The 487,587-nt window shown below is 42.1% G+C and overlaps 1 protein-coding gene and 2 long non-coding RNA genes across 4 annotated transcripts; 1 reads left to right on the forward strand and 2 right to left on the reverse strand.

Annotated features, from left to right (window-relative positions):
• Positions 1-20,771: 20,771 nt before the first annotated feature.
• Positions 20,772-62,969, reverse strand: LOC123383104. Of its 2 annotated transcripts, XR_006592470.1 has the most exons (4): positions 62,809-62,969; positions 56,088-56,210; positions 34,109-34,242; positions 20,772-27,284 (listed from the first exon to the last, which is right to left on the reverse strand). It is a non-coding gene; the product is annotated as an uncharacterized LOC123383104 (long non-coding RNA). The 2 variants fall into 2 exon arrangements; XR_006592471.1 differs by lacking the exons at positions 56,088-56,210; positions 62,809-62,969 and adding an exon at positions 42,629-43,220.
• Positions 45,937-49,457, forward strand: LOC109495919. Its single transcript, XR_002151642.3, has 2 exons — positions 45,937-46,158; positions 49,345-49,457. It is a non-coding gene; the product is annotated as an uncharacterized LOC109495919 (long non-coding RNA).
• Positions 62,970-198,904: 135,935 nt separating the features above from the next.
• On the reverse strand, positions 198,905-487,209 carry EXT1 (exostosin glycosyltransferase 1). The gene is made up of 11 exons (XM_023248762.2): positions 485,495-487,209; positions 235,065-235,158; positions 232,680-232,787; positions 227,388-227,507; positions 219,263-219,395; positions 216,630-216,748; positions 215,435-215,530; positions 210,458-210,547; positions 204,973-205,133; positions 202,507-202,678; positions 198,905-199,473 (listed from the first exon to the last, which is right to left on the reverse strand). Exons 1-11 carry the CDS (start codon positions 486,454-486,456, stop codon positions 199,288-199,290), a joined length of 2,241 nt encoding a protein of 746 aa, XP_023104530.1. The 5' UTR covers positions 486,457-487,209; the 3' UTR covers positions 198,905-199,287.
• Between the last annotated feature and the right edge of the window lie 378 nt (positions 487,210-487,587).

The raw sequence follows: 487,587 nt of genomic DNA on the forward strand, positions 1-487,587 counted from the left end.
AGGAGTGCTGGAGAGAATTCAAATGACAGGTAAGTAAATTAATTAATTGGTTAAATGAATGCATTAAACATGGAAAGCAATGCCTCAGAGGGGAAAAACTACATTTGGATTCTTACAATATTTTTTATGCTAAAGGCTTACAATGCTTTCATATGATATACATTATTTTTTTATTTTATATTCATAGAAGTTATTTTATTTTTAAATAACTTTTATTTTTAAAAGATGCCTGTGACATTTGGGTATGGATGTTAGTGTTCTCACTTGGTCACTGAGATCACAAAGCTTACCAAATGAGTCAACTGCCCAAGGTCACAGAGGGAGCCACAGGGGCAGGGGAGGGTACCACTTCTTTCTTCTTACCCAATATACTACATTCTGTTACTACATGCAAAATAAAGCTATACATGTGGCTTTAAAAGGCATTCTTCTTTACTGTCAGTGAAATATCATCAGATGTAGATCAGTCCTAAATATGTGCTCCCTTTCTGTTTCTCAATCCCCACCCCCAAGCTACTAAGTGATTCTGTATTTCTGAAAGAAATAATAGATTAATGTCTGTAGAGTATCTTAAACGTCTAAGGACATTTTATATAACAGCAAAAACCACCATATAAAGCAGAGGAAATTCAATCTACTTGTTGTTTTGTCTACAAATGTCAAACAGCCAAACACCTGGTTTGATTGATTTTCTAAATTGTGTTGATTGAGTGGATTGTAACCAACCTGCCACTTAATCGTTCTCTTTCCTAAATGTAGCTTCGTGTTCAGCATCAAAGTCTATTTTCATGGTTATTAGGATGTCCGTGTTAGGAAATATTCCCCACTCTGAAATATGTCACTCCATTGTGTCAAGAGATGTCTGTCTGTGATAGACTTTCTGGCAGTTAAAAATTTTTGATAGATTTTTTTTTTTGAGTAGAGAATCTCCACACGTCATTGTGGAAAAGACAAAGGTCAGGCAGTCATGGTCTCTGCCCCAAGAACTGTAGAAAAGAGATGATCCTTATGCAGCTATCATGAACAACAGAAGTAAGGATCATCAGATGGCTTCACAGAGATGTGGCATTTGACTTGAGCCTACAAGTGGAGAAAGGATTGGAAAAGGTTGACAGGAAGGGAAGAGTGTAAGCAAAATCACCCAAGTGGCAACATCATGTCTGTTTGGCAACATCATGTCTGTTTAGGTCAGGGTGTGATGGCTGAGGGCGGATGCTGTGTTTGGAAAGTTAGGTTGGGGCCAGCCTGCACAGTCCTGGATATTTGGCTATGGAGGCTGAGCCTCACTAGATGTGGGAGGAAGATTTTGATTTCTCGCTGCTCTCTCAGGGAAACAGAGAACAGTGGCTAAGAGCAGGGGCTCAGACCCCAGGGCCACTGTTTCCCGGGCTGATTACTTAACCTCCCCAAAATTTAAGCTGTCTCACCTGGAACATAAAAAAGGCAACAGCTCCTTCCTCCTCAGGCTGATATACAAGTTAGGTGAGTTGATTCATTAGTGCACAAATACTTATTGATCACCTACTCTGTGCCAGACACTCTTCCAAGTGCTGGTGATACAACTATGACCAAAAAAGCCAAATACCATCCCGCCAGTGTCTTATATTCTAATGGGAGAAGCAGGCAGAAGAGCAGAGAAATCATCCATATAGATCACGTGAAGTCCTGTGAAGAAAAAATAAATAAGGAAAGGAAGATTTGAAGTAACAGGTTGGTGGACTGTCCAGAGAGGATCTCACTGAGAAGATGACTTTTAAGTAAAGACTAGAGAAGAGTGATTGTGTAACTAGAGATATTGGTTCTCAAAACATCCTATGCAGAGTGGGGAGTATATGCAAAGATCCTGAGGCAGAAATGTGCCTGGGCTGTTTGAGGAAGAATGGGGAAGTCCAGTGTGGCTGGAGCAGAGTAAGAGATGAGTTCATGTAGGTTACAGTGGGGTGGGGTAGGTGGGGGAGCCATGTAGAGCATCTGAAAAACTTGTCTTTTATTTTGAGTGATACGGGAAGCTATTGAAGAGTTTCAAAAGGGAGTGACATAATCTTAAGTTTTAACAAAATCCTTCAGACGGCTGGATAATGCATATAAAGTAGTTAGCATAGGGCTGGTGATATGGTATGATTTCAATAAATGTTATCTATTATTCTTATTATTTTTTAAATATTGATATTATATGCTCTGGGGAATACCAGGATCTCTGTAGGACACCAAAGTCTGTACAAATCCTTTTTTCAGTCCTGTTTTATGACAAGGGCTTGCATAACTGTGACAAATGGGCTGTCTACCTTGATAATAGGATCAGACAGATCTGGCTGTGGGGTATGCCTTCCTTGGTGCACCCCCTGGATTTGCCGGGTGAAGTGATCACACATGTAAATATCAGGCTATTGTCAAGCTGCCATGCACAGACCCAGTTAAAGTGTACAGGCAGGAATTGGACAGGAAAACACTTTTCTGGAAGTGCCAGAAGCTCCTGAATGCTGCTGATGACAGCCTCCCATCACCAAGCAGCCCCATTGTGCTGAAAGCCCCAGAATTACTCGGGGATGGGGAGGAGGCAGCCTCTAGTGTGATTTGAGAACTTATTTGTTCCTTTCTATTCTCAGGAACTAATGATCATATAATGAGTTAAACATAATAGCAACCATGTAATATAACAACCATATAACCACCATAAAATACATTCTATCCACCAAGACCATCACTTTCATCCTTGGCCAGTGAAAGTGTAAATTGGTAAAACTTTTTTTAAGGTAATTTGGGTAATAGGTATCAAAAACCTTCACAAAATTCACACTCCTTTATTCAGTAATTCCACGTATGGACAAAAATGTCACGAAGTCATCTATTCATGTAGAAAAAGAACTGAATATCTACTCTGGTTCTCCATCACTTAAAACATAAGGGCTGGATTTTGTGTTTTTCAAGGTGGTTTCAAATGCTTACTCGGCATGATGCTAGGAGGCAGTGCAGTCAAGTAGTCAATGAGTAGTATGAGCAGGAAATAGAAGTGACTCTGGGATAGGGTTACCCAAGAAACTACCATGGGCAGGAAGGGCCTGGGCTGAGCCTTGCAGAGAATATAAGTACACAGCCTCTAAATCACTAGCCATTTTCTCACCAGCTCACAGGCCCCTGGCCTGCATTTTCCAGAAAACCCCACATCATTCTCCTCCTCTCTTTCCACAATTAGAGTTGCTTGCTCACATTTGGGAACCCACGTTTCAGGGAATGAGAGCCTTTTTCCTATGTGAGTATTTTCCAAAATACATCCTACACAATGTTAACAGGTGTTAAGGATACAAATAGATGCTTTGGGAAAGTATGCCACAATCAATTACCTGGGGCGATGTGGTTGAAATTATACAAGCAACTTGGATGCAGAGCTTCTCAGAAATTTCATTATGCATCATGAAATTCTAAGAGTGAGGCATCGTGGGCAGAAGAGTGGTACAGACTTATTTGACTACATAGTTTTGTGGGGAATTTTGCACCTATTAACATTCTGCAAACCACCTGCCCTGAGGAATGCAATATTGGACACTTCTAGATTGGCCAGAATACTTGGACCTTGCCAAAGTAGGAAAAAAACCTCTTCCGACAAACCCTTGTTACCATGATTTCAGGAATGTAACTTCTAATTACCAGCTCTAGGAAAAGAGTATCCATTGATCAATGAATAACCCAAATATACAAAGAACTGTGATGGTACAAGGCACCAAGAGTTAGGAAGAACCATCCCACTCGAGATCTTAAACCCCTTCTATAAACAACACATGTGCCAGTTGCCAGAAGATTTACATGCTTAGATGACAAGACTTCTGTGCTAGCTGTCAGTCAAGAGAAGCCTGGAGAATTCTCAAGAGGGTTTTTTAAAAAAATCCCCCAGCAGATGTGCATCTGGAACAAAATCCCACATTCCATTCTCACCCTGCATGTTGTCTAGAGGCAAAGAGCCACATATCTAAGAGGACTGCAAAGTTCACCTTATATTGTCAACAGTAAATATGTCAATCATAATCAGAGAGCACCTGACAGACTGTGATTCACATTTGCATTAAATCCAAAATAGCTGCCTACAGCTGCCTCTGGGTTAGTGTCCTTCTCAGGACCTACCAAGACAAGTCTTTCCCCATCATGTAGTCACTTTCTCTTCATTTAATGTCTTGGGGATATTGGTGGCCAATATTGGATATTGTATTTGGCAGCCATGACTTTGGGAACTCTGGTTCTGCTTTCCATATCAACAACACTGAATTGCACGATAGTGTGCCCCAAATAAATGGCAAGGAAAACCAAGAATAATGTAAGCCAGACCGGCCAGTCCCTTCCCAACTTTGAATAAGCAAAGCTGTACAGATAGATTCTGCCTGCTGGCACGCTCAGATTTCTGCAGAGTTAGTACCCACAACTTTTGCTGACTACCCAAGTGAGAGCAACTGAGCTTATAGCTAGAAGGTCAGCAGTCGTTCAAGTAAAATTTAAACTTGCATAAAAAAGGAAAGTCAGGGACACTGTCAAGTACATAAGAAGGACTCACCACATTGTTAGCCACTATTACAATCACTTGTTCTCCCTTACTAGGCTTAGCTCAATATGGAGAATATGGGAGCATCTGGGTGGCTCAGTTGGTTAAGATTCCACCTCTTGGGGCGCCTGGGTGGCGCAGTCGGTTAAGCGTCCGACTTCAGCCAGGTCACGATCTCGTGGTCCGTGAGTTCGAGCCCCGCGTCAGGCTCTGGGCTGATGGCTCAGAGCCTGGAGCCTGTTTCCGATTCTGTGTCTCCCTCTCTCTCTGCCCCTCCCCCGTTCATGCTCTGTCTCTCTCTGTCCCAAAAATAAATAAATGTTGAAAAAAAAAATTAAAAAAAAAAAAAAAAGATTCCACCTCTTGATTTTAGCTCAGGTCATGATCTCCTGGTTTGTGAGTTAGAGCCCCACATTGGTTTCTGCACTGACAGTGAAGAGCCTGCTTGGGAGACTCTCTCTCTCCCTCTCTCTGCCCCTCCCCCACTTGTGCACACACACACACACACACACACACACACACACACACTCTCTCTCTCTCTCTCTCTCTCTCTCTCTCTCTCTTTATCTCTCTCTCAAAAATAAATAAACTTAAAAATTTTTTTTAAATATGGAGAATATGTATTTTTTTCCTATTTGAAAAAATGGAAAGTCAGGACACTGGATACTGTCTCCAAAGCAGAGAAATTCCCTGAGCCAAAAGTCATATAAAGGATGCTTACATTTTTCTTTTCAAATATTTTCTCTACTTCTCTGCTTCTCCCTCTTGTTCCAAGTACACTCTTCAAAAAATATATGATTCTCATGGGAATATGAATATGACCAAACTTGTCAAATTATTGTATACATTAAATATGTGCAAGGTTTTGTATCTCAATAAAAAAATCAGATGAAATTGATTCAACTCCTTTTTTTAAGTTGTTATTTAAATTCCAGTGAGTTAACATCCAGTGTAATACTAGTTTCAGGTATATAATATAGTGATTCAACATTTCCATACAAAATGGACTCATCACAAAAATTGACTCAATTACTATAAAAAATATGATTTCCTGTGGACAAAACAACTATGCTTGCATATTCCTTTCTTTGTCCAAAATGTGTTTATAAACCATACCAAGCAGATAAGAAAGGATTATATGTATAGAGATAGAGGGTTTCATGCTATTGCTATTCCTGGCCTGCCTGGATACTCTGATTCCTATCAACCTTTCACAGGGAGTTATTTTGAGGACTTTGATGGGTATCTGAGATAAGGTATTTGTTGTTGGCAAGGACTTTCCTGGGGGGCCTTTTGCAGAAAGCTACTTCATTCCATCCCAAAGAATGAGTGGATCACCTTAAGACAAAGGGATACAGTAAACAGAAGTCATCCATGACCAGAGGGGCCTGCTCACCAGGGTGACATCTGGCAGCCAAGCTTTGACCTTGGGGGGCACGTGGACACCAAGGAGACAGTCTTCATGCCAAGTAGGACCTCAGAGAAAGTTGGAAAAGAAGTGCTGTGCCACAGGGCAAGCCCAGCATCACAAGGCAAACCAGTAGAAAGTGAGGAGCATGCAGAAGCAAAGTGGAAGGCAAAGCTTAGTCCCGGGAGGTGAGGCACAGGGCGTGCAGAGGCTAGAGCCTGCATGATGCAGAGAGGGCGATGAGCAGAGGAGACAAAGCACAGGCAGGAGGGAAGTGAGCACCTACGGGTAGATTATATGAGCAATCAGGAGAGCAAAACCTGTGTCCTGGGCAAATCAAGTGGCAGGTGAGGAGCATCTGGGAGCACACAGAGCGAAGATGAAAGAGAAGCAATTCAAGATCAAGAGGTCCCAGAAACTGGGCTGAGACCCTCACCTAGTAAGGCAGGACTGGCCAACCAGAACCAGGATTACACTGTGGCCCTAGGTTCATAACCACTCCTAATGTTTAATTTAACTCTTTAGTAATTTGAGTAATATTTAATTTATAGGATTTAATCCATTATTCACAAAGAGATAACTTTTATCTGAAAGTAGGTTTTCAGTACCTTTTAAAAACTTCCAGCTCAAAGAACTGAATCAAGGCAAATGAGCAATGGGTCAGACCCACACATGGAGCCTGGAATGTCACCCACACTGGGGCCAACTGCCCCCCACTGAAGGCCGACTGAGGTCTCCCTGCACCTGTGCCTCTCTAGTGGGAAGAAGCAGAGGCTGGACAGGAGACTTGAAACAGGTGGGTACACCTTCATGTCTAGTGTTCTTAGGTCTCACGGGGATGTTAGCTGTTTTCCCACCATTTTGAGGAAATTTAGGCCTTTTAAGGTTAATATTAAATAGTTTAAGGATATAGAAGATGCCAAAAAACTCCAACTAGAATCCAGAGCTCTCAATCCTTTTGGAAAAAAACCAATATTCAAACCAGTACAAAATTTAATAGCCCATTTTCACTGGCTTTGGGATTAGGAAAGGAAAAAATACCAGTGAATACCAGTGGTACTGGCATCTTTTCCTGCTCCACTGGAGAGCTTTTCAGTAATGGGAAACTGGGCACAAGCATATGATACCGACAGCAATAGCTTCTGTTTATTTATTGAGAACTTGTTTCAGGCCAGGCATTGTTCTAAGCACTTGATAAGTTAATTCATTTTATACTCACAATAATTCTATGAAGCAGATATTATTATTATCTCCATTTTACAGATAGAGATATGGAGGCATAGAAATGTAACATGCCTGAGGTCACACAGCAATGATGATCAGAACCAGGCCTGGTACCCAGACTAGGCTGGAGAGCCTTTGATCTCAACAGTTACATTCCCCTGTGTGTTATCTGGGGATCCTTGGGCAAGATATACCAACTATAGTGACTGTATTCCTTACACATTCATAAACCAAGTCTCTAGATTAGAACACTGGCATTTATAGATTCCTGTGCCACGTGTACCATGTAACCAACACCCACGTAAGCCTCAAAAGAAAGGAAGGAAGGAAGGAAGGAAGGAAGGAAGGAAGGAAGGAAGGAAGGAAGAAAGAGAGAGAGAGAGAAAGAAAGAAAGAAAGAAAGAAAGAAAGAAAGAAAGAAAGAAAGGGGAAAAAAGACCCTGAGCTTCTGGAAGACAAGACCCTTATTCTACCTGGTCCTGTGTTTTTATGGACTAATAAAATGTCTGGCATAAATCAGTTGCCTGTTATGCATTTGGTAAATGGATAAAATAGCTACTGATGAAAATCTGGCTTTTCACCATCAACAACACTATCTGCACAGAACTCTGATTCTTCAGCACAGTGAATCATAAATTAGTAGCCTATACGTCTCTCCCTGAGCTCAGGCTCTATGAGCACAGGGACTGTATTTTATTTTTACTTCATCCCGACTGAAAGGTAAAGTGCATGGGACATAATTGTGCTCAATACCTCCTGGTGAACAGGTAAATTAGGTTTATACACCTACCTACAGGAAAAACTGGATTCAGTACCACTATCAGATGAATATTGCCTATGATCTCATCTTGACTGTAGAGGGGGATTTGTTGAGTCTGGTCAACCAACACCCACTGAAAGGACAAAAGACATAGTTCTTGAGCACTGAGCAATGCAGGTGACAGAGGAGGAGGGGTCACGAGAGCTGCTGAATTGGGGAAGATGCCCTTGGCAAAGGAGGGGGGCTCAGTCACTAATGAAATCCCAAGTACTCTTCAGAGGGAACTTTCTGCCCTGAACAAAGGCACATAACTCAGAATGTTCACTGCATGTACTGAGAATTAATGTTTGAAAGAAAGGATGGGACCTATCAGGGAAGACTATCAGGGGCCTTGGTCAAAAAGGAGAGTGATGAAATAAAACAGTGACATGTCTGGAGCACTTCCAGGGCTCTGCTGACAGAGTGGAGATTAAAGTAGGGACACTTGTGTAGAAAGTTCTGGAATAGGGTGGAATTTGTGTGTGTGTGTGTGTGTGTGTGTGTGTGTGTGTGTGTGTAGGGTGGAATCTTTTTAACTGGTGGAATGTCTGGCAGCATGGATGAAGAAAAAGAGGATCATTTTGAACAAAGAAGGGTCATCTTAGTGTCACAAGTCACACCAACCCTAATATGCAACATGAGATCTTAGAAACAGATCTGCCAATTTCTTATAAAGACAGAGATGGTCCCTGAGAGTTCATTTTCCTGTGGGAGTGCTTGTTTAGCCTTTTCCTACAGGTTCCACAGCCATGGGATTAGACATAGATTATCCTAAGTATTTTCCTAAGGGTATTAATTGATATTCTAGAGGGAAAAAATGGTTCCAGGGTCAAATAACATTGGAAAACATAGGTGTAGTGGAAAAAGCTCTGAGCAGAAATCAGAAAATATGAGTTAGAATCCCTATTTTGCCATTTCTTGGCCATATGACCCTGAAAAGTCACTTTTATCTCTTAATTCTCCATGTTTTGAATCTGAAATATATTAACATCAATCACTAATCAAATGAAATAAAGTATGTTGAATGAAGTAAAATCACATAAAAAATGTAATGAGAATTTGCTCGGAAACTAATACTTTTCATTGTATGGAGTGAATTGTATCCCTCCCCAATCAAATTCATATGTTGAAGCCATAACACCCAATGTGATTGTGTTTAGGGATAGGGCTTTTAGGGGGTAAATAAGGTTAAATGAGGTCGTAAGAGTAGGGTCCTAATCTGATGGGATGGTGGCCTTATAAGGAGAGAAAGAGAGAGAGAGAGAGAGGTTTCTTCTTATTCTTCATATAAAAAGAGGAACCTGTATATGTACTGAGGAAAGGCCATTTGAGGGCACAGCAAGAACTAAGCCAGAAAGAGGGTTCTTACCAGAACACAGTCATGCTGGTGCCTTAATCTTGGACTTCTAGCCTCCAGAACTATAAGAAAATAAATGTCTGCTGTTTAAGGCACCCAATCCATGGTATTTTGTTAAGTCAGTCTAAGAAGACTAAGATATCCATATATGTTAATATTATTATCCATGCTTCTATTTATATTTTTCCAGTTGATATGAAGCATTCAGAAATGAAAGCTGGCATAAACATGAGAAGGAAACTGCTCTTGTCATAAAAATCCTCTGTGGGAGCAGAACTAGACTTTTGAAACTTGGGAAGGAAGATGAAATGCACAGAAATTTTTTTAAAAGAAAAAGCCTTCAGTGACACAGGTGACCCCTGTTGGAAGTCGGTACAAGGCTTCTAAGATGCAAAATGAAGCTGCAAAGAAGGAAAGTGCCATCAGGAAGACACCAATATGTAAGGCTGCAGAGTTTAGTGAACAGTCTTTTTAATATAAGTGCCAATTCAAGGAAAATTAAAATTAATGGAACAGAATAGAGAGCCCAGAAATAAACCCATACTTAATGGTCAATTAATCTATGACAAAGGAGGCAACAATATAAGACCATGTCTTCAATAAATTGTGCTGGGAAAAGTGGACAGCTACATGCAAAAGAATGAAACTGGACCACTTTCTTACACCATCTACAAACATAAGCTCAAAATGGATTAAAGGCCTAAATTTAAGACATGAAACCATAAAATTCCTAAAAGAAAACATAGCCAGTAAACTCTTTCACATCAGTCTTAGCAATATTTTTTTTGGATCTGTCTTCTCAAGGCAACAAAAACAAAAATAAACAATTAGGACCACATCAAACTAAAAAGCTTTTGCACAGTGAATAAAACCATTCATAAAATGAAATGTCAACCTACTGAATGGGAGAAGATATTTGCAAATCATATGTCCAATAAGGGGTTAATATCCAAAATATATAAACTCATACAACTCAACACCAAGAAACAAAAACAAAAACAAACCCAAATGATTAAAACAATGGGCTGAGGACCTGAACAGACATTTCTCCAAAGAAGACATACAGATGGCCAACAGACACTTCAGTCAGATACTCAACATCACTAATCATTAGGGAAATGCAAATCAAAATTGACGTGAGATATCACCTTACACCTGTCAGGGTGGCTAGTATCAAAAAGACAAGAATCAGCAAGTGTTGGTATGGATGTGGAAGAAAGAGAACCCTCATGCACTCTTGGTAGGGATATAAATTGGTCAGTCACTACAGAAAACAGTATGAAGGTTCCTCAAAAAGTTAAAAATATAAATACACAATCCAGTAACTGCACTACTCTGTATTTACCCCAAGAAAACAAAAACACGAATTCAAAAAGATACATGTACCCATAGGTTTATTGCTGCATTATTCACAGTAGCCAATTTATGGAAAAAACCCACACGTCCATCAATAGATGAATGGATAAAGATGTGGTATATATACACAATGGAATATAACTCAGCCATTGAAAGAATGAAATGCTGCCATTTGTGACAACATGGATGGACCTAGGGAGTATTATGCTAAGTAAAACGAGTCAAAGAAAGACAAATATCATATGATTTAATTTACATGTGGAATTGAAAAAAAAATGAACAAACAAAAAACCAGAAAGACTCATGAATACAGAGGACAAACTGATCATTGCAAGGAGGCAGTGAAGGGGATTAAGAAGTACAAACTTCCAGTTATAAGTCACAGAGATGAAAAGTCCAGCATAAGAAATATAGTCAGTAATACTGTAATAACTTTGTATTGTGACAGATGGTAACTACACTTGTGGTGAGCATTTCAAAAAGTATATAAATGTCAAATCACTATGTTGTGCACCTGAAACTAATATAATAGTGTATGTCAACTATACTTCAATTAAATTTTTTTTAATTAAAATTGGTATGTTTTACATTTTCTCATTCAAAATAAAAATGACTATTAAAACTCATATTCAAAAATTGTATTCTTGGGGTGCCTGGGTGGTTCAGTTTTTTAAGCATCTGACTCTTGATCTTGGCTCACATCATGATCTCACGGTTTGTGGGTTGAGCCCCATGCTGGATTCTGCACTGACTGTGTGAAGCCTGCTTGGGATTCTCTGTCTCCTTCTCTCTCTGTCCCTCCCCACCTCTCAAAAATAAATAAACACGAAAAAAATTATATTCCTCCACCTAAGCTTATCTCTTTTACTGAGTAGAAAATTATAAGTGAGATTATTGGTCAGCCCTCTTACCTTTTTCTTTGAGAAATAGGTCTGGAGCTCTGAAACCACAGAGAATTTGCTTATAATGCTAGTCTGCATATTAATCCTCCCTTAAAATGTTAGGTTAATTTTTTTTCATTTTTAAAAAATTAGGTTAATTTTATCTCCGTATGTACCATAGGATGAGGCAGACTACCGGTTTCATAGGTCATTTTTCTCAGATAAAATTCTGGGGAAGAATTTATTATTATTTATTGAGGTAAAATCTACATAACATAAACATAAAATTAACCATTTTGAAGTGTATGATTCCATGATACTAAGTATATTCACAATACTTTGCTACTATCACCTCTATTTCCAGAACTTTCTCACACCCCCAAAGGAAACCCCATATCCATTAACAGGTAGTCCCCATTCTTCCCACCTCCCCCAGCCTCTGGAGCAACCAATTGGTTTTTCTCTTAAGACTTTATTTTTTAGAGTAGTTTTAGATTCACAGCAAAATTGAGAGAAAGATAAAGAAGTTTCCCATATATCCCCTTTTCCCCTATGCACATAGCCTCCTCCATTATCAACATCCTCCACCACAGTGGTAACTTGGTACAACTGACGAACCTATATCAACACATCATAATCATCCAAAGTCCATAGTTTTACAGTTCACTTTTGGGGTTACACATTCTCTGCGTTTAGACAAATGCATAATGACATGTTTCCATCATTATGGTATCATACGAAGCATTGTCACTGCTCTAAAAATCCCGGTCTGTGTTCTGCCTATTTATCTTTCTCCCTCCCCCAAATCCTGGCAATCACTGATCTTTTTTCTGTTTCCATAGCTTTGCCTTTCCCAGAATGTCATATAGTTAGAATCACCATACGGTATGTAGTCTTTTCAGATTGGTTTCTTTCACTTGGTAATATGTATTTAAGTTTCTTTCATCTTTTTTTTAAGTTTATTTATTTTTGAGAGAGAAAGCAAGCACCAGTGGGGAAGCAGCAGAGACAGGGTGAGACACAGAATCAAAGGAGGCTCCAGGCTCAGAGCCCAACATGGGGTTTGAATCCACAAACTGTGAGATCATGACCTGAGCCAAAGTCAGACGCTCAACGCACTGAGCCATCCAGGCACCCCTCATCTTTTCATGGCTCCATAGCATACTTCTTTCTAGTGCTGAGTAATATTCCACTGTCTGGATAGACCATGTTTATTTTAAACATTCACTGGGGAAGCATTTTAACTTCTCTGTAGGTGGCTGACTTAGTAGCTTAAGAGGATGTATGAAATGTTGCTTTGTAGATCATTACCCACCTCCTCCCACTCTCTTTCTTAATTCATGAAATTAATTCATTAGTTCATTCATTGATTCATTTTTTTCAACGAACAACTATTGTTCATGCTAGTGGCACAGAATTTCATGGAGCTTATAGCATAGAGGAGAGGGCAGATGATAAACAGCTAATTATATCATTAAATTTGTTTAACTATTACGATAATGGCTACAAAAGAATATCAAGTACTCTGAGAGTGTAAAATAGCATATGTTAACCTAGACCAGGATGGGACAGAAAAGTCTTTCCTGAAAACTTGTTCTTATAGCTGGGAATGTAAAGTATGAGAAGGTGGTAAGAAGAAAAGGAAAAGGCAGAAGTGCCTTGCAGGATACAGGTCAGCACAGGGAAGGAAGAAGGTAAATGTGAGAGCCAGCAAAGACCAATATGACCAGAGTATAGAAAATAACTGGGAGCTTAGCACAGAAAAAACCTGGTGCTGGAGGCAAAGGCCAGGTAACTTCTGACCTTGGGAGCTTTGGCAATAAATTTATACTTCAAGAGCAAAGAGAGGCCACTAAGGATTTTAAACAGGGAGTAGGATGATCACAGGGTAATCTTTCTCTGCTTCCTAGAGCATCTCCTGTTCTATCAGGGCTTTGCGCTCCAAAGCAACATAATCCTGGTTAGAGGAAAATGGAAAGTCCTATCTGGTATTGGATAATGCCATGTGCTTGCCAGTTTGGGGATTTTGCTGTTCTTTTCTGAACATAGTTAAATATTTAAAGGCAACACACTGGACAGCTATTGACTCTCGCAAAATGTAATTATTAATGGCTGCAAAGGGTTTTGTGGATGGAAAACAAAATAAGAAATATCATTACAATGACCCTACATGAGTAGTAGCAGGTGGTAGAGCCTGAGGACAAGCTTTTCTTCGGTGGTGGTCTCCCCATATCAGCTCATCTTGTCCTGCTGCTACATGTAGATAAACACAGACCCTTTTAGGGGAAGAAAATCTACAGCATGAGTAAGGCTTTGTTTGCTTCACTTTAATCTCAGATGCATGTTGTCCCATGAAGAACAGTCAAGATGGGCACCCATTCCAGTTTAATACAAAGTCATCAGACGTTGTGTGACTAATGTAGTCATTTCCTGGACAGTATAGAGCAACAGAATCAGAAAATCCTCCAAGCACTGCCAAGTGTATGAATGCAGACAGGTGACCTAAACAAAATTTAGTTAATTGGCCTTAATTAAGTCAAGCCTTAGATTACTCAAAAAGGTAGATTCACTCATTCACTCATCCATCCATTCACTTAAGTACTCATTCAATTATTTGGTAACTACTTGCTGAATGCCAGGCCTAGTCCTGGAGACAATAGCAAGCAGGACTGACTTTTCTGGTGCTCACAAGGGAAAGATATGCAAACAGTAAGATAAGTTGTACTAAAAAAAAAAAAAAAAAAAAAAAAAACAATAGGAGTTACTGTGAAAGCATATAGAAAATGTTAATACATCTATTTAAAAAATAGTTTTTATCCTGAATTGATTATAGATTCACAGGAACTTTCAAAAATAGCTTAGAGAAGTCTGCTGTACCCTTCACCCAGCTTCCCCCAGTGGTAGCATCTTACAAAACTATGGTACAATATCAAAGCCAGGACGTTGGCATTAGTAGGATCTATGGAATTTATTCAAATTGTACCTATTTTGCATTCTTTCATTTAAATATCTGTGTGTGTATAGTTCTATGAAATTTTATCACATGCACACATTATATAACAACTACTACAATCAAGATACAGAATCGTTCTATCACTACAAAAGAACTTTCTCATGCTATCCTTTAGAATAATATCTTTTTTTTAATGTATACATGAAGTATGCTTTAAAGACACACAGAAGAAAAATAAAAGTTGTTTCCCTCAAAGATGATTGGGTTGATGATTGGGTACTTTGTAACTTTTGATTACTTACATTGGGACAAAAGTTGATGTTTCTGAGTCTTAGCTGAGGCCACTACAGGAAAGAGGAAGAGCTATATTATTTCAGTGACCTACCATATAGTAGGCATCTTGTTGGGAGCTTTACCCTACTAACTCATGTTTATCCAGTAAATTTGCTCTTCTAGGTCTATGGCCCTGCCCATTGCTGAACCACAAATGGACTCAGCCAGTTCTCACTGTGGAGCATTTTGTTCTTAAACAATCAGATTCTTAGTGAAGGTCATGAAAAGTCAGTGAGTAGAGATGGGACACTGAACTTTTTTAGCCAGAGGCTCAAGTTCTCAGTCTCAGTCCTAAGTACCACCAAATTACAACTGCCTCACTGGCAGGAACCATCCCATACACATATTCATATCCTCATTGACCAATGAGCACAACGTGTGCCAACAGACACATATCCAAAATAGATTTGTTGCTCTCTCTTACCTTGGCAATGACTCTCAGCAGAACCATAGAGTCAACCTGGACATTGAGTCAGAGGTAGAGGGTCATATGTAGTGGGGTGATGGGACAATGAACTTTGCTGTGAGTCTTTTTGCCAGGCACAGCAAACAGTGCATTAGATTACCTAACTGAATTCTACAGTAAGTCTTGAAGTATATATTAATATTCCTATCTTATTGATGAAGGTACAGTGGCTCAGAGAGGCCAAGTAAATTGCCAAAACCTATGCATCTACTGAGCTCCATCAGAACCCAGATCTTTGACTGAAGGGCTCTGTTTTTCCACATGGAAGCAATTCCAGGAGAAGGACCTTCCCAGCACCAATGTATTGTCCAATGCCTAAAACTCTACACCTGGCACTCCATTCTTTTTGGTTCGCTCCATGAAAAGGCCAGTGAGACTCAATGCACTTTGCCATTATCAGTCATTTTTACCCAGTGGGAAATAATTTGTAAGCTTTTTTTCTAAACACTGCTAAAAAGCAGATTTGAAAAGTGGAAAGTTACTGAAGGATGGAACAAAATCAGGTGAGCAGGACACTAAAGACAAACTACCTATGTCAGAGGGTGGCCGGTCTACAAATCTAGTTCAGGAAGGACTGACAGAAGTACTGACTCCTCTTACACAGGGCAAGTCTGATTTTGACTGGCTTATCATGAACCATTTAGCAATAAATTGTCCTTTTACCTAAAGCCTTCCTGCACAATTGGGCATGGTAAATTCATCGCAAAAAATGGCTCCAATTCTCCATGCCTTCCTGAATCCATGCCTTCTGCATGGGGTTTTGAAGCTCTTCCCGTGCCCTTGACTCTGGATTGCCTTTGATTTGCTTTAGCCAAAAAAATGCAGAGAAGGTGAAGGCCTGCCAGTTCCAAATCTAAGCCTCAACAGGCCCTGAGTACTTCCCTTTGCTCTCTTAGACTTTGCCTCACCTGCCAAACAATTGTGGACTAGTCTACTGGAGGATGAGAGACCATGTGGAGGAAAATCAAGGCCACCCGAGATATGCAGCCCCCAGACACCCTGCCAGCTGACCACAAACACATGAATGAGTTCAGATAAGTTCACCCAAGCTTGACCCAGAATAGCAACACCACCTCATCGACCCATAGATACATGAACAAAAACTGAATGTTTATTAACATATGCCACTGAGGTTGTGGTTGTTTTTATGCAGCATTATTGTGGCAACAAATAACTGACAGAGCAAGGGTCTTAATCCCTTTCCTATGGTGGGAATCTAATTTTCTCTGCCTAGATACAGAGTCCCTAATTCTAGGAGTTATGCTAGATTTCTATCTGTGAGAGTGAGCAGCACCCCTCTGGTAGAATGACAGTGATGTGTTTTGCTCTTGTGTATAATACAGCCCACAAATCTCATGTAGGCTGCTCTCTGGCAGGGCTAGAAGCAGGCTGCTGGCATCATCCTTCAATGTGAAAGAAGTTAAATCGAACGCTAGCTCCTGGGCCCGACCACTTCCCATCCAATCCCCGGCAAGAGTAAGAGCTGACTAGGGAACTTCAGCACTCGGTTTCTAGTTTCATAGGCCAGAGGCACAGTATATCCACATGCAGATATTTGTTACAAATATTTATAGGTGGGGGAGATCATCTCTCAACACAGCCTAAATTGTGATACTCCCCACCGTCAGTAGATGTCATGTAACTCCATAGTTTCTCTGACCCTGATACATTATTTTTGTAAAAATATGCTGCAAAACAGAATATTGATCTTACTAAATTCCTTTTCAGACGCTGAAATTTTCTCCAATAGACAAGGAAAGAATGCATTATGATGATGTATTAACAAGCATTTCACCAATTAATTCTCATTCATACTTTATGGCTAAACCTAGCAAGTCAGCTCGCCCTGTGTACCCTGGTTCCTGATTCCAAACACAAAGCCATCAATAACTTCTATGACTATCTGCCTTCAGTACCCATCCTCACAATAATCCAATGAAAAGCTTTCATTCCTACGTAAGCCACAAATACAACTCAACAACTCAATACTGCCACTGCTACACATCATCTGACTCAAACTTGCAGCAACCAGTCAATACGAAGACTGAGGTCTCTCTCTCTCCAATGGAAAACAGAGTACAAGGACCAAGAATCAGCAAATCAGTCTGGGTGAACCTAAATGCCGTCTCTTAAAGAAACTAACATTTCCCCCTATGCAAAGTCTCCCCACTTCAGGGCTCGAATTGCTCCTCACAGGCTGCACTTAGAGAAAAACGCAGGTCAATGCAAAATTGTTCAGGGACTGGCTGGCACCTATGAAAACTGGTAGACCAGACTATAGACATCTAGACCCAGCTTAAGTTTTACACCCAGCTACATGCATTAGGCCTACTCAGAAGCTTCCAGAAATGGATATCCCTCCACTCACAGACTGTGTTCTCACTTTTTTAGAAACAGTAGTTAAGTGGTTAAGCTAACCTTAAAAATTAAGCTGAAAAAATCAAAAATAAATAACCATAGAATAATGCCCAACACAGGAGTTAGGTTCTATCAGGCCGAGTTCTGACTGAGAAAACAGTGATTTCACATCTTCCATCTCCTGCTAAGTTCAGGGCATGCATTCACTGAGTTGGTCTTGGGCAAAGGAGCCCACCCCATTGAAATTGTTAAATCTTTGTCTTTCTGAGTGCATATAATCTAACTGGTGACTGTTCATACACACAAAGTGAAATTCCATTGTAATAGTGCTGCAGTTATTTCCCTCACTAACTGAGATGTAAGCCCCTTTAAGGTCAGGGACTTCCTATATCACTGCTGTATATCCAGTGCCAAGAGGGGCAGCATCTGACATACCTATGTATGCAAGACATATTTGCTGAATGAATGCATAAGTGAATGCATGAATGAATTAATGCATCACCAAACTAACTAGTGTATCAAGGCTTGTGGTTCATAATACTCTTCTCCGTCAGAGTTTAAGGCTCTCCATATTTATGGCAGCTTCCTTCACCATTCAGCCTGCAGAGACCTCTCTCCCTATAATAGATTCATTGGCAACTTGCCCAGATCCCTTTGAAAGGCTGGTGCACCCATCCTCTAGCTTTTGTGCATGTCAACTTCTAAGGGCACGTAGCTGCACCATTCTCTGGAAAATGTCATCAGTGAACAACAGCTACCTCAACTGTAGATGTCTGAGAAGTTAACATAACCCCTCCCTGGGAGTGGCAAAACAGGCAAAGACAGAATGATTCAAGGATCCAAAAGTGTGGTCCCTGTGGTCCCTTGGCCTGAAGATGGAGCGATCCTGTGTTGTCAGTCACCACAGCTCCCTGTGGGAACAGAATTAGACTAGACTTTAACTGAACTCTCATCTTTGCTTGGCTTCATCCCCTGTCATAACTCGCATTCTCATTTCTTTATTGGTTTCTCCTGAGAACACTCCTTTAATAAATTAATTGCACAAGAATCCCATTTTCAGCTCTAAATGGTAATCAAAGCCCCATCGTCAGAGGTAGATGGGTTATTGAAAGTCCCTGGCACGTGTAGCTATGGACTTGCAATTTCCACCTAGCATGAATTGGATTGTAATTTAGGTAGAAGGGTATGCACTGGCTTCTGTGTAACATCCCTGGCATTCAGAGGCATTGAGGAAGTAGTAATTACAAGGAGTGTCGAATGAGGTAGCTGCTTCATGAAGACATAACGTGCAGTTTTGGGTAGATGAATCAACAGTTTAAAGCAAGGTGTGAACATCAAAAAGCCTCTTTGGTTGGTAGTATCTAAAAAGAACCCTCTCTCCTACCTCTTGGGGGGCCAGTTATGCTGAAAATTAAGCCCAAGAACCTAACTTTAAGAGTTAGAAAACTTCACAGGGAATTGAATTCTCAGCATTGACATGAAGTCTCCTAAACCAAGGTCAAGACACTGATAGGGGAAAAGTCATACCTTGACACTGAGAGTAAGCCTGGGTGTTGTTAAAAGAGGTGAAACATAAAGCTGGATGGAGATAATTTATCAATACAGAGACAGCTCTCATGATGTAGGACTTAACATCTTGGTAAAAGCCCGAGGACTGTTCCTGGTATAGGGCAGGGATGGCTCTCAGAAGCTTAGAAAGAGTAATGGCCAAATTATTATTATTTTTTTTAGTGGGAGAGCATAAGCACAGTATAGGGTTAGAGGGGGAGGGGGGGAGAGAGAGAGAGGGAAACAGAGAGAGAGAGAGAGAGAGAGAGAGAGAGGGAGGGAGACTCTCAAGCAGGCTCCATGCTCAGCATGGAGCCCAATATGAGGCTCGATCCTATGACCCTGGGATCATGACCTGAGCCAAAATCAAGAGTTGGATGCTCAAACAACTGAGCCACCCAGGCACCCCAGTAATGGCCATATTAAGTGCAGAAGAGATGCCAGAATGTCATTAGCAAAGTATAAAGAGTCAAAAAACTCAGAGAAGTGAGCGTGCAAGAATGGATCTACTCTGTGTGACCAGGAACCCATCAACTGACTATGTTCCTCTCGAGGGCTCAGAGAATAATTTGTTTTTCCAAGCTCTGGTGATGGGGACAGAAGCACCATTGAGAAGCTCTTTGTTGTCTGTCCTCTGCAGAGAAGGACTGACAGCTGGCCATGTTATTATCAAACTAGGCTCCCTGGTAGCAATGGGGATGATAAGGGTCCAAAACAGACAGAAGGCAGGTAGCAGCATTTAACCATGAGAAGGAGGGTGGCCATAATTACCTTAACTGGCATGTAGGTTGGAATTGCTGCCAGGAGGCCCTGAACCACAGCAATCTACAAATATGGCTAAAAGAACATGGTGTTATTAAGGGCAAAATAGATGGACAATCCCTAAGAATACTGCTTAATACAAATAATCAAAATAAATTAAGGATGGCTAAGCAGGCTGAAGTCAACTGCCCCAAAGGAAAATCACAATCCTTTGGAAGGTCCACTGGAAACACGGAACCACCTAGTGCTATTTCCTTGGTTCTCAAATAAGAATGGACATGCTTAGCAGTTGGCAGAAACCTCTCAACCAAGATAATAATTAAAAACCAATATCAAATCCCAGGGGGAAGGGCAGAGAGAGGTGTGATACTGTGTGTCCAACCAGTGGAATACACATGGGTCCAGGAACCAAGGGATAAAGTAAGAATGGTCCTGTTTTCCGTCACTCTCAGTGACCTAGTTAGGAATTTGCACTCCTCATCCCTGTAACTTTAGTTTGTGTGGTTACAGAGGTCTTCATTCACAAAGAAAGGATATTTCCATCAGGGATACTGTAAGAGTCTCATTAAACTTAGAACTATCACTCCTGTCCAATAACTTAGATTTTCTATGTGTACAGAGTTAACCGACCCTGTTTATCATGAAAAGTTAGAGCTATTGCTACATAATAAAAGTAGAAATACGTTTAGAACACAGACAATAAACTGGGCACCTCTTGGCACCACCATACTCAGGTTAGTTGTAAACAGGCAAAGACAGCAACCATAGCTAGGTAAGTAAGAGCATGGGAACTAGGGACTTAGACCCCCCCCCCCCCCCCAAGGATGAAGATCTGGATCACATTACCAAGCAAGCCATATTGACTAGCAGAGATGCTAGATGAGAGGAGGAGAATCCAGAAAGGATAGTAGGGGAGGGATGATGTGTACTAATTATGACCTTGGCTTATTACCTTCACTAAGCCCCAGTCTTGTAAGTTTCCCTAGCAACTATGATCAATCAGAATCTTAGAGGGGCTTTGCATAAATGGAGTAAATATAATATGAGAAATAACAGGGAAACAGAAGCAGGGAACAGGAGTATATGATCAGAGCCCTATTTATATCCCCTTTGTAAGGGAAGTGCACCTATCTCCCAGAAACTGTGACCATGGCTACTGATAATCCCTAGCTATATCCTTCTCTGGAGAATTGCCATTGGTCAATGGGAGCCACCTTGCACAGGAATGTCTGGGAAGTTATACACCTCACCTCAAGCAACAGTCCACAGCAAATGACTAACTGATGCCTCAAGGTGGAATACAACTGTGATACCATTACTGCTTCAGAGCTCTCACTGAGATAAAGATGATGCTAGCTTAGCTTCTTCCTGAGTCCTATCTTGCTTGTCTCACTTCCTTACAGGTTTCTTTGTGAGAACAGCCTCACCTCCGCAAGAATCCCCATCTCAAGCTCAGCTTCCAGGGAATCTGACCAGGATACTAACCTCTAAATTCCTGCGGTTCTTATTACCACTAGTCAAGAACATCCATTGCTAAGACTTGCTGACAGTTGCACTTCCCTTCTGGGCAAGACGAGCTAGATCTGTTTCCTCCAGTGCTCCCTTAGTGTCTATAATTCCCTTTACCTTATCACTGATCCTTTTACATTGAAATGACAGGCTTGTCTATCACCAGTATTCCTACTACCCCTGAATCTTAGGTTCAATGTTCATATGAACAGGGTATGAAATAATGAAAGGACATTATGATGAGAGACAGTATCTCTCACACTGAATATTATGACTGACTAGCCTGTAACCAAACACTGTGAAATGTGCACAATTTTAATCAAACTAATATTTTGGCATCACATTAACACACACACACACAAATGAAACCATGGGTTACTTGACAGTGTTCAAGTGTAAATTGTCTCTTTTCATTCACTTCTATTAAACTGTTTTCTGTTTGTAAATACAAGCTGGGGGCCATCCTGCACTGTGTTCTTGTGTGCGAGGCAATGAAACATGTTCTCAGAGCCATCAGATATTTTGGAAAAATACTTGATTTCAGACCTTGTCTTGTGGAACAATGGCTGTATTAGTCAGGGAAGGCTAACTGCTGTCACAAATATCCCCAAATCTCCATGGCTTAGCGCAGTAACACTGTTTCTCATTCACATCACAGGTGGAGGATCATGCATGGAAGATTTTATGTGCCAGTCCACAAAATGGCATCCCTCCCTTCTGCCCACACTGTGGCATGCAGCTCCACCTACATGAAAAGGGTCTGGTACCATTTAGTACTGTGGCCAGGAAAAAAAGAGAGAAACAAAGCCGTTGGTGAGCACCAGCTCCCTCTACCAGTGTTGTGGCAGACAGAAATTTCCACTTAAGTGTTGTGCCCTGAAGCAACTCCAGAGACATCCAAATAGCCCCTGATAGGAAGGGCTTCTAGGGAAGTTGATTCCCACTCCTCCGAAGCACACAGCTGTCTTCACCAGTGGCAACACCAAGCAGCTCGTTTGCCACCTCATCCTGACATAAACAGATCTCAGGAGTACGTGTTTCTAACACATACCATTCTGGAAACAAAATACTACAGGTTAACTATTTAGGATCTCAAGTTCGGGCAGTACCTTACATTTTTTGCGCCACTGATCATAATAGTTGTTAATGGATCGATAAACACAATTCACAACTGTCAACATTAGAAAGTTCCTCTGCTATTTTCAACACCTCTGCTTCAACACAGTTTGATACAAAATAAGTTTCTACTGCTTGAGAACAGTCTGATTTCACTAAACTGTTATTTCTTTTTCTCCAGCCTGTGCCTTTACATATACCCATCACACTCACGTCTGCCATCATGGGAAGTTAAGGCTTTCGCCCTGCATTTTGCCTCCAGAAATACCCTGATAATGTATACCCAGTTTCCTTTTTTATGGTTCCCCTCTGTTTCTCATTTGGTTTTACACCTTCTGTCCACCTCATTTCCAAACCACACTAGGACAGACAACCCAGCTGTCAATTATCTCCCTGGCCCTGATTTTTCAGCCCTTGGCATGTTAAAAGAACAGAAATAATATGGAATTCTCAAGAATGCATTCAATTTATTTGTTGAATGGCTAACATATGCCAAAGTATGATGATGAACAAGAGGGTCATGGTCCCAACTATTACCACCTGTGATGGTAGACAATGCTGACATGGGGTACACACATCACATGTTCACACACACACACACACACACACACACACACACACACACATTCAAGCATGCATTTATCATCATGACCACCATTATCCTAGCTCCCTTAGCCAGCAAGTCCTTTTCACCATTGGCATTCAGCACTTATTGATTGCACATAAGACTCACTAAGTCCCACTAAGATCACTACACCATATCCAATACTTCTGGCAACACTCATTTCTAGAGAAAATGTTCTAGCCATTCCTCAATGCTCAATACTCCAGAGCAGGCTGTTCAAAACTTATTTAGCTAACATCTGGGTCTGTCACACCATTATCTATCATCTTGTGGAATAAAGAGTTGGACAGAGACTTGCCCATGGAGTAGACACATTGCAAGTCTGGGCTTTTGGAAGACAGCCCAAATATTCCACCTGCAGGACATGGGTACAGCACATAACTACCAAGGGCCCATCTAGGCTACCAGTGGTCAGACAATCCTATTCCAATTCTTAGTCCAAGTTCAATTCTGGCCACAGCAAATGATGATTTATGTCTCAGTGGGACCTAGGGTAGAAGATCTTGCCTGTCAGACTATAAGGCTTTAGAAGTTTTTCACCTGATTAATATAGACAACTAGTACACCCCGTGTTGGAGAGAGACCAGTCCTCATGACAATGATCTCAGCAAATGAAGCAAAGAGATATACACTGCTTGTTGGTGATCTTCACCTTAGTTCTTGCCTTCCCAGCCTGCAAAGGTATAACCAGGTATATCTTGAAATAAATATCCATACTATTTACTCTTCATATCAGGGTCTCTACTACTATTTGCAAGAAATCTTTGATATTTGCTTATGAATTTGCTTATGAGTTTACTGATGTCTCCCCCTCAGTACAGTCTTTGACATCGTTATTGGTGTGGAGTTTGCTTCTTTTAATAGATTAAAAAATACCAGTTGGCTTCCTCAGTTATTAACCTCAGAATGGTTACTCAATGCCAGAACTATATCAGACTTCCTCTAATCTGATCACTGTGTATTCTATCATTTCTTCATGTTGTGTCTAAAAGAAAGATATTTTTTAAAGTCCTTGTGGTAGACAACTTCTAAAATGCCTCCCAATGATCCGCAGTTCCTAATGTTCCTCATGTAACTCCCTCCCTCTGAGTGTCAGCTGGGTTTTTTGATTCACTTCTAATGAAGAGAATATGACAGAAAGAATGGGATGTCACCTACCGGCTTAGATTCTAAGAAGACTATGGTTGCCATCTGAGTGCTCACCTGCTCTCTCTCACTTGCTCTAAGAAAGGCCAGCTGCCATGTTGTGAGCTGATTTATGGAGAGGTCTCAGTGGTAAGAAACTGAGGGAGAACTCTAGCCAACAACCAGTGAGGAACCAAGGTCCTCATTCCAACAATCCACGAGGAACTGAATCTTGCCAAGAGTCACATGAATGAGCTTAGAAGCAGATTATCCTCCCATGCAGTCTTCAGATGATTCCTCAGCTCCAGGCCACAGCTTCACTGAAATCTCATGAAAGACCTTGAGCCAGGAACACTCACCATTATATTTCAGATCAATGGAGACTATGAGATAACAATTGTTTATAGGTTTTTTTAAGTTGTTTTAATGTTTTCCTTTTGAAATAATTATACATTCACAGGAAACTGCAGGATTCCTACAGAGACATCTCATGTGTACTTCACCCAGTTTCCCCCAATGATTGCATCTTATAAAACTATAGTACAAAATCAAAACCAAAAATCAAAGCAGGTAGCATATAAGTGTAGAGTCTTATGCCATCTTACCCATGGTGTAGATTCTTATAACCACCAGGGTAATCAAGACAAAGAATCAAGATACAGAACTTCTCTATCACCACAAAGATCTTCATGCTACCCTTTGATTGTCATATCCATCCCATACATCATCCTTAACCCCTGGAAATCACTGATCTCTTCTCCATTTCTGTAATTTTGTTTTGCCAAGAATGTTATATAATTTATATCATCATATATGGCCTTCTGAGGTTGGCTTTGTCTTTTGCATGTCCTTCACATGCGTCCTTTTTGTTGTTTTAAGGCATTGGGTTTTGCAGTGATTTGTTACACAGCAACAGCTAATACACCACTCTCATGGGAAAAATTACTTCCTGATTAAAGTGTGAACTGAAAAAAGATTTCCCATTGGGTATAGGAACATGAACACTTACTGAATGTCTCTTAGAAACAGCCATCATACCACAGCAAAGATATTTACAATAACCTCAAACTCATGTTCCTAAGGGTCCTCTGTTCACACAGCAGAAGGGTTGGACAAGTTTATAATTATAAAAATATGAACGAGCATTTCTGAAAATGTGTTTCACTAACCGACAGTGCTGTGAGAGGTATCTCCTTGGAGTACACTCCCATTAAGAATAAAGAACAAATTAAGACATATTGGTGGTTATGGTTGTCTCCTAAGTGTGCATGAGAATCAATTTAGGTTCTTGGGGAATAAATGAATAACCTGATATCCTTGAGCCCCACACCTAGGGAATCGGATTCCGTAATCTACAGTGGGAAGACCTGGAATTTTTCATTTTTTACAAACTTTTGTCGTGCTTCTGAGGCAGATGACCCAGGACCATACTTGGGGAAATACCATTGAACAGCATTTTCTCCTTCTCTTGCATTCTGCTGCAAGTCTCGAACACTTCCCACTTCATTCATACTTTCACTTGCTACCTCAGTATTATTCACTGAATAGCAGAGAACAAACGGGATTGAGAGTCATGCAGACGTGAGACATCCCACTGTCTCTGCTACCTCCTCCCTGTGCAAACTTGACAGAGTTACTTAAGCGATTTCAGCCTTGACTGCACATTCACCTCATATAGTTGGTGTGAGGCTTTCAAAATGTTGTATAAATTATGCCGATCCGTGGTAGGAGCGCTTGAAATCCCACCTGATTTGGGTTTCATCCCCTTCCTTCCTTCCATTAATTATCTGGAAGCCCGGCTGTTCCGTGTTATGGTTCCCCAGCACGCTTGTCTCTCTTTCTTCAGATACTGGTAGCCCCCTGCTCCTCCACAGTCTCTGTGACACCGACAACCAGAATGCATTTTGTTATTGCTTTTACCACTGTTGTTCAGGTAGTAGCTCCATGGCATGATCCTCCTCCATATAAATCATTTGTGGGCCCAGTGCCAATAAAAATAACCACAGGAAGTATCTAGAGCCTGATTTTGTTTCCTAATACAGTTTTCCTCTTGTAAAGGACCCCATTATTAAAACATTTTTAACAATTTCTGGGACCAGCTCCCTCTTTACAAGAGTCTCTGGTTGGTAATGAAAGAATGAACATTAAATGCTTTTACATAAGTGGCTGGGGGAAAAATAGGAATAGCTGTGTTAAGAAAAACAGTTATTTAATTATGAGCATTTTATGGTGCTCTTAAGGTATCAGAACCCCACAGCTTGCTTTACTAACACTGCATTTCTAAATCTAGCTTGTGCTGGTTTCCTTCCATTTTCAACATTATGTTTCCTGGGCAATTTGAAAACAGCAGGCCAGTTTGGGGATAAACATTAAAATACAAATACTTCAGCTCTAGTGATTTTGCGAAGCAGCTACACAAAGCACTTGCAGTTTTAAGCATATTTTTTTAAAACACACATTGCTTGGGGACCGCTGTGCCATAATACCTTACCTTAAATAGGTTGTTGATTCGTGGCAACACATTTAATGTCAGTGCTTTTATTATTTAACATAAAATTCAGGCAATGGGCCTGGCCCAGATTCAGCGAGAGAGAAAGCTGACAAGCTCCTGTCTTGTTGATGTGCTGGTTCCCTTTAAGGGAGAACCTGGGTTTGAAAAACACATTGACTTGCCACTTCTAGGGACTTCCATGGGACCTCCTTTTATGACCATAGGATTCATCATATCACTGTGGTTATTACTTTTGTAAACATAGTTATGACCAAGTATACTAACAAGGAGGTCTCATATATGCTTGCTGTTTACAAAAGGTTTCCTCCTTATGTATTGGCTCAATGCTCACAATAGCTCAGTGAGGATGATCCTTGAGACTTCCATTATAGAGATGCGGATGTTGAGGCTCACACGACTTAAGCCACACATGCTGAGCTTCTAGCTGGAAGAAATAGAACGTGAAATCAGATGCTTGACCTAGTTGTTAGAGTAGCCAGCTTATCTTCCTTAGTAAATATTTCTCCAAAATGTCAAAATGATTACACATTTCAGATCCAAGTGGTCGGAACAAGTCAGGCAACTTAGTTATTTGGAAATGCACACTTGGTTTTAAATGGTCATATATGCATTTCCTCCATGGACTCCTCTGTACCCTGCAAAGTCCAGCTCCTCCTCTGTGTACCTTTCCTCAGCTCTGCCAGGAAGGACCCTCCACTTTCATTCTTTCTACAAATAGGTATAAAGTACTTTTGTGTCTGCCTGGTGTAGTCCTAAGCACTAGGGAATTGGCAGTAAGAAGGACAGACATGGTCTGGGGTTTCAAGAAGTTATTATCAAGTGGGATGGAAAAATGCAAAAACAATTTTTTTAAGTTTATTTATTCATTTTGAGGGGGGAGGGGCAGCAAAGGAGGGAGAGCAAGAATCCCAAGCAGGCTCTGCACTGCCAGTGCACAGCCCTATGTGGGGCTTAAACTCATGAACCATGAGATCATGACCTGAGCTAAAACCAAGAGCTCGACACTTAACTGACTGAGCCACCCAGGGACCCCTGCAAAAACAATTTTTAAGTTTACGTGATAATAAAAGCTACCAAGGATAAGAACATGGAGCGTTAGGGTGCACAGTAAGGATGCCTAGGCTAGGTAAAGAGACAGGAGAGGGCACAGAGATGAGGGGATGGAGGGCTAACTAGCTGCAGTTAAAGAGCCAAAGGTGGTTTCTCTGAGAAAATAACATGGCTCTTATTCTTTGGAGGAGAGCTACTGGTTTATGTTATTTTGTGTTATTCTCCCCCATTATTCTGTTTGGCCTTTGATGACAGGAAGCATATTTTATGCATATTTGTTTAACTTCTGAGCTTACAGTAGAAGCTCAATGGTATGTGTAGTTGTTCTGTTGTGCCTGTTGAACCAATGAGCCAGCGACCTTCCCTCTAAACTCCAAGATAAAAGCCCTAGGCTACCAAGTTTCCAGCGGATTGTTACTTGGTGTTCTAGGGAGATGAAGTAACCCAAAAGATTTCTTGCTTGTATTCCCTCAATCACTGCCTCCAGTAATATTAATACCACAATTAATAACCTTATGTCACAGTTTGATGTTGCTGCATGTGCTTAAAGCATATATCATGCTCATCCATCATTTCCTTATGTCAACAGGGCTGTCTACATTTAAGTAATATTAATATAATTAATTGGCATTAATTCAATTAATAATATTAATATTTATGAAGCACTTATTTTCTGTTACATCCTCTTTCTAAGCCCTTCATAAATATTTCCTAATCTTCACAATATTCTGAGGGGAAGAGAATTATTATTCCTACATTTTACAGATGAGGAAACTGATACAGCAAAAGGTTAAGTGATCTGTTCAAAGACCCAATAAAGACAGTGGCGTAATTTAAACTAGGCAATCCACATGTGGAGCCTGCAATCTTGGACACTATTCTAAAGCACGCTCTTCCGTGATTTGTGTAGTCTGGAGCCTACCTAGTCCAGTGGTCTTCCTTACTCAGCATTTGATTGCTAACAAATTTTACCACTTTATCTAAAAAATCCACTCTGTAGATGTATCACATGAGTCAGTACATCCCAACATCATAACCTCAAAGGACTATTTATCCAATAAGGGAAGTTGGCATTGCCCAGAATCTAAAGATGAGAAGTCACAAACGCTGTATTTATTGTATCCTACCAGTGAACCATTTGGACTGAATTGACCCATTAACGGAATGATTGACCAGTTAGCCGTTTGATTAAATAGGCTTCATGGACAACCCAAGGGCTGGGGATGTTTTAACTGGTCAGTCATTCCCAGGGAATTCAAAGCTATTCTCCTATAACTCAAATCTTTGGCAATTTGTGACAAGCGTAAAGTAAAATTTCCTTTTCTTTTTCTTTCAGTTCCATTGATTTTTCCCTTCACATTAAAGAAACCGTATACAGACAGACCAGAATCTGTGGCTCCAGCTCAGCAGGTCCCCATAATGACGCATGTGTCTCTTCTCTAGTAGATGAAGCCCATGGAGATGGGAGGCTCACACGGATTTTCACTGCCCTCCCTCTCTTTTATATAACTGACTAGTTCTGTACTAGGTTTTGAATATGGAGTCAAGAAATATCAAGACAAAAACACCTTTGGTTCATTCAATCATTCATTCATTCATCTCCTTGGAGGGCCATCGGTGTTCACTCCTTTTAATCTTTAACAGACTCCTTTAATTTTAACACTTAAACATTAACATACTTCTTAATGTTCACTTTATTCACATGCATTTCAAATTCTTTTGCTTTCTTAGAATTGCACTCAATCTGCAGATGTCTCTTGCTCAGACTTTCTCTTTATAGGCTTTTCCTAGTTTTCCTCTTTTCTGCTATTCAATTCGAGAGCTCTAGATTGGGTTCTGATTATAAACCAGTTACACAATTACATCCTGTCCCAAGTCCTCCACTTTCTCACCTTTAAAATGAGGTGTGGGTAGGTAACTGCATGACCATAAAGAAACATGTTGGTTGTAATTTTTTTTCCCTGTTTCTATTTTTCTAATTTTAGTTAGGTGCTAAGCTACTTAAGGTCAGAGTAGGTGGAGGGATACCTGGGGAAAAGGTGGCTGGATATCTCCTTGTATGACTTGACCACATTGCTCTGAAGAGGAGAGAGGAAGAAACTCATTCCCAGCTCACCAAGACGGGGTCTGATAAAACAAATATTCATTCCCTCTTGGATCCCTTAAATGACAGAGCACTGGCAGCAAGGATAAACTGGAACTCAACTTCTGCTATGACCACACTCGACCTGTTTGGCATGTCTTATCCAACTGTCTGTCAACCAACAAGAGACGGACACAGAATTATGTATGCCTCTGGATTTGGATGATTCTCCCTGATATTAATCACTTGTCAGTAGATTTGTCCCTGAGCCCAGGGCTGGCACTGGTACTGTGCATAGTATAAGAAACTAAAAGGACAAATTTCATTTATTTCATTTTCTTAAAGCTTTATATATCTCCTGGCACAGCTGTAACCCCTACAGATTTGAAGGCCACCCTTCACACATATCCCAAGAGATTCTGGGGCTGTTGGCTCTGACAGGTCTTCTCATTTCTTTCCATTTCTGACTCTCCAAACTCGGACAGGGACAGCACATCAAAATAGACACTGATATCTACACTTACTGCTGCAACCATAGGTATCCATTACAACAGCTAGATCCATTCTTTCAAAGCCTTTCCAGTAATCTGAACGAGGAGAGAAAGTCTGGCCTTGGAACTGACAATCAAAGCCCTCCAACATTAGTCTAGAGCCTCAATTAATGGCCTGACATGTCTTGAATTTTAAGTTGCTGGAATTTTTAATTAAATATTGAAGAATTCTTGTGGTAGAATATGACAGCCTGTTGCCAAATAATTTACACTACCATGTCCTATTACTTTTTGAAAGCACTTTCTCTAGTATGCAAAATCCCGAGACATGCCATCAACCAAAAGCACTAGGTTTTTCCATAAATTGAATTTTAAGAAAAGATACTGGTGGTTTGGGTTAGCATTTCTCCTTCTAAAAGATTCCAGAGAAAAATCTTTCCTCAGCATCAATCTATTTGAGGAATTTCTTTTACAAACTTTTATTGAACTATTGAACACATTTTAATACGCTATCTTATTAACCTTTATAAAAATTCTAGCATAGTAATTCATTCCCCTTGAAGAGATGAGAAAACTGAGGCCCAACTAGAACAGCAACTTGTACAAGATTACAGAAGGAAAAAAGGCAAAACCAGGATTCAAATGGACTTGAATTCAAAATCTTTCTCAAACTCCAAACCTTTTGCGTCTTTGTACCAGTCTGGTTAACAATGTTAAATGTCACTAATTTGAGGCTTTTTATTTGGTTGGTTGTTGGTTGGTCTGGTTGTTTTGTTGTCCTCTATACTCAGACTTTTCCTTGAAGCTTATGGGAAGGACTAATGCCCTTGCAAATTTCCTTCCAGTCCTATGATCCTATGGTATTAACTCCCTCTCTCATTTCCTTCCTGCCTTCCTTCCACATTTCTAGAACACCTATTACGTGTTACCTGCCAAGCTTAAAGATGAAAATACACTGCACCCACCTTGCTACACATTCAGTATGCTTTTCCAATCCTATGATAGTCTCTGGCATTTCCCCATGCACCCACTCATTCCTTAACCAGGCAAATATTTATCGAGCATCTACTAAAGTAGTATACTAAGCCCTGAGGATTTAACAAATAATTCAGCCTTTGTCCCTGATCTCATGGAGCTGAGGCTCCACTGTCTCCATCTGGGTTTCTCTTTAATTTCTTTTCTCTCCACATGCTTATTCTATAAGGATTTTTCTGAAACATGAGAGACTGGTAGGGTCATGAACTGAGGGTGCACATTTTTAAGTGGAAATTGAGATTATGAGACATTAGCAGATGCTTATTTCCACTTATTCAATAGTACCTACAGAATCATAGTACCTAAAGATATTTTCATTTATTCATTTCCTAACTTCATTTTATTTTTATTTAACCTTTTATAGCTGCAGTTCACACCTTCCCCAACTCGTCTATATGCTTCTTGAGTCACTCCATGGTGACTCTACTCACAGCATAGGTTATAAAAATATCCATGGGATAAATTCCAAACCCATGTCTTTGTCTCTTGTTGTTGCTATGTGTCTGTAAACATGAGGTAGCAACTCTAAAGTCTTGTTATAACAGGCAAGCCTGTAAATATGAATAATACATATATTCCCAAGCAAGTTCCCTGCCCCAGGCAGCAGATACTCAGTGAAGGATACTACCAGGGGCTATAACTTTTTGATAAATATAGCAAGTGCTCCACTAGAAGTCATACAACTCCCCAAAGTGGATTTTAGACATTTCTCTCCTTCTCAATAAAAACATTGCAGAACTAGATAGGAAGCATGAGGTGGGAAGAGGCATTTGAACAAAAGTTGCCACATTTGTCTTCATCCGTGCCTTGGTTTCCTTATTTTGAATGTATTCTTAGTAGTGAAAGATGCTTGGGGCACCTGTGTGGCTCAGTCGGTTGAGCATCCAACTTCAACTCAGGTAGTGATCTCATGGGTTCGAGCCCCACATCGAACTTTGGATCCTCTGTCCCCTCTCTCTGCTCCTCCCCCACTCACATTCTTTCTCTCTCTCAAAAATAAATTAACGTTAAAAAAAATAGTAAAAAATGCTCTACCTACACCTCTTGGGATAGTTTTAACTATCCCATGAGATAAAATGTTAAAGTGTTTTATAAACAATAGCTATAAATCTATGTTGTGAACAAACTTTAAATTATATAGTATGTTACAGACAAAATTTAATTTGTATTCCTTCACTTTTCATTTATGCTTTTGACTTACCAGATTCCAGATTTGTGACCCATTCCCTCTAGGCTATGTTCCCAGCTCTGATAACTTACTAAATAACATATAAGATAAGCAAATCAGATAACATATCAGATAAGCAGATGTTAGTGCCTAATAATGGTTTAACTATCAACTATCTTCGCTGACCAGTAAGGTTTAATAAAAGTAGGGTAAATATGGTAGAATAGAGGAGTTTTCACTACTACTCTTGCAACATATAAAGAGGTGTCTAATCGGGGCACCTGGGTGGCTCAGTAGGTTAAGTGTTCCAGTCTTGATTTCAGCTCAGGTCATGATCTCATGGTTTCGTGGGATTGAGCCCCATGCCGGGCTCTGTGCTGGCAGAGAGGAGCCTGCTTGGGATTCTCTCTGTCTCTCCCTCTCTCTGTGCTGCCTCCTGCTCATGCTCTCTCTGTCTCTGTCAAAATAAATAAATAAAACTTTGAAAAAACAACAAAAAAACTTTTAAAGAGGTGTCTGATCCACCTATCTACTCCCAGGGCCAACCCTGATAGAAGATCAAACTTTGGAATGTTGCAGAACATTCCATTTATTGATGTTTGAAAGGGAATGCACATACCAGTTAACATTTTTTGTACTCTACTGCCTATGCCAGGTATAATTCTAAATGTCATACATAGATTCATTATATCTTCACTGCACCCCTGTGAAGGAGACAATATCATACCCATTTTACAGATGGGAAAATTGATACACAGAGAAGCCAGGAAAACTGTCCAATGTCACTACACTAGCACGAACAAGAGAACCCTGGCAGGCTGATCTCTGAACCCACCCCGTTAGCCACCATGCCACATTGAGAACCCCCACAGTGCTGGCTACAGATGAGTGGCTCCAAGTTTCAGAATCCCCCAGGAAGAAAACAAAGGTCCCTTCCTGTGAAGACTAAAGGTATCTGACTAGCCACCTCTGGTTTCCTTTCTTTTTTTTAAAATTTATTTATTTATTTTTGAGAGAGAGAAAGCATGAATAGGGGAGGGGGAAAGAAAGAAAGAGAGAGTGAGAGCGCGCGTGCATGCAAGAGAGAGACAGAATCCCAAGCAGACTCCACACTTTCAGCATGGAGCCCAATGTGGGGCTTGAACCAACAAACCGTGAGATCATGACCTAAGCTGAAACCAAGAGTCAGATGCTCAACTGACCGAACCACCAAGTACCCCACTTTACATGCCTTCTTATGCTGTCTCGTGCCTTCATTTGTTGTGTACTATGTGCCTCTCATGTTAGCTTAATGCTTATTCATTTTCTAGGAGTTAGCTTAAGGCTCCCCTCCTGTAGACAAATGTAGATGCTTCCCACAACCAGTTCCCATTGCCCAATACATATTCCCCCTCCCCCCCCCCACCTGTGGGTGCATTTACCTTCACATACTGCAATCGCCCACTTATCTGACAGCCACTCCTTGAAAGCTGGTATGGGTCTTTTCATCTCCATTTTACCAGGATCTTGCATGACATCTGGCTCAGGTAGAAAGACCTGTACAAGCCCATCAACTCTGAGTGGGGATAGAAGGAAACAGATTTTAAATTAATGAAAACTACATCCAGAATCAGATTCACGTACAAATTCATCTCCACAATTTGAAGGAGAATTCTAAAACAAGAATTCTGGAAAGCATTAAACATTTCTATTTTCTCTTATGGTTTCCCAAATCAGAAAACTACCTGGGAGGCATATTAAATGGCTTCAAAAATCAAGTAATGAAAGAAATCGCCCATTTCTTGTAATCAGCACTCTGCCATGTGCAGCCAGAACAAGATTTAGAAGTGGGTGTTTCTTCAATCAGCAAAACTAAAAGGAAAATCAATGGAATGGGAGAAGATATTTGCAAACGACATATCAGATAAAGGGTTAGTATCCAAAATCTATAAAGAACTTATCAAACTCAACACCCCAAAAAACAAATAATCCAGTGAAGAAATGGGCAAATGACATGAATAGACACTTCTCCAAAGAAGACATCCAGATGGCCAACTGACACATGAAAAAATGCTCAACATCACTCATCATCAGGGAAATACAAATCAAAACCATAATGAGATACCACCTCACACCTGTCAGAATGGCTAACATTAACAACTCAGGCAACAACAGATGTTGGCGAGGATGTGGAGAAAGAGGATCTCTTTTGCATTGTTGGTGGGAATGCAAGCTGGTGCAGCCACTCTGGAAAACAGTATGGAGGTTCCTCAGAAATTAAAAATAGAACTATCCTATGACCTAGCAATTGCACTACTAGATATTTATCCAAGGGATACAGGTATGCTGTTTCAAAGGGACATGTGCACCCCAATGGTTATAGCAGCACTATCAGCAATAGCCAAAGTATGGAAAGAGCCCAATGTCTATTGATGGATGAATGGATCAAGAAGATGTGGTATATATATACAATGGAGTATTACTTGGCAATCAAAAAGAATGAAATCTTGCCATTTGCAACTACATGGATGGAACTAGATGGTATTATGCTAAGTGAAATTAGTCAGTCAAAGAAAGATAAATATCATATGACTTCACTCATATGATAACCTTAAGATACAAAACAGATGAACATAAGGGAAAGGAAGCAAAAATAATAATGGGGAGAGGGACAAAACATAAGAGGCCCTTAAATATGGAGAACAAACAGAGGGTTACTGGAGGGATTGTGGGAGGGGAGATGGGCTAAGTGGGTAAGGGGCATTAAGGAATCTACTCTTGAAATCATTGTTGCACTATATGCTAACTAACTTGGATGTAAATTTTTTTAAAAATAAATTAAATAAATAAATCAATAAAAGAAGTGGGTGTTTCTCAGTTTTCCATCTATCCTGTTCTTAATCTGAGTCTTTCCCAAATCAGGTACTAGAATACTTGTGATGCCAAATACAAAATATGGGTGGAAGGGGCAGGCCCAGGAAGGGACAGGCATATAGGAATATCTCCAATGGATAGGAGAAATGACTAAGCCAAAGTCACCATGTTGATCTACGTAATACAGAGCAAGGCCATGGGGAGAGGACCAGAGAGAAAAATCAGTAGCATAAGTAGCATGGACTGGGATAGAGGATATGGAGGGGTGGAGTGCCTGGGTGGTTCAGTTGGTTAAGTGGGGTAAGCATCCAGCTCTTGATTTTGGCTTAGATCATGGTCTCACAGTTCACGAGATCAAGCCCTGAGTTGGGTTCTGCACTATCAGCACGGAGCCTGCTTGGGATTCTCTCTCTTCCTCTCTCTCTGCTCCTCCTTCACTCATACTCCCTCTCTCTCTTTCAAAATAAATAAATAAACATTAAAAAAAAGGCTATGGAGGGGTACCTAGTGAAGGGAATGAGGATTTGTACATTTGCAGTGGAAATGATGAGAAATATGGTATGGCATGGATCTGCTTTCCATGAGAGACGGGAGTAAATACAAATTTTTGTTACTATTATTTGTGGTTACTCAACTGCAGTTCCCCTTGAAAAAATAGCCACTTAGGTTTCCAGGATACTTAAAATTATATTCATCATTTAATTCCAGAATTTTGGCTATGACTACAAGGGTGCTTTACAAAAATGCTCAAAAGTCAAAAAAGTCTCCGTTTTTAATTTCACTCAAGGGCAATGTCCAGGAGTGAGATGAATTTGCATTTCTTTTTCAATTTATTCCAGCAATGATTTAGCATTCCTTACAGAGGGCACTCCAGGAAGCTAACTCTCTTCTTTCCTTTAACCTGGTTCTGCTTAAGGCTGAAGACATCCTGGATTTAGACAGATTTGTGGCTATTTGCTATGGAGGGATATTTCCAATGTTTTCTAGGACCTGTATCCCTTTGAGAATCCAATAGAAAGTATGGATATTCCTCAGAAAAATAAATGCACACAAGAAAATACACACAAAATTTTGCTTACATTTTGAATAGACTCACAAATGCCCTGAACCGTTTCCATGGACCTCTCAGGTATCCATGGACCCAAGTCACCCTGGGTAACTACATGGATCCAAGTAGGGACAGTTAGAACCTACTGTCCCTAGATGAATTCACTTGCCTATCACGTTTAGCCATGTTAGAACATTTCATCTTACTTCCTGTCTCAAATAAGGAATATCTATAGCCAAAGTTACTCTGGGAAAATCTGGAGTTTTGCTGAACCCTAATGTGATTCTGGTACTCTAGAAATCCCTAATTTGATCCTTTCACTTACCACTGGAGACAAAGAATCACCCAGTGGGTTAACAAAGACAAATGTTGGTCTTTGTAATTTCTGAGACAATTTAAAGTCACAGTCCTGCAGTGGGCATTGTTTAATCATTGATATCCAGTGTGGAGTGCAGGTTCGTGATAAACATTTGAGGTCTTTAGGTAAGAAAGGTCACCTGTGAAGGAAGAGGTGGTTAGAGGAGGTCAGAGATAACAGGTTCCTTCAAATTTCCTGGACGAAAGCACTCAAGGGTACTCATGCTACTATACCAGGTACCATCTGTAATTGATGAGTGGTTTTCAAAGCCGTCCCCAGCTAAAGCATTTTGCAGTAATCCACTCAGGCAATACTTAACTTGCTGCCAATAAGTCACATAATTCAGGCTGTCTACCTGAATCATCCCTCATGGAGTGTAAGTAAAGGCTTCTTCCTCCTCCCCACCTCCTTCTTCTCAGCAGCTAGCTCTCAGGAATGGGCCAGCAGTACTGAAGGCCAGTTAAATTCGTCTCTTACCTGACTGCCAAATGAAATGTTAAAATTCCCTCAACCCCTCCGAAGAAGCTTTCAATAATCAAATAACATAATTCCAACCAGATGTCAAATACTTTTAGAGTACCATTTCTCTTACATTTCTACTTCCCTCTAATGATTTTCTATGGGGAACATTTATAAAAATATTATGCTCTGAAGAATTATATGACACTATTGTTTTTTCCTTAACCGAAGCATGAACCTTTCTTTTCCAATAAGAGCAAAAGAGCAAAAAATTATTTTAATGCTTAATGCACAAATAGCACTTAACATGCTACTAGGCCAGAAAAAGACTCCAATATTATATATTACATAACTATATTTACATTACACAATAAAACAAAGTTTGAGTGAGAAACAAAAGTATGTTGAGTCTCAGACAGTAGATATTAGGCCAGAGCAGAGGGCTGGGCTTTCTTGAGAGACATGAACTGAATATTTTCTGAAACAGAAGAGTCATGTGAAATAACCTAGTCATTTTTTACAACAAGAACTAGAAAAGGAGGAAACTTCAAAATGTGTATGAAAGAGAATGAAGAAAAATATATCAACATCCAGAATAAAGCATACTCAGAATAAAATCAATCCAGCTGAAAACAAAGGGCTCAACTTTTCCGTGCAACGTCAGAAAGTGGTTAAATCTCATCAAGGCTAATTTCTTCCATATCAACCCTCAGTGTGTGTGAGTATATGTGAGTTTGGACCTAACATCTGTGAATACTTTACTCCCTTCAAGTTGAGAGAAATACACTTTCCCTTGCTCCTACCTTCAACAAGACAATAGCAAGAGTGTATTTTGACATCCTAAGGGTGGGAATACAAAAGCCATCTTGCAACAGACCTCTAACCTTGTGGGTTGTGCCGTATCTGAAACTCATTCCTCCTCGGGGAATTCCTCTCTTTGTGGCAAAGCAGAACTTGTGTGTCACCTCTGGAGATTGCAAAGTCTCCATACTCCTGTTACAAGTCTGACTTGCTTCTAGGTACAAGCCCACAACGTGAGCTCTATCAGTCTGACTCTTGCAGCATGGACTTTGACGGTCACGTAGCAGAGCTAAAAAGAAAAGGTCCTAAAGACAGTCCCTGGCAGTGGTGGTGGTGGGAACAGCAGTAGCAACTGTGCTGACAGTGGTATAGCGTCGGGTACCAGCCACCGCAGCAATGCAAAGGGCAGTATCTAGCGCATCATGGAAGTGGCTGCTCTGTGGCAAAGGTCAAGCTCCTTGATGTTATGTGAAGCACTGTTTCCAGTTCTGAAGCCTTTTGGCCCGAATTTCGTGCAATCTATGCTGTTCTTGGGCTATTCACTAAGTATCTTCCTCATTGTCTTTAGAGAATTACTAAAGCAAGCTCTTGTAACTAATAAAGCACTGCAACCTTAACTTTGTATAGCTTGCATCATTAAATTTTTTTTACTAGATATAATTTCAAACTTCCACAAAAGTTGCAAGAGCAGTTCAAAGACTTTCTGGACACCCTTCAGCCAGTTTCCCCAATATTATTATTCTGCATTGCTTTCTTCTGTTTCTCTCTAGAATTCTTCTAAACTGCTTAATTGTAAATTATAGACATGATATCCTTTCCCTAAAATGTCACTTGGTATTTACTTAAAAAAATTATCTTACATACAGCACAATTTTCATCATATCAGTAAGGATAAACTGCTATTATCTAATCTGCAGACTTTATTCAGAATTTGCCAAGTGTCCCAATGATGTCCTTTATAGCAAAAGAAAATTTAAGATCATTCTGGAACTATTTAGTACATTTTAAACAAATTTATGTCCTGCCTCAAGCAGCCAGAGTTGTTTTCTGTTGCTTGTGGCAGATAACCCAAACTGATAAAAACAATTGGAACTGGGAATGAGATTCTGCAAGCGATAGACTTTAAAATGTGCAACTGCCGGTGTGGAAAAAGGTAGGGACAGAAGCAAGAGAGGACGCTGGTGTGCTGCACTGGCAAGTTGTTGAACTATTTTTTGCTGAACTCTTGAGACCATCTACATGCCTAAGGAAGGCTGCCAATGCCAGCAATTTGTTAGGGTCATCAGTGGCATCATAAGAAAGAGACATGAGGAACAATGGCCCTTCTTTCTCTAAACAAAGCCATACCTGGAGGTGATGCCTACGACTCCAACAGCCCTTTTGTGACCAGAGAGGGACAAGTCTGAAGGCAAGGACAACCCTTGGAAGACAGCACGGCATCAATGTGGAAACAATGGATCCCTCAGGATATGGCTGAGCTATCCCATCTCTGGACTTTTAGCTTTGTGAGATACGTTTTTTATCCATTATTTAAGCCAGTTTCTGTCAAGGTTTTCCATTACATGCAGCTGAAAACACCCTAAAGATAAACATACTCGCCAAATGACTCCGATTCCATGTTGACATTTTGTTTGACGGGTTAGACATTCTCATAAATATAAAACTGGAGGAGGTGCCATTATTCTCTATTGTATCATAAAGCTAGTTTCCTAGACCCTCCTAACATGGTATTTCTTTTTTCATAAGCATCATAGAGGATAGAATAAAATGTGTAAACCAACAATGACATGTAAAATACCACTAGTGAAAATAACAGCATAAAGAAGCCTCTTAAAATGAGTTTCTCAGTGTTTTTTGCATAATATGGATTAAATATCCTGTCAACATTTATTATAGACTTAATGGTACAGTTAACACTTGCACAACATGGATTTGAACTATGCAGGTTCACTTACATGTGAATTTTTTTCAATAAATACAGTACTATAAATATATTTTATCTTCCTTATGATTGTCTTACTAACATTTGATTTAGCTGACTTCATTGTAAGAAGACAGTATATAATATATATAACATACAAAATATGTGTTAATTGACTTCCAGTCAATTATGGGTAAGGCTTCCAGTCAACAGTAGGCAATCAGTAGTTAAGTTCTGGGGAGTCAAAAGTTATATGCAGATTTTTGACTGAGCAGGTTGGGTGTCACCCCTAACCCCCGGCATTGTTCAAGGGTATAAACTAATAATGCTAAAGAAATCTTCTGTGTGGGTTAATTGATTAATCTCCATGATATGCTATGCAATAGTTAGTTCCGTTTTACAGATGAGGAAACAGGATTAGGGAGATTTACCAACTGCATCAAGATCACAGAGATCTTAAATGCTGGACTCAAGATTCAAACTGAGTGAATCCCACTCCACAGAAGGTGTTCTACCTTTCTGATAATTAGGCCAAGGTGGTAACTCTCCTCAAAGGAAAATTAATTTAACAGGTTAAGTTGAACTGAAAACTAGACACATGAGTTGAACGGTGGGTGTGGAGCATTCTTTCCAAACTCAAGATGAGATGACCTCAAGGAGGGGCTGAGGGGTGTCAGTCTGGAGGAAGGGGCTGCCATAGCTCCATCAGCACAGACTCCCTGCCCTACTCCCGGGCAGCCACTGCCACCCAACCGCGCCCACAGATGAAAGTGGTTGGCGCAGAGGGACTATAAGGGGAACTGTAACATTTGCAGAGGAATTGTTATGTTTAACAAAAACCTCTCAGAGAGCGGCTAGGGCTAACAGCCTCATTTGCGGGAAAATGAATCCGAGACACTTGCTCAATTATATCCCTGACCCATTCTCTTGTGTTTCAGAGGATAAGGTAGGCTTGTGAGCTGCCCAAAGGTGGGGAAATGCCTGCTTATTTTAACAGAGTTCACGACCCTCTCTTAGCTCTACGGAGGCCCCTGTCCCTACCCTATCTGTTCACTTGCAGCCTGATTTGCCAGTCTCATGGCTGGGCCTGGATAATTCTCCACAGAGAAGCAGAGGTATGTTTCTATCACTGATTCTCCAACTCTTAAAACATCACTTAACTGAATTTTACATATAGTGACTCTGAAAAGGATTAGTTTGGGCAGTGAGGACTAAGGTTGCAGGGGGCATTTATTTATTGGTGGAGTGTTTGGCTTCTATCCTATAGCAATAGTAGGTAGACTCACCTCTCCAACATAGTTCTGAACAATTAACCAATTCATCTTCCCAGGATTACTTGATAGTGATCCATTTCCATAGTTAGCCAATTAGCATCAGGGGAAAAGTAATAAAAACTACCGTTTGTGATCTACTTACTTTCGTCCCAGCACCGAGCTTAGTGCTTTGTATATATTACATTAACAACCCCCATAACAAAACTCTGGGTATTCTTATCCCCAGGTAACACACGAGGAAACTAAAGTTCTGGGAGATTAAGAAGCCTTCCTACATTCTCATAGCAAGTGAGTTCTTATCATCAGTCATGTCAATGTAGACCCATGACCTTCCTGATCCATCAAGATGCCACTTCATCCACCTCTTATTATAATTCACCAGAAGGGAATAATAATACAAACAATGGGGGCACCTGGGTGGCTCAGTTGGTTAAGCACCCAACTCTTGATTTCAGCTCAAGTCATGATGTCACAGTTCATGAGTTTGAGCCCTGAATTGGGCTACACACAGCATGGAGCCTGCTGAGGATTCTCTCTCTCCCTCTCTCTATGTTCCCCTCTCCTCTAAATAAATAAACAAACTTTTAGAAATTATAAAATAATACAAACAATGACTGTTCTGTAAATAACCTCCTTTCCAGTAGGATCAAATGCTAGGGAGAAGGGCATGGTATTGTGGATGTTCAGGAGAAATACAAAGCAGGAAACAGAATTAGGGCATTAATCAAATTTCAGCATTTGACTTTCTTCTTGCAGAAATATCTTTATCACTCTTGATTTTCCTCCAACCTCAACCTTGCTCCTTCTTAATTTCCATTTCTGGTTCCTCCTCCTCTGCTAACCCTTAACTCTGTTGTCCACCCTCTTTTCTCTCCAAATTCCTTCTCTAGGTGATCTCATCCTCTTCCATGGCTTAAAATAACACTTTCGTACTGATGACTCATAAATCTCTATCTCTAGCTCTTAACACTCCCCTGGGCTCTAGATTTATACATCCAACTGCCTACTTGACATCGCCTCTTAGCTGTCTAATAGACATCTCAAATTTAGTTATGTCCAAAATAAAAGTCTTGATTTACCCCCAGCTGTCTTCCTTATCACAGTTGATGGTATCATCACCACCAAGTTTCTTGGGCCAAAATACCTTTTCTCACTCCTCCCAAACAATCTATCAGCAAATCTTGCCAATTCTTATCTCCAAAATACTTTCAAGAGCCCGCCACTTACCACCATCTCCATTGCTCTGGCCCTAATCCCAGCAACCAATATGTCACACCTGGACTTCAATGGGCTATTTCTACTTCTTCCTCTGCAGAGTTCATTCTCCACACAGCAGCCAGCCAGAATGACCTTTTAAAGCATAATACAGGTCAAATTGATTAGGGCTTAAAAGCTTCCAACAGTTCCATTGGACTTAGAGTAAAAAACTCCTCCACATCACCAACAAAGCTATCCATGATACATTTCTTGCCAGTCTCTCAAACATGACCACATACGTCTCTCCTCACCATTCTCCAGCTTCCCTGGCCTTCTTCCTAACCTTCTAGCACACTGAGCTCCTTCATGTCACTGGCCTTTGAACCTGGTATTCCTCTGCATAGACTTTCTTTCCTCAGATCTTCTATGATTACCTCTTTCTCCTCATTTGAGTCTCAGCTCTGATGTTCCCTCCTTAGAATGACTTTCATTGGCCATTCCAGCTAAACTGTCTTCCTCCATTCCTTTCTCCAAGTTCCATTACATCCCATCACCTAGTTTTATTAGTTTAAAAAGACTAGGGGTGTCTGGGTGGTCAGTCGGTTAAGGCGGCTGAATTCGACTCAGGTCATGATCTCATGGCCTGTGAGTTCAAGCCCCGCATCAGGCTCTGTGCTGACAGCTCAGAGCCTGGAGCCTGCTTAGGATTCTGTCTCCCTCTCTCTCTGACCCTCCCCCACTCACTCTCTCTCTCTCTCTCTCTCTCTCAAAAATAAACAAACATTAAAAAACTTAAAAAAAGACTTACATTATGTGGTAAGTGACATTTTGTGTTCAGTATTTGTTGTCTGTCTCTGCCCCTTAGAACGTAATCTACAAAGAGAGAGTCCAGTCCAAGAGTCCTGATCAAAGAATAGCTGAGCCCCATGGTGACATAACAGAGGTCAAGCTCCACAGAGATTGGATGAAATATCCCACAATGATACCCACTCGTGATTGAGCAATACTAGTTTCTGGAATCTCTTGACTCAGAGAATAACATGTTCTGGTTAGAGAACACTTAAGTAGACTTTCAATTTTAATTAACAAATCAGCATCTTTATCCATAACTTCTTATGAGTTTGAATGTATATTCCAGTTGCCTGGGACAAAATCATTTGATGACAATCATATTTAAGGAACCTACAAACCTAAGCACTACAGAGCTCTCCCATCCTGGTCAATACAAAAATAAGTGCCTAGAAGTGCAGTAATAACATATCAAAAACCTAAAGTGTGTGGCATTAGCTCAGTGCTCAGCTGGTAGGCAGCAAGGAATCTTTGGTTACAGCTGCAAAATAGATTATCTATTTTGTAAAACTGTCACCTGTGATAACTTAAAAGATAATATACTTTTTGAACTTATAGCTTTACAGGAAGTAATTTGGAAAGAGAACTTTTCTAGCACGTTGTTGACTGCTGTTGACTGAATGTGACAAGATACTATAATAAAAACGATGAGCTAAGAACAGAACTGATTTGTAAGCAAGCATGGAAAGTAACAGAGATGGTCCAGAAAATAGGAGATTTGCATGATTGGAACAGACCATTATTTCTTATCATTGATTGGTGAAAAACTGAAAGATTAGAACATAGCCTTGTGTCAAGGGATACATCAAGGGTATGGTTTTCACACCCAGTGTTAAACTTCTGAATGAGTTAAGATGGCACTTAGTTAGACTTACACTTGGACAAAATCATCCAAATAAAAAAGACTGAAGTTGTGGCTCTTTCCAATGAAGGCTGATGGGCTTAATACACCTGCAGTTAAGATGAAACAGAGAGAAGGATGTCTCAATAAAGAACAGTGTGGGGCGCCTGGGTGGCGCAGTCGGTTAAGCGTCCGACTTCAGCCAGGTCACGATCTCACGGTCCGTGAGTTCGAGCCCCGCGTCGGGCTCTGGGCTGATGGCTCAGAGCCTGGAGCCTGTTTCCAATTCTGTGTCTCCCTCTCTCTCTCTGCCCCTCCCCCGTTCATGCTCTGTCTTTCTCTGTCCCAAAAATAAATAAATGTTGAAAATAAATAAATAAATAAATAAATAAATAAATAAATAAAAATAAAGAACGGTGTATGTGGCTATTGGCACAAGGAGCTGACCAAAATCAAGTATAAAAAGAAGCTGATTACTGATGGCTCAGAGCCTGGAGCCTGTTTCCGATTCTGTGTCTCCCTCTCTCTCTGCCCCTCGCCCGTTCATGCTCTGTCTCTCTCTGTCCCAAAAATAAATAAACGTTGAAAAAAAAAATTAAAAAAAAAAAAAAGAAGCTGATTAAATTCTTGAGAAACTTGTACAGCCAAAGAAACTATGAGCCTTCTAAAAATGTTTGTGACAGTTTTGCGTAGTCTAAAGACAGAAACTTTAACAACAGTTGGGCTTGTGAGCTTCTATGAGCAAGCTGGAGGCTAAGAAAGCTTCTAAACCTTGAAGGAGGGCACATTCCACAATGCACTTTCTAGAAGTAGCCAAGCCAAATAATAGAAAAGGAAAGGCCCCTAAAGTACAGAGTCAGCGGCCCTGGAGAACAATGGACTCAGAAAACCCCTACCCTGGGGCCCAGTCAGAAACTAATCAAGAAGCTTTCTCACCGCCAGGGGGCTGGGACTTGCAGTTAGATTTCAGAACTGACGTGAAGCTGCGACTTCCCCTTTCCAAACAGGAATGTTGTAGACACCCGGCCCCTGTTCTATTATTGTGTACTAGATATGGGGGAAAGAGAGAATTTATTTTTTTCCAGTTGGCTTGGGGATCAAAAAGAACCACGTCCAGGGGCACCTGGGTGGCTCAGTCAGTTAAGCAGCTGACTCAGGGTCACGGGATCAAGCCCCACATCAGGCTCTGCACTGAGAGTGAAGTCTACTTGGGATTCTCTCTCTCCCTTTCTCTCTCTCTGATCCTCTCCTGCTTGTGCGAGCATGCATATGCACTCTCTCTCTCTATCAAAATAAAAAAAAAAATTTTTAATTAAAAAAAAAAAAAAGAACCACATCCAGACCATCAGGCATTACCCAGAAATCATGGACTTGGAGTTTTTGATGCTCTGATGGAATAGGACTTTTTTTTTTTAACTTTTCTTTAAAGTTTATTTATTTATTCATTTTGAGAGAAAAAGAGAGAGAGAGCAACCAGGGGAAGGACAGAGAAAGAGGGGGAGAGAGAGAGAATCTCAAGCAGGCTCCAAATCGCCAGTGCAGAGCCCCATACAGGGCTTGAACTCAAGAACCCTGATATCATGACCTGAGCCAAACCCTGAGATTATGACATAAGTCAGATGCTTAACTGACTGAGCCACACAAGTGCCCCTAACTGAACAGGACTTTTGAGTTGTCTCCCTCACTCAGACTGAGTGCGCTGAATATTGGTGACCATGAGTGGCATCTTTAGCGCTGCTTACTGAGTATTTCTAATTCTCTCATTCCCAATTACATGAGAGAATTATACTTCCTTGTTCCCTTTTGGGTGGGACATGTGACTAGATCTGGCCAATGAGTTATAAGAAGAAATGTCATCTTTTACTTCCAGGTCAGAACATTTCATTCCTTTTATAAAAATGAATTTTGACTCTATGCACTGTTTTATGACCTACTTACAAAACAGTCTCATGCATCTTTTTGTACCATTTATATATTTTTCTGCAACATTATCATTTATGGCTGCTTAATAGTCCATAGTAGGGATGTTATGTAATTTTTACTCTATCCAATATCGGTAAACCTAAATGAGCTGTTCTGAGCTTTTAGTATTATAAGTAACAATATAATGTATATTCTTACAGCTAGATCTTTTTTTTAATATACTTTATTGTCAAACTGGCTAACATACAGTGTGTAAAGTATGCTCTTGGTTTTTGGGATAGTTTCCTGCGGTTTATCCCATGATTCACGCAACACCCAGTGCTCATCCCAACAAGTGCCCTCCTCAATGCCCATCACCGATTCCCCCCCACACCCCCTCATCAACCCTCAGATTGTTCTCTGTAGTTAAGAGTCTCTTATGGTTTGCCTCCCTTCCTCTCTGTAACTTTTCTTTTTCCCTTCCCTTCCCTCGTGGTCTTCTGTTAAGTTTCTCAAGATCCACATATGAGTGAAAACATGATTTCTGTCTTTCTCTCTTACAGCTAAATGTTAACAGTAGGCTCATATAATTTCTAATTCTTATAAGTGAAATTTGTGCAACATTTTATATGCAAAATTTTAAACATTTTGGCATTTATTGATTTATTTATTCAAGTTGATTTTTAGGCATTAAAGATTGCATAGTAATCAAGATGCAAAAAGACTGCACAGAGCAGGTTACTAAAATGCTTCTAGAGAGAATCCACTGATGTGCTCTGATGCACCCTACTACCACGAAAGTATGAGTGCCCACTTTCCCACAGCCTTAGCTACAAAAATAACTTCTTACAATCATAAAACCACCTATTCAGAATGTCCTGCCCAGATTTGAAGATGATGATAATAAGCCAAATACACTTGTCTATTTTCAGAAGAGTGTGCCTCAAAAACTAAAATGAGCAGTCAACATTCTTTTCATCAACTTGGGAAAAGGGACAAAAGCACATGTTCATGGCGCTTTGTTTAGTCCACTTTATAACATTTCTCTCACTCCACAAGTTATTTGTTCATGTCTGTTTCCCTCACTAGATTATCACATCCTTGAAAAAGAATAAGGAAGAAGGAATGTTTAAGGAAGTGTTAGGTAGCCAATCACCCAAGCCACATCTTCAGATAAGGGTAAATCACTTCCCTGCCTATACTCTCCAGCTCCACTTTCTCAGTCACAGCAAACATTGAATGCCCATGTTTTCCCTCTGTTCATACCATCCCAGTTCCCTGAAAGGCAAGTTAATTATGCAAATAAAGGAGGAAACTGTTGTGCTATTGAAAGAAACTGGTCACGATTACTGGACATCTTTTGCAGACTCATAAAATTGGAATAGGAGAAATAGCTGTAGGCTGGCATTATTTATGTGGATATAAACTTTCTACTTACATTGTAAGAAACCAAAAATTTTAAAAAGTAGAAAGCTATAGGTTCTTCTTCCATACCAATTCTACAGGCATACACAATGGCCATACACAGTGATGTTACAGAACAGAATCTGGTACACCGAATCCATGGAAGTGAAAACCCAAACCAAAAAGTCCTGCCCTGAAAATTCACTGGCAAATTTGTATGATGAAGCTATAGTCAGATTATTTTTTAAGCCTCTCAAGGGAGACTTTGGGGGAGAGCATAAAAGGAATATGATTCTAATACTTTATAAGGAAAATATTATTTTTCAATAAGATATAAAATATTTACTATATGCCAGTGATGGCATTCTGAGTGATTTGTAGGTATTACTGTGACAGCATAGTGTTTAAGGATGCATTTCATCCTACATAAGCAATAATTTGAGCAGTATATCAAAAACCTTAAAAAAAAAACCAAACCCCAGTAGAGTAGAAATGGACTATTTCTGAAAATAAGTGCATGCATATCCTTAATATTAGTAGTTTTGGGGTTTTTTTTCAAATATTCTCATTTAGATTTTCCACCAAACTAGTAAATTTTGATCAGACATCAGGAAGTGGTGTGCAATATAAAGATATGAAAAAGGAAACATGATACACTTACTGCCATACTTATTTAATTTGCCAGAATGATTTTCTTTCCTTTTGGGTTCCTTGCTGGGTCCTTGAAGAATACTTTGTCTTTCTCTAGAGTGGGAATGCATTGTATAAATCTTCCAAAAACCTGGCTTACACTTTAGTCTCTTGCTAATAGATGAAAATTTCTGCAGGAGGCATTAAGCCTTCTTACATCAATAGCGCTCACCTCACTGACCCAATCTCACCCCACCTGCTTCTCCACAGAGGCCCTCTGCTCCACTAGAGGTCATCTCTACCATTTCTGTTAATACTTGTCTAACCCAACTGTCTCTCTTTCCCTTCTCATCTGCTCAGTTCCCCTTCCCTTGCCTTTTTCCTTGGTTGGTCACACCTAGAGTATCTTCTCTCTACTGTGTACATCCCAACTTCTGTATTTCCTTTAAATCCAGCTCCACACTCACTTCTACCCTTCCATCTTCCTTTTATACTCAATGTTGCATATTCTTCAAAGTCCCCCAAATCAGGCGTGCCTGATGATCCTACACTTGCTTACATGATGACTTGGAATTATTTATTCTCTCACATTTTAGGTGGATAGATATATGTCTGACTAACCAAACTGGTATCAGTAGAAAAATTATTAGAATAGGAATTAGGGATCCTGTGGTCTACCATAAAATTCTTTGAGTATGACATTACACAAATCACCTAACAACTGTTTTTTTTCTTTCTCTAAAAAAAGAGTGTTGAATTACAATAACATCATCTTTAAAATATCTTCACACCTAGAAGATTCTTTTTAGAGTCACAGAACTGTCTTTTGGTTCCCTGGTATCCCCCATAACATCTACTACAGAGCTGGACAAACAGTAATTTAATACATGTAACTTAATAAATGTAATAGGTGACTATTGGTAGATTGATAGATGAGTGGGTGAGTGGGTATAAGATGCAGCTCTGTGATCTTATCAACTTTATAACCGTTCATTTCTCTAAACTAGCTAACATAAAAATCACCAAATATTTAATTTTCTTTTCTATATTGATCACATACATTACTAATGAATATTACTCTTTTTCTTCTCTCGTTTGCTGCCCAAATCTGCTCTAAAAGAAGAAAACTCTCTTCCTCCCTTCAGAAAAGCCCTGTGGAACCTACCTGCTCTAATGAATACACAGAGCTGCTTTTACAACTTTAATTACTAAAAAAGAAAAGATTCAACTCAACACTGAGAGATGTTATGATTCTTTTTTAAATGACTGGCTCTTACGAGATGAGATAATGTTCATAACCAAGACCTGAAATTTGATTCTCATCTATGGTAACTCTGGCTGTTTCAATTTTGTGAAATAATTTTCATCAACAATTTGACAGAGAAAAGCAAAAGAAAATGATTTTGTGTCTTCTAACAGCTGCAGATTTGTGAGCGGAGAGTAAATGACAGGCATATATTTGGATCAAAGTGTGAAGATATTCTTAATTCTCATCCAACACTTACTCTCAGCCCCATTTTTAAGATATAAGAATTAATTCCCATGCACACAAACCAGATTCAGATTTCCATGTGAATCACTGCTTACATTTCCAGGCAAAAAATTGCCTGTGGAAAGCTTCTATGGGGAGAACGTACAGGAAAATTACATCTAGGAATCCTTTCTGGAAGATAGGGATATCTTGCAAATGGACAGGAATATTGCTTTCTCAGGAGCCTCTTCTTCATTGGTCTTTAGTCCCCATAACTACTCCCCCCTAGTTTCCAGATTCCATTCCACAAACCAGTACAGGACACAGATCCTTATCAGGGTGACCAGTCACATGGGACAGCAAAAGTTGTTATGACCTAAACCCTTCACCCAAATATCCAACCTGTGAGATAGCTCTCTTCCTCACACAACACTCCATCCCATTTGGGGCATAATTAAAATACCTGTCCACTCCAAAATCAAAATACTCCATGATGTCAGAAGTGGTGACCATGTATTCTGGGTTTTTAAAGAGAATTCCCATCTTAAATGTCATATATGACTACTACCTAAGTACATCCCCACTTATTAGGCTATATTTCAATTTCTAGTTTCAGTCATATCATCGTCACAGCTGTGGGTCATAAACTAATTTCAGTGAAGATCCTGGCAATACAATTCTCAAACTTGTATTCACTCAACAAACATTTCTTAGATAGACGTTTATTCACTCAGCAAACATTTATTGTGTGCCAGGTATTGTGCAATGATTTGGAGATACAATGATGAATAAAATGCAATCTCAGCCTTCTAGGATGTAAGCCAGCAAACTCTTTGTAAAGAGAGAGATAGCAAATATTTTAGGCTTGTCTGCCACACAGTCTCCACCATAACTGTACAACTTTCCTGCTATAGTGGGACAGTGCCATAGACAACATGTAAATTAATGAGCCTGGCTGTGTTCCAATAAAACTTTATTGACACAAACAGGTAGCAGACTAAATTTGGCCCACTGAGCATAGTTTGCTGAACCCTGCTCTGGTTGTTTACAGCCTAGACCAGTACCATCCAACAGGAATATGATGGGAGGCACAAATGAGCCATGAATATAATTTTAAATTTTCTAGTAGGCACAGTTTAGGAAGTAAAAAGCAAGAAGGTGAACTTAACTTTAATAATGTATTTAATTTGACTTGATATTTACAAAATATTATTTCAAAATGTAACCAGCATTTTAAAATTACTAATTAAGTCATTCATACTCTTCATACTAATTCACTGAAATATGGTATTTTATGCTTACAGCACATCTCAGTTCATCCTAGCTACGTTTCAAGTGCTTGATAGCTACTATAGGTGGTTAGCAGCCACCATATTGGATAGCCCAGGCCTAGACAGATGAGCAAAGATCTAGTTGATAGGAATAAGCACAAAATATTTAGAGTGAACACGAAGGAGGAAAAGCCAACCTCATCTCCATGATGGTTGTAGCTGGAGGTCAGAGAGAGTTTCTAAAAAGAGAAGCATCCCATGATATGAAGAGGAGTACTTCAGTTGAGGATAGAGGGAACAGGATAATTCTGGACAGAGGGAAAGACATGCACAAAAACCTGGAGAGAGAGAGAAAGATGCAGCCTTCTTCAAAGTGCTTCAAGTAGCTCGGGATGCACAGGGCCAGGGTGGAGATGTTGACCATGAGCTAAGGCAGTGGCAGTGGAAATGGAGTGCAGTGCATTAGATGTGAGAGATATTAATGAGGCAGTATCGACGGAAATTGGAGATTGATTGGACGTAGGGGATGAGGAAGAAGGATGAGGAAAGGATGATGTTGAGCATTGCAGCTTACACAAAATGCAAAGACAGAGCTGTCATTTGTCAAGATGGGATGCTCAGGAGTAGGAGCAGATCGAGGGAAAGATGAACAGTTTAGCCTTGAACACCCTGGGCTTCGAGGCCTCGGGAACACACACAAAGGTAATGGGAGACACACACAAGCAGCACCCACACACAGAATATGTCTTCACACTCGGGAAAATCCCTTATGTCAGTGGCTGCCCTCATTCTCTGATCAAAAGTCTGTCTCTCTCTCCCTGCAACCAAGATGTTTTTTCTAGTGGCTTTGCCACCACAAGAAGGGCCTAACATCCTGCTTCGCTCTGCCTGGAATGCTGGCTTTCTCTACTCCTCTTTATCTAGGTAGCTCCTGTTCATTTTCAGGGCCCAATTCAAATGTCACTTCTCAGAGAGACTCCTCAGATCCCCCCAGATGAGGTCAGATCACCCTTGCTATATAATCCATGTATCTTCTTCCTCAGTGGCAATCCCCACATTTGTAATTTCACATCTATTTGTGTAACTATTTGATTAATTACTTTCTGCCTTGAAGGTAAAGATTATTCAGCAAGAGCCATGTCTAGTCTTACTCCACATTGTAATACTAGCCTCTACCACTCACCTACCACTCATCCACACAGTGGATGCTCTGTGTTTGTATACACACACACACACACACACACACACACACACACACACATACATATAGTACTTTATGCATATAGTATTTTAATATAGTATTACAAGTCACTGTTGACATCCAAAACTATCTGGAAAGGATCATAAGCCTTAACATGAATCAGTGCAATGGATTCCAATATCATCTACCAACACAAACAGGCAAGAAATATTAACTTTTTCTATTTTTCTATAATTTCACTGAACTTTTTTTCAATCCCTCATTTACAACCGAGGTGATAGAAACATAATCCCAGGCATTTCCCAACCTTGCTAGAGGCATTTCCTGCCTGTAACTGGCGTGGGTTTTACCAAGAGTCCTATCCCTTCCTTTGAGGGCATAGGCTTTTACAAACTACAGCCAGGAAGACTGACTTTTCCCCTCAGTTTCTTATAATATCCATTTCTTTTGGCAATGTGTGTACAAGGCTTCAGCTGCATGAATGGAGGCGGGGGCAGAAGAGAGAGATAAAAGATAAATGCTGGGGGAGGGGTGGAATGGGTCAATAATTTTAAAATGTTATCCTATCACATTAGTTTATTTAAAAATTAAGAGATCATAAATGACTGAATCCTAGACCAGAGACATTTCATCTGCAGCAAGGAATATATGCAGCTGCAAGAAACATGAAGCAAAAAGCATAAAGTACTTCCCAGGGAAGGTCTAACTACTGAATAGAACAAAACCATGTCTTTTTCACTTCTGCGACCCTCATGGAATGTAGCACAGCATGGCATAGAAAAAGCCCTTAGTGTGTAGTTCCTGAATTAAACAGCATCTGAAATTTCTCCATCAGAATTACTCATGAAGTGCCTGTAGGATCACCACCTCCACCTCTGGACCCTCAGTTCTATCCAGCATGGACACTCAATCAGAGACACCGTGCCTCACCAGCACCTACCACAACGCCTTGTGAACATAAATGTTGGATAAATATTTACTGAATAAATAAATATGTTGAACAGGAAAAGGGCAGATGAAAATGCGCAGAGCCAACATCCTCCTATCCTTCGAGTCCCAGCTCAAACCCTTTATCATATTAGCAGTTCCTTCTAGAGAAAAGTCTTTGCTCCTACCTCTGACCTCTCCAAATGCCTTGGTTATCTCTCTTCTAGCATGTATTAAGGAGCAATATACATAGTAGTTAAGGGTACAAGCCCTGGAACCAGAAGGCCATTGTTTAAATACCAGCTAAGGCATTTACAAGATGTGTTACCTTGGGCAAATTATTTAAGGTCCCTGAGTCCCTGCTTCTCATCTACAAAAGGAAGAAAATTATTCTATCAGTTTCACAGGGGTTGTTGTGAGCACCGAGGAGAATAATAATACATCAAAAACTTAATTCAATAGTCAACACAGTCAGCACTCAAAAATTATCCATCAGATTTATCACTCTCTACTTTCATGATGACAGTGTTAAGAACTGCTTAATTTTTTAATGTTTTTAATACATTTAATACATTAACATTTTTAATGTCGATTTATTTAGTTTTTAAATATATTTATAATATAATTTATAATTTATATATATAATATATATAAATTTATAATTTATATATATAACATAATTTATATAATATGATATAAATATAATATATATAATATATATAATAAATTAAATATAATATATTTATAACATAAAATATGAATATCGATTTATTTATTTTAATGTCGATTTATTTAGTTTTTAAATATAATTTATTGTCAAGTTAGCTTGTATACATCCATACGGTATGTATACAGCATTCTCTTGGCTTCAGAAGTAGATTCCCATGATTCATCACCGACATACAACACCCAGGGCTCCTCCCAACAAGTGCCCTCCTCAGTGCCTATCACCCATTTTCCTCTCTCCCCCCGCCACTCCCCCCATCAACCCTCAGTTTGTTCTCTGTATTTAAGAGTCTCTTATGATTTGCCTCCCTCTCTGTTTGAAACTATTTTTTTCCCTTCCCTTCCCCCATGGTCTTCTGTTAAGTTTCTCAAATTCCACACTTATTGAACACATACTATACTCGGGGGCATGGTGGAAAGTGTTTTATATGGGTTTTCACAGTGAAGTCACAGTTGGTCTCAGGGGTTATTACTTTAGCTATCTACCACTATGAAGCTGATGCTCAAAGGGGTTCATAAATTGTCTGAGGTCATACAACTAATCATTACATTCACTGTCATTTGAGCCCAGACAATAATACAGCAACTCCATTCACTCTCTCCATGGATGTGTACACCTTATGTCTTACACTAGGTCATAGGTTCCATTGTGGGCAAGGATTTGATCTGATCTATCTTCATATCCCCCAAAGCATCTAGTGTAATGCCTCCTATGTCAACAGTGGTTAAGTATTTATTAACTGATTAAACATAGAGTGAAGGGACCCCAAGGTCAAATTTTATCAATGTCATCATTTTGGCGCATTGGTTCTATAGAAGCTGTTCACATGCAGATCGAATAGAGCCCATTCCACATTCAAGCAGCACCTACACAAACACACACATTAAAAAGAGTGGTGTTCCCCTAAGAGAAACACCACGTAAATTGGTCCTTTGTACAACCAAATCCATCTGTGTGTTTGCTGGGTTCATCAAATGTGTAGTATCTTAAAAAATTTGTATTTACACCATGTCAGCAGCATGGCGACACAATTCATTAATGCCACCTACACATGCCAAATTTTAAAAATGCATTTATGCTGGGTGCAGTAGTCTTCCTCAGAAAACAGCGATGGCAACAATTACACACAATAATGCACTGAGAATACATGAAGCTTCAGACGCAAAACAGTAGCAGCCAGGCAGAGCCACCAGCTCTGAAGATGAGATGACTTAAAGGGAACAGAGTCTGAGTTGACAGGATCACAAAAATGCCAGAGCAGCAGTTCTCAGAGTTTGCCCTACGGACCATGAGGCTCTGCACCCCTTGGGAACTCTGCAGTAGTACAAATTCTCAGGTCCCAGCCAGGACTTCAGAAATCAGAAACTCTGATGCGGGACTTAACGATCTGTGTTTGCCGACCCTACTGATGACTCTAATGAACGCCCAAGTTTGATAACCACTGATTGCGAGCAAGATCTGCACGGCGCACATCCTAGTTTAGAGACATGAATTATCATGTACACGGTTTCTCCAAGATCACACCGCTAGTTGGTAAAGAACTTCTATCCTCTGGTTCACAGTAAGGAAGGTGGGGAGAGGTGATGGCAGGGACAAAGGGACTTTATGTTCCCTCAGTCTAAGCCCCATTTATACCTAAAGACTGTGTTCATTTGCTTTTATTTGAGCAGAGTTGACACGCGATGTTACATTAGATTCAGGTGTACAACACAGTGATCCCACAAGTCTATAGGTTATGCTGTGCTCACCACAAGCATAGCTACCATCTGTCACCAAACTATTATCATATTATTGATTATATTTCCTGTGCTGTGCCTTTTATTCCTGTGATTTACTCGTTCCATAACTGGTAACCTCTATCTCCCCCTCCCCTGTTCCCATTTTGCCCATTTCCCCTATCCCCCCTCCCCTCTGGCAACTATCAGTTTATTCTCTGTATTTATACGTCTCATTCTGCTTTAAGTTTGTTTGTTTATTCATTTGTTTTCTCTCTTTTTTTTTAAGATTACACAGATGAGTAAAATCATATGGAACACATGGCCTGCAATTCCACTCCTAGGTACATACATAAGAGAATTAAAACAGGTGTTCAGCCAAAATCTTATACATGAATCTTAATGGCAACATTATTTAAAGTAGCCCCAAGGTAGAAGTAACCCAAATGTCCATCACTGGATGAATGGGCAGATGGAATGTGTTGTATCCATATAACAGAATATTACTCAGCCATTAAAAGGTACTGATATGCACTACAACATGAACAAACCTTGAAAACACCATGCTAAATAAAAGAAGCCAGATGCAAAAGGTTACATATTGCACGACTCCATTTATATCACGTATCCAGCATAAGTAGAGGTGCAGAGGCAGCAAGTAGATTAGTGGTTGCCTAGGGCAAGAAGAGAATGAGGGGTTAGGACAGTGACAGCTACAGGGTACAGGGTACAGGGTTTCTCTTTATGGTGACAAAAATGTTCCAAAACTGACTGTGGTGATGGCTGCACAGATCTGTAAACATACTAAAAACCATTGAGCTGCACGCTCTAAATGAGTGTGTATGAAATTGTATGGGATGTGAATGCTATCTCAATAAAATTGTCACAAGATAGAAATTTTTTAAATATAAATAAATAAATAAATACCGACCATGAAACCATTTAGCAGCCGTTCCTGAGTGAAGCCGGCAGGCACAGGCTCTGACTGCCATTAGGTCAATGGTTGCAAGTACTGCAGTGAACAGAGTTAAGCCAGCATTCTTGGCCGCAGAACACTTAGTAAGGACATAAGTAATATTAATCTTCCGGAGGATAATAGAGTATGTAGCAGTGTCCAAAACTGTTTGACCACAAACTCTATACTAGCTTACAAAAAAAAAAAAAAAAGTTGGAAACGCTGATCTACATAATGTCTAAACGGTAAACCATTTTTGTTACACAACTGATTGATTTCATTGTTTAAGGGCCAATCAAATCAGTCAGACTCGAAGATGCTTAACTTGCAGTCCACAATATCCTAAATGCTGCCTGGCTCTCAGGGATCTGTAAAGCCCCTGAAATTACAAGCAACATTTTATGAATATGTGCAAATGCGATTTTTACTGGAGGGTTTCCAGAGACATTTATTATATTTTCTAAGGGACCTATGGTTTATTCAATCACAAGACACCCCAGTTTCATGAAGATACAGCTGATGAAATCTGGGCTTTTCCTTCAGCTTAGGTTCTCAGGATTTCTCATTTACGCTATTACAAAATTCTCCCAACTGCCATTTCCACTGCCCTTCCAGTCTCTCTCCACCCCACGCTCTAATTTTCTTGAACTCCAAGCCTATTAACATTCCTCCTCAAAACCACTGCCTACCAATTCAAGTGCAAATGTTTCAGACCTCCACAATAGGCTCTGCTGGCCTTGTCTTCCTATCCTTCAGGGCTCCCACACTCAGATGACTCATTTTCCCCAGACACACTCACCTTCGCCACCTCCACATGTGGAACCACTCAACTCTATTTTCTCTTTAGACATTCTTTATACCCTTCTCTAAAATCTTCTCTTCCATGAAGTCATTGTGAGTCCCCAAATATTCACCAGCTTCTCCTCCACTCATGTCCCCAAAGCAAATACACGTCAGTCTCTTATGATACTAATCATACTCAGAAAATATATAGTCATGACTGGTGTGTTTATCACCCTTCTGTGCTTTAGCACAGTAACTATTATTACTCTTGTTTTTAATTGGTCAGTGAGTCCTTTTGCTAGGTCACCCTGTTCAGGGCTGTCACCAGGAAAGTGGTATTGACTTATCATAAGTTGTATCGTGAAATGATCAGATTTTGTTAGGGGGAAAAAAATGTTCCTTTCTGTTCAGAAACAAATTCTTACCCATTTAGAAATCAAAAGATCCTCAGATGTTTTGTATGGTTTTGTTTGTATTATAACAGGCTGCCTTTGACAGGGGCTGAGGGATGGCAAAAGCAGTAGGAATCACAGGGACACAGAAGCATCCAGCCAGACAGCATGTACAGGCAGCAGCTTCCGTGCAAGCTTATTTCTGAGATGAAAGAATACAATTAAGGCAGATCAATAAAACAACAAAGATTTTCTCTTTGTGTTTGTTCATCTTTTTCCTTGTGATGAAGAACCATCACACGCATTTTCAGAAGTCATGAATCAAAAATAATCATTGTGTTTTTAATACATTAATCAACCTCCGGAATTCATCTTTCCCTGTTCCCACTTTATTTCTCCTTCAGTAGAAAAGCCTTTATTTGAATCAAGGAAAAGAATAAAAACAAGATGTTGGGGATGGGGTATAGGAGGCCAAAGCCTTAATACATTGTTAGAAAAATAAATACAAAATTCCAGACCAGGCTGGAATTCCCCAGGAAGAAGAGCAGAGGATTAGGATCCTATTTATAGACTTTCTAGGATGGCCCTCTTCATAGAGATCCGCAGGACCCAACCTAAAGTAAGACACATGTTCCTTCCTCCACCCAACCCAGCCTGCAGGCTCTAAGCAGCCTGCTTCAGCCAGAGACTTAGGGTCAAAATCACAGTAAAGTTAGGGCCAGAACAGTAGTGGGCAGTCATGACCATGGAAACAGCATGGAAGGAGCTCGGTGTCAGCTCTATGTTGGGGGCCAAGGGGAAAGTGGGGGGGGGGGGGGCACTGCAATGAGGAAGCTAAAATCCCCTGGTGTCTTGGATCTCTTTTATTCCTTCCAATCAAAAAGGAGGATTTTAAGGGCACCTGGCTAGCTCAGTTGATAGAGTGTGTGACTCTTGATCTCAGGGTTGTAGGTTTGAGCCCCACGTTGGGTGTTGAGATTACTTAAAAGTAAAAAGAAGGATGGGGTGCCTGGGTGGCTTGGTCGGTTAAGCGTCCGACTTCAGCTCAGGTCATGATCTCATGGTCCATGAGTTCGAGGTCCGTGAGTTCGAGCCCCGCGTCGGGCTCTGTGCTGACAGCTCAGAGCCTGAGCCTGTTTCAGATTCTGTGTCTCCCTCTCTCTCTGTCCCTCCCCTGTTCATGCTCTGTCTCTCTCTGTCTCAAAAATAAATAAACGTTAAAAAAAAAAGTAAAAAAAAAAAAGTAAAAAGAAGGATTTAAAATGTTTTTAAAGTTTTGTTTATTTTTGAGGGAGGGAGGGAGAGAGAGAGAGAGAAAGAGAGAGAGAGAGGGAGAATGAGCAGGGGAGGGCAGAGAGCAAGGGAGATAGGCAATCTGAAGCAGGCTCCAGGCTCTGAGCTGTTAGCACCACCCAGGTGCCCCTACAAGGAAGCACTTTAAATAATACCACTGGCTCTGGGCCTACTGACAAAACCAGACTGTGTTTTGAAATAAAACTAGGCACAGAACTTTGTTTCCACATTGAAAAAAAGTCTATCCTATCCATCACTTTACGCACTTCTAAAAGATAATCTGGGTTTACTATTTCCCTTTCCTGTCCCTTCCTTGTCTCATTGGCTAGTGACTGATCTCAACTGGCAGAGACTGGCAAATGCAAACGGGATGCAAACAGAATGATGGTGAAGTAAATGCATGCGTTTAATCACCACTCCTCCAAATATTTATAGTTAAGCATCCCAACTACCATTCTAAGAGTCTAAGAATTAAGTTTTCTTTTTTTCAATACACTTTATTTCTTCCTGAGATATACTTTTCCAGCAAATTCGGCTTATATACAAATGAAAAGGATAACCTAGCTAGGTTCTGATCTCAAAATTTTCTGTCCCACTTTGGATGAGTCCTTCTCCTACCCACCTGCCTTAGTTACCCTCGCTGCAAAATGGGAATAATGTCTTGCTTTTCTCATTACGTCTAGTGTCTGCTCTAAGCTGTATGATGCTATAATTCAATAAATGTGAAATGATACTAACAATTTGCATCATATCCTTCAAAAGCATCTTGAGTGCCTAGGATGAATCCAATAAATAAACTATAGTAAGTTCGATCCCTAGGAGAATTACTTAATGGAAGAGTAACTGAGATGCTCCCAAGTTAATTACTACCAATCAGGGTATGTGCGAGAGATGATTTGCTTTTTTCCCAACTTCAATTTGAGGGATTGATCTTATGGCTTCTCGGGTCTCTTTCACTGTTGAAATCCTACAAAATAAACGGATAATCAATGAAAGAAAAATCTGCTGGTGCTTAAGACTGGGTGACTATTCCCTCCATCTCCTTATTTTTTCTTTACCAAAATAAGTGTTGCCATCATGGTAAAAACACCCTTTAGATTCTGTTCTGATTAACAATCTAGATGCATAGTTGTCCTTTTATAATACACATACGTGTAGGTAACAATATTCGTTGCCATGGCCTTTTGCACATGCTGTGTGACATCCCACAATATTGGAAAACCCCACATTCAAATATTAAAACATTTGAGCTTATCCATTTGGTAAGCCATTTGATCTAGACTCTCATTCTGTTACTATGCCTGAAATTTGACTAGTTTGCTGCCTTAGGAACCACCATAAAGTTATGATATTGCAAAAATCATATTTTATTATAATATAAAAAATATGTTCTGCACCACACAATGGCACACTCAGCGACACAGAGTAATGCCTCATTTATCGGGATGGTTGGGTAATGAGGTGGTCCCGTGCGATTTTTTTGATAACCAAGACTGATTCCCTTGTCGTGCCAAAAAGTCTATTCCAACTAATTTTGACGGAAAGATTTCTCAAATGTATGACACAGTTTCCAGCTGAATTAAATGTATACAAAAGCTATTAACAATATTCTGTGATAAAGTTAGCACATGGCTATCAGCCATTGCACAGGGCAACATCACAGAGGAAGCCTGGAAGAGGAAGGCTTGCTTGCTCCTTTGCTGAATGTTCTCGACTCTTTCTGCTTTCAGAGTCAGGTATAAGAAAGCTGTAGCCCTTATTTTTTTATACCTTGCATGTCCAGTAACTCACTGATACCGCTTAAGCTGTGCCTAAGTCAAACTTCTTTGGCCAAAGGATCTCTTTCTTTTGATCATGACAGTCAAAAGAATTTATGTGGAGACTGGTCCTCAGAAGCAAAATGTAAAGGCACTTTACATTAATTTACATTAATTTAAATATATCTGGCCCATTTAGATATTTATTCTGAAATTTTCATTTATCTCAATTATTTTCACCCTGCAAAAGTCACTTCAGGATATCATCTTCCTTTATGACATCAATTTTCTCAGCACCGGGTTCTTGATTTGCCCAGGATGTGAAAGTACACACTTCCCTGGCCACGCTGCAAAACATGTCTTGCCTCGGTTTTGATTGCTTCTCAAAACATTCTCTAAACCTGTAATGTGTCCACACCACTTGTCTGTAGACGCTTGGAAAGTGGAGTCAGAGATCTAACTACAATACATGGTAACACCAGGCTCTGGTTATCATTTTGCACCTGCACAGGGATTTGTAGAATGACACAGACTTCTACACATTACCTAAGACCAAACCCTTCTGGGAAGGTCTGCTTAGATTCTAATCCTAGACAGTAATTCACTGGGTATCCCCTGTAACATGCCCTTCTTTTCTCAAAGCTAAATTTTTAAACACCCTCTCATCGACCTGTGAGAAAGCAGCTGCAAAAGTCACTTTTGTGACTTTTAAAAATCCAGAATGACCACAGCCTATCCTGATCCCTAAGCCCTATTCTCTGTAAACAGAACATGGGAATAACACAATAGAGTCTGATGGCTGGCTGAATATATTTTTACAATAAAATATATGTATTAAAGAGTGAATAAAAATTTACACGTACTTCTGAGAAAGAAATAATAAAATACCCATGTGCTCACCAAAGTTTTGAGATATTCAGCATTATTACTCCGTTAGTGCTCTGAGTAGCCCATCCCCGATACTTCCCTTCCTCTCCTCCAGAGGTAACAACCATTCTGAAACTGATCTTTCTGTCTCTTTCTCTCCCTTTCCTTCTCTTTCTCCTCTTCTTTCTCTTTTCCTAACAAAATCACAGCTACCTTTTTTTTTAAAGTTTATTTATTTATTTTTAGAGAGAGGAAAAGACAGCAGGGGAGGGGCAGAGAAAGGGAGGGAGAGAGAATCTCTAGCAGGCTGCAGGCTGTCAGCACAGAGCCCAATGCAGGGCTCAATCTCACAAACTGTGAGACCCTGACCTGAGCCTAAACCAAGAGTCAGAAACTTAACCAACTGAGCCATCCAGGCGCCCTCCCCCCAGCAGCTACCAGGGGTTTTTTTTGCAGAAATTAGCAAACTTACCCTGACATTCATATGCAAATGAAATGACTCAGCAAAACAATCTTGTAAAAGCATAATAAAATTAGAGGACTCCCTCACTTCCCAAAGTCAGAACCCACTACAAAGCTATAGTAACCAGGACTGTGTGGTCCTGGCATACCGGTAGACAAATAGATCAATAGAATAGAATTCACAGTCCAGAAGCGGATCTGTATACATTTATGGTCAATTTCTCTTCAACAAAGGTGCCAAGACAATCCAATGGGGGGAGAAGAGTCTTTCAACAAACGATGCTAAAAGAACTGGAGTTCCATATGCAAGAGAGTGAAGCTGGACCACTATGCCATACCACATACAAAAAGTAACTAAAAATAAAAAATACCCAAATATAAAGGTTGAAACTCTTGGAGAAAAATAAGGTACAAACCTTCAAGACTGTGGATGAGGCAATGGGTCTTAAATATCACAACAAAAGTACAAGCAACATAGGAAACAATACATAAATTGGGCCTTGGTGGAGAGTCTGGGTGGGTGGATCTTCCAACTGAGGGGCCACGCCCCACCCCATGTTGGTGGTTCCTCCAGGAGTCAGAGGGCCTGGCCATCCCTCTCAGTGGTTCCTCCAGAAGTCAAAAGGGATGTCCATCCCTTTTGCTCCTGTGGCTGCACCCCTTCAAGTTTCCCTACCGTCCCTGCCTGGGGCCGCTATGGCCATGGCCTAGCGTGCCGTGGTGCCCACCCATTTGGAGCGGGAAGTGTTATTATTACATGTACCTGGAGCTCCTGGCCGTCTAGCAGAGCTTCAGGCAGAACCCCAAGAAGCTCAGGGTCACCTGGATCCTGTGGGTGTCCGACCAAGGAACCCAGCCCCGTTCCTGAATCCTAGAAGCAGGGGCTGCTGGGCCACCTGACCGGGGCCGCCATCTACAACCGCTGGGGCGAGACCTGCGGAAGGGCCGCAAGACGCTGCTCACCTGGCTGCCGCTGGCCTGGCGCCCGCGCCGAGAGTCCTCCTGGCTTCGAGGCCACCGAGCTGCCCTTCCGCCCCAGGAGCACCACGGGGCAGGGCGTTCAGCTGGTGCGCGCGCTGGGCACGCTGCACGGGAGCTACCGCGAGCTCCCTCGCCTCACGCGGGAGGCCGTACCCTTCACGCCGGGCCTGCGGCGGCTCACAGCCACCTGGTGGCGCTCGCCGGTCCATCTGCCGGTCAATGACAGGACGCCGCCGCAGCAGGAGGTGGAGATCCAGACCCAGGCCGGCGTCGTCCCGACACTCAAGGACCGCACCGGCTGGCTCCTGACCCCTGGAGCGCTCACGTGCAAAAGCAGCCCCGAGGTCCCGCCGGAGCTGTACGTCCCAGAGGCCGAGCGCGGCCACAGCCACCCCGCCTGTGCGCTGGGAAAGGAGCGGCCCTGCCTCCCCTCTACTCCATCAGGCCCGCGGGGAGGAGCGGCCGAGCTCTCCCCGAAGACCCCAGGGCAGGAAGCTGGGGACATTGTAGGAGAGACGCAGAGCCTCAGCCAGTGCCTCCTGAGCACCCCCAGGATGGACTGATGGACGCCCGCCTGCTCTCCAGCCTCTAGTGGGCAGGCCACCCACTGACAGGGTGTTTGAGGAGCCCAGAAGGGAGAAGCCAGATGGGCATGGTGGCTGGGCCCGGTGGTACCCCCACCCCCTGCCACATGGATCCCCAAAGCACTACAGCCCAAGCAGGGACACCCGATGCCTCAGTACAAGAAAGCATCTTGAAGTTTGTACTCTTTATCTTAATGTCTTTAAAATACAATACTTGATTTTAAGTATATAGGACACTTTGATCTTGAGAATGATCATTTCCCTTTTTGAAATGGCTTTTCTCTTAAGATTTTGTTTTCCCCAATGTCTTTCCATTTGTACTTTTTCTATTTGCTCACCTGGGGAAATGGTGGCCAGTCTTTCCCAGTTTCTCTGGCTATATGTGCAGGCCTCCAGCCAGGGTCTATATGTTTATTACAAATCAGTTAAAGGTGTTGGAGTCAAGATTAGCAGCTTTGTGAGGCAGAACATGGCCCTGACAGTCAGTGCTGTGCACATGGGCACCCATAAATATCATGTTCATTAGAAAAAAAAAAAAAGTAAACTGGACATCATCAAAATTAAAAATTCTTGTGCTGCAAATGATACCATCAATAAAGGAAGAATGGGAAGATATTATTTTAAAAAATATTTTTATGTCTTATTTATTTTCTTCTATATTTGAGAGAGAGACAGGGAGACAGAGAGTAGAGGAGGGGCAGAGAGACAGAGACAGAATCTGAAGCAGGCTCCAGGCTCCGAGCTGTCAGCACAGAGCCCAACGCGGCGCTTGAACTCAGGAACCTTGAACTCAAGAACCCAAGTCGGAAGCCCAATGGACTGAGCCACCCAGTTGCCCCGGGAAGATATTATTTTTAAACCATATATCCTTGCAGGCCCAGTATCCAGAATATACAAAGAACTCTTAGAACTCAAAAGTTAAAGGGGCACTGGGTGGCTCAGTCAGTTAAGCATCCGACTTGGGCTCAGGTCATGACCTTGCAGTTTGTGAGTTCGAGCCCCCACCCCCCGCCGTCGGGCTCTGTGCTAACAGCTTGGAGCCTGCTTCAGATTCTGTATCTCCTCTCTCTGCCCCTCCCATGCTCATGCGCTGTCTCTCGCTCCCTCTCGCAGATAAATAAACGTTAACAAAAATTTTTAAAAAAAGAACTCGATAATTAAAAAGACAACCCAATTAAACACTGAATAAACATTTTTACAAAAAAAGATATACAAATGGGCCAAGAAGTACATGAAAAGATGCGCAACATAATTAGCCACTGGAGAAAAACCATGAGATACCAATTTACACTCACTAATGGCTATAATAAAAAAGATAGAAGTAACAGGTGTTGGTGTTGATATGAAGAAATCGGAACCCTCAGACACTGCTAATGGGAATGGAAAATGGTACAGCTGCTTTGAGAAACAGTTCGACAGTTCCTCAAAAAGTTAAACATAGAATTACCATCAAGACCCAGCAATTCTACTCCTAGGTACATACCCAAAATAATTTGGTATATGTAAGTATAAACATACATACCCTTTATACCCAAGTACACACTTGGATATATATAGGTATAAACATATGTCCACACATATGAAAAACTTGCATATGAATCTTCATGAAAGAATTACTCATTGTAACCAGAAGATTGAAACAACCTAACTATCCATCAACTGATGATGGATAAACTGGTGATGGATCAACTGATGATGAATAAACAAGTGTGATATATTCATACAGTGAAATATTATTTGACCATAAAAAAGATGAAGGTCTAATACATGCTATAACATAGTTTTGGTTTTTTTAAGCACTGAAAGCATTATGAAAAGCTTTGAAATCACTATGCCAAGCGAAAGAACCCAGTTTCAAAAGGCCGCATATTGTATGATTCCATTTATATGAAATGTCCACAATAGGAAAACACTCGGGGACAGAATTCATCTTAGTGATTGCCGGGGGTGGAGAACTGTCAATAGCTACAGGGTTTCTTTTAGGGGTGATGGAAATGTTCCAGAATTAGATAGTGGTGATGGGTGTACCTATTTGTGAGTCTACTACAAAACATCTTAGTGAATTGTCCACTTTAAAATGGTGAACATCAGGGCACCTGGGTGGCTCAGTCGGTTAAGTGGCCAAGTCTTGATCTCTGCTCGGGTCATGATCTGATGATGCATGAGATGGAGCCTCACATCAGCGCTCCTCGCTGACAGCGTGGAACCTCCTTGGCGTTCTCTCCCCACCCCCCCTCTCTGCTGCTCTCCCTCTCCCAAAATAAACTTAAAATAAATAAATAAATAAATAAATAAATAAATAAATAAATAAATAAAATGGTGAACTTTATGTTGCATGAATTATATTTCAATTTTTTTTAATGTTTGTTTATTTTTGAGACAGAGAGAGACAGAGCACGAACGGGGGAGGGTCAGAGAGAGGGAGACACAGAATCGGAAACAGGCTCCAGGCTCTGAGCCATCAGCCCAGAGCCTGACGCGGGGCTTGAACTCACGGACCGCGAGATCGTGACCTGAGCTGAAGTCGGACGCTTAACTGACTGAGCCACCCAGGCGCCCCACATGAATTATATTTCATTAAAAAAAATCAACCTTTGGCTTGTTGATCCTCTCTTTTATGTGTTTGCTTTTTCTTTTATTACTTTCTGCTCTAATCTTCGTTCTGCTGTTATTTTTCTAATTCCTTAAGTTAGAAATCTAGCTCATTCTTTTGGACCCCTCATTATTTTTAATGTTGACATTTAAGGCTACAATGTTTTCCTGTAAATACTGCTTAAGCAATTACTTATACATGTTGATAATTAGTATTATAATTATCATACAGTTTTAAGTATGCTCTGATTTCCATCATTATTCCATGCGAGTTGTTTAAAAACACATTCTTCGACTTTGAAGGATATAGCTTTCTTTTCCCTCATTTTTTATTCCAGATTTTTAACCTATCTGCAGTTTGTCAGAGAATATAGCTTGTACAATTCTATTTTAGGCAGCTACTTGATATGATGAGCTGTTCTAGAATCTCAGTGGCTTCACACACACACACACACACACACACACACACACACACACACAGCAACTGGTCAGTGGGCTTTTCCAGAGTGGCTCTCCTCTGAGCAACAGCTTATGGGGCCCGGCAGCATCCGTGTCGTAGCTTTGCTTTGCTCCGGCCCCACTGGACAGCCTGCCACACTGAGCTGGCTGGTGAGTAAAGAGAGAAAGTACGTTGAGATCACGTAGGATGTGTGGAGGTAGCATAACCACATTCACCTACTTTCTTTCCTTTGATTGGAACGAATCCCATGTCCCCATTCCAGATACAAGGAGAAAACGTGGGCCCAGAAAGAGGAAGCTCGGTTACTGAACATCTAGCTCGTTCTTTGCCGCAGATGGCCATCTTTTGAGATCTGCTCAGACTAGTTTTGTGGTGGAGCTATGGTAAAATTTCATTAATTTTTTTTATGTTTGCTTGGAAATAAGATGAATTCTGGATTCAGTTGTTGGATACAGGACTCTGTAAATGTCTGTCAGTTTCCCTTCAAGTCTTCAACGCTCTTACTGATTCCCTTATGTGCTTGACCTATCACTTGAGAGAAAAATTGGATCCCCAAAGCACTACAGTTGCACTTGATACTGAAACAGTCACTTTCTCCTTGTAGTCTTACTAATTTTTGTCGTATATATGTGAGGCTGTTAAGTGCATACAAGTTTAGAGTTATTACATTATCCTGGCAAATTGGATATTTTTTCATTAGTTAGTGGTCACATTTGCCTCTGGTAGTACTTATTTCCTTCAAGTATATTTTGTCAGTTATTGATATAATTATATCAGCTAGCTTCTGTAAAAAATAATAATTATATTAGCTAGCTGAAATGATATGTTTTCAACCGATACAGTAATTTTTTTAAAGATATTTTTACCTTTGATGTACCATTCTTGTGTTACATTAATAAGTTAGGGTTTTTTTTAATTTTATAAGATATTTTCAGATGTAGTCTTATAATTTTTTCCTCAAAATATTTCATTCAAGAGCACCTGATGTCATTCTCTCACAACATCTCATAGCTATCAGCTGCCAAGCAGCATGCAATCATGTCCATGTCTACAATGATCTCAAATGATCCCTAAGAATGCTGACTTAGTTAACATCACATAGAGAAACTTCTTAATTAATCAGCTAATTCTAATCAGAAATTAGAATTCCATAGTCATAAAACTAGGTTTAAATGTGTTCTCTGTTCTGCACATATTTAAAATGTGCTCTGACCTAGCTAGACATCAAAATGAGTCATTGATTTTTCACCAATACTTGCTTCGGACTTACATTCACTCCCAAAATCATAAACCTTCTTGATCAATAACTTCAATCCATCAGTTTATTATTTGATCACTTTCCATTGCCTGCTTTTGCTGACCTGTGTTGTCCTGGCAATTTCAAGTATGGTACCATTCCATCAGCAATGACAACTTTTCATCTCATATATTTCATTGAAGAATGCAAAACACTTTTAGATAGCTCAGTAGGTATTCAATAACCATTTGTTCAATTGAATCATCCTACTTATTCATGATCACCAAATAGGAGTTTAATAATGACACAATCAAGAATTTTCTGTGTGTGGCATTGAATGCCCTGAAAGCTGAATTTGTTCCCAATTTCAACGTTGCATGTCTGCAGCCCCATGAACTTGAAATGTCTGCTGCGATCTCATTCTTTATTATGTGCTAAGAATGCAGCCAAGAAAGACTGCTCACTTCTATGAAGTAAATCTAAGCCAAGGACATTAAATTCCATCTTTACCATTGAATACAGATTTCTATGAAAAGGCCAATCCATTTTTAAAAGCTGAATGGAGAGCCTCGAAGTAATTTACAGCTGATTAATATTTACGAATCCCCCCCCCACAAAATCCAGCAGAAGAATATTTCCCAGATTTATTGAACTTTACTTTGATTAGGACTTGATTGAATTTTCATTCACTCAGTTCTTACCTTTCTTTGGTTCTGAACTAGTCAATGGTATGTCTCTGGCCATGTTGAGCTCCTTGGTTCTGCCACCCTTATTGAAATGATCTATTTCTATGGCAAGACTGCCAGCTTGAGATAGTCTTTTTCCTGCTGAGCCATTTGCAGTGATAGATGATAGAAGGAACAGTAACGCTTTCCAATTTGGCGTCTTTTAGGCATTAACTGGGTCTTTTATTCCACATCCTTTCAGCCCTACCCTTATTTTTCTTTGAGCTCATTGACTTCTAGACAAGAAAATGACACATTTCCTTAAGGAATTCCCGTTAGCTAGGACTTGATGTCATTTTTTAAAAGAACTTTTAGAAAAGGCAGAAGTGATTCTTAAACCTCAAGTTCTGTTGGAAACAGGGTGGGAATTTTATTAAAATACGTGAACAAGGATTTGTTTACCTAATAACAGACTGTATTAAGTAGAGGGAACCACCTGAAGCTTGAAATAGGGCATTTTACAAAAAGAGAGAATAATAAATCACAACATTTGCAGTAACTTCACGTGTAGCAGTGATTATTGCTGTTTGGCAATTATTTTCATTTCTCCCTTTGCATACACACAGCAGAATTATACTTCCTGGCCCTCTTGTGCTTGGGTGGGGCCGTGTTTTGCCCAATGAATTATCTGGGCATATGAGTATGTCACTTGTGATCTGGATCATGTCATGTGAGTTCCTCAATGCCTCTCTTCCCTCTTGGCAGGTAACTGGCAATGGCTATCTTGTGGGTCTGCTTCCCTGAGTTACTACCTTGAGGAGTTAATCCCTGCTAGTTTGCAATAGGCAGGTAGCATGACCCAGAAATAATCCGTTGTTACCTTAAGCTACTGAAATCTACAGGCTATGTGTTATTGCAGCATACGCTCCATTTATGGCTTTATGGTTAAGACATAATTGGAACTTGCTTTTGCCATCAGGTAAAAATTACAAATAGGCTCAGAACACTGTTCAGATAAACTTGGAGATGAAGCATCCCTGACAGGCTTTTATGGATTTCTAACTCTTTGAGGTTGTTAATAAGAAAAGACAACCCTATCTTTTCATAAAATCCTACCTAGTATTGATGAGCAGAACCATAGGTTGGACATTCCAGATGTGGGTAAACTGTGGACGTTTTTAACTTCCAAAAAGTAACATAGTCAGAGGTAGAAAGTATGGGCTTAGGAGCGTGGGTTTTATTTCTGATGACAATCCTTGTGAGCTCTTGTTCTCTAACCTCTTGAAGCCTCAGTTTGCTCATCTGCAAAATGGATGTGATGGTGTTACTGCCCCCGTGTGGCAGTTATGGAAAAAAAACACCAGTATGCTATTATAGCCCAGTTATAAAAAGGAGTAAGTACCTGTTCCAGGGCTGGACTTAAAGAAGTGCTTCATAAATCATGGTTCTCCTCCTGTGTTGAAGAGCTAATGACACAAATTTAAACCATCATACCAATACTGCAGGGCCATTACTCCAACATAACCATCGACCTACTTTCCTTCCCTTTTCTGTTTGCCCTGAGCCTTTCTGATCCTGCTTCATTTTTCATGGGAAAAATTAGCCTGAGTAGCAACCATCTCATGGTATTGGTGCCTCATAAGTCATTGGTAAGAGAAGCATGGTAATAATAACAGTTCTGCCTCATGTTGTGATGTTATTTTGTGCATCTGGTCTTTGCTCTAGGTACTTTTCATACATTTTCTCCTTACAACAGCCTGGTAAGGCAGACATTTTTGCCTTCATCTTGCAAATGAAAAGGTTGAGGGTTGATATTTACCTACGATCATGTACCTATTAATTGATACAGCCAGAATTTGGTCCAGGATGGTCGGAAGATTGGGCTCTTAACTGCCAAGTAGAGGAAGCATATACCAGGTTTGCCTCCAACAGTCTCTATTTATGTCTAGTATTCTGACATTCCATCTGGCTTAGCATGTGTCTCAGATTTTTTTTTGTTTTTATAAGAGTATTATTATTAATAGCTGCATTAAAAAATGCTGGATTCACTTTCACCTCCAGCTTCTGCCACAGTTTCATCTAGTCTATGTGTGAAACGTGCATGCCCTAGAGTTCAGAATTTAACAGTTAGTTATATTTGGAAAACCACAGCTGACCTCTTTCTTCTCTTTGACCCTTTCTAGATGCAATGCAATAATACCTCCCTTTGAAGGAAAGGAAATGATATTGTGCACTAGGAGCTGGGAAGACGTGTTCAACACCAGTTCCCCTCCAATGAAGGTAACATATGTGCAGTTGGGGCCGTGGCCAGTCCTACAGCCTGCAAGATGCTTGAGGCCACCAGAACAGCAGGCCATAGAGGCAGAGAAACTTGGGAAATTTTGGATAGGTGTATGTAAAATGTGTGAGAAATAGAGACTGAGCGCCCTTCCATAGAAAGTGTAGAGCATAGTTCCTACTACTGTGGTTTTAGCATTTATTACACACTCAAAATGTACAACTTTTTTTATAAAAAATGTTTTTAATGTTTATTTCTGCGAGAGAGAGACAGAGTGTAAGCTGGGGAAGGGCAGAGAGAGAGGGAGACACAGAGTCTGAAGCCGGCTCCAGGCTCTGAGCTGTCAGCACAGAGCCTGATGCAGGGCTTGAACCCACAAACTGCAAAATCATGACCTGAGCCGAAGTCAGATGCTTAACTGACTGAGCCACCCAGGCATCCCTGTACGACTTTTTATTTATGGTGCTGTTTGGTCACTCACTGCTTTAAAACTTTTTAATAAATCTTTCCAGCAGCAGCGAATTCTAGGAGGGAAATGTACATGTTTAATAAAAAATTTAAGTACTGAGTTTCTAGTTATTAAGTAACTTTATGAACACTTAACTCACACAAAATGTTTTCTGGTGTGTGACATCTAATGTGGGGGCCATGATGATATTCGTGACCATATGAAGATTCATGACCATATGAAAACTTACCATGCAAATCTACTAAAAAGGCATCAGTATCTATTTCAAAAGCTAGTAGTTACTTTGCTCAGGTTTGCCTGAAAGTAACAATTTGATGAAACTTACCATGAAAATATCAAAGGAGGAAGTGAATAAATAAAAAGATGAACCCTCCTGCTGTGTATAATATTTAAACTTGAAATTCTAGGAAAGCCTGAGTGGCTCAATTGGTTGAGCGGCTGACTTCAGTTCAGGTCATGATCTCACAGTTTGTGAGTTCGAGCCCCGGGTCGGGCTCTGTACTGACAGCTCAGAGCCTGGAGCCTGCTTTGGATTCTGTGTGTGTGTGTGTGTGTGTGTGTGTGTTCCTCCCCCACTCGCACTCTGTCTCTCTCTCTCTCAAAAATAAAGATTAAAAAATTTTTAATTTGAAATTCTATACATGTACTTTGGAATGTCTCAATTTGTGGTGAGATTCTGAATTTAACTCTTCCTGTTAATTAAATAAATTTATATTCCATACTTGGAATGGAGTGAAAAATAAGCATCTGATTTTGCAACATAGGAGTTTGTAGAAACATTCAAAAAAAATCACAAAGACGTCTCAGCCTCTGATTTTGCAACATAGGAGCTTATTTGAAAATAAGCCTCTGATTTTGCAACATAGGAGTTTGTAGAAACATTCAAAAAAAATCACAAAGACGTCTCAGCCAAAGAACTTCGATTAAAATATTTTTCAGGGATGCCTGGGTAGCTTAGTCAGTTAAGCATTTGACTCTTGATTTCATCTTAGATCATGATCTCACGGTTGGTGAGATCAAGCCTAGCATTGGGCTCTGTGCTGACAGCATGGAGCCTGCTTGGGATTCTCTCTCTCCCTCTCTCTCTCTGCCTCTCTCTCACTCTGTCTCTCTCTCTCTCTCTCTCTCTCTCTCTCTCAAAATAAATAAACTTTAAAAAATAAAATATTTTTCAAACGAAGATATTCTGAATGGAGGCAAAAAGAGCGTAAGTCTGAAAACATTTGGGATGACATATTTACCCATTTTGATTTTAGAATGGAACTGAGAACATACTCCATTAGCAGCATTTTCTCTTAGCTACCAAGTCCTTCTGTATCTAAAGAGAATTTTCTTAACTAAAAACATTATGGTCCATAGATGAGTCAATTAAATATGCTAATAATTATTTCAAATTTATTAGCCATAAATTGCAGTTGGAAGAAGACTGTGGGCAGTTTTATGGGAAAAAATTAAAAATGAGATCATTAGAAAAAAATACATTTTTTTAAATTTTTTAAATGTTTTTATTCATTTTTGAGAGAGAGAGAGAGAGAGAGAGAGAGAGAGAGAGAGACAGAGTACAAGCAAGGGAGGGGCAGAGAGAGACACACACACACACACACAAACAGGCTCCAGGCTCTAAGCTGTCAGCACAGAGCCTGACGTGGGGCTCAAACTGATGAACCATGAGATCATGACCTGAGCCTAAGTCAGATGCCTCCCCAACTGAGCCACCCAGGCACCCCAGAAAAAATACATTTTTGAGAGTATGAGAATAAAAGGCATTGGAAACAGATAATGCTAAGGAATTGATTAATATATGTAAAGTAGATCAAACATATTCTGTTTATGTTATTTTTAATGTTTCCTATAATCACATAATAACTAATGTAAAACCAAGACATAATAACCAAGTAGTAACCAAGGCCTTTTTATTTTGTTTAAATATAAATGGATATATGCTATGTTTTAGAAAGAATTATATTTTTGAAATGTTTTTTCTATAGAACTATTCTACAAATGCGAATGTGTTCTATAAAAACAAATACATTGATCAATAAGCAAACGTTTCAGAAAGCGTAATTTAGATTTTGAAGCATCCCCTTTTAGTCTAACAATAATTATATGGCCACGCATCCCAAACAGGCAGTCTGTATGCCACCAGAAAGTGGCATAGCCTGTGGGGTGTGGTGACCTCCTGTTTCCTTCCAGCTGTTTCCTTCCCAGCTTTCTGGATATGGTAGGTCAGCTTCATCTCAGGCATCTTGGGGAAGTGTTTTAAGTGAAGAATTGAACATAAGCTTCTCGCTGCCTCTCCTACTTTTAAAAGGAAGCGTCTCTTCTAGGTTCTTTTTGATTCGAAGGTATCAAGGATTCCAGGACACACAGTCACCTGAGAGTTATGGCTGATAAATGTCTTCATTGCCTCAAAGAAATGTTCTGGGGCTGTGACGCTCTCCAGTGTTGCCTGAATTCCAAACAGAACTACATGCCTTTGTGACTTTGAAGATTAATCTCTGTCACTCACAGCTCGTTGGCTTCCCCTGCTCATTTCTGCAATGTCTGCAGATGGTGTGGAGCTGTGTGCCAGAGTTATTTATCTACAAGTTCACTTCGCACATAGCTCCCTCTTTGAGCCATTCCAGGGAGAGTTAAATACTGAACAATTACACAACTCTTCGGTCAACCCACGGGTCTTTGCAGCTCCCATCCAAAAGGGTGGCTGTCCAGTAATACCCACTATTCCTGAAGGTTGCTGCTTCTATCTCACAACTGAATGCAACAGGGACGTTGCCTTCAGGAAGTCGCTCAGACCACAAAATGAAACATTTTCAAAATACACATGAGCAACAACAAACTTTTCAGTTATAAGAATTCCCTACTATGCTTCCGGTGCTGCCTACTTCTCTGCTGAATACTTATTCTAGAACCTGAGTCATGGAACTCACCAGTCCTCTAGCTTTTTATTAATTGACAAGTCAGCAAGCATTTTGACACTGAGGACCACAGCTATGGAAGAAAGGGGTAAGGTGGAAGTGAGAGTTGGAAAAAGGAAGAGGGGAACACAGTAATTGTGGTAGTGAGTCCTTCACATTCATTACTAATGTTTCCATCAACTCTATGAGTATTTTCGTATCCCATTTTACTTGTGAGGAAATGGAGACTCAACAAGATGAAATAACTTACACAAAGTCATATCCCTACTAATGACAGAAATAAGGTCCTGAATCCAGGCAGTTTGCATTTAGAGCCTGCAAACATAAACCGTTAAGCTGTATCTCTCCAACACTCTGAGAGAGGGGGAACAAAAGGAAAAGAAGAAAAATATATATGGGGGAAGGAGGTGGGAAAGAAGAGAAAACAAGTGGGAAGAAGAAAAGTAGGAGATGATAGAGGGATGAGGAGGAATAAAGGGAAAAATATGGGAGAGACTGAAGAAAAGAGACTGAAGAAAAGAGCAAGAGAAGGGCAGATGGAGTGAGTGATGGCCCTAGAGCCTTCTATGGTTCAAAGCTTAAGTAATCTGTGCCTGGATAAGTCTTGCATAAATTTAACAATTATTAAAATAGCTCCTGTCTTTTTTTTCAATAGCCATCTTTTTTTTTTTTCATATTGTAAGAGTCTACTGCTGCTGATTGGCTACAGGAAGCTTCAAGTATTGGAAGAATACTGACTTTCAAATTAGTGAAGTTCATTTTCCTCTTCCAGAAATTGGGAACAAATACCCATCCACCTGACATCTCATAAATAAGGTACTGTAAGTAAAGCCTTGGAAATTACAAGTCAACCTCCTGTACACTAAGTACCATTATTTTAGTCAAGAAATTAAGGTGTAGGGGCGCCTGGGTGGCGCAGTCGGTTAAGCGTCCGACTTCAGCCAGGTCACGATCTCGCGGTCCGGGAGTTCGAGCCCCGCGTCAGGCTCTGGGCTGATGGCTCGGAGCCTGGAGCCTGTTTCTGATTCTGTGTCTCCCTCTCTCTCTGCCCCTCCCCCGTTCATGCTCTGTCTCTCGCTGTCCCAAAAATAAACAAACGTTGAAAAAAAAATTAAAAAAAAAAAGAAATTAAGATGTAAAAATGGGGAATTGGACAAGGGAAGGACAAAGGAAGAGGAAGAAATAATAATAACAAATAGAATTCATTGAGCATTTGCTATGGGCCAAGGACAGTGTGTATTACCATAATGTACTCAGGAAGTTTAAGGTCTCTTCCTCTCTCCTCTGGAGTGAAAGCAAGCACTGGCTGTTACTTCCAGACCCCCTAAACCTCAGGCAAGGGGTGGAATATAAAGCAGCATTTTAAGAATAGGATCAGAGCAATACTGGGTTTAATTGCTACTCCACCATCAAGTTCATCATTCTCATTGTCCCCTCAGATGATTCTCTGCTTTGTGCTGACTTCTATGGACTGCACCTCTGGGATCCTTCATCTTCTAACTTCTGGTTAGATCTGACCATTGGGAAGCACAGGCTCTCCCCTGTGCTCCATTCCTCCCAGCCAAGACATGGTAGGTTTGGGAAGTAAAGAACATCTTCTCCTTAAGGAGACAGCTCACATCCAGGGATCTCTCTCACACACCTATTTTGCTGTTTCAGTAACACTGTGCTGAAGATGGGAAAGGATTCCAGTTGTTGCCTATCTTTGGAGACCTTGGAGCTATCCTTCAGGGGTTCCCATAATCCTACCCTCACCTCTGTAAACTTTTCTATCATTGAACTATCTTCAGTTGTCTTTTAGAATCTGCCATCTGTTTCTATCAAGACTTTGTCCAACACAGATGTGTACTTAGATGTGATCTTAGATAAGTTTCCTAGCATTATATGCCTCAGTTTCATTACCTATAAAATGGACAACTTGTATTTCAGAAAGATGCCATGAAAATTAAATTAAATTCCATGTCCTTTGGTTCTTAATACCTTTGGTGCTTAAACAGCAGCTGTTATTGTGTGCAGCCTGTGCAGGAAATATGAATGCATATAAGATCAAATCTTAAATACAAGTCCTCACACCCCCAACATACACACACACACACACACACACACACACACACACACACACACACACACCTTTACTCTAAGAAGTTCTCTGCAGTATCCATAATTTAAGTGATTATCTTAGTTTTAAGGTCTCTGGTAGTTCCTGACTCATTCTATTTCAAATGGGTCTAGGATTCTTAGCATTTTTATTGAGTTTATGAAACGCAGAGTATGAAGGATGAAGGGATATAGGTATATGAGGAACCAGTCTGCCTGGAAGACAGAACACTGGCCCTTTATCCAACTAGATAGAGGCCAACACAAATTCTAGTAGGTTCTTCCAGAACTCAAGGATCCCCAAAACCATACTGTAAATTTAAGGAATAAATCCCAATTTATTGTATAGTATCGCAACAGTAAATTGGCCCAGTATCTCCAATTATCGCATCTGTTAGATATATTAAATATAAAAACACCCCACTGCTCTATCATTGTTCTGTATCTTGAGATTGCAAATAGGTTTCTTTTTTAAGTTCCAACTCGGATCAATTGGCAGTGGTTGCCTGGAGTGCTGGGTGGAGAAAAATTCTCAGGCCAAGTGCAGGCTCAGCAGGAAAATTAAGTGTTATAATTGATTAACAGTATTTGCTATGGACATGGAATGAGGGGGAGCACTCCCAAGTTGCCTATTTGCTGACCATGCATTAAAGTATTGAGATTTTCTGGAAAATAGCAGAATAGGGTGGTGGCACTCCAGTGACTTTTCCTCTTTCATGTAATGATACTCTTCTTTGCACTCTTCTACAAAACCTATTTCAAATAAAAGGTAATGATGGAGATTACAGATACATTTTCTCATTTGGATCTTCCATTTTTACATCCATTTGCATTCAGCAGTGAAATTATAACACATATTTGGTATCTGTTGTAAGCATCTGGGGATGGTTTATATTAAATAGATTCAAGAAACAGAACTCTCTACTGGACAGTGATTCAGTCAAAGATTTTCAGCATAGCTCACTGAGCTCATCTCATCAATGACATGTTCACGCAGCTAAAGGCAAATGTTTAAACATTTACTTAATGTACCATATGTCTTAAATGTTTTAGTTCCATCTGACATTTTTAAAAATCTACTTTAGTGGGAAGACGCCAGGCTAGGTAGCTCTATCTGATATGGTTTATATCCTGAGGGCCACATGGCTTGTTGTAGGCAAAGAGGTCCCCAAGAGAAACCAATTGTCAACCATGGGGGCTCACAGTAGTGGTAAGAGAAGAACAAAATGGAAGACTAATAAAACAAAAGGGACAAGGTCAGAGAGGCCAAAGAAGTGGAGGAGGAAAAAAATGAGAAAAAAGACAAAGGCAAATAAAGAACATTGGCCACAGGATACAGTTATAACTCTTATTTTTCAGATCACACTTTCCTATGGATTAAAAACAATACATGGGTAAAAATAATAACCATATAACTCTGAGGTTTAGGCATAGTGGTTAGAAACAGAGAATTTTATACCAGATAAATTAAATCTTGCCTCTTCCAATTGTCAACTGTGACCTTAAGCAAAGTATTTCATCTCTCTGAGCCCAATTTCCTTATAGGATTGATTAAAATATCAAACAAGCATGGTGGGTGTGTATAAAAATTCAGGTCTGAGAAACAAAAGTAAGTTTTTTTTTTAAATAAGTGAATTCAACTTAAAGTATAAACTACCAGTCTGCCTATAGCAGGAGATATATTTTATCACATTCCAGTGCAGTCCATTCTTATTCAGTGATTTTTATAAAGCCAACTTAAAGTATAATTTTTCTCCATTTTTATCCCATTCAAATTTAAGATGCTTTTGGGTAAAAATTATTCTTTCTAAAGTTTCTCCTACTGCACCTCACCTTCTACCTTAGGGTGAATAAATTTGTGGAGAAGAGTGTTTTATAATATCCTGGCTTTGGATTTTTGCTGGTTTGCACTTGCGACATCTCATTCTTTTTTTTTTTTTTTAACATCTATTTATTTTTGAGAGACAGAGAGAGACAGAGCATGAGCAGGGAAGGGCCAGAGAGAGAGGGAGACAGAATCTGAAGTAGGCTCCAGGCTCCGAGCTGTCAGCACAGAGCCTGATGCGGGGCTCAAACTCACAAACCACCAGATCATGACCTGAGCTGAAGTCAGATGCTCAACCGACTGAGCCACCCAGGTGCCCCGAGACATCTCATTCTGTGTGGCATTTGGTGGCTGGCCTCTTTCCTTTCTCTTCAGTTCTGGTAAACGGGTTCATCAAGCCTTGGGCATCCTAAGTTGGCATCTATTCAAGTAGAGCTGGCCCTGCCTGATTTTTGTGATGTCTTGCTGGTACCCCCAGCCAAAGATCCTTGCCTTCTTCAGCTTCTCTCTCCTTACCTCAGACTTCTTCCTGTCTATCAGTTTTTTCTTTAGTATTGTAGCCCCCATGGGAGTTTGGAGAACTCTTAACTACTCCATCTATACCATACTAGAGTGCATAAGACCCAGGAAGGCTACCTGCAGCTCACCACCTATGCCCATCCATCCTCCACACTTACTCTACCATACTGGACACCAATATAGTTAATAAAAGGACTTCTCTGAAAGGATGTCAGTCTCCCAGTTTCTCTCCAGTCAATGAAGTAGGAACTCTAGGCTAATCACAAACTCTAGACCTGAAGCTCTGGTCTCTCTACCTAGAGAGGAAGCATTCAGGAATAATCAAATGAAAGAAGAAAAGGATGAGTAAGGGAAGCAACTTAAAGTCCATTGCTTGAAATCTAAGTCTCTGAAAAAAACAAAACCTTTCCTGAAAAAGGAAGGGTAATTGTATCAAGTACAAGCCACCTCATCAGTTTGGTGATTTGGACAGGCTATGTTTTAGAGAAAGAACCCAGATTCCAAACTCAGGCTGGAAAGACAACCCATAACTTGGATTACAAAGAGGTAAGCTTGAGGTCATAGCCTGGAGTCTACTCTTTCTCTCTGGTGGTCTCAGTGCAGCCAGTGCTGCTCTTTGGCTTGCTAAGACCAGAGACAAAATGGTCAGTCAGTCTGGGAAATGATGAGGATGCAGATCAGAGTGGCAGCCTTTTCTTCCTCTAGACATTAACAAAAAAAAAAAGCTGCTTAACACCCTCTGGTAATTCAAGGTCATTTTAAGACTTATCTCTACTCCCCCCAAAAGCTCTGCCTGTTGTCTTTGAACTCTATTAAGAAGAGGGAGGAGAAATGAAAACAGAATGTAAGCAGGGTATGGCTCCCACTTTGTTTGAAAGGAGGAAGGTACCAAGACAAAACTAAAGATATTTTTTAAGGGAAGGATTGAGTGTGGGAAGATTTACTAAAAGAAGATTATAGCAGGAAGAGTATGTTTGAAAATATTTAATCAATGTATTTTCTTCCCTTTAAACCCTTAATTATTATTCACTTCCCTGTCACCTTTGAGGCATTCAATGTTAGAGACAGAAGCTAGAACATCCTAGATCAAATAAATCATTGCTTGGCTTTGAGTTTTAAAAGATAGATTTGTTGGGATGCCTGGGTGGCTCAGTCAATTAAGCATCCAACTTTGGCTCAGGTCATGATCTTGCGGTTCGTGAGTTTGAACCCCATGTCAGGCTCTGTGCTGACAGCTTGAAGCCTGGAACCTGTTTCAGATTCGGTGTCTCCCTCCCTCCCTGCCCCTCCCCTGCTCGTGCTCTGTCTCTCTCTCTCTCTTTCTCAAAAATAAACAAACGTTAAAAAATTTTTTAAAGATAGGTTTGTTGTTGTTCATGGTAGGACAATAGGCTAAAGACAGGCATTTTTAATTTTCAGAACCCAGGATTTTGATAAGGTGTGTTCTTTGAACTCCAAAAAACTGAGCTTTATACATCAGAATCTAAAGCTAGAAAGACTAGAGTACAGGGTTTTAACATAAGCCTTGAATTGGAGAAGTGGAGGATGGGACTGAAGGGCAATTGATGTCACTGGAGTTGAAGTGGAAAATGAGAATACAGATCCTGGGAATGGGGGAAGAGGAGAAGCTGGGGAGCAGATTAAAGTGAATTTGTTTTCCTGTCACTTTGAGATCAATATGGGAGGAGGAGTGGTATCTAAAAACCTCTCATTAGAGTCAGGGATTACAAAGTAGGGTCCTTATTCCTTGCCCCCACCTCCTGAGCTCATGCCTTTCTCAGATGACCTGAGTCTATGTGGCAGCAAGGCCAACACGATGTCTAGTTGTTAGAGTAGAAACGACCTAGGAAAGTACCAAGTGGAAGTTCTCCGGTGCTCGCTTTGGCAGCACATATACCAAGTGGAAGTGCTCCAGAGAGCATTCTTCCACCCTCTTCCCTCAACCCTGCCCCTACCTCATTCCCAAGGTCTGTGGAGAATTTGAAGTTCCCAGGAGCCCTAGGGTTGCAACAGGAGTCACAGCCAGCTCCAAAGGACTAGCAGCCCCAGGGATAACTAAGGTGAAGCCCAAGTCAACCATGGAGGAAATCACCAGGCCCTTAAATGTGATGCAAACTAGTTATGCTACTGCAAATACTTCAGCAATGGATGTAGCACAAACTCCTTCCCAGGAAAAGATCAGAAGGACCTCATGCCCCAAAACCTCAAGAGGTAAGTGTTCCTCTACTTCCAGGTAGATGCCATCTTGGGAAAGTAGAGGGGAAGGAGTAACTGTACAAACAGTTGGATATAAACCAGAAAGCCAAGAAATCTTTGATTGACAAGATTAACTGCTCTCCCCATCAATATGGTAGGACAACAAAACGTTAAGTCATAGAAAATAAATGAAATTATGGAAAATAAAGGATTTGGGGGAGGGTTGGTTTTATGTTTGTTTTTAATGTATGTGTTAAATTTGCTCAGACTGTCATAATAGAATGCCACAGATTAGGTGGCTTAAACAACAGAAATTTATTTTCTCACAGTTCTAGAGGCTGGAAATCCAAGATCAAGGTACCCACAGGTTTGGTTTCTGATGAGACCTCTGTCCTTGGCTTACAGATAGTACCTTCTCCCTGTGCCCTCACATGGCCCTTTCTCTGTGCTCACTCTGGTGTCTCTTCCCCTTCTTATAAAGACTATCAGATTAGGGCCCCACTTTATAATCTCCTGAGGGCCCCATCTCCAATAACAGTCCTACTGGGGCTTAGAGCTTTAACATATGGATTTTGGAAAGACACAATTCAGTCCTTACCAATATATAAACTAAAGGTGAGTGATAAAAAACATTGTCCATCTTAGATAATTAAAGACCTTAGTCCAGTTCCTGAGCTTGCTAAGTGCTTAACGAGAGGGAATAGTAATAATAATAATATTACATATTATATCATATCAATAAAATTAGTAATTTTAATGTGTACCAGGCATTGTTTTATGTGCTTTGCACTTACTATTGCATTTAATACCACAGTCTTACACAACATATACTATTACTCTCTGACTTTACTCCTATCAGCTCTACTGGAAAAATAACTTTCCCACTCCAAAGCCAAAGTTCAGCCACAGATAATTCACAGTAGGTATTGTCCTTGGAACATTAGTTTAATCGCAGACCACAGAGTTTCAATTCCTTTCCTCCCCTCTCTCTTTAACTGCTATGGTGAAATCTTCAGCTACTCATGACATCAAAAATGTCAATTGCCATTGGCATCCACTGAAGACACCAGGGCAACTGCTTTGGTCTGATGACAGTTACTGCTGTTGCTGCTGCCACCACTGAAGATACATATGAAACAACAAGTTTATTGAAGCAGCCACCATTGATGACCACAACCAACCATGTTCCTGTCATCACCAATGTCATCGTAGCTATACTCAACCTGCTGCTTGTCCAAGCAATGCTACCTTGCTATCACCCAATGACCCTTCAGATCAGATTGCTGCTAGAGATTCATTGAGTCCTACTGTGCTACACCCAGAATCAACAGTCCCTTCCTAACTTTTGCATTTTTCCTACTCTCAATTCTACCTATCCTCAATACCTACATTGATATTTCTAAAGTGTATGATAAATACACCTTAGACTCAACATACAGTTGAAAAAGCAAAAGGAGACACAGAAATTGAATAAGAAAAACAACACTCAAAGTGGATAAGCAGTTAGGACTAAGATTGGAAGTGCAAAATATAAAATAAAAGTAGTTTTGGGTTACATAATATGATGAAGATAATATCTATCAACATGAATGATTTTCTCTGCCATTCAAGAAAAATATACTTTAAATATCAAGTAAAAATAATCCTCTGTACACATTCCACTACCTTTCTTTTTTTGAGCCTTATTTGATATGAAGCTGCCATTTCTTTCTGAACACACCAAAGCTCTGAGCTTACAGAGAGAAATAAATCTGCAGTTCATCTTCCCACAGATATTATTTTGGAGCAACTCCATTAGATGCCTCCTAGATAAAGCAATCAACCCGGAAAGGAATGAGGAGCCCATATACTAAAAAGTGACACTTAATTATTACCACACCTATTAAGTGAATAAACCAGCCAGAGCCCAATTACATCTTTGCAACATACAATGAAATACCTCTTAAACAGTTCTTCAACAAAGAAATAAACCTGTCATGGAAGAAAAATTTGCTGTACATCAAGGCTATGTATTGAGGAAGTAATGTTGGTGTCAGGGTCATGCTGGCTGTAATTCAATGAGCAATTAAGGGAAATTAGAGGCAGTCCTCATTACATACATTTTACACTTTGTTTATTGTGCTACAAATTCTGTAGTGGAATCACTGACTTGTAGCAACAATAGCTCATTTAATGGAAAATGAGAATGTTAACAAAGGATGTTTGATGGCTGAGGAGCAGAGCACAGCAATTTACGTTTCGTGCCACGTGTCCCTTCTTCCAAAGCACATATTTGGATTGACTTGAGTATGAAGTACCCATAGGCAGAGCCAATGTAATATATCTGAAATGTTACTTGAGATTCAAAAGAATAGAAAAAAGACAGAAAACAGAAGCATTTCAATGATATTTAGCCCAAAGAACAAATTTCCAGTCAATCATTTAACAAAGAACCAGAAATGAGGTGCACAAAAATGGCTGAGAAGCCATGTTGGACTGAAACTCATCAAAAAGAAAATGCTGGTCAATAAAGATCACTTTTGAAAGCTAATGGTCCCCTCAGGGAATACGCATTGAAAATACCATAAATCTTAAATTCTGATATATTCAGTCTCAAAACCCTACAGTTGCTTCCAATCATTATTTCCATAAACTTCCACCATCTGATCATAGGCAAATAAAAAATAAGACTAGAAAAAGATGAATTATAAGGTAATAATGTGGTATGCAGATGACTGCTCTGTTGGGAATCTCAGGCTTGAGGGTTAAGAAGAGGATATTGGTCACATTGAGTGTTGGTTTATAAACTGGCCCCTGTTCGTGGAGGAACATACATACTAGGCTTGTCTTGGACATCACAAGATGGATAGATCTCCACCCCCTCCCCACCAGAATCTTAAAAGTTTATATAGAGATCTTAGCTGAGTTCAGTTAGTATACCATCAAGATGGTCTCAATAACACCTTACTCTCTCAAGGCTACATCCTTGGAACAGCTCCTACTGTGGAAACAATGGGAAGAACTTCTATTCCGGGAACAGGCGGAGGGGCTATTGAGCCTCCAGTTGTCCCAATTAAGCTCACAGGTCAACTGGCCCTCAAGTCTTCTCAATGACCTCCTCCAACAAGGAATCAGGTAAGTATTTTAACCTGCTTCTTGGCTACTGGATCACTTTGTAAACCTCTGACAGAGAGCAAGTGTTCAATTTCCAAAATTAGAAAGGATTCATGGCTTCCTGTAACCCTACTTAGACTTTAGAGGGAGAATTCAGGTCTGTGGCAGTAGTAGCAGGAGAAAAATGAGACCACACAGACTTTGGAAAGCCTCTGACAGGAAATAAAAGTCCCGGATTACTTTTGGATGAAGTCTCTGCCTCTGAGAAGTTTGAGTTTTTCCCTCCCTGGAGCTTCCACAATCTCTGGCATCTTGACTGGTAACTCTCTCCAAACGAATCAGGCGTATGGATATTTGATGCTAACTACCCATGTAATCAGACTACAGTTAACATTATTTTCCTTCCAAAAAAATGAAAATGACCCAATTACATTGAAACATCCCTAGCCCCTTTCATTTTAGAAACTCTTCTGAAAAAAAAAAGGGGGGGGGGGGTGCCTGGGATATGAGGTCAAATAAACTCTCACTGATGCTTAGCAACTGCACAGATGTGTGTTGGGTGGGAGAATGGTAGGAAAGGCAGGGAAAGCTGAAAAGAAACAGTAAAATGCCTAAATCACTTGCCAGGATTCTCAAGGAGAGAAGGTTGTGCTTCTGAGCAATTAGAGGCATCCTCCGAAGTCAGAATACTGCCAAGCAGGGGAAGAAGAGCTATTTAAAATTCTGCTTTTCTTCCATGGGGAGAAAAGAGATGATCACATCTTTAACCCTTCCCAGACTTCAAGAAATATTTATAAAATAATGATTTTTAAAGTGTATGTTCTCAGGCTTCTCTTACACTCTTCTTCTAAAAGTAGGTTTGCATTGCTAGAAAATTTTTCCTGTTAGTACTTTGATACCCAATCTTAATTGGGTCTTTGATTCATTGGAGACTACAGGGGAGGGTGCCTAAAATTACTGAAAGGACTGAACTGACCAAGGTTTCAGGAATTTGGCTACACCTCCCACCTCTTCTCTTCAGGTAAATGACTCAGTAAATGATAAACATCATTTTGAAGTCTTTCTCCCAATTGTCCTTATGGTGGGTCTGGCTTACTGCCTGGCTCTGCCATCACTTTTAAGCTATATGTCCTTAGGCCAAGTTATTTCATCTTTTTGTGCCTCAGTTTCTTCATCTGTAAAATATGAGTAATAATGTTCTTATCTTATAAGCTTGCTGGGAAGAATAAATTATTTAAAACATGTAAATTACTTGGAACTGTGCCTAGTGCATAGAAAAGTGCTGATTACATATTAGCTATTATTTGGAGAATAGGGAAATGTGTGATTAATTCTATCTTGATTCATCAGAAGAGATTTAAGCAATGAAGTGCTAAACAGAATAATGTCTGGGACACCAAATCAAAGAATGCCTGGTAAAGAAGATGAGAAGGCACATACATGGTATAGTGAACCACAAGGGAATGGTTTGGAGGCTAAATCAGCAGAGCATATTTAGAAAGTCAGAAGAATTTCCAAAGAAAAAAATTAATGGCTTCCGGTCCCCCAATCTCACCTAAATTCTAACCTCTTTTCTTGAACTTTTAACTTAGGAAGATATGGCAGATGGTATTTACCAAAGATGACCACAACAATACCTACCATCCTACATGCTCACCTTACACCATGACCTTAACATTCCCCTTTTCAAGTCTCCTCCATGTTGAACCTGGGTAGAAAGTTGTTATTGTCTCAACCAATAGAAGAGAACAGAAGGATGTATCAAGAATGTCATTCTTTCTTGCTGTCTCAGAACAGTGGCTCTTGGAAACCAGCTGCCGTGCTGTAAGGAAGTCCAATTAGTCCATTCAGAGAGACTAACTGGAGAGGAAACCACATGAAGATGCTCCGGCCAACAGCCTAGCTGAAGTCTCCAGCTGACAGTCAGCATCAACCTCTAAAGATAAAAGATGCTTCCAGATGATTCCAGCCTCCATCTATCATATCACTTCTAGTCTTTTGGTTTTTCCAGCTAAGGTACCAGACATAATGCAACAGAGACAAGCCATCCTTACTTTGTACTGTCCTAGTTCCTGGCCCACAGAATCTCTGAAAAAAAATAGGTATCTGTCATATTCTAAGACATAGGGTTTTAGGGTGGCTTATTACACAGAATAGTAGTTAGGACAGGAGATATTCCTTCTCTTTCTGTGGGGGCAGGTGTTGCTTGCCATGTCACCATTCAAGGCTACCACTCCCATTCAAGGGGTCAGCTCTACCCAGAGCCACAGGAGAAGCCAACAAAGGTAGGCATCATGAACATCCCCAGAATAAGAGGCTTATCCAGGTAATAACATCAGGAGAGCAAGCCTGAATTGAGGATAAGGAAAGGAAGAAGGAATGGGCTACATAGTCAATCTTTGATGTCCTTCTCTCTGCCTCCTACTCTGTTTTACTGTCTTACCTTTATACTGATTCTTCTAACATTTTATTATCACTTTTAACAAGTACGCTGTCAATATATTATCTTTAAAACATATTTTTAATACATCCCTTTTGTGGATTGTGCCTAGATTACACCTAGAAACACACCACTTTGGTGTTCAGCCCCAGGATGCTCTAAGAGCCTCACCACTGAATAGAAGAAATAAGGAAAGTCACAGCTATACTACGTATTATGAGCCTGCTGCCACAGAGAATAGCCAGCTGTGAATAAATGCTCAGTAAATATTTCTTGACTGCATAAATGGCCAACGCAGTTCTCCTTTCAAGTTAATGTTCTCTTTGCCCCTTCTCTCCCAAGCCTCTAACTGGCCCAAAACACAAGCTCAGAGGAAAGCACAGAAAAAAGAGGAAGACCATGGAGAGGTTAAAGCCTTGCCAATCCACAGTTTGGTGAATATCCCTATTTGGTGTAACCTGATGCTTCCAGAGAAATCTTCAGTGTTCTGGAGAAGACTGAACAGTTGGGAGCAGAGATCTAGTTCAGTCTCAGCTGTCTTCTGGGAGAGGGCTTTGTAGTCCATCACAGCTGGAGCACAGCTGCCGGCCAGAGAACTGATTTCCTGATGGAGTCTGGATTTGGAAATCCCTGTAAGTCACAGCTGTGCCCACCACCTGGCCTTAGCCAACTTTTGCCTGTTATGGGGAAGGCAGTTTGACTTCTGGTAGAAACCTGCAGACTTGACAGAGACAAGAGCTTGTCTATTTGCCTGTAGCACATAACATTCCTTGGAAGACTATTTGACGTGTGTTTGCATAGGGGTCTTTGACTCCTAGCCAGAGTGCATAATTTGTGATATCTTGTAGTGTGTCTAACAGTCTTGAAACCCTTCTCTCTCATCACCACTGCTGGCATGAGAAGGTTAAGAAGGCAGCATTGGTTCGGCACTGTTCCTGTCACTATAAAAACAGCTAGAGCCCCTGCCCTCGAAGTACTTACACTAGTTTCTTAATTAGCCTTTTGCATTGAGTGATAACTTCTTGTGGACACAGCAGGAAGGGATGGGATATTTCAATCAGCATCACTTATGTGTTATAAATGAAGATGTGATTATCCTCTGAGGGGTAGAAGAGATAGCAATATTGGTAATAACATATTAGTTGTGGCATTCTTTCTGAACTTTAATGAGGAGGATGGTACAGTGTGCCTTGGTCTGTGTAAAAGTTTTTCTTATGTGATTGATCTAAAAACAGAGTGACAAGCCATTTCAATTTGCCCACAACTATTCCTGCATTAGCAGTGAAAGTCTCACATCCCAGGAAACCCCTCAGTCACAGACCAAATCAAAACACTTGATCACTCCACGAGTCAGAGGCTCCTCCGGGGGTGGGGGGGTTGGGGGGAATGGGTGCACTAAGAGCTTGTTAATGGAAGAATCTAAAATTCCTGCCTTTTTTTTTTTTACATTTTTTTTAATGTTTATTTATTTCTGAGAGAGACAGAGTGTGAGCAGGGGAGGGACAGAGAGAAAGGGAGACACAGAATCCTAAGCAGGCTCCAGGCTCTGAGCTGTCAACACAGAGCCCGATGCAGGGCTCAAACTCACAAACAGCAAGATCATGACCTTAGCCTAAGTCAGATGTTTAGCCAACTGAGCAGCCAGGCGCCCATGCCCATTTCTCTTAAAAGGCAAAAATTCCTGAAAAGCCAGATATTAACATCTGAGTACAGATCACTATCAAATCATCACACTTTGTCAATTGAATATATATTCAAATATTTATTGGACACCTATTGCAACCCAGGCAGGGTGACTTACTAGGGATATGGTGATAAATCATCCAGGATGCCCAACCTGAAAGAGCTTAATGGACATGAGCACAAGTGGGCAATGACAGCAGAGTAGGATAGCCCCATACTCTCTTATACATGCCATGATACCAAGACACACAGGAGGGCAGTTACCTGGCCTTGGGGGCAGAACAGGTGTCTGGATGAGGTGACATCTGAGCTCTGAAGGTTACCAGAAATTATTGGAGGTGAAAGTAGAGGTAAGGGAGGGATATTCCGTGGAGAGGAAACTGTAGGAACAATGGCCTCAAGGAAAAAGAGATCTTTGTTTTTCCAGCATATGAATCACAAAGGAATAGGACAAAGGAAAGATGGGTTTTCTTGGTCTAGGATAGGTCAGGGAAAGGATTACTTCTCAGTCTTGTCTGGGGTCAGGTTTTTCATTAAATTAGAAAAAAAAATGTCACACACGCTATGATTATGATTCCTTGATTTTCTCAGAGAAAAGGGTCAAATCTGGTGAGAAAGAGACATTGAGAATGTATTTGCCAATCTGCTTTCAAATTTCCCTATTTGTCTTCATCCCGGTGACTCGGAAACACAAACTCAGGCAGTGACTCATATGGACACCTCCCTTCACTTTTCTCCACCTACTTCCTCAGCACTTGGGACTAATCTCAGGTTAGATCTCGAGTTAAGTCTCTAAGGAATGAATACAGAACTTGTTTTTGTTTTGTTTATCAGAGGCTTGACATTTCTTGTGGATGTTTTCCCCACCAGAACCCACAGTACAGTATAATGACATAATAAATGTATAGTGACATAATAAAATCAATAGTCAAAATTAGAACAAATACCCAAAATAGCAAAGACTAAAAAGAAAAACCTTCCTTAATATTTTTATTATTAAAAGTAACACATTTTGATGAAAAACTCAAACAGGTAAGTTAAATTAAATACGAAATGCCTCATCCCTCTAACCTTCCTTCCCTCAACCACTTCAGAGATGCCTACTGTTGACAGTTCTCTGCACATCTTTTCAGATATTTTCTATACATACACAGGTTAGGATGGATGGATGGATGGATGGATGGATGGATGGACGGATGGATGGATTTTTTAATGCCAGTTACATTTATTGTTAGGTTATATACTTTCTTCACTAAGCTTATTCCTGACAGTAATTTTTTTCATCTTTTTTATTTCTTTATTTTTTAGTTTACATCCAAGTTAGTTAGCATATAGTGCAATAATGATTTCAGGAATAGATTTCAGTGATTCATCCTCTACATATAACACCAGTGCTCATCCCAACAAGTGTCTTCCTTAATGCCCCTTCCCCATTTAGCTCATCTCCCCTCCCACAACCCTTTCAGCAACCCTCAGTTTGTTCTCTATATTTAAGTGTCTCTTATGTTTTGTCCCCCTCCCTGTTTTTATATTATTTTTGCTTCCTTTCCCTTAGGTTCATCTGCTTGTATCTTATATTCCACATATGAGTGAAGTCATATGATATTTGTCTTTCCCTGACTAATTTTGCTTAGCATAATACCCTCCAGTTCCAGCCACATAGTTGCAAATGGCAAGATTTCATTCATTTTGATTGTCGAGTAATATTCCAGTGTACATATATACCACATCTTCTTGATCTATTCATCTGTTGATGGATATTTGGATTCTTTCCATACTTTGGCTGTTGTTGATAGCACTGCTATAAACATTGGGGTGCATGTGCCCCTTTTGAAACAGCACACCTGTATCCCTTAGATGAATAACCTAGCAGTGCAATTGCTGGGTCGTAGGGTAGTTCTATTTTTAATTTTTTGAGGAAACTCCATACTGTCTTCCAGAGTAGCTGCACCAGTTTGCATTCCCACCAGCAGTGCAAAAGAGATCTCTCTCTCCGCATCTTTGCCAGCATCTGTTGTTGCCTGAGTTGTTAATGTTAGCCATTCTGATGGGTGTGAGGTGGCATCTCATTGTGGTTTTGATTTGTATTTCCCTGATGATGAGTGATGTCGAGCATTTTTTTCATGTGTCAGTTAGCCATCTGGGTGTCTTTGGAAAAACGTCTATTTATCCTGACATTTTTTTGAAGTTAGATGTACCAGTCAGGTTTTGTTGTAGTAGTGCTATATGACAAACATCCTCAAAATCTCAGTGGCTTACAACAAGTATTTATTCATTGCTATTGCTAGATGATGGTTACAGATCATCTGTGGTTCCATGGGCTTCATTTGACTTAGGTGGGCTCCTCTGGTTCTTCCCCAATAAGCTCTGTTCAACTCATTTTCTCATTTTGGAATCTAAGCTAATAAAGTAGCCACTATGTAACATTATGCTCATGTGATAAAAAGTTGGAGCAAAAGGCTTAGCCAAGCTAGGCAATCATATTTTGGAACATGGCATATATTATACCCATTCATATCCAATGGCAAGACATGTGATATGGCCAAGCATAAGTCAATGGAGCAATGAAGCACAGCTAGGATGAAAAGGAATGGAATGATTAAAAAAGAAACAATGCCATCTACCATTCTTCTGAATATCTCCATAATATTCTATGGAGAGGGATATAGATTATACATTTATTTTTATTTTTGCAACCAATGCTGTAATAAATACCCTTGAAATACATATTTTTAAATACTTATGGAAACATATCTATAGGTGGAATTACTGGGACAAGTGATACATGCATTTAATTTTTGTGTTGGACACTCCTAAGTTGACTTCCAAAATTATGGTGAATCCAGTTTCTCTTAACCCAAGGTGAATGAGACAATGTTTCTCCAAACCTTCCCCAAACTCTTTGCATGATCAAACTTTTAATTCCAAAAATAAAACATTGACATTTTAAATTGACTTTCTTTCTTTAATGATGCAATATTTTTAAGTGTCCTAAATTTGGAGATAGTTCTATCATAGCCCCAGACATCAGATTAGCTCAGATCTCTTGGAAAATAACTGTTGTATTAACACCAACAATTTTCCCTGCCCACTACATACACCGAATTTCTTTGGCTTTGTTCCAGAGGAAAACAGCGCAAGTCAGCTTGGCTTAAAACAGAGATAGTAATAGGTTTTCAACTAGAGAACCAAGTCCTATCATTCGATTGTGGCTATGTTTAGTGCCATGATGAAATAGACGGTGAATTGAGAACAGTCTCAGCAGGGAAGAGTGGTATGATCCATTAGTGATGTCTTCCATGAACTTGGGAATGGCAGACAGCAACAAATATAGCATTTATTTGCTGTCCCTGCCTCTGAAACTGCTAGAACTCTGCCAGCATTTTTAACCCCCTCGTCTACCATTTAATTTGTCTCAAGTCACAGATGATAAGTATTGAGCAAATATTTCATGAAAGATAACTTGAGCTCTTTCCCCTCCTATACTACTCATCTGGATCACATGAAATTTTCAGAAAATATCACAGACAGTGATTTGGAAAAAAAGGGCCAGCAAACATTTTGGTAATGTTCTGGTTTGGGCTTCGTTTGGCATCTTTATCTTTGCTGAGCTAAGTGGCTTAGGCTTTTAAAGATACTTTTACCAGCAGAGTAATATTATTTTGATAACCCACTTCCTGGTGATGTTTGAAAGACAGTTAATTATTGTGGGGGCTTTAAATACAGTGTCAAAGTAAATCACAACAGGATTCTTTGGTCAGGCTCAAGGTTAAAGACAACCACATTTCCCAACAACAGAGCAACATAATTGTTCTTTTTCCCACAGATAACCCTGGTCTTCCTGTCAGCCTACAGGAATCCCGTTCCCTTTCCCCCGGTGTAACTGGACTCCCTGCCACAGAGAAACAACACTCTCCTCCTTCGCTTCACCACAGGGCAATCAGTCATTGCTACACGAGCCAATCTCCCAGTGCTGCAGTAACCACAGAAACCACACAGAGCTTGGACTGAGCACGTGACTGTGGACACAATCATCATTTTTAACACAGATGAAGTCACTCAGTCTTCTCTCTGATGAAAATAAAATATTGAAATACAGCATAGGAAACAAATACTCTTCCTCCCAATGGGGAAATGTGTGCTAGGAAGACCAGACTCCATTCTACATCTCTCAGTAAAGGAAGCAAAGACCAATGAACAAAATTCCAGGAAAACCATTAAAAACCAGACAGAAGGTTGGGGCGCCTGGGTGGCGCAGTCAGTTAAGCCTCCGACTTCAGCCAGGTCACGATCTCGCAGTCCGTGAGTTCGAGCCCCGCGTCGGGCTCTGGGCTGATGGCTCAGAGCCTGGAGCCTGTTTCCGATTCTGTGTCTCCCTCTCTCTCTGCCCCTCCCCCGTTCATGCTCTGTCTCTCTCTGTCCCAAAAATAAATAAACGTTGAAAAAAAAAAAAAACAAGAAAAAAAAAAAACAGACAGAAGGTAAAAGGGAGGTGACACTATAGGGGTAAAGGAAATTGTCATCCATAGGACAATTAGGCATGTTCTCCCAGAAGAGAGAAAGATTGAGTCACCTCATTGCAAAAGGATGGGAATCCCATAGAAGAAAAATAGTGAATTCAAAATCACTGAAAAATAACTAAGCAAAGAAAAGCTTGGCTTTGAAGTGAAATTTTTGTTTCTTCTGGTGTCTGAACAGTAGTCTTCTAAGGAGAATAACAAGAGCCCCTTCCCAACAGACTTTTAAGCTTCAGCTGTGAAAAGGCTATTCTTGGCTCACCGGCTCTGCTGATTTATTCTCACCTTGAGGCAGCTCTGTAACCTTGCTTTCTACCTCAGCTTCCCAGTCAGCCAAGTGGGACATCCTACTTGCAATCTGCTTCATTTGCCAGGATGTCATGAAGATTAATTAACAACATTAATACACTAAACGTTCTTTGGGATGGTCAGGGAGAAAGCGTGATCATGATCATTATTGCTATGGATTACTAGGTAGAATATTGTCAGAACTATTCAAAATGAGATGGTTGCAGGAACTATATTTGGAAGAAGGAAAGCAGGCCAAATGGTGATCTTTGAATGGTTTCAAATACCCCTGGCCCAAAGATACTTCTTTCAGATTCTGGCCCAGGTATTTAAAATTTCCATGAATATGCAAATATAGTAGAAAGTGTACTGGGTTTGAAGAAAACCTATATTCCATTCTATCTTTGCCACTTATTGGATGTGTGATCCTATAGAACATACTTAATTGTCCTGAGCCTCAGTTTCTTCATCTGTAGAATTGGCATACTGATGCCTCCAATATTTATATGCCTCACAGTGTTCCTGAAAAGTCTAAATGAAATGTGAATCTTTCGAAAAATTGGGCTGACTATACAAAGATAAAATATTATCTCTGAGAAAAAATGCTTCAGCCGTGGTAGACTATAAATTATTTTAAGAGACGCAATCCACCAACATAAGTACATCTAAGACAGACCATCTTTGACTCTGAAGAAGGACCAGAAATGTTGATATGGTTGTCAAACTGGGGACCTCTTTTAGCCATGGGTCTATTTGGGGTGCCTGGGTGCCAGTGACACACCAAATAGGGAGATCCCAAAGAGCAACTGTGCCTTTCACTCTTTCCCACATGCATGGAGGGCAAATCTATGATGCCTTAAAATCTTCCTATCTTAAAATGTTAGGCTTGGAAAGGAATTGGAGTTCCTGTTAGTTCAATTCCTTTATTTCATAAAATAGGAAACTTGGCCTCAACCTTGCTCTGAAAACCTCTTTCTTCCTCATACTTAGATGAGGGTTATTCCCATGACACACCATCCCCAATAGGCAGCTAGTTATTAAATGCTATGGGTGCAGCGACATTGAATTATTACTCATACCCACATCTCTCATTCCAATCCCACCGTCCACACCTAGGTCCAAACCCCTAACATTATAGGTTTGAACTAGTATAATAGTCTCATACCCTATCTTCGTCTAATTTCTTCTCTGACCCCTCGTCTTCTCTAAACATTTCTCTCAGATTAACCTTCTAAAAATGTTCACTGAACACTGCCTCTTCTGCTTAAAATCCACTCATGGCCATTGTGTACAAGAGAAGAGCAACAGCAATGTCTGCCTACCCTCTCTGTTCCTAAGGGGGTGACACTGTGCCATCTCCCCTAGTGCTCACATTCTAGAGAGGGATTGACAAAAATGATAAATGCACCACTTCGCTGGGTTTGCTGTTCATCTTAAAAAGAAATCCAATTACAGTTTGCAATTGCATTTTGGTGAAACATAATGAGCTCTCTTTGGAGTTGCCTTATTCAGATCAAATTACTTCTTGGTAATTTAAAGCACATTACATTTCCCAGATACCTCTCAATGCACCCACAGTGTTCGAGTCTCTGTGTAACTATTACACAAACATTGGCAAGTCAACTCTGGATGAGTTCATAACCAAAGGACCACTTTGTGGTTACCCACAGACAAGCCACTTTTCATTTCCCTCATGTGGAGAGGTCAAAGATCATATAATTCTTCAGGAGCAACTTACTTCTCAAGGGCTAAAAATGGCAAGTTAGGGAGATCATTCCTCTAAAAAATATTATTGCAGAGAGGTCTAGATACTTGTGTATGAATGATCAATGTTATCAGTCAATGAAATGTCTTGGTCAATTATTCCCATATGTTGACATAAATGACACAGAGCCATCTGATGATTAACCAAAATGACAAACCCTGAAAACATCGACCAAGACTCTCAAGGATGACATTTTATAGTCTTTTTCTTCCAAAAAAAAAGACATGTGACCAAAAGTTATGTCAGTGAGAGAGAAGAAGTAGAACTAAAACTTTATAATGGCAAATTGTCCCCTGATTTCTCTAGGAAAGTTCAGTGCATAAAACATCAATAGATCTGAATATCATTAAAATTTTCTCCACTAATTTTGACAGGCCAGAAAGGTCATCTAAGAGTTTTTAAAGTGCAGCATGACCTGATTTTTCTGCAGTATTATTGAGCCAGGAGTCTCATAAAGATATGTTTTCCTCCGTTCATACAGTGAGAACAATAGCCGTTACGATCTTTTGTTCTGGACATTTTCATCTTCATTTCAGAGATTGTGTGCCATTGGACTATATCAACTCTTAAATTTATCCTCTGATGATCCTCTTACATTTATCTCTACTAGTTTTAAGCAAGAGTCTAAGGTTCAAAGGATCTTTGGAAAATGGAGTCAACTTCCACTCAACTGCTAGAGTCACATTTATACCATTTCTGAAAATCACCAGACAATGCTTGGATGTTTTCAATGGTAGCCTTGAATATTTTCAGTTGATTTCCTTTGTTGGACAGTGATCCTTTTAAAAGAAGGTCTGTTTGATTCCATATTAAATGTATGCTCTTTTTGCCTACAGAAAAGAAAGCAAACATATGTAGAAGTACACAAATTTGGAAAATCACAATTAAGTGACTCTTGACCACAGGCAAAATAGATTGCCTTCTGAACATCAGATTGCAAAATAAGAACTATTGGTCAGAACATACATATGTAGAGACCCTTGATGGAGGAAGGATGGCTTTCAGGCCAACAGAACTTTGAATGTATTATCATAGTTTTGAGATTATATAGATCTTGAGTTTGAGGATGGAGAAAGGAAGAAATTTGGTCAATTATGAAAGCAAAAAAGGAAATCATCAAAGCCAATATTGGTGGTATCCAGCCAAGCATTGTCCAGGAAGAACAGAGCTTTAGCTATTGGATTTAGAGTATTCTAGTTTATAGAGTAATGTAATTCCAATATGTAGCTGGATAGAGACTGTAGATTTTAAGTGGATTTCACTTCAATTTATTTATGATGAAATAGAGGCCTACATTTAATAAAACTTGACGGTTTGTGACATCTATATTACCTTGTTCCCCCAACCAGAACCACAACTCACACCCATCCTCAACTCACCTTTGACTTTTTTAGCTTCAGGTCTTAGGTTATAAATAAGTTTCTCCTGGAAGGCTTTCTCCAACACACCTGATCTAAATTTGATAACTCTCCTGTATGTTTCTACAGCATCCTACACTTCTTTTATCATAGCCCTTCTTATCAGTATGTTATTATCTGTTCCTTGATATTTCAAAACTTCTTTAAGATTCCTAATATCAGGAGCCAGGTCGCTCTTTTGTCTCCTTAGAGTCTGAGAAGCTAGCGCAGTGGCACATTATAGATGCTGAATAAAAAGCACTGAATTAATGAATACAGTTTGACTACAAGAAGGGAATGTATTGATTTGGCCAATGTTAATCATTCTGGTTGTGGATCTGCCTCAGATTCCAAAGTGTTGTACTTGATATGAGTTTTCTCAGGCTTGGTCATCCCTAGGACACTGACCAGAGTAAGACTCTCTTTGGCCCTTTAAGCAGATACTATTCAATTTGCCTTTCCTTTAGATGGTGCCATTTTTATACATCTTAAACTTCTTTCTAACTTCCTTTATCAACTCCTATATATGCCAGAAGCCCAGCTTATACTTGTATCTCTCAATTTTATAATCTCCATGATAAAAAAAAAAAAAAAAAAAAAAAAACTTGAGTCTTTTAAACTCTATTTACAAATTTTACAGAAAGAACTCCTTGGGGGGGGGGTGAGGTAAGGAGAGAGTTTGTTAATCTGATCATCAAAATTATGAATACCAAAGGAACTGTTTTAAGGGACTTCAAAGTGCATGCCAAATACTTAACTGCATTTGCTGTTTACTGTTTATGTATCCTGTTAGAGAAGAACATGAATGAAAGAGTTGAGAAATACTCTCCCACATTACCCTTATAAAAGAGGATAATAACTTCTGAAAATGGATGGTAGAAAGAATGCAAACAGAAAGCAGTAGAGCAGTATGGGGGCACCTGGGTGGTTCAGTGGGTTAAGCATCTGACTTCAGCTCAGGTCATGATCTCACGGTCCTTGAGTTCGAGCCTCATGTCAGGCTGTGTATTGACAGCTCAGAGCCTGGAGCCTGCTTCAGATTCTGTCTCTGTCTCTGTCTCTCTCTGTCTGTCTCTCTCTCTCCCCCTCCCATGCTCATGCTCTGTCTCTCCCTCTCTCTCTCAAAAATAAACAAACATTAAAAATAAAAAATAAAAAGAAAGAAAGCAGTAGAGCAGTATGGACTAGAGAAGTGAATGGTCAGAGTTAGGAGAGAAGAAGGCAAGAATGAAGGGAAAAGTAAGTGGAGAGAGCACAACAGAGTCTACTCCTGGAGATTAACTTCAAATGTCCTGGTGAAGGAGGACTACCCTGTACTGACTGCTAAGAATATAAAGGTTCATACTTTGGGGAAGAACACAGCTAGTTCCCCAAAGGGAAGCGACTCATCAAGGTGGCTGGTAAGTTCCTTCTACGGGGCTCAGACCTGAAAAAAGCAATTGCGTAGGTTTGTGGTCTTGAAACATACATCCAAGAAATGGCAGAAAGTCTGACAAGGCTCATTGAGCCCACAAATTGCTACTTACTTTTGATGAATGTGGAACAAATGACAAAGTAGGAGAAAATAATTCAAATGTGTGTCTAAAAATTCTACAATTCTCATTAGAAATCTGAGGGCTAGAAAACTCCAGTGGTTTTTTTTTCTCTTTTTTTCCTTTTCCTCCCTTCTTCTAGTTATTTTTAGGACTAAGGAAGAAAAGAAGACTTCAGCTTTTATGGTACAGATGAGCAAGGACTATGACTATTTTGTTTAGCACTAAGTGGAAAAAAAAAAAACCCCACAGAGCCTAGTACTGAACCTGGAACATAAGTATTTTTTTTTTTTTGATTGAAAGAAAATGGAAGTGAATGGATGGCTACATAGATTATATAAAAGAGTTCACTTTCTCATTTAACTATGGCTAAAGTCATTAAAGTAGAAGGGTGGAATGCATATGGGGTGGAGATTGCAATTTAAGATATCAATGAAGATCATATAAAAAGCCCTTCATATGTTTAATAAGTTTTAACCAACAATCCATACAGAATTGCATTCCAAGACACTTAACGAAACTCACAGGTGTAATCTCAGAGCTACTGTTATTAACATTCAAGCAATCATGAAAAATGGAAGAGCCTTCAGAAGCTCAGAGATGGTAAAATATTATTCAGGGCTTTAGAAGGTGGGAAAGGTGGATGCTGGCAGTGACAAACTAAGAAGCTTGATGTCAATCCATAACCAAATTAACAATTATTTTGCTTGTAGTCATTTAGAAAAGATGGTAGTAATTATGATCACCCATCAATAATGACCTCCAAATGATTCTAAAATTAACTTGAAAGAATAGGAGTACAAGTATTAAGTAGTATTCATAAAAGAACTGTGAGGGAAAATTAAACTTATGAGATCTGGTTTAAATCTTATTTTAAGCAATAAATAAAACTCATATGGTAATATTTCAAAATTAGGAAATTTAATCCATGAAACACAGTAATTTAATATATTATTTTAAATTAGTACAAAAGCAAAAGAAGAAATGTGTTATAATATATGAGATTGAGGTAATAGTCTGAGGGAAAACAATGTAGATGTATTCCAGTAAAATTAAAGAATCTTAAATGCTTTCATTTTAATCAAGCAATCTGGGGGAAAAAAACAGATTACACATTTATACCATCAAGAAGAGATGGTCACTTTGGAGGATTTGAAGCAATAAAATATATTTTTATATAATAAATATTTATTAAGCAACTACTCTATGTACTAGGAAGTCAGTGTCAGTACATAGTGCCCAAGCACAGGGTAGACAGGACCCATGCCTTCAAGGAACCTACATTCTAGGGAGAAGAGTCAGGCACTAAACAGGTACACAGATTAGGAAAGAAGGCAATTCTGAAGAGTGATACCATGACAGAAAGTTATTATCAAATGTATATACAATAAAAAAGAAACATAGCTACAAGGAAAATATTTGCATCAAAAGTGATAGAAAGGAATGATTCCTTAATCATCTCAGAATGCAACATATATTTTTAGAAACTACCCACAGGACTGCACTAGCATGATTAAATATCAAACAAACAAAATTTACACAAGAGAAAATACAAATAGGAAACAAATGTCTGGGAACATGTTCAAACTAACTTGTAATCAAGAAATGCAAATTTAAGCAACTTTTTAACATCTGCTAAGCCTAAAAAAATGTTTGAAAAAAATAAAAACCAGACTTACAGGAAGGATAACAACATAAACATGGTCTCTAGTCCGCATCCCACCCCACCTCCCCCACCCACCCCGGCCCCAGGAAAGTCCTGAAATGACCAAAGTGGAAAGAGATAGGGCAGGGATAAGCTGCCCTCAGCAACCCAGGGAACGGGGGCCAATCACACATGGACCACAAAGTGGCGGATTCCTTCCAGCTTTGGTACCAACAGTGAAAGAAGTAACTACTTTCTCTCAAAGGCAGTTATAGGAAGGAAGGGGATGGAGAATTAGAGTGAAGGCATGGAGCAGTTTAAGAGCAGACAGAAGACAGCCATATCTGGAGTCCACTTCTCCACAGCTAGGGATATACATAGCCCTGTTGGCAAGAAAGGGAAGAGAAATCATGGTGCCATTCCTGGCCATTTTTCTCATCTTTGGAAAATCGTAGTGGCACTAGTCAAGGTGAATATGGGCTTGAGAGGGGAAATTCTCCTCATTTGAAGGGGTAAGATCTAAAAGCAAACTCATACTGTGGGAGAGATGAAGATTAATTAACTGTGAATAACAAGGAAAGGCAGCACTTGGGGAGTTTATATTTGCAGCCACATCTAGCAGAAAGCCCTCAGGCCAAAGGGTTTTTCTCTTAACTGAATTATTTTTAACAGTGTTCCTTTGCTCTAAACCAGCAGCTCAACACAGGACTGGAAAGACCCTCCCCAAGGGAGGGAAACTCCCCTAGCTCAGTGAAGCCACTGCTTCCACGGTAGTTTCAAGAGAACATTTATGTAAAGTACCCAGGTTTTCAATGTTTATGGCCCATGGGGCCTTTGCACCTTTCTTAGGTAAAACAGACTCACCTGCTCATATGATGTTGCCTCATCCAGCCCTCTACTTATTTCTATGGGGAAAAGCCCGGTCGTACACAAACAACCATAGAAGGAAGCTTACCTATGCATTATTGAGGGATAAAATTTCCCTCATTCAAAGATAAGAAAGGAGAAAACCACCAATATGCATCTAGAAGACAACATAAAGTCATATAGGAAGCATTTAAGCATTGAGTTTCTAGAATCAGAATCCCAGCTCTACCATTTAGTAGCTATACACCCTTGAAGCTTAACCTTTCTATGCCTCATTTATAAAATAAGGGAAATCGCTGTGAAGAAAATGAACATTGTGAAGATTAAATGAGATATGTATGTAAAATATTTCCAAAATGTTTGGTGCATGGTACCTGTTAGGAATTGTTATCATCACTATAGTATTATGCCTTTTGCAAAATAAATATTGGATGTATCATTATGGCTTTTTACCAAGTATTCCAGTTGCTTTCCCAGGTATGTGAACTTTCCATCTCCTTTAGAGTTAGGCAGGGTGGTATGACTTGTTTTGATCATCCAAATGTGAGTAGAAGTCAAGTCTATCCCTTCTGGGGTGCCACTTTGAGTTACTGCATGAACTTGCCAAGCAACTTCTCTCTCTATCACAGGACTGAGCCCCAGCCAATTGCTATTGCATGAAGGCAAATAAAAATCTTATGGTCTTAAGCCACTAAGAAGTTGAGGACTTTTTTTTTTTGTTACTGTAGCACAACTTCACCTGTACTGGTTTACGCAGAAGTATAAGGTAAATGAGGAGACTGTTTTTGAAAGCTTACCTCAAGAAAAGAGGAAAAACAAAGTAAAGAAAAATTACACAGAGACCACAAAGATTAAAAAGGCCTATGAAACAATAGTTAAAACGTGAGATAACAAGATATCTGCTTATAGACTGAATGTTTGTGTCCCCCTAAAATGGATATGTTAGAATCCTAAGCCCCAATGCGATGCTATTCGGAGATGGGGCCTTTGGGAGGTGGTCAGGTTCTGCCCTCATGAACAGCATTAGTGCCTTTAGAAAAGAGATCCCCCTTTTCCGCCACGTGAGGCTAGAGTGAGAAGACAGTCCTCATGATCCAGGAAGCCAGGCTGCCACCAGACACGGAATCTGCCAATGCTGTGATCTTGGACTTCCCAATTTCCAGAAGTGAGAAATAAATGTTTGTTATTTAAGCATTCAGTTTATGGGATCTTGATGATAGCAGTCTCAAAGGACAAAGACGGAATCCAGATGTGATTAACAGTGAGGTAGCAAAGTCAAAGAAAGAAAATCAGGAAACCAGTGTAGCAAGAGCTGGGTCAGGGCTGAGACTGGTATGTGCCATTATGTTGGAGTCAGGCCTTGAAGTTTAGAAAGTCAGCATGGATCTGCCTGAAGATCACTACAAAAATGTTCTTTGCTGTATCATTTAGAATAGAGGAAGAAGTAAGTTGGGGATAACCGAATATCAAGAACAGAGGATTTGTGAGGCGCCGGGGTGGCTCAGTCGGTTGAACGTCTGACTCTTGATTTCAGCTCAGGTCACAATTTCACAGTTTATGAGTTCAAGCCCCATGCTGAGCTCTCACTGATAGCACAGAGCCTGCTTAGAATGCTCTCTCTTCTCTCTTTCTGACCCTCTCCTGAGAGCTCTCTCTCTCTCTCTGTCTCTCAAAACAAATAAAAAACATTAAAAAAAAAAAAAAGAACAGAAGATTAGTTCAACGAACCTGTGCACACCTTTATAAATGTGTAACAGTGCTGTACAACAAATTTTTTTAGCATTAATGGAAATGTTCCATGCCCATGCTGTGTAGTAAGTAGTCACTACTCATATGTGGCTAATGAGGGTTTGACATGTAGCTGGTGGGACTAAGGAAACTGAACTTCTAATTTAATTTCATTTGATATCATTTTAATTGATTTAACTGAATTTAAGTAGTCACACTGGCTAGTGACTTCTGAAAACATCAGCTCATATTTAAAATAAGAGAAATCTGCATTTGTTGGCATAAAAAATATCCATAATATATTGCTAAGGTAGGTCACATAGGGAGTATTTACAGCTCACTTTTTTGTGTGTGTGCACAAGTGTAGGTGCTCATGTACATACAACTGAGGGCTCCACACCTAAATGTCATCATAGGTGCCAGAGAGTGGCAATATGGGTGACTTTTGCTTTCTTCCTCAAACTTTTTTGCATTGTCTGAAGTTCCCAAAGCATATTTTAAGATTTTTATATACAGAAAGGTGCAACTATTTTCATTTTAAAAAATAAAATTGTTAGAAGCTAATACTGTAATACTGCAGGAAAATTGCCAATGGTATCACAAACTGATACAATTACTTTGGAAAAAATTAAGTATGTCTGCACCTCAAGAATGTATCCTAAAATAACTCTCAAAAGAAGGAAAAAAGATTTCTTCAGAAATCTTATCCTTAGAGAATAATGTTCCCAATTATTTTGCAACAAGTTAATTACAACTCCCTTTAAATGTGTCTATAGGTTATAATGGAATGTAAAAAGGGAAAAATGTTAAAAGCTGCTTTAGGAAAATATAACATTATCTGTTTTGTTTCCCTTTAATGTTTTAATAATACTATCACAAGAAATAAATCTTTGTGGGAGAGCTGGGCATCAAAAAGATAAGAAGCACTAATTATGGAAAATTAGTCCCCTGGCTCTCAGTGACTTAACACAAGTGAGGTTCATCAGTCATTCACATCATAGTCTGATGTAGGTGGGACAGCTGCCCTCATTGGTTGTCTTTTGAGTAGTAACTCCTTTCATTTCTTGGACTCCACTGTCACTGTGAAAGGTAGGAGAGAATACAGAGGATCATGCAGGAAGCTTGATGGCCAGGTCTACATTCCATTGACCAGAATCCAGTCACATGGCCCAGACTCAAATGCAAGGGATCTTGGTAAATGTAATCTTCCTTAATGCCCAAGAAGAATAAGATCAGGGCATACCTACCCAATCTCTGATAAACTGGCCATGTCAAACCAAATTCATTGGCTTTCCTGATAAGTTTATGAAGTAGGTCAGCCATATTGATGGATGCTGCTGTAAAAATGCCAAAGACTGTATCTTAGGTTTTTTTTTAATATAAAAAAATCCCAAGTATAATAGAATTGTTTTAGTCCATCCAGGCTACTATAACAAAATACCACAGACTGGGTGGCTTAAACAACAAATGCTGGAGAATGAAAGTCTGAGTTCTAGGTACTAGCAGATTCTGTGTCTGGTAAGGGCCTGCTTCCTGCTTTGTAGAGGGCTACCTTCTTGTTCTAACCTCATAGGGCAGAAAGAAGTGAGGGAGCTCTCTGGGATCTCTCTTCTAAGGGCACCAATCCCGTTTTTGAGGGCTCCACCTTCATGACCTAACACCCCCCAAGGTCCTACTTCCAAACACCATCGCATTGGGAATTAAGATTTAAGATACAAATTTGGGGGGACAAACATTTAATCTATAGCAATAATAACATTACCCATGTTCCTACTGCCCAGAATTGACCATTTTTAACATTTGTCATATAACATTTTGTTATAATATCATGTTGCATTGTACAGGTCAAGCTGCACATTTTCTTTGTCATCAGTATGTTTTAGGAACAGTGTTCATACTTAGCATTATAGTTGGCTTCTTTTAGTTATATGATGTATTTCATTGCCTGAATATACCATGTGTTTATTTCTCTACTAATTATGGCATATTGTGTTATTCCCATTTTTCTCTAAAATAATTCTGCAAAGGACAGCCTTCAACCTGTCTTCTTAAGTATATGTGAGAGGATTAATGCATAGAAGGGAAATTGCAAGATCAAAAACACTCAAGTTTTTTCAACATTTTGAATATGTATAACTTGGATACACATATGAAGATGTAAAACAACACATATCAAATTTATAGATGTCACGAACCCAGAAAGGAGAGAGAACGTGTTAGATGACAAAAATCAATGTTCAAACTTTATGTATGTTAGGACATGGGATTGTAACCCCAAGATGGAACTCAAGAAAGACAAGGATAAAATATTGCATTTATTCAAAAGAACTAAATGCCCATTGCAGAAAGGCAGAAATATAACTAGACAAAAGTTTATCTGAAAAATGTGTAGGGATGTTACTTAACCTCTACTTTGCTGTGAACCAACAGTGTGACACTGTTTAGACTCAAAAATTTATGCTGACACAACTTTATTAATAGAAGAATAAGCTTTACAGGGTCTCCAGTCTAAATGTATTCCACTCTGCCGAGGCAGAATTCCAAAACATTTAAATGAAACTAATTCATATTAACATAAACAAAAAGGAGAAAGCAGTGACTTCATATACTGCGTTGTAGAGAGGATGAGATTGGAGTCAGGCTATAAGAATTAAACCAGGGCCTCCATGCTGCTATGACTCCATATCTCCCTGTTACTATCTCCCATCTATGCATCTCTCTGCCTGCTGGATTTATTCTCTAAGCCACCAACTGTGTGAGGCCAGTCATGGCCATAGCAGATCTAGATGATCCTCATCTGCAATTTCAATTCAGAAACTCCCAGGGGAAGCTTCTGCTGAACCAATGCAATGGTCTGAATTTTGTGTGCCCCCAGTTCTCATGTTGAAATCCTAACCCCCAGTGTGATAGTATCATGAGCTGTAGCTTTGGGGAAGTAATTAGGTCATATGGGTGGAGCCCCCATAAATGGTATTAGTGCCCTAATAAAAGTACCCCAGAGAGCTCTCTTACCATTTTTTCCAAGCCATTTGAGGATATGAGAAGTCAGCCATCTACAACTTGGCAGAGGGCTCTCACCACAACCCAACCATGCTGGTACTCTGATCTTGGACCTCCAGCCTCCCAAAGGGTGAGAAACAATTATCTGTTGTTTGTAAGCCAAGCCAACCTATGGTGCTTCATTATAGCAGCCCAAACTAAAGCACCCAACACAGGTCTTGTGCCCACATCTTCGACAATCAGAGTGGCAAATCAGGATAGAGGGGTCTAGAATACCGGATGGAACAGGAGAGGAACAACTACTTTATAGTCTTAGGAGAATAGAATCACTGTTGACCAGGAAGCCAATATGTGTCTTCTAAAGTTATTGTCCTTCCTGCTGAAGTCATTAGGAATATAGTTATCTGCAAGCACGTTTACTTTACTTGCTTTTCTTAGAACTATGTTCTGATTCTGTGAGTCTTATTTATGCTGTGTGATCAACATCACGTAGACAACGGGTCCTAGATATATAAAGCTAGAAGAAAACTCCTGATATTTTGTTCACTATGTGATTTTTTTCCCCATCGATTTCATATTTTTAAGACTTATAAAAGTAGAATACTTATTTATAGTGGCTAATATCAAGAAAAGTACTTCTATCAGTTGAATGGAGCCTTTGCAAATGTTTGCAGCAGGTATAATCAGAACACCTGCTTGAACTAGGTGTCTGGATCATTACCAGACTTGATATTTATTGAGCTCTGTGTGCAACCCCATAGGTGTGGGGTCTATACCAAGATATTTATAATCCCACAGGTCCAACCAAACTGTGTGGATAACAACCAGAGAAGATGGATCCCATACAGGGGAAGAACTTAATCAGCCACTAGTTTCTGAGCAGTGGTTTCTGATCAACATCAGAACTTCTTAGGGGGCCTCAGTAGAAACCAGGCAAGAAAAAGATACTTGGAAGAAATGAGATTCTAACAGGACATAAAGGAGTAAAAGCAATACATTATAATGAGAGAAAGAGACTTAGGGTAGGACACAGACATGCATTTAAGAATATGTCATTGGACATTCTACATCAGTGGGTCTAAAACAAAGCCTAGTGGCACAATCACCTGAAAAACCAAAATAAATAAAATAAAAAATAAGGATCCTGGGCCCCAACTCCAAAAGTTCTCATCCAGTCCATCTGAGCAGAGTTTCATGATTTATAATTTTAGTAATAATAATAATCGCTGATAATCTGTAGCACTTACTATTTGACAGAATTTAGCTTGTGTTTTATGTATAATATTAACTCTAAATCCTCATTATAACTGTATGAATTAGGAACTATTATTATCATCCTTTATGATAAGAAAACTGAAACCCAGAGAATGCCACATACTGCTGGGATTTGAACCCAGGCAGTCAGGTTGCAGAGCCTGTCTTTAATCGCTGTGCTGTACTGATTCTCAAAAAAAGAAAGTGAAGGCTGCAAATCTCTCTGGGTGATTCTGATGAATCCAGTTGCCAAACCAGCATTTGAAAAGCACAACACTGGAAACGCGAGAAAATTTCATTTACTGAACTCTACAAAAGAGAAGGGACTCCATATTCCTCAGTGCCTGGCATAGAGTATGTGCAGAATGCTGTTGACTGTACTCCAGATAGAGGGAGTCTGTAGAAACAAGGAGCAAGGGGAAATCTGGAAAGCCTGCTACTGCAGCAAGAAAGTGGGACAAACTGAGTGACTCACACCGTGTTTCCTGTCCTCATTAAAGGAAAGTGCCAAGAATCAGAGAATAAGAGATGTATCATTTTGACCCCACTTGGAATGCCCTGCCCAGCCTCTTAATCCTTCGCCTCTTTGTGCCACATACTACCTTAATTACTTGGAGAAACAAGGTTCCCGACTTTACTCTTTCAGCACCTTCTTCCTCTAGTTCTATCCTTTTTAGAAACATTACAGACGAGTAAGGAAATGTAAAACTCCAAGAAGCTGGTTTCCCTGCTTGTTAAGAAAGCCAATGAACTGTTTGTACATCATAGATACTTTTTGGATAGGTGAGTGGATGAAAGAATGCACAAAGAGATGGATAGATATCTAATAGTTAACCATGATTTCTGTCACCTATGGACTTGGCAAGACTGGCTTTTCCTCTGGTGACGTGCAATATGATGTTATGATAAGTGCACCATCCTTAGAATTAGGCAGCTTAGGTTCAATCCCGCTTCCACCAGTTACTAGCTGTGTGACCCTGAGCAAGTGACTTCTCCTCTATCAACCTGTTTATTCTTATTTTTTTTATTTTTATTTTTTTATTCTTTTTAAAAATGGAGATTATGATATCACTTCACTTAAACCTGTGATAATAACAGCCTTTACTTCCACAAGGTATTGTGAGATAATGTATATGCTAAGCACAATGTCCGGCACGTTCAAAAAAGCTCAATTGTGGATAGTGATTTCATAAGAAATGATATTAAATTTGGTTGCTTGAAATTTCCCTTCTAATATCATTTCATGGGAAAACTTTGTAGGTGTTATTTATTCTGGAAGGTAAAACTTTTTTTGGAATCTGAAAGATAAAGTCAGACTTTATTCAGATTGGCATAGAAGGGGGGAAAAAGAAAGGAAAAGGGGAAGGAAAACATGACAGGGAACAAAAGGGAAGGAAAAATATTAAACAATAGATAACATTTCTTTTTCTGAAAACCACATCAATATTTCTTTATACTCATGCAATTTGAAATGTTTGCCTGCCAGTGATGAAGTTATCCCAATTATAATTCTCAGCAAAGAAACAGTCAATTCCTAAGAAAATGGTTTGAATATCTAGAAAGTCTTGAGGGCCTAAAGAGTCCATGTTCAATAAAGAGAAAATTTCAAGGTTATGAGCTAAGGTCACCCCAACCAGAGAGCTGAATTAATATCCTCAGGGTTAAGTTTGTTCTAGATATGTATATTATTTATTTATTTATTTATTTATTTATTTATTTATTTAAGAATTTATTTTGGTGCATCAGAAACAGTATAGTACGTTAGAGTTGGACAAACCTTAATTTGAATTCCAGCTCTCAAACATTTAATAGTTGTATGACCCTGGGCAGATTGCTAGCAACAATACACCTCAGTTTCTTCATGGGTAAAGGGGAAATCATGTTACCTTTTGCATCCACATGTTGAGATGATTAAACAAGGTCCTGTACATAAAGCATTTAGCCCCAAACCTAGCATATGGTAACCACGCAGGAAATATTGTCTGTACTTACATTCATTATTATTATTATTTTCATAATATTTTCTGCTCCCTTCCTTTATGAAGTGCAGCATACCCTTGGGCATCAATACAAGTGGCCTAGAGTGGGAAGTCCTCTGGCTTTTGCTTTGTTAAAGGCATACCCAGAGCCCACTCATGAAACTAATTCACACCTCCTCTTGCCCCCATCCTAATTTTTCTTTTGTTCCAAATTCTATAACTGGAGATTTCCTCTTTGCCAAAATGGCTTCAGGCTACTTCTTCTCTCTTCCTATACAAAAGTCTTTAAAACCTCCAGTTTGTTTGTTTTCTCTTCCAACTAACTGGAAGTGAAGAAAGATTCCCCTCCCTTCATCTAGCACGGATTTTTTACTTATAATTCCATTTCAACAAAACCACTTGCACTAATGCTTATACACAATGTAAATAATTCATTAGAATTGTATATTTGTTTGATGTTTATATACTTGCCATGTGTCTGCAGAGTCTGATGTCTCAATCAAGGAAATAATAAAATTCTCAGTCACCAAGAGGGGATGGAAAATCCCTCTCTTTAAACAGATAAAAATTTAAGGGGCATGCAAGTCAGTCTTGGAAATACAGAATGCTAGTACAGCAAGGGACTTTGGAATCTATATATTTTAACACTGTCAGTTTATAAATGTGGAAAATAAGTCTATATGACTATAGAAGGCTTTGCAGAATTCTGGATTGGGAGGGAGGCTGGATGCTGAGAAGGGAAAAAAAGATAGGAAGGATAAAGCCAGGTATAAAGTGGCTAAAACCATGATACTGACACTGTGGCTACAACCAGGATACTGACACTGGAGACCACCCTAGGAAGTGTTTCACCCTGGGCAAAAAATACCAATATTCCAGTAGTAGATCCTATTCCTTGTACCTGGAGAGGTAGCCAAGCATTTCTCACCTCTCCCAAAAAAAGTGGATTGTCTTCAAACAGCCAGGATCCTTACCATCTCACTGTCTTTCTCACTAAGACCAAGAATGAAACATAAACTGAGAATTAAATTTAATATTTCCTGATACTGAAGAGGGACAGAGTGGTATATTCTCTGCTGAGTTTCTTTACCAAGCAGGAGTGCTGGTAGCCCAAGGTTTCCAGGGCCCAGACCTTAAACCCACATCAGCTATGCCCAGAGCTGGCAGGTACAGCTTAACCTGGGCTGTGTTACTACTCCATCATCATCCGAACATGGCTGTGGATGCCTCAACATAGCAACAGTGAAAGGGACTTGGGAATCCAGAGCAGAAAGTTCTATATGTTTACCATTATTGGCTCTACAGAATACAGGCAACCACACAGCTATTTCAGTAGGACTCACACATGGAGAACTGTGGGAGTGGATAGGGAATATCCCTGTCCATCTGAAAGAGGGACAAGCATATCCCCTGACATCCAGCAGCAAAGAAAATTTCATACTGTAAGGCCTAAGCTAGATAGAGTGGAGAGTGGGCAGAGCTCACTCATGAACTATAAGAAAAAAAAGGGAAAGAAAAAGAAAGGAAAGGAAATTCTAGGCCCAAATGGCTTTATTGGTGAATTCTACCAAATATTTAAGGAATAATTTAAACCAATTCTATATTGCGTATCAACTTAGCCTCTGAAGCCAGCATTATTCTGACACCAAAACCAGACACAGACATTTCAAAAAAAAGAAACTACAGACCAATATCAATACTGTGAAAATAGGTACTGAAATTCTTAACAGAGTTAAGCAGCAAAGTTTTATAGTCCCACAGAGCAACTTATTCAAAGGAGCAGGGGAGAAGGAGAAAATTCAGGGAAAGGAAATGTGGGAAACTCAATCCAAAGAAGGTTGAAAGCAAATGATGGACAACGTTGCCTATACGAACTTCCCAGGCATTTGATCTACTGGAGGGTATTTTACAGAGAGTCCCCACCACTTAGCTCATGAAGATTCTTTGGTTGGGCTGTCCAGAGGCAGAGCTTGAGACAGAGATTCTGGTGCACATGATTTGCTGAGGGACTATTCTCTAGGAAAAAATAGATAAGCAAGTGAGGGAAAAGGAAAAGAGCAGAAACATAACAAGGATACAGTCCCAGATAAAGTCTAAACTTTACCTAATCCTCAGGGTGTGCTGGAGTCTAGACTGCATGATGGAGTTGTCCCACTTTGAGGCGAGGGCCTGGGCATCATATGTACTCTGATTCAGTCAGTCATTGGATGTGCCACTCAGTATTCCTGTGTTAGATGGATCAGAACCTAAGGGTAATTCTCTGCAAAAGTCAACAGGTATAAGCTCTTAGCTTATACATGCACTGTACCTGGGGGAAGAGTTATAGCAGCTGCAGAGGGATCCCAGCTATGGCACCAACAGCATCTACCACACAGAACTCAGGACACTTAGAGTCTGAAGTAAGTATCGTGTGGAGTTAGTTAGGATGGGAGGTGTCTAGCTACTATTTAGACAGTAGAATTGGGAGGACATAGAGCTAACTGCATATGAAGGGACAAGGGGAGATTAGTTGATGGACCATAAGAAGTACAAGACCATACTCAGGCCCTACGGAAATGCAGGAGTGGTGGGACCATCTTCAAGATACGGAAAGAAAGGAAAACGGCAGGACTTAGAAGGATATATCAATTCTGTCTTGGGTATTTTTAAAAATTTTTTTTATGTTTATTTTTGAGAGAGAGAGAGAGAAAGACAGAGTATGAGTGGGGGGAGGGGCAGAGAGAGGGAAACATAGAATCCAAAGCAGGCTCCAGGCTCTGAGCTGTCAGCACAGAGCCTGACGCGGGGCTCAAACTCATGAACCGCAAGATCATGACCTGAGCCGAAGTCAGACACTGAACCAACTGAGCCACCCAGGCACACCATGGATATTTTCAGTTTGAAAAGGAGATAGATTCCTCTTGAATAGCATACCTGGAGATCTCTGGGAGGTTCAGGGACCAACCTCATGAGGATGGTGGGGTCAGCGACATGAGAAAAGGACATGAGAAAGTCAAGCGATCTCACCCTAAGTTCCTCATCCTTTCTATACCAGAGTAAGTTCTACTGTCTTGATTTGGTTCCCCCAAATTTAGACTCCCAGGAAGCACAAATACAGATAGTGAAACTGGAAAGGGAGAAAGAGCCACAAGTTGTGTATTAGTGAGTAGATTTTCTGAGGATAGCAGAGACAAAGTCTGTTGGAGGCCCTCTGAAGATTTGTGTGGAACTCAGCTCAAATATTTCCCACCAAGTGGCAGGAATCTAGAGAATTTCCCACCATGTTTGGAACCCATTGGTTGAGGGCAGCCCTGAAGGGATCACAAACCCCTCAATCCCATACACCCCTGCAGGCCACCTGAGGGAACCTCTGTAGAGGCTATAGAAGAAAACTCACGGGCAGAGAAGCAGGGATACAATCTGCCCATCTTGGCTGGTGAACTCAAACCAGGCCAGTGCAACATGGAGCAAGGCATCTATGGCTCCTGCTACATCTGCTCCTCTGTTTCATATATTGAATTTCCATGTAGGATATATTTTTTAAGAGAAGATCTCCTGTGAGGAAGAACAGGCTGGTCAATAGTTCTATAATCAAAAGTCCACAGCAGAAGGCATTTCGAAAGAGGGGCTTTTGCCTTCTCTGGTCTCACCTCCAACTTTTCATGCAAAATGAATGACGTACCCTGGGGACATCCCTCCTATTATCTAGTCTTGGTGAAAAGGGACAAAGGTAGAGCAGGATAATCTCTGCCATATCGATTTCCTGTGCAAGCTCCTCATGCCTCCAGGGAGACACCAGTGCTTTCAGTGCCTGTTAGCAGTTGTGTCTTTTAACCTCCGGGTCAGCCTGGCAGTGGGAGTCCAGCAGAGGCTCCAGCTCCAATTACCTCACCAGCACACAGCCTGGCTAGACGGGAGCCCACAGCACCGCATGTCGAAGCTGGAAATTGCACTTTCCACCAACATGGGGACAAGCAGAGAATGACATTCAATAAAGCCTAAGCTACAGCCCAGCATGGCAGGGAAGCGGGAAGGACCCACACACCAATTAGCCAGACAGCTGTGGCCATCAATCAAGTGTGACCGGGGTTCCCTGCATGCAGGTTGAGTCTGGATCCTGCCATAGAGATCATACTGAAAACCTGTTTCCAGAGGAGGACTGGGATGCCTGACCCTGCAAGTGGCAAAGGCTATCATTCCAACAAAGCAGTCCAATCCCACAACACGAAAAAGAAGGACCATATGACCAGTATGATACTAAAAATCTGTTACTCTGGATAGGAAATAATTTTTTGTTTGTATCTATTCCCAGGAAATTCTTGGCAAAGGCCCCTACCTTCCCAGGAAAATTAGATATAGAAATGACAATAAAACAGATTGGATATTTAAAGATGTAGAACCACCTCACTGTGGCTCAGACAGAGGTCCTTTTTGATACTTTAACATTTCCTGTAGGTTGGCCTAAGGCCCAAGAGGAAGCTGTAATTATCTGCCACTTATGCATTTGGTATGGGGCACCTGGATGGCTCAGTCAGTTGAGCATCTGACTTCGGCTCAGGTCATGATCTCACAATTCATGAGTTTGAGCCCCATGTAGGGGTGTTAGCACGAAGCCCACTTCGGATCCTCTGTCCCCCTCTCTCTGCCTTTCCCCCACTAGTGCTGTCTCCCTCAAAAATAAATACATACTTGAAAAAATTTCACAGTGGCCATTTAGTTCAGTACTTCCTATAGGCCTCATTATGCTCTTTACGTAACAGGCAACATTCCTGTTGATTTGTGAATTACTATCAACCTGCACCTTCCCCACTGTTTTCAATGCTCTCTCTTAGACCTCAGAAACCCATTCAGACATACATGCTCCTGGGCTTGGAACTCAGCCCTCTGCTGTGAATATTCATTAAGGGTGGTTAACATGGTACTTCAGAACAGGGCTCTGGAGCCAGACTACCTGGGTTGAATTCCTATTCTGCTATTGATTGACCATGCAACATTAAACGACTTACTTAACCTCTCTGAGCCTCGATTTCATCATCTGTTAGTTGAGGATAATAGTGCCTACCTAATAGGGTTGTTGTAAGAGCACATAAAATCATGCGTGGCCCAAGTGCTAATTTTTATCTCTTATTACTGCATAGCTCTTTCTGCCTGCTCCCCTGGTCACAGGTATAGTTACAAAAGTGCCCTTGAACTATAAGTCCTCACGAACTACTCCCTAAGTGGGCAATGCAGAGTTGTTGGAGCATGGAAGTGATGAGAACAGTTAACATTTCCGAGAGGCCAGCAGGAAGGTCAGAGTATGCTTCAGAGTCTGAAGCAGCCACAGTGGAGGTAGCCGTAGGCACCCACCATGTGATGGAGCAAATGAAGCCTTGTTCCTGGAGGGAGGAATTCAGTGTTACCAGATGATAGCAAAGGTGGTAAGCATGACCCTGGACCAGAGGGGTGAGTGAGAGACCCAAGCCAGCTAAGAAATTAACACGGGGTTGGGATGAGTTGTGTCAGCAGTGAGGTCCCTCACCATTCTCATTCTCCTCTTGCCACATGGAACGACCCCCACAAGGCCATGCTGCTCATAGGACCTGCCCTCTGGGAAGGGCCTGGTGGAAACCTGGCCTTCAGGATCAGGGAAAAACAGGCCTGTTTTCTCAGTTTTCCCCCTTCCTGACTCCACATTTTCAGAAGCAGGTCCATAGTTCAACCTTAAAAAGAGTTGATCAGAAGAGGGACTTGGGCTTCTGGCTGGCTCAGTCAGTTGAGGGTCCGACTTTGGCTCAGGTCATGATCTCATGGTTTGTGAGTTCGAGCTCCGTGTCAGGCTCTGTGCTGATGGCTCAGAGCCTGGAGCTTGCTTTGTATTCTGTGTCTCCCTCTCTCTCTGCCCCTCCTCTGCTCATGCTCTGTCTCTCTCTGTCTCAAAAATAAATAAAACATTAAAAAAAATTTTTTTTTAAAAAGAAGAAGGGCTTACTGTAGTCCGGGAATCAAGTAAGAAAACACTTAGAATGAGAACATCTGGAAGACTAACAAAATGTTGGCAAAAAGAGGTGCTCATCTTGAGAGCAGTGGGGGTTTCTAACTCTCTTGACAGATGATCTGTTTCTGCAAATGAAATTTAACATGGAGGTTCAGGGTATAAAAAGACAAGATGTAGAGCTGCTCTGTTGAAAGGGGCCCCTTGGCTGGTCCTCCTTGGACCCTGAGGCAGCTCTGAGAAGTTTTCATCTCTCAGGAGCACGTTAGAAGAGAACCTCTCCAGTGTCTGAGGGACAAACAGAAGAGGAAGAAGAGGTCCCTCATCTTTGGGTCCAGTACTAGCTTCTTACGGCCACCACTACAAAGTTTCCAAACTGAGTAGCTTAAACAATAGACATTTACAGTCTCACAGTTCTAGAGGCTAGAAGTCAAAGATCAAGGTGTCATCAGCAGTGCTGGGTCATTCTGAGAGAAAGGAGGTAGAATCTGTTCTGTGCCTTCTCTCTCCTAGCTTCTGGTAGTTTGGGGGCAATCATTGGTGTTACTTGGCCTGTAGAAGCATCACCCTAGTCTCTGACTTCATGTTTACGTGAAGTTCTGGGCATCTGTCTCTGGGTCCAAATTTCCCATTTTTTATAAGAATATCAGTTATATTGGAGTAGAGTCCACACTAATGACCTCACATTAACTAATTACATCTACAGTGACTCATTCTGCAAATAAGGTCAAATTCTGAAGTACTGAAAATTAGGACTTCAACATATAAATTTTGAGGGACAGCACTCAACACATGACAGTCCCAAGCTTGGACTGCACTTCTGGTACTTTCCAAAGTATCTCATGCTCCTTTTCGACACTATGCCCCGCATCCCACCTCCCCAGGAAAAGTCCCAACAGCACTGGAAGCCAGGTCAGAACATAAGAGACCATGAAGAAAACTGAGCTGGTCATGGAATAAGAGCTTGCAGGACATGATGGAAAAGGCAAAAGTGCAGTGGGGAGGTGAAAATGACATTCTTAGCTGAGAAATTACAGGATCAATGGCTCACGGTAGCCATAGGCCTCCCAAGAAGAGAGCAAGCAGCAGCTTTTCATAAAGGACGTGGCTGACAGTGAAGCCATCTGTGCAAAGACTGTGCTTGAGAAATCCAATGCTTGCTATTGCTACCCTGCCCTTTCTGCCACCAGCTGCATATGCCAGCTCTTTCTCCTGGTTAAGGAGGCTTGCACCTCCATGCACCCTTTTTACACTGGCTGCCCCATCTTAATAGGCTACCAGATTCCTGGCAGAAAATACTGATTCTACACGGGTTGGAGCTCAGCTATTTTAGCCAGCCAGGTGAGGAGCTATTTGGATGTCTCACTCTTCTAATGAAGAATAATGAGACCAAGAAGAATGTAAATGCAGGAAACCTGAAAAACCCACCAAGATGGTGCAGGATTCCCTCCCCATGAGGTAAAAGAACCTCTCTACTCATTTACAGAAAAGCTCCCTTAGGAAAGGGATAAAGGTCATTATTGGGGCAGACATTGAAAAATTCTGATGCCCAGGGTACATCCTAAACCACTTAAAGCAGAATCTGTGGAGACAATATCCAGATGCCAACAGCAGTGCACTACCAGTGCTACCAAGCAGCAGTATCACTGCTTTAGAAGTTAGGGAGGTTTGGGGGTGCCTGTGTGGCTCAGTCATTTGAGCATGCGACTCTTGGTTTCAACTCAGATCACGATCTCACAGTTTGTGAGTTCGAGCCCTGCACCAAATCTTGCTTAGGATTCTCTTTCTCTTCCTCTTTCTCTCTCTGCCTCTCCCCCATTCTCTCTTTCTCTCAAAATAAACAAATAAACTTAAAAAAAAAGAAGTTAGGGAGGTTTTATGTATATATCTGTAAAATAGAAAATGTGTGTATATGTGTGTACATCTGTATGTACATAAATATATAGACTATGCATGTTGTTATATATAAATATGTATGTATATACTATATATACATATACATATAATTTGGATATATATCATATATACAGTACATACATATACACATATAAACGCACACAAAAATGCACATACACAGATATAAAACATCCATTTCCCAACACTTGGAAAAAAGAAAGTATATCCTTTCTAGCATCATGCTACAGTATTATTTCACAGGCCTACCCCAAAATCATTTCATCACCTAGGGGAATATACCTCTGTTTGACCTTTTCCTTGCTATTGATTAGAGCTCAGCACTTTTACAAGTCAACATGTACATTTTTATCCAGTCCACATGCAAACAGTTCCTGTCCAGCAGTAAAGATAACCCGAGGTTATGCTTAAATTGCCCTATAGGACACAACGCAGTTTTGTATCTTATCTGACAACCTATTTCTAACCTATCAATCCTATTCTAACTATCTTTGTTCATTGTCTATAAATACCTAGTTCCTCCATTTCCCCTTGAATTAGTTTTGTCATATTATTGGTTCCCTCATTAAAGAGCTGAATACATTTTTGACATAAATTCATGGTATTTTGTATGAAACTCCTTTTTTCAACTTTTAAAAAATTATGCTTTGAAAGTACTTAGCTTCTTGTATACCCCTTTAATTTGCCTGCCATGATGGCACTCTCTAAAAAACTTCTCCAAACAGCTCCCCAATGCTGGAAATTTCCAAAGCTGGAAATTCCCATATGGGTCATTCACAGTTAAGACTGCATTTCACCTTAGGTGAATGGTTAACTAGATTGTCCAGCTCATCACTCATCAGAGCTCTGTGAGAACAGGGATATGTTTCAGAGAAGTGGCAAGAGTCAAAAGAAGCAACTCAATGCTTAGGAGAAAGGAGAAGGGGTCATTTAGGAAGAGAGAGGGTAAAAATGGTGGCCCTTAGCACCTGAGGATGAAGGGGAGAAGCAGAGCACCTCAACTAAAGATGTGGTGAGAGGCACAGGAAACATCAACTACTAAGTTCGCAATTTTGACCCAGGGCTAGCCTGGACCTGCTGTAGAACAGATATAAATGGTTAGAGACTGGATCAAACAGGCTATATTGATCTCATCTCCAAATATGGGCTTCTGGAGCTGCACAGAAGCTCCTGCAGCTTCAGGAAGGATGCCTGCCTGCTGCCCCATATGTGCTCCACTGATATTCAGGACCCACACCTAGACCCAATGATCATTGACCTTGCCTTGTCCCTTGACTCTGACCTTGACAAAGCCATTTGTAGGCTGATTAAAAGGAACCTCAGCCTCAATTTGGAAATTCATCAACCTCTGCCCATTTTCCTACTTAATGATCATATGGTATGATTTACCATGGAAAGTAACCCTTCTTCCTTCTTTACTATTGCTAGGAGGACTTATTCCCTGTGACATTAGCTTCTGAGAGACTCAACTGAGCAAGCAAATTATAGGACTGAAGTCAGGGATATATCCCACTCCGATCCCTGACTTGGTCACACGCTAAGCTGAAGTCAGCATTTTTCAGATAGTTCATCAGCAATACTAGGAGACCTTTCCAGCAAGGTCGCTGTACCACCGAAGCAATCATGTGTGAGTGCCCCCAGCCAGACGGAGCTAATTTAACATGAAGTAATCAGAGATAAGAAAAAGCCACAGGAGTTATAAAAATATACACATCAGGTATCCTTGCTGAGGAGGAAGGAGAAGTTTACTGGAGGTTAAGGGAGTGCACCAAAATGATAAGAAAAGTGAAGTCAAGAATGAAATGAAGATTTTATGAGAAGTTAAGATAAATAATAGAACAATTCTTTTTCTACTATAAACAGAGTAAGAGGCCAACTAAGGACTCAGCAGGGTTTGCCAAGACTAGAAGGAAGGTCACTTGTCAGAGGAGTTGGACATTACAGAAAATATGGATGGATGTGTCTTTTCAGCACTCACCAGGGAGGAAAATGCTCTGAGAGAAAGGCAGAAGAGAATTCGTTAAGGAAAACAATGAGTAGTGACAACCACTGGGGTAACAACATCTCCAGGGTAGAGGGAATCTGGAAGTCCATTTGGAAATACTCAAGCCAGGGAATCCCTGGAGCTCCTGAGGAGGAAGAGAAGCTGTTATGAGCACAAGCCCAGTGAGAGAGGCTTAGTCTTCCATACGTTCAGAGTCTTAACTTCAGGAGGTCAGAGATCAGGCATGACCCACCTCTCCAAACTTTAGATGTGGGAGGACCTCACTGCTTGAGCTGAAAGTCAAGGCTGGTTATGAACCCCCTTCCTTACACCCAAATTTCCTTTCAGCCTCTATATTTCCTGCTATTCTGGGGGTAGAGCTGGGATGAACACTTTGGTCTTAAACCAAGGAGAACTAGTAAGGGAGCTAGAAGTAAGAGCTTTGCCAAAAGCTTGTGCTATAAACTTCTATCCCCAGGTTGGCACCAAACAGCAATTTCCAGGGTTTTGGGTTTTTGTTTTTTTGTTTTTTTGTTTTGTTTTGTTTTGTTTTTGTCCCAATGGTCTGTTTCAATGACTGGTGTTAAGAAAACTCATTTGCCATTGGGTAAAGATCATCTTATATCTCTACCTCACACCAGACTGAAAAATTAATTCCAGGTAGGCCTTTTTTTTTTTCCAGGTAGGCCTTTTAAACCATAAAAATATGAGAAGAAAATATGAGCCAATGTTGGAGACCATTCTTCTACCTAGAAGCAAAGTGTTAGGAAGAATGAAGTGAAAGATGATGTTATGGATGCTGTTGGTACCTCGTCCAGGTCTCCTGGGATCTTTTTCCTCTTGGGAGTGCCATGGCCCCACTTCTGCAGGTACTGCTACCATAGATTCTCTGGAGAATTTCCCATTGTCAATTTAAGGCAAAGTTGCTGTGACCTTCTGACCTTCTTTCATCACCTGCTTGAAACTGAGGCTGGACTCAACCCAAGAGTATACCCTTCCTTCTTCCCCTTCCCCATCCTCCTTCCCAACTTTCACTTAAAGACTTAGTTTTCCCCTGAGAGTATTTCTCTAATAAATCACTTGTAGACAAATCTCCAGTTCAGCCTCTGTTTCTAGGTACCTCAACTATGATACCTGATATAACTAAATAAAAATGTAAATGACTATTATGTGGAAAGATATCATGAATAAATTTGAAAAGATTTTATCACATGTATGCATATATGTGTGTATAGACATATATCTATGTTATGGGTATAACTGTGTTCCTCCCAAATTTACATGTTAAAGTCCTAAATCTCCAGTATCTAAGAATGTGACTATATTGGAAGATTAGGCCTTAAGAGAGGTGATTAGGTTAAAATGAGGTCATTAGAGTGGGCCCTAATCCCATCTGACTGGTCTCCTTATAAGAAGAAACTGAACACACAGAGGCATAGTTGCACATAGGGAGGACCATCTGACGACCTAGTGAGAAGGGAAACTCCCTGTGTTTTTCCAGGGAAACTCCCTGTGTTTTTCCTTTACTCACACACACAATACTTCTAACACCAGATGCATGTTCTTTCTGCCCCCTCCCCCAAATCAACCAATTCTCTGTCACCAGCTGGGTAACCTGCAATTCAATTCAATTGAATTGACACTAACTGACACTAACTGACTGACACTAACCAATGTAAGAGCAGACCCTCAGTCCCTTAAGACTGCCCCCCAACTCAGATTGCAAGTAGTCAGTCCCCAGGTTGCCCACAACTTCTAACTTGGATACAAATTAGAGGTTCCCACCACACCTTATTAATTCAATTGTTTGCTGCAACACCTCACAGAACTCAGAAAAACACTTATATTTACTGTTTTATTATATAGTAAAAGAGGGGCGCCTGGGTGGCGCAGTCGGTTAAGCGTCCGACTTCAGCCAGGTCACGATCTCGCGGTCCGTGAGTTCGAGCCCCGCGTCGGGCTCTGGGCTGATGGCTCGGAGCCTGGAGCCTGTTTCCGATTCTGTGTCTCCCTCTCTCTCTGCCCCTCCCCCGTTCATGCTCTGTCTCTCTCTGTCCCAAAAATAAATAAACGTTGAAAAAAAAATTTATTATATAGTAAAAGATATGATAAATGATATAGATGAAGTCAGCTGTATCAGATACATAGGGCAATGTTTAAAAGAGTCCCAAGTGCAGGGGCTTCCATCCCTGTCGATTTTGGGTTCCCCCATCGTCCCAGGACATACATATGTTCAACAACCTGGAAGCTCTTCAAATTCTGTACTTTGGGAATTTTTATGGAGCCTTCATCATGTAGATGTAGGTATGATCAATCAATAAGTCAGTCTTCAGCCCCTCTGCCCTTCCCAGAGGATGGGGAGAGAGCTGAAATTTTCAAGCTTCTAACCATGATTTGATCTTTCTGGTGACCAGCCCCCATCCTGAAACTATCCAAGAACCCACCAAGAGTCATTTCATTATAACAGAAGACAGTCCTATAACCCAGGAAGTGTCAAGAGATTTAGGGACGTGTGTCAGGAACCAGGATCAAAGACCAAATGTTAGAATTAAAGATGCTCCTAGTTCTCTGATCACTTAGGAAGCTATAAGGGATTTGGGAGCTCTGTGTCAGGGACCAGGGACAAAATATTATTTTTCTTCTATTATTTCACAGGCGCCATCTATAAGCCAAAGAGAGAGAGGCCTCAGGAAAAACCAAACCTACAGACATCTTGATCTTGGACTCTGAGCCTCCAGAACTGTGAGAAAATAAATTTCTGTTCTTTAAGCCATCCAGACTGTGGTGTTTAATTATGGGAGTCCTAGAAAACAAATCCAATCTATATAGAGATATATAGATATCTTTCTCTCTCTCTCTCTTTCACACACACACACACACACACACACACACACACACACACACATACACACACGCACACCATAACATTTCAAAACATAATCAAAAGATACAAAGATGAGCACCTGGCTGGCTAAGTTGCAAGAGCATGTGAATCTTAATCTTGGGGTCATGAGTTTGAGCCCCATACTGGGCATAGAGATTACTTAAAAAATAAATAAAGTAAAACTTAAATATATATATATATATATATATATATATAGAGAGAGAGAGAGAGAGAGAGAGAGAGAGAGAGAGAGAGAATAAGTATTCAAGAAAAAATAGAAAAAAGGACAAAGGACTTAAATGGATAATTCACAAAAAAATATCAAATGCCAATAAATATCCAAGAAGATGTTTAGCCTCATTATTTCCTCCTTTTGGGCTGCATATTCTTTATCCTGAGTCCTGTCTCTCTACCATGCCTCTGCATGTTGTTGTCCACTCCAGCTCTCCCTCATTATTATACCCACACTGAGAGCCTGGACAGTTCTGCACACAGGTGTGTATTTAATAACCATTGGCGGCAATTTAATAGTGTTCTGAGGTAGAGAAAAAAAAAAACTAGTTTTAAGAGAATTCAATTCAAGGGGCGCCTGGGTGGCGCAGTCGGTTAAGCGTCCGACTTCAGCCAGGTCACGATCTCGCGGTCCCTGAGTTCGAGCCCCGCGTCGGGCTCTGGGCTGATGGCTCGGAGCCTGGAGCCTGTTTCCGATTCTGTGTCTCCCTCTCTCTCTGCCCCTCCCCTGTTCATGCTCTGTCTCTCTCTGTCCCAAAAATAAATAAACGTTGGAAAAAAAAAATTAAAAAAAAAAAAGAGAATTCAATTCAAGAAACTATCATAATCATTCTAAGAAAATCACAAAAGAGAAAGAATAACTAGCTCTAGTAAGTAAAAAAAACCTGTTTATCACAAGTCATAAAAAAAATGAAAAACAAAAGGCAATGAGATTACTTTGCAAATTTGCATAACACAATAACAAAAAGCTAGAAAACCTTGATACTTGAAGTTCAGTAAAATGTATTTTTAGTTTGTTAGTGGCATCATCACTTGGTAAATACAATTTGGCAATGCATTTTTTAATGTTTATTTATTTATTGAGAGAGAGAGAGAGAGAAAGAGAGAGAGAGAGTGGGGGAGGGGCAGAGAGGGAGGGAAAGAGAGAATCCCAAGCAGGCTCTGCACTGTCAGCACAGAGCCCCACTTGGGGCTTGATTTCATGAACTGTAAGATTATGACCTGAGCTGAAACCAAGAGTCAGGTGCCTAACTGACTGAACCACCCAGATGCCCCTCTTTTCTGAAACCCTAAAGACTAAGTCAAAATTTGGAAAAACATCATTTGAAAGACAATGTTTATAATCATGGTTATTTATGATAATCAAAAATTAGAAATACTTCTAAATATCCAAATTGTCAGAAACTACAGGACAGTCACTCAAGGGAATAATGTAGAAACACCAAAAAGGACAAATATAAAGACCAAATATCAATATAAAATTAATATAAATGGATATATTAGGGTATAAAGTTATATATGCATAATGACTATAGCTATGCAAACACATGCAAATAAAAACTAGAAAGAATACAGAAAAGAATTTCAACTTAATTTTTTTTAATTTTTTTTTATGTTTATTTACTTTTGAGAGAGAGAGAGAGAGACAGAGCATGAATAGGGGAGGGGCAGAGAGAGGAAGACACAGAATCTGAAGCAGGCTCCAGGCTCTGAGCTGTCAGTACAGAGCCTGACGTGGGGCTCAAACTCACGAGCCTTGAGATCAAGACCTGAGCCAAGGTTGGGTGCTCAACCAACTGAGCCACCCAAGCACCCTAAGAATCTCAATTTTAGTACTCATCACAAAGATGGTTAGCTGCCCCCCAAGATGCACACCTTCCCCTCTGCAATGAAGAATTGTGGCTAGGAAGCAGCTGCCAAGCCAGAGGCACTCCCCAGTAGCCCCTATGACTTTGCATCCAGGTGGAGCCACCTTACCAGAAGGCGAGATATACATCCTGTGACAACACAATTTGTCCACAGGGCAAACACTAATCCACACAAGAGGATCAGATCTATAAATTAGTCAAAAGTCTGAAACTAAAGGTGTATGAATAGCAGAGATAATTGTCCTTTTCATTTAAAAAATGGTGTTAAAATATGGCAATATCATTTGTCACCAATTCAACTGCCAACATCTGAGAAATGTTACTTCCCAGGATTGAACAGAGTGCCTGGAAATAGGCCATTTCCTATCCTACTACTGGTGAGAAGTAAGTTGATGCTGCCTTTCTGTGGCTTAGTTTGTCAACATGCATCAGGAGTCCAAAAACTTCAGAATTCTGTAAAATCCTTGACCTAGAGATTCTTTGGGAAATTATCCTAATGAAATAAGAGATCTGAGTAAAAATATATAGCAGAAGTATTGTCAATGTCAGAAATTTTTATAAGACTAGCAGAAGCCACATAAATAGTTACAGGGAAGTGGACAAATTCTACTTTGGCTACACAGTGAGTTACTATGCAACTATTTTAAATTATATTCCAAAATAATATTCAACAGCATGGAATGATCATGATACATTATACAGTGTGATTCCATTCTTACTGTGTTTTTAAAAACGCATCTATATCAGGCATGAATTTTCTTCTTCCATACAGGTGCAAGAATTATTACATTTCCTTATTTCTCTAAATGGAATGAAATCTGGCTTAGAGTCCCATCCTGCCTGGCTGAGAGGAAGAACTGTGTCAGGGACTGTTGCCCACCCTCACGCACACGCTGCTCATGCCTTCCTCTGGATCTTCCTATTTTCCCGGGGCTCATGTGGTACCAAGAAATGGAAGAGGTGCCCATCTTTAGACCATGGTCAGTGCCTCTGTCTCCACAGCTCCTCAAAGCACCCCTTGCTATTGACAAGGGCTGCAGTTCTGGAGGTGGGAGAAGAGGGGATGCTTGTATCACTGGACTTGTCATTGGGTGGCTATGAGACCCATGTACTGCTGATCTCAAAGCCATGGCTGTCAGTGTTCTATCCCCAAGGATACGCCACCAGAGGTTTTACCCCTCTGGGGGGGGGGGGGCGCTGGGTGGGAGGGACACAAATCTCTGACTCGAAAGGAGCCTGTGCTATTCTCTCCTCTCTATCTCTTTTAGGGACTTCAGCTGTTTTCTAGGGTCATTCTACCCTTTAAATGCCATTGTATTTTCCTCCCCATATAAGACAATTCTGCCTTAATTCCATGATCAGTCCAGTCTTCCAAACTAAGGCCTTGGTTGGTTATTTCTTCAATGACCCCTGAGATCCAAATAAATTGTCAGTCTCCATCCCTCAAACCCAATCCACATTCACATGCACACTCACAATCAAACCCCATGCAAGCCCACACACAGATGAGCTTAAACCTTAGAATACAAAGGGAAAAATGGTTTTTATATTTTTCTTCTCGAAAGTTTGTGTGTGTTGAGAGAAGATAAAAATGGAAGGCATGAAATGGGAGAAGTGGGGGAATTAATTACATTTTTATCCTCTTTCAACTCAGCACTGAGAACAGGTCATCAAACCTGCCACATATATGTGCATTAAAAAGCCTGAGAGATGTCAGGACACCTGGGTGGCTCAGTTGGTTAAGCGTCTGACTCTTGATTTTGGCTCAGGTCATGATCTCACAGTTTGTGGGTTCAAGCCCTGTGTCCCACTCTGTGCTGATAGTGAGGAACCTACTTGGGATTCTCTCTCTCCCTCTCTCTCTCTGCGCCTCCCCCACTTGCATGTGAGCTCTCTCTCTCAAAATAAATACATACATTTTAAAAATAAAGGCCTAAAAGGTGTCATATATATATATATATATATATATATATTTTTTTTTTTTTAAGCCTGAAAAATGTTACAAGTGTTTTTCATTGGGTATTAGGATTATAGGAAAATTCATATGTGTTTCTTTGTATTTATTATCATTTTCTAAATTTTCTACAATTAACATAGGTCATTTTATTATTTAAAGGAATGCAATTAATTTTTTCTTGCTAACAGATCAACTATATTTCTTTTCTTTTTCTAATTTTCTTAACATCGATCCTAATACACCAATGTATTTTTAAAACAAAGAATAACTAGAAAGCAAAGAGATTTACTTTATTGATGTGCACAGACCATGGCTGTAAAGGGATTTTAAAAAATGAGAAAGAAATTCTAAAAATGTATTTTAAGTGGTAGCTTCACAGAAATCCATGTGTAACCTTCTGAGGTGACTCAGTTAATGTTAGCGTTGATTTTAGGTATACACATCTGGATTGATTGCTTTGTTCACTTAATTTAAATCATTTTCTCTCCTTCTATGCATATTCCAAGCTTGATACCACTGTGGAGGTGTGCACCCACATTGAGACTAAATGTTTCTATCTTTAAAGAAATAACATATAACCATTCCTCCAACTCAAAACACAATCTCATTAGAAGATGGGGCCCTGGATAGCCTAAAGTTCAAGAAGAAATTGCTATCATCTCCCATTTTTCCTCTTTCAGAATCAGAGATTCTCTTGCCAACTGTCAACAGCCCAACCATCAAACAGGAGTAGAGATGGTGATCATCCCACAAAAAAGCCAGCAGCCCCATAGAAGTGCCTGGAATAATGAGAATCCTACACACTCTCCCACTTATTTTCCATTCTTGAGGCATTCTATTTCAATGCTCTCTCCTCTTTTCATACTTGGGCACCCATCCAGCCATTAAAATTCATATCTTCCTTTAAGAAATCTCCATCACAACTAATCTTTACCGTTGCCTCTAGCATAGATAAGTCTTACATATGTGGTTCAAAGTACCCCAGAGGGAGACAGGCAGTGGAGGGAAAACAAAGAGTAATAAACAGAAGTATCCAGCAACATGTCCCTCATGTTGGGCCCATCTGATTCAGGAATGTCTCATGTTCAAAACCAAACCCAGGGATGATATGATACAGATGTACTTAAGGGGTTCTTGTCTTTTTCCTCTTTCTAAGTTGCCCTTAGTCACCCTGAAATCATGGCCAGATTTTTTTAGTACAAAGGCAACCCCTACAGACCCAAGGAATGAACGCATCTGCTAGTCATTGGCTCCAAGCTCAGGTACTGTTTCCCACCTGGGTTCTGTATGTCCTTAGTTTTCAGAGAAAATCCTATTCACAGGGAGCTCCCTATTCACAGGGAGTCTTCCTATTCACAGGGAGTCTTCTTAGTGTGTGAGACACTAAGAAGACAGACCTAGTTCCAACAGTTTGTCCACACCCAGCACATCCAAAGATGGCCTTTTAGTTTGCAGCTGTAGCCAAGATAATGATGTTCAGAACATCTTTTCCCAAGTTCACATAGTCTTGAATCTGAACTAATGGACTGTGAGGTCCCTGAGGGTTATGTCTTTAATTACTTCAATATTTATTAAGTAGTACGATAGGCCAAATGTTCTGCATTTTTGTTTTTGTAACACCAGTCTTAGTCATAATAAGCATACAATAAATGTTTGTTTGTTTCAATGGATGAATATTTCCCCAACTAGAATGGGAGCTCTAAGTCAGGGACTTGAACTTGACATATCCTAGGTACTTAAATTTTGTTGAAGTGATGGATTAATTAATTAGTGAGTGACTAAAGTAATCAACTCATGCCAAAAAAAAGTTGTAACCCAACAGTAGTGGAAATAATATATTTGTACAATAGAAATATTTTGGTTTTTGGAGTTAGACCTGAATGCAAATTCCAGGCTTATATTCTCAATTTTGATGTCCCCATCTATAAAAGAAAATAATGATATTTATCTGACTGAACTGTGAGGATTTAATGAATTAACAAACATTAAATGTTTGGCAGATTTAATGAATATAAAGTGCCTGGTTCTTTTTAATAGGTCATAACACCTAGTTCTCCACCTCTATGTCCTGTTTCTGAATCTCAGTTCATTATTTTTAAAGTGCAGGTAATAATGCTTATTTTATAAAGGTGGTAGAAGATTAATTTGCTGCAGAAAGTTCCTGGAACGGTGCTCAACAAATATTCTCTCCCTTCTTTCATTTTCCTCAATTTCATTAGGAGGTGGAAGGGTGGGGTGGGAAGAAAGAAAGTTGATCAGTCCTTGTAAAGAATTTCAGTGCGTGTATGTTTCTTAGTCATTAACCCTTCAACAGCCTCCTGGAAAAAGAAGAGTATAACAGAAACTGGTTGTACTCTAAAATTTATGCTTCTCTTTTCCTCAAGGCTAAAATTCCTGGGTTTCTCAGGATGCTCAGAAGAAAACTACATTTCCCAGCCTCTCTTTTGGCTAGCCATGGCCGTGTGACTGAGTTCTAACCAATGGAATATGAATGCACTTCTAGGTCCTGCCTTTATGGGGAAAGGGTGTACTTCCTCCCCTTTCTCTTTCTCATTCCCTGCATGAGACACAGACACAGTGGTGAGCCATCTTGGACAACATGGGCAAGGGCACTACCCTCTGGAAAGTTGACATCAAGATAATAGTAGCCTAAGTCCCTGAACCCTGGAGGAATCATGTTAGCCCCCAAATGATGAGAGAGAAATAAATATCTGTCCTGTTTAAATCAAAGATATTGTCAGTCTTAGTTATTGCAGATGAAAGTAAATCGGATCTAATACAGAAGTATCAGGAGATCTGTGAATATCCCAGACTTGTTAATGACAAATCCTCACCTCAGGCAATTTTTCAGTCTCCCCTGAAGTGCTTTCAGGCACCAGACAAGGCTGGTCTGCTTGGCTGGTGCTGCCTGCCCATCTCCTTACTGGCTTGCTTATCCACAGATTTAAAGTCCTCAGGCGCATCATGGGCAACCAGTCAGAATCTAACCTAGTCATGAAAGCCTCTTCCAAGATCAGCCTTGTTTATGAAGCCATCCTCATCCTCGGTGAATGGCTGCACTCCTGGATCTCTCCCTTTTCTGAGCTCCATAGCAGCTAACTATACCACTATGACTGGGTCTCAATCCCACACTATTTTCTAGGCCATGTGTTTTCATTTCATTTTGTTGAGAACCTTTCCTCCTTATATTAACAGCAAACTCATTGACAGCTAGAACCAAGCTTTTGACATTTTAATCAAATGTTTGTATTTTTATCTGATTTTGGAAGTAATCTTTAACCATGAAGCATCATGCTCTGAACTTTGAAAATATTGTGGACTTTAGTGATTTGTTTATATATAGCCTTAAATTGTGATGTCCTCAAAGGGAAAAAAAATGTATTATAATAACCTCTGCACTTGATTCATACATGTACCTCAGTAGTACTTATTAATTGATGAATAAATGTATTTTGGTAGTCCGCTAACATTTAGAATGATATCTTGTACTTAATGCCTGCATGGCTCTAGGCTAATGAGTTAATGCAGCTATTGCCAGGGTAGGAAGTGTTTTGATCTTTGGGTTTGGTACTCACATGAGTTAAAACATTTTCAATTGCAAGCAGTAGGGGCTTGATAAACTGACTTATGCAACAAACAAACAAACAAACAAACAAACAAACAGTTCAGTCTAATATAAAAGGGAAGTCAAGTAAGTGACTTCAGACAGTGCTAGACCAGAGGATCAAAATACATCATCAGGGTTCTGTCCCTCTCCTTGTCTTAGATGTGCCTTTCTATGGAGTCTCTTCCTGATTGTTTCCAGTAGCCCAAGATCTAGCCTAGCTACCCCAGCAGCCTAACAAAAACTATGTTCCCTAATATCCTTGTCAAAATGAGATCATAGAGTGTTTTCACCGATTGGAACAGGCTGATAACACATGTCCATTCTTGAATCACTATGGCCATCACCATCCTGGAGCTGATACCTCTTCCCAGATTCAGTTTGCCCAAAATTTTTGCCTGGGATCCACACCATTCTGGATTTCTTCTTACCATCTTCTTGCCACTGTTATTATCCTGCATTCACCTTAAAACATTTCTTTAGTATTTTCTCCCTTGCCCGCCTGCTCTACAGTGTCAAATTATAGTTAGTAGTTTACCAAACAGAAAGGGAGTAGGCACCCCAAGACTTGGGAATCTGCTTTACCTCCTAACTGCCTCAAACATAGGGTCTGGGGTAATTGGAGCAAGTCCCTGGTGATGCTACACAAGGGGGCTCTGCTTCTAGGCATTCCTTTCTTGTAGGAAAGAAATTCAGTTTGACCTTAGTGACTTGCCCGATTAGCCTGTCAAGAAAGTACTTGGTAATCCAATGAAGCAGTTTGCTTTTTTATTGAGATCAGAGTTATTCTCTAAACTCTTCAGAAGATATGGAATTGCTCTAGTCACTGTGGGGGAAAAAATGGCATCCACGAATAACAAAAGAATCTCAAGGTCTCTGTGTTCTTAGTTTGCCAAATTTTGTAGCACTTGTTGAACACACTTGGTTCCCACCAGGAGAAAAGTCTTTCAAGGTTCTGCACTGAGTGGTTAAAAACATGAATTCTGGATATAACTCTGCCCCAGAGTTGCCCTACATTTTCCATGCCCTTGCTTCCTCCTACCAAACCACACCCATGACTTCTTTGAAATCTCAACCTAAGCCAGACTTTTTGCAAGACTCACTGGAGTTCTTTGGTTTGCCTGAGTGTTCTCTAAAGTCAGTGCCTTCCTTTGGTTTCTCTCTAGCACTTCCCAGGGTATCTATAACGCTCTTGTGATCTTCTTTCATTACTAACATGGAGTAAAAATTCACAGTTTGTAAACCACTTTCCCAAGCATTTTGTATGAGTGTCACAACAGCTCTGAGAGATAAATATTATCATTGTGCCCTGATTAAGGAGGAAATTGAGGCTTAAAAGGAAAATGTAAACTTGAAGTCACATGGCTAGTTAGTGGCAGAGATAGCTCCTAAACCCAGGCCCTCTCATGACAAATCCCTTGCTTTTCTTCCTATAATGCAGTGCCTCTAATTATATTCTATTTGATGATTTTGACTCCCCAGTAAGTCAACTTGAAGGTAGGATGCATGTCCTTTTGCCTTAGGGTTCTACCTGCAGAAAGCCCAGCACAGCACTATGGATTGATACTCCAAAATAACTTGTTGGTTGAGGAAATGGGCACCTGGCTGCTGTTAGCTGGGTCATTTTGGGAATTCAGCCTTGCAGGCAGGGTGGTACATACACAGATAGGCTATTTGCTCACTAGCATCTGGAGGATGTACAAAGTGAAACCTTCATCTAATAGTGCTTAGAATTAGCTATTCATGTATCTATTCATTCAACTGATTCTTGTTTTTTGTCTTGTATATACCAGGCACGGTGATAGGTGTTTGCTATATATTGGTAAATAAAACAACTCCGGCCCTGAGGAGCTTATACCTCTGGGAGAGTTTTAGAATCAAATAGGTACAATCTAGTGATAAACTCTTCATTATTCTTACCTGTATTAGTTTTCTATTGATGCAGAACAAATAAGTACAAACTTAGAAGTTAAAAACAATATCGACTTATTAACTCACAGTTCTATTTCAGAAAACTGGGCAAACTCAACTGAATTCTCTTCTGAAGGCCTTGCAAGGCCCAAATCAAGGCACTAGTTCAGCTGAACTATTATCTGAAGGCTCTAGGGAAGAATCTACCTTGGAGCTCATTTCTGGTCATAGGTGGAATCTAGTTCCTTGTGGTTGTAGGATTAAGGTCCCTGTTTTCTTGCTGGCTCTCAGCTGGGGTTTGCTGTCAGAGGCCACCCTCCAGTCTTTCCCAGGTGACCACATCCATCCATCCATTGTTAGCTTCTGCTGCCAGCTGGAGAAAACCTTCTGCCCCTAAAGTATTCAGGCCCACCAGGCCTCTCTTTTTTATAGTCAACTGTGCCATATAACATGATCTAATCACTAATTGATATGTCGTCATATTCATAGATTCTACCCACACTCAAAAAGGAGAAGATTATACAAGTGATGAGGCAGCAAAAGGCAAGCTGACACCTCACAACTACCCTCTCCACCCGCCACTGCTGACTCTTGGGTGGGACTTGTGTGACACTCTTCAGGCATTCCTGGCTGCCCTAAAGCTAAGAGAAGGAAAAGACAAATAGTTAACTGATAGAGACCACAGTCATGGAGGATATGAGTCTCCAACTGTTTACAAATAGATATTTGTAGTGAATTACAAGAAAAAAAGCAATCTTATCAATAGCCTAACTTCTAGAAACCCAGACTCAGTTTCCTAGAGCCCTAACATTACCCTCTCCTCCATAGTGATGTGAGGAAGAAAATGTAGATAAAACTAAATTTCTTTATAACCTTCAGCCCACTGATAAATGCTTGAGAAAGGTAGAGGAAAACACTCTTCCAAGAAACTCCCAACTGTCTTGCCTCACTGTTAATGCCTTACTAGAGGGAAAAATAAGTTTAGCTCAACAATAGCAAGGCCTCCAGTATCTTATGAGTCCTCTTTAGCATATGAAAGTCCATTTGGAAACCTCCCATTTCCTTATCCCCACCCCCAACTCCATAGTATATAATCAGTCACTCCTCACAACCCCAATGCTGCTCTTTCTGCCCGCAGGTCCTGTCCCATGCTTTAACAAAAGCACCTTTGTGCACGGAAGATGTCTCAAGAATCCTTTATTGGTTGTCAGCTCTGAACCCCAACACTTCAAACCTCATCACAAGGGTATTAATCATTGGATATCATCTTAGAATCTGCCTACAACACAACTCTGATCAAATTTGGGAATTTAAAACTTCACATGAACTTTTGTTACAACCTAACATGTGCTCTTACCTTGTCTTGTCTCATCCATATTCATCCATATGATGCACCTCTACAGCTTCGCATAGGCCAGTGTCTCTGCTATGAATACTTCCCTTGGTTTCAGTTCCTTCAACAAAATCCTCCTCAGCACCTACCACCTTTCGGAGGGGGGGGTGGTTTCTTCTCAGCACCTACCACCCCTCGACCAGTGTTAAATACTCCCTTCTCTGTGTTTTCATGGGACTTTGCACATCTCACCACTTCAGAACCTACTATACTAATATAATCTTAGTCACCAAACTGTGAATCTCTGACAGCCAAAGATTCATTCATCTTTGCTTTTCCAGAGACTCCCATGGATCTTGACACATAAATACTTGGTGAATGTTTGTTGAATTGAACTAGACCTTCTATCCTCTGTTGTGGGGATTTATGATCAGAAGAACAACACAGGTATGAAACCTAGTCTATTTAGGGGTAGGGTAGAATGTCTGTAATTTTTACCTCCCCAGAACACATTCATTAATGTTCTGCTTACTGCACCCCGATTTGCCATTAGGGAACCACCATATTCCCATTTCCATTCATTTGGTTCATGTGGGAATGACCCTATTACCCTTTCAAGGACAGACTCGCATGTGACTCAGGCTTTGCCAGGAAGAACCAGGATTTATTCCAAGATAGACACAGTGCAGTTCAGCTGAGGAGAGTCTTTCAGTACTTGTACACTGAAATCTGTGGGAAAGGAGTTCCCCTTTTATGTTGAGTTTATGCAGCCAGTAAAGGCTTAGATGGCTCTCTCTGCCATCTTTTGGGGGAAACTTCCTACATAACAGAAAAGACAGAAAAATGTAAAGCTAAGAGATTACAATAGAGAAATATTGAAATACTGAGTCCTGAAGACATCATGAGCCTCTGGATTGAACCATGCCCAAGGCATGTCATCCTCTGAATTTATGAATAAACTAAATACTCTTTGACTTAAATTTCCTCTAACACAAGCACTTTCTCATTTATTAATTTAAGTTAGGTTTTTGTCCCTTGCAACAATAACAGAAAAAGGTGGGTGGGGGTTGCTGAAAACATGCAGTGGTAATCTAGGGTTGTGGGAAAATTTTTTAAAGAACAACCCCCCTCAAGGACTAAATCCCAAGGCCTGAGATCTCTTAGCTCTTTATCAGCCTTGCTGAAAACCAAACAAAAGGGACCATCAGACAATGCAAGAAGAAGTGCCCCTCTGCCTCCAGCATCTCCAAACGAATTTGCTGGGTCCTTTGCATTTTGTTTTGGAATCCAGATAGCAAGGATCTTTGGGCTGATACTGTGTTGACTGATGGGACACAGAGTAATTACTGTTATAACCTTCAGAAACACTAATGTAAGTCTAGTGGCCAAGATTTTCTGAGGGACACCAGGTGTGCAATTTGCAAGCAAATGACAATCGACATGACTATTGATTGCCCTGACTAGCTAATTATGAGCATGTAATTTCCTGGCCCTAGGATTTCTCCCCCACTGCTCATACTGGAATCTCCCACAGGATCTCATTTGTTTGCCTTAGGTCATCCCCAGAGAGGAATATCTCTCATCAGCCTTCCCCAGGTCCTTCTCCAGTGCTAGCCTTTCAATAGCTGTGTCACCTGATTTCAAAGGGGGCTTTCAGCTTGTTGCAAAATCAGCTCCTCCCTGAGTCTTTCCCCACCCCCACCATTACCTCAGGGTGCTGGAACTTTGCTAGGAGCTGCTGACAGATCATTAAAGATCCCAGCTGTTCCTGATCCATAACAAACCCTTTCAATTGGGTCTCCTTCAAGGAACAGCTGCAAAAGCTCCAGAAAGGAAGGGAGGAGGAACATTTAGCATGATAACAAATCAGTGGGGAGTGACCACTTTACCCAGAAAAGCTGTGATGCAGATGTATCCACCCTACAACACTCCCCACACCTCAGGAGAGAGGCAAATGTGTGCTGTCTCTGTGTGAAAACTCTCCCATAACCAATGGAATGAGATCAAGAATCCCCACCCTTGCTCCCAGGAGAGAAGTTTGAAAAAGCATCCTGCTTCCCTCATAATGATTCACAAAAAGATCTCTCAATGTTTACAAAAAGTTTATTATCGTATACACCCATACAAGTACTATGTACTCATTTATACCAAATTAGCAATATTAAAGAAGTGTTGGTGGCTGACATCTGATGGCATACAGGACACTGGGCAAAGTGCTCTATATACATTTTCTCATGGATACTCACAGCAAGTATTGATGGGCGAGGAAACCAAGACACAGAAAGATTGAATAATTTACCCAAGTTTGCACAACTCAGAAGTAGTTCACAAGTCTATCTGACACCAGAGCCTATGCTCTGAACTTCTACTCCATTCTGCTGCCTATATGCCAGCCTATCTGAACCCCTGCAGTTCCCTGTTGGACCAGAGCCTGGCAGTGGGTACTCAGTAAAGTTTGGTTGAATGATTATTTTTTAAATGAAGACTGATTCATACCACTATGTTTTTATAGAGATTGTTCTCTCTTCTTGAAACACTCTTCACTCACAACTACTTTGTCTACCTGGGAAACCTCAAATGATTCTTCAAAATTTATCTTAGTTATTATGTACAGTATGAAAAGCACCCTTCCCACATCTAGGTGATAGTCTTAATCTTTTTCATAACCATTTCCTTCACACTTTCACATATCTTTATTATGGCACAATTCTTTATGTATCAGAGATTTTAATTATCTCTCTAACCATTACAGCTAAGCAAAATTGCCTTGAACTCCCCATTCCATGACCACAGGAAGTACTCCCTCAATATTTGTTAATTCCCAAAGGTTTTGCATCTCCTGCCTTGTTCTATCTCTCAAGTTTCATCTTTCCCTATTATTGCATATGCCTGTCATCATACACTTTGAGATGAAACTCAACAGTTTCTTTGATTTCTATAATCAATACCAGGTATTCATGAATCTCATAATTTTGGAGATTTAGGACATCAAAAGGAGTCAGGAAGTGCAGTACTTTGCCTTTTACTGTCTTCTTGCTCTGACCCTTACTTTTTCTCCTCTTTCTTATAAGCAAAATATTTCCTCAAATTCTTCATATGCAGAGCAATTTTCCCCAGAATCCTGATACCGATTACCATCAAGGTCTTGGAATGAAGGAACCACAAAGAAGTAGGCATAGAGTATTGAAAATTGAGAGTCATAACCTACTCCAAGCCCTCATGTATTCAACAATTTTTTATTGAGCACCCCTATATGTGAGGAAATTGGAATACAGAGATGAAGAAAAACAGATGAGAGCTCTACTGTTATGAAACTTACATCCTAGTACAGGGGACACACACACACAAAAACTGGTAAATGAGATGATTTCATCTTGTGGTGATGTGATATTTACTTGGAGGGGTGGACAGTGATGAATTAGGATAGTGTAGTCAGGCATAGACTATCTGTGGAGGTGGGATATTTGAACTGAGAGTTAAATATACAGTAGAATCAGCTTTGTGATGAGCTTGAGACAAATGTTGTAAACTGAAAGAATTATAAAGATAAAAACTCTGAGATAGTGATAAATTTTGTCTGTCCTGAAAAAAAGGTAGTAAGTGAGAGCATGGCCATAAAAGACAACAATAGACAGGTAGTGGTAGATCACGTAAAAGGCTTAGATTTTTTTCATAAGTTTAATGGAACTCTATCAGAGATTTTTAAGATACCAATGACCTAATTAAATTATCAAACCATTTGTCTGAACAAGACAAGAACTTCTTCATATCTACTTACATATAAGTTTTGCCCACTAGACTATCAGTTCTTTGAAACCAGAAACTGTGTCTATGTTATGTTCATCATTTTATACTAAGGAACTAACCCAGTACTTGGATACATAGTCAGTTGTTTTACAGATGAATAAATAATGGTTGAATAAATAAATTATTCTACAAAAAAAAATACTTAGCAAGTATTTCGATATTTCTGTAGTATTTATAAAAGATCTGGCAATGAGGAATTTCAAGGAGAAATCATATTTTTAGAGTAGGCAGTTAATTAGATTTTAACAGGATGCCTGGAGGAGGCCAGTAAAGGGGGAGTCAGGGTCAACTGTCAGCAAGGTTAGAGACCTGTCCTCCTGTCCTGGAAGCACTCCAAAAACAAAGCCACAACAAACTGGATCAAACCAGACAGACCCAAGACAAAGAAGGCCAGAAACCCTGACCAAGTAAAGGAGAAAAGGCATGAAATCCAGCTCCCAAGAAATCCCTTCCCCAAATAATAAATATTACACCCCTAGTTAAGAACTGTCAATAAAAGATAGAAACCCAAACCCTGGGGCATGCAACTCTTTCCTGAGCTTGCCTGCTGTCACATCTCAAGAGTGTATTCTCACTTTAATAAACTTTCTCACTTCTGCTCAACTACTGTGTCTGGTCTTAACTTGAATTCTTTCCTGCTGGGAGACCGAGAGCCTCTGGCAATATTCTGGGGTCAGGCTGGGTAGAGGCCTCAGGTCCAGGAGTCTCCACTCCACTTGGCAACCATATCAGAGAGTTCTTGGCTTTTTGTCATCACATTAGCTCCTGCTGTACTTCCCATCCCCCCATTCTCTTTTGTGTCCCCCTTCATCAAATATTAAGCAGAGTCCTTTGCCAGCAGCAAACTAATTGTGGCCCCAACCTGACTGCAAGCTTTTACCAGAAGAATTCTGGTAACAACTATTAGTATAAAAATAAGTAATAAAGCCTTAAAGTAACAACAATATTAATATCTTGTAGTACCCATAACATATATTTACAAAATATATGCTTGATTAATACAAAAGAAGACAAGAAAAAGAAATAAGGAACAAAAAATAGATATAATAAATAATAAGATAGTAAGCATAAAAACTGTATCAGAATTACATTAAATGTAAATGGGTTTTAAAGATCAAATTAAAAGGCATATGTTGTCAAACTAGATTAAACAAAAATCTACATGTTGTATGTAAGGATCAAAACTTATATAAAAGTCCACAAAAAAAATGTGAAACTAAAAGAATAAAAAAAGCTATTCAATACAAACCTAATAAAAAGAAGCTGATGCCACATTTATATCAGATAAAGTAGACATCAAGGCAAACCAAAAAAGAGCATTTCATAATAATAAAAGAGACAACTCAATAGACAGATATAACATTGTGAATTTTTATGCAATTAACACAGTTTCCAAATATTTAAAGTAATGTTGGCAGAACTAAAAGGTGAAATAAGCAAACCTGAAACCATATGCAAATTCTAAAAAGTCATAAGGAAAATTAGAAACATTTCAAACTGAATGACAATGAGAAGACTACATGTTAAAATGTGTAATATAAATCTAAAACAATGCATATATTAGAAAAAGAGGTTTAAAATCAATGCTCTAAGTTTTTATTTTAAGGGGCTAAAAAATGAAGAAAAATTAAACCCAGAGTAAATAGAAAAAAGTAAAAAATAATCACAAAAGTAGACATCAATTAAATAGAAAACAGAAAGGCAATTAAGAAAAACCAACAAAGGCAAAGAAAATGTTTTCTTAAAGATTAACAAAATTTATAAACCCCGAACAATACTGATCAATAAAAAAAGAGACAGAGAAGACACAATATAAGGAAAAAGAGAGAGACACCACTACAGTTCCTACAGAAATTATAAGAATATAATACATAAGTCCTACAAAATACTCATAGTCCAAATAATAATTCACACAAATAATAACAAAAAGAAACAATCCAACTTAAAATGTTTTTAATGTTTATTTATCTATTTTGAGGGAGAAAGAGAGAGAGAGAAAAAACAGGGGAGGGACAGAGAGAGAAGGAGAGAGAGAATCCCAAGCAGACTCCATACTCTGCACAGAGCCTGATGTGGGGCTCAATCTCACAACTGTGAGACTGTGACCTGAGCCAAAATCAAAAGTCAGACACTTAACTGACTGAGCCACACAGACACACCTCCAACTTTTTAAAAGGCAAAATTATTAAAAGCTCACATAAAAGAATATTCAAATGTCAACAAACAAATAAAGGTATTAATCATCAAGGGAATGAAAATTAAAGCCAGAATAAGATATCATCACCCCTGCATGAGGATGACTAAAATTAAAGAACTAACTAAAAAAACCAAGCTTTGCTGTAGATACAGACAATATTAGGCCAAAGAAGCTGGACACAAGCAGATCCATACAAGTCCATTTCTATGAAATTCAAAGCCACAAAACTAATCTATAGGGTCAGAGGTATCCTTTTGGATGGTGCGTCTTGGTTAATAAGAGGCATCAATAGCCTTCTGGGGTGCTGGGAATGTTCTATACTTTGAACTGAATGATAGTTCCATGTATATATACAAAGATTTATTGAGCATCATACCTAAGATTTGTGTACTTCACTATATATGAATTGTACCTCAGTTAGAAGGTACAAAACAAAAGTTGTGCATTACTTAGGCATTCTTTAAGCAAAGAAAAACAATTAAGGTATTAAAAACAACAGCCATGCAATAATAATAATAATAGTCCTTTTTCTTCCTCACAAGGCTATGGGTTCCTCCAGACAAAACAGGAGCTTGTTCACAATTATATTCTTACTTCTTGGCACCTTGTAGGTGTTTAATATGTAATTATTGAATTGAACAGAATTACAATAATGAGAGGGCATAGGTTTATCATGTTTCCCCTTTTAGAGTGCTTTCTCTAACTCATCTGATGATGTAGTTCAGATGGTAAATCTCTAGGAATCCATTGTTTCCACTGTGTTGGGCCAATAAATCATGCCAGCTATCACATGGAGATAGTCAAGGTTTTGAAAACACCAATCCCAAATAAGCCCAGAAACTGAGGGATATCTAAGAATGCTGAGATGTAAAAGAATGTCCAGTGATGTCAAATGGCCTCAGTAAAAGTTTGAAGGGCACCCAATATAAATGAAATTCAACACAGTTAGGCAATAGTATGGACAAAAGTGGAGTGACTTTAATAACTTAAAAATGAGGTTACTCTGAACATAACATTACTAAAATCAAGGCCTAAAATACGACCCAAGACATCTGTCAGTGCTGACCAATCAGTTCTTAAAGAGTAATTTCAATCAAGGCAACTAGAGAGTAGTGTAAGGAAGTGCAAGTTATATGAGTGTATCTCAAACTGCATACACACGTCATCAGGGAGAGCCAACTTAGAAAAAAAATTGATTCTTGGTAACGTGGTCAGAGCTTTTATCTCATCAACTGCATTGAATCTTGTTAGAAGAAAGGATGTGCAAGCATAATGGGGCTGGTGGGCATGCCATCTATAAAAGCCTATTCTAAAGGGAACAAATGTATCAATATTCACCTACCTCGTCTTGACTTTGGATCAGAGGCTATCATGGTTAGTAGAAAGGAGTTAATTATTGAGGGACAAGTGGAGTTCATTGCCTGGATGAAATTGTTTTTAGGTCTTAACACTCATTTCCTCTGATTCCTTTGCTCATAAATGTTTTGAGAAAGGTAAAGAGGCTTTGTTTAATTTCCCAAGTGGAATCATATACGGGGAGAGAATGGGACCCTGAGCATCATGATCTGATTGCTGGCAATGGTTATTAGCTAACATTTGTTAATCATTTTGATAAGCTAAATCAGGATAGGCTAAAAGTGCTACATTAAAAAGCCTGAATCTCAGTGGATTAACCCAATAAGTTTTTAAATTTCCACCTCACTTATTGTTAAGCTTATTGTCTTGGGTGAGAAAGAATAGGGAGGCATTAATCCAGGCATTCAGTCAGACATCCAGGCCTCTCATATCATTGGCACCATTATCCTCCAAGTTCTCAGAAACGTATTAATTCAATTGGTCAGTGGAGAAAGAGAGCAAAGATTGCACATAGTAGGTATGTTGAGCCCGTCTGCAATTGATGCACATCACATTTGTCCACATTCGAATGGCCAGAACTCAGGCACATAGTCACATCTAACTGCAAGAGAAGCTGAGAAATGTCTTTCTGACATTTCTGACATCCTGAGTGCTCAGAAAGGAGAACCTAGACATTGACAGATCCAAAAATTTCTTCCACGTCTACTAACTTCTTTACATGAATTACAGCATGTAATCTTCACTCCATTCCTTAAAAAGTGGTACTCATATTATCCTAACCTTACAAATGAGGAAACTAAAGCGTAGCTAAGATGAGTAACTTGTCCTAGAACACAAAACTATGCCTGAACAAAACCAAGGTTAGAACACATCTCTGGAGGGCTGCCTGGGTGGCTCAGTCAGTTAAGTGTCTGACTTTGGCTCAGGTCAGGTCATGATCTCATGGTTTGTGAGTTCAAGACCTGCACTGGGCTCTGTGCTGACAGCTCAGAGCCTGGAGCCTGCTTTAGATTCTGTATATTCCTCTCTCTCTCTGCCCTTCCCCTGCTCATAATCTATCTCTCTCTTTCTCTCAAAAATAAATAAACATTAAAACAAAATTTTAAAAAAGAACACATCTCTGGAGTCCATATTTTTAACCAATACAGCACATAGCAATTATATTTATTGTGACAAATTAGTAAACTGCCCTTCAGATTTTTAAGCTTTAGTGAATTTATAAATCTATGAGCCTGAACATGTAAATGGAGAACTAGATTCTAGAACACAGTTACCCAGTAAGTTTCTTTCTCCTGTGAGGCCATGATGGATAGTCAGCCAAATCCTCTAGAGGATAGTACATCCTGATGGGTCAAACTACCACAAATGAGAATATGAGGTAACAGCATATCATCACTTATCACCAAACCAGGTATAACTCTGAATGTCTTACACGAATTGAGTGTAAATGGCTACAAAAACTCTATGAGATAGGCACTATTATGAAGCAGCTGCAACATGGAGAGATTAAGAAGCTTGCCAAGATCACACAGCCAGAAAGAGTCAGGGGCAGGATTGGATGCAAGGCAGTTTTAGTTCTAGAATCCATGCTCTGAAACACTATATTAAAGAAACACCCAATAAAGATGGTACCAACACTGTTATTGGTATGTTGTTTTCCTCCACAGTGGTTCCCGTAATTACCCACATAGAATCAAAACTTGACACCTCTCAGCTACTACCAGCTCCTGTTCCCAGGAATGGACACTTCTTTAAATAGTTACATGGGAAATATTTATGACACTGAAATTTTTTCAATTGTGTTAAGTTGAAGTTTGCAGTGTGGTACCTGTTTCCCTTTAGTCTGTGGCCATAAAATAAAAAGTAGCTAAAGCACTTTATGTAACTCATCTCATTTAAAACTAATAACACCCTGCCATGGATGTAACTTTACCTCCAATTTATAGATCATAACACTAAGTTTTAACATAAGGAAACAAAGTCCAGTGATAACTGACTTAGATATGAGTCTAGCCCTCCTGGTAACACTTTCATAATGAGTTCTAAACATCTGTCTAGATGACAAGAAATATCCTATTCTAGCATTCTAAGAATATAGTCTGTTAAAAATTCAGAACTTTGCTTTCACAATTCTGTCTTTTTTACTTCCAGGGAAGTCATTTCCGTGAAGCACTGGTGTGAACAACAGTCACAAGTGGGAAGAGCAATGGGACAAGGAGAAGGAAGGAAAGGAAACAGTTCCATAATTTTAGAAAGAGTGTGAAGAAAAAAAGAAGACTTTTAGGTTCTATTTCTGGCTCTGCCTCTGTTTTCTAACCAGCCAGCCATCTCTCTACCTCTCTCTCCATTAATTAGAAAAAGTTGAGAAGAATACAGACTGGGTATAAAGCACTTTGTCGTTTTTGGATGAAAGATCCTGTGTTATGGCCAGCACAAACTCCGAACTAATCATGTTGTGAGATCCACGTTGTGTTATAATATATCACTTTCAAGTTTTACAGGAATACTTTTACTCTGAATTCATGAGGTCAGAGAAGGCAAAATCACATTTTTAGGTGGGAACACCAAAAGTGGGTATAGCACACTGAAAACAGAACGGTTGTGAGCAAATCTTGTCCTACACCAACTTGTAATGTCAATGAAATCTGTGACCCATCCTATCCTTTCTCTTCCTGCACTCTTTCTTCTTCATCAAGTGTTCCATTTCCTTATGTCATTTTTTTCACATTATTCTACATCTTCAGTATTAATAACTAGTAGGTTACTTCTCTCAGGAGTGTTGCATATTAGAAGAAATCCCAAGGAAGAATGAGGCTACATGCCCAGCACAGTGACCCATTAACTGCTCTCCTCTTTAATATTCACATCATCATCCTCTTGTTTGGAGAGGATGGTGAAGGAGGAGTAGGACTGAAGAATGCTGATGTCCTTCTCAATACTGTGATATACTCTTCATCTGTGCAGAACACTTGTTGAACTTAAACAATTAATGTTTTCCCTCCAGTAACACCAGGATAGACCATCCTAATTGCTTGTGATCCATAAGCAAACCTTTATAATGTCTAAGTAGTGTCCTTTAGAAGTAGGGAGATACCTCTTTTTCAGTCACCATCATATTGTTAGCCCCTGTTTTCCCCAAACAGGACCACTTTCTTCTCAAGTCTCACTGGTAGAAATGAGGCCTCCAACTTCTACCAATAAGTAGTCCTTGCACACCCACACCTGAACCACCACAGGGCACCAATATGAATCTATGAGTATGGGTTCAGACACTCAGATATTTTCATCATGTCCTCCAACCCTCTTTCTTTTCATGGACTAAGCATCAATCTCTTTTTAAAAGAAGCCCTCCTGGGGCACCTGGGTGGCTCAGTTGGCGTCCAACTCTTGATTTCCGCTCAGGTCATGATTTCACAGTTGTGGGATTGAGCCCTGTGTCCATCAGGCTTCTGAGCTGACAGCACATGAAGCCTACTTAGGATTCTGTCTCTCCTTCTCTCTGCCCCTCCCCTGCCTGTGCTCGCTCTCTCTCTCTCTCTCTCTCTCTCTCTCTCTCTCTCTCTCTTTCTCAAAATGAATAAACTTAAAAACATAAAAATTAAAAAAAATCCCTCCTAACTTTATATAAATCACCTCAGATAAATAGATGGCTCAAGGCTATTGCCCCCACCACCTCATAAATATGCCCAAATATCCTGAATTTTTTTTAGGCTCACCTGAGACCTTCATCTCTCACCCTACACACAAAAGTACAGAATCTATGTAGCACATTGTCACAATGTCTCCACTCCAATCTTGTTTTATTTAATTTCTAAGATATCTAAGTACCTAAATATAACTAATTATCTAATACACATATTTTTAAAATACCTAATATCTAATAAGATATATAAAATTAAAACAGTCTTCAAAAAAAGTCCTTAAGACTGAGAACACTTCTTTGAATAACTTAACATGTTTTTTTCTCTCTCTCTCTTTGCTCTACATGCAACAATTCTCTGCTTCCAAATACATAGATGTGACTCTCATAACAACTAAGCTTCTCCTATTAGAAATATTACTACTATAATGTTTGGTCTCAAATCTCTGAATAGTCTCCTGTTGGCCTTAAGAACTATTATGCAGAGGGGCACATGGGTGGCTCAGTTACTTGAGCAGCCAACTCTTGATTTTGGCTCAGGTCATGATCACAGGGTCGTGGGATCAAGCCCTGCATTGGGCTCCATGCTGTGCCCTGAGTGTGGAGCCTGCTTGAGATTCTTTCTCTCTCTGTCTCTCTCTCTCTCTCTCTCTCTCTCTCTTTCTCTCTCTCTCAATCCTTCTGCCCCCTCCCACACTCACACTCTTTCTCTCTAAAATAAAAAATGTTTTTAAAAAGAAGTGTTATGCAGAAAATGTGTACATTTTCATTCCCGCTTTGACACTGGTTGATGGTGTCTCGAGGACTGATGCATCTCACTGATTTTACAGCCAAGATAAAAACATAGTTTTTAGTTTAAAACATGAGCAGCTGCGACATACATCCCTGTGTTTTGGTAAATCCATCATTAGAGAGAGAGAGACCTCAGTAAAGATTAAGCCCTTTGTCTTGTTATGTAGCATAGAAATTCTTGGACTAAATTAGCTGTGTAGCATCAAGTTCACGCTGGTTCTATGATCTCATTATTTTGGGGTCCTTATTAAAAGCAAGGTACTAGTTATTCTAATTTCAAAGTGTTTCCCTGCACTCTCATACACAAAACCTTGGTTAAAAAATAAAAAGCATACTCTTATTCAGACACACAGGAGAAGGTTAGTCACTTTGGTTCATTATTTGTAAATAATGCAACAAGCCCCAGAGATTTTTTCATAAGCTTAGAATGGTCCTGCAAATCTATGTGGATGGTGCATGTCTAGAATCATGATTGCCTCATGTCTCTCCCTGGATTGTTTACGGAGAAAAAGGTATGAAAATATATACTCATGGATTATTTGGAGCATTACAGAATTGTAATGATCAGGGACTAACTGTAGCGATTCAGAACAGTATGGGAGCTACACAAGTACCGGCAAAGACAGGGAACCTCCTAAAAGATGGAAAAACACAAACACTTTCTCATCATCTTCAGATCCTGACCATATATCTTTTACATGGATATTCATTTAACAAATATGGAGTATAAAATGTGCCAAAAGCTGCATAGACCTAGGAGTTACAACAATGAAAATGTGTGGTCTTTTCTCCAAAAGCTCAAACTGTTGGGAGACATTGATTTATAAGGAAGTAATAACCATCTAATAATATAAGGGATATAAAGAATATAGATACAAGGTGCAATGGGAAATCATCATACTAATAGATTAAAGGAGAAAATTCTTAGGATTCTCTCCACAGGTGCTAATAACATTCAACCTCCTAGCCACAAGGTGAGAAACCTTATTTCTTGTCCTCACTAGAAGGACTTTTGTTCTCTAATGATAATGGGGGCCATATGAGAACAAGCACTTAGCTCCCTTATTTCACCAGCTACTGGTTTACTCTCTCAGGAGACAGCAGTCAGGCTAATTAGTTGCCATTGATGGAGCCCCTCAAAGTGGCCTCTTGCTCACTTGGACATTTGTGCTTTCAGGCAGAAAGGGTCTTTCTTTTCTGCTTCTTGCCTCAGTGTGGGAAGGGCTTCTCTACTATACAGGACCTCTCTGTTCCTCTACCCTCATCTCTTTATGTGTTTATCTCCACCCCCACCTCCAACTCCATCTCTTCCTCATCTCCACCTCCATCTTGTACCAGTGACTGGGTGTGTGAATTAGGCCCAAGATTTTAGGCAGGTAAGCTTCTCCAGCAAGGTTACCAGGAGCTCTGAATTATAGGGTAAGACTGACTCTTGCTCAGCATCATTAAGTAGACACTTTGGTCCCGTATGACTTGTGATCCTTATTATCTCTTCTCTATAGTTCAGTACATAGAATGAAGAGGGAAGAGTCTTAGCTTCTCCATCTCCAACATCTTACACTGGCTCACCATGCCAGTCCTCTTTTCTGGTGGACTGAAAATACTCTTACCACTATTTATGTCCTGAAATTTAACTACTGCCAATATCATTCATTCACTCACTCACTCACCAGATACTTGAGTACTCAGTGTCTAGCTCTGTGAAATGTCTTAGAGATTCAGCAGTAAACCAAAGAGATATGGTCTCTGTCCTTGTGAACATATAGTCTGGCTTAGGCAATAGATAGTAAATAAATAATCATTTGGATAATTTATAACTGCACTTTTGATACATGCTGTGAAAGAAAAGTTGAGTAAACAATAGATCATGAGCAAGACAATTTTAACCTGGTCATTGGAGTGATGCAAGGCCACCTTCAGAAAAGTCTACATTTCTGTGAGTGAGATATGAATCACCAAGATTGAGAGGAGGGGAGATAAAGTCCTTGAATAAAGAAAGAATTTGAGTCACAGAAGAGAAGGGATGAGGCTAGAGAGCCATATCATAGAGGGTCTTCCTGATCTTTATAACTTAATCTTAAAAGCAATGGGAAATCACTGAAAAATTTTAAGCAAGAGAGGGACGTGATCAGTTATGTGTCACCCAGGGCAGCCCTGTAATGAATAGATTGCAAAGATGCTGCTGAGAGACCAGTCCAGAGGCCATTGCTTGGTCCATGATGGAAGCAGCGAAGATGGAGAAAAGTGGATGGAGTCAAGATACACTTTAGAGGTAGAATCAACAACCCTAAGTAGTTGGAGATTACAAAGAATGAGGGAAAAGAAAGTGACAAAGATGATTTCCAAATTTCTGGCTTGAGCAACTACCTGGATACAGATGCCATTTTTTTAAAAATGGGAAACTGCAGAAGAAGCCCCTTAAGACCCCAAAGAAGGATCAAGAGCTTCCTTCTAGACAGGTAGAGTTTTAGGAGATGTCCACACAAACTGTCAACAGTCAGGCAGATACCTGAATCTACGGCACGCTCACGTGCGCACGCACACACACACACACACAAGATGACTAAAATGAAGATATAAGTTTAGAATTCGTCAACATACAGATGGTATTTAAAGCCCTGTGAGTGAGGAGATCCCCCAGGGAGAGTGAAAATGAAAAAGAGAAGAGATGGAGAGAGTGAGATCCGGTTACCAACAGAATTAACTACTGTTAACTGTCACTGGGGAGACCTTGGCTTTGAATGCTCAAAGAATAACGTACAGGTTTTCTTTCAATTAAAATGATAGGATTAGGATGTGGGGAAGAGAGGATGCCTATGACTTTTCTAGGCCACCCCAGTAGTTGGCATCTCCTCCCTCTCCCAATTCTGAAATTCATCTATAAAAGGACAGCACTTTGGGATGTAAGAGTCCTTGTTAGGTGAGAGTAGAGAAATACTCTCTTGGATGTGTGTTATTTACTTTTGAGGATTAGGTTTTCTCCACATGAGTGCCATCTGCAAGTCTGTAGTGTTAATGTTCTCACTAGCCCTGTTAACCAAGTGAAATCTCTAAGGAGCCAGAGAGCAGGTCTCCTACCAAATCCTACCATGCAGATGCTTTACGGAAATTCAGTGAGTAAATCACAAAAGGAAGAGCCAAACACCAAACAGCAATCTTCCCACACACCACTCCCTAAGTTGGTATTTAGGCAACAACCTGCGTCTTCATTTCAAAGACCTCTGAGTCTATGAAGTTTTCTGAAATGTAACCAAGTTTACTTAAAACTTCACATCAAGAGCCAGTGAGTCTTTGTCACTCAGCTCGTTTCAAGTATGCCAATTTTCATATGCACCTCTTCTTTCTTTTTTTTTTTTCTATGATTCTTGTAAATGGTGCCCAACTCAGCACAGGTCAAACACAAGGAAAAGAGGTCTCAGTGTGAGAAGAAATACATGCCAGCTAGTGAAGCAGGGTCCTAGTGTGGGAAAAAATAGAATAAGGTCAATTTCAAGTCTTCCCACAGTGCTTTGAAAATATTACCTTGTAAGTCATAATATTTGGGTATAATCGTGGAAAGTGCTTCATTGCACAGAATTATTATATACCTAAAAATGCCAAATCAATTCACTCAAGGTTATAGTATAACCATCCATTCCCCATTTACTCTTTCCTGGCCTAAAGAAATGAATTAGTAGAAACTACACCCAATTTTTTGCTGCTCATGGGGGCTAACACTAACTATAGCATATCCTATCCCAGTGGTTCTAAAAGTTGACTATGTATAAGAATCACCTGAAGTATTTGTTAAAATAGTTTAATAGGTGCCATCCCCAGAAATTCTACTTCACTAGGTCAGGGCAGAGGCTGTGGACTTGCATTTCCAACATGTTTATAGGTAATACTGCTGCTGCTGCTACTACTAGGACTATTTTAAGAATTACTTTCTACCTGATCTTCCAGAGGCCCCTGGGGGATTGAGCCCCAGCTGCTAGAAGTGGTAATCTCCTCAACAGGGCACTCTTTCTTCCCTTCCTTGTTTGATATTCCCATTCTTCTACCAGTGTTTCCAGGGATCACCTCCCTAACAGACTACTTGCATTCAAATCCTAGGCTCAGCATCTGCTTCCAGGACTAATCTAAACCAAGACAAAGGCAGAGCAAGAGGCAAATAAACCTCTTATTAGAGGGCAAAGGAAACAGTCAGAAACATGGCATCAGGGTGCCTACCTCTGTTGTTCTGCAGGGCACTGCTGCTGACCAGGGGTCCTAAAACATTCCAGGGGTGCATTGTCTTTCCATGCCTCACTCCAGATCCAAAGTCTTAGACTAGAGCCTCAGATGGACTAAGCCCGGGGCACCTACCTGCTTTTTGGCTGCCTAAATGCCCAGATCCAAAATCTTGAAATAATCTTGGATTCCTGCTATACATTTACCTTCTTCATACTGATCATTATACCTCGCCAATTCAACCTCCTCATTTCAAAGTTGTCTCCTCATCCATATCATGTGTGTCTGGTTTCGGCCTTCATCCCTTCACAGAAGGCTTTCTGTGATCAAGTCCCTGCTTACTTCTCTAGCCTAATTCCTTATTTCTTCAAAGCATATAGTCTATATTTAAGCCATAGCAAATTACTTTCATTTTCCTAAACAGATGTTCTCTTTCACTTCCATGCTTCTGCCCACATGCCTGGAATTCATTTATTTAACAAATATTTATTGAACTCCAGCTCTGTGACAGTCACTGTTCTACAATCTAGATGGTGGTTATATACCTGCATAAAAGTACAAAAAAGGTTCTGTCTTCATGGAGCCTACCTACCAGCAGACAATAAACAAAATCAGTAAGTAAGATGTCATATGGTGACACATGCCAAGGAGAAAAACAGAGCAAGAAAGAAGATAGGATGCAAAAGAATAAGAAGTTCAGTTTTATATAGAATGTGGAGGGAAGGCCTCAATGAGAAAAATTCTGCTGGAGGAAGTCTTGCAGATACCTGGGGAAGGTCATTCAAGCAGAGGGAACAGCAAAGTTGAAAACCACTCCTTGTCCCTCTCACTCTGCCCAGCTTCTTCTGACTTCTCATCTCTCAGAACTCCTCTTGGGTGCCTCCCACCAGTCAGAGCATTTCCTGACTCCCATTGCCAATTCTCAATTAAGGATCCCACCTCAATGCTCTCAAAACATGCAGGCATATTGTGGTAGCCTTTAAAATATTGGTGATAATTTTGGGATGAGCACTGGGTGTTGTATGGAAACCAATTTGACAATAAATTTCATATATTAAAAATAAAATAAAATAAAATAAAATAAAATAAAATAAAATAAAATAAAAATAAAATAAAATATTGGTGATAATAAATTGCAGTTAACATGTATAAAGTACTTGTTGAGTAGCAGCTACCGTGCTGATGGCTTACTTGGTTGGGGTCTTTTTATAGTTCTCACCAACACTGGAAGAAGGTATGTATTTATATTACCTCATTTTACAAAGGTAAAAAATTGAGATACAGAGACATTAATTAACTTAAGATTACTATGAATTCTAATCTTTGTTCCATGAGCTCTCGCATAACAGGGACTGTGTGTCCCTCATAGCTGTATGCTTCGTAATGGTGTGGCTCTAAAAAAAGAGCTTCTGTCTTAATGCTTTGAATACACATTAACACATTTGTAAAATAAAATGCAAGTGCTATCTGCATGTATCTTAATAAATCACGCAAAAATGGTCAGATGAATTTGGACACATTTGGTGAGTACATTTGTGATGGTCTGACTTAGAGGTCAAATTTATTTGGTGAGTCTCTGGGGCCACCTCACTGAGAAAGGCTGGTATCTTTCAGAGAAGTCAAAATTCAATGCCACGTGGGAGAGATCTACTCTGTGTTTTGACTCTATAGACTGAGGACATCAACAGTGGCTTCAATTATGAGTTCCAAATGGAAAGTCATTTATTAGTAATTTTCAGATGTTTGAAACATGGGTGTTAATGCACAATCATGCCGCTTCTTATATTCTATGTTGCTCCCCAGGTGAGTAGCTCCAGGGAGTTATTTGTAATAATAATCAACAAAAATCAAGAATCAACAATTCTCCCAAGCAACTCTATATAGGCCTGCAAGTGTCTAATATTTCTAAAATTCTATTAGCTACTATTTTTCATGTCCAGAATTGTCCCACCTATCTTCCTAACCATTGTTTCTCAATTGGGGGTAATCTTGACCCTTGGGGGACATTTGGCAATGAGACATTTCAAGTTGCGGTAACCGGTGGAGGTGGAGTACTACCGGCATATAGCAGGTAGAGGCCAGGGTTGCTGACAAGCATCCTACAGCATATGAGGTAGCCCCTCTATAAAAAGGAAATTATCCAGCCCCAAGTGTCAATAGTGCTATAGTCCTATCTTGTTACCATGTACAAACTCTATTGTCTCTCTTTGATTCCCATCCACTGACAGAGCAGGGATCCAATGATATGTCAAGCATTGTCCTTGCTATTGTTTACTGTGGAGAATCCTTGTTGCATTACATAAATTCCCTCATGTCATAATTAGGATGAATCATTGGAGCAAAAATGCCCTCCACCCCCTTCCACAAAGTGAACACTCATTCTTTGTTAAAGCTCCTGAGCATCACTTCCAATATAAAGACTTCTCTGACACCTCCCAGGAAGAACTGACCACCCTTTCCTTTGTACCCCCAACCATGACTTATGCATGATGCTAGCATGGGAACTATAATACTTTATTTGCCATTATTGATCATATACTCATCTCCTTTACAACTTCCCCATTAGCTCCTCATTGGAGCTCCGAGACCACACCTAATTATTTTTACCTTCCCGAGACCTCACCTAGCACAGCACCTAGTCCTTAGTAAGCACTCAGTCCAAGGGTTTGAAATGAATGCATTCTCAGGGGAAATCTAAAGCTGCAGTTGTTTTACACTCAAGGACTCTGATTTTCACTGTAAATGTGACTTTCTTCTCCAGTTTCCAAATAGGATAAAAGCCAAGCAAACTTCACGGTCCATCCCTTTGCCCTCAGCCTCATAGCCCACCGCTAATGTTCATGTTCAAAAGACATTACTCCAATGTCCTCCAAACAACAATAAGAAGTCCTGGTAAGTATGGGAAAGGATGATAAAAATAGGCTGCTTAAAAATCAAGCACTTTTGCACAGAAAAAGGAGACGCAAACAGCCTCTGGCACCTTCCTGTGAGTAACAGAAGTTTCTATTTTAAAAGAAAGGCAGTCAAATAAGAAGCAACTTTATCACAATGCCGCTTTCCCAGATTTCTTGGCCAAGACAACACATCAGCCTGTATTAGGCTCTTGGCGTTCCATGACGGATCCGGCTCCAGTGATGATTCAGAGCTGCCATGTGAGGAATGGAGGCTTTCACACAAACTTGCCCCTTTAAAACGAAAAAAACAAATGCAGTCCAATATAAAGCCCAGCTCTATCAATCATGCCTGTGGCGCTCAACTTCTCTCCCTGGCAGATAACCAGGTAAGTGATGAGGATGGCCAAAGGCACGGTCTTCCAGTGGGTCCCCAGCTTTCTGCTCTTACGTAGCTAAGGATGTCCACTTCTCCCTCGTCTCTGATGTGCAAATCTCCCAGAAGTTTCATGAACACAGTGGAGAAACTGGCTTCAGGAATCGAATCCTCCTCTTTTTTCCTCATCCTGCAAATTGCTTTGGTTTTGAATGGTCTCTATAGTTTCTAGATGAACTTCATGTTAGGCATTAAAAAATAGCCCTACTTACAACATTTCCAGTTACAAGTATTATTTGGTTAAGATTAAGTATGTTTATGCTTCCATTAAGTGAAGGTTCTAGCACCTTCTGCTCCTGATAGGATTTAAGAAACAATGCTAACTGTTTACGAATAAAACAGTGCAGTTCATCTGAAGGAAACAGAAGGGATACGTGCTATCCGTAGCCTGAAATGAGTTGATTATCATTCTCTGGCAAAATGTTGGCTTAAAGTTTTCCTGAAACTAAGCCAGAGAAAAGGAACAGATTGGAAGTGTTTGTAAGTCAGCACTGAGGAATTCGAATATTGAGAAACTGGGAGGCAGGCGTCAGCATCTCTTTCCTGAGGGAGCTCCAGGGGCAGCAGGAGCCCCTTCCTGCTCAGCCCTGGAGTGGGAGCTCCCACCCTGTGCAGAGCCCCGGGGGCTGAGAAGAGGTCACACTGGGACTTTCCTGATGATGCCTGGAAACACTGAGTTTCCAATGATGCAACCAGGGCATGGGACCAAGAGAGAAGCACCAGAACCCCAAACTCGGCCTCTGGGGCAGGACAACCAGCATACTGCAGGTTCGTTATGCTTGACTTTTCAAAAGCAGTCCCATCACGGAATTTCTAAAATTCAGGTAATCCCCTTAAATAGTGAGGTCCTAACAACCCCCATTGCTATTACCATCTATTAAGCATTTCTCATAGGTCAGATGCTGCATTCATTTGATAATGATAATAAGAATGGTAAGAACAGGAATAAGATGTTTATGAAGAACTTATGGGAGTTCTTGGGTGGCTCAGTCAGTTAAGCATTGACTCTTGATTTTGGCTCAGGTCATGATCTTGCAGTTCATGAAACCAAGCCCTGCACTGGGCTCTGTGCTGACAGTGCAGAGCCTGCTTGGGATTCTCTCCCTCTCTTTCTCTGCCCCTCCTCAGTGCTCTCTCTCTCTCTCTCTCTCTCTCCCTCAAATAAAATAGTAAATAAACTTAAAAAAAAAAAGAACTTATGGGTGTTGGGTACTGTTCCATCCTCTTTATATATTTTAATGCACAAAGTCCTTTCCACAGACCCATAGAACAGGTACAATGATTCTAATCTTACCAGTAAGGAAGTTGAGGCATAGAGTTATCTACTGGGGCCACCAGCACATGGGTATTTGACTGCAGGAGGTCTGACAGGAACACAGATAAGGATTCTGCCTCTCAGACCACATTATTATTTTTTTTAATATTTATTTATTTTTGAGACAGAGAGAGACAGAGCATGAATGGGGGAGAGGCAGAGAGAGGGAAACACAGAATCTGAAGCAGGCTCCAGGCTCTGAGCTATCAGCACAGAGCCTGATTTGGGGCTCGAAGTCATGAACCATGAGATCATGACCTCAGTTGAAGTCAGACAGTTACCCAGGCGCTTCTCTTTTTTTTTTTTTTAGAGCAGTTTTATTGACATATAATTCACATACCATACAATTGAACCATATAAAGTGTACAATTCAATGGTTTTTATCATGTTCACCGAGTTGTGCAAACATCACAGTTAGGACATTTGTATCACTCCCAAAAGAAACCCATAACCTTCAACTGTATCTCCCCATCCCCCATCCTCTTTAGCCCTAGGCAATCACTAATCTACTTTCTATCTCTATAGATTTGCCTCCTCTGGACTTTTAATATCAATAGGATCATATAATACACAGTCTTTTATGAGAAATGAACTTTAAATGAAGCTCAGGACCAAGCAGGGTAACTTTAAACAAATCACTTAAACTTTCTACACCTTGGTTGCCTCATTTATAAAAGAAGAGTAGCGACATCTACTTCTTAGACGTGGGAGATGCATGTCAACAGCATTGCCCAGTGCCAGGTACTTCATAAGAGCTTAGTCATTATTAACCCCATTCTATCAGGTTGTATGTGTTGAGGCAGGCCTAGGACAAAGAGGGAGGTTAAGGAAGAAGGAGGAAGAGAAAGCAAACAAAACTGTGAGTGAATGGGACTGTTGAGGTTCTTTTCCTGCCTCTGGCTCCAGCACAAATCAGCACCATGGAACACTTGTGAGTATGACTTCATCTACCCAAAGACATCTGGAGAGGACTCCAGGGAGAGTGGCCCCATCCCCCACTTTTTGGTGCGTCTGTGGGTGCCCTACTTGTCATCTGCATGCTTCCAGCCCTAAACCCATTTGATGCCAAAGAATTCAAAAGCTTTTGGTGGGAGTGGAGACTTCAGTACATTCCCTGGGAAGCCTAAATAGGCTAAAACAATAACCTTAATCCAAGCATGCCAATTACATATTCAACCACATTTATTTCTGCGTTCTCCTTCATGCAATTAGAGAAGATAAGTATTAGGTTCAGGCTTCGCAGTAGGTTTCTGAGTTTTGAAATGAAATCATTTATAATTAATTGAAAATTGTCTTTCTCAAAAGTAATGCAAGCCTATTTTTAAGCTCTTACTAGCAGGCCCTGTATCAATTTGGAAACTGCAGACATAAAACAAGGAATATGGAAAAGGCAACAATTAAAACATGTTCTTTTTAAAAGGGGAGATAAAAGGGGAGGCTAATTAATATTACAAGCTGTAAAAGAGCAAGTTGTTTCAATCACTAAATGGATTTTTTTTCCTGTTGCAAATAAAGCCTTTTATTCATTTATTCAGGTAATGTGCACCTATCATTAAAACGTAGTGGCTCTGCTCCTGGTTTCAGAGAATTCATTCCTTGTCAATAAAATATTTTTTAAAAAGTTGTTCATGCACAGTGAACAGAGGGACATGAGATCTGAGGACATTTTTAGATGGTTCATCTCAGCCTCAAGAAAACTGCACATTTTAGATCTAAATCATTGATCCACCCAGCCTTGGACTCTGTGCACATTAATCTAAAATGTTTATATTTTGGGAAATGGAGGGTGAGGGAAGCAGCACATTAACAAAGGCTGCTTGGCACCTTCCAGGGCTATTTGAAGATTGTGTGCATTGATTCCAAGAATAATTCATAAGAATCTATGATAATGAAGAAGAGAGGCTAATAGGTATAGAATCTGCTCTGAACACAGGATTTTGGTGGCAAATTCTCAGTTCTCCCTTTTTTTAGTAAACCTCACTTTGGTGGCCACTAACAAACCATGAATGCCAGCATCCATGACTTGTGACTTCTTACCTGTCCTACTGCCCCTACTGATCTGGGCATGGCCACAGGACTGGCTTTGGCCAAAGGGACATTAGCAAGCATGATGTAAAGAGAGAACGCTCTTGGAATGCTTCTTTTGGAGACATGCCTACCCAAATCCCAGCCACCATGCAGTGAGAAGCTCAAATGGAGGAGAATTAAGTCCGGCACTGAGAGTCCCAGCTAAGCTCTCATCAACAGCCAGCATCAACTCACTAGCCATCTCTGCTGAGTGAACAACAGTGAGTGAAGAAGATCCTCAGGTCCCTGTTGACCCTCTACAGATGAGCCATTCTAGCCAGTGCTCCATGGGGCAGAGATGAGCTGATTCTACTAAATCCCATCCAAATTGCAGAACAATGAATAAATAAATGACTGCTGTAATTTTAAGCTAATGTTTAGGGGTAGTTTGTTATATAGAGGTTTTTTTTTTAATTTTTTTTTTTGCACAGAATTTTTTTTTTCTGGGAACTAGCATGAATCTATTACACATTTATGTCCTTCATAGAGATCCACTAGATAGATAGATCAGAGAAATGCTGTAGGTATAGTATATCTGATTTTCTGCAGGACTTTTGATGAAGTTTTACATGTTGTATTTGTGAACGAGATAAAGAATGTAACACAGAATTTTTTTTATTTTTAATTTTTTAATGTTTATTTTTGAGAGAGACAGAGAGTGGGGGAGGAGCAGAAAGAGGGCAGGACAGAGGAGCCAAAGTAGGCTCTGTGCTGACAGCAGAGAGTCCAATGTGGGGGTCAAACCCATGAACCATGAGATCATGACCTGAAGTCAGATGCTAACCTACTGAGCCACTCAGGAGCCCCTGTTAAATAGCTTTAGATAATCAAAATAGTGGTTGGAGCATAGCACCAAACAAGGATGTGAGTGAACTCTGCTTTCCCAGTCCCACATCCATCTTTATGAACCATCAAGAGGAAGAGAGTGTGCTTCTGACATAAGCTGAGTTTAAGAATACTGGCCCATGGCCTGCTGTTCCCCCAAAATTCCATCCTTTAATCAAACTGCAAAAGCATCACTTATTTAGCTCTTTCTAAGTGCCAGGGACTATTCTGAGGGATATATGTGTGTGTGTATACACACACACACACACACACACACACACACACACACACACACACAAGCATACCTTTTATTTTGCTTCACTTTATTACCTTACACAGATAATTGCATTCTTTTACCAAATGAAGGTTTGTGACAACCCAACAGTGCCATTTTTCCAACAGCATTTGCTCACTTCATGTCTCTATGTCCCATCTTGGTAATTCGTGAAATATTTCAAACTTTCTCATTATTATTATATTTGTTATGGTGATCTGTGATCGGTGATTATGACTCCCTGAACGCTCAGATGGTGGTTAGCATTTTTTAGCAATAAAGTATTTTTTAATTAAGGTATGTACATTGCTTTTTTTAGACATAATACTATTGCACACTTAACAAGCTACAGAATAGGATAAACATAACTTTTATGTATGCTAGGAAACCAAAAAAATTCCTTTGGCTCACTTCATTGCCATATTCGCTTTATTGCGGTGGTCTGGAACTAAATCTGCAATGTCTCTGAGGTATGCCTATATAGAATATCATTTTGTGCATGTAATAAGTCTATCAGAAAAAGAAATAACTCTGGAGGCACCGGGGTGGCCCAGTCAGTTAAGCATTGGACTCTTGATTTTGATTCATGTTATTACCCCACAGTTCATGAGTTCAAACCCCGTGTTAGGCTCCGCTCTGGCAATGCAGAGCCTGCTTAAGATTCTCTCTGTCTCCCTCTCTCTCTGCCCCTCCTCTACTCACTCTTTCTCTAAAAATAAATAAATAAACTTTAAAAAAAGGAAAAGAAATAACTTCATATAATAGATGAGGAAATGGAGACTTCGAAAAGTTAAGTCACTTGCCCAAGAGGTTCTAGCCAATAAGTGATACAATTAGGATTCCATTAGTCCTTTACCCAGAATATGCTGCCTCTACCCCAGGAAGGCAATGTTGACCCACCTCCGTAGTCTAGGTATTGCATACCCTTTGATTTTCCTTTGTCTTTATGCATTTATTTATTTTACATTTTATTTTATTGTGGGAAGAAGACTTAACATGAGATCTACTGCTTAACAAAATTTTAAGTGTACTAACATTATTTTTGACCAGAGGTAAAATGTCAGCAGCTCTCTAGAGCTTATATTCATCTTGCTTAACTGATACTTTATGTTTATAGATTGGGCCTCACATTTCTTTATCAGCAGATACAAGGGGATTCTACTAACCTTTCCAGTCTCTAGCTATTGTCTTCCCAACTTCCCAAGCATTTTTTTCTTTTTCTTTTTTTTTTTTTTTTTTTGTCCTTGTTGTTGTTTGTTTGCTTGGTTTTGAGATGTAAATGCCAAACATCAGACTACTTTTCTCTTCTGGGAGGGAAAGAAACCTCAGAGTAATTCTCGCCCCTGGATTTTCTCCAGCCACCACACTCCCATCTCAGTCCCATTAGTGACCTGGAATCACCAGTGGTAAACACCACCCTATCCTGTCATAGCCACAGTCCTTTATGTTCACGGGAGACAGGGCCAGGAAAAGAACGTGTGAGGCTTGGGCTCTAGATGCCAGTAATCACTCTCGGTGAACTAGGCTAGATCACATGACACGTCAAGAATGTGCCATGTGTTGGCATGAAAGCCCCTTATGTTTTCCTGCCTGGAGGATGGATATCAATCAAATACATATGTACACAAATACTAATAAAAACTACACATATCCTTTTGCCTTTAGTTGATAAGTATGACTTTTGGACTCTAAGCATATCGCTCTCTTAGGCTCTATCTTTCTGTGGTGTTTTTGTGCATGTGGTAATTTTTGCAACAATTTAAAGTATCCTTGAAATCACTTAAGCCTTTTGAAAGATTTAAGCCTTCAAGAGAAGAAGCAGAGGTGCCTCTCCTTACCCCTCACCCCCTCCCATTTCAAGTAGTTGGGGAAGGGCAGATCTAAAACTGATGTTTAAAGCGTTGAGCTGCAGTCTTTACCATGAGGACCTCTCTCCAAAGCCGCCTCAATCCTGTCTCCAGAGCATTGACTAACAGCTGACAAGACTGAGCATTGAGTTAATACCCTACATTAAGCTAAGTCAAAAATCAAATACATCAATCACTTAACTAAAAGCTCATTTCAAAGGAGGACACAGCCAACTGGATAGCAATCCTGAGCAAAGCTTGTCCTGGCAGGTGTCTGATGAAGACACTACTCTGTAATGCTTTCAAAGTCCTTCTAAGCAATCAGCTTGGCAGTCCACTGTTTTGTTGGAAAGAGACGCCTCTAGTTCCAGGAGCAAGAGCTGAGGAAGGGGAAGGCAGACCACCCACAAACAATAACAGTTTGTCCTATTTTCCTAATGCCACACCAACACTAGCACACTGATCTTGCCTACAGCCTTCACAAAAGTAGATCAGGATCCCCATGCTGCAGTTGAGGAAACAGATATATGTTTTCCTCTCATAGTCAGTGGGTCAGCTTTGCCTCTGAATCCCTGAGATCTGGGATTCCTGCCCATTGGCCACTGCGTCACCAGTGCACTCATCCCCTAAAAACCAGGGCATTGCCACAGCTAAAAAATTAAAGAAGAGGACTGAGAATTGGTGGGATAGGAGGGTAATGGTGCTATTGGTATTTCCCCACCATCTTCCATGCAGACTTCTCCAGTGTTTCATACGTCCATCATTTCTCTCACCAGATCTTCCAGGGAACACTGTCATCCTGGGGTACCCAGGACTACCTGAAGCAGAGAGTAGGTGAATGCTTTTCCCAAGGCCACAGGACAAGCTGTGGGAGGTCCTGATTTGCTCCATCAATCCCCCTTCCCAGATTTATGCTTGAACTCTTTCATCCTGGTGCTCAGACAGAGGAACAGGACACTCAAGTGTGAAACAACAAAATACACTTTCTCTTTCACAAAGCAAAGCAACAAACCTCAGTCACAAAGCTTGTCATGATGTTAAAATACAGTGATAGAAACAGACAAAACAAGAGCCACAAGAAAGAGGCTGAGAGCATGTTAGGGCTCTCAAAAGGAAGTGGTATCCCTTGAGAACCCGTTCTTGAGATATACCCGTTACTAAAAGATACCCAAGTCACCCACCCTACACCAATTCCCATGTGTGGGTCTGCTATAACCAGGGAGGGTCACAGATATATTCAGTTCTGTAAAAAGCAGCTTTTAAAAATAAAATTCAATTCTTGGCATGTGTTGGAATACTTCCTCTGTTCCAAACTTAATACTGAAGCCACCCACAGGAGTGCTGTCCTAGCCAAATACAGTAAAGGAAACAAGCCTTCTTGCAGAAGGCCTAGATGAACAGCATCCAACAACCAGTCTCAGGCTGTAAAGGCTTCCATGATACAGCACCACCGGACGTGTTTCAGCCAGGCAGGCCAGTGCTGTTCTGCTACTGCTTTCTCCAAGTACTGCTCATAAAGACAGTTCTATAGACTTTAGGAAAAGATGTCCATTGGCACTTGGAACTTCGGACTCCAGGGAAGACAATGCGCAGTTTTTGCTGTGAATCCAGTCTCTGCTAGGCATGGAATGATGAACAGAGAAAGAGATCTCTCATCTAATCTCTCTATAATCCACAATGCCCATTCAGTTGCCCTTGAGTATCTACATTCTTACATAATTCACTAATATTTTCCCTATATAATTCTTACCTTCTCAGCTAGGTCATAAGTTATATAAGGGAAGAAACCATCCAGTTCTTGAACAATTTAAGCCATTAGAACTCACCCTCCCAACATACTGTACACTTGGCTTCACATACAAGAAGGCCTTCATTCCATGTTTTACATTATTCACAATAGAGTCCTGAGACATATGTTCTAATTCATCTCATTTCTTGCTTCCTGAACTATTTTTCCTGGTTTTAACCTTCTAGTCTTTCTTCTGATAGATAACCTTTCCTTGTTCCTTGTATTTAGCCTTGAATTTGAGGCATTCATCAGTAGTGGGTAAGAGTACAGACTCAAAAGCCAGCATGTCTGAATTCAAATCTTGACACCACCATATATTAACAGTATGACCTTGGAAAAGTTATTTTAATTCTCTAAACTTTAGTTTTCTCAACTGCAAAATGGTGCTCATAAGAGCACCTACATCTTGAAATTGTTGAGAAGATAAAAATGGCTTATATGAAAAGCAATTAAAACAATGCCTGGCACCATAGAATTGCTCAGTAAATGTTAGCAGTTGCAAGGCATTTTTCTACCACTTCTATGGCATGTGGACACTTTCATCAACCTGGCACAGCTCATCGTCTCACTGATGCTTATCTTCCAGGTACTTTACACCTGAAAAACCATGCCAAGTTCACTCCAGCAGACGGAGGAGAGAGCACTTATTTCAGTCACGCAAACACATCGTGCCTAATGAAGAGCAAAGCATTACAGTAAGTGCTAAGATTTTCTGATCCAGTGATTAATATCTTGTTGGCTCCAGGTTTTTTTAAACTGAGCTCCACAAAGCCTTAGCTAAATTAAACGCAAAAAGCACATTCCCCCTTTTCACTGGTTTCCTATCAAAGAAACACATGCCTTGCTCTTTAATAGAGAGTAGAATTCACAAATAACCCACTACACTTACCACATGTATACATTTCCAGTCTCCACACTGAAAGGACACCAAGAAAGCATTATTAATTCAATCAACCAACACTTACATGCCACGGATCCTGCCTTTATCTGTTAAGACAAGACTGACGCATATGACATTATCAAACAATAGAAAGTATATAATTAAGTAAATACTGATTATAAACATAATATTTCTAAAAAGAGCATATCAGGTAGGGGGGCATGGTAATTCACTTATTCATTCCACATACACATACTGAGCATTATCTAAGTACCATGTCTTGTGTTAGAGATTGGATGTACGGAGAGAGCACTGTGGTCTTTCTTCACTACAGTCCTGTTCTTCCCTGCTAGTATTCCCTGGGATAACATCCATATGACTCACCTAAGCCAATCATGACACACTCATTCATCTTGCTTGTGATTTATTCCTACATGGCCTTTGAGATTAAGAAGAGTTGGCTAGAGACTTCTGGGAAATCTCTTCCTTGGTCTGAAGAAACCATCACAGGAAAACACCTCCCTTTTCTTCTGGTTATGACCTCATATGGATGTAAAGACCCTAATTACTGCTCACATCTTGCCACCAGTTTGAAGACAGAGAAACAAGGGCCAAATGCACTATAGGGAAACAGGATCAGTACTACCAGATTAACTCAGCTTTTAACACTGCTCTAGGTCTGAGTTTCCAATTATTTAATCTCATACATTTCCTTATTGTTCAGTTAGCTTGACTTTTTTCTGTTACTTGCATACATATACATTCTAACTACTAGAACATATGAAGATCAATGAGATACAATCAACTCTCAAGGAACTCACAGCCTAATCTTGGCAAACACACAATCATACAACATTGCAATTTATTAGGATTAGTTATGTACCATGGAATCATGTTCCAGAAGTAAAAGTAGATCAGAAGAAGGAGGAGTTGGTAAAGATGTAAGAAAGGTAGCTTCATCAACTTCAATTAGTCCTTAAAGGACAGTCCATGAATGATGGTAAAACAGTGAGAAATTGGCAATATCCCCAACCTATAGAACTATAGAACCTATAGAACTTGGCTTACTTCTTTTTTTTTTTTTTTAATTTTTTTTAATGTTTATTTATTTTTGAGACAGAGAGAGAGCATGAACGGGGGAGGGTCAGACAGAGGGAGACACAGAATCTGAAACAGGCTCCAGGCTCTGAGCTGTCAGCACAGAGCCCGACGTGGGGCTTGAACTGACGGACTGCGATATCACGAGCTGAGCTGAAGTCCGACGCTTACCGACTGAGCCACCCAGGCGCCCTGTGGACTTGGCTTAATTCTTACACCTTCACCAATTTTTGTTATTACTCCAGATATCTTTTTTTTTTTTAAGTACTTAAATTTTTTTTTTCAACATTTATTTATTTTTGGGACAGAGAGAGACAGAGCATGAACGGGGGAGGGGCAGAGAGAGAGGGAGACACAGAATCGGAAACAGGCTCCAGGCTCTGAGCCATCAGCCCAGAGCCCGACGCGGGGCTCGAACTCACGGACCGCGAGATCGTGACCTGGCTGAAGTCGGACGCTTAATCGACTGCGCCACCCAGGCGCCCCAACTCCAGATATCTTAAAGAGGAAAAGAAGCTCACCTTCCTGGAATTAAGAGCTAAAATACTAAACACGTTCCTTCAGCTTGATTCCTGTTCCTGGAATCAGCCTGAAAGTTTCTCTTTTAAAGGCTATTTTTGATCTCTGAAGACGCAACTGGCTGCAAAATTATAGGAAATCAGAATGCATTGCCCAATGTGCATAGATCTTAGTAATTATGTGCATGGAAGAAAAAATTTTTCTCTCTTTGATATCATTAGATACACTTTTAGTCACCTTTCTGTACAGAAAGAAATGTTTACTGTCAATTTAAAAAGTAGATCCCCCCCTTGACTAGACATGTTATTATTTAGTTTACATTCATTACGTGCCTATTACATTGGGGAATTCCAAAACAGATTTTTAGAAATAAAGTTAAAGTCGTGGTGAGGAGGAGCCAGAATATGGAAGCTTTGTTTAGTTGAGGTTCAGAGCCCCAAATTAACTTTCAGCTTTCTCCAAGCACTAGCACTGGAGGGGTATTTAGGTCCTTAGTGTCATGAGTTCAAAGAAACATGGGAACCTTAGAAAGATGCATACCTCATTTAAAGATAAGGAGATGGGGGCACCTGGGTGGCGCAGTCGGTTAAGCGTCCGACTTCAGCCAGGTCACGATCTCGCGGTCCGTGGGTTCGAGCCCCGAGTCAGGCTCTGGGCTGATGGCTCAGAGCCTGGAGCCTGTTTCCGATTCTGTGTCTCCCTCTCTCTCTGCCCCTCCCCCGTTCATGCTCTGTCTCTCTCTGTCCCAAAAATAAATAAACGTTGAAAAAAAAAAAAAAAAGATAAGGAGATGGAAGGATGTGGTGAGGCTTATAGAATTAGTGTCAGATCCTGGCCAAGAGCCAAAAACCCCTTAAGTCCAGACAAAGGGTCATTACTTTGACCTATGCCATAGTATTGTTCTGTTGGACTCATGCCTCCTCTGACCTTCTCGGTTGGCATAAAGAGAGCAATGGTGTTTGAAATCACACCAACCACTTCATAGAAGTTATACAAGGGCTAGGATAAGGATGAGAACTATGCTGCTAAAACCAAGGGAAGAAAAGACAGGGCCAGAGAAGGCACTAGAGCACAGAATCCCACCAAAATATATACTCCTCAGTTGCCATACATGAGCAGGACCTCAAGTAAGGAGCTACCAGTTGTTGATATCAGAAGTATGTATTGAACTCTGTTCTAATTAATCAAATTCTGAAATCTTAGCATGGAAAGGGAACTCTATGGTTCTTCCAACTCTTCTCAGATGTTTTACACCATTTGCAATAGGTCTGCCTGGAAGTTATCAGTCTTATTTTAAATATCTCCAGTGAGAAAGAACTCATTGCTTCTTAGGGGAGCTCATTTTGCCTTCCAGCTTTCACTACAAGAACATTCTTCAATACACTGAGCTAACAGTCTACTCTCTAAATTCTCTGGACTAGTTTTGCCATCTATGGATATCCTCAAGGCAGCTGTCATAACATCCCTGAGTTTCCCTTTTGCCAGGCCCTTCAATTACTTTTCATATGGAATGACCTTTCATTGACATAGGATTTTCTTATCCATCTCTCCCTCTCCATGTAGTTAAGTGTATCAAATTTCCTCATCAAGTAGGGCTTCAGGTACAGGGTGAGAAGCTTAGAAGCCAGAACTTTTCCTCGCTCCAGAGTTATATTTATGTGATGTAACTAAAGTTATTAGTCTTTGAGTGCTCACAGCCACCCCCACTCCACCTCCAGTCCAATAAAAATAATCCTACATTGCCTGCTCAGTCCCCACTCCTTCCCAGTCCTGCTAAGGAAGGATTTTTGCTTACTGAAAGAAGCTAAGTCAACCCACATAATAAAGTGATAGAAAGAGGGATAAGGAGAATAAAGATCAAAAACTTTACAGCCTGTTACCATAGGAAGAGTTTTTTGGAGCTAAATTTTTAAGAGAGAGATACTGGAGTGGCTACAGGATGTAAGGGAATTGCAGGAAAAAAGGAAAAGTGATGTTACAAAATGTCAAGGTGGCTTAGTAATGGGATTCTCTTTGATGATCCCCAGGAAATGCAAATAGAGATTTCTATTGCTTTTAACTGCCTTTAGTTGTTAAATTGTTTCCTTGAATGTGACATACCACTCTTACGATTGGACCATATGGGTCACTGAATTTATTAGGTTATGCACATTCAAAATCATCTTATAACAATTATAATGATTTGTATTCAGAGTGATTTACTATGTACCATGAACTGTACTAAAGATTTTACATTTATTATCTAACTCTTACAGAACCTCTTCGAGGTATCTATTAAATCCTTATTTTTTTGATGAGGAGGCTATAGGAAAACTAAATCCAATACATTATCTCTTGTGGTAGCCAGGGGTCCATTGTTGTCCAAAAATAAAGAGAAAGAGCCAGAGCTATGTGCCTGGAATCTGGGACTCTTATGCCCCAGGGAGCTACCTCAAGTTTCTCGAGAGTGGACAGTCAAGTGCGGATCCAATACTGAGATCACAGCCAAAAGTATAACACACTAGTTGGGATTTGGGGCATATTCCTTAGAAAGAGATTCAGACTTTCAAAAACTTCAATCTCATTTCCCACAATGCTGATTACATAATTTTAGCCCATGGGTATTTTTTCCCTTAGCATATCCATTTAGAAACCTTAAAAAACAAAACTGGGTTCACACAAATGTAATTGATAAAGCTAACTCTTTCCTAGCTGACTTTATGGTTTCAGCTAAAATGCAAGCTAAACCAAATTCTATAATGGACTATACTTCATAATAATTGTAGGCTATTTGTATGCAAATAGCTGAACGGCATCTCTCCATTTCAGGCTCTGGCTGTAAACTCACATCAGTTTTGGGTAGATTCTAATTATGCATCTGATATAATAGGTATTGAATCAATGAGAAATTCTGACACCAGTTTTGAGAGTTAACACTCATTATTCACTATATGAACCTTGGGTTCAAAAGATGTGCCTTTATAATAAAATGTGTTGGGTTGTACCATTATTTAGTAACTGTTTAATGTAAAACAGGTTATTTAATTTCTCTGAACCACAGTGTTGTAAGAATGGAAATACTAATGACTCTCTTATAGGGTTATTGGATAATTAAATAAGATAATGTATACAAAATACTTGGACCAATATTTGGATCTGTAAATTACAGTTTTCCTCTTCTCTGTTGCCAGATTACCCTGATGGTGATTGGTACCCAGAGGGGCCAAATCTTAATTCATTGGCTTGCTAAAAACACCCCAAACAGGGGTCCCTCTATGACTCCAGTCTGACCTTTAAAGAGAAGACAGAGCTAACAGTCAGTAGGAACTGAGGGAGCAGGAAGCAGGATCAAGTAGACACATACACAAGGTTTGCTGTGGATCCACAACCTGCTCACCTAGTCTCACATGATATCCTCAGGCATGACTGATGCTTACCTAGCCCTGTATTTCTGAGGACAAGGGCCATGGAAGGAAGAAAACATTCTTTACAGGAGATGTTTATTTTCCCATTAATAAAGGGAAATTACTTTGTTGGTTGGGAGCCCAGATTTTTAAATTACTCCCATGGCTGTATCTAAAACCGATTCAATATTTTAAAACTCAAATTTGTTTGGTATAATAGACTTGAGGATGTCATAACTTGTGACATGGCCAGTCATAAAATGTTCCATGGGAACGGGAGGAGTGGGAAGAGGAAAGTTGCAATCATTTATGTCTAGAAGAGTCTAGTAAATGCTTGGGACAAACCTAGCTTCAGAGAACAGGGGGAAATTCATCCAAATGGGTGGGAGATGCTTATACTATTTGTTGACCATAAAGTGGGATAGAAGGAGGTCAGGCTCTAGAGTTGGACAGGCAGATCTTGGCTCAAATCCAGGCTCTGCCCTTTATTTGCTGGGTAATACTGGGTAAGTCACTGACTTGGCTAATCCTCAGATTCTTTGTCTATGAAATGTGAATTGTAGTATTAATTTCATTATGGGCAAAAGGCTAAAGAAAGCACTTGGTTCAATGCCTCATACATGCTAATTTCTCAATAAATAACAGCTATTGTTAGTGTTAGGTTGTTGTTATTGTTCATGTGTTAGTAGCTACTATGTGTTAGGTCCTCCAATATATTTGTCTATTTTCCTCCAAGATATAACACTCTGCCATATTAATTACCATCTCCATTTTATAGATGAGAAAAATGAGCAACATGTCCAAAGCCACATAGTTAAGAAAAAGTCAAGCTACAACTGGAACCTAGGTCTAGCTTATTTTAAAGTGCACATTATCTCCATTGCCCATCCTGACACTGTGGAAATGAAAAGTCTCATTAATAAGATATAGGCTGTAATCTAAGAAAGGCTTTGGCCAGTGAAAGGAAGAGGTAGCAGGACATCCTGAGTATGAAGGATCCAGAAGAAAAATCTCTTCAGAGATCTGTACAGACAGGAGGACAATAGGCTGCATTGAGGGCCATCAGAAAAGGAGATCCCAACTCTTGAGGGCTCAAGGCAACATGGCCAGACTCAGAGCAGAACTGGCTTAGATACCAGGGTGGGTGGTGCCAGCTTATCTGGAAGCCTACTAGAGTTCTTAAAATCCCTACTGACAGCAGGAAGGGTTAGGCTCAGGGTATAGGGTGGTACCAGCTGAGCTACAGGTGAGATTCAAGTAGATCTAGCTATGCAGAGGAACAGATGAGAAGACACAAGTCCCGACATCAGCAACCAGTTGATTGGCACATTTTTTTAAAGCTTTGCAAACAGTTTCCCTGAGATCATGCAGACATAGTCTTAAACCTGTCAATTCTAGAGGCTCCAGATTTACACATGCACACTGCTCTGTCATTCTCCAAGTACAAGACTGCAGAATGCAATGTATCTTTCTCATTATTGCTATCCACTGTTCCATGACCTTGGGTTTAATGACAGCTGCTTCTCTAGCTTCTTCAAATTAGCCAGTACCTTCTCCTTGAGCATTGGCAATTCTGGAAATTATGTAACACTCCTTGGTCTATGACTTGCACCTGTGATCTATGACCTCAGAGTTTATACAGAGTCAGTACATACAGGGAACAGGGGAAGTCAGTATCCTTAACCATTTCCATGGTAGACATCACTAATCAATCACACCATTCCTTTCAATTTTGCCGAGAAAATCCTCATGACCATGCCCCAGGTGGTCATACCAATGGATTAGATTTTGCAGGTGATAACACTTACTGACACCAGAGATATTTAGTGGTTTACCTTTAAACAAGTCCTGAATTAAAAATAAAGCTAATAATGGATGCTTTAAAGTGACCTCCCTATTAATTCTGTAAAGAAATCTCTGGGGCTCCTAGGTGGCTAGTCAATTGGGCATCTGACTCTTGATTTCGCCTCAAGTCATGACCTTACACTTTGTGGGTTCCAGCCCTGCCCTGGGCTCTGAGCTGGCAGCTTGGAGCCTACTTGGGATTCTCTCTCTCCCTGTCTCTCTGCCCCTGCCCTGCTCGTGCATGCGTGTGTTTCTCTGTCTCTGTCTCTCTCAAAATAAGTAAATAAACTTACAAAACAAAACAAAACCAAAAACAACCAAACAAAAAAAAATCCCCAAAAACTCATTATATAAGAAGTAATATGGGGGATGCCTGTGTGGCTTAGTTGGTTAAGCAGCCAGCTCTTGGTTTCCACTCAGGTCACGATCTCATGGTTTGTGGGTTCGAATCCACGCTCTGTGCTGACAGCACAGAACCTGTTTGGTATTCTACCTCTCCCTCTTTCTCTGCCTCTTTCTCTCAAAATAAATAAATAAATAAACTTAAAAAAAAGAAGAAGAAATAAGGAACCCTGGATTCCCTCACTAGCTATCTAATTAAATTTAGCTATGTAAATACCCGCTATATTCTAAGGCTATATTCTAAGAGGCTATATTCTAAGAACTTTACATATGTTATCACATTTAATCTACATGACACAGTAAGTAGGGACTTTTAGTATCTTTTTTCACCAATGAATAATGGAATATTAAAATGGTTAAATAACTTTGGTCACATGAGGTGATTAGAAGCAGCAATGAGGTTCAAAACCAGGTCCACCTAACTTTACAATCAGACACCTCAGAGTTTATACAGAGTTTATACAGTGTAGGTTAAACTCTACATTTATGTTGTCTCTGCTAAATATTTGAAGGTCAAAATAAGACAAAAAGCTAAGTTGGCAAACAATGGATATGGTCTAGAATATTCTTAAGGCAGATAAGAGCTGCCAAGACAGTGGAGGCTACTGAAAGTCTTCATATGAGTCTGTTGTCTCAGGGACCAGAGAAAAATAAACAGCCATGGCAATGCAGGACAGTCACTCTCCACAATACCAGGGGGACCAGGATATCAGAAAATGTCCCCATGGGAAATATAGCAGTTGACCGGGAGATGAAAGAAAGATTACAAGGGCAAACAGCCCACTGATTCTCTCTGCTCTGTCAGGTTCACTGACTTAGCAGAACCTGTCTTCTCTCCATAGCTACGTGCACAACACATCTCCACAGTCTCAACAGATGCTCTTGCCATGGGAGGGAGACTGAGATATGACAGCCAATGCCAAATTACGAATTACAAGATGGACATCAATCCCAAAGACCTCGCCATTCCTAGATCTGTTCCTGCTACCATTCTTTCCTTTCTTTCCTTGGCTCTGGGAGGAAGCATTGCACCAGCCCCAGAGAGACCCCAATTCTGTACAAATAGCAATTTAATCCCACAAATATTCTCTGGCACTGAAAAAATTGTGGCTACCCCAGCATGAGCTTTCTTGACTTCTTTTCATCTTCCAGATTTCTCTGTTTTCACCTTCTCTTCCCTTGCTCTCAAAGGAGAATTCTCTCCCTACTGACCAATGTTACTGCCTTTACTGGCACAGTATTCTCCATTTCTCCTGAAATAATGCTCCTCCCTGTCTTAAAGAGAAGTGAGATAAGTCAGGCAGTTAAAGTTCTCCTCCAGCCTGAAAAGCATACCTTCCCTTGAGCTTGCTACCCTACTAGTAATATTTACTGTTTTTATAACACCAGAAAATTTCTGACATCAAATGTGTAGATTTTTTTCACAACAGCAACCAATTCTTCAACTCTCCAGATACCGACTGGGTGTCCAACAATTCAGTTCAATCCTGACACTAACTACTTGGAGTTGGAGTCAGACCACACAAGTTAGAGGCACAGACCTACAAGACTACTCATACTTCAGATGCCAGTTCAGGCCTCCTGTACTTCTGTCTGACCTGTTATAAATCGGGGGTGTTTATGACCCCCTCCTCAGGCTCAGTATATTGCTAAACAGCTCACAGAACTCAGGGAAACACTTTATTTAGACTACTAGTTTGTTATAAAAGATGATATAAATGACACAAGTGATCAGCCAGTTGAAGAGTTATGTAGGGTAAAGTTCAGAAGGGTCTCAAGAGCACGAGCTCCCACAGAGTTTGGGGTTTGCCACTCTCCTGGTACGTGGATGAGTTCACCAACCCAGAAGCTCTCAGAGCCCCTTCATTTGGTGTTTGTAGAGAGATGCCTTTATGTAGGTATGGTTGATTGAATCACTGGCCATTGGTGATAAAGTCAATCTCCAGCCTCTCTCCTCAGAGGTTAGAGGGTGGGGCTGAAAGTTCCAACCCTCTAATCACATGGTTGGTTTCTCTGGCAACCAGCTCCCAACCAGAAGCTATCTAGGGGCCTACTGAGAGTCACTTCATTAGCATAAACTCAGGTATGGTTGAAAAGGGCTTACTATGAATAATAAGATACTCCTCTCATCCGTATTTCTCAGGAAATTCCAAGGGTTTCAGAAGTCCTGTGCCAGGAACCAGGGAGGAAGACCAAATATATATTTCTTATCATACCACAATATCACACCTACTATAGCCTAATCTCTTTCTTTCCATTCTCCACCAACATTCTTGCAAGAGTAATTTGTACCCACCAGCCTCTGTTTAGTGACAGTCCCTCACTCTATTGTTTCTGTAATATCATGTCTGCTACCACAACTCCAAGAGAAACCACTTCTTGTTGGTTATCCATATGGATGTTTGTATCAGATTATACAATGAGGACTTCTGTTTATAAGGGACAAGAACAAACTCAACTGTTCTAGGATTTAAGGGTGAGAGGGGGCATACTGGTTCACATCCTCAAACCTGGGGAAGGGAAGGCATGGACCTGGCTAGAGCGTCATCAGGATGTTCTGTACAACTCATCCATCTGTCTCATTTCTATAGCTGTGTACCAACAAGGAAACTGGTCTGGAGACCATTCTGACCTCACATTTCCCCCTGTGTTCACCAGTTTGTTGGGAAAATCCAGACAAAGGACAGAATTGGCCTGTTTGAGTCACATGGCCACCTCTTGACCCATTCACTCTGACAGGGGAAGCTAATGTTGATTAGTCCAACCTAGGTCCAAGGTCTTTGAAGCTGTCTAGAGTTGGGTAGTGTCTGTTGCTAAAAGAGCTGGGGAGTCACATACACAGCTACTGGGGAAATAATGAACTGTGAAGCCACCATCATTTTGTGTTAACTAAACACATGTAATGCTGAGAATTATGCCCAATAAAATAAGAGATGGCAGAAGTGGGGTCATTATCAATACCAAACAATCATTAAGGCCAAGCAGCAATGTCAAGGGATACTTGTATTTCCAGCCAAATGTGTATTTAAGATCCTAGACTTGTGTGGTACGTGAGCTGTACCTTTTGAAGGTACACCCAGTAGGGCAAGGCGTCTCTGAATATTATCTCCCCCTACCTGTTGCCTTTTTGCTTCTGGACAGTTAGCTCTTTTAGTTTCAAAATCTTTCAGTGAAGCACAAACCCCTATAAGAGAGCTACTATCATAGCTACAAATTAACAACTCGGGAAGGGTAGATAACAAATAACTGAACAAAAGACTCTAGCACCACAACTAGAAAACTACTGGAAATTTGGGGCCGGTGGAAGGTTGAAGAGGAGCAGTAGGGGCAATTCAGCTTCCCCAGCTTGAATTCAGCACACAGGGATATCCTATAGCAGGAGAGTGCTTTGAAGTTTTCTAAACGTTATTATCCCAGTACGCCTAGGTGGCTCAGTTTGTTAATCGTCCAACTCTTGATTTTGGCTCAGGTCACAATCTCATGGTTGGTGAGATCGAGCCCCACATTGTGCTCTGCATTGACAGTGCGGAGCATGCTTGGGGTTCTCTCTCCCATTCTTGCTGCCCCTCCCCCACTTGTGTTTGTACTCTCTCTCTCTCAAAATAAATATATATATATATATATATATATATATATATTCATATATATTATTATTATTATTATCCCAATCAACAGAAATGTGAAGCCAAGAAAGATTTTCTAAGGACTTGCCATGGGTCAGGTATGCTAATACTCCCCAGGATGGAGTTCAACCCACTTTACAGATGAGAACACTAAGGTTCAGAGAGCATAAAGAACCTGCCCAAGCTTACACAGCCAGATAGCGACAGGCTTGGGATTTTCACCCAGTTCTATCTGTGCAGCTCCCAAACACCGATGACGGGCAGTTCATAAATAAGCAAATTTATGTCAGAAACTAGGTTTTTTGACTTCCAGTATAGTGCCCTTGTCTACGGAGTATAACACCTTATTTGTGTACGCCATAATGTCAAACAAAGCACTTTCACAAGAGGAGCAGCATTCTTTGATCCCCTTACAACATAGTCTGTGAGACAGGTGGGTGATTTTCCCCACTTAACAGCTAACGGAGCCCAGCCTCTGAAAGGACAAACTTAACCCACTAAGGATGTCATTCTCAATCCGGAAAGGCGAGGACCCCTGGAAATATCTTTCTTTTGCTTTTAGTAACCACATTCCCACAATTCAGCAGATCCTGGAACCAGGCCAGGCAGGCTGTTTTCTAGTGAACTCATCTGTCCTGTTTTTAGCTTCAATTCCTCATGACTGTTTTATATTCTGAGCCCTGCCCTTATTTTCAGGCTCTCATAAAGAAAAGTTGTTACATTAGAATTGAGTGACTCTGTCTGCCTCCTTCCTCATCTCAGACTGTATTTTTACATTATCAAGTAAATTAAAAGCCATACATTATGTGTACGTGCATTATGGAAGCTCATTTAAAATTCTGTTTAGCACACATTTTCAGAACTTTTGCTGATTCAATGGCTGCCACAATTACCCATCAGGTATAAATCAGCATTTTGCTGTGAGGAATACTGAGGGACTGGCCACCCCAAAGGGGTCCATTTTGTACTTTCTCAAGTTTCAAGTTATCTCCTGGCCTCATGGTCTGAGGAGGTGAGGAAGGGAAAAGCTGAGCTCAGGAAGGCAACGTGAGACTGTGGGGCTCTTGCCCAGGACGTCCCAGCTCAGGGGAAAAGGCGAGACACCCCATCCTTGGGTGGTGGCAACGTCTCCCACAGTCACCACCATAATAGGAAGACTGTCAGTCCCCAAGGCTGGCTTGCTGGGTATGCAGCCTGTATGACTGCAAAGCCTCTGGCTCTGAGAGGGACTCATGCTTGGTTTACTTCTCTGCTGTCACCACCTTGAAATTCTTAATAACTTTTTCACAAGGGGTCCTGCATTTTTATTTGGCACGGGGCCTCACAAATTATGCAGTTTCATCATTCGCTACCATTAATGAGCACTTTCTACAAGTCAAAGTTGAGCTGAGGTTTCTCTTGCATCATCTAATTTGATCCTTGTACCATTCTGTTATTCGAATAAGTATTGAGCCATCCTTTAGGTCCACGCACTGTGTGAGATCCCAAGGATATCCGGAGAAACAGGATGAAATGGTTCCTGCCTTCATGGAAATGACATTCAGGACACTACAGACACAGGTGATTTCAAGTTGTAATAATTTTTCTCAAGGAAAAAATATAATAAAGTACTGAGGTAAATATAAAAGGAAGGATCCATGTAAAATAAGGTAACCAGAAAGGGCCTTTCTGAGAGCCTAATAAGTAAGAACTATTGTACTCATTTTATCGAGGAAGAAACTGAGTCTCAGAGTTGGTGAATTAGCCAAGGTCATAGAGTCAGACAGTACCAGAGCCAAGCTTTGGAGTCAAGTCTGGCTGGCTTGGTGGCCAGTATTCTAGAGCAAAACTTCTCAAAATTTAATATGCATAGAGATCACTGGGGACTGTATTAAACTATAGACTGAGTCAGTAGATCTTGGGTGGTGATGATCTTGCTGAGCCCAGAATGACATTTGGAGTACAAGATCCTAAACCCCTGTGCAGAAGAACATGGTTGGGGTGGCTGCAAGACAGAGCATGACATTGAGACCTGGGAGGCTAGCTCTCACTAGGGAAGTCTGGTGGGGTCAGTGCCGTGGACAGGCCCAGAGGGGCAGAGCAGGAACTTGGGGACCACAAGCCCCCAGGAATCTCACGCATCTGCCTAAATCTTGCAGAAAAGAATGGAAAGATCACCATAACAGTTTCTGACCAAGAACTTGGAAGGAGAGAACTGACCAACAAGAAAAGGAGCTTTTTTCTCCTCTCCAGATTGTTTCTAGGTCCCAGAGCCTAGGTTTCTCACCTTGAGTGTTAAGAAATGTTTCTTCCTTAGGTAACAACGCAATCTTTTCCACGGTGCTTAAGTTCATTTCCTTTTGCAAAGTTCTCTATGAAGACAGAGCATGGCCAGTTCACATACTCCAGTTAGTTTTAAGTCATCTTTAGGTTTCTAAATTCTAATTTAAACACCTCACTGTCATTTATTTCTGTCCCTATGGGAGTCATTTTTAAATAATCTTTTTTTCTAATTCTCCTACAGTTTCATGAGCCAAATATGACATTATAAGATCTGACTAATTTATAGCAAAAATAACTACCTCTGAACATACTCCCCTTATTCCCCAACAATGTATTAAATGGAGGACCAGCTGTGAATGCCAGGACTTTCTCTGCCGTATATGTGTGTGTTCTGTCTCTCTGTTCTCTGTAGTTGTGTGTGTGTCTGGCGGGGGGGGGGGGGGGGCGGTGTTTGTTCACCTGTTTACTCATTACTGAAAGCATGGTGATTAACACAATAACTGGCACACAGTAGGTGATTAATAAACATCTGTCAAATGAATGTTATAAACAATCTTGAATTAGTTTCCACTGAACTATAACATGAATTTAAACTATTACCTGTCTTTCAGAATATTAGGAAGCTCCCAAAAGGGGAAGTGACCTCACTTTAGAGCCAAAATGTAAATGGTGACATCTAAGAGATATTTTTCATGAGTAGCGGTTGGCCAAAGGAAGTATAGAATCTGTAATTTTTGAGAAGACAGGGAGAAAAGTCTGTCCACAGTCTTCCTAGTGGTGCATTTGATCTGCCCTCAAAATTCCCACTGACTTTGTGCACTCGCTGCCGATAGGGCCCATTTAACCTGCATAACCATCTGACACCAAGGTGGGTAATCAAACACCCTGTGGATTTTGGGTCTATTCTCCAAGATATCATCTCCCTGAGCCCCAGCTCTCCCTCTCGTGTCCTTCAGATAAATCACTCCCTCTTCTACACTTCACAGGGGCCGTGGTCGGGAGATCTTGGCTTCAGAGGGCAAGCTTGCTTCATCAGTCAGCCTCCATTGGCCTCTGCTTCTTCCCGCCTGCCCTATACCAGGAACTCATTTTTGCCAAGAAATTTTGTTTTTGTCTGTTTCTGATCCAGTACACAAGCTTCCCACAGGTATCTAATGTGCCATCTGCATTGGAGCGCGTATCATCCCTGCATTCAGCCTGAATCAAGGGCTTTTCTCTCAGCATCTGGAATTTGTAGGTCTGCTGGAGGCATTGGCAGAGCAAACCAGGAGTGACAACAAAAGAGCATCTGTGAAATGGGATAACCTACAGACAAAGGCCAAGGAGCTTTGGAGTAAGCAAAGGAGAAAACTGGCTTTGGGTCAGGGACGGGGAAGCAAATGAATGTGGACCCTGGGCTGTGGACCTTCTGTGTGCTTTGCAAGGCACTGAGTGCTTTTAACAAAAGTGGGTCATCTCAGCAACTCTGTAGCAGAACTTCCAGTTTACAGATGGAGAAAGTGAGGCTGGGAGAAGGGGGACAATCTGCCCAAGGTTGAGTGACGAATGAGAGGGTTCAAATCCAGGCCTGCTTATCTTCAAACTCATGTTCTTTCATTTTGCATCAAATTGCTATGAGAAATGGAGGAAGTCAGGATAAGAGAAGGAGGTACAGGAAAGGAGTGGAGAGGAAAAGGAAAGGAAGGGAAGAGTGGGGGGATCATCTATAGCTGCGTCATGTGGCACTCAGGGTGTGACATCGACATCAGAAAACACCCCCTCCTCACTTTCTGGTTTGGTTCTAGGACAGCCACATTCAACAAGTCTCTGAAGTCTTTCTTTCGTCAGGCTTCTTCTCGCGGCTTTCGCTGAGCAGGTACAAGTGTCCACTGTCACCTGTGACCTCTTTCATGGCCCATGTTTGGCGTATAGCTTCTAGCCTTGCCCACCTATGTACAGGCGCTACTGTTTAAGAGTCTATGAGCACGCATCCCAAAATGTAGCAGCTTAAACAACATCATCAGTGTATTATAATCTCCGAGGGCTAACTCGACTCAGTAGGGTGGTCCTTTCTCAGGGTCTCTCATGTGGCTTCAGTCAGCACCCGCACTGAAGGTACGTATCATCATGGCTTCCTTGCTCACAGGTCAGGTCATTTGAGACCTCACCTGAGGCTGCCTTCCAAAACATCTGTGTGGCCCCTCCCTGTGGCTGGAAGTTCCTCACAGCATGGGGCTAGGGTCCAAGAGCCCCTGGTGGAAGCTGCACTGACTTTTATGGTGTAGCTTTGAACATCTGGTAGCATGACTTCTGCCTTAGCCACAGGCTTCCCCAGATTCAAGGGGGAGGGAACAGAAAGTTCACTTCTCAGTGAAAGAAGTGACACTGTCACGTTGTATAAAAGGTCACGTGAGATGGGAAATCTCGTCATGACCATTTTGGAAACTATATTCTGCCAGAGTCTGCCCTTTGACCACATGCCACCCCTTTCTCACATACAAAGTACATCTTCCCTTCTCCCAAGACTACCAAATCTCAAACAATTACAGCACTCGTTTGAAGCCCAGGAGTGCATCAACTAAATAAAGTTTAGCTATGGGTGAGGCTCCTGGCATGTCTCTCCCTGAGCACCATTCCTCATTCTGAGCACCAGACTACTTTCTGTGGTAAAGGAGGAAAATAGAGCATCGTAATTATACAGTGGAGAGCTTGGACCACCCCTTGACTGGTGATCACAATGAACATTATCAACATCATCAGTGAGAGACATATGGTGATGGCAGGCTTCCAGATGTGGTTCCTGAGAAAGATACCTCTGCAGGATTCTGGCCTAAAATGCATAATCTGAATCTGATCACAATGAAACATCACACAAACTCAAAATGAGGAAATGTTCTTGTTTGTTTGTTTGTTCATTTGTTTGTTTTCCCCATGGGGGCAGGGAGGAATGTGGCTTTTACTCTCAAAAATATCAGCATCTTAGAAGATGAAAAAATAATGTTGTGGAAATATATTCCAGATTAAAGGAGGCTAAGGAAGAGAACTAAATGGAACACTCAACTCCACACTGGATCTTGTACATATAACCTCATTAGGTCAACTGACAAAACTGGAAGAAGGGCAATAGAAATGTGTTGTTAATGTAACTTTATGTAGTTGATAGCTGTACTGTGGTTATGGAAGAGAATACCTCTCTTCTTAGGAAATACCAACTGATATATTTAGGGGTAAATGACGATGTGTGTAACTCACCCTCAAATGATTCAGCAAAAAAATAAATAAATAAAATACAGATGAAAAATGAGTGGGGGTGGGGAAAAGGCAAACAATAAAGCAAAGGGAATAAAACGTTAAAAATAGTGAATCAAAGTAAACATATGGAGAATATATGGATGTTCTTTGTGTTGCTTTCGTTTTTGAAAACGTTTAAATTGACAATTATTTCCAAGTAAGAAGGGATGAAAAAGTAACAGTGAGTCAAATCCCTAGCACTTTGGCACACCTTCAGGCTGTGTCCCCAACAGCTCTTGTGGCCATCGTACTGCTTTCTTCACAGCCACATTCTAACAACTTTTTAAAGGCCAGTTTCATTTTAAAATGTCATTGATGGGGGCACCTGGGTGCTCAGTCAATTAAGCCTCCAACTTCAGCTCGGGTCATGATCTCAAGGTTCGTGGGTTCGAGCCCCACATCGGGCTCTATGCTGACAGCTCAGAGCTGGAGTCTGCTTCCGATTCTGTGTCTCCCTCTCTCTCTGCCCCTCCCCCACTTGCACTGTATCTCTGGCTCTCTCAAAAATAAATAAACATTAAAAATAAATATATAAATAAATAGTCATTGATGGTGCAATAAGAGTGATTAACTTCTTAAGTCTCGACCCATGGGTACATGTCATTTTAATATTCTTTATGACGAAATGGGAAGTACACCATAAAGCATTTCCATTTTCTGCAAAATTATGATCATTGTCTCAAGGAAAAGCATTTGTACAACTGTTTGAGTGCAAGCTGGATTAACTGGGGTTTTTTTTTCCTCCCATGGAATTCCATTTCGACTCAAAAGGATGACCCACAGATGAACTATGGTTTTTCAGACCTGAGTACTGATTGGGCAGACACTTTCTCAAAAATGAACAAAGTGGGCCAGTCACTTCAAGGAAAGCCACTAACAGTATTTTTGCTACTAATAACACTTAAGACTTCATGTAAAACTTAGAAAATATTACAAAACTTAGAATCTGCCACCATGAGTCTGACAGTGTCCCGATGCTTAAATACTTTACTCATGAGATCAGTGGTGATATTAATCACTATGATTTTGCACATTGTAAATAAAGCATGTCAATATTTGGAAGATCTGCATAACTCAGTGAGCCAATATTTTCCAAATGACCAATGCAGGATGATACAAAATCTCGTGTGGGTAAAAGACACATTCAAAGTGCAAAAGATAGTAATGGATTTTAAAGTATCTGAGGAAGAAATGTTTATTAATAAAGTTTCAGATTTTTAAGAAGTGACTATTTGTTGAGTTTTGGTATAATATGAAAGAAGAATCTCCACAATTATGTGAAAGGCTATTAAAATACTCCTCCTTCTTTCTCCTAAACATCTTTGTGAGGACAGCTTTTCTCTAAATACTTTAAACAGAATAAAATATCAGAACAGAGTGAGTGCAATATGAGAATCTAGCTATCTCTCTCTTTTTTTTAAGTTTATTTATTTATTTTGAGAGAGGGAGAGAGCAAGCGAGCCAGGGAGGGGCAGAAGGAGAGAGGGAGAAAGAGAATCCAAAGCAGGCTCCATGCTGTCAGTGTGGAGAGGCTCAAACTCACAAACCTTGAGATCATGACATGAGCTGAAACCAAGAGTAAGTTGCTTAACCGACAGAGCCACCCAGGTACTCCTAGCTGTCTTCTATTTAACCAGACATTAAGACATTTGCAAAAATATAATACAAAACTCTTCCTACTAATGTTTCTGGCTTTATTAAATACAGCTATTTTTATTTTTAAAATATAACATTTATAGGGGCTCCTGGGTGGCTCAGTCAGTTAAGCATCTGATTCTTGATTTCCGCTCAGGTCATGATCTCACAGTTTGCCAGATCAAGCCCCAGGTCAGGCTCTGTGCTATTGTCAGAGCAGAGCCAGCTTGGGATTCTCTGTCACTGTCCTTCCTGCGCTCTCACTCTCTCTCTCTCTCAAAGTAAATAAACATGTAAAAATAAATAAATAAATAAAAAGAAACTGGTTTATTGTTACTTTTAAATAAATTAGCAAATAAATATTTTAAAATTTACCAGTTCTAATTTCTAATATGATATCTACACAAGTCAAAGCTCTTTGGGGTCCCCAGTAATTTTAAAAGGGTCCTGAGATCATTTTGTATTCTCAGCGGGAAGGATGGTAAACCCCAGTGCCTGCTCTTCTCCCATGGCTACTGAAGTTGTCCCTGGAGGCCACCTCTACAGGTATTTTGTTAACCACACCATCGAGTCAACAGCAGGCACATAACCTAAGCTTGGCCAATTGGATTTTCTCTTCTGGGATTTTAATTCTGGGATGAAATAGAACTGTGGCAGAAGATACGATTTCTGTTCATTCATTCTAATTTTTGAGATAATCTGGAGTTGCCTGCTTCCTCTGTTCTAAGCCTGATTTCTTCAGCCTTTCTTTTCACTGATGAGGTTCCTTCGAGCAGGACAATGCATTTCTTTTTGTTTCTTTCCCTCTAGTTTAGCCAGCATAGGATTCTGTTGCTTGCTCCCAAGGAATCCTAATGATTTATTAATTTCTTCCTTTACCCTGGAAATGCCTTCTCTTTGTGTTTCCTCTAAGCTACAGTTCTACTCTTTACACTGAGTCCTGTGGGTCCTGATTCTGAAGTTTTGTTCTCTGCCTCACCTGATGACCAAAAGCCTTACAGTCTGCTCCTTCTAGTCAATCTTCATGACTGGGACCCAGGATAAAAACAACGCAGAATTGTTGAGAAACACAACTGCTCAGACATTTCCCGTTAAGCTTGGTTAAATTTCTCTTTGCCTGGAAGAGCCCAGGGCATTTCCTGTTTAGCCAATTAAAGCCCATTGTTTTGTTTTGTTTTGGTTTAAATTTAAGTAGGTGAAAACATTATGAGAACAAAAAGGCACTCTAAAAATAACAATATGGTTTTGTGTTGTTATTATTATGTGGTAAATGAGGAATCAGAGGGACCTCATGGGGATACAGTAAAGAATACTAGATGTGGAATTAGAAAACCAGAATTATACTTCTTTTTAATTCACCCAAGGTATGTCTTTGAGCGAAGACTGGATGATCTCATCAGTCCCTTCCAGCTCCAGTTATATAATTTAAAGTTCAGCAAAGCACCACCAGCTATCACTTCCTCCTCCATGCCTCCCTAAACAAAAATCAATGCCACTTTTCCTTAGCAGTATTCTTTGGTGGTTAATGTGGGACCCAAGGAATTTAACAAAAATCCCCTACCCCTGGACAAGCAGAGCATGACTAACTCCATTTTGTGCTACACCCACCATCTCATGTATAACCCCCACATGACCTACTTATTGCTTAAGACACTCCCCCACCCTAGTCAAGCCGCTGAGCACATCCTTACTGGAAACCGGCTCATATAGGAATGCGGAACCACTAACCGCCAAAGAATGTAAACCCCGCCTTTTGCCCGCCAAACTTGCGCGCCAATTCTGACCAGAGTGATAGGCTAGTTCAAACAGTTACTATAGGGTAAATTGTAATTCAATTGGCCACCTGCATGTGGACTGACATGACTATGCAACTTTCTGTGTGTGTTACAATCTCATTGGACACTGGCCCCTATAAAACTGCTACGCCTCTTAACCTAGGGGTCCAAGTCCTTGCTCCGCTGTGTCGGGTATACTTGGGCCCAAGCTCGAGCTTGCAAATAAACCCTCGTGCATTTGCATCGGTATCGGCTCCTTGGTGGTCTCTCGGATTCGAAACCGGGGGCATTACAGTTAATAGCACAGGCTCGGAATCCTGGTCTACCTGGTCTAGCTCAAATCTGAGCTAAGTCACTTTACTTCTCTCAGTGTCAATTTTTCCCATCTAAAAAATGGGAATGATGATATCAAGGCATTGTTTGTGGATTAACAAGGTGGCATATATAACAAATTTAGCACAAAGCCTGTAATAGAACAAATGCTTAATGAAGGCGATCTGTAATTGTATTATACCTACAGGTGAACATTATCTCCATGGATTATAGTCATCCTGCCACTGAATACATTTTTGCAGACAGCTTGCTATTTCTTCATCTGTAATTCCAAATGCGTTTTACCTACAACTCAGAAAGAGTTAGGCTAAATTTATCACTTTGCATAGAATCAGCAAAAACAGTAATAGGATGTACTGTCAGTGAGTAATGGCATATATTTGTAAGGGATCAGAGCTTCCTGTAAAGAACAGGAGGGATTCAGACCCCATCTAGGAGAGCTCCTTTGCTGCTCTGTTTGCTACCCTTCAGTCTATCACTTTGCTGAGAGATGGCTCAGGAAGCAAATCAAGAGAGCATCACGGGCAAACTGCTCACACTCAAAAGAAGCTGCCTCTCAGGATCTGTCTTTTTTGTGCCCAGCTATATCCCATCTGTTGTGCCCTGACTTGTGTTCCCTCCAAATCCATGTGTTGAAGCCTTAAATTCCAGTATCTCAGAATGTGTAAATGAATTTGGAGATGAGGTCTTAAAGAAGTCATTAAATCAAAATGAGTTCATTAGAGTAGGCCCTAATCTAGGATAACTGATGTTCTTTTAAGAACAGGAAATTTGGACGCAGACATGTGCCCACATTGCGGAAAGGCCATGTGAGGACAGAAAGGGAAGATGGCCACCTACAAGTCAGGGAGAGGGGTCTCAAACGAAATTGGTCCTGCCAATCGATATCTTGGTCTCAGTCTTTTGGTCTCCACAACTGGGAGAAAATAAATTTCTGTTGTTTAAGTCCCCCTGCCCCTGCCTCAGTCTGTGGTATTTTGTTATGGCAGCTCTAACAAACTGATCCCAAGGCCTAGAAAAGTGTCTAGCACACAGTAGGTGTTCAGTAATTACTTGTTGAATGAATACAAGGATAAATGCAGCAGCTGATAGTTGACACCCAGGTTTTGGTGAAAGTAGGTCTCAGACCACATGCAGCCACACATTTATCGTGACTAGACAGAAACTAGTCACACGAGCAGGTCTGGAAGCTCCGTGGACTCCTAACCCTCTCTCCTATTTGAGGCTCAGAAGATGCTTTGCATGAAAGGTCACTGGGGCAAAGACAATGATACTCCAGCAACGTCTAACATCTAACGACTTCTAACACCCATAGAAGGAGTCAGGTCCAAGTCCATTTAGGAATCAAGAACAGCATGGGGTGCCTGGGTGGCTCAGTCGGTTAAGCATCTAGCTTCAGCAAAGGTCATGATCTCACGTTCATGTAGTCATGCCACTGAATCTTGTCCAGCTAGAAACCTCTTAACCTGTTTGGAAGAATCCATGGCTTTCAGAGGAAATGCAACATGAGAGAAGTCAACTTCAATGGCCTCAAGCACCACAACTCAACAGGTAGATTTTTGCCATCTTTCCCCAAACTCCCTATTCCTTTTCTTTTTTCCTTTTATGGGTATAGATGCTGAGGCTAACATGGTGAAGCAACCTGCCCAAATCCCAAACTAGTTAGTGGCTGTTACCAATTAAGCTGCTTTCCGAGGCAAGGAATAGTAGCGATTCAAACAGCTGTAAACAGCTAGGAAATTTGCTGGTTCACAAACCTGCAAATCCAGAAATAGCATATAATTCAGAATTATTCTATCTAGAAACTCCAAAGTGTGCACAAGGATTCATGTTCCTTCTGCCAGACATTCACAGTTCAGTGTCACCCTACAGACAGTTCTTTTTACACCCATGGGGATGGTGGCTTTTACTTCACATTTAGTAGGGTCCCTTTAAGAAGGCATCCCTGAAGGGTGAGCAAGAATTTTCTTAGAATGCCCCAGCAGACCTCTCCTCATTTCTCTGAGGCCCAATTTGGGTTCATATGCCCATTCATGAACCGATCATTGGCAAGGGGAGATGAACTATCTAAAGCCAATCAGGCATATATTCCTGAACCACAAAAAAAGCTGCTCTCTTAATGAGAAAGACAGAAAGTATGTGAGATAGGCAATCATCTATACCCACCACCGTGGTCCAGCTGGAACATGAAGCAGGTCTGGCTCATGCCAATGCCCAGGCTTTTTCCTGTCTACCTCACTATTCCTATCTGAAGAAACTTCAAAATTTACAAGCCAAATAAATGAGAAAATGGTTAGTCACATTGTTAAACAACTTTTTCCCAACACAAGTGTAGCCTAGTTTCTTTAAATAGTGAGCTTCTCGCTAGCAATTAAAAGTGGCTACAATATAGGAATTTTGACTTTCCTAGAACTTTCAAGAATAAGTTACTAACACCAAGCAAGGTCTTTCTGTATACAAACCGTCCTCTCCCTTGTCCCCCCTTTCTGTACACTAAATACAACTAGGGCTACTCCAAGAATACTGGAAGCCACTATTTCGTTACAAACAGTATTTTGCTGCTCATTAAAGTAGATACATTACTCTTAACAAAGGCTCAGTAAGTTATCGACAAGCGTCTCAGGAGGAAACCATCATGATTGCCAACCTTGTGCTTTCAGCTGCAGAGCATCCCTGGAGGCGGTGTGGGGGCACGCTGGGGGAGCTGCAGCTCCTTCCTGCAGATGCCTTGGCACCGGAGGCTGCTTTCTTCGAGCCCAGCCCTCCAGGCAATTGGTCCTGATCCTTTGGCTCAGAGAATCATTATCCTCTTTAGGTTTTGCAGCAGGAAAGCAATTGAGCCAAATGAAGAAATTAGAACCATACTCAGGCTTCACTGAAGCTTGAGCCCCCGCCCAGAAGAGCCCACTGAGAGACTTCCATACACACTCCACTGCACTTGAACAGCTAATATATCAGGTCAGACTCGAAAGTGTGAGATTCCATAAGGCAGAGAGGCATGGTCCAGGAAGGAGAAGAGATAAAGCCTAAAAACATATAAAGGTGCCACGAGCAATCCCAGAGTCAGTCAAGAACCTAAATCCCAACTCCATCCTCAAAGTCCTTTCTCTCCCTCAATTCTTTTACTCTGTTAATGCTTTCACCATCTGTCAGTCACTCAAGCTTGAAGCCTCACAGTGAGGATGAAGGCGTCCTTCTCCCTCACCCACCATTCCTAATCAGCTGTCAAGACCTGTCACTTCTACCTCCTCGACTCCTCTTCTTTCTGCCTCTTCCTCTCCATTCTGTTTGCTGTCACCCTAATTCAAACCCTTATTAACTCTTGCTTGGGTTATTAAAATGGCCTCATAACTGGTCTATCCACCTCCCATCTCCCTGCTGTCCAAACCGCTCTACTGATAGTTGAATTGACATTCATAAAGCAGAGCTTCAGTTCTGTCACATCCCTGCTTGAAAAACTTCAGTGAGTCCTCTTTCCTATGAAAGTAAACCACAATCAGTGGTTTACTTTCAGAGAATCAGAGAATTTCAGTGTTCTGACATCCGAGTCTCACCTCTGTGTATATTTATTCAAACAGTACTTCTCACGATCCTCCACATTTCCCTCTCTGGTTCCTACTCAAGAATCCACCTGACCTGGAATCCCTCAAATCCCCACTTTCAGCTGCCATCTTTCCATCCTCTAAGACCCAGCTCTGATGCCATGGCTTTGGAGGTGACACCACTTGGGACCTCTCCATCTTCTGAATATCCAGAAAGTGTTATTTTTCCCCCTATTACATCTACACTTCTTTTTTCCCCCCAAAATATAAACCATAGCTTTCTCACTGTATTCAACTCATTTATTCATTAATTCAAGGAGTATTTATTGAGTACACTGCTATTCTTGCTGTGGACACTATGGATACAATAACGAATGTATGGAACAGACAAAAACCCTTGCTTACAGTTTATACTTCATTAGAGGGGAGAAATTATTATATTAAGAAAAATCTGTATTACAGTAGATAGTGGTGGGTGCTAAAGAGGAAGGAGAAATCAGGGAAGGGGATAGGAAGTCTGCATGAGGGGTTTGACATTTTAGATGCAGTGGTCAGGAAGGTGACTTGAGTGAAATTCTGAAAGAAGTGAGGCAGCCAGCCATGCAAATATCTCAGGGGAGGAGCACTCAAGGCAGAAGGAACAGAAAATGCAAATGTCCTGAAGCATAAATTTGCCTGGCATGTTGAAAGAAAAAAAGGATGAGCCCTGAATGGCATGAATAAAGGCTGATGAACAGTGTTCTTGAATACAAAGATTGTGTTTGTAGTCAAAACACAGTAAAATCTTCCCTCAAAGTAGACATGAAATACTATCGTCTGAATTAATGAACATATTCCTTCATTAATTTCTGCATTTTTAGGTTTACAAATGGAGTCTTTGTCTTTTCCTTAAGAATTCTCATTACATGCTTCATGCAGGACTGCTGGAAATTAACTTCCTCAGTTTTCGTTTGTGTGGAAGTGTCTTTATTTCATTTCCAATTGTGAAGGCTATTTTGTTGGGGTAAAAAATTCTACGTTGGTATCATTTTCTTTCAGAAACATAAATATTTCTTCCATTGTCTTCTGGGTCCCATGCATTATGTTAACTAGTCAGCTGACTATTCAATTGAAGCAAAGTTTGAAGTTTGAGCCAAATGGCCCCAGGGGCTGCTTTCTTCAAGCTGAGCCCTCCAAGCAATTGGTCCTGATCTTTTGGCTCAGAGAATCATTATCCTCCTTAGGTTTTGCAGCAGGAAAGCAATTGAGCCAAATGAAGAAATTAGAACCATACTCAGGCTTCACCAAACCCACTGAGAGAATTCCACACACACTCCCCTGTTCTTGAGGAGCTAGTATATCATATTGGACTCAAATAGGGCAAAGGACATGGTCCAGGAAGGAGAAGGGGTAAAGCCTAAAAATGATAGTGGTGCCACAAGTAATCCCAGATCCAATCCCAGCTTTATTTAGTGGTACACCAAATGACAAAGATACCCTCCTTGCCCTCACTTATCTCTCCATCTGTGATAGACACCTAGGCAGAAAACTCCAGCATAATGTGGTATGTGCTATAAAAGCAATATATACAGGATACTATGGTATAACAGGTGAAGGGACCTAATACATTTTGGAAAGAGGACTGGGGAGAATGGATCAGAAATTCTAGAAGAGGGGGGCACCTGGGTGGTTCACTTGGTTAAGCGTCCAACTTTTGATTTTGACCTAGATCATTATCTCACAGTTTGTGAGTTCAAGCCCTGCATCTGGCTCTGCACTGACAGCATGGGGCCTGCTTAGGATTTCTCTCCTCCTCTCTCTGTCCTTCCCCAGCTCTCTCTCTCTCTCTCTCTTTCTCTCTCAAAAAATAAATAAACATAAAAGTTAACAGAAAAAAAGAAATTCTGGAGGAAGTATTGGCTGAGTTTACTCTTAAGGAATCAATGAAAAAATAGGTTTGGGAAGGAAAGAATCAGATCCCAGGCAGCAGGGACAGCATGAGCAAAGGCAACAGGCTAAAAACAAATAGGAAAGGAAACTTAGAAGGACACAAGAGGCTTCAGTGGTGACATTATGGGAGACCTAGAAAACCATGTAAAGGAGTTTAAGAATCTGAGAATGCCAGGAAATAGAGAATTCTTGAGTGCTCATAGGCAGCAGAGAAATGTAATCAGACATGTTATTTAGATGAACCACTCCACGTGCTTTTTTTTGTATATATGCTTTTATTTTTTTTCTACAAAATTGACCCATAGCTTTCATCAGATTCTGAAAGGCATCAATGACACAGAAGGATTATGGATCCCGATATAGGAAGGAATAGTAAATGTGAGCATATATGAAAAATGTCTGGTCACATTTTAAAATATTTAGATGATAGAACTCACCCCATGCTTATTGAGTCAGACTCCAAACATGGGCTTAGTAATCTATGTATATCTGTAAAACTTCTTTGGTAGAGTTCATAGCCAGATAAATTCAGGAACGATTCGTCTGGAACAAGAGGGCTAGGCCGTAACTCTTGCCTCCCCAGGAATCACCCACATTTTCATTTCCTGTCTCTTTTGTTTATTCACATCATGAATGACTTCACCCCTCAAGTGAGGTCCTAACTTCACAAAGAATGTGATTTTACTCTCAAAGGTTACAATAGAATAATCCTAACTGAATAAGGTTTTCATGTAATGGCTATAACCTACTCAGAATAACATAGTGAAGTGATTCTCTTAGATGATCCGAGACCTGGATGACCTAAGGATACTTGGCTTTTGGGTGGCCATCTTGGGAGTAGTTTTTAGCATCATGTAGAATGCCTAAGGTATTCACCTAAATAACATGAAGACAGTTGTTTTTGTAATTAAAGATTCAGTGATATACTGCAGAGTTGTTGCCTTTAAGCAGCTTAAGGCTTTATTTTTATAGACACTATGAGTTGATGGGTGAGGAAAAAGGGGCCTCAAAATAAAGTATTTAGACAATGTTATGCAAAAAATAGCTGAAGGAATTTGTTCCTGCCAATATCTAGAAGCTATAAATAAGGAGTTAGGGAGTGAAAAGAAGAAACCAGCATGAAATCCTTCTGAGATATGCTTGGCTTAAAGAGATTTTTTCCTTCAAAAAAGTTGGAAATAGGTTGTAGATACGATACTCTAAAAAAATCTGAATGTTCTCTTCTTACCTCAGGAAGGGGGTGGAATATCATACCCACTTATTGGAAAAACTAGGTCAGATAATATCCGTGCATAGATAGTCTAAACCAGAGCTAGTCCAAGCACTTGGGATCGTGAAGAAAACAAATTAATTAGCCAAAGATAATTTTGCACATCTGTCAAAAATACAAAATGTCTACCATCTCATAGACCTGGCCTCTTCTCCCATCTTTTAGAGCAGTTTTATATATCATGGCCATGCAGGCATTTGTTTCTAATAAGTGGTTCTGTGTCATGAATCATATTCTTGGTAATATCTATTCACTGGTTGATCCTTTGACTCAGAGTGACTTATATTTATTTATTTGATTTTTGAGAGAGAGAGAGAGAGAGAGTGTGTGTGTGTGTGTGTGTGTGTGAGAGAGAGAGAGAGAGAGAGAGAGAGAGAATCCCAAGCAGGTTCCATGCTCAGTGTGGAGCCTGATGTGGGACTCAATCTCATGACTCTGAGATCATGATTGTGAGATCCTGACCTGAGCCAAAATCAAGAGTCAGATGCTCAACTGACTGAGCCACCCAGGTGCCCCTAGAGTGACTTACATTTAGTATTGGGTTCATTTTCCCAGCAAGAATCCAAAGGCCAATGAATTCAACTCCATTTTAGGACCTTAGGTAATTGACACTTTTCATTAACCTTGGGCACTCCCACCAGTTTGGATAGCAAACAGTAACAGAAGGTTTGTTGGGATTTGACATGTTATATTTAGTGGAAATGTCATGTAAACTGGAGGATGAAATGTTCTTACAAAATTACAATCCAGTATTTAGAAAGAGCACTTAGGAAACATGACTGTCTTATTTTGTAAAACTAGGTTCTTGTGCTGTAGCTTTCTATGGCTTTGAGGATTTAGGGAAGCAATTCTTATCCTGGTGTCACCGGAATCATAGGAGCCCATGGATACCTTTCAGAGAGTTCATGGACCTCTTATATAGTGTGTCGAATATTGTGTGAATGTGGCTTATGCATATCTCTGTGCCAGATATCATAGCTCTGATTGAATTTCAAAGGAGTCGGAGACCCCAAGAGTTTGAAAAACAATTGCTTTAGTGTCTCATAGTAGGATAAAACCTTCCTTCCTATGTTCAAATGTGTCACTTTGGTGCACCACCCTACTTTTAAGAAAGGTGCTGCTTTGTCTTCTCATTGGCTAATATTTGAGGCCCTCATTAGCCAAGGTTGGAATCATGGCACCCTATTTTAATTTTTTTCAAAATTGTGTTTATTTTATTGCTAGTGAATTTACGTATTCTTAACATTTTTAAAAATTGATGTGTATAAATAACACAATAAAATACACAGATAGGTGTACAATTCCTTGGGTTTTGCAAATTACACACACTGATATAATCATCTCCTATTTCAAGATATAGAAAGATATCCATCACCCTAGGCTGTTGCCTCATACTGCTTTCTAGTTACTTTCATATCTACCCCAACCTAGAGGCAACCACTGTTCTTATTTTTATCACTGTATATTAGTTTTGCCTATTTCAGACTTCATAGGAGTATTTCCTAATGATGTCTTTTGATAAACAGAAAGTTTTTATTTTAATGGAGATCAATTTTTTTTCCTTTATGGTTGGTAATTTTTTTTTTAATCCTTCGACATTTTGCTTACTCCAAAGCCAAGGTCAAGAAGATTGTTTCTAATCTTTTCTTAAATACCATCAATTTTAACATTTGAACTTACTTTGTTCCCAGCTTTGAGATATAATTGACATATAACATTCTGTAAATTTAAGGTGTATGATATAATTTAATGTAATTGTAAGTACAATGTGGTGATTTGATATATGTGTGTATATTGCAAAATTATTCCCACAGTAAGATTAGTTACTATATCCATTGTCTCACATATTTGCATTTGTGTGTGTGTGTGTGTGTGTGTGTGTGTGTGTGGTGAGAACTTAAGATCTCTCTTAGCGACTTTCAAATATACAATACAGTATTGTCAACTATGGTCACCATGCTGTACATTACATCCCCAGAATTTATTCATCTTATAATTAGAAGTTTTTACCTTTGACTACCTTCTTCACCCATCTCCCCACCTTCACAACCCCCATTGCCTGGTACCACTATTCTACTCTCTATTCCTATGACTTTGGTTTTTTTAGATTCCACGTATAAATGAGAACATACAGTATTTGTCTTTCTCTGTTTCACTTATTTCACTTAGCATAATGCCCTCAAAGTTCATCCATGTTGTTGCAAATGACAGGATTTCTTTATTTTCTAAGGCTGAATAATATATATAATTATTACATATATGCAATATATATTATATACAAAATATTATATATAATATTATATGTGTATATATCACATTTTCTTTATCCATTCATTCATTGATGGACACTTACATTGTTTCCCTATGTTGGCTATTGTAAATAATGCTTCAGTGAGCTTGGGGGTATAGCTATCTCTTCCAGAAAGTGATCTCATTTCCTTCAGATATATATTCAGAAGTGGGATTGCTGGATCATATGGTAGTTCTATTTTTAATGTTTTGAGGAACCTCCATACTGTTTTCCATAGTCACTAGTGCAATATAAATTTGCTCCAACAATTCACAAAGGCTCCCTTTTCTTCACATTCTTGCCAGATGGATGGTTCTATGTATCTCAGGGCATCTATCTTAGCTCTCCTGCCCTGTCCCCAGCTCCCAGTAAGCCAATGACTTGCATTTGATACAGGCTTTATGTACCTTGAAGGGACTCTCTCGTCTTTCATGCCCTGCTTCCACAATTTGAGGAGTTTCTGCTTTGCATTTGGTGAGGGTCCTGTGAACCTCAGGGGGATTTTTTCTTAATTTTCTTGTCCTCTCCCAGCCTTTGGTTGGTCATGGTCATGTATTAAGTGGAAGTCCAGTGAATCTTGAAGGGGGTCTCTCCTGCGTGTTTTGGGGGGGATCTCAGCTTTCCTGCTCTTCCCCCAACCTTCAGTGGGCCACTGTTTTGCACTGTGATGGTCCTCTACATGTTGGGATGAGAAGAATTTTCTGTTTTCCTTCCCTTCCTCCAGATATTCGTAGACCACTGACCTTCACCCAGTGAAGACTCAGTGTGACTCAAATGGTTTCTATGAGTTCTCTTGCCTTGCATTCGGTCTCCTGCTATATAAAATTGGTGAGGGTGTCATGGGAAAGAATTGGCAGGTGGGCATAGATCAATAGGTGACAGTATCGCCTGGGAATTTGAGTCCTTCATGCCAGCCTGCACATGGCCACTGAAAGTTTATTAGCAACTCACTTGATTTCTCCTTTCCCCACTCTCTAAGGGAGTAACACTCTGGTGTTGCTAGGATGAAAGCAGCTATAGGATACTCTTCTCTTGGGAATGGATTGTCTCTTCCTAAGATTTAGCTCATTTAAGTTTCTGTTTTTAAGTTACTGTTTTCTGCCAGGCTTTAAATTACCATGATATTGTAACTTACCGGACTTACACTCATTGTCAGGATGAGTGTGACAGTCTCCTGCAACTTTCTACATCCTAACCAGAAATGGAAGTCAATTTTTCCATTTCAAAAGTCTTCAGATCCAGACCATTCCTAAAGATTTTGAGAAGAATATGCTTTCTGCTCCCCTCTGCATACTTTGGTGAGTGCAGTAAAATCAGATATGACCCACAATTTCAGTGTTCTGTACTGAAAATTTTGCATTAGGAGAAAAGAAAATGGGATTCAATGAAATTATTACTATTATTGTTACCTCCTTACTCTAGTTTTTGCTGAGAGCACCTGCCATTAGCCACACAGTCGTCCTAAGCCATGTCAGACTGAACCAACCACATCTTTGTGTGAGGATAATGTCTTTCACAGATCTAGGCTCTCACTTTTCCCTCTGTACATACTTCTGATGGATGGTATTTGAGTTCATGTCCCTTTGTAAGTAGTGTCCTTTCCACTCTTTTCTGTTAATTGAATTGATACTTATTTCTTTAAAAAGTCCAGCCCTGGCTTTTTTTTTTTTTGAAGTTTATTTATTTATTTTGAGAGAGACAGAGACAGCATGAATGGGGAAGGGACAGAAAGAGAGTGAGAGAGAGAGAGAATCCCAAGCAGGCTCCAGGCTGTCGGCATAGATCCCGATGCAGGGCTTGAACTCAACATAACTATGAGACCATGATCTGAGCCAAAACCAAGAGTCAGACACTTAAACAACTAAGCCACCCAGGTGCCCCAAATTGCTACTTATTTCTTAAGGTCTCACTTAAACACACATCTTCAGTGAAGTCTCCCCCCAAGACATGTGAAATGCCTACTCTCCAACATTTCTGGGATAGCCTTGCTATGCCATTAGTGTAAAGGTTACCACGTTGTATTATGCACATAATGTTAGAGAAAAGATGGTATCTCCTTTTTAAGGTACCAGTGGGGGTGCTTGGGTTGGCTCAGTTGGTTGAGCATCCAACTTTGGTCATGATCTCATGGTTCGTGAGTTCCAGCCCCAAGTCAGGCTCTGTGCTGACAGCTCAGAGTCTGGAGCCTGCTTCAGACTCTGTGTCTCCCTCTCTCTCTGTCCTTTCCCTGCTTGTGCTATCTCTGTCTCTCTCAAAATAAATACATAAACTTGAAAAAAGAAAAGACATAAGGGACATGTTACCTAGAAAAAATTTTCCAATATTCAACGAGAGGGCTAATACCAGTAAGCTAGTCCTTCCTGGGGAATGATATCCAACTGTTTTTTTTAACCACTGAAGATGACCATTTGTTAATTTTGCCTTCATGGACCCCAATTTTATTTTTTTTGGACCCCAATTTTAAAAATATGATGGATGCCAAACTGCAATTGTATTTTCTAGACAGCTTTTTATCAGGTCAATTTAAATTTTCTTTCAGTAGGCATTATAGTACATTGAAATATCTTGTGAATATGCAGCAAAAGTCTAAAACATTTATAATATTTGACCTGCTAATTTTAGGTCTATCATTTATCCTAAGAGACTGGTTATGGATGTGAACAAAGATTTTTCTTTGGGAGTACTTATCGTAACATGGCTTACATTGACCGAATGTTGATTACAATATTTATCCCATAATTATAAGAAAATTTAAAAAACATAAATTTCCAACAGTTAAGAATTGGGTAAAGAAAATATAGAATGGCCATAAAGCAGAGTACTATGCATCCATTACAATTTGATTATTCAAGATGTGATGACATAGAAATATGTTTGCTATATATTATGTGTTTTAAAAAGCATGTTATAAAATAACATGTATATATAAATCTTTGGGGAGCAGTGCAAATATCCTCCAAGTCTCCCTTTTCATTGCTTAACCTTGTTTTCCCTACTCTGAGATGGGATAACTGATCCTCTCTGATTAAAGACACATTTTAGGTTTGATTTACAAGTAGATTTAGCCAAAGAAACCAGGTTATTTGCCATTTAGTTTGGAAAAGAAATTTCAACTTGGCAAATCATTTACATATTGGCAAGAGCATGTTCTCTTTCTTAATGTGATTGAAGCCACCAGGAAAGAAACATTAATAATTGGCACCTAAACTTCCTTTTAGTCCTCAGCCACCTTGACTATATTCCATTTAATGAGAATAAAAAACAGACCATTCCTCAAAGAAGTTCAGCCAGAAAATAAAAACCTGACTTTGTGTAATTTCTGCTGATGGATTGCCTATTCCTGGATGCTATGATGATTTCATGTCAACAGACATTAAAATATAATTGTAGATGAAAACAAGAGATGCCTGGGACACTAGAAAGATCACAGTTTAATCTGGGTCAGTATTAATATCCTGAACATTAAACTCAGAATGTTTCCTTTTTAACAGATTAAGGAAACGATTCTTAAACCATTTTGGCAAAATATTAACTACTGATGTTAGGTAAAACTTACGTACTTCTTATGCTATACTGAATGCTATTTTAAGAACTTTGTGTTTATTAATTTATTTCACCCTCATGAGAACCCTATGAGGTACAGGCTAGTGCAATTCTGAGGAAAATGAGGCACAGAGAGGGCAGGTAGTTTCCATAAGGTCACAGAACTATCAAGACCAGAATCAGGATTCAAACCAGGTGGCTGTGTTCCAAAGACTTTGGGGTACCTCGGTGGCTCAGTCAGTTGAGCATCCAATTCTTGATTTCAGCTCAGGTCACGATCCTGGGGTTGTGGGATTAAGCCCAGCATCAGGCTCTGCTTAGTGTGGAGCCTGCTTGAGGTCCTCTCTCTCTCAATCTCTCTCTTACTCTCTCCCCCCACTCCTTGCCCCTCACCCCTGCATGCTCTCTCTCTCTAAAAATAAAATAAATCTTAAAAAAGAAGATTGGGACTTTAACCAGTGCACTTGAACAGCTCATCTGAGTGAGGTCAAATGCAAATAAAAACCTTGGATCCTCTAGTAAACAAATACCTCCATTATATCCTCCAAAGTATAGCTGAGCCTCAAACAGTAGGAGACATAGCCTAATTCATTCCCCCTGTATTATGAGTTCCTGCAATCAGACTAACATTAAGGGTGGCCAGTATGGAATGACTCAGGTGTCCATTAATAACTTCTAGTTTTCTCTTGTCATGAAACTTGGTGGAAACGCTCAGATTATAAAGCAACACCATGTTTAATTTATTAAGTAGTTTTGCTCAACGTGTTTTTGCATGCTATGCATTCGTTGAAACATCTGTGAGGTAGGGTTGGACTGAATTTTAAAGCTGCTTCTCCAATGGGCCTTCTAATGTGCTCTCACACTTGGGATTCTATCATCAGTAACACCATAGGGCCAGATTTTACAAGTAGCACTGTCAGAACCATAGAACCCCGGACTTGGCAAATTCCTTGCTGAGACTCCTTTGATGGCTTGCCTTGTCCAACCAGACCCTGACCTCTCTCTCCCTTGACAGGGTGTTGGATTTCTAAAAAATTCCCTCCGATGCATCTAGCACAGGGCTGAGTATACAGTAGTTGCTTACAAAATACTTGTAAATAAATATTCGGAAGTAACCATTTTACAGATGGACAAACTGAAACACAAAACATAAACCTTGATTGATACCCGAAAGGAAATCAACACCCCCAAGTGCAGTTGGGCGTTTGCTCCCCTGCAACTTGGTGACATTGGTGACTGATGTTTTTTCTCTAAAAATGTCCCAAGAAAGAGGGTAGAAAAAGCGATGAGGAGATGCCCCTGGAAAGGAAGGAGGGAAGAGGGATTGACAGGAGTTTCCTTACTGGATAAACCTGACTACGATGGTCCTGACGCGTGGCGCTGCATTCACACCTGGAACCATTTATAAATTCTTTTGAGAAATGCCAGTCTAATAAATGCTTCGCCAGCCAGTAATTCACAAGCTCTACACAGTAGTTGAAACCAAAGGAGGTAATGGCCACAGCTGTCAGGCTCCAGATGCTCTGGACCTGGCCTCACCACGATGTCCCAGCGCCTGCGTGGAGGAACACTGGGAACTGGGCACATCACCAGCATTCACCCTGGCCAGCTTCCAGCAGCCCCAGCTGCGTCTGGCCTGGAAGACGGCTGCTGGCAGCACCGTGGTGCCCGAGAGGCTGGGCGCTGGGCTGCATCCGGGCGGGGGGAGTTGGACCTGCACCCAGTACACGTGGTCCAACCTCCTCTGCCTGCCCCCCACCGCCCCAAATCTCCCCAAAGCTTTGCCTTCCCCAGCACACAGAGTCCTCCTGAGAACCGACACCTTTCTGTCATCAACAGAAAAGGTGGAATGAAAACCACGCAGATGAAAAGTCATGTCATTTATTAATAATCTCTCTCTCTCTCTTTTTTCTTCTTCTATAAATTGGAAGGAAACAGTCTTTGGCGACACTTGCTATAAAACAATCTATCTTGGATGGCAAAACTCAGACATAAAGTTACACAGGTCAATGAAGTAAATCAAGATCTATGGCTTTGTATTTTCTCACACACACTCTCTCCAATGCACTTCAGGGCTTCGTTGCATTAATTAATAGTCTATCACAAACGGGGTAAACACTTCCGAGAAGTCCTGTGATGATACTACAGAGATATCGGCAACGTTGTTAGAAAACTGTCCCAAATGTACATCGGACACAAAATAAGGTATATTTCTTTTTCTTTTTTTCTGCTTTACAATTTGCCACCTAAATTAGTTCGTTTTCACTGTCTTTCTTCTACCCCTCAACATATCCTACACATATTTTTCTCTCAAAGTAAACATACAAGGTTCATTACATGGTAACCAGGTCATTTGCATGGCCCCAGTTTTAGTAATAATCACAACCCGAAGGAAAGGGATGTAGTCCTGTAGGAGAAGAACAGAGAACTATTGCAGAAATCAAATGGCCTTTGAAGCCTAAAGGGCAACTTATTACAAAAGTAGAGTGACTGTAAAGCTAGCTTGACTTGTTTTTAAACAAGGGTGGGACCATGCCAATCTGAGGGCTTTCTTGAGGGCGGCTACTTGCCTCTTGTTCCAGAGGATAGCACAGACTTCCTCACCTACTTAACTGGGCTGTGGAGGTCAGCAATTTGGAGAGTTCATCTAGGCTCCCAACATGGAACATGTTGGAACTTTAATGACAACTATAGATAAGAACCTAAGTAAAAACGATGACAATAAAATCCTTTGGTTTCTGGAAAAGGTAAAAAGAAGAGATGGTTTTCAGGAGTCATCTTCATTATTGAGATTTTGTAAATAGCAGCTTTTCCATATCCATCCACAGCATCCAGACAGTCTCACGGAATCGATGGGGGAGGCCGTGTTCTTAAGGAGGCTGGATCCCATTTTAAAAAGTAGACCCGGAGTCGAAGAATCATCTAATGTCTGTGTGCTGAAGTTCTAAGACTGAGGGAGACAAGTTCAGCACAGTTTGATATTAATGCTTATTGACTGAAAACGCAAGTCAAAACAACTTTGTCCCCCTCAAGCATGCCTGAGAAAATGAGGCCGGCAGTAAAAGAACTTTCTGGGTTAAATCTGGCCAAGAATGACAAAGCCAGCTGAAAATGGAAACTAGGTAAATGAATTCAGCAACTGATGTCCTGCTGCACTGGCTGCATGTCGATTCTATTAACTATTAGAAGGCAGGGACATTTTTATTTCAGAGTTCATGGCAGTAAGTGGTACTTTTTTTTTTTTTTTTAACTGGAGCTCTCAGACCGGGGGGAACATAAGACACATTCAGGTCTGGAAGTTTGCCTTGGCTTTTGCATCCTTAATTCAGCTTGTCCAGCAAGAGTCTTATTCAGATTCTAACCTGGCAGAGTTTCTCTGCCTTTTCCCTACTCCCGCCCTCCAAACAGGTTTGATGAAAATTTCATTAGTTCTTAAATCAAGAGCCCACTTAAAAAAAAAAAAAAAAAAAGAAGGCAGTATATGGGTCTCTTCATATTCATTCATGTCGCCCCCGGTTAAATTAAGTTCAGTAGCCTTTATGAAAGGCCACCGGCACGACAGACCTTCAAGTGACCAGGTATCCAGAACAGCTAAAATAAAGGCTAACATAGCCTACTGGAAATGAAAAACAAAAATCACTCCAAAAGAATAATCGAAGGAAGTCCTTTGAGCAGCAGTGGCAACAAGAAGAAATTAAACCGTGATGCACATGAGATTCCGGGTAGGAGAGATTTCACTTTCTTCTGAAGCATCCTCTGGAGAGTGTGCTTTTATGTCCAGGTGGGTCCACCTAGGTATGTGATATTTTGTGCATGGCTACCAGGGTTAGTTCATAGATTTTTCTCTACGCTCTCCGTTTTCGGTTATCTCGTTTTCAACAAAGGTGATCTATTTCAGGTATGTGCAAACTTGATTGTGTATTTGCAAACCATTTCATGTAAATACAGAAGCCAGCTTTGAAAAAATTATTCTAATGTGGAACTGGAAAACGTGTGGAAATCCTAAGTGGCTGAGTCCTCTACGGAGTTTCTGCATGTAATTCATTATGGGATTGGCATTGTACTCTGGCCTTGGCTTCTTCCCAATTCATGTTGGCCCACTTAGGGACACCTGGTTATCATTAAACTTGACTGAGAGAGATAACTCTGGACACCCTACAGAGATGCTTATGATTTGTCAACTTGCTGCAGTGAAATACAACTCTTGCCTAAGTGAATTAAAATTACATCTTACTGCTGAGACTCACTGATTTGCTAAGCATTGTTCAATTCCCAGCTGTATGTTCCGAATGGGAAAAGAACATACTAGCTAGCATCCCAAAGAGATTTGCTCAGACAATGACATGAAATGAAACCATGGAGATTTGAAGTGGCTGAGTGTGTCAGATGTTGTTCTCATTTATAATTACTTTTTTTTTTTTTCTTCCATGGAACACATACTGTTCGTGGAGAATATGCCCTGTGAGCTTTGGGGCAGGTAAATCTGGCAGGGCAGTCCCTCAAATCCATTCATGTGACTGGTACAATCAGGGACACTGCTCTGCAAGCCAAGTGACAACATGAGTTTCAAGTTGGCTTGGGGTCATTGAACAAAACATTGCATGCGTTTTTGCAAAAGAGAAAGACGCAAGAATAATTTGGCAGTCCTCAAAAATTAATTTAAATACAAATTTGCAAAGGCCAGATGAGTAAGGATTAATTGCTAACCGCTTAAGTCACTAAGAGTTGCAGCTTAAATGGCAAAGAACCTATTAGACGGGGCATTTCAGAGAAACAAGTGCAGGTACCGTGGACCTAAGAATTAGTTTTCAACAAATACAGAAGACAGAATCGCATCCACTTAGGAGAAAACGTCATGCTTGAGAGTGGGCTAAAGCTGGGTCAAACTGGATGAGAGAGAGAGACTTCAACAACTGTTCTGAGTCATGAGGCTGCAAAGGAAGGCCCCCCCTTTCGCTGAACCTCCTTGCCTGCCCACCACTCACAACACAGCGTCTGGATGCGTGGGCCGGCCCTCGTGCTGTCGTGAGGCAGCATGGAGTCACCTCTCTGGGACTCTGCAAACACCCAGTGTCTGTCCTGTTTGTGGGGGCCCTCCGTCCTTGCTTTCTAGCCCACCCCTCTTTCCCTTCCGGACGTCTACAAAGCAAGAGGAGTTCAAGTCTCCCGGATTTATGGTTCCCACTGACCTAAGCCAGGCACTTGGAATGATTGGAACATAATTCTGTAATGGGATTTTCTTCTAAGCAACACTAGAAATAAGTTTATGAGCTATATGGGAGTCCAGGGGGAAAGAACTAAAGTGCGCCTTGTTTATTCAGAATAACAGGGGGACCCAATAATGTTCTCCTCTATTCTCTCTTGCCTCTTCCCAGTGGAAGGAGGCATTTGATACCAGAAATCTCCGTCTTTTAGAAGGGAGTGAATGGATACATATATATTTTCTGTTTCTATTTGCAGTTTCACAATAATCAGAGACTGAAAGCAGCATTTGCAGGAATAGAAGTGTTCTTTTTAACAAGAAGCCCTACACAGCTTCTCCACACACCGAAACATTAACGTGTCAGGAAACGGTATTCACATTTGTTTCTGATTATTTTGTTTGCTGGATTCTTGCTCAAAACAAGGTTTGACCAAAGAGTGGTATAAGGATCCCAGTGGTGAGGTGAGGTGTACCCTCAGTTCCTTGTCAGCAATGCTCACGTTCAATGGGGAGAGTGTCTATATGATTACTTCTCACGAGAAGCTTCTGAAACTCGAGGTTTTCACAAATATAAAGAGCTTGTCTTGTGATTGCTGGTCTGCCATGGACACATTCACTGTTCCTTTGCCTCTAAACCAAAGCCTTCCCCCAGCTCTCAGAGGCCCTGTGTCAACGGTTAAAGGTATGATCTAGCCCACATCCCTGAAGAGCCTCGGGTCACTGTTGTGGGTCGCTATTTCCATCTCACTAATATGCTGGTGGATTGTCTGGATGGTTCCTTGTGTGTACTGAACATTCTTAATTGTACAGTCTTTTCCTGCTACTAACTCCCCCCACCCCCCAATGCCAAAGATGATCAGACCTCTGTGTCTCAAACATAAAGTTTTCTGCTACAACTGTCTGCCTGGAGGTCATAATACTTTCTCCCATGCAGCAACATATTAGAGATAGACGTTCAAGTGGATCTGCAAATTCGGAAGTGGAAAACATTTGCACTGGCAAAGTGGAATCATGAACTTGTCTTAAACTTAGGCTCGGTTATTTCTTGACACTGGGTGGAGTGACTTCTTGTGTCTTCCATGAAGTCTGAGCGTCTGTAACTGCTGCGAACCCTGCGTGACCGACGGCAATGATGTTTGTGGGAAGAAGAGTAGCAGCTTTGAAATATTCACAACCAACACAATTTTGATTAAAGAAAGAACTCTGGTTTTTAATAGTTTTGATCATTAAAAAAGTTTAAACCTGCATAGCAATCATTTCAAAAATAATTATTTAATGTTCCATAATTAAACTGTACACAACCTAGTCTTGGGACATAGAAGCCAGTGAGGTGAGTTTGAGCAGTCCTGTGCAGTCCCAGGAGCCAGGAGTCGAGTTTTCATTGGCCTTTTTTTTTCTTTTTTCCTTTTTTTTTTTTTTTTTTTTTTTTTTTTGTCATTCTGTTCATCTAAGATTATTTGGATACTTGGCACAATCTGGCTCCGCTGCTAGCGGATCTGCACTGGGAAGAGAGAGCAGCCTGACCCCGTCCCTTCTCGCTGCCCCTCCCCCACTTGGCCGGATTCCTCAAAGTCGCTCAATGTCTCGGTATTTCTTCCTCAGAATGGAGACCTGGTCTTTAAAGAGGACAGGGTCGAGCCTCATCTGAGAGTGGATCAGCGGCATGTAGCCAAACCAGCTGGCAAACGTGTTCATGCAGCTCTGTCGCTGGGCAAAGTGGTCGGGGTCAGCCCAGCGGGAAGCCCGAGAAGTCTGGGGAAAGGGAGAGAGACGAGGAAGACAATGAGACAGTGCAAGGTGAGCTGGAACACCGCAGAAAACCAAGTCAGGTTCCAGGGCAAGTGACAGAGCTTGGGGTCTGGACGGGCCACCAAACGTCCCACGCGCCTGCAGAAGGTGATGACAGCACTAGTCCTGGGTTTCAGCCTCGCCAGAAGGTTTTCCCAAGATACGCGACTTTCCTTGATGTTAAAAACAGGCGAACAGACAAAGCTCCATATTGACTAATTCCCTGGTCTGGAATGATTTACCGGTTGAATTCCAACTACTATGGTCAGTAAACATAAACCTTTGTACTTGCGATCAAATACTGTGACTAACAATGTGTTTATGGTTTCAAAGACAGTTTCTAAAACCTTCTGGTTTACTTGGTTGATTCTGGGTAAGTAGGAAAGATGCCTACCATCTCTTTAGCTCTCTGTGTTTCCCCTAAGGTTGCTTAAATATTTTTAGATCATGTGGATAACACTGATTTAAAAGAAAGCCTTAAATGGCTTAAGCACTGAAATTTAAACAAGCATAATATCTCTGAAACCATGTTTTTATGAAACAAAGAAAAAGGGAGCTACCAGATTATGGGGGAAAAACACAAACACATTTATCAATAGGCAACTGTACAATGATGTATATGCACGTGTGTGTGTGTTTATTCTCATGTACTGTTAGAGAATACTTTCCGAGGAAGGTACGTTTTACTGTGAGAATCACTCAGAGTACTTAAAAACCTAAGTGTCAACGTGCTTGAAAGGAACCATTGAGGGTAAACACGAATGTCAAGTTACCTCTGAGCAGCAGAATAACAAACAAAACACTACTTGTAAAGTGTTTCCATGAAGCTCATTTGAGCCTCATAACAACAACCTGGTCAAGTTATCTACCCAGGTAATAACATCCCCTCCCTACATAGATGAGGAAGCTGGTTTAGGGAAATTACATTTACTTGTTCAAGGCTAGAAAGGGGCAGATCTCGAGTTCCATCCTCTACCATTTATGGTAGGAGAACTCTACTTGGTAAGTCAGAGAAAGTTTCTAATTAAGCTTACCAGTTGAGTTCATAGCAGAGCAGACTGTCCCAAAGGCCAGACTCCCTACCCCCAGACATTTGCTCACATATGCAAATGTATGCAAATGAAACTACTGTCAAGAGCTTGCTTAGTCTCTCTTACAAATGAAAAAAAAAAAAAAAGAATCCAGTTGAGTCATTCAAGTATCATTTTTGCCTCTAGATTTCAACATTTATTTTTTGGTCAACCAACACCTTAGAGAAGATACATTTCCTGTGTAATAAAAACAATCATACCACATGATATCCATTTACTTCACCAGTCATACATTCAACAAACTAATGTGCATGATAGGAAGCAGGGGCACGTATAGTACATATTAACTAGATACATCAAGTTACACCTAAGGCTGAATTTAGATGTGTCCCCAAATATGTGCAAAATCACTTGAAATACTGGTTTGGTAGAACTGGCAAGTCTATGAAAAGAACATAAAACCAATGCCTAAGAAAACATGTGTTATTAGAGTTCCACCCCTAATTAGTGCATAACCTCAGGGAAGTTCACTGAACTCTCTGAGCAAACAATGTTAAAGGAATGTTGTATCCCTAAGTGACATAGATGAAAATGGCTAGGCACACAGTAGCCACTCAATACATCTTGCTTGAATTTGAATACTCTGTCAGCCTTCAAGATGAAAAATTCTTGCAAATCCTCTTGCTTGTTCTTTTAGTAATTAGAGGGAAACAAAATTTTCCACTAGACTCTTTGCTCATTAAGGACAGCAGCTCTGTCACAACCAGTATCTAAAACAGTGTCCGATACTCTACACATTCATAAATACTGAATTATGAAATTTTATATACTTAAAATCCTGCACGTTTTTTGTTCTTACTAAATTCAGTGAATGAAAAATCATCAATTGTGTTAATATGAGCCCTGGCTAAGTGTTCCTTTGCAAAAAACTAGATCTATATACGATTTTCAATAACGATTGGAACAGGTACATGGGAAGCTCCAAACAAGTGAACTGATAGAACCCTCAAAAGTACATCTTTCCAGGTTGACTCAAATACTGTTGGATTCTCGATTTAACTTGGGTGGATCTAAATGGTCTAAAGGCTTTTGGCTTCTTGTTGGTACTGGGCTCTGTCCAGGACGAATAAAGGCGGATGAACTACAGCATATCTAGATCATCCTGCTATGGAACCTAGAAGTGTAAAATAATGAGCAGTGGAAGGAACAGAGCCTGGGATTCAACTCCCAGTTCTGTCTCTAATAGTAGGTGACTTGTGGCACTATATTTAAAGTCTCTGGATCCTAATTTCCTTACTTGTAAAAAGAGAAAGTTGAATTATATTTCCTTGCAAGTATCTTAAACTTACTACTACTACTTACTACTAACCTTACATGACTCAACAATATTTTACTTTCATAAAAGTTTTCATACATGTCACCCCAACCCCGTGAGGTAGACTTTTACTATTTCCATTTTAAGAATGAACCAACTGAGTTTCAGAAGGTAGCTGACTTGTGTATAGCCGATAGATGTTAGTTCTAGGTGAAAATCAAGGCTTATGACTCCTGGTCTGTCACTGTGATGCTCACCCAACTCAAGAGCACTTACCAGAAGGCTCTGTTGAAGACAGTATTATTAGCTATTCATTACATAAAGCACCTACAATAAACTTACATAAATTCTTGTAGGTCTTTAACTCTGGATAAGATACATCTTTCTCATGGCACTTTGTAGGTCATGTAAGAGCTTTTATGTTCTTGATAGAAAGATACCCTTGACTTAGGTCTTCCTATTCATCCATGTGCCAACCATATACTCCCTTAAAGCTTTTAGGGGTGTGTGTGTGTGTGTGTGTGTGTGTGTGTGTACGTATGTATGTATAAACACACACATATATTTCTTCATCATGCTTCCTAGAACATCCTTATTACCTTAGTCTGAACCACCAGAGAGCAAAGTAGAGGAGGAGAGTTCTATTCTTACCTGCCCCATCATTGTCTCCTTATACTGCTTCTTCTGGGTGACTTTGATTGGAGGCAATTTTGTCACAGCAGACACCAGGAAATTCATGAGAATGTCCTCACAGTTGGCCAGTTGGTCCACCATGTTTTTCAGGCTGGCTGGCAGGTAATGGGTGTACAGGTAGTGATAATATCTGTAAAAACCAGACAGGTTTCATAGGTGGCCATCATTATATAATGACAAGTGGTCTTCTTTGACAGGAAACCTATACTTACTCTTTGAATCCCTAAACGGATCACAGATGATGACAATAGCTATCACTTATATGGTACTTACTATATGCCACATAATGTTCTAAAATGCTTTACAAGAAAGGCCTCGTGTAACCCTCATAAGGAGCCTATGATACAGGTACCGTCATTACCCGTGCTTCACAGATAAGGAAATAACATGCAGATATGCTTGGCCAGTGTGACTTTAATATCAGGGTGGTTGGTTAGAAGGTGAATATTCAGATGGTAAGAGAAGTTATTCACACATTATCTACCTATCCTTAAAAACTGCTGTATAATTTTAATTATTGGCTTAATCAGAACTGTATTCAACTATCCTATGGCTCTGAGTCCAACAATATTCCATTTTTGTGGCCTATAAACCATACATTTTTACACTGTTAGATCAAAACCCTAATTAGTCTGGTGGTCAATCGTTACAGAGAACCCAAAATTAAGTTGAATTATTTCTCCCTCTACTATTTTTTCTACTATTAAGAGAGATATAATAGCATATATTTATAGGAAAAATCATTTGAATGAATCAGATTCATTGAGTGGTAGGGACAGGAAGAAAGGGAACAATGAACTTTCAAGGGGTAGAGTCTTAAGGGGCACCTGGGTGGCTCAGTTGATTAAGCATCCGATTCTTGATTTTGGCTCAGGTCATGATCTCACAGTTTGTGAGTTTGAGCTCCGTGTTGGGCTCTGCGTTGACAGCATGGAGCCTGCTTGGGATTCTCTCTCTCTCTCTCTCTCTCTCTCTCTCTCTGTCTCTGTCCCTCCCTTGCTCGCTCTCTTTCAAAATAAATAAACGTTAAAAAAAAAAGAGGTTAGGTCTTAAGATCAAGATTCAGTCAACCTAAATGCTTCTACCTTGTGCACTTGTAACTCTGTCCCTGAGATGGCAAGACTCTCTATTCTTTACTAAAGATTAGTGTGTTCACCTTACTAAGGCAGAAGAATGGGGAATTTATTAATGACTGAGTCACTAACATTAGCCACCTACACTCACTAATTTGGTAGTCTTACCCAAGTCCCCTGGCTTTAAAGACCAAATACATTTAAACAACTCCCATATGTGTATCTCTATCCTTGCCCTTTTTCCAACATACCTTTTTGGAGGTCTTAGCATGCACAAGACTGAACTCCTGTATTTTCCCTAATACCTAATTCAGCCATATGAGCTTTTTCCATCTTTTAATGACTCCTATCCATCCAGTTCCTTAGGTCAAAAAAACTTAGTCATCAGACTGGAGCATCTTCAAAATATGCCCATAATCTGATCCCTATTTACTACCTCCAGTGCTCACTTACAGGCCCCAGGCTCTATCATCTCTTGCCTAGATGTCAATCACCTCCTAATAGGTCACCCTGCTTCTACCCTGTCCCCTGTATCATCTGTTCTCATCACAGCACCCAGAGCGGATGCCTAAAAAAGATGTCTCTACTCTGTTCAAACCCTTGCACTGGCTCCCATGCCTCTCTCCCCTGCTTTCCACTCACTCCACTCTTGGCACATTTGTCTTCCTGATATTCTGGCTCAGGGCACTCGCTTAGTTCAGCTGTTCCCTACACCAGAGCACTCTTCCTACAAATATCCTCTTGGATGATTTCTTCTCAAGGCTCTGCTCCGATCTCACCTGTTCAATAAGGATCACCAGCCACCTTTGAACCTCCCCTCTACCTTCAGCACTCATGATCCTTGACCTGTTTGACTTTGCCTTTTTGCTATATAACTCACTCCCTTAACCTATTGTAAAATTATTATGAAGATTGTGTCCTCCCCTTGTTAAAAGAGAAAGCCTACTTAGGCAGGAATTTCTTTTCCTTTTTTTTTTTTTTTTTTAAATTTTACTCAAAGGTAAAACCCCAAGCACTCAGAATGGTGCCTGGGAATGCACAATTAAGTATTTACTTTTGTAGTTGTTATTCAAAATGTTCAGTTACTCAATGTACATGAGTATGTCCTCCAACTTCAGACAAATTGAAGATGTTACTCTACCGTTATTTCTGGAAATGCAGTAAGCCAAGGGGTTTTACTGGTTTCAAAGACACATGCTGGCCACATTGACAGAACTTAAACAGTGATGCAAACTAATTTTTGTTAATACCGTTAACAAGATCTGGCCCAAGTTCCGATTTATGCAACAGCCAGAAGCTAATCTACAGGAGTTACGTAAAAATCTGTATGAGAGATGTCTAAATTCCTCACTTGTGGTAAATAGCAGCTCCTGTCAAAACCATGGAGTAGTCGTTTGTCCACTTGGACGTGTACCCCCACCGTTCCTTAGAGTTATCCCAGAAATGGCTGCGCGCGGGGTACCCCACAATCCTCTCAGGGAAGCTCTGCCACACTGTGAAGGCAAAATCCACCTGCAGGCAGAACACAAGCCAAACAAGCAATCAACATCGTCAACAAATGTCAACAAAACATTACCTTCCCCCTGCTAATTCATAATGCGAAATCCCAGGACTGTTGCGCAACATTAATTCCATGTATTCATCAGCAAATTAAACTGACTGCTTGACATTTTGCCCCATAATTATGCACATTTTAATGTTTTCTGTTGAAGAAACTTCAGATGAGTGTAGAAATGAAAGAAGAAAAGAAATTGCTGATAGGTCCTTCAGAATCCAGTTTGTTCAAGAAAAAACACAAGTCAAAAAGCAGTTGCTTTCTCCCCTCCTTCCTCTAGGGTGCACGTGACCACTGATTCACACGAGGCACAAATGTGTCTGTTTTATAAACGGGAGATTTCCTGTATACATCCAGAGTATGAATATAGAGCACGCAACATGACTAGCATACGGCAAAGCCAAAGTGACTAGAATCAAAGCATCCTCTTAAGAGCAAGAGAAAAGATGCTTAAAAACCACACAAGTTCTACCAGAAATTCAGAGCAGATATCATAAAGAAATGTAAGTCTGACCTCTCAGCTTTGAAGATGCTCAGTAAAAAGGAAATCTAGAAGAAGCAGCCACAATGAAAAGTCACTAAGGGTAAGTGGGGAAAAGCTCCAAGTGAAGCCACATGGTTATTTTATTATTATTATTTTTTGCCACATGATTATTTTAAAGGAAACGCAGGTAAATGACTTTCCAGTGCTTATACTAACCCAAAGCAGGTACTTCTCTAAACATGCTGGAAACTGACATTTATAATTAGCAAATAATCTGTTTTCAAATGTGTGAGCTAATTTCTGACTTGATTGTTTGATGAATGAAAAATAAATAAAAAATAAAAACAGGAACAGCAAGCGATCAGCTAATGCTCATAATCATGTAATGCTTTGGTGCGAGGTACTTACACATTTTAACTCATTTAACCCACATAATAACCCTGTGAAGTGGGTAATTTTATAGTCTCCAATTTACAGAGGGGGAAGCTAAGGTATATGGAAGTTCACGTAATTCTCCTGAGCTAGTAAGAGGCAGAGCCAAGATTTCAATCCAGCCATCTGGTTTCAGACTTGGTATGTACTGTTACCATTAGCCTCCTTTTTACCTCTGTTGCTACAGTACGGAGAGCAATTTAACTCTTATACAGGTCCCACATTCACTCCATGACCTGTCTCCAATCTCTTCTCAATAAGCCATGCAAATGGAAATTCCATTTATTCTACAAATTTTTCCAGTTGCTACGCTGGGATGGTGGTTGGGAACTGAGTGATGGCAGCAAGGCCGGTTCCTACCCCCCCAGAGGTTGAAAAGCGTAGCCAATAACTACTCACAACAGCCAGCAGCGAAAACGACCCAGTTCTATCAACTGATGAATACATAAACCAACCATGGTATCTCCATCCAATGGAATATTATTCAGCTATAAAAAAGAATGAAGTCCTTAGAACATGGCTGAGCCTTGAAAACAGTATGCTGAGTGAAAGAAGCCACACACAAAAGGCCACATATGGTATGACATGCCCAGAATAAGGGAATCCATAGAGACAAAACCAGATCGGCGGTTCCAAAAGCTACGGAGTGACTGATTAATGGATATGGAGCCTTTTTTGGGGTGATGAAGACGTTTCTGAATGACACGGAACTGATGACTGTCCAGCATTGTGAATGTAGTAAATGCCACTCAATTATTCACTTTACAATGGTTAATTTTATGGTTATGTTGTGAATTTTACGTCAAATAAAGAGCACAGAAAATAAGCCTAGATCAGTATTTCCCAAGCATTCACCACATGCATAACATCATTCTCTTTTCTGCCACACTCCCACACCACACAATCACGTATTTAATATTTTTCTTTAAATTGCCTATGTTTGTTTTTTTCCTTTTCTTACTTAGCCTCATCCTATGTAAACATGTCAGTGAAATCCTAGGTTTCACTGCTGGCTATATTGTTTTCTAGCAAACAGTAAATACAATTGTTGAAATGAAATATGCTTGCCACGAACCACGCAAAACTACTGTGCACACACCATCCTCTAGGAAACACTGGCCTGAATCATCTGTGAGGGTCCTTCTATCTCTGAATTCACTGGGGGCCAGAAGTCACTATTTTTGTGAACAGCCAGAAATTCAAAATTTTCTGAATATCTAGTTTCCCTAACTCAAGATAAGAAAGGCTTTAAGAACGTAGCTTGTTCCCCCAAATGCAAACATCCGGGCGGGGGGTGGGGGGGGAAGCAGCCAGGCGTTGGAAAATACATTAAGAAAGCTTGTTGGGGGCAGGGTATCTCGGAGCCAGCAGCAGGGGAGTGGACCGTATCTGCCAGAAGATTGAAATTGGTTGTGATAACCTGCACACCGTCACTGGCTCTCGATGCTAATGGCGCCAACTGATGGGCCCGTATATTATGCAGCCCGGCGTCAAAGAATCAGCCTGGCTGTCAGCGCTCTTTGGGGTTTTCCATTATTCTTTGAAAAGGAAACACACGCACTGGCAACTGCTATAGAACCCGATGGGGTTTTTTTCATCACATGAATTTCTTACTATCTCAAAGCCGTTTCAAGTCATTTCAAAGGAACTGGAAAGTAAATTCAGATAAAACTACGATTCTTGTGATAGTTCTGCTTTCACGAAGATCATTAACACATCAAAGGAGGCAAAGGTCAGCTTAGGGCCTTTTCTCTTAAAAACCAACATCTGTTTCCTTTTGAGAATTTGCAGCAACCCAGATAAATGTAAATAACTGTAAACCAACTATATCTAATACCCTTTGCAGAATGCTGTTTAAAAATCTATCCTTAATACTACAGAGAGGCATTTAAACAACCAAAGAATCCTCAGAGAGGGAATAAAATGAACCGACATCCATTCACTTAAAAAGTGAGAAAAGAGAAGTCCTTGTCCTTGGCCGTTTTAGGTCACACAAGCACTTCGCGGTCAGCAGGCAAAAGTAAACCAGACCCCTGGCCAACGACGCCGACACTGCTCCCCCCCGCCCCCCCCCCCCCCCCCCAACGCTGACTTCTCATTACTTCACAAAGGACTCGTGTCCCTCCCAGCACGCCCTGGGCGGCTGGAATTGCCAGTCTTTGAAAAGACGTTCACCAGCCCATGGAAACCTCAAAGAAGCTGCAAGATACCTGCCCGTGGGACAGATAAAAACACCTGTAGAGTGGGACTAAGTGCCTTCTGCCCAGGGGAAGATGTAACGCGCATCAGTATTTGAGGCCATGGGATAATGATTTAAATAGACGCCGCAGATGTCTTGACCACACATTCTACCAGGCCAGCGTGCTGCTTTTCCCCGTCTGCTCTCCGACGTCCCCTCCCTGCTCTCCTGCCCATGCTCTGTGGCCGGGCAGGATGGAACCCTACGGATGGCACAACCTGGTCTCCCTTGCAGGCTGCTGGCCGACTGAGTTGGGTCAATGGCAGTCACCAGGAGGAACATGGAGGTGGGACAGAGAGGGAGAAAGAGAGAGGTCCGGGTGTTTCTTCCCGGCTCCCTCCTAGGTTTGGCATCAGAGTTTTGGCAGTTACCATACCCCACCGCCATCTACCCTATCCCACAGCCATGTGCCATATCCCGCTGCTGCCGTCCTTACCCCTCCACCATCTTCCCTATCCTGCCGTTAGCTGCCCTATCTCGCCCCCATCTGCCATATTCCGCTGTTGTCACAGCTCCTGGAGAGCAGTCTCCTCTCAAAGACGATGAAACACGATTTCCTCCTCTCCCTTCTTCACCCCTGGGGGTGGGGGCTGCTTGTGGTTCTTGTCGCTCTCCAGGTACCCGGGCGCCTACAAGCCCGCCCACCTAAGCCATCCTAAAGCCCTTCGCTGAAATCACTAGACTTGAATTCTGTTTGCTGCCACCACTGTGATGGCTAGAGGCAGGAGCTGGGTCATCAAGGTACCCGACGTGGAGACCAGAACAAGGAGATCCCCCAATAAATACTTGTTGAATGAATGTGCTCCTGGGATGCCGGCTTCCCTTGCAGGAAGCCGCAGAAACATGCAAGCTGGAGTGTCCCACACCCTGTACTCCACAGCTGTCTTTCCCTTTGAACATTAGGCAGAGCTTGTCCCCCCCAAACCCCTTTCTCCTGCAGACTTGCATGTGCCGCAACTGGCTTTGTGCTCAGGCTTTAAACACCTCAGCACACATCTCTCCAATCATTCATTCACTAAGTATTTATAGAGCCTGGGCTGCAGAAAAAGCATTTACCAAGGTGAGTGAGGCCCAGGGCATTTTGTCCTGGGGTTATTTAGGCAGCTCTTGCACATAACTTCTGTTCAACTCCATTTGATGGAAATTGGAAGCATCCACCGAATTTCAAGAAAGAGGCCGTGGGACTGTTGGCCTAGGTTAACACCAAGCGCTGGCTGCGCAGGCAGCAGGCCATTAGAATTGGTCCAGCGTCCAGGAAAGTGCATGCTGGTAAGTGTCGATGTTTAAATTGGAAAGAAAATGATTATGAATAAGAGGGAGGAAAAAAGGTAAAGGTTTAAGTAGCTCAGTCTCCGTGCTTTTTAGCAGCCACCATTAATAATGCATTTCCGATATATGACATTTTTATAGAACTGTCTTTGGTCCCCTCGATGGTTTAAAGTATGGTTTCTGAGATCAATACTCATTCGGGTTGTAAAAATTGGTTTTCTATCATATCTATCTCTCCTCCTCTCTCTCTCCTCCTCACACGTTCTTTGTGCAATCTTATTTTTGGCACAAACACCTGAACATCTGAAATAGCAAGGATCTCCGACTCCGTCTTAAGAGTGAAATCGTTTGCTCTTGTGTGGGTGAAGGAAAATGAGCGCTTGAATCCGAGACAGAAGGCCTGCCTTCAGAACCCAGAATAGTTTTCCCTAACAATGGCAACACACACGCACACAGGCATTAGGATAACCGGGGAAGGATGGGCTGTTTGCTCTGGATTGTGTGGTCTCAAGATGATGCTAGCCAGGTTCCCCACCCCCGCCCCCACTACTCCCCTTGGCTTTGCCCACGTGCCCACAGCTGTGCTGTTGAAAAACAAAAGGAGGGCAGGCAGGAGGGGAGAGGTGAGGCACAGCCATGCAAATGAGGAGCCAATTAGCAGAGAAAACAAAGGGGGAAAAATGCCCTCATCAGGGTTCCAGGTGGTGGCAAGGTGCTATCAGGAACCAGGTTGATTAAAACCGACTGTGCAGGAAGTTTTGAAAAAGGTTTTCAAGTTAGCCGAGGCAAGGGCAAAGGAAACGCTGGCCCCTTGGGGTTTGGGACACCTGCCTGAAGAGCCCACGCCCGCTCCTTACCTCCGTGGTGGAAAGCACAGTGTCCTCATCAAGGCTGAGCACTGCGTCTGTGACGATGTTGTCATAGGGCAGGAAACGGCTGCTCATAACCTGGGGTGGGGAGAAAGCAGACAGGAGGAAAGGAATCAAAGAAAAGAAGTAAATTTGGAGACCCGTTTTCAGGAAAATTCCCCCATCCTCACCTTCGAAAAGAATGTTCTACCACCGTGTCATCCTTCAACACTGAACATTTCCGTTTCCCATCGGTGGAGAATCATGTACCCTTACTGGGCACCTACTGTGTACAGACACCTTGCTAGTCAAAGGGAGGACAAGGTAAATAAGACATTTTCTCCTGTCTTGGGAAAGTTCACAGTCCGCAGCCATCGAGATGCCGCTGACCAGTCCTAGCCCGATATGGACCATGCCAGGGGTGCAGAGGACGCAGCAGCCAGCCACTTGGAAGCGCAGGTGAAAACCTTAGAGAAGACGGACATTTAAGTAGGACTTGATGGACAGGAATCCACCGGGTATAAAAAGAAGTGAGGCAGAAACAGCACTCAGCAGACATAAGGCACAGAGGAAAAAACCAGCACCCTGAGGCCTGGAGAGAGTGGATGGATGGAGCCATGATTCCAAGTGTGGGGCACACACTACTGGAAGGCCATGTCATTTCAGGAGGTGTAGACACACATTTGAAAATTCTACTCTTCACTGATGTTAGCACAGATGAGAAAATATACATACACAGAGATTAGTGGCTATAGCAATAACAGGGAGCAGTAAACTTATTCAAAAATAACTTCACTGAAACGAAAAGTAAGCTGATTTATAGAAAAATATTAAATAAACATAGCACATGTGGTCTATGGATTTAGGCACATTGTGAAGGCACTATATGAATAAAGTTTGGGCAACTCCAGGATAAGGCATGGTGAGGTGTGTGTGTTTTGGTGGGGGTGGTGGTGGTGGTGGTGGTGGTGGTGGTGAGGGCTTTGGGGATAAAGGGACCAGCTGGAAAAATTAAGTCTAGAAAGACTTCTCTGTGACAGTCATACCTTCAACCTCTGTGCTGAATGTACCACAGGATAACTAACCATGAGAATGATGATTTAAGAATAACTAACATGGTAAAAAAACCCATTTACTTTGTGTCAGAAATGTTCCAAGTTCTTTATACACGTCATCGCATTTCATCTTTATAATAACCCCATTGTACAGCTGAGAAAATTAAGGCATAGAAAGGTTAGATGTCTTGCTCAAGATGGACCCACCAGCATTGCATCCCAGATGGTGAGCTTCTACAGAGCACCTCATCCACCATGCTGGACCTGCCTCAGGTTTGACAAGGACCCCAAAAGTGAATTGGGGGCACATAAAGTGATCTCATATTCACCACCTTCCTCTGGAAATTATATTCACAGTTGTGACATCCTCTCTAAATTCACACTTGGAGACTGAGAGAAAAGGCACATTTGCCACCAACTTCCAAGGCACAAAGGGCCAGGGAATGCAGCAGTTGGTCATTGGAGACAGAGGGAGAAGGGAGACCCTGAACCTGGCTACCAAGGGTCTGCTCTCCACAAATCTGAGGCCCCCAACCCCCAAGAAGCTAGCTCATCCATGAACCCACATCTCAGAATCAGCTTCTGTGCCTGTGTAGCTACTGGAGGGCTTCTGACATCAAAGGGTGGGAAGTGCCCACATTTCCCATCTCTGGGAGCTCAAGGGATGGATCTGTAGCATAAATGGCTCCAGGGTCTGCTCCTACACATCTGTCAACTGGGTCAAGTTTTCTTTTTCTTTTTCAGGCTTTCAAAATAAAATAAAATATAAAGTGATCAGCAACCCCATATACACAGTGCTCAGAAATCTCAGCCTGAAGCAATTCTCCTGATACTGTTTACATGTCCACTGACTAACACAGAAACCATTAGCTGCCAGCTTAGTGATGCCCTGACCTTTCCCTTGTTAAGTCTTTAGGGGGAGAGCTGCAAAGACAAGGCCTATAAATTCAAAAGAGAATTTTGCAGCCAAAGCAGCAAACACATCAACTCTAAACTCAAGGCTAGATATGGAAATGTAAAATGGGGAATAAGGAGACCTATGACTCCTTTCCCATTATGTTCCCAACCACTGGTTTTAAAAGGATCCACTTCCTTTTTCTGAACATGCTTCATCGACAGAGGTTAAGAGCCCATAATCTAGCCACTTCAAATTCTAGTGTAGAAACTAGATGCTCTCTTTCAAATACCTTGCCTCAGCTACATTCCAAAAGTTGAATGCTTTAGCATGAAAGGAACTGGTGTACTTACAAAGTCAATCCTGAGTGAACTGGCTTTTGCTTGTTAGTTCATGTAAGAAACAGTTAGCTACCATGTGCCAGCCCAACCTCTTCTAGGATTAACCAAAATGACTACCAAAACTCGAGAAGTTTATTATCTAATGGGCAAGATAAGAAATATCCATAAGCAATTATAGAAAGAACAATAAGAGTTAACGTTTACCGAGCACTGACCACGTGCACACATACTTCTAAGCACATTTACAAGTACAGTGTTGTACCATTTGATCTTTTAGCTACCCTGTTAGGTATTATGATTGCTTCCATTTACTGAAGGAGGAATTGAGGCACAGAAAGTTAGTAACTTGTCTTACAGTCCATGATACGAACATTACAATACCTCCGCAGAAGAGTACCTGACATTTATTGTACTCTTGGTGTATAACAGGAACCAGGCTAAGCACCTATAATGCACTATCTCACTGAATCCTCAAAATGGGCCTGAGTCTTAGCCTAGGATAACCGGAATACAGAGCCTTAAGCAATACTTAATTGAGTGCAAATGCTTTACTAGGTGGTGCAATCCCAGAGTAGTGGGAGTGAGAGCAAAGGAATCACATGGCCCACTGGAATCAGTGGCCAAGGTGGAGGCTAGGACTCAACAAATGGCAAGACGCCACAGATATGGCGGGGAGAATATAAAATATCTTATAAGCTACATCTGATAAAACCCACTGTCTTGTAAATAAAGAAACAGGGACTACTTGCAGGGTAAAAATATAAAATCAACCAATGAATCTGTGAGCCATAGAAGTCAGAACGGCTCCCAGTCAGTCCGACTGGAACCTGTATGGATATTCTAACAAATTCAAAGGAAGACTTCTTTACCAGAAGATCTAGTCACCCATGTAAGCACAAAAACAATGAATTTCCAAGTCCAAAATTGACAGCATGCATCTGAGCACCGTTCAGGACCTCAGGCATTGGCAATGGCGTGAAAGATGTATGGGATTATAGGCGGGAGATTTTTGTGCACCCATCCCTCTTGTAAAACCACATCTGTGGGGAGACGGATTTCATAAGAGTAGGTAAGACGCATGCCGAGAGGCAGGTGATTTTCTAATTGCCATCTTTACTCATTAAATGCTTATGAAGCAGCTCTGGGATACCCACGTCGCTGGATGCCAGCCCTGGGAATGCTGGGATTCTATGTATTGTATTCTGCACTGTGTTCCATCACACTGCATGGTGCCCAGCACACAGTAGGCAGTCATAACACTGGAAATGACAGGATAATGCACTGATAGTCTTGCCCACATGACAGTCACAGTTCTCACTGCATCATGTTGAACTGTGTGAAACTGCCACTTTTAGCAAGTCAAGTGATTGTTTTGAATGGTCTGACCCAATTGATATTTTTTTATTCTGGCTCAAAGATGTTTTACTTAGTGTGAGACAATCTCTCATGACTGGACTCCTTGGGCACTGACAAAAGAGGTCTCTTGGATGACTGCTTCACCAATCTGTTTTATTTAGGAGCCACTAATTGCCTCACAATGGATTATGGCCTACAAGAAGTAACAAGCAGAAGCTAGAGAAAAAAAGAATGCTGCCAAGAGTGGAAGAAACTCCAAAGGGGAGGGTGCATGGGAGCAGGGATGAAAGAATACATGGGGATTTTGATAACAGAGATGAAGAGTTGAGAAGGGATAGTCAAGACTTAGAGCAAAAGGGAAAGACAAGAATTAGAGGCAGGAAGGCAATTTAGGTAACCGTGGATGATCAAATTTGGTGAGAGTACAAGGTCTGTGGGGGAAAGCAATGAGAGAGAAGACTGGTAAGGCTGGCCAAGAACAGATTACACATGGCCTCAAATGTTAATGTAAAGCACTAGCAAACAGAATCCCTTGAGGCTGCGAGATGATTAAGAAGTTCATCCCGCTCTAGGCAAAATGAATTGGAAAATGGAAGCAAGAGGCCAGCTAGGTGGCACCTGTGGGTCTCTGGTGGAGACACGCAAAGGAAATTAAAATGCAAATGTCCTTTGGAGGACAAATGTGAGGACCAGCAACTATTCTGAAAGGCACAAGTAATCCAGGCTAACCAGCCAAGCAAACCTCATGCATCACCAGCATTGGCAGCCTCATCTGGATACTCATCTTTTACAGAAAGATCACCATTGCCAGGTCCTGAATGCATTTAATCCTAATAGCTACCCTACGAGTATGTGTTATTACTTCTGTTTTATAGATGAGGAAACTGAGGCTCAGAGAAGGAAAATATATTCAGGGTCACAAAGCTCCTAAAAAGTTAGTATTAGGACCCAATCAAAGCTGAGGATATTCAGCGACAGGGACAATTTTATGTATGTATGTATGTATGTATGTATGTATGTATTCATTTATTTATTTATATTTTTGAGAGAGAGAGAGAGAGAGCGCACTCAAGCAGGGGAGGGGCTACAGAGAGAGGGAGACAGAGGATCTGAAGTGGGCTCTGCACTGACAGCAGAGAGTCCCCGATGCCCGATGTGGGGGCTCCAACTCACGAATCGGAGCCACCCAGGGGCCCCAGGGGCAATTTTAGAGAAAAGAGTCCAGGGCCAGAAGCTCCCCTGGGCAGGAAGAAGTAATCTAGAGCCAGTGCCCAAAGCACCCCACAGAGAAACAAAGGCTCCATGTGGTTCCACACTCAGGGCCACCTTCCCATCCTACCTTGCTTTCTCCTTCAATGACGATGACAGGCACAGCCGTGGCAGGCCAGCGGTGTTTGGCTGGTAGAGGCTTGTCACAATTCCATAGAACTATGATCTGAAAGGGAAAGGGGATCGTTAGATGGCTCGGGAAGGCTGGCTTTATACAGGCCTCCAACCCAGCTCCTTCTCGAGACAGAGGGAGAAGAGACGGAAGCCTTAGCAGGAGGCAGACATCAACCTTGAATTTTAAAGAGGGTCCCCTCCCACACAACCTTCAGAACCTGGTGACCTCAACAACTAGAGAGACAGGGCAGAAAGAGTAACCTAACACAACAAGGAGGTAGGGGAAAGCTGGGGAGAAGAGAAGTAAACTTCAGGGTTGCTGAATCTTAATACAGTGGTTTCCTAAGTTCTGATGTCTTACTATGAGCAAGATAACAACACTGACCAAATTAAATAAAAACATATAGTGAGCATCTGAATTCTGGCTATGAGCCAGTGCTACTCCACACAATGTGGGAGAGAGAACAGAATTCAAGAAGGAACCAGCCTGGTAAGCTCACGATTTGGATTCTCCAAATCAGCATTGGTTGCTGATTTTATTGACTTTATTATTTCCAATAAATGTGTTCCAAAAGGCATACTTCAACATGATTTAATTCTTTCCTTGTTTGTAAGCCTTCTTATACAACCTCATTTACAAATCAGAAAACCACCGTTAAGAGTATTGGAGTGACACTGATTTGGAAAATTTTATTGTCAAAGATGTAATCTTCTGCTCCCAATTTTATAATTAAGTCATAGTTGCTATGAAAGATGCATCCTGAAACCAGCAAGTCTGTTCCTTCCATTGAAACTTAGTTTTCTGGGTCCTCCCATGGCATTTCTGATGTTACTTTACCACGGTGACATTTAAAAACAAAATAGTGTGCTTACGCATTCTTTAAAGAATGTGTTGGTGTATATATTTAAACGTAACCCCAGCGGAAAATCTCTTTGTAACCCATCCCTTACCTGTGCTAGATTTCACTTCCAAGAACCTCTACGTTGATGAAAAGGGAGTAACAAGGCATGACAAATGAAAGGGGAGTAGCAGGGCATGACGTTAGACGAGTCCCAGGGAGCAAAGCGGAGGGCAGGTAAAAGCGGGGGGTGGGGGGGGTCTCGGGTCCGCTGAGCTGGAGGAGGCAGGTGCTGCTGGCACCCCCACTCACCTGGGCACAGTACTGGGATTTGGCCGCAGCCACGAGAAGCTTCAACACTGGCTGGGACTGAGAGACCAGGGGGGTCACTGCATGGATGACTGCAGTGAATTTGGAGGGGGGCTTTAAACCTGAAATAGAAAGGGGAGAGGAGCCAATGAAACACTGAAAAACAACACTCAGAAAATCATTCCTCCTCGCTCCATTGCCTCACCCTAAGCTAATGTTCCCTCCTAGCATATTTGTCCTGCACCTCTTATGTCCTGACAGAACAAAAACAAGGTGAAAAGCTGCTAGTTAACTGCTGCCTGAGGCTCCAGGACCTCGATAATTTACAGCTCAATGTGTATCTGCAGGTTCTTCCTTTGATAACATTTTCCTCCCCTGGGGATGCATTTTTGATCACCCGTCTGCTCTTTAGGTACCCAAAGTCTTAACACACACCCCACCACTTACCTCCCTCTACTCCAGAAAGAGTCTATGCTCGTCACTTATATCGTAATATGGATTTAAGAAAATGTACTCTCTCTCCTTGGGTATTTGAATAGCTCTTATTCTTAATAAAGTAGTTAAGGGTTTTTTATTGTTTTTTTGTGTGGGTTTTTTTGCCTGATTATTACTATTTCAAATTATAACCAGCAAATGGTAAAGGTTAAAAGAACAGCATCCAGAGCCTCACTGTCTAGGTCTGAATCTCTGTGCTACCCCCCAGTGGCGGTGGGATCTTCCCCTCGGTGTTTCCCCTGCTATGAAATGGGGCTCAGGGTCAGAGCATCAAACCTGTGGGGTTATTATCAGAACTGAATTAAAGGAGTGAATGCTTTATAAGCAGGTAGCAGCAGAAACAGCAAATAGTAAGTGCTCAATATTTGCTCATGGCTATCATCTCCATCACCATCATCATCATCACTGTCATCATCACCATCATTTGGGAGTGGAAGCTTCTATGCTCCCAAGAAGCTCTTTCTGTGCGGTGCTGACAGAAACTGAGAGAATAAGTGTGTGACCCAGACCTCTGCCAACTGTTGTGCTCTGAAGCCTTAGGTAGAAAGGTGTCATAAATATGCAAAACAGGCACTGCCACCAAAGCGAAAGAAGTGAGATGGCTTCTCCCTCAAGTGAGTTTTTCCGTAAGAACTCACTAAGAAAATGGAGACAGGTTTAACAGCTTTTTAAGACTTCACTAGTTTAGACCCACAAATTTTGCATTTTGGTAGCTTAAATGCAAACAAGAGTGTGCAGTGACATTCAAGTTCAGCTTTGGTGTTGGTAGAGTAAAGGGAAGACTCAGACTATACATATTAAAGAATTCAATGGGTGTTTTGTAGAGCAAATTGTATCTTCCAATTGGTACTTTAATAGCATGTTAGAAAGAAGCTAACTTCCCCACTATCTAGAAACACAATCAAAATTTTGCCAAGGAAGAATAAATATGATGGAGGGGTTCCTTTTTCACGGTGAGGACAAGTCACTGCTTTAACGTTTTCCTGTACTAGTTTGAGCAGCATCATGTACACACTTCTAATGTGCTTGCTCACCATGAAGATCTCACTAGCTCTACAAAAAATACGTAGGGATTTTTAACAAATATGGCCTTATTCTAAAAATTACCAAATTCTAAATGTATTACCCTAACCCTAACCCTAACCCTAACCCTAACCCTAACCCTAACCCTAACCCTAACCCTGGTTTTACTACCAGTCCCCATAACATGTTTGGTTTGGATTAAAGGGTTCTTTGTCACTGGTTGATACTTCGGGCCAGGACTTTCGTTCAGTTTCTTTTTTATCAGTTTCAAATTAAACACCCACAACTCACGGGTGAGATCGTTATGGGGAACATCTGCACAGGGCGGAAAATCTAGAGTCTTTTCCCCATAATATCTTGAAAGATGCTTTCCTGTCCCAGAGTTTCTCCAATTTGGAACTGTGAATGAGGGGAAATGTCTAAGATGTTGTTAACACTAGTACAAAGTGGGGCTGCAAAAACGTAAACGTCTATGGCAGTAATAGCCGAGCTCTGTCTAGGACCCTGCCCATTCCCTTTTCCTCATTGGGATTAGATTAGAAGCTGCCAGAGAGCAGAGATTGTGTCTCATCTGATTTTTTATTTCTACCACCTAGCATTGCATTAATGGAACATATAAGAGGAGCACAATAAATGTTAAATGGGTGAACAGGTTTGTCTCTTGTCATACATTATTAAATCTTTCTCCATTCCCTTTGTTAATTCCACTTTTCTTTGGTAGGAGAGAGATACGTTGAGATCGCAAACGAAGAAACAAGAAAGAGTTAGGGAGCGCTCTTCTGGTTCCATTTCATATAAGAGGAGACATAAAATTACAGCAAACCCTTCGTCATGTTCAAAATGATCCATCATTGGGGGAGCCCATGTCTCAAAAGGGAATGACTCCACTAAATGTGAAGTGCTGCTCAGACAAGAAAGGAGTTTTTTCATCTTGCAATGTTCTGCTAGATTTATAATTCTTGATCTCGATACGCCATGTATGACAGGGCCCTAGGAAGCAATGTCCCATGCAGGCTGGTAGGAAGACCCTGCTCTAGAACAGAAAAATCAAGGGACTTTAACCTGGACAACAGCTGGAGGATAAACACAAGGTAGCACCCTGAAAGGAACTCACTTACCTAAATTAGCATAGTAGTAAGGAAAGTCTCCCAGATAAGATGAATACTGTGGTAGTACGAACAGTCCTCCAGGATGTTTGTTCCATATTAAACTGTTACGTGATATGTGCTTGAATATTCTGTCCTGAATAATCTAGAAAATAAAAACACAGTGTGTGGTGAGGATGAAACCCTGATGGTATTTGATAAGGAGCGTGTTCAGTCCAAATCTGGGGAATGATGACCCTCAAAGTAGCGACTACCCCCAAATTCTTCACAGATAAAAGCGTCTGGGACACAAACAGAGTGACAGAGCGATGGAAGAGAGTGTGAGAGAGAAAGAGATGACTTATGGCTAACCAAATTTCCTAATTAAACTTCAGTTTAACCATAAATTCTACCTTGGCTTTCTATAATAGTAAGTCCATTCTCATTTGAAAGCAGAGTGCCTTGATGGTCGAGCCTCCAGCTGTGGTTCTAGATCCTTGCCAGGATGATCTATTCTCGGTCCACACACATATCCATGTGGAGACAGGGTGGGGAGGGTACAGAAGGCATGGCACATTCTAGAAGCTGTTGAAGTTCTGATCTGTTCCTTTAATTTAGGAGGCAGATTTACCTGTCATATTTCATTTTCCTTCCAAAGTCAACTGTAGGACTTTGGCATACTGGTTAGCTGACGTTTTTTACATTTCACCTCAAAAAGCAGTGAGTTAACAATTGCTCCAAACATCCCACATAATAGGACAAGAATCATGGCATATAAAGACTAATAGCCATGCTAGTTCATTAGTTTCTTTGGACTTTGGGACCTCGCAGATCATTAAATTCTACATTTAGAGTCAAACATTCTCCCATCCTGAATCATTTGTCAGATGAACATGATTAGTCCACTTTACAGATTTCTCTCTGTGACTTTCAAACTCTTGTAATTATACCATCCACTCATTAAGATATGATTTGGCAAATAATTAACTTGATACAGGATCTCATGTTTGTAGCAATTTTTTTTTGCACTTAAAAAATAAAAGAAAAAGCCTACCATGCCTCTCAAGAGATTTAAGACCTAAATCATTATTTTCCAGGTTCCCATTTAATGCAACGTGATTTTAAGTAAAGACCATTTTAACTGGAGCTTTATTATTTGTTAAGGTTATTAACACATTTGTCTCATCCCACATAGTGATAGATAAGTAATAAAGCAAGCTACATTTATTTTTTGCAAACCTTATCATGTTTATATTTCTTAATGAGAGAGAAGCAAGGAAGCAAGGAGGTAATTTGAAAGAACTCAAATATCTTAGTTTAGTGATTTCTGTATTTTCTCTTACTCCCAGATCAAAACTGCTAATTTTATATGGCTAGGTAATGGTTTCTAATTTGGTGGAGAGTTTAAGAAGCTAGCTAAAATATGAATGTTTACACTCTGTGGTACAACAGGGGTGTGTTAAAAATGCTGTTGTGTAGGCATTAATTATGAGAAACTTCTTATGGTTGTTAAGGGTTTTTATGTGGCTAACGATTTCACTTCCTATACCATTTATTCAAGTTTTATAATATTATTTATACCTTCCAAATCTACTGTCTATTTTCCCTTTTAGTTTTTCATTTAGATCCTCTTTTTTTGCTTTCCAAATTTATGTGGTCACTTAAATGAATTTGGACATCAAGACACAGAATAAATTGAAAGTAGACAGCATCATAAATCCGACATATATATGAATGACATGGAGCTCAGGATGCCACAAAGTGGTTCACCATTCACTTCGAGTCTCGGGGCAGTATGCTTCTCATTGTCATACTCCTTCTGGTTCAGTATCACAATATTGTTATCATTTCAAATTCAAGGATACAACAAGTTATAGCAATCTTCTGAGATACCAGTAGGCATGTTACACTCTCTTCAAATGAATCTCGATAGGAAGATATCGGGAAAGTTATAAGAGCAACAGGAAATGTTTAATTTAACCTGGATCAAGCAACTTGCCATCTTTATGTCTCACTTTTCTCATTTGTAGTAAAATAAAATATCATGTAAATTCTAACAACCTCTCAGAATTTGTTAGGAAGAGCTGCCCAAGTTTTTATACTTAAGACTTGACTTTTTTGCCTTAAAAAAAGTCTCATTCCTGAATCCATTTTCTAGGCATAGATTTTTCCATTTGTACATAGTTTTAATATCACAGATATTAGATATTATAGGTGTCTTTCCATATTGTTAATAGTATTCATGGGCTATGTATCCTAAAGGACCAACAATAGTGTAATTTTTTCCATGCAGAGCAATGAATATATTTACGAGTTAAAAATTTCCACATCTAGAATTGATTCATTTTTAAAATGTTTATTTATTTTTGAGAGAGAGAGAGGCAGAGAGAGGAGGGGACAGAGAATCCCAAGCAGGCTCTGAGCAGAGCCCAATGTGGGGCTCAAACCCACAGGCCGTGAGATCATGACCTAAGCCAAAATAAAGAGTTGGACTCAACCAACTGAGCCACTCAGGCGCCCCTAAAATTGATTCTTTAGAAGTTTGTCAAAGGGTATAAACACTGTTAAAACAGTTCGTATGTACTGACAAATGTTTTCTAAAAGGTTTGTATCAACTTGCCTTCTCAAAAGTCTGAACAAGTATGGATCTCATCTCACCAAACAGAAAAGTCATTCTGTCCCTCTCCTAATGGCCAATTCTCCCTATTGCTACACTGGACAGCTCCTGGGGTCCTTTCAGGGGTCTAGAGCTCAATCTTTATCATTGTGGAATAAGACACGACATTTAGAAGTTGGGCGTTTCTTTGGCTATAAAGAAAATCAACACAAACATACACATAGATACATATACACTCATAATACAAAAGTTCTTCATTATAGACCCAAATGGTACCCTCGATAAGGATAATATTTCTCATTAATAGGAATTCAAAGGGAAGAATGGCAGGCTCCTTATTTTTCTTTTTTTATGTGCCATCTGTCTTCTAAATAATGGACTACTGGTTACAGGTTACAGTCATTCTGTGTGGCCCTGACTTGGTCTTTTGACCAATGCAATATTGCCTCTCACACACAGTGCCACCATATGCCACCTTACTCTGAGCCAAAGCATTCTATTTCCATTATTTCATTGATTTTAATATTTCACTGTACAACAGCATCAGCAATACCACGGTTTGAATGTGCATTGTTAGGTAACTGAAGACAAAAAATTCATAAAACTCCATTAAAAATGTGCTTTCCAAACTACCATTAGCTCTATTCATATATTATTACAATCTAGTGCACTTTTCTTTCACTCACCTTGATTCTGCCTGAGCTCGTATGGTTTAATCATTAGTGCCAGGTCACTGCTGTGCAATATTCTGACAAATAATGGAATCCATGAAGGAGCACTGTCTTTGCAATATTTGATCATTGTCCCATCATCACTTCTCAACTTGCATACACACACAAAAACTGAGCTCCAAAGAGCCCAGCTCTATTAAATAGCTCCTTAATTCCAAGATGCAGAATGAGGAAGTTTCTATCAGACTGGAAATGCTAGCCAACTCCCAAGCATGACAGAGTGCAGTGCAGCGGAATGCACTAACAACTTGACCCTGGCATTGGAGAGAAGACGTCCTGTTTTCAATTGTGTCTAAGCATTACCTACAACACTAAGGCTCATAATCTTCAAAGACTGAGTAATCCCCTTCCATGGCCTCATGTATAGCAAGCAAGGAAGACCCAAAGTTTTAGAGTCTGAGTGTAGAACAACCTGAAAACAAAGGATCCTCAAATCTATGTTGTCTAAGGGCAATTTTGAATTATCCTCATAACTTAGTAGCTCTAGTACAGACTGACTTATATCATCTAAGTTCTAAGCCGAGGAGATATTTTTGATATGTGATACTTAGGTTGTTCTCATAAACATGTTGGCTTTATTTGTGTATGAGGATGGCATTTCTTGCTATTTTCTCTGCTTTTCTAGTTACATTGAATTCTGGGGTAATCTGATTCTGAATTAAAAAGGGAAATTGGATGGTATCTTTCATGCAATTCGGTTGAGAGGTCAAACTGTTACAATCCAATCTTGGAACTATATACAGAGATTTGACAGTTGCTATAAATTTGAATGAAGTATATGGTTCATAGTGTTTTCAAAACAACTGTGTCGCTAAAGAACTGCATGGCTTAAATCCAAGGGGAAGAAGGCCTTTCTAGCAGAGATGACAACAGCTTGACTTAAGATTCTACTCTGATGAATATAACACATCCAACTGTTCTCTCGGGATAACTGCACACTGCTAACTGAATAGGCAAGAGACTGGCTCTATGCAGAATACTCAAAAGAAGTGTAATTAATGAGATACCATCTTTCATCTGGCAAATCTGCAAAGTTGTGTATGTGTGTGTTTTAATTATGATCCTTAAGGCTCACAAGAGCATAGCTAGAGAAGGTGTCCCCCCAGATGGCTTATGAGAGTCCAGACTGATGCATCCTTCTGGAAGGGTAATTTGGCAATGCTTATCATGAACCTAGACTCTGGCTCAGCAACAATCCCACGTTAAGGACTCTAGCCTAAAGAAATAGAGTTGTAGCCTAAGATACATGCAGAAACTCATTGCTTGGATAAAGATATCTAGATCTAGATCTATACAAAATAAATAACTAGAAACAACATTAACAGTCAATAATAGTAGGTTAGGTAAACAAACAGAGGTCCACCAAAGGATGACATACAGAGCAGGAAAATGAAAACAAGTGGCCTCGGTATTTTAGAGTGGACAACTAATAGAGCAAAATCAACAGGCCAGAAACAGGGCGCCTGGGTGGCTCAGTTAGTTAAGCATCCGACTCTTGGTTTCGGCTCACATGATCATCTCATGGTTCATGGGATTAAGCCCCATGTTGGGCTCTGTGTTGATTATGTGGAGTCTGCTTGAGATTCTCTCTCCTTCTGCCTCTCCTGTTCTCTCTCTCTCCCAAAATAAATAAACATTAAAAAAAAAAAACCCACAAAAGGCCAGAAACAGACTCAAAGATGCATAAATGTGGCATGTGACAATATTGAGGAAAGAAAACAATATGTTGGGACAAACTACACAATAATCTGTCAAAAAAGAAAAAAGATTTTTTCAACATGGATCCTATATATGATCATATATATAAAAGTAAATAGGATTAAACAGCTAAATGTAAAAAGTTAACCATGAAAGTACTAGAAAAATATAAGGGAGTGTGTGTATAAATTAAATTATCGGTCAAAAGATCTTTTCTAAACAGTAGTAGCAAATGAAAACGCCACAGATGGAAAGATTGCCTCATAATAGAAAGGGATACTACAAGTTGGGGGAAATATTTGCAACAAGAGAGTCAGAGGGTTAATATTTTTAGTAGAATAAGCTCTTAAAAATTAGTGAGAAAAAGTGGGACAAAGTTGTGGCCATTTCTATTTCTTTGTGAGTTGCCTAAGAAATATGAAAAATATTCATTCTTACTAATAGCCTAAGAAATATAAGTTAAATAATAATGATTTATCATTTTGAAAGATATAATGTCCAATATTGGTGAAAGTGACAATTACCCAAAATAATAAAAACAGGCCCTCTCATATAAGCTGGAGGGAATATAAATTAGTTCCATTCTATTGCAGGAAAATTGACAACTTATTAGAAATCTTAGCATTTGTCACATTCTTTGAACCAGGACTTTGAATTCAAGGAATTAATCCTCAGGAAGTCATTTTGAACCTGCACAACAATTTGGTGCTGAGACTGTTTGCCTCAACAATGCATATAAATATTTAAAAAGCAGAAACCACTGTAATGTCTTCAAATTGAGGATAAAGAAATTAAGTGATATTATGAATGGAATATTATATGGTCACTAAAATCAGTATAGAAACATCTAACATGACAAAATGTTAACAGCATATTATTAAAAGCAGAAAAAACAGATTATAAACAAGTTTAGATTATATGTATAATCTAAATAAATTATAATCTAAATAAATTATATATATAAGTTATATATATATATGATATATATATATACACTGTGAAATCTTGGTTTGCGAGCATAATTCATTTTGGAAATATGCTTGTAATCCAAAACACTTGTATATCAAAGTGAATTTCAAGAACCATTGGCTCAGCTGTGATGATGTGACATTTGGCATCACGTACTCATATTGCAAGACATCACCCGTTCATCACGTTAAAGTTTAGTAGAAATGTCTGCACGTCTTGAGGAACACTCACAGAACAAGTTACCTGCAATCCAAGGTACATATGGGCTCCATGCAGGCTCCATGCTCAATGTGAGGCTTGAACTCACATTGAACAACCCTGAGATTAAGAGTCACGTGCTCAGGAGCCTGGGTAGCTTAGTCAGTTAAGTGTCCAACTCTTCATTTCAGCTCAGGTCATGATCTCATGGTTCGTGAGTTCAAGCCCCATGTCAGGTTCTGCACTGACGGTGTGGAGCCAGCCTGCTTGGGACTCTCTCTCTTCCTGTCTCTCTCTGCCCCTCCTCTGGTTGTTCTCTCTCTCTCTCTCTCTCTCAAAAATAAATAAATTTACCTTTGAAAAAAAAAAGAGTTGCAAGCTCTACCAACCCAGATAGCCAGACACACCCGAAAGACTATTCTTTAAATTAAAAAATGCAACATATGTATAAATTCACATAGAAAAAGCCAATATATATGTGTTTGTGCATACCTATACATAAATAGCGATTTTGTATGCGGAGATGATTTTATTTGTATGCTTTAAGTATTTTCCATTATACATGTACTTGTTTAAATAAAAAGCACTCGTTCCACAAAGAAAAAGAACTGACATTCAACTTTCCTTAAGAAGGGCCCAGGAAGGGTCTTGGATGGAAGATAGGATAGAAAAGTAAGGTCTATTATATATTCAAATCTGCTGCTGTGAACAGAAGAGAAAATGCAATCAATGTTAAGGAATAAGAGCTTTGCTTGCAATAAAGAAGCCCTTGGAAGCCATTCTGACCTTGTCCCCTTCATGGACTGGGCCTGGGTCCTAAATAGCCCTTTTCACTGAGATCCAGGATGAAAAAAAAATGTGCACCATTCATGAGAAGACTCTGACCAGAGCAGGGGCCCAGGCTAGGCTCGGGGCAAGTAAACACCCCACTGTGCTCATGGCATGACCAGCACAGGCTGTGATACCCAGGATGGCAGGAGAACAGTGTTGTGGACAAGACAGGGTGATTTTCAATTTTCCTTGGTACTACTGAGACTTCTCAGTGTATGCTACAAATCCCATTAGCTTCTGGAGCAGTAAACACTTTTCCAAAGTAAATACTCCAAAGTGAGGCCACAAATGCCCCCGTTGCATTATGCGAACACCTCAGAATCACCTCAATGCTGTGCCTCACGAGAGGACCTCTGCTCTCCTTCCTGCAAGCCTGTAATTCATGAGTGTGCAGTTTCCTAAATCTTTTCTTAGCTTTTTGTGCTAGTGTGGTGTAGCCTCGGGCCATCACTATCTGTTCTACTTCCAAAGGTTTTAATCATCTCCATGCTTCCCTCTCCTTTTTCCCTCCTGCCTTAATAAAAAGCAACTTACAAGGGGCACCCATATGCCTAGAAGATTTTCTGCATTCATAAAGTTTAACACTTTCTGCACCAGAGAGGTGCAATCCTGATTTTCTTCTCGACAACACTGATGCTGGTTGGGTTGTGCAGGTGGGGTTGAAAATTACTTTTGTTGTACCCCAATGCCATTGGTGTCCAATAAACTGCTTATATTTTTAGAATGGTAGAACATATTCCCCTACTTGGTCATTATTGGTTTTCTAAATGAGGTCCAGAAATATGTCTTCAAAGGATGTCACTGAGTGTGAAGGACAGGAGGGTAGTCATTAACCACATACTGCTGAAACGATGTAAGACTGAGCCAATCTCTGTGTCAAGGAGTGGAATTTCTCCTCATGTCAGTTTTCTCCTATGGAGCTTTGTTAGGAATGGAGGGATTTGCTTGGGCTTGGCAGGGCAGGTAAAAGAGGGTTAACTGACATATCCAAGTACATAAAATTCAGTTTTGTCGCATTTGACTCAATTACACCTCACCAATAACAGACAAGAAAGCCAACAGAAGTGTATAAAGGACCATTATTCAAGACAAAGAGCTAAGTGGTCTCACTTACCTCTAGTGTAGTTAATACAATCTTCTCAACTGAAGAAAAATAAGCCTCCCACAAGAATTGTGTCTGCTGTCTAAGTGCTAGGATTTTATCCTGATGAATAGACCTGATTGTAGAAGGAATCTGTAACACAAGGTGAACACATAATAACTAGAACTGTAAAACAATGAGATACCATTTGATCAAAATAACCCACCTGGGTTAGGCTTTTATACTTCATAGCATTCAGGTTCTAGCGTACAGATCTCCCAAAAATCACCAATCCTTAAACTGAAATGCCCTTAAGAAGGTGTCACGTACAGACAAACGATACTTACTGGGGATCAGCTTTAACCACCTTTAATGCATGGAAGTTAAAGTTACCTCTAAGATTTGGTAGCAGCTTATCAGTTGTTCAGGGTTCCACAAATCCTCAGTCCTGCACACAACCACATTCTATAGAGAAAGAAGCTATCATCTTTGGGGAAAGGCTGGAAGATATCATCCTCCAAACACTTCCAAGACATGCCATGCCAGGGACGACAAATGATCTACAAAAGGGCTTTTAAGGGAATGTCTCTGAGTCTCTCCATTTAATCTGCAGCTGGACAGTCATTTCTATATGCACACACCTGCTACCTCACCCTGAGAGCTCTTCTGCTCCCCGACCTCTCTTCCTGCCTCTAGCACTTACCCCAATGATGTGCCAAACATCATCCATGTTCAGCCATCACTGTTCTCTACCAGGCTACATGATTTTAAAGGAGAGATCTATGTCCTGTCCATCATGCTACACATTTTAAGGCTAGAAGAGTGATTTTTATTCAAGAAATAAGAGTTAAACTGAACATGGCCATCTGAAGCCACCATAGGGATATCATTATTTTTTACCAGCAGTATAGCTTAATGATTAAGCACAGGGACACCAGAAGTTAGGCCAAAGTGGGATTCTTGGCTCTAACATTTACCAGCTGTGTTTTCTTGGACAAGTTACTTGATCTCTCAAAGATTCCATTTCCTCATTTATAACATGGGGATACTGTACGAACATAACAAGGTTGTAATGGAGATTATCTAAGTGCTTTGCACAGTGCCTAGAACATGGGAAGCTTAATTAACATAGCAAATTATTACTACCACTATTATTATTATTATTATTATTATTATTATTATTATTATTACTTACATAAGGGTCAAAGTTGGATCAATTGCTGCCTAATGTCTGCATGTGAACTTGCTTGGATCTGGAGCTCTGTCTGACATGTACTTCCTGGGTTTCTGGTGAGTTTGCTGGGCTTGCTCCCTATCTTCACCTATAGTTCAAGGTCTATTTCATTTATGGAGTCTATACTCTTAGAGAAGAGTCCTTGTGATTAGCAACTGCTCTCTTGTGCTCACCTCTTTCTGCATGCTTGCTTTGCTAATGTGTAACCAATCAGACAGATGTGGGGGCCTGGGCTGAAGTAGGGATGCTCTGTTAGCTGCTTTAATAAGAAAGTTACTCACGGCATTGTGACCAAGCCTGTATCTGAATTTCCACTAGCGGAGAAGGAGGTGGTAGCACATTTTTTGACTTAAGACTATTCTTCGAAGGAGCAAAGAAACCGCCTCACAATAAGAACACAAGGACAAGCTCACTTGCTTTGGCAATATCCTAAAGCAGATACCAAATCTGTGCCCCAAAGTGTGTATCTGGATGCCCACCACTGAAGAAGCATGGAGGCAACAGGTAAAGGAAAAGCAATGGCAGGCAAACATTAGCCCGGAATCAGAGCTCAAGGTCAAATGGAAGTAAAATACCCTTGGAGAAGGTAGAAAAACCATCCATATTGTGGATCCTTGCTACATCAAAGACTATTTTTATTTACTGAGAAAATTACCAAGATTGCCAAAAAAGACTAGGAAAAAGCTACCATGAACAATTTCATGATCAGGTTCTCTTCTAAATGCCAATGGTACTTTCTAAGAGTCCTATAGGTAGACTTCACTGTTTTGTCATGATCACAGGAAACCAGTCCATTAGAAAATGCCAAAAGCTACTGCCACTGTGTAGTCTCCAGAAAACTAAGTGGGCTGAAGTTATGAAAGAAGAGAGGGAATATCATACATTAACCTACCGGTACATTCCCCTCTTCTATAGAAGCCACAATTTGATGTTGGGACATCAAATAAAATACATGCTACCTGTTTGTACGTATAATATAAGTGACAGCCCTTTGCAAAGTGCTCTGGAAGAGAATTCCAAGTGACTGAAAAGACAAGAGTTCCAAGTTTTAATGGCATTTGGCTATTGGTTATTAATCTGCTTGTCCTGAGAGACAGGTATATGCGAGAGTGATAAATTAATTCCAATTTGGCCGGATTGTTCAGTGTGGCAGAACTCAATGAAGTCTTAATAAAAGGTCACGTATGGCAACAAAACTAATGGAATCTACCGAAATAGATATAGGAAAGCAACATTCAGCTCTCCTGGTGACATAATGACAAGAATATATTCAAATAAAAACATCCGAGCTGTTCTAAAACAAGAAACGAAAAATTGTAACATAACAACAACACTTCCCAGAGCAGACATTTGGGCTCGGTGCCAGCCCTTTACAACCATTGTCAACGACAGTGCAGTCGCTGTTCAATATGGAGGCAGCTGTGCAAAGACAGACTGCGTACGAGATGGGAGAACGAGAGCAAGTTTGGGTGGGTGCAGGATCGAAAACAAAATCTTCAGAGTTAAGCCAAAAACTGCTGCGGAAGGTGAAATACATATCACCTTTGGTGAAACATTAGAAGCCGGACAACCGCACTCAAGTATCCCGGAATGCCCTCCTGTCCAAGACAAACTCCCAAGTTATTCACATCAAATTCACAGGAGCATTGGTAAACAACGGGAGATATTAGGGCTGATGTTTTTTATTCCTTTTAGTTCCCAAACGTCCTGTAATGATCATGTATTATTTAAAAAAAAAATCATAAAAAGGAGGAAAGAGGCAACATGGAAAGGACCCACACAGATCAGTTTTGTCTGGCCTTTCATGAGTCAATGTTTTCAGCATATGCCATTCTGCCTGGGGAGGATTTTGCTAGGTGACATAGTCTTCTTTTGTGTTGGAGGTCCCAGGGGCCATAGAGTGATCTACCTGAGTACCAGAGAGAGCCATGTTTTGGGAGCTGTGTTCAGCTTGGCTTGCCTAATCCATAGCGCTCTTGATTACAGGTACGTCACCCGTTACTTTAGGAAGACTACTGTGTTACTTCACCAGCCAGCTAGCAGACTGGCCAGCAGCACAAGCAGAAGCAACAAGAGAGTTAGAAACTCAATTTTCTTTTTTTGTTTTTTGTTTTTTTTTGTTTTTTTTTTTTTAATTTTTTTTCAACGTTTTTTATTTATTTTTGGGACAGAGAGAGACAGAGCATGAATGGGGGAGGGGCAGAGAGAGAGGGAGACACAGAATCAGAAGCAGGCTCCAGGCTCTGAGCCGTCAGCCCAGAGCCCGACGCGGGGCTCGAACTCACGGACCGCGAGATCGTGACCTGGCTGAAGTCGGACGCTTAACCGACTGCGCCACCCAGGCGCCCCGTCTTTTTTTTTGTTTTTTAATGTTTCTTTATTTTGAGAGAGAAATAGAGAGCAAGAGGGGGAGGGGCAGAGAGCGAGGGAGACAGAATCCCAAGCACATCCCTGATGTGGGGCTCGAACCCACAAACCATGAGATCGTGACCTGAGCAGAAATCAAGAGTCAGACGCTTAACTGACTGAGCCACCCAGGCGCCCCAGAAACTCAATTTTCCCAATAATTTTTTTTTTAAAGCTAGGACATTAAAAAAACCATTCTACCGTATTGTGGTAGTTCAAGATAGAGTATATACTGCCATCAAAGGAAAACATTAAAATATTCTATAATTTTAGAGAAAGGAGTATAACAAATTATGTGGAACCTACAATATTATTACATGAAAGGGCTTTAGAAATCCTCAGTGACTGACAATTACTGCCCTTGGATTTCTCTGTATCATATTCCTCTCCCCAGGCAGCTCCTGAGAAGTTCAAACTTTTATTAGGTATCCTTGTAGAAGACTGGTTGACCATATATGAGTGGATTTATTTCTAGGCATTCTATTTTGTGCATTTGGTCTGTATCTCTCTCTATATGCCAGTACAATATCATTTTGATCACTGTAGCTTTGTAATGTATTCTGAAATCAGGAATTATGATGCCTCCAGCTTTGTCCTTTCTCAAGACTGATTTGGTTATTTGAGGTCTTTTGTGGTTCCATATGAATTTTAAAATTAGTTTTCTACTTCTGTAAAAAAATGCCATTGGGATTTTGATAGGGACTGCATTGAATCTGTAGATCAATTTAGGTAAAATGACCATTTTAATAATATTAAGTCTGATTTCTGCAATACAGGAGAACATGGATGAACCTGGAGGATATTAGGCCAAGGGACGTAAACCAGTCACAGAAAAGACAAATGCTGTATGATTCTACTTACCTGAAGTCTCTAAAACAGCCAAATTCATAGGACTAAAGAGCAGAATGCTAGTTGCCAGGGTTGGGGGTGAGGAAGAAATGGGGAGTTACTAATCAGTGGGCATAAAGTTTCAGTTAAGCGAGATGAATAAGCTCAAGAAATATGTAGTACACTTCCCCACAGTCAGCAATAATGTATCGTGCATTTAAAAATAAGAGGATAAATCTCATCTTAAGTGTTCTTGCTACAGTAAAATAAAATAAAATAAAATAAAGTAAAATAAAATAAAATAAAATAAAATAGAGATCCAAATGGCAAAAAAATACATTTAAAAAACCAATTTTATCAGAGGCCGCTCTTTTAAATATACATGTTAAAGATTAACACTGCTCAGGCTCCCAGACCAGATCATTTGAGCAATGATAACACTAATTATACGAATCAACCCTAGAGACCTCCCTCTTTCTGAAAATTAATCTGAAGGCAATTACAGAAACAAGGGAAAGGAATATGGAGTGGCAGGATGGTACAAAAGCTCTCTTGTATCATTTCTAAAACTCCTGGATAGGGAAGAGGATGGGTGTACACCTCTTCTTCCTTTCAAGTTCATGCCCTTCACCTGCCACTTCTCCTTTTCCAAATATATTCCCTAGACCTGGGTGGATTTTGTGTTGGAAAGTGAACAATGTCATATTAAATGACTTCATATTCGCCACGACACAGGCAATTTTCTCCTGATAAAATTTCTTTTATAGAGCTGACCTTTTGGATTCATCTTCTTTGAAAGTTTGGACGGCGGCAGCAATAATACACTCATCTGCTGAAGGCTGGAGCCCCTTCCTTACCTGTAATAACAATCTCTCATCGCCTATGACGGCAGCTTGGTTCCAATTAATCACTTCAGAGAATGGCAACTCCCATCCATTGCTGAGCATCACAGGGACACAGGCAGCCTGGGTGAGGAAGGGGGCATTCATGAGTGTGAAGGAAGCAGCAGGGGGACATTCCAATCAGAGGTGACATCAGTGCAAATTCAATTACTGGCATTTCTTGCTTGGATCATTGCGTGGATCCTAGACTGCTTAGTCCAGAAGAAAAGTAAACTTACGGGGGTGCCTGGGTGGCTTAGCTGGTTAAACTTCTGACTCTTGATTTTGGCTCAGGTCATGATCTCACAGTTTGTGAGTTTGAGCCCCATGTCAGGCTCTGTGCTGAGGGTGCAGAACCTGCTAGGGATGCTGTCTCTGTCTCTCTGTCTCTCTCTGTCTGCCCCTCACCTGCTCATGCTCTCTCTCTCTCTCTCTCTCTCTCTCTCTCAAAATAAAGAAAGTTAAAAAACCAAAAAGGAAAAGTAAGCTTATATGAGTTATCAAGTCATGTGAAGGCTGTACATATCCAGCCAAGATTTTAATGTTTGCAAGTCTTGCCCTCAAATGCTAAAACCCCATTTCTATTCTAGTACATGGTTTGGCTGACCTTACCTCCATGGAGACGGCTGGCCTTGTTTGAGAAGTTTTATTGATGTAACAAAATCATGCACCAACAATATCCTAGCATAAAACCAACCTTGAATATAAACAGTTTTGTCAATGTAACTGCCACAAGTCTGCTTGTGAAGTGGTTTATCCCACTGTCAGGTGCAACAAAGAGCAAAATGGGGCTTGGCATTCCTAATGAAGCTTTTTGTGGACTTAACTATTACAGGGTGTTCACCTTTCCCTTGCTGTGCAAACATCTGAGCCAGAACCTTGTTCCGTGTCACTGTGGAGGGATCCAAACCACTGTCGTAACAATGTACTGTCTGCACAGTGATCTGACAGCCAAGAAACGCCAGGCTAAGGACACGGGTCTGGTTCCAAAGCAGAGAACAATTTGCTTCGTGCCACATCCGAACGAGGCTACCAGAACATTAGTGACCGTATGCTTCACGGAACACAGAGCGCACTGGAAAGGACCTTAAAGAAAAGGAAGCTCTTCTGTTGAAGGACATGACAGAATGGCATACATTACGGAGTACTGTGCAAAAAGCATAGACTCTGGCAAGGTGCAGAACATAGAGGGGGAAGAACAGAGAGGCCAAGAGGTAAGGAGTGGAGGAGGAGAATCTTAGCTGGGAGCACGCTTTCTCGAGATCCAGGAGGGCTGGTTGCAACTCTCAGGTGGTTAATGTCGGACAAGTGTCTCATCAGGTGAGGCATTTCTGCAGAGTGAGGTTAATGAGCAGAACCTCACACAGGCCCCGGAGCTGCAGAGCCTCAGAATAGCTGGGCCAAGTGAATAGCGTGACCCATTGTGCATCACTCTTGGAATTTAGAGGTACCAAGAGATGACTGAGGAGGATGGGCAGAAAAGACAATTTGCTTTTTTTTTTTAATTACAAAAATTTTTTTAAACATTTATTTTCAAGAGACAGAGATCGAGTATGAGCGGGGGAGGGGCAGAGAGAGAAGAGAGAAGGAGACACAGAATCCAAAGCAGGCTCCAGGCTCTGAGCTGTCAGCAGAAAGCCTAACGTGGGGAGCGAACCCATGAACTATGAGATCATAACCTGAGCCGAAGTTGGACACTCAACTGATTGAGCCACCCAGGTGCCCCAAGACAATTTATTTTTTGGAAGCACCACCAATCAGCCATTTTCTTTCTTTTTTTCTTTTCTTCTCTTCTCTTTTCTTTTCTCTTCTTTTCAATGCTCTTTTCTTTTCTTTTCAATGCTTACTTTTGAGTGGGGGAGGGGCAGAGAGAGGGAGACAGAGGATCTGAAGCAGGCTCTGCACTGACAGCAGAGAGCCCGATGTGGGGCTCGATCTCACAAACTGCGAGATCATGACCTGAGCCGAAGCCGGATGCTTAACCAACTGAGCCACCCAGGTGCCCCCAGTAAGTCATTTTCTTAAGCCAGTGCTCTTGAGACCGGCTTCCAAGAGCAGAAAAGTATCTGCAAGGCTGCTGTTGGGCAGTCAGATCCATCCTCTGTCGGCAAACATGTCTCTGAAGAACACCTCCTCCCTGGTGGTGAAACAGTTGAATCTTCTCAGGTCCAAAGACAAGGAGTGAATCCTCTTTCCGCCCCCTCTCTTATAAAAAATGTCACAGACTTTCTTGGGGAAACAGGTTCCAGGTGTTCAAGGCAAACTATGCATTCTGCTTAGATCCCCGCAGAAGGGTTAAGGTTAAACCCACCCTGACTTCAGTCCTCAGCCCTATTCTGGGGAGGTCTCAGGGTCTCTTACCTGCAGAGCCTCCAGGAACCTGAAGGACCCAAGCCTGCGACCACGAGGAACCAGACAGAAAGTGGCATTGTGCAGCATTTCCCGATAATCATACCTAGAAGGAGAGGAGGAACAATCAGCAAACGAAGACCCATGAGGAGTGGCGGGGTGGGGGGAGGGGTCAGTGAACATCTGCGGGTGTATACGTAACATGGAATTACCCAGAGCGGCTCAGGAGACACGCTGGGCAGGTAGTTCTCACTTCCCCTTTGGGGAGTGAGGGGTGTTGCATGAACAACAAATGTGAACTTTCACGAGGGGCAAAGTAGTTAGGGTGTTTTGCAAGCAGTACATGAAAGGCAAGTCTGATGTTCCCAGTAACAATTTGGCTTGCCCACGGTTTGCTTCCAAAAATCAGATTTCTTGTGTCTTGATCAAATGTCTTGTCCCCATGAGCTTAAAAGCAAAAGATCACAACGAGTAGTTCTTGTTTAATGCCATGTCATTCAGCAAAACTAAGACTGTCCTTGTTTCCCACCCCACAAAACCATGCTGTTAAAACCTACCCAGGAAACCTCCATTACAAGCACAGAACATTTACTTTCTCCTTCAAGCTGGAGTTTCTACGTTTAACCAAGAATATGCAGCGACGCCAGACAAATACTCATATATAAGAATGGATAACATAACTTACAGCGGAAACACAAGAGAGACAGAAGGAGCTGGCCTAAGAAATGTGAAAATAAGAATAACAGGAGAAAAAAAAAAGCATAGCGTGGGGTGCGGAAAACCAGGGTGCAGAAGAGGATTGTTTCTTTTACTCAGATACCACTTGACGGTACAACACGGTTCTTGCGCTTGAAAAAAGGCAAAATATAACATGAGCGCCGGCTGTCTCTTTAGGCTGGGGAAGTGCAGGAAAGGCGACAAGCATTTCATTTTGTTTAGGGATATCCCCTTAAAAGTGGCTTCCGCAAACACATTCCTAAACACGCAGTTTCAGGTTCATTATGAGTTTAAGCAAACTTGGGGAAGCAGAAATGGCTCGTGCCCTGTGCAAGCCTAGATTCTCAGAGCTAAGATGAAATCACTCTCATTTTTCAAGAGCTTGCAATGCTCGGCAGACAGGTGTGACTTTGACAGTAGCATATGTCACCAGCATTTTCTGACTCTAATAGTCTAATTTAATCATAGCCTGAAGGCATCGGATTCTTCCCTCCTCGTTTTGGGATACTGATATATACATTTATATTTTTAAAGTCCACATCTATTTTTATATTCTCATACAAACTAGGCATATGGGAGTAAGCCAATTTTCAATTATAAACCCGTCATTAAGAAGAGACATCATGCAAAGGACCATTTGCTTAAACAAGCTTGTACAACTAATTTGCACAAGAAAAGGTCACCATGAATGGATTAAGATTATCTCCATTGAGAGTAAAATAAAAACCCTTGCTGCATTAATTAAACTGCAAAATAGACTTGAAAGTAGAAAAGATTTTTAAGAGGGCTCAAATTTGGCTAAATAAGAAATATTAAATTACGATGGTAATGCCTTCTCCTTTGCTCACCAAACACGGGGAAGTAATTGATAAGTATCTTCAAATTCAACTGTTAAAAAATGTCTGGCTCTCTCCCTTAACCGATGAAGAGGGAAATATGTGCACACACACATATACTTATAAAGTTTAAACTCAAATTGTTTTAATATAAAAAGGTCAAATATACTTCAGACTACAGCAAAGTTTAGTAAGTGCCCAGAATAGAAACCCCTGAGGGATTAGCACAGAAGGTCCTACACCCTCATCATTAGGCTGCTAAAAATGTAGAACCCTATTAATGTTCTGGATTGTAACAAGTTTCAAAGTTGCCAGTTGCAGAATTTACTTTGGGGAAGGAGTAGAGGTAGAGAGAAGGCAGAAAACTTACAGCAAAAAAATCACCTGACAGTTATTCTAGGGTGTTGGTTTTTAAGTGGTGGCACAGGAGTATTTGCTGATGTAGGGGATAAAGCTTACATGATTGAAGCTTGTGTTCATTCATACAGCAGGTAAAGGGAGATGTGGGATGAACATCCTTGCCACTAGGTAGCTGTGACATTAGGAATAAAACACATGAGCACTCCGGGCCTTACTTTCCTCATCAGCAAAATGACTAGAGATTGTCTGAACACTCCATTATTCTTTATGTTATTTTTAGGTGAGGAAGAAGAATGTTCTGGGGTGCATGGGTGGCTCCGTCAGTTGATAAGCATCCGACTCTTGATTTCAGCTCAAGTCATGATCTCACAGTTCATGGGATGGAGCCAGTGTAGGGCTCTGCACTGAGTGTGAAGTCTGCTTGGAATTCTCTCTCTCTCTGCCCCTCCCCCTGCTCATGGTCACACACACTCTCTCTCTCTCTCAAAATAAAGAAACAAACTTAAAAAAAAAAAAAAAAGAGAGAAGAATGTCCTTTCAGAATATCCCACTGCTCCAAAGGTTTCCAAAACCCTTGTATAAATGTATGTGTGCATATATATATATATATATACACACATATATGCATATATATATGTATAAATATCTGCTCATGTGTATACAATGTATGTTTAACACATAAAGACATATACAGAACATGTGCACACAAAACTTAGAACAATGATTTTCAGACTTCTAACCATGCTCAGTCCGTCAGCCAGCCTCTCTTTCGGGCTCTAGTGAGAGGGAACCTATGAATGGATAAGTGTGTTCTAACTGAGGGAGTAATGATACCCTGAAAGGGGGGGCAGTTTTCCCAGGCGGGCCACACTTGTGTTTGGTGCCCACCCACTCAGCCTTTCTGGGACCCATCTCTCCATTTTGGTGTTCTCACACACCCACATCTACCTCCTTCTCGATGCTTGAACTCATTCAATTTTTTAGTCACTGTCTCAAAAAACACTATGTCCCAGGCCCTGTTCTAGTCCTGCAGATGTTGTGCAGAGAATACCCTTCTCCAGTCACTAGGCTTATCAAGGAATCATCAAGGAATCATCTGATAATTAGGAGAGGATGATCAGAACTCCAGGTGTAAAATTACCTGGAAATCTGCATTATAAAGTACACCCGAGAAGGCTGGCCTTGCAAAGGGAGACACTAAGGAACTCTGGACACTCTCCCTAACAAAACAACAATTTAACTGGTAAAAATTATTAAAAAAAAAAAAAAACCCAAAACCAAAAACCTCATTCATTTAAATTTTCTGGAAACTGTCCTAAAGGTCTAATGACAAATGGAAAAACATTTGTTCGGGAGAAGCTACAGAATCTTGGCAAGAACACTGAGTGTCTGTGGCGTTTGAACCATGGTCTGCTCCATTACCAACCCCTCCCAGCTCTGCCTCATCGAATCTCCATCTCAGACAAGTTCAGTCAAGAAGGCTGGGCTCCTTCTCCCACAAGTTGCCATCAAGAAAGTGAAAAGACAACCCACAGCAAAAAGAAAATATCTGAAAATCATTGATCTGGTAAGAGACTGTTATCCAGAATATGTAAAGAAGTCTGCCATTCAACAATCAAAAGACAAATAATCCAATCTTAAAACAAGCCACGAATTGACTAGATATTGTTCCAAAGAAAATATACAAAATGCCAATAAGCACAAAGATCCTCAACATCATTAACCGTTAAAGAAATGCAAATCACCCACGAGGATGGCTATCATCAAAAGGACAGGTGAGAACAGGTGCTCATGAGGCTGAGGAGAAATTGGAACCCTTGCATATTCCTGCCGGGAATGTAAAATGGTGCAGTCACGTTGGAAAAAAGTTGGGCAGTTTCTTTTAAAACTAAAAGTGGGATTAGCATATGACCCAACAATTGCACTCTTGGGCATTTAGCCCAGAGAAAATGAAAACTTATTTTCACGCAGAAACTTGTCCATGAATGTTCACAGCAGTTTTATCCTTAATAGCCCCAAACGGGAAACTATCCAAATGTCCTTCAATGGGTGAATAATTCAACAAACTGTGGTACATCTACAGCCTAGAATACTTCTCAGCAATAAAACGAAATGAACTATCGATACACACAACATCCTCAAGGAAATTATGCTAAGTGAAAAAGCCAGTCTCAAAAAGGTGAACACTGCCTTATTTATTTATATAGCATTCGTGAAGTAACATAATTTTAGGGATACATAACAGATTAGTAGTTACCAAAGGTTAGAGATGGGGGAGAAGGACAGGCAGAGAGAGGACAGGTCAAGTGAGGGGGACGGGCTTCTCAGAGGGATGAATTCTCCCCTATTAAGTTTAGAAGTGTAAATCACATCGGAATCATAAACATCTTCAAAATGAGGTAATTAACACATGATATCCTAAGCAAAAAGGTAAGTAGATAGGGCAGGCACCTAATCTCAGACACCTTTCCACTTCAAGTCAATAAATGGTTTTGTTACCCTCTTCAGATGGGCATTAAGTTCCCCATTGTGTAGGTGGTGATACAGAAGTTAGTTTTTATAAATGGCTGCAAAGAAAAACGCAATAAAGTGACATGGCCAGAATTTAACCTAGAAACCAGGAACCACTCTATGGCCGTAATAATTTTCGCCTTAAAGTTGTGCCGAATAATGGATGGGATACACCCCATTTAAAATGGGCCCTGTAACAATGCAAAATTGAAGTCCTTCCCCCCCATATGAAACACATTGTAGCTGGCGGCAATTCAGTGTACCCGAGGAAGGGGGGGTCAGCGTGGCAAGTGCAAGGTTCCCCAAGTGCCTTCCCCCACAGGAACATCATCCACACCCCCTGGGAACTTTGTGGAAATGGGAATGCCCAGCCCACCGAGGCCCACTGGTGTAGAAACTCCAGAGGAAGGGCCCAGAATCCTGCTGCCACAAGCCCTCCAGGTAATTAGGACGCATCCTAAATTTTGTGCGAAGAGCTCACAGAAAATTTGAGTTAAGAGGTCAGGAATACAAAGCTTTGTGGGTTAAGCAGCTTTAGACACAGCCAAACCTGGGTTCCCCTTTGCTATTTACAAGCTGGGTGATCTTGGGAAAGTTATTTGTCGAAATCTCAGGTTTCCTGGTGGGCAAATGGAGATACTTCTACTGTGAGGCTTAGCTGGTACAATTTAACTGAAGCACGGGCATATCCTAACCCATCCATAAATGGTAGCTATTATCATTACAGCTGAAGGAAGGCAACAGATATAATGGAAAACAAAGCCGACCTGAAAAGTTAGAGGACCTGGCTTGAGGAACCTGGGTTCTGGATCTGCCACTTCCTGTATGGCCCTGTGTAAAAGAAGTTCTCCATGCTTCAAAGCAGTTAAGATCAAATGAGATAGAGTCCGTGCCCTATAAACTGCAATGCACTAGGCAAACTGTAAGCTGTTGTGGTAAATTACATCAGGACGAGAGGAATAAAAACATTAAAAAAAAAAAAAGAAAAATGAAAAAAGAAAAGAAAGAACAGATTCCCCAAGACAGAGCCAAACACAAATGTGGAACAGACCCTTTAAAATAAAATGCAAACAGAAGCTGGGAATCACAACAGAACAGCAGCTTCTAATTGAAAGGATTTTGCCTTATTTTCAAAAGCTACACAGACAAGGATGCTGCCGGTGCAGCATGCCCACCGGCCGTCCCGTGCTTCCCTCAACCTCTCTGTAGCACACACAGTTGCCATGTGAGCCTGCTTTTTGCTAATCAAAGAATCAAAGAGGGTAGGGAAGAAGCCAAGCGATCCAGCCTCTCATCTCTGTAGTCACGCAATTCCAGTCTCCCCATGATGTTGCTACAGTTTGTCTCAAGTATTTATTTATAAAGTGAACCATCTACGCTATCTGTTCCCTCCAGTCCCCATCCTCATAAGTACTTAATCTTCTTTGCTTACACCCAGGTTTGAACTGTATCCTTTAGGAGAAAAAGAAAGAAAACAAAACCAATGTATGGCCGCTGTAGTTCCATTAAGTACACTGGATGAGGGAAATAAAACAAGGTCCTTAGCACCTCCCCTGTGCTTTCTTTCACTCACTCAAACAACATTAATTAGCTGAATGCCTACCATGTGTCACGCATTCCTCAAAGAACCAACGGTCCAGGGAAAAGGCAGATGTGTTATCAACTGATTGTTATTCAGTGAGGGAATATGATGATCAATGATTATTATTTATCGGTAGGATGGAGGCATGAGGTGGAGATTATGCAGAGAAACAACAGCGACAACTTGGCTTTGGTGGGGAGACTGAGAAGCAGGGATGCCTCCAGGAGGAAGGGAGACGGAGCTAATTATTAATGGAAGAGCAAGAATCAGCCTGGTAAGGCTGAGAGGAGGCAATCGGCATTTCTGGGGGTAGAAACAGACAGCGGGAGCAAACACCAAGATGAGAGAACCCACCGCAGTTTGGGGAGGGCGAGGCAGTGGGGGAGGGGGGAGGGGAGTGAAACTACCAGTAGGGTGGGGTCCCACTGGGAGGACAATGTGTGGTATTTCCTGGAGCTCAGACATAATCCTGTGTGTTGGATTGAGTCACTGAAGGGCTCAAGCAGAAGAAGGACACGCTCCCAATGGCATTCTTACAACTTGATAGAACACAACTTCACAGGCAAGTGCTTAGTGCAGACAGTCTGATAACCTTGCCAACAATGCAGGTCACAACTATGGAGCCATAAAGGGCTCCACTTCCACGCTTTCTGATACCAAAGAGCCTCTGCCTTCCACCACACCATGCTGCCTCTTTGGTCAGCTCACACAAATGCAAGGTCTGAAAGTACATTCCTTTCTTTCTTTTTTAGTAATCTCTGCACCCAACATGGGGCTCCAACTCACCACTCCAAGATCATGAGTCACGCTCTCCACTGACTGAGCTGGCCAGGCGCCCCTGAAACGTTTCTTATGGAGCGAATCCCTAAGCAGTTCATCTAGTGTCAAGCACTGGTAACAAGTGGCTACCGCTAAGAGGACCCTTTCTCCTCTACTCAAAGCCCTGCATCATGTCACGTGAGCAGTTCAGTCCAAGATGGTGCTCTGTTTTTATTCACCATGTTGCCTTAGACCCTTTCTTGGACTTCACAGATTCAACACGTAAAATTTCAATGACTTTTGAGAAAACCCAAAGCCCATAACATGTAATAACATGAAATTGGCCCAAGACACAAATTTGAACTGAGAAACATACCTTTCAGTCAGAAAATGGGTCCAGTTGGCCACTATAGTATGGCTATCTGTTGTCACGTAAGCATACATACAGAGGAGAACAGGCCCCCGTGGTCTTTGAGAATTCGTGGGACACGCCAAGCCTCAGTTTCTTCACCACTTGCTCACACAACTCTTGTGCACATGAATGAACTCCATATGCTCCAGTGTCGGGTAAATGACCAGAGCTATACTAATGTGTGGTGCTGGCCCAGGCTGACCAGATTGGCTGCAGCCTCAGGGACATTTACTGCCCTGCAGCCGGAAGGCACTTGCTGTGGAAGTGCTGTGATTCCTCACATGGGTGATTCTTGCCTGGAGCGCTGCCTGCTGCCAGAACCTCAGGGGCACCCGGTCATGCCATAGGTTAGGATGCGATTTCTCTTTAATGCTTCTCAAAAGGATGCTGCTGGCCCCAAGTTTTCCAATGCAGAGAGCAGTGGTTGGCTACAAGGAGGGACATGCATCTACATCCATCCTTCACACTTGAAGGGCTATCCGCAGAAGACCATCTCCTCTTTACTGTCCATTTAAAATCCATTTCAGGGGCGCCTGGCTGGCTCAGTCAGTGGAGCATGTGACTCTTGATCTTGGGGTGGCAGGTTTGAGCCCCACGTTGGGTGGAGAGACTACTTAAAAATAAAATCTTAAAAAAATCCATTTCAATGTAGGGAAGGGATGGAGGTTAAGGCTTTGCAGGCTCTCGTTGGGGCACGAGGCCCCATGGGAAGCCGGACTCTTGCACACATTTTCTTACCTAAGCCTCGCAGCCACACTAGGAGGTAAGTATGGTTATGCCAGCTTCTCACAGGGAACAGGAGTCAGAAGACACTTGGAATCCAACACCCCGTCTGAACACGCTGGATCCTAACCCCATATCATGTCAAAATTCCCTTAAACCATCTTTACCCTAGCTACTGACAGCTCAGAACTGTAAACCTGGACCATGTGGTAATCGCCACCTGCATATACTAATGAATACAACAAGTGCTAGATGCATCTCTTATTTCAAGATGGGTAGAAGACCATCTTGGTTCCCCGTCATTAAATAGCAGCACAACGGCTAATATGTAAAAGTGATAAAATAGGACAGTCGTGAAAGGTAACATTACAGTAATGACCACCTGCCCCCCTCCCCCGCCACATACACATGCTGATTACATGTTCCCTGTGTGCAGGGCAACAACCTGTGGTCATTCTTGCACTTTATCTCTACAAGCACACGTGAAATGGCCCCATTTTACAGATGATGAAGTACAGTAGTAAAAGTTTTATGAGACTTGTAGAAGGAGGGCAGAATCCACAATATGCTCTGTTGTCTCTCAGGGCTGCCTAGAAGGAAGGAGTAACACGGGGACAGCAAAGGTGAAAACGAAGAATTTCCACCACATTGTGCCAGGTGACGCTGATCTCAGCTGTCCGGCGGGGTGAGGTTTTAGAGCACCGGTTTCTGTGCTCAGCAATAGCCAAACTCAAACGGCTCCAAGGTAAATGCAATTCCAGGACATGTGGGTCTCATCAATTCTCTGGTTAGAAATAAAGCATTTCTGGGGCACTTGGTGGCTCAGCTGGCTGAGCCTCCAACCTCAGCTCAGGTCATGATCTGGTAGTTTGTGAGTTTGAGCCCTGCATTGGGCTCTGTGCTGACAGCTCAGAGCCTGGAGCCTGCTTTGGATTCTGTGTCTCCCTCTCTCTCTGCTCCTACCCTGCTTGCACTCTATCTCTCAAAAATAAACATTAAAAACAAAAAAAAGAAAGAAAGCATTTCTGAAAATGCTACACAAAGTGCTACCTGGGTACAGGGGGACAGAAAAGGGAGAGGCCATAAAAAAAGCCAGCAGCAACAATGACCTCAGGTGGATAAATGGGTCCACAAGAGGTACACCAAGGTCTTGGCTGCAGGAGCTAAATGTCTTCTCAGTTCCCAAGGGCCACTGGGAATCCCGAGGTCATTATCTTACCATTAACTTTTCACCAGGCTCTGCACCAGGGAGACTGGCCAACGGGAGCAGGGCCAGGAAGTGTGGACCGAAGCTGAGAGTGCCAGCACGGAGTATCCGTCCTAAATGGCAGCTCCCCGCGCCACCCCCCAGCGTTCCCCCCCCCCACAAGCCGAGTCTTAGGGAGCAGGAGCAGGGGCACGTCCCCTCAGCACGCCCCTCTTTCCTTCCTCTGCTTTACATGCATTGCTGGAGGAAGCCTCGCTGCAACCCTGAGTCTTGGCCAGAGACCCTCTTGCTGCTCACCCAGCGCCCTGGTCTGACCTGTCTTCCGCTCACATTGTATTAAGTTGCCTGTTTTCTTGTTTTCCTTTCATTGGACTCCAGGAGACAGGACCTCGGTCCTACTTGCTGTTGAACCAGCCCTTCCCCCAGGGCCTGGCCCTACAGGAGCCACTTGAAAAATAGTAAATGGATGGAAAGTGTCAGCATGCACTGGTTTGCATTTCGGGTGCAGCGGGTGCGAGATCAACAGAGAGACCAAGAGACGCAAGCCCCTCTTCATTACGATCATCTCCATTTAGCTGTAACAAACATCTCTGTGTGTGCCTGGTCTTCCGAGGACGACCTGCACTTCTTTGTTGAGGCTGAGCCCAAGCTAGACAGTGGAAAACAGGGTCTTTTATTTAACTATTTTTTTCTCTTCCTTTTGTACATTTTCTATCCCTTCTTCTTTGTCTTTATTTCTAAAGGCCTGGCAGTTTGTTAAAAGTTTCATTTTCTTTCTGCACTGTGGTGAGGGTGGGGGATTTGTGTTTCACCAGCCCTGATAAATAGCATTATTTGCAAATCGAGTCAAATGTATGGGCAGTGCTATTCAAAGTGAACCTTCTCCTGGTCTTCCTCCATGTCTGAGCTGAAGGAAAAAAACCCTGAAAACCAAAAAACAAACACGGTCCACCCTCCTCCTGGCTTCATCACGACAAACACTGCTTTGGTCCAAAGGCAAGGCCTCCTCATCCCCCAAAGAAAACTGGGCTCAACCTAGTGTTCTGACCACTTCCATTCTTGAGCCAAAACATTCTTTCCTGCCCAGCCGGACTTGGTCAGCCCTGGGATTAGGAGGATGTCTGGAATTCCTTCTGGGCTGTTCTCATCACCACGGAGTGGCTGCCCAGTGGTGAATACGACATGCCCTGCATTCTTTGTCAGCCCTTAAGCCTTTCGTCTGGTCCTTGCACTTAAGTGATTATAAAATACCTTGAGAATCCAATTACAGTTAATGAAATAACAGCTGGCTCGGCCAACCTCACCTTCCTAAGTCTGCTCCTATTTTTGCCATTCCTGGGCATCTACCTTTTGACTTTGACAGTCAGGGCCAGCTCACTTCTCATGACTCTTCATGCTGAATAAGCAAATGAGGTCTCAGAATTCTGCACAGGTGAAGACGGTGCATCCTCAAGAAATTATGGGACACCAACATAATATGAAAGCTGCGTGAAGCTAGTTGACTAGGGAAAGTTTATTCTTTCCCTCTGGGTATGAGAATGTATAAATGTCCAGGTGCATATGGGTCCATGGGACATACAAATGTGTGTTATGGTTAATGACCTGACGGTGCATATTGTTTATTTACCAGAACACCCTCCCATGAGGGGTTGGTCATTGGAGACTGGAAAGGCCCATAAACTCAGATTGTGCCATTTCCTTTGGAAGAAGAACTATAGTGCCCTGGGGGATAGAGTCTGAGCTCAGCGTCACCCCTCCTTCCTCCTCCAGCTGGCTCTGGTCAGCTCAGCTCCCCTTGAGAAGCTAGCCAGCTCCTAGGTGGCCTCATTTTGGGAAGAGGCTGTGAAACAGAGGAAATTTAAGCACTTAATAGGGGAGGGGTAGACCAGATGGCCCTAAGATGCCTTCTTGCTCTGATATTTGTTCACTGGACACATGAATCCTGAGCGACTCCTCTGTGCCAGACAGCACACTGCGCTCAGGGGAAACAACGGTGCCCTCAATGGTTTTTGTAATTACACAGGACCCCCCGGTCTCTTCACGCCCTTCCCTAGATCTCCCTTAATTCTATTCCTTTGGGTCTCCACATGAACAGAGCAATAAGAAGCATGCTCTGGTTCATGTTAGTTTCAGGTCAGAGTAAGTTCAATCTTTATGGGTTCAATCCATAGAGCAACCAGAGTTACCCTTAAAATGTTAACTCCAAGGCTGAAAACCCCCCAGTGGCTCCTCATGGCACTTAGAATAGTATTCACACCCCTTGCCATGGCCAACAGGACTCCGTGAGAATTGGCCTCTGCCCACAGTTCAGACTGCCCTTCTCCTCACTCACCAGCTACTGCTATACTGCCCTCTCAGCTTCTTTACACACAAATCACTCATCACCATCTCCTGGGCTTGTACTTGCTACGCCCTCTGCTGGGAACATTCTCCCCAGTCTGCCCCAGATGCAAATCAGCCTTCAGATAAACAGTACGTCTTCAGAGAGGCCCTCACAGACTAGCCTGTGTTCCAAACACTCACTGTCCCATTGCTGTGTTTCATCTCTGTCTTAGGATTTACTACGGTCTGAATTCACCCGTTTTGTTGTTTTACAGGGTCACTCTCCTTCTCCCTAAATATAATTATAATATATATATTATATATATATAATATATATATGTGTGTGTGTGTATAATATATATATTATACACACACACATATATACACATATATTATACACACACATGTATGTGTGTATATATATACACACACACACACACACACACACACACACACACACACACACACACAATGAGGAAAGGGGTTTACCTATTCTTATTCAGCCCCTAGACCTGTGCCTGGACCGTAGTGACCTTAAGAAATATTTTTTGTTGGGCTGCCTGGGTGGCCCATTCGGTTGAGCGTCTGACTCTTGATTTCAGCTCAAGTCATGATTCCAGGGTTGTGGGATCGAGCCCAGTGTCGGGCTCTGCAGTGAGTGTGGAACTTGCTTAGGATTCTCTCCCTCTCTCTCTGTCTCTGTCTCTCTCCCTCTGCCTCTCCCTGGATCACGCTAACAGGTTAAAAAAAAAATTTGTTGCATAAATACCATATCTCTCATTCCTCAAGGGATAATACTCACGAGGCCACAAAGTGTCCCAGTTGCTGGCCATGCTTGTGGCGATAACCCACAGGACAACCTTCTAAAAGAACATAGAGAAGTTCTTGTTCGTCTTTTTTGTGTGTGTGCAATACCAGCCTCATCTCTCCGGTTAATGTTAAGATTCATCAACTGCTCTAAATGCCATCTTCTATGAAAGCAAGATCTCATTAAAAATGTCTGTGGAGAAAAAAAATTTTTTTTAAAAGAATGTCTTTAAGAGAGGCTTATGTAGAGTGATAGGATGAAACCTGCATGAACAAATATTAGAAACTATAGTTTCTGGTCTTGACTTTGTCATTAACGGCTTGATTTTAAGCAAGGCGCTTTGGTTCTAAATGCGCACTTGTTTGTAAGATGGTGCAATCATACTAGTCTTGCCTGCCTAACGAGGTCTACTGATGATCTAACGGGACAGAGTGCATGAGAAGTTTATGGAAACTAAAGCACGTAGCAACATCAGGGAACACAAGGAAAGAGGCTTCTTGGAATGGTCTGCATATTGTGAGGCATAATGGAGAGGATGTCAGAGGTTTGGTGCTGTTTCGTTTCCTTTCCTCTTTTTTGAGTCCCAATTATTATGGCCTCCACCCCAAACACATTCAATGCTTCAGAAGTGCAGGTCATTTTCCAAAAGAAGCATCTGGAATAGCTAATTTGTTACCAAAGCCAATGATGAAACACGCAGGACCCTAAAAGGGTCTGGAAAACCGGCCATGATTCCCAGTGCTCTTCTGTGTTAGTTTTCAGCTATTAGCCAATCAGTCTGTTTTCAGAGTATGCATCTGTAATGAAGATGGCTCAGAACTCTTGGCTACAGGGCCCTTAAAGAGAGAGCAATTCTGTCACATGGAACCTCTTGTTGCTTAGTTTCCACTAAGGTATCTTGGCTTTTAAATAAACCGTCAAGTAAAACTTGGCATCAAAACACAAAGTGAGTAACTTCCTTTGTAGAAGAGCTGACAGCTCGGCAGTGTGTCAGATAGATAGCTGCTAAGAGTCAGCTCCAAAGGCGGCTGCATCCTCTCTGGAAGGGAGCTGGTACCATAAACTGCCTTCCTTGCTTGGGGTTAAGTCAAAGCAAAATTTAGGGATGCTCTTTATGGAAAGTTAACCCTGCAACGCCGATCGACCACATCCCTCTTCACGAGTGTTGGTTTTGGAATTATAAAAGTTTTGGAGGTGTGAGAACATAATTGGAAAACTTTTTTTTTCCTGCTTAAAGGGCTAATTGATTTCACAGGTGTTTAATTATCATTTGCTGTGAGATAATACCTTGTAGTGCCATAAAAAATGGATTTAATTTTCGAGTGCCTGCAAAACCATTGCCAAAGCCAAGTGAGAGCTAAAGCTAGATAATTATTCTATAAATCAAACACACTGCCTCCTTTCTTTGAAATTTTTAATACTTGGAGATAATGATATCTGACAACCTTGAAACTAACATGAAAAGGATTTTCCTGCCAAGTGCCGAAAGGCGACCATCACAGCATTTTAGGCGGCCTGGTTCATTAACAGTGACTCAGACAGCCTTAAGGTCCTGCCTGTGGGCTTCCAAGACACGCCAAGGGTAAGGGCAATGGTGTATGTCATGACACAGTAGGTCTCTACCAAGATCGAATGGCCACACGTCCAATAAGGTCTACAACAACAACAACAACAACAACAACAACAACAACAGGGATAAAACCCAAACCACCATTACCACCATTAGCACAAAAAAACTGCCTGAAAACAACTGTAACTCTCTAAGGCCAAACTCAGAGTCCTGGAACGTGGCAAGCGGAGGTTTTTCAACTTGATCAATGAATACTTTCCTATCTTATGCTTGCGGCACAACACTTGTGCTTTCTGTAATAACAAGGGAGAGAAATCATGAAATCAAAAAAATGTTAACAGCTAGAAGGCACCACAAAGATCATCCATTCCAAACATCCCAGATGAAAAAAGCGAAGCTAGGAAGAGGTCAAGTAACTTGCCCAAGATACTACCACCAGGGGCAGAAGCAAGATAAAAAGGTTAGTTCAGAGCAAGCGGAGAAAGAAAGAGACAGCTTGAAAATAGATTTGGAGTTCCAATCTCATCCAAACTCTAAAAATAAAAGAAGGAATTTTTTAAAAGGGGAAAAAAAATCATTCTGTGAGAGGAGTGGCTATTTCTTCAACAGAGCCCAGTTTCCGTGGAAGTGCCGAAGTTGCCTTAAATAACCGTATGGGAGTTTCAGTTGGTGCCACGTTAAAAAATTTTTTTTCTCCAACTTTTCTCCAGAAGCTGCTGCAGTCATAATATGTTCCGTGAGATTAAGTGTGCTTAAATGCTTTAAGAAAGCAGGGCAATCTGGTGGGGCACACACACACACACACATTAAATTTATTTAATTTAATAAATTAAAATTTATTTAATACCTGTACACAGTGTGTGCGCACCGGCAAATCACCATACAGTACAGATTTTCAGGTGGTCCAAGTTGGTCTTTACAGTAGTGGTTGAGGTATTAGAAGGCAAAATGCAGCATCACTGGTGTCACTCCTGGACACTGTGCTTGGGGCCTCATAGTAAAAATGGGAGCTCAGTACACGTAGGCAGAGCAGGGAGGGCAAGAAAACATGGGTCCCAGCACAGACTAAAAGGGGTTGGATGGACAAGCATTCAGGGGGACTGGCTTGGAATTGCAATGGAATTCTTGCTATCGATAAAAATGATGATGACAATTAGGGGCCCCTGGCGGCTCAGTCAGTTAAGTGTCTAACTCTAGATCTCAGCTCAGGTCATGATCTCACAGTTCTGAGATTGAGCCCCTTGTTGGGCTCCATGCAATTCTCTCTTGTTCTCTCTCTCTCTGCCCACCTCCACCCCCACCCCCCCGTTTGCCTGCTCGCATGCTCTCTTTCTTTCTCCCTCTCTCAAGAAAAGATGATAACAATTAGAGCTAACATTTCTTGGGAGCTTCTTACATGCCCAACCTTCTGCAAAGCACTTTATATCTGGCCATTTGATCTTCCAACAACCCTGTGAGGTAGATAATATTATGTCTCCTCCTTTATAGAAGAATGAATTGAGGATTACACCTAAGTTGTCTAAATTCACTTAATAAGCAGGCAGGTAGAATCTGAACTCAGGCATTCTTTTTTTTTTATTTTAACATTTATTTATTTTTGAGAGACAGAGAAAGATGGAGCATGAGCGGGGGAGGGGCAGAGAAAGAGAGAGTCACAGAATCCGAAGCAGGCTCCAGGCTCTGAGCTGTCAGCACAAAGCCCGATACGGGGCTCAAACTCACAGACCGTGAGATCATGACCTGAGCCGAAGTCAGACGCTTAACCGACTGAGCCACCCAGGTGCCCCTGAACTCAGGCATTCTGACTGGAGGGCCCAACTTAACATATAGTAGCACAATATCTTGCTTCTATAATGCTTCTTGGAGATGGCCCAGGGACTAGCTAAGTGAGCTCTGTCTTGAGAGACACCATGAGAACCACTATGGAATCTTCTGGGCAGATTCATGGTCTTTTGGCTAGAGATAGGCCTGGCACTGCACCAGTTCTTTTATCTGGCTCTGAATCAGAGAAGGCATCCTTCCTGAGGTCCCCTCCCAAGAGAAGTGTTACTCCCAGATCCTGGGGAGTAGACAGAGCAGGTGAGAAACAAACGGCTGCCCGTCTGCTGTATTTTATCCCGGTCAGGACAACTGTCAGAACAGTGAACCTTAAGGCCTCTTTCTAAGAACTTAGATAAGTTTGCATCCCCAATCCACCACAGGGCTTTGGTACCAAGACCCACAATGCATCCTTTGGTTACCTAGGAAACTATGTGGAACCCCTCCTATGTGTGCAGGTCCCTGGAACTCCTATGTGTGCAGATCCCTAAGGCCATGTGAATGGGACAGGGAAGAGACACAAAATGAACACTATAGGAGACACTGGCATCTCACTCATTCACTTACTCATCCATCCACCCATTTACCAATAATGCTTCTTGTGAAGCCACCTGAGAACCAGGCATACTGCTGTTAGGAGTGGGGAATACATGGGGAACAAACATTCATCATCGTCATCATGGCATTTCTTTACCTTACAGAATTTCCAGTCTTGTTGGGAGGGCTGATATTAAATATTTATTTATTTATTTATTTATTTATTTATTTGAGAGAAAGAGAGAGAGCATGCACATGAGTGGGGGAGAAGGATGGGGGTAGGGAGGGGGAGGGGAAGAGAGAGAGTATTTTAAGCAGGCTCCATGCTCAGTGTGGAGCCCAATGTGGGGCTTGATCCCACAACCCTGGGGTCATGAGCTAAGCCAATAGCAAGAGTCGGCTGCTCAAATGACTGAGCCACCCAGACGCCCCGATATTAAATAATTTTTAATGAGTGTTCAAAGGATAGTCTAATGGTTCTACAAGAGCACATAAAAGAGGAGAGTGACCTTGTCAGGAGGAAGGGATTGAGCTGAGAGCCCGTAAGGGTCAAGGAGGCCTGGGGTTGAGATGAAGTGCTGTGGGCAGTGTTGACAGAAAACTGTCAAAGGCCATCGAGAAATTTAAAATACGTTTGGGCAAGCAAAAGACACATACTACATCTTGTCATCTCAACAAGTCAAAAACGTCTTGTGACAAAGATGAACTCTTTGGATGTGTGTGTAAAACAAAGGTTGGGGCTTCTTGCTGCCTGGAAACACGGAGTGGAACGAAGGATTGGCTGTCCGGACGGATAAGCACTTCCCGTGAAACACGCCCATTGTGCACAGCATTCTAGACGCCACGCACCCTCTCGGCAATGGCACCGGGCAGCGGGTCTTAACGTGTGTTACAGAAGGAAGGCTGTGGCAGGAAAGAGCCTTCACATCTTGATTCGAGTTAACGAAAGCTACGTGGGACTGCTCTGTTCGTTTTACCTGCTCTTCCCTCCCAGGACCTGCCAACTCACCTATTACAGCACGCTTTTGTGAGCCCCCTTTCCTGTCGTCACAAAATTCTACAAGCCTGTAGAGATTGTGCTGAGTCCCTAAATAATCATATTTTCACAGTAATTAAAAGGCAAATTCCCCAACTCCCTAAATGCTACGAGCAGCTTGAATGCCTGTATTTTGCCCTACCGTCGAACATCTCCAGGGGGAAGGAAATCATGAGAGAAAAGGCAGAGGTGACACAGTCTCAGAAAGAGGCAGCCTCACAGTGCCGTCAAAGTGCATAGAGAGGAGAAGGCAGCCAGAGCTCCCACCGGGAGGGTGCACTTGGCCCCTGGGGTCTGGCTTCTGCCCGTCCTCCTGTGCTGACTGCTGTGTGGCCTGGCCCAGGGCCCGTGGCCGGGTGGGGGGTGGGGAGGGCTGTGAAGGCATCTTTCTGCCACTGTGATACGTCCTTCCTGCTGATTTAATAGTCCTTAAGGTGAAGGGTGCAAGAGGGAATTTCAGTTATTAAGGCATTAGTTTGGATTGGAGCCGGGAACAAAAGAAAAGCCACAACCGGGCTTTGCCCAACAAAGACATGGCTTTCATGCATCTGCCTCCTAGACTCACTTAGGGATTACAGGACCTACCAAGAACCTCCGACACAGCAAAATAAAGATCGGATCGTGAGGTCAGACCAGAGCAAACCGCTGCCACCTGTATCTTTAAGGCTGCTAAGCCCTTAGGAAAGAATTGGAAGAAAAGGTTGGAGGGAAAAATATATATGTGTCTAACATCACAACATACATTCTCCATTCTTTAAATCAGAATCCTGCCTAGAAAAAGAAAGGTGATGATGAGAGTCCAAGGAAAGACTCCCGGTAAAAAATAAATACTCAAATACAATAATGGTAAAAATATAACAATTGCTCCAGCTGACAGCACACATGTATGCTAATAAGCACCATGCTAACTGCTTGACAGACGGGGGTCACAATCGGAAGTCAGTACGATCACCCCCATTTTACAACTGAACACGGAGGCTGACAGAGGTTCGATACTCTGCCCAGAATTATAAAGCCGGTAAATAAAGACAATTAGAATTCAAGTGTGTTCTGAGAAGTTTGAGAACCTGCCTATTGTTCTTCAGCCGTGTTTTGTACTGGCAGTATTTGAGGTCTCCAGAAGAAAGAGGCATAGAGGAGATCTTTCAAAGCATCAGCACTAGAAATATTTTGATGCTTGTTCCAACAGGCAATTCCAATGAAGTATTACCAAACCTTAACATTCAGACCTTACATGTGCGCGGACGTTACAATGGCTTATTCTGAGGTTTTTCCCGATGGCTGCGTTCTGGTTAAGTTAATGCATTGGTTGCTTGGCTTTCCGTTTTTTACATCTCTGCTCTGAGAGGGTGCTAGGCACTCTCAGGTGTCTGAAATCATCCTGAACCATGAGAAACCAAAGTAAGCTACTGGTCTGTTCACTTTGCACTGACACTGTGAAATCCTCTGGTGCTAAACAACTCAGCGACGAAACACAAAGGCTCAGAAAACCCAACTGCATTCAACACCTTCCCCTTTGGGGACTGAGCGGAGACTACAGAATAACAGTGAGGAAGAGTAAGTTAACAACTACCTCATAATTTTTAAAAGAAGAAAAAAACCCCGTAATTGACAGCAAGTGGCCTTAAAACTTAAAATTAAGATGGTTTCATGCTTTTGCTATTTCTGATGTGGCAATCTGGAGGGGGTGGTGTGAGGTAAGATGCTTCTGGATGGGTATGTTAGACAAATCCTTGGAAGGTAGCACAAGTTATAAAAAGCTATAAAATACCCACCTGAATTCCACGTTCAGACAGCGGCAGCCCCAATACAACAGCAGCAGGGTGTCAGAAACGCTGCCCACTTAGCCCTCAGCCCACAGACCTACTGGGCAGCCTTTGCTACATACATCTACTTACGAGCTAATCCATAAATTACACAAGCATAATGCACACAGGGAACAACAAAATGGTGTCCGCGGATGTTAAACAATGGATTTTAACCCATGGACACAAGCGTGAAACTCTAACTTCAAGCTTGCAAAACCCACACGACAGAATGTGTGCAACTCAGATAAATACCTAGGCACTAGAGATGCTAGAACACGTGCTCCATAAACAAACTGTGCTTTACCTTTAATTTCGTTGCCAGCAGGATAGCAACGTGTGACCCAAACACCAGCATCATCTCAACTGCTTTTAAAGACCTTAACTGCACAGGGTAATGCCATCCACGAAGAATGTAGCCACCGGATTCAACCAGTAGATGGGGCACATCCACATGCAAGTGTTCCCGCTGAACTTGCCTGGTGAGAAAGGGGAATAGATCCTGCTTCCCCCTCCTTAGCTCCCAAATAGTCAAAAAGATACGTGGGGAAGGGGAGGATATAGCTCATCTTTAGAAGAGGCATTTGATTATTTCCTGGACTTCTCTTGCACTCCTATTACAATGTAAATAAAAAGGGGTAAAGACCAGCTGGACTGGGGGGAATGAGAATTGGCCAGCTCAAAAGGAAGAAATGTTCTCCCTGCCCACACACTGTGAATATACTCTAGAAAGCACATCAGTTATACAGTCAGTCACTTACTCTAACTATGGACCAATATTTTCTGAGTGCCTATATATGGTGGCACTATACTGGATTGCATGCTAAATCTGCAACAGGGGCTCAAACAGAAATGGGACGTGCCCCATCATCCATTGCGGGACGCAAACCCTGTTAAAATACACATGCAGGTCATAGGTCGCTACAGCTACAGATCCTAAAGACGCTGTAGAACAGGTAGGCGTTAAAGCAGTTATGAGCCGGCAGAGGCATAGAAGTGGAGATGAGGTGATCAGGAAAGCCCTTCTGAAGAAGCAACACTGACACTGGGCCTAAGGACTGAAGAGAAGCCAGTGTCCTAAAAGTGGCGTGGAAAGAATGATTCAGCAAGTGGGGGCCATTTGGACAGAGCCCCAGTTTCAAACATTCCTGACGCACTCAAGGAACGAGGGAAAGAAACCATGCCAGTCAGGGTGCTGGTGGCGGACGGGATGGCAGAAGGAGGAAGGTACGTGATAACGACCAAAGGCATCTGTCCAACAGGGCAGTGGGCGTCCCTCACTCTGATGCACACTCACGCCTTCCAAGGAAAAAACAAACACACGCAAAATTAGATAGAGCTTTATTTTCCAGGTGCTATTTTAAGTTCCTTACATGTATAAACTTCATTTACTTCTCAAAATAACCCTAAAAGGTAAATACTATCATCCCCCTTTTACGGATGAGGAAACTAGGGCACAGAGAGGCTAAGTGCCTTGCCCACAGTCACACAGCTACTGTGTGACCACAGGAACCCCGGTGGTCTGACTCCAAAGTGCATGCTCTTGACTTCTACACTCTAAAGACTGTGAGAAGCATCATTTTGTTTCATTACTGCCGTGTATATTTTGATGTATAAGTCTGGGCTTTTTTTTTTTCTTTGCATTTTTGTTTTGTTTTTGGTGGCACAGAGGACCGATGTGGCCCCAAATAAGAAATCTACAATTTGGCACTGAATACAAGACTAGACAGACGTATCAAACGTCCTGATAATCAAGCACAATTGTGTACCCCGACTCTTGCCAGACGCCAGCTTCCTCATGAGTCTGGGTTCTGTACACAGGCTCCCCAAAGGACTGTAAATCAGTGTGCTACATATCTCCATGAAGTTTCAAACAGATGTTCACCCTGTGCTTACTCTCCCAGGCTCCAGATGGCTCCAGATCCTGGCTCTTTCCTTCTGCAGACCCTCAAATCACACTTCAGACATGTCAGCAATGCAGGCTGAGGAAGAAGGCTGCAAGGAGCAACTCCAGAGCAGTTCTTTAAGCAACCCAGTGGAGCCCAGCGGTATTTCACATATGCGTATCAGGAGCCGAGAGCCGAGTCAGCATAAATCACTGTCAGCCTTTACTACCTGGGTACGATTTTCCAAAAGATGAAGTTGTTTTACTTGTTGGGGGAAGTTTCTGCTGCCAGTGAGTCTGGGTCGGCTATGATATATTCCAACCTCTTTCATAGGCAACAAGTTGCACGGAAGTTTACTATATTGACATAATCGCAAGACAATTCCACCCCCACCCCCATCCTCTCAAGAGGGTGAAGAGTCATCCTGAAAAACGGATTACAGCAAAACGTTTTTTAAAAAGTGCTTAAGTAGACGTTCCAAACCAAGTGCCAAAACACAAAAATCTGAAATTAAAAAAAAAATCCATTCTCTCCCAGACCAAGGAACAGGTTTACCCACTATTCTTTCTTCCTATAAGTATCCTTGAGATTATCTAGTGATTTGTGCACACGGGTGATAAGGAACCCCAGGGGGCAGAGCTTGGTTATCAAGCCTGGCTTGTTTTCTTTTGGTAAGTCTAGAGATTCCCTCCCTTAGTCCCTTTTCTCCAAAGATACACAGACTTTTCCAAAAAAAAAAAAAAAAAACCCACCAAAAAAACACAAAACAAACAAAAAAAGAAAGCAGAAGCCGGGTTTCTTTATGGATTCCAGGCCTCTAGTATCTATTCATCTGCGTAAGAGACCAATTACAACGACAGAAGCCCAAAGAACATCTGCAGGCCAGAATGAGTGTGAGCTGTGATGTGAGCCCAAAGCAAACGTTTGTTGATTTTGTTACAATTCCTCGTAAATTTCACTTCCAGTTTGACTTTTCATGGAGGCCTGGAGGCTCCAATCAAACCTCCCTGACTCTCACCCTGTGGTGAAGGGAAGTCTATCAGATCATCTTCCACTCAGTGGTAGCTAGGCCTTGAGATGACACAGCGAGAAAAGTATCAGATGAACTTACTTTGAAATGACTTACTTTTTGTCTTAGACTTTATGAAAACTTTCTCTATTTCCTTCATCCTTCTTGGACCCTAGGAGGCTAGAGTGTTTCATAACCTTGCTCTCTATCTACCACATTCTACAGGCAGAGATAATTATGGGTAAAGTTATGTATTTCTGACTGTCAAAACTCACAGCAAGGCTTACTAGGAGCAGGTATTTGATAGATATTCATGCGACCTACAGATGATGGCATTCACTGTATAAATTGCGTAAATAACCAGGTGTCTGTGCACACTGAATATCTAGAAATGCATTTGGGCTGACAAATGTTTGCACTGAGCTATACTATTTTAATTTACCCTCGGTTGCGGGGGGAGAAAGGTGAGGGCAATATCACATTAATAAAGGAAGAAAGTATTACAACTTATTACATGGAGGTTTCCCTCCTTTATGTAAAACCCAAATGTATAAAAAGTTAAGCCATTTAAAACTGAAGATAAAGATGTTATTTAATTATAATATACAATTTCCAATTAAGTAGAAACCTTATCTCAAGAATGGTTGGTTTAAAAAAAAAACGTGAAAACACGGGGAGGTTAAGTGGTTGCTCAAGGTCACACAGCTGGTAAGGAGCACCCGCAGGATTCTGCCCAGCTCCACTGTTTTACTGCATTCCCAGCTAGCTAACTGAACAGGTCCTTTAACAAAATGGAGGGAATGCTATCGATCCCACCTGCCCCTTAGAAATGCTTGAGCCCAAAGGTAGTCAGTGCTTGATAAGGCCAACTTTCAGGTGTAAAGGAACCAGATAGCACAGTTATAAAAACCCATATGTTTATATTTGGGGGGGGGGGTCCTCTCAGTAGTACATGATTAGACATTCTTGGAGATGATTCTGTGGGCTGGCTGTTTTTGTGGGTCAGTAGATCTTTCTGGAACTATTTCTAGGTGGTATGAATCTTTGTCTAGGAATGTTTCCCTGGCCATCCAAAACATGAAGTGCATTTTGCTTTGTTCACAGATAACTTCCCTTCTACTATCCTTTGCAATGAAACCAATTCTGACAATACAAATGACCCTGAAAATGTCCCAAGGACATTCAGTTTACTTTTCTTACCTCTGATCTGCTCCCTCTTTTAGAAAGAAAGCTTGGGGAAATTTATAGCCCAGGAAGATGGGTGGAAAAATGATGCTATTTAAATGTAAAATCACTCTAGCAGGCAGGCTGTGTATGTGTGCACACTGTGTGTGTGTGTGTGTGTGTGTGTGTGTGGGTGGGTGGGTGGGTGGTGCTGGTCAGGGAGAGGAGGAGAGTTGAAAGAAGGGGGTGGGTGGAAGGAAATGTCCATCTCCACGGGCAATTCAATTTTGGCTGCTCCATGGAGACAAACCAATTAGTATGGATTGTCAAGGTGTTTTGTATGAATTGGCTACCTGCCCATTATGAATTGGAATGGGATTAACTAGCTATTCCAAACACCCCACCAAATAGCAAATGGTCATAAAATAATGATTTTCAGTCACCAACACCCTGGCTGGATTGAAGGCTTGGAGGTAAAACGGCTGAATGTAACAGTCTTCAGAGGGACTTTGATTCCTTCAAACCTACCTACTTCCTCTAAACATATCCTTTTCTTTTCCTTTCTTTCTTTTCCCTTCTTTTCTCTCTTAACTTCTATTTTTTAAAATGCTCTCCTGCTAATTGGGAGGATGTATGTTCTTCTGAACAAAACCATACCTACTGACCAACGAACCCCATAATAATTTGTACACTGTAGCGTGTAAGTTTTTTAGTCCCCTATCCCTGTTGTCTTCAAAACCCCATAGTGAAACCCATTACCACCAAACCTACAAGGTTCTAGAAACAGTCCTTCCTCTGAGAGAAGCCCTGAGAAACTTAGGTTCAATTCAAGTTGAGGGATTCAGCAAACAACCGATGCCATTAGCTCTTTTTACTTATTGGTCTCGACTTCTTCCCCTTGCTCCAGACTCCAAGTCCATGCTCTGTACTTCAGGCTCAAGACGCTGGCTCCAGGAACCACCCCCCACTAGCCAACAACATCTTTGTCCACAATCTGTCCAGGCAAATGGAGCCTCCCACTGAGGTGAACAACGGTGAGGAAAAGAGTCCAAGGTAGATTTCAGTCCAAAGCACATGTGGAATTCTGGTGGGATTATCCTACATTGAATAATTGTTCACTTCCTTCCTTTCCAATACCCATTTCTCCTCTGGGGAGCTACCCAGTCCCTTTGGGGTGGGTGGGACTGATCCTTATTCCTAGCCTTAGGGGCCTTGGTGATCTAAGTGTAAGCCACCAGCACAAAACCACATTCCCCAGGCCACGGTTTTCCAGGTATGGTGCTGGGAATCCTTTAAGCCAATATGGCTGCTTCCTCCTGTCAGGTTCTTTTACTCAATATTGGTAGTATGTGCAAGAGTGTAGGAAGAAACTATATATACATCTTTCCACACATCCTCACTATCAAGTGGTATGTTACCATGAAAACATGTCTCAGAACAAATTCTGGAGTCCTGCCAAAATCCCATCCCAGGAAGTAGGGCCTGATACCAATGTCAGACCATATTAATGCTGATGAAAAGCAGCCGAGTATGTGCATTCTCGCCATACCTCTGCTCCTCAACTTCCTCCACTCACCTGCCCTGGGGCTCTCAGGACCTCCCCAGTGCCAAGTGCCTGCCAAAAATCTCACTTTTTGCACAACTCTGGTTTCCCTGCTGTGTGTGTTCTGCCTGGTGGGCTCGAGTTGCTGCCGGAACCTGTAGATGTCCACCCTGCCCCTCTCCAGTGGGTAAGGCTTCTCTCCAGGTGCAGGATTTCTGGTCTGCTCTGTGACCCTCAACTAATCTGCCCATACCTGTCTCCACGTCCAGAATGCTGTCCATGCCTGCCTCCACATCCAGAATGGGGAAGAACTTAAATGAAAGAACCCCGATTTGCCAATCCGTGGTATTCAAATGGAAATTCCAATAGGTTAAGAAGCTCCATCTTGCCTGTGAACAGTTCTTCTCTTCAACCCACTCAGGACTGGCTAAAGGGCAACTCTTGTTCCGGAGTACAGAGTGCATAGGAATGTTTTAGTCTCGAGTGAATTCAATTACCAGAAACTTTTTAAATCCTCTAAAACGTCTCCCTCCCTCCCTTATAAACCATGCCTGGAAATCAAAATAAAATATCTTAGTAAATTTCCTTTTTTTCTGGTCATCATTGGCTCTTACTGAAGGACAGCATAGCAGGAACAAAGCCCATTTTCAATACGATATTTCATTTTATGCTATTCCTATCTGAATGTCAAATATAAACACAACCAGCACATACATTTCTGATTTTAAAATAATCTTATTTGATTAAGCTACATTTTAATGGATTGTTTGGAAAACAATGGAATTTAAATTCTTTTGCCATAAGTATTTATTGTCCCTCACATTAAAAAAAATATGCATGTTGAGATTTTTCTCCTTGAAATAAGGTTATGCTAGGTGAATAGTGCTATTAATAACGTAGCTCTGAGAAAATAAAATCAAATATAATAACACTTTTGGGCTGCCTGACTGGCTTAGTCAGTAGAGCATGTGAGCTGTGATCTTAGGGTTGTGAGTTTGAGCCCCATGTTGGGTGTAGAGATTATTTAAAAACATTTTTTTTTTTAGTTACAAAAATTTGTAATAGTACTTTAATTTTTTTTAAATGTTTATTTTTGAGAGGGAGAGAGACACACACACACAGAGTGCGAGTGGGGGAGGGGCAGAGAGAGGAAGACTCAAATCTGAAGCAAGCTCCAGGCTCTGAGCTGTCAGCACAGAGCCAGATGTGGGGCTTGAACTCACGAACCATGAGATCATGACCTGAGCCAAAGTCAGATGCTTAACCGACTGAGCCACCCAGGTGCCCCAGATATGTAATAGTACTTTAGACTATGAACTAATTTTCTGAGATTTAGGGAAAAAAATATTTACCATGTGAGATAAAGCAAGAATACAGCATGAGGTGACATTACTACCCTGATTACAGGAAACAACGGCCCCCAAAGCTTAAGCACTACTGATTTCAAATGAGAATATCATTGCTGCATTATTGAGGGCTTTAGGGCTTTACTTCTTACCTAAAAAAAAAATAAAAACCAGATTTAGGAAATGGACACTTTGTTTAAAGATGACCCAATTATTCATAAATTATTTCCATGATGACTCCTTTTTCTTAACGCGTAAGCAAAACTAAAATCGAAGCAACTAATTATGACAATATGACATACCTCTCAAATCTCAGTAAAATGGGATGCATGTTGCCTTAAAAATCCATCTTTGACCCCTAATTTTCCCCTGCGACTTTCAAGGTGTGGGTCCCCTTTATTCAAACATCTGAGAATCACTATGTCTGAGCATCTGCTCACATTCAATATTTGCTGCCAGGGTGTTCTTTGCTAGGGACTTTTCTAGGCACAGGTGACACACAGATGTCAGTCCTCTGGGAGCTGACAATTAATGGAGCAAGTGGGCACCAAGCAGCAGAAAGAAGGAAAGGTGTAATGGTGGTGTTTATAGCTTGGCTCTGCCATTAGTTCCCTACTTCTAGCACACTGCCCGACAGCCTATACTAGTGCCCGCTGAGTGGCTCATGCTAACAGTGCGTCTGTAACTGTGGACACGTGGCTCGTTTATGATCAGTCTTTAGCTCTACATTTTTTTTTTCCTGTTACGCAACTTGCTGCAGGGTGGTCGCCTCTTCCCACTGCAAGTGCTAGAAAATAGAAACCAACTTCACCGTTCCAGGAAGCGTCAAGAGATTGGGAGCCCACTGAAGGTAGGGGCTACGTCAGTCTATTTTGTGTGCGGCATCCATCTCAGCACCCATCAGGTGCACCATAAATATTAACTGCTTCGTGAGGAAAACGAATAAAGGAACAAAATGAAATTCACTTTAATGGTTCAGTGATTAAAGTCACATATTATAAACAGTACTCGCAGGAATGCCAACTCAGTTTCTGTTCTATAGTAAAGCGATAGAGAAGAAAAAGAACGTTAAATGACAAATACGAGTTGATTGCTAACTCCAAGGCCTGAGCTCTAGCTTTCGCTTTTTAATGGTATTTTCACATGCATTGCCCATGTCTTACGGAATTATTTAAAAGCATCCTCTAATCTGCCTTTCGTTAGCTGTAACTGGATCCCCATATGGTTTCCTGACATAATTAAGAAAGAATCAACACTCTACTAGTACTTTATTTTACAGTCCAGTTATTTGACGAGTTTGGTACCTTCTGAGCATGTCCCTAAAACAATTAACTCCCAAGGCGGAATTGTAGTTCTGCCGCTTTATGCTGCATAAATGCACATATCGGAATACACTGGCACCGACAACAGGATCAAGTGATAGGAGAGCTCTTCCTTCCGAAAGCTCAGCAAGAAGCCCTCATCCCCTGCTCTGTGAGGGGCTTTTGCACACATCTGTTTCAGCTCAGTCCCCCAGAGATGTCTAAAATCTAATTAACCAATTAATTTGCAAATATATTCTAATTTATTCAAGGAAGATTTTCTTGGGTGTTAAATTATCTGACAGCGAACCATATGCGGTACACAAGAGCGGGACCTCACTGAAATACCACAGGTTACCCCAATGCAGGAACGACTACGCATACTCCAGTCCCTAAGAATTTCTATCCCCTAATGAGAAAACGAGTTGGCATTTCCTCTACTCTGATTAAGTTGTGTATGTCTTGGTGAAGTCCTGCTCAATGCCACTGAGAGAGCGGAGGGCTGATAAAGCACACTCAAGCATGTTTCCCGACAGTGCTTCCACAGTGCCCCCCAGGGTAGTGCTGGGGTAGGCATGGTTGGCTGTGGCCAAGAAATTGTGGAGAAAAAGGATAATATGACGACGCGTTTGTCTTAATCTGTTTTCCTGGGATGGGAGAAGGGGAAATTTAAGTTCTAGAAAAAGTACGCTCCATCATACTGGGAATTACTGACTGTTGTTAATTTGCATGCAGAACTCTGTTCTATAACAAAGCAGCCACAGCCGGTACCATTGTTTACTCAGACAATCAAGTCGTAATTTACTGAACTTGTGGATTAAAGAAAAAAAAAGGATAGGGTGTTCTTAATTGCTACACTGCGACATTTTATTCAGCTCAATGACTGTATAGCTACAGATAAGAATTGAGAATAACAATATCAAATGTTAAGGGGATTGCCTAATTTACAAAATGAAGAGTGTCTCGATGTACATTTTGTTACCTAAATGCTGAGTGTGGATTTTAACATGTTTACCACAAGATGTCTGGATAGCTGCTAATTGTGCAGCATTAAAAAAAAAAAAAAGTTGACCTTCTTTTTGGTTGTTGGTATTTTAGTCAAAGGATAAATTATTATTTTTAATGTGAGCAATGTGGAAAAGAAATGGCAACATCATACGATGCCATTTGGTATCTAATTTCTGTAATATACATTCTTCTACTATTTACTCAATTTCTAAGATTTCCAAGCACATGAAAATCAAATACTGAGGTAGTGAAAAAACTGAAAGGGAATATCCAGTTTAGGGTTGAGGAAGCCAAATGGAATTTTACATAACAGATTCTGAATTTTGTACAAGGACTAGGGAGAAGTTAAAGAAAGAGGGTTTTCTCATTTTTAGAGTAAACACTTGGATTGCTCAGTTCACACTAGTTCCCTAAAAGAGAAATCTCTGACCACAAAACTCTTTTTGAAGGTAACTATAATTTCCGCTGAAACTGGGAGAGGTTAAGGAACTGGAGAAAACTAGCAAGCACAGTTAAGACCAAGACTGATCTCTCTCTCACTTACAAAAAGAGAACCAAAGTGGTATCTATAGATGTGCACGCCCACAGGATCGGAGTGACTTTTGACATCCATACGGATAAGAGTTCGTCAGTACCCGAAAGGGCATTCACTCTGTATTTCTGGGCTGCATTTCTAGTTGGTTTGTTTAGGATGCCAGGAAAACACAACACACTAAAGCCTATCTCCCTCCATCTTGAAAGACAGGTGGGAGCGAATGTAAGGTTATCGGTGGCCTGGGCCAGCTTCTCAGGTATCTCCTTTGTTCGAGACACTCCGGTCCTCTTCAACCTTGTTAACCTCAGCATTAATTTACATGTTAATCCCCAGTGGCTGAGTAGATCTGGATAGGAGTTTGCCCAATTGATTCTGTGAGGAATTCCCAAATTTTAAGTAAGCATTTATTTCGAACAGAAATGAACAGAGAGGTGCAAAATAGTTTTAGTAGGCCAGTTCATAATGCATAATGAGGAGTGAATGCAAATTGACAAGTCTGGCGATTTTTCCTACTACATCTTTAAAATAAAAACCCTATTATACCTTTCCCCCAATTATCCTGGGTCATTAGCTACATGAACTTTCATACAGCCCCACCAATTGATCTCCTGACCCTCACTCAGGTGTCCATAGAAATGTAGGCAAGACTTCACTGACAACGTCAACCTCAAAAGGTCTCTCAGCCAAATGGATTCCAATGCTAACGACCACAGAAACTAGTAAATATGTTCCTTTTCCATCTTCCTTAGTGTCAAGTCACAGATACAGGTGACTGGCTGCATTTTAAAAACTACTTTATCCAGCTTCTAACATTGCTTTATTTCCTGAATTCCTTCTCTCCAACGGTCCAGTAGGTGCTCCTACGACAGAGTTACCCAGCTAGCTATTTTTTCTACATATAGAAGCTGCAAGAGGGAAAGATTTTATTTTTTTTATTTTTATTTTTTTAAAATTTTTTTTTTCAACGTTTATTTATTTTTGGGACAGAGAGAGACAGAGCATGAACGGGGGAGGGGCAGAGAGAGAGGGAGACACAGAATGGGAAACAGGCTCCAGGCTCCGAGCCATCAGCCCAGAGCCCGACGCGGGGCTCGAACTCACGGACCGCGAGATCGTGACCTGGCTGAAGTCGGACGCTTAACCGACTGCGCCACCCAGGCGCCCCGGGAAAGATTTTAAACTGCACCTTGAGGGAAAAAAAAATGAAGATGTTGGTCAGGTTTTCCACGGATGAGACAGCTAAGGAGACTGTCAGAAGAAATGGTGGTCGTCTTCCCTATGCTTTGATATCAAGGCTGAGAATCACCTGCCCAGGATGACGAGCTAGAAGTAAAGGATGAAGAAGGAAGAAGCCTCTGTATGTGTCCCTTCCAGCCTCTTGTTTCGAAAGCAACAGCTGGGATTTCAGAGCCCTGACTACTAATTCCACACGCAAAACTGTTTTAGGCAATGTTCCAGCTGTGTTCAGTGACTTTGTCAGGGTCGCTCTTTAATTTGCTGTATTTCTGTGACATTCAAGTGAGCAAAATAATCAGCTCTCAAGCCCCACTAAGGGGAGAGGAGTTGAGGGGAGGAGGAAAAAAAAGAAAAAAAGGACAGGGAAGACTATGGTTGGAAGCCGAGCAACATGTATCAGGACCCAGGATTCCATTCAACAAATGCCTCTCTGGCCCTTCTTCCCACACAGCGGTGGCTATGGGCTCTGCGGCCGCAAGTACGATCAAGCCCTAAATTCAAACCTCCTAGGCAGAGAAGAAGGCGATTACCTAACCTAAAGACAGATGCTAAGGGCGATAAGCACCTAACTGAGGCTTTCTTTAGAACATAAACAATTCGATTCATGCAACAAATATTCTGAGCACCAGTAGGTGCCAGGCAGCATGCCAGATGCCCACCAAACAGAAATGAGTAATATTCAGGCCATGACCTACAGGAGCTAAGAGTCTCACCATCTAACTGCTAATCAAGCAGCAACAATAAACGGTGATAAATGCTCAATGCTGGAAGTGTACTCACAGTGTACCGGGAGACATGGAGATTGAGAAGCATCTAACTCACAGGGGGGTGTGTCCAAAGGAAGTGACACTTGAAATGGATCTTAAAAGGATAGGGATCTTAAAGGGACAGGACTATCAGGACAGGGAAAGGAGGAAACACACTTGTGCAGTGGGAGAGAATGCAAAAGAGCGCAAGAGAAGTGAGAACTTTGCACCAGAAACAGGCAGAAGCAGAGAGCAGTTTATTTCCGAAGCATTCAAATTCATTTTCAGAGAGACTACACCCCGGACCCACTGGCTGAAGACGGATTCTTATAAAACTGCTTTGTAAAAATGCCCCACACCTGTGGTCCAGCGGGAGTTTAGAGAAATGTATTCCAGTCCTCGTCACTAGACAGTGTTGGGATCATCTGCCATTTTTCACAAAGGATTTTTACCTGCTGATCGAGGTAAGGGCAGAGGGTAAATAATGACCGATGATGAGGATGATGATGCATGTGGGTCACGGTGAATGAAGCATTGCGCGGCAGAAGATCTGAACTCTGTCTGAGTCCTCTTCCTGATATAGTCAATAATCAGACGCCACGGTCAGTAAGGTACTGAACACAGACATAGAATTAAAATGACGACTCATCACCAGGAGTCAGAGATTCATTTATCGGTCTGTCATGCACTCTTCATGGAACACCTATTTACTGAGCATGTATTAAGTGCCAGGCGCTATTCTAAGGTAGCAGAGCTACAGCAGCAACGACGAAAACCAGTGTCCATAGATAGTGGTGCCCCTCGGTTGTGGTGAAGGGGATGACATTAAAATAAGAGCATGATACGGCCAGGCAGGAGTCTACTTTCGTACACAGAGAGCCCCCTGCATCTGTCCCAAACCAACCAAGTCACAGAGGCTTGATTTAAGCGGCCCTAACGACTGAGCCAACGGGGCATCCTGGACCTTAATTACAGTCTCTCATGGCTATTTTCCCTCCCAGTCCTTCAACTTTGCCCAGGGCAGATGTCAAGGTGTGCAGTCACCGGAGACCAGGGCAGCTGACGTGGCTGGGCCTTTGTGCGCCTCCGACGGGGAGGTCTGTGAATGAATGAGGAACTCCAGGGTCCACAGGGAGGGGAGGGAAAGCAAGCCCGGCCAGCTCCGTAGGAAACCACAGGAAGCCTCGCTGGCCGGAGTCTATAAAGTTGAGGCTTGTTGTTCCCACTGCAGCGCAACTATAGCTAAGCTGAGGTGAGAAAAAATAATTAGGTCCCAAATCTGCATTAAAACATTTTTGCAGGATTTTGTTCTTGAAGTGGAAAACTGTTCCCACAAGGTCTATTTTTAACCATTTTATTTTAAAGAGATCCGAAAACCTCTTCGTGTTGAAATTTCACAGTGGGAAACCTTACAGAAATGCTACTTAAAACCAGCCTAACGATGACAAAGCAGAGGAAATGAGTGAATGTGCTAAAAAGTCTGCGGAAATATGCCGGCCCCTCACCCTTAAATGACAGGCATGGCTTAGAAAGGCCATGAATACAATAGAATGACGTATATTTCCTTCCTGATCCAATTCAGTCTTTAGAATGCCAAAGTCAAGCAGAATCTGGGAAAGGTACTCGTTCAGAATCAACTCTTCCTTTAAACTACCGGTCTTTAAACTTTTTTGCCAAGATGAGGCGAAGACAATATTTCAAGCAATTGACAATACCTCGGTTATAATAAACTGAGGTCATGAATCTTGGTGACTTAACCTTGTGGTATCTATTCATTTATTGAGAAAAATAAATATTCGGCTTATTAGCCAGAATCTGATTTTCTAGTAGAGGCACAGAGGAATAGTTAAGGGATGTGATTATTTTGACTACACACTCACTAAAATCAAAAGAGAAACCCGTTGGAAGTAAATGACGTAGTTCATTAATTCACCAAATATCTGGTGAGCATGTACTGTTGTGGTAGGGTCCTCTCTGTAAGGGGGGGAAAAAGAACAGAAAACCTCAAGGCAACCTGGTTACACGCGTACATGACGACATCCCTCACAACCTTGTAACAGGAGACCACTTAATCACAATACATGTTTGTGTGTTACCACATATGGGAGACAAAGAAGTAGAAAACATATAGAAAACTATGCCACGTGGCGTTCAGGGCTCAGTTCTTCGGGTTTGAACCCAACTGCCAACTATGCTGGCACAAATAAAGTTGCTTCCTGGAAAGAACAGCCTCGGAGTCACGACCCTCTGTGTGAGAATCCTGCCACACTCTACACCAGGCGCTTGAGACACTTCATCGTAACCAAGCTGTTGCCCACATGGAACTTACTTTTTTTTAATGTTTATTTATTTGTGTGAGGAAAACACAGAGAGAGAGAAGAGAGAGAGAGAAGAGAGAGGGGGAGACAGAGAATCCCAAGCAGGCTCTGCACTGTCTGTGTAGAACCTGATGTGGGGCTTGAAAACCCAGGAAGCAGGAGATCGCAACCCGAGTCGAAACGTAGAGTCAGATGTTTAACCAACTGAGCCATCCAGGTGCCCCGCCCACATGGAACACATGGATTGCCCACAGGCAATCATTACGTACGCAAAGATCCTCTACAAATTAGGTGTCCTGCCATAGGATGGCCAAGTTCTTGTGATTCAGTTTAAAGTCTCTCAAAGGCTAATTTGAGGAGAATCAGGGAAGGGGAAAGAGGATTTTTAAAATCACCTATCACTACACACAGAAGAATCCACTGTTCTAAAGGCAATGTCCCAAAGCCCTCCCTTCTTCCCACATTCATGCAAGTCCGGGTTTCCAATCTTTCCACGACTCTATTCCAGGACCACAGAAGTATGAACAGGCACTACCACATATGGGTGGCATTCCAGTCAGCTTGGGTGAAGTTAGGCAGCTGTAGTAACAAACAACCACAGCATCTACATCAATGGCTTTCTACAAGATGTCCATTGTGGGTCAGCTGTGGTCTATGTTCCACATCTTCACTAGGAGACCCAGGACGTAGGGCAGCTTGCCCCTAGGACATGACTGCCTTCATGGCAGAAGGAACACAGAGAATGACAGAGCCATTCAATGGCTCTTAAAGCTTTTCCTCACAAGTGGCACAGGTGACTTGAGCTCACATTTCATTGGCCAAAGCAGGTAACACAGTATGAGGTCAACAGGGCAAGGATATATTATTATCCCACAGGCAGGAGTGGCGAACAAAACAACCAATGATGGGTAGGTTGTAGCATTTATCAGAATGTAGCCAACTACCAAAAAAGATGTAGAAAATATTTCCAACCCTTCAATTTCCCCAAACTTGTGATTACTATTAGATTGTTGCCGAATCTGCTGAAGGGAAATAACTCCCTTTCACATCATGATTCCTCACCAGACCCAAAGCACACAGGATGCAGAATGGAACAGAAACAGAGCCCGGAGAAGTTTGAGGAGACCAATTTTTCCTTCTGTGGTTAGATGTCAAACAATTTCTTTTCCCCTCAATCATTCCTTCCCACTCGAAGGAAAAGGAACTCAAGAAATTACAGTGTGGAAGACTGCGTTTTACTTTGCAGCTAGTAAATTCGTTCTGAGATCCACGTGATACTTTACACAGCCAGGTAGAAGGAGACAGGCTGGGTTAACACACACCTCTTGGGAGTTTCCTTCTGCAGCAATTAAATGGAAGTGGGATACGGGAAAGACATACCATAACAATTCAAAAGGCCATCATAGCCCTTCCGGTTTCTTAGCAACATGCTGAGGAATGACACTTCAGTATTCAGCCATATGAGTTCATACCTGGCATTAAAACTTTTGATGCCGATTTCAGTTACCGTAAGGGTTGGCAATGGTGATTCTGTGACACTCAAAGAAACCCAGCAGACATGAGGGTTTGTTTTTTTTTAACTCTTTGAAAGCGAGAGTGAGCAAGGACAACCTAAGGTGAAGGTATATTTCATGGTTTTCCCCAAGAAACACAAAGGAGACCCAGAAATTGTTCGGTCAGTCTCTGGTCACTCCTGAAAAGATGTGGTCCTAAAAGAGATCTGCATTGGTATTCTTTTAGCTAGTTTGGAAACCAAGAGCCTATCACTTATGATTAAAAATCCATGGGGTGCCTGGCTCAGTCAGTGGAGCATGTACCTTTTGATCTCGGGGTTGTGAGTTCGAGCCCAGCACTGGGTGTAGAGATTACTTAAAAATAAAATCTTAAAAAAAAAAAAAAAGTAAAAAATTAAAATTAAAATTCAGAATGGTGTTCATTGGACCATTCTTTCAACTTTTTTACATGTTTGAGAATTTATAAACGTCAATTTTTTAAATAAAATGTCAAGGGGAAAATTAGATGTATGTCCAGAACTGAATCAGCCTTTGAACTCCAGAAGCAAACACTTCCTGTACACAATCATGGATGAAATTTCCTTGTCATGCAGGAATTTTTGATAAGCCCTATAACCTAAACAACTAATACCATTCTACCAGCAAGTTTGGTCCCATGCATGTATTCATAATGGATTGAGAAATCCAAAGAGCATTTTAAGTCACAACATGTACTTAGAACTACACTTATTTGTTCTAGCTTCACCTGTCAAAAATCGATTTGCTCAAAGTCAACATGCCAAGCTACCAAATCAATGAATGACCATTTCACCAAATACAGCATGCTGAATAACCACTTTGCTGGATTCACCAAATTTGTGACCATCTTCTTCCTTTAAACTATGCATGGAGTAGTCTTAAAAACTTCATATTTCTGATGTTAATAATGAGTTTCCATCTTGTCTACATAGCACTGAAGGAAAGGTCCGTTCATCCAAAACTACAGATGACTTAGTTTTCTTTGGAATGTTTAATATCTGGGAGACATATTCCAAAATTATTTATCATAATTAGTAAATGAATCGGCACGATTTAAAAAAAATAATCACTTTGTTTTAACTCATTTTTTAATCTTTTTGTTTGTTTTATTGACACTGTAATCTTTTCAGGAATCCTATACCTTCTGAAACTAAGCTTCAAGTTTTGAATTTTTCTTGTTTTGAATTAGGTGAGGTGTTTCGGAACAGATCTTCCTTATAAAATATAACCACCTAGTAGAAATCAAGTGCACGTATGCCCTAGTAGAATGTACACTCATCAAGAACAAAAATATTATGGGCTGGCTAGTTGAGGGGTGGTAAACTATGGGCCATGACTGCCTGTTTTTATAAATCAAATTTCATTAGAACATTCAGCCAATATTTGCACACTGCTATGGCTCCTATTGTGCAAAACATAGCAGAAATGCATGGTTGCAACAGAAATGGTAAAACCTGGAATACTTACTATCTGGCACTTCAAAGAAAAAGTCTGCAACTGCTGGTCCAGTTCGTTGCTATAGCCACAGCCCCCAAAGTCATACCTGGCTAATTTGGGGGTCTCCGTAAAAAAATAGTAGAATGAATGAATGGATGACTCTTGGTCTTTTACCATAGGCTGGCCAGCAGTGTCCATTCTTTCATTTTTCACTGTCTGGTGAGTGGAGCTGGTTCCTTATGGTGACACAGGAGTTAGGCAGCATGAGTCAACTGGTAAAGCAAACCACTTCTGTGGTTCCAGGAGAGAGGCCAACCTTAGCACAGACGACTTGGTTTGTAGCAATGTAGAAACTAAGCCACATTTCTGCAAAGACTACATTGAAGAGCTCCAAAGACAACTGAGCCGCCTGGTCTCTAAAAACCCGAGTCACTGCTTGTCCTTAAAAAAAGGAAAGAAAATGTAGGCTGGCCAATGTATTTCTTTCCCCTTTTGAAGGCTGGCAGTGATTCTGTGGTTGAAGTGATGAGCTGCCCTGAGAAGAAGGAAACCACGAAACCATGCCCACTGCCGCTCCCAAACTGTAGCTGCTGCTGCACACAAAATACATGTCTTCTTCCAGAGATTCCCTGGGATTGTTCTGGCATACAGTAGCTTCCCCAAACGTTATTCTCTGAGAAATGCAATTAAGAAAAGCCAAAAGCGATAAATCTAATGGGAATTTTTTGCCATTTAACACTTACCTCAAGACTGAAGGAAACACACCAGACAAAACCAAGTGACTTGGATTTTTACTGTTGCTATTTAGTTTAAGTAGCAAGTGGCAGGTTTGTTTGTTGGGCAGGGGGAGAGATGTCTAGCAACCTGCCTTAATTTCCTATTGTCTGTTAATGTCACTGCTATCAAGGCTGTCTACCCCATTCATACTCAGTCCTACCAATCCCTAGTTAGCCTCAGTAAACTCTTCAGGGTAGAATAAGGCCAGGGACCATTACTTAGCAGCTTTAGAGGTGCTGTAAGTTGACTCATTTCATCCAAGGCAGGGTCTCGCAATCAGTCCTTTGTGCTTATCACCGTGCTAGGTGCTCTGGGTATAAAAAATATGATATGGCATTATACTTTTGTTTAAAACGTTTTTGGTTTGTCTGGGAGAACAAAATGTCTAAGCCCATGAAATACCAAGACTAAAAAAGAAAAAAAAAAAAAAGCAATGAATACAAAATACTACAACTCAATTTTCAGTGAAGGCTTCTAATCCACTTGGCCCACCCCAGGGGTGTGCATGTTGTCCTCAATCACACATAAGAAAAGCGTCCACAGAAGTGGTCTTGAATGTTCCTTTTAAGTACTAGAGCATTTAAAAAGTGGTCTTGGCACCCAGCATTTGAAAAAAAAAATCAACTTTTAACGTCCATTTGTTTGGCATCTGTCAACTTCTACTTCCTTTATAAACTTTCTGGACCCTGTGCTACCATTCCTGACATTACAAACCACTTTCAAATAATTTCAGAGACTGCTCTTCACCAGACAGAACTTACTCTTATTGCCTCTGGATGGTTCTATCAGGGAAAGCAACAATAAAAGTCCCATCAAAATCATCACAGCTATGAAACACTGGCAATTTGGAAAGACTGGAGCTAACTCTTGAGTCATTCGGGCTCTCATCCAAAGGCACGTCTCTCCATACCACTTCTCTTTCTGGCTTTCTAAGATCCCTGCTACCTTCACAGCACACAACTAGACAAACTCAAACCAGAGCTATTCTTAGGAAGGCCCCCTAGCTAAGCAGTGGCTGCAGTGGAGTGTGCCCTGGAGAGGCCTTTCAGAGGGGTAAGGAGCTACGCTTGGGGCTTTACGTGGCTGTCTTTTCAGAGACCACAGATCAGCTGGAGTCTAGGTGAGATATCACTGTGATAGTATGAGAAGGGAAACTGCCGTCAGTCGTGAACGTACATTGAGAATTTTCAATTATACAGGGTACTTTCTCTGTAAGAAGACATCAAAGTTTTCATGCCACGAAGGGCAAATCTGCTTCTGTCTTCACATCTCTGAGCTTTTAACCTTCTCAACCAGCTCTGAGTAGCACTGGTGATTTGGAGAGGGTTGGAGGGAGTGCTGGATCTTTTCTCTGTGTCTCCAAAGAGACTCCAGAGCTCTTTACGGAAGTAGAGGTTAATAAGTGACTCTAATCGAAAAAATGAAAATTCCTTAAATCTGTTTAAGCATGAAAAGAATAAAAGTAAATATTATCATACCTCCCTCTCACTTCTCCGCCCCATTCCGTGGCATCAGTTTCTCCATACTAGACAGCAGGAAGACAGAGGTGTCTGGTATTCCCAAGAGTCACACCCCATCCAACCCCTCCCCCCCCCCAAAGAAAAGGAAGAAAGGGATGAGCAAATACCTCTGCTATATCACTGCTTAGTAAAGACTGAAATTAGCCACAAGTTTATTGCCCCTACCCCCACCTGCCCAGCTGTTGGCATTTGTACCCACTTGGAAATGGCAGAGGCAGATGAGCGGTCTTCCTAGATACGATCATCAATGTCAAATGTATGAAGTGGGCCAACAGCTCCCACCACCTGGATTAAGCAAATTGTTTTCTTCTAAAGCTTTTGACGTCTGGGGTCTTGCAGACACTAGTGGGGCTGCCCATTCCTACTGTGGGCCCCCAGCTAATTCCCAGAGGCAGGAAACAGTCTGAGTGTGTCTTTCATATACAAAGCAACCAGCCCAGAGCCCACACTGCTAATCACCTCCTTTATTAGGCTCTTACACCCTGTGCATGCCACTATTCCCTTGCCCTAATCCCCCCAGGGCTGGGTACCAGACAACTAGAAGTAGCCACTCTGCTCCAGGGTCTGCTGAAATTATTCAAATTAGCCAATCCTAAACCTGTTCACTCTGCCCCACCCTGTCCTTCCAACAGAAACCACAATAAAGACTCTTGTCCAGATTTTCCCCTTATTCTGCCTCCTGACCAACCTAGGTGCTTCCCCATGTGGCCCTGGGCATGCCCCCCTCCCCTTGGGAATGGTCAGTAACAAACTGTCTTTTCAATAGCAACAGTAATCACCTGTTGGCCCCACCATACCTGAATAATAATAAAAGGGTACATTTTATTTAAAAACATTTTTTTAGGGGCGCCTGGCTGGCTCAGTCGGTTGAGCGTTCGACTTCAGCTCAGGTCATGATCTCACACTCCATGAGTTCAAGCCCCACGTCGGGCTCTGTGCTGACAGCTCAGAGCCTGTAGCCTGCTTTGAGTTCTGTGTCTCCCCCTCTCTCTGCCCCTCCCCTGCTCATGCTCTGTCTCTCTCTGTCTCAAAAATAAATAAAAGCATTAAAAAAGTTAAAAAAATTTTTTTAAATGTTTTTATTTATTTTTGAGACAGAGAGAGAGAGAGCACATGTGCATGAATAGAGGAGGGGCAGAGACAGAGAGGGAGACACAGAATCCAAAGCAGGCTTCAGGCTCTGAGCTGTCAGCACAGAGCCCGACGCAGGGCTGGAACCCACGAAAGGTGAGATCATGGCCTGAGCTGAAGTCAGACACTTAACCGACTGAGCCACCCAGGCGCCCTTAAAAGGTGCATTTTAAAACAGCACCCAGGTGGAGTGCCTGGGTGGCTCAGTCGGTTAAGCGGCTGACTTCGGCTCAGGTCACAATCTCACAGTTTGTGGGTTTGAGTTCCACATCGGGCTCTCACCTGTCAGCACAGAGCCCACTTCAGACCTTCTGTCTCCTCCTCTCTCTGCCTCTCCTCCACTCATTCTCTCTCTCTCTCTCTCTCTCAAAAATAAATTAAAAAAAATTTTTTTAAGCAGCACCCAGGGGGTGCCTGGGTGGCTTAGTCAGTTGAGCATGTGACTTCGGTTGAGGTCATGATCTCACAGTTTGTGAGTTCCAGCCCTGCGCTGGGCTCTATGCTGACAGCTCAGAGCCTGGAGCCTGCTTCAGATTCTGTGTCTCCCTCTCTCTCTGCCCCTCCCCCACTTGGCGCCCTGTCTCTCTCTCAAAAATAAACATTTGATAAAATAAAACAGCACCCAAGGATGAATAGCCACTAATTACAGTAAACACATGCATCAAGTTCACAAACACATCATGCTTCAAATTACCACTGTGTCCGTAATGTATAAGAGGCCTCACACTTTCCTTAACAGCATGCTGGAAATAGCCCCTGCCCCCATTCTTTTCTATTCTTCTTGTTGCACCGAAATGAAACTACCTGCATCCCACTAACACCCAAATATTCACCTGCTGGGTTACTTTATTAAACAAGCACTTAGGAAAGGGGTTTGTTGGGGAAGGGGGTGGGCATGGAACCAAGCTGTATGTGTATGATTAATAAAAAAGAAACTTACTATTACATCTGTTCTTCTCTCTGGCTTTCTGAAGTAACAACATAGCTCAATTTCCCTTGATTAACACAAGGATTTAGATTTACTTTTCAAAAAGTGCTAATCAGCTTTAGCTTAAATGGATCGAAATGCAACACAAAAGTGGTTTCCCAGTTAATACAGGTCTCCTGAGGTTTTTTTTCCCCCCGAGTGCTACATTAGAGATGAATCTTAAAAATGCAGCTAAAAATAATTGTTTACTTTGAAAACATCCAGCTACCTTACACTATCGAAGTAGAGAAAATGGTGCCAGGCATAGCATCGATATACTCTCTAGGATGAAGAGTTAGTGGATGTAATGACCCCCTTCTAACTCATTCCGATACAGATGGCATTATCTAGTAAAGAACAAACCAAATAAATCAATACTCATCTTAAATGCATTCCCACCAAGTGCTGTGTATATGTATAAAAGTAAATATTTTAAGTAAATATTAAATGATGAGAACTCGCCTAGAGATTTACATGTAAATTAAACAGTAAAATCAAATTGGTATATTAACTCACTGTTTCTTAATATCTATCATCTAAAGTTGTCCTAGCAATATTGACATTAGCATTGGTGGAGGAGGGGGAAAGAAACCCTGTAATATTTTTTTCTGAAAATGAAAAACGGAAGAAAAAAATCTACACTATCAACTCATACAACTCGTTCAGTGCCTGTTAGAGGTTTAAAAGGGTATGTCAGGAAGAGGGAAGGCGATAGATACATCTCTTGGCTCAAAAGGTAGTGGTAGAGTTCTTGACAGGGTTCTTTCCCAACTAGCTGGTACCATCAAGATTTTCCTTCCTGTCTTGACTCTGTGTTTTTAAATTATTTATTTATTTATTTTGTTATTTATTTACTTTTGAGAGAGAGAGAGAGAGAGAGAGAGAGAGAGAGAGAGAGAGAGACACGGAGACAGCATAAGGCAGGGAGAGGCAGAGAGAAAGAGACACAGAATCCCAAGCAGGCTCCAGACTCCAAGCTGTCAGCACAGAGCCCGACATGGGGCTCAAACCTGCAAACTGTGAGATCATGATCTGAGCTGAAGTCAGGCGCTTCAACAACTGAGCCACCCAGGCGCCCTTGACTCTGTGGTTTTCATAGCCATTCACACATTCAAAGAAGTTCAGGGCTCCTCCTTAGTGATTAATTTATGAAAGAAGTCACTCTTTTTTTTTTTTTTTTTTTTTTTTTTTAACTTGCCTCACACTTCACTCTAATCCAGTGTACAGCTGGGGACTTCCTAATTCCACAATCTCCCTGAAGGACACAATTTCTAAGGTCTTCTCCAGGATACTGGCCCTTTGGTCTTTAATCCACCACTGGTAGAAGATGCCAAGGGAATGGTGAAATCAATTTAGAATTAGGAGTCCATTGGAGCTGGTTTCAAATACCAGTTAAAAGTTGTATAACTCGAGGGCCTGGGTAGCTCAGTCAATTAAGCATCTGACTCTTGATTTGGGCTTAGATCCTGATCTCACAGTGGTGAGATCAAGCCCTGTGTAGGGCTCTGTACTGGGCATGGAACCTGCTTAAGATTCCCTCCCTCTCCCTCTGCCTCTCCCCCTGCTCATGCTTGCACACGTGTGTCCTCTCTCTGTCTAAAAAAAAAAAAGGTAAGAAAGTTGTGTAACTGTACAAATTCAACTGTGTGACCTCTGAATCTCAGTCTTCATGTTTATATGATCAATCTAAGAATACACACCTCATAAGGTTGTTATTAGCCATGAATGAGATGATATATTTGTTAAAAACCTGACACATAATATAGAGATTTAAAAAATGGCAACTACATTAAATGTAAAATTATACCTTTTAAGTGAGCTTACCTCAGAATAAAGTTCTTTTAATGTCTCAGCAATTAATTCTTCTTGGGTGTAGTAAAGAATGGAACACCTTGTACTGCATTCAGTCACATGGTGAATGCTGGTCTCTAGGGTTTCTTCAGTGTTAATTTCTTTCCATCTCATATTAGTGAGCTCCAACAGAAATGCAACTCAAGCAATTCGTCAGTCAATCTGATTCCACAAACGTTTGGTAGCTACCTATTGTGTCCTCCATACAAAAATGAGTGTAAACATTCCTACCCTCAAAGACAAAGTGTCTAGGTTGATGACTTGGTAAACATTTACTAAACAAATGGCCAGTGCTACTTGGCATCGGTGACTGATTCACCTGTAAACTGGCTGAGCACAAAAAATGTGAAATCCCAAGGAAAGTTACACATCAGAAACTAGATCTTCATGCAATCACTGGGCAAGACTCTGGAGAGACTCCTAGATCTCTGCTTTACCCTCGGTTTTCCCTTTCTGTGCTCAGGCTAACTAAGTCAATTATGTGCATATCACTTATTAGTTTCAGATGGTGAACTTACCTGCTCTCATGTGGTGCTTAAATGGGCAAAATTATTCAAGGGTTTCAATCTTCCTACTTGGAAAACCCGTATAATATAGAAGTTAAAATCTTAGGATAAAAAAAAAAAAAGCTTAGGATCTGGTTAGACTGACAGAGTTTGAATCCCAGCTTTGCAACTTACTAGTTTGTGACTATGGTCACGTTAATGAATTTCTCTGTGCCTCAGCTACACATCTATTAAACAGTAATAAAAGAAGTCATGGGAAGCATGCCATTGATAACACCATCTCTGCTCTACAGTTCAACGAAGAAAGCTTTCTTCTCATGAAAAGTGATCATCTTTGTCTTACTTTTATTGTAACAAATATTGTTCTATTTTCCAGGCCATACCTTAATATTCGAAGGCCAATATTCTACTGGCCAACAATTCATTACACAGATCTATGGGTTCACTCAGAATGATACATATTTATATGACTCAGGTACTTTTTATTCTTCCTCTAAGGCAGACTATGCCATAGTCAATCTTCCAGAAATACTGTAAGGACTTAACACCAAGCAGAACATGTTTTCAGAATGTCTCCAAACCCTTTCCTGTTCTTTTCATTCAATAATTTTTCTGTCTCTCATTGCTTATCTGACTTCTCTTTTTTATCAAATATCCACAGTTTGAAGGATTATTGACAAAAAGTGGATAACAATAAGACTATTCTATTAAACGAAATGCCACTTCTCTGAAATATTTACTTTTAAAGAACACATTAAAAACAAAAATTCTGCAGACTTGTGGTACCTAGACACACATATGAAGTTAGCAGAAATACATGTCAAGTCATTTGCACAGAGGTTGTCATTTTATGCTATGATGAACTGTCTCAAGATTATGGTGATAATAAAAATAACAGATGATATAATAATAGATTAAATAATACAGTTACATTCATATAGATTCATGATCCTTGTAGATGGAAACAGTATGAGTCTCAGACTTTCTAAATTGGTTGCTTAATAGCTTGGGAAATAGGTTGAATCGAGTAACGTGATATTTCTCATTCTGCAAAATCCTGAAGGCCGTCACCACATACAGTCATTATATATATATAGAAAGGGCAATATGGGTTAAAGGTTTTGTAAGTGGTCTAGAAAAAAAACAGAATACTTACTGGACCTCCATGTACAAATCTATTTTCTATTCTCAGGTCTTAGCTAAATGCCCTTGAACTATGGCCTGTAAAGAAGCCAGAAACTGGTATGTCTCTTTTTTTTTTCAACGTTTATTTATTTTTGGGACAGAGAGAGACAGAGCATGAACGGGGGAGGGGCAGAGAGAGAGGGAGACACAGAATCGGAAACAGGCTCCAGGCTCTGAGCCATCAGCCCAGAGCCCGACACGGGGCTCGAACTCACAGACCGCGAGATCGTGACCTGGCTGAAGTCGGACGCTTAACCGACTGCGCCACCCAGGCGCCCCTGATATGTCTCTTTTTAGTGGACTCTGTTTGGGTTCCCTCTGTCTCTGCTTACCCAAGCTCTTTCTATCAAGGTCCCGTTCAAGTCCCACTTCCTTGCCTTTGCCTTCCTGGACTGCCAAGGCCCCTGATCTCACACTTTGTTTAAATTCTGGTAACATCTGTTGTCAATTAGCACTTACTTTCTCCTCCCTTAACTAGTAAGTAATACAGACTGTATTCAAATTTTAGCCTGCCCAAGTCCATTCTCTTTTCATTATTAAGGAACCAATCTTCTTCCCTGAAGCAAAAACCTAATCTGATGATGTTCACATGGTCAATCCAAACACATTCCTCACCTTGATGGTGGCTTGCCAGGAGCTAGCTCCTATGGTCCAAGAGAGATAGAAGGTGTAATTTCCAGGAAATGTTCTTTAAGGGAGGGGCCCTTCTCTGATCCCTTTCCTTCTTTTCCAAGAGATGGAATGCACTTGTGATAGCTGGAGCTGGGGCAGCCACCTTGGATCACAAGATGAAAGCTCTATGTTTAATGAATAACGTAGGGAAACGAAACAGGAGCCTGGATCCCTAATGATTGTGGAGCCTGCTTACCAGCCCTGAGCTGCCTACATTTAGGTGATTGAGAGTCAAACATGTATCTTGCTTGAGGCAATGCTTCCTTGAGTTTTGTGTCATTCATAGCTATTTATCACCCTAATTAAAACTGCTGCCGTAAAGCAGAACAGTGGGGTTGTTTGAACTTTCCTAAGCAGTTAGACCTAACCATAATTTCATATCTTTGGCACACTGTGTTCCTTCCATAATTAAGGATCACTGAATGCGCAGTAATTTCTGCAAATGTTTTTCTGGGGATGGCAGGGGAGGGGGAACACATCGAATATGTCAGCAATTATCAAAACAGGTCTACAGAGCACCTTTCCTATGCACAGCCATGGAGTTAGGGATTAAAAGTGGTTTCTGACTTTCAGGAACTTGCATATCATCATGGAGATAAAATATACATCCTTTGACATTCATCAAAGATTTATGGGGCTCTCTGAGCCAGACTGTGCAAGCCCTCCAGGGATGTGAAATCACATGAGAAACAACCTCAGCTTTTAAGGAAATTGTGATCTAGTGGTTATGGATTCAAAAATGCAAATACCAGTGCAAGCTATAGAACAGACAGTCCCTGAGCCAAATCTATTGTACACCTGTTCTTCTACCTCACGGCATTTATTTTGACTCTTTCGATTATTCAGTTAATAACAGTTCCTCACGTCCACCAGCTGACGCCAAAGGTGTGAACAAGTTCAAGGTAACAGGTTCTCCAATATCTCATCCTGTCACATAAGAGCCAAAGATTCTATATAAGCATTCAATTTTTTTTTCTTTTTACACACATTTTCTTGTTGTTTCACTGCGGCCCCTACTACAAAAAGTATCGCCTGAAGCTTGAAAGAGAACCAAACATAAGAGAGGGCAGTTCTTTTTCCTCCATGACCCACTGCTCTCCTTCCTTCAAGTAACTCCCAATCCCACACTGCACACCCGTCCTGACCTCATGGCCCAATCCCTTCTATTTCCACAGAGTCCATCAAGTTTCTCAGGGGGACTGAGTTACTTACTCATCCCTAAGGACCAACAGAAGTAAAAAAATTTCAACCACCTCCATCTTTCCCGAGCTTTGTGCACAAGCACGCCAAAAAAGCTCTGCTTTTCTTTGGAAAGTAGGCTGCCTTTCCTAATTAGAGGCAGCTTGGCTAATAAAGATTACAACAAGGCATTACGAGCGACACTAAAGGCAGCTCTCAGGCGGGTCAGTGGGGGTTTTCCTAAACGTTTTGATTACAACTTTAACTGCTCTAAAACACATGTGAAAGTCTTATCATTAAATTTAAACAGCCTGATGATATGCTGAACAAGACTATGAGAACGGCAAATAAATTGCTGTAATCTGCCAGACTGTCACTTTCCCTGCTCTTCAGCAGCTGTAATTGACTAATAGGATAATAAGGTGGCAGTTTACAAATCTGAAAGCTATACTCCTTTGTTGGAAATGCCCTTGAGGGGGAAAAAAAAAGGCTCCAAGTCAGGAAGACAGAGTGGGTGCGATCAACATCATGGCCCTGGATCCAATATATTTAAATATGCTTCTCATAGGAAGTCAAAAGAAGTCACTGAGCATTCCTGGATGTAGTGGCAGCACCAAATGCCACGGTGCTTATTTTGCTCTTGATTACTCCAGACATAGAAACCATTCAGAAGGGCTTTCCCCATCCCAGTGTCATCCCAGTGACACAGGCTGACGGCGGTGTCCTAAGCAGGAAATGCCTTCTTAGCACGAGTTTACTGATGGCAGAGGCTGACCCCTGACAGTGGCTTCTGTTCCCAATTTAACCATCTCCTGAGCTTTGGACAGTCGAAGAAAGATTCCAGTCCACCCCAAAGCATACAACCCAGTGCCAGGTGCTGCCTCAGGACTGCTCAGTAAGGTCTGCAACGCACCCACCTAGGAAATGGCTCAAAGCAAATAATCTCACAAGGATATTTTTGATGTGAGGATTCTGGCCAGCACAAGTCAGCTTAAATCTGGTAAGAAAATTATCCCCACTTCTTCTACTACTACTACTGTTTGAACAGTACACGTCAACCGGGAGACCGGTGAAGAAGAGAAGTGTTGGAAGATGGTATCGGGCTTCGCACCTTGCAGGTCACATGAAGGGACACGGATCCTGCTGTGAGGAAACTACGGACGATTGTGAGTACAGGAGGGATGAGAACCGACTGATTTTTTATTTTTTAATTTTTTTTTAAACGTTTTATTTATTTTTGAGACAGAGAGAGACAGAGCATGAACAGGGGAGGGTGAGAGAGAGAGAGGGAGACACAAAATCTGAAACAGGCTCCAGGTTCTGAGCTGTCAGCACAGAGCCCGATGCAGGGCTCGAACTCACGGACTGCGAGATCACGACCTGAGCTGAAGTCGGACGCTTAACCGACTGAGCCACCCAGGCGCCCTGAGAACCGACTGATTTCTTAAAAGAATTCCTCTGGGGGATGGAGTGCGAAGAAGAATTTGTAGTGGGGCACATGTGGGGGTAGAAGCACGGAAGTCCATTAGGAAGCTGCTATGGTCTGAACGTTCGCGTCCTCCAAAAACTCTTGTTGAAACCTTAATGCCCACTGAGATTAGGAGGTGGGGTCTTTGGGAGGTGATTAGGTCATGAATGAAATTAATGTCCTTATAAAAAGAACCTAGAGGGGTGCCTGGGTGGCTCATGGGTTAAGTGTCAGGCTGTTATTCTCAGCCCAGGTCATGATCTCATGGTCGGTCATGAGCTTGAGCCCTGCATTGGGCTCTGTGCTGACAGTGCAGAACCTGCTTGGGATTATCTCTCTCCGTAAACCCCACCCCCACTCCCACCCCATTTGCGTGCGCTCTCTCTCTCTCTCTCTCTCTCTCTCTCTCTCAAAATAAATAAATAAACTTAAAAAGAAAAAAAAAAGGAGGCCTGGAGAGATCCATAGCTTCCTCCACCATGTGAGGACACAGAAAGAAGTCTGTGACCCACAAGAGGGCTCCTGCCTGACCCTGCTGACATCCTGATCTCAGACTTTCAGCCTCCAGAACTGTGAGAAATAAATGCTTGGTAATAAACCACCCAGTCTGTGATGTTTGCTACAGGAGCCCAGATGGACTTAGAGGCTGTTGCCACGGCCAGGTGAGCGGTGACCACAGCATGGGTGAGGGAGAAGGCCGTGGAGATGGTGAGGGGTTAGATTCTGAATGAATCCCAAAGCCACAGCAAACAGGATGTTTCGATGAGTTGGACGTGGTTTATGAGAGAAAGGAAGGAGTCAAGGACAACACCAAGGGCTTGGCCTCAGTGACTGTGAAAGGACTTGCCTTTCACAGAGATGGGATGCCTACAGATATTGCACATTTGGGAGGGTGAACAGGGAGAAATTAAGAATTTGGTTTTGGACATGTTATTCCAAAATGTATTACCATCTTCTATGCTTAAAAAACTGTGTTCACTGTCTCATTTCTGGACATTCCTGAAAAAAGGTATCTGACACATTATAGCCACATTTATACACACATGTGTATCTATTTATGTGAATGTGTATGTGCACATTATATGTGTATTGAAAATAAGAATGGATTGATGGATGGATGGCATGCTCCCCTCTCTTCATGAGCTGGGCAATTCTCTCAAAACAGAAATGGCCATGATATGCCATCTTTCTTGTCTAAGTGAACTCTCTGCTAAATGATAATTAAACGAGTAGCAGTATAATGAAGTTAAAGGAAAACCATGAGCATTTTCTAATCTTTCAAGAGGAGACACAGAAAAGCCATTTGGGCCGAACCAAAGGTCTCCGAGACCAGCCAAAGCCGTGCCGTTAATGCCACGGGGTTAGATAAACCTGTTCCACGCCAAGGCCATATGGGAAGCTTACCGGGAGAATAGCGCAAAGAAACAAAAGGTCTCTGGAATCCTCTGAGGATTGCTGGGTGAAAATGGAATTTGGGCAGTGAGGCAAGAGGCATCCAGGCTGACCTCTGTGGGGTAGAGCATGTAAATTCAAGATGTTTGCACTCAAGCAGGCTGATAAACTCCAAGTGGTGCCTAACATCTATGCCTGTCCCTAATCCCTGGGGCCTTCCTCTCTGACCCTGAAGGGAACTCACTGCGCTTTGAACGGGTGGGTACATTTACTGAGACCAGACAGTGACCAATGGAGCAACACCTCTTGGAGTATTTCCCTCCATAGTGGTCCTGGTGGAGTTATGAATGAGGATGGCAGTAAGGTGAGTGAGGTGACTGGTGGTGGCACAGGGTTCCTGGTTCCATCTTTATCGCACACTGCTGTTAAAATGGACAGAATCAGTCCAGAGAGAAGACAACAAAGAAGACAGCCCCGTGTGTACTTACATTCCTAAGACTGCTTGCTCCGCTCACCCCCACCTTGAATTTCTTTTTAAGGAATACAGGAGAAACACGTCCCCACTGGTAATGCACTTAAAGTGACTATGAGTTACTTATGCCACATCCTTCCCACCTCGTCCAGGGCCCCGTTTCAAAGCAGAGAATGGACAGCATCTGTGTCTCTTCCCAAGACCACCACCTCTGTCCCTTGTAGTTAGAGATGCCTTGGCTGATCCTGATGGCGGCAGGTTAAATAAAGTGTAAGAAACAGACTCCCAGTGATGCTGCCTCCTTTATCACAATGTCCAGTTTAATCCTGGCACTGTATCTGGGGATAAGGAGAGGGCAGCAAAAGAAAATGACAGGAAGTGATAAAGGAGCTAAAAATAAGCGTGGAGATGTGGAGATGTGAATTTCACTGAATATAAACAGGCTGCATGGACAGAGGATCAACCAGTGAAAACAAGGTCGGTAAGCTCCGTGGCCTTGCTGCATCAAATTGGCCAAACCTCTGGATGGGTGAACTAATCCACTGTCAATGGGAAATCTTAGATGACATGATCAAAATGGTTGTAAACCAAGGAAGGCTGTGAAGTTACAGAGACCGATTTGATAACATCCTAGCTTGCTTGGGCTCAGCTCTAATAGAGTCTACATGGGGGTTTATCTGTGACTTGGGAAAAGCACTCTATAGTCCAAAAATATCCCAAAGTGTCGACAGACACAAAGCAGTCACGATGACAAGAGTTATAAAAGGCTCCCATGTTTTGCTTAACAAATATCATAAGAACGGCTATCATTCATTGTGCACCCACCTTGGCCAGACACTGGGCCAGGGCAGAAAGAATGAAGATAATCTGACTGGCAAGGCAAATGCAATCATATTATAAGATACAGCAGGCCCAGCAGAGTCCACTCTCAGCCAGAATCGTAAGTAGTTTCAAGCACTCCAAAATCAAACAGTAAACAACTTCACGCAAGACTAAAGGGAAGTCATTAAGACCCATCCAGGTCTAAGTGTTATATGAAAATGTTCATGTCGTTAATTACCTTCCAATCATAATGCAAATTATGGAAAATAATGAGAATGTTTACCCACCAAACTAATAGGAGCTGGTATTTCAACGCCGGCCGGAATAACCCAGGCAAGAAGAAATCTTATTCTCTGACATCTCACTGGCTTTACTTTTTCCTTCCTTTCCTGCTGACCCACTTCAAAGGTTTCACGCTGGAAACACTAATCACATCCTTGTCTGCTGGAGTCAGCCACACTCCTTTTGCTTCCTGCCCAGTGCCTCCATTCACACCCAAAGTGATGCTCAGTACCTGGGCACTCATGCCTTCAGGAGATCACAGGCACATCCCAAAACATAGCCTTTTACTTCTACACTGGCCTCCCCATCTTAAAGATTGCATGGGTTTGTAAAAGACATACATGAGGGGCGCCTGGGTGGCTCAGTTGGTTAAGCGTCTGACTACTGATTTCGGCTCAGGTCGTGATCTCACAGTTGGTGGGGTCAGGCCCCGCGTGGGCTTGGAGCATGGAGCCTGCTTAAAATGCTCTCTCTCCCTCTCCCTCTGCCCCTCCCTACCAGACACGCGCGTACACACTCTCTCAAAAAAGAAAGACATAAATGGGCACTTACGGAAAGTACTAAGATTTTAAAATGTGACGGTTACATATTTATATTTTATATGGAACATTGCTAGAATTGATGACATGTGTTGGGTTTTATTTCTCCTCACATAGAAAATACAGATTTCAAGGGTATAAACTTCGAAAATTGTGTTCGTGCAGACGTATGCATGAATATATGTATACATGAGCACACAATCCGTAAGAGTTTACATTTTTTCAACATTTTTTTAATGTTTACTTTTGAGAGAGAGAGAGAGAGAGAGAGAGAGAGAGAGAGAGAGAGACAGCATGAGCAGGGGAAGGGCAGAGAGAGGGAGACACAGAGTCCAAAGCAGGTCCAGGCTCTGAGCTGTCAGCACAGAGCCCAACGTGGGGCTGGAACTCACAAACTGCAAGTTCCTGACCTGAGCCGAAGTCAGACGCTTAACCCACTGAGCCTCCCAGGCACCCAAGAGTTTATATTTTTTAAAAAACTGTATCCCCAAACCTCACAGATTATAATGCAAATAATCAACCCCGTATTTTATTATAGTGCAAAGGATCATAAACGTAACAACTCTCTCATCCATGCTTTGGTGCAAAAATTCAGATTCTGAGGAGTTAAAAGTCGGCCAAAAGAACATTAAAAAAATACCGGCGATATGGGAGGGAGCATATGTGGAGCAAAAAGAGAAAACCAGCTGGTTAGCTGGCCTTTTAAAAGCTATCTGGGAATTAGGCTCAAGGCCATTAATCCTACAGTTTTCACTCCTCTGCCAACTCACTGCTTATATTACCAAGCCATCATCCAGATTAAAAACGGGTTTCCATAAGGTTCCTGCCTCCCCAGGAACCCTCCACTTTACCCTCCCCACCTGCTGCCCCCTCAACATAGCAGCAGAGTGGAATCTAAAAGAAAAATATTAAAATCAAATGAGGCTTTAGGGATTTGGGGAAGTGGACAGAGAGCGGGTTCTTATCTCGGCTTTAGCACAGTATTGCTTCTTCAAAGTCTTCTTAATTACATTTAGAGAGAACAGGGCACAGAATAGCTGCCTTCTAAACTCACTGCCCTTAAACAAAGGGTTCACTTTTGCAGGTTTTGTCCCCAAGGGAAATGGTGAACTTTTGTGCTGAAGTTCTTTCACTGGCCTCAACCCACTTAGCTCCCATCCCCGTCATCATCTCCTCCTCCCCACTGAGTGCCCCTACTTGCCAGTTACCTGTCCACAGAATTTCTCTGCTGTGCGACTACATTACATTTTTCAACTGGAAAGAATACAAGGCTAATAAATAGGCTGTTGTTTCTACGATGCCAAAGCAGCAGCTAGTCAAAAATTGGCTAATTCAACCAGAACCAGTTGTTCTCGCCATTCAGGACAAAAGTAGCTGCCTGTGGCTTTTTTACCTGTAATGTAGAGCATGTTGACTCCCCTCCCCCCATATATAAATGAGAATAGTAAACTGTATCCAGCAGGGCACAGAGCATACACATCACCCATCTAAGCGGAGGTGATTTCAAAAGTGGCTGGTCATCTCGTATTGGGGGCATGGCATTCTTAACTCTAAGGGCCCAACTAAAGGTCTGACTGCTTTCCCCAAGGAATGGAAACTCCAGGTTCACCTTTGCTGTGGGCCTACTATGTGCCAGAATCCAATGCCAGGCACTATTCAAATACGTCGATGAACACTTGTAACAATCTGTAAAGTCATACTGGTTAAGAACCTGAGCTCTAGATGGAAAGCCCACCTTGGTTTCGATCACACTTCATCACTTTCTAAGAGTGCCATCTTGGCTGGTCAGCTGGCATTTTTAAGCCTCTAAGTTTGCTCCTCTTTGAATGTAAGAACCTACCTTATAAGGTGGCTATAAGAATAATATTGAGCACAAGACTTGGCACATAGGAAGTGCTTCCTAAGTGGCTCTTGTTATTATTTTAATAGCCATTTTATAGATGCAAAGTAAAGTCGTTTGTCCGGGAAGCAAATCCAGGAATGCCTCCTAATCTGACTTGACTCCAAAGCGTGTGTGCTTTTTCTACGACACCCTATTATCTCCATATTCTGGGGAGAAACACCAAGGATGGAGGTGCCTAGGGCTCTATTACAGTCCAACCTTCAAATTAGCCATGAATGATCTCAGGGCTTCCATAATCCCTTACTGGAGTCTCAACGATTTCCTTCATCTCAGAAGGAACGTGTGGTGAGTCGCTTCTTCAAAGGAAACACTTCCCTATGACCCCAGGCACACTGTCCCAGATGTGGCTTTCATGAAGACATTCTGAAGATTCACTCTTTTTCCTAGCATCAATCTTGCAAGTGCGGTGGAATATGAGGTTGGGACTTTTAGCCATGGAAATGCTGAATGAGACAGAGGTGGCTCAGAGATGTAGTCTGTTTAATGGCATCGTGATGTCCTCACATTTTCAAGTGTGATTTTAATCACATCTTTTTGATTCAGCTATTGTTAAATTATACCTCTGTGACAAGCTGACTTCTAACCTCCCCCACTGCCACCTCTGCAGGTTTTGTGAAATGTGTGAACAGCTGAGGGCCACATGAAGCTTTGTAAGTCATAACGGTAAACATCCTAAAAAGCACACTAATGGCCTTTCCAGGCAGAGCTGGATAGAAGGGAGGAAAACAAAACAAAACAAAACCCAGACAAATGCAAGCATGGATTCCAATTCTGTTTGTTATCTTGCAGCAATTTATTTATGGTAGATGGTTTTAACATTACCTACTAAACTCAGTCCGCAGAAGAGAAATAAAAATGAATGAACACGGCTCTCCCAAGCTCAGAAAATGATACCAATCAGGTCAGTAAACAGTCAGAAAACTACAGTTTTGCCAATTCCTGATTTGTTTTGATTAAAAAAAAAAAACAAAAAAAAAAGCCCCACACACTTTCTTTCTCTAATCTCCAAATCTGTAGGTGGAGGAAAAATAAAGTCATTGATAATAAAGTGTTCACGATTTCAAAAGTACATATATGCAATTTGAGTAAAAGGCCATTTACTCTCTTTTTTGAATACATTTATTCCATACTGATAAACACACATTACACAGGAGAGAAGACTGTCTTCAGAATAGGCATTTACTAGGATTAAATTTACATCCTCTGTCTAAACACACACACACACACACACACACACACACACACACACACACACACACAAATACACAAATACACATACTTTAAACCGAGTGGAATGTGTTGCCCTCACATTTGCAAAGACTAATAAGGCAAGTTTTTTAAAGAACAGTTTTACGACTTTTGAAGCTAGTACAAATATAATTTTCTAATACCAGCTTTAAGGACTTGGAAAACATAATAGAAAAGTGACCTATTTTTTAAAATATTTATTTTTGAGAGAGAGAGAGAGAGAGAGAGAAAGAAAGACACAGAGTATCAGTGGGGGAGGGGCAGAGAGAGAGGGAGACATAGAACCCGAAGCAGGCTCTAGGCTCTGAGCTGTCAGCACAGAGCCCGACGTGGGGCTCGAACCCACGAACCGGTAGATCATGACCTGAGCCAAAGTCGGACGCTTAACCGAGTGAGCCAACCAGGTGCCCCAAAAAGTGACCGATTTTAATGACAAAGCATTCATAACATATCTTCTCATACTTAAAAGCTGGCTCAGTCTCAGCCTACCGCCTACTGCCGGAAAGGAGAGAAATCTGGGTGTATAAATAATTAGGCAATCGCAAAATGAGTCTGCAGTTGCTCTGAGATGAGCCTGCTGACAGAGTCACAATGACAGCTTGCTAACATGTTCACAGGACATCAGCTTCTCTTAAAAGTTGCTTTTGAAAGGATCAGCTGGGTTCCTACTGGGTTAAAACACAAACATTCTGAGACAGCTTGTGTTCAACAGCTACATAAATCTATTAATCCAATCTGGAGGGAAGGGGGAGACCAAAGATTATGTTTCAGAGGCAATATAAGCCCGTGTTTCGAAGGAGCAGCAAGATAAATGCAACCAACATAAAATCAAAGCTTATCAGCTGTTGGGGTTTTGTAGTTGGTGCCACCTTTTGGGGCTGGAGAAGCAGGAAAGTATATATCTGAGGAAAATGGTTCTCTAGATGTGGCAATTTGTGCAAAGGACGGTCTGAGTCAAAATATCTTCCCTTGCACTCCATGCGTGCTCAGAAGTGTTAGTCTAAATCCAAACTGGAGTTAGGACAGGCATGGAGCCCTCTAATGCACTGGTGAGGTTTAGATCAACCAGCACAATGGATGGAGATCACTTCATCCGAGGTGCTGGGCTGAGAGGGAGATTCACCAAGATGGCTACCAGGAAGATCCTTGCCTTTGTGGGGCTTGAGTCTTGTGGGGTAAGCCAACATGTAAACAGTTCACTTCTACACCGTGTGGCGGGTGCTTTGACAGAAATTCCATGGGAGCATGGCAAGGATGGAGGCCCACCTGGAGGTGAGGAAAGACGCCAGAAGTGACATCTGAGTTGAGTGTGGTCTCCAGGCACTCAGCTAAGCAGGACAATAATGCTAAGGCCATGTGAACACGGTCATTCCTCACAGACATGGAATTTTATAAATGTTACATGCTTCTCGTACAGAAAATGTGAGGAAGCTCTTCTATTTTTAAAAGCAGGCTGAAAACAATTGTACCGTATTCTTTGTGTCTGGCAGAGAATACCTACACATGGTTGCTGACGGAGTTCATCCCAGGTCAAGATTCAGAATGGCTGGCTACATGGCTGATGGTGGGTGTTCACTGCTAGTCTCTTCAGGAGCAGAAATGTGTTCTAACCCGAATCACTCCCGTTACTGACAAATAAGGGAAAACTACCACATATTGCTCAGCTGCAGACGCCATGGTGAGTGAACTCAACTCCGTTGGCTTGGAAGCAGCAGAAGCCTAGAATGAGCTGGAGACCCAACCTCCACAATGCAGTGTACTGTCTCTAAGCCCGGGATCCCACAACCTTTTAGTAGCTTTTAGTAGCAATAGATTCGATGGCTCGTGGAACTAGGGGTAAAGGCAAGATGAAGAAAAGGGAAAGTTGGTATCAGTAAACTAGTAGCTACCATTACTGGCAGTTACTTTTCCTCAAGTCCTCATTACTTTTGGAAGTAGATAATACCACTCCTGGAATTACAGATGAAGTTCAGAGGTTAAGTAACATGCCCAAGGACATACAGTTAATGAGCGGAACATCCATGGTTCAAGCACGGGTCTGCCTGATCTGAAAGCCTACTGTACCATTAAAAACATTTTCTGAGGGGCTCCCGGGTGGCTCAGTCGGTTAAGCATCCGACTTCAGCTCAGGTCATGATCTCACAGTTCTTGGGTTCGAGCCACAGCTTGGGTTTGAGCTGTGCTGACAACTCAGAGCCTGGAGCCTACTTCAGATTCTGTGTCTCCCTCTCCTTCTGCCCCTATCCTGCTCGCTCTCTCTTTCTTTCTCTCTCTCTCTCTCAAAAGGAATAAATATTAAAAAAAAAATTTTCTGATTCCTACTGAGATAGAAACTGTGTGGCCTCTGCAAAGAGTTAGTCCTATACAGAAGCAGAGGACCCTGTAAGAAGTCCCAGTGAAGCCAGAATTCTGATCTGCCAGAAATGAGATCCAGTAGTGTTGAGTCCAGCATTTTCCAAGGCACTACTTGGCAAGATCAGAGCATTTTACGATACTTGGCCAAGCCCTGTTATGATAATTAGCCACCCAGCACTTACAGGGCTTGCCAGCCAAACACGGTGGCATAGCAAAACATATAAAGAACATAACACCATGCCCTGTGACAGCCTCCGGTAACCCTGTGCAAAGCAGGTAAGGGAGGGGCTCCTGAGGTTGAAACAATATATGACATATCTTCTCCCACTCACTTTTCCCTCTCTCCTCTGTTAAGCCCAAGGAGGAGCTCAGGTTCTTGATTTAGCTCACAGACCCTTAAATAGAATCCTTGTCACTGTCAGAAACAGGGATATTACCATTCAATAATCTGGGCATAAGAAATGTCTTTCTTCACTAAGGTCTTCCTTGGTTTTCCCATCAAATCTCTAGCTTTATAAAGGGAGCTGTTTGTTTTCATTCCACCAATGAGAGCCATAAACCAGGATCTGCGTATATCACCGCACCACTGGACTATACAATCTTCAGTGTCAAATCGTTCATCCATTCACTCCGTTAAGGGTATTTAAGTCCTTAATACGCACACGCCACTGTGTGTGTCTACAACTACGCCAAGCACAAAGGAAGAGTAAGGCCATGTATCCTTCCTTGTGGTATTTGCCTATTTGGGGGGTGTTTTATTAAGTTCGGCTCTATTTGAAGGCTCAAACTAAGAAGAAGAAGCAGGAAGTTGCCAAGGCAAAAGCTCTAATACTCCAGAAGCTATTAAGGAAAGGAACGGGGGAAGGACAGGGGTGTTCATTTAGCTCCGTGGATTCCCCAGACGTCCACAGAACACACTTCACGGAGGAGTCAGAACTCCCCGACGAGTGATAGGAGGAAAGAAAAGACTCATTTTCCACTTTAAAAACTCTATGTTTCTTATGAATATATTATAGCGTTTTATAAATTTCCAAAGCATCAGATCACTCAAATTAGAATGGACTCTTAAAAAACACAAAACGTTTAAAGATTTACCACGGATTCAACTAAACATGAAGCAAAATGGCATTCCTGAAAGGACGTGGACAGTATTAAAAATTACTATCTCTGATGGCCTGTGCGGAAACTCCCATTTCCTCCACGCAGAGACCCTTGCTTGCACGTAGAAGTTAGTCTTACAACTTGACAGAGTCTTTACCAAAATATCAAACTGCGTGGTGCCTACAGCCAAGAATCTAAGGGCAACAGGCTCAATCCCAACGGTTAGTATTCCTGTATTTGCAAAGACATGAGAAAGAACTAGAAATAATAGACTCTCAGCCCACAAAACTCAATCTGTGAGATTGTTCTAATGATAGAAGGTGGAAACAATCACGTCCTCAGATGCCCCTCTTTTGAACTTTATTTGTATCAATTCAAAGGGCATGTAAAATATTTCCTGGGTTACTCAAGGGACAGTAATTGAACTTAAGTTCTTAAAATTTGTTTTTTTAATTAACTAGAAGGCAAAGAGATCAGATTTATCTCTTGCTGGTATCTCCTTAGGAACTTCTAGTTCTGCTAAGAAAGTCAGTTGCAACAGCTTTAAGACAACAGTGTTAGTAAACAAGGCTGTAAAGACCAGCTTCTACAGAGATCTGGAAATGTGAGAACAGCTCCTTAAAATACGGGACTTAGTCTTATTTCCAGGACTGCAATTATCTGGAATCAGAGTTCTTATTCTAAAAAAGAAAGGGAAGAAACAAAACAGGTCCTATAACAAACCTGGTGTCTATGCTCTTCTTCTTGAGTTTTATTTTTTATTTTTTATTTTTTTTTTAAATTTTTTTTCAACGTTTTATTTTTATTTTTGGGACAGAGAGAGACAGAGCATGAACGGGGGAGGGGCAGAGAGAGAGGGAGACACAGAATCGGAAGCAGGCTCCAGGCTCTGAGCCATCAGCCCAGAGCCTGACGCGGGGCTCGAACTCACGGACCGCGAGATCGTGACCTGGCTGAAGTCGGACGCTTAACCGACTGCGCCACCCAGGCGCCCCTTGAGTTTTATTCTTAAGCGAGCAAACTTATGTTTAGCAAAGAGTGAAGGTAAAAGCAGGCAGCTATGGTGTATTTTAAAGAAAAATGGAGGAATGTAAGAAAATTTACCATTTACGAGGTAGTTTATAACTTTGCACAAGTCACTTAAGCTCTTTGAACTTCCGTTTCTTTGTATGGGCATATTTATGAAGAATATATAGCCATTTCACAGCTATATTCTTTAATATATTCCAAGTATATGATAAATGTTAGTAGAATGTGACTTGAAGTAGAATTAAATCAGCACTCATGATTTCTGTTACTTGTCATATTCATTCTCTATTAAGTGATTCCCAGACAAGGGGTACCTCAGGGCACTGTCCCCTCCGGTCCCTCAGGTAGCTTCATGCAAGTCCTTGGGACAAAGTTCTGAGCTCAAGAAGTCCAAGAGATCACACTTCAGCCTGGAGGAATTAGTGGGAAAAAGGCAGGGGAGAGGGGAATAGGAGAGAAAGAGGAGGAAGGAGGGAGACAAAGAAAGAAAGAGAAAGAAATATACAAAAAAAAAAAAATTACTCTATGGATTGTCTCCACTCCAAGTGAAATGAAAGTCCATTCCTCTAGGCAGTGGTTACAAAGGGTGTGTTCACTTTGTGAAAACCGGTCAAGTTGTCGACTTCTGATTTGTGGACTTTTTTGCATGAATAGTATGTATGCTTCAATAAAAATGCTTCCTTTAAATGTCTTTCAAAAAGAACTACAAGAACATTCTATCTCTAGCTCTGGGCAAAGGAGAATCTAAATCAAGAAGGCCCATAAATAGACCACCTGATCCAAGTGTACTTAGAAGAATTCCTGTGACAAGACACCAGAATTCAAGTGCAAGAGATCCAGAGTCAAGTCTAGCTCTTCAAGCTGACCTTGGGCAAGTTAACATTTTGGGGACTTCGTTTTTCCTTCTATATAATGAAGCTAATGATAAGTTCCTTAAAGAGACATGTAGGTATGACCAGGCAGTAATTGCCTTCCTGATTCCTACTCTACTCTGAAAAATCCTCACCAGATGACACCAAGTCCTGTCATCTCAATACAGTGCCTAGTATATGGCAAGCAGCTTAATAAATCTTAGCTGCATGGAAGGAGGTGATTGATAGCCCGTTTCTTACCTTCTAGAGACCTATAATCTAGAACACAGTAGCAAGAGGGACTCATAAAAACCATTCATTTCCAAGACCCTCTACCAGCTTGGGGCTCCCCTTTTCTCCCAATCACAAACAATCTCTCCAAAGAGGCTGTTCTCACATTCCTCTGAAAAGACTACCCTTCTTGCTAGCTGCCTTTGCTTACATAAAACCATCTCTCCCTGCGGGAGCAGCTTCCTCTTTGCCATTCCTTAGTGTCGCTGATTCCAGAATTCTCCTAACTCTGGCCTGGTATTTGCTCCCTCCCAATTCCCACGGCAGGTGTCTGCCCATTCTCCACCATTCAATATCTTACCTAATGCTTTCACTTTAACTTTGCACATCTATTTTCTTCACAGCAAGTAACACATGATAAAGAGCTCGACAAATAATTAGTTTTGATTGACTTAAGTCTTGGACCACTGGTAAGAACCATCTAAATATTGGTTTAGACAAAATCACTACTCAATCTGTCTCATGTAAGAAAAATATATAAACCAGCAATGGCAAAACACATGATAAGACTGATTCCTGCGGCAGATATAAGTAATGGATTTCTTTCCCACTGCGCTCAGGAGCCCTTAGAATCCTTCTCAACACAGCAGTCCAGGAAGCCACTACCAAGGGATCTGAGTTGCCATCAGTTGAAATCTATTAATTATCCCCATAAATAAATATCCTCCCCAAATGACATCTCTCCAAGACCTTATAACCTCAGAGCACATTTCCAAAATCTGCCCTAATACATGCACCATTTCCTGTGTAAATCCTTACAGCACAAAACATTCATACTTTATATGTCAAACTTCTTACATGGAAATGGTATACCTCAAAACAACCTAAAGATGGTATATACCATGGGCACCTGAAAAATTAATGAAAAATACTTTACAGGGAAAACACTTGTCTCCATGGGAAAGAATAGTGTAGGTTTTACATCTATTTTAAGGAGAATGATGACGACACATTAACAGGTATCAGATCTATGAGATCAGAAGACAGAGGTCATGTCATACAGGTCTACTTATCCCACTCCACAAACCCATTCTAAATTATTTGGCTGATATGGAACTGTCATTCAAAATTTGAAGAATTCCAACTACAGAAAACACAGATGGCTTGTTTTAACACATCTCCCTTATCCCTCAGTATCATGATGGCCCAGACCATGCCGGACCCTACATATTCACCCATCAACAGCCCTGATTTCTAGTAAAAGACATAGCATTCCCCATAGAAGTCCTTCTTGATATCCTTCACCCCACACCCCCTGTTCAAACAATTTTCAGATCAAACCAGGCTGCCTCGGCAAAGCACATGCTTTCACAAAGGCAAGTCAACCAATATCCAGACTGTTGCCCAAACACAAACAGGTGACAATGAATTCTCAAAGTTTTCATAGTTAAGACCGTTAGCCCATCTAAGGGGTCTGGCAATTTTTACCATTAAGAATTGTGTTCCCTCCTCATCTCCATTTTCCAGAGGTTTGGAACACTATAACATGCTTGGTGTAGGGACCTACCAACACAGTCCTGTGCAATCCAGAAAGCCTCTGTCTGTTTCAGGACGAGGCCCGTCTCTGACAGTAAGTGTACTTTCTGCCCATCCTCTGACTTTTGTTGTTAGCGGGAACACCGTTACCTTAAAATAACATTCTGTAATCGCTTACTGCTGAGCACACTGGTGCTTTCAGTACTGACACTTAGAAATGAAAAGCTCTATTAATTATTAATAATGGAAAATGAGATGCTCTGAATGAAAAATAGCCTCTTGCTTTGCTGTTTCCAGTAGCCACTAGTTTTGCCGTATTATGTATGAATTAAGAAAAGCTGCTGTGAGGTTTACTGTCATTTCACATGTCACTTGGTCTTCCTGATCAAATTGACATTTTTTTAAACAAAGGAACTGGTGGGTATTTTTCCACTATTAGGAAGTTCTCACTGTTTTGTTTTGTTTTTTTTTTTTTTAAGTTCTTACTTTTTAAAGTAACCTAGAAAGTTTGCTGATCAGCCTGTTAGTAAATTCAGGTATTCATATGCCTATAAAACACAACAGCCACATATGGGGTTTGTTTTGTTTGTTTTTAAACACACTTGAGTAGTAAGATAGAGGTGGTTAGAAAACATGTTGGAAAAAGTCAAACACCGACTTCCTCATCATTTGTAACATCAAGAGTCAATCTATCAAGATGGATTACACTTCTCTTGCTCAAATAAGGTCTAAACTTCAAAGAAACAACTCTCTGGCTCATTTTAGCCAACATTACTTTTCCACTAAGTTAGGCAACATTTATTTGATATCCACAAATGAGCCTAGTCTTTTTATACAAAGAAATGTTATCAATGATATAGAATTAAGGAAGGTGGTATTTTTTTTCTGCCAAGAGAACTATGTTCCAAACCTGGAGAGGAAAATAAATGAAACTTAAAACTGCTCTATGTCTCATACAAACCAGTTTCTGAAGATTTCATTTTACAATAGGATCAGACGATTAAAAATTTAGAACCATCCAGGTAAACGGAGCTGTGGTGAAATGAGATGCTAAGTGCCCCGCCCCCCCCTTCAAAAATGGTTTAGTTGGTGAGGAAGGGAAGCAGATGGTACCCAGGCTTCCTGGGTCCATATATGGTCCTCCTTTTCAAGGAGTTCTTGCTCAGCCTGAATTTGGTGTTTTTGTGCATTTGAAATAAATACAAAACAAAATGGGAACAAAAACCAAAAAGCTTTTTTAGCACTTATTCATCATTCATATTGTTTGCTAAATAAATTAGTATAATGCTTGCTGGTCCACAAACAGGATCAAATATATTCATGTTTATAATTTTAAACGGGGCGCCTGGCTGGCTCAGCCGGAACGTGCAATTCTTGATCTCAAGGCAGTAAGTTCAAGCCTCGTGCTGGGTAGAGATTACTTGAAAATAAAATGTTAAAAAAAAAAATCGGTTCACATTTCATTGCCTATTATTATCTGATCTCTTTGCACTCATCCATAAAATGGACTGGTAACATTATAAAGATGGCACGCTAGAAGTGAAGTTTCTTTCCCTGTAAGCCAAAAGGGTTGTCTTACATTTCTAATTGCATCTGAATGGCCTCATTTGGCATCTCTTAACGTCCTACTCTTAGTTTAGAATGGCTCACAATGACCTACGGTTTGTTCATTTCTAGTCCATGGCAGGAGGGTCCCTGTAAATCACACCTAATGAGTTGGCTCAGTAAACTTCATTACAAAAATAAATAAATAAACAATAAAAGCCTGCCCAGCTCTCCAATGAAACAGGTCTCCACCCAGATGGAACAATACGAAAGCATAGCCTGGGGGCGAGGTACAGGCCTGAGGAAAAGACGAGCGGCCCTTTTGTCTCAGGCTGAGAGTCCTGCCGGGGTGCCTTAAGCACTTCCGTTCTTTTGATCTGCAGGCAGGGGCCCATCCCAGGCTCCTCCATTGCCACTCCTCTAAAGGAGCTGTCAAAAGTCACAGAAATGTGTTTAAACCGTGGCATTTTATTATCCTTTAAAGACTCTAATTCTACTCCAAATGTTTGGGAAAGTGGTGTCCTGTAACACCTTTAAGGGAAGGAGAGGTTTCTCAATGAAAAGAACACACCAAAGGCCTAGGGCAGAGCTGACATTCATTTAAATGCCTTTGAAATGCTCATCATTTTTGCTGTCTCTTATACTATTCAAGTTAAACGGAAAAAAAAAAAAAGGATGGGCCGCTTTAACAAAAGTGCTATTGTGGCGCTAGGTGTGGGGACCTCCAATAAATTCTTGTTGACTGGGACTCAGGAAAGACTTCTCACATGCTCCAGAAGAAAGAGAAGGACAATGTAACCATTCTCTCAGAAAATGGCCTCACTTGGTCAGCTTATTTATTGAGCTACTTCTTGGACTCCAGGCACGGGTTCTGGGCTCAGGGATACAGTCCTGAGCAGGAGGAGATTACCACGCTCATGGAGCTCATGTTCTACTGGGGGATAGCAAGCAAGCAAGAGGTCACCTGCAACAGTAAAAGGTGAGGGGAAGAAAATAAACCAGAGTTTAGCAACTGAAAGTGATATGGGCGCATCCCATATTAAAAACGATGGCCAAGGAAGGCCTGTCTGAAGAGACTGTCCTTGAATACCGGAGAGGCCAAAATGGGAAGAAGGATGTAAGTAGCCCTGTGAAGATTAGGCAGAAAGCTATGCTGGCAGAAGGATTGACAAGTGCAAGGGCCCTGTGGTGGTGGGAAGTAAGAATAAGCTTTTAATGTCTGAGGGGGAGAAAAGGCCGCTGTGGCTAGAAACTAATGAGGGAGGTGGGGAAACAGGGCAGATGCAGTGGGCGGGCAAGCCAAGGCTAGGTCTCTGAGGACCTTGTACATCACGGGACTAGATTTAATTCCAAGTACAATGGGAAAAACTTTACAGGTCTTAAGGAAGGCCTTTTCTTTCTTTCTTTCTTTCTTTCTTTCTTTCTTTCTTTCTTTCTTTCTTTCTTCTTTCTCTTTTTTTTTTTTTTTTGAGAGAGAGAGCGAGAGAGCATGAGCAGGGGAGAGAGGCAGAAAGAGAAAGAGAGAGAGAGAGAGAGAGAGAGAGAGAGAGAGAGAGAGAGAACCCCCAAGCAGGTTCTGTGCCCAGTGGGGAGCCTGACATAGGGCTTGATCCCACGACCCCGGGATCATGACCTAAGCCAAAATCAAGAGTCAGCCACTCTGAGCCAACCAGGTGCCCCAAGAAAAGCTTTTAATACAAGGACAATGCCACACCTGCCTAACCTTTAGAGCCTATCTCCAGCTTTGGGTATGGGAGCCACAACTGTAATTATGCCTATACAGATAGAGAAGGTTCCCACGTTCCAAAACACTGGGGCTGGGGTCTCCATTAACCATCCCAGTCTGTGTGTCTCTGGCATGTCCCCTCACTCCGCTGCCCTCAGTTTCTTTGTGGGCAAGACAAGGGTGGTTGGAGAAAACTACTTGTTTCTTGCTCTTTCTGTGATTATTAGAGTGTAAGGCCTGAATCATCAAGCCAAACCCTAACATTCACTGCAGACAGAAATTCTAGCCACTTACCATGCCATTCAGTCATTGAAAGTGTCTTACTTTGGGATGCTAAATGGAAAAATATAGCTACAGTACAATAATGTTGACTATAAAACAAATTAGAGATAAGGACTGGAAAGGAGCAATACAATGAATTAATGACTGTCAATGTCATGAGAGATAAGACTGGTGACAGGCACAGACCGGAGGAGCTGAAGGAGACATGAAGACTAAAGGCAGTGTGGGATCCTGGATGGGATCCTGGAACAGAAAGAGAAGCAACGAAAAATCTGATAGAATCCAAATAAAGTCTGTAGCTTAATTAATGGTATTGTACCAATGCTAATTTCTTGGTTTGCATAATTATACTATGGTTATGTAATATGTGAACTTTAGGAAAAGCTGGGTGAAGAATATGAAGGAAGTCTCTATCCTACTTCTAGAACTTTTTGTAAAGCATAAAATTATTTTGAAATAAGCTAAAATAGGAAAGGCTGATTTGTGGCCTATACTTGTTGGTGATATAGATCTCCTAAAAACTTGCTATTTTTATTTCCTATGTCAGTAACTTTATGTTGTTAATAATTTCAACGCGGAAAAAAAAAAATCACAGCAGGAGGTTTATATTCATTGTCACCATTTCTAGGATCATTTTCCTTTCCTGGAAACTCCCACTGGAAGAAATTTATAAATGAATTCATTTACAGGATGTCCAGAATGGGGTCTCAGACGCTTTCCCTAGGATGAGCGCCATCTGCCTTCCCTTTCCTCTTAGGAGGCTGCTTCCACAAGCAGGTGAACCCCCCACCCCCACCCCCGCCCACCGCGAGGTCTGCAACACAAGAGCCAACATTTTCACAAGCCCTGTTGGATTGCCATGAGTCAAGTCTGGGGAGGTCAAGACGGACCTGCTGATGAAGATGAAAATCACTCCCCCATCAGAGAGAGACGGGAACTGGAGTGTGTTCCACTTGCGGGCCACCTCCCCCTGTGATGCATTTGTCTGCCTGCAGGCGCTGCCTCTCGGCTCCAGGAAGGACGGGGTTCACCTGGTGCAGAATCTGACCACAGCTAACACACGCAAGCAACCGGCTCCCCGAGAGCCTGAGACTGCCGTAAACACGGCCAGTTCTGCTTTCTTGCGACTTGAAACGACGCCCGGCAGTAGATGTGCTGAATTACTGCAACAGCAAGAGAGAAAATCAAGAAATAAAGGTAGAGAGGGAGACGAATGAGTGGGGAAAAGGAAATGAAATGAACTGAGAACCAATGACATGTGAGCCCATCTCTGTTTCATGTGTCACGCGGCTTACCCATCTCCACAACCCCCCATCACGGGCCACTGTCCTCATCTTGCAGATCAGTTGACCAAGGCTGAGAGAAGTCTAGCAATGCGACTGTTGGGGCTCCACCTTGAGAAACCTTTCTACAAGACTGTGCCAAGATCCATAAGATCCTAGACTAGCAAAACGATGCAGTCAATTAGCGCTCAGCGCATGTTGGAGAAACAGTTTTGCTGTTAGGCACCACCTGTACATAATGAAACCACAGACATGCCCAGGAGGTGTAAATCTGCGAGATGTCAGGCTACAGGGATGGATGATGTTGGAAGGCATCAGGAGGAGAGCTTGGACTCTGGAGTCAACCGCCCAAGGCTGACTTCTGACTCCAAGACTAGCTGAGTGACTCTGGCAAGTCACTGGTCCCCTCCACACTTCAGCTTCCTTATCTCTACAATGGGCATAATAGTGCTTGCCTCTGGGTGTAAGCAGGTGCTTTGTGCAGATCCTGGTACGCAGTGGGTTCTTTAGCGTTACTAAATAAGTTCTTCCATGATCAATTTTCCCCAGTTATGTAATCAAACCAAGGGCAGGACAGGATCACAGACTAGATGATCCTCAGATAGGCCATAGACACAGGCCAACGCTTTCTATCTCCTGGTATCCAGTGGGGTAGCTGGAAAGCATGTACCACTAACCATCGGAAGAAAGCAGAGACTCTGAAGCGTGATTACTCCGACCACAATACCCGGAGAGATGAAATCCGCTCAGTCTGAATGGCCTGCTCGCAGTCCCTACCCGATGAGTAATTGAGCCTAAAAACCACAAATGAAGCACTTAGAGATGCAAAAGTCTACAACTGACCGTCAACAAAAAGTAACACCTGACAAGCCGAACAGAAGCAAATCAAGAGCAAAGAGCAAATGGGAAACCTTCTCAGGGAATCGGCCTCGGGGAGAAGGCAAATGGTGGATCCAAACTGTACGTTTCCCATATGCTTTTGGGAGAGCTCATAAGAAGCATTATCTTTAACATCTGTTTCACCTTCTCAGCAAAGAGTGCCGATTTCCAGGACACCCAGAACCCTCCCTCAGCTTTCATTTCCATCCAAGCTGGCCAGCCACAAATTTGAGTGTCATACCACATCATCGCACCTTTTTCTCGGACTCGCTTTGATGTCTTATCCACAGTGAGCTCAGTGAATATTTGTGGATTTGACTAATGGAATTAATTTATTTTCTAAAACCAGTGGCGGTCTACAATAGGAACATTCTTTGCAACAGGGAGTACAAGGACTTAGTTATTTCTAGGACGCCCTTAGAGAAATGCAGAAGAGGAAAGAAAAATGAAAGAAGAGGGGAGCTGGAAGAAGGAGGAGGACAGAGACAGGAGACAAGAGAGCTACATTTTAAACACAAGCAGAAGAAAGACTACTGAAGCAAGAAGTTACAAACAGGGACATGCCAGCTGCTGACCACTGGAGGCACCAGCTGCAAAGATCCCTTCCCTGGGAATGGTTCTGCCTATTTTTTTTTTTTAATTTTTTTTTTCAACGTTTATTTATTTTTGGGACAGAGAGAGACAGAGCATGAACGGGAGAGGGGCAGAGAGAGAGGGAGACACAGAATCGGAAACAGGCTCCAGGCTCTGAGCCATCAGCCCAGAGCCTGACGCGGGGCTCGAACTCACAGACCGCGAGATCGTGACCTGGCTGAAGTCGGACGCTTAACCGACTGCGCCACCCAGGCACCCCTGGTTCTGCCTATTAGCAGAGCATGCAACACAATACCTTAGAAAACCTTACAGGGCTACACGATGCCATCATTAGAGATAACCTCGACAATTTTCAAGCCCAGAGATTTCCCCCTTTATCTTCTGGGACCTACGGAGGGGGCACAACTTCCATTTTTTACCTTATTCTTTTCCATACTTTTTAATTTCATTTATTTCTTTCAATGAGCAGATACTAGTTTTGTGTTAAAAAAAATAAAATTGGCATTTTAAAATATAACTAGGGGGTGCCTGGGTGGCTCAGTTGGTTAAGCATCTGACTTCAGCTCAGGTTTGTGAGTTCAGGCCCTGCATCGGGCTCTGTGCTGACAGCTCGGAGCCTGGAGCCCGCTTCGGATTCTGTCTCCCTCTTTCTCTAATCCTTCCCTACTCGCACACAGTCTCTCTCTCTCTCTCTCAAAAATAAATAAAACGCTAAACATTTTTTTGAAAAAATAATTATTAAGAAAAAATAATCTTCCTTCAGGGCTAGAAGAGGTCTTGAAAATGGTTAATTTCAATCTCCTCACTCACTGAGGAGAAAACTGGGGGCATAAGCAAGACCATATCGGGGCTAGGATGCAGGTTTGCTAACCCAGGGTTCCGGGTTCTTTGTGCCTCCTGCACGTACCATGTCGACACTCATAGCCCTGGGTTGCAGAAGCCAAGGTGAGACAGCAAAGCGTGATGAGTTTATTCTGGCTAGACTGGATACTGACCCCGACCAGTGAAATGTATCTCTAACCAACATGGCCACCAGAAAGTATATAAATATAATGTCTCAAAGTCAAGACCAATGCCCTGAAAAATTTCCTCCCAGAATTTATAGAAATATCTGGAAACCAGTACACTATTGGTAATAACTGTGGACAGGTTACCATGTGAAAGCCGTGACAAGTTCCAGATTATAGCCCGATACAGGGAGGTAATAATGTGGGTGGTAGAGCTCCCACTGGTAACAGGACCATTGAGCATCTGTTAGAAGGTATCAGGCCTTCCAAGGAAACCCCTGCCTCCATAAGGGTCCCAGTCTCCCTTGTTTGCCTGTCCCCTCACCGGGGGTTAACCTCAAACCACGGGAATGCCTTACTAACGACACCTGGGCTCACCTCCAGTCTTGGGGCCTCAGCACGGATGGCAGTTCAGGATCTCTCTTAGATGTTTCAATCATTCCAGGGACTCTGGGCAAAGTTTCCCCTCCTTAAGCCATGTGGAAGATCCTCTTGACGATACCATGAGTTGGGTATAAAATCAAGAGTGGAGACGTTCTTCACTCAACATGGCCTCTTTTCCAGAGAATACCCAAGAGATCCTTAATTGGGATGGCCCGAAACTGGTTCCCAGCCAATTCAGGTATCAAAGCCAACAATATAGCAAATCACTATTTGAGATAAGACCGAGATATTCCACTTACGCTGAACGCAAAAACCTAACACCATAAAGCCGAATTGCTGTGGGCTGTGTGAGAGCCAGTTTTATAGCAGGAAGCCATTGCCTTCTGTGGATTTCTCTGACAGAAACTGCTTTTTTTGGCATTTCACTTTTTTCAAGGAAAAGACGTTATTCTGGAGGGACTGAGTGATACTATGTCTTGACACAGAAAAGTTATTTATACATAAATTACAGTAACTTTACCCATGTTAATGAGGTTGTCATCCTCTTGTGTGATTTATTGCAATCTTTTAATAGAAAAGCTTCATTTCTTTGACACCTGTGTGGTAATGGGACCGATAATTCCACGCAGCAAATGTTTTTTCCTCTCTTCTACTGGAGGTGTGTTAAAATCTAGAGTGCATTTTTAGGTCAAAGTAATTCTGATACCAGTTTCCAGGGCCCAGAGCACAAGCACGCACGCATACACGCATGCCTGTGCGAGCACACACACACGCACACGCCCCCCACCCCCCCAAAACCACAGTCATTTCTTGGAAACCTAGCTAGACCTCTTCTTTCTTTTTCTTTAAGAGATATATAGTTTACGAGGATGGAGCCCTTCACTTGTCCTGAAACTTTGTTTTTGGAATGACAATATGCACGTAATTAAAATGGCATGAAAGGGTAGAAAAGTTAAAAATGACTAAGAATTAAAGTCGGTAATTAGCACTTTTAACAAAGAATTGGGATTACTATCCAAATGTTACTTAACAATACTGATTAAGGAAAACACTATTTCAGAGTATCATCGATAAGAGAACACACATCATTCAAGAACACCTATCAAAATCAATTTCTTCCCTCTGGACGTTACCGAAATAGTAGCCTTAGCATTAGTATTGATGGGAAGGAAGAACACAAGGAGAAGAGGAAAAGGATTTTCAGAAGCTACCACAACCTAATAGACATCTTTTTCACCAGTAGCTATAGTCTTTTTCAAAAATCTTCATCCTAATACTCACAGGAAAGTCTACAAAACCATTTATGCTTCTCTAAGATTTCATTGTTAATACACCCTCATAAAATCCTCACTTGAGATTTTTTGAGAATGGATGGGCTAATACGCATCTAACAGAGCTAATGGCATAGCCTGAAGGCTCTCCTTGGACCGGCAGGATTAGAACAGTTGCACATTCCCATGAGCACAGAGTACACATGTCTGTCTGTCCAGTAGAATGGTGTCGGTCAGCACAGAGGACAGAACGGGACACGAGGGTGTGCCTGAACAAGCAATCATACATTCCGTGCAGAAGTCCTCGCCTGGTGTGGATATTGGTGTACAGGACCTACAATCCCTCGTTTCTTTTCACTCACTCACTCACTCACCAACTGGGGATTTATCGAGTGCCTAACGTGCGCTCTGTGCCTTTCTGGAGATACACAGATGACCAAGGCTCGGCCAGCATACTGTTGGGGGAGCTGGCAGCACAGATCCTGCCGCAGTGAATGTTAATGGGGGAGTCCTCTGTTCTTTCCAGAGATGTGACTTAAACCACCAGCGAGCACTGCTTTCTGCCGAATGACTGCCTTTCTGAGCTTCAAAGACTCCTGTAATGCAGCTTTAAGCAGCATGACATGGTGGGACAAGAGACATCACTACACGACACATGAAGTTAGTATTTCCTATCTTAGGATTTATGTGATACTCAACTTTCTAAAATTTCACAGCATGCTCTTCGTTCAACAACAGTGAGTTCCTGCCTTGCATGAGGCACGGTGTCAGGTCCTATGAGGAACATGAAAAATACTATGGTTCTCGCCCCAAGGGAATGCCATGTGTCATTTTCACCTGGATATGTGGTCCAGCATGCATGGTAATGATCACTGCACAGGTATAATGCACGCGCTCGTCTCCACTGACGGCCTCCATCAAGTCCTCCCTTCCCTGAATGTGTATGCTGTTTCTCCCATCTAGAGGTGAAATCCGTTTCCCCTCTTCCTGAATCCAGGCTGGTCTTGTGACTTGGCTTTAACCAGCAGCACTACTGCAGATGTGACACTATTTTGAGTGTAGCCCTTAAGTGGCCTAGCATTTCTGCTTTTGCTCTCTAGGAATCTGCTCTTGGGACCTGCTGTAAGGAAGTCCAAGTTCTCGTGCTGGAGAGAGGTTGCACAGAGGGGAACCAAGGTGCCCCAGCTGAGCCACCAGCTGAACGTGACCGCATGAGTAACCCCAGCTGACACCACGTGGAACAAACAACCCAGTCAATGTAGAAATTATAAATTGTTGTTTTAAGTTCCTATGTTTAGGAGTGTCTTAATACTCATGTGATTAGTCACTAACATGATGCATTAGACTGACTGTAGGAGTAGAACATGAGAACAAAATCCATGGATCAGCTCCCCTAAGTGACTATCTAAAATTCTTGAGGGAAACACAAGTCTACAGGTTTACTAAATTCAATACCCCTCATGGAAGAGACTCTTGATTTTGCCCCACATATCCTTGGACAACCAAGAATGCAACTTTATAGAAAAATACTAAAAGGATTTCTCTTCACTTTCATACTCAATAAAGTGAAAAATAAAAGGACACCCGCCTTTTTAAAAAAATATTTTTTAATGTTTTATTTTTGAAAAGAGAGAGAGCGTGCATGCACGTGTGAGTGGGGGAGGGGCAGAGAGAGAGGGAGACGCGGAATCTGAAGCAGACTCCAGGCTCTGTGCTGACAGCAGAGAGCCCAGTGTGGGGCTCGAACCCATGAACTGTGAGATCATAACCTGAGCTGAAGTCGGACGCTTAATCGACTGAGCCACTCAGGCGCCCCAAGGACACCTGACTTCTATAGAAATAACCTCTTTATATTTCAAGTCCAAATTCAAAATAACATAGACTCAGTCTATGTTATTTCGAAGGTCAGCTAATATGATATTTTATAAACAACTAATGTAGTAAAAGATTAACGTACAATGTGTCACGAGTTTTTAAAGTCTGGTTCCTTTTTCTCAGATTCATATGAGGCAAGATCACTCAACGATGTGGATGGTGGTGAGGAGGGAGGGAAAGGAACCAGTGGAAGGAATAAGAGAGGAAATAACCAAATGTCTATTTTTTAACAGCATCACTGAGATTTTAGCAGCAAAATTATATACCAATAGTAACATATTCCTGGGTCCTGGTCTAGAGTGTTGTTTTTCTCCCACATTATGTCCTAAGCATGGGCAGCATTTCCACCTCCCAAAGAAAACACGATGGAAAATCATTGCCATAAAATCTCCTGGGAAGAGGAACTGCTGTGTCCTTATTAGTTATTGCAGTTAGTGTTCGTGGTGTGCCTTCATATGTCCAAAATGCCTTTACAACCATCCCCTGGTTACTCTTTCCAAACGCCTGGGGAAGTAGGTCAGCATTAAACATGTCCGGGATTCCTTGAGGGAGGAAGAAACAGGCCTATGGACTTAAGCAACTTATTCACGGCTGTCCTGGAATAAGAGGAGTGGCTGGTTCATGTGATGCCTGGGTGGCTCAGTCAGTTAAGCGTCTGACTCTTGGCTCCAGCTCAGGTCATGATCTCAAGGCTTCGTGGGTTCAAGCCCCACATGGGGCTCTGTGCTGACTGTGTGGAGCCTGCTTGGGATTCTCTCTCCTTCTCTGTCTCTGCCCCTCCCCCACTTGTGCTGTCTCTGTCTCTCTCAAAATAAATTTAAAACAACAACAACAACAACAGCAAACTTTAGGAGTAATTTGTGTCCAGTGTGCTCCCAGTTTGCTCCTCCAAAAAATTTTGCATGGCCCTGCTAACAGCATGGATCTATTGGTACCTTCCAGCCCTAAAACACAGGAGATGTAAAATTCAGAACAAACCCAGGTCTTCAAATTCATAGAACACAGGATCATAGTAACAGATTATCCTTTACCCTTTTACATCAAAAAGATGATTTCTGTTTTCCTTGCTCTGTTTTCAAAATGCACTTACAGTATATAAAGTACCATCCTGGTCGGGGTGCATTTCCTGACAGTAATGACTAGTAAAGGCTTCAAGCAAAGCCCAGGACATCTGGCCGGCGTCTCGAACAAAAAGGGAGCAGCACTTCAAGCAGCTCTACTCTTTCACAACCAATACTAACAGGGGCGCCTCTCATCTGAGGGTCCTTCTGATGCTCCTTACAGATACTACTCATTAAGTCTCATGAGGCCGCTCAGAGCCAGACCCAACCAGAACATAAAAGGGCAGCCCGCTCACCAGAGCGAGAAAAGAGCAACCAGCTCATATACTAGACAGAATAACAACAGTTTTACTGGAGGATGCCATTATAAACATTGCCTAGAAATCTCTGATCTGGATGGTTTCTTCTGAGCCTCATTCCCTCATTGGCAAAATGAGAATAATAATGTCCGACCAGCCAGCTTCACGAGTTAGAGTCAAGTTCAAGTCAAGGAATAGATGTAAAGGTGCTGAGTAAACTCTGATGCCTACAAGTAAAAGGCCTTATTTCTATGATCCAAGCCAAACCTAGATTTGAGGTGGAAAATGCCATCTCTAAACATTTTGCCCTAGACAGGAAGCCTTTCCTCCAAACAGCTTGGGCATTATTTATATAGATGCAAATTCTATTTCTATGTCTGTGATCATATTCCTATAGGGTACAGGAGATGAAAGAGAGAAAGCAAAATCAGAGTCAGAGCATACAGACACAACAATTATCCTTGATTGTAATGTTTGCATATATTCAACATTCAAAAAAAAATTTTTTTCCTCTGCCTGGAAAACATTCAGGATAGAAGAAATAGACCTACACACTCAAACTCTACATAGGATTATCTTGCCTTATTCAGATTTGTTTTCTTTTTTTTTCACCCCAGTTACAAAAATTGCAGCTTTGAAATTGCACTTAAATCCCTTTAAGAACTGCAAATGTTCAATTGCCAATTGGATTTGCCGCTGGAGGAAATAATCCACTTTGGTTCGGAGGAGGCTGCTCCTGGAAAGGAGATATGTCTTCTCAAAACCATCATGGGCTACCTGAACTACGCGGCCCTTAGCACTTAGCCCCAAACGCCTTCCTACAATTCCCCAGGGCCTCCCTTCCTAAAGGAGAAAGGGACACACCTCCATCCATTTGAAGAAGTAAACTGATTTTATCTTGCAAGGTCTAATGCAAAAGAAACCTGGCAATTTGCTCAAACACATATACAGTATTTCCCCAACGGGTTGACAGTGTAGTGAGAAACTATCAGTAGAAGTCAGAATTCAGAAGAACAGAGGGGCAAGTTGTTGTGTGACTTGAGCTGGCTGGTAGCCAACTTGAGTTTCATCAAGAAACTTTTGCTAAGTAGCTTTCCATGAGCATAAAAGTGACAGCGGACACCTACCGTTTTTCTGACTTCCTAATAACTGATCCCATCTTTTTGACTGAGGAATTCTCCACTGTGAGGGGCTTTGGGAGGGGGCAGGGTTTGCCTCCCATTATGGAAGCAGGAAAAGGCCACCCTCTCTCTCTCTCCCTGCCCCAGGGCGGTCAGGTATGGAACCTAAGGTAGCCAGCCAGATGCCGCATCTAGGATCCAGTTGTGGCACTGCCCAGGATCCAGTACCTGGCATTTCCTGAGAAGGACCCAGTCAGGGTTCTAACCAGTATTTCTAGTCTCGTTCTGACCATCCCGTCAATGCTATGAACTGTCCGGTGATCCTCGGTTATTTCTTTTTCTGCTGAATTTGGCTACAGTCAGTTTCTATCGTTCGTTGCAATGAACCTTCACTGGACTTATCATGGGACAGAGGCAACATTTTCTAAAGCTAATGTCAGATGGGGCTGTGGATTATCGTGTGTGTAACTGACTTAAGAAACAGGGAATATAAGGATGACCTTCCTGGACGCCTCCAGCAAGTATGGTCTGGAACAAAGCTCTACTTGACCGGTATTGGGGACGAAATACCCCACTGAGAAAGTCTGACGCTGCATCTTGGGGGCTCAGAGGGAATGAGCTCACCAGTCAACTAGGGCTAAAAGCTGTGTAAGAGGGAGAAGGAAAGCACGGGGGAATGTATTCACCACCACTGACGTGGGGGAAAGAACCCCCAGACTGAGAGTTACAACAGCTGGGTTCTGGTCCCAGTATTGCTTAGCTTGTACTCAAGGAGGCTCTCGGATCAGAGGAGCCGACATCACATGGTAGCAGGTTAGAAACCCAGACTTTTAGACTCCACCTTAAATCGACTGAATCGTAACCTGCATTTTAAGAAATTAAATAGGTGATTCATACAGTCAATTCTAAAATTGCCTGATTTGGAAACAATTCTTTTCTCTTTCTCTACTTTATTAGTGACATTTCTTAAATGCCCCTCTGTGCATGGTATTGGGACTAGAACTATTGGAATACATACAAGGAACTGATCTATAGCTCACATACAATGAAGAGATTTACTTTATATGTCATCAGCTACCCTCCAGAGTAGTACTGGCGGAGGGGAGGAGGTATTTTGGGCTGCTATAAAAGCCAATGGAAGCAATGCTAAATGAGTGGGATTCCTTTAGGTTGCATTGCTAACAGAAGCTAAAAGAAAATTATCTGTTTATGCCTTTATGCAACATCTTTCCAAATCTTCTGGGCACAAAGGCAATCAACGGTTTCCAGTAATGACTGTGCCATGTGAATACTACTGACCTCACACTGGCCTCCTTGGTAACATCACGCGTTTTAGAGAAAAACAATTACCACTACAGGTCAAAACAGGTAGAGTAAGTAGGAAATCCAGGGAAGCACAACAGACGTAGGGAGAAGAAGGGCAGGGGTAGGGGCTGGGTGGGGTGGGAGTGGGGGGCAATGGTTCCAGTAAGGTTTAGAAGGACATAAAACCAACACAAATTGGCTAGAGATTTCGCAAAATTTACATCCCCTCATTCTGTGTATTGGAGTCCGCCAGTTTAAAGGCGATTTTATATCATCCATAGGAGTTATTAATAAGGCACTTAAGTAAATGGCCCTTGAAATACATACAATTTCTGATATGTAATGGACTGGCTATAAGATGCCCCAAACTGCAACCTATTTCCTATTTCTCTAATAATCGAAAAACTCCTAAGAATGTGTTCTGTTAATTTTGTTTCCTAAACGATTTTTATTATAAATGTAGACATGTTTCCATGGAGGAAAATATCCCAAAAGATAGATCTGAAATCTTTCAGGGAGTTAGGGACTGTATTAAAGCCATCCCAATGCTACAGTAGAGATCTTTAGACTAAAGAATGCTTTTGAAATATTTTATAAAAACAGTAGCTCCCACTCCACCATCCACAGGGGATACATTCTAAGACCCCCCACTGGATACCCAAAACTGCAGACAGTATATATAGGGTTCGGTAATATGTTTTTCCCTATACGTACATCCCTATGATAAAGTTTATAAATTAAGCACAGTAAGAGAGTAACAATAACTCATAATTAAACAGAATTATAACAATATATTGTAGTTAAGTTAGGTGAATGGTCTACCTCTCAAAATGCCTTTCTGTACCTTACTTACCCTCTGTCTTGTGACAGTGGGAGACAATGTAATGTAAAGGGCATGATGCAGGCACTGTGAGCTAGCTTTAGGTCAATGTGGACCATCCGACGATGCGTCAGAAAGAGCATCACCAGCTTCTGGACTACAGTTGACCATGAGTAACTGAATACGTAGAAATGGAAACCTCAGATAAGGGGGACCACGGTACTTGTCACCTCCCACCCCCCACACTGTAGTCTATGGCTTTCCTACATGAGAGAAGGCTGTAAGAGCTTTCTCGGCAGGAGCTGTGCTTGTCTTGTTGACATTCTTTTCACAGCATTTAATATAGTCGTTGGCACCTAAGTGTTGAAAGAGGGAACAGATCAATTAAACAACAACAACAATAACAACACTTATTATTACAGGTGTAAACTTAGCAGCATACTCTAGAGTTAGAGTGGAAGGTTGCAGAGAGAAGTATCTTGCTCTCAAAAAGCCTGCAGACTAACGGTGCTGTAACCTCCTGGCGTTCCCTAAGCCTTCTCTAGTCATGGAAGGCACAGGATTCTGGGTATATGAGAATATATCTGATGCACTCTGGGCTTAAAAACAAGAAATTGCCGGGGCTCCCGGCTGGCTCAGTTAGTAGAGCGTGACACTTGATCTGGGGATGGTGCGTTTATGCCCCACCACTGGGCGTAGAAACTAAGAAAACAAACAAGTAATAGCTTTTCTAAAACCCTAGTTATCTTGCACTAGCCATCTCATAGGTTGTCTCCTTGAGCTGCTTCCTTTCAAAAGTAAGGAAGCCAAGCCCCTGAGGGTTAAGCGATCTATCTTGGGTCTGAAGGAAGAGCCTGGACCAGACAGAGCCCAGGCTGGGCAGCTCCCCAGCTCAGTACAGCCTTTTTTTCACTCGGTCATGCTGACACCTCCTGCTCTAAGAGGGAACTGTGAGCCTCCCAGAGGAACATAGATCTGTAAGCCCAGTACAATCCCAGTGCAAGGGTGAGGGCATAGCAGACTTTGACCCTATTCTTCAGATCACTCAGGTGGTAGAACTTCTCTTTTTCTTTATCTTTTCCCTTCTCTATAATCACAATATTTTAGGAAGATTTACCGGTCCCCAAAGGGACATAAGCTGATCACGGCTTCACGGCCTACAATTCTAAGGATTAGGACTCGGGTGAGTTCCTTTTAAAACAAACCAGGGAAGGGGCACCTGGCTGGCTCAGTTGGTAGAGCATGCGACTCTTGATCTCGGGGCTGTAAGTTTGGACCCCCACATTGGGTGTAGAGAGGACTTAAAAATCTTTTTTTTTTAATTTTTTTTCAATGTTTATTTATTTTTACGAGACAGAGAGAGACACAGTGTGAGTAGGGAAGGGACAGAGAGAGAGGGAGACACAGAATCTGAAGTAGGCTCTAGGCTCTGAGCTGTCAGCACAGAGCCTGACGCAGGGCTCAAACCCATGAACCGGGAGATCATGACCTGGGCCGAAGTCGGATGTCCAACCGACTGAGCCACACAGGTGCCCCAAGAGGACTTAAAAATCTTAAAGAGAAACAAAAATAGACAGATTAGGCAAAAGCCCAGATCAGGCCCTCATCTAATGCTCACCTAACTGACTGCTCTTTAGACATGGTCCCTTACTTTCTTGTATACGCTGTTTCCTCCTTCAGGCCTTATCATTAATGTACATTGTCATGTCTCCGTGCAGAGATGGAGTGGTGGGGCCTGGTGACTGAACCCATAAAAAGTCATTAATTGCCAAAATCACTGAGTAAATCCAAAGGACCTGAATGCATTAGCTCATAATGACAACTTGCTTCTAGGAAAGTGGGGGGGAGAAGGTCACTGAAGCCAAAGCCACAATGTAGGAGGTCAAAGAGAATATGGAAAATAGGGCAGGCAGTTTAACTCTGTCCATTTAGAAGATCCACACCCAGCAAAAATGCTTTACAGAAAAGCCTTTGCCTACAAACATCTTTATTTACCTTCTATTTGGACGGATTTCTAAATTTTCCTGGAGAGTCCAGGTTATTGAAAATAACTGCTCTGCTGGTTAAAGACCTGCCAAAAATTCTAAAAGAAAGCTAGCAACTAAAGCCCCAAATGTCACAATGAATTTCATCAATCTCTGCTCAGAGGCTTTACCAGCACTCAGAAGTCCAGCCGTTTACATGTGCAATTTATAACTCCTTCGGTGAGCCCTCTTTTGGGTTCTCTGCTATGTGGGATATACACAGTAATAACTATCCCCTACATAAGAAAACCATTTATTTAAAATATCACGCAGAATAAATGCAGAATTACGAACACTGCCAGCCTGTAAATTTCGCTCACGGATTTTCTTTCTTAGCTCTACCTCACCGGGCTACCATCTTTCATAAAGTCCCTACTAGCAACAAAAATACTGATTTGTGTTGCACTGGAAGGGTTTTTTTCCAACTCACTGTGATAGGAGTCTCTTCCCTCTTACAGTGTATAGGCCCAGTTTGATTTCAGAGCACTTCGCCAAATGGCCCATCTCAGCTCCTACAAACACCTAATTAAACTGGATTCCTTTCAACTGGATTTTTCAAACCCATTTCCCTGGGAAAAAAGTAGTCTCTCTGGAAAAAAAAAAAAATCACAATTTCTCCTTACAACAAATGGACATTGCATTCACTGCATTTGACACATACCTCATGCCAGTCATCTGGCTGCAGGCAATCGTAAATTTAGGTAACCTGCAGACCCTGTCTGAGAGTTTATACTCTCGTAAGAGAAGAGAGGCAGGGGGTGGCCTCTAATCATAGTAAGAATAAAAATAATAACTCATACCCATTAAATCTGCTTACACAATAGGAAGATACTTGTTTCAGTCCTTAGATTCACATGCAGGTAGGGCTGGCTTCGTGGGTGTGTGGCCTATGAGGTGACACAGGAACCCTGTACTCCCAGAGCAGTGCTGTGCTTGCTTTAATGCTCTCCAGAGTCTTAGACATTCATAACCAATTTTGAACAAGGGGCCCATGTTTTCCTTTTGTGTAAGACCCTGTGAATTATGTAGCTGGTCCTGCCTTCAGGCTAAGACCTGCAAACATTAGTCTCGCTGGCTTATGAACAGCTCCCTTTCATATTAGCCGCCGTGGTCAAATGAGAAACCCTACCGCAGGCAGAATAGGGAAGATTATTGGTTCAGGACAGCCTCACGCTGACAGGCCAACTTCTTCATGGAACACACCTGATATGAATGATGCCTGCCGATCTTCACTGGGTGGGCACATCCCTCGTCATAAATCCCTGAGACCTTGGAGTCGATCGAGAACATCTTGGCCAACAGCCTCGTTTTGCAGGTGAAGAGCCTGGACATTTGGGTGACTTGCCAAAGAATAAAAAGTTCCTAGAAGACAGCATAAAACCAAGGCCACTGCTCTTTGACTACTTTAGGTTCCATTTGATGAGCTGGACGAGCCAGGGGCAGGAGTCCGGCTGGCTGGCTGATTATTGTAAATCTGCACCTCTGAACAGAGCCTGGCACACTGTCCATATGGGGCAAATAAATATCTGGTTGAATACACACATGTATGTATGTATGCACGAGCCAGCAAAAAAGTAATAAAATAAACTGTATCCCACAGGGCACAGAACCTAAAAACTCTGTTTTGTTTACTTAAACTTTCTTGAAAACCTTCAGCTTTTTGTTTTTTGTTTTTTTTTTTAATCTTTCAAGACAGGAACGCCTCTCCGGAAAAATATCAAGCAGGGTTCGCAAAATAATGATGATGATGATTACCACAATAACATTTATTTAGAACGCGACAGTTGAGGAAGGCCGAGACACCTCTCTGGCAAGTGGCTCAGACCTCACATCCAACAGAGGGGAGCTCTATCCACTCCCCCCTGCCTCCCCCCGCCCCAGCTGCCCTGGAGTAAGTGGAACCTTGGGCCTGAGTGTGTACCAGACAGGTCTGCAGATGCAGGTACTCTGAGCCCACGGGGTCTTCTGGCACATGGGTCGATATTTCAGAAACAAAGAGATTAAGCCGATGCATTAGAGGAGGATTTTAAAGACTGAAGTAAAAGTGAGACTATTTCTTTATGGAGCAACTACCTGTGACACAGATTAAAATGGGTCTGAAAAGGCCAAAGACTTTGAGTAACGCTCCCATTAAAACAAGCCCAAAGCCCAAGGCCAAAACAAAAACGGAAATACCTGATCCGCTGGTTGATTAGCGAAGCCTCCTTTATTTTGGTGGATCACGTGAGCTAAGTCTGAATGCCTTGTGATCCTTGGCTTTGCCAATCGGGTGCTAATGGAAGCATATACCTCTTGAGTCTCTGAGAGAAGGAAATGCCTGCGGACATATGCAGTGCGAGGAAGAGTTCTCGAGAAGTGTTGTCTGTTTCTGGGTTAAGCCTGACCAGGTAGTGTTCTGTCTAGTAGTGTGTGTGATGCCGAGCTCAAGAGAGAGAGAGATCTGAGGAAGGTGAAGACACGTACATGTGGTGAAGACACCGGTCAAACGTTCAAAAAAGATGATCTATGGGCAGGTGACCTAAATATAGGGAGCATCACCTTCTCAGAGCACTTCCCCGATGGCTCCGTGCACAGATATGAATAGGAGCGCCTACGCCACGCTATGCATTGCAAGAGACACAGGGACACGATAGCATACAATGCACATTGCCCTCCTGTTGTCATGCTCACAGACTAGCCAGCAAAGCAGTTACAAGACATGGAGTCAGAGCTTAGGATTTGTTGAATTGAATGAACCAATGAAAAATGATGACAAAAAAAAAAAAAATCCAACAATTAGAAGTAGGCCCAACAGATTTTTCTGGAATGTCCTATTGGGTTGTAGGGATGAGGTCGGAGCAGTGCCCCAAAGATGAAGACCTTCCCAGCAACCCCTAACTAGCAAGGCTTGCACAGACACTAACGTGCTTCTCTCAATATGGGATATCTGTCTGCAGCTACGTGTTTGATGGGAACTTGGAAGACCTGGCCAAGTGGGTGATCCTGTCATTAATCGAGAAGTATGAGACTACCTGTCACTCACTGTCACCCCCACCAGTGGGTCAGTCCTCATTTTTCCTGAAATCTTCACACACGACAGGAAGAAATGAAGCACCAAAAGATACTGGGGGAGAGGCGGGAAGAGTGACACCAAGTAACAAACCATCATTTCCCCCCCAGGCTATGAAGGCAGACTTAGGCAATTAAATGCAAATTAATTCTTTTATCCATACATACAAAAAGAATAGGGCAATTATACACACAATCCAGGTGTCAAAGACCACACAGACTTCTCCATTTGGAAAGCTGGTAGACCTATCTTTGAATATCCACATCTGGTCTTTTCCCCACCCCCAAAAACCATTTCTAAAAATGGACTGGGCTAGAGGATGTGGGAGAGAAGAAGAGAATGTGATGACAAAACGTCTATCGGGTTTTAAATATATGTTTCTATATTTATATAGGCAACATGACAAGGTGACAACGTTTTCTCCAACAGCCAAGCAGACTGATATATGGATACATTTCCTGTACATGAACCCCAGAGGATGTGTGATTAGGAACAACGCAGACTGAGATATTAGAAATTGATAAATCTTTATAAATTACAAACTACGTTGATACGTGCATGTGTGAAGGAGGGAGGGAAGGAGGAACGGAAGGAGAAAAGAGGAGGGTGTGGAAGGAGGGAGGGAAAACCAGACAGTTAGGAGTGGTTATCAGCTGGATATTAAGATGACTGTTTTACAACGTTTATCAGTCTTTCAGAAACCCAAAGTTGAGAGACATGGAGAGGCTGAAGACGGTGACTTTCAAAAATATGCTTCCAAAGGGACCTGACTCCAGTTACACCAGTGAACAACAGCTACATGCAGCAAAATCCCATTCCTTTCCTGGGACATCACAGCAATAACTGTATGCACCCCTCAAGGAGCTAAAGGCAGAATCTCAAAGCTTTGCATTCATTGCATCTGGGCCCTAGAATCTGGACAACCTGAAATGCTCTGCAGCTAGTTTATAAACTGGGGCAGTGAATCTCAAGTAACTGTGGACCATATTTGAAGAAGAAAATGCCCACATGGGGAATGCATTAAGTGAATTCATTTGCTTAAATTATTATTTTATTATTGAAACACTCCTCCTTATGCACAAATACAAAAATTTTAAAAACCAGAGAAATTTACATTCTTTTCATTGAAATCATGTTGTTTTGCTAAAACCCACCGATCCGTATTAAGTCTTACAGTAGAAAAATAGCGTGCTGGCTGGGTTCTGTACTTAAGGGGTTTTTGGGGGGTTTGTTTTTGGGTTTTTTTTTTTTTTTTGGTGTTTTAACTTCCTTTTACAGAGGCAGACTGAACAAAAAGTTATCAGGGACTTCAAAGTTTTGTTTTCAGGTTTTCAAGATAATCAGCCTTCAGCTTAAGCAAATGGAGACCAGGCAGCCATCCTGCCTTTGAGGCTGACCTGACTGAGCAGTCACTAGGGTAAATCTGAAAAGGTGTTTCATTCAAACGAAGATAAGCTAGTTTTGAGGCATTTGAAAGCTGTGTTAAATGGTGTCTAATCCAGGTACTGAGCCAGAGACCAAGGGACAGAGCTACGGTGCACACGTGCTAAGCCTGCTCTAAACACATGTGGCCAGCTGAAAGGTGAAAGTGGAATCCCACTCTGCACGCACATGTACTGAGTACCTGGCCCAGGTTCTTGAGCAAGGCCGGGACACGCCTCAGTATCTAGGATGGCTCACTTCCCCCGCCCCTTTTGTTCTAGTCAAGCTACTGCAAAAATCTTCCTGCACGAAGCATGCCCCGACTTCCTGGGCCTTCATTTTGGCATGAGCCGATTGCAAAAACAAGCACGGATAGTTATGAAATCTGCAGCTTTGCTCAGACCTGGGATCATCAAGATGACCCAGAAAATGCTTTTATGACTGTTCTCAAGATTATGATCAAAATGAAGACATAAAGTGAAAGAGAACTTGGATTCACATCTGTGGGCACCCGAAATCCAGCCTGTAAAGCCCAGAGTTGGCAGCAAGGCCAGAGAAGCACAGAGAGGCTGAGCGATTTGCTCAAGGGCACTTAGCAGGGATATAAGACTTATCATTCCCAACACTCTCCCCCTTGCTCACTCACCTCCGGCCACACTGGCCTTCTTGCTGTTCTTTGAACATATTACTCTTTTGGTCTGCTCAGGGCCTTTTCATTGGCTCTTCTCACCCACAGGTAATGTTCTTTCTTGACCTTCACAAGACTGGGGCCATTCTATGCTCACATTTTACCTCAAAGTCCCCCTCAGACAGGCCTCCTCGTCTTAGAAGATCAGTCACTTCCTAGCATTACCATAAACCTATTTAAAAAAATTTTTTTAATGTTTATTTATTTTTGAGACTGAGGGAGACAGGGCATGAGTGGGAAAGGGGCAGAGAGAGAGGGAGACACAGAATCCGAAGTATGATCCAGGCTCTGAGCTGTCAGCACAGAGCCCCACAGCCCGACGCGGGGCTCAATCACTCACAGATCGCAAGATCATGACCTGAGCTGAAGTCGGACACCCAACCAATTGAGCCACCCAGGTACCCCATACCACAAACCTATTTTAATTCTCTGGGGACATTGTATTCTTTTTTTTTTTTTTTAAGTTTTTAAGTTTTTTGAAGTTTAAAAAAAATTTTTAAGTTTATTTATTTTGAGAAAGAGAATGAGAGAGAGCACGTGCTTGTGTGTGTGTGTGGGGGGGGGGGGGGGGGGATGGTGGTGGTAGAGAAAGAGAATCCCAAGCAGGCTCTGCACTGTCAGCACAGAGCCCCATGTGGTGCTTGAATTCACAAACTGTGAGATCATGACCTGAGCTGAAACCAAGAGTCAGATGCTTAACCAACTGAGCCACCCAGGTGCCCCAGGGATATTGCATTCTGAGTACTGTCTTGTTTGGTTATTTTCTGTTTACCAGAATATACGCCCCATGAGAACTGGTTCTTCTTGGTCTTGAATACAGCTGTGCCCCATGTTCCTGGACCACAGTTTCCATTATAAGTAATTAATAATCACCTGATGAATCAACAAAGGAAGGAGGAAGCACAGGGCACAGGAAGAGGACACAGCTGGCCCTCTCTCTGACTCTGTCCGCTATCACCCATTCTCAGCGGGCCACATCACACCCCTCTTCTTGCTTTGTTCCCAAATGACCAAGTCCAGACTTGCTAGCAGGCTTGGTGGGGTCCTACCCCCTGGCCCTGCCCCACCTGAAGCCGTCCCCGCTCCAGGCCCCAGCTCTGCCAGCCTCTGCCACAGTCCTTTCCCGTCTCAGACTCTGGACAAAGGTTACCTTCTGGCTGGCATAGCCTGTGCCTCCTTCAGCAGGCATGGCTTGCAGCACAGCATTTCACAACTCTTTCGGTTGGGGACACACCTGTAAGTTTTCACTACCCCCCCCCCCCCCCACACACACACGAGGAGCAAGGTCAAGGAGAGCTTGTTTTGTTCTCTTCCGCAGTTTCCCTGCAGGGCTTCATGCCATAAAGGAGAGAAAAGGCCTGTGACTTGCCTTCGGGAAGAGGGAAGAAGGAAGAAGGAAGAAGGAGGGATCCAGAAGGCATGAGGACACTGTGGGACAAGGCTGGCTCTGTAAGAGAACAGGGAGCGCAGGGAGGTAGGCCAGTTTCTGGGCCTCCAGTAAGGAGAAATGGCGGAATCTGGGGAGTCCGCAGGGTGTGGGAAGAGGCCCCCGGGGCATCAGCAGACACAGTGGAAATCGGATTTCCCATTAAGCTTTAGTGTGGAATTTCTGGAGGCAGTGCCCTCTGGGGAAATTCCCTCTGAGGAATGTCACACCCCATTTCTCTTCCTTCTTGTCTTGATGGCCCTCATCACTTCCCAGTCTCTTCAAAGGGCCCCTTCCTTTGGCTTCCTATAGAAAGAGAGCTGGAATGCAGTGTCCCCACAGGCAGCCAGCAGGCTGGGCCTCAGAAAAGCTGGGACCGCTCTGCCTCTGCTCTCTCTATAATGCCACCACACTGGGTGCCCCGTACTGTGGCTAAGGAGAGCCCCGTGCATGCTTCTCTCCTTTATCAAAGCACAGGGCCTTTTCCTCCACAAAAGTGGTCTGTTGAAACTCAAGATAGGAACCCATTAAAAGCAGAGGTTGGGAGTCTCAAAGCCACTCTGGCTCTTTCTCCCTGAATCGATCCCAGACACGCATCTGTCCTAGACGGTCTCTAGGATTCAGCAGAACACAGCCTCAAGAGCACCCCTGGGGAGAACGCACAGGAGCTTTGTTATCGAAACAGACCTGGGCTTGAAAATCCACTATTGGGGCGCCTGGGTGGCGCAGTCGGTTAAGCGTCCGACTTCAGCCAGGTCACGATCTCGCGGCCCGTGAGTTCGAGCCCTGCGTCAGGCTCTGGGCTGACAGCTCAGAGCCTGGAGCCTGTTTCCAATTCTGTGTCTCCCTCTCTCTCTGCCCCTCCCCCGTTCATGCTCTGTCTCTCTCTGTCCCAAAAATAAATAAATAAATAAATAAATTAATTAATTAATTAAATAAAATAAAATAAGGACCTGTGGAGTCCCCAGGATTGTGGGCACAGTGAAGTGATAAGGGGGTTAAAGAAGTGGGCTTTCAAGAAAACACAGCAGCTATAGGGGCAGGAGACCAATGGGGTCATTGCCAAGGTCAGGCTGCCCACTTCTATTCACCCGATCAAACCCAGATCTGTCTTCTGCATAAAATTCTGTTCTGTCACTGTCACACAATCCATGCCATCCAAGCTCCTTTCTTGAATACTGCCCAATGCAAATATGTAGTTCTCTAACTCTTGCCTTATTTTATTTTTCATGTATGGACCTCTGTAATAGTCTCAACACAGAAAATCACAGTGCAGAGAGAGCCTGGGTTGTCAAAACACTAGGCTGTGAACCTTACAGGCAGGTATAATATTTAGTGAAAGCCATCTTCTACAGCTCAATACTATGTCCCAGGCTCCCTGCTTCTGGTTTACAGAAGAACACCAAGTGGAGGAATGAACGAAGACGCTTTTATAAAATCCTGCCTTGGTCAACAGAAGGGCTAAGGAAAAAGAGCAGGGTTGTTCTTCAGTTCAGCTCAACACCCCACAAAACTTCTTTATTTGGAAAACCGGGCACGATATTTACTCAAGTAGAATGGTGGTCTGATTTGGCAACCTAATCCTAATGCTTCGTGCAAAACAAAAACAAAAACAAAAACAAAAACAAACGAAAACAAAACCCCAAAACAGGTGCCGCAGGATCATGATTACCTCCGTATCCATGTTCTGCTTCAACAAAAACCTCTGAGACTGGAATTTCTCTGCCTGGCTTCTGGTGAGGCGAGGGCTGGAGCCTGTTCAGCAGTGCCTCCAATGGAGTGTGGGTCTAGAATTTCCAAATCCCCTGTCACTGACACCTCAGAGATCTCTACATGGGATTTCTCACAACCCAGGCACCTCTCTGGTCAATGAAATCTGCACGCATCAAGAAGTATGGAGGCAGCTGATAGTTTTACTCTTCAACTTGAATGTCACCCAACAAGACCAATGCAGAGAAAACCAAGAGAATCACGGACATGTCAACTTGGAATCCTGACACAGGGGTCTGCTGATTTACACACAAAACACAATGAGAAGCACCACTTTAGAGCTGTCTACCTTCTCAATTCTTTTTAGGTAAGATCATAACTTTCTTATTTTTAAGCTACTTGGACAGTCTCTTATGTGTGGCCCAAAGCATTCTGATACATTCGCTTAACCCAGCGCCGCCATATGGGAGATCAATAAACAGCACCGTTCCTGGAGCTATTATTACTGTCTTCCTCCAACTCCTCATCCATCCCCTTCCCCCATTACAACCCACCGGCCTAACACCCCCCCCACCCCCAAAACCCCATTTAGCTAATTCAAAAACCTTTTTTAGCTTTATGCTTATTGGGCATTTTTGTTTCCAGAGTGGCTGTGTGTATTTAATATGATTAACAGCTTTAGTCATTAAACAGTGCTTTCTTTAAGAGGATTGCACGAGATTACCCTTAGGGTCTCGGGCTGAAATCATTGCACAGAGACTTGAACACAGCCAAGCTAGGTAATGGAAGTTCATCATCATGTAACAACTTCACTCAGTACTTAATATAACCGACGACACAACCCATAAAAATATTCTTCCTAAACTAATCAAATCATTAAAATGTCAGCTTCCGTGCAGACACTCCATGGTGCTCATGCCCCTGGCCCAGATTCAATTCAAAAGGAATCTTGCTGAATCGTCCTGATTTATGAAGTCTGTGTTTCTTCATGCTGCCCCCTCCCCATTGCTCAACTCTGCCTGCCTGAATATAGTCGTCCCAGCAAGCAAATAAACTGGCTGGAGGCCAGAAGCCAGGACACAAAGTGAGCTCTTGTCAAACGGTTTCCTCATTAGCCGTTCACGCACAATAAAGGCTGTAAGGTTTTCCCCGTATTCAATGTGTTTCAGAGCCTTTTCTCATTTGTTTAAAAGCTGAGGCTGGGTAGAAAAATAACAATGTGCCAGAGTGAACACTGGACTGAGAGGGAGAGAGGAGAGAGGGAGAAGGGGGGGTGGGATGGGTGGAGAACACACATTGGTTTGTGGTCTGTAGTTTATTAACAGAGCCTGATTATGACAATTGCTTCCTGTGGCTCCATAATCAGCCTGGTATTTTGCAAGGCACTCTACTAAAGCACTGCTTATCCTAGTCATAGATTGCCTGAATGTTCTCTGAAACAATACTAATCAAAATAAACAGCTAGTTTTGTGGTCCTTCCCTTTTGGAATTACAGCAGCAGCAGAAGCCTCAATAAGCAACCTCTCCCTTATCCCACACCAATCCAAACCCAATGCTTCACGTCTGTATATCCCCTCTATGGATACCCCAAATAATTTCTAGACTCAGGTGCCATGCATCATGGTAGCCCTTAGCCACATGGGGCTACTGAAATTTAAATGAATTAAAATTAAATAAAATTTAAAATTCAGTTTCTTAGTCATAGAAGCCACCTTTTGAGTGCTTACTAGCCTGATGTGGTTTATGGCTGGTGCACCGGACAACCCAGATTAAGAAGCATGCCAATCTCTGAAAATCCCCTACCTGTTAAAGGCGGGATGCTCATAATTATTTTCATCTTGTAGTAAGATAAATTTGGACCCAATGCCCCCTACCATTCTTTAACATAAATGTTAGTTAACACATGAACAAAAAAAAGTAATTCAAAGTTTACAGATCAAAGAAATTTAGAAAATATTTATTGAGCATTCACTGTCTGGAAGGTACAGACCCTAGCCTATCTTCACAGCTTCAGCACCCACAGAAACCCATCAAACATTCCTCAGTATATCCCAGATAGTCCAGACCACTTGTAAATTCCCTAATAAATTACCCCCTCACTTCTTTTTCCAGGCTGTTTCTTCCACTTGCAAGCCTTTCTTGCCTTCAGTTTAAGACTTCACTCAAACAACACCTATTCTATGGACTCCTACCCTCTGTGAGAATTGGCCCATCAATAACGGTCTTAATAATGGCTAACATTTATCAATTGTGCCCAGCTAAATACTTTACACAGATAATCTTATTTAATTCTCCCAAGCCCTAAGAGGTGGATACCACTGTTATTTCCATCTGACAGATGAAAAAAGTGAAGCCTAGAAAAATTACTTGCCCAAAGTCCCACGGCTAATAAATAACAGAGCTGGGATTTGACCTCAGGGCCCTCCAGCTTCGGAGACTAAATTCTTAACCCATGCCTTATATGTTTCTTTTCTTGTGGAGCATATTCTATTATTCCTTTGATAGTTGAAAGTTGTGTACCTATCTGCCTCAATCCCATCCTCCTTCCTTAGAAATCCCTTGAATGCAAAGACCACACTTGACACATTTCTGCCCTCACCAGGCACAAAACAGAAAACAAGGAATAAAAGACTGAACAAGCGAATGAGTGAACAAACGCTTTCATTTGACTATCGGACTAGGACTGCATCTTTCAGAAACCAGTTCTGGACCAAACTACAAAGTGGTAGCCCTTTTCCATGGCCAGAAATGGTGATTTGCCAAAGGGGTATGCCAGGGAGGTCTCAACTGTCCTCTGAACAATTTTCACAGTTGCACCAATAAGCCATGACATTCAACAACACAAGCCAGGATTTACCAACTGCCAGATTCTGAGTGGCAGCCAGAGTGTCATCCAAGAAGTGATGCTTGTTTTGACTCCTCTCCCTTGGGGTCCAGCCCACGTGGGCAGCAGATGACAGCAAGCCACTGGCCTGGGCTGACTGGTGTTGGAGTAGGGTGCATGCAGGGATACAGGTGGAAGAAAAGACTAGCCCAGGAAGAAAACCCAGAGAGGGGTGCACCATCTCAATGGCCCTGAAACTCTTCAGAGAAAAGGGCAGCAAGCTGAGCTAGCATTACTGGAAAAGCCCCACATACCCCACATTGGAAAGGCTTGGAGGAATAGCCCCTTGGAGCTAAAGCACTAGGTAGCCTGGAAGAATGTTCCAGCTCATTTAAATTCAAAAGGCCTTTACTAAACAGCCACATAGAAACAGTCCTGGGGTCTGGAGTGTGTCAACTTAAAGGTGAATTAAAACATACTGTGCCCTCAAGAAATTCATTAGTCTAGCAGGGAGCTGGACATTAAGCCAATCCAGTGACACATGGTAGAGCTTGATAAGCAAAAGCAGAGACGAGAACATCATTAATTCAGAATGAGGATTTCTAGGCTGGGGGAAACTTTACACAGGTGGGTGGCATCTGTCTGGGTCTTCATGGATCAGGAGTCCGAATGGTGAGAAGAGTGGGAGCTGCTGGCGTCCTACCCAGATCCCCCTTATTGGACCAGCAGTCGTTCCTGTGCCTTGAGTGTTGGCTGCTCATGTCTTCAGAGAACTGTCCCAGTAGCTGGCCTTTTCACCTCCATCAGAAATGCTTGGGTGGTTACCTCCCCGACCCAGAGGGCAGCCTGCAGCCCAGGGACTGATGGATACGGGGAACCTAAAGGCTCTAAGAACTCCCAGGGTCAGACTATAACTGAACCCACATCTTTGCCTCACTTCTTGCCCTGCCCTATCCTGCTTCCTTCATGCCTTTACTGGTTTCCATAAAGCATGCTCTCTCAGTCAATGACTGCAGGAGAATTTCCATCTCAGTCCCTGTCTCTAAGGAACCCTACCCATCACAATGGGCAAGAAGGGAAACAGCAACCAAGACAGAGAAGCTGTGGAGGGCAGGGGATGAAGGCAGGGTGATGGCCATGTGATGAATACAGGCAGCCTACTAAACGCCATGGCATTTTCTTATGACAGCCGTGCAAAGCCACTGGACAGCTTTAGAGGCGGAGAGGGTCATCAGAGTCTCTAAATTGCAAAACTTGAAAGCCACAACGTGGCTCCTATTATCTATGGAGGGAAGAAATACCTTGGCTAGGCCTGTCATTTTACAAATTGGTGGGCTGAGCAAACTCCAGGCAGGCTGCATCTGGGGCTGTGGCGATGGGGACTGGGAAGGAGGGTGGATGCAGAAGGGGCAACTCGAGAGACAGCAACAAACACACCTTGCAAACTAGCCGCCGCCACAGCGGACCAAGGCCTTCGCCACGTACCGTGTACGAAGGGCCGATTGTAAATGAACCTTCTCCAGCCAGATGTCACGCAGGCCTCCTGAAAGGACTGGCACGGAAGGGCTTCGTTCTTACACCTTTCACACCCTCCTACCAGAATTCTCCGTCATTCCAGAACAGGTCCTGCGGAAAGCTCTAAACACAAAGCTCACTGTCCCTTTTCTTAAATTTTTTTTTTTAACATTTTATTTATTTTTGAGACAGGGAGACACAGAGCATGAACAGGGGAGGGGCAGAGAGAGAGGGAGACACAGAATCTGAAGCAGGCTCCAGGTTCTGAGCTGTCAGCACAGAGCCCGACGTGGGGCTCGAACTCACGGACCGCGAGATCATGACCTGAGCCGAAGTCGGCCGCTTAACCGACTGAGCCACCCAGGCACCCCGCACTGTCCCTTTTCCTTAGGGGACCAGTCATTTTGTTATGCAACCACAGGGCAGACATCACAGCTTTGAGCCTCATGCCGTCCAATGTACGACAGAGTGAGAAGTTGAGAAGCTGAGCGGTCCGCACCCCCCACCCCACCCCCCGGCCCCGGCCAGGTCACTGCATAGTGTTGACGCCACCACGGTCACTCTCTGCCACTTCTACTTGCCATCTGCCTGCCAGGCGCTGGGCTAATCCCACAATCTAGTTTCTACACGTTCAATACATACTCTCATCCTATTTCCAGCGGGGACTATGGAAGTTCACGGAAAATAATAACTGTTCAAGGGACCAGACCGACCTCTTGATGTGTTTAGGTCTAACTGTCTCCAAAGCCCACGATCTTTCCTCCATGTCATACAGCCTCCTCAGCCTCATTAATGTCCGCACTCGTTAATTTTAACACGAGGACACACTGATCGATTAAATCCCAATTCCTCACTCCCTTACACTCAGCTCATGGTTCACTCCTATTACTTTACCTCAAATGAAACACAGCTTCCCCTGCATCCTCTCTGTACCCTTGTGCTCGTCTGTATTCTGTATTCTTGAGGCATTTATTCCTTTACCACGACTCTTCTGGGCCTCTCCCCAAGGAGACTATAACGCCACAGGGCAGGGGTAGACCTGACCCACGCCTTTTATATTCCCAGAGCCCAGCATACTAGTTGGTAGAAACTGTATACATGATAAGAAAACTTCTGATTTCAAAACCCCACCAAGTCCTGCCAAACAATCTCATGCAACAAGAATCACATGTGATAAAAAGTCAGATGGTCTAGGGGTCTCCTCCTCTCCCAGCACATAGTGATCAAGTGATCATGGGAAAATACGGAGTTTCCCCAGGCCCGTGGATCACAGGAACCTGTGAGGCCACTGGGTTAGAAACTCTCCAGCGATTACAAAGATCTGTTCCAATCTAATCGATATACACATTTATGCTAAAATGAGATAGCCCACATCTAATTCTCTAGCAGCTCTCTTAAATGTGTATTTGTGGAAAATACTCATGCAGAAGCTCTAAGCGACTTAACCAGAAAGACTGACTTTCTTCTTTTCAGAGTATTTAAGGAAACATTTATTCAGGCAATTTTTAAAAGTGGTTTTATAAAATCTTTAATGTAAACATGATATTCTGCCCTGAACCATCCAGATTGAAGCCATGAATATCTCAGCACCATCATATGACTGTTCTGCACAGAAGCTTTCTCCTACTCCGTCTTTATTGAAAGGGAGAGGTAGAGAATCACTAGCTTCTCTTAATGTTCTAATAAAGAAGTGGTGACTGCCTGTCTTCTCTCAAGTACGTCAGGCGAGCACATATAACTAATTCATGTAGAAGCATACCCTCTTTATGGCAACCGATCCCTAAACAGTCCCCAAACAGTGGCTTCCTATTTGTGAAGAAACGAGGAATCTGCCGTACTTGGGTTTTCTTTCTCCTGCCTACAGAGAATCATACTGTACCCAGGATATTCCCTTTCCTGGAAGACCATGTCCCTGTCGTGAGGAAATTCTGCCAGGATTTATGACCAACAATGAGAAAATAGGTTGGATATGTGAAGAGTTCTTATAAAATAAGAAAAATAGAGCCACCATAATAGAAAATTAGGCAAAGGGCATCAGCAGGCACGTCACAGAAGAAAAAAAAATGCATATGGTCAATAAACAGATGAAGAGTTTTGCAAACTGATCCGTAATCACAAATATACAAATTAACACAAGGTACCTTTTTAAAAAATTTTTATTTTGAGAGAGAGAGGGAGGCAGAGAGAGAGATAAGGTGAGCAGGGGAGGGGCAGAGAGAGAGAGAGAGAGAGAGAGAGAGAGAGAGAGAGAGAGAGAATCCCAAGCAGCTCCACTTGATCCCATAAGCCAAAATCGAGAGGCGGATGCTTAACCGACTGTCACCCAGATGCCCCAGCGAGGTACCTTTTTTAGTCTAACAGATTGGCAAGAATTTTTCCCCCTTAAGATGACTACCTGATACCTGCAAGGGTGAGAATAAATAGACACTTAGAAGCTGCTGGTAAGAAAGTAAACTGAGAGGTCTTTTGTGGAGGGCAATTTGACTATTTCTCCTACAGAAATCCCTAAGGAGGCATGTAAAAAAAAAAAAGGCTTACGTTTATTATAATCACAGCCCCAAATATGACAATGTGTATGGCAAACAACCACGTGGCCCACAATAAATACTTCGATAAGTAATAGTCCATCTATGCCAAGGAACACTACACGGCCACATACAAAAAAAAGTTTACAGCGGGAAATCTGCTAGAATGGAAAACTGCTTACAGTGGATTGCTGGTTGAACAAAGCATGTCAAAAAGCAATGGTGGTATTCTTGCAAAGGAAAGTACGTACGTATGCACGTGTGCGGTGCACATGTGGGCACACAGTTCAAAATGCACAGGAATATCCGAGGTGGGTAACACTCGTATTTCTCACACGTGTACTAACATGTGAATTTTGTCTCTCGTTTGCCACGTGAAATAACTTCCTGATACCAGGCCAGGAATGGGTAGCTCAGGCACTGCTACCCTCTGATGGTCGCCTCCTACTCCTGGTGGCATCCTGCAGGCAGCCCCGGCAAACCTCACCAAGCTTCACCGCCGCGGTCTGTTCCCTAGGTGACTGTCCCATTATCTACTGGCTGTTCAGTTCCAGTTCCTCAGCTTCATTTCTGTATAATGGGTACAGGGGAGATCAGGAGGGTGTGGTGTTTTTTTAATCTGTCGATCTCTCCCTAATTCTACCTTTAACTACAGGAAAGGAAATGGGTACAGGGAATAGAAAGCCCCTAAGGCTGTGCGTTGACCCAGCGCTCAGTCACTTCTAACTGTTCTCTTGCTACTCTTTACAGCCATTTGGTATTTCTTTCCCACTTGCTGATTGTGAGGAAGTAAAAATTCATTAGACACCAGCTTTGCCCAGCTGCAACTATGCTGCGCATACAGGCTCTACTTAGGACATACATGACGGGTTGTAAGACAGACCCACTTCTGGACTTCCCAACTGGAAAAACTCATACCATGTTTGGAATGCCTACTAAGAACACACCTGTTACAAGAACGGGCAGTTTTTATTACTGATACCGTTTCTGTTCTTAAACCTATTCTCCCAAATTCAAAGTACGATTATTGATTTTTTATAACAAGAGAAATAATATTGCCAGAACTCACTGAGCACTTCTGTGGACCAGGCCCATGCAGAGGTCTCTAAATGGCATGATCCCTTTCACTGTTCCCATTTTATTGATGACAAAACTGAGGATTGGAGAGGTTAAGGACCTAAGGGCACACAATTAATTAGCAAGTTGGCAAAGCTGGGAACTGACGCCAGAGCTCTCCCCATGTGCTACCTTTCCTCAGTCATGTCGTCAGGCTCTCCCTCTGTGAGGCTCCGTGCTAGCACTTAGGGGCCCTGGGGGTTTTCCCAAGCTTCACTCCAGAGTCCCCTCAGAGGCCATTTGGACACAAGGGGCTGAGTTTCATGGATCTCAGAGAGCTCTACCCTCCTCTCTCAGATACCCCTGAGATTCTAGAGTTACAGAGTATTTGACAAGTGTCGACGTAGAAGATTCCTATGTTGTGTTATATTCGAGGAAACTAATGTTATTTTAAAAAGCATGACTGGGGTTTCGAGGGTGCCCATTTTAACCAGGACATACTTGTGAGGCCTATGTGACTTGCCTATCTCAGTTTCCCCTTTGGCGTTAAGGCCCAAGTAATGATTTTTCACTTTACATCAATGCTTTCAGTGAGAACCAATAAAAGAGAAGGCAAAGCACTTAGCACACAGGAAAACCCTGTGTTAAGGGCTGTGGTGCTTAATCCTGGCACCCTCCGGGGCCTGTTCCTGAAGCCAGTCACACAGAAGGAAGGTACAGACAGGCCAAGGCCTGCTGAGACACAACCAGGGAGCTGAACAACCCACAGGAGCCAGCACGTAGACTGGGATCATAAGAAGGCAGACAAAAAGCTTCGTCAACAATGGGGCTTTGGCATGAGGACCAGGGGCAGGCTTGCAGCGTGTCCCAGCAAACAACAGGCACTGATCCAGGGGGAGGCGGGAGGCCCACGGCTTCGTAATTATTAACTTCTCATGCTCCCATGTGGACTTCACCACAGGCCCTCGTGCCACCTGGCACTGTCCTGAGGGATTTTCCACCATTCTCTTTGGGGAAAGTGAAACTTACATTGGGGAACAGCAAAGAATTGACTTCTGGCTCCTCCTTGAGAACGCTCCTTCCTTCCTTCTTCCACAACTGCTTCATCAGCATTTCACAGAGGAAACCAGGGAGGACTCTGTGGCCAATTTCATAACATTACGGGATGTATTTTTGAGAAGTATATGGGCACCTGAGCCAAGAACTGTTATAAAGGAACCTTCTAAGCTTTAAGCAGAGATCTGTCCTATCTTGTTTAAAGGGACCATAATAAGTTATTAATTCCACTTAGGATTTGAGGGAGAAGAAAGGGCAGACATGATTATACACAGATGTGCTTAATCCACATACACGAGGAAAATAAGCCACGTTTGTGGGGAAATACACTTGCATCCCAGTTACAGAGGGGTAGAACGTTCTACATTTCAGGGGCCTCAAGATCTAGCAGTTAGTTCAGGTCTCAAACACATAACACATAAGTTGTACTTGACATTTACCTAAATTTACCCTTTTCTTTCCGTTTCTTTTGAGATAATGTTTGCATGGAAAAGACAAACCTGCGTCTTGTAATTTTCAGGGATCGGCTACTAGGAGGTTAGACTCGACCACCTGTCTTTAAAAGGGAACGTTTCTGAAGCGCTGGTGCCAGCAAATTGTTTGGGGAAAGCACAGGTCATCACTAAGTTCTGAAACTTTTGGGAAGCTGATGACACGTGGACCACAAATGGGCCAGTGCGGCTCACGTTAGGGTCCTCCACAAGCAGACAACGTTAGGCTCCCAGGCAGGACAGTCAAAAGCTGATAACTTGCATCGGTGAGAGATTAGTGTCTTGATCATTAACCGAAATCACATTCTTGCCTACTCTGTGGGAAACGCTGCTGAAGAACAGCGGACAAACAGGCATGAGGGCCCTCATTGTTGAGGAGCTCAAAGTCTGCTGGGGGGTGTGGAAGGCAGGGGACACAAGATGAAACAACAACTGCAAGGACATAAATAACCTCTAGTGGAAGCATGAAAACAGTGTAAGTAAGCATATTTGAATAAGTAGTACCAGGAAGGCAGAAATTATCTTTGTTTCACTTCAAAGGTCAGCCAAAGTCCCCGTTCCTCCCTTCCTGGGCCGCTCATTTGAAGAGAGCTTTCCCCACTCTCCAGAAGTAGGACAATTAGAGGATGTAGGTATTGCCTCAACCATCATGGGGAACAGACAAGTATCCTCCATTCCCCCTTACTCTGTAATCAATCAACAGGCACTCTGAGATCTTGCGGAGGCCTGTTATTTATATTCCACCTGCTTCCAGAGAAGATTGACAGTGGCTTGCAATAAATACACATATGTCCAGAGCAGTTTTTTAAGAAAAAGAATAAAGTGAAATACCTAAATATGTATGTAGTAAGAAGAGAGAGAAAGATGCTCTGAACCAGATACAAACTAGGTGGTCTTGCTAGAAAGCACCAAGTTCGGTTGAAAGCATTTTAGTGGTCACAATGGGGGTGGGGGTGGGGGTGGGGGTGGGAGTGGTGGAGCCATTTAACTCTCCTTGCCTGGAAAAAAAAAAGCTGTATGTTTATGAGAAGAGAACTTTCAGTTCATTTAAATGACAGAGACCAAAGTTAACAAGTGGCCACATTGCTCATCAGCAGCTTTGACTCTTATGTCTTAAGATCATGGATTCCAGTGAGAATCTAAGGAAAGTTCTAGACCCTGTTCCCACATCAGCTCATAATCATATAGTTTTGCATATACTCTTCAGGGTTCCACAGACCTAGGCTATATACTTGCTATGGGAATTCTCTTTAAAGTTTATATTCACCTAGGAAATCCTCAATATTTCTTCTTCACTGAAGGCTTACAAGGCCACTTATTGAAGGCAGACACCTTGGAGTAACCCTATGAATACGGTTTCTTCCACCTGCCATGCAACAGCCAACAATGGCTTGTAATCATAAATCAGAATCGTTCCGCTTGAAGGGAGCTTTAGTAAAACCCTAGTAATTTGTCTTGATCTTGTTCTTTTTTTTTTCTTTCTTTATCTTGGGACCTGCTTGCACTCGTATGCTGAGATATTTTCCCTGTTTATCTACTTATGTTTTTGAGTTGTTGGTTTTGAATTCTTGGCTTTCACATATTCTGCATCTTAAATTCCCCTAATTTACTGTGTAATTAAAACACCCATGCACATTTGTTCTCCATTAATGGAGACAAATTATTCCCCAGTGGAAGACAACTCTATTCCAACTTGGAACTGGAAGGGCGGATAGGGCTGAATTTTAAATGTTGTCTAATGACGCTAATACTCTTTGTTGACTGTGTTTGAGATAGGTTAATGTATCCTTGGGAGACAAATATCCCAAACACTCATCCCCACCCTCAGAACCAGATGAATTTGCAAACTCCCAATCAATTTTCTAATCCTTATTGTCTTAAATATGTCAGAAATTTGTTAAGATCATTTTTAGAAGAAAGAAAAAATTAAGTTGAATAAACAAAAAGGCAGGTGAAACTGGCTAAATAGCATTGAGGTGAAATAACAAATATCCATTTGAGGTCAACAGGTCTATCATAAGCCTACATAGTTAAAGCTTTGGAAATATTTGACAGCATTAGAAAAAAAATCAACAGTGGACTGGAGAGATAGCTGACACTTAAAATTTGGAGGTAAAAGTAATGTTAGTACCTGTAGTTTTAATGTCAATACCTGTATTCATATATGTATATGTACACGCACGTGTATATGCACACATACATGTATATGTACATGTATACATGCACATGCGTGTGCACATGTACATGCGCATATACATGTATGTGAATGACACAAATATCGGGGCACAAAGATCTAAACATCTGAACGTTATTTTCTCAGGCTTCCTTAGGAGTCAATTGTGAAGAATTAACACAATAAATTGAAATTAGAACTCAGCTTTTTTTACACATCACTAATAATATGACATATAGTTCCAACAATATAAGATAGCAAGTAGGTTATATGGTAAAGATTTCAACCTGGTTTAAAAAAAAAAGATCTTTTACTAATTGAGACTTTTTGGGGGGATGTTTAGAAAAGGAAAGAGAACAATAGGTAACAGTCACTCATTCTTGAGGACATACTAATCTGAGAAACTGTGCTAAGTACTTAAAAATACTTCTTTTAAGCCCAACATCAATCCCACATGGGAAATGAAATTATATCCATTTTGTAGACAAGGGAACTGGTGCTCAGAGAGGGGTGACTAGGCGACATCTGAGTGTCCCTCTAAAATTACTACCAAGGAAACCTCTAGTAGGCTGGCCATAAAATCTACAACATGACCTTGGAGAGGCCATAGACCTTCCATCCAACAGGTAATTCATATCACTGATTCTAAACCAGTTGGTTGTAAAGGCCGGATGAGGATTTACACTTAGTACTTTGTTCAGGGTTCAACACACTTTAATTACATCAGATAATACTTGCTGTTCCCATTTTTTCCTGGAAATGGGGTGTGAGTCCAATTCCTGTTTATTTAATCTCCTGCCACAGTGAACCTTTACTTTGTCAAATAGAAGAACGTGACAGTTAAATGCAAGTGGTCACAATAGGAAGAGAAGCTGTGTTCGGCCAGTATCATAGCCAAGTCTGAATCTTCCTCTTGGGCTTACATAATATTAACCTGATAGAACCAGGTATGAGCACACCAGGGTAAAAAGCAGGTTGAAAAGACAGGCTTTGAAAGAAGTTAAAAATCTGTATATTGGACCATTAAATGGATGGCCTATGAATTGTGCTCAAATATAATACTCAAATTCACCTTGATTGTTGTAGTGGAAACTAGTCCAGAGCTTTAACTACACTGAGTATATGCCCTTATCTATCATATTTATTAATGGGAGGATTTTACTGGCTCTCTACACTGTATCCATGGAGAAACAAAAATGTAAAAAGAAAAAAATGTGGGTTTCCTTATTTTTAAACAAAGGGAGCAATCTGTGTTTGGGGGGAACATTATTGAACTTTGACCTTTAATTAGATAATCAACGCCAGAAGTAAGAGTATCAATACATATAAAAAGATGGTTCTTAGTTACAAAATCTAATCCCATTTGAGATCATTTACTTATAGAAACCTTTCCTAAGGGTTGGCCAGTCAGACCCTCTGTTTAAGTGGAAAGCTGGAGAAGGGGTAACATTTTAGAGTATCATTAATGCGAGATCATTTTCAGGGAAGAACTGAAACACCTTGGCAACCCTGGGTCAGTAGGAATGGAAAACTTTTTGTTGTTGTTGTTTTTTAATTTTATTTTTGAGAGACAGGGAGAAACAGAATCTGAAGCAGGCTCCAGGCTCTGAGGTGTCAGCACAGAGCCTGATGCAGGGCTCAAACCCACAAACCCCAATATCATGACCTGAGCTGAAGTCGGACGCTTAACCAACTGAGCCACTCAGGTGCCCCAGGAATGGAAATCTTCTAAAAATGATTTGCATATTTCCCAACTAAAACAGCCCCCCCCCTTCACTGGTCACTCCTCCAGATGTTCTACAAAGCCTATTTATGAAGGTACAATGTCTCCAGACAAAATGATAGCACTGCAATGGGTCTCCTCTTTGTTTTTCCTCCAAAGAAATGTCATCCTTTGTAATTCAATAATCATAAGCCCCTCCTGTGACACGTAAATCTGATTCTTTGATTCTTTTGCTCATTCACTCATAAGCACCAGACCCCAGGACTACAGGGAAGAATGAACCAGGACTCTGTCCTCACTTGGGATATCTGTTGCCTTAAGAAAAAACAGATAGTAAAGAACCAGTGGAATTAGGACTACAATCGAGGTAGGTACAAATGGCTACCTATAAGCCATTCTTCTGCCTACTCCTGATTCTTTAAATTAGGCTCTTTATATAGAGCACCTCCTCTGCTAACCGCACATTTAGTAAGTAGAGGACGTCAGTCTACATAGGGGGTCTGCAAACTACAGCCCAGGGCCAAATCTGGCCTGCTGCCTGTTTTGGTACAGCCTGCAAACTAAGAATGATTTTCACCTTTTTAAATAGTTGGGAATAACAAAAGAAAAAAGTCAAAAAAAAAGAGGACTACATGAAATTCAAATTTCAATGTTCATAAATGGTTTTATTGGAACACAGCCATGCTCACTCATTTAAGTATGATCTATGGCTATTTTCACGCTACAATGGCAGAACTGAATAGTTATGACACGGTACATATGGCTCACAAAACCAGAAATATTTTCTATTTGGCTTATCAAAGAAAAAAGTTTGCTGACCCTTGGTCTAGAAGGTTAGGACCTTATTGAAGGGTAAATTAAATCATTATCAGAAATTATTAATATTGGAAAATACAAAAACATGGCTCCTAAGTGGCTTTTGAAGCTTATTTTGTGATCATCCTAGGACAATGCTAGGACCCACCTCAAGTCAGTCATAAATAATCCTTTTTTTTCTTTTTTAATATACATCATCACATTCTGTGTGTGTGCGTATATATATATATATATATATATATATATATATATATATAAGATATATATTTTTTTTTTCAAGAGACAAACCTAGACTCTTTTTTTCTAAGTTTATTTATTTTGAGACAGAGAGAGAGTGTGGGGGGTGGGCGATGCAAAGAGAGAATCCCAAGCCGAAAGTACGGAGCCTGACTCGGGCCTTGAACTCATGAACCATGAGATCAAGACCTTAGCCAAAATCAAGAGTTGAATGCTTAACCAACTGAGCCAACCCAGGTGCTCCCACATTCTGTCTTTATTAAATAGCACATGCCTGGGGCGCCTGAGTGGCTCAGTCAGTTAAGCATCTGACTTCGGCTCAGGTCATGATCTCATGGTTCATGAGTTCAAGCCCCACGTCGGGCTCCATGCTGACAGCGTGGAGTCTGCTTGAGATTCTTTCTCTATCCCTCTCTCTCTCTGCCTCTGCCCCACTCAGGCTCCCTCTCTCTCCCTCAAAATAAACGAACAAATAAATAAATAAATAGCTAGCACATGCCTCAGTAGTATAGATAATAAAGAGTGAAATACTAAAATGTTACCTGAACACAAAATTAGTGTCATATTACCTTTGAAATAGAGTTGGTTCACATGTTCAACACCTACTCAGCCAACATTTGCAGAGTAAGGACTTCATTCCAGGTACTCTGCTAAAGGGGAGAAAAACATGAGGCTGCCACAATTCCTTGAAGGAATCTATAATTTAGCACGAAAACAAAATCAACTCTCAAAAAAATGTGGGTGAGAAGACATTTTCTAAAGAAGCCTCAGGATTCTCTTCTCCCTTCCGATTCTGCATTGCCTTACGTGAGGTAAGCCACGGAAGGACAGGAGAAGGATTTGTGTGCACCAGAGAGGTTCAGCAACTTCCGAGTAATATGGTCTTCACTGACTGACCTATTTACAAGCCATATTTAGTACAGGGCTGAATAATATAGTTAGAAAACTAAAATATGTAATAGCTCTTCATACTGGCAAGGACGTGTGCATTTTAATTAATTTGCTTGTCGGCTTTCTACCCACTTTCCCCAACAGTGTCCCTATATAACAATTCTCTCGTTTGTTTCTCAAGCCTTCCAGGGATTTGTAGACTATGATCTTATTTTGAGCTCTAATCCAGGTGGCCCCTCCGCTGTCACTTCCCAAGCTACACAAATATACGTATTGCTGCTTTAATCTTTCATCATAAAACCATCCAGTCGGCATAACTGTGTTTGGGTCCTCAGATTATGGGAGGAACAGCCATTCTGCTCCCATAATTCTGAGAATGGTTTTGTTCCAGTACTGTGAATGCCGATAAAGCTTACGGCCTCACCAATGCCCTGAGTGTGCACTCAGTTGTCCTGCTCTGCTTCTGCTGCTCCTATCCTGGTGGGCCATCCTTCTTCCGACCATGCCTTCCCGAAAGCTCCCAATACCTATGGCTCAGGTATGCCAAATGAGGAGCCTCGGATGATCAAGCCTGAATGATGCCCGTGCTTCTCGTCCAGACGGCAGTCTCTTATGCAGCCATGTAGTTGGGTCATTCCCACCACTGTTTTATTGCCTCTTCCATTTTCAAATTTAACATTTATTATGAGACCAGTGAACGATAAGACTTTCAACATTGTAATAATCATAGCTACTGTTTATTAAGTGTTTCTAATGGGCCTGAGACTCTTCCAGGTGCTTTATATGTATTAATCCACTGGATTCTCACCATAACCCTATTAAGTACCATTATTATCCTTGCCTCTACCTCTGAGGAAACTGTGGTAAGCATCCTGATTATCCGTTTCTGTACTGGGCCCTCTTTTCTAGAAGAATCTCCATCGCATATCTACTCCCTTCCAGGGCTATTTGCCTGAGGGAAGACTAACCCCAGCTCCAGCTGATCAAGACCGGGTCAGCTTGTCACAGCACTGCCCTTCTGCTCTCCAGGGATGATGTGGGCAGGGGGTCTGCCAAGGGCTTCCCGGAAAGGTCTCCTTACTCCTAAGAGAAGACCAAGGAGGAGACTGCTTCTAAAAGTCACCATGCCCTGAGGTGAGGAAAAGAATCAGCTTGTGACCAAAGCTGGAGCGCAAAAGCGGGAGGGTGCAAAGTGCCTGGAAAGCCACAGGTGTGCCTGAGCCACGGAATAAACCGACTCCGGAGCTCCCCACCCACCACCGTACTCCTTGCGGGCAGATTAACCTACGTCCTTTTGCTAAATGATACAAACAATGAATGGACTGGAGCTTCAAACCCTGGCCTGAATCGCGAGCCTTGCTTTAAACCCCACCAGTGCCCAGCAGGGTTATAATTTAAAACTCCATTCTGCAAACTGTCTGCATCTGTGAATTATTTAAGACAAATGTGCTACCAAGAGCAAAGCACCACCTAACCCCAGCCTCCCTAGGACAACGTCCCACCCCAAGTGTATGGGCATGACTAGTTCTCTCATTATAACAACAGACTCAAAGAAGATGGAATCATAGAAGTAACAGCAAAAGCAGTCAATTTAAAAGCTACACCAAAATGATTTTAGAATATCTGCTGTTTACAGATAACCCGAACCTCCTGTACCTCTGCAAAGTGTGGTTATTAATAAATCATGGCACGATAGCAAAAGGTCCCAAAGTTGTAAGCATGGATTTTTTTTTTTTTTTCCAAATAGCAAAATGGCAGGGGGCAGGGGGAGCTAGGTGGCTCAGTTGGTTAAGCATTCAACTTCGGCTCAGGTCATGATCTCACGGTTCATGAGTTTGAGCCCCAAGTCCACGGAACCTGCTTCAGATTCTCTGCCTCCCTTTCTCTCTCTGCCCCTCCCCTGCTCATCCATACACTCTCTCTTTCTCTTTCTCAAAACTAAATAAACATTAAAAAAACAAACAGCCAAATGGAAAAGTAAAAACAGTATTTCCTTACTACTGTTGGAAGACCCCAACTTCTATCCTATGAACAGGCACAAACGATTCCAAGAAAGTATTTTAAATCACAGAAAACAGCTAATTTGCTTTCTCAGCTTAAGAGTCTCCGGTGCGAGGCAATGGACATACTGACCTAGGGTTCCTTCTCAATGGGTAAATATTCCCCACGGGTAGAGGAGAGTCTGGGGGGTATCAATACACTGGAGAGCTAGCTCAAGACACCTGCCTCCATGCGGAAGGCACTGCCTTCAGTTCTGCTGAACTGAATCCTAGGACCGAGGCAATCTCCAGCCTGATAAATGAGGTGGCAAGTTTGAAACCCGACGTTTCACTTTTGCCAGGCTGTAACAACACAGTCATAATCTCGTTTGTAACTTGACCCATCTGACAGCTTGGGAAAAGTGATCCTCCCAGCTTTGTGTCTTGGTGACAACAGTGTGTTAGCAGTCACAAAGAGTTATACCCAGGCCGGGGGTTAGAGGCTTGCAAGTGCAGAGAAACGGTAGCAAACACGAAAAGCAGAAAATCCCACGTGTAAGTGTTTCAAGAGTATTCGTCATCGCCTCATTATAGCGGATGTTCTTTGAAGACTGCTGAGACACCAAGATAAAAGCAGGGAATTGGTTAAATCCATTACTTTTGACAAAGTTGCAACCTATTCAACCAGCAAAACAGTGCCACTAAATTAAATTGTCTAAAGGGATGCCAGGGCCTCTGATAAACAGCCAATAATTCCTTGAATGCCGATGAGTTTGTGCTGCCCGTGCTCAGAACAGAAAGACTGCTCTTCATCGGCTGCAGATCTTACCTACGGGGCCTTGAACGGTAGACAGACCCTGAAACAGGAAATGAGAAAGCCCTGGCATAGGCCTGGCCGTGCCCCGGAGAAGTGACTTCTGCTCACTGGGACTCAGTTTCCTCACCCAGATGATCAGAAACCCAACACACTTCTATCAGTCCATGACTCTGGAATGGGATATAGCCACGGCTGTAGAGTAGAAAATCCAAATTTTATCGAAACAATAAAGGAGGCAAGTGCTTACTAGGTACCATGTAATGTTTTAATCAGGACTGTGTCTCACTGTGAAATTGTGTCTGCAGAGTCCTAATCTGATCTGAAAAGTATTAGGGATTTGACTGAGACGGTTCTATGTACATCTGTGTATGTGTGTGGGGAGGGCGGTTATAGAAATGCAAACTCCTCCAGGTCCCTGTACATGTAAGTTTTCAAGACAGCTACACCCTGTCCTGCATGTTATACACTCAGAACAAACGTGTGAGACATTTTAATGGCGCCCCACAGGCTTTCAAAGAATGTGAGCATATTTGTATTCGCTCTTGATTTTTTAACGGATGGTTTGGGGTAGAAGGAGGGCAAAAAGTCCATTCTTTTCTTTCTCTCTTTGACCAGTTTCTAAAGGAAGATTAAAATGCTCATTTCCAGCTTTAAGTTGGAAGTGTATCTATGCAGGTCAAGATACTTAACTATGTTTCTGCTGAAATGGGCTTCCGTAGAATATCACCAGTAGGTGTCAAAACGATCTTATCTTCAGGGCTATTACAATCGGCTCATTCTAAAACTGAGACAACAGAACTCTGGCTTCTTTGGAAAGGGAAGGAACGAGACAGCTTCTAGTGCCTCCAACAAAACCAAACACCACCTCGAGAGTTTCTGCTAACAAGTGTCCCGACTTGGGTGCCCTTTATTTTCAAAGGTTTAGAGACTCACTGAAATGGGGACAAAGTTAAAGCAGAAGGGGAATCCTGCAAGACTTTTCTCAAGGGCAGAGTTCTTTGTGAACAATATTCCAATCCCACAGGAAAGCCTCCAAGTACTGAAGTACACAAGAGAACAAAAGTTGAGGGAAAATGGGAAGAAGTGCCAGAGTGTGGACAGGGCCCAGAAGATGAAACCCACAGAGACACGCCATGATGACCCACACACGCCTAAACCTTCCAAAAAGGACCTGAATTCCAAAACGAACCAGACCTGTGTCCAAAGTGTGTGTCCCACACTTGAGTCAAACATAAACCACTGTTGGTAAGGGAAAAACAGGGATGCTGAATCCACTCATAAACCAAGACAAAACTTGGGTCATCAAACGATTCTCTGAATCAAATCTAGTCTAAAAACTCATCTTTCCTTCTACTGAAATTGCTACTTCTAACATAATTCTTTGGCTGCTTATTTGCTTTCCAAATTAAAACAACAACAATAATAAACTAAACTCAGAGAAACACAATAATCTTGATCCACTGCTTAGCAAATATTTACTGGGCATTTAACTATGACCCAAAGGCACCAGTTTTAATCCCTGCCTGTAGAACCAGACCCTTTCTTCAGTTCACCCAGTCAAAAGTAAGTGATTTTCTAAAATTTAAATTGTTTGGCTAAAAATATGGGGCGCCTCCATGGCTCAGTGGGTCAAGTGTCTGAGTCCTGATTTCAGGTCAGGTCATGATCTCACGGACCATGGGATTGAGTCCCGCACTGGGCTCTGCGCTGATGGCGTGGAACCTTCTTGGGATTCTCTCTCTCTCCCTCTCAAAATAACCAAATAAACATTAAAAAAAAAAAAATAGATTCAAAGATCTTCTCCCCTCACCTCCAACACACCATTTCCACCTACAAGTCCTGCACTTCCTTTCTGGCTTCTCTATTAAAGCATTCCCGTTGTATTCCATGTGTAAGTCTTTCCACTGAAGCCACAGAAAACCAGCAGTAGGATGGGCTTATCTGCACTGAGTTCCCATTACTGCCCTTTATCAAAGCATCTAGTTTTTGATAAAATCAATGGGCGCCTATCAGCTGGGGAACCCACGGATGAACTCTGGGGTCTAATGTTCAACACCTGCTCCAACAAGCATCACTTTACACCTGGGAAAATCGCAACACATCGGTTGGAGTGAGGGAAATGAGCACAGCTTGAGAATGGTTAGTGTGTGGGAAAGCTGCACTCACTAGGGAAAGCTGGCTGGGGGCAGCCCATTTTCCTGGAGGAGACACAGAACTCTCACACCTGGCACACAGGGCCCGCCTGCTGACCTCCTGTCTCCCTCCCCGGCCTTGCTGCTGACCAGCCCTGCTTTGTTACTGGCACTTCCATCATCCTGCTCTGCTTCAGGATCCCCATACACCAAAGATGTTCCATCCTTCCAAGCCAGCAGTGACCTCATGCTGTAAGCACAGGGATGGGGTGCTTCCTCGGGAGGGGAACATGTAACTACACCATCCTCATGGTCGTCACTACTGTCACCACCTGCTCGATGCAGGTGCAAGATAAATACCTTCGACTATCTTACTTAACCTCCCGGTCACCCTCTGTGGTAACTAGTCATTGTCCCCATTTCACGGGGTGGGAACACTCGAGGTCATAGAGAGGAGAAAAGATGGAGAGAAAGCCCAAGTTTGTCTGATTCCAGAGCCCAGACTCATAAGAGCACATTGCAATGTTTCCTCATGATGCAGTTGTCCAAGCTACACTGAACCAAGCATTGAAGACCGGTATTAGAGGTGAGGAACCCACACTGAAGGAGGCTGGATGTTTAAGTTCACATCCCACCTCTTCCCTGGATGCCCAATTTTTGCCATTTACTTTCTCCATAACCATGGGTTAAGATACCTAGAATCTCAAAGCTTCAATATGACTTCATAGGGTTATGACGACACTGATTAGAACATTAGACTTAGCACAGTGAGTACACATAATAGATATCCAATATAAAACCTAAGTTATGGATTTACCTGCAAATTGAATAAGATTTGCATTTTCTATGGCTAACCTCAAAACTATTTTGTATGAGTAATCTAAATCTATTCCCCCCCATGTTTTATCCCCACTATGCCTTTGCTTTCTTCAAAAACTTACAAAAAGTTCCAAACCTAATGGACTCTTCCAGTTTTCATTCACCTACACCAAAAACAAATTATTCACCACCACCACCACCACCACCACCACCACCACCACCACCATCACCTCGTCTTAGAGGTACTCCACTGAGATTAGATAGAAAAGGAAATTAAGGAGTGAATGAATCTTAGGAAACAATTTCTTTTGTACATAATTAGAAGTACCTGGATCTGGGCAATGAGGAATTTTCACCATGCATAATAAACGCAGAAAAATGTGAAGGCAAGTGCGTGAAAAACGAAAATAGTTTAATTACAATTTGGTTTTGACGGAGTCGACTGCCTTAGGCGGCCATCTTGAGGAAGTGATAATAAGCATCCTGGATACTGTGCCGACAAAGGATGTTTAAGCAGTGAAATTAGACATTTAATTTTGGATACTGCTACTTATGAGAAGCCTGGGGCAAACTATGCAAGTGTTAGTGCATTGAAGGGTTACAAGGAATCCTTTGTTTTTCAAATAATAACGAGGTAGAATTCCACAGTGGTGAGATATGCCCAAGATGTTCTATGCTACGCCCTCCTTGCCCCGGTGATTCTCCCAGCAAGAAAACATTATTGGGAAATAATCTCAGTACCATTTGCTTTGGTATTGAGGAGACTCTAAGCCTGATGGAATTTCAGGCCATTTGCTTGTCCAAAGAATTTCTTGAGTTTGAAGCAGATGTCGAGGAAAGAGCATATGGAATTGAGGTGGCAGGGGGGATCCTAGTGCACAGGCCTGAGGATAAACAGATATCTTTGACATTAATCACTGACTTGAACATGCTCTGCAATTAAAATTTATAGTGAATTCAAGCAAACCCAACATACAGAAATCTGGATGTACCCAAAGAATCATTATGAAGTGAGCTGACATTTATGTGGATTCCTAAAAGCTTTTAAGTTTTCAAATGGGACGCTATTTGCAAACATGCAACTTACATGCACTTATTTTCAGAATTCACATAGAGTGAGACACAGCTGTGCTCTCTTCGGAACAAATATTCTCACAGAAAATAAGCATAGGTCTTGCACCTGAAAGATAGGTCTTTCTCAAGAAAGTTTCCAGCTGCAGGTCCCTACAACAAGATGCAGCTAGAACAGTACTTTTACAGGCAGAAGAGCAGCTGGAGCCTTGAAATATGGTGTCTAAACAACTCTTTCCCTTGTGGTTGCCTTGCACAGAACCACAGTCGAAAAGGGGTCATAGAGGGGTGCCAGGCTGGCTCAGTTGGTAGAACATGCAATGCTTGATCTCAAGGTCGTGTGTTCGAGCCCCATGCTGGGCTTCGAACCTACTTTAAAAAAGGGGGAGTCTTAGAGATCCCCCCAACTCTATGAGTGAACTATGAATTCTTCACTTAGTAGCCTTCATAAATTAGTGATTCAATATCTGTTTTGTAAGCAAGACCTCAGGTTATAACTAATGATCAACACGCGGGCAAAAAGCTCACAAGACACTCAATTCAGTCTTTCAGTTGCTTCAGATTTTGTCCATTTATATAAAGCCACCTCAAAGTGCTCATGTGTCAGTTTTGGTCACTGGTTTCTCCCTTAGTCAGTTACCAGGTAATCTCAATCTTGGTCAGGGGATCAGCCTCCTGAATTGAAAGAGTCGCCACCTCCTGGTAGAGGAATGTACTGTGGGCTATACCGCGGCTATAGGAAGCCATTATCCATTTGGAATACTCTTCTTTCTAGGAATCTGTGCTATGAAAAGCAAAACCTGCTAATGTTGCTGCTGGAAATGTGGCAGATCAAATTTAGCCACTGCTAACTATTTTATTCCCAAGAGCGTAATGTGTACGGTTGTTTACCCCAAATATAAATTGATTTTATTACATGCAACCTACCTCCTCTCCCCATCACTGGGGAGTCAGGTTCATTTGAAGAAAGTCTTAATAATTTTGACTAAGTGGTTATGCTGATTAAAGCTGGTGAAAGCTATAAAATATGGAATATTAATTTTAAGCACAAACCATTGTGCATTCTCAAAAAACCTGCTTTGGGGAATTACAATGCTTTTTATCATTTGTTTACTTATATACTTTAAATATTTCCTTCTCTATCCTCTTAATTTGCATGATCTTTGAAGATAGCAATGTAAAACAAAGATAAGCTTCAGTCTAGACAACCCTCCCAGTTGATCCAAACTCCAGAATTAGTAGAATTCCAATGAAGTGCTTACAATTTTTGTCTGCTAAGTTTTTATAAGGATCCCCTGAGGTCAGCTATCACATTGGCTTGTAGAGTCCTTACTGCACATGAAAGAGAAAGAAATAAAAACTGCCATAATCATAAATTTATGGAGAAGGTAGAACTTTTGGTACCAGGAAAATGAAGAATTGTCCACTGGGGCAACAAGGAAAGAGTCAATGCCGATTCCATAAAATACCAATTATTGAGACTAGGGACTGAGTTATACAGACTTTGGTATGATCACAGCAAACACTGCCATGTACAGTGTATTTTATCTTATCTTCCCCTCCTCCTCCCACCAAGGTGTGTGGGTAGAAGTGTGGAAATTGTGGGGGGTGTGGGAATAGAGGTTTGCTTACCAAAACAGGATGTGCGGTGCATTTTGCCTTCTGGTTTAATTCTTCATTCCAAATACAACCACAGGAGGCAAAGGACACCTTGAAGAATCCTAACAACCTCCCTTCAGGAGGAGAGTGAATTTCACACAAATAAAAATTTTTGTTTTCCTCACTGTTACATTCCAGGTGCCTAGACATGTATCCCCTAGTACACGGTGGGCGTTCAATAAGGATTTGTTGGCTAAACAAACGAAGCAAAAAGGAGAGTCAGAAAGAAATGAATTCACCCTAATTTACTCTCAGTATTCCCTCACCTTGTACTTGAGATAAGGGAGGACTTGAGAGTGGAAAGATACAACCAGCATTTCCACTGGAACTTGAGGGTGAAGATAAAATATGGTCTAAATTATGTGTTGTTTTTCTTCAGTCTTGTACACAGGATGATTTCGTGTTCAATTACAAGACGTCTGGTGTCCTGGGCGTCAGTCGGCAATATTAGAATATTAAAGATCACACAGGCTGATTGCTACCGTTCAATTACCAACCTGGAGCCATATCAGTGCTGCCAATTCGGGGGGCTCCCCCCGCAGCAGAGCACTAGATGTCTCCATTTAGTTTTTCAATGGTTACATGGAAAACAAGGGGAAATTAGCTTCAAAGTCCACCAAAGATGATGCCGGCATTTTGGGGTCAGAAGCCACTGATTACATAGTTTCAATAGATATGGTGCAATTGAGAAGACCATATACAAACCTTGACACTTAAAGGGTAGTTCTCTAATACACAGAGACAAAGAATCTCTTTCTTCCTCTTCCCTTCCAGTTATTATTTTTTTTAATTATTTTCAGAGAGAGAGAGAGAGAGAGAGAGCGTGTGAGCAGGGGAGCGGGGGAAAGGGGCAGAGGAAGAGAAAATCCCAAGCAGCTCCATGCTCAGCACAGAGCCCAGCGCAGGGCCGGATCCCATGACCCTGGGATCATGACCTGAGTTGAAATCAAGAGTCTGATGCTCAACCGACTGAGCCGCCCAAGCTCCCCTCCTTCCAGTTATGCTTAAGGTAGAAACTGTGAAAGCACTAAGTACATCATCAGCTATGTAATAGGCTCAATAAATATTAATCAATCTCTTGAACTTCTTTCCTAATACTCAAAAAGAAGCTACATTTTCAGAATTAGAAGGAAAAAAAAAAAAGACTTTCTGTAAACTAGTCAATGTTTAACCATATGTGTGATGGTTCAGACCTGTGGAGTAAATAGCAACTCCTCTCACCATGAACAGAGGAGAGGGGCAATGTCCAAATTTCCCACTAGAGGAATAACCAAGAGAAGTATTTCTTCTTCACCGAGGGCCAAGTGTATGACAAACAAACAAACAAACCCAAAAAATAAAACACAAAAACAATCCACAAACAAATAAAACAACTCCATAGAAACCACCTATTCCGCTAGCCAAATTACCACAAACAGGTCTATTTCAACATTTAATTCTCCTTAAAAGGTAAAAAATGATCCAATGGGTGACACGGGAAATTCCTCACATCAGCACACTTGTAAACTTTGTATCGTCCTCATTATGACAGGTCCACAAAGCAGCGTCCAATTCCAACACAGAAGGAGATGTCTACCTTACGTATATCATATGACTGTTTAGGGTTCCCCCTTGCTCTCCAGACTATTTTTAATCAGCCACACCCCTGGCTGACATGATAACCACATCTAATATTAATTTATCACTACTATATGATAAATGTGTCTGAGTGCTTTATATACATTATCTTACTTAATCTCTACAGCAAGGTCTGGTGGACTAACATCCCCACTCTGCCAATAAAGAAAATGAGGGACGGAGGCTAAGTAACATGGAAGGAAGAGGTCACACAGCTGGTAAGCATGGGAACTGGGCTTCAATTTTGGGACCTGCCTGAAGTCAGGCTTCATACTGCTCTCATAGTAAGGCATTCGCATATGCATTTCCTTTCTTACATGAGACATTTATTCTTTCCTGTATTTAATCAAATCTGAAATACACCAACTTCACTGCCATCTAAATGCAAACAAATCATTCTCCATTTTGATCAAGGGAAAGATTAACACAGTAATTTTTCCTTAACACTGATGATAAGATCCACTGATAATTTAGGTAAAAAAATTTTTTTTCTTGATCTCTTCTTCATTTTTCAGTCTAATACAGTTCACTTTGTCCCTTAAATAAGGTGTTTTACTGCTATTGGGAAACCAATTTTCTCTCGAAACTTATTGCAATATTATCAGGAAACTGGCTACTTAAACAGCAGGTAATCTTTTATTTCATGCATAATTACCATGCACTATATTTTGATTTGATCCTAATGGCCCTAAGTACATTTTAAACAAACCCTCAACCTGCCCAAATGAAAAACATTTTGCTTCCTCGGTTGCACTTGTGTGGCGATGATAATTAACACATCTTGGGAAATTCAAGCTACATCTGATTAAATCATAACACACCATAAAGGTCTTTACAAATAATCCTTTGAAGAATCCAGCTGAGAAAATCATGAAAAGAAGAATTATGAGAAGAGAAAGCTCATTACAGTTTTACGCCTGGCACTTAAAGGTGACCCTGTCAAGGTGAGTGTTTTGAATTCAGTTAACTCTCCCAGAATGCACCTGAATGTCTGATGGGAGGGGAGCTATTGAGATGACCAACTCTTCACTCAAAAATCCCCCATTTCTATTCAGTTTCTTGTTCTTATTTTTATGTCTTTGTTTGGGCCCACAGCCAAGGAAATGCTGCCCTTTCCTCAGACCAAAAACTTGAGAAGAAACAGTCATCAAACAACAACACCAAATTCTTCCCGAACAGGAGACATCTTCAGGCTGCCATGCTTAGAATTGCAGCTTGGTTAACTTGGGAGAGTATGTTTAAAATGGAAGCATCATAAAATATGGATGTGAACTGAACACACCATACTGTGGGGGGAAAAACCCCAAAATTAAGCCTATCTGTTCCTTCCAAAGGTCAAAAGTCAAATGAAATTGGCACCTACCTAAATAATCCGGCACAGGCACCCCCTTCAAAAATGGACCGATTGGGGCATCTGGCTGGCTCAGTCGGTACAGTGTGTGACTCTTGATCTCGGGGTTGTGAGTTTGAGCCCCATGTCAGGCGTAGAGATCACTTACATAAATAAAACTTTAAAAATTACATTTAAACAACAGAACAAAAATGGACCTACTGCTGTTACTGTTCCTGCTAAAAACAATAATACCAGCCATCACACTTGTCATTTGCTTACTCATGTATTCTGCTACTTAGTCTTCACAACATTGCCGAGTTATTTCTAACTCACAGAAAACAAAGGGTAAGTGGTATTCAGCAACTTGTCCAAGATCACACAAGGGGCAGTAAGGATCACCGCTGGGGATGAGAAAGCCTGCCTCCTCCCAAAGCGCATGTTCTGCATTAAACCCTACCCATCCTGCCTTAGGCAAAGCAATCAATATTTGACTACAAACTACCTACTGCATGCAGCTGTGTTCAGTAATCTGGATGAAGTATAACATTTAGCAGAGAAGGCATGCAAAAACACCATGTTGAAAGAAAAAACAAATACGTACCTCCTTTTGTGCCCCAAAGTATTAAGCAAAAATAGGTTCTATACGTATGATGGTATATAAACAAACCAAAAAATGCAAAAAGCAGATCTCGTGCAAAGGAGTTTACCACCTCCAATGGAAAGGGAAGACTTACAAATGAAACAATTAGGGAGCAAAACAAAGCAGTTTCATTATTACTGAAGGCCTGCGGGCAGGGTCCAAGCCTTCTATGAGTCTTTGGGATCCCAAGTGAAAATGCAAACAAGCAGGATTCAGTGTCTTCCCCCACGGACCCCCATCCAAAAAGTATCTTTCATGCTATTCGGTCTATGAGCACTCATAAAAAAATAAACTGTACTCAGGAATTTGTTTCTTAACTGAATTGGACAGTTTTCCAAAGCAATCTCCTCCACATTTTGTTTTTCCAGGACTGTACCGCAATCGATGCATCCAGCCCTGTAAACTAAAATGTCAACCACAGTGTGAGGCTCCCTGTGTAACAAAAAGTGAAACGGCCCTGTTTAAATATACACGTGGATAAGGCGCCTGGGTGGCACAGTCGGTTGAGCGTCCGACTTCAGCCAGGTCACGATCTCGCGGTCCGTGAGTTCGAGCCCCGCGTCGGGCTCTGGGCTGATGGCTCAGAGCCTGGAGCCTGTTTCTGATTCTGTGTCTCCCTCTCTCTCTGCCCCTCCCCCGTTCATGCTCTGTCTCTCTCTGTCCCAAAAATAAATAAACGTTGAAAAAAAAAAAATTAAAAAAAAAAAAAAAGCAATCATCTCCAAATACTGAAAAAAATCCATGGAAGTCTTGCATAAATCCTGCATGTGTGCCTCATGTTGTGATGGATCCACCTGCAGGGTGTGTGTGTGTGTGTGTGTGTGTGTGTGTGTGTGTGTGTGCACGTGTGCACGTGCCTGTGTTAGACAGAACCCTTTTTAGCTAGCTTATTGAATCTTTCCACCTCCTACAGAGGACGCAGGAAAATGCACTGTTTTTTTTTTTTTTCAACATTCAAATGAGTGTGAATCGGAACGGTGGTTCTCACAGGATTCATCTTTTATGTGGAGTGTAGGGTCACTGACAGGATTGAAATGGATCCAAGTTTCCTTGATTAGCTGATTTTTAAAAGGCTGGAGGCAGCAAGCTTCAGCGTAGAGAAAGGAAAACTGGTTCTAGTCTACTCCACTCTACCACAAATAAGCCATGAGAATTTTAACAAGTTACTTAAACCCTGTAAACCACAGCTTCCTTTTGTGTAAGAGGAGGAGATGAAACCAGGTGATCTTCGAGCAGAATTCACAAACTGGCAGTTTGTAGACATACTCTGTCCCCAAGGCCTTTGCAGGGGGAGGGGGAGACGGGGAATCTATAAAAAAAAAAAAAAGTTGTATTGCATGGCTCTGACATTTTAGTGCACGAACGAATCATCCAGAGTGCTTATAACTGAGTCTCACCCCTCAGAACTTCTGATCTAGTTAGTCGGAGGCAGGGCCCAGGAATCAGCATAGTCAACAACTCCTTCCCTGCACCCAGTCCTCCCAAGTGATTTCAAGGTAAGTGGTCTACAACCATACTTGAGAAACTGGGTTAGTTGAAATTCTTAGTGATCTGGATGCTCACATCATGATTTAGCAATTATAAACTTGACTGAGATAGAGCCAAAATTCCTTGCAAATCTGATTTAAATGAACTGAGAACACATATGTGGGAGAACGCACATGGTGGGTTATACTTGAAAAACAAGGGTTTTAAATCTGCCATTTTCTGTTACTTCTAGACAGTGTAATCACAGGTTATCTCAGTTTTTCCATGTGGAAAAATAAAGCCAGTAAGAATTACCTCACAGGATTCTAGGAAGGACGAGGGACCTTGAGGGATTACCTAGCATGGTCTGTCCTACAGAGAAGGTCTTCAAACCCTGTGACATCCTTTCCTGGCTCCAGTCCCAGCCCCCAGGTGTCCTCCCCTGTGTAGGCTTGCCTTTGGCTCTCTGAAAGAGCAAAATGACCTTAATTTGTCTTGTTTGGAAAGGGAGGGGCCTGTAACCACCTGAACTTAATTCCAACCAAACCATTTCACTTGCTATAGAAAGTCAAAGGAAAATGCATCTCGTACCTCTTTCCACAACGCTACTACATTTCCCCTGCCCCCAGAGCCTGAGTAATGGGCAAACTCCTGGAGTGGAAATGATGTGATAAACTCTGGCCAACCCACACAAAGCACAGCTGGAGCTAAAAGGCACTGACACCTGTTTCCTGATCAAAATCATTCCATGGGATTTACTTCTTGTAGTGAAGGGGACCACAGAAACCTGAAGGGACAAAGTCAGTTTTGAGGATAAATTAGAGAAACGGTCTATAGTCAAAGGATATTACTCCTTGGGTTTCACTTACTGGTGAAGATTAAATCCAAAGTTTATAGACTCCTCATGATTATTAATGACTTAACTGCAAGGAAATAAAGAAGCCATTGAAACCAACATCAGTGATGAAGAGCCAAAGAATGCTCAGCATCCTTCCTCTGCCCTCAAACCTATTGAATGAATGGTTAGTGTAAATTATAGATGCCTGATGGTCATCTGGGTTGAGTCCTTCTGCAAATGCTACCCCCCATTTTGATTTTTTCCAAAAAGACATTCTTGAGGTCTCTGCCAATGTGTTTGGGATCACCAAGAGGGCCATTCATAACACAGGACAACCTGAACAACAGAAAAATTAAATCAAGTTTGGCACTAGAGGAGGTTCCTGGCTTTCCGGAGAGCAGTTGAAGAATCCATTGTGCGATGTGCCATATTTTATAACCTCTGCCCATTTATTTTGCAGAGCAGTAGAACATTGTAGAGGAATATTTATCGTTTTCTACTTGAAAAGCAAATTTGTGGCAAGGGCGCTGGGCACAAATAAAATTAGTAAGTAATAGGTAGACACGGGAAAGGTCAATTGCTGGCAGAGAATATATGAAACCATCCTCGTTCAGATGGCAGGAAGAGGTGAAGAGCTGTGAGGGGAGCAACTTCATTATACTCCAAGCACCTTTTGTCTATTCCAGGGGTGAAAAAAGGGCATGTGCCCACATATTACGGTGGCAAATGCAAAGTCTAATACCAGTAACTTTTCTTCACTAGTTTTCATAAGTTTCAGCAGAAGTCAAAGAAAGATCCTGAAACCCAAGAAAAGCCCTGGTGTGAGGCTCAATGCTGTTTGCAGACACACACTATGTGGTGGTGGTGGTGGTGGTGGTGGGAGAACTCGTAGACCCAGTGGAAATGTTTTATTTTTACAAGAAATTCAGTGCTGGTTCTCCTCCTTGATCTGATGTGGACACTCCCACAGTGCCGACAATGAACTGACGGCCACACGTGATGCAAGGGCAGGAGACAAAATGACAGGAGAGTGGGGATCACCAGTAAGTCCCTCCTCTTCCACTACAACCACTCGACTGGAAACGGTCTTGGCTCGGGTGCGCAGGTACATCCTCGGGGGCATCCTAACCAAAACTGCATGAGAATTTGTAACGTGTGTGAAGAAATACATGACGACTCTAGCAGTCTTCAGGATCTCCATCCCCAAGTATGCTGTTGGGTATTTGCATATTAACAGTGATGCTAATTTAATACGGGGTCTTTACACTTTATAGAAAAAGTCTGCAAATACACCTGAAAGATGCTGGCAAAACTGAGCTGGGAACCTAATTACTCGGAATTACATGGTGTATGTGTTTTTGTTGAAGCCAAGTTCACGATAACAACTCAAGTAAACTGTTGAGGCAGTGGAAACAAATAAATGACAGACAGGACTCTGCGTAAGCTTGTAGACCAGTGTAGGCCAGCTCCAAAGTTTAGTCCCTCATTAAATAAAGTCTTTACATGATGTGAAAAATTTTATCATTTTTCCCATCCCCTTTCACCTCACTGGGTCATAAAACTATTCCCATCTTCAAAAATAACTCAGATTGATTAAAAACATGGGAAATAACAGATAAGACCTATCATTTGGTTTATTTTTGTTTACATGTCATACGAGCCAAAGAACTAAGAAAAGGTCAACTCAAAATATACAGCCAGAGGCTAGGCATTTAACTGAGCATTGCTCTGTGGGGCCAGCTTCCATGACTCTCCAGGCTCTGCCTCCTACTTCCCCGGCCCTCTTCTCTACTCTATTACCCTCCCTCATCCTTCCCCTGCTGCCCCATGGCTTCATGGATCCTCCTGCTGGCCGAAATCAGGCTGATACCACTGATGACCATCACCTGGATTTTGCTTTTGCTTCTCAGGGCTGTCTCCCAGAGGACCCTTGTTTCCATGGGTTACAAGCCAGTTTCACCAAGCCTAGGCTAATTATAATGCTACATAATAAAGTTCTTCCTCAAAAAGACCTGGGTTTACGATGAAGCACATCCACTATCTCTCGCCACATAAAATGATCCAATTTTGACCAAAAAGTTTCTAAAATAGAAATTTGGTTGAAAGACAAGTCTTTGGGAAACTGAGCCTCAACCGGAGAAGGTTACAGACTTATTCCAATGAGAAGTGCTTTTTGCACACAAGTACCGTTTTGGAATTGATGCCTGAGACACACAAGCTTTTGAATGTTCTTAATAGTGGTTAAGTCTTAAAGCCTTCTGAAGACAGATTGTATTTCTTTGAAATGAGCCAAAAGTGTTCAGGAGACAGCTCTGGCTGAGTATCCAGCTGGGTGTACCATTTGGGTCAAAGCTATAAAGTATCAAGGGTGATTTTCTGGTGTGGCTTGAAAATTAGCTCTGAAAGTCATTCCAAAAGAGGCATTTCAGAAATGTATACAGCAACAGCACCATTAATGGAATAAAAACTTTTTTTAGGTGTTTGTTGTTGTTCCCTAAAATTGTTGTTGTTCCCTAAAAATGGCTACTAGATGCATAATACTATTTCATGCCTCCCTTCCTTTAAGTATGCTGTCTGGACCCCTTGCCTATAGTACAAGTCCCTTATCCCGACCCTACCTTCTCATAATATGTCCATTTTTCTCTTCCTTCAAAATCTCCTCCTCTAGGAAGCCTTCTCTGAGTCCCCGGGTCTGACATACATGCCCCCACACCCCTGCCCTCCCCTCTAACATGCAGGACAATATATAAAGGACATTAAAAACATTGGTTTCCTTTTCTGCAGGCCCCCGCCCCCTGCCAGTACCAAACTGTCAGCTCCTTACAAATAATGACTATGTTTTACGGTACCTGACAGAGTGATGGGTTCATACAATGCTAGTTGCACAAATAAATCCATTTGAAAAATTAACCTCCTCACTTGAGTTTTAGTTTTGCTTCATATAATTTGGCAAACTTGTCATCTGTAGTTCAGTGTCAACCCAGGAGTAATTTCACAAGAAAGACTCTGACAGTGTTGACCCTGGATCCATATGTTACTATTTTTCAAAAAGAACCTGAATGCTGGAGGAGAAAGGAGGCTAATATAGAAAATAGTCACATGAGCTACAAAAAGTGGGCTAAGACATAAAGAAAAGAAACAAACCCCAATTCATGTTCAAAATAACACTGGAAACTTGGAGGAATAGTTTCTCCAAGAGTAGCAAGCAAAAAGTATTCAGACCTCCATTAGAGCTATTTCCCAACTTATGGAAAAATATACCCCACAAAGCTTACTGTGAAGCATAATTCTCAAAATCAAATTCAATTTCTCCCATTAAAAGTCTCATCTGAATAACCTATCATTTAGCAATTCCACTTGTGGCTATATAGCCGGCAGGGGAAAAAAAAGTGTTTCCATCAAAAGATAATGTATAAAAATGTTTATACAAGCTATATTCATAACGAGCCTCAAACTGGAAACAACCAGAATGTTCATCCATAACATTAATGGGTAAACACACTGTGGCACATTTGTACGATGGAATACTGCTCAGCAAGAACAAAGAACGAACCAAGATGAATACAAGCTCCTGGAGGAATCTCACAGACATAATGCTGAATTAAGGAAGGTGGGAACAAAAAAGGTACATGCAGTATGGTTCCATTTGTATGAAGTCTAAAATCATGCAAAGAAAATATCAACGAATTGCATGGGGGATATTACAGTGCACTGGGAATGTTCTATATCTTGAATCTGGTGATAATTACATGGGTGCATACATGCATAACATTTTATAAGGTTTACACTTCAATGGAAGTTTAAATAAGTATACATTTGTTTAACAATTCAAATGGAAGATTTAATCCTAAAACAGTACAGTAGGAGAAGGGCTGGTGGTGGAGAGGGAGATGATCCTGGGGGAGAGAGGGATAGGGACTTTCTTGGATGAGCGGAGTAGTGATAGCAAAAAAGATGTCAGGAAATTGGTATCCCAGGCGTGACCCCCTGAAGGGAGGAGTGGCCCTGGATATTAATGTTCTAGTGTTTGCATCCCTGGATAGAGTGAGCAGAATCTTTTGGGACTGATCTCTCAGGAAACCCATTGTTATACAGTGCATTAGGGTTTATAAGGACCCTTAATCCTAAAATCTTTCATATATCCAAGTGCTTCTTTAGTAGGGACACCAGCTAGTATGACAAAGTAGTAAAAGAAACTGCTAGCCGGAAAAGAAACTGCTTGAGGCTAGGATGAACTTAGAATGAGTTGATAAATTCAAGAGGCAAAGATGATGTGGGGCTCACAGCAGACCAAAAGCCATTTTAAATCTGTAAACCTAATACAAAGAACACATATAAAAAGAGCAAGGAACACAGATGGCAGAAGAGGTAGAGAAATCCTTGTACGAAATGAAGCACAGGGTGGTCCCTCAACAGGTTTTGGGGTCCTCTCAATCACAGCCTGGCCTTGGTCATAGGAAGGATTCGGTGAGAGGGATGAGATCCACGTAAACATCTCTGCACTCGGTATCCAAGATCGGTGGCTTGATGGGTACACAATAAAGGACACAAATCTATAACACCAAACCCTGAAGTTAGCCGAGAGGGGCTATGCATAACCCAGCCATTTAACAAAAGAGTGTGGAAATAGGGAGAGTGATAGGAGTTTCATTTCAAGGAAAATAACTCCAGAGCACAATAATTAACAGTGAAGTTACTTTAACTCAGCGCCTAGGACCTTATCTGTTTGCACAAAGGTGGTGTGGAATGCATGCCCTCTCAATATCCACTCTGTCCCATGATGTGAAGGAGCCTCTTTGCTGAGGAAGGGCGTAGGTGCTGTGCAATAAATGGAGATACATACTTTGCTTCAAGGATTGCAAAGATTTAGTAAACAACAATGATACAGGATGCCCAGTGAAATGTGAATGTCTGGCAACCCTTTGCTTACTTATTTCTGAACAACCACATCTGGCTCCAACTAAAACCACATCATTACACTCCTATTTTATACAGAGCCTTATTCTAAGTGGTTACAAAATAAAAACCGAGTAATGAGCTAATGACTTTTTCCCATCTCCTCCATGTCAGCTTCCTCAGCCAGTATATCACCCCTTTGGAATTTTAATGCAAATGCTAGGAGACATAAAAGAATCTAGAGGTCACATTCAACCATGTAAAAGTACTTCTTATCTGAAATGTTCTCCCTAAAACTCACAATTTATCTAAACTAGTGAAGCGGGGGGGGGGGGGGGGGAGCAAGACTGGGTTGTGTTTCCATATGAGTCTGTGGGAGGGTAGAGCGGGGAGCGATCTCCTCTAGATGACATATATAGGAATAATTAACCAAACATTCCCAAGACAGTCCAGGAAGGTTTATCCTTTTTCAAATGTGCTGCAGCTGTATTATTCATACTTTCAGTTTGGGCCTTTGGGTGCTTGTTTGAAAGTAGTGGTTACCACCAGACGAAAGCAACTAGGAAGGCTAGGTTTGGTTGGGGGCTACACCTAACATTCCCGTGACTGGTGGGGAAACGACATCAACAGCTACGGATGTTAACACGGTCTGTACAACTGACAAAAGCCGCTTCATGCCGGACTTTTCTCTCCCAGTTGATTTTTCACTCCAACCCTGTGGTGGAGGCAGGGCAGGTGCTGTTACCACGTTACACGTGAGGAAGCGGAGCAGAGCGAGGTCCCACTGTGAGTTACGGGCACAGCTCAGCTTTGGACTCTGTGCAAATGTTTCCGAGACACAGGCTTCTCCCACCATCTCAGGCTAAGTCCCCCAGGCCCTGGTCCCAAGAGGAAGATATCATTACTATGATGGGTTGAAAACCAAACGGAATCATTTAGTCTGCAATCCCCATCTACCATTTATTTCTGCCTTCATTACCGATTACCAGGGCATATTTTTATAATTGGGGGGGGGGGGAGGAGGGGGTTGGATAGTCATGGTAAAGCAGGTAACGAAAGTTCTAAAACTGAGTCTGATGCCTGAAAAATATCAAAGAAGAGAAAAATGTACTCTAGACAATGGAAGACACCAGACTATCATGGTACAAAGACACTGGAAAAGGGGGTAACAAGAACATTACAAAGACAGCTCCCCTCCACAGTTTAATAACCAGACCAGGCAACACATAGTTAACAGTAAATGCATCATCTCTGCAATGAAATGTTCCATCTTTCCACCCCTAACTTCTACCTCTGAATGAGTTAAGTGACTCTTTTCATCTTTCCAAAGCTCTGTAGTAAAACAGAGTGCCATGGGGAAACATACACACAAAACAGCCTTTATTTGGACCACTGCACCTTTAGTGAGTGACATACAAAAGCTAGAAAAAATAAATTCCCACGTAACTAAATTGTTTCATTATATGCCTGCATCCCAATATTTCCCCCAGAGTCCCACGGGTTAGTGCAGGTGTTTTCAGTGATACCTTGGGACCAAAGTCTTTAATGTGAAGCTTGTAGACACGATGGACAAGGGTAGCAAAGCTGTAATGAAGAGGGCCCGGTGGTGTAAGTGACTGTGGCTGCCTGTCTACAATAGCATGGGTATGTTATTAATTCAGCAGGTCGGCGCTCTATATCAATGTCCAGAGGGCTTAAGATGCTCTGCACAGAATTCTAGATGACTGGGTTCTGGCACCGACTGATCAAAGCAATGATCTCAGAAGCCCATTCTTATTTTTCCTGAGATGCTAATAGATAAGAAGAGGGGCAAGGCAAAGGGTTGAAAAAATGGTCTGGGTATCATCCTGGCCTTTCCCCCCTCCCCCATTCTCCACCTTCCACACGCCACCCATCATCAAGTCCTGCTTCTGCCAAAGGATTGTTCCAATCCATCCCTATCTGCCTCCGCTGTCACCTCGCCTTTTGCTGCTCCCCTTCCCCTCTGCAGTCCCTTCTTCATAAAAGTAGGCAAAGAGGTCTGAAATGCACAGCAGAGCATGGCACTCCCCTGCTGTATAACCTTCAATGGCTCCCCAACACTCTGACACTATAAAGCAAAACCTCCTTGAAGACCACATGCGAGGAACCCCAGCTTACCTCTCCATCCTTGTCTGGTGACATCCTCCTAGTGATCACTGTCCCAGCCACACCGGCCATCTTGGAGTTCTCAGACTATATCAAACTCCTTCCCGAGTCAGGCTTTGAATGTGTTTTCCTCCATCTGGAGGATTCTTCCCTAATTCTTCAGGGGCTGATTCATCCTGAATTCCTGTCTCTGCTTAAATGCCACCTCCTTAAAGCGGCCTTCTCTGATGGCTGTGTCTTATTGTCACTGTGCCCTCCCCACGGCCCACCCCAGCACACTGTGTATCACTACATTCTGTGACTGTCTTCCATTTCACAGCAAAATTTCTAACGATAAGGCTACCCTGTCCAATTATTATATTTAAATTCCAATTTAAAATAATTGGTATTTTCTATCTCCCCCAGGAGAGCACTGGCTCCAAGAAAGGAGAGATCGTGGTATATTTTTACCAATCCTGTGCTGAGAACGTAAGCCTGGCTCCTGGGACACAGTAAATCCCCCCCAAATTGCAGGCCATATGAAGCCAGATCCCCAGCACATATTTCACTTTGGGGAGACCTTCAGAGATGGGGAGTCTTTGACCAACATGCACAATTAATCCCACTGCTAAAAATCTTCATTACAAACCGTACAAACCGCATGTGAGCCAGTTTCCGGTTTCTCACCGCTGGGCCATTTGCCAACTTAATATATGGAAATCCCGCTCGGAAAGTTTGCTAAAGAACAACTATTCTCGTTACATTTTTCCTGTCATCTGGGTTCTAACCCAGAGGGCTGTGTTTTAACCCAGATGGTCTTTCATTAAGAAAGGTTTGTTTGTTTGGGCAGGGTTTTTCCAGGCTAATAAGTTCATGAGTGGAAACTTCGCTCTGGTTTTCCAACCCTGTTTTCACAGCAGCTGGAGGACAGAGGCTGCCGTCCTCCCTCTTGTAAACAAAGAGGCCAAACCACAGTCCCCAGTCGGCAGGACAAACACACACTCCCGCTGGGAGGGCAGCCCCATGGCAGGGGACTAGCAGGGAGCGGCTGTCTGCTCTCCCGTTACTGCGCCGTCATTCATGAAAAGCCAGCCTGCGATTACATCCGTGGCTTCCTTGCACAAAGGACTGTTTGCGTGAGTTTTTTGACTGCATGTAGACAGCATCTTGTGTAAGAAGGCCTTGCTCAAGTCTAAGGAAAGGGACCTCATTTACTCAAACCCATTTTAAAATCTGCCTCTGTAGCAAAGCATCTATGAACATCATGATAGTCATCAAAGAGGGCTATCTCTCTGCATGAAACCAGCAACACTGGGAATCTTAAGTGCTTTATTTACTTTATTTTTTTAAGACAATCAATTCCATCCCTGCTAATTCAGAAACTACAGTATTCAGACAGGAGGAGAGCTGAAACCAATCTTTTACTGTCTACCAAGAAAGAACTGTTAAATTATAATGCACGAATAAGGCTGGTTCCAAGAATGGATAAAACACTTGGCAGAAACTATTTTAGGTCTTCCCTAGTAATTTGGAGCTACTCATTAATTTATAAACAGTTGATCTACTAATTACAAAAACGTTTTTATCTGTTCATTCAACCAGGACCCAAAGGAATAGGCAATTGGATGTGAGCTTGATCCCACTGGCTGTGTGCTGGCTATTTGTACCTGAGAGAGGTACTTTCCTTCAGAAAGCAAACTGTATTTTGTGTTTAAAGTTTTAGGAGGGTTTTTTAAAAAAATTTAATATGGATGACATCTCCTTCTACATTAGTATTCTATTGCTATTATAATAAATTACCATAAACATGGGGACTTAAAATACCACCAATTTATTAGTGCATAGTTCTGTAGGTCAAAAGTCCTGGCACAGCATGATGAATTTCTCTCTGCTTCTTCCAAGCACATAGGGCTGTGGCAAAATTCAGATCCTTGTGGTTGTAGGACTGAGGTCCATCTCTTTCCTGGACATCTGTCAGGGGCCACTCACAGCCAGGAGAGGCCACCTTCATGTCTTGCCATATCCCCCACACCTCGGACCCCCAATCTTCAAAGCCAGCAATGGAGAAGCTCCCTCGGGTAGCATCCCTCTCATGGCTTGAATCGCATCTTAAGGGAAGTATCGAGTCCCTTTTTAAAGGCTCATCTGATTAGGTCAGATCCACGTAAGATAATTTCCCTATCTTAAGGTCAACTATTTAGAGCCTTAATTACATTTGTGATCATCTTTTCAAAGTGGCACCCGCGTTAACGTTCAATTAGATAGCTAGGATAAGATGTGTATAGACCAGGGTGTGGAAATCTTGGGGGTCATTTTTGTTTTCTGCCTACTCCCCCATTATAAAAAAATTAATGATGTTTTCATGAGACAAAATATAACTTTAAATTTGCTGCCCAGCCAGCACCAGTCTTCTGCTCTGGATTTAAGTGTTCTTGATACCTCATCAAGGCCAACATAAAACAGTGTTACTTTAAGACCCCCCCCCCAACAAGATTTGTAGTTTCCTTGAAGGCAGCTATTAAGGCCTTTCTCTTCTTTTCCTCCACATAAGTAACACCAGTCAGGGTAGGGAAGAAGGAGTAATGAATATCAGCCTTAAATATCACAATAAAGACTATCAGAAAACTCCAAACATCAACATGCAAGACTCAGTAATAGCAGCCCCCACTTCTCAGGCATGTTCTAAATACCTACCAGTAGTTCTAATACCCTTCCTTCCCCTCAAAACAATAAAGGCAATCCTACTTCAAACAAGGTCAACATCACAGACATTTAAAAAAATGGAATACTGTTTTAATAGGGCCTTTTAGGGGAAATCTAACAATTTAATGTATGTGTGTGTTTATTGCATAGGGCTACACAAATAGACGCATTATTGTTTTCAGACCTAACCATGATACTGAAGCAGAGGTATTTTTCTTAGTCATGATGATGCATCTTGCCTGGTCCTCCATACTCTGAATTTATCTATCTTGCCTTATTTTGTTGATGGTATCTGTCTTCTCGGCTCCCCCTCCTACTGTAATTTTCAGAAAATGAGATTACATAATTAAGAAATGGAAAACAAAAATCCACTATTCAACATACTTCAGCAATAAAGACTTCTTAAGTCCCTACAATATGCCAGGCACTATTCTGGGTGCTATTGGAGAGACTGATTAACAAAATAGAGAACTCCCCTACTTTTGTGGCACCCTACTTTATTCCAGGGCAGGGGAAGAAATGTAAGCAAGTGGTAATTAGGAAAAATAAGGCAGGGTGGTGGCCGCAGGGGCTGGAGACACTTCTAGATGTGGCAAACAACGAACGCTTCTTGGACGATTGAGCACAAGGTGAAGGCGTGAAAAAGGATACAGAAGTCTTGAGGAAGAGTGGTCCAGGTAGAAACCCGGAGGCTGGAGCCTTGCAAGAGTGTCTGCAGGGAGCTGGAAACCCTGGGTGGCTGAGGCAGAGTGAACTGAGCGGCCAGTGTGGTGACGAGGGAGGCCTGAGCGCCCGAACCACATCTTTTGATGAGAAGCCATCGACAGGTTTTGAGCAGATGAATGCCATGATCTGGCTTAACACACAAAAAAGAGCATTGCCACAGAGTGCAGAGAGGAGACCAGAAAGGATCTGAAAGAGGGTACTGGTAAGAATCTGAAGATACGGAGCTGATCACAAACTGGCTGAGTGAGAGGGACCCTCCTCTGCAAACAAACAAAACAGTTTAACTCCTTCCACCACCTCAGAAATGGCCAAATGAGTCCGTGGAGCTCTGGCTCCCCACTTGTGATCTCAAGGAAAGTTCCTCAAAATGGCTGCTTATGAGAAAGCGGTGTCCGCTTGCCAGGCTCCCCAAGAATCAGGAAGAAACTCTGTTAACAGTTCTATGGAACTCTGGAACGCTGAACCACTGAATGAAGGAATTAACAAAAGGAACCCATGCGTACCAAATCAAACCTCTGGAGGACAGAGGAGTGGCCTGGCCACTCACCAAGTCTCTGCTCGCTCATCCTGCCAGCTCTCGAAGGCACAAGCCACGTATCTCTCTCCCTAACTTCCCTTTTGCTTTGCAGCTTTGCACACGGTTGCCCTTTCAGTACCAAGGCTCTCCCGGCCATGATACCAGGGAGAAAGTTGTGAGTCAGCGCTGCTCTTGCCTGTTAACACCTTGTAACTTAGTCCCTCAATTAGGGAGACTTCCCAGCACATGGCACCAGGCACAGCCCAATGTTTGCAGATTTCTCTATTCATGGCGATCTTTAGAATGGGACCCCCAGGGGGCGCCTGGGTGGCGCAGTCGGTTAAGCGTCCGACTTCAGCCAGGTCACGATCTTGCGGTCCGTGAGTTCGAGCCCCGCGTCAGGCTCTGGGATGATGGCTCAGAGCCTGGAGCCTGTTTCCGATTCTGTGTCTCCCTCTCTCTCTGCCCCTCCCCCGTTCATGCTCTGTCTCTCTCTGTCCCAAAAATAAATAAACGTTGGGAAAAAAAAATTAAAAAAAAAAAGAATGGGACCCCCGGGAGTAGAAAGTGTTCCTGGTTTGGCAAAACAGCCAAAAGAAAAGATGCCTTTGAGTCTGCATGTACAGGGTGCTCTGAGTATAAAGTGATCCTACGGCTTCGAGGAAGAGAGGAAATGGGAAATAAATTAAGAGGTCATTTGAAGAAAAATGTTAGAAAAACTTTCACTGAAAATGTAAAGAAATAAACTCTTCATATTTCAGCTACTTTTTCTAACTTTATAAACTGTATAGGGACGAAGTGACGGGGGGTGGAGGTAGGGGGGAGTACAGACACCGTGACTGCATTTGTATTCTTGAGATCAAAACATATGCGAACATGAGATGACATCAATTGCTGGCTCCTTGGCTAATTTACCAATTTTGTGATTTACACAGGCCTAAAAACGTTACAGTCGACTCACAAATCACTTTTCTCGAATACTGGAATAAGGGACAGTTTCCTGCAGAATCTTCCTCAGCTTGAACAATATAATGTGATGTTGTGTCCCTATTTCAGAGATTTGGACTGTACGTTTCTTCCTTAACAGAAACCTACTGTACTCTTGCCTTTTTGAAAAAGGAAAGTGGCGGTTCCTGGATATTAGGCTATTCCTTTCATAGAGGTACCAAATATCTGTTACTGTTTGTGACCCTACATATTCTGGGTTAAAATAAAAAGGAACCAATTCACAATCGATAGCCCACATCCACTTCAGGAATAAAAGGGTATCAAGGTCTTCCTGTGATGTTTAAGGCGAATCCTACCATTAGGTATGTATGTATCTACATGTATGCGTGCTTGCGCTCTCTCCCTCTCTCTCTCTGTCTCTCTGTCTCTCTGTCTCTCTCTCTCTCACACACACACACACACACACACACACACACACACACACACACACTTTGCTCAAAGCCTCCTCTTTCTGCTCTTGATAGAAAGCTAGACACCGGTCTTTTTCTTGGACCTATACTCCTCTCTTCTATGAAGTTCGAACACTCTGGTGTCCCTGTCTCATCTCAAAAATGCTCCTATTTACCTCTTTTTTTCATAGAGAATAACTTTAAGACTGAAAAGAAGACCAAAGCCTATTAATCCAGAACATTATGGAAATAAAGTCTCTACAGGGCACATCTCTGCAGTATGTGTGTTCTATACCCAGCCCTTCAACAGAGGGAGGAATCTCAAACTAACAATGAGATACAAGCTCTAGAGAAAATTGGTACATGGATCATACGTTCATTTTCCAAAAAACCATGCCAGAAAATATGAAGAGTTCTTATCACAAACAACTTGTAAAATGCATACCAAGACATGGAAACGTCTGGCAAGTAGTTAATGGGACACTTAGTCTTAAATCTTCACATTGCCACAAACAAACCACACTTGCAAATGTTTAAGGTGAAAGATCATTATGTTTTAGAATTACTTTTTAATAAAGACTCGCCTTTGGATCTTCAATGAGGTCACAGCTCTAGTGAAGTTAAAGCCAACAAAACTCCTTTCAGAAGCGCAATTGTGACCCAGGTTGAGGCACAAGTCGAAATTTTGTGCAGGGTTCAGAATCTGAGATGCAAGCAGAGCATGTTGGCAGAAACCTCTCCCGACCCATCTGATCCTGTAAGATATTCTCTAACGACCCACAGGTCCATGCATACTGAAAACCTCTCTCCACCTTACCTTACGTGTGAGGTCGTCTATTTAGCAAATTCCTCCCTGGAGTTGGAAGCAACGGTAATCTGAAGAAAGTACTACGAATGGAATGATTGATTTTTATCTTCAGACCTGCTTGGGCTGGTCCTATTTTGATGGCCAACTTTTCTCAGACACTAATCTGGAACCACGAAGAAGAAAATAAATACGTTTAGTGACCTCCAGACATCGGGAAAACCCCAGATTCTCCGTCTCTTCACACAGCCTCCCAAGAAGCAGAAAAATGGTGAGGGGTGTGGGGGGAGGGGGGAGAAGCACGGCCTTTGACACTTGCATGGGTGCTGGCCCCTTAGCAGAAAACCTTCCAGGTGCTGGCCCAGGGCAGTTGAGAGCATCTCATGCACACAGAGTAAGTATCACAGGAGATAAAGTTTACGAGAGAAGCAGAGCCACACAATGGGGTCTGATGGACCGAAGTGGACAAAAAAGAATATTCCTTAAAAATGATGTACTCAGGATGGAGACTTAAGTCAAAATCCCAGTCAAACCTCAGGCTTTAATGGAAGTTAAAGCTCAATTTTAAAATATTCTATGTTTAATTTGTTAGCTTTTATACAACATGAAGTCACCCTGTACTCGGTTTAAACTTAGAAGATTCAGGGGTGTCTGGGTGGCTCAGTTGGTTGGGCATCTGACTTCGGCTCAGGTCACGATCTCGCGGTTTGTGTGTTCAAGCCCCGCGTCAGGCTCTGTGCTGACAGCTTGGAGCCTGGAGCCTGCTTTGGATTATGGATGTCCCTCTCTTTCTCTCTGTCTCTCTCCCACTGGCACTCTGTCTCTCTCTCTCTCTCAAAAATAAATAAAACATTTAAAAAAAACAAACTTAGAAGATTCATTCATGGAATATCACTACATAAGAGAGGCCAAAGAGAAGAGAAGGACAAGGGCTGGAAATCTGGGTTTAAACACTGACCCTTTAATCCGTATTTGAACAACTTGTTTAAATCCCTTATGCCTCAATTTACCCACCGATAAGACAACGTTGTTATTAGGATCTATCTCTCAGGCATGCAAAACATTGAGCAGCGTCATGCAATAAGTCTACAACAAATATTAGTGACTATTATTAGTCCAAAAACAAAATCAGATTTTCTGAATGGAGAGCTTCCCCAAATTTAGGGTGCACAGGGCTCGCAAAATAGCTCGTCGGAAAATGCAGATTCTTGGGCCCGGCCTCAATGATGCCGATTCAGGAGGTCAGGGGTGAGGCCAAGAGTTTGCAGGTTTATTGAACAATGATCTCAGGTGGTTCTGCTGCAACCCGGAAACGCAAACCACATGGTAAGAACCAGTGCTGGAAGGGCTGAGCGCTGCGTTATCAGGGAAGAAGGCGCAGCTGCTAGGAACCGAGAGACCATAGGACGGCGAAGAGGAAGGGCAAGGCAGGTGTGCGGCTGCCCTCCTCCCGACCCCCAACTGCCCCGCCTCCAGCCCCCCACGGTGTCAGAAGCAGCCCTGCAGAGGTGGCAGTGGGAGCGGCCGCAGCTGCCTCTTCCCTGCAGCAGACCCGGCAATGGAAGGGGCCGCTGCCTCCTAATGCCAAACGCCAACCAGGTCCCTGTGGACGCAGCAGCACAAGTTCCGGCTGGCCCGACTCAGAGCCAGGCAAGCGGCCACACAGAGAGAAGACAGGGGAGGGGCTGTCCCCTGAAAACCAGCGTGAGGTGCCTGTTCTCTGACAACAACTTAAATAACAACTAAAACATAGGCGCATTTGAAATTCTGTGGAGTAAGTTCACTACTATCTCCCTTTTATGGAGGAAAAAAAATGAAGGTTTTAAAGACAAGAGGCCACAGCAGAGGCAAGACCCAGCAAATTCCACTGGCTTTCCCTCCAACGGCGAGGGAAGAATATCCCGTCTCCCCTGGCTCCCACCTAGCTCTAAGCTGAATTACTATGGTCTGGAGTATATCAAGTGCCTCCTGAGGGCTCTCCTGCTTCCGCTCCCCTCTCCTGGTCTTCTGTAGGTTTATTTCCTTTTGCTGCCATGTTTCTTGTCCATCAGCCCCCACTAGACTACGTTCTCCTAGAGAAAAAGGACCGTTAACTGTGCCTTTCATTCCTGTGGCCCCAGACCTCATAATGGAGCCCAGTGAGTACACTCAGTAGTTCTTCTGAACTGACCGACTTCAAAGCCCACCATTTGTTAACTATTCCTCTCCTTTGGAAGTACCGCTTGGAGAAGTCTGTTAGGCATCATTTACAAACTGCTAAGTCACCCACTCGGACCGCTCAAAAGAGAAAAGTCCAGGACAGGAAGTCAGATTTCAGGATTGGCAGTCATCAGTCGGGGTGAGAGGTCATCTACTGACAGGTGCTGTCAGTGCTGAGGAACTCCGGAAGCCCTGCCCTGCCAGAAGGTGCCCACACCAGCACATGTGACACCAACGACGCCACAAATCAAATGCATTTGCTTGTGTGCAAAATGGAAAAAAAATATAATGACCCCTTGGAAGCCAGGTGGGGGTCTCCCTCTCCTCCTGCCCCAGAAGACAGTAATAAGCACAGTGATTCTGTTTCAAGACTGTAGACCGGAAACAACTGGCTTCCTTTTCCAGAGAACTGAACCACCCAGCAGCTGGGCACAGCATCCAATGAACCGGATTGAACGAAAAGTAGCTGAGGAGGCATCTTGACACATTCCAGCCTCCTAGAAAGTGAGTATTTGTACATATTCACCTAAATATATGCTTTTCCTGACAACAAAGTGCTCAGGAGCCGTTTGTACCTATTTGGGTGGTTAGTGCCTCAGTACGGAGACTGACAAACAGGAGTTAGGTGTGCTGACCCACGGACGGAAGTCAGACCTTCCATTTGTATCCTCGCTGCCCACAACCTGATTTCCTAGAGATTTCCAAAGATGGGGACGTGGCCATGTGCTTCATCCCCTTACTTGCCTTAGGCACAACTGTCCTGTTTTCATCTCTTTTACAGGCAGTTTTTGCCCAGTTTGTGTTGTGCTGGGCACCACGAATTGCATGGAAGAAAAACTCTGGAAATCACTTCAGAAGCCCTTTTCACTCAACCTGCAAAATGAAGGTGGCCCTCAGCTGTCAAAAGGCGTTTTAGGTTGATGACAGAAATAATAACCACTGCTCCAGCACAAAGGTCCATCCCCGGGGCCGAGTGCTGGGCTTGAAATGGGCTCAAACTCTGTAATCTTCATACCAAACGTGTGCAAATGGTGTCTATTGTGCCTACTTCACAGATGGGAAAACCGAGGCACCAAGAAGTTAAACAACCTTCCCAAGGTCCATACACGGGATAGAAGGTCCATACACGGGATGGAAGGTTGCAATTCAGTTCTTCTAGACCCAAATGTCTTCAATGTAGGTCTTCAAATATTATCTTATTCAAACTCACCAAATCTTGAGAATAAAAAAGAGATGGGTGAGGCCTATCACAGAGGAGGGAAAGGGCCAGAGGACCACCACCATCACAAGGTCAACAGCCCTGCCCGACCCTTGCTAGGGACTCTCGCCATTCGTGTCAGGAGGTACTCGTCATCCCTAGCTTGCCTGTTCTCCGTGCTCAGAAATACAAGTTTGTGGCTGGCACAAAACTTCTGGCAAAGACAAGTGTTTCACTACCTTACAGAACATGCTGGCAGCTGCCCGGAGGGGTTCCTCCTTTCCTTGGGGTTTCATCTCCCTGCTTCATTCTGTGAACAGTGGCTAAAGTAAATATGGCTGAGGTCTCTTAGGAAGAAAGATCTTATATAAGTGCAAAGAAGAATTATTGCCCCAACTTCAGAAGCCTCCCAAACACGTAATAAACTCTTCCTTGTGCTATTGTAAATATTAAGGTTTGCATTAAACATTCAGGAGAGCTGCTCTGGGTACATAATTAGGGAGAGCAAATATTTGTTCAAATAAGCCTCAATGGGACCTCTTCTTTTTGACTAGCTAAAAAAAAATTTTTTTTTTAAGCGGATGGATACAGGATACAAAGACTTGGCCCCAAATCTTCCCCTAGCCCTGATTACTCCACTCCTTGGAGACCCATGAATCTCCTTAACAAAGAAGAAGCTTCCAGGTCTCATACATTAGCCCAGCATTTTCTCCCCAGGTCTTCCAGGTCCTGCTCCCCACAGAGATGCTGTTGACACTCCTCACAGGCACCTACTTGGCAGACCCTTTGTCTCCTGACAAGATAATCAGCACAAGCCTGATAAGCACAGAGGCGGAGGGAGGGAGGGAGGGAGTGGCGAGGGCTCTCACTCCACAGCAGCAGTTCTGCAAGATGGAGAAGGACACAGGGAGGGACAGCTGTAGACTCTAAGCCTGTCTTCTTCTCGGAATGCTTTCTTACCCCCGCGATGGTGACACCGTCAAGCAGAAAAACACCACTTTTTGCTACTTTCTTGTCATCTCATCAAGCTCAGTATTTCAGCTTCACAGACAGCATCTGGCTGATTTCACTTCTGTCTTGTGACAGAAACTCTCCCTTCCAACCAGAGGGGGACATGCCGAGTTCAGAAACCAAATTACATTTATTCTTTGGGAGACAGATGTTTTCTGCAGATAACTTGTTGAACAATTTTTGGAGAGAGAGAGAAGAAAGAGCAGGACAGTAGGGAAATACTTCTTTCTTCCAGTTTTCCATTTCTTTCTTCTCCCCACCTTTTGTGACTCACTTGATTAAATGAACAGGGTGATGTGCTCTGCTGTATTGGTCTCTTGCTGGCTCATCAAGTTATAAAAAAAAAAAAGTTGGAGAAGCAAGCATGCATTCATATACTTGTCTATATGGAGATCAAGGGAAAAAAGAGAAAAAAGAGAGAGAGTGAATAATTATGGATGGAGGAAAGGCCAGCATCTCTCCAGTACAAGAACTAAACTCAGCCATTCAGAAAGTCAACAGCAGAGGCACAAAAGTAGTGGGGATAGTAAGTCCCACCTTTTCCTATGCAGAGGCCGAAAGCAGGCTGTCCCCAAGATGGGCCGCTTTGGCATGAAGATGATTTTGAGTTAATAAACAATCAAAACCCAGCAGATTCAGAAAAAGCTCTTTATCACCTCCCCCCCCCCCGCCCCCATACACACCCAATTGCCTAAAATGAATTTAGATAGAAGATCTGCACCAGGAAGAGAGCTATTACCATAGATAATCACATCATCCTATGGACTAGGTCTGGCAGACAGGGAGGAATTTAGCAAGGCCTGATGGATCAAAGTCCTCTATATCCCATTGTTTCTGATGAGAATGTTTACGGAGCAAACATTTGTTTACTAAACATTTACTCTTTTTCATCTTCCTGAGAATGACATTCCCAAATCCCTAACCCCTTCTCCTTAGTTCAGAATGACATATATACCTCACTATCATTGGTTTTACCTCACTATCATTGGAATGTCCACGTCTGTGTGGATTCCCTGTACATATGAAATTAAATTTAAATTTTTTCCTGTTAATCTGCCTCGTGTCAAGGGAACAGGATAGCCTAGCTCCCCGACACCTACATTTTGTGCCAACGCTGGGTATTTCGGCCCTGGGTTAAAGGGATAAGGCTGTAAAAAGAATACACCTGTGTCCTTGGCTTTGCAGGGTATGCAGTCGGGCCAGGCCAGCCTGGGTATTTATGGACTGCAGGAGTTAACTGCAATGCAAACACAGTGAAGGAATGATTAGACTCTAAACACAAAAGCAGATTTTTAAACTCTACAAAAATCCAGAAGAGGATAGATGCGTTGCCTATAACACACCTGAAGTTTATCATCTCTTTTGGCAGAGAATATGTCATTGCTTAAATCCATACTTCCCAAAGCACGTCTCATAGAATAGCATCAGAAAGAGAAAAGGGGTCTGTTGAGATCAAATATATTTGGTACTGATATATTCGGTCCCCTTTGGAGATTCACCACCCATATGAGCATATTTAAGGCTGAGAAAAGGTTCAGAAAGGAAACCTACATGACTGCATTTAGCCAGGCCTTCTCCAAACTGTTTCGGCTATCTAACCCACTAGCAATATCCTGGTCATCTTATAGAGAATGCTATAGGAAAAATGAGTCATGGCTGGCCTGGTGGTCCTTTCATAATCCTGTCCCATTCCCCTCCTCCCCCCAGGCCTTAGTGTACCAATGCCATCCCAGCCATGCTTCTAGAGATGGCTGCTACAGAAAAGAAGTGACTCCCGAGTTAAGGCACTGCTAACCAGTTAGAGAGTTAGCCAACCAGAAGAGCATGTGACTCTTGATCTCTGGGTCCTATGTTCAAGCCCCATGTTGGGTATAGAGGTTATTAAAAAAATAAAAAAATAAACTTAAAAACTCATGGTCGTGGGATCAAGCCCCCCCCCCATTAGGCTCCACACTGAACATGAAGCCTACTTGAGATTCTCTCTCCCCTCCTCTCTCTCTCTCTCTCTCTCTCTCTCTGCCCCTCTTCCCTGCTCATGGTCCCTCTCAAAAAAAAAAAAAAAAAAAAAAAGTTAGTTAGCAAAGTTCCTATACTCACCTCAGTAAATACCATTTCTAAAAACAGATCCTAGAACTATCTTGCCCAATGGGATACTCTCTAGCACCGTGTCGCTAAGTTTAAATTAAATAAAATTTTAAGACTGAACTCCTCAGTTGTGCTAGCCACACTTCAAGTACTCAGTATCCACATGTGGTTAATGATTAACGTGCACATTTAGAATTTTTCATCACTGCAGGAAGTTCTATTGAGAATACAGCTCTGGAAGGACAAACAAATTACAGGTTTCAAAGTAAAGGAACAGAATTTGAAAATCTTCATTGAAAGGACTCTAGATCAGGCTTCTAACGTCCTGTATTTAAAAGAAATGACTGAACTAAATCCAGACTTATCCCTCAAATAACAAGCTGTTTCAGTCAATCTAGATCCACGGAGCTAGCAAGTCTAATTTGCTGGAGAAATGCTCCTTTTACGGTATCTTGTACATCTGGCAGTGAAGGAGATATTTCTAACTCAGTTGACAGTCAGATGCAATCAGTTAGAGCCACAGCATTTTCTACCAGTTTATGAAGAACCCAGCAGACGGTCTGAATTCTAAATCTGAACACCATTGAACATTAGCCGTTTGGACATTCTCGTTCAGTTAAGGGGATTTAGCACAACATTAAGAAATAGTCACAGATCCGGAAAAACACTACGCCGAATAGGAGATAGAGAAGTGTGGTCCAAGACCTGTGGCCAGAGCAACAGAGGCCAACTGGGAGAGAGGACCTTTGCCTAGCTGTGGGTTCTCACTATCACTTCTGCCCTTCCACCCGTTTAAATATTTCACCTTCATTTTTGAGATCTTAAAAATAGACGGAGCTTTTATTCTGGTCAATCAGCACAGCTAATGGTTTTCCACACCCCAGCACTTTTTGACATCAGACTCTAACCCACTCTAGCTCAGCTTCCTAGCAGGGGCCAATCAATATTTGTTTTCAATGCTGACCATGTGTGTTCAGGCATCTTTGTTCCTCTCTCAGAGCCAGACCTTCTTTAGAAAAGCCAGCATGGTATGAGGATTCTCTAATCCAATCCATGTTTCCTGCTGACAGGCAACTTGTCTGTAATTCATCAATGATATCCCCTTGGGCTATGGATTTTTCTGGATTGGCAACCTGCTAGGTATGCGGCTGGTTCTCAATATGCATGGTATGGGTGGGCACACACACTCAAAATGAAGGACGTGGTTGGCAGGGTTAACTGTACAGTCTTATTTCTTGAACAAGCACTGTAGAATTGAGGCATCCCCAGGAAAAGCTTAGCTTTGCACTTTCCTCCTTTCTAATATGTTCAACCTTTTCCCTAAATTACTCATCTCTCTCTGGCAAACTCCTTGGTCAGTCTAGTCTGTCTTTAAGATCCAGTTTTCCAGTATGGAGGTTCCTCAAAAAATTAAAAATAGAACTACCCTATGACCTAGCAATAGCACTACTAGGAATTTATCCAAGGGATACAGGAGTGCTGATGCATAGGGGCACATGTACCCCAACGTTTACAGCAGCACTTTCAACAATAGCCAAACTATGGAAAGAACCTAAATGTCCATCAACTGATGAATGGATAAAGAAGATGTGGTTTATATATGCAATGGAATACTACTTGGCAATGAGAAAGAATGAAATCATGCCATTTGCAGCAACGTGGATGGAACTGGAAGGTATCATGCTGGGTGAAATAAGTTAGTCATAGAAAGATATATGTTTTCACTCATATGTGGATCTTGAGAAACTTAACAGAAGACCATGGGGGAAGGGAAGGGGAAAAAACAGTTACAAACAGAGAGGGATGGAGGCAAACCACAAAAGACTCTTAAATACAGAGAAGAAACTGAGGGTAGATGGGGGGTGGGGGGAGAGGGGAAAATGGGTGATGGGCACTGAGGAGGGCACTTGTTGGGATGAGCACTGGGTGTTGCACGTAAGCCAATTTGGCAATAAATTATATTAAAAAAAAAAAAGATCCAGTTTTCATGTTGCTTCTTCAAAGAGATTCCTGTGCATCTGAGCTACTCATCTCTTCCTACATATTATTGTGGCACAGACCACACTACCTTGGAAATACCTACGTGTACCCTCTGCACCCACCCTTTCCACCCTATGCTTCATTACTCTCAACTGCCATCCCCTAAATAACTGGATGCCAGCCTCGAAGTGGGCACTAAGTGTCTGCTGAATGAATAAATGAATCGACGAACTGGCTACTAAAACAACTGGGGCAGACTGTATTTTCCAGAAATGACTAGAGTGGTATTTTTAGTCCAAATGCTCTTCCAGAACCTTGCCACTTGTCATCAAGAAATGGAGTCTACTGCCCCTCCTCTTGAACCTGGGTGGGATTTTGTGATTGCTTTGATGAATATAATATGGCAGAAACAGTACTATCTATTCCAATGCTGGGTCCCTCAGCTCCTTCTCTCAAGAAGCTCACCCTTGGAACCCAGCCACTGTATGCTGAGGAAGAGCAGACCACGTCATGAGGTCAAACAGGGGTGTTCCAGTGGAGACAGCCCAAACTAAATTCTCAACTAGTAGCTATTGGCTGCCATACTAGATAGTGCAAATCTACATTTAGCTCAGTGAACAAGTCTTCAGAATTGTGTTGCCCAATAATCTCTAGTGATTACTTAAATCTGAATTAAAATAAAAATTCAGTTCCATAACTATACAAGCCATACTTGAATTGCTTAGTAGCTGTGTGTGGTCAGTGGCTGCCATATTGGACAGCATAGATATAGAATATTTTCATCATCACAGAAAGCTTCATTAGACAACACAGTTTCAGATGATTCCAACCTTAGCCTCTGAGCTTTTTAGCTGAGGGCCCATATATCACAGAGCAAAGACAAGGCATCTCTGCTCTGCCCTGTCTTAATGCTTGACCCACAGAATCCATCAACATAATAAACAGCTGTTTATGCCAGTAAATTTTGGAGTAATTTGTGATACAGTCCTAGTAACCGGAAAAACAGTATTTTGCATTACAATTTCTACATATTTCTTTGTAAAACTACCTTATTCCTACATTCCTTAAAGCAGGATTGGAAAAGGGGAAGAGAAAAGCAACAGGCAGAGGGCAGTCATTGTTGAGATGGCTTTTACTACAACACCTGAACACTCAGTATCTATCACTAACTGCTCTACCCAGAACGGGCTGATGGTCAACATTTTGGAGGAGAAGCAGCAAAAATTTCTACCAGTTTCTTTCCTGAGTGCAGGCCAGTGGAATACCCACCTTCATTCTGGAACACTACTCTATGGTCTTATCCTGCCCTTGGACATCTCACTGAGAGATGAGATGCCAAAATCTCAGGGAGCCGTCAGCTCCCTCTCCATGTTCCTACCCCTTTGCAGTGGCAGTCTTGAAACTGGGAAGGCCATCTGAAAAACATGGCGCCACTCTCAAAATCCTCTATTACAATGCAACTCAGTAGTTAGGAGAGAGGGAGAGTTCCCTTCCACTTGTCTGTCAAGTTGAGAGGCGATCCTGGAAGTTAGGCATTGGCCCTTCTCTGTGTTTTGGTGGTTGTTTTGTGTTTGTTTTTTCCAAATTGTCATAGCACACTGGGAAGGGATAATTCCCAACTTTCAGTATGATCAACTGGAATACAGCGACAGGTATATATTTAGACTTCTACCCACCTATGTTCAGGAAGAATTTGAAGTTGTTTACAATAAATGCACAGATACAATCAAGCCAAAATCATTAATATAGGTCAAGACTGACACAGTTTTTCTGTAAAGTGCCTAGGCCATAGTTTGCCAAACCCATATACAGACTGAAAGGTAAAGGGTTAATGCCATGAACTCAAATAGGAATTGCTTTGGGAAAGAGATCAAGAGAAATTAAAACTTGAACTAGCTGAACTGACATGCACATTTTCCATCATTCAGTAGGGGCATGGAATAGTAAACAGCCAACTCTGGCCTTTGTCTGAAAGCATGGGCTCAGATTCAGCTTATTCTGATTATTTTTTATAAGTTAATAGGCACAACGTCTGTTCCATTAATATCCCAGGGCACTTGAAGTCACAAAACTACAAAACCTTTTCCCCTCATTTGGCAAGAATGTAAAAAGGAAAATAGTTTGCTTGGATGGTTACTGGATTAATCAAGTGTCTGGATTGCTCTTTTCTTATTGGAGATGAAGGCAACAGATCATACAACCTCAGGGTTAGGTAAGCATTTTGACAATTTACATCCTCACTTTACAGATGACAAAATCAGGAGCACATGGTTGTTACCCCAAGGCACACCCTGGCCAATCTGTGAATACAGCCATCCCAGCCTGACTGTTTCCATGACATCATAGTGACCTGTGTGATCACCCAGGATCTAAAGTCACAAAGCAAATGTACAAGAAGCACCACATGGCTCATACACTTTTCCAGTTCTTTCCTACAGTAAAGCTCATGCCCTCCACAGATGACTCTGGTCTCAAGATCCAAAACTTACACTTTAAAAAAAATTCAGTACCAGTAGTTCTCCCTCCTCCTAAGAAACTCCACAAAATGTAGGCTGTCATCAGTGACTATTCCCAGGTGGCACAGAATCTCACCTCCCACGCTGGTTTTCCCTACCAAGCCTTCCACTGGCCATCCGCACGCTGCCAAGGGAGAGCTCTTCCAGAGGGCTGTTAAGATGATACACACACGCGCAGTCCAGAGATGCTCTCCTTGGTAAAGCACACGCTTTATTTTACGGAGACTGGTCTCCTCAAATGTCTCTTAGTCAGAGACAATAAGCTCATCTCTTAACAAGCTAATAAGCATCTTATTTAAGCAGGATGCTTGCTTTTCACTCCCTCCCCATCTCTCATCTCCTTGCCCTATGGTTTCATGCAAAGCTGCTTCATCTGGGGTCACCTCTGCTCCCCAAGGAGCTCCCACGGCTCCTTGCCCCCAGGAAAGCCACGCTGACTGCAGAGTCCTTCCCTACAGTATCCTCTGTGACTGGCAGTTGTATGTTTTTGCAAAGCATCTTCTATGAAAAAGGGAACCCACTTTTATTCATTCACACGTATAGGTAAATTCTGCATTTTGAGGCAGGGGATTTGTTTCTGTTGGTAGGATCATGCTGGTCTGCAAACAAGAAAGCATAAATAAGAAAGTGCTCTGTGCCTATCACACAGATACAAGAGAGCTGAACATGGATGAAGGCTCCTAGGCCCTTGAAACCAAACGCCAACTGGGAAAACCCCAGATGAGTCCAAATGAGCCCATTTTCACAAAAGCAAAGCAGGATGATTCCAGGCACCGAAATCAGAATCCCAGCTTGACCACTCCCTATCTAGGTGGCCCCGCCCAGGTAAACTAACCCTTCTGCACTGGGGAAAGATGGTGATATGGCTAACATCCCAGGATGTTCTCCTTTCTCCTGAGAAAGGAGAAGACGTATGTCTTAACAGAGCACAATGCCTTGGACCCAGCAGGCCCTGGGAAATGCTAATTCACCTTCTCTTCATCCTCTCAGAAATTCTGGAATGAGAGGCTGGTATATAGCACACCAGCTAGATTTTAAAAGAGAATGTGAAAAACCAACAGTACCATCAATTATAAAGTTGGCTGTTCTAATTTAGTGTCTGATCAAATTATTTATAAACAATAGAATGCATAACTTTAGGGTTTAAAAACAACAAAATTCTGCATAAAACATCCCCCCATTACCTGAAACAGTGAAAATCTGAACAAAGAATGCCCAAGTAACAAACAAGTCAATATTTGATTCCAATTTTAAAGGAGAACCGTCTGGTTAAATTGATACGAAACGCCCCACAACTTAACTCCTATACTTCGATCGTATTAAAGAGTAGGACTGCAGAAAATACAGGGTGGTCCCAAAGATTTGTGTCCCCAGCCTGACCCCCCTCAGGCATACACGGTTTATCATCTTTGTAGATTCATTAAATGTAATTAAACAACAATACAAAATATACCTGTGCTTTAGTTTTAGATGCTCTTTTTTTTTAAAGTTTATTTACCTACCCTTGAGAGAGACAGAGACAGAGAGACAGAGAGACAGAGAATCCCAAGCAAGCTCTGCACTGTCAGCACAGAGCCCGATGTGGGGCTTGAACTCACAAACTGCAAGATCACGACTTGAGCAGAAACCAAGAGCAGGCTGCTCAACCGACTGAGCCACCCAGACGCCCCCAGATGCTCTTTTTTAACTCCTAACGCCACTCTCATTGATCCTCCTCACCCCTAACACACTGCCCCTAACAGAACAAAACTTTTCACTATAAGCAAGTGGTTAGAAAAACACACGGAACACAAACTCTGCGTGGCTCACACAGAAACCTAGTCCTCAATGCTCTTTCAGTTAGAGGAACCAAATGAAATTATCTTACTTGGTGGTGGGGTGGGTGACAAACACTGGTATTTACTCCTTGGGGCCCTGGAGTCTAGATTCCTAGTGTTTTCCCTGCTCTAGCCTGTCCTTCCTCCTTGGATAATTGACAAAAACAGCACATTTTTCATTTAAGAAAAAAAGAGAGAAGAAACATTCTTTGACAACTTCATAATTTTTCTTTTATTTCTTCACAGCCAGAATATAAACGTGAAGAGTTGAGCTTCAGAACACAACCTAAAGCTAAAAGGAGATTTTTCACTACATATTTCTTTTAAATACACACACATATAGGGGCTCTTGGGTGGCTCAGTCAGTTAAGCGTCCGACTTCGGCTCAGGTCATGATCTCGCAGTTTGTGAGTTCGAGCCCCACGTCAGGCTCTGTACTGACAGCTCGGAGCCTGCTTCGGATTCTATGTCTCCTTCTCTCTCTGCCCCTCCCCCCCACTTGTGCTCTGTCTCTATCAAAAATAAATAAACGTAAAAAAATGAAATAAAAAAATTTAAACACACACATATGTTATATGTTATATGTTATAATGTAATATATTATTATGTAATATCATATTTATTATATGTTATATTATTATGGCTTGATTTTTTTCCTGATTAGTGCACCTCTGAAATTCTTTATTCATTGAAGCACATGTAAAGTGTGCTTGTATTTCATCAAATGTTATCAAAATCTCTCCTGCCCCTCTCTCATTTTAATGCTAATTTATGACTTTCAAAGGAAAAAAATTATAAATAGGTTTGTGTGCATAAAGATGATTAATAGATAGATACACAGGTAAAGATACACACAAATAAGTAGACAGATCAGCATTAGGAAACATGAACCAAAACACCTCACCAAACCAAAACCCTGCAGTGAACTTGGGTGTACCTAATAGAGGTTTCAAAATGAATACTCCATGTCAACCTTGAGGAAGGCTAAGTCAAAAAAAAAAAAACAAAAAAACAAAAAACAAACAAAAAAAAAAAAAAAACAAAGAAAAAACAAAACAGCATCATGGACCTGTCTCAAAACCTTTCCACCGTGACCAAATAGGCCAAAATTCTGACAGACACGTGGGATGCCTAGATCTGCAAGCCTTGTTTCCGTTTGCACACCTCTTCACGTAAACGGAAGTGGCCGGAGGTGATCTCTTGTCTTCCTGGCTCGGAAGCAATGTCTTAGCCAGTGTTGGAAGGCTCTGTTTAACTTCTTATTGGTCAATAACATGCCCCAGCAAGCAATAAATACACCCTGACCCTGCGGCTGCCCTTTAGCACTACATGCGTCGTTGATCTTACGGGTCTTTGGAAAAGAGCCAATCTGAACAAAGGTAAGCAGAGGCCGAGTGCCACTTCCAGCGCCTTCTTATGACTCCGTAGTAACTGTAACTAGAAATAGAGCGCTGGGCAAATCATATCATGGATATGGGAGTTACGCTATTATTTCCATGAAAGAAAGATAAGGAGGGAGAGAGGGGGGTGACCAAGGGAGGGGGAAAGAAGGGAGGGAGGGAGACAGATTCTACATGCTCTAAGAAGAAGGGGATCTGACCCATATATAGCAAAATCTACTAGTCCACATAATTGAAACTAGGAGTTCAGCATATCCTAGAGAAAGGGATCTGAAAAAAGATGGATTAAGAAGGGAAAAATCATTCCCCATAATCCTGTATGTTTTCATCATTCAATAATAAAAATGCATGTCATTCAGAAAACACCTACAGTAAAATGTACAAGGAGCCCATTCCTGGGAGGCCCCTGCCAGGAGAGTAACAAACCAGACAGTTAAGTATTATTAACACTTTGGCACTAATAGGATATCATCTCATATACCAGTTTTCTAAATTCCCTACTGCATACCCACCCTAGTAATTAAAAAAAAATTTTTTTAAATTGAGCATGTAATATACATGTTCTACTCTACGAATAAAAATATATATTATGGAATATACAATAAAAAGAACAAACTTAAGACGCAATAATATTTTTAAATAAATTTTATCTTATTTTTTAATAGTAAGAAAAAATTTAGTGAAAACTACAAGCGACAGAACATGCTTCATTAGGGGCACCTGAGTGGCTCAGTCAGTTAAGTGCCCAATTTCAGCTCAGGTCATGATCTCGAGGTTTGTGAGTTCGAGCCCCACGTCGGGCTCTGTGCTGATCGCTCAGAGCCTGGAGCCTGCTTTGGACTCTGTGTCTCCCTCTCTCTCTGTCCCTCCCCCACTCATACTCTGTGTCTGTCTCTTTCAAAAGTAAATATTATAAGAAAATTTAAAAAGAAAAAGAAACGCTTCATTATTTTTATACTTTTTATTTTATAGGCAAATCATTCAAAGGCCGGGTTTGAAATTCAAAGTTTCTCCCCCAACGCCTGGGATTAATGAGGGTTACCACTGCAATAAGAGAGCTACCAAAGAAAAGTAAATCTAAATGTAAGTACATTTGGGGATATACTTAAAAAACCATGACCGAGATGATAAATCCTACCCAGCAAGTTCATAGGAAAGAGTCTACTGAAACTCACTAATATATTGTTACTTTATTAATGTTCTCTAAAACTTATCAGAAAAAATTGAATCTTTGTGTTTTTAACAAATAAATTTTATCTTTTAAGTTTATTTATTTTGAGGAAAAGAATGAGCAGGATAGAGGCAGAGAGAGAGAGAGAGAGAGAGAGAGAGAGACAGAATCCCAAGCAGGCTCCACACAGCTTGATGTGGGGCTGGAACCCATGAACCATGAGACCATGATCTGAGCCGAAACCACAAGTTGGACACTTAACCAACTGAGCCACTCAGGTGCCCCTTTAACAAGTCAATTTCAAAAGAATACCATTGAGATTCCTGTTGGGAGATTTTTAGACAAAGTAAATAGTCATTGTCTAATGTTCAAAAATGAGAAGATAGGAAAGTGGGGGGGGGGGTGCTATATTCTTTATAGCAACAAAATCTAACAATGGAAATACATCCATACACTATTTTCAAAGTCATTTTTCCTTAGTATGAATTCCACTTAAAAAAGATGTCATTTTTGGGGCGCCTGGGTGGCGCAGGCGGTTGAGCGTCCGACTTCATCCAGGTCACGATCTCGCGGTCCGTGAGTTCGAGCCCCGCGTCAGGCTCTGGGCTGATGGCTCGGAGCCTGGAGCCTGTTTCTGATTCTGTGTCTCCCTCTCTCTCTGCCCCTCCCCCGTTCATGCTCTGTCTCTCTCTGTCCCCAAAATAAATAAACGTTGAAAAAAAAAAGATTTAAAAAAAAAAAAAAGATGTCATTTTGACACACTGTTAACTGTTATCTTCACATTAGAGAGAGTTAAATAAAAAATGTGTTTGTATGTTTTCTAAAGTTCCAACCAGCCACTAGGCAATGAGATTTTTCTAGTTCTGAGGCCCTAATATACCTATTTACGCAATGTTTATGGGAATCTGGACTCCTCAAGTCAAGAGTCAAAAAGATAGAAACAAAGAAATGGAAAAGAAAACCATCAGTTTTCTCACGGGCCAGCCAGCTGCACCATAAGCTCAGAGATTTTGCCAAATGTATCTACAAGCTCAAATTGAAGCTTAATTTTATTGTCAGCAAGTTCCATTTCCCCATAATCAGGCATACGTGTTCTGGTCAAAATATAGATTTGTTCTACTTTGATTTCAATTTAAATATTGCTCAATATACCAACCCAGTAGTTACTAACTTTTTGAAGAAAAATCCCACAGAAAAACAGAATACATTTGAAACTGACCTCCAGCATAGCTTAATAATATACTTCATTTTCATATTTATTGACTCCAAACAGGTACATTTTCACATTTTGTGTACTTATCTATACTTTTGCTTTTAGCACAACAGAAAAGCAAGATCACCACCACATTCTAATATGTTAACAAACATTTGAATGAATTGCAGATCAAACCATGCTCCCTGAAATCCTGTGAGGCTCTACAAAGAACAGGTTTTGTGAACTTTAAATAGACTAGAAGTCCTTCAAAGAAGAGAAGCAGAACGCACAACCTCCCAAATAGCAGAGCGGAAAAAAAAATATGGAGAAACCCTCAACAATCCTAAGGAAAATAAACTACATATATCACTGAAATTTTGAAATAAATTTTCTGTCCTCCTCAGCTAGAATGTAAACTCTGTAAAGGGAGGGATTCACGTGCACGTGTGTGTGTTTACATATATGCACATGCATGTGTGTGTGTGTTTTACTGCTGCACCTGCACAACCTAGCGCATAACAGAAGCTAAATATTCATTCATTCATTCATTCATTCATTCATTCATTTATATTTTTAAAGAATTTATTTTTAAGTTATCGCTACACCCAATGTGGGGCTCAAACCTATAACCCCGAGATTAAGAGTCGCCCACTCTACTGACTGAGCCAGCCAGGTACCCCTGAAGCTAAATATTTATTGAATGAATCAGCAAATGCAAGCAAGAGAGTGTGGACAAAATACAGGAAAAAAAAAATGAGATTGATTTGGCTGGGGAGGAAGAGCGCTAACACTCTAAATCTTTAAGCCATTGGAGGGGAGAAACTGGACCCGGAGCAGAGTGTAGATGTCCAACTAAACTCAGTCCATGGCTCAATCTTTCTATTACTTTTGCAACCACTTGCAATCATTATCCTGGGTCCTGCACATGGGGTGTTTCAGTTACCCTCTATTCTAACCACTGTCAACTGTGAACTTTCCTGCATCACAAATCCAGGAAATTCTTTTTGATTTCATCTCAAGCAAGTCACTCCCTGCCAGGCTGCAATTCATTTACCCACGTTCTCCAAGTAACATGCAATCTGTATGATTTCAGACACACATGCACACTATATATATATATATATATATATATATATATATATATAGCATATACATATTTTATATATATATATTTTTTGCATATATATGTATATTTTTTGCATGTATATATATATTTTTGCATATATATATATATATATATATATATATATATATAGCCTATGGAGTTAGGATAAAGTATTTTGATTTCCGGGATCCGAGACCAGAATTTTTCATTGATAATAATACTGAGAGACACTGGCACTTACTGAGCATCTACAAGCCCACCACACACCACACTCTCTGGGCATTTACCAAACATTACTTATTCCCTGCACAGATCCTGAAAGATGTTATTTTTATCCCACTATTACATGGGGGTGAGGGAGACAAAACCCTGAATAAAGGTGAGTTGCATGAGATCCTAGAGCTGGGGACGGGTAGAGTCAGAACTCAAGGTCAAGTCTCATGTTCCTCCCCAAGGTCACGGGTCTTTTGACAGCCAGGGGTTTGTATGCAAGGGGCTGTCCCAGCCTCACTACAGGGAATTAGTCAGTGTCTTCGCATTAAGGTTTAGGGAATGAAGCCCGAGACGATACCCATTTACAGTGTCTGTGCCCACCACTTTCTTGGCTCTGGATCCCGAGCTCTGTCTGCTACAACACAGCAATTCAGAGACAGGCATCTCAACAATGATTTAAAAAAAAAAAAAAGAAAAGAAAACAAACAACAAAACAAAAGCAAGAACAAAAACAAAAACAAAAACAAAAACCAGCAGCAGCAGCTAATACCTATGCACTATTTAGCATGTGCCAGGCTCCGTCCTCCAAATTTTTCACAAGTTACTCACTGAGCTTCCCAACAATACTATGACCTATGAATTTATTTTCTTAGTTCTACAGAGGAGAAATATGAAGCGACGAACAGTCCAATAAATTAATGATCTAAGGTCACACAACTGGTAAGTGTCAAAGCCAGGATTTTAAACCTGGCAGGATGGTTCTGGGTCCAGGATCTCCACCACGATACCGACTGTCTTTGTGATCCTGGGCCCATTTGGCACCTTTTCTTCCACGTTACTGGAAGTGAAGATTGTAGGCTGACTGCCAACTCTTCAACGGGCAACCTCATCAGTGGGGTGAATAGCACACCCCATCTTTCTTCATTCATGGCAGAGAACCTCCACCTTAGAAATGTAGTGGCTGATACCCAGCATTAATTAATATGGTCCAAATAGCACTATACAATGTCTTAAAAGAACTCTCCATCAAGCATCAAGCAGCCATCTCTAACTGATATCATACAGCACGACAACCCTTTTACTCTATAAGAACACAGTTGAAATAATGTTAACATGTACTTATCGAGGTGTAGTCTTTATAAAAGTGCTTAAATCCTTCCAGCTGTATACAGCTAGGTCCCCATCAGAGTTTATAGAGCTCTGGAAAGCAATCTGTTATCCCTGTTCGCATCTCTCCTGCTTTCATGTTCTACAGCTCCCAGACCAGTTAGTGCCTTGCAAGGAGTGAGTCTCCTACAAGTTGTTGTTTGACCCCCATGACCTTTCCACTTGTTCTAAAACAACATCAACAATGAGGCTCCCTCCACCTTTCCTGCTTCTGTTCAGAATCAAATATGTTAGAATCATTAATGTTTCCACTGCAGAGTCTTGGAATTCATATAGATTCATGTAGTTTATGGATACAACTAAAAGGGTATAGTGTCTGGATTCAGAAAACCTGGGACCAGACGCCAGCTCTGCCCTTTTGTTATGTCACCTTCCTTTTTCACAGCAGTACCACGTTTTGGTTTGGTCATCCGAAAAATGGATGTAATACTTTACCCATCTCTAGTAATGTTATACTTTCACTTTAAATTTTTTTTTCAACGTTTATTTATTTTTGGGACAGAGAGAGACAGAGCATGAACGGGGGAGGGTCAGAGAGAGAGGGAGACACAGAATCGGAAGCAGGCTCCAGGCTCTGAGCCATCAGCCCAGAGCCCGACGCGGGGCTCGAACTCACGGACCGCGAGATCGTGACCTGGCTGAAGTCGGACGCTTAACCGACTGCGCCACCCAGGCGCCCCTCTAGTAATGTTATAAAGGTCCAATAAAATCATGAGAGACAACTGTGGTTTGGCGGAGAAACCATTACAGTCGGATGATCTGAGTTCAAGTTTCATGTCATCCTAACCCACTTCACTGTGCAACATGGGCTGCTGTCATTTCATGTCTCAGAGTCTCCTTTCCGTCCTCAGCAGACAACGATGCACATCATCGTCATGAGTTGCTTTAGGGATAAAAGAAACTAGAATCCACTTCTCCTCAGACCAAGCCAATGCCATTTAGACTAGAGCTGGCTTTGAGTGTGATCGGATGCGAACTTGAGGAAACGGCCCCCCACGTGGCTCTGGAAGAGAGCCGCCACAGAGTGATACAAGTCTAGTACTGGCAGATTCCTATTGTCTTCCTTCCAATTTTCCTACCTAAGCACTGGATCCCGACATTTATGTGAAACTTCTCAATCATTGGAGATGGTAATAAATTCAATTTTTTTTAACTGTTTGATGGTCAAAGAAAACATGTCTGCAGACAGGTCGCATAAGAGTCACCACACACGGGGTGCTTGGGTGGCTCAGTCGGTTAAACATCCAACTTTGGCTCGGGTCATGATCTCATGGTTCATGAGTTCAAACCCCACATCGGGTTCTGTGCTGCCAGCACGGAGACCACTTCGGGTCCTCTGTATCACCCCCCAACCCCACAACTCTCTCTGTCCCTACCCCCATCGCATGCACAGCAAGCCCATGGTACAAATGAAACATGTTATATTTAATTAGACATACATTGAATAGGTTGTTTCCAATCTCCTGTTATTAAAAACAAAAGTGTAGTAAAAAAAAAAAAGAAGGAAAAAAAAAGGTCAGTCAAGTTACTTAACTTCTTCCTGCTTCAATGACCTTATCTAGAAATAAAGATGTGATCAGCCTTATCTCACAGAGCTGTTAAATCCTTAGTTCCTGAAACAGGGTAAGTGCTCAGCAAGTGTCAGGTGTGGTTATTATTAATTACACAGGTCATCGCATGCCTATTTAAGTCTATCTGGAGGCTAAATTCCTAGTAGTAGAACTTCCAGGACATTTAAGAGGAAATGGGAAGGGGGTTTTAGTGGTGGAAACCCCAGAAGACTGGGGAAATCAGTATGTGAAATGAGACGGCTGTGGGCTTCAGCGAAGGGGGATTGGAGGCCCCGGGTACTCCAGAGGCCACACAGCACAATAGGGACTTCAGAAGTTTGCTAGTCCTTTCTGGTGAAAGTGGCTTTTGAGCTGCTTTCGGGAAAATAACCACACCTCTCAGACTCTAATACCCTTCTCTGTTCTAAGGAACCACCGAAGTATCCTGGAAATGCCGAATTTTTGGCAGCCAAACTGCATTTCCCAGATTACCTCTCGATCCTGGAAGAAACATCAAAAACTTGGCCAAGATCTCACATCCCTATTTTCAGTACTACAAAATGAGCCCTTAGGTGAGTCATGGCCCTGGTCCACAGAGGGGCAATTTGAGAAAAGTGTGTGGAGAAAAAGGACCGGTCGAAGCAAGCGGTGACCAGATACTGGCCAACGTTTGCGGGCTCTGTAATGGCAGGGGTATCACACACGCTGACACCCGGTCTACATCTGCCTACACCAGAAATGAATCTAGTACAAAGAGGGGAAGAGACCGTTGAGGGTATGGAGGTGTAGGAGGTGGTCAAGAGTTAGGGGCAGGCTTAAGAACCAGGGAGGGCAAATCCGCCAACAGGGCACTGTACCACGTGTAAGACAGACGGGAAGTTAGAGCAGCCCTTGCCCCACAGTGTCTTTATTTGTCTATAAAAAGATGGATGTTGAGGGCGCCTGGGTGGCTCAGTCAGTTAAGTGTCCGACTTTGGCTCAGGTCATGATCTCACGGTTCATGGGTTTGATCCCCACGTCGGGCTCTGTGCTGACAGCTCAGAGCCTGGAGCCTGCTTTGGATTCTGTGTCTCCCTCTCTCTCTCTCTCCTCCCTGGCTGGTGCTCTGTCTCTCTGTCTGTCTCTCTCTCTCTCTCAAAAATAAACATTAAAAATATTTTTTAAAAAGATGGATGTTGAGACTCAGAGTTGGCAGGACCCATGTATATTTTCACACTTGGCAGCTTATTCACCCCCACCTCTACTTCAACTCTCCCCAAATCTCAGCAAAATAACAAGAAGAAAACAGCACTTTGACCACCAGCTGGAGAGACTTCCAGCTGTGGCTGTTTACAAAGAAAACCAACACAAATTTCACTTGCATGTGTTACGCTGACCTCCTGAAATCCATCTCACCTATTTAAAAGGAGAAGCTTTAGAGCAGTTAGTGCTGATATTAGCTTTCAGGACCATCAGAAGTGTATTTACAGAGCACCTCAGTTTGCGGGGAGCCTTCCATTAGCGTGGCTGAAGGCATCAATTCTCTCGAGCGGCAGAGCGGCCCCCAAGTGTCGTGGGTCTACCGAACCTCATGAAAGTTTTAAGAACTCTGTCGGCTCATGTCTCCCTTTTTCTCACTCTAGCCCATCTCAGGCTTCAGTCTCTCCTTTCGCTAGAAGCTCCTTCGGCGGTAGGCTCTCATGGTGCCAAGGTTTCCGGTAACACTCCAACAGGAGAGCAACATCAACGAAAGCTTTCTGTGGGTAATTCTATTCTGTCCAGTAATGTGACGCTGGGAGCGCAACGGTGAAGGAGAGAAGAGGGGAAAGAAAAGTGAGGGCCAGAAAGACGCACAAAAGAAAATGGGGTCTCCATGAGGGGAAGGTGCGCCTGCCCGCCATGGCTACTTGTCATCTCTAGCAAAGCAGCCATCTCCTTAGGGAGGCAAGCACTCCCTACCCCCACAGCTAAATCTCCTGTGTCTCTTGTCCTCACCATCATACCTGCCATTAAAAGTACACTTCAGGGGCGCCTGGGTGGCTCAGTCAGTTCAGCACCCGACCTCGGCTCAGGTCATGATCTCACGGTTCATGAGTTCGAGCCCCACGTCGGGCTCTGTGCTGACAGCTCGGAGCTTGGAGCCTGCTTTGGATTCTGTGTCTCCCTCTCTCTCTGCCCCTCCCCAGTTTGCATTCTCTCTCTCCCTCTATCTCTCGAAAATAAATGTTAAAAAAATTAAAAAGAAAAAAAAGTAGACTCCAGGGGCACTTGGGTGGCTCAGTCTGTTAAGCGTCTGACTCTTGATTTCAGCTGAGGTCATGATCTCACCGTTTGTGAGTTCGAGCCCCACACTGGGCTCCAAGCTGACAGTGCAGAGCCTGCTTAGGATTCTCTCGCTCCCTCTTTCTCTGCCCCCTCCTCTCCTCTCACTCTCTCAAAATAAATAAAGAAACTTTAAAAAGAAAAAAGTACACTCCATCTACTGATTTGTCTATTAGCCATCTCCCTGCCTAGAATGGAAACCTGCCCCGTGAATACTCTATCCCCGAGTGCCTCAAAGCATACCTGCCATAGGTGTTGACAAAGTATTTCTATTATGAACATCAATAAATGAATACCTGGAATTATGCAATAGCTGTTTTTTTAATTTAAAAACTCCTATAAAATGAGATTTCTATAAATCAAAATCTATTTCCCACTACCACCTTATGATATGGAGAAGATTAGGAAAAATGTGGTCCTGAGAAACTAAGACAACTTATCCAAAATCATAGATGTGAAAAGTGATTTTTTTCTGGCTTCTCGAACTCCAAAATTCCCCACCTTTTGCCTCCCACTTTCGCCCCTTTTCTGGCTTAGAAGGCTTTTGGTTGAGTTTTCAAGGATCAGGTATGGCTCTGCCACGCCTCTGACACGTAGTTGAGATTCACTTAAAGACAAATCCCCAGCTTGGATCTCACTATTTCAAGGAACCCTTTTAATTGCTTAGAAATGGGGAGAGTCTGTATTTATCAACGGTTCTAGAAGGGAGAACGTCTGCTGCAGCCAGAGTACCGGCGAGGCCTAGAGAGAAACAGAAGCAGCTGGCCCTGGGGCGAACAGAGACGCTCACACATGTAGCTGCAGGGGCACGAGGCAAGGGCACGTCCAAAGTCCTGCCCTCGGTCTTCACGCTCCGTCTTCACAACAGCATGGAATACTACTGTGGATGTGTTTCTTTTCTTTAAAGTCTTCATTATCATTTACTAATAAAGGAAAACCCATAGATGCAGGCTTTCACAAGCTCTCTCCAAAAGCCGGGAATCTTGGTTTAAGTGCATGCCAGAGCCAGTTTTAAGTCCAAAGCAATTCTGCAGTCATCGAGAGTTAAGCAGCTTGCTGGAAGCTTCCGCCACACACAGGGCACATCTGACAGTATTTCCCCTGGGACAACAGCTAAGTCCTCAAGAAGTCGCAGTGGCTTTCCCAGTTTGCCACAGGTATTAAAAGGCACTTCTGGCATGGCCCCGTTCCTGGGAAGCTACTATGTCTAAAACTACAGGGAGTGAGGTGCTCGTGTCCCCGTGTACAGTCCCGATTTCCTCACCAGCACACTCGGGCCGAGCTCACAAAACCCTCGGGGACTGTGGGCCTCAGACGCCAGAGCACAGATTACTACAAGGGCCACCTGACAGGACAGTTTACAGCGGCAGAGGGGGGAGGACTGCGCCCTACTAACAGGATTTATAGCACTAAGGGCAGCATAGGGCACAGAAGAACAGTGCTGTGGGGAGAGACTCCAGTCCTGTGCGTCACTACCATTAGACCTGGGGCTGGGGCCGCGCGTCACTTCTCTATCAGCTTCCACATCTTTAAAATGGGGCTGATAATAATGACTGCCTCACAGGGCAGCCTGTAAGAATGATGATGTATGTAAATTGCCTGGCACGTAATAGGCACTCAATCTAACATTAACTGGAATATAATTGTTATCAGGCACTGGATCTAACATTAACCAAAATACAATTATTATTTTTCTCACAAAAATTTTACTCCAGGGAATATTTTTCTTAACTCACCCTTACCGCTCTGACTCTAATCATTGATACCCAAAATAAAAGCCTTTTCCCTAAATTTGTTGTGGCTGAGTAGTGGCCTGATTCTATCACCACTAAGAAGGTACTCGACCTTGGCCCTTGCTCTTATCTCTAAAATTCAACAAATGAAAATATCTATGCTATGGGTGAAGAAAGTGCGAGCTATGTCCAGGTGTTCACTGACTTCAGACAGACCCTATTCTTACCTGAGCTATGATCTACCTACCTAAGAATAAAGGACAGAGTAGATAGGCCATTCATTTTGGCCCCAAAGAGAAGAGGGAAGAACACCAGATAGGAGTACAGAATGTGGCACTTAGAAAGAAGGAGGGAATGGACTTGGAGTCAGAAGTCAGGAGGAGATGACCCTATGATGTGAAACCCCCTAGCCATATACAGGGTGACCAGATTTAGCAAATAAAAATAGAGATGCCCAGTCAGATGTGAATTTCAGATACACAATGAATTTTTTTAGTATAAGTATACCCACTAATTTTGGAAAGTATAGGTTTTCCCACTAAAGTTTTAGTAAATTTAGTATATGTCCCAAATATATCATGAGCCATACTAAAAATACACATTGTTCACCTGAAATCCCAATTAAACTGGGCATCCTGTGCTTTGACAATCTTAAAAATCTACCTGATGTAGTAACAACACAATGGATTTTGAACTCAAATACAGCTGTGTGTGAATCCCAACTTAACCACGTGCTAAATGTGTAATCCTTGCAAGTTACGTGAACGACCTCTCACTTTCTATATCTATAAACTGTGATAACATCTCACAGGGCTGTTCTACAGGGTAAATGAAATAAAAATAATGACAATACCTATGAGTATTGCTGCTGCTTCATTTCTTAAGTGATCAACAAATACTAGTTTTCATTGCTCTTTGAGCCTCAAATATTTCCCATCTGAAAAATGGGATTAAAGGGAATGGCAATAGAACTCTAATATATTCTCTGGTAAGAATGATACTTTAGCCTTCCTCCCGCAGATGTCTGGGAAAAATCCCCAGCATTTCTTTTCTTTGGGTTGGCAAAAACTCCTTCTCCCACTCAAATAATTTTTGGTCCACCTAGTTGTGATAAATATATTTAATGGGAAATCATCTTAAGCCTCCCCTCAAGAGTCCACATACTCTTTCCCTCACAGCCCCTAAGCTTGTTATTTCTCTAACATGTGGTCTGAGGATGTCAGTACTGGAACCACCAGTGGTTCCAAAGGACTTTCCTGGACCCAACCACAGTCCTGCTGAATCAAAGTTTCGGGGGTGGGGCGCAGAAAGCATCCTTCCTAACTTAACCCCCTGGATGACTCATCAGTACAGTGAAGTCTGGACACAATTACCCCCAAACCCTCAACTCCAGGCCCAGCAGCCACACTGGCAGATTTGCCTCTCCCAAAGTTAACATCCTCAAGGAAAAGAAATGGGTCCTAACTATGCTGTGACAGAGGGGCATGGAAAGTTCTAGGGTGATACAGGAATGGAAGCTTCAGAGCTTTTATATGAGGAACAGATCAGCTCATCTAACACTCTGTTTTGGAGCATTTGTGTCAAATTGACATTCCAATTTCAAGACCGTACATAAAACCCCATTCAATTATTTAGCACTGTACAGATTTTACATAACTCTTGAAGTTACTGACTCAATTCATTTTCCTTCGAACTACAAGACAGATTAATCTAAAATGAATTAAGACAGGCAACCAGAAGTAATGTTGCCACGGCCAGTAAACAGTCTTTAAACGGCTGGATCGGTAAGCTGCTTAAGGTCCTCGAGAGCACTGGATCCCACATCTGTTCCACAATTGTGTGATCTCAAGCCAAGGATTTAGAAACTGCATTTGTCCACAATGACAAAAACTCAAGAGAGGGGTTAATGTTTCACCCAAGGTTTTGCTTTTAGGTAAGTGTTTAAGTATCATTTCTTCCCCCAAAAGAGGAATGATACCAATATTTCAAGTTACATAAAAATGCATAAAGGTATCCACATTTCTATAACGTAACACTTCCAAGAATTTGAAAAAATATTTCTAAAATATCCTGAATTATCTCTGACATCAGGGTTCTTAGAGCCTAGCAGAGGGCTAAAAACAGAATCAGTTGTGAGATAGGCTAAGAGGCATTCCAGTGAGGAAGTTCTGGCGTCAAAAGGGATGTCAAAGCCAGATGTTGGAGAAAGCAGTATCACGTAAGACTTCCCGGAGAAGGTGACATCTAGACCAAGAATGAGGGAAAACTAGATACTATGGCTTGACCTGTGTCCCCAAAAGCTATGCTGACGTCATAACCCCAGCACTTCCGAATGCAATCTTATTTCGAAATAGGCTTGTTGGAAATAGAGTTCATTAAGATGAGATCATCCAATATGACTGGAATCCTTATAAGAACTGGAAAGGGACAGTGAGGAGAATGCCTCGCCAAGAGAGAGACACACGCAGACACAGGGAGGGCGGCCATGTGAAGACAGAAGCAGAGACTGGAACTGTCCTGCCACAAATCAAGGAATGTTGGGGGCTACTGGATGCTGGAAGAGGCGTGGAAAAACATCTGGGGTCTTGAGAGAGAACGCAGCCCCAGCAGTACCTTAATCTGGGGCTTCTGGCCTCCAGATCTGTCAGAGAACAAATTTCTGTCATCTAAAGCCACCTAGTCGGTGGTACTTGGTCACAGCAGCCCTGGGAACTAACACAGCAGCAGGGAGGTGAAGGGGATGAGACCCGGACATGCGTGCGCAATCAGTGAAGAAGACACTTCCCTCCACAGTCAAGGCCATCGTCAGCTGGGTGTCATGTCAGCCAGAAGCCTCAACTCTAAGGGGTGAATGAAACCCAGCCTCCAGCAGGGTGAACAAGACACACGGAAACACCCCCAGTCAAAATTAAACTACGGCTAAAGAAACACCGCGATGGAAGCATGTTCTCAAAAAATTTACCGGTATTTACTGCCGTTGGAAAACAAAGCACCTTTTCAGCACAATCGGAAGTCTGAGTTAGCGACCGGAAGAGAGAAACGAGCAGCCTCTGGGGGCTCTGCATCCTGACCTGCACGCTGGTTACACAGGAAGGGGTCCACTTTGTGAAAAATCATCCAGCTGAGTGTGCAACTCGTGAACTTCTTTCTCTGCGTGCGGCGTTTATAAAATGTCCAGTGAAAGAGGCAAGGCATTTGCCTCTTTCAACATTTAGCATGTTGTTACCCCAGATGGACTGGTACAAGCATATTTCTAAGGAGAAGACGTCCATCAGCTTGAATTTAAGATATTTCTATCCATTTGTCTCCCTGGACCCTAATCTGATCACTTTAGGGTGGATTTTAAAACCCCAAAACATTACTAAGTAAAATCAACCTCATTCTCCTCCTGTATTATCCCCTCTTTTGCATGCTAATTAAAGAGTGGGTCTTGGCTGGCCTAGGTTAATAATAGACTACGACTTCATATTTAAACAACAGATCTCACTTTTGAAAGGTTTTGTCGACGGCAAAACCTCACGTTTTATACGCAATGGAAGAGTTATTTGATGCTTGTTTGTACCTGAGTTGCTAAACAATAATAATGCCAGAATTGGGTCCTCAAAAACTCTGCGGTTGGGGACTCCCCTGGTTGGCATGCAAACACTCTTACCCTTGGTTTCGAAAAATACTTAAAATGGGCCTGCAGTCTAATGAACAAAACAGGTAGTGGATAGAAAACCTAATTGGAAGATTATATTTCTAGTTATAACCCCGCGATGGCTTTTGCAAATTACCAAAGCAACTCAAATCTGCACAATCTTAATTCAAAGCAGCGTAATTCGAGCCTGCGAGGAACCTAATTGCCAGCTAAGCAACTGCTTCCAACCGTAATTGGCTTCGCACAACCCTGCACACAATCGTGTACACACATGCATAAGCACCGGACGTGGAAGGCATCTGGACTGAACACAAGGCTGCCAAAAGAATCCTTGGAAGAATGCAACAAAAGGAACGAGCTCTCGCACAGGATTTTCCATGCATTGATGCATTGGCTCAGAGCAATTTCACTTTCCAGAAATGTCAAGAAGGAAATTAGTACCGTTCGTTGCACAAAATTCTTTTTCTTGCAACTAATTCCTACACTTCTTAGAAATTCTCAACAACCTATAGCATGAACATTGTGATATATATACATATACCAATAGAGAGAAATCTATAGCTGTATGTTATGGGTTGAATTGTGTCCTCCCCCACCCCCACATTTATATTTTGAAGTTCCTTGTTTGGAGATAAGATAATGATAAGATATATCATTGCAGATATAATTAGTTAAGATGAGGTCATTCTGGAGTAGGATGGGCCCCTAATCCAATGACTAGCCTCCTTATAAAAGGGGGAAATTCGGAGGGACGCAGACATACACATACACACCCAGAGAGAGAGAGAGAGAGAGAGGAAAAGGGAGGAAGGGAGGGAGATAGAAAAAGTGAAGGAGAGAAGGAGGACCATGCGAGGATGAAGGCAGAGTTAGGAACCTTCTTTCTGTAAGCCAAAATACACCGAAGACTGCCAGAAACCACCAGCCGCTAGGGGAGAGGCATGGAACTGTCTCTAACAGCCCCACAGAAGGAAGCCTGCCGACACCTTGATCTTGCACCTCTAGCCTCCAGAACTATGAGGTTTGTGTTTAACCATCAAGTTTACAGACGTTGCTATGGCAGCCCTAGCAAACAAATACATGTATCTACACAAAAATTTTAACTAAAAACCTTGTGTGCCAATGTGTCCTATTTGTATATAGGCAGTCACCCACCAGTGAATAACCTTAGATTACTAACCTCTCGGCTGTTAGATCTGCAATAGTTGTGGGTGTGTGAGGTTAATCACAGGACTGGGGAAATTCTGACTCATAATCCCAAAAGGCTAAAGTTCCAAATTTTGTCACGCAGCCCTGAATTCACTTCAGCTCTGGGAAACCTCAAATCCCAAAGAGAAACATGATCTGGTTTTCTCTCTCTTCCTTCCAATACAGATGCAGGTATAATTTAATAATAGCGCCCTGCTTCCCAAGTGCAATTAAAAATGGCCTTCATTACTCCTCTGAATGAGTGTGTTTTATAATGCTGCAATCTATGGTTCAATAAAAAAGCAACTACTGCACCTATCATGGAAAAGCTGTAAAAAGTGATCAATGTGCTTTCGGTAGCTTCAGAGGCAGAGACGGGGCGGGGGGGAAAAAAAAACCTTAAAGAAATATACACAAAATAACCCGGTACAATGTGAGTGGCTTTAGAAATCCATGGTTCTTCATTTCTTTTTTTAAAAAATTTTTTTTCAACGTTTATTTATTTTGGGGACAGAGAGAGACAGAGCATGAACGGGGGAGGGGCAGAGAGAGAGGGAGACACAGAATCGGAAACAGGCTCCAGGCTCTGAGCCATCAGCCCAGAGCCCGACGTGGGGCTCGAACTCACGGACCGCGAGATCGTGACCTGGCTGAAGTCGGACGCTTAACCGACTGCGCCACCCAGGCGCCCAATGGTTCTTCATTTCTGAAACCTTTTATTTCCCTCCCTTTAAATGATTCCTTCCCCCTTCACTTAGGAAATAGTAAGGTGGGGCAGTCCAAAACAGGAGGGAGACATGGAGAAACAGACTCAAACTCTCATACAGAGGAAGACTCAAGTCTTGAGCGCATATAACCAACCCTAAGTAGTCCTCCAAACTGTTGCACTTGAAAAAAGTGTGTGCATGCATATGTGTGCATGTGCATGCACATGAGGAGAAAGAAAGAGACAGAGAGAGAGAGAGAGAGAGAGAGAGAGAGAGAGTGTGTGTGTGTGTGTGTGTGTGTGTGTGTGAGAATCGGACACCTGCCTGTCAGAACAGGAATAATGATGAATAATGAATAACCCAGCATTAAATTGTTAGCAGAGCCTCAGGGAAATGGTAGGCTCCGGTTCTACTGTGGAAAGATTCATTTCCCGTGGCTACTCATCCCACCTCATCCGGACCCAGGAAAGCAATCCTTAAATCTTTGTTGGAATGATCTTCTACCATGCCGTAAAGTCCCCAGATTCTTTATCTTTCTTTTCCCACCATCCCCAACCATTCTAACCTAGTGATCTGAACAGAATGAGGATCCTGTGGGCCACAAACTACTTTGAATACTTAAAATGGATTACTGTCAGCATCGCTTTTTATAGTCGCAAAGGTTAAACAACTGCCCAAAGGTACTTACTCGGTTGGTAAGTGGCAGAGCCAGGATTTGAACTCACCTGGAATCTAGAATCCAGGTTCCAGATTCTGGTCTTTTAACCGCCACCAATGCTGCTGTCTAAAAAACAACAGTTAAGTGACCAGAAGGAATATATCCAGTGCATGAGGAAATGCGTCTTTAGTCTCACGACCAGAACCCCGGTGATTCCAACGTGAAAGAGTGATTCCAGCAACATGGGCCACTCAGTCAGCCCTGGTTACCAACTTGGGGAATTATTTAGTCTCTGCTTCCCCTCCACCTTTATTGGCAGTTATCATTTTAATGTTCCTCCAACAGCTTCGAAAAAAACCCTTGGCTTTGTTTTTATAAAAGAAAGGAACCTAAAATTTGTATTTTAGGCTTTATTAATAATCCTTACAGAGACACTTGTCTGGAGAGAATTTTAATAAAATTTCATTTGGAAATGATCGACAGATGCAATCGACCCATCTGGTCTCAGTTCCTACAGCAACATAAAATGTAAACACAGTTCACTGTGACACTCTTAGAGTTCACTCTGACATTATTAGAGATTCTATTTACAAATCTCCCCCCCCCCCCCCCGCCTTGCTAGAATTAGAGACAGCTCATGGTCTGTCCTCTACACACCTTTGCTTGTAATGTCAGTGCTACATTTCAATCCAGATCTAGTTATTGATGTATGTGTCCAAGGTCAGAGGTGGCTTTAAAGGCATCACACAAAATAGGAGCTATTTTAATTGTGTTATCTAAAACACACTACAGATGCTATGGTAATCCTCTATAAAACAATGCTTAGTGTATTATCTGATCGAAGATGCAAATACAGAGCTTTTTCAAACATGCAGCTATCCAGCATGAGACGCAGGGACAGCGATGCTAATCCTTGCTGCCACAGTCTTCTTTGATTAAAACGCAGCATATGCCCTTCAGTGTTAAGCACTGTCTGAGGTTATTCCAGGACTGTGCCTGACCGAATGGTATTATATTATGGGATAGCACGGCTGAAGGGAGAGAGGCCTGGATTTGTGAGTCACAGAGTCTGTGTGTTCTTCAGTCCTCACTCAGCTACTCGGTGACCCTCCACGAGCCTCTTGTGACCACAGCTCCATTGGCTATAAAACCAGGATGTTAAGACCTACCCTCCTGACTTACAGGGTTGGTTACACAGATCAAATTAAACGATATACATAAAAGGTACTTTGCAAACTGTTCAGCATTGTACAAAGTTATCGCTGAGGCACGAGGGGAAGACAGAGTTAAACCAAATCTACATCCTTTAATGTAGCTTAACTTTCCAGTGATAAACTGCTGTACATTTTACAGCTTCCAGTATATTTTGTATGTTACAACAATATTTATGAGTTCATTTCAAAGCTTTCTAATTTCAGTTAGACTCGGTGGAAAGCTTACACATTAAAATTTCTCTATAAATCATTTATTGTGCAAATATGAACTTTTATTAAAAAAATTTTTTTTAAAGAAGGAAGCTTTAATTGCCAAGAACTGCCTAACTATATATTTTGGGTTGCTTCTGTGAACATATGTTTTACGTGGCAGGCAGCTGACAATATATTACACAGGTTGTGCTATGACCACTAAACTAGGAGATCTTTAGGTGTCTGTCCCCAAAGTCTGAGGAAACTACTTCTAAACCGAAAACCCTCACTGGGTGAAGTCATTTGGTAGCTAAGTTATAAGATATATGTATTTAATCTCTCTTCTTGGACTAAACATTTTGCTAATAATTGTCAGGAAGGTTTTGACGTTAAAAATTTATGACTCAAATAAAAATCCTCTACAGAAGTTCAGGTACTCAGGGATAAGCACGGTAAAATGGAGACTTCTGGAAGATGGCCAATTTGAAGAACATAAAAACTGCCACCCTGGGTAGGACCAGAAGTCCACGTCTCACCAGACATTATGTCTGACAAGGGCATCAAAACCTAGTCTGTGCAACAGAATCACTCGCCTGTGTGACGGCACACTCAAAGGTTTCAGGTGTCGTCTGCACGTTGCCTGGATGTCGAAAGGACATCAGCGGGTTTTGCCTAAATCATTCTTGAATCCACAGCCCTGGCCTGCTAGAGGGCACAGGGGCCTGGGATAATGAGCTCGATGTGCCTGCTAGCCTCTAAGACATTCCAGTTCCCTTGATTTGAACTAAAACTACCTCCCTCTAGCTCAGAGACATGCCCTTTTGTGCCAGAGCAGGCCCACGGCCTACCTGCCCTTCCCCTACACTCTCCCTTCATCCTGTAACTCTGGAGTCCTAATTTTTTTGCTCTTTGCTTTCTGGAACCCACGCTACCCTCTTGATCATTTTACTTGCCCCCATCAACCTATTTTAGTGAATGTAGAGCGAGATCCAGGTTTTCCACCTGTAATGAAATAGAAACTTGGCTGAAAACCAAGAATTTCAGTAAGTCTCCCAACTGATAAAACTCCGGGTAAACTGACCCCATCAGAGAAACCTGGACACAGCTTTCATAGTAGGTGCAGATTATGGTACCCAAGAGCAATAACTTGTTTGGTTATCTGTAAAGTTAATATAAATGAATCTGTAATAACGGAAACAAACAAAAAAATACACAGAAGAATGGGAGGGATGTTGAAATAGGATAAATTCTTCATTTCCCTTAGGATTAGTTCCCAAGGTTAACCCAACATCTATAATTGTTGCTCATTATTTCAATAATTTCAAAGATTTATTACTTTCTGGAATGCAGCTGAGCAGATTAAAAGAAACAACCAATTACTTTTTATGACAAAAAGAAAGTGTGTCCTATCACTGATGGAGGTAAAAAGCCTGGGGAAACCGGTGAGGGTCAAATATTTGAAACCCTAGAACATTCACTGCATAAGGCTCGGCACCCAGGCATATTTTCGGATGTGAGAACTTCATCAAAAGTCAAAAGCCAAACGAATGAAGGGTAGCAAGGAAGGCCAGGTGGCTAGAGGATTTAAGTCCGTCGCTTCCGTCTGGTGTCATAAACCCAGTCATAAAGCACACAACGTTTCAAGACAAGGTCCCATTATTTCCTGGAAAATAACCGAATGTTACATAAGTATTCAAAATGTTCCATAAAAGGGCAAAATGGTTTCATTACTTAGGATGAACTAGAGGAAAGTTCACTTTCCTATTAGCTGAGGAAAAAGGAAGTTTGCAGAGAATCAGGTAAACAAGGAGATATCCTTGACTTACGGGAGATTAAACTATTTTCAAGCACTTCAAATACACGACTGGTATACGACGGGCTAATTATAAAAACGTCAAAAATTCCTATTAAGAAGGAATGACCCTGACCACTGCCAATTAAGTATGGCGTTACCCCACTCAACACAAAGGTAGCGGGCAACAAATTCTCCTGCCCTGGCTTTGCTTAGAAGAAAGCTCCGTCAGGGGCACCTGGGTGGCCCAGTCGGTTAAGCATCCGACTTCAGCTCGGGTCAGGATCTCATGGTTCCTGAGTTTGAGCCCCACAACAGGCTTGCTGTCAACAGCAGGGAGCCTGCTTCAGATCCTCTGTCCCCCTCTCTCTGCTCTTCCCCCCACTCATGTGTGTGTGCTCTCTCTCTTTCAAAAATAAGTAAACATTATAAAAAAAAAAATAAAGAAGAATAAGAAAGCTCAGTCAGCAGAGGGGGAGTCTCAAAACAGGAATGGCTCAACTCCCTTGGCCACTTTAAATTTTTTTTTTTTTTTTTTTTACATTTTATTTATTTTTGAGAAACAGAGTGAGACAAAGCGTGAGCAGGGGAGGGGCAGAGAGAGAAGGAGACAGAATCTGAAGCAGGCTCCAGGCTCTGAGCAAGCAGTCAGCACAAAGCCTGATGCAGGGCTTGAACCCACAAACCGTGAGATCATGACCTGAGCTGAAGTCGGACGCTCAACCGACTGAGCCACCCAGGCGCCCCACCCTTGGCCACTTTAGATGCAAGAAGTGGACTGATGGAAAGGAAAACTGAGTCCTGGGCTACAAAGAAAGTGTGGTGTCATCAGCTAACCCTCAGCCTTCAGAAATGAATGAGCACCAAGTCCAGACACAGAGCAGTTCCCGAATATTCAGCATCCTGCCCTGGCCCCAAACTCTCCCTATCTTTTCTTTCTTTTTTGGAGACAAAAGATGGAACTGAGGGGTTAAGATGAAAAAAATAAACAGGAAAGAAGCGATGGTCAGTTTGGAAGAAAAAGTGACCACAGCAGTGAGCAACGCACATCTCTAGAAGCTTATCAGGACCAGGGCTTGAGCAAAGAAACAGAGCTGCTCATTAATGATAATGTCAGTTCCAGAATTAGCAGTGTTGTCTCTTCTTTTCTTCCTGCACATTCGCTCACCGTCACACTTCTGCTCCACACCTCGCATTAAGCACATCACTTGTGCCAGATGCTGGAAACAGAGATCTGATGTGGATCTTGCCCTCAGCGGACTGTAAGTTTAGCTGGCAGTCACTCACTTCCCCTTCTTCTTATCTCTGATCTTCCCCTTCTTACATGCTAGATGCCTCACCGGTAGATGACAATGTGGGAGAAATTTCAAAATAAAAATAGGGGGTATTCGTGTTTGAAAAAATAAACCACAGCTGAAACAAAATAGATCAAGAAAGGTGAGGAAGTGTAAGCACTGTGAGTTAATACCCAATATAACCGCCAAGGTTTTTCTTGACAGTGCTTTATGATCAACCTTTCCAGGATGGCTGACTTCTTAGGAATTGGTTAAAAACAACAACAAGAAATGTCTAGAATCTAAAGATAAAAAATGTGTTTGGATACTGAAGTGCAACTATTTTCCAAAAGGCAGCATTTCCTCCCTACCCAAAGGAAGCTTCTATATCATGTATTCATTCATCTAGCCAGCCACCCGTTTGTGTTTCGTTCACTCATCCATTCATTCAACTATTTTCTATGGAGACCCTACTATATTCCAGGCAATGCACAAGCTCTAGGGATAAAAGGGGAGGAAAGGGGTGGAAAGGGGAGGAAAGGGGAGGAAAGGAAAGGAAAGGAAAGGAAAGGAAAGGAAAGGAAAGGAAAGGAAAGGAAAGGAAAGGAAAAAGTTTATTTCCATAGAACTCGTAGTTTTCAGTTTACTTATTTTGAGAAAGAGAGCACAAGTGGGGGAGGGGCAGAAAGAGAGGGGGAGAGAGAGAGAATCCCAAGCAGGCTCTGCACAGTCAGTGTGGAGCCCGATGCAGGGCTCAAACCCACACACCGCGAGACCATGACCTGAGCCAAAGTCAGATGCTTAACTGACTAAGCCACCCAGGCACCCTGGGACTTGTAGTTTAAATACGGGGGAAGAAGTGCTATCTGAATAGTCACACAAATATAGAATTTACAAACTGTGATAAATACTATAAACAAACAGTCCAGGACACTATGCAGCACATAGCGGGGTAACTGGTCTGATACAAGGAAGCAAGGAAGACTTCTGTTTGAGAAACTAACAGAAGAACAAGACATAGGCAAGGGAACTCAGAAAGAGAGGGAAAATGATGCTAGATGAGGCTGCAGAGTCAGGAAGGAACCAGACCACACAAGGCCCGTCAGCACTGTAGGACTTTAATAAGATTGTCTTCCACCAAAAGAGCAGGAAGGAGACGCCAGATATCGACGTGTTTTAAACAGAGTCAGAAATCCAGATTTATGAGTTCAGATCCTATCAGGGATGTTGTTGTATACGTATGTGCTTCTACATATGCGTGTGAGTGAATCCTTATAGCTCATGAAATATTTCTAGAAGGATATAAAAAGAACTGATATTATTGGTTGCATCTGGGGGAAAAGACCAAGAGACTACAAGCGAGAAGTAGAAGAGAGACTTCATTGTCACCATACCCTGGGGATAGAGAGGGAAGGGAAAGGAATCTGCTGCTATAGAAAAAAACTGTCATGGAGGAGCCTGGGTGGGTCAGTCGTTTCAGCGTCTGACTTCGGCTCAGGTCATGATCTCGCTGTTTGTGGGTTCATGGGTTTGAGCTCCACGTCGAGCTCTGTGCTGACAGCTCAGAGCCCGGAGCCTGCTTCGGATTCTGTGTCTCCCTCTCTCTCTGCCCTTCCCCTGTTCATGCTCTGCCTCTCTCTCTCTCTCTAGAATAAACATTAAAAAGAAATGTTTTTAAAAACAGAAAAAAACCGTCACTGAATTAGGAAGGATTGAGGTGAGCAAAAGTAGAAAAAAAGCAACAACAACAACGGAATCACTCTACACAGTAAAGAACCAGATCCATTCCTGACGGGTTTTCGCTGGCTGAAGTGTGGGGAGAACTCCAAAGTACAAGAGCGGTTTTCTAGGTTGTGAAAGCAGCCAAAGACCTGGAGAGCCTGTGTTCCAGCCAAAGAATGTTGGCTTATGGAATAAAAACAAAACAAACCACGCCAGGTTTAAGATAACGGAAAGAGCTTGACACCATCTATGCAGGCCCCACTCTGATGTATCTTGAAAGACTTGAAGAAAAACCGAGAAACCTTCTCCAAAGTGCCACTTTCAACGGTTTTTACCATCTGGACTAGAAAAGGCCCCATCAAGCAAAATACGAGGCCCAGCAAATGTAGGCACAAGACTGTAAAAGGAGAGCGAGTGGGGAGTCGTCTGCAAGGTCAGCAAGCCGCTGAGCGGCTAAATGATGGGCTGCGAACCTCAGGCAAAGCAGTTTTGGGCACAGGGGAAAAAACGTGGTCAAGGAGCTTTGTTGTTGTTGTTTCCCCCCATATTTTTTTTTCCAGAACTACCATTTCAATCAAAGTTTTGACAATTATGAAACATGTCAGCTGATAGTGAAAATTCATCAAATGTGCCATAAGTGACAAGAAATGAGAACCTGAATCTTGAAATTGGATGGGCTTCAAAAGTCCCTGACAATCACTGCCATAAATCATCCAGGCACATCAATCTTTGGCTGGAGAAGGCTCTGCAGACAGCAAAAATGTGAGACAAAGGCTCATGCAGAAAAGGGGTGCCCCACGCCGGTGGCAAAGGATGGCTCTCTGTTGTCAGGACTGTCCCTTGAGTTACAGAGGTTGGGGGTCAGCTATGCAGAGATTATGGAAAGAGATACCACCCGCCTCTGTCACCATAGTGAAAATACATAGGTCTCCACCTGTACAACAAGAGACCCAGGGGCCAATGCCAAGCCCTACCGTCTTCATGGGATTTACGCTGGCTCTAAGAGCATTCTAGCACCTAGCTCACAGAAAACACTAACCCCTCTGTCCACGACACCCCTGGTACCCAGTTGAAATGATGACTCGGAGAGAAAATAGCACAGCTGTAGCAATGATCTCATTAGGGTCCCAAGATGAAAAGCTTGGGTTGTTATTTTTTATTTACTCAGAGTCTGTGGCATAATCTTGATAACAATTTAAAAAGGTAACAATCTCTATACTCTTTTCTCTTTCAATTCCTCTAATCTTTTTTTAAATTTTAACTAACCATAACAAACATGACTTCTAGCTCTCTCCGTGAGATAATCAATATATTCATCATCATCCTCATCTTGAGTATGACCGACGTTAAGCCACTGGGAAAAATCCCCTGAAGACGAGAAGCAAAGTTGATTTTCATTTGACTTCCAGCTCTGCCACAAATGCTGTTACAGTCAACTTAATTATCTCCTGGGTCTTTTATCTTTGGAGATAAACCTGGTGCTGGCTACTGAAGCCCACAGTCAGTCACTGATTCACTGGATTGTTGGGACCACATCTAACACCTTCGATGATCCATTAGTCACACATTCTGGGCAGTGTTGTCTTCAAACCCAAGAGGGTTCATTTGGAACACAGAGAACAGGATCTTCTCAGGCATCAGATTGTCCAAACTAATGACTCAATGTGCAGCCGCAGGGATCGGGATTACCAAAAATGGCACTTCCAGCCCCAGGCAATGAGTCACGGGCTGACTTTTTTAACAAAAAAAAAAAATTTTTTTTTTTTCAAAGAGACAAACTACAAGCACTGAGTACTCAGGGTTGGTGTTTTGAAAGAACCTACAGTACAAGAAACAGTTTTACAGGGATGTTCCCCTTGGGTCCATTTGTCTCATCAGAAAATTAAGAAAGGTAGGTATCCAGGTTCCTCACGTTTAAAGAGTGCTTTCCGGTTTGCAGAGGAACGTCCCATATATACATTATCTCAGTTAATGTTCACAATAGCCACAAAGCAACAGCTACATTCGCATGTGCAGAAGAAACTGAGGTCACTGAACTGAAGGGCTGTGGCTCAGGGACATTTGGCTAAGGGACAGAGCCAGACTCCAGCCCCCACCTTCTGATTGTCCTCATCACCTGGTCTCTACAAGGGATTGCTCAGGCTATCAGCTTACATGGAACGTGGATCCAAAAGGCGAGCAGATTCCTTTTTGACCATACAAGGTTTGTGCTGAGCTGCAATCTTCTGGGAAGCACTTGCCCACGCGCTCTGAGCAATTATCAGAGTCAGCGGTCACATCCCATGTCCCCACCTGGACACAAAGTCTTCACTCTCCAGTCACCCTTATTTAGCACGCCCCCCCCGCCCCCAGCATCCCAATGCATTACTGTCACTCTGATCATTTCCCACTAACTTAAACATAGCGAAACGGCAAAATGGCAAAGGCTGACTTTGCAACCACTCCCCAGTCCCCTTCCTGGTTGTCCTGGAAATTATGACCTTTTATTAGCGGAATCCAGGAGTTTATGGTTATCAACAATATGCAATTATCAACACATATTAGCCGGGCTGTTTGATGCGTGAGCTCACTTTTCCATTAATAGAAATGCTGCAGTTTCTACCTGAATTACGGTGGAAATTAATGGTTGCCAAAATGAGTTTTCACCTACAGTGAAAGTTTTACATCCAATTATGCAGCTGTAAGGGAAGAATCAGAGGGAGAGTTGTGGCCCCGACCCTCAAAGGCCCTTGTGGTGAGGACAACATTTGAAGCCATGAGCGCCTACAACACTGGACAGATGGGGAAGAGTCCACTGCTCGGGCCCCAGAAGCAGTCACTCTCTTCTAGAGATACCAACACTCCACTAGCGGCCCGCTGCCATGTCAGAGAAAGGGCAAGGACACATCTGGCCTTGAGGAAACAGGACCTCTTTAGAAAAGCACACTTCCGGGTCAACTGGGAGAGCACCACGCATCACCAGATAATTGACGCACGAAAGAATCCTCGATGGAAATTCCAACATGCTCCATTCACCAGACACTGCTCTTTTTCTTTTTTTTTTAAACGATATTAGAATCTGCCTACTTGATTTAGGTGGGTGTGTGAAAACCTTAACTAAATGAAAGTTAAGTGGTTTCCAACTTAACTAAATGAAAGAAAGGAGATTAAAACATGAATTTCTTTATATATACATGGCTGGTTGGTGGCGAAATTGACTACAAGAAGGAAAAAAAACAAAGGTAAGGCATAAAGCAATGTGTTATATGGTAAGATGTACTCATTATAATAGATACACATGTGTAAATAAATACTCGTTAAAAATCAAAATATGTTCAGACACATGAAAAGATGCCCAACGTCTCTAATCATCAGGGGAAATGCAAATCAAACCCACAATGAGATATCATTTCAGAGAGTCAAACTGGCTAGTATCCTTCAAAACTGTGGTCTGGCCACCCTGAACTACTTTTACTTCTAGGGTACCAAGTGTTTTAGCCCCTGGGATACTTTTCTTTTGTGTTACTCCTCTGGCCAGACGTCCCTCTGGGGATGCTCTGTAACATCTCGTACATCTCCTAGCCAATATATAATCCTGTGACCTAACTGCCTCTTTATTGATCTATATTCCCCTCTGTCTCCTGATCTCTTCGTGTCTGCCAGCTTCATGAAGGTAGAGACAGCTTGTCTGTCTCTGTTTTGTGTACTTTTCACCAAGGCCCAGCAGGACATATGGCCCAAAGCAGACTTCTGGATGAATGAACAGTGCCTTAAAGTCTTCCGCTTCATAATATGGTTAATTATTAAGTCCCAGGAAATCCATTAGAAGGTCTCTTACATCCACCTCTTCCTTTCCATTTTCACCGACACTGCCCAGTGCTGTACTCGTGTTCAGTTCTCTACTGTTCAGTTCTGTGCCGTACTCTGTCTCAACAGTGGACTGGTTTTAAGCATTTCCTCATCGCCCAGCCTCCTCCAGGTCTGTCTCTTCCATTCTATACTTCACACTTCTATGATATCGAGCTTCCTGAAGCACCCTAAACACAAGCCTTTCATCCCTCTAAAAGCTTTTCAAGGAATATGACCTATAAATGTTGAAGATCCTAACAACTTAATGATCATTAAATCGCTCCCAGTGATAAGCTAGAAGTCTTGTGCCATGTACTTGAGAAGATGGGTGCAGGCTGACATGTGAAAGTTCTTAGCAGCACTGTTCGGAAGAGTAAAACGCTGCAAACAACCCAAATGTCCACCAACAGAAAAGTAAATAAATGATATCTTCATACCAAAAAACAAAAATAAAAACAAAGTGGCTAGGATCAAAGAGACAAGAAATAACAAGTCCCAGAGAGAATGTGGAGAAAAGAGGACCCTTGTGCACTGTTGGTGGGAATGTAAATTGGTGCAACCACTGTGGAAAACAGTATGGATGTTGCTCAAAAAAATAAAAATAGAAATACCATATGGTCCAGTAATCCCACTACTGGCCACTGACCCAAATAAAAGAAAAATGCTAATTCAAAAAAGATATACACACCTCTATGTTTATTGCAGCATTATTCATAATAACTAAGATATGGAAGCAACCAAAGTATCCATCAACAGATGAATGGATAAAAAAAGATGTGCTATACATGCAATGGAATATTACTTGGCCATAAAAAAGAATGTGACCTTGCCATTTATTTGCAACAGTGTGGATGGAATTCAAGGGTAATACACTAAGTGAAATGTCAGGCAGAGAAAAACAAACACTGTATGATTTCACGTATATATGGAATCCAAAAAACAAAATGAATAAACAAATACAGAAAGCTGGCGGTTGAAAGAGGGGAGGTAGGTGGGGGGATGGACAAAATAGGGAAAGGACATCAAGAGATACAAACTTGCAGGGGCACCTGGGTGGCTCAGTTGGTTAAGCATCCAACCCTTGATTTTGGCTCAGGTCATGATCTCACAGTTTTGTGAGTTGGAGCCCTGAGTCGGTCTCTGCGCTGACATCGTGGAGCCTGCTTGGGATTCATTCTCTCTCATTCTCTCTCTCTTCCTCTCTCTCTCTCTCTCTCTCTCTCTCTCTCTCTCGTGCGCGCGCACGCTGTGCCCCACCCCCACCCCCCTCAAGCTCTCTCTGTCTCTCTCAAAATAAAAGAGAGAGAGAGAGATAAACTTCCAGTTACAAAATAAATCATGGAGATGAAAAGTAGAGCATAGGCAATATAATCACTAATACCATAATAATGTATGGTGACACACGGTGACTATACTTACGAGGGTGAGTGAGCAGTGAGTAACGTATAGATTTGTCAAAGCACTACGTCGCACACCTGAAACTAATATAACATTGTATGTCAACTACACTTCAATAACTTTAAAGTTTAAAAAATAAAAATAAAAGTATGTTCATGCCAGGGTACCTGGGTGGCTTAGGGGGTTAAGCATCTGACTCTTGATTGCGGCTCAGGTCATGATCTCAGTTTTGTGGATTCGAGCCCTGTGTCAGGATCTGTGCTGACAGTGAGGAGCCTGCTTGGGTTTCTCTGTCTGCCTCTCCCCTACTCACACATGAGCGTGTGCACGCACTCTCTCTCTCTCTCTCTCTCAAAAATAAATATTTTTAAAAAGGGTTTAAAAAATATGTTCATGCCTAGTTGGATAGACAGTGTATGTATGCTAGGCAATATACAAAGAGCTATATGTACCCAGTTTAAAATAAGAAACATTTATAGAGATGTCTTTGTAGATTCAACATTTATGAATATAAAACCCTAAGATTTGCAAGGAATCCTCTTTAAGGACCATGACCTGCTCACATAATATGTGATTCAAAGTGTGGAGTCAAGTAGAGCTGGGCCCAAATCCTGGCTCCTTCACACACAAGTGTGAGACCATCACAGAATAACCGATCTCCAGAAGTCAGCTTCCCCATCTGACAAGTGAGCATGCTGACAGTGTGACAGCGCTTAAACTCCTGTGTTGTACCACGTGGCACAAAGAAAACGCTTAACAAATCTTACCGATCATTCATCTGTGAAAAAACTTGACCTGCACGTGATAAGCCAAGCAGCCAGTAGGAATGTTCCTTAGCAAGTCAACGTACCCCACCGAGAGTCAACATCTTTGCTCTTCTCTGCTTGCTGTGGACAAATGCCATCCGGCACTAATCTCAACTGAGAACCAGCGCTCCCAGAGTGCAGGCAACTTACTTGCACTTTCCTTACTGATTCCGAGTACAAATATTTTCCCACAAGTATTTGTTTGCTCTCCCCCAGGTTAAGTTACAAGTTCACGCAAACTCTTGAAACGCATCATTTAAACTTCTCTGAACAGGTCTATGCCCCACACGACGTGGGGGGCCTGAATTCCGCAGGCTGCTAAAAGTTAAGAATGGTATTTATCCAGAAAATTCCCAGGGATACTTCCTCATGAAAGTTGCCAAAATATTTAGCTCTCAATCTGATAATGATCAGATTTAAATCCACGGCTTTTCTCTCTGAGAATCTTCTGTCTCCCTCACCACACCCCACCCTCAAATATAATAACCATAGAGCAGCTCGGGCAGGTGGAAGATTTTGCCAGAAGAATTTTCTTCTGACCTGGGTTTTGCCATACTAACAAAAGCTAAGGATATAAAAGCCAACCTGGCTAGGGCAGATTCAAGACGCTGAGAGAAAAATGGGAAAACAAACAGTGGAGTGACAAATAAATAACAGGATTCTGGAAAGTGTTTATACCATATAAACAATAATTAAAGCACCTAGGAGCGTGTGTTTTCTTATCTGGAATCCCCTCACCTAGACCTCAGGTCTATAGTTTAGAAAGCAAAATAAGAGGGTTCTCTGTGTTTTGACTTCTGTTTCTAGAAAGGGTAATTCCTCTTTCCTCCTTTACAGTTCCCAAAGTAAAGCGGGGGGGGGTGGGGGGGGGTGGGGGGGCGGTGTGGTGAGAACACTGGAGAGGGAACACAAAGAAACGCCCAACTCACTTCCACTGTTAAATTCTTAAAGGTTCTCCAAGGTGATCAAATGCTTCTCCTTCCCCCACTGGAAATTTGCACTCAGAAAGGAGGATGCATATTCATTCTCCCGGATTTGCATCCTCAAATGGTGCAGAGGGCACAAGGGCAAGCTAGAGCTAGCTAAATGAAAGTAGGTCCTTCATGAGGCAGAGCTGAGGGCCTGGGGAAAGCCTGGAAAGCCTGGAAAGCCTGTCCCCTCTGAACCAAATGCTCATGGAGGAAGAGGAAACCGCTGCTACTCAGCTCCAGTCCCTGGCTGTTGAGAAAGAATCTGGGCCTTGAGTTGCCACAACTTCTAATGTTTCATTCAATAAAAGATAGAAACTTAGGGTTTGTCTATTTCTTTTTTTTTTTTTCATGCAAAGAATCTCCAAGTCAGCAACGAATTCAAGATTAAAAGGCTTCAGAGCCAGTAAAAACGCTTCCGTGGGCAGCCAGCCTTTGAGTTTTGAATCTTAGTGTCCACTGTGCTTTGAGCACAGCCATCTCCATCTGACCCCCCAGGGATAAACAAGGGTTTATTTTTCATCCCGCTCCATACCTGACTCTCAAAGAGAAGGTAAGCCTCCGTCTCTCAAGATTAAATTAGTTTTCCTTCTTACTTCCTATACTTTTTTTTTTTTTTTTTTTGATGGTGGTGGCAGTGGAGGAAACACCTGAGGTCTACTCTTGTAGCAAATTCCAAGTATGCAACCCAGTATTATTAACTACAGTCACCACGTTACACGTTAGATCCCCAGAACTTGTTCATCTTATAACTGAAAGCTTATACCCTTTGACCTACATCTTCCCTTTTCCCATCCCCCAGCCCATGACAACCAGTCCTACTTTCTGTTTCTAGGAGTATGAGTTTTTAAGATTCCGCACACAAGTGATAGCATCCAGTATTTGCCTTTCTCTGGCTGGCTTATTTCACTTTAGCAACATGCCCTCAAGTTTTATCCATGCTGCTGCATATGACAGGATTCCTTCTTTTTTATGACTGGATAATACTCCACTGTATATACACACATTTCCTTTATCTTCTTGTCCACTGACAGACAGGTCGTTTCCATATCTGGGCTACTGTGAATAATGATCCAGCAAACATGGGAGTGCAGATATCTCTTTGGGAAATTGACTTCATTTACTTTGGATATATACCCAGAAATATAGATGATCATTGGATCATGTGGTATTTCCATTTTTAATTTTTTTTAGGAATGTTCATGCTGTTTTTCCGTAAGGCTGCACCAACTTACGTTCCCATCAACAGTACACATTCCTACCAACAGTGCACAGTTTCCCTTTTCTTAAAGTTAAATGTCAGTGTGACCTTTGATACTTCCTTAGGATTCAGAGGTGTGCTGAAGACAGATGATTGTTAAATTTCGGGAATTTTACACAAACTGGTTGATAGGTAGCTTTTAAATTGGTCATGATGTGGGAGGTAGGGGAGGGTGGGTGATGGGTATTGAGGAGGGCACCTTTTGGGATGAGCACTGGGTGCTGTATGGAAACCAATTTGACAATAAATTTCATGTATTGAAAAAAAAAAGAATAAATTGGTCATGATGGAAGTATTTATGCCACAGAAACCAGCAACACTAAAATTAGGTCTCCTCCTGAAACATAAAGCCAACTGTGAGCTGTTTACCAGCACACCGCTGCTTATGATGTTCTAGAGAAGGTGCCAAGGCCTCTGGGTGATGGGCTGAGCAACCAGGCTGAGAGTAAAAAGTGCCAAAGTCAATGGAATACTTCTGGCACAGTTGCTGATATGTAACAAGTATTCAATAAATGTTAGCTAATATGAAAAATAATAAATAAACAAAATACTTCTATTAGAGTAAGTAAATAGTTGGGTGTTCTATAATTCAGAGGTCTTCAAAGTGCAGAATAGCAACATCTCCTGGGAACTGGTTAGACATGCAAATCCTCAGGCCCCACCCTCGACTTAGCGAGTCAGAAATTTGAGGGTGATGAGGCCCAGAAACCTGCAGGAAGAAGCCTTCCAGGTCATTCTGGTACAGACCGCAGTCGCAAAATAGTGCTTTAGGACAAGAGATTTGCTTCAAGGTCTGTGGAAATTCTCATGACTCTAATCATCTGGAATCGAAAATCCCATCAAAACCCTACCATGTCTTTCACAGAGAGGGAGAATATAACTTTCAAACTAAGCTGAAATTCTAATCTCAAAAATATAATTTAATTAATACCCAGGCATTAGGCTTAAAATGTGCTCTCTGGCACTATCGACAACAGTCCAATTATGGAAAGAGCCCAAATGTCCATCATCTGATGAATGGACATTCATATGGATTATGGACATGTGGTGTATATGTGTGACGGAATACCACTCGGCAATGAAAAAGAATGAAATCTTGCCATTTGCAACAACCTGGACGGACTGGAGGGTATTACGCTATACAAAATAAGTCAGAGAAAGATACATGATTTCACTCATATGTGGAATCTGAGAAACTCAACAGATGAACACAGGGGAAGGGAAGGAAAAATAAGATAAACACAGAGAGGGAGACAAACCAAATACCGGGAAAACAGGATTGCTGGAGGGTGGGGGTGGCTGGGGGGGGGTGGGTTAAATGGGTGACAGGCATTAAGGAGAGCACATGCGGGAAGGAGTACGCACGTCATTTGTAGGAGATGAATCACTGGGCTCTACTCCTGAAGCCAAGATTATGCTGTATGTGAACTAACTTGGAAGTAAATAAAATAACAAAACAAAAATTAATACTAAATAAGTAAAATGTGCTCTCAAGTGAAAATTCTACTTCTTTCCACTTCAAACTCCTAAACTGTGAAACATATCCCTTAGAAAAATGCAGCATGATTTCAATTTACAGCTTACTTCGAGACAGCCTAAGGCTGAGGTGGCTACCCATCTGGCTATCGGGAGTCTGGCTATCAAGAGTCCCACCAAAGGTTAGGTAACTTTAAGTTTGTGCCCCCCTGCACTTCACCAAATACCTGCCCACCCCCTGTTCTCTTACGCCAGACCAGTCTGCAACATTGTAAAGCCTGCCTGGCCGCTGTGGCCCATGAGACTGAGACCCTTGCATTCAGAAGGATTGTCTTCATCCTTTTACTGTTTGTGAATTCTGTATTTCTTTCCTGCTGTCCAGTGCTCGGAAATCTTTTGTTAACACAAAGAAATGTTGAGATGGTGTCGGTAATCATTCGACATGATCTGTACGACGCTCGGTCTCTGTGTGAAGAACATTACCAAAATGTGTATATTCAGATTCAAGGCACGGCCTCTGCCTCTAAGGAACTCTCCCTAAAGATTCAGCTTCTCATTTATTGAAAGAAAAGTTTGTATATTATTATCTCCCAAATCAACTCCAATTTCTAGGATTCTAGACAAGATGCCTGTACTGGCAAAATCCATATGCAGGCTGGGTAGCTGTTGAGCTGCACTGCCACTATATAATTTTAATCACTGACTGTTACAAAGGGGTGGGAAGAATCTGAAAATCAACTGGGAATAGGAGGCAAACTAAGAATAAGAATTAGAATACAAATAATGGGGCAAGAGCAGAGGGAAGTTCATCCCAGGTAAGATTTATTCAACATCCATTTCAGTGGATGCAAGATTCGGATTATGCAGGTGGGAGGATATTATACCCACAATGCACTGAATTGCTCTTGTAAACAGTGTGTTTTAAACGAGGTGGTTCCTTGTGCACTTTGCTAATTCTTGATACAGTTTCTGGAAGTGACCTAGTTTAATTTCAAATCCCTCTGGAATCCTGTGGGTGCTTCTGAGACAATCTCCAAAAGACACTAGCATTTTTTTAAAGGAAGCATTGGATCAGGGACGTGTTTCCTTGGTTACCAGAATCACAAGCCCATGTGCCATTTCAAACACTTCCTTCCAGCTATCTTAAGACAACATTTCTGAAACCCGAGTCTACCTTCTTCTCAAAGAGAAAAGTGATAAAGGCTGATAACATCTCTCAGAGTTGTGGGCCGTGGGCTGTTTATTTGAGGCGACATTTTTTAGACACAGAAACAACAGCAGCCCTGACAATGATGGAAAACCAAAATGGCATTTAGATCACACAAATATTAATGTGACAGTGGCTCGGCCTCATGCACACATGCGAAGTCACAGCGGTCCTGATGACTGGCAGCATGTCTGAATGGGGTGGCACTGGAGAGGATCCTTGCTTGCTACTTTCCTGACGTGGTCTACATTTCTGGGCCGCTGTGATATTCAGAATGACTACCAGTTGACATAGGGGCCTCTCTGATTCTACCTTTGCCACAGGCTGCAGAGGCAGGAGCAGTAATTCCACCGATGGCCAAAACATGGCATTCATCACGTTCTATTTGGACGCAGGGGTTCAACTTATTACTGGGAGAGCAGGGACTCCGTTGTTACCAGCAAGGCAGAAATAGAAATCCCCACCCTGCTGGGTGTCAGCAGTAAAAGATGAGTTTATGAAACTAAAAAGCTTTAAATTTTTAATGAAAAATTATAAAGTGCACTAAATGCATTGGGAAACATGGTTTCTGACAGTGTATTAAGTATCCTGTTAAAACAGAATGTTACAAAAGAGTCTTAACAGAAACAGAGCATGATTTTTTTTTCTAGAAAGGACAGAACGGAAAGGCAATGGACATTTTTTGAATACCGACCCTGGGCAGGTTCCAACTGTTCTTGGGCTTTTCATCTAGAGTGTAACTTAATCCTCAAACCATCCTGAGCAATGCTGATTGCTATCCTCACGTGCAAACAGGAGGGCTGAAGCTCAGAGGCACTGGGTCACCTCCAGAGCCATGCTTGGAAGCCCTGGGAAGCCGACGGGGCTGAAGCCGCGGGAGGTCAGCGCGCTTTCCAAACCCACGCTGTTCGAATCTGCCACAAACCCACGTACATGTAACACCCTATTTTAAATTTGAAAAATAAAATTATTTTTGTGCCCTCTTTATTTAAAGTTCAAACTTTTTAAACTAAGATACAATCCTGGTCAATTCTTCCTAATCTAGAATATTTAGAGAAATAGGAAAAAAATGTATTTCATGAACAAAATTTACCCCAGAAGACAATGATTTCTCTCTCTCTCTCTCTCTCTCTCTCTCTCTCTCTCTCTCTCTCTCTCTCTGTCTCTCTCTCTCTCTCTCTCTCTCACACACACACACACACACACACACACACACACACAGACCTGGACACTTCAGTGTTGACAGGTCCCCGAACATACATCTTCCACTAGATTCCTAAGCATGCTTAATGATAGATACCACTACCCGGCCAGTTAACTCAGAGCCAGAAACCTCAGCGTTCCCTGGGATTCTCCCCACCTTTCCCACTCCCCCACATCCCAGCACCTCCAGGCTGCCTCCCCTGGTCTGTATTCTCCGGTGCCTTAGTTCAGAGCCTCTTTCAGCCCCTGCCTATGACAGTGAAATTGCGTAATCTCTCTCTTTTCCCACTACATTTCCTCGCACCCACTGCCAGAGCTAGAATTCTAAATCACTCATCTGACATGCCGAACATTTCACAGTGGTAATTTCATTTGAGTGGGATGGGGTAGAATTATGGGAAAATTTCTCTTTGGGGGTCAACTTAACTCTGTAATGTTTCAATTTAATAAACAAACATCACTTTTGTGATCATCAGTAAGAACAAAAAATGTACATGGTGAAGAAGGTCACAGCACCAAGCCAGCAATGAAGTTAAAACTCTTTAGCCTTGAACACAAGGCCTTCCTCAAGTGCCTGTCAAAGAATTTACAGACTTTCTCCTCCCACCGCCCTAACCCCCCACCCAGGACACGCCCCTTTCTTCAATACTCTTAGAACCTGCAAGACTTTGCCACCTCTGTTCCTAGTGTCACCTCCCAGTGAACTTGTGTCTTATGCCCCTTTTCTCATCTCCCTGTGTGTTCCAAATCTGCCTTATCGTGAGAATCACCAGCGGTCAGTGGCACACACCAGACCAAGGCAATCAGAATCCCTAGGCAGGAAAAAACCTCATAAACCAGATTTTGCTCCCCAGGTGCTGCTTGTATCCGAGCAAGAGTGGGAAACACTGACCTCGAAAATGCTTGAGGGAAAAAGGGAAAGGGAAGTTAAATTCCTATTTTGGTGTCCTTTTAGAAGTCACATTTTCTAATTTCATGATCAATGCATATGACTCTTCAGAATTTTCTCCAGGATAACCTGAATAAAATGTCTGTGTGAAATAAGCTAGCCCCAACTGACCTTGGAAAGTTACAGGTGTGCAGTATGTAAAGGCAGGAGATGTGAGACGTGAGCTCCCACAGGCTTGCACACCTAAACACACATAGATCTAAAGACACTGATGTCTGCCCTCACGGACCTTATGATATTCCACTGAGAACATTTTTTTTAAGCTTATTTATTTTAAGAGAGAGAGAGAGCAGGGGAAGGGTAGAGAGCAAGGGAGAGAGAGAGAATCCCAAGCAGGTTCTATGCATGCTGTCAGCACGGAGCCCGATGAGGGCTAGATCCCATGAACTGTGAGATCATGACCTGAGCTGAAATCTAAGAGTCGGACGCTCAAGCTCAACCGACTGGGCCACCCAGGCGCCGGCCCACCCCCACCATGAGAACATTCTTGTAAGCATTCCCCTCTTATGACATGCCCTAAAAGAGAAATTCGTGTTTATTCTCTCTTACGCACACACATGCTTCATGGCCTGACTGCCTCTAAGCAGCGCGCACGTACATTATTGAGCGTGTTCTACCAGTTACACACAGTTAAAGCCAAATATGGGTTCTCCACTGCAAACTGAAAACTGCAAGACCTCTTCTTTTCTCTCTGACCAGTCTTTCAATATTCCTCCTATGAAACATTCTAGATCCTCCTTGTATCAGGAAGAGATTTCAAAGGAAGGAAAAATCAGCTGGAAAAGAAGAATGTGAGCGCCGGGCCCCAAAAGTATTCTGTTTTTAGTGGGAGAGGGAGAGACATCCTAATGGTATTTAAAACATGCAACACGTGAAAAAAGAAAATGTTGAATAAGGACAAGTTCTAAAAAGAACAACTTAACGTTGGAGGCTTACTGGCTCCCTTAATGGATTAAATATAAATTCTGAGGAAGTCAACGGCTACTTCATACTGCAGACTGTTGTGCTCGCTCTGTGCCAGGGACACTGCACGATGCCCCGGCAGGGGTCGAACCTGCATATCAGGCAGGAGGGGTGGGCCTTTCGAGGGCCACCAAGTTCAGTTACCCTCCCTGTGTTGGACTCTGTTTCAACACAGCCTCCAGGCTTGCCTTTGCCAAATTATATCAGGTGGCTTTAATTTTAATTTAAAAACAGTTCAGATCAGCCACGTCCCCTTCTTCCAAAGTTGTAATTCACTTTGAGGACCTGTATAGGACACCCAACACTAATAACAGCCCTTCCTGTTTACTGAGCACGGACTGTGCCCTGGGACGCTGTGTTTTGTCTTTGGTCCTTTTAACAACCCTGCAGATAACTACTTCTCCTACTTGCTAAGAGGAAATCCAAGAATAAAGCTGAGATTTAAAGTTAGCACTGTCTCATTTTAAGCCATTATTCTGACTTAGTCCACTCGGCTGCTCTAACAGAATGCCACAGATTGGGTGGCTCAGAGCTGAAATTTACTTCCCACAGTTCTGGAGCCTGGAGAGTCCAAAATCAAAGTTCAGGCGGGGTTCAATGTCCGGTTCACTTTGCGGTTCATAGACTCTGTCTTCTCACATGGTAGAAAGGGACAAGGGGTAGGTATCTCTAGAGTCTCTTTTATAAGGGCTCACTCTCATGACCTAATCACCTTGCAAAAGCCCCACCTCCAAATATTGTCACACTGATGATTAGGTTTCAACATGAAGGAGTTGGGGGGGTGGTGCATAACACAAACATTCAGTTTATAAGCATTCCTCATTGAATGATACCAGAAAGATCCTAATAAATTTGTCCACTCGATGCCTCCATCCATTTCAGAGAAGGATCCTTTGAACACTGACCATAGATGCTTCCTTCTTATCATCTTCCCTTTCACATGGACCATTTATTTCTTTCACAGAACTTACTGTATTCTGAAACAATCTTGTCAATTTATTAGATTATCTATCTTCTCTCTACACACACTCCGACAAGAAGAATGGAGGCCCCTTCAGGGCAGTGATTTTGAATTTCTAGCTCAGTCCCCTGTCGCTAGCCATCTGGAAGACTGAGCTCAATAAATATTTGTAGGGATGGATGAATAAGTCAACAGCTTTTGTGGCATCATCTAATTCCAAATGACAGAAGTTCATTTTTTATTATTTTTTAAATTGATTTATTATTTTGAGAGAGACAGAGACAGTGCTAGTGGGGGAGGGGCAGAAGAAGAGAGGGAGAGAGAGAATCCCAAGCAGGCTCCATGCTGCCAGCACAGAGCCTGATGCGGGGCTCACACCCACAAAGCCATGAGATCGTGACCTGAGCAGAAACCGAGAGTTGGACACTCAACCGACAGAGCCACCCAAGACGCCCCACAAGTTCATTTAAAAAAAAAAAAAAAAAGTATGTTGGGCTAGATGGGCCCAGATAATCTATTTGCTAACTCTTTCTTTCACTCCAAGGCTCAGGTCTACATTCTGTTTCAACATGAAGAACCAGGAAGTGCAATGGAAAAGACGCCATCTGGTAATATCAAGGCAAAATGACAGAAAAATGAGAATTTTTGTGAAGAAAATGCTAATGAATTATTTTCCTTGAACACCCAAGCCAGCACCAAAAATTCACATAAATTATGGGAGAAGGTGACAGGATCTGAAATGGTCTGCCTTCATCGGGCTGGTGAGGTCAAGGGCTGAGCGGGCTCGATGCTTTTTTCCAAAAATAAATGAACACACACACAAAACAAACCCACTATGGGAGGAAGGCAGATAAAAGCACATCCACTCTGTCCATGTTAGCATCTGCACTTGGCATTTTCCTCCCAAAGTGTGGCTACGTTTCAAAACTTGTGTGAAAAGCACAACAGCTCCCCAAAACAGAGAGTCCTGCAATGTCGAAACTGCTGTTTCATGAACAAGCTATTCTGGCTCATAAAAATTTCAAATGAGAAGTAGAAAGAGCCAATGTTTGACCTCTCGTACCTTCCTTCTCATTATGGTGAGAAGCAAGATTTTGATGTATTTTTTAAAACATTATCTTTAACAAATTGCTCTACCACTAAAAAAGAAAAAAAATACACAAAATAAAACACAAAATCTGCTGGCCTCATTCCCAGTCCTCAGACTACAGATTCATGCTAACCCCGGTAGCGACTCCCTCCCGAGAGTGTCTTTGTTCCCCAGAGACGGGAATCCCAAGTGTTGTCAAAGTGATGGAAGGCTGCAGGGAACTATCTTTATGAAACTCTCTCTTGGTCACCTTGGGAGATGAGGGTAGGAGGAGCCGCTAGACGGAGTTGTTTGGGTTCCTGAATTGCTTAGACACCTTTCTCTTCATTTCCTCCTTCCCATCGTCTCTGTTTTTGCTTTGACTCCATAAGCTGGATAGCAAGCCTCCTGAACCAGTGCCATGTTCAGCTCTATTAATGGAAGTTTCCTTTATGCTTCCTTCAAGAACGCCCATGCTACAACTGGAACGAGACAGAAAATCGTGGTGTTCGTCCAGATCCAAGGACCACGGAGAAATCTGTGAGACGGCCTCCAACGTTCATCTCTTCTCTCCTCTTTTCTCCTGCAGCCTCTACTAATGCACTTACCGTGGTCTGTCCCATTTCCATCTTTATCTCCTCCCGAGGAAGACAAGCTCCCTGGGGCAAAGAACGTTCTTACTTCTCCCAGTACAGAAGACATGGCCTGAGAAGACAAGGAACGAACTCCTTGTCTGATAAGGACTGGCAGCAAGGGCTCACAGGGCCTCTGTCAGCTGAGCCACTAAATCTCTAGCTCTAGGGTAAGTCCAGACTCGGGCCTGACCCACACCCAAGGAGCAGGCTTCACGTGCTAAGCCACATCTCCCCCAATCTGTCCATTTGGGAGTTGGGTTCCTGCAGCAGACCCAATTCTTGTACAGAGCAAGCACTGTCAGGAGATGGAACCAGAAGTACACACACACGTTGTTGCTAATATATGACATACAAAGCCATTTCTAAACATCACCTCGTTTATTGTAAACTTTTTATCCATAACAAATACGAGAATGACCAGAAGTATCTGTGCGGGGTGTTTCACAACTGGAACATTAAAAAGGAGTCCTCAAGACCGAAAAAACATGGGGATCTCCTCCGTAGGCATCAGGGAAGTGATATCGTACAGAGTGAAGGATCCACACTTTGAAATCATGTTTCTGGTCTCCGATTCCCACATGGAACCAGTATGACTTGGGTAGATTATGTCTGCATTTCACTAATCCTTTCAAAGTCCAGCACCTACTACGTGCCAGGCGTCTTTCTATGCATGGGGCATACAGCAGAGAACAGATGAGATCTGCCTGAAAGCAGTAGCAACAGGGATAATAACAGTACCCATGTCATAGGGATATCATGTAATTCCACACCAAGGATTAGAGGTAAAGCCGTTAGAACAGTATCTGGTGCACGAACATGCTCCTCAATAAACAGTAACTATTATTTAGAGCAGGAAATGTCTTCCTACAAGACGGAGGAAGAAGTATGCTGGGTATACTTTTTTTTTTTTTTTTTCAAGGCAGGTTATGTTGGCTGAGTATCACATTTGTCACCCCACGGAACCCAGGGTTGGGTGAGGTGATCTAGCCAACTGCATGGATGAGACCCCTGCTCTCTACTCTCACCCCACTGTTTGCCCTGCTGAAGAAGACACTTCTCCCGTTAAGGGTGGGAACATCCATAGGGTCTTTGATGCTTAGAACACAAGAAGGGACCCCAAGAAATCTAACTGTGGTCCCTGCATCAAAGAATGTCAAGAAGTCAGTTTCGGGGTGCCTGGGTGGCTCAGTTGGTTAAGCGTCTGACTCTTGATTTTGGCTCAGGTCATGTTCTTATGGTTCATGAGTATGAGCCCCGAGTTGGGCTCTGTGCTGACAATGTGGAGCCTGCTTGGGATTCTGTCTCCTTCTCTCTCTGTCCCTCCCCCACTTGTGCGAGTGCACATACTCTCTCTTTCAAAACAGATAAGCAAACATTAAAAAAAAGAAAAAGAAGAAGTCAGCTTCAATGGGGCTCCAGGGATATGTGCCCATGACCCTTAAGCCTTTGGCTCCCATCAAGGAGGGCCTGTGACTCCCCGAATCCATCTTGTTCTTTAATCTCACCATGTCTTTGCCCAGCTATTCACTCACCTGCTAGGCGTGCCTTTCCCTGTTCTCCTTACCTTGGAACGCCTGGTATCGTTCCGCCCACCCTTTAAAGATCAAGTTCATACAATACCACACCCGAAGCCTTCCTGAACTCCGGGGTGGACAGCTGGCACTCTCATCTCTGCCCATCTGAACACTTATCACAGCCCCCATCTGTGGAATAATTCTCACTTGTTTCATATCCATTCTGCCATTAGACTACTCTGCTTGTACGCCCAACACCAGATTGAGGGCAGCAGGTGCACCTCACGTACTGCTTTTGCTCACTTATTGAGAAAACATCGAGCTCTGACTCTATGGCACACTCTGTTTCGAGCCGCCGGGTTTATGGCAGTGAACCCAACAGCCCCCAATGCCTGCTCCAGGCGGCTGCCATCCTGGCGAGGGACTACTCCTCATCCCTCTTCCAGCCCTTCTCACCAGATCAGCCTGACCACCCACAACAAGAATTCCAGGTGCAACGAGCAATTGTGTGCAGCATGTTTTCATGAATAAATAAATCACCTCACTTTTAGGTTCTTTGAAGTGTGAAGGAAAACTAAATGCCTAAAGCCATTACCGTCCCCATGGGCTGTCACCACAAAATTCTACCCTCTATGTCACTGCATTGGTGACTCGGTGCCATTTTTAAAATGAGGAGACACTTTATCCACCAAAAATCGACCTTGATGCCTGTGGGGAACAGGACTGAATTATTTCCTAGGAAAGATATCTATGCAGACAAGATAAACTGTACTCACAAGGCTCCATCCGGATTTTCTCCAGGAAGTATCCACTGGGGTTAACGCCACCTGATTTGACTTTTTTCCTCAGGCTCAATCTCCTCAGCACCTTTATATGGCCCCCTGTGTCATATGAGCCCTCACTTTTTTTATATCCGATTATATACATTAGCATCGTGCCTGGCTGTTTCACATACATCCATATTTCTTTTCTAACTCCACCGCAAGCTCTAGGATAACGGAAAACACAACACTCAATATGAACATACAGCAGGCGCTCAATAAGTGCTTGTTACATCTCACTTGCAGAAATCATTCCCTACACCTCTGCTGGGCGGGGGGCTGGAGGGGAGCCCAAATCAATGCCAAAAATTAGGTCAAAGTCGAATTCACTCCCAGAAAGGGAATGACACAGAATTTCCAAGAAGAAAACCATCCAAAAGAATAAACAGTGCTGGCCATGTGGAGCGTCCATGATGTCATCAACTTCTAGTCTGTGAAAGCCAATACATAACTAGTTTATAATATCGGTTCACTGTGCAGGGCTGGGATCTTCCATCGTCCTGCAAAAATGTTGCTTCACATTCTCTCTGTCTTACCTTAAAAATGACTGTAGTCAGGGGCAACCGGGTGGCTCAGATAGGTTGGTAGCATCCGCCTCTTGATCTCGGTTCAGGTCATAATCTCACGGTTCCAGGGATCGAGCCCCACATCACTACCAGGACAGAACCTGCTAGGGATTCTCTCTTCCCCTTGCTCTCTGCCCCTCCCCACTCGTGCTCGTGAGCGCGCGCTCTCTCTCAAGATAAATAAACTTTTAAAAAATGACTGTAATCAAACATCAGGGTTGTGTATGATACAGACTGAAATGGGACATCGGTTTTGTTTTTGTTTTGCTTTTTCACTTTCACTAACTTTCCTGTGCCCTTCCTATGTTCTGGTCACTGTGTAAAACTAGTCCTGTCATCTCATTTCATGCCAAAATAACCCCTATGAGGGTGGCTCTTCTACTGATCCCACTTTACAGGGGACAAAATGGAGAGTAAGGCACACAGCTGAGAACCGGTAGGTGATACCAGATGCTCTTCCTCCGCGGCCCATCTACTACCCCAGGAGTCAGAAAACTGAGGCCTGAGGGCCAAGTCCAGCCTACCACGTTTTTGTGTAAACAAAGCTTTATCGAAATGCTGCACAGCTCATTTCTTTGCATGTCATCTATGGCTGTGTTCATGTTAGAACAGCAGAGCTGAAGAGTTTCCACAGAGACTGTGTGGCCCACAAAGCCTAAAATATTTACTGTCTGGCACTTCACAGAAAAAGTTTGCCAACCCCTGGTCCAGGCTATACTGGCAAAGATAGAATGTTTAAGTGTTAGCAGTCTTCTAAAAGGCTCAACATATCATACACAAAGTACAGCGCTTGCAACAAAAATGGAAGCTTTCCAATGACCTTAAAAATCTTGAGTGGGAACAGTCTTTCCGAGTCATCTGCCTTCTGTCTGTGGATTATAAGTTGAGCCTGGCATTAGTAAATGTCTCATTACTCTCACTCCCCTTTAGAAATAAGTACACTCAGGATCCCGGAAGTATTTATTGCTCGCAGAACTGTCCGATAATAAAGAAACGGCCCCATTGGCCAATAGCAATAGAAGATTTATCGATTTCCTTTTCAAAGTATCACACTCAGACCTCACCAAACCAGGCCAGGAAAGCCCAAGTTCAACATAAAGTACAGGTGGGATGGGTAGTAGTGGTATGGACCTTTCTTCACGCAGGTGCTACAGCCAGTGTAAGTTAAAGGGAGACGCTACATCAGCCCCAATGTGCAGCCACAGCGTGTACATAATAATGTGGAACGTGGCCCTGCTTGGCTTGTGATGAAGGTTGCAATGTAACTTTGCCCAGAACCTATTTCATCATCCTCTTCCCTTTAACACTCAGACTCTCCTCCTGTGTTGTCCATCTGTGAACGTCACCATCAAGGCTGGAAGCTGTCACCCTCTTTCCTTCACTCACCATATGTCATAGGTATCCGAGTCCTTGCACCCAAAGCCTTCCCCTTTCTATTTCTGCTGCGTTCAAGCTTGTTAAGGCCCCGATTCACTCTGGCTTAGAAATCCTTTCTCCTTTTTCTTTTTTAGCCAACTCAGGCTCTTGGGGGTCCCTTCCCATCCCACTCCAGTTCCTACTGGGCCAGCCACAGGTTATCTTCTAGAAATACATCTAGTTTCCCACTCCTGCCCCTTCCTGACTGCTCACCAGCTACCAAACAAAGGACAGTCCTTGGCCCCGTGAATTCAAGCAACAATAGCTAGAGCTTAGTAACCTACTATTCACGCCCTGGCTCCGCGGCCTGCTGGAACAGCGCCGTCACCCCGGCCGCGTCGGCGGTCTGCCCTCCACGGGCACCGACCGGCTCCCGCTCCCCATCAAAGGCCTGGCACGTCCACTGTGCCAAGGAGGCCACGGAGACCGGCGGGGCTGAGGAGAAGTGGCAGAGCGGGAACTCATCCCAGGGCTGCAGCCGGCAGAGGCCACTCTCCACACCGCTTCGCCCCCGGCCTCTGCCGTCCCCGGATTCCCTCCTGCTCTGTACTCCTCCGAAGTGACTTTGAGAAAATTAAACCTAGAATTACATTTATATACTTCCCTTCGAAAATTGAAAACCCCTGGAGGGTAGTGGTCTAGTTTTATTAATCTGTAAACCTCCTCAAATACCCAGCCTGGTACCCAGCTGGGGCTAAATGAAGAACAAAGGGCTATTCCCTCCTCCAGGAAGTAGAACAGGAATGAGAAAGAAAAGATCGCTCTGAAAATCCATCAACAGAATGCCCCCAAGAGGTCTTTCTTTGTGGTTTGTTTATACCCCAACATATATTCACCAGGACTTCCTGAAAATAATTTTGAGGAAACAAAGACCATGAAAAATTAGCTGCCAGATTTGGAATGGTGAGTTTCTGTGGAGGAGGGGTTGGAACTAAGGGAATGGCCACATAGAGCGACTCGATTTCCTAAGGAGAGTAATTCATTTTACGCCAAAAATGGGGTAAAGCAGCCGGTCTCAACCCTGGCTGCACATGAAAATCGCCTGGGGAAGTTTTAAAAATCCTGAGAGCCAGGCCAATCTCAGACCAAGTAAATCCAGCTCTCTGGGGGTGGGCCTGGGTATCTGTGGCTTTTAATGGCTCCTCCCCCCCACCCCCGCCACCACCCTGAGGGGATCCCAATATGCAGCCAAAGTAAAAACTGCTGGAATGAAGGTCCTGCATTGGAATCCTGGCTCCACTAATTACCACTAATTATGTGACCTTGAGCAAGAGACTGCTCATGCATCCTTTTTCTTCAACCCCAAACAATCCTTTACTAGCTACAAGACCTCAGCTCAGTTTCCTCTTTGTCCAGTGGGAATCCTAACAGTACTTACCCCTCACAGAGGTGATTTTCAGCACTGAATGAAGAGGTTACAAGGAAGTTCTTAGAACAGTGCCCAGCATGTTGAAGGCACTCAATAAACGTTAGCTCTTGTTATCCCTAAAGGAATAAGGGGTTTGTAATGCCTATCTCACAAGGTGAGGACTAACTACGCAGGATTTGACATTAAAAATGCTTAGTAAATGGCGCTCTCTTTTCCCACTGTTTTTAAGTTTTACTTTAAGTAATCTCTACACCCAACGTGGGGCTCGAACTCAGGACCCCGAGATCCAGAATCGCATACTCCTCCCACTCAGCCAGCCAGGCGTCCCTCTTTTCCCGTTCTTATATCTCACCCACAATTATCTCTGTGTTCCTGATCTAATTTGAGGGCCCTCAGGATAGAAAAACCTAGCTCCTTAACACTCCCTTAGAGTTGCCAGATAAAATACAGGGACATATTCAATATTTACAAATTATTCGCTGTGTATCTGAAATTCAAACTTACCTGGCCACCCCATATCTTTGTTAGTTAGATCTCGCAACCCTACATTCACCTGTCATCTAAACGTAGGCTGAAATTGAGGTGAGGAGGCAGAATCCAGTCCATGGATGAACCAAAAAACAAAAACAAAAACAAAAACCAAATGAAGAAAGGTAAAACAAATCAGTACCTGGGACCTTTACCGCTTCGCTCCCTGGTAGCCAAAAGACATGTTACTATAATGATAAGCAACTAGCCAGCTCCCCTGTAGGGCAAGTCAATGCATTGTTCAGATGAACAAAACGCACTGGGAAACTATTCAAAGGCCAAGGAGAGCAGAAAGAAGAAAGCTTTCCTGAGCTGGCCCCTCTATTTTGCAGTCATTTATCTGATACATAAATCAAGCAAACTGTAAATTTGAACAGAAACCCTTGCCTCTTGGTGGAACATGTTGCAACCATCCCACAGGGCAAAAGCTTAACTATAAATTATTTAGCCCTATAAATGATGCAAGACCAAAACCCAAAGCCATGGTATAGGCTTTGAGAGTTCTAAGCCACACAGGTCTCTAAGGTGTCACGTGCTTTATGTTTTATTTTGTTTTAATCCTCCCTTTACAAAAAAAAAAAAAAAAAAGCTAAGTTTATTTTACTTTTTCAAAGCAATGTTTTTCCCATTAAAAGAAAGGCAGAAAAAACAGACCCATCAGAAAAACAATTTTCTTGAAACCCATTTCACAAGGTATTTATTTTGAATTCTCAGAGCAAGGTCCCTGGGGAAATGTTAAGTTCTGAACTGTGTCCACTGTAATATTGGTATATGTGTAAGAAACTGAAGATTAAAACACTGCACAAGAAGTTAAGAAGCATTAAGAGCCAATGAGTCAGCTAGTTCTGTAAGAATTGAATTAAATCAGCCACTAGATTGTTCATTGATTATCACAAACACCAAAAGCTCTCCTGCAAAGGCATGTTTTCCAGTTCACTTGGCTAATCCCTTCTGTACAAGGATCCAAGGAATGAATATTATTTATCCAATGGCAAGCTGCACAAATTAATCACACCCAAGCACCATGCTGGCAGCCAAACACAATCTATAAAATAATTCCAGACTATCATCATAAGCCAATAACAAGAACTAAAGTAGCTCTGTTATTCACCTCCCCCCACCAAAAAAACTCCCAAGTTATAAAAGATCTGAAATGACATTCTCCTGCCCTGCTTTAAGGCCAGCTAACTGGGGCTGATAGGTCACATGAAAATACTTTTAAAAGAGGAAAAAGATAGGAAGGTAGAAATTTGTCTTTTTTTTTTTTTTTTTTTTTTAACCAGCAAGAGAACTAAAAGGCCAAATGGGCACAACCATTCATCAACTTGTGCAAAATTCACATTAAAAACCAAACTGTAAAGAGTGCATAGCACCAGCCTTACCCCCAGTGTACTTAGATGAGCTACCGCATGTACTAATAACCTAAATAAGTTTGATAAAATCTGATTAGCTTTTTTCTACGAACTGTAGAAACGAACTCATTCTGCTAGACAAGCGGCAGAGTCAGGCAGCGACCCACGGGATCCAGAAGCCAAGCGTTGGCAAAGTTCCGACTTCACAAGGTGGCTAATAATACGTGGTAGAGACAGCACAAAGGGAAGGGGGGCCAGGAGGACAAGAAATGCTCCTTTCATGACGCCCCGCATCCTTGGCTCAGTCTACTTGAATGCTGCTCTTATGAGGCTGCCAGCTTTGAAAGTAAAAAAGAGGGAAAAAATATGTGTAACTTAAGTCAGAAAGGAGTTCTCTGTTTGCTGTGCTCACTAAGAGACGGAGGAAAATAGTGCCAAAGAACCTTCATCCTCACGCGGAGAAGCTTTTTATTTCTTTTCGGCCTGTGGATATGCAGTTTAGAAAGCAACCACAGGGCTGAACAAGAAGCGTGATAACGGAAAGAACACAGCTCTGTAGGTGGAGGTGGCCACGTGACTGTGGGGGTCCCTCCCTCCGCCCCTCCCCCTTCTGTCCGCGGAGACATTCTGCACCGGGCTCAGAAAGTCACGTGTGAAAGTCTCCACCAGAGGTCAATGCACCACGTTACGCTCAGCCAGCGGCTCCTCTTAAGTTCCACTGACTGGATGCTGCCTGACGTGCTTTGCTCTCATTCAAGGTTAAGACCGATTCTATATACCCATTCACCTCAAGGTAAAATGACATTTCACTGCCCTCTCAAGGGCTGAATGCCGGCAAGTTTCGTGGAGGAAAGAAAGACACTGAATAAAGGAAAAAAGACGGTGGGAGTGAAGGAGGAGTTTCCTTCTAAACTCTTCGGCTACTTGGGAAAGGTATTTTCTGCTATAGTTCTATTTGAATTCGTGAAGAAATGAACTTGAGATATCGGTAACACTGAAAAGGAAAGACACGATGAGTGCCCATGAGGTGTGTATATAAATATGTATTATACAGATACAATTACAGATTATTCCACGTCATATATACATACACATATATCATACATCTGTGTAAAGTCTGCATGTGTATAAACGCACGTGTACAACTGACCCTCGAACATTAGGGGGTTAGGGGCCTTGACTCAGTTTAAAATCCACCTATAACGTTTGACTCCCCAAAACTTACCTACTTACAGCCTACTGTTAACTGGATGCCTTACCCATAGTGTCATCTGTCAAGTCAGACACATTTTGTATATGTATTACATATTGAATTCTTAGAATTAAGTAAGCTAGAGAAAAGAAAACATCATTAAGAAAATCATAAGGAAGGGAAAATATATTTACAGTACCAGACTGTATTTATAAAAAAAAAAAAAAAAAAAATCCTTGTAAGTGCATCCACAAACTTCAAACCTGTGTTGTTCAAGGGCCAAATGTGTGTGTGTGTGTGTGTGTGTGTGTGTGTATATGTATGTATATATATATATATATATATATGTATGTGTATATATATATATATGTATACGTATACACGTATACATGTGTGTATACATATATATGTGTGCACACGTGTCTATAAACATATCTATTTATGTTACATTCACTATCTCATTTCATCCTCACCAAAACCTTCAGAAGTAGAACAATCTGGAGTCATTTTACCTTCGAGGAAACCAAGGAATGGACTCCATACCACCTGACTCTAAGCCTGTGCTCCTTTTCTCGCTGATGGCTTTTTCAGTCGGCTTCCACAGAAGGGGTGGGCAACTTTTCTGTGAACAGCCAGAGAGAGTAAACACTCTAGGCTTTGCTGACTATAAGGTCTCCGTTGCAGTGACTCACCTCTTCCACTACTGGGAGAGATCAACCCGAGACAGTAAGTAAAGGAATGAGCATGACTGGGTTTTAATAAAGCTTTATTTATGGATGCTAGCATTTGAATTTCATGTAGTTTGCACATCACAAAATGTTTTTCTTCTCTTGATTATTTTAACCATTTAAAAATGTGAAAGCCATCCTTAGCCCGTAGGCCGTAGTTTGTCAGTCAGCCTTGCTCAATGACATCCATAGATAACATTTTTTTTTGAGAGAGAGAGAGAGAAAAAATACAAGTGGGGAAGGGGCAGAAAGAAAGGGATAGTGGATCTGAAACGGGCTCTGAAGTGAGCCCAACGTGGGGCTTGACTCATGAACCACGAGAACGTGACCTGAGCCGAAGTCGGACACTCAATGAACTGAACATCTTGATTAAGCTGTGGGTAGGGGAGAGGGAGGGAGATTATACTGTCCTAAGAATTAGATGGGAGAATCAGGGGAAGGTGTCCTGTGTTGTTTAATCTAAAGCCTCATTTCCATTTCATGGCAGGCCAGGTATCTTCTCCATCACACCAGTGGAATAAAAAATAAAAAATAAATTGCTGCCATTGATACTAGCAGAGAAAGAATAATCCACACATACAGATACAGCGATGTTTCATTCAAATGAACTCAGCTCACACACTAGCATACAATTTTGAAATTTGCTCTATTTAAAAAATCTCTGAAGCATCAGTTTGCTTCCTGGGTACAACTGCCCCTCAGGTATTCTAGAAGGAAAAGGAGATTAAATAAAACCAGTTGAGGGGTGCCTGGGTGGCTCAGTCAGTTAAGTGCCAACTGATGATTTCAGCGCAGGTCATGACCTCACGGTTCATGAGTTGGAGCCCCGCATCTGGCTCTGCACGGACAGCGTGGAGCCTGCATGGGATTCTGTCTCTCCCTCTTTCCCTGCCCCTACCCCCTCTCAAAATAAATAAATAAACAAACTGTAAAAAATAAAATAAAATCATAAATAAAATCAGTTGAAAATCATAAAACTGGAGACGACTTGACTCGGCAAGGAAAATAGAGAGAAGCAACCACGGCCAGAGATTAGTAAGGCATACAATACTTTGAACGTCTTTCCAAGATAGCAATGACAGGCTGATTTCCTAACATTAGTGTGGAGTTAACTTACCATCTAATCAATGTGTTTCCTCCCAGGATTTCCCCCAAACACAGAGTGCTGGCCAGTTGGGTAAAGCCAGTCAACGATAACCACTACACTAGCAGTATCAGTAAGATCAATCATGCACTAAATTGCTCCTGAAAATATACTGTCTCTTCTGGTTCTGTTTCTCCACATGGCTGGCCGGCTATTTTCTGCTATGTATTCCCAACATAAAGTGTAACCACGTTTTGAAATCAGCAATGGCCTTACCATTCGCCTTTGGAAAGGGGGTTACCATACCACATGCTACCCGCAAAGTAAATGTATGCTAATGGGTGGGAGCGCTGCTAAGTGTCAGAAGCACCTCTGAGGGGAAGAAGCTTACACACGTAGACACTGGGAGACTTTGCCTTGAAGCTCTTTATGCATTAAAGTCATCCGTGAATCATGTCAACGGACCCTTACAATTGTCCCACCTTGAGCAATAGGAAAGAGACTTACAAGTGAGCAACAGAAACGCTACTGCCTAAAATCAGAGACTAACGTACCACAGAACACTAGCCAGTGGGTAACAGGATAGGTTTTTATTCGTATTGTCAGTCAGCTTGAAATGTTTAGGAAAGACTGTCCAAGAAAATCTTTAGAACATTTCCTCCTGATAGTGGCATTTGAAGTTTTAACATCTGTGCACTTTGTTTTTCTCAATCAACAGGTCTGAATGACAACACGTGGACAGACACTTTGCTTTTATTTCACTGTCTGCTTTACTAGCTCTTTTCTTTTGTTTTGGGTTACTTGTATTTCTGTTGTTTTCACATTTGAATCAGCCCTAACCATAATAAGTTTAGCCAAGAATGTCAAATGAATCTAAATTATTGGGAGGATTTTACATACTTTTTTAAAAATTTATTTATTTTGAGAGAGAGAGAGAGAGAGAGGGAGAGAGAGAGAAGGGGAGGGGCAGGGGCAGAGAATTCCAAGCAGGCTCTGTGCTGTCAGTGCAGAGCCTAGCGCAAGGCTCCCTCCCAAACCATGAGATCGTGACCTGAGTCGAAACCAAGAGTTGAACACTTAACCTACTGAACTACCCAGGTGCCCTGGATTGTATATACTCTTAAGACAACTAGGCTAATTTAAACGTTGTACTCACAGAATAACATATGTTAGGCCACAGAACAAGCTTCAACTCTTGTAAGGTTAAAAAAAAAAAAAAATCCTTAAACCCTTTTTAACAGTCACCTTCTGCAAAGGAAGTGTGGGGCCAAATGATTCTCATTTTGTTTTGCAACATTTCAAATGATGTTCCAAAGCAGTTTAGATTCATGAAATTAGGTGATTAAAGAAAGTTCGTGATAAGAAGCAAATGTTATTAAATATTCTTTATTTAGAATAGATGAGGCCCATCTTTCTGTAGTAAAAGCAACACAGGGGCTTAAAATAATCTGCCTTCCCCGGGAGGATCGCTCCAGCACTGTGGCACTCACTGCCTTTGTGTGTGTGGAATCTGAGGAATTTGGGTGAGAATCCTGGAGTGTTGCAGTGTTGGGGAATCCTTCTTTGAATGTGGGACAATGGGGCCAGCTGCCACTCCTGACCTTGATAAGCCACTGCATCAGTCATTCTGCCAGGCTCTACGCTGCTCCCGCCCTCGCTGGGGTGGCGGGGAGGAAATTCTCATTTGTTGAAGCCTGACACATCCCTAATAGCATTTCCTAAGCAGCCTCTAAAACGAGTGTGTTGTAAAAGCAACAGAAGGCTTCAGTTGGAAATGGTCACAGAAGACAATCTGGCTACCACACGAGGTCTCCAGTGTCACTGAAAAGTCCCGTTGGAATGAAGGCCCTTTCATGGTCTGCTTTTGTGTCTGGGATGGTCTTCCTTCAGTGGCGAGAAGATGGAGATTTGCCTGGGGCCAGTGCTGCTCTCACAAGTTCCTTTACAGCACACAGCCACTCATGCCCTCCATGTCATTTTCTGCTCTGCTCAAGGATACCTGGCTCTTACATAATAACACAAGGATCTCTCAGTGGGTCCACGGAGGAAGAAGAATGAGCTTGGGGACAAAGTACCATTTTCTACCATTTATCTTTCAATACCTTCCTTTCAGGCTAATTTTTTTAACAGGTCTTTTCAAGACATGGGCGCTTTAAAAATCAACTGAAGATTGCTAGAGACAGAAAGACTTGCTTGTCTTCCCATATGTGGCTTTCAAAGTCTTGTGAATACAGGAAGAAACGGTAGGCTGTTTTCTTTAAGCAAATAATTAATGGTTTCAGTTACAATTTATTTATTCTCACAACAGCCCTATCAGTAAGTACCATAATTGCCCCCATTTTACAGATAAGTGAACTCAAATACAAAGAGGTCGTTTGCCAAAGGCCATGTTTGTAATTGGCGGTACCAGGATCTGAATCAGTTCTGACTCCTGATCAATGTTGGAAACCACTCTGCTTCTGCTAAACCCCTACAAGAGAACAGCTTACTGCATTATTATACAAGCTCCAATCCTTTCTCCCTTCCAATGTGGAAAAGAAACTATCCTCTTCAATGAAGCCTGGTCTAACCACCGGAGCAGTGGTCCTCAGTGACCCCCCTCCCCCCCCCCCCCCCCCCATGGACACACTTGGCAGTCTGGAGACAGTTCTGGTTGACTTGAACAGGAAAGCAGGTGCAGCTGGCGTCTAATGGGTAGATGCTAGGGATGCTGCTAAACATCCTACAATGTACACGGCAGCCCCCAGAGTAAGGAACTGTCCAGAACAAAATGTCAATAATGACGAATAATCAGGTAAGTCCTCTCTTGACAAAGATCTTCCTTCCATTCCTTTTCTCAACCACTGCCTTCAAATCTATTGACTATTTGCACCCAAAACTATTTAGGAAACCAACTTTCCTAAAGTTGGCTTTCTTGCTCCTCCCCTATTTGACCTCTTCCTTGCTACCCACCCCCCCAAATACCCTGATTTATGTAGTGCCATTTCTGCACTTGTACATTTCAGCTCATTCTACTTCATCTAACTCCTGCACAGGCTTCAAAAGCTATTTCAAGTGAAGTTTTGCCTGAGACGACCAGCCTACGGCCAGTATTTCCTCCCCCTATAATGTGTGTCTCCAGTTCACCAGTTACAATGCACCCCCAGCTCACAGGTTTGACAAGAATGATCACTGCCACTACGTTCCTACCATGTGCTCCAGACTTTGGCCAAGCATTTGATATATATTTATATCCTTAAGACAACCTCAAATAAAGATACTGTTATCTCCATTCTCCCCATCACAAATCTGAAGCTCAGAGAAGTTAAGGGAATTCAAAGGCTTCAGCCTGAAAAGTGAGAGAGCCAGGATTCAAGTCTATATCCATCCAGCTGACTGTAATGCTCGGGCTCTTTCTGAATGGGTCCCACTGCCGCACACAGCAAAACTCATGCCTCACACAAACCTCCGATTCTCCCAAAGTGCCTTCTTCAATAAACACCCACTGATAGTCTGATCTCACAATAACAACCTCTCTGGGGTTCAGAGGTCACGCTGCGAATGAGGTTCCCACTGTACAAATTTCTCTTTTCTTAACCCCACACATAAACACACCATTCTCCTTGCTTTTTCCGATTGCATATATATATTTTTAACAGCTTTATGAAAGTAAAATTGATATACAATAAACCTCACACATTTTTAAAATGTGCACTTCGGAAGTCTGACATAGACACATGATCATGAAACCATTTCCAAAATCAAGTTAATGATATATTCATCACCCCAAAAGGTTTCTTCACGGTCCCCTCCTTAACCACCACCCCACCCCCACCTACCCCCAACTCTACCCAGCCAACCACCAACCATTTTGTCAGTGTAAATTAATTTGCAGTTCTCAGAACTGTACATAAATGGCATCATATAACACAAATACTCTTTTTTTTCCTCTAGTGTAATATTTTGAGACTCGTCCACATTAGGGTGTGTCAATAGTTGATCCCCTCCTACTGCTGCATATCATGCCATCGTATGGATGTGCACAGTCTATCTATCCAAATGCTGAGGGACATTACAAGTTGCTACGAGCATTCGTGTACAAGTCACCGCTCTCTTTTAAATTCGGCCGCATCCAAAGAAAAATTTTGCCAGATCATCAAACTGTGTTAAATTCCAACCCTTTTGGGGCGCCTGTGTGGCGCAGTCGGTTAAGCGTCCGACTTCAGCCAGGTCACGATCTCGCGGTCTGTGAGTTCGAGCCCCGCATCGGGCTCTGGGCTGATGGCTCAGAGCCTGGAGCCTGTTTCCGATTCTGTGTCTCCCTCTCTCTCTGCCCCTCCCCCGTTCATGCTCTGTCTCTCTCTGTCCCAAAAATAAATAAACGTTGAAAAAAAAAATTAAAAAAAAAAAATTCCAACTCTTTTTCCAGCATCAAGCACGCCCTCTTACTGAGCGCATGTTGCAGAAATGGCGAGGAGCGTGTTCTTCCGGGACAGATGGCTTGTCCCGTCGTTTGGATTCATCCCTTAGTAATACTTTAACCTTGTTTCACTTTCCTTATGTATAAAATCAAGATAACAGAAGCTCTTGAACGGGCTTTTGTAAAGATTAAATGATGATGATAATCCATACACGATCATAACCCTGCACCCAATGGATGGTGAGTGTTGCTAACTATGGGATATGATTACTGTTAACATGAATATCTATTGTGAAAAATGACTAAGCTTCATTATGCCTTCAAACAAATTCCTATTATTTCTACCAAATTCCTTTATACTGATTTTACCTTAAGATAATCACAGTACCAGTTCGAAATCAGAGAACAAACAAAAGATGATCTAACACAGTACTTCTTAAACATTTTTTAAACTCTGCCTCCTGTGTGGAAATTAAAAAAAAAAAAAAAAAAAAGCTCTTAATAAAAATCTCAGAAGAACTGACACATTGTGCCTAAAAACATATCAAATAGAAGCTTTTCCTCCAGTCTGATAGGACAGAGCTTGTGAGGACATGCTGCAACCTTCTAACCAGTAGCTCACTGTGAGTCACCTGATTATTCATTCATCAGAGAGAAGGAAATGAATGGATTCAATGAAACCCAACTAGTTTCCAGGAAGACGGTGATAAATAATTCTTGAACACTGGCTTACTTACCCCACCTCCCCCACCCCCATCAACCTGGCCCCTAACACCCACCCCTTGTACCTACCTGCACATGTGCAGGCAAGTCTGACAAGGGAGTGTTCGGAAGGGAAGTAATTGGCCCTGGGTGGAGAAGAAATATGCTCTGTAATTTGAGCCTGGGTGACCATCTGTGAGGAAGGCCAGGAAGGGATCCTGCACGGGGCAGTCTGGCCTAGACAAACAGTAAGCTTCCCACAAAGATGAAGGGCACACTAACTAGACATTGATGGAATGGGAAGAACGGCAGGACAGGGCAGAGTGTCAGGGACTGCTCCCAGAGAAAGAGGCTGGGGGGGGAACTTTGTGTGAGTTTCCGACCCTGGCTGGCGATGAAGTGCCCAGTGAGCTTGGCAGGTGTAGCCAGAGAACTCAGGAGGCGACTCAGTCAGCCTGGACAACAGTTCTTCGGAGTAAGAGGCAGCTATGCCTTGTTAACCAACAGCCCTGGGGGTGTGACTTAGTTTCCCAAAACTAAGGATGCAGAACAGGAACACGTTCAAGGATGCTCTCCTTTCCGATTACCATTTGCAGAGGGCAGCAGGATAGCATGAGGCAGACACAGCAGAAAGGCCAGTCTCTCCTCTCACAGCCTCAGCTGTTCAAATCCATGCATTCTCTCAACAGCCTTCCCCAGCTCCCCTAGTTAGGTCCCCAGTTCATGCTTCTGTCACACCTGTTAGGTCCCCTCAGACATTTACCATAGTAATGAATGTATATGCTTACTTGCATAATCCTTTGATTATTGTCCACTCCCCAGCTACACTGTAAGCTCTAACAGGGCTTTTTGCTCACCATTTATTTCCTTGGCACTCAGCCCAATGCCTGAGGCATATACTATGTGCTCAATAAATAGGTACGAAATTAATGAATGTAATGGGTTGAATTCACGAACGTTCAATTTCCATTCTTTTGTTCTGCACCTGGGCATGGGCATGACCAGTAGGCAATCTTCCTATTGAGCACATAGGATGGCCAAGTACCCAGGGCAGTGACTGGCCCTGGAAGGCTTTAATAAATGTCTGCCCCGTTAAAAAAATCTAAAATGATCTGCACCTGAGCCAAAGGCTATCTCTACCCAGAATGTTTAGCTGCTTCATGAGAATATTCCTTGATAACAATATATCTCTCAAAACTTCGACACCACGTGACTGTCTCTCTCTCTCTCTCTCTCTCTCTCTCTCTCTCTCTCTCTCTCTCTCACACACACACACACACACACACACACACAGACATAAATATACACCAGAAACATACAACATGAGAAGGAAAAATGGGGCTTGATCATTTTGGAGGCAAGCAAAACTTACTAAGAAACATCTATTAAATTGGGAGTAGGTGATAAGAAAGAGTTTAGTTACTGCAAGAGGAAATAAGGGGGAAACCTGATCCTGTGCTCTAGAATTTCCAAATCAATGTTCTGAGGTTTGAAAGTAATTTACCTTCTCTTATTCAGCAGTCATACTACCCACCAGTCAAGAAGTGCAAGTAGCCAATATTTCAATAAAAAGCTGAAGTATCACCTAAAAGCAGCTCATACTTCGGCAAAAATTGCCAAACTTCAGCCATAAAAATACAAAGATGTTTCCCTTCACCACCAAGACTTAAGTCTTTAAGAACAACTCTGGAGTCAGGCAGAGGGTAGACAAACTCGGGAGTTCTTATCCACCTTAGCATCCCCTCATATGGAAAGAAACCAATGATCTCACTACATGGTCAAAAAGAGCAGACACCTAAGATGGTTTTATTTTGCATGAGAATTTCTAAAATTGAAATTTCTTATTACGAGGGGCACCTGGGTGGCTCAGTCAATAGAGCATCTGACTCTTGATTTCAGCCCAGGTCATGATCCCAGGGTTATGGAATCAAGCCCTGCATTGGGCTCCGTGCTGAGTGTGGAGCCCGTTTAAGATTCTCTCTTTCGGGGCGCCTGGGTGGCGCAGTCGGTTAAGCGTCCGACTTCAGCCAGGTCACGATCTCACGGTCCGTGAGTTCGAGCCCCGCGTCAGGCTCTGGGCTGATGGCTCGGAGCCTGGAGCCTGTTTCCGATTCTGTGTCTCCCTCTCTCTCTGCCCCTCCCCCGTTCATGCTCTGTCTCTCTCTGTCCTAAAAATAAATAAACGTTGAAAAAAAAAAAAAAAAAAGATTCTCTCTTTCACTCCCTCTGCCCCTCCCCCGTTCACATGCATGTGCACACACGTGGTCTCTCTACAATTAAATAAATAAATAAATAAATGTACTAAATAAGTAAATAATAAATAAAAGTGTTTACCTGATACAGAACACTTTTAACATAGGAGGGTCAAAAACCCATAAAATCTCCCATTATAAAGCTTCTCATGTATGTGCATATAGTATGATATAGGTTAGATAGATATACTGTAAATAAATAAATATATATATCTATATGACTGATGGATGAATGGACTGACTGACAGACAGAGGGATAAGCAGATGGACAAAACTATAATGTAGGAGATTTACACGGGTTGGACCCAAGGCAAAAACTGAACTCAGCTTCCCTCAACCCAACCTCCAAAGTTTCTGTCTTGCCCGCGTTGCTTCTTGGCATGTTGGTCCCCAACATCCCTCTTTCCTCCAACCTGCCAGACCAAAATTTTCCAGGAAGATCAGATAAAATAATTAACCTGAAAATGCATGTAAACGGTTGATTAAACGTGGAGAGGATCTTAAACAGAAAAACACCTACGTTGGCTTGACCATGGCAGGAGCCCCAACCCCCATTACTTAAGTCCTCTGCTTCAGAGTGGGAAGAAGCCCTTCAGGAGCAGAGGGGAGAATCCAGCAGTTCTCTGAACCCAGTTCTAAGGAGGCAGTCGTTCTTATTCACAGAGTACACGGACACTACCACTGTCAACTTGCTTAGCTGGGAACTCCATTAAACAGAATGCACTTCCCGCTGTGATCCAGCTCCAGCTAGCCACATGAGGGGCTTGTGCGAGATTTGAAAGCACAGGTTAAGTCCAGTCCATTACTCTCAAACAGCTGGTAAACAGATGGAAGGTTGCTGGTGGGTCCCAGCTTGTCCCTGTCTCCCTCTGCTCTCTCTCCCTTGTCTTCCCCAAAATGGCCCTGCCACCCAGCAGCGGCCCTAGCCTACTAGGAGATGCTTGGCCATACCTGGCAGAGGTAGGAACTACACAGACACAGTGGCAATGGCCTTTAGACTCCTCTCGTGTGCTTCCTTTCATGGTCCCCAATGGGTGGCCTCCCGGTGGAACTTCTCTAACTCCCTGACACTCCCATCCCCTCCTCAGACTTTCATTTCCCAGCTCCTCCCATATTTGAGGAAGGGTCAATTTCTATAAATCCCTTAATCCTATAGCACTCACCATGGCTCTGCCTCTTAGACTGAAACCTAGCTGATAAAAGGATAATAATGCATACTACTGACCCACTTGTGACCAGCAACAAGACCCAGGGACCAAAACACAGCTCAGTAAGGAACACGCTTCTACAGTCCCACACATATGACCTACCCACACACTAGAGCCACGCGGCACCCCTGCAGATCTGCATGCCAAAGCTGACTACCTGGCAGACAGCCCTCTACAGCGCACCAAGTACCCCAAACAGCTAAGTTTCCAATATTTTGCTAGTCGAACAATTAACTCTTGAGTAATGATGAATAAGTGACTTCCTTCCTGTGAGTTATGTTCTTACCCGAAAGATAAAATAAATCTTTCCCAGACCCTGTTAGTCAAGTACCGATAAATTCACGTACCAACAGTGGTCGCCAGCTGGGTTCCTGAGTGATTCCGGCCCACAGGCATGTTTGGTTTGGCCTTCAGGCTTTTCCAAATGTTTGAATTGGTTCCAGATCTTGAGAAATTGGGAGATTCCTCCCCAATTTCACATTTCCAACTTCTCCAGAAAGACCAGACAATTTTACCCCCTTCCCGCCCCAGCCCCACTTTGCTACATGGCCACCATCTCGGTTTCCACTTTGCACTCCACTCACTACCTGCTTAGACCCTGAGAACATGTGAGGCTGCAACCGCCAGCTGGTGTTCATTCTTGGGAAGCCAGTACTCGGGGGCCTCCAAGGCTCGAAGACGTAGCCTTTGCGTGCCGTCTGAGCTTCCTCAACTGTTTCGTCCTAGGGTGTTTCTCGGCTGGTGACTTGTAGTTTTGAGGAGTCTCTGCCAGGGAGGGCCATTTACATTTGGGGTTGCTAGAAATGCCTACATTTTCCAGGTCACAGTGTAGCACAGCTCTCACATTAAAGCAGAGGTGATTAAGAAGAGGTACATACCTGAAGCAATTAAGGGGCTGTATCAACATGTCCAGGAGCAAGCTGTAACACCACCCCGCTCGGCAGCTCCAGATAAAAATCACGCCGTCAGAGCCTGTGGAGCACGTCTGTTACTCTCCCCCAAGGAGAGCAGTTTAAGGAAGATATATATGTATCTGCTTTCTATTATTAAAAACACTGGCTAGTGTTGTTTTCTCTTTCTTTACATCAGAAGACAGCGAAAGGAAAAGCAGAAGTCGCTGCACAAGGGATGCTCTCAGGTGAAAATGCTTTGCAGCCCAGATGCCCAAGCCTGAGAGAAGAAAGCAGGAGTGTCAGAAAGATATGCAAAAACTCCATAGAAAGTCCGTTTCTGCAAACTGGCCAGGCACCTGGGGTAAGCTGCTTTCCTCCTTGCTGCCCTGGTTTTCCGATCTGAAATCGGTCATCAGAAGAGCACTGTAGTGAGGAAGAAGTAAACACTGCATGCAAAGTGCTTGGCAGAGGGGCTGGGATACACATTCAATAAAGGCTCCAATGACTGTTATTGTTTTATTACTATCAACAAAGACCATTCACGCCAAAATTAAAAGCACATTCAACCAAGACAGGGAAGGGGACGCCTTTGGCAGCCACTCCAGTGGCTGTAAATCAAGACATTTGTAAGTCAAGAGTCTTTAAGTTGGGGCTGTTTGGGATGCAGTTTGGAGACGGTGTTTGGTTTGCTTCAGGAGTAACCAGCAAATACATTTGCTAGAAAATGTGGTAATAAAACTGTTCATCTGTGTAGAAACATGGTGTGGCTCATTAGATACCTAAAACCATTTCATAACCCACAAGGTTTAATACCCTAAACTTTCTACCCGAATGTTCAAATGAAAAATAAGGCAAATTGCCCCCATGACTGGCTCAGCACACCCTTGGGTGAGGGGTAGGATTGGCTAGGTCTCTGGGGAAGTTTGAAAAGCACTTTGTTCAACCTGAAACTCAGAATTCAACCACAAGTCATGTGAAAGGGGGAAAGCTAGAAGGAAAATACTTCTACGTTTAGTTGGTCAGCAAAGTAATATTCCAAGATTTTAAAATCACAGGCTGGTTTCGGGTGTGGAGACCAGTCAACAGAGTTGTTCATCTCCAAAAATTTGCAGATCAGATAGTATTTCCATTCTATCTCCCTCAAGATAAATTAATAGCAAGGACACTATCACCATTTTACAGGACAAGACTCTGAGTAACGAGGCAAAATGAAAAAAACTGCCTTGATTGGATTTATAAATTTCAAAACGTCAAGACATTACTATCTTGACAAGGAAAGAAATTCCACAGGAAACTCGGAGAGAGGAAATGGTTTGTAATGGTAGAGCTTCATTAACGAAACAAAGACAACTGTAGTCAGGTAGCATTCATTCATCTTTAGAGGTGAACTAAAGGGACGTGGTACATTCAATGACCTTTTTCTAGCTTCTTGATCATTATGAGTTCTGCGTCGCAATAATCCTTCTCCAGTTAACACGGATTCTATGAAAAGATCATCTGGTGCCTGGTAAGCTACAATGAAGGCTCATTCATTGACTTTCTCAATATTTAGGCACAGGCCTGTGACATGTCAAGTCCTGGTTAGCCTCGAAGTCCAAAGATGAATAAGCCACATCCCAGTGGGGGAGACAGAATTGTAGACAAAGATTTCACAATGCAGGGCAGTCTGTGCTTCACAAAAGATCACTCAAGGGTTCGGAAAGCAGAAGAGGAACCAACCTGGCCAGCTTTACCCAGGGCATTATCCCAAGACTCAACAAAGTGAGGACATTTGATCTAAGTCTCCAAAGTTACCAGCTGGCAGAAGGAGGGTATTTTCAGGGCATCCAAAGCAGAAGGAATAGCACGTTAGCAGTCTAAGGATGTGAGACATTCATGAGTAACAGAAGTAAAGATGAGCTACGAAGAATGCTTAAGGCCAATTTTGGAAGAACTTTGTCTCCAGGCTTGAGTGTTTTGCCCACAGGAAAGGGGCAGATACAAAAAGCTTTTAAACAAGAAACTGGCCTACTTGGATCAGTGCTTCAGAAAGAGAAGTTCTGTATGTGGATTAAAGAAAGCAAGGAGCCGCATGCTAGACTATGTGTCAAAGATAAGAATGTACAATTTATTCCGCTTAACATTTTTCTGTGACTTACCCACTTCCTCCACCCCCAACCACGTCATAACTATTATTAGGTCATTATAAACCTATAAACTCAAAATAATATGGACGCCAACCTTTCTGGAACCTCAAAGGTGCAAATCTGGAAGGAAAAAAAAAAAAGCAGAAAATGTCTCACCTCTACCTGAAAGGAAAAATCAAATGCAAACTTTTTGACAGACGATGGCTTCTGTAGAGTTGGTACGTTTGTTAGTTTGTTTTTTATTCGTTTTTTTTTTAATTTTTTTTCATTTTTTTTAATGTTTATTTATTTTTGAGACAGAGAGAGACACAGCATGAGCAGGGAAGGGGCAGAGAGAGAGGGAGACACAGAATGTGAAGCAGGCTCCAGGCTCTGAGCCGTCAGCACAGAGCCTGACGCGGGGCTCGAACTCATGAACCGTGAGAGCATGACCTGAGCCGAAGTCGGATGCCCAACCGACTGAGCCACCCAGGCGCCCCAGTTTGTTTGTTTTTTTAACTGGAGTTACTTTTAAAACTTGACATCACTGACGAGCACAGATTAGTGGGGCCAAAATAAATTTTTTTAAGATGGTAGAGATGAAGCAACTGACAGTTACAGTAACAAAAAAATTCAAGTTCCCTTTTAAAACAAAGAAGCGCATATCTGCTTAGTAACTATAGTGCTAATCAAGGCAATCACACATCATTCAAAATTATCACAAACCCGTATTTTCCACTGCAGTTCATCTAGCGGTCTTTGTATGAAAGGTGTACACTTCGACAAGGCTGGCAGTGTTCACTGAGAGCAACCACTTATTTTTCTCCCTCGCACAAAAGTGGCTGAGGCATTTTCCTAAGCTTCACTGAAGCCCTAATCACACAATCGGTTTGGACAGAGTTGAAACATGGCAACTGATGTGACAACCAGGTTCACTGCATTTGCTGATATTCCTACCACATGCAGATGTTTTGCTCTTTGGAGTCTTGAAAACAAATTGCCTTATTTCTCTGTGGGGATACGGAGGAGTCTGTTTAAGTGTGACGGACTAAATACCCTCTTACAAATAACACTGCAGCACTCGTTGTAAGTTCTGACCTTGAGTTTACAACAGGACTGGGAGATCACCAGCCTAATTCAGAAGACCGAAGGTTTTACTTAAAGTATGAACTTCTCAGTCCTTACATTACTATTATTTACATGGAGACAAACATCATACACTTTAGTTAAGACTGGAGCTACATGCTTTTAAACATGCCTTTAAATATGCCTCCAGATGGAGTCTTTGAAAAGAATCAATTCCCCAGGAGCCAATGGATTACATTCCAGAAGCTCTCTAAAGTAAACACTAGGACAGATCAAGTGAGGAACAAAACGGTAGCAACAAACAGACCAGAAAGATCAGGAACACCGTGATTTCACAAAGTTGTGTCAGAAAGAAAAAAAAAAAAAAAAAGGTCCATTCTCTATTTCTTCTCTAGATTCAAATCAGAAAAATGTTAAAGGTTTTAAATCAGAGCCTTCACCAAATGAATCTAAGAATCTAGTACGTGTTGTAAAACTGCATACTGTTAAAGCATCCAGGGGGGAAAAAAAAATCTTCTGCATTTTAACATACTTCTTGGGAATTTGCTAAAGAAAGGGTGGTTCCAATCACACATTCCGTAAACCAAGCACAATCAAAGGTAAGTTTTTAAAAAAATGTTTTAATGTTTAATTATTTTTGAGAGAGAGAAGGAGAGAGAGCGCATAATCAGGGGAGGGGCAGAGAGATGGAGACAGAATCTGAAGCAGGCTCCAGGCTCCGAGCTGCCAGCACAGAGCCCAACACGGGCGCCTGGGTGGCTTGGTCGGTTAAGCATCCGACTTCGGCTCAGGTCATGATCTCACGGTCCATGAGTTCGAGCCCCGCGTCGGGCTCCGTGCTGACCGCTCAGAGCCTGGAGCCTGTTTCGGATTCTGTGTCTCCCTCTCTCTCTGACCCTCCCCCATTCATGCTCTGTCTCTCTCTGTCTCAAACATAAATAAACGTTAAAATTTAATGAAAAAAGAAAAGCTTAACCTACTGAGTCACCTAGGCGCACCCCAATCAAAGATAAGTTTTTTACCAATTCGAGCGTACCTGTGGGGGCAGGGGAGCGGAATTAGAAAGATAAAATTCAGTGGGTGAGCATGTTTTAAATTTCCTCTCGTCCAGGTTTTGCAACAGAGCAGGGGGGCTGCAAAAACGGGCCAGAGTCTGCTCTGTCACTAAATACCTGCCTGACCTAGGCCATGGTCTGAAATTGCCCTTGGTCCCAGCTGCTACATTGGGAGAAAAAGCTCATGGAAAGGAGATGAAAAGAAACTGAACTCAAGAGTTTAAAGACCATTCTAGTTCTTTTTTTTTCTTTTAAACATTTATTTTTCAGAGAGAGAGAAAGAGAAATAGAGAAAGCGCGGGGTAGGGGCAGAGAGAGGGAGACAGAGGGTGCACTGTCAGCACAGAGCCTATACAGGGTTCAAACTCATGAACCATGAGATCATGACCCAAGCCGAAATCAAGAGCTGGCCGCTTAACTGACTAACCACTAGGTGCCCCAAGACCATTCTAGTTCTAATAAGGTCACTGTCCTGAACAGTCTTAAAAGTTCTTGCTTAGCCACCGCCCCTGTTTGAAATGTAGGCTTTATAGAAGTGCCAATCAATGATTTGCAGATGAAGTTAAACTCTAAAAAAAATGTTAAAAAGGGAAAACTTAAAACCTAAGAGCATGACACTCTGCCATCCAATATTTGTTTGACAAATGTTTGCTCATAAATGATGAAGCCAAATGGGAAAAAAGACAGATGCCATCTCTAAGTCTCTGGTAGACTGTCTGCAACGTGGCCATCATAGTCCCTCTCCCTACATGCATGACACAGACCAGTCCCCTCCCTCACGGACCTGTGACCAAAACAATGTAGTGGAAATGACAACACAAGGCTTTCAGGCCTAACCTGTGAGAAATCTTACTGTTTCCACTTACTGCCTTCTTGGGACACTGCTGTCACAAAAACAAGTCTGAGCTAACCCGCTGGAGAAGCCTTCCCCCTGGGGGCACCTAGACCGCCCCCCTCCAGGCCCCCCGCAGAGGATCGGGCCCATAGCCAGTGCTCATTAAGTGGCTGTTCTTACCTGGACAAGCATAGCTTGCCATGCACCAGCTGGAAGAAACAAGTAGCGTGAAGTAACACAACAAAAACGAGAAAGGACGCACTAGCGCGATGGAAGTAAGCTCTACAGCATGCACTGGCTGACGCCTCTTCTGCTTAGGAGACCCGCTCTTCTCTGTTCCTTGCTCAGTTTTCTCCAGTTTGAACAGGGGACAAAACTGAGCCCAGTTTTAGGTGTGGACAATGCATGCCACAGCTGAGGAAATCAGACCGAGACAAAGGGATTTCGTCCCCAAAGCAGCAGTCAGATCAATACTAATTGGGAATTATGGGAATTATCCTCCCCCAATTACTAAAATTGCAAAGCAACTATCCAGAGAGATCTTATCTCAGCAGGGATAAGGCCAGTTAAATGCTGGCTGGTTTTTAGAAATTGCACATTAAGTCAGAGACCTTATCTGGAGACAGGCCTACTTCTGCTAAACTCTCTCCCAGCTGGTTAACATTTGTGTTGATCCATGATTCATAGGCCCCATGCTGTATGCACTGCGAGGCCAGAGCAACCCGGTGACAGCTATGGAAGGGAAGTAGTCACTTATTCCTCCGGTGGGGAGGGTGAGCTGCTGTCACCATCTATAAGAAGCAGCCACTGAGGAGCGCCTGGGTGGCTCAGCCAGTTAAGTGTCCCACTTTGGCTCAGGTCATGATCTTGCTGTTTGTGAATTGGAGCCCCGCGTCGGGTTCTGTGCTGACAGCTCAGAGCCTGGAGCCTGTGTCTTCCTCTCCCTCTGCCCTCCCAACTCGTGCTCTGTCTCTGTCTCTTTCTCAAAAATAAATAAACATAAAAATATATATATTTAAAAAAAGAAATAGCCACTGATGCCTGCTTTCTGAGCATTTGCTAAAGCAGTAACAACTACAATTTCTGAAGACCCGAGATAGCCACCCCCCACCAGTGTACTCAGATCTTTAGAACTACATTCTCATTTCATCTTTATACAAAGATATTATTATTCTCATTTTATAGTTCAGTAAATTGGTTCAGCAAGCTGTGGCCACAGAACTTCCCTACTCCAGAGCTGGGCAAGGACCGCTGGAGTCTGGCAGACTCCAAAGCCTGAGTTCTTAACAATTCCTAAAACACAGTGGTCAGCCTCGTCTTGGCATCTTGAAAGAGAACTCAAAAACACAGATATACTTCCAAAATCTTGTCTTGAAGAAAAAGCACATTTTTTTTAAATCCACATGGCTAATGTGGTAACAGGACTGACTAAATGCAATAACATGAAAGATAAACAGAAACTAAAAGTGATAAACTTGCACAGCGCCTGTGTCTGAATAAATACTGGCTCTTTTGAGGTGGCAGAACATGTTACAAAAACACATTATTCCAAGTGCACATGCCTGATACACAACACTCAGAACGATTTTTAAAATAATCCTTAATGTTAAATATTTCTGATATTCAATGAACAAAGAGATTTGTCTCAGATTTCCTAGAAGAGCGGTTTATATTATTACTGTTCCTGTTGTTGTTTTGCCACTGTTGTTATTCTCTCAGTCCAGGTCTACACTGCGAGAAGCCCTTTGGCTTCCACTCCTGCCATCCTGGAACACTGGGCCACGTGAACAAGGCCAAGCTAACCTGTTGGGGAGGCCTTCCCCCTGAATACCTACCCCCCACCAACAGCACAGTGCCTGGCTCATAGCAAGTGCTCATTAAATGGCAGGTCCTACTTGGATAAACACAGCTTGGACCAGCTAGAAGAAGCAAGTAGTATGAAGTAACCCAAGACAATGAGAAAGACTACAGGAGGCTGAGGATAAGCCACTTAGATTTTTCGACTTGCCCATAACTTGCCTTTGTCAGTATTATGTAGCAGAGGTTAACTTCCCACCTGTAATAACTTTACAGAAAGAGAGGCAACAACCTGTCATTTTTAGCTTAAGGTTTCTTCACATAGAACCAAAGGACAGTCTCCTACCTGTCACTCTGGCAGTGTCATTCCCAAAAGGCTGCCTGCCCACGTGATCTTCAGCTGGTGCCCTGTCCGCTCCCATTCTGTTATTCTGATTCCATTTCCTCCTCTCTAGACTAGTTGCCTCAGAACTCCTGCTGGAGGCTAATCTTGCAAACCTAATATTCTCTCCGACTTGCAAATCATAAAATTCTCCCATTTAGCTGAAAAGAAAGCAAAAGGCATGGGGCCAAATGTGTATTTGGCAGGAGTACATATTTAGAGTTAGTGGAGATGGACAGGCTGAGAGGTGTTGCAGAAATCAAGTGAACACCAAGACAGGTCACCTGGATGGCCAACTTTACCTCCAGGAAATAGCTTCCCAGGAAAAGTTGAAAGATACTTTGTAGCAATGTCATGGGTGTTTGCGAGGGATTTTTTAATCTGCTACTCTGTATCATGTACTTTCCTACCAAATGATTCATGGTAAGACCCAGCATGAAAGCCTACCTCTAGGAATGTAATAATGCAATGATATTTCTGTATAGGTTACCCGTCATCTAGGCACACTACAAAGATCTGCACTGTATTAGCTAATTTAATTCTGACAAGAACCTCATGAACAGGATGATATCCTTGCTTACCTGTTTTAGCCATGGGAATGAGGCTTTAAGCAAAAAAGTGATCATTTTTATACTGTAACTGATGTCAACATTAGATATATCTGGTTATGTCCAAGCTTAAAGTAACTATAAAACTGAGATTGTTTTTAAATTTCAGTAAATTTAATTCATACAGAAATGTAACACTGATGGTATACTTTTATTCCAGGACATATATTTTCAAAAATTTTTATTTACTTTACTTTTTCTGACAGATCCAGGATTCTAAAAACACGTCATAAATTTCCATATATGTGTTTGTGTGCATCATAAACGAATACACACACACACACATAGACCTAATATAAGCATTATGGCTATTTCAAAAAATGCCTCTAAAACACTGGGAGTTCTTTCTTAGGATTTTTGTTTACATAGTCAATCCTCTCAAATCAATTAGTGTTTGGCATTTTGGATTTTGGAAATTAATGTAAATTAAAGTTACTTTCCTTTCAGAAGTCTCAGAAGGCAGGATTAACTGGGAATCACCCAAGAGTTTGTAAAATCAAAACTGAAAATAACTGATTTAATGACAATTGAAACTGATCTCTGAAGAAAGCCATACCATTTGGGAAAAGATTCGATTTTTGGACTTGCGTATCAATACAAATACAAATAAGCTCTGAAACTTCAGGAGTTAAGTCCAAACTAATGTCTTCATGACAGCTGTGTGCAAAGTCTTACGAATCCTACTTTATCACACACAAATAACACGCTGGAATCACCAGAACAGCACCTATCGATACAGTTAAGTGGAGAAAAAAGAGACAAGGGCAGGAACTTTCTGGTGATCTCCCCTGACATACACTGAATTGAAATTACTTACTGCAAATGGAGCTTCGTGTAACTTTCTCCCCAACCCAGCTAGAAAAGGGATCTCAGGTGGTACAAGCAGTTTTTAGTGCTTTAGAAAAAAAGGCTTTCCATAAAATATCTAATCTAAACACAAAACCATGTAAAATATTAAGACTGATTTGAACGTTCCCGAGACTGTTTTAAAGCCTCCATTTATGATCTGACCCTTTCAGACTAAATGCTAATTTATTTGTTTTGAAGTAGCTTTTACCAACAAAACAGCCTCTCATTTGGGTCGTCTAAGTGGGTGTAGTAAACATAGTTAGGCCGTGAAAGTAAGAATTTAAGTAAATAAAAATAGTGTCAATAAAAAGCTACTTCAGTGTGCAAATGATTCCGTCATTCAATTATTGCAAATTGGTAGGTAGTGCATTTTGCAGCATCTGTCAGCATTCCCTTCCTTCGGACTGAATAAATAATTGAAGAATAAATAATCGTGCCCACGCCTGGTCTCAGGAGCCATTTTTATAGATTGCTAATGATAGGACCTTCTGTGCGACAATGTATTAATATGGGGGGAAATTACATAGTTCTTCGTTTGTGTTGACACTGTGATGGTACAACGTCCTTTACTATTGTCTGGAATACAAGACAGGAGTAACGATGCAGTGAGTTTGTACTATTAAAATCTCTGTGAGAGAAAGAGACACCTTTGTTTGTGTTTTCCAAAGGAAATAAGTAAGTCAGGCAGTGACCGTTTCCATCACAAATGGTGGCGGCTAAGGCTAATAAAATTAATAAATGATGAGTAAGGAACAGAATAACTCCATTGGAAAAGGATGATGCTTCTGCTCGCTACAAGAGCTCTCCTGGCCCCTGTCCTGTTCTGTCTGTTTACCCATCCATTCCACAAATTTTCCACAAAGGACTGATACTGTACTTGGTACTGGAGTTTAAAAACTTGTCAAGGCTGACATGTTCCTTTTCTGCACAATTCCAACAGGTCTCTTTGGGTGGAGAATGTGATAATGATATTCTTATCATTATTTTTAATAAACAACAGTTCCCATTCACTGAGCACCTATTATACGGGAAGCACTTAAATCCTTTAAAATAAGGATTCATTTTACAACTGAGAAGCTCTGACCAGGTTAAGCAACTTGCCTCAAGGTGCTACCTACAGAGGTAGAAGGAGGTAAAAAGAAGCCAGGACTAAAATCTAGGCTCTCTTCACAGAAGGCAACACTGCCTCTCCTTGGCTCCCTTCACTACAGGCCTCCCACAGCAAGAGGAAGGAATTAATCAAAGCTCATGTTGAGTGAGTAATAGCCACCCCCACCTCGGTTTCCTCATCTGTAAAATGGAGAAAAGAAGCATATCCACCTTAGAAGTATGTGGTGAGGGTCAAATCAGTTGGTATCGGTACAGTTCCTAGACCTATCCCCTGATACATAGGAAGTGCTCAGAAAATACTAACAATTGTCATTGCTTCAAGAAAGGTAAGTGTCAATGACAGTGAACAGCCTCAGAATAAAGAAGAGAGACTTGCATGCAACAATTTTGAAATCCGTTCCAGATGTAAGAGATGTAAGAGTCATTTTTCCCATTTCAGAATTCCTATCATCTCCTCCAGGTAATTTAGCACTTAATTACATATTACCTTACACTGTTACCTAATTGTCTGACCCAGCAAGGCTCTAGCTTACTTCCAGAGGAGAGACCCCTTTTGTTTCTCTCCCTCTTTCCTAGTCCCCTGTGACCAGACCCTCCGCGCTTGTTGACTTAACATCAATTAATATTTGCACCGAAAGTCTTACTTACAGGAAACATAATGGGATGAGATCAAAAGCAATGTAGAAATTGGTTTATTCAAGAAACAGATCTGGCTATATGTGTCTTCTGTTCATCCAGCCTAATCATACCAACATCTGTTCACAAGTATGTTGGAATTTTTGCAAGACATCTGACAAGATCTTTCCAGTCAGCCTCAAAACATGATAAAGAAATGGAGAGGAAAATACTGCCAGTGGGAACTCTGACCCAAAGGGACCTACTAATGGGTCTGAGTCAACTCAAGGCAAGTAGGTCTATAGAGATGCACCAAAGAGCTCCTTCCCACTTACTAGTCTGTCAACAAAGCCATCGCAGACACCAGGGGCATGCTGACCAAATCGGAAGAAAGCCTGAAGCTGAGAAAGGGTGATCTGACAGACTTCAGGGACAGAATCCAAAACTATCTCATCAGCTGGAATTAGGGGCCAAATCTATTAACAAGAAATTTAATATAGAAATCTATAAAAGTTGTAGTCAAGCCCACCGAACAGGAGAGCGAAGGAGATGTTTAATTAGTAGCCCAGGTAGAAATCTTTGAGAGATTTTCATTGATTGTAACTACACTATGAATTAGTGAGATAAGGTTACCCACACGCTAACTAATTAATTTTAGGTTACCCAAAGAGAAATGAAACAACACTCCCATCAATTAAGCACACAGCGGTAGGTGTTCATTAGAGATAGATAAGCACTTAAGGATCTAGTAAAAATAATTTGTTCTGAGAGAGGGACCCACTCACTGTCATATGTTTTTATGGATTTGCAAATGAACAGGCTCCCAGAAGATAAAGCTTACTCACGTTCCCATTCAGTTACTTCAATAGCTATGTGCATTCCTATGGCTAGTGCACTGAGCTCACCAAATAACGATTACTACTCACTGGCAGGCAAACAGGATGATTCTACAGGAGCCCAAGGGCAGGCTAACAGAGTCTCCTATAAAATTTGTTTGGTGACTTTCCTGAAGCTGCGGCAATTTTTTCCCACTCTTTCCTATAAGAAATAACCACTTAATATCCCCAAATAAATCTGACTTACACACAGGCCAGGTTCACTACTAGCTTTACAGTAAGTTTCACTGGGAAGTCTAAAAGGATTAGATATCACTTGGGACATGGTGTTTGCTGTGATGTTACAACATCTTTTAATAGTGTCTGCAATTAAAGGTAGGAGGAGACACAGACAATTTTTACTGTTATAAACAGAGGAAGTGGGAGAGGTATGGAGACCAGCTGAAGTGCCAACACAATGCCCTGCATTCGGGATCAGGAAGAGACATTACTTTTGAGGGTTTATAAAATGTGCTTAGTGGGTAAAATCACACCAAAAGGAACTAAGATTAAAGTCTGCTCCAAGAGATAGAAAAAGGTAGAAGAGAGGCCCGGGATACATGGAAAAGGGGAAAGTCTGAAGCCAATAAAGAAAAATCCAAGTTCATGCTCCTTAGCTTTGTATTTAACCGTGCAAAAAGAAAGCTATATTTGGACACATAAAAAATAAACAGAATCCAGTTCAGTTGCCCTAACGTTTATTCCCACTCTACAATTAATTAAATGGAAAAAGATTTAGAACACATAGGAATTTTTGCAACTACACTGAGGAGTTTCTGAAAGGAGGAAATGTGTATAATATTAATTATAACATACAGATAACATTTATTGAGCAATTACTGTAGTCAAATACCGTGTTCAACATTTCATTTGGATTTCCTTGCCTACTCTTTCAAAGAATCCTTCCGGGTATCTAGAGGATTGGTACTGGAGATGGCACATTTAAACAGCTTCAACTTCAATGGGGAAGGGAGACTTTAGTGCCTTTAACCTTCCCCTTCAGTTAAAGATTTAGCTCATCGGTCCCCTCCCATCCTCACCTTTAGAATCTTCACACTCCCCTGTCTCCAGGAGCAGACAAGGCAAACAGGAAAAAGGGAGAGCCAGGATGGGAGGTGGGGAGAGGCGGGAAAGAGATGGAGAAATTCCACAGTAAAGTCTGGGATGAGGGAAGCAAGGGAGGCAGGAAGGGAGGAAGGGAGGCAGGGAGGGGGTGATCCAAGCTACCAATGGGAAAAGTGCATTTTTCTGAGATAACAACCACCAGAGTTCAGAGGTTGCTCTAGACACGGTAAATCTTTTAGTGTCTTCAAAAGTCATTTTCTGTCCCAGACATTCACCCTTTTTGCTGTTGCAAAGAGAAAGGGACCAGCGACCCGTGAAGTGTCAGGAATGCATCTGAGGGAGCCCCAGCAAAGTTGCAGGGCAGCTATTGTGCTTCAGTGAAGTTCAAAGGAAAGGACCGTCCGGGACTGCTTGGGGGGGCGGGGGGGGGGGGGAGGCGTGCGGATGGGCTGCAGCGCAGGGCTCAGGAGACCGGGGGGGAGGCAGAGCCCCACGCGCGACTGTCCTCACCACCGAGCCACCGCGCCAGGGGCTCACAAATCCTGCAGGAAGAGGAACTGAAAGAAAGGGAGGAGGGGAAAAAAGTGCAGAGAAAGGAAAAAAGAAAAAAGCCCTTGCCTTACGGGGTCAAGGCTTTGAATTGAGGGAGCCCAGGACCGCTTTGGGACCCAGCCAGGGGTGTGGGGCTGAGATATTTACATTTCTCCTAGCTGCCAAAGCGGGGGAGGGGGACGAGGGTGGGAAAGAAAGAAAAAGAAAACAAACTGTGCTCACCATTAAATATTCATGACAGCAGCTTTGCTAAGGCTAATGGAAAGCATATAAATCCCTTTACAACTTTGTTAAATGCAAAAAAGATGGATGAGGGTCACAGCACGCTCTGGGGCAAACTGGGAAGAATATGAAAATCTGGACTGCAGGAGGTTGGGATCCAGGAGAGCAGGGCTGGCTGCAGGTTCCATTTAGACCCATTCCACTAGTGTGGATCCCAATCCTATTCCTTTCCAATGACTACAATAAAACACTACTCAGAAAATGGGTTTTCAATTACCCCCACTCTCCTCAAGGGCATTCTTCCCATAAAAATGTTTCCACTCAAATATTACAACATGGTCAACATTTGACAGACGTTAACTGCTTTAAGCCATGCTTAAACACAGGTCCAAATTCTTGACACAGACAATCTCTCTTGACCAAGAAAATGAGAGATGCAATAAACTTGGATCTGAGACATCTTTCCAGCGGTATCTGCAAGAAGGTCTTTCAGAAAACACCCAAAGTCTTGGGTTCTGAGAGACCATGCTGTGTAGTGTCTGCATGTGACAGAGGACAGGGTCAGGGAATCCTAACATCTAGGCTTGGCTTGACCCAAGCCTCTGTGCTTTCGGGAATCTTGGTTGTGTGGGGTCTCTACATCTCACTCCAGCTGTACAAATGGAAGAGAAGCTAATCTATTCATCTTAAGGAAGGGTCAGGAAAACACTAGGAGGCACGGAAATGTTTGTAGTAAGGGGACAATGTATAATAAATAATGGTACTAAGGACACACATTTCTCATTATTTAAACAAAGAAATAAGTTCCTTTGGAAGAAGAAGTTGTTATTTGTACTGCAGGGGGGACTTATTCTGTTTTCTTTTATATTTTATATGCTGAAAAGAGAAAATAAATACAACCAAGGTTATGCTTTCGGTTGGGGGTAGATTTATATGTTCCCATCATTATAATTTAGGGGAGAGGAAAGCATATCCCTGAAACCAAACATAAAATAATTCCAAAAATATCTTCACAGATTAGTCACCAGTCGATAATACAAGGATTATATGATCTCAAAGGCCATAAGACACAAAATTGGCTGCTTTTTAATGTAAACGCTATCCTCTCTGCTAAGGTTTCCAGAACACATTTCATTTTCCCCTTTACATTCCCATTCTACAAGGGAAAGGGGATGGTTTCAGCTGTGGAGTTTTGAACACTGTCCATGATAATCCTTGTGTACTTTCATTCCTGAGGGTGTAGATATCGCTGGCCGCTTTCCGATGAGTTTTAACAACAAATATTTTCAGAATGTCTTCATCTCTGCTGCTCTCAACATCCTTGTACTCTTTTCCATTAGGGCTAAGTACTCCCCCCTTGCAGGCGTCCGCCTTGGTCCCTCTCCCCACAGCACACCCTCCATCTTTGAGCTGTTGGAGGCCAATCAATGGCTTTACATCACCATCCTCCCCAAGACCAGTTTGGGTACTGCATAGACTCCTCAGGAGACCGAATGCATGGCACAAAGTAAATGTTCCATAAACATGAGCTACTATTATAAAAAAGTGTCTGTTGAATGAACATTTGATAGAACTTTTGGAGACAGAGACGCTTCTTTTAGAAAAATCAATTATTTACTGAAATTATTTTTATCGTGTATTCAGACTGTAAGACCGTGTAACTGCAAGGAAATGACATCGTAATTTTTGGTTGACTTCACATAGGTAAGACATAAAGAAAAATTATTAATAGGAAAATTAAAATGGAATAGTAATGTAAATAATCACAGACCTTACATGGATTTTACTCGTGGAGGGGTTGTTTCTGTTAAAATGTTTAGAAAGCAATGTTCCCATATTCCTCCTTTTAACACTAGAGAGAAGGGAAGGAGGCTGAAAATCAGTTTCCAGAAAGAATTTTCAGTTAAGGACACATATGGAAAAGTCTAAGTGGTTGCAGTGAAATTAACAGCTTCATTTTTCTCCCCAAAGAGTGCATTTTAGATTTTATCTTGAAAAATAATGGACACGTCGCTTCTCGGCCTTTTGGCTAAGATCAAGTGTAGTGAAAAATAATGGACACAAATGATTCCCACAAGGTCCAGAATTCCTAGGAGGCAATGAACCGTCTTTCAAAGGAGCAGACTCAGAACCCCAAGGCTCCTGCTGTACCTCGAAGGGATCATCAGTGGGCAGTGGGCTTCTGGCTGCACACATTCACAAGCCTTTCAGACCACCACTAGGCTTTGGACAATCCCCTAGGATCCAGCTCAGAAACCTCCCTAATGAAGATTCAACGGAGACCACCCTGAGCAAATTCCCACAAAACAGGGCAAAATGTGTATTTAACCAAAAAAGAAAAGCCATATACCCCAGGAATAGCATTGTAGGATGTATCTTGAATACACTTTTACAGCAAAAACAACTTGAGTCCTTACGACTATTCAAGACCCTATTCTGGGCAATCCTTAAAAGCAGGGTTACCCTATGGTATTTAATCACAGTTGTCTCAGCGCAAGGTCCAGCATAGTGAAAGTGACCAAAAATATTTGTAAGATGCATGAACGAAGAAGCAAAAGAAGTCAGAAAATCAAGCAGAATTCAGCAGAAGATTTAGGTCTTAATTATTCTAAAAAGCAATAAAACCAGAATTAACATAGGGACTCTAGTAATAAATATCAAATACAATGATGATAAATTTACTTCACAGTTTAAAAAAAAAAAAAACAGAGCCACCTTTCTACTTAGTATTCCTGCTAGGTCTGTACTTCAAAAAATATTCCTTATATTTTTACTAATAACTCAGTACTTTCATTTAGGTACAATTAACACCTGTGCCTAGAGCCTATAATCTGATTTCATTTGTATTTTCTTAAAAAATTAGAGAGAACACTTATAAATACCAAAATGCTTCTGTCATAAATTAAGTGATCATTCTGTGTACTACTAGCAACATAGACTGCTTTTAATAGTCATATGTTGCATTTCCATACAGTTTTATCATCCAACTGTGCCTCCCTAGACACTATGATTTAGACTTGCCCATTTTTTAAAACAGAATTTGTTATATCCTTTATGTCTGTGGCTCCACAGGTTGCCCTTCTAACCCTTTCCTCACATAACTTACTATTCATCTGTTAGAAAATGAGGGGCATTTGCCTAGATTTTTAATTTAAAAATTTTAATAATCAGTCTTCCTAGGTGAAGACCATTTTAGAAAAAAAAAAAAACCTCAAGGTCATGGGGAGAGACATTTTAGGTAATAAATATGTAAGTCATCTTTCTAAAACTGAAAGGTGAGCGAAGAAATAAAGGCAAACAAGGGGTGGCCTCCAGCGAGGATACACCTCGCAGAACACCATGTCGGAAAGGTTTAAATCGCTCTTATTCAAAAACAGGGAAACAGTGAGTAAAGGACATATTTAGTTAAAAAAAAAAAAAATTAAGACTAGAGAAACCAAACATGATATCTCCATGTGCACTGGAGAAAAAAACAAAAAACAAAAACACCTCTCTGTGAAGGACAAAATGCAACAAATACCAAACTTTGAGAATACAAGGAATAGGGGATTCAATTCAATATTAAGAACTTACCATGTGGCAAAACTTTGCTGCCAAAACGAGTTAAGATTTTAAATTCCATTAAAAGAGAAGTTCTGTGAGAAGCACACCCTTCCTGACTCATGTTTTTCCTATAAAAGGTGTTAGATGCTATAAAAATGTTACTAAGAACATGCCCCCCATGGACAAGATTTTTCATGAGTAAGGTTAACACAGTTAGGTGTACTGGAGAATCAGGGGAATATTTAAGTCACCAAAAACAAACTAAAACAACCTTTCATTAAATTCAATCTTGCATAAGGAAAACAATTTTAAGGGTATTAAAAGCAACACGTGGAAACATTAGAGAAATGAGACCTTCCCGTCTTAAAAAACAACAACAACAACAACAACAACAACTATAGTCCAAATAAACTAAGCAAATGAAAGTTACTAGTTTTTCCACCATCAGTCCACAAGTCTGATGCTAACTTCCCTCTGTACCTTGAGAGTATTAATTCCTTGCTTAAACATTTTTGGTACAGCACAGAATTCCTTTTGATGTCAAATACACAGAAAGTTCAAAGGTCAGCCTGCCACTCAACATTACGACTCCTCAAAAATCGGAACAGGAAACCCAATTCTAAACTTACCCACACAAGGTACTGCAACCCCAAAGGGAGAGCAGCCGGCCATTGTTGCGCCTGCTGGTGTTTTTGTACTTTGCTTAAGATTTATTCAGAAGGGTGACAATGCCTACCTCATCACCAAGGAGAAACATTCTTTCCATACAAAGACTTGCAGCCATCTCTTCTAACACTTTCCTTCCCACTAATTACTTTCTCAACATTCTGGAAGGCTAAGAGTCTAGTCAAGTTGAATAGCCCTGGATTTAGCCCACATTATATTCTATCTTGTGCTTCACACTTCTCCAAAAAAAATTTTTTTAAGAAAAGGAAAAAGCATGAGCCACATGGGGTGTACACATCAAGATTTACATGGAAAATAAAAAGAATAGAAATGGCTAATTATATAGAAATGGTTTCACTTACAAAAGGTTACAGGGCATATCAAGTCAGGGAAGCCAGGTTTGGGCAGAAAGTGATTCATTCATTCATTCATTCATTCATTCATTCATTCAATGAACATTCACTTCTCTGTCCAGGCACCCTGCTGGGCACTGCATGAAAAGATAAAAGTGGTTCTCGTCCCCGCAGAGCTCACAGAATAACTGCAAAAGAGAGACCACTAAACAGATGATTGTAATACAACTGTAACACTGCGCCACAAGGGCCAGGAGAAGAAGCAAAAGTAGGGTCTATGCAATCCAAATGAGAGGGGCCCCTGGCCCAGGACGGCCAGAGGATGGCAAGAAGAAACTTTCTCTGGGGAGGTGCTGTAGCGGAGTCTTGAAAGAGACAAACCCAAGCCAAAAAGTCAGGCGAGGTGAGGCTCACGGTAGCCGGTGCACCAGGCTGGGGAAAAGCACATGCTGGAGTGTGGACTGGAGCTATGAATGTCCGTGTCTGCTTGGGAGAGAACTCAGACAGTCACGACAGTCACAAAAGCAATGCAGAAAATTGGACGGAGGATGTCTGCACTCGTTCAAATCATCTGTGCTGCCTGAGTCGCTCAGCTGATAAATGCCACTTGCCTGTTATCAATGAGAACTTCATACCACACTGAAATCTTATCAAATAGCTGCTTCCTGAAAGTACAAGACATGTCACACATTTTGTAAGCACTGGACTTCTTCTATTATCTAACACCATTTTTTAGACTCAATAGATCAAGTCTGGAAGTGAATAAACGAGTTAAGGAAGTGATTGCCTTTTCTTTTAACTCCCGAGAAATGGGACCCCACCATCAGCAAACATCGAAGCTCCCTTGGAGAAGATCGGATGGAGATTGAGACATTAGTCTTTAAGGGACGTTGATTTTAATCAAATACTTTGCCTTTTTCTATCACTTGCGGTTCAAATGGTGTTCTGCCATCTTCATGCATAATCGAAAACTGTGAATGTTTCTCTGAAGGCAGTTCTTTTATTTTTTTTTTTATTTTTTTTTTAAATGTCTTATTTATTTCTGAGAGAGAGAAGGAGACAGAATGTGAGCTGGGGAGGGGCAGAGAGAGGGAGAGGGAGGCACAAAATCTGAAGGAGGCTCCAGGCTCCGAGCTGTCAGCACAGAGCCCGACGCGGGGCTCGAACTCACAAACCATGAGATCATGACTCGAGCCGAAGTCAGACGCTCAACCGACTGAGCCACTCAGGCGCCCCTGAAGGTAGTTCTTTTAAAACTTGGACAATGATAATGCCTTCCAGAGTGCAGAGATTTTTGCCACCAAAAAAAATCAAGGCAACGGAGGTTCTTAAATATATAAAAATTTATTCTTAAAGGAATAAATACCATGCCTTAAATATACAATGGGGTATTGTATGTATGTAATAGGGGTATGTATGTATGTAATACACATATGTATGTATGTAATAATGTATGTAATGGGGTATACAATAATGAGAAAGTATAGAGGCCAAATGGAAAAGTTCACACAATCCCTACGGGCTGTGTGATGCCTGGGAAAACAGAATTCTTAAGGGCGCACTCTCCTTTACAGAATGCAGAAACACCCCCTACCTACGGGCAGCACCATGGTCCCAAGAAAAGTCCTAAGATCTGGATCCTAATTCTGGCTCTACCAAAAATTAACACGTAATCTCTCTGGGTCTCAGCTTCCTCGTAGCTTACCTTTCAATAGGCAGATAGAATCGCTATGTTTTTCAGGTTTTGTGGCAGTTCTTTTAATTCTAAATTTAAATTGATAATAAAACCAGTAAATATTTAGGGAGCACGTACCTTGTGCCAGGAACTATGCTAAATGCTTTTCATTCAGCATCTTGTTTAATCTCACAGGGCAACTAGAGTAAGACAGAATCCCCACTTTCCTGACGAGTAAGTGGGGGCTTCAGGTGCTAGGACAGATTCCCCACTACACTGTTTGACATCGAACATGCTTAACCACTCAACTCAAGCCTTGAAGGTCTCGCTAAACCATGCAGGCAATCAGATTCCAACTGATTCTTAAAACACATTGTTTCCCTAAGTGGAAACATTTTTGCAGTTTTTTTACACAAGACTGCCAAATGTGAATTCAGTATTCTTGAGGAATAAAAAGATTCTAATCCAAAATTTTCCACAAGACTCATTCCGTTCTACCCTCAAGCAGATTTCTCCTACCCAGGACCTGATGATGAAGTCCAGAGTGCTTTGGAATGCAGTCCCAGATCGTCCCCCCACGATGCCCCATTTTCATTCCCAATGTCTACAGCTGCAAAGGGGTATTTGTCGGGGGGGGGGGCGTCTTGTATAAAATCTCTGCATCAGAGGACCGGCCTCTGAAGAGAGGGAGACAGATGGGGGGCATGTAAGTAACTGTAGCCACTTCCCTGGCAGCCTCCTTGCTCTGAGCTTCTGCTCTCCTCCCGGAAAATACAGACTTGCAAGAGGAGAAAGACCAAAGGGGCTGACAAAGAAATTGCCATTGTCATTTAATGAATTGACCCCGACATGCTTTTAATAGCCCCCATTTAATTGTACCATCATATGTTCTGGAGAAGCCCTCCTGCCATTAATGTATTAACAATCTCCTACCCTGTCCCTGGGGGTCACAACTGCTCCATTTTCTCCTCTTTCAACCCAATCCCTACACCACTTGCCTTCCTCTTAACACCATCACAAAAGCTGAGAACAAAACAAAACATTACAGGATTTGAGCCAAGCATTACTTAGGTGTATTAAATTATGGCATTTCACTTCTGGGGGAGGGGGAGGGGAAGTGGAATTCTCGTAAAAGAGGAGTGTCGTTAATAGCATAAAAATGATAGAGGGCTGCAACCACGATCATGGGGGCAAGAAATGTTAATTTTCAGTTATTTTAAACCCATAACATCATCTAATCCATTACAGAGAACTGACGGCTACGTATGACCTCAGAACAAGGCAAGTGGATGGTTTTTCTCACTCTAAAATAACACACCAGGCCAAAAATAGCAAAATGTATTAAAAATAGTAGATGTCTTAACTAAGGCCTGTTGTGTCCAGGGGTGTGTTTATTTCTAAACCTCAACCTCATGCACCATAACACAATGCAAGAAGGACAATTCTCAAGCACTCTCGCCATTGTCCTAAAGAGCATTGTTACTCACACCTGGGGGAAAATGGGTTTCTAAAAGTGGACACCAAGAGAGGGCATCTTAAGATTACAACTGGAAACCTCATTTTATTATTTGGAAAGTTCTACATTTATTTTCCTATAAGATCTGCCTGCTCTGTCTCAATCATACCAATGTGAATAAAGCTCTCCAGAAATGAAACCGTTACAAAGTCATAGTAAGATCACTATGTACTAAAACAAAGATATTTTATCAGATGCCCACAGTTTTTTTTTTAAGCAAGAAAAGGATAAGCTAATTTAAGAAAATGTAGGGTGTCAATATCCCCTATAACAAAAAGAGTTCGTTTTTTTTTTAAAAAAGGGTTTTATTTTTTTAATTTTAAAAATTTATTTTTGAGAGAGAGAGAGAGAGGGAGAGAGAAAGCACAGGGAGAGGGGCAGAGAGAGAGAGGGAGACAGGGGATCTGAAGCAGGCTCTACATTGACAGCAGAGAGCCCGATTAGGGGCTCAAACTCACGAGCTGTGAGATCATGACCAGAGCTGAAGTCAGACGCTTAACCCACTGAGCCACCCAGGCGCCTCTACAACAAAAAAAGTTCCAAACACAGAGAATGTGACCCAGAACACTATTTTGGGCTAAAAGTAATTACATATGGAGCCGACCACATGTTTTAAAATCCAACTTCAGGTAAGTTTGTCACAAGTCACCCCTCTCCACACTACCAATGACATCTTTGCTGGTCTTCCCAACTTCCTTTTGATTTCTCTCACTCATTCTAAAGTTCTTCTGCAATTGAAAACAGAGATGAAAGAATTAAATTTGTGGTGAGGGAAAGAAACCTGAAATCTCAGAACCCCGAGGCCACTGGTAATGATTACACTTCTCTTCCAATCAGCTTCTCAATCTGTGTTACCAGGATATGCTGTGGAGTGTGGTACTTATGGCTCAAGAAATTTTTATACCTCCTAAAACTGTTGGACAAGACCAATCAATAGCAGAACTGATGGGTATTTTAAGCATAATTTGATAAAATTCCTTTTTGAGATATAAAAATGCTTTTTAGCTAAGCTTTAGACTTAAGGGATCAAAGAGCCAACTTTGAAATTTAGACTTTTCAAGGAGTCTGACATACAAAAAGCACTTAATAAATACGTCTTCAATGCGTGAATGAATAAATCCACAGAATGATCCTTTCCACAATTAAAGAACAATTATGGAGAACACCTTACTATTCAATACCCTCCATCAGGTCCCCACTGCTCCTATTCGCTGTTATGAACACATCTCCTTATAATGCGGCCAATCCCCCAACGGTCACCATAAGTGTTTAATGATCCTGGTGGTCAAATCCAGCCTGGCCTTAATCCATATTTTGAATATAAGGAATTCAAGAACTAAATCCCAGGATCATTAGAGAGATGGGTCTTCTGCCTATGCCTTAGCTGACACCTCAACACCTGCCTTCCTAACCTAGACAAGTTTAATCGGCCTCTAAAGAACCACTGTCATGCTGATGTCATCACTGCCCAGAACGGAAGCAAGCAGCGCAAAAGAGGTTTTCTAAACTCACGAATCAAGCATTAGCTTTTGCTCAATGGGTCTCAATAAGAAAAGCCAGCAAAGCCTGTCTTCCTTCTTAGTCCTAGCTGATGCTTTATCCTTGATCTAATAATCCCATTAAGGTGGACCCTGAGGAATACACTCATTAGTTTGGGGAGAAAATTGAAGCAATAGACAACAACTGGTCTTACCACCCAAGCTCTCCCAGACAAACTGAATGGAGAAGATTCAAGATCCCTGACTGGGACTTTCAGGAGAACCGAGACCAAGGCTCTCCGGTATTTAATTGTAGGGTTTGCACGGTAAAGATGCAACAACTCTTCTGAGTTGTTACACTCTTCCACTGTAACGCCCCTCATGAGCATTACTACAGAGCACAACGCCTCTATCTCCCGCCATGATCTGAATGTTTGTGTGCCCCCACCCACCAAAATTTGTATGTTAAAATCTAACATCCAAGATGATGGAATTAGGAGGTGGGACCTTTGGGTGATTAAATCATGAGGGCAGAACTTAATGAATGGGATCAGTGTCTTTATAAAAGAGGCTCTCCCCCTCCACTCTGTGAGGACACAGGGAGAAGTCAGGAGTCTGCAACCCCTCCTGGATCATGCTGGCACCCTGATCTTGGACGTCCAGCTCCAGAACCGTGAGAAATTCACGTCTGGTGTTTATAAGCCACCAGTCTGCGGCATTTTGTCATAGCAGCCAGAACAGACTAAGACACCGCCGCGGCACTCGTCGGAATGCATCTTGCTCAGGTCTGGTTGTGCGCGCACACATTTCCCTCACTGGAATGCAGGCTTGAAGACTGTGAGGATGAGATCGGTCAGCAGCTCAACAACCAAGCGAGAAACCGAGCCACGGAGGTGACAGGATTCAGTCGCTGTCAGGCTTGCGTGACAGCATCAGAGTCACTTGTGAACCTTCAAGACACAATGCCCGGGGCCCGGCTCCTCAAGATGCTGAGTCCACAGTCATCAGTGTTTTGGTGAGTCCCTGGGTGATTCTGCAAGCACAGCCCGGGCAGATACCCAGGGCACGGCAGGAGGTAAGTGTCCAGGTTCCAAAGTTCCAGCTCAGCTGAGGGCAGATGCCAGCTCTGCCTCTTACTCTTTGAGTGACTCCAGGCAAGTCATTTAACAAGTCTGTGCCTCACTGTCCTCATCTGTAAAATGAGAACGTGGGGCTTTTGCAAGGATGAGAAGAAAGAGTGCGTGTGAAGCACCGCGCCTTCCTGATACAGATGGTGCTTGATACGTGTCAGGCATCTGGGGAGGGGGCCCAAAGCACAGCTCCGTCGACAGTCCATGCTGCCTCCCGATAGCTGATAACTCAAAGGAACTGGGGTGCGTGAGACTTTGTTGCTTCAGAGGTGTGGATGTTTCGATGGTTAAGCATTAACTATCATGGCTAACACTCCTCTGTGCACAGATGCTGTCGCAAATTGGTGAAAAGGGAGGACACAATGTTTAGAAAGAGGTATTTTCAACTTCTATATTTAAGTTATCAAAACAAAACTTGCACGTCAAGTGTATACAGGTAGGGAGACAAGGCTGCTGAGACTGTTAAAATAACCTACGTGCTAAAACCTTGGGGACTCCTCTCTCCCGAGGGGACGATGGGAAGAAGTACCATTCTCAGAGCTGTGACCCGACTGTGTACTGCCATTCTGTTATTAATGCCATATACTCTCGCTTAACTGTGACAGGCCATATTTTGAGTATCATTAGAAGCTTCGTCAGAAACTGCTTCCTTTAGATTTATGGTATTGAAAGGATTTCTCCTTTCTCTTCTTTTTTCTTGGTACTCTTACATGAAAACATATTACATTCACAGCCCGGCGGAAGACAACACTATTTCTACAGAAGTCACTAGGGAAAAATAATTCACTTAAGTAGACCCTCACTCTACTGCCAACTTTAACGGGATGCTTCTGTTACAGAATTGGGATTACCCAATGCTCACACACACTCACCTACGTTACATGTGTATGACTTTGCTCAGACAAAAAGCAGTGCTTTCACTTAAATAAAATGAACATTTTTTTTCTTTTTGGTGCACAGCACTAAAAATGGAAAGCTTTATCCATTCTGCATTTTCACCACCAACAAATCTTGTGGCCCTGCGTTTCCTCCCCGATAATCTATTTTAAAGGAATATTTCAAGCACCAGAAAAATACAAGAGCAACGCCCCTTAGATGAAGCTGACTTGTAAATAAGGAAAGCCATTAAGTGCTTAGTGTTTTTGGTCTTTCTACCATAAATACTAAAAATAGTCTCAGCATATACAGCTCACTGGGCTCTCCTCAGGAGGGCTTCATTTTGTAGTAAGGGGTAGCACAGTATCTGGCAAATTCTCTGGCAGCTAACCCTCACCTCTTGAAAAACATAAAATTAAATAAAAGAAAATAAGAGCTGGGAGGAGGTGGCCAACGCAATAGAATAGAGTCCGAGAACGTAGGCACTCTTGTGTAATAAAGATTGTCACTTACGTGGCTAGTTGTAGTTATCAACTGCCTGAAATTGTACGAGAGCATACCACCAAATATTTTTCACACCACCACCACGACCAGTATTTTGATGGACTTGGGAGTCTCTTTAGGTAAACCGGTTTAGGAGCAAGGGTACAGAAATAATCCTGAAAATGTCTTCTATTCTAAGTACCTGACATAAAGCTATTGTGTCCAGTGACTTCCATACATTAAGGAAATGCCCCGAGTCCTAAGGACTAATTGCACATCCACAGACTTCCTCTCTCTACAGTTCTTTTTAATTGGGCACTTTAAGTTGCCAAGTATGTTCAAAAATGGTATTTCGAATAAAGCACACAAAGTGACTGCTGATCTAGAATTGGAATATTCAGCCTCCCTTTGGATGAGGAACTGATGCTCTTATTTTAAGCTATTCATTCTCCAACAGATGACAACATGAAGGGAGAAATCAAGTAGCTATGTCTATTTAATTCAGCGCACATTCATAATAACACGAATGTTTCAGTGCGATTTCAACGCAATAGGATAGTGTAAAGAAGGGCTAGAACTCTAAAATTAGAAATGACTACTCAAACTGGATATAAATATTACATACATGTACTTTCACTTCCTGTAAGCAATTAAGTATAATAGTAGACACAACGGGAGAACTATTTAGGGGCTTAATTTTGTGTTAGACTCTGTTATTTCTAGAGCCTCCTTTCTCCAGTAAAACTCTGTGCTTTGATTCTAAAGAAAAGGGTCGATACCACATACGAGACTCCGCGACATCACACAACCACATAAAACTGTCATCGTGAAATACTGCGCTGCATGATTTTGTTACTGCCCCTTTTATTCTTGCCGCAACGGACACACACCCTCAGAGGATGGATTTGCCACTTCAAGGCTCGTGCCCAGCGCTGGATAGAAACAATAAAAACAGTCTCGGGAACAGGAGCCCCCAGGGAGGTAGGCACTGCCATCTAATCTGACAGCAAATCCACCTCTGAATTAATAATTTTTATACTTCCCACATTCTGAATGTTTTTTTTTTCCTCAGATGAGAGGATTCCTCCATTCCTAGAAAGGTGCCCAACCCTGAAATTAAATCCAATGCTCCAAAACCAAATTTACTCCATCAGATATCCATGCACGAAAGCTAAAACCCTAGCTTCAGATTATCAGCACACTTTTCAAAGTCATCAGCAGACATTAGCAGGGGTCTTTAACCAAGGATCAGAATGTCTCCAAATCCCATAAAAACATATGCAAAAGTTTGATGTGTACTTTTCTGCAAGGGTTCAGAATCCACGGAGTGGTCTGAGACCAAAAAAAAAATGCAACAAGTGACTACAAAATTAAAGGGAACAATCAGAAATAAAGCTATACCGGCTGAACAGAATATAGAAACTGCCTTCAACCTAATGTGTTTGTGTAAAAGAAATGTGATGACAAACTTTTATCGTACACACTATAACAGAAAAAAAAAACCCATTTGTTTAATAAAAGGTAAGTTGAATTCACACGTGTAATTGGGAAGCTTTTGTTGTTACTGCTCTTACGGATTCATGTACAAAGAGATTCTTTATCGTGTAAGTAGAATTTAAAAACCTGGTAGAAACAAGCCCATTCTCAGGCTTATAAAACAAGCCTTTACAGATAATTATGTTTTATTACTCTTCATTTTATGGGGATTGTGTTATACAAAACAAATACCAGATGCCTATTTGTTTTATTCATTTCAGGGGGAAAAAAAAATCCTACAAGTACCTCTGCGAATAGAACTGCTTTTAATTAAACACAATGCACAATGAGCACATAAAAATTAATACTGTTTGAAGCCAGCAGGTAGAAAGTAAATGTATCGAACACAATAGTGGAATACCCCTTCTTTTCCTGCTGAGCTGAGAAAGCAGACATTCCCAGGCTTATTACTTGGGAGCTAAAACCAGCAAGGGATACTCAAACAAGGTTATTCACAGACTCGTTTGGGGCAAATTAAGGCCAATGTTCATGGAAATATAAAACCTGGAGGTGAGAAGAAAAAAAAAAAATCTACCTGTTTTAATGGCACCCATTTGAACCAGACCCCACGTTAGCCTTCCTTTATGAAATCAGTCTGGTCCATTCTGAGCCCTTTGGGTAAAGCTGTTGAGATGGAATGAACCAGGTTCATTTCTGCTACATCAGAAAAATGCAAAGTGATTTCTGGCATGGTTCTTTCTGACATGGTGATTTCTGGCAGACTTGATCTGCAAACACTTACCACAGAAGGACATGTCAAACAGTAGCTATCTGATTAATACAGCCATGCTTAAAAACAAAAAAAAGGAGAGAAAGAAAGAAAGAAAGAAAGAAAGAAAGAAAGAAAGAAAGAAAGAAAGAAAGAAAAGGGAAGGGAAGAGAAGGAAAGAGAAAAAAAAAGCTCAGGGGGGCAGGGACAGAGAAAAGAACAGTGACACTACAATCTGACAGTTTCTTCCTGTCTATATTATTCTTGCAGCAATGGACACACAACCTCAGAAACAAATCATATCTGTTCAACTGTCAGTTCTAATCGGAAAGTGAAAATCCAGCACCCAGCATGTTAGTCCCCAGATGAGGAAATGTGGTATTCTTCTGTTACTTTTCTCCCCCCTTTGCTTCTGTTTCCTTCTTCGCTTTTGATAAAGTCCGAGTGAGTCCTACTCGCTGCCTCGGGCCCAGAGCCGTACCATCCCACCAGTCCTGGTTTGCAGACACCGGTGCCAAGCAGACAAGAAACAGTTTGACTGCACCATGTGAAGAAACGTGGAAGAGTTTGTAGTTGTACCTGGCAACCAACTTTCCACAAAGAATATCAACAAACCTTTTACCGGTCATGCTTACTGACAGGGGTTACACCCCAACTTCTTTTTTCTTTTTTTTTAATTTTTTTTTTAATGTTTATTTATTTTTGAGACAGAAAGAGACAGAGCATGAATGGGGGAGGGTCACAGAGAGGGAGACACAGAATCCGAAACAGGCCCCAGGCTCCGAGCTGTCAGCACAGAGCCCGACGCGAGGCTCGAACTCACGGACCGCGAGATCGTGACCTGAGCCGAAGTCGGCCGCTCAACCGACTGAGCCACCCAGGCACCCCTCAACTTCTAAGACCTGTGATTCTGAACCTCCAGGTTGTCCTGACTGAGGCAAAGCTTTCACTCAATTTTCCCTCCACAGGAGACTAAGTCTTTTCAATTAGTGGACCGTGGTCTCTTGCTTAAATGGGAAAAATAAACTGTTTATGATTTGAAAAAAAATTTTTTTAACATTTATTCATTTTTGAGAGACAGAGAGAGAAGGCAAGCAGGAGAGGGGCAGAGAGAGGGAGTCACAGAATCCAAAGCAGGCTCCAGGTTCTGAGCTGCCAGCACAGAGCTCGATGTGGGGCTCGAACCCATGAACCATGAGATCATGACCTGAGCTAAAGTCAGACACTTAACTGAGCCACCCAGGCGCCCTAACCTGTTTATGATTTTTATATTTAAAAAAAGCGATTAAAATCCTAAGGTTTTTTTTAGCCTTTAAAATAGATTTTTAAACAGTTGTGGGAAACTGAGAAAACAAAGCATTTAAACTAGTGATCCCTCCAAAAAACTTATTTTGCTAACAGCAAACAAATAAACAAAAAAAACAGCTTGGGGCTACTCCTCATTCTAAGGAACTGGGGGTGAATATACAGGAAGACAGACTGTGATCAGGAGTCAAATGCCATTTTACATTCTATTATAATCTAACCAAAGGATTATTTTCACAACAGAATAGTTTCGCTGTTAAAATAAAGTGAGACATCTATACGTATGGACATGGAATGATGCTTGATATATAATGAAGTGATTAAAAAAAGAAATTAGAAAAGAGAACATATATATATGTTCTAGTAAATAGGTAGTGAATGGGAGACATAGTGTAGGTAACTTTCACTCTCTGTAATAGTTGAACTTTGAACAATGCTCAAGTATTATTGCTGCCATCTGCAATCTGAGCTTTAAAAGAATTTTTTTCCCCAAAACATCACCAGATTGCGGTTTGTGCTGTAACTCTTGGGTGGCTGTATCTTCAAGGTTAAATGTAAAATTGAGTCTCCAAGATGAGAATTGTTAGAAGTGAGAACAGCTTGACTTGAATGGCCCGAGGAGACCTGATGTAGGATGAGGGACAGCAAGGGGTCAAGAAGAGTGAGTGTGTGTGCACCTGCCCTTGGTGTGCATGCAAGCACAAACCTTCCCAGGAGGGAGGGAGAGTCAGTTATTGAAAGGCAAAGTAATGAGGGGAGCCTGGATGGCTCAGCTGGTTAAGCATCTGACTCTCGATGTTGGCTCAGGTCATGATCTCCCTGTGGGTTCGAGCCTGGTGTGGGGCTCTGCACTGACAGTGCAGAGTCTGCTTGGAATTCTCTCTCTCCCTCTCTCTCTCTGCCTCTTATCCACATACATGCTCATGCTCTCGCTCGCTCTCTCTCAAAATACATAAATTTTAAAAAATAAATAATAAAAAATAATAAAATTTTTACGAAGGAAAAAAAAGGAATGAGAAGGAAGAGGCACAAAGTAAGTGGGATGACTCCGGCTGGGAGGGGAGCTTTCAGAAAGGCCACAAATGCCTCTGGTGGCTCCCTGGTACAGCTGGAGAGGACCTAAGGAAAAAGAGGAGTGGTAAAAAATCCATCCACGTGGGTGGGAGTAGGAGGTGTCAGGTGCTGCTCCGCAGAGAAGGGTCAACTGAAATCCTGTAAAAAAGAATGAAGTGGCCTGGGGACGAGCCTTGGAAGCCAAAGCCAGCTTGTAGGAAACCATGTCCCTGGTGGAGGGGGCCACAGAACTGTACCCCTGTGCCTCCGCAGGAAGGCCGGAGCTACAGGGTGAGAGCCCAGGAGAGACGCTTCCCCCCGAGCGGCTGGCCGAGCGGGGCAGGCTGTTGTACCATTCAGCAGCCGCCGGCGGGGAGCGAGCCGAGGTTCCCAACAGCACGGTGGCTGCCTTCCTTGGAGGGGGGCAGTCAGAGCACCAAGGGACAGACAGAGAGGGCCCTTCCGCCGTGGGGTAGCCTGAATCCACCACAATTCTCTGCAATGGATCTCTGCAAGGTCAGCCTGCTCCTCAAAAGGAAGCAAGCTTCGGAGCGACAGAAACCATAGCTAGCCAAGAACCGAGGCCTGTCCCACACCATACAGTGCAGTTCAGGCTCCATAAAGCGGGCATTTAGGGATATTACAGAGTTATGATCGGGAACCCACTCACAGCTAAAATGACAAAGACACAGCTTATTCCAAAGCTGCAAATCATCGTGTGATGTCGGTGAATCTCTAATTTCACACCTCAAGGGGGAGAGCAGGAAGGAGGAATTCTTCTAACCACATTTCCCTATTCAACATCCCCTCTGGGTTGCCGATTCCAAACAAAATTAAAGGATCCTGATAATTCAGTTCCAAAGTCTTCTATTCTGTACCACAGGCCACCATGACCAAAAGACAATCGATTGGCAAGTATTTCTCGAGGACCTACTGCATGCTCAGCACTGTGCTGATGCCAGGGAAACAGATTCTAAAGAAATACACACCATCTCTGTTCTCTCTCAGCTGACTGACATTCAAGACTATGACCTGACTTAAATCTGACTTCTACAGACTCATAACTTACAATGGACTTTGAATGCAAGTAGAATATAAAGTGTGAAATGTCCCAGTAACTTTGTGATTAAAAGGTATTTGGAGACAAATGGTGGAAAGAAAGAGCCTATTGGCTACATTTTTCCACCGTGAAAGGAGGTGCTGTATACTTTGATCCCAAAATATACGTACATATATTGGTCTGGCCCTCTTGATCTGTACTTGAAAAAGACATACACTAAAAAAAACTTTAAAAGATGAAGAATTCTAGAATGTACCATAGCCTTTCCTCCATCTGTTTTGGTTCAGGAATTTCTAGACTAAAGAAAGGAGGACGGCGAGCTAATCAGATATAGAAGGCACCGTCGAGCAAACTACTGCAGGGGTGGGTAAACCCTAGGGTACAGAAGAGGGGCCAGCTTTCCCCAGGAAGGCACAGAAAGCTAGAGAGACAAGAACTAAGTAATTGCAAGGCAAGGCAGAATGATCTGAGGTTTAAAACTGCCTCAGCCTAACTTCTAGAGTTTCTCTGGGCCCTGTCATGACAAGACAGAAGAAGGACCCTCTCAAAGCCTGCATGCCCAGATCCCTAAAATTACACAGGGTGAGAGGATGGGGGTGGCGGGTAGAAAAACTCCAGAGAGTCCCTTAGATTACCATCTCACCTGCCCTGTGTGGACAGAGAAATGCTTCATCCAGGCTTCTGCTGATGAGGTTGGTGATGACCAGACAATGCCCGGGACTGAAGGGCAGGCCAAGTAGCGGGCTGATTTATGTTCTGCTCTCTGAAAATTCGCTAGACCACTTCTATACCCCCAAGGGGAACTCAAATGACAGCCTCAAATGACAGGTCTTGTACCAGGTCCTGAATAGGAGCAAACTGAGAAAACGTCCAAGCCATGATGCCCCGGAGTTCCAAAAGCGAGTATTTTAGACTTTCAGAGACATGTCGAAAAAATCCAATTAATTCACCTCATCTAATGAAATGAGTTCACTGAAAATACAATACGGTATTCTTATCAATCTGCTACCTGAATCTACAAGTCAGCTTACCAGGAGAAAGAAAGGCCATTTTTACTTTGTGGAGAAGAGATAAGAAGACTTTGGGACAAAGAAAGGGAAGGGGTGAGATGAAAAAAGTAGCATTTTTAAAAAATAGCACCTTGACTCTTGGCAGAAAATAATATCCGACACCTGACTCAGGAATGTTTCCAGAAAAAAAACTTTTAGAGTTTGAATATTTATTCCACAGACAAATACACATACCTATAGTCAACCTTGTGAATAAAATATATACACTGCTTCCTGTGTATATACCCTTACTTCACTTACCGTTAGTGAACCATACACAGAGTCCCTTTTCCAAGAGCTGACATTAGAGAACCCTCTGTGATTCTGTGATTTACTACAAGGATATAATGCCGTTCTAACATGTTTGTTCATTTGTTCTGATATGATGAAGCTCCGAGAGACAGGATTTCACTGGTGGTATATCCCAATCACAGCGAGGGCTGCTACCGCGTGGAATCCAGTAGGAAGCAGATCACATCTGGGTTTGGTGGCAAAACTGGTATTTTGGAAAAGCTCTTACGATATGTTTGTGCATTACTGCAGCTGGGTCCCCTTGCAGAAAGGATGGAAATGTAACTTATGCTGTGCCTGAACACCCCCCGCCACCTAGATCTTCCAAACACCGGCTACAATTTCCTCCCTAACGTTCACCCCGACTACAGTTAGAGGACAGGCACTGTTACTGCTGGTAAGGCCATCCTAAAGGAAAAGCCACTGATTGTTAATAGCCACGCAGATTGTGGAGAGTAGAAAGGTATTCCTTGTTAACGCTTCCTGACTTGCTATGTACTGCACAGTGATGGGATCACAGAATTGCTGGCGAAGAAAAACTAGTTTTATCTTCTCCATCTCGCCCAGGTTTATCCCGGAAAGTCATTTCAGGTGATCCCACTGGTACATCTGCCACTGTTTTAATGCATTTCCAAGAGGCAGGGACAGGAAGACCCATGTGATTGCTCAGCTGCACAGAACCAGTAGGAAACATAACACTTCTGTAAAAGGAGAAAGAATTTTTTTAAAGACACAGAGTCATACTAATGATTCGGACTCTTGGTTGAACACCTTCCTGGAGATGAAAATCTATCGTATGTTGGCAACAGTTAGAACAGGTGGTTGGAATTCTGGGCACCTGCCAAACCACCTTGAGCACCTATATGACTGGCAAGCTGCTGTATCATATTGCGCACTACAATTATAATGAGCTGTAAACAGATAGGTCAAATAAAAGAAATGAAATGAAAGCAATGATAAACACACACAAACGCTAAGTCTGAAATGATACACAGTGTAACATGTTTTAACGGATCAGATTAAAGGCAATGGTTAAGAGTGGTTATTGACTGAGCCCTTACTATGTACCAAATACCATTGGAAGCACCATGCGTAACGTTACTCATTTAATCCTCACAGTAACACTATGAGGTGGGGACTATTATTTTCCCCATTTTACCAGTGAAAAAACAGACACAGAGAAGAAAGTTGCCCAAGGTTTCACAGTGGCAGAGCCGCCACTGGAAATCAAGCCACTACTCTCCAGAGCCCATGTGTATAATCTCCATGTGACACTTGGCTGGAAGTCAAGAGATGCATGTTCCATTTCCGATTCTGTCACCACTGGCTACGTGACCTTGGGCAAGTTGCCCAACTTCCCTGGGTCTCTATTTCCTTATCTGTATAATGCAAGAGTTACACTGAATCTTTAAGGTTATTTCCATGATCTTATGGCTCTGTCTTCCAGACCAAACGATCTGGTACCATGACTGAACACCATCCTCAGACAAACATATGACAGACCTACGGACACAAATGTATGTGTACAGAAGTTGCAATCAGCCATGAGCTCATAAGTCTCCGTGCAAGAAAACCGGATGAGGGAGACTGAGGCCCAAGGAGGCTCAACAGTCACCAGTACTCCCAGAGAATATCTACTTTGTATTTTGAATTTAAGGATGTTCATTTCTTGACTTATTTTTATAAAAACTGAAGATTTATTCTGATAGCATTATTTACAACAGTCAAGACATGGAAACAACCTAAGTGCCCATTCACGTATGAATGGATAAAGAAAATGTGGGATAGATACACAATAGAATGTTATTCAGTCCTAAAAAAAGAAGAAAATCCTGCAGTTTGTAACAATATGAAAGGACCTTGAGAGCATTACGTTAACTGAAATAAGTCAGAGAAAGACAAATACTGTATGGTCTCACTTCTATGCAGAATCTAAAACAAACATAGATATGGAGAACAGATTGATGGTTGCCACAGACAAGAGGTGGGAGATAGGCAAAATGTGTAAAAGGGGTCTAAAGTTATAAACTTCCAGTTGTAAGATAAATAAGTCCCGAGGATGCAATATACAGCATGTTGACTATGGTTAATAAGAATGTATCGGGGCGCCCGGGTGGCGCAGTCAGTTAAGCGTCCGACTTCAGCCAGGTCACGATCTCGCGGTCCGTGAGTTCGAGCCCCGCGTCGGGCTCTGGGCTGATGGCTCAGAGCCTGGAGCCTGTTTCCGATTCTGTGTCTCCCTCTCTCTCTGCCCCTCCCCCGTTCATGCTCTGTCTCTCTCTGTCCCAAAAATAAATAAACGTTGAAAAAAAAAAAATTAAAAAAAAAAAAAAAAAAAGAATGTATCATATACTGGAAAGCTGCTAAGAAAGATCTTAAAAACTCCCATCACAAGAAAAAAACTGTTATGTATCAAATCATTATGCTGTACACCTAAAACCAATACAATGTTAAATGTCAATTATATATTGGTTTAAAGAAGGATTTATTTTGATATTTAATCTTTTTGGCCTCTTTTGTCCTACTTGGGTTACTTCTTAGACACGGCTAAATCTAAACGAAGCACAAGGAAATATCATTCCAAGCCTTTAAACTATACTATACCAAACAGAGAGGTACCTAAATTTTATCTTAACACAAAATACTGTTCACTTTAAAAAAAAAACCAAACATGTAATATAACTCTCCAACCTAAATACAGAAAATATTATACATTTCCACTCTTTGAATCAATAAAAGACTGCCCTACATTTACAGGTTGGCAACATTACACTTGCATACTTAAAAGTGCAGTTATCATGAAAGGTGTTGCTTACAGGTAGCTTTTTTAATGCAGTGTGAATTTTAAAGGAGCCATGTAGCATATAAGAAATGGTGTTTTCAAGAAAAATTTATTCTCCACCTCTCAGTAAAGCAAAAGCATTTCAGTATGAGATTCCCTGTGATTAGGTCTTCAGATTGGCTTAGATATTCAGATCTAGCAATAATTTTGGTGAGTGACCTCACCAAGCTTTGTAAAAACATGAAACATAATTCATATGTAATCAAGGGCCATATGATTGCCACCAAGGCTGAATCAATTTCTGAGACCTATTAGAAGTAACTGTGATACAGTGCGTCCTCCATTTTATTTCTCTCTACACCTGCAGCACTTGTACACGATACTGCACACACAAGCTAACACAAACCAGGAGACTGTAAACGCAGGAAATGGAGGCCAGTGGGAGAAACAATCATAGACCTTTCCCTTTGCTTTTTCTCCCCTTTGCTCTTTAATTAAATGATAAATCTCAGTATGAATTCATTAGAAGCCTGATGGCTCAATTAAGCACTATGTTATTATATACTCTGGGGCAATGCTTCAATATCAGTTAACAGAATTTGGAAGTAACCTGAGCGAAAAACACAAGCCAAAAGTTTTACCTGACCAACCATTTCGGAGAAAAATTGCAGTTAAGGAGGAACAAAAAGTCTCAATATCTACAGACTGTTAAAATTAAATAATAAAAAGACCATAACGGCTTCTCGTATAACAATAAATTATTTAGATTCATATTATGCAGCAAACCCGCTCAATTCATTTTAATTTGGTTTCACTAACACACTTACCCAACAGAATGGTAGAAAAAGAAAGAGAAAGAGAAAGAGAAAGAGAAAGAGAAAGAGAAAGAGAAGAAAGAAAGAAAGAAAGAAAGAAAGAAAGAAAGAAAGAAAGAAAGAAAGAAAGAAAGAGAAAAAAGAGAGAGAAACTACCTTAGGGTTAAAAAGTCTAGTGATAGAAACATCCCCTTGAAAATGAAAATGAAACAGGCGTCTGGCTGGCTCAGTCGGTAGAGCGTGTGACTCTTGATCTCAGGGTTGTGAGTTTGAGTCCCACATTGGGTGTAGAGGTTACTTAAAAATATATATAAAACATATTTCTTTTAGTTAAAAAAAAAAAAAAAAACGAAAATGAAAAGAAATTCTGGGTGAATCAACAAGTGATTCAATGAACCCGGAGGGCACATGGGAAGGTCTGTCCCGTAAACCAGATCGTGGCGTCTAGAGAATCCGTACTTTGAATACACAGTCAGCGGTGGTAACGTTTCCATCAGTTAAATAAATGTAAGTTGTTTTCACTTACCCAGCCAGAACTGAGTGCCTGGTATGGGTGGGTCAGGCACAGTGCTAGGATGTGGAAATGTAAGGGCCACTGAGCTCAATGGCCCTTCCTAACGAGGCTTTCCTTCCCTTCCGTATTTAACACTGCAAAACCTTCCCTCACCCCCATTTGCATGGTGCCCCCAAATCACCTGGTGAGAGCTTTTTAAAAACCTAGAACTTCGTCCCTACAGTCTGGCCACAAGTAGAGCCCAGGCCCCATTTCCAGAAACTACCCAGGCTGAGATCCACTGCCTTACTCCCTGCCATGTGCTGCTTCTCTCTGCAGCCGTCTGGCACCTTCTAATACATGCCATCGCCGGCAGCTGCCAGCCTCCAGCCACTAGAGGGGGAGCGCCGAGAGGCCAGGGATGTTTGGCGCACTGTTGAATCCTTGTGCCTGCAGTAGGTGCTTAATGAATATCTGTTGAGTACATTACTGAAAAACCAACACGAATCCTCCCCTCAGGGCCTGTACAATCTACTAAGAAAAGAGAAAAACAAATAGTTAAATGAGCATAAAACGGTAGCTGCAGCCAAGTATTACACGTTCTGTTAGAGCACATACCAGGAGAATCTGACCAAATCTGAGGCATCAGGAAGTAACTGTAGAAGAAAAAATGGAGCACGGGGAGAGCTTCCCAAGAAGGACAGAAAAGGGCATGTGGGGAGAGCGAGGAGGAGGAAAGGGACTCTGCCATGGGCTGGCTGCAGGACAGGCAGGCAGAGCTGGACCAACCCCACCTTGATATCACGTCAAACTAGGAGAAGCCTCCAAGGCAAGTCCAGCTAGGGTGGTGGCAGGTCGTAGTTTCCGTCAGGGGCTGTGGTGATTTCCACCAACCCGTCAGGGCGCCAGACCACATGCAGGAAGCGTGAAATCCATGTTATACCTCCACCCATCAGTGCCCATCCCGGGCACCCCTGGGTGCGGGGAAAAGGCAAAGCAAGCTGACGTCACGTGCTCTGACACGCCCGCCAGGACGACCCCTCAGCCACACACTTCATGACTCCTCTCCTCTCATGGGCACCTCCCTTCTCCAATCTCCAACCTCTACGTGCCACACCTGGGGCAAGCCGGCCAGCACTGGCCCGGGGCCACTCTCTCACCTGAGCCCACGGCCCAAGTCACTCTGGGTATTAGTCAATCAAGAGTAGCTAGCGTCACAGGCCCACACCGCAATACCAGGAAACTTTTCATTTCTCATAACTTTAAAGTACTGATATGTGTCATAAACCCCAAGAAATCTGAGTTAGCAACAAACACCCAGAAATTCAATGCTAATTCCGAGGGCACCCCATGTATCTAGAGCCCTTGGGGAACTTCCTAGGCTTGGTAGACAAATTTTCAAATGGAGAACTTACTCTTAGGAGCAGCAAAACACTTTGCTTTTAACCGTCAGGGTTAAAAGAAAAAGTTATAAAACGCACTACTTGTTCCTCTACTTTCTTTCACAAAGGACGGCGTACATAAACGATGGCCCACAGTGTCGTTCATCGGATATTTAAAGCAGCCATGCCTGTGACAGGCGTGGCACTAGGCGGTGGGGCTTACAGGGACACTCCCGCAGAGTCTCTAGGACACTGTCTCGGGCACTGAGCCAGCTGTCCTCCAACCGCAGTGCTTCTTTCCTTCTTCTGGGCATTACGGTTTATAACCCCCTGGCCTGCTTCCTCACGTTCACATCGCCGGCTGTCCCGTCCTCCTAGATCTGTCCGCAAGAATCCCCGTCTTTTTACATTTTACTGCTTCTAATCTACTGTGGGCTGAGAAACCAGACTGCCAAACTGGTTAGAATTGTCTCTCTAAAGTAAGATTAAATAAATACTAGGGGGCAAGTCCAAGGGATAATCGATCACACTGTTGTGGGTGAGGATGTGGTCTTTCTGACATCAAGTCCAGCTGTGCAGAAGCAGTAAGGAGCCGTGGGAAAGAAGGCGGGTTCAGCAGCCGGGCGGGCCTGGGTCACATCCCAGGTGTGCGCTCTCAGGTAAGTGACTCACAGAGACCCTCTGTCTCGGTTAGGCATCCAAAATGCGTATCTTCCTGCTGGGTGGGCATAAAGACTGAAGGAGATACGGCCCATCACCAGGCACACAGTACACTCTCAAGAAGGATTAGTTGCTATTGCCATTATCGCCGTCATCATCTGGGCTCAAATATGTCATGCCAACAGGATATGGCTTCAACAGTGCCTGCCACCGCCAACTTCCCCTAACCACAGTCCCCTGTTCCAGGAAGCAACTTTAGGCTGTTCTTTGCAAAAGGATGGCCACTTAAATCTAGAGCGGCAAAGTGGCGGGGCAGTCTTTTAACTGATGAGATCACCACCATACCCGAGATGTGGCCAAATGTGAACGGCTCTCCCCAGAAGGAGTAACAATGGCCAGGAAAGTCAACCAGCCTGGTTTCCTCCCGGGCCTGGACAAGAGTTTTCAGGAAAGACGGGGCAGTAGCTGGCAGACACACACAGGCACAGAGGTGCTAGCCAAGGGAGATATCGAGGTGCAGAGTGGGAAGAAGGGTATTCTGCTGAGTTCTGAGAACCTCCTGGAGCAGTTCCAGACGAGTGTCTGTTCCACGTCCCCTCAAATAAATCGTGTGGCTTAAAGTGACCTGAGTAATTTTCTGCTTTTGGCAACCTAAGGGCCTGCCGAACCAGCCCAGGGAGGTTACTGACTGAGTAGCTCAGCTCCATTCTTACCACGGGTCCCTCACAAATGTCACCCTCGGCCGGTGAGGGCGCACAAGCCAACTGCAGAAAGGTAACCTGTATTCTTGGAACAGCCCACCAGGGAACTTGGGGAAGGTGGAGTCAAGGAAGGGCCTGATGGCCCCAGAGACCACCCTGTCCCTGCCCCATGCCACCTGTAGGCTGCGGCTTGAAGGCCCTGTGTAGGTCTTTCCACAGCCCACAGACACAGTAGCTATGTTTCCCGGGTGCCTACCACCATTTCTCGGGGATTAGGTGCCAAGGAAAAGAGGAGCAGAGTTATTTCTGGGACTTAGTTAAGGAAAGCCAAGTGACGGGGCACCTGGGTGGCTCAGTCGGTGAAGCGTCCAACTCCTGGTTTTGGCTCAGGTCATGACCTCATGGTTCATGAGTTCCAGCCCTGCACTGGGCTCTGTGCTGACAGTCAGCAGACTGGGATATTCATTCTCATTCTCTCTCTCTCTCTCTCTCTCTCTCTCTCTCCCCCCCCCCACGCCCCTCCCCCATTTGCTCCATCTCTCACTCTCTCAAAAATAAATAAACTTAAAAAAACTAAAAAAGAAAAAAAGAAAAGCCAAGTGATGAAACTAAGCAAACCACTACAGTTGATTAGAAAATGGCAGGAAGATGGTTTTTAGTAATAACACCACCTTGCAGAACACACTAGCATTTACAAGGAAGGTTCATACACACCGCCTCATCTGAACCCCTTAACGACCCTGTGAGGCAAGTGTTAGGGTCTCCACTCGCAGATATGGAAACTGAGGCAGAGGGTGGACACCTCATCCATGAATCTGTGGGGGTCACTTCCTTCCTCGGTCTGGGGTCACAGGCTGTCTTCTAAAGGTTCTCCAAGAAGACTAGAAGGCACACAAAATGAGGCCCTGTATCCCCACAAATCCCACTGCTGTTCAAAGCAGTTACGATGCAGAGAAGGCCCTGAACGGAACTAGTCATAAACTGGTGGCCGGCTTTGTTTTCAGTCTTGGTTTTTAAATCACTTGGACGACGGCCTCGTTTGCACTGAGGAGTCCAGACCTTAAGTGGATGCCCCAATCCACCTCCAAGGCACCGTGGAGTCAACAATAATATACAAATATAAGGAGGAAATACAAACAGGGCTCTGACGAAGTGATACTGTTCGCTGAGAGAATGACATCTACTCAGGTCAGGCCTGAGGGAAGGCTGTGAGGAGAAGGCAGTCTGAGGGCGCCTGCTCAGTGAGAGGCTCCCCTAGGTTTCTGGCTCCAGCAAAAACAAAACTTCAAAGGGAGCAGAAGCTGTGGGAGCTTCAAAGACCCCCTGCAGGACCAATTAACACCTACAAATGTTTATCTAGGCAGCCATTTAATGATGGCTACTTCACTAAATGGGTGCACAGCCTCCCCTCAAAAATAGCTGTTCCTCTCAAAAAGACTGGGTTGGGGGGTGGGTGGGGAGAGGAAGTTCTGCCATGTTTTCTGAGAGACCTCACTGGGGGGGGAGGGGGGGAAGACGAATACGACAGTGAAATTCACCACAGACTTACTTATGATAAACAATAACAATTATAATAATAAAAAACCCAACACTAAAAAAACTCTTATTTGTAATAATAAAAATGAGAAATAATCAACAACCAATCTCTTAAGAAAATGTAAATGGCACCAGCTACGGGTTAGTGAAAAACCTCATGCAGCCATTAACACCCGATTTTAATATTTTAATAGGATTTTCCTACTTAGTAGAAGTGGAAAATGTTCTTGGATAACGTAAAGAGAAAAGCAACATGCAAAAAACATGTGAAGTCTGACTTCAAGACCGACGGACCGGAATGGGAAGGAGAGTCGAGTGGTTTGTTCACGGCCGCAGCCCTAGCTCCAACCCCTGCACGTCTGGCACAAACAAGGCACTTAAGGAAAATGTGTGGAATTCATGATTTGCTTCCTATTAATTAAATAGTAACTAACATATCTATATGAAGCACTTGGACCTGAGAGGTACAATGATACCCTCGTAAAGGCGTGTATGCTCACAGGCCAGCTACACTGAAGCTTGATCATAGTGGTTACTTTCCCTAACAGGGAGCTCTTGTCAAGGGGATTAGAGAAGGAATTTGTTTGCAGGTTTATATCTTCTCTATTTTCCCAATTTTCCACAAAGGCACTCGGTAACTTTTATAATATTTTTTTATAAATTTTTTTTAATGTTTATTTATTTTTGAGAGAGAGAGAGACAGAGCGAGAATAGGGGAGGGACAGAGAGAGAAGGAGATGGAATTTGAAGCAGGCTGCAGGCTCTGAGCTGTCAGCACAGAGGCCGACGCGGGGCTCGAACCCACGGACTGGGCCACGAGATCATGACCTGAGCCGGAGTTGGATGCTTAACTGACTGAGCCACCCAGGCACCCCTGACTTTTATAATATCTTAAGCACTGCTCTTCTTCACGGAGCCTGAGGACCCGGAAGCAGTGATGTGGCGCATTTCTTTCACAAACGGAATCTTCCGTTGGGTCTCCCATTTCCACTGGAACATGCCGTTTACCTAGGGCGACAGTCAGTGCTGTGCCATCTCACAGTTCACTTACAACTAGAAAGGGAAACCCTGCACTTTATCGGTGAGGGCAAAGGTCACCCATTGTCCCTTTTCCTCGCTTTTTTTTTTTTTTTTTCTTTTTTGGAAGATCTCTAGGAGAGAACTAAAAGCAGAATCTGCTTTTATGGGAAGGGTTTAAGGAGTTCAATGCTTAAATGTCAAAATTAGGGGCCACCTTGATCACATCCCTGGGCCAAATTTTCTCCTTGGGAAACATGTGTTTTTAAAAAGCAGTGGAAACAAAGATAAGATCCACCAATACCTGGGTCACACTACACTCACTAATAAATAACATAAGAAACATAATAAATAGCATAAGGTAGAAATTTCATTAGATCCTTTAAGGTGGTATCATTTTGTAGAGGAAAAAAGAATGGACTCAGGAATCCACGACCCCCGGTTAGAACGCCACCATTGACTCACCACATGTGACTCTGGGCACCTTACTCTCCCTTCTCCGGCCTGCATTCTAATCTGTAAAATGGGGATTTAACCCACCTCACACCGTTGTTGAAAGGCTCAAATAACAGGCATTCAACAAATCTCGCAGTTTTGAGGGAGTCCCTGTTTATTAAAAGAATGTGGTCACAAGTGGAAGAGCCTCCAAGGGAAAGCAATTAGTCACTAGGCTCACGGACACATGAGCCCGGTGTTCACGTTTGCACATGGAACACGCTCAGGAGACTGCAGAATCCAGTGACCACTTAGCCTGACCTGGTTCACCCTGAGCAGCTGTGCAGAGGCAGCAGCAGGCCTCAGTGAGAACCGGAGAACCGGGGCCAGAACACCTGGCTTTGTGGTCTCAGTTCAGCCACTTATGAGCTGTGCCACCTGTGGTCTCAGTTTACACATCTGTAAAATGGCCTCACAAGACACCTTGCAAGATGGTTGTGAGCAAAGCAGCCAGGCCGCATCCAGTGCAATCTTTGAAGTGATATTAGCATACTCAAGGTGACTTTCTAGCACTGTCTTCTGGGGAGGCAGAGCTACAGGTCTGTAGACAAAGAGAACAATCACCAGCGGAAGGTGTGACAGCTTCCCCCTCTGCCAAGTCTGTGCCATCTAAAGCTGCTGGCTCAGTCCGCAGCACCAAAGGTGGCCTCCCATCGGTCTGGCCTGTCCAAGCCTCAGGAGCAAGCCATTCACCGTGTAACAAAATCCTGCAGAATCCCAGTTTAGGTCAGATTCTACTCTAAACCAAGTCCTTTGTTGAAGGGGACTCAATCAATATGCAAACGTCCCCAGATGTAGCACACAGCACCCCTACCTTTATTTGGGGGATTCCTTGTAAATGAGACTCCTGGGTCCTCTCCAGAAAGCAAGTTCAGATGGAGGGAAGAAAAGGGGAGCAGAGAGAACTAGAACCATGGCACCAGAAGACACATTTGCCAATTTCATAATTTTGCATAATGTTCCCTATCTTTATTTTTAAACTGTGCTTGTATGGTTTATTTTAGAAATGCTTTTGTGCTCTCATACAACTGTGGTGAGTAGGGGGGAAGGCACTCATATTTTACATTTGAAACCCAAGAAGCACAATTTCTACCTTTCATTTCAGAGGAGGAAAGCATTCACCTAAGGTTCACTGCTGGTTCATGAACTTGCTCAAGGGGTCTGTTAATATGCTTTGGGATGATGGGGAGTAAACAAATAAATCATTTACAAAGACTACTTGTTGTGCACATTTTCGTTCTCTATAACTGCATCTGTATTCTGCTTCTCTGTTAGGTTAAGTCACAGTCCAGTCCCCAAATCCCTTAGGTCCAAAATGCAAGGTCCAAGAACCTCCTACTTAGGCGAAACAGCTGCAGGCACCTACACCTTAGGCAGCAATGAAAAACAGAAGGTGAGCCCTACAGCAAGAATTTGGAAGTCTGAGGATGCCCTGACCAGCGGCTGTGCACCCACCCAGAAAATTCTGTGACAGGCTGTGCATGTATGTAGTTCCTAGGGCTTTTTTCAAAGTTTGTCCAAGGTCTTCATCAGCTTCCCCGAGGATTCCAAGAGAAATCCCGTAAGAACAGCATCAGTAAGGCTCTCCTAGTGGCTGGAGGGCTTTCAAGTATATCTGTAATTGAAGACGGAGCACTGTATGTCAAGGGGGAAAATTCACCCACCCCTGCCACTAACCAGTTTCTTAACCTGCAGCGAATCCCCGAAACATTCCATCCCTCAGTTTCCACATCTGTGAAAGGAGGATCCTGGAAGCTGAATGATCACTTAGCTTCAAGACTCTTAAAAATGCCAAGATTGTGAGGTACAGCTTCAGCAGACACAGGGAAAGATATCAAAAAGGCCTGCACAAAATCCTGCCTGTTCCCAGAAGAGCTGCTTAAAATATTCGCCACTGCTTTCCTCGGAGGGGTCAAAGATAGAAGCCACCTCTCATTTCCTTCTCTTTCTTCTATTTCAGAAAGCCAAATTTGAAGCTTCACAATAATGCCCTTTCAAGGGATTTGAACTACGAAGTTCATGCAAGAAATATAGGAGCCCTGTAAGGATGCATGAGAAGCTCAAAGGAGTGAAACAGAATTTCTCTAAAGCTTCACTACGGATCATGTAATCGCTGCAGCCACTTGTTTTAGCCAGTATCATCGACATCTGTTAATGTATGTAACTGATGACAATTAATTATGGGTGTCGTGAAGATGGATGTTTGAATGTAATCCTAGAAGTCTGGCGCTCAAAAATATTGCTATGACAGGAGAAAAAGTACTTCCTCTCATTCTGTGTCTTTCTTTTGTACTTTGAATAATAAATGTCTGATTTTCACAAAAGTGCAGGTGAGATGGAAGTCCTCAACCCCTTAGCACTAAACCTTTATCATCACATGAGGCTCAATTTCACTAAAGGCCATTTTTTTCTTTTTTTAGTTGATACGCTTATATATATTCTGTCATACCCTAGCTAGGCCATGATACCCTACATTTTCAATCTAATTATCTGACCCCGTAAGACCAAAGCAAACTTCTATGTCAGTTGCTTGGGGAGCAAATTAAACCGAAGACTTTTCAGGGGCACTTGCCAATAAAGAAGAGAAGTGGATGAAAACTGATGGTGTTTTTACAAGCCATCACCAAATGAATGAGTACAGCTCTCCCGGAGCAGTCAAAAGCCCATTCCACAGAAGGATAAACTGATGTTCAAGGTGACAAATCAAAAGTCGTAAGTAAGAAGTCAGACTTACATGACTTGGACAACCCAACTTCACTACCACTTCCTTCTCTAAAACCCTGAAGGGACACTAGCATTGGATTTGAGTTCTGCATCTCAGATATGCATGACAGACTTAGAGAAAGCAACAGAGAGCAAAGGAGCGGCTCTTCGTTCTGAGCCCAACACGCAGTTGCTGGCTGCGCATTTCTCACGGTGTTTCAGGGCTCAGTCTTTATCTGCATGTGTTTCAAAGGCAACACTAAAAGGCGATGATGTTTGCAAGCACTGTTACTCAGTGATCAAGAGTTCTGACAATCCGGGGAGAGGAAGGAGTTAAAACTCCAGGTAGACCAGGCTAATGAACATAAACGTTCCACAGCAGCATCCCGTCCTACTGAGCAAGGTTGGAGCTGGAAAGTATGCAAAAGGGGAACATGAAAAACATCCAGAAGTGCCTGTGCTAAAGAAATCCCTGCTCGGGAGAAAGAGCAAAAAACTTGGTTTCCTAACTAAATGCCACTTTTCAGATGAGACCCAATCCTGAGGGCCTGACCCCTTGTGGTCTCTAAACATAAACCAAAACAAGAGTGTGGGTGTCAGATTTCCTGGCCCGATCCCAAAGAGGTCAAAAATTAGTTACATTTAATTGGCAAAAATTAGAGGTTCTAGGAAACCATCCCTTCCTTCCTTCGTTGCCAAGCTCTAGAAAAAGCTTCAGTGGAGAATGTAGAGACTGGAAGAATGAGGACCACTGAGACCCCTGCACAAAATTCAGTGAGAATGCTTTAGAAGACACTGAAGGGTTAGACTTCATTGCGAGTTACTCCACCATAAGCCAGACAAAGAAATTCCTGAAAGGCTACAAGCATTTTTTCTTACAAGCACCCAAAGGAACAGGTCAATGTAAATGTCGTGGAAACAAAGCAGTTTGTTACTAACCATAGTTTGTTTCCCTTGTGAGACAATTTTAATCCATTGCAATTGCACCCAACATCCACACACAACTGCCCCTGAAGAAGGGGGAAATACAGATTTCATAACTGACCCTAGCCTCGGGCTTTCTCTTATGCTTGGAAAGCAAGAGGTGCTGGGGGTTGGGGAATTCGAGTGTTTGATACTTTCTTTTTCACTGTCTATGATCGAGGATAGGAGGACTTTAATTTCCCTTCCAATCACTCCTACGGAGGCCTGAGTGTCTGAGGAAATCCACAGACAACAATCAAACCTTTCATTTTCAGGGCTGCTTCCCACCATAGCCCTTCCTGTGCCAATCAGGTCTGCGAAGCGTTTCCCCTATTCTGCATTTCATGAATCAATTGCAAAATCTGCCAACCTCTGCCAGTTCCTCTTGTACTCAGCTGAGAGGTTCCCCTTCCTTCCCTGGGTAGCACAAGGCTGCTCGGGTTTTTAACTGGCGTAACGTGGAAATGCACTGTAGGAGCTCACTAACTCTTTCACAGCCAGATGCAAGTGAGAGTCTGGGGCTCCGACCCCACCGACTTGGGAACTGGCCCGCCAAAGCTCAGGTTAAAGCAGATTTGTGGAAACTAGCTTTGACCCCCAAATCCTGTGTGTCAGTTACTGTTCCTGGAAGGAAAAGGAAGAGAAAGAAGGGCTACAAAGTATCCAACTCAGTTACTTAGCAACTGGACAAAACTTGCCTCACTACTGAGGGTAAGGAGGCATCTCATGCCCATTCAAAGAGTAAGTCTCCGATTTACATGCAAATAATAAAGACAAAAGGGAAAGGAAAATCTAAATTAGCAACTGGAGTTTACAGCAGTGGGGCTGAGGCCCAGATTTTAAAAACAGCTTCTCCCTAGGAAGGAGACAGGATACAAACATACACATGAATGAATGAATGAGTGAATGAGTGAATGAATGAAAGAAAGAAAGATCACAGGCCTAGATCAGCTTGAGGTATCCCTTCATAGAGGCCAATGCCCCGGAGGGTGGGGGAGAGACAGGCACTGAAAGTTTAGTAGCTAAAATTAAAACACTTGCAGCGCTAACACAAATTTAAGGCTTACAAAAATTTGACAACTGGAGGCTGGGAAATCCCCAGGGAAAACAGTCCCCACCCCCCCCCCCCCCCACCTCGTGAGAAAAACAAATAAAGCATCAATCTTGGGATGGAAGGTCTCCAGACTGTGGGTGGATTTAGAGCCTCTTCGGGGTCCCTAGACCTCCTCACAAACACCCTCCCGCACCCACTAAAGAAGCGGTCTCCAAACTTGGAGCAAACCCACACCTTTCATAGGAGACACATGGCCCTGAAGGGTTTCCAAGCAAGAGGGAGACACGGGCGCCTACTTGGCCCACGAAAGTGCTCCGGGCTTTTCCGTTGGCCGGAGGAGATCCAACTCTGGGTCCCCAGCTCCTAGCCACACGCCAGAACCAGGCTGCTCAGTCCCAGGCTGAGAGAGGGCCCCTCGGCCGCGCCCCATCCCCCAACCTCACACCTGGCCCAGGTGGGCAGGGCCCAGGGTGACCGGCAGAGGCCCGCCAGCCGAGCCACTTACTTCTCATACTCCGTGTTGTCTCGGTCACAGCGAGAATCCTTGTGCTTTTGCCAGTCTTTGCCATGCTTGCAGGTGGTGAGGAGCACCACGTCCTCCCCGTTATGGACGTGATATAAGGCATTCCTGGTGTCTGACCCTATCCCTGTCAGGTACCTCTTCCCCTTGAATACCAGCATATACTTCCTGAGAGGAGGGATGGTGTTAAACTTCAAAAACCCCCTCTCCCCTCCTGTCCTGGGATGATCCTTAGAAAAGAGGGGGATGGAAACATCAAAGTTGGGTCGGAAGTTTTCAGTACTGATGCTGGCTTTGGCCAGCATCGCCTGGCCGATGTCAAACCCCACGTCCTCGGTGTAGTCAGGCCAAGTGCCGGAATATAAATTAAAAATTAAATGATTCCTACCATTGTTCCACAAGTGGAGACTCTGCACTTTGGATCTCAAATTGTGCACATACTGAGGTGACAGCTGGTCTCTGTCTAAAGTATCCAGACTCAGGACAAAGAGGCACGCCTGGCTGGGGTCCGAGGTGTAGAACCTGGAGCCCTCGATGGCCGCTAGAATGTTTTGGTAACTTTCGGCGATTTTCTCCCCTTTTTGCTGCGGGTACACGTAGACTTTGAAGCCGTTTTTCTTGCAAAGGGTGAAATCGAAGCAGGACTCCATGCGGCACTTCTTGCCTTTGTAGATGCTCGAGTTGGCGTCTCGCTTCTGCCGGGGGGATATGTGCACGCTGGAATCCTCGTTTTCCAATTGATCCCAAGGAACGAAGGGGCGCAGAGCGTCCGGGAAGCGGGGCCAGAAATGATCCGGACTCGGGTGGTGCAAGCCATTCCGACCGCTGTGCTCTTCTCTCCGGCTGTGGCTCCTTGATGCCCTAAACTGCAAGCCTCCGAAATAAAACAAAAGGGCGAGACAAGAGCCAGCTGAGAGCAGGATGAAATAGCGTTTTTTGGCCTGCATGTGTCCTGCCTGGGTCAAGAGGATTGTAAATAAACACAAGAATCACCCAAGTTTCCCAATCAACACTTTCAGCTCCAGTCCGCCATCTTCCCGCCTGTAAAGACTTCAAACTCTCCGCTCCCACCTTCTCTGGATGCCTTTCCCCAAGCCGTGGACTGATCCAGCGCATGTGGGCGATTTCTTTAACTTTCTCCCCTTCGGTCTTTCATCTTTGGGTTGCACAATGGACGGGAGAAAGCGGGGCTGAATATTTCTCACCCCGGGCGGGCGAGCAGCGGACTGTAATTTTCTTGCATGCAACAAGACGGAGGAAAAGAAAGAGAGGGGGGAAAAAAAAGCTCCCGATGCCCAATCAATGGCAAGACGAAGTGATTTCCTTGCCTCTCGGATTCCTCTCGGCAGCGTGGAAAACGAGCCCCGGGAAAGCAACTTCAACTCATCCACACTCGCGTGCAGAGCACTCCGGTTCCAACAAGTCAGCCGATCCCCGGGTTCAGCCGGCTAGTGCATCTTGCAGCTGGGGCGCCGTAACCTCACAAATCCCTGCATCTCTCTTTATTCCCTTCTGCAGCGGCTCCAAGACTCCGGCGGTGTTTACTCCTGCGCTCGCGGGGCCGGCCCCCGGGACGCGCGGCGGCCCGGCTGGAGGCGGCGGCGGCGGCGCTGGGTGACGGCGGCGGCGCGTCCTCCCCGCGGGCAGTGCCGGCCCCGAGCGGCGCTTCGCAGGCCCCCGCGCGATCGCCGCCGACCGCCGCGTTCGGTCGCCGAATGTTACCCGGTTCTGAATGTTACACTTACACATTCCATTCCCGACACGACAGCGCTGACCTCATCCATCCACGCAGCCCGCGCTTCCATTGGCCGAGCGTCACGTCCGGGGGGGGCGGTGCTTCCGCTGCGCCCATTCATAACCCCCGGCCGCCGGCAGAGGCGCCGGCGCGGCGCGGGGGCGCGGGGGCGCGGGGAACCTGGGGCGCCTCGGCCGCAGTCGGCTGGCGGAGCGCGGGGCGGCCCGGTGCGAGCGCCGCGGCCCAGAGGACGCCCGGGCCGGTACGCGGGCCTGGGCCGCACCGCCTGCAGCCGCCACGCCGGGAGCCAGCGCCGCCCAGAGGCGCCCGAGGGCGCGCGGCC

This window comes from Felis catus, chromosome F2 (genome assembly GCF_018350175.1).
Source record: "Felis catus isolate Fca126 chromosome F2, F.catus_Fca126_mat1.0, whole genome shotgun sequence".
NCBI classification, from domain to species: Eukaryota; Metazoa; Chordata; class Mammalia; order Carnivora; family Felidae; genus Felis; species Felis catus.

Bases quoted from the DNA above. Each gene is read 5' to 3' on its own strand.
- EXT1 (XM_023248762.2), bottom strand. From the start codon at position 486,456: ATGCAGGCCAAAAAACGCTATTTCATCCTGCTCTCAGCTGGCTCTTGT. The intron at 232,788-235,064 runs GTAAGAGACCCT...TTCCTCACCCAG, and splicing joins GGTTCCTGGAGGCTCTGCAG to GCTGCCTGTGTCCCTGTGAT. The intron at 199,474-202,506 runs GTAAGAATAGAA...CCCTTTCCCCAG, and splicing joins AGGAGACAATGATGGGGCAG to ACTTCTCGGGCTTCCCGCTG.